The sequence below is a fragment of the Elgaria multicarinata genome, chromosome 1, assembly GCF_023053635.1.
Source record: "Elgaria multicarinata webbii isolate HBS135686 ecotype San Diego chromosome 1, rElgMul1.1.pri, whole genome shotgun sequence".
NCBI lineage: Eukaryota > Metazoa > Chordata > Lepidosauria > Squamata > Anguidae > Elgaria > Elgaria multicarinata.
Window position 1 is genome coordinate 19,564,492 of NC_086171.1, and position 412,102 is coordinate 19,976,593.

At 41.9% G+C, this 412,102-nt stretch overlaps 11 protein-coding genes, 1 non-coding gene and 1 pseudogene across 18 annotated transcripts in view; 7 read left to right on the top strand and 6 right to left on the bottom strand.

Annotated features, from left to right (window-relative positions):
* Window positions 1-8,599: 8,599 nt before the first annotated feature.
* On the bottom strand, window positions 8,600-17,410 carry DPPA2 (developmental pluripotency associated 2). The gene is made up of 8 exons (XM_063124255.1): window positions 17,328-17,410; window positions 14,976-15,167; window positions 13,718-13,837; window positions 12,495-12,564; window positions 12,102-12,300; window positions 11,864-12,025; window positions 9,887-9,944; window positions 8,600-8,710 (listed from the first exon to the last, which is right to left on the bottom strand). The coding sequence occupies exons 2-8, from the start codon at window positions 15,150-15,152 to the stop codon at window positions 8,600-8,602; spliced, it is 897 nt and encodes a 298-aa protein (XP_062980325.1). The 5' UTR covers window positions 15,153-15,167; window positions 17,328-17,410.
* Window positions 17,411-17,467: 57 nt separating this feature from the next.
* On the top strand, window positions 17,468-94,070 carry LARS2 (leucyl-tRNA synthetase 2, mitochondrial). The gene is made up of 21 exons (XM_063124152.1): window positions 17,468-17,565; window positions 19,125-19,380; window positions 21,402-21,530; window positions 33,697-33,788; window positions 34,372-34,432; window positions 35,891-35,980; window positions 39,880-40,023; window positions 50,469-50,576; window positions 53,353-53,512; window positions 55,841-55,945; window positions 56,755-56,870; window positions 58,041-58,324; window positions 64,466-64,564; window positions 66,577-66,714; window positions 71,016-71,119; window positions 73,024-73,206; window positions 76,821-76,990; window positions 77,655-77,732; window positions 82,120-82,231; window positions 90,149-90,276; window positions 93,103-94,070. Exons 2-21 carry the CDS (start codon window positions 19,147-19,149, stop codon window positions 93,280-93,282), a joined length of 2,715 nt encoding a protein of 904 aa, XP_062980222.1. The 5' UTR covers window positions 17,468-17,565; window positions 19,125-19,146; the 3' UTR covers window positions 93,283-94,070.
* Window positions 94,071-130,315: 36,245 nt separating this feature from the next.
* On the top strand, window positions 130,316-186,115 carry LIMD1 (LIM domain containing 1). The gene is made up of 9 exons (XM_063124164.1): window positions 130,316-130,488; window positions 131,230-133,084; window positions 161,541-161,642; window positions 175,836-175,903; window positions 176,900-176,962; window positions 179,199-179,329; window positions 181,033-181,084; window positions 182,231-182,299; window positions 184,891-186,115. Exons 2-9 carry the CDS (start codon window positions 131,596-131,598, stop codon window positions 185,026-185,028), a joined length of 2,112 nt encoding a protein of 703 aa, XP_062980234.1. The 5' UTR covers window positions 130,316-130,488; window positions 131,230-131,595; the 3' UTR covers window positions 185,029-186,115.
* A 793-nt stretch (window positions 186,116-186,908) lies between these two features.
* On the bottom strand, window positions 186,909-231,819 carry SACM1L (SAC1 like phosphatidylinositide phosphatase). Its single transcript, XM_063124190.1, has 20 exons — window positions 231,655-231,819; window positions 219,309-219,406; window positions 212,016-212,090; window positions 211,008-211,135; window positions 209,829-209,978; window positions 209,350-209,409; window positions 207,073-207,106; window positions 204,020-204,121; window positions 202,457-202,542; window positions 202,192-202,278; window positions 199,550-199,618; window positions 199,377-199,456; window positions 197,888-197,986; window positions 196,075-196,213; window positions 195,745-195,814; window positions 195,573-195,645; window positions 194,486-194,579; window positions 193,308-193,400; window positions 190,488-190,545; window positions 186,909-188,995 (listed from the first exon to the last, which is right to left on the bottom strand). Exons 1-20 carry the CDS (start codon window positions 231,690-231,692, stop codon window positions 188,859-188,861), a joined length of 1,770 nt encoding a protein of 589 aa, XP_062980260.1. The 5' UTR covers window positions 231,693-231,819; the 3' UTR covers window positions 186,909-188,858.
* A 409-nt stretch (window positions 231,820-232,228) lies between these two features.
* TRNAR-ACG (transfer RNA arginine (anticodon ACG)) lies at window positions 232,229-232,301 on the top strand. The gene has a single exon. It is a non-coding gene; the product is annotated as a tRNA-Arg (tRNA).
* A 3,952-nt stretch (window positions 232,302-236,253) lies between these two features.
* On the top strand, window positions 236,254-242,885 carry SNRPD1 (small nuclear ribonucleoprotein D1 polypeptide). The gene is made up of 4 exons (XM_063124281.1): window positions 236,254-236,416; window positions 239,482-239,558; window positions 240,897-241,088; window positions 242,703-242,885. The coding sequence occupies exons 1-4, from the start codon at window positions 236,403-236,405 to the stop codon at window positions 242,777-242,779; spliced, it is 360 nt and encodes a 119-aa protein (XP_062980351.1). The 5' UTR covers window positions 236,254-236,402; the 3' UTR covers window positions 242,780-242,885.
* Window positions 242,886-244,795: 1,910 nt separating this feature from the next.
* SLC6A20 (solute carrier family 6 member 20) lies at window positions 244,796-275,013 on the bottom strand. Of its 4 annotated transcripts, XM_063124203.1 has the most exons (12): window positions 274,878-274,998; window positions 258,144-258,284; window positions 256,268-256,359; window positions 253,806-254,033; window positions 251,083-251,207; window positions 250,128-250,146; window positions 249,763-250,004; window positions 248,782-248,944; window positions 247,290-247,494; window positions 246,147-246,306; window positions 245,771-245,936; window positions 244,796-244,949 (listed from the first exon to the last, which is right to left on the bottom strand). In XM_063124203.1, the coding sequence occupies exons 1-12, from the start codon at window positions 274,996-274,998 to the stop codon at window positions 244,821-244,823; spliced, it is 1,791 nt and encodes a 596-aa protein (XP_062980273.1). In that variant the 3' UTR covers window positions 244,796-244,820. The 4 variants fall into 4 exon arrangements, with proteins under 4 accessions (XP_062980273.1, XP_062980300.1, XP_062980291.1 ...); XM_063124230.1 differs by lacking the exon at window positions 250,128-250,146 and having other exon boundaries at window positions 251,097-251,207; window positions 274,878-275,013; XM_063124221.1 differs by lacking the exons at window positions 250,128-250,146; window positions 258,144-258,284 and having other exon boundaries at window positions 251,097-251,207.
* Window positions 275,014-280,391: 5,378 nt separating this feature from the next.
* On the bottom strand, window positions 280,392-292,784 carry LZTFL1 (leucine zipper transcription factor like 1). Its single transcript, XM_063119969.1, has 10 exons — window positions 292,775-292,784; window positions 291,204-291,328; window positions 290,359-290,553; window positions 289,572-289,629; window positions 288,809-288,877; window positions 286,247-286,312; window positions 285,944-286,021; window positions 283,791-283,964; window positions 282,388-282,491; window positions 280,392-281,396 (listed from the first exon to the last, which is right to left on the bottom strand). The coding sequence occupies exons 1-10, from the start codon at window positions 292,775-292,777 to the stop codon at window positions 281,378-281,380; spliced, it is 891 nt and encodes a 296-aa protein (XP_062976039.1). The 5' UTR covers window positions 292,778-292,784; the 3' UTR covers window positions 280,392-281,377.
* A 6,251-nt stretch (window positions 292,785-299,035) lies between these two features.
* FYCO1 (FYVE and coiled-coil domain autophagy adaptor 1) lies at window positions 299,036-358,585 on the bottom strand. The gene is made up of 18 exons (XM_063124023.1): window positions 358,546-358,585; window positions 352,208-352,381; window positions 351,136-351,242; window positions 350,085-350,210; window positions 344,741-344,847; window positions 343,874-344,017; window positions 342,730-342,823; window positions 339,665-342,286; window positions 336,836-336,928; window positions 335,559-335,677; window positions 332,765-332,932; window positions 329,088-329,237; window positions 326,875-327,077; window positions 323,681-323,825; window positions 306,220-306,315; window positions 305,043-305,253; window positions 303,257-303,366; window positions 299,036-303,118 (listed from the first exon to the last, which is right to left on the bottom strand). Exons 2-18 carry the CDS (start codon window positions 352,260-352,262, stop codon window positions 303,043-303,045), a joined length of 4,626 nt encoding a protein of 1,541 aa, XP_062980093.1. The 5' UTR covers window positions 352,263-352,381; window positions 358,546-358,585; the 3' UTR covers window positions 299,036-303,042.
* Window positions 358,586-368,350: 9,765 nt separating this feature from the next.
* Window positions 368,351-369,429, bottom strand: XCR1 (X-C motif chemokine receptor 1). The gene has a single exon (XM_063120094.1). The coding sequence runs from the start codon at window positions 369,386-369,388 to the stop codon at window positions 368,351-368,353; it is 1,038 nt and encodes a 345-aa protein (XP_062976164.1). The 5' UTR covers window positions 369,389-369,429.
* A 26,937-nt stretch (window positions 369,430-396,366) lies between these two features.
* Window positions 396,367-398,967, top strand: LOC134397412 (C-C chemokine receptor type 1-like). Its single transcript, XM_063124036.1, has 2 exons — window positions 396,367-396,507; window positions 397,060-398,967. Exon 2 carries the CDS (start codon window positions 397,072-397,074, stop codon window positions 398,146-398,148), a length of 1,077 nt encoding a protein of 358 aa, XP_062980106.1. The 5' UTR covers window positions 396,367-396,507; window positions 397,060-397,071; the 3' UTR covers window positions 398,149-398,967.
* Window positions 398,968-402,108: 3,141 nt separating this feature from the next.
* On the top strand, window positions 402,109-403,378 carry LOC134413419 (chemokine XC receptor 1-like; annotated as a pseudogene).
* Window positions 403,379-405,051: 1,673 nt separating this feature from the next.
* The window catches only part of LOC134397421 (C-C chemokine receptor type 2-like), a 10,334-nt gene continuing 3,283 nt past the window's right edge, over window positions 405,052-412,102 (top strand). The window contains exons 1-4 of one of the 4 annotated variants that reach the window (XM_063124047.1): window positions 405,052-405,149; window positions 405,307-405,363; window positions 409,522-409,648; window positions 411,198-411,328. In XM_063124047.1, the coding sequence (XP_062980117.1) occupies window positions 411,304-411,328 (25 nt within the window). In that variant the 5' untranslated portion in view covers window positions 405,052-405,149; window positions 405,307-405,363; window positions 409,522-409,648; window positions 411,198-411,303. The remainder of the gene's footprint in view (window positions 405,150-405,306; window positions 405,364-409,521; window positions 409,649-411,197; window positions 411,329-412,102) is intronic. The other 3 variants (XM_063124068.1, XM_063124057.1, XM_063124078.1) reach the window with 3 other exon arrangements.

The following is a 412,102-nucleotide window of genomic DNA, read 5'->3' on the forward strand; positions in this document are numbered from 1 at the left end:
CAGTTTGAAGGTGTGTGTGGGGGAAATCTCTCAGCTGTCACATGAAGTGTTCTAATTCTAATGGTGTCCAGCCTTCGGTAGTGTAATCTTCAATCATGCATGCATTCCACTGGGCAGAAGAGCGGCAAGGACAGCTGCATATCGGAGGATATTTTTCTACCTTTCAGAGAAGCCTTCGGTCATTAAACTGACTGGTAGGGCAGAGAGGTTCAAATCCGTCTCACTCAGCAGTCGACACACAGATGCTCATTTAGTAGGCAGAGCCTGGCTTTAAGCCATTGCTCGTTGCCAAGCCATCCTTTCAAAGGTATGAGTAAGTGGTACACAATTGGTCAAGACGAAATTGCTCATAATGGTCACTCCTGAATTGTCTTTCATTATCACTGCCAACAGCAACAACATCCTGACATCTACATATCATCATCATCATCATCATCATCATCATCATCATCATCATCATCATCTTTTCTTGCTTGTGGCGGTTTTTCTAGATGAATATGACAGGCTTTGCCAAGTCATGCTGTCTTTTACTGATTCAGGAATTTCCTGACTATTGAAGAAGTTTTAAGTCTATCTGTTGTTGTTGTTGTTGATTTCTTTACAAAATCGTCATTACATAGTAACAAAATGGGTACAGTGAAGAAACATAGACTCCGGGTGACAGTATAGACACCCTAGCCTACATCAAGATGCTGGTTGTTTTCAACTATCACTGTCATTGTGCTTTGGAGGTGGCAGCATGATGGAGGAAGAACAGAAGAAGAAAACTGTAAATATCTTCTTTTTTTCCCCCCAGTGGGGAGGCACGGCACTGTCCAACCCTGCTCTCTGCCTAGCACCACCTCCGGAGAAGGGTATATGACAGAGAAACCTTTGTGCCAGCTCAATCTCAATTCTTCCAATGCAATACCAAGAGACATGCAGGAAAAAGAGATACAGAGGAATCAGTACAGGTTTACAGCTTGTCACTGTCACATTATCTGGTCCCCTTAAGGTTACTTTCATGCAGGGATGGATTTATCTGTCAGTTTCGGTTTTTTCTCTATTTCTCATTTTTCCAGTCTTAAGATTGGTTCATCCCAAACTTCGAGAAACCTTTTTAAAAAAAATTTGCAGGAACATTTGTGTTCCTTATAGGACTTGGACTACAGGCCCCTCACCGTCTTTGTCACACACACACCCTCTAGATGTTACAGCTTGTCAATAACCTTCTTAAACTGCGGTACCTAGAACTAGATACACAGCCTGTTCAGACAATATTCTAAGCCATAGTTAGGCCACTAACCCTTTTGCAGAAAATGGTTAAACTATGGTTATGTAGCTACCATGATTAGGAATGGTCCACACCACACTAAGTCATGGGTCACATGACATGCTAAGCCATAATGTCGATGTCAAAACGCTTAACCACCATGACTTAGCATGTCGTCTGAACAGGGTCACAATAATCCAGATGAGGTCTGGCCAAAAATTCAATAGAATGGTACCACTATGACTTGCAATCCGGACACATTATTTCTTTTGATGTAGCCTAGAATTGCATTAGCCTCTCTAGCTGTTGCATTACACTACTGACTCATGTTTAACTTGTGATCTCCCTGAATACCTAAGATGTTTTACTAAGATGTACTACTCTGAAGCCAGATATCACCCCTGCTGTATTTTTGCACCTGATTCTTCCTACCCAAATGCAGAACTTTTTTGCTAGTTTTGGCCCAGTTCTCCATCCTGTGCCATCCCATATACCACTTCTCTCCAGGTTAATAAGAAGCCATTGATGAAAACTCTCATCCAGCTACAAATCCACCCAACAGCAGGATTTTATACCAGCTTGCCAACAAGAATAGTATGGGAACCTATTTGATCTTGCTGATCTCAAGATATACTACATCTACAGCATTCTCTATTTATTTATTTATTTATTACATTTCTATACTGCCCAATAGCCGGAGCTCTCTGGGCGGTTCTCTGGATCTACCAAGCAAGCAGATTGCATTGTACAAAGCCCTAAACAACTTGGGACCATGATACCTGAGAGAGCGCCTTCTCCCCTACCAATCTGCCTGGTCACTGAAGTCATCCGAGGGCATGCTCCTGATGGTTCCACATAGACCATCCTCCGATTGGAGTCCACCAGGGGAAGAGCCTTCAGTGTGGTGTCCCCCTTCCTATGGAATTCCCTGCCTCTGGAGCTCAGGCAGGTGCCAACTTTGTATTCCTTTCAACGCCTCCTGAAAATGATATTGTTCCAGGAAGCCTTTCTTTAATGACTAGCCACGGTTCACAATTCACCTTTAATTTTAGTTTTAAAAATCTATTTTAAGGTGTTTTATTCTGTTTTTATTGTATTTCATCTTGTACACCGCTCCGAAATTTTGAATGGGGAATGGTATATAAATATTGTAAATAAATAATAAATAAAAATACATTTTCCTGTTGCATGGTAAGACTAGCTCTGTTACTTGCAGCAAAGTATGCTGTACCAAAGTGAGGTTGAACATAGGGGCTTATTTCATGCATACAGTAAGCATTCACATTAGCATAACATCCAAGGCAGTTAGCTGTAGAACAGCAAAGTGATTGTGCGCATGTATGAGCCAACCCAAGTGTACAGCAATCAAATATAGAGGAAACAATGGCGGCATGTATGAACCAACCCTTGGAAAATTATGAAGTTAGAATCATGTGATAAGGAAAGTTCATCATATCTACAGACATATCTTGCACAGTTGTCTATTAGATGGAATCTCTCTTCCAGATAAAGACAGTTAAAACAGCTGTTCTTGCCCATTGCCCATTCCCTCAAGGAGACAACTTGGTGGAACATGCCAGGAAATTTAGTAGAAGGCTATGGAGCATTGTTGGGAGGCCTTCACTAATAGAAACGGGGAATTTAGGAGTGCTGAAGTTCCACAATTTATAGGGAGATAAAAATTTGGATAGCAGTCAATTCAGGAAAGCATTTAATCAGTCTAGTTTATTTTTATACTGAAGATTCCACTTATATCCAGATTTACATTGCAGCCAGACAGGTGCTTTCAACTCTAAAGTTAGTGCAGTGACCTTTTCCATACAATAAGCTGTTCTCCGCAAGTAGCCTGTTGCAATCAAATACCAGCAATTGTACAGCCTTTTTTTCTTTTTGCATGATACGTGAGCTATATCATTCCTGAAACCCCTTGCTATAAATTTGAATTTTCCATTAACAGTTGGCAGCTTGAAGTCAGTAATAGTCTTCACCTTCAGCTGTTACAAAAGAATAGCTGGGGCTTAAGAGAGAATTTTCTGCTGGGGGTTGGGTGGGAGGTCAGCAAAGCAAGATAATAACATGCATGTTATACAAGTAATTCAGGAAGAATTCACAATTTTATGATTACAATGAACTGAGCTACCCCTTATTTTTTCTGGCAGCTTGTATGGTGAAGGAGGAATATGTTCTGATGTTCCATCCAAGTATAGTAGTAGGCATCTCTTATCTAAACATCTCCATCACGATAACTGATCACCACTGGAAAGCCAATGTGGTGTAGTGGCTAGAGTGTTGAGCTAGGCTTGGGAAGATCTGGCCTTCAGTCCCAATAATGAAAATCACTAGGTGGCTTTGGGCCAGTCACTGATTCACATCCTAACCTACCTCACCAGGTTGCTGTGATGATAAAATGGAGAGGAGGAGGATCATGTATGCTGCCTTGGGCTCCTTGGAGGAAAGGTGGGATGGAAATGTAACAAATACATCAATAAATAAACCCCAAAGATCTACTGTTGCCATGCACAGGACCAGCAGCTGCACAGAAGGTTGAGTTTGTTAACACAACAGACATCTCCATCCCCACAGGACTTATTCCAAGTAACTAGATTTAAATTGGAGCCCAAGAACAGTAGTTACCCAAAAGAGAACTTCAGCACCTTTTCTGCTAGTACAAGACCACAAAATACTCTGAACCTGCTTTAATGGATTTGAGCACTTAGAAGACATTTAAAATATAGGAATCCACCTGTCCACTAAAGAGACGAAAGAATAAATTTTACCTTGTAGGTATTACATATGCCAGGGACCTGTCCTGCACACATTTTTAGACAACACTGTTTTCCGATTCAGCTCTCCTTCCCATAAGTGCAGGATATTCTATGCTTGCTGCCAGGTCTGCAAAAGTCAGTGGTGTAGCTATATAATTCTAGACCTGGTCTTAATGTTCTATGGGCCCCTACTTCAGATAGTCGTGAGCATTGCTTTACCACCATTCCATGTTTTACAACTGTTTCTACATTCCTGATAAGCTAGTAAAACCACAAACTATTTGCCAATCCTGATTAAAAAAAACCCACTACTGAGCATCTGAGGTTATGCTTTCTAAACTCACTTAAATTACAGAACCATCATGACTACAGGTATAAAATGGAGTTTGCTGCTGCTGCCCTGAGATTCTCATCACCTGCCTTTCTCTAGGTGTTCATTTGGTGGGGGAGGGGGCTGGGCTTTGGGGCTTTGTGCTTTGGCCGTAAAGTCCAGGCCTAGCTGCACCACTGCCTGAAATTACATTGAGTACACTGAAATGTCAGATGGGAGAGCAAAGTGTCACTGCAGGGCCATCCCTACCATTAGGCATAGTGAGGCAATCACCTCAGGTGGCAGACACTGGGAGGTGGCAGCAAGATGTTGTGGAAGAGAACTCTGTGCCCTACATTTCCTAAGCCAGCCTGTTGGTGGAGGATGCTGCCCCATTGCCAGTTTTGAAGATTCAACAGTGTGCTGTTATAAATGGAATGGGAGGCTGCCATTTTGTCCTGTAGGCTTTTGTAAACGGAATGGGAAGGGCGCCATTTTGTTCTTTGTCTCAGGCCAGTGCTGTGTCACAGGGCTGTTGCTCTTGATGGCACCCATACACCTGACTTAACATCCAGTTGTAGCCTCTGCCATGTGAGGGCTTTGCCAAAGCATATTCAGTCTAGGCAGGAAACAAAGACGACTCCCCTACCTAATTTGATTTCTCTGCTCTTTACTTTCTCAGGTCTTAAGCACTTCTATATACACTGCTCTACCATCTGTATTTTATCCCAGAGAGGAGGTTGAACTTTATTTAGCATGTCAATTCTGCTCCTGAAAAGGTTACACTATTTTCTTATTTTTACTGTGTGGTATAGTTGAAATCCTCAATCACAGCATAGCCTGTCCTGTTCAGTTTTTACTGAATTACTGAACCAAACACAAATTCAATACCGTTAGTGCACTGATTTTGGTGCTATATATTACTAAGGCAGACAGGAATGGATTTTCCCGGAGCCAGCAATGAAATAAAGAGCTGTAACATCTGCTCAGAGGAAACCATTCTTCCTTTCATTAAAGTACAAAAACAGAAAAATCTGTCATAGTTATTGGCAGCAGTCAATTAACAGAAAATATATTTTTCCCAGGAAGATGGAAGTTGTTGAGTAGACCTCTAGAATAAGGGGATGTTTAAGAATTCTAAGGAAGCAGGGGCTGGAGTTAGGAGCAAGATATGTTGAGAGGAATTTATGTGCTGTAGCTCCTGCCAATTAATCTGAAACTTGGAATTAATGACTAATACAGGTTGTAAGAATTATACAACCAGAAAACATCCACGAAACATTTAAACTTTCTAAAGCATCGCATAAATGCATTGAGCTTATTACCTGTATTAAATTCCATTCGTCATATTGCCATGCAGGCCTTTGAAATTGCACAGCCTGACTTGATCTTTTACTTGGCTCCTCCACTGAGCTTCTGGGGGTTATACACAGAATTTCATGCTTAAGCACCACATCCTTAAGGACTAAGGATGCTTAGAATGCCAAAATTTAGCTCATTACCTAATTCTGTATTTGCAGAGAGTTTTATGAAAAATGTAAATTACACAGTGGGTTATAGCCAATGTTAGTCCTACTTAGAGTAGGCCCATTGAAATGAATGGGACTTAAGTTAGAATTGCATTGGATACAACCTATGATTTTATTGTATTACCAAGACTACTATAAATCATCTCTCTCTGTTAGGATGGTTCAGTCTAGTGAATAGTGGAGTGCGGATATATCCCAGGAAGAGACAGGTACCTTTCCCCTGGAAAATCTCTGCATTCATTTTGAAAGAAAGATAATGTTTAGCATATCTAGCCCTGATTGCATGATCAGCCACATGAGCTGGTAAGGAAGCAGTACATGCAGAATCTTTCCAGATGGACCATTGGGATCAAATCATGCCCTAGCACATCTATACTTCTTAATAAGACTCGTGTGCAAGTATCCTGTGGTTCCAACCAACGTGGGTTAGCATTGGGAGGTTTAAAAAAATATTATGTTCCACAGCAATACAAAGCAGACAGGCCTTTTATTACTGGAAATGGATTTCAACGGTTGCCACAGAGGGAAAACGCTCATTTCCCTAAGCCGACTTTCTTAAACTTGGCACTCAGCAGATGTGTTACATCACAACTCCCACCATCCCAGCTGACTGGGGTTAATGGGATCTCTAGTCAAACACTTTTGGAGGGTGCCAGGCTGGTGAAGCCTGCTCTAGATGATTTGGCCAAAAGCTGTTTTGGCCCTGTTGGAAAACTCATACCCACTGCACTGTATATCTGCAGGCCAGATTGGTCATCTTATACTCCAGTGTAGGGCACATTAATTCTTCCACCCTTCTTTTTGCTTTTTATGGAGCTATAAAATGCCTTGCTAAGTAGAGTTTCCTCTCATGTGTCTTGGAATACAATTAGTGATGAATGAGACAGAAGAGCCCAATATAGCATCAAAACCTGAAGCTACAGAAATGTTGATTTTAATTTTAAATGACATCTGTTGCAGCCAGCACACATGTTCCCTTGTGAAAATCAGCTGAAGCATTACGTATAAGTGGGACCTGCAACAGAATGTTGCTGCTTACTGTTCTTGTTCACTTCCCTCCTCCAGGATACTCCATTCTGTTCCTCCAACAGTCAATGTTCCATGGCCACCAAGCATGCCCTCCAGACTTCAATTCCCATTATCCCAACCAACATGCCCATGCTGGCCAGGGATAATGGGAATTGTAGCCTGGAGTGGGCACTATGTTGAAGAAAACTACCTATAGCAACCCTTATAGGACCTGTTCAGAAGACACCTTAAACCACGGTGGTTTAAGGCGTCTTCTGAACAGGGCTACCATCAGCTTCTAAAAGAGGTTTCAGCAGAGTAAGGGGAGCCTAGACTTCTTACTAACCACCATCACCCCTTTCCACTTTTGCTGCACCATAGATGAGCAGTATGAACACAAGGCACTCCTTAGGAAGAGTATATAGCGATGACCTGCTCAACTCAACCATCTTGTTTACAAAGGGTAAAAGGCTGAGAGATGTAGTTATGCAATTTTGCCAGAATGTTTCAAGAAGAGCAATATGACTCACAACAGGGCAAGGCAAAAGGGCAGCCAAGAGATGAACCCAGACGGCTGGCACTGGAATCAGGACAGAGCAGGCAGATTTAGAAAATCCAACAGGATTCTCCGTGAGCCACCCTCATGCTACATAATCCTGTTCATGAGCACAAACAGTCAAATCCAGATTCCTCAAGGGACCAGCTGGCATTTTGATCAGCACTCTTGTTCCTGCAGATTAGCGAGCCAAAGATCAAAGCTTAAGGGAAGAGCTTATCATGTTTGGGAAGATTTCCCCTCCCGTTTCTCTCCTCCCTGACATGATGCAGCATTTCCCAATGTATGGTTTGCATGATCAGTGTGAAGATTGGCCATGCTTGCTCTCCAGCTTGTCTGCCAAATGGCCAAAGACTAGGCGTAATACCATGGTGGTAATTTAGTGGCACATTTCAGAAATAGAGACTTGCTTGACTCCCCCCCCTCCTTTAGTCAGATTGTGGATGCCACACTCTCTGCCTCTGGCAGCAAGGCACTTCGTAAGAACAATCATTTAAAGGTGCAATCCTATGCATATTCAACCAGAAAAAAGCCCTACAGTTCCCAAGCCTGGCTAGGGCATGCTGGGAGTTGTAGGCTTCTTTGTCTGTCTAAACATGCATAGAATTGTACCCCCAAGAGTCTTAAGGGCAGGAACAGCAGTTTTGTTTACTATATACCCCAACTATGATATAATAGCTATAGGGAGAAAGAAGCATGCATCAAAATGTGAACCAGAGTACTTGGTGATTTGATTCTGACAATATATTTTAACAAGTCTGGGAACATGCAGGCATGCTCTAGTAGAGACTTTAAAATCAAAAGGTCCATCTTCTGCTAGTGCTAAATCATCAGGATCACATGGACCAGAGAACAGAGTAGGTAAAATGAAGCGGCTTGATAGGCAAGCAGCCAATTGTTCTTAGGCTTCAGTAGGGACCTGGAATATTTATATACTTCCTCTGAAAAGGGTGCTAGGTTCTGACCATGAACTGTCTCGCCTGGTAGGTATGGGAACGAACAGGCTACAAAGCTCCCTTCTTTCAGAATGTGATGGCAGGAATGGTCCAAGACTTATTTTGAAATGCTATTGATTACAATATACAAAAAAGCATGCAAAAGTTTATTACAATATACATTTATTTATTACAATATACAATTTATTACAATATACAAAAAAGCATGCAAAAGCACTAGTTTCTACATCTTATCAAAAGGAGCCGGGGAATGGAAAACCAGGGGCTGGAGGGGGCGCAAAGCTTGGTCCATTCCGACCTCTCCACGGGCCATCTGGGAAAGGACCCCATCTACCTGCATAAGAAAGAAAGGGTCCAATACCGCCACATCACTATAATTTTTGGATCAGTGACACAATTAGAATTTCAACAGGGTATCATGGGTGCACTTACAAAATGGCTGCTGTGGGGGTGGGGCTTGCCTATTTATAAAATGGCTGCTATGGTGAGCACGGCTGGTCACAAAATGTTTATTTTCCAGAGGGGGGGGGGAACTCTGCTGAAACTAAAAGAAAAGTAATATGCCCAAGAACATAAGCACAAAAATAATCTGTTGAAATGCCGAAAAGATGGTGCTGGAGGGCAGGACTTCATTTTGCAACATGCCAGGTTCCCAATTAAAAAAAAAAATTAAATGAAAACAAATCTTAATAAAATAAATATCAGAAGAGTCATGGAGTCTGGAGGGCACCAAGAGAGGTATCCATGGGCACCATGTTGGAGATCCCCAGTGTTATATACAATCACCAAACCATCCAAGTAGCTCTTGGGAAATAAGTCATCCTCACCCCTTCAGCGGAATTTTTTTTCCTACCCTACCTCCAAATCAACCAGACTATATTACCACTTAGATGGGGCAGCCACATACCATTTTGAGCAAACTATTTCCCCATTCTGAGGCAGGGCTTCCCCTGGGAAAGGCTCAGGGATGGAAGGAACAGGAGACACCCATAAAAAGAACCCTGCTGGATCGGACCAAAGGCCTCTCTAGTCCAGCACCATTTCCCCCAGCAGCCGACCAGATGCCTCTGGGAAGCCCATAACAGGAGGACACGAGGGCAACAGCGGTTCCCCAGCAACTGGTATTCAGAGGCACATGGCCTCCAATTGTGGAGGCAGCATAAAGCCATCATGACCAGTAGCCACTGAGAGCCTTCTCCTTCATGAATTGTCTCATCCTCTTTTAAAGCCACCCAAGCTGCTGTGGCCATCACCACATCCTATGGCTGCCAAGTCCCCACAAGCAGAATCTCCCAGCCTTCCTCAACCTGGGGCGCTCCAGATGTGTTGGACTACAACTCCCAGAATTCCCCAGCCAGCTCTGGCTGGGGCATTCTGGGAGATGCAGTCCAACACATCTGAAGCGCCCCAGGTTGAGGAAGGCTGCTCTACAGCAATGACTTTTGTCAGGTGAACTTCAGCACCACCTCTCCTGGAGATGAGGCCGTGCCTCTTACTCCTTGACACTCACCCGCTGGGCATAAGCCTGGTCTTCTTGGGGCTGGTACAATTTCCTAATCTCTGTCGTCCTGCAGAACCAGGAGAGTGGAAGACATACGTTAATAGGTGTTAAGAAGAGGTTTTACTCACTCAAAATGCGAAGTAGGGAGATTTTTTTAATGATATCTATAGCTAGAGGTATTGAACCACAGGTCTGCAGGCCAAATCCAGCCAGCTTGGGGTCCTAAACTGGCCCTCCGGGGTCCCCCAAATAGCAACAAAAACATTCCCCTCCCACCGCACCTCCAACTGCTAATTGTTTGGTCACGGCTGCCTTTTGCAGTTCCCCTCAGCTCTGTTCAAGAAAGGCTGAAAATGTCTCTCCTAAAGCTTACTCACTGGCAGGAAGAGCTTTAAACTAAAATAGGGCTGGTTTGACCTGTTGGCCCTGCCCCCTTTGCCTTTTGCCCCGCCCACATTGGACTGTGGGCCTGGGGAGCTTCTTCAAAATGGAACTCAGCCCTTGGGCTGAAAGAGGTTCTGTGTCAGGTATAAGTCTCAGCAAGGCCTGAGGACCTTACATTTATAGAAGGGAGTAATTTCGTCGTCGCCCCCCTCCCTTGGCTTTGGGGATGTAAGACTTCTATAGGAAACTCATAAAGTGCTTAGAAAGGTGGGGGGGCCTTGTTGAAGGAGTCATTCAGCTCATAGCATCATCTTGGTGGGCTGAGCAGTGCTGCCCTGTTTGGACACAGTCATGGCTTATGGACCGGAGCCCTGTCTGTTGGGTTCTCTGAGGCAGGCCTACACCTCCCTTTAAAAGCACCCCTGTTCTATAGCATCAGAGAGTGGTTATTCCTATGTATTCCCTAAACATATACAAGAGGGCACTGCAAGCTTCGGCTTTACTAGGGAGGTACGGACTTATCGCTGCTGGTAAAGGCTAGGGGATCCCAAAAGTGGGCAGCTCTCAGAGGAAGCAGGCGGCTCTCTTATAGGATCTGCTCTTGTTCATTGATTCCCTCCTCCTCCTCCTCATGGCCTCCACTATCTTGTTTTATTCCCCACTGCTTTCATTTTTCTGCTCCAGGTACTATCTTTATTCAAGCTGGTCTGTAAATCTTGAAAAATAATACTTTAAAGTTGTCTAGAAAAAATCTTTAAAACATACTTAGAAAGAGGGGAAGATGTGTTCTGGTATTGCTTTAAAACCAACCAGTATCTTTTCAGTTTCTCATTAATCATAGAATAGCAGAGTTGGAAGGGGCCTATAAGGCCATCGAGTCCAACCCTCCAGCTCAATACAGAAATCCACCTTAAAGCATCCCTGACAGATGGCTTCATCTTGAATGCCTCTAGTGTGGGAGAACCCATGACATCCCAAGGCAATTGGTTCCACTATTGTACTGCTCTAACAGTCAGGAAGTTTTCCCTGATGTCCAGCCGGAATCTGGCTTCCTGTAAGTTGAACCCATTATTCCGTGTCCTGCACTCTGGGAGGATCGAGAAGAGCTCCTGGCCCTCCTCTGTGTGACAACCTTTTAAGTATTTGAAGAGTGCTATCATGTCTCCCCTCAGTCTTCTCTTCTCAAGTCCTTAGAGGCCTCCAGATGTGTTGGACTATAGTTCCTATCGCCTCTAGCCGCCATGGCAGAGGGACGGTTGGGGAAGGCTGGAATAAGGCACTGACACAGAGAGAATATTCAGGATGCAGTGGGTAGCCGTGCACATGCGGATGTATGTAGCAAACTTTGGGATTGTCAGAAATTTAATTTGTTTCTCACACAACACTAAAGTGCCCCATGACGTATAGGAATTACTGCCTCAACCCTTACCCCCACCCTCATATCTCGAGAGACACAAACCAATGGCTGAGAATGATGGGACTTGCAGTCCAACACATCTGAAAGGCACCACCTTGGGGAAGGCTGCTCCGTAATCTTTCTTCTCACAGGCATATATTCTGGGGACTGGGAGCTCTGTGGCTTGTTGCTAAAGCTCTACTCACCGTCTTTTATCTTTAGAGGCATCAGTTGCAAGGAACGACAGCTGAGACACACCGTTCTGAACAGGGCTCAGGCTCCTTGAGGCATTCTGGGACAAGCAGGTCCCATTATCTTTCCCTGGTCCTTGCTGGCACAGGAGACATCGCTTGGGTTTCTCTCGGTTCCTGCAGCAGCGAAACAATAAGACGTTACAAGCTGGCAGGGGATCCCCGAGGAGAGCAGGAAGTGATGTCACGTTACCTGATCACACAGTCTCTGCAGATGTAGTTGTCCGACAGGCCCTCCGGGACAGGGATGTTGAGTGGGCGCAGGTGAAAGGGAACGAGGTCTTTTCCGTCCTGGACCCAAACCAAGCCTCTTTGGAGCAGCAGAGGAACCCAGTTTGATGGGGGGCGGTGCAGCACCATCCCATGAACCACACACCAACCCCGGATCATACCTGAAAAGGAAGAAGGCTGGCTCAGCAGCGCCTTACAGAGACTTGGCCCTGTTGAGGCTCCCACACCCAAGTTGGCAGAGTCTAATCTGTCATCACCTCTTCTAGCCGAGTCCCAGATCCCTTCCCCCAAGGCATGTTGGTTTTCTAGCCTTAATTCCTTCCCTACCTCACTCTACCACAAGAGATCAGGTCACCTGTTTTCTTTTCAGAGGGCTCAGTTTTTACATCTCTGGTCACATCCAAACAGGGGATTTCTGGAAGGGCCTGGATATGAGCAAGAGGGAGAGAGAGAGAGAAGAACTTCACCTAACATTATACTTTCCCTTTTTATTTATTATTCCATTTAGATCCTGCCTTTTTCCCTCTTTGCAAGGAACCCACAGCTGCTTACATGGTCCCTGCCATCTCCATTTTATCCTCACAACAACCCTGTGACGTAGCTTAAGCTGAGAATCAGTGACTGGCCCAAAGCCACCCAATGAGCTTTCTGGCTGGGTGAGGACTAGAACCCAGACCTCCCAAGTCCCACTCCAGCACTCTAACCACTATGCCACACTGGCTTTCCAAAGCTTATCCTTTTTCCCATTCCCCAGAGCTGCAGCAGCCTCTCCCTCTCCACTTTAATATGCCACCCAACTCACACTGGCTTCAAGCCATTTTGGACCCCCATTTACCAATCCCTGCCACCAGCCTCCAGTGCACATGTAAGATGCATGACTTATACTGAGGCAGATGATTGATCCAACCAGGACAGTCCCATCTACTTCGACTGGCAAGGCACCAGGCAGAAGCCTCTTTCTGATAGAGCAGGAGCTTGGCTTCATTTCTATACTGCCCAATAGTCAAAAAACTCTAGGTGGTTTAGAAAAATGAAAAGCCTAAAAATATAACATAACATCATAATATAAACTATTTGCATACAAAACCCCAGCAATTTTTCACAACCAACAATAAAAATCCCCATTAAAAGTCTGTGCTGTCCAACACCTGGGAGCAGAGAAAGGTGTGGCACCATAAAAGTTACAATGTGGGCACCAGGTGGCCTCACTGGATGAGACTATTTCATAATGGGGGGGCACCATCAAGAAGGCCCTCTCCCCTATTGCCATTCTTTGAACCTTCATTGGAAGAGGCACTTGGAAGAAGGCCTCAGATGAAAATTGTAGTGTAAGGGTAGGTTCATATTGGAAGAGGAGCTCCATTAGGTGTTGCAGTCTTGAGCCACAAAATTTGTCCCAACTGGAAATGCAAAAGCAATGCCAGTGATTGTCATCAAGAGTTGCCACTTCTCAGTACTGCCAGCATTCCCACACTCCAACCCAGGCTTGGGATTTTTCCACTCCACCAATGGCTACACAATGCAACACAGTGGGATCTCCTCTCAAGGTCCCACCATCCTAATGCTAGAACCACTAACCTTGGGATTGGGCTGACACTCTTCATTCTCGTTTGCTCCTTTCTTTGCACCACAATCACCTGCTGTTTTCTGTCGAGGCTCTCCATGATAAGCTTTCAGTCTTTCCACAAGTTCAGCATTCTGGGGTGGGGGGCAGAAATAAGCAGAGAAATGGGCAGAGACAAGAATGTAAACAGGCAGAGGCAGCTGCACGCTTGAAGGGAGCAGGGACAAAAGGCCAGGCTTACCTGGCAGCAGCAGCAGCAGCATTCTATGCCATACCCCTGGGGACGATAAGTTCTGCCCCTCTGGATGTTTTGGCCACAACTCTCATCATCCCTCACCATTGGCTAGGGCTGATGGGAATTGTAGGCCAAAACATCCACATGGCCACAAGTTGCTCACTCCTGAACACTAGGTGATTAGGAACTGACATTTTAATTGTTCACAAAGCTCCAAGTGATGCTACGCTGGGGTGGGGGTGGGGGTAGGCACTGTGGGCTAAAAAATATGTAACACCCCCCACAACACACACAAGGCAGGTGTTGTGGGCCCTGCCAGGTTGTGAGGGCTCAGGGCAACTAACCAAGGGTGCCCAGGTATGGGCAGTAATCCTGCTTTGGGTTAAGGGCTAAATCTCTCTATCCTGCTAACTGAGGTATATGTGAGTGCAGTCTCACACAAGCCCTATTCAGGCATTAAAAAAAGGGTTAAAAAAGGGTGAGGCAAAAGAGCACTCCTGCCCCGGAAACAGGAAGCTCTCCTCTTCAGATGGTCACCCGCCCCTAGTTGAGAGTGACAAACACAAGGAGGGAGAGAGGCAGGGCCAGAGCAGTCCTTATCCTGTTAATTTTAACCTTTTTCTAAACACCTGAAGAGGGCTTTAGTCTCTCCTTGAAGTCTCCCAACATTTTGGGAGGGTTTCTCTCATCACTATCAGTGGCTATAAATTATCACATAACAGCTTTCCCTTTACTTGGCACCTTCCAAATGAGATGGGATTTGTAGTCTAAACTACAGGTGGAGGGTGCTCAGTAGAGAAAACCTGCTACATGGAGTATTCTCCACCTTAAGGAGGGAGGGAGAATGATTGCAGTTGCTTCTGAATATGGTGGGCGTCCCGTTTAGCCATCTTAAATGCAGAAGATGAAAAAGTGATGCAAGTGAGAATGGAATTGTGGATTGTGCATGGATGTATTCCTAGCTAATACCCAACAGCGGGGCTGGGGGTGGTGAAGACAAGAGAGAATGTTCAGGCGGAACTGGGGCAATCTCTCACCTTTCCTGTGGCACGGAGACCCAACTTCTTACAAAGCTGTTGGAGCTCAGCCCTTTTTAGGGCAACGTAGTCCACCGAAGAAGTTTCATCAGCTGATTGATCCGACAGGCCTTTGGGTGGAATAAGCGGAGGTTGGGCGGAAACAGATTTAGTTGATTTGCGGCCCCGGCGAGGCATTTCAGGAACTCTAAACTACAAATAGAAGAAAGATGACAGAGGAAATCAGAGTGGGCCAAACCTTCCTCTATTATTCTCTATCCATGTCAAAGATAACTGGTCAAGTGAGGCTATCAATAGTCTTTGCTTATAGGGATGGGGAACATGTGTTGCAGTTCAACGACAGATGTTGTTGGGCTGCAATTCCCACCACACATTCCCCACTAGTCATATCCAGGCTGGACTACTGTAATGTACTGTCCGTGGGGCTGCCTCTGAAGATGGTTCAGAAACTTCAGCTGGTGCAAATGCAGCCACCTGTGTATTGGTGGGGGTGAGGCAATCTGATCACATAATGCTTATACCTGTGTGTTTCCAAGCCCAATTCAAAGTGCTGGGTTTGACCTTTAAAACCCTAAATGGTTTGAGACCAAGCTACTTGAAGGACTGCCTTCACCCATATCAGCCTGCCTGCACTTTAAGATCCAAAAGAGAGGCCCTTCTTGCCTGCCCACCAGTGAGAGAAATTAAGTGGGTCTCCACCCGGGAGAGGCTCTTCTCTGTGGTGGCCCCAAACCTCTGGAACAAACTCCCATCGATGGTCCACCATGCACCATCCTTACAGGCTTTCAAGATGGCCTTAATTTTTTTTATTTTACCATAGTTTTCCCATGATGAGGTTGCTGCTGCTATTGTTGTTGGTTTTATTGTGATCATGTTTCTAATATTTTAATATTATTTTATGTATTTTCTCTGCCCCCTCCCTTGTGAAGGCCCCCCCCCCCATACCCACAGCTGAAGTAAGTCAGCTCCCAATTTGCTCAGCCTTGAGCTAGTCTGATAACTTCCCAGGTGTTGTTGTCAGGGGAAGAGTGTTCAGCTTAATGAGCTGTTTTCTCAGAGATGGACCTTGGGAGCTGTTTTCCTAAACTCCCCCTTCCCTCCTTGTTAAGGGGCCTGAGCACGACTGCAGCCATCTTGGCCGGTCTACACAAAACCGTTAAGTGGCTAAAACAATCACCTAAAAGAACTTAAAAACTATATACTGATGCCTGAATTTGCTTTCCACCCACCCAAACAAAACCCTTTTGCTTTTGTACTGTGTCTTTTAGATTACAAGCCTGACTGTCTCATTATTAACCTTTTTAAAGCCGCTCTGTGTGGGAGTCTTTTTCAGCTGAAGAGCAAGGTAAAAGTGCTATAAGTAAATAAACAAATGAAGGCATAAAGTGTGACAAGCGTGAACCTGTTAAACATATAAGCCAGTCTTTTATAAACAACCAATGCATATGTTGTAAAATGGGCAAGTAGTCGAAGCAAAATAAAGATTTTGTTTAAAAATCTAGAACGTCACCAGTTTATAGGCATAACTTTCCATGAACTAAGATACTTGTTCTGCAATCAATAGTAGTCAAAAGCAACACGCCATGGCAGCAGGAGAGGAAAAGGAAGAAGTCAAGAAGAATTGTAGAGCACTCTATTCTGTGTGTTTAGACTGATTTTGAGGTTTTTTCGTAAGTAGCATTACTTTGTAATAAAAGTAAGAAAATCCAAGTAAACCCCCTCCCTCTGTTCTCTACACACACATTTGAACGTTATAGGATAGCTGACAGGAAGTCCCGGATTCAAAAGGATGAATCCCAGAATGCCACAACTCCATGAGTTGCAAGGAAAAGATAGATCAGGCGTATTCCTAATTTTTTGCATTTTTCCCAGATCACCCTGCAGCCGTGTGAGAAGACACAAAAATCTAAAAGCATAAGCAATGCTAACAACCACGCACCTGAATTCTCGGCAGTACACTTACATACCGTTCCCATATAACCGATTTAGTTAAGGAAGCCAAAAGCAGCCAACTGGACCTATATTGCAGGGTGGCGAACCTCAGAACGAACCACATCTAGATTAGAAAATGGAGCTGCTAGAAAGCCCCGTACACAGGACTAGAAATTTGGAACAAAAAATGTAACTCGGGATCCACAGATACAGAGAAAGAAAAATATAGACTGCTTATGGGCTATTCAAGAGCATTGCATTCCCCCATTGAAACCATATGGACTATCGCGGTTTATAAACCCCAGCTTTTTAGTAGCGGAGAGGATAAGAAAAAAGGCTTTAAGAAAAACGGGGTGGCGTGAGCAAGCCAGACAAGAAGGAAGGGGTGGGGGAGAGAGACAAACACGCATTTCCACTCACCTCTGCTTTTGCTGCTCTGATTTGTTCTCACTGCAGAGCCTCGTTTTTTCAAACTGCGCGGATTTCTTCGCCCGGCTTTCAAGCAATCACGCCCCCTGGCCGTGGTTCTTATGCGCCTGCGCGGGCCGGTCTTTCCTTCTCCATAGGGGGAGTCGAAAAGTAAGATGGCGGCGCCCATTTAGCCAAGAGAGGTGCGTGAGGCGTGAGTGACAGCTCGTCTTCCTTCTTTTGTGTGCAGGTAATACCGTCGTTTCCTAGGAGGCTGCCTCTCCTCATAACTACTGGTCCCGTTGGAGAACTTGCCTCTCCGGCTTCTTTCCTTGAATAGCTGCTCTTTGCGGCAGGCTGCAAAGTCCTCTGCACGTTTGTTGAACTTGGAGGAGCTTTCTCCTGGGGAAAGGTTGCATTGCAGAGCTGAAGGGAAGCATGCGATGGCCTCTGGCCTCTTCCCTCGGCCGGGGGATATAGGGCAGCAGAGAAGGAAGAAATGTCTCGGAGGAAATGTCAAGGGGGAAGCCAACCTGCCCCTTCCGCCTGCTAGAGAAGGAGCTGTTGCTGTACTGCAATCCTTGCCTTCCTCTTCCCTCCCCGCTGCTTTAACCTTTTGTAACGCCGCATTAAATTGTGAACCTGCAGAGTTATCTTTCGGTATTTGTACAACACATAGGGTGTGATCCTATGTATGTTCAGACAGAAAAAAAAGACCTATAACTCTCGGCATACCTCCAACCAGCCAGACTGACTGGTACATGCTTGGAATTATGGGACTTCTTTCTTTCTTTCTAAACATATATAGGATTGCACCCTTAGAAAAAGTTAGGCATTTTTGTTAGTATTGAATTCAGGGCTGGCCCTAGGAAAAAATTGTGTCGTAGACATCACCTTACATCAGGTATTGGGAAGGTGTGGCCCTCCAGATGTTGTTGGCCTGCAACTCTCATCTCTCTCCATTGGCTATGCTGGCTAAGGCTGATGGGACATGCAGTCCAGCAACATCTGGAACGCCAAATGTTCCTACTCCTCTCTTACACTGCCAAAGCACTCTTTATCGTAGAAGGTGTTGCTCAACAGGGGTAAGCAACCTGTTCACTGCTAAATGTTTTTGACCATAACACCAATCATTTCTGACTACAGGGCCATGCTGGCTAGGGTTTATGGGTGTTGTAGTCCAAAACATTTGGAGAGCACCACTCCGCCTATGCCTTTATATAATATTGTAGCTGTTCTAGCGTCTTTCATAGGAACAAATCTTAAGAGAGCCCTAACCCAGTATAGAGGTTTTGTATGGACACACCTGTCATTTTCAAGTTGTTTAACAATATATCAGCCTCCTTGCCAGAATGCTGCACTGGGTGTGATGAATAATAAAGTAACACACCAATAAAAATCACAATTCCCACGAGCCAAACTATATGATCAAAATTCAGTTTATGACCCACATGCAAATTTAGGCAAATTTACACTTGCCTCCAAAAAGCTCAGAAAGGATTGTCACATTTAGGAGAACATTCCAGAAGCTGCTAGCGATAGTTTTTGACCTCATGAACTCAACCGCCTGAATAGATGGGACAAAACCAAACCGTTTAATGAAAATCTCAGCAAATGGGGTGGACATCCTCCTGAAACTATGCTTGGCCCAGACTGTTTGCTCACTTTCTGTCTTTGTCTTTAAATGGGAATATTTCACTACTAGAAACTCCAAAAAGCAAATTATTTTGTTAAACCAAAGAATTGCATATCTGTCAGAGTAGTAATGATCACAATGAAATTGAAATCGCTTTATTGCTTATTTTACAGGGCTGCTGATACATGCTGCAGAATGTGGTTCCTTTACCAAAGGGTCTTCACCTGTCCCTCATGTTCAACAAGACAATTAAATGGATCGCTGGGCTGGATTAAATGGCAGAAGAGGCTAGCTCCAGTATTCATCAGATCTATTTATAGTGAAACAGGAAAGTGGGAAAAAAACTATGAATTGGAGACTAGGAAGAAAATTGAAAGTTGGTGGCATTCAAGAATAAAGGAACAGTTTAACCAAACTGCAGAAATAGATGTAAGGATTATGGCAATATTCAACTTCCTTTTTTTCTATGTTTTAGCTGCTCTTAGAAACCATAATGACTGTGTGTACTATAGCCCAGTGTTTCCTAAACTTTATGAAACTCTGCCTGTCCTTTAGATTTCCTCCATTTGTATTCCCACTTATACCGTTTTGCATAGACCTGTTCAGCGTCTAAATCATCCTTCCCTTGGGATGATTTAGAACAAGGAAGGGCAACTGGTGGGTTTGGGGGCCACTGGAGACTGCCTGCCACTGCTGCCACAATTTGGCAGTGAGATGGTGGTAAAAGAGCTGTTTTTTGGCGGTGGGGCCAGGGAGACACGCACATAAAAGCTCAGGGAGGAGCTTATGAACCCTATGGGCTGTGTGTTGCCTGCCACTGGCTTAGAATGACAGTTGTCCCCCACTGTCTTGGTGTGTTACAAACTTCAGCTCATACTTTATCATCCCTAGTCTGAAATAACTGATTTTCACCACTCAGGATTTCGGAACATCTTCCTCCTTTCCTGCAACTCCACTGGATTGGAATCCACATTTTGAGAAATCCTGACCCTTGATTATTTATAGCCTGTCATCAATTAGATGTGCTAGGTTATTTTGATTCTTTCACTGAGTGCATGTAGCCCATCCTCCTCCCCCCCCATTTCAGAAACATTGCTTGTGCTACTTGTATATAGTTTAGCAAGAATCCCCAGTTCTCAGCCAGCTGTAACACAAATGCAAGAAATATTTTTCAGATTATTATTATTATTATTATTATTATTATTAATATACATTTATATCCTTGCCCTTCTTTCAAGGAGCTCAAAGGTTATGCCATTTTCTCTGGAGGTATGTTGGGCTGAGAAATAGTGGCTAGTCACCTAGTGAGATTTTGCCACAGTAGTGATTTGAACCAGATCTCCTTGTTAAAAGTCTAGCACTATTAACCACTACACCAACTTTCCTCAAGTCAGTGCCTTCCATATCTGTTGGACTGCAACCCCCCAACATCCCTTTCACAGCTAGCTATGTGGCAGGCAGAAATTCAGATGGTGAAGCTTTTCTATTTCCTTGCTGGAAAAGATTTCTTGTTAAAATTTTGCTTTCCATGTTAAAAAGCTGTTAAAGACACAGCAGCCCTGCCAGCAAGGGGGAAAAAATGGCAGTCTTATTTGCAATTGTTGAGATTTCCTCTAGTGCAAAGGGCAGATGGAAAATGTTTTGTGATATTTGAGCTGTGGTCTAAGGTGAATCGTTGCTTGCAGTATGGGAAAATATTTGTTTAGGACAAAATCCTATGCATGTTTAGACTGAAAAAAAATCTTACAGCTAGGAACTGTCCATCTGGTAGCACCCTAGTTGACTAATCGTATGTATTTTAACAGGTTAGCATTTTATAGTAAATGCATATTACCAAAATCTCAATGTAAGTGACTTTTGGGGATATTGAAGAAAGTGAGAGAACTTACAATTAAATAAAAGCTACTATTTGTTATGAGAAAGAAAGGTCATATTTAGCATTTTCTTTCCCCCCCCCCTAATATACTAAGAATTGTGACGTTAAGGCCTTGTTCGCATGTAACAACAACAAGACCATGGGTTGTGTAAGAATTGCATTGGATCATGGGTTGTAGTTACATGCAAACTGCTCTATGGTGCAACTATGGTTTGTTCATCCCTGGCTTGCTGTTGGGTTGTAAACTCTTTGTTGTCATGGTAAACCCATAATTAAACCATAGTGCAGGATTCGTACATAATGACAGCCCATGATTTAACAACAACCCATATTTAACCCATACTCTGGGTTGTCATTATGTGCGAACCAAGTCAAAATTTCTATCCCTGCTGTCAAAATTCACTCTCACCTTTAGTTTCATCCTCAGTCAAATTTGCATTCCCACATTTAACAAAAGCAATGTAAAAAGAAAAGAAAAAACACCTGATGCATTGTTTAATAAAACCTGAAATGTGATAAGTAGGGCTTCCAGGTAATAGCTTACAGACATTTTGTTTGTTTGTTTTTTGTCTAGAAATCAAGACCAAAGTTTTATGTCCTGTCAATGTTTCCATATCCATCTGGAAAGCTGCACATGGGCCATGTACGAGTCTACGCCATAAGTGATACAATAGCACGCTTTCAGAAAATGAGAGGATTACAGGTATCTGTTATTGGATGGCCCTATTCTTATTTGTTTGGATAATGCTTAAATACATGAGTATTTTGGAGAATGGACTAAAATTCAATCAGGAACATATTAAGGCAGAAATCATTAAAGGAGACAACAGTTAACTATAATAAAGCATAAATTGCAAGGACCTAAACCAGATTGTAAAGGAATTAGGTTCAATATTATAATTGGCGATTTGGCATACTCCTCTTTCCAGATTTCTTGTTCTCTTTCTCTCTGCTCTTTACAGTCACCCACCCCTTTTTTGTTGCTAAGAACAGCATATGTAACTTAATATCCATCAGCCTGGAAATATAACAAACTATTTTTCTTCCGAATGCCTACGCTTGATTAAAAAATGGTGTACTTTGCCAGCTTGCAATGATTTTCAGCTAGCTGGCCCACCAAAAGCTATCATTTCATCTATTTCATATGTCTCATTTTGTGGAACAAACACCCCCAGAGGGTGGGGTGGGGGGGAATGGCTATTGAAAGTAATAATTCTATCTAGAATTTCCATTAAGACTATGAACTGACTGGTTTTCTAGGTTTTTGCAGCCTTTCTCACACCAAGTAACCTCTGTGAAGTACAATAATCACGAAAAACTCACATTTCCAAGCATTTCTGGCATTGTTTTTCTTTCTTCCCAATTCTCTTTCCCTATTGTTTGCACAATTTGTGAATATTTATCTAATTTATCTATTTATCTAACAGTCTATCTTGCATTACTTTGGTGGTTGTGCATTTTTCCATTGTACAAAACTATTTCTGGAATGTTTATCCAGTTCTATTTTTTTGGGTAGCACAGAGCAGTGAAGCGACACCTTTTCTTGCCCTGTTACTTTAAAATGTTTGCATTATTTGGAGGCTCTGGAGACTGGAGCCACACATCTAACTTTATGGAAAGGAATGGAGGTGGGAAATGATTTGGCAAGGCTTCCATTTCCATCGTGGGTAACAGGATACAAAACTTCTGCTATTTATCAGGGCTTATAGAAGTATTGCACTAGGTTGTGGTTAGCGCTTTCTTTTCTTTCTTTTTTATCATGCGGAGCATCCTTCGGATTTTATTTATTATTTGATTATTAAAACATCTTTAATAAAAGTTCCATGCTTGCAGATACTAGTGCCATGTATAAATATGATTGAAATAATGCACAATCCGGTAAAATAGAGAAGGTGACAAGTACACCAGAACTGTCAGAACCAACAGATTAAAATGCTTGAGTAAATATAAAGGTTTTGAGCTGTCTCCAAAACAATCGCCCATATTGACACCAGTCACACCTCTGCGGGGATAATATTCCATAGTTGGGGTAGCACAGCTGAGAAGGCGCTCCTTCTTGTTAACACATAATGATGTACCCAAGATACTTGGAGAAGAACCTTCCCTTTAGTCACAGACACGTTGTGTAGGGAGAGGCGCTCCTGCAGATATTTGATTCCAAGCCATTTGGGGCTTTAAAGGTAAGCACTAGTTGGGTTTGGAAGCAAATAAGTAGGCATCTTGTGGCCCTTGGCCTAATTTCAAAAGGCGTCTGCAAGGGATCATTAGATTTCTAGCAAGAGCAATTTCTGCCTCCCCTGGCAGTTTGCTTGGTAGGAAGGGAGGGAGAAAGACAGGATGATCAGGGGTCTGGAAACAAAGCCCTATGAAGAGAGACTGAAAGAACTGGGCATGTTTAGCCTGGAGAAGAGAAGATTGAGGGGAGACATGATAGCACTCTTCAAATACTTAAAAGGTTGTCACACAGAGGAGAGCCAGGATCTCTTCTCGATCCTCCCAGAGTGCAGGACAAGTAATAACGGGCTCAAGTTAAAGGAAGCCAGATTCCGGCTGGACATCAGGGAAAACTTCCTGACTGTTAGAGCAGTGCAATAGTGGAACCAATTGCCTAGGGTTGTCATGGGCTCTCCCACACTAGAGGCATTCAGGATGAAGCCATCTGTCAGGGATGCTTTAGGGTGGATTCCTGCATTGAGCAGGGGGTTGGACTCGATGGCCTTGTAGGCCCCTTCCAACTCTGTTATTCTATGATAAGAAGGGGTGCCACAGAGAGAGAAAAAGTGAAAGGGGAAGAAAGAGAAAGAGTGGTTCTGACCCCTACAGGCATGGGGTCCCCAACAGATTACTCCTGAGGGAACACAGTCCTTGGCAGAAAAACAGTTCCCTGCCCCTACTATAAAGGCAAGAAGGGCCAAGGAAAATGGGGTAGCATGTGAATGCAGAGGAGATGAGGCACTTAATGGCTAAGAGGTGGTGGGAGGATGCTCGGGACGGACACCCCAGAGCCCTAATTGCAATGGGGCACACTTGAGCGGCATGTGTGCAGAGAAAGCTGCAAGTTGGAGAGGCAAGGGAGAGAAGAAAAGAACCAGAGCACAGATATTCCCTCTCCAGGAGAAGGAGATATAACCTCCTCCTGGAGTGAAGAAGACTAGGAGGTGGTTCTCCTCCGGGTGTTGGAAGAGACTTTCCTTGTTGCCAGACCCCCAGCATTACTTGCATTGTCTGCACTGTGCTCCTGGGGGCAAGTGGAGCTCTGCAGGTTCCTGGAGCCTTCTGTGCAACATGTCTCCCTTAAATATAGGATCGGAGAGGGAACATGCTGTGCTCTGTTCTCCGAAGTCCCTAACTATGCCGAAGGCAAAATAATTACAGAGGAAGGACAGCTGAGGAAGAGAGTAAGAAGGGCATGCTAAACTGCCTGTAGGTAGCAGAATGAAAATGGAACACTCTGAAGACCTAGAATTCTAAAACCTTGGTTTGTGAGGAGGTTTTTACTCCCAAAGCATAGATAACAAAGGGGGATCTAGATTATGCTTGTTCTTTACCATGAAGGTGGTGTGCAAAATTGAAAAGAAAATCTAGGTTTCTGATCTTCCCTTGTGCAAATGAAGTTCCACATTCAAACCCTGTGTGGCAATCTCTAACCTTTTCTAATGCTCGTGTTCATTGCTTCAGTTTTTTTGGCATGGTGCTTTTCCCTCACCAGGGGCTATGCTGGGTCAAGTAAAGGGGTGCACCCAGGATGGCTTGCGCATAGAAGGACTAGATATAGAGTAAGGCATTTGCATACATTTTATTTATTTATTTATTTATTTATTTATTGCACTTATATACCGCTCCCATAGCCAGGGCTCTCTGGGCGGTTTACAGAAATTCTAAAATTAAGATTAAAACGATTATACAAAATTTAAAATCCTAAAACACGGAACATACACACATAAAGCATTAAAAAACCGTTAAAAAACTAAACATGTGGGTGATTAAGATGTGCCACCATATCCTTGGGCAAATAGGAAAATCTTAACCTGGCGCCGGAAAGATAGCAGCGTTGACGCCAGGCGAGCCTCGTCAGGGAGATCATTCCATAGTCTGGGGGCCACCACCGAAAAGGCCCTGTCCCTCGTTGCCACACTCCAAACCTCTCTCTGAGTAGGCACCCGAAGTGCCTACTCTCTGAGTAGGCACTATTTAGGTGTTTATTTATTTATTTTATTTTATTACATTTATATACCGCCCCACAGCCGAAGCTCTCTGGGCAGTTTACAACAATTAAAAATAGTAAGCATTAAAAGTATACAAAAATTTAAAAAACATAAAAACAGTATAAAAACAACAGTATCCATTTAAAAACAACAATTCTGGGGTCCATTAAAACCAAACTTAACGTTGTTAAATGCTGTTAAAATGCCTGAGAGAAGAGAAAAGTCTTGACCTGGCGCCGAAAAGATAACAACTTTGGTGCGAGGCGAGCCTCATTGGGAAGATCATTCCACAGTCGGGGGGCAACTACTGAGAAGGCCTTCTCCCTTGTTGCCATCCTCCGAGCTTCCCTCGGAGTAGGCACTCGGAGGAGGACCTTAGATGTTGAGCGCAGTGTACGGGTAGGTTCATGTCGGGAGACGTTCCATCAGGTATTGTGGTCCCAAGCCATGTAGGGCTTTATAGGTTAAGACCAGCACCTTGAATTGGGCTCGGAAACATATAGGCAGCCAATGCAAGCGGGCCAGAATCGGTGTTATATGCTCAAACCTCCCTGTTCCAGCTATCAATCTGGCTGCCGCATTTTGCACAAGCTGCAGCTTCCGGACTGTCTTCAAAGGCTGCCCCATGTAGAGGGCATTGCAGTAATCTAATTTGGAAGTTACCAAAGTATGGACTACTGAAGCTAGGTTATCCCTGTCCAGATAGGGGTGTAGCTGGGCCACCAACCGAAGTTGGTAGAAAGCACTCCGTGCCACCGAGGCCACCTGAGCCTCAAGTGACAAAGATGGTTCTAGGAGAACCTCCAAGCTACGAACCTGCTCCTTCAGGGGCAGTGCAACCCCATCCAGAACAGGTTGAACACCCCCCATCCGATCAGATGTTGAGAGTATTTATTTATTTATTTATTACATTTTTATACCGCCCAATAGCTCAAAGAGGAGTGCTGGTATAGAATCATAGAATAGTAGAGTTGGAAGGGGTCTATAAGGCCATCAAGGCCACCCCCTGCTCAATGCAGGAATCCACCTTAAAGCATACCAGACAGGTGGTTGTCCAGCTGCCTCTTGAATGCCTCTGTTACAGTCAGGAAGTTTTTCCTGATGTCCAGCTGGAATCTGGCTTCCTGTAACTTGAGCCCATTATTCCACAGTCTCACAGACAGAATGAAGCTTCTAGACTCAAGGTGCTAAGGAGTATGTTCGAAATGGCAGTGAGGATGAGTTCCTCGATAACAGGCTCAGTGTAGACAGCAAGGAACTAGAGGAAATGATTGTCTGGCTCTGTGTAAGGCAGCTTCCTATGGACCTAAATAACCTGAAAGTTAAAGCCTTTGAGGGCTAAATTCTCCATAATCTCAGTCAGTTTTATTTGTTTTGGTTGTTTTATTGCTTTTTTTAAAAAAATCCACTGGTTTTAATTTTTTAACAATTTAATACTTTTTTAGCTGTTTATATTTATGCTTACATTTTATCTGTACGCCGCCATGAGATCCGAGTGATATAGGGTGGAATACAAATGTTTTAATAAATATGTAACTGAGGTCTTAGCTAGACTTAAGGTTTATCCCGGGATCGTCCTGGGTTCATCCCTGTTCATGTAAATGACACACAGGGGATCCCGGGAGCAGGCAGGGACAACCCCGGGACGATCCCGGGATAAACCTTAGGTCTAGCTAAGGCCAGAGTAAAAGAAAGCCTGGGTCAGCAAGAGAACCTGAGTTATTTTCTTCTGCCCTGGAGAGCTTCAGCATTGAGTGAACTCAGGTGCCTGGCTTTCAGTCGCCCTGCCTCCTTCATGCAATTTTACAGATGCTGTCGTAAACCAATTGTAGTCCTCCTGTGTTTCCCACTGCTACTTCCATGTTTTTCTTACTGTAGAAAAAAAACCATTAAGGAGGGAAAGAGAAGAACTGCAATGTAATCTGTTTGCAAATTTGGATTGGAAAATATCCGATTGAAACGTAATGGGACAAGTTGTCCCTGGAGGAGGTGGAGGAGGTGTTGAAAATGCCCCTCTTTTCTCTGTTGTTTACTGCACACTTCTGGTTTCAGAGCTATTTCATGTCCTGTACTGAAAGTTCTTTCCCCTGATCTACTGTCTCTTAGCCGTAATTAATTGCTTCCTGGAATGAGATTTCCTCCATCCACACACTTCAATTAGCTATTTAATTAGTAGATTACATTGGAAACAACAGTGCTGACTTCCAAGTACAGATGTGTACTTCCAAGTACAGTTTCTGCCTGTAATCCTATAAGGTTGCAATCCTCTAGTCCTGTGCTGCAGTCATTATTTTTAAAAATTATTATTGCTATAATTTTTGCAATTGTATTGTATTCAAATAGCACAACTAATAAGGAAAATCAACCCCACAAGTTTTCTAGCTTGGCTGTTGAACCTGACTAGGTCAGAATGCCTGACTAGACTCCTTCCTGAAATTGACTAGACTAGAGATTGTGCATTCTCTTGGATGGGACTTGGAAGCTGATCTGTAACCATTTTTATTCAGAAGTAAGCTTAGATGCAATCCTTTTGTCTTGTGCTCTTTAAAAGGATTTATAGTTGTGCAGCTTCAAAAATTGTACAAAGACATGCACACAAAACGAGGTGCTAAAATGATGCTAAGAAGCACCCACTTCAAAATGTCAAGAGAAGGGTGTGTGGCAACTAATTAAGGGTGGGGAAAATACTGCTCACATGGCTATGTCATGCCTAGTGTGAGATGCTCAAACTTGAAAAACCAGACCAAAAACCACCAGACCCCTGAAGTCTTGATAGTCAATTACAATTCCTCTTGTAGCTTACAGCAGAAGAGTGGTGACTGGTAGCATTGGGCTTCCATCTGGAAGCGCCCTTTGTTGGAAAGGGTTCTTGTGGTGATCAGTCAGTCCTGTTCAATTGTTATGATTGTTATGATTCCTCACTGGAAACAGACCATTCTGTGAGCTGCTTAAGGATGCATCGTTGCTTTCATTCTAAAAAAAGTAGACAAGTTCAAGTTAAGAAGAACATATAAGTTATGATTGTCATCTGACTAAAGAAATACTATAGCATAATCTGATGTATGTTTTCTCTTAGGTCAGTCCCATTGTATTAAGCAAGGCTTATTCACACTGTGTGCATAGGATTGCAGCATTAGTCATTTGAGTTTTACTCTTTTATATTAGTTTTGTCGAATGTGCAATAGCTTAGGAAGTGGGGAGAAGCATACTTAGTTTTTAAAAGATGCCTGCATGTGTCACAGCATTCTCTTCCTTTCTCTCACAGAGGAGCATATGCCTTTATTAAGATGGTCCTTGCCATCAGTAGATAAATATTTTTAAAGATTTTATCTGATGATAATCCGCAGTACCCTTTTAGTTAATTGCCGTGTTTTTAATCTATTTAATCTAACTGATCAGCTAAGCCATGTTTTAGTCCTAATACAAATTCAGTAGATTTTCTTACTTGTACGTCTGTATTACTGGTTGCTGATGTGAGTTCCAGTAGAAAAGAACAGTGATTCAGAAAGTGAGGAACTGGTGGGAGAATCCATGTGTTATCTTCTATGTTTATATTCCTCTCCTCCTTTGCATCTTATGAATTAGGAGAACTGTCCTTGCAATTTTGCCAGGTTATATTATTATTTGAAATTGTGGAATCAGCGTTCACTGTTCCAGCACTACTCTTATCTTATTTGCACTTGGTTTCTTTGAATAACGGTATTCTCTTTGAATACTGCCCTGTTAGAAGTTTGGAAAAGTCCAATTTTTTTTATAATAGGTCTAAAATCTATTCACAATGAAGATGGAAACCGTGCTTTTCCTTAATGTGGTTTGAAGACTACATTAGTCTCCATGGCAACAAATAAATACATCTGTTTCTGAGATTAATCTATGGATAAATGACAGTGGATTTGAAACAATTTATTTTACTAATGTATTTTATACAATCCTTTTATCTCTATGGTAATGGCTAAATACATCTGTTCCAGAGGCTAATGAATATTTCTTTTTACACAAATGTTCACAGGATGTACATCTAAATATAATAATTATATACATAAATTTTGGCTTAGTTACTAATCAGCCATTTTTGTGTCACTGTCAAATCCCCCCCTCCCAAATCCAGTTCAGCGCAAGGAAGTGTATTCTCTGTCTTTAAGCTGGGCTTTTGCAGTAGGTAGCAGTAGTGCTTCACTGTAGCGAATGATGATGATATTTCTTAAGATGCCAAGAGAAAACAAAGCATTTTACAGTATAAAAACATTGAACAAGAACAACAAAATCCTGCCCACAAGCATACAATTTAAATAGACACAAATAAAGGAAAACAATGAGCAAAGGGAGACACCAAATTAAAATATCTCAGTTAACTGGAAAGGACATGTGAAAATAATTTTGCCTGGACACACTTCCTAAAGAGTTGGAGGATGGGTTTGTACAGATATGTGAAGGCAATGAGTTCCAAAGATAATGCAATCTCTCCCCCTACCCCACCTGACATGGTTGGAGACATGAGACAACAGAGGTAATCCTAGGTCTAAGAGATTAGTACCAGAGGAATCATAGAATAGTAGAGTTGGAAGGGGCCTACAAGGCCTTCGAGTCCAATCCTCTGCTCATTTGCAGGAATCTACCTCTTCCCGTTTCACCAACCAAGCACGGAGGGTTAGGAAACACTCAGGCCGGGCGCTCAGCTCACTATTATTCTGGCAGGCGTTCCATTTTTAGAATCTTATTGCTGACTATTATATATTGTTTTTATGCTGCATGGTTTTATTTATTGTTTTATCTTTTTAATTTGTTTTTAACATTTTTATGTTACCTATGGTATGTTATTGATAGTTTTTATCTTGTTTAAATTGTTTTAACCTTGTATGCTGCTTAGGGTACTCTGGATGTAGGCAGCATACAATAAATAAATAACTGGGAGAATTCAGTTGAGCAAGTGACATCTTCTCAGAATTTGTTGGGAAAGGAAGTGACAATTCTGAGTGTTCAAAATGTTTCAGTGTATCTCCAGCCCCTAAGAGGAATGGTCCTCCCCAGCCTGTGTAGAACAGGATCATAGCAGTGTTTGGGGCTCACAGAAGATAACTCCCTCAGCTACGCTATATAAAATTGTTGTATTTTATATAACAAGGGGGAATTCTGTATGCGAAGGATAGTTTTTAACTACTTGGCTCGTATCTTCCCTGCCTGAGACTCATGCTTGCTTCCACCCCAAATGGCAGCTCTGTGTAAAGATCTCCCCTTCCACTTCTCAGTATCTTGACTTGATTACAATGTTCATTTCCCTACCCCTGTCAGTGTCAGCCAGTAATTGAAGGTGAGCAGGGAAATACGAATTCTGGTGATATCAGAACATGAGGTGAGGTGAACTGGGTATTGTATAGAGGATTCAGGAAGTTGACACAGAGCTATCATTTTGTAATGTGTCACACGCTTACATTTGGAGCAGGCAGGGTGCTCATATATTGTAGGGCCAAAAGGGATTCTGTTATACTGCCATAATCTCAGAAAAAAGGATTTTTTCATTTAATTGACACCCACTTGACATGCAGGAAAAAAACCCTCCTTGTTTCTTAGCTCTACACTATACTGTGCAGTGTTGGACAATAAAAAATCTTTCCCAGTTTTATGCATTGTTTGAAATGATGAGTGAGATTCTGGTGCATTGGCAAACGAGAAAAGCAGAATGACTTACTGCTGGTGGAAAAGAAGGCGATAATTACTGCATTACTTTATTCTGTAAATATATCAAGATTAGGTCTGTTAAGGCGCAGACCAAATAAAGAAGTCTAAAGCTGAGCTTCTCCTTGATTTCCATATACAGACAAGTCTAACCATTCAGTTAAGATTAATAATTCTTAAGTTTATCAGTGGAGGCTTATGCTTCACAGTGCAGTGAACTTTTCAGAGACCTGGAGATCTGATCACTTATCTTTAATAAAGCAGTGATTAGTTCCTGCTGCTAATCACTCTATAAAAGGTTAAGTCATTCTAATTATTGAAGGTGCTTTATGGTAGCACGTTTATATCTGTGAGACAGGCATTGCTCTAATAAAAGGGGCTGGAACATCTCCCCTATGAGGGAAGATTACAACAGTTGGGATTGTTTAGCTTGGAAAAAAGGAGGCTTAGGGGAGACATGATAGAAGTATACAAAATCATGCATAGTGTGGGGAGTATGGATAGGGAGACATTTTCTCCCTCTCCCATAATGCTAGAACTCAAGGTAATCCCATGAAGCTGATTGATGGAAGGTTCAGGATAGATAAAAGGAAGTACTTTGTCACATAGCACTTATTTAAACTATGGGATTCTATGGGATTCCGCCCAGAGAGCTTCGGCTATTGGGCGGTATTAAATAAATAAATACTTCGCAATGAGGGAAATCTCTCTAAATCCATTTATGGGTTCTTTCATCTATTCTTCATTTGTATATCCAAAGATTAAGAGTTGATTTTGAAATCAGAGCCCTATGTTGAGCTGCCCATGTTACAAATTGAGCCCCAAGGAGCCCTAGTTTCAGTAGGAAATTCAGCTGCTTGAGTCCTTGCGCAACTCTACACCTGCCAGATATCCTGGGGTCTTCTCTAGGTTGTCCCTGTGCATCCATATAATGCACAGGGGATCCCAGGGGCAACCCAGGACGAGCAGGGACTTTCCCCAGGATATCTGGCACCACGGATTTCCCAATATTTCTGGGGTCCTGGGACCATCCCGAGGAGCACAGGCAGTGTGGCCGCCGCTCCTGGGTCATCCCTTCTTCCCCGCAAGTAGTAGGGCCGGGCACGAACTGCACAGGGAGGCTCCGTGCCCAGAGGGAGCAACAATTTCGCCATCCCTGGGATGGCAAGGGGGTTGGGCGCATTTTTTAAAACCTTTTTCACCGCACGACTGGCTCCTCTTAATTTTTTTTTTTAAAAAAAATGGCAGCCACGAAGTCCCTCTTTCCTTCTGGGATGTCGTGCTACACCCTTGTTGTGGCTAGATGGATGGATTGTATGATTGAATTCTCTCTTGAGAGAGATAAGGCTGCCATTTTTAAGAAGACTGAATAACTTGTTTGCTTTGGCTTTTAAATGAAAGGTTTTTATTATTTATTTATTATTTATTTATTTATTACATTTCTATACCGCCCAATAGCCGGAGCTCTCTGGGTGGTTCACAAAATTTAAAAACATTCAAAGTATAAAACAAGAGTATAAAACCATAATATAAAATACAATATAAAAGCTCAACCAGATAAAAACAGCAGCAATGCGAAATTACAAATTTAAAACACCAAGTTAAAATTTATTTATAGACTGTTAAAATGCTGGAAGAATAAAAAGGTCTTCACCTGGCATCTAAAAGCATATAATGTAGGTGCCAAGCGAACCTCCTTAGGGAGCTCATTCCACAGCTGGGGTGCCATTATACATGCTGCTTTTTATTTATATATTATTTATTATTATATTTATATCCCACTTTTCTTCCAAGGAGCTTAAGGTGGCATGCGAGTCTCTTCCCCTCCAATTTATCTTTAGAACAACCCTGTGAGGTAGGTTAGGCTGACAGATAGTGACTGACGCAAATTCAGGCTGTGAGTTTCATGGCCGAGTAGAAACTTTAACTTGGATCTCTCCTACCCTACCCTAACACTCTAACCACTACACCTAGCCCAGCGCTCTAACCAGTACGCCGGATTATAATTTTTAAATTATATATGCTGCCTTTGTTTTAAGTTTTTGGATTTGTCTCATTTTAATTGGTTCACTCTTAAATTTATTTTAAACTGATTTATGATTTAGTAACCTTGTTATATTGATATTGATTTGTATGTTTTGCATTGCAAAATTGCTAGATAGCTTCCCACTCAGTCCATTTAGGAAGAGTTTTGAATTGAGAGACACAGATCTGGTTCACATGTCACAGCATCAACTCTGGGGTTGTTTAATTTGCGAATTGCCTGGGACGAGTGAAGGAACAAGTGCCCTGCCTCCCATGTCATCATTATATCTGTTTTCTATTAACAACCTAGGACTTCTCCTCCCATTCCTGGATTATCTGATGATGTGCAAACCTGGAAAACGGGGTTTATTGGATAAACAACGCAGAGTTAATCCAACTATTGCCCGTGATTTGTTGTGAGTTAACTCTGGGTTGTTTCACCCATAAACAACCCAGAGTTTCCAGGTTGACACACTATGAAACAACCTAGGAACAGGGTATTCCTGGATTGTTAATTAAAAAGGGAAGCAACAAATATGTGGCCCGCACGCTTTGCTTGTCCCCTGCAGTTCCTGCATTAAACAGCCCAACCCTGGGTTAAACAACTCAGGAATTGATGGTATGACATGTAAATCAGGTCAAACTCATGGCAGCATGATTATGCCCCCTGGTTGCTGTGACAATGAAAGCTACTTCCCTGGACAGGATATGTGCTGGTAAAGAGCTTGAGAATTTTAAAAAAGTCAATTTTTCTTGATGCATGTGTGTTTGTGTGTATAGAGAATATGGAGTACTTCCTGTTACCAAGTAGGACAGAAATCATTCATGACAGGCACAGTTTGGCTGATTCAGTAATGAGTGAAAATGCTGAATTTGGAAAGACGCTTCATTATTTTGAGCCCTGAAGGTGTTACTAAATCCACTCTGGGAAGTGACAAAGGGTGACATTTCTCATTTTTGTTACAGGTGATAAATCCAATGGGATGGGATGCGTTTGGATTACCCGCAGAGAATGCAGCAGTCGAACGCGGATTGCATCCGGCAAACTGGACGCAAAGGTGTTTGTTTTTCTAGCTACTGGATAAATGTGATAGCGCCAAAGCAAGAGGTGATCGAACTTGGTTTGTTGCTCTTGCTCTGTCCCAAATTCGTTAAGCCTTTGCTCCACAGAGAAAGTCACAGGTTATAGATATGCATTGAACATCTATAATTGTGTCTGGAGTTAGATTTCTGTGTCTGTGTTAGAGCTGATCGATAACGATGTCTGGCCTCCAAATCCAGGATTGTGCATACTTTCTCTGGCTCAGCATGTACTGCTGTGTGCCTTCTCCTCCTCGGGTGGGGGGATGGGGATACGGTCATGAAATATATGGATTAATGTGAATTATTAACTATTGGACCAGAATTTTTTTTTTAAAAAAAAAAGTGGTATCCCTGATATATTGACAGAAGTTACATGATGTGGGTTAATTAGTAATCCTGGTGGGGTTCAGAAAGTAGCAATCTTGCAAAGCACTGTTGCAAAGGGAATAATGGATGGAGCTATGAAGCAGTCAGGGGAACAGTTCCTTGTTTAATTTCAGGAAATATTCCAGGAAATATTCTCTTTTGTTTAAAGATGGGTTTTATTTTGTCTTGCAGTAATGTTCAACACATGCGAGAACAGCTTGATGCATTAGGCTTGTCTTTTAGCTGGGATCGGGTAAGCTTTTTTAAAAAATATTTTGATATATTTTAAATGTAATTGGCATACTTCTAGAAGCTAAATTATCTATGCAGTACCAAAGAGAGAGCAATTAAAAGTTTTACATTGTTAAAACACATGACATTACCCTTCTAGGTCATTCTTAAAAACATATATTTTGATATGATTATAGATACAGACACACAGGGAGAGATTTTTTTGTGTGTGATATATCAATCAGCATTAGTGTTCCTGATGCAAGAGGTCAGGTCCCTGCCCCAAGGAACCAAGCTTCTGACATTCAGCACAGGGGAAACAATACAGAAAAGGGAGGGAGGTGGAGGCTGGGACAAATAGGAAACAATTTGCAATTATTTCAGTGACATGTGCTTAGGGTGAGTTTATGAATTTATTTATTGGATTTTTATACCACCCAATAGCTGAAGCTCCCTGGGCGGTTCACAAAAATTAAAACCAAAGTATAAAAACATGATATAAAATACAATGTAAAAGCACAACCAGGCTGAGCTCTACTAGGTCATGAGTGATGCTGACGATATTTATTACGTATTAAGCACATAAACACAGAGGTTGGATCTAGCCCTCATGCAAGCAGAAATCTACATGTGCAACAGGACTTGTGCTCATGTTTTGGGACTTCCCTGTCCTCTCCTCCCACCTGTGGATTCCCCAGATCTGTTTCTGAGGGTTCCCCAACAATCTGGAGCAGATTTGGAGGGCATGTGGGAGCCTGCAGGGGGAAATCTGTTGCACCAGTAGTTCCTTCCCACTGGCAGAATGGTACAATTGGATACAACACAGAGCACTTTTATAACATATGATCAACAGTGACAAAACCTGCCCAGAAGCTTATCTAAATAAGCAGGCACACGAGGAAAAGAAAATGACCAGAGAAACCACTTGATAGTTTGTCACCAGCCTTTTTGTGTCACTGGTGAGAGGAGAGGTTTCCCTTATTTTATTTTCCTTGAACTAGAAATTTGTTTGTTAGCTTTTGTTGCCTGGCCAGAGGCATGCTTTGATACTCACAGCTGGTATTAAGATTCTTATAGAGTTGCACAATAGCCAGAGAAGTCAATGAAACCCTTGACTTGAGAGGCTGGGTCTGTGTTGCCTGCCCTATTGAGCCAGAAACATAACTCTGCTACACAGTCTTTGCCAGAGAAGCAAATGCCCCCGAAGGTTGTAAAAAAAATGCTTCCTACCCTCAAATTGTAAGACATATCCCATCTCCTGCAAAATGATTGGGATTAAGCACCACTAACTGTCTGCTGGATCGTCGCAATGGTGTCACCTCCCCATCGAAAAGGGCTTCTTCGTTCATTTGAATAGAAGAAACGCAGGAACCCCATGCATCCGTCAGAGTGCATGTGCAATAGTGGATCTGGTGACAGTCTTTTGGGTGAGCAACTTGTATTACGTGATTCAATATTGGAACTGTTCTTATGTTTACAGGAAATAACTACTTGTTTGCCAGAGTACTATAAGTGGACGCAATATTTGTTTATTAAACTTTATGAAGCTGGATTAGTCTACCAGAAGGAAGTAAGTTGAACTGGGCCTTGTTAAATGATGGATGTGCCTTCAAAAGCCTTGTGCGATTGTTGATTGTGTGACAACTTGAAGGCATTATTGTAGGTAACTGTCAGGAATCATCCCCCTCCCTTATCCGGGTTTGGAACCCATGAATGGATTGACCTTCCCTTGTGTTCAGAACCATGGAGTTGGCAACAGGGAAACCACATCAATGGGGATCTCATCATGGAAATAGTGCTTTAGCTTTTGACTGTTCTGGAATTTCTTGGAGCCTATAGCTACTGACCATCAGCTATATGATTTCTGAAGTATGTAACCATTAAGCTTTGCTGTGGGATGTCTTCCAATGAAGAAGTCTCATTGATTTGGGGGTCCCATGTCAGTTAGCCAGAATGTGTGCTTGCCTAAGGAACTGGGAAACCCAACAGTAACACTGCATGTTGGGTATGTGAGTGTTTGTGGGTATGCTGTGTATCAAAGAAATTGATGAAAGATAATTTCTTTACTTTTAACATTTCTGACCCTCCCCTTCCGTATTACTATTGCTACTGTGGCTAATGGTGCAAATAAATAGGAACAAGAAAATAATAAATAAAAACAACAGCATAGTAAAACCAGTGACTATTAGTTGCAGCATAAAAAACATTGAAAGCAAAATCTTGGGGTCAAAATTGACATTATGTGAACTATCTGAGCTGTCTTCAGGGGTAACTTCATGGATAATGCATTGTAAGCCCTTGAACTCCGAGGTGAATGAGAATCCATCTTCCTTTGCCCAGAAAAAAAATCTCAGAAAAGAAAGAAAAAGGATTTTTTTTCCTCTCTAGAAGACTTTCTGATATGCCAAAAGAATGTCTTGCTCCATAGATGTACAGAGCAATCCTGTGCATGTCTACTCAGAAGTAAGTCCCATTTAGTGGCGCTTACTTCCATGTTGGTAGGTATCGGATTGCAACCTTAACGCCCCAAAGGCAGTGCTGCTTTCTAGATTTACCTTTGAGATTGTCTCTTGCTATAAAAGTGGCATCAATTTTGGCAATCAAGACAGGTGCCAGATGCACGCAGGAAAGAATTGGGCGTCACTTGTGCATGCGTTGCTATTATAGGATCCTGAGGATCCTATAATACAGTTAGCCTAATAAGGCCGTAAGCAGCAGTGGCTGAAGAAGTCAAAATCAGGAATTGCTAAGCGAAGACATTCTTCCAGTATGCCTGAGGACCTAATTTAGTGAGAACCAAAAAGACTGGCTTGTGAATGACAGTTGTTTTCTGTATTCACACTGCAGACTCCTTTCTCTAAAGAGAAGTAGTATGAAGCGATGATGTGGTGAAAGACAAGGGCATTTGTGCAAGGATCAGCATGATGCGACCTGTTCTAAGGCAAAGTTCAGCTCTGCTGCATTTAGAAAAGTAGTGTTGTTGTTTAAAAAAGATAGAGTTCCTGAGAATATGCAGATTGCACTTACCTCATCAAATACTACTTACTCAGAAAGCAAAGTTCTCTACAGATAAAATAAAAACATAGAATACATGGTAACAATGACAATAAAATGGTGCAAGATAAAACCAGGAGTGGGAATAAAATAAGCAATGCGGCACATAGTAAAACCAGCAGCAGGGATACAACAGGGCAAAGATCTAACAGCACTAAGTTCCTAAAATGCCTCCTGGTTCAGAAAATACCATAATATAGGTGCCAGCTGAGCCTGTCTGGGAGAAGACATTCCACAGATGGGGGCCCCGCCACTGAAAAGGCCATCTCTCTTCTTTTGGCCCCCTGCCTCTCCTCACTTAGCATGGGCACCTGGAGAAGCGCCTCAGATGCTGTCCTTAGGGTCAGGGTAGGTAGATTGATTTGATTTGATTTATTACATTTATATACCGCCCCATAGCCAAAGCTCTCTGGCGGTTTATAAAAGTTAAAAACAGTGAACGTTAAAAAGTATACAAAATTTAAAACCATCGAAAACATAAACAGTATAAAAACAACGGTATCCATTTAAAAACAACAGTTCTAGATAAAGGAGTAACCTGGACTCAAGCCATTTAGGCCATTAAAGGTCAAAACCAGCACTTTGAATTGGGCCCAGAAACAGACTGGGAACCAGTAAAGGGGGCTGGCGTAATGTTATCATATAGGCCAGACCCCAGTAACAATCTGGCTGCCCTGTTTTGGACTAGCTGAATCTTCCAGACCATTTACAAAGGCTCTCTCCACATTTAACACATTGCAAGAATCTAAGCAGAAGGTCCTCACAGCATGAGTAACTGTCATAAGGCTATGTACATAAACAGTTTCATCCAAGAGGGCCTGCAACTTTTGACAGATTGTTCTTCAGGGCGTTATATTTAAATAGAGAGCCATTTTTGAGCCTGGCTTTGTTTTGTTAGCAAGTTACTGAGTGCTTCGTGTAGCATATTCCCTCTATATTTAGGAGCAATCTGACCTCTCAATTATAAATTTAACACTGCTTTATTACGTGTCATCTGCCGAAAAAGACTATCATTAATAAAGCTTTGCTATTAAAATATGCCCTGGATCCAAACACCAATATGTGCAAGAAGAAACACTTCTCCTTGCATATGAGGGTGTCTCTGGTTTCTCCCCCTCCTGAAAAAAAAAAACACTACAGAAGGCCAGGGGGACCCTATAGAACAGCATGCAATATGGAACGAGAGACTGCCGGAGGTGTGGGTGTGGGGGGAGAAAGAGCATCAGTGAGCCCCCCTCCTTGGGACTGAGCAAGGCGTTAGCTCACACAAGCAAGGGCTTGGGTCCAAGATTTGCTGTTAATGGGATTTTAATCATACGTATGACTTTTAATTTCCCTTGAATAGTGGCAAATGAAAAAAGCGTGATCTTAGTACAAGAGAGATGAAAGGTGGTTTGGCCCTCCGATGATAAATTCCTATTTTCCTCTATTCATGTGGAGTTGGTTTAATTTATATCATTATATTATCTGTCAGCAATCTGGTAACGCACAAAAGGCCGAGGATTGTAAGAATGGCAGTACATATCCTTCCTCGCAGTGGTACTGTGCTGAGTGACTTGACAAGCGAGCCAATATGGCTCCTATCCCTTACACTGATACAGCTGATAACAGACAGACCACCCAATCACCTTTGTTTTTCTAAGACAGCGCATGGCAAACCGCTTTTGAAACAGAGGAGCATTTCAAGAGTGAGTTGTGATACGGCATGGGGAATCTGTTGTTCTAAAGCAGGGGTGGAGAACCTCTTTCATCCCAGGGGCTGAATCCATTCCGGAGAAGCATTTGAGGGCTGCCCTTTAGAGGAGAGGAGCAAAAATGTCAGCATATTTTAGCTTAAACCTCTTATTGACAGTGGCTAAGCCTTAGGAGAGGGATTTCAACCTTTTAGAAAGGGGAAATAAACCACACCAAAGACAGGAAACCACCCAAAGGGGTGTAGCCCTCTGAAGACCCACAGAGGGCTGGATTGCAACCCTGACAGGGTGGATTTGGCCCTCGGACCCTTGGTTTTACACTCCTGATTTAAAAGGGGAGTCAGAAATTCGACTGGGTGAGTGCAAGGCATTGGACACACCCAAAGAAACTCTTTTGAGATCCTGTCCCAAACTTCTGGGATCTTCTTAAATAGGGTCAGTTAGAACCCAGTTCAACATTTCTCCTGCATTATCACCATTTTCTGTTACCTTGAATAGCTCGAAGGTTTTAATGATCTCCCAAATTATTGAAAAATAAAATTCTGGTTTCAGTACAGCTTTAAAAGGAGATAATTGATTACGTCTCTAATTAGCATTTTGTGCGGGGAGCACACAAAATGTATATTCATACCAAACAGCAAACTGAAAAGCTGGCTCCCATTTTGGTGACATCTTTAACTAATACCTGTGTTCCCTCTCTTTGATTCCTGGCATCATTTAGGCAGTAGTTAACTGGGACCCCGTGGACAAGACAGTTCTCGCTAATGAACAGGTGGATGAAAATGGCTGCTCATGGCGTTCAGGAGCAAAAGTGGAAAAGAAATACCTCAAACAGTGGTTCATTAAAACATCTGCCTATGCAAAGGTGTGAGTATAAATTAGAGTGGGGCCGATCCTCAGAAAATCTTCCCAGATCATTATCAAACTCAAAGGTCTTGGTGTTAGTAGTATCTATGGGAATATTTTCTCTTTTGACACTCTTAACGTAAGAGCAGGACTTTGCTGCCATTATAACTAAGCTGGTACAAAATACTGTCAGAGTTTTGCATCGTTATAAAGTAATGAGACACCTTTTAGGTTTGGTCTGTTTCACCTTTAAAGAGCATCTTAAGAACATAAGAATATAAGGAGTGCCATGCTGGATCAGACCAAAGGTCCATCTAGTCCAGCACTCTGTTCAAACAGTGGCCGACCAGCCGTCAGCCAGGGACCCACAAGCACGACATGGTGCAACAACACCCTCCCACCCATGTTCCCCAGCAACTGGTGCACACAGGCTTATTGCCTCCAATACTGGAGGTAGCACATAACCATCTTCTGGCATAAATACATTAAACAGGCAGGTCATGCTAATATTACCCTTATTTAAAGCTTTATTATATCCACACCCAAAAACATTTTTGTCTGTGAAAAAGACAAACTGAATATGTGTGGTAAGTGAGCGTTTTAAAGACTATTTTTCTTAGGCAGTATTTGCTTTTGTTTATTCATTTTTCTTTATGTGGCAAATTGTGAAGATTAATTGACTTCTACAACTGCAAGCCTTATGTTTTAAAATCTTCATGGAGTAAACATTCCTGTGCAAATGTCATAAGCCCTGTCAATTAATATTTGACAAGTACACTTTTCTTCTACAGCTTTTAAAATACTTTCTATAATGAATTCGACTGCCATGTTCTAGGGCAGATATAGTCAACATGAGAGCCATAGGCTGCATGTGTGTGCTGCCCCTCTAAGAGTTTAACCTCCTTTATCTTTATTTATTCATTACATTTCTATATTGCTCTTTGCAGTTCGCAACAATTAAAACCATAAAATACAACATGAGCTATAATATAAAAGTAGCATGTAACTGCCATATAAAATAGAAGTAAAAACCAAAATAAAACCTAGCAGCAATGCAAAGATTTAGAATACAGTAGCAGATTTAAAACAACAGAAACTAAAAGACTGAAATGCCTGGAATGGTGAGTGTAAATCTCTGGAACAGTGAATGTAATTGCTAAGAGACTGGGCTACAAATCAGGATGTACTATGGTTCGAATCTTACCGCTGACATGAACTCACCAGGTGATCTTAAGCAAACCACTCTGTCTCCCAGCCTCAGTACTCTCCTCCATCTGCAGTATAGGGGATGATAATACTAACTTGCAGGTTTCACCAACCTGGTGGCCTCCAGATGTTTTGGACTTCAGCTCCCAGCATTCCTGAACTTTGGCCATGCTGGCTGGGGCTCATGGGAGTTGGAGACAAAAACATTTGGAAGGCACCTGGTTGGGGAGAGGTTGTGCTATACAAGTGTTAACTATTAGTAGTGGTTGCATGAGGCTTCATGGAGCTGGGTTGAAGCTCTGAGCGAGTTGCTCACACCCTTGGTGCAGGGCATTCAGATCAGTATTTGTGCATATTAATCATCTGTTTATCTAAGTCATCTTTGCTTACTGATATGTTTCTTCTTGGTAGCTTTTCCCAAAACCACCTGAGATAGGTCCAAGTAACCATCTGTAATTTCTGCTGTTTTCTAGACACTGAGTTGGGTCCGGATTTCATCATACTTAGAGAAGACCTGCTGAAGTCCGTGAATCTTATGTTACTCAGAATTAAATTCCCATTTATTTCAATGGGTCTCCTCTAAGTATGACTAACTCTGGATCCAACCCACTGTGTTACTGCTTGTATTTGACACTGCTAGCTTCAACTATTTCCAGGGGTTTTGGTCTTGATTAGCTATTAACTTGTGGATAATGAAATAACACAGAAGGATGTCAGATTTGTATGTGTGGCAAATATTAATATATTTTGGGATTCAAAAGTTGAGTGATTAGTAAGTGCACAACTCTGTAGTCCCTGGGAGAGCATCCCAAGAACATAGGATGTTTTTGATTCCCCTTCTTGAGATTGTACATACTACTTCCACTTCAGAAGGGGACCAAGATCCAATTCCTCCCCCCTCCTCTTGCAGTCACTGTGCCTGCTTTCTGAGGTTGTAAAAGCGACCTCAGATTACCTTGTAGAAGTCAAAAAGGGGGTTGTCCAGTTTGTGGGGAGCAGGGCGGAGTGGAGAGGTTGGGTTATTATTATATTTATATCCTGCCTTTTCCCCAGTACTGGGACTCAAGGTAGTTTACAAGATTAAAACATGTACAATTAAGACATATAAATAGAAATTACAAAAGTTAAAATAGAATTAAACCTATAGTAAAATTAAAAACATGTTAAAATTTTAAAAACTAACGGGTTAAAAAGGGGAGGTCCAATACATTAACGCTGGTCCAGTATAGGTTCTGCAGAATCCTATGGCCTCTCCAGCCCTGCTCCCACACCCAGCAGCATGACTCCTCTAGGTGGGCTCAGAGGCTGTTCTGGAGGAAGAAGCAAAAACAAGGGACAGGCAGGTGAAAATTGCCTCTGTTGTTCCTCCCACTCTGCTAGCAGCAGCCTGACAGGCGTAGGAATCTTGCAGGCCTCCGAGACCCAAGGCTTCCATCTAGCACATGGCAACCCTATACGTTTGTTCCCTAAGTATCAGGAGGAGTGGCAGATTCAATAGGGTTATATCAAACAGCTTCACTGGGCTTGTTTACCCCAGATTAGCAGCTGATGGCGGGAATGTCTGCCGTAGAAAAACAGTGAAGTTTTCTCACATTTTTAGAAGTAAACTCTGGCCTCTACTTTGAATGGAATGACATCACCAACTAGCACGTTGTTCTCATCATGCCACGAGACATCCATCAGTTTTGGGGACCAGCGATAAAGTACCTCAGGCTTCTAAAGTCTTCTTTTGAGTCCTCCCTCCACACATGTCACACTTTGCCCCATCTTAACCAACAATAAACCCTGCCTTTGTTACAACTTTACTACTGCTGCACAACCCTTTATGGATAATTCTTTATTGCTTCTGCTAGATTATGATTTATGAGCAGCAGTGGCCATAGAGGCTGCAAACTGTGAGCCCTGGCACTGCTCACATACAAAATATACCTTTCTAATGTTGCACACATCCCTGTTGTGCTTGGTGCATATCAAACCATACTTGCATTTTTGAAAACTTGTTGTAGCAATGGCTGCTGGAGATTTTTTTTTAAAGAACTAAGCTGCAATCCTATGCACCTTTACCCAGGAGTAAGCTCCATTGAACTCAATAGGACTTACTTCTGAGTAAACATGCATAAGATTGCTCTGTTAGAATATTTTTAGAATATATTTTCTGATTTTTTTATATATTATCATGATTCTATGTGTCATAAAGTTCTTAGTTTCAGACCATGATGACGCCAGGCTTTTGCTATTATATTATTCCCTTTTTCATCTTAATGTTTACAGAAAGGGGATGGTTGATATTTCTACTCTCTGATCAAATGCAGATTTTTGTCCTCCATTGGACTTCCACTATTTCAATTGTTTATGTAGGCTCTGTTGCTGCATAAACCTTCAACAGAATTTGAGATGTTCCCTTCTGGACACTGAGTCTTTTCTCTTTACAACATAGATCTGTTTTCAATTTAGGTCATCACTTTGCTAGGTGTGCCCAACTCTATAATTCCCTCATCTCTCTGTCTCTTAGCAACTGGTGCTGTTGACTGCCATTTCCAAGCCATATCAAAGTGTTCTCTTGTATTGCTAGATTCTGTTCTCCATAATGGATGCTCTTCTTCATAAAGTGTATTGGTTTCTTTTCTCTCTTTTTTTGTCCTTTTGTTCTCCTGCTGCCACTTCTTATATATTTAGAAAGATATTTTAGAATAATGCTCAGTAATAAATGACTTTTACTTTTCCATTGTTCATGTGAATATGCCAGATAGATCTGAAATATTGATCCCAAACTTTAACTGTTTCTGTAGATGAAAATTTATAGATTTGTGCTTTATGCTTCCCTTACAAGTTACTGCTGTTTTCTTTTATGGACTGCTTAAAATCTTTGCACTTGAATATTGAAGGCTTCCACTTTCACTGGCAGCCACATGTCTTCCCAGAAACGGTAGTTCCAGCCTCAGGAATGCTCATTGTGACGGGGTGATCCAGTACACAGAGATTACGTGGACTTCCAAAAGGCTTTTGACAAAGTCCTTCAATGAAGACTCTTGAGCAAACTTAGCAGGGATGGAATAAGAGGAGAGGTCCTCTTATGGATCAGTAACTGGTTAAAGAACAGAAAGTAGAGTAGGAATAAATAGTAAATTCTCCCAATGGAGGGATGTAAACAGTGAGGGTCCCACAGGGATCTATATTGGGACCAATGCTTTTCAGTTTACTCCTAAATGATCTAGAATTAGGAGTGAGCAATGAAGTGGCCAAGTTTTCTAATGGCATCAAATTATTTGGATGTTCAAAATAAAAAGGGACTTGTTCTGCTGATGCCTGAATGTGGCCAGCTGCGGCTAGCTCCTGTGAAGGGCTCCTCCCCAAACTCTCTCAGGCTCAGCTGTTCTCGATCACAAACGGAGCACAGCAGGACTGTGGGGAGCTCCAAAAGGATTTCTCCAAATTAGCAAAACCAGAGTCTGTGGGAGCATGGCTTTGGAAACATTTACAACAATTGTATTGCAACTTCTGTCTACACAGAAATAAGCCCCACCGAATACAGTAGGGCTTACTCCCAGGAATCTGTGAATATGCATCTGTATTTGCTTTTATTGTATTTGATTTTATTCAAGGTTGGGTATCTTGCTGCTTTATTGCTGGGTTGAAGATACTCTGATCATTTTATTTTTCCCCAAGCCCCCCCCTTTTTTTTTTTGCTGGTTGGTGAGAGTTCTAGTCCAGAGCTAGAGATAACCTGCTTGGGTTATCAATGGTGATACTTCTTTTCCTTAGAAAAAATATGCTTGAACAAGGTAATGAGGGCTCAAAGGAATGTTTTCTGGTGTATTTCTATGGGTCAACCCTTTGCCTGTCATGACCCCTTGGTTCTGTTTCTTGTGACCCATCCTCTGCCCTGGGCCTGAGCCCCAGAACTTTTAGGTACCTGTCACTTGCTTCTGTTGGTGGGAGATCCAGGACAGATAAAAGGAAATGCTTCTTTACACAGAGCATAATTAAACTATGGAATTCAATTCCACAAGATGTAGTGATGGCCACCACTTTGGATGGCTTTAAAAGGGGATTGGACAAATTCAGGGAGGATGAGGCTATCAATGGCACTAGTCCTGATAGTTGTATGCTACCTCCAGTATCAGAGGCAATGTATTATGTACACCAGTTGCTGAGAATCATGGGCAGGAGGGTGCTGTTTCACTCATGTCCTGCTTTCTTGTGAAGAGGTGATTGGCCACTATGTGAACAGAATCCTGGACTAGATGCGTCCATGGTCTGATCCAGCATGGCTGCTCTTATGTCATTTCCTGAAAAGAGAGGTCACCTGAGTACTGCCTTGCTAAACTTGCTTTTCTGACTCTGTTGACGATCTAAACGAATTACCTTCCTTTCCAATGCTATAAATTCCTTCCTTCCTTCCTATCCTTCCTTGAGGTTGGAGTTCAGCATGTTTGCTTAATATCTAATTTGAAAGGGCTTTAGGTCTACCAAGGGGGAAAAGTTGCAACTCAGCCTAATTCATGTCTTTCAATTCTGTCTTCCGCCCACCCCCAGTTGTGACTGGGTTCAGATGTAATGATTCTGGTCCTATAAATGAAGTGTGCAGAGCCTCAGAGCTGAGTCCCCAGTCAGACCCTCTGGGGTTTTCTTTCCCCCAACTGCCGAATCATTTGGTGGCTTCCTAGCTTTCTTGCAGAGTTGAAATACCTCTCTTAAGGCTTAGTTCTTCTTCATGGTCTCTGTGCATCACATCTATGGGCTCTGCGCCTGCACGGAGCTCGATTCGAGAACTTTCCAAGCTTATAATGGTTTTAAGCGGACTGGTAGCACATACACACCACCCTGCCTTAAACTATGGTTTATTATTGTCCCAGAAATAAGCCATGTCCCCTCACACTCCATCTTCCTCCCCTTCCCCCTCCCTTTGCGCACCCACATTGGCAAAGCTGTCTGTTTTTTAAAAATCAGATTCCTGTGACACCCAAAGCAGGAAATTGTTGTTTAAGGACTGACTCCAAACTAGCATTGGGGCCTGTCTTCACTGTGCCCCCATCTTGACTTCCGGTGGCCAATCACCAGTTGCCATCCACCCCGGAATGCCCCCTGGATTGACTACAGAGTGAGGTCAAACGCCAAAAGGGCTGTGGTGACCTTGCTTTGAAGACAAAAGTTGGGATAAGTCTTTGTGGAAAAGCCCCATGGTAGCTGCAAATCAGTGGTTGCATTGTATAGCCGACCCATCACTGATTCACAGCCACTGCAGGGCTTTGAAGATGTATAGACATCTGGTTGGTAGGGAGTCCTTAAAAATCACAGTTTCCTGGTTCAGATACCATGGGAAACTGTGGTTTAAGAAACCAAGAAAACTTTGCCAAAGCTGAGGGGAAGAGGCAGTGGGAGGAAGAAGGTATGTGTGGGCACATGGCTCATTTGCAGACCCATAAACTGTGATTTATCAGACTATGAGCATTAAATCTGAACTGACCCTGTGTGGCAAATGCTAAATTTCCCCTTCCAAATTGAGCATTGTTTCTACTTCAGAAAAAGAGCCAGGCAAAATGGGAGGGGAGTTTCTGAGAACAGGGATACATCCCTTTTCTTCCCTACATTTCTTATTCCAGGTCAGCCTACGAAACATGTGCCTGTTAGCTCTTTGGAATTTAGTACAAAAGTTAGCACACCAAGAGACTTGTTTGCAGGGAACTCAGCGGTGTCTGCTATTGATCGTTTCCTCTGTCTCGCCTAGTTAGCTGCTTCTAGTGTGACAGCCAGCTTCACTGAGAAGCCCAGTTTGTCCCAATGCTATCTCTCCTCCTGTCCATCCCCCAGTTTCTAGAGATTTTCATAGTTCCCAACGGTGCACACAGCAGTATGCACTGATACGTCTTGGTTAAAATCACAGCTGAATGTTGTGCATAAATATCCTCCATTCTGCTGTGGCTGACAAGCCTATCAGGTAGTATGTAAATAAATAATAGAAGCATTTGAGGTGATTTATATTTTAAAAAGTCCTTCTTGAGACACCTTATCTGGGTGCACGTGCAGTTGTGTAACAGTTACATCCCAACACACATACATGGTGTTCTCCTTTCTTTTTCCCACCAATATGGTGTCCTAGATAACTGTTTGTAACACTATTATGACTTAGCACTACAGAGTGTGGAGAGAAGGCGGATTATATATTTCGCCTTGGGTTCCTTGGAGGGAAAAAGGTGGGATATAAAGGCAATAAATAAATAAAATATTGGTTTACCTAAACAGGGTAATGAAAAGAGCAATCCTATAGAATTGCTTGGTTTCCTGGCTCCGAGCTTATTTGGTTTCTTGGCTGCTCATAGACACGGCTCCAAGCTTGGAGCCAGGAAACGGTGCTCCCAGCCCCCTTCTTCTCACCCTATTATTAGTACTAGTATTAGTACTTAATAAAATTAATATACCGCCCCATAACCAAAGCTCTCTAGGCAGTTTACAAATATTAAAACACTGAACATTAAAAATCAATTATTTATTTATTTATTTCATTTTTATACCGCCCAATAGCCGAAGCTCTCTGGGCGGTTCACAAAAATTAAAACCATGAAAGGCATAAAAACAACCAACAATTTAAAAACACAAATACAAAATACAATATAAAAAGCGCATCCAGGATTAAAACCACACAGCAGAAATTGATATAGGTTAAAATATGGAATTAAAACAGCAAAGTTTAAATTTAAGTTAAATTAAGTGTTGAAATGCTGAGAAAATAAAAAGGTCTTCAGCTGGCGACGAAAGGAGTACACTGTAGGCGCCAAGCGAACCTCTCTGGGGAGCTCGTTCCACAACTGGGGTGCCACAGCAGAGAAAGCCCTCCTCCTAGTAGCCACCTGCCTCACTTCCTTTGGCAAAATTTTAAACCATAAAAGCACAAAATTTAAAAACCATAAAAGCATTTACACACACATTTAAAACAACTATGAATTCTCAGCAGGTCCTTGTTATTAGCCTGGCTGTCGCATTTTGCACAAGCTGCAGCTTCTGAACCATCTTCAAAGGCAGCCCCACGCAGAGTGCATTGCAGTAATCTAACTCGGAGTTTATTAGAGCGTAGACAAATCAAGCCAGGTTATGCCTGTCCGGATAGGGGCATAGCTGGGCCGCCAACCGAATTTGGTCAAAGGCATTCTGTGCCACTGAGGCCACCTGAGCCTCAAGTGACAGAGGCTCAAGTAGAGAAAACCAGGGTAGAAAGAACCATGCCAGCTACCTCTCTGTGTTCACAAAACAGTGCAGAGTTGGGGAAAGGAGGTGTTCCCACGGTCAGGGAAGGGAGGAGACTGGGGATGTGGGGCTAAAAGGTATCTCCAGCTGTCCCCATCCCCCTTCCTTCCCCCTCCCAGAAGTCTCTGAGTGAAATCACCTGTCTAGTTAAAATGCAAGACAGGAGGCGCCAGGCACCTCCTGTTGTACCCTGGATACACATAAGTCTCTGTGTTCAAAGGCTTACTTGTACTCAGGGCACATCCCATAGGATTGCGCCCTAAGACAGGCATATTTTGAAATAAAATCATATCGATTTCTAAATATATCACACCTGTATGTAATGAATATTAAAGAAATGGATAGTGACCTCATTTCTACATTTTCTGCCTGATTTGGTTTTGGCAACACAGCTACTGGTCATCAGACTGTTACTGAAGCAAAGTTATCTCATCTCTCTCACTCTCTCCCGATTTTAAAAAATGATAAATATATCTGCATGTCACAAAGCAGTTTGTTTGTATCCCATTAATATTCTGAAGTAGCATTTAATAAACTGAGTTGTCTGCTCAGATATTCTTAAAAGTCATGTTTTCCCCCCGTGGTATTTGCCATGGTTCCTTCTGCCTTTAGCACCTGATGATGTAGATTCTTCTGACATTCGTTGTTTCATTTTTGAATACAAATAATAACTTATTATTTCCTTTGCTCTCTCAGTACATTGTGTGAGTGCTGCTTAGTGTTGATTTGATCTTACAGTGTATTAAAATACATTTTAACCTTTAGCCACATCCTTCTTTCCCCTTTGAATTCATTTCGTTACATTAAATCTCTAATTGTTGTTTTACTAAAAAATTATTTTGCTGATTTTTATGGATTTCTTTCACCCCCACAAAATACAATCTCTACGTATTTCCCCCCACAAAACTGGGAAAAGCCAGTGTGGTGTAGTGGCTAAAGCATTGGAGTGGGAGTCGGGAGATCCAGGTTCTAGTCCCCACTCGGCCATGGAAACCCACTGGGTGACTTTGGGCCAGTCACAGACTCTCAGCCCAACCCACCTCACAGGGTTGTTGTTATGAGGATAAAATGGAGAGGAGGAAGAGGACTATGTACGCCACCTTGGGTTCCTTGGAGGCCTCGGGCCTGGCGCGCGGCTCGCCTTGTGCATGGGGCCAGGGCGGACGGGTGGGCGCTGCAGGGCTCGTGGAGGGTTGTGTGAGGCGGGCGGGCGCCGCAGGCTTCTTGTGGCTGCTGGTTCTGTGCAGCAGAGGAGGAGCAGCTGCGCCTCGCGAACGACCCCCTCCTGCTCCCTGCAAGAAGTGGTGGCAGCTGGTAAAGCCTCTGGGCCCTTGCACGTGCTCCCCGGTTGGCTCCCACCCACATCTCTTCCCTTACCTGCCTGCAATCCACTCCCCATGCATGGCAGAATATTTTCCCCCCATATAAACATCTCTAAAATGGGGTGCGCCTTAGAATCGATGGCGTCTTAGAATCAAAGAAATACGGGTAATATAAAAGCACAAAATCAAAAACTCATCATTAAAACACATTAACACGCTGGAAGTAACAACAACTCCCCATTCCTAACTGTCAGTAAATAAAGCGAAGCAACAGCAGAGTCAAATGCTTGTTTAAAAAGAAATGTCTTCATTTGCTAATGGAACACAAATAAAGCAGAAGATGCCCTTAAGCTCTTGGGGCAGGGACTCTTAAAGCAGCTTATCTTTAAGGATGGACAAGTTCTCCTAAGAGGAATCAGTCCTCCAAGTAGCCAGGTCCCAAGCCATTTAGGGCTTTAAAGGGGATGGCTGGCACCTTGAATTGCTCTTGAAAACCAAGCTGGCATCCAGTGCAGCTGATATAATCAAGGGGTCGCACGGTCCCGGCATTCTGCACTAGCTGAAGTTGAATTCTTGCAGCAGCTTTCTGCACTAGGTGAAGTTTGATTTGGAAAAAGAGAAAGCAGGCCCAGATATGGACAAACAGACCCTACTGATCTTTGAATTCATAAAATTTCCTTTACTCTTGTTGCAGGCCATGTTTGATGGTTTGTCAGATCTCCCCAAGTGGTATGGAATAAAGGAGATGCAAGCCAATTGGCTTGGGGAGTGCGTTGGATGCTATTTTGAGTTTATGTTAAAGGTGAGTCCTTAACAATGGCTGAAAATTGCAGTGATATTTCTCATAATGTATTACAGGTGGCTGAAAGCAGTAAGAACATAACTAGAGATGTTAGAAATAACACATGGGGTGTGGGTAAAGCAGAGAGTGCTCTGAATTGGAGCACTTTGGAGTAAAACCATATGAAAAATATACCCTTGTGAGTACTGCTGTATTGGGCTCAGTGCAGATGTAACATGGCCCAATTTCTTAATCATGGTGAAGAGATAGGAGTGCCAGCGAGAATTCCCTCCCCCCTTCATTTTTGGGAATTAACTATGATGCAGTGTTGCATTAGTATTTTCACTAACCTTGTTTAGTTACAAACTACAGCTTGTAATCATAGGGCCTGTTCAGACATCACACAAAGCCATGGTTAGGCTGCTAATCCTTTTGCAGCAAATGATTAGAGTGCCACCATGCTAAGGAATGGTTCATACAACACACTAAATCATGGTTCACACAACACACTGAGCCATAGCATTTAACTCAAAATGCTTAATCACTGTGGCTGAGCGTGTTGTCTGACCAGGGTCATAACTAAAAGTTTATAAACCGTGGTTTGAGCTAACCATGGTTTCTGAGAATACTGTTGGAACTGTAATACCGCATCATGGTTAGTTGAGAAAATGAAAGAGGGGGATTTGTTTATGAGAGGAGAGAGAAAAGGACCTTGTGGGACAAAGCTGCAGTGGCACATGTATACAAGATAATTTGTATTTAATGTCCTTTGTAATACTTTGCTGGTGGACAACTTGCAGCCCTACCAGATATTTTGGCCTACAGCTCCCATCATACATGACCTTTGGTTATGCTGGCAAGGGCTGATGGGAGTTGTAGGCCAAAACATATGGAGGGCCACAAGTTGCCCACCTTGTTATATACAAATGTTCATGCCACAAACAAATAGTTAATCTAAACACACTTTTACGTTGAGCTTGTCCCCATTTTTTCTGATATATTTGTCTATCATGTACTTCTTATGACAATTTAATTGAGTATACATTGGATGGCGCTAGGTACAGCATATTCAGTGAGGTTTTGCAATTCTTGGGTTGGAATCTAAACTTGGTCTCTAACCAAGACTATTCAGAAAATCTTTCTCTCGTTTAGCATTCTGCCTGTGGCTGCAGTCCCAAACATACTATTGAACATAGCCGGACTTAATTCTAAGCATGCTTAGGATTGCGCTAAACTTATTGGCCTGGTTTGTGTATAATGCTAAGCCATAGGGCCTGCTCAGATGACACACTAAGCCATGGTTAGGCCTCTAACCCTTTTGAAGCAAATGGTTAATGAGCGTTTTTAAGACATGGCTATGTAACCAGCATGGTTAGGAATGGTTCATCCAACACACTAAGGCTACACCTAAGGTTTATCCAAGGATCATCCTGGGTTCATCCCTGCCTGAGAACTGGATGCCCTGTGTGGCACTTAGATGAACAGGTTTGACCCCAGGACAATCCTGGAATAAACCTTAGGTCTAGCTACAGCCTAAGTTATAGTTCACACGAGATGCTAAGCCATAATATTTAGCTCAAAATGCTTAACCACCATGGCTTAGCTTGTCTGAATAGGATCACAGAGGGCATTTTTTAACCAAAGTTTCTTGAACAAGGCAGGATTCGACTCATAGACATTCAAATAAACCACAGTTCATTGGTTTGTTGTGGTCCTCCCTGCCCCTTGTGTGAATGCCCAGCTGCTATACCAAAGTATTCTGCATTGCCCAAGGACTGGTAAAGCATCACCACATAACCAGTTCTCTTATGATTGGTTGGCTGCAGAAAAGGAATGGGAAACATAAATGCACTTTTAGGGACACACTTCACACACACACCCTGAGCAAAAACAACAACAGCCCATTCCCAGTCACTTCCCAATGAAGGCTTAACTAGCCCTCTTTCTTTACCCTTTCCTCCTGGGCGAATGTCCTTTCTTCTGTGGCCATTCTTTCCATAGAGACACACAAGGTTTTTTAATCTTTCGTGGTGAGTGACTGGTGTTGGAACAATAGCTAGAGTCCAAGCTTAGAATATAAAAGGAGATAAGTGGATGGTTGCAGAAACAGGGTTTAGCAAGACGTGATGACAGTTGGGGGAGGCTTTTAGGTGAAATTTTGCATTGCTTGCAAGGTGTGCGTTGAACAGATATCCCTCCTTAGATATGAGTGAAAGTGTTCATGGTCCCTTTGAAAGAAAGGCTACTGCAGAACTAGGCTGCTGGAGAAGAAGACCTTGTCAGTGAGGAGGTAGGCAGGGAAAAGATCCTGTTGCTAGGTGGAAGGAGGTAGGTCTGTTAAAATACAAGGGAGTCTCTTCATGCTGCATACGTGGTTTCATTTTCAAGCCATTCTTCCCTCATGCCGTTATAGCCAGATGAGCAGTGGGGGTGGAGCAATGCAACAAACTAGGATTAAACAAGGATACTAAGTTCAAATGTAACAATACACTATTGTTGGCACACTCCCAAGATTCACAAACCGATGTCAAAATGTTTATGATCCTAGTTAGTTGCTCCCAGACTTTGATTAGAGAGCCTGGTGAGGTCTGGACATACAAACAAACCAGAGTTAGCCTAAACAAACCATGGTTTAGCTTTATGTGGCCATTGTGTTCTCAGAATTTGTCACGTCAGGCGGAATCTGTTCTGAATATGGTCTCTGTGTTTGCAGCTTTCATAAGTGGGTGGAATCTTTAAATATGCTTGTAAGCGAAAATGCCCTGGAGAAAATTATTTTTCCCCTGTTCTTTGTCAGATCAATAACAAACCAACGGGAGAGAAGATAGCAGCCTATGCATATGCACCTGAAGCCATTTATGGCGCATCCCACTTATATATCTTATCTGACCATAGACTATTACACGGAAATAGCTGTCTACGGGAAGTCTTCCAGAAGGAGTTCATCCCAGGCAAAGGTGATTTTCTTCTTGTAGCTTTTTGTTCTAATAGTACTTGATTTATTAAGGCACTATCTCAGATTTGAGCAAAATGGGCCGATGCATATGTAATATTTTTCTAACATGGAACATGCCTGCCAAAAGATAGGCACAAATATATAGCCTAAATTATACGAAATATATCAGTGATGGTACTCTGAAGTCTAGACAAAAAGGCTGGATGCCACAGTTTAGATGGGCAGGGGGGCAGGCAGACAGGTGTACACAGTGTAGCGATTTTAAAAAACCTTTTTAATGCCCCAAATACATGAATTTCCAATAGGTCCAAAAATATATATCGTGCATATACTTTTGAAAAGCAGTGCTTTTCACAAGCTTGCACGAACTAAAGAAGTTATTTACGCTTCAGATACAATTTGTGAGTCAAGTTTCTTGGAGACACGAGGGAACGCCAAGTCCCCCATCTTTTCCGGTATATCTTTGAAGATTTATAGGAGCCAATTTTTGGTCCTATTGGAAATTCATGTACTTGGGACAAAAAAAGTTTTTTTTAAAAAAAATCTGTATAAAAATTATTTTCCCAATGATGAAGACCTTGGGGTGGAAACACGTTTGGGATTATTGTTTGTTGTATGTTTATGGACCATTCTGTTTAAATTTTATCTATATGTGTTTTATGAGTAATATATTTTCTATGGATACACGATTTTATTTCTATAGATATAGCTCCACTTGCATTTGGCACATTGTTTCTAATCAGTTTCCTTAAACCTATTTTGTTCTTTGGAATGTTTTTGGTTTAAGATAAAACTTTTTTATCAGTTTGGGGCGGAGTATAGCAGCAGGCTGGACTTCTTCTCTGTAAAGTCAAGATGCTTAGACTGAGAAGTCAAACCAGAACAGGTGAAACACCCACCAGGTGAAAGGACCAGGTGAAAACCCATTTTTTTGTCACCTGAACACCACCGAACGATCTCCTTCCTGCCAAAACAACAAAGAATCTGTGGCATCTTAAAGGTTTATACCATCGAGGCTTCCTTAGTTCACCTACCAAAACATCAGACCCAGAATTAAGTTTTTATTAAGCACTCAAAAGAAGAATTTTATGTGAAAAACAGTCCAGAGTGACATTTGTAATCTAGAACAGTAATGATTTCCCTATCAAGACATTGATTTGATGTGGTGCTTTGTAACCACAAAGTAACAATATGAATCTACTTGTATGGCCTTAGAACTGCAAAACAAGAAAACAGTAATCCTAACCAACAAGAAGAGAAGCAGCAAATAGGGAAAATAGGGAAACATATTCCTCTCTTTGGGACAAAATGCATGCTTTTATTTATTTATTGCATTTTTATACCGCCCAATAACCAAAGTTAAAATAGAGTCCTATGGAAGTCTATTCCTAAACCCAGACAAACAACTACAGACACAAAGACACTTAATAATTATGTAAATTTACCCTCCTCCTAAGTTAAAAGAACTCTAGACTGTTTCAAAAGAAAATTCGCATATGCTATTTTTTTAAAAAAAAATCTATTTATTTATCCTATTTATTTATTTACTTGCTTATTTCTGTATTTTGTTTAAGAAATTTCTTTACCTGCCTTTTATTCTTAAAATAATCCCAAAACAGGTACAAACAATAAAACACAGTAAAAATAATTCAATGACTCCCCCCCACCAACCCCCCAAAACATTTAAACAGATACATAATGGTTTACATGAAGCAGCAAAAGAGAAGAGAGGGAAGTCTAAACAAAAGCTTGGATAAACAAGCAGGTCTTTAGCTGGTGCCAAAAGCTTCTAGGACTTGAAGCTGCCTGTATATAAGCAGGGAAAGGAATTCCTTGGTTGGGATGCTTGTATTAGCTGCTTAGTGCACATGATGCTATTATTTATTTATTTATTTATTTATTTATTTATTTATTACATTTATATCCTGCCTTTTTCCCTCCAAGGAACCCAAGGCGGCATACATAATTCTCCTCCCCTCCATGTTATCCTCACAACAACAACCCTGTGAGGTAGGTTGGGCTGAGAGTCTGTGACTGGCCCAAAGTCACCCAGTGGGTTTCCATGGCCGAGTGGAGACTAGAACCCGGATCTCCTGACTCCCAGTCCAACACCTTAGCCACTACACCACACTGGCTCTCACCTTAGTTCTGCACATTTCATTAGAAACTATTTAAATTCAAAATTATTGATAATTGCTTTAATGAAGGTAACGCCTGATCTTCAAGGGCTGCTTGCTACAAAACCGAGCAACAGTCTTTCTTAGTAATAAGTGACCACTCTTGGTAGTATGTTTCATTCATGATGATCTTTACTCTTCTTTTTTGGTAGATTCTCTTACTTCAGTGACAGCTATGAATTTGCTTACCAATCAGGAGGTTCCTGTTGTCATATCAGCAAAATCTGAGCTTGAAGGCTTCCTCGATACTAAAATAGGTGAGGAAAAAAGGACCAGCATTGTTGTTTTATGTAATGTAGTGAAATAATAGGGCCAAGGGTGCAATCCTATGCAAGTTTAGACAGGAAAAAGTCCTACAATTCCCAGAATATCGCTGGCTGGGAGTTGTGGGCCTTTAGAGCCACTATTCCAGAAAGACACATCAAAGCCCCACCGTTGGGCTCACTGAAGTAGTGTCCCCTTGAGTCTTGAAATCCACCCTCTGCTTTGCAGTGAGAGAAAACCTTGCAGATTAATATGTTCAGATGGATTTCACAACAAGAATTTAAACTGTTCAGGTACAGGTCAGTAAGAAAACCAGGGTGGGAAAATGAGGCATGGTCCACGCCTCTTGCATCTCAGAACAGAAAGATCAAGACAACAAGGATAAATTCATCAAGCAATACATCTTAAATGGAAACGGCAAAGGTGGTGTAGAATGTGGGGAGACTCAGTTTAATGAAGGTGGAGACAATTTTGATGTTGAAGACTGATTTTGTGGGACCTAAAATGAAGAGGCAGGCAACCTATTGCTCTCCAGGTGTTTCAGATACAACCCTCATCAGCCCCAGACAGCATAGAAGTCAGAAATTATGGAAATTGTAGTCCAAAACATATTGAGGGCAAAGTGTCCCGTCCTCCCACCCCCCCGGAAGAGAGAAATAGTGGTTAAAGAAATTGAAAATATGCCCAAGGCATGTATTGTTAGTGCTGCTTGCCCCGAGTGCAATCTCATTTTTAAAACCATAAGGTGAAGTAATCTTCACAATCTGTTTAAGAAATGCTTTTCTTTATTTCCCCACCGTAGGAATCCCTTGCTTGAGACCAGATGATGCTGACGTTGCCAGGAATTTGGGTCTGACTTTTGAAGAAGTAATTGAAACTCTGCCAGACGGCTCAGAGAGACTGATTAATTCTGGAGAGGTTGGTACGCTACTGTGAGTTTTTGTTTTATCATCTCGACTCCTCCATGCTGCCTGGGAACGAGGGACAACTTTAAAATGCACACACAAACACAAATACCAGACAAAATACAAATAAGTATCTGCAGAACATATTATAGTAGGATGAAATTAATTTAGGGTACAATCCTATGCCCGTTTAGACAGGAAAAAGTCTGAAAGCTAGGACTGTTTTCTGTCTAAATGTTCATAGGATTGCACCCTTATACATGAAGTGGTTGAAATGGTTCAATTTAAATGCCAACCTATGTGTCGCGGAAACATGGAGGTTCTGGGACTGCATGGATTCTTCTTTGTGTAGTTGACACCAAGAAGGGACTCTTATCATGGCCTTTGAATAAGGTACGGTAAGTAAGGAGAATTCACAAAAAGTTTAAATATTTTGCCTCCCATTTTGAAAGGATTTAATAGAATTAATTTTAAGACAACAAAGTTTTTAGAAATTCTGGGAGCCAGACTTGGGGGACTGGATCCAGATATACACTCCCAGAAGCATTGCCTTTGTGGCATAGTTCTGCCAACACATTACATGAGAGGCAATGCAAATGCTCCTCTTCTGCTCCTTGCACTATGAAGCTGATTGGTGGGAGATCCAGGACAAATAAAAGGAAGTGCTTCTTCACACAGCGCGTAGTTAAATTATGGAACTCATTGCCATAAGGTGTTGTGATGGCCACCAATTTGGATGGCTTTAAAAGGGGGTTGGATAAGTTCCTGGAGGTAAAGGCTATCAATGGCTAATAGCCCTGATGGCTGTGTGCTGTCTCCAGTGTTCGAGGCAATAAGCCTGTGTGCACCAGTTGCTGGGGAACATGGGCGGGAGGGCGCTGTTGCAACATGTCCTGCTTGTTCATCCCTGGCCAATGGCTGGTTGGCCACTGTGTGAACCGAGTGCTGGACTAGATGGACCCTTGGTCTGATCCAGCATCAGGGCTCTTCTTATGTTCTTAGGGGCACCATGGCAGGTGCTACATCCAGCCCCTCCTCCCGCTGCTTTAAATGCTGCAGGAAGGGTAGTTCACTTTGCTCTGCCTTCTCTCTTGACTATGGCTGGAGGGATATTTGCCGTACACAGAAACGTGAAACATGAAAAGTTCAGTAGATCAGTCGCTGTCTTTCTTGTTTTAATCAGTTCACAGGTATGAGTAGACAACAGGCGCTAAACGCCATCACTCAACAAGCCCAAAATAAAGGAGTAGGAGGACACCTCACAAGCAATAAATTAAAAGATTGGCTAGTCTCACGACAGCGTTACTGGGGGACACCTATTCCAATCGTTCACTGCCAGAACTGTGGTCCTGTTCCTGTACCTTACAAGGACTTACCTGTGCAGTTGCCCAATATAACATCTTTTACAGGAAAGGGCGGCTCGCCTTTAGCTTCTGCGTCACGCTGGGTAAACTGCTCGTGTCCAAGGTGAGAGTGCTGTACTGCACCTTTTCTAATATTAGACAGTTTAACATTTCTATTTTTAGCTAATAGTTCTTCTGCCTTTCAATATTGCTGCATTGATGTGTACGTTTTATGCTGCTTTTATTATATTGAATGAGGCTGCTGCCCTCTTTGACAGTTGGCGTTATTTCAAAAAGCAATAACACCATGTGAGAAAGTAAAATTTAAAGAATGCAAAATACTAATTTACCTACTTCTTTTTCGACAACTACCAACTGTCCAAAATAAAATAATAATAATTATTAATACAGAATTTATTCCTCTGGCAGCCTAATTATGGATGTAATTTGGCTGGGAATTATATATATGCACTTTCATCCAGAAAAAGATTTCAGAGTGGTATAAATCAAATATTTTTTTCCTTCCTACTTGCCATATCTTTTTTATAAATAACAGGAAGAATATTTTAGTTCAAAAAGACTGTGTGTCTGTTTCGTCCGTTTCCCACTGCTGGGCTCAGCAAGTAGAGTGGGGTATCCTGGGGGTTGGGTGGAGGCAGTATTTTTCCCTTCCTAACAAGATTATCTATAGTGCTATCAGAAACAAAGTTAAAGCAAGATCTGTGGACTGCCTTCGCTTATTCAATCATCTCCTGCTGAGAAAATGAGGACCATTTATTTGTACGAGTCCAGAGCAAGGGTTGCTGTACGCATTCCTTTTTTTCTCAGCACATGGGGGAAACATGTCCGCCCCCTCCCCCCTTCCAGGTTTTCTTTTGCTGCAAAAACAGGGATTGGGAAGTGCCTGCTCTGTCTGCCAGAAGATTCTCTCAACGCAGGGAAATTGTAATGGGTGAAGTCACCTTAAGACCAATGCTTTTGGTATAGATCTGAGAGCCACGTCATTTATGGCAGGCAGCTCTTTGAATTAGAAAGGGATTTTATGCAGGCCAGATTTTAAGCCTTTTGTTTGTTTGGTCAACGTAGTCTAATTCCGATTTAGAGAATTACATATTCATTAGGGGCACTAGATCTGTGCTCTTTGAGGCTGTGTGGATGGTGGGCGGAAAGGAGCAGAATGTACCCGTATCCTTGGGAGACTGTTTCCTTCTTATGCTTCTAATGGAACATTGCTCTCAGCAGAGTTGACATGAAGAATTCTGTATTGTTAGGCTTCCTTTTTGGAGGCATAAGTGATCTCAAGCCGTTCACACTTCAGAACGCAGAAGCAGTAAACCTGTCACTTTCTCTGGACATTCAAAGGCGTTGTGAAGAGATGCTTTTCGATAATGAGGTAGCTCAGCGCTGGGACTCAGGACAACACATTTCCTTTTTTGTTGTTGTTGCAAAAGCCATTTGAGAAAAAAAGAGGCTGGTGCGTCGGCAAATTTCAACACAGAGATTACTCTTAGTAGATATCTCTTTCTTTATAATATAGCCAACGCACAGTGGTAAAGCAGCAGTTTCTGCAGCTGAAACTCTCCCCACGGCCTGAGTTCGATCCCAGCGGAAGCTGGTTTCAGGCAGCCGGCTCGAGTCGACTCAGCCTTCCATCCTCCCGAGGTCGGTAAAATGAGTACCCAGTTAGCTGGGGGAAAGGTAATAACGGCTGGGGAAGGCAACGGCAAACCACCCTGCTATAAGGCCTGCCAAGAAAACGTCAGCAAAAGCTGACGTCCCTCCAAGAGTCAGTAATGACTCAGTGCTTGCACGAGAGGTTCCTTCCCTTCCCTAATCACATTAAAAGTGCAACTAGCCCAAAGAAATGTCACAGGGCAATTGCCATGTCAACAACGCCTCTGTGTAAGAAGGTCAGGCCTTGGAAATGGGTTTGAATGTCACGCTTCAACCTGGGTCATTTTGAGGTAATAATCGTTACTTTGAGAATCAGTGAGGAGGACTGACTGCTCATTGGGTGGGATTTGTCACCTGGAGTTCCAGACTGAGCTTACTGTATTTTCCTGTCCTCACTTACTGCTGTTTTCTCATTGCTAAGCACGAATCTATGCATTCAAAAGAATCATCTGGTACAGCTCTCCCAAGACTGTACCAATTCAGAATGGAGGTGGGAAATTGTACAAACTCCACCATGTCCATTCCTCTGACCATAGAAAATTTGCATGTCTGTGGGAGCATTTTGTCTAACATGCTGAAGTTTTTTTTCAGTCTTAATATTTTCACAATCTTTCCATAAAAAATAATGTAAGCATACAGACTTTTGACTTAATTATCATATATCAAAGTGATTATACTAAAACCATTCAGTACGAGGAGCAAAAATATGAATTTTATTTATTTAGTTAAATGTTTTATAAGCTACCTTTTAAGTCTTGTTGGATGCTGCTCCCAAGGAAGCATCCAACAAGACTTAACACTATAAAACAGGTGGGCAACAGATGGTTCGCAGGCCAAAGCCAAGGCTACGAGTTTCCTTGACCGGAGTAAGTGTGACATCGTTGACAGTAAGAGAGAATGAGAGATGAGGAGAAGGTTTAGGAGGAAAAACAAGCAGTTCAGTTTTTGCCATATTGAGTTTCAAACGGCGATGAAGCAGCCAGGCTGAGATATCTGAAAGACATGCTGAGATACGATCGTGGACATCAGGAGAAAGTTCCGGAGATGAGAGGTATAGTTGTGTGTCATCGGCATACAGGTGATATTGGAGGCCATGAGATTGAATAAGTTTACCCAAGGGCAGCATGTATAGAGAAAACAGCAGCGGGCCAAGCACCGAGCCTTGCGGAACCCCTACTGAAAGGGGAAAGGAGGAGGACGAGCTGCCGTTAGCTGACACGCTGAAAGAGCGACCCTCCAGATAGGAGGCGAACCAGTTATAGACAGAGCCACAGAGTCCAAGGTCATGGAGGGAATCTAAGAGAAGATCGTGATCAACCGTGTCAAAGGCTGCAGTTAGATCAAGGAGAATAAGGACGGAATAATGGCCCTTAGACTTGGCAGTGAGAAGATCATTGGTGATCTTGGTAAGGGCTGTTTCAGTGGAATGCAAAGGACGGAATCCAGATTGAAAGGGATCCAGAGCAGAGTTACTAGAGAGAAAGTCAAGACAGCGAGAGTAGACCACACGTTCCAGAATCTTTGAGACAAGGGGCAACAGAGAGACAGGTCGGTAGTTAGACAGAGAAAGTCGATCAAGAGTGGGTTTTTTGAGAATGGGAGAGACAGTAGCATGTTTAAAAGCAGAGGGAAATGAGCCAGAGGACAGAGAAGAATTAATGATGTGAAGCAAGGACGGGAGGATAGCGGGGATAAGATTAATAAAGACGCGAGAGGGAATTGGATCACGGGAACAAGTGGAAGGCTTCGACGAGCGCAGTATTTTAGACAGTTCATCAGCTGAGACTGAGGGGAACGCCGAGAGAGTTGCAGGAGGAACTGACAGGTGAGGCACAGGAGCTGGGAGCGGAGCAGAGCTGGCCAGATCGGAGCGAATAGTTTGGATTTTAGCATTGAAGAAAGAGGCAAAGTCATTGGCAGACAGAGAGGCGGGGAGAGAAGGCTGTTTATGCAGCCTCCATCTGGTCTCCATCTGCCACCCCCCAAATTCCAGCTATTTTGTTGGGAAACAAGCTCACAAGGAGTGTGTGCTTCGTTTCACAGCAGAACAGGACTCCTAACAGCCCGCTGGACAATTCTCCACATTATTTATTTTATTATTTATTACATTTATATCCCGCTTTTTTTCCTCCAAGGCGGCATACATAATCCTCCTCCTCTCCATGTTGTCCTCACAATAACAACCCTGTGAGGTAGGATGGGCTGAGAGTCTGTGACTGGCCCAAAATCACCCAGTGGGTTTCCATGGCCGAGTAGGGATTAGAACCCGGATCTCCTGACTCCCAGTCCAACACCTTAACCACTACACCACATGCCTTGTTTCACAGCAAAATTGCTGGGATTCCGGCAGCACGGCCACTTCCATTGGTAGCAGGAAACGGTGCAGCCCCTACAGGGTTTAAAAATGGCCAATTCTGTAAAGTTTTCCACTCCTACTATGAATCAATAAGAGTAATGATAAAATCAAAATTAATGGTTAAAACCAGAGAGCACCATATGCACAGCTGTCCTAGGAGAGTCCTAACCCAATTATAGGCCAAGGTAAAAAGGTGAGCTTTAGGGCTCACTTGAAGACCTGTAACGATGAATCCAGTTCCATAGGCGGGGGGCTGCTACTGGGAAAGCCCTGTCCCTTATGCCTGTCAGCCTAGTTGCTATTAGGAAAAGGAAAGGAACCTCTCGTGCAAGCACTTGAGTCATTGCTGACTCTTAGAGGGACGCCTGCTTTCGCTGACGTTTTCTTGGCAGACTTTGTAGCGGGGTGGTTTGCCATTGCCTTCCCCAGTCGCAGTTACTATTATAGGCAGTTACTACTATAGACAGGCACAAATGTAGGACCTCCAGTGCTGATCTGTGAATGTGGGCAGTGGTCTCGCCTGGCGCCAACACTGTTATCTTTTAGGCGCCAGGTCAAGACTTTTCTCTTCTCCCAGGCGTTTAACATCATTTAACAACGCTAAGTTTGTTTTTTAACGGACCCCCAGAACTGTTGCTTTTAAATGGATACTGTTGTTTTTATACTGTTGTTTTTATGTTTTTAAATTTTGTATACTTTTAATGTTTACTATTTTTAACTTTTGTAAACCGCCCAGAGAGCTTCGGCTATGGGGCGGTATATAAATGTAACAAATAAATAAATAAATAGTATAGGTGAAGGTGTGCCTTCATATAACTTCGACCCAAGCAATTAGGGGCTTTAAAGGCCAATACCAACACTTTAAATTGAGCCTTAAAATGCACTGCCCCCCGCTGCAATTAGTACAATATAGGTGTCACATGATCCAACCCCTTAGCATCTACTTGTTTTGTACAAGTTGAAGTTTCCAAATCATCTTTAAAGGCAGCCCCACAAAGCATGCATTAGAGTAGTCTGGTGACAGTTGGTGTGCCAGTCTAAGCTGGTAAAAAGCACTACTGGCCATTGCCATCACCTGTGCTTCCCCAGTTAGCACCAAGTATAGGAGAACTCCCAAATGGCGTGCCTGTGGGAGAACAACCCCATCCAGGACCAGTTGCAAGCCTCCATGCAAAGTAGTTTTCTTACCCATATTACTTCCATTTTGTCTGAAAAGTTCCAACTTGTTCATCCTATCCATCTCAAAAACACATCCAGCTACCAGTTCAAGAGTTCCATGGCCTCCTCGGATGAGTAGATGGTAATAAAGGTAGAGCTGAATGTCATCTGCATGTTAATGACACCTCAACCCAAATTTCTAGATGACTCTCACCAGTGCTTTTGTGTATATGTTAAAATGTGGCACCCTATATGCCATGGGATGGAGCAATAGTCTCCCAACACCACCTTTTAAGAACGATCCTCCAGGAAGAACTGAAACCACCATAATGCTTTGCCTTATAAGCTCAATCCAGATGGATGGTCCAGAAGGAGACCTTGGTCAATGGTACTGAAAGCTGCTGAGAGATCCAGGAGAACCAATACATCATGTGATGTCAAACCTGGGCCTAAAAATATATGAGAGAGAGAGAGAGATAAAACTATAGGCTCAATAATGTCATTGGACCGGTTCACACAACACAATGGGTTATTTAACCCTCAATGAGCCAAAGTGCATACAGCCACCATTTTGAATATGCAACCCCTGTGGTTGCAGTGTGTCTTGTGAACCTGGCTATTACTAATTGAAGGTTATGCAAGGTTTTTTTTAACTCCCAAAGAATCCACAATAGCCAGGTTTGCACAGTTTGCAAAAGGACTGGGGTTCCTAGAAAATTCTGCCAGTATCTCAGAAGAACTGGAAATCACTGAATCCATACTGGAGAGGTAGTGGGTTTTTGTTCTTTTTAATAAATATCCTTTCATTTATGACCCACTTACACAGTTTTAAGAAAGAGGATGGCCTAGAACCAATAATTGAGTATTCATCAGAATAGGAATTCCTGAGTTATCTCTGTGAGCTCTCCCTCTATATGCTTGCTTAGATGCGAGGTTTGCACAATAAGTGAAGATCACAGAACTGTAGCACTCATATTGGCCCTAATGTAACTGCTTTGATCTTGAGAGCATCAGCAGACAGTCATGCAATATAATAATAATAATAATAATTTAATAATAAAAATATGTATTCCTCAGATGCAAGGAGCCTGCAAAGCGGGAAACAGACACCATGGATACATTTGTTGATTCAGCGTGGTATTATTTAAGGTACACTGATCCCCACAACTCTGAGAGGTAAGTAATTTAGGCACCTTGCTTTCAGGCAGTGAGCTGTATGTGTAATCCTATAAACTGGCCCTGTTTTTCATAGCCCAGGATGGAAGAAGAGACATGGTTCTTCTGGAGATAATCCTTTTGTCTTCAGCTTAGACTGATCACAATGAAAAGAGGATTTCTGTGGGGGAATCTTTTGTGATTCTGCCACTCTTTCCCAGGATATAATGGAGTTGGCCTGCTGGCTGCATCACTTAGTGCTGCTTCTGAGATGGTGGTACAGTCCTCTCACTGCCTCAGAATGGCACACAGCATGTTTGTTAAAACAAGCCAGGAATTAAGAGCTAATTTAGAATGGAAAGATCATTTATTATGGTATTGAACTCCCATTTACCTCAGGGGTGCAGAACCTCTTTCAACAAACGGGCCAGATTCCATTTTGGGGTACGCTCTCGGGGGCTGCATTCCAGTGATGAGTGGGTCCAAAAGCAAAAGGGGCCGGACCAAAAATAACAGTGTATTTTAGCTTAAAGCTCTTCCTGTCAGCAATTAAGCATTAGGGGAGGCATTTTACCCTTTTAGAACAAGGGGGAAAGGGGTCATGGCTTTCTGGGGGAAGCTGGATTGGGCCCCCAGGCCTGAGGTCCTGCACCCCTGGTCTATATGAACAAATATCATCAATGGTATTAGAATTACGTGTGGGTTTTTTCCCTCAGTTATGAATACACTTCTGAATGAGCTGTAGCTTGTGCTCTTATGTGCAGTAGTAACGTGCCATCAGGACAGTGGGAGGGAACGCTTTAGCAGGAGCTTTAATTCCTAGAGTGGGCAAATTGAAAGAACTTCTTTGCCGTCAAGATTTTCAGAGCTGGGAAAGCTCCTGCTTGGCTCAGTGCCACAGGAAGTGAAGTTTTGAAGGTAATCAAGATTAACAACCAGCAGGAGGAAACATGCTTCCACCAGAAACGTGTAAAGCAAAACCTGGCTGGTGGATCCCAGTTCTAACAAAGCTGTTTATATCTATTAACGAGTCTGGCAATATCCCCAAATGATGGGTCTCTAAGCATCACAGTTTGAATACGTCGTTCTTTAGCATCTACAAAATGAAACATCTACAATATCTGCCTGATTTAATGTTTAATGCTCTAATGAAAGCATTTGCTGCCCTCTGTTTTCAAACGATTCCCTCTGTTTATTTGGACAGAAGGTATGCAAAATATTCTAGTCCTTGACTGTCTGTATTTGTGGCTCAGACTCTGGATGATGTGGTTCACTGTGTGTTGCCTACTGTGTACATCCTCGGAGAAATGTTTCTTGCTGGCATTTTGGCAAGGAACCCAACTAGGAAAGAGTGCAAAGAAAAGAGGGGGGAGAAAGGGGGGAAAAGATGTTATTTAACAATGATGGATTGGTAATGCATAAAGCTACTTTGTAGGGGTCTGCTGCTCAGAAAACCAGAGTAATGTTTGCCACGTTAGAGACCACTTGTTCAAATGAGCTGGAGGTTATTTTGGTCTGTTGTTCCAGGTTCATCTGTTTAGTAGTATTAGCCCACTTCTACTGTTGTTGGATGTATTATTATTTTTAAAAAGATATTACTTGTTTCATTCTGAGTGGAACATTTACCTTGCAATGAGTTTGGGTTTTTTAGAAAATAAATGTGTTCATCTGTGGCTTGGTGGATTACACCCCATGACCCCTATCAAGACTATACTTCTGTGCAGTCCGCCAGCCCAATCCGCAGACCTGAATAAACCCGACGGTGCCGTCTGTGGCTCTTTGGCGTTGCTCAAGCGCACACAATGTGAAGATTTGGTTTTGTAATGAAGCATTGTGCTTCGAAGTTCAGATTATACCGGCCGCTGACTGTTTTGTTGTAATATAATGACATCATGTTGCCCCCTAATGGTAGCATCTGAATGTCGGCCTCTTGTCAGCCCGTCAAATCCTTTTGTATAGATTCTTACTAACGGGAATGATTCTAACCCTTCTTGATCAATTGTACTTCTTATCATAGCCTGTTTTGCTTCTAGGCCTTTCCAAAAAGACTTGGCAGACCACTGGATGCCTGTGGATCTGTACATTGGAGGAAAGGAGCATGCAGTGATGCATCTGTACTATGCCAGGTTCTTCAGCCATTTTTGCCATAATCAAAAGATGACTAAACACAGGTGAGTGGGACAAGAATGGCAATCTCAGTCCTGAAATGCACATTTAGCACTCTAATAAAAGGTTTATAGAGGAAGCATAGTCACAGGTATGCTTTGCATTACACTTGAGCTGTGTACACACAATAGCTTTTCAGAGACTTGGAGGTGGTATTGTAGAGCTGTGAGTATCCATATTTAGACCTGGATGTGTCAGTCTGCTTCTGGCCCAAGTCAGTTTCTCATGTATTCAGTCATGTCCATTCCATCCAGTTTCTGCATTTTCTTTTTTAAACCTCACACACGCAGAGAGAGCGAGAGAAAGCAAAATGCTTTTATTTTTATAGGAAATTTCTTCAGACCTATGCATTTTTCCTACAACTTTCCCCCAGTGTAGACATGTTTGCATGCAATGTCCCCTAACATACATATTTTTGTATGTAGTTCCTGAAATGCAACATTTGGAGAAGTGCAGGATCCAAAGGATAGCTATCTACTTATTACTCTGGGAAGTGCAAATGTCGTCATTTCTCTTAGAAATGCAGAACAAACAAAATTCTCCCCCGGCTCTATCCATACTCCTAACGTACTCCTATTTTCCAATCTCAAGGTAGTCTCTAGTGAAACTGGTCTGTACAGTCTGGCTCATTTTCTCCCCTGCTAGTTCTTCAATCCCTGTTCTACGACAATAATAGGGAAACATGGACTGATTTCCCTCCTCCCCCAATCATTGTTGCAATGAGACTCTTTTAAGTGAGATGGCATTAAGGGGAGACCAAGGGAAGAAGGGAGGTGGGACATCACCAGCCCTTTCACTAGGCCCGTCGCATAAACCCTTCTCAGGCCAAGCACCACCACCTGAAAACCTGAGGGAGGGTTAAATAAAACCTTAAGGCAGGTAAATAATGCCAAGCTGACACGTGGTATTTGGTAGCTAACAAAATAAAAATAAGGTTATTGTTGTTTAAAAGCTTTAAATCAAAATATAATACTTTCAATCCTGCCTGATCTAAACTCTCCACACAGCAGCCACCTCACTCTCTTCACACCAATCCTAAGTCCCTAGAATCCAAACTCTTCTTACGCTACAACTAAACAACTCTCCTCACATGCACTCAAACACCTCACAAACTCCCAACACTCTCCTTATATACTCCTTTCCCCCCACCTATTACATCATAAACCACACCCACTCAGTTCTAACATTCCATACTTACCAGACGTATACAAGATACTCAATTGTGGGGTAACGCCACAGGAGGTCTGGTGGGTGAGGGTGGAATTGGAATATCAGAGCAGTATTGGCTGCGGGTGGGGGGAAGATGGACAGAAATCCAAAATTGTGATACAGTGCAGGAATAGAACTGGAAGCCAGCTCTCCCCAGGATGTGCTCTGCAAAAGCTGTTTTTGTCTCCACATGTGACCATGAGAGGGAGCTATTACTGTAATACTGCAAATAAGTAACTGACAATTAACTGAGCAATAAGGAGAAATGTGGTAGAGAAGGCGCTGAAACTGCTCTTTTTAGGCAGTTTCCCCTCTTGACCCTGTTCCCCAAACCCCCATCTTCCATTCTAACAAAGAAGTATCTCCCCTTTAAAACGACGCACAACTGCCATAGATGGTAGTAAATATGATAAATATTTACCATAGATGGTAAAGTATTTTGTGTTTTTACCAGCATCTGTCTCTGCAAACAAACTCAAACTGAAAACTCAGCTTGTATCAACAAGGCAACATATGTGAATTAATGCAATGTCATCGAAGATAAATGTTCCCTGAAGGATTAGCTCCGACCTGGAGGCTTACCCAATTCGTTTGCTTTTTTCATGTTTTGCTCAAGTTAGTTTTCCCCATGTATGGTTAAAAGTGTTGTGGTTTAAAATAACTCAGCTTATTCTTAGCGGAGAAAGGCCTCTGTGTGGGATGAAACGTTAAAATCCTTTCCTCCTATGCTTTGTCACTTTCACCTATTAATATGTTAAGACTGTGTTATATTATTGCCTTTGTTTTATTTTTGTAATGCTCTGACACAAAGGGCAGCATAACAAATCCTCTGGATTGTGGATTCAGCAAACTATATTTGTTTGCCAGAGAATGAAAGTACAAAGCCCAGTAATGTCAACACTGATTGGCAGCATCTCCCCAGGGATTCAAGCAGGATCCTTCCAGGCCCTAACTGGAGAAGCTGGGGATTGAACCTGGGATCTTCTGCATGCAAAGCAAGTGCTCTACCCACTGAGCTATGGTCTGTCCCCTCTGACCCCTCACCCTATGAAACCTATTCCTCCCTTCTCCCCTTCGGATGGTTGGTGTAGGAGCCGCTGCAGTGTAAGCTCCTCTCTGCACTGGAGGTGCTCATTTTGGGGAGGGGTGATACTAGCATGGCATGGAGTTGTAGCACTGCCTCTGCATGGCAACCTGGGGCTCGCCACATTAACTGAGCAATGCCAGAAGGGGCCATGCTGCAGTGGCTCCCAAATGTGGCATTCAACATTTTATCGCGGTCCTCTCCTGACCATGAGCAGCGGAATGATAAGGCAAATGAGGGTGGCTTAGTCCCTCAGTTGGGTAGCGGATAGGATCAGGATTACAGGACCTTGGATAGCGCCTAGCAGGTGGCCTGTTCTGAAGAGGTCTGGTCCATCTTGCGCCAGCCTACCTCTCCCATGTTCTGATTCTGAAGAGTGAAAAGTTTTACAGGGATGATCCTCTGGCCTGGAGCCAATCACTCAACCTCTGTCTGCCTTGTGTGTCACTTGTGCTAGAGAGTAAGCACTGGAAAGCGTGAGGCCTGGTGTAAAGGGAGCTGGTTGCTGTGGGAGATCTGGCTGAGGGCAGTGTGAGTGTGGGGGTCCCTACTTAGAGGGGCCCTTGGCTAACTTAGTGGGGGCCTGAGTCTTGGTTACTTTCTCAATGAGCTACACCAAAACATGCGTGTTCCATCATACATTTCTGCATTTTCACATAAGTGCATGTTCTGTATGCATTCTCTTACAACACAAAAATAAAGTTGGCCTCCACTCAGACAAACACGAAGAAGCACACGCATAGTATGTTGTCTGTGCAATGGCTACTAGTCCTGATGGCCATATGTTGACCCAATTTGAATGATTGCCATACCTTAAACAAGCCACGGTGGTTTATTTAAGCTGCGGCACATGTTGGGTGCCATTTGCCTAAGTTCCCGCCTGGTTATGTCTTATCTTGTCTAACAAACCCAAATGGCCTGGCTTGATGGAGGGGGAAACAACCCTCAGATAACCCAACAGCAGGCTATGGGGCATTTGAGGGTTGTTTCCCCCTCCAATAAGCCATGCCGCACAGGTTCATGCATCACAACAAGTCACACCAAGGCTGGTAATTAGGCAAATAGCACCATGCATATGCCAACATGTGTTGCGGCTTAAACGAACCATTGTGGCTTATTTAAGCCACGGTGATTCTGTGAACCAAGCCGCTATCTCTCAGCACCAATCATTCAGGAACACAAGTGGGAGGGTACTATTGCCCTCATGTCCTGCTTGTGGGCTTCATACAGGCAGGTAGTTGGCCACTCTGTAAACAAAATACTTGACTAGATAGGCCTAGTCTATCTTGACTAGATCTTGCTGATCTCTTGTTATGTTCTTATGTATGTTCTTATATTCACAACAGTCCTGGTGCCCTTGCAGTCACTCCTGCCTTTCTGTGGCTAGGCTACTAATTCATTGCTTGGTTTTATTTAGAACATTTATAGCTTATTTATTGACATATTAAAATAATAGAGTAGCATAAAATTAAATTTATAACAGAGCAGAGCGAGTTAAAAAATAGTCCTGAAACAGAAAATGTAAAAGACCTGAGCAAATGGAAAAGTTTTCACCTGGCACCAAAAAAAGCATCAGGTTTGGCTCCCAAGGGGAGGGTTTTCCAAAGCTGGGGTGCCATCATGTAGGAGGCCCCATCTTGACTTACCTTCGGAGACAGAGAGCGGAAAGAATATGCCGGGTAGGTTCATGTGGGAGAAAGCTGCTCACCTGCAAACCCCTGTTGAGCTAGGCACTGTTTGTGTCCTTCAGAAATCCTACTTTTAGTTAATACACCCTACAGAGAGAATCCAAAATTAGGGTTGGGGCAATTTTCCCAAGGAGCTGGATTGAAATGTCAGGATGGCCCAAGGGTTCTACACCTGGAGAATTCAACTTGATGTTCCTCCACCAACATTGTGAACAGTACAGTCTGCTCAAAAATACAGTGCAGTATGCTTACAGTGTGCTGTGTACAATATGCTTAAAGTGTGTTTTGACTTACAATTTCAACAGAATTCTTTATCTTTCCTCAGAGAGCCTTTTTATAAGCTCTTGGTTCAAGGCCTTATCAAGAATAGGACGTTCAGGCTAGCAACAACTGGCAAGTATTTGAAGAGAGAAGAAATTGATCTTACTGGTAAGTGAAGTTTCTAGGAGTATTGTATCAGCCTAGATCTGTCTTCCTGAACCTGGTGCCCTCCTGCTGTTTTGGACTACAACAGCTGGAAGGCATTAAGCTGGAGAAGGCTGGCCTAGATATATCCAGAAAATCAAAGAGCCAGTTTTAGAGAAAAGGCCATTATTTGTCAAGAGTACATAAAATTCAGCAACAATAATTAGAAATTGCTACTGGCTAGCTCTGCAGATGGTGAGAAAAAAGCTGCGGTGCTTGTCCCCTTGTTCAAAAGCCTGACCCCCAAGTTGGTCCATGAAACGTCTGAACAAGTTCAAGAACGGTACTGCAGGTAAGTCTTCGTGTTGCATCACAAAGTTTGCTGTAAGGCAGCCTTCTCCAACCTCATGGCCTCCAAATGTGTTGTACCACAACTCCTATCATCCCCTGCAGCTGGGGGTGATAGGAACTGTAGTCCAATGCTGCAGTTGGAGGTCCCCAAGCTGGGGATGGCTGCTATTAGCTTATGAATGGAAGAGGCAGACTGCACGTGTTGTTGCTAGACGCAGTGGTTCTCAACCTGGGGCACTCCAGATGTGTTGGACTGCATCTCCCAGAATGCCCCAGCCAGCAGAGCTGGCTGGGGCATTCTGGGAGTTGTAGTCCAACACATCTGGAGCGCCCCAGGTTGAGAAAGGCTGTGCTAGAGTATATCCCAGGCCGGGTCTCGTTAAACTGAATTGACTATGATAAGAAATGCCGTGTTTGGAAAGTGGGATAAGGAAGGCTGTCACAGATTGTACGTGGCCAGCTATTGAAGGGCTTTGAGCTTGGTGCTTCCCAGGCGATGAGGCTGCATAAGTAAATGGGGACGTGTGCTATCTGGGTAAGAGCACAGCACATTTTGGAGCTGGCATTCAAAGGGGCAGCTGAAAAGTGTCCCTGTCTTTTAAACATGAGCAAAACTGACATATATTGTTAAGAGGGGTCCTGGATAGATCTTACATGGGTTGACAGTGTTACTACTAATGGGGCTCACCCATTACAATGAAGGAGAGGTGCAGTGACGAAGTGCAAGGTAGCTCTTACTGTTTCTGCAATGTCTCATGCAAACAAATTCTGTTTCATATGTTGAATTGGAAGCACGATAAAGGAAATTGAAACTCATTTTATCTCACGCTTGCTTTTTTTTTGTAATATGAGAAGCTGCCTTGATTTTTATACAAAGAGAATCTATTTTTGAAAATGGCTTGAGCCATAAAACCAGGTGGTTTTTTTTTGTCATGGTCAAAGTCATTGCTTTGCAGAGGACAATCACCAGGATGTGTGAAAGAAGTTGATCTTCTTAGTCCCTAGAAGACAGTCGCTTGTAGGTAGTCCCATTTTCCATCCTCTTGAGCGGTCTTTCCAAACATGGTGCCCTCCAAATGTGCTGGACTACAACTTCCATCATCCCCAGTGAAACACATCTGGAGGGGAACAGATCAGGGATGGCCCTCCCATTAGGCAGAGTGAAGCGGTTGCCTCAGGCAGCAGATGGTGGGTGGGGTGGCCGTGTTCCAGGCAGTCTTCCTTGCCCCCTCCAAGCTAGTTGACTGCCCTCAGTTGCAGCGGAGGGTGCTGTCCCTTCACCAGTGCCAAACTGGGATTCAGCTGCCCGTCCAGTCAGCATCTGTAGATGGAATTGGTGGTGAGGGGGCCATAATCTTGTACTTTGCCTCAGGTAACAAAATGTCTGGTTAAGATATGGGCAGAACAAGTAGAGAATGAACAGTTTCATTCCACCTATCCTTTAGATCTCTATTAGCATCTGTTTTGAAATATTTTTTTGCATGAAGGGATTAAAAGCAACCAGCTCTGAACTCAAACCCACATTTAAGGTTTATAGAGCAAATGCAGTCATTCTTCTGTATGTTTTATACACTTAGGTCCTGAACCGGTTCACGTGAAAACCAAAGAGAAGCTGCAAGTGATGTGGGAAAAAATGAGTAAATCCAAGCACAACGGTATAGAACCTGAAGAAATAGTCCAGAAATATGGAATTGATACAACTCGACTCTACATCCTGTTTTCTGCCCCTCCAGAGCAAGACATTTTGTGGGATGCAAAGAGTAAGACTCCCTCCCAATACCCCAAGTCTTCTGTCCTTGATTAGTGTTGCAGGGGGCTTAAAATGGCTGATGTTGCTCCCAGTTTAATCTGCTTTCTAAGCTTTCATTTTGGATAAAACATCTGATCTGGGTTATTTTTATTGTTTTTGCTCTTGGATTTTACTCTTTGATACTTCTGGTATCTAGGAATTGCCGTAAGAACACATTATCCACATCCATTTTTCTCTAGAGCATGGTAACTTAGGGTGTGATGCAGGAGATCTGATAGGATTTTCCCTGCTGTCTTTCCTGATCGAAATGTCCCTTTGAAGCTGCCATTAAAATACCAGTGCAATACAGATATTAATTTATTTATTTCCTCCTGTAGGAGTGGGGGAGGATGATTTAAAGTAGGGAAAAGATACTCATCTAGCCTTTTGCAGCTGTATTGAAAGTGTATTTAAAACACTCACAGAAACCTTTAAAAGTTGGCAATCTAATCACTGGCCCTCGTATTTTGTATCTGTTTTGGCCTTTAGAACATGACATTGTGATTTGCTTTGCTTTATTGTTTGCATTTTGCCTTAGAGAGAGTGCTTGCTTTTTATTTTGAAGGTATTTTGAATGCTATGAGAAAGATAACTATGGGTGCTTTCAGAAAGTGTGTTTCCCCCTGACTCCTCCCTACAAGCTCCAAAGGTATGGAAGACCACTTCTGAACTTTCTTCCCAAACGGCGGTTCAATTCCCCACTGTGCTAAACTGGCTGTTTGGGAGGAAAGTTCAGAAGTGGTCTCCTATACCATTGGAGCTATGGTAAGTGTAACAGCTGTATTTCCTTTTCTCTCTTTTTTTCAGTGGCAGTGCAATGACTTAGCAAGCCTGGTGATCGTTCAAATGATGGGTCAGGGATTGGCAGTATCAGCACAACTAGCAGAGGGGTTGATTTGATTATTGCTATTTTGAAATGCGACAGAATTCAAAACAGCATGTTGTGTAAACACTTGCGCTAGTTGGCATCTGTTCCATCCCCTCCCAGTTTAGCTCTCCAGAACTGCCATTTGGACAACCACAAGCGCTAAGTGTCTGCCTGTTGGGTTTATCCCTTCTGATCTAGTCCACCGGGGTTGTTTCTTTGATTTTTATTTGCCTATTTAATATGTTTACAAGTCTCCTTTTGGCCCAAATAGGGCTCCCAAGGCGACTTACAATTAAAATATAAAACAGTGTAAAAGTTTTTTAAAATTCGCTAGCTTTCCTGTTGCCCCTTGGAATGGTATAACAAACTACCCATGAGGTTTAGGGATAGAAAAATCCTTATGTGTGTAGATTCGTGTAGATTGGGCCTTGGTCTCTCTGCATGCTGGTCTTGCCCTAATGTTATATGGGCATCACATGGGCCCAAAATTGGGACAGGAGCGCCCAGTGGAGTGGGCAGCTGTGTTCCGCTGCTCTTCCACACATAGGCTTTATTCATTGGGAGCCTCGTGTGAACGGTCTCTCATGTATTTAGATACATTAACAGTGTGATCCTATGCATGTCCACTCAGATGTAAGCCCTATGATATTGCCAGGTAAGTGTATATAGGATTGCATCCTTACCTACATGTCCTTTGTTCTATCAACCTTTCCATAAGTCATATTTAGCTGTGTATATTTATGGTTTTATACCGTTTGTTTGGTTTTATCTGTACGCCGCTCTGAGATCCCAGTGATATAAGGCGGGATACAAATGGTTTAATAAATTAATTAATAAGTCAGGGGTATTGAAGCTCTTTCAGCCTGAGGGCCAAATTTAGTATTGGAGGCGCTCTCGGGGCCCTGCATTCTTGTTGTAGGCGGAGCTAAAAGCAAAAGGAGGTGGAGCCAAAAAGACCAGTGCCCAAAACATTTTAGCTCTTGCTTCCAGTAACTAAATATTAGGAGACACATTTCAACCTTTCAAAATCAGAGGAAAATGGATGGGGGCAAATGCCAAGAAGCCTCCAAATAGTTGGGGAAAGGGGGTGGGGCTGTCTTTCAACCCCCAGAGACCTGGATTGGCTCCCCAGTTGGACTGGATTTGGCCCCTGGTCCTGTTGCTCAACACCTAATCCCCAAGTCTTTGAGGTTGGGGGGTATAAAATATTCACCCTTTCGGTGTAAAAATGGCTCGTTGAGGCTACTGGAAAAGGAGTGTGCAAGATCCACAGGGCATGACCCAGAAGCACGGGAAATGCAGAGAATTATCTTTGAGTGCCCCGAACAGTCACTCTTCTCCTCCTTTTCTTTCCTTTATTTCTTTTTCTTTTTTTTTCTTTGGTTGGAGAAAAAGAATTGCAGAAGAAATGTATATGCACCTCTTCAATGGGGAGCTCTGCTATGCATTTGGGGGGGGGGTTGTGGTGGAGGCAAGGGGCATGTGGGTGCTCCACCAGTATTTGACAGTTTCAGGTAACTGGGTAACAGTACCACCCTAAGCATATTGACTCAGAAGTGCCTCTGAGCCCAATAGAACTAAGCCCCTAGTTAAGGTCCGGGAGTACATTCCATTGAACTCAGTGTGGCTTAGTTTATTTATTTATTTATTTAATTATATTTATATACCGCCCCACAGCCAAAGCTCTCTGGGCGGTTTACAACATTAAAAATAGTAAACATTAAAAGTATACAATTTTTTTTTAAAAAAAAACATAAAAACAGTATAAAACCAGTATCCATTTAAAAACAACAATTCTGGGGTCCATTAAAAACAAACTTAACGTTGTTAAATGCTGTTAAAATGCCTGGGAGAAGAGAAAAGTCTTGACCTGGCGCCGAAAAGATAACAACGTTGGCGCCAGGCGAGCCTCATCGGGGAGATCATTCCACAGTCGGGGGGCCACCACTGAGAAGGCCCTCTCCCTTGTTGCCTTCCTCCGAGCTTCCCTCGGAGTAGGCACTCGGAGGAGGACCTTAGATGTTGAGCGCAGTTCTGGTTAGACTTGCATAGGGTTTCAACCTAAGTGTGTTTTGGATTGCTGTCTGAGTGCATCCCCTGGGTTTTAAGTCAAGTTTAAGGGACATCTACCTCAGGCGTCGCAATCTGAAGGGTTGGACTACAATTCCAGTCAACAATGACCATGCTGCCTGGGGAATAGGGGAGTTGTAGTGCAACACATCTAGAGAGCACCAGGTTGGGCAAGGCTTGATCTGTCTGATTGCCCAATCATTAATAATCAAAGCTATTAAAAACTCACATTTGTTAGTCCTCATATTTTATTGACCTTTTCCAAGTTGTACCACTTCAAACTATATCTTTTTTTTAACCTCCTGTGTGAGAGAATTCTTGCTTTTGTCATCACTTTGCATCAAAGTTTAAACATGTCATCTGTGATAAAGAGTTTCTGTCACTCGCCTTTTCAGCCTGAAAAGAAAAAAGATCCTTTCACGAAGGTTTTAAATCCAACGTGTAGCTGCTACAGTATTCAACCAGTGGAAAATTATTTTACTTGGTGTAATGAGCTATATATTTAAATGTTTTTTTCGATTCAAAACTGTTAAATACTGACTTATTACAAGAAGCAGTAGGCTTTGTCAAGTTTTTCTCCCCCTGTGACAATGTTATCTTAACTTGTGCTAATGAAAACCTCTCTCTCCTGCCATTTTTTTGTCCAGCTGATGCACTCCCTGGGGTGCAAAGATGGCAATCTCGCCTCTGGCACTTAGCAACCAGATTTATTGAAGCTAGGAATTCTGGAATTGTGCCCAGTCCTCAGCTACTGAAACAGAATGAGAAAACTGAAGCCAAACGTATCTGGGAGCAAAAGAACTTCACCGTTTCTGAGGTTAGGAAAAATGCTGACTATTCTAAAAACAATGGAGTCGTTTTGGCTTCTAGTGATGTTTTAGTGGCTGTCACACCAAGCCTTAGCTGTGTAATAGTCTCTTTACTTTAACAGAATATTAGCATTCATAATTGCTTTTAAAATTCTCTCCTTTATTAACAGAGGGAGGTGAATGAGATTCCATTATAAGATAGACTGAGGGCCCCAGAGGTGCCAAGTCTAGATATGACGTAAGGCTAAGCAGCCTCCCTGAACCATCCGTATTGTCAGGGGCTGATGGGAATTGTAGTCCAACACATTTAGAGGGAACCAGACTAGAGATGTTGTCTGTATATGTTATGAAGACTTAGTTGTTGCTTTACAGGAAATATAGCATTCTCTGTATTGGGTAGGCGCTCAAGATTTATGGGTCTGCAACTCCCATAGCCAGCATAGCCATTGGTGAGGGATGATAGGAGTCATAGGCCAAAGTGGGTTGCCCACACCTGCTCCTAATTTTAGTAAGGGGAGACTTAGAAAACTTTTGAATAAATAAAAATAGAGATGAGACTCCTTTCACCTTGTTTTTATTTTGTTGTTGTTATTATTTGCAAAGTTGGAGAACTCCTGAGATATAATAATTTAATGAATCAAAGAAAAATATGTTTTTCTTTTGTGTGATAAGGTAACGGAATACTTCCTGAAGGATTATTTGTTTAATGCTGCAATTTCTCGGCTGATGGGCTTCAGTAATACGCTGTCAGTAAGTATGCTGTGTAAATTAGCTTATTTCTAAAAACTCTTCTTTTTATTCTGTGAATCCAAGCTAGCATGAAGTATTAATATATTTTCTGTGTTTAGTTTTTGCATTTCTGTGAGATCGTTTTATTCTATTATTATTATTATTATTATTATTTATTTATATAGCACCATCAATGTACATGGTGCTGTACAGATAACACAGTACATAGCAAGACCCTGCCGCGTAGGCTTACAATCTAATAAGTTGTAGTAAACAATAAAGAGGGAAGGAGAATGCAAACAGGCACAGGGAAGTGTAAACAGGCACAGGGTAGGGGAAAACCAACAGTGTAAAGTCAGAACAAACTCAATATTTGAAGGCTATAGGGAAAAGAAAAGTTTTTAGCTGAGTCTTAAAAGCAGTGATTGAGTTTGTAGTTCTCAAGTGTTCTGGAAGAGCGTTCCAGGCGTAAGGGGCAGCAGAAGAAAAAGGACGAAGCCGAGTAAGGGAAGTGGAGGTCCTTGGGCAGGTGAGAAGCATGGCATCAGAGGAGCGGAGAGCCCGAGCGGGGCGATAGTGTGAGATGAGAGAGGAGAGATAGGCAGGAGCTAGGCAGTGAAGAGCTTTGAAGGTCAGTAGGAGAAGTTTATATTGGATTCTGAAGTGAATTGGAAGCCAATGAAGAGATTTCAGAAGTGGAGTGACATGGTCAGAGCGGCGGGCCAAGAAGATGATCTTAGCGGCAGCGTGGTGGACAGAGACCAGCGGACTGATGTGAGACGAAGGAAGGCCAGAGAGAAGAAGGTTGCAGTAGTTCAGTATTGCACTGAACATTGATTTGAGAAAGTTTGAAATCCTCCATTTTTAGAATTATAAAAATTTGGCACATTAACTATTGCTGAAGGCCAGAAATAGTCAAATATCTCTGTTAATATTGTAAATATGATGATTAGGCAGTAAGTTAGAATATGTTTTCTAATAAGAAAAAAAATCAGATAATAAAAGAATTGTTGGACTTGTAAAATTATGTGGCCTTTTGAATAAAATTAAGCATTAACTTACTGTTGTAAGACAGTTAATTGGATAAACCAGAAGAGCTGGCATGGACTGAACATGTTGAAACAATGTACTGAAACTACAGATGCCTCGAGGCTTGTGTAATGAACGTCTTGTTCTGTAGGCCATCTGTTCACACCCTTAGCAGATTGGTTGGTGTAGTATAAAACCTTAGAGCACCTCGGCAGCGTGGTAGAACAAGTTTTCATCAGCACTTCAAAATATCAATTTTCACTGCTGCCTGAAACCAGGAAGTATGAAAGTTAAAATTAGAACAAGCCCAAGAAGTTTACCTTCATCAGAAAGCAGCAATGTCTGCTCTTACTTTTCCTTAAAACAGTCCTTTCTAGTGACAGTTGCAGCCACAGATACTGTTAGTGGAAGACGTCCAGTGATGAGGAAGGGGTAGTTGGTATGATTCCTAGCAAAGCAGTTAACCATGAAGCTTTTCACGCGATGGGGGTTTGGGTGGGGCCGTTGTATGTGTGCAGTGAATGCTTTTTCATTTCCTATTTGTGGCATACTGCCTTTCCTTAAGCTAACATGTGGGAATATCACATTTTTCAAGCACTCGCACAGCACAGTATTTTGCAGCTGGGGAAAATGTGTTTCATTTACTAGTTAGAACGTTCATGGCTATTGTGCTCGTTGTGCAGATGTATCAAACAGAGCTTGTTTTTCTTAATACTGTCATTGAAGTAACAAAATTCTGCCCATTCCAGTCATTTTGTGAACATTTTCTAGGCCTGGAGAACAGAACAGTGTCCATCTAACCGCACTGACCTGCCCACTGTGGCTTAAATTCCCACAGGGGCTATTGCATCATCCTGGACGCTACAGGTGCCCAGTTTGACATAGCTTGTCATATTATGCAAACCCAGGCAGCAGGGGTTGTTTGAGAACTTGACAACCCTCAAATAGGGCTTTTATATTGTATTTTATATTATGGTTTTATACTGTTGTTTTATACTTTGAATGTTTTTAATTTTTGTGAACCGCCCAGAGAGCTCCGGCTATTGGGCGGTATAGAAATATAATTAATACAAAATAAATAAATAAATAAATAACCCATGGCTTGTTTTAGGGTTGTCTAACCCTCAAACAACCCCTGCTACCTGGATTTGCACAATATGCCAAGCTACAGCAAACCAGGCACCATACGAGACACGACAGCGCCTGCAGGTAAATTAAGCCGTGGGCTGTAATGTAATGCAAACCAGGGGTGTGTGTGGTTTAAGTAGCGAACAAAGCTATTCCCATGCAGCAATGCCCATACCATTTAAAATCCTTTTTCCTGCTCTGAATATTTTAGAAGTTTATTTATTGTATTTTATTATTATCGTTTATGTACTGCCTTATCTGCTAAAAATCCATCAGGGCGATTTGCAAGCTGTATATTCCCCCAACATAAAGCTTCTGAAGAGGCATGTACATCTCCATTAATTTTTTTTAAGTGGTGAACAGCAGTAGGTCTTCACCACAATATATTATTTTTTTATATATGTCTGGCCCCAACATATATTTAAAAAATCATATATTGTGCTCTTACTTAGGAACATAGGAAACTGCCTTATACTGAGTTAAACCATTGGTCCATCTAGCCCAGTATTGTCAACACTAACCGGCAGCTCTTTCCAGGGTTTTAGGCAGGATTCTTTCCCTCACCCTACCTAGAGAAGCCGGGAATCGAACCGGGGACCTTCTGCCTGCAAAGCATGTGCTCTGTCACACTGAACGATGGCCCCTCTCCACTTGTTATGCAACTTGGCCATGCTGGCTGGAAATGAGGGGAATTGCAGTTCAACACGGCTGGAGGGCCCCAGGTTGGCTAACGCTGAGTTAGAAAGTTGGGCTAGGATTGGGGAAATCCAGGTTCAGATCCCCAAAGGATGTTTTCTTCTGTTGCCCCCAGGCTATGGAATGGCCTGCTGGAGGAGATTTGCTTAAACTCTCTCTGAATTTAAGACAGCTTTAAAGACTAGCCTTTTCTGGCAGGCCTACCCAGATGAATGTTAAACCAAGAATTTTTAAGATGTGTTGATTATTATTTTGATTTTGTATTGGTTTTATATGCTCTTTTAATTAATTTTATGTACCTGATTTATACTGTATTGTTGTACTAATGTTGTTCCCCACCTCGATCCAAAGGGAGAGGCGGGTAAGAAATAAATAAATAATAATAATAATAATAATAATAATAATAATAATAATTCTCTCTGGGTGACCTTGGGCTATTCACTGTCTCGTAGGTGCACCTACCTCAACACTGTGAGAATAAAATGTAGTTGTGAGAATAAAATGAAGCAGGGTGGGGAGGACCTTGGACTAGGGCTGTGCGAATTGAGTAAAAGCTGTTCTGCCAAGTGCCCTTTATTCCGTCATCTACCCATTGATGGAATTGGATTTTTTCCCCAGTTTCCAAATTTGCACAAATTCCCCCCAAATGCGCAAATTCCCCTAAAATGTGCATCTTCACACTTTAGCATTTTTGCTAAAGTGCATTTTTCCAAAGGTGTGTTTTTGTCCTTTTTTTTTTCCCAGGGGGGTTTAAGATGAAATTTGTGTAAAATTCCTAAAGCTTTGGAAAACGGCCCGTAAGTCCGCAGATTCTGCCCAACGGGAAAAGTCAGTCCGCTGTGAAATCTGCGGGTTGGATTCATAAAAAAATTGAACTCGTTTGGTTCCATTGTGGATTTCTCCCTTATCCCTACCCCCTGTACACCACCTTGATCTCCTTGAAGGAAAGATGTAATAAATAATGCCCAATGATTAAAATGTGTGTTCTAATATCAAAAACAAATAATGCCACTGTAAGTAAATCCCTCTGTTTTGGGCTTTAGAAAACTCCTGCCCTCTCCCCCCACCCCCTGGTTACCACCCCTTGTAGTTTTGCATCTTTTTCTAACTCCCTAGCTTTATCTAGAGCAGACACTTCTGGAATGCTGAGAAAGTATCCAAGCAAAACACAGGCCTGGCTAGGGTTATCCGTCTTATCTAGCTTATCACTCACATTTACAAAGGGAATTATGAATTTGGTTAGTATTAGAGAGGTGAGTTTGGTTTCCAACATGCTTTTTGAACTTCATGAGCATTCTTTGGGGTCTCTACCCCAATAGCTTGCTAAATGCGAAGTGTTTAGCAATATCCATGAGGTGTTTTCTGTAGGTGCTGGGTGTAGCCCACTCCCTTCAGCTCCTTGTTTCACTGACATCAAAGCTAGAACTTCCCTTTAACAGCTCACTCTAAAAACACTGCTTTTGAAGAACAGTCCTTCATTTTTAAAGAAACTTTTGTTCTGTCCTTTTACTTATTTAAATCCTATTCTTCTTCTTCATTCTGTTTTTTCCTGCAGCAAGCCTCCCAACAGCTCGTCCTCCACAGTGCAGAATTTGAAGATGCTCTGGCAACGCTCTCAGTTCTGCTTGCCCCAATGGCCCCACACCTCAGCTCAGAGATCTGGAAAGGTAACTTGCTCGCTTACATTTTGTTGTTGTTGCCACCATCCAAAAAGGACTCTAAATGATTCGATTGCAACTGGGTGCACTCATTTAATGGTGTAAAAGGTAGACAGTAGAAACAGTACTTTAGTTTCCAGTATCCGTGAATAACTAGTACAGTTTTGTTTTGGAGATTTTAGCGTGATTGACATAAGTTGCTGTTCATAGTACAGCGCTATTATAAACAAAACAGAACAAAAAAGAAACTGCGAAGCAACAAAATCCATATAAGGCCGTGAAAAGGAAGCAGTTCATTTTCAAAACCTTGTTGAAAAAAGCATCAGTCTTTGTTGTCATAGGGAGTCTTCTGGTGCTTTAAAAACTAAGACATTTGTTGTAGCATAAATCGTTGTGGGCCAGAGCTCGCTTTATCAGATGCTCTCTTTGTCTGACGAAGTGAATTCTGTTCCACAAAAGCTTCTGCCACAATAAATGTGCATAGTCTTTAAAGCAGTGGTTCCCAAACTTTTTCAGGTCAACGCCCCCTTGGTTCCACAAACTCATGCCCAGTGCCCCCCTACCCTACTCTATAAAAATCATTATTCAGAATAGCGGTTTTCAATGACCCACTAAGGAAGATAATAACAATAACATTCAAAACAGTAACAATTAATTTAATATTTATTATTCAAAATCCAAAGCACCCGCCGTAGGCTTGCCAAGGGAGGGAGGGAAAAGAGAGCCAACGCCTCTGTTTTGCAGCCAGCATGTCGGGGCACACCAAGCAGGGTATGTCTCTTCATTAGCGTTTTGGTGCTTTTGAAACATTTCAATTCACCGTTAAAAGGACTCTTCTTAAACGGTATTAATACATGTGTGGATTCTTCCCCTATATGGCTTGGGACCAAACTACCTTCTCCCATAAATATGTCCCTGGGTTTTAAGACCTTCTGGAGAGGTGCTTCTCGGAAAAGACCACCTCGAGTGCCCCCCTGCCACCCCTTTGCCTCTTAGCGCCCCCCCTGCCGCCCCCTTGCCTCTTAACGCCCCCCTATGCAATCCCACCACCCCCAAGTACAAAGTGGGCAGTACTGCCCACTTTGGGAACCACTGCTTTAAAGCATGGCAAGACACTTCGTTTTTTGCTGCAACAGACTCACATGGCTACCTCTGGATATTGTAATTCCAAAATGTTCATTTGGACATCTTACGCATCTCCAGTGACTCCTATCACATCAATATTGGTTTGGTTTGGTCATTTCATGTAATGCGAGTTCTCTGTTTTCTTCTCCCATTTTTTTTTTTTTTATATATATAGGGGTTTTGAGGGGTTTGGGGAGTGGATGGAAGGTAGACCAAAAGATTGGAAAAGGTAACTGTGTCACTTTGCAGGGAATCTTTTCTGATAAAGGCCTGGGAATAAAATGCCTGTCTCTTTAGGAAATCAGTGTACCTGGCACAGTGGCCTACCTTCCGGTCATGTCTCAAGCATCCTCTAGATATACAGGCTGGAATTCCCCACCCCACCCCATGAATCCTAGATAGGAGATGTATTGCAATTCATACTTTAATCTTCCCCCTTCTTGGGTTATGAGAAGTGCCAGCGTCCCCCCACCCCACAGGCACTCTTTGCCTATGTGTTGGACATGCCATGTCCCAAGCATCAAGCACTCTGCCCCTAGAGTTGTGCTAAGCTCACATGACCATAGGTTGTCTCGAGATGTAGTCATACTTAGAGTAGACCCATTGAAATCAGTGGGACATAAGTTAGTCATGCCTAACTTAAATCCCATAGATTTCAATGTGTCTACTCATAAGTATGACTAAATGGGGATCTAACCCCATACTTGCTCCCCTCCCCCCCCCCCCCCACACACACACCTGGAGACTTTAAAAGCAAGGCTGGAGCTGAAGGTTGGAAGGTGCTACTTCAGGGGGAGAAATGCTGTTCTAAGCAAGCTTTTTTAAAAATCTTATCTGATTTGTTTTGCTGTACAGTTGTATTTAGTATATTTTTGAATATTATTGTGATATTGTTGATTAGTATATTGTTAAATATTGTTGTGGTTTTAATGTTTGTAAACTGCCCAGAGAGCTTTGGTTATTGGACGGTATAAAAATTATATATATATATATATATATATATATATATATATATATATATATATATATATATCTGATAGAAGGATCCTATCACACACACACCATCAACCCCTTCCCTGATTTTACAGGATTAAAATGGGGATTATTCCCTATGGAAATTTGTCATCTGCCAAACATCATGGGTGATCCATGCTCCTCGCAAGTAAATTTGAGATTTCTTTTTAAGATTGTCTAGTGTAGTCTGTTTAGACAGTAAACTGATGTGTTTCTTTTTATGCTACCTATCTGCTGTCCTCACCTCTAATCTTAATAAAGCTTCTTAATTTAGCTGTATACTTCTGACAACCCGCGGATCTTTCCCCTACATTCCAGACTGCTTTTACATGCACTTTGACCAACGATAGGCAAAGGGAAAGCAGGCTCAACTCGCTCAGCAGTCACTGAGGGCATTGGCTGGTGATTGTCCCCTCCCAACTCGAAAATGTGGCCCATGTCCGCAAAAATCCTGCTGTTCTGTGCTTTTTAAAATTTATGCCATTTGGTGGAGCTCTTTTCACAAGGCTATTTATTTATTTATTTATTTATCAGGCACACACTGTGGTGAAAGCTATTGCATTATAACTTTCATTTCCGAAAGGGTTGGAGAGAGTTGGCCCTTAGCCATCAACAAATCTATCATTCCCTTATTTCCTCACGTTTTGCAATGTAACTGAATTACATTTTATAGCAGAGGTTTTGGTGTACAAATAAGATGCTGTGAAGAGAACATCTTTGTGTGTTTGCGTAGGAGAGAGAGAGAGAGAGAATGAATTTCAGTTCATGTTTTTTCTGCTTAAATAAATATATCTCTTTGTGTGCTTTCTCTGGCCTTGAAGAAGTGAACTAGCAATGTTTCCCCCCCTCCGAGCTACATTTCCCCCATCATGTGCTTCTGGGTGGTTCATGTCTTTGAATGGCACTTGGAAGGCATCTTGCTTACTAAGGAGAAATGATTACAAACCTGTATCTTTCTATGCAAACATTTAGATACTTGTGTCTAACTCGCTGTTCCCTTTCACTTGTAGGAAGTTCTGACTACATTTTTTTAAAAAAAAAAATCTGTTGGCCGGGAGAAATAGCAAACAGGAAAGCATACATTGGCATTTATCCAGTCGCATATTAAGTTCTTTGAACTGCCCTCAAGATGAATGGGGTTTCTGTCTTAATAGAATTTTGTGGCTAGAAAGTGTTTACTGCATAATTACACGAGTCCAACGTTCAGTACATCAGTAGGGCTAGAGCCAGGGAAGCGCATGCTTGAACATTATGTATAGTACTTCTTCAGGCCAGGGGTACATAGAATTCAGACTTGCAAGATCTACCTTTCATGGGTGTTTGTTTGTTTGTTTGCTTATGAAAACTCCTGGATCCACCAGCTGGAGCCTAGCACAAAAGGCACATATGTAGAATTTTTTAAAAATTGAGTATCAGAACTGGACAGAACTCACAATTCTCCCAAGCTGAAATTCACTCCTGGGGTAGTATCCGTAGGAGTCCTTACGCATGCATGGCCAGCTCCATCGGTCCACGTACATGCATGCCCATCTCCACCAACCAAAGAGTACGCATGGCCCCTACCGCTACCAGCTGTGATGTAGCGGTTCCAGGGGCAGGTGTCGAAATGAGTGGGGACACTTGTTCCTTGAAGGCATGACCTGGTTACCCTGTGTTTTCTTCATTTTAGAAGTATAATTTAGGATGTGGGGCGGAGAAAGAGTCATTTTGTTGCTGCTATTATTAAACAATTGTGAGTCAAAATTCTTTGCGCAATCTACTGCTAATCATTCAGCGATCTAGTAGTAAACCATGACTTACCTTCTCCCTACCCCTGATTTAGCTTACATTCCTCTAGATTGAATTATATCTTAAACACTGTTCTTGCCTTGTAGAGTGGGTTTTTGTGTGTGTTACTTTTGTGTTACTTTCTAGGGTGTGAGGAGAAACAGCAAAATAAGTAGTCTGCTTTGAACTAATATTTATTATTGACTTGACATCTCTAGTTGTCCCAAACAGAGCCTGTTCTTCCTATTCTACTGGAGCGTCACACCTTAATTTTTTTTTTTAAAAAAAAAGGCATAGCATCTGTCATAAAACTTTCATTAGTTATCAGTGACCAGAAGGTCTAAAATACAGGCAGGTTCCCTCTTCTATGAAGAAGAAAAATCTTCAAGTTAAAAGTCTTTTAAAAAAATTATTATGCACCAACCAACATCAAATATGTGTTGCATATACAAATATAACGTTAAATCCAGATATTAACAGGAGGACTAAATACCAACCTAATGCATATCTATTACCTTCCTCCTTAGACAGCAACCAAGACATCTGTATGTCCAACATATAACCCCATGAGTTAAGCCTTTTAGATGATTCTCTAGAAGAGCTCATCTGATTGGATTTCTTAATGGCCATGATGAGATAATGTATACATTTCATCTAAAGGAACCCTTCCTTGTTTTTAGCAAGCCTTTTTGGGGAAGTAGGGGAAATTTGCCATTTTGTTCATACCACATATTTAATTGTTGTGCTGATTTTGTTGTTGTAGAAATGTACTTGTGACACCCCCACCCTCAGGACATAGTTGAATTCTGTTTTAAGAATGAAACCTACTTCAGCCAGTGAACACCGATTACTGTTGCAGGAGTAGGCAAGCAATGCCTTCCAGATGTTTTGGACTACAGCTCCCATAATCCCTGACCATTGGCTATGCTGGCTGGAGCTGCTAAGAGTTGTAGTCCATCACATTTGAAGGTCACCAGGTTAGGGATGGCTGATTTTTAGGATGTCTTGTAAATTTCAAATAAAAATTCCACACAACAAACTACATCAGCCAAGTTTTCGTGTATTTTTTTAAATATAGAATGCTCCACCAGTCTGCATGTTACTCCCTCTGCATATGTGCTGCCAGATGTGTGTGTGTGTGTTTTTTAAAAAGCATGTCAGCCCTTTTACGTCTGGCTAGAGTTCATCAGACTGATAACTTGGCAATTTGTAGACACGAACAGGATGAGGAAATCTGTTTCCTTCCTGGAACCTTGTATCTGAGCAACATTCCGACACCACATCTAAGACCTTTTAGTGTTTATAAAATAAAATATTTTCCTATCCAGACAAGGGCATCAGGTCACTTGATCTGGAAGGTTTCATGTTATGCTAGGAGTCCTATGAAGAAAAAGTGAAAACTCTCTTGCATTTGTGAGTGTGGGGGGCCCTTTCCTTTTATTTGAAATGTACCCTTTCGGCCTGTATTGGTTACGTATTCGAAGCCGGTTCACACAGTCCCCCAGTATGAGGGCGCTGCACGTGGAGGGCCTGGATGCAGGGCGCTCGCTTCCCTCCTCCCTGTCGGAAAGAGCCATCAGCTCCTCCAACTACCTGTTGCCCTGGGACTGCAGAACATTCTGTGGCCCCAGCCATCAGCCAAAGGAACAAGAGCCACCAATTGCTGTTCAATACAAGAACACCAGCAAAGGGAGGTCAGCCTGGCTTGAAGTGTGTTTAAATGCCCGCTTAAAGCTCAACATCTTGTTTTGCCCTTGAAGTTCTGATCTTCCCCTCCACTCTGTTTCCCTTGTGTGTCTTCTCATTTTAGTTTGTAAGACTGCCTGTCTCTTTTATTGCTATGGAGCCACTTTGGGAGACAGTAATCGTTTGAAAAGTTGGGATAAACATGCAGTAAATAAATATAGATGCAGTGTGTGAAGAATGCCACATGTGTTCCATATGTATATTCCATAGGAATGATCTGCCTCCTTTAATTTTGTGTTTATGGGGTGGGGCTGGGGCTTCAGCTCTCTTTGCCTAAATAAGTTACAACCTTCAAAGTTCATATACTTCTGTGTGTCCTGTCCAGATGTAACACACCAAGTGTTTCTCTGCTATTTGGTGATAGTCTTTGTTCTCTCTATGTGAAACAAAGGGGCTGCTTCTAGGAAAAATGGCCTTAAATTAAGTTGGTCAGGGAATTGACTTAGTCTGGCCCTTTTAGAAACAAATACTCCACGAAGTTAAGTCATCGGTGCCTTCTGTTGCATTCCAAGTTACTTGTTCACTAAGATATCTAACAGAAGACATTTGAGCTGTGTGTCTTAATATACAATTTCTTTATAAGAACATAAGCATATGGAAGATGTCATTCTATTTTTTTTCAGTATAAATGTTTTGTAGTGTACATAATTGACAAGTAATGGGTTCCTACTTCTATAAATAGCCTCTTTTGATGGGTTAAGTCAGTCTTCACCAATATGGGGGCCTTCAAAGATTTTGGTCTGTAACTCCCAGCATTTCTATTGACCATGCTGACTGAGGCTGATGGAAGTTGAAGTCCAAAACATCTGGAGGGCACAAGTTGGAGATGGGGAAGGTTAGGTTAAACAGATGAAATTGCTCTTGGATCATTAACAGTGCAATCTATACATGTCTTCTCAGGAGTAAGTTCAATGGGACTTACTCCTAGATAAGTGTGCCTAGTATAGCAGCCTAACTTTTTATAACGTTTCTGAATATTGGATGCAACAAAAGCTTTAGCAATGTACTGGAGCTACTGTAGGTAATAATGGCTTCTATTTTGAGCTCCCAAAGTATGAATTGGCACAGGAAAAGCAAACAAGCTAAATAAGCATAATCTTCAATACATTCACTCACACACACACACCCTTACTTTCTTGCCCACTGTAGAGGTGTCTTTTCACAATTTTGCATAGCTGTGTCACTAATTAGGAACTCATCTCTTGAACAGATATCCAGTTTGCTGTATTGGTACTTCTTCACCTAAGCAGCAGTCCTTGTATATTTGTATGTTTTTATATGTCATTTGACCATCTCCAGCATGTCACTGATTTGGCTTTTTCAGAAAGGAGGCTTTTATATTTTTCGTAATGGTGTAAAAAAATCCCAGTTAAACAGGAAAAGAAGGAACAGCCTATAATTGCATGTTTTTGCTCTCCCATCACACATGTGATCATTAGGAAAGAACTGAGCTGATTTAAAAATGGAAAATTCCTAAGGAGAAGGGGCCAGCAAGAAAATGAATCGCCATTCCAGAAGCTTATTCCTTTCCTTAATTATACTTTAAAAGATTTCACACGTTCTCGTGATTCACTGCTTCCACCATGAAAACTCCTTTTTGCTACTACCTGGCCAAGGACATTGTCGCAGGACTGCTGTACATGACAGGGGCATATGTTATAGTCACATGGAGGAAAAGACTGGCTACTATATTAAAAATAATAATCTTAACTTCTCTCAGGCTAATGATGACAAGTATCCAAGTCACAGAAAGGTTGTATTATCTAGCTTTTATCCAATAGACTGTAGCTCAAGCTAGTATGAAGCAGTTAATTTCAGTAGGGCAGATGTTAAGCACATGCTTAACCTTCACCAGATCATACTCTTCGTTTTGAGAGTATTGTCAGTTTACTTTTATTTGTGTGACATTAGTTTTTAATAGTGCAATCCCATGCATTTTTATTCAGAAAGTGAGATTGCAGCCTAAATTAGCCTTTTTGATCAGATGTATTTGTTATATTTTGGAAACTTTCTTACACCCTTTTCTTTTTTTAAAATATCTTAAAATCTCATAGGATTATTTTTCTTTCCTTCGCCTGTAGCTATTATTTTGCTTTCTTTATTCTCACCCGCCTTAGTTGTGATCCAATATCCAGTGCGCATTCATTTTCTAGTATGTTGGCAGCTCTGTACTAAAGCAATCTGCCAGATATTTGCTCTGGGCAATGCGTAAACTGATTAACCACCCCAAAATGTTCCTCTAAGTACAAGCAAACCATCAATGTTGTATTTCAGGCTTGTCTCATGTTCAGAACAAACTTTGTACTCATCACCACTGGGATATGGAAGTACTGCAGCAGCCCTGGCCTACACTGGACCCAGAATATGTTCAGAAGCCAGATATTGTGGAAGTGTCAGTTCTGGTAAGGGCATGTACTGTTACTTCAACTGCTATCAGTAAGATGTATGTAAATATTCTTGAACAACCCCAACCTCATTTGACAATAGAAGATCATGTCTCGGAAAACCTGATGCCACAGAGAAGCTGAAACTTAGCAGGTACAGACTTCATAGGCAATCTGGATGAGAAACCATTGGGAGCCCTAAATAAGAGTAAGGTGTGTGTGTGTGTGTGTGTGTGTGTGTGTGTGTGTGTGTGTGTGTGTGGATAGATAGATAGATAGATAGATAGATAGATAGATAGATAGATAGATAGATAGTCTGCCTTTAAAAAAAGGAATGAAAAGAAAGCTCTTGGCACATACAGCTTCTTGTGTTATTGAAACTCAGTAATACGAGGCATATTTTAAAGTCAAAGGCCTTAAAGAGCTATGTAAATATTAAAATTGTGTTTTTCTGGGCCTAGCAAGGTTTGTTTCTTTGAAAGCTATAGTGTCTCATCGGGTTAGCCTGTTTGAGAGAGTGCCTGAATGCAGGGTAGGCAGATGTACTGTATTGATTTAGTATCCTTCATTTTAAAATCTTTTCTCAGCTAGCCTGAGTAGCTAACGCCAGAGAAAATGGTAGATCCACCCTTTTAGGGGTTGGGCATCCTGAGAAGCATTTTCTACTTGGATTATTTTACAAGCAGCACTAACGAGCAGTTTTGGAATATGAAGTAGAGTGGCAAGCTTAGCAGAATAAGAGCGCAATCCCATGCCTGTTTAGACAGAAAAAAAGCCCCACAACTCCCAGCATTCCCCAGCCAGCCATGGGAGTTGTAGGACTTTTTTCTTTCTAAACCGGCATGGGATTGCGCCTTAAACATCTAAAGCAAAGTTATGGCCCGGGAAAGACATTAGGCAGTGGTTTACTCAAACAAACACAATGCTTCCTTTCTCCCACAATGAGTGAGTGTGTTCCTTCTCTTTTTTAACCCCCAGGACAATGCACACATTAAGATGGCAGGATTTTCTTTTCATGTGTATGCTAGTGTTCCTTCAGAACACATGTAAAATGTGAAGGGGATATGCACATATCCAAACATGTAGTAGACATGTTGCACACAGTTGTGATGCATACTCTCATAGCTTGGAGACCTGTATCTCCCCTTCATTCTTTACGAATTCTCTATAGGGACCACTGATTTAAACATGCCTGTGATGATAATATGGAAATTGGGCCCCATACATATTCTTACAACCGCATATTCGTTTGTGCACACAGACATTTCCACATACTGATGAAATGGGGTAGTGGAAAAGCTGAGAATATACTCAGTTATAGTATGCACTTCTTTCTGCAAGTCAAGATAAGCAGGCGAATTATAGCTGTTACAAATGTTGTTTTAACAAAACTCCAAAAGTGAGTTGGTATTCTAAGCCAAAATCTAACATTTGTCTCAGTACTCAGGCTAATGACATGTTGGCTTTCCCAGACAATTGTAGTTCTATCTATGCTGATGTAACATACTCCATTATTTCCATTTGGTACTGGATCTGTATCTGCCCATATTCAGCCCAAAGTACCAAAACAAAGCAACATAAAACAGATCGCTGCACATTTGGCTTCCGTGCTGTAGACATAATGAAAGATCTGATTGTCTGCTGCTCTAGGCTTTATTGCAGGGTTGTGTCAGCTGCAGTACATCATAGCATCTGGGACTGTGTTTTTAAGAAGGAGACTGGTGTTACCTGGTAGCAGCTTGACAGACTAGAATTGAAAAACAGAATGTTGAAAAAATTTAGGGCCTATCAACTCTGGAATTAAATGTACACATTGATTTCAGGATTTACTCTTTGTTTATTTATTTAGGAAATGTATCCCCCATATTTTGATTAGGAATTGTTTGTCAAGGCCAGGCCCTCCAACCATACCTGAATCCAGGCCCAGAGAGTGGGTTATCCAACCCAGGGTCCCTGCATGCCTCTGCTCCCCATTCTGTGCTTGAAGAGGACTCTTGAGGCCTCACCAGCAGGGCCAGGTTTGAGAGAACCCTCTGGTTGTCCCCATCCTCTATTGGTGAACCCTAATGGCTTTACTTGAATGAGAGTAGCAGAAATAGTACTCTGAGCAAGCACCATTGTACCCTTCATTTTAATTCTTCACAATGCCTCCAATTTAGTGTTGCTTTTGAGCGTTGTGGGAAATCAACATGGCAGCTACACCCAGCACTACTTGGGTTCTGCTCCCGGTACTATCTTTACTCAAGTTGGTCTGTAAATCTTGAAAATTAATACTTTCAAGTTGTCTAGAAAATCTCTTTAAAAACAACCAGTATCTACTCAGCTTCTCATTAATCATAGAATAGTAGAGTTGGATCCAGCTTGAATCCACTGCCTCTAGTGTGGGAGAGCCCATGATCTCCCTAAGGAATTGGTTCCATTGTCATACTGCTTTAACAGTCAGGAATTTTTTCCTGATGTCCAGCTGGAATCTGGCTTCCTGTAACTTAAGCCCATTCTTCCATGTCCTGTACTCTGGGATGAATCAGTCTATCTCTGACTTTTTAGAAATAACTTCTCTTTAAAACAAAATTCAATTGGATTAGGTTAGTGTAGGGCTGTACATACAATGCATAAGTATGCATATGCTAGTATAAAATGACAATAAAAAGGTCAAGGCAAAGTGACATAAACTTAACAGAGGCTGAATTAATGGATTGAAAGTTTTAAATAATATCTGAATGTACGTCATCATGAATTCTGTTCAATACTAGTAAATAGAGGCAAATGCACTGGTAAGTAAGATGTGAGGGGGCCTATTTTTAGATGTCTCCTTTGGTTCTCATCTGTGCTTTGTGTTTTCAGATTAACAACAAACCCTGTGGTAAAGTTGGTGTACCTCAGGAAGTAGCCCGAGATGCCGAAGCGGTTCGTGAACTGGTTGTTCAAAGTAAGCTGGGAACGGAATATCTTCAAGGACGTACAGTTACAAAGTTCTTCTTGTCTCCTCGAACTGCCCTCATTAACTTCCTCGTCCAGGAATAATGGGAAGAGCTGTTTAACTGGTTGAGCAAATTCATCAAGAGAAGAAGTCTTTATTTCAGAGCAAACAAGTAAAACAAAAATACTACCTGGGAGCAGAAAATTGAAAGGGCTGGAAGAAGAAAGATCTAAAGGGGAGGGGTGAATCAGTGAACAGTAAATTGTATAAAATCAGTGACTATGTGCAGTTCTACAGATATTTCTCTGGAAATCATGTAGAAAAACTAACTTTTATTGACGTTGCAAGATGTGAGCAAAGTGTTGCAATATTTGGTGCAGGATTTATCAGGATATTCTTATTTCTCTAATTGAAATTGCTGTTGTTGCAACACTGCAATGCTGTTCTTAAAATATGTATAAAGAAGCAAGACCTTTTTAGTAGTTCGTTCCTGAAAATAATGTGTGCTAGTAAATCCAGCATTCCTTTTCCTAGTTTTACTGATGGCATTCAGATTTGTTCAGCAGAGTAAAGTCATAACAATTTTTTCCCCAAAAAAAACTTTTGTTGCATTTTTCACCAATTCCCACCGAGCTCACCAACATAGCACAAGGAAATGAAAATGACTTCTAAGTAGGGGAAAAAATCTTAAATTATCACTTCCTTGTTTCAAAGGAACAAACTGGTAATAGATCAAGTCCAGGCACTGCAGCGTTGCCAAGGGACAGCCATACATGCCAGTCCTAGTCTTTTGTTTAACTCTGATTCTCACACAGCTTTAGACATTGGACAAGAATGGAAGTTGTTATCTTGTCAGTGCAATTTATAATCTGGAAATAAAAAATGAGGTGCCTTTCAAGTGTGGAGAGTCAATGATGTGCTTCCACAGCATACATAGCAATTCACTTGGACCAATGCTGCCACTTGGCTAGTACAATACATCAACTGTTCTAGGCACAGGAAATGTGTAACGCTGTATAACGAGAGGGAACAAGCTTCAGTTTTCCTGGCTTGGGTCCTTCGCTGCCGCATCTTTATTCCACAGAACTAAATGTGGGACTGTTGGTCTTTAGAGTTCACAAGCCATGAGTCATAAATCAGCTGCCCATCTTGATAGTTTGGAAACCAACCCCCAAATGCATGGCTGCTATCTCTTAGCCCTTAATCTGTCCTGTTAGCTTGGGTTGGCAAATACTACAATTAAATAATATTATTTAGGAAACGCCTGAATAATACTATTATTATTCTATTATTCAGTATAATAATAGTATAATAGTATAATAATACTATTATTATTCTATTATTCTAATACTATTATTCAGGCGAACAAGACTGGAACAGCAAGGGTTTGCTCTTCTCCACCTGAACGGTGTTTCAGAAGCTAATGTCAGATTCTAGGAAAAGGATTTTATAGATATAATAGATTTACTAGGTCGTTAAAAGCCGGTTGTGGAGAACATCTCTGAGTGTGCAGTGGGGGAGACCCCATCCATAATCACCATCATGTTGATTTCCAAATATGCTCAAAGTAGCTCACAAGAACAATAAAATCAGTATATAGGTACATCAAGCACATTTCATAAATATAATATTGTATCCACATTAGCAAGCTACCAAGATTACTGTTAAATATGTCCTGCTGAACTGTCCACAATTCTCAAGTGCATGACAAGCCTTTTCATGTACTCAGTTCTCTGCTCTATATGTAGCTTTAATTCCGGGTGATGAAGTTGAACTGCAGGCTTTATTCAAGTTACTGAGCTCTTTTTGCTGACCGTCCTCTTCTTGGGACTCTTTGAGTTATTGAAATCACGACACTCATGAAAGAATTTTCCTGTATTTGCAATAAGATTTCTGTGCAGTGCAGTAGGGCGTCATAGTGTGTGTCTGGCTGTTAGTGTGCTCTAAATTTCACTATACCTACCGATCTTTCTTTATTATTATTATTATTATTATTATTATTATTATTATTATTATTATTTATTTATTTATTTATATAGCACCATCGATGTACATGGTGCTGTACAGATAACACAGTAAATAGCAAGACCCTGCCGCATAGGCTAGTTAGTAGACCTTCTAGACAGGATTAAACCACTCTTTTATTCAAAACCTAAAACTGATCCCATTTCATAGCCTCAAGAGTTTTCATTCGAAGAGCTCTGGTCTGATTCCAAACAGAACTTGCCTCAGTATTGGGTGTTTAGTCTCTTTCATTTTAATTAAAGCATAGCTTTATCCTGTCTGTGTCAGGCGTTCGAAAGTCTGATTCAAAGTCTCTGATGCAAATATTTAATCAGTGTTGCAAAGATAGCTTTAAGTACAAGTTGCACCTATTAATGAATGGTATGTGCCTAGTCTTGGCTTAGTTTTAAACATGCATTCATCTTGATATGCATGTGTGTGTATATATTTTCAAATAGCTGTCGAACAAAATGTCAAAAAGCTATAAATCAATTTATAAACTAGTGGGTTTCTGGACCTACTTGGGTTGTTTTTTTCTAGGATCTCAAGGACTGTCAACTCAAGTCCAGGGCGAACTAGTGGCCTGGAGGGTTAACTTAAATGTACACCTAGCAGAATTAAGGAAAAGCACATGGTTCAGAACAAGTTTCAGTATCAAAACTGAGCTTGCAGTCACAAAAATATTCCTGATTTTACACTGTGCAGCCTAATTTTGAGTGGGGAGTTGCTGCTGCTGCTGCTATTGATAAAGAGTCAGAAGTCAGAAATACTTGCATATTTATTTATTACACATTTATACTGCCCAACAGCCAAGGCTCTCTGGGCAGTTTACAATTAAAACCATTGTATACAAAAAACAAGATTAAAACTTTTAAAAAGTCATATAAAAATAGAATAAGTTGCAGTCAAAGAAAAGCTTGTCCAAAAAGGATATTACATTTTCCGCCTCCCAAACCGCACAAGGGAGGGTTTTTCAGAGGGTGAGTGCCGCTACAGAGAAGGCCCTTCTTCATGACGATATTCTGTTTGTCTTGGAATGACGAGTAGGGCCTCCTCTGGTTATCGTAATTGTTATATATAGGTGTCTATCTACTGCAAATCAGCCAGAGAAAAACCAGTAGATCCTGATACCTCCTCCCACTCCTGTTCTAGAGTCCCCTTGGGCCTGATCATTCTAAACCATTTCATCAATATATTGTCTCATCCAGTGGAGGCTGGTGCCTCCAATGCTAGTGGGGTGTTGAATGTGCTCCAGGTTTCAGTCAGAACTCTAAAGGAGCTATCCCAGGCACTTGCAATAGCAGATGAGGCCAGTGGAGGCTGGTGGCTCTGATGTCAGTGCACCTGCCTCCATTGGCCTCACCTGCTATTTCAGAGCAAGGAGGAAAATGTTAGGCAGGGTTTTCTGCTTTCTCAGTCTCCACTTGGAGTTAAAGTAAAAATAAATAAATCTAAAATGCACTGTTTGAGATGCTAGAGAACATTTCTGTTTAATAATAGTAGCAAATAACCTTTAAAAGAAGTATTCCCTTAGGAATCTTGCTCCTCCCAGTATTCCATAAATGAGAAATGCTGGCAATGGTCTTTCAGGCTGTGAGAGGTTGTTGTAAGGAGTTTCCCTAAACCCCAGTCCTTCAGGAAAAAGAAAAGAAAAAACCTTTGGTCAAAAATCAAAATGAACTGGAAAAGAATGTTAATTAGCACTTTGCCGATTGTTCTCTACCCTAAGCGATTGGCCGTGCTTTGCTGAAAGTGCTGGGATTTCTCACATATGCGATGCTGGGGCTTGGTTTTGCCTGGTAAGCAACATGCTCGATTAGAGAAGGCTGAGGGATCACAAAACAGCCTTTATGTGTTCCTGTAGTTTTCAGCGCAAACAAGGAAGGAGAGGGCGGGTAGAGAGGGAGGGTGAGCATCCTCGACTTAATGCTCCAAATGTCTGAAAGATCAAACCAGGCCTTTAGGAAAGAGGAGTTCTCTTTGGCGAGTGACTAGGTGCTGAGGTTTATCATGATCAAAGGAATGGGTTTGCAGCTTTGAGGACAGGTTTCTTCCTCTAATGCCTGTTTGCATTGCAAAGTATTGGACAAAGCAGGCTTCTCTAACCTGCTTTTCAGACTACAACTCCAGGATTCATGACCATTGGCCATGCTGGCTGGGGCTGATGGGACCCAACCAGGACACCAGGTTTAGGAAGGCTGCGACAAAGCCATTGATGCTAGCTGGACCTTATCCCAACTATGCTAGACTGACTTAGTTCACACGTTGTCTTTGCCCCGGGGCTGCTCTGAATCTGCACCTCATCGACTGTATGATGCAGCCACCAATTCAGAGCCACCACTGGGCAAAGAGCTGAAGATGCAGAGCTGAAAAGTCAGGGACGTACACTGACTTCCTGACTGAGTGAGGTCAGTGCACCTCTTCCCTGTCTGTTCTCGCTTGAGTGTTGCTTGGGCGGGGGGGGCATTCCCAGGCGGAAAGCGACCTGCCATTGGTTGGTGGGCCTGAGGCCGCTGAGCCTAGTGGCCGCCAGAAAGCATGTGCTGCCCCCCTCTGTCTGTATAACTTGCCGCCACCCCACACCAGTGAAACCGCGGAGTTTGGCAGTTAGGATATAGATAGGCAGAATCTCCTCTATGGCTGGCTGGTCATTACAGCCTGCAGCCAAAAGCATGGGATGCTGAGATATGAACACAAGCTGGGTTGGAAAATAATGTGGATGTACCTCTTTCTCAAACAGCAGCCTCCAGGTTCTTAAAGAGAGGGAGGGCTACACATCAAAAGAAGGAGAAAATGCATAGGGTTGGCTATCTATCATAACGCTGGCCATCTGCCAGTAAAACAAATCATTGGTGGAATGAATCTGTCCTCCTCCTTGAGCCCCCCCCCCAACTCTTTTCAGTGGTGAAGGAGAGCATAGAGAAGTAACGTTGGGTGAGCAGAAATTTGTACACATAATGTTGGACTTAACCCATAGCTCATCATCTGGGTTCTCATGCCTTGGATTCTCAGACCCGTTAAACGTGCAGTTTCAAGCTGATGAGGTGTATTGGGGGCTGTCTTCACGGCACCCGGGTGGTGCAACTCCACCGCCAAACCCCACGCTATCTCTGGTGTGCACTGGCGGCAAGTTGTTCTAACAAGGGGAGGCAGCAAGGGCTTTCCAGCGCCCCATAGGTTTGCTGAGCCCACCTCCCCCTCCCGTGGCTTCTGGCGACCAATAGGAGATTGCCTTTCACCCAGGAACACCCCTGGAGTGGCTCTGAGTGAGGACAGACCAGCGGAAGAGCTGGGCTAACCTTGATCTGGCTGGAAAAGTAGGGTTAAGTCCCCGACTTTTCAGCTGCGCATCTTCGCCTCTTTGCCCTGGGGTGGCTTCGAATGTGCGGCTGTGTCATCTAACCAACACAGTGTGGACTCAGAGCCACCCTGGGGCAAAGACAACATCAAGACAGCCCTCTAGTTAAGAGAATGAGCCATGAGCCAGGAAATGCTCCGTTCAAAATCTGATTTGCCCATTTGTTCACCATTCCATAACATCTGTGTGCAGGGGGGTTAGTGTGGGATTGGTCAAATGGCAAAATATTGTCTAACTAAAACCTTACAAAACAGATCAAGAAAGTTTCATAGTATGTCAATTCGAATGTGGTCTATATTGAATATTCCTACTTTTGCACTGCTTCATACAGTATTGCACTGTTTCATACCGGGCAGGATCTACACCAGTGGTTCCCAAAGTGGGCGGTATTGCCCCCTTGGGGGGGGTGGGATTGCATAGGGGGGCGTTAAGAGGCAAAGGGACGGCAGGGGGGCGCTGGCGGGGGGCGCTAACAGGTAAAGGAGTGGCAGGGGGTGCTCGAGGTGGTCTCTCCAGAAGGGCCTAAAACCCAGGGACCGAGCAGGAAAGAGCGGCAAATTCAGCTGCTCTCCCCACACCGCTCCTGCTCAGGAAAGACTTTCTCACTCACGCAGCCGCTCTCTCCTCCCACCAGAAGTAGGGGGTGGGGGAAGCGCCCACAGGAGGCAGCGGAGCAGGAAACGGGTGAATTCAGCTGCTCTGCCCACTCTTCTAATGCCTAGGAGGGCCCAGGGCTTCTTTCCTGCTGGAGCCACCGCCGCCTGCTCGCTCGCTCGCTCCCTCGGCCAGAGCTGCTCCCTCCCACAAGCTGCCCCGGCAGACCTCTCGCGATAGTTGCTGCACAAGGCGGGAGCAGCAGCCCTGCGGCGGAGAGGAAGGAGCATGTGGAGGACGGCGGGCGGCAGAGCAGCTGCCATGAACAGCAGTCAGCCGGCAGGCTGAGTGGGGAGCAGGACTGCTTGTGCTGCTGCTGCAAGGTATCACCAGGCTCCTTTCCCCCATCAGGAGTTGCAGATTGGGGCCATCTCCCCTCTGAGCTGCTGCCCTCCTGTCGTAATCAGCCCGGCAGCTTTTGTGAGGCTTGGGGGGAGGGGGGTTGGAGAGAGAGAGAGATGCTGTGTGTCTGTGTGTGTGCTCCCCCCCCCAAAAAAAATCTGGACTACAACAGGATTGGGAGAGAAAAGAAAAGGGGGAGGGAGAGAGAATTGCAATTCCCCAGGTCTTTCCTGGCTAAAGAAGATTCAGCAGCACCTTTTCCCAGAATGCTTGCTGAAACAATTCCTATTTGCCCTTGCTTATTTCAGGGTGTCCAACCCCCTTTTTTCAAGAGTTCTTTTGGTAAACATGGTATGTGTGTATCTTGTGTCACCATAAAAACAGAGCTGCAGCACAATCCTAAGTATGTCTACTCAGAAGTAAGCCCCACTGAGATCAATAGAACTTACCCTGAGGTAAATGTGCATAGGATTCAGCCTGAAAACGAAGAGAGGGTGAAAAAAGGACAGGAGAAAATGAATTGTAGAAATAGAATAGCAAGGTAACTATGGGATATTTAACCATATTTAAAGACAATAAGTACAGTAAAATTAGTGCCCCTCTACTTCAGTCCCAGCCAGATTTTCCATAGGAAAGCTCTGTACCAGGTGGCAGATAAATATTTTTAAATTTTAATTAAAATACATTATCCTTTCCTATAACAAAATGGTGCTTACTCCTAAGTAAGTGTGTTCCACTGAAGAAGGAAATCCTATTTGATTCCTGTATTCATGCTAGTGTGACATGATAAGTTAAAGGCACAATTTTATGCATGTTTAGACAGAAAAAAGTCCTTCAACTCCTAGAATCCCCTCTAAATGGGAAGCACCTGCCCCAGGCTTGCCGAGCGAATGCCTCTGTTTGCAGCCAGCATGGCAGGGCACACCAATTGGATTTTGAATAAAGTATTCAATTAATTGTTACTGTTTTGAATTTTATTGTTATTATCTTCCTTGGTGGGTCGTTGAAAACCACTATTCTGAATAATGATTTTTATAGGGTAGGGTAGGGTGGCACTGGGCATGAGTTTGTGGAACCAAGGGGGTGGTGACCTGAAAAAGTTTGGGAACCACTAATCTACACTAATGCTTATAATGGTTTATGACGGTTTTGACAACTGTTCAGGCCCAGGACACATTACATATACTGTTTTCAAACCATTTTAAATTGTTGTATCCTGCTTGGTGTAGATCTGGCCCTGGATATATTTTTACCCTTCTGTAGCTGTTTGCTGTGCTGAAGCTCAGCAGCAAAGGGTTGGTGGGGTTTTTGCTACCAAATTCATCAGCAAAGCAGTGTCAGGAGTGCAGCCTCAGGCCAGAGCATCCAAGAGGTCGAAAATGGCTCCCAAACTCCCCTAAAGTTGCCCACCTCTGAACGAAAGCAAACTGTGTAACAGGTTATCATGTGATGAAGGAAGGAGAAATAGTCTTCAGTGAGAAAATATATTTTACGTAACCAAGGAAGTTATAGCAGCCTGAAGTGGTATCATTGGCCATTTAGCAAAAGATTGTTACAACTTCCCTTCTAGAGAAAAAACAACAACATCCCAGTGATGATCAACCGAAATATTATCTCCCCTCCCTGCCCCGCCCCCGCACAAACATTTCTAAAAAATAAGCAGAATCCATCAGGAAGTTTTTCCTGCCCATGATCCATTGAAATGAATGGATCTCTACAAGTGCACAATAGTGTTCTTGCACAGTGACTGTTCATTTCAGTGGGGGGTTTGGGCCAGAAATTTTCCTGTAGATAGTGTTGATTTTAATCCATGTATGGTCTTCTTTGGAGTCCTTTGGGGATTGTACAAATCGAACATGGATACAGTAAAATCTTCACTCTAAAACTTTCCTTTGTGTGGGAGGCACGCGGGATCAACAACTGGTCAGCATGAACCGCCTCAGGCATCCCAGTGGCTAGATGCATTAACAATGTCCCTTGACACCATCCAAGATGAGTTAGGTCGAAGGAAAAACAGGATAACAATCCTTTTAGCCAAAGATCGCAAAGAACAAAACACAAATCATGGCACAGTGCATTATTTGCAAACTGTAGATCATGTGAAATGGGATTGGCACAATTTCCCAAATCAGCATAGCTCTGGGAGCTATTTTTCGTAACTCTCCATTTTCTCAGATCAAGTCTAATCATCAGGATCCCTCTGGTTGCCAGTGGAGGTCAAGTTCAGGAACTACAGAGGTGGAGTGGCTGAGAACAAGGATCTGGCTTAATTAAGTGATGAAGCTGTGAAGTGATAGCACAATTGATCCAGCTGCTGTTGATGGTCAAATGTTGAGCAAGCCCATGAAGAAGCAGAAATATGATATAGAGTGAGTCACAAAAGCAAAAGCAGCCTGTTGCTTGGCTTTCATCACAAGGCCTGGAATGCCACCATCCACAGTTTATACAACTGTGTAAACAGTGTCAACAGTGAAAGACCTCGTGCTCCGTGTATATAAGGTCCCAGTCAAAGAAGACTTCACAGCCTGTGCTTGTCCCTGTTACCCATATGGATCACTGGGAGATCACTTGGGATGGAGCATTCAACACTTCTTCGGTTGGTGGGGGGGAATTAGAAGTGGGGGCACTGAGCGTGCATTCCACAGAATTCTCAAGCCACCAGGATTTGCTCCTTTAGTGACAGTCACACAAATTCAGGGCTGGCCATCCCATTAGGCAGAGTGAGGAAATCGCCTTAGGCAGCAGATGCTGGGAGATAGGGCCGGCCCAAGGTATTTTGCTGCCTGAGGCAAAGAACAAAATGGCACCCTCTCCGACTCCATGTACAAAAGCTGACTGGACTATTTTTTCAACACTGCCAATGGAAAAGCATCCTCCACTGCCCCTAAAGGCAGCAGTTTAGATTAGGGGACACAGAGCAGACTGCTTGACATTCAGTTCTCTCCTTGCTGCTACCTCTCAGCATCTGCTGCCTGAGGCGACCGCTTCACTCTGCTTAATGGTAGGACTACTGGGAGGTGCTGAAGGAATGACCTATGTGACATGTGGCCTACTCTGCACTCTCTAAGATAGCCTTCTGCCTTCCGTTGCACGAAAGGGCCAGGCAGCTCCAAGTACCATTAATTCTGGGAAAGACCAGTCAATTAAATTTATAAAAAAAGTATAATATAACCCCTTTCTTTGAAATAGACCAAAGTTCAAGCCTTAATAAATTGTCAGCCGATTGATTTTTGCGCATCCCTGGGGCATATCATTCTCTGAGAAAATTCTCCAATAAAATGTTCTGCGGCTCACATTTCCAAGAAGCAAAAAAATAATAATTTCCCTCATCTATGATTAAAATTCTGTGTATGAATAACAACAAACCTAGTTCTGTCAACAAATTGGATTAGCTGGTCCAAGCTAGCCTGTATATATGTGGATCATTTGAAGATAACTGTCACTAAGATAATTTCAAATTAAACAGCAGTTGTCTTGACAAGCCCTGAAGAGTTTAATTGTAATGAATTTCCGAAACTTCCACGGTTCTAGCTCATTTCATCTCCAAATTGCTGCTCCTCAGAGAGCCTGTATGTACAGATCGCCAGAGCTACAACTGCAAATTGGTTTACTTAGTGTTCAGAGGACATAATTCTTCTTTTATGTCCAAACAAGCAGATGAAAATTGAATTAGACATTACAAAAAAAAAGCCATCCACACAGTGACTGGAACCACAGAAATATCCAGGGTTGCCTTGCTATTAGGCAGCCACCTCAGGCAATAGTTACTGGGAAGGCAGGATGGTGGCAAGGTATTGAAAGACAGTGCTGTATATGCAATCTGCCTTGCACCCTCTAAACCAGCCTGTTGTCTTCAGGTGCAGTAGAGGACGCGGCCATTTTGCCAAAGTTGAGGTAATTCAACTGCTAATTGGGCTCAATTTTGTACATAAAAGGGAAGGCAGGGTGGGGCATCTTGTCCTTCACTTCAGGCAGTACAATGTCTTGGGTGAGCCCTGGATACATCCCCCTGAAATCGTGGAGGTTTTTTATTATTATTATTATTATTATTATTATTATTATTATTATTATTATTATTATTATTAAGTGAGGGAATCAACACAGTTTCCACAGCAATCTGGCCAATGTCTAATATTGCAATTTGTGCTTGGATTCAAAATGGCTGATATTGGGGGGGGGGCGCTGCAGCCATTTTGAAAATCAACATGGTCTTCTGAGTTGTTTTTGCAAAAGACCGTTCCATGCGCTCAGCATGCGTGTTGCTAGGGTAGTGTCACACAGAGTGGGCTAAACTTGGCTTTGAAAAGCAGGATTGGGAGCCTCTCAAAGGAATGCTGAAGGTCTCTCTGAGGCAAGTTTCTCAGTACATTCCTATAGATTTTAGGGCAGGTCAGATATTTGCCCTCCCAGCCTTGAAGAGAAACACTCAATGGCTAAGAGCCCAGCAGCATTTGCTTTATTTAGATCTCACTTTTCTTTCAGCAGTCAATCCCTTCATTTTCTATTCCGCCCCCCGCCAAAAAAAAAACCAGGAAAAAAAATCTTCTTCCTGCTTCTCCACATTCTTTTCCCACTCTGCTAGAAAGGGGTTGCAGCGTGTTTTTGCAATTCCAAATCTTCTCATAGGACAGACAGAGAGAGATCCATCAGACAAGTGTTTTGTTGCACGGTCATCACTGGGCACTCACAGATTTTCGCAGGTCCCTCTCACAACACGATCTGCCTCCCCTGAGCCTCCCGCCCCTTCTAGCCTTCTTTACGCGACAAAAACACACCCCAGGAAGTCCGACTTATTTTTAAAGATGGAAGTTGCTGCTATCTCCTGCTGTGTGCAGGAGAAGCAGCGGAATCAAAACGGCCCACTGAAAGGGCCACGTGCACATTGTTTACCCCCTCTTTCAAAAGAGGAAGTAATGAGAGACAAAGGAATGGGCGGAGAAGCGATGGCAAGCAAACACAATTTTCCCCTGTGTGATGATGCTCAGAGAGAGGAAACCTGCCATTCTCCCCACTCCCCCGGCTCTTTTGAACATAGAAGGCATGCTTACTTCTTGAGCAAGTTTCTTTTTTCAAAAAAATTTTTAATACATTTTGTAGCCGCCTTTTATGACTATAATCCTCCTAAAGTGGCTTATAATGTAAAATGTACATATATGTAGGCGCCAGGCGGACCTCTCTGGGGAGCTCGTTCCACAACTGGGGTGCCACAGCGGAGAAAGCCCTCCTCCTAGTAGCCACCTGCCTCACTTCCTTTGGCAGGGGCTCACGGAGAAGGGCCCCTGTAGATGATCTTAAGGTCCGGGCAGGTACATATGGGAGGAGGCGTTCCTTCAAATAACCTGGCCCCAAACCATTTAGGGCTTTAAATGTCAATACCAGCACTTTGAATTGGGCCCGGACCTGGACTGGCAGCCAATGAAGCTGGAAAAGGACTGGTGTAATGTGATCTCGGCGGCCAGTCCCTGTTAGTATACGGGCTGCCCTATTTTGTACCAGCTGAAGCTTCCGGACCGTTTTCAAAGGCAGCCCCACGTATAACGCATTGCAGTAATCCAAGCGAGAGGTTATCAGAGCATGGATAACTGTAGCTAGGCTATCTCTGTCCAGATAAGGGCGTAGTTGGTATATCAACCTAAGCTGATAAAAGGTGCTCTTTGCCACTGAGTTCACCTGTGCCTCAAGTGACAGTTCTGGATCCAAGAGCACCCCCAAACTACAGACCCGATCCTTTAGGGAGAGTGCAACCCCGTCCAGGACAGGGCAAACATCACCTCGCCGGACAGATGAACCACCCGCTAACAGTACCTCCGTCTTGTCTGGATTGAGTCTCAGTTTGTGGCAGTTTTATGGCAGTTTTGTCTAGTTCTCTCCTCCTAATCTTTTTTGCTGCCAGAGCAAACAAAGCCACTTTATGTGTCACGTAACTGTTGGCATCACTCAGAAGAAAAAGAACTGTTTCTGCAAGGGCATTCCTATATCCATGGGTTAACAAGGGTTTCAGGAATCTCTCTCTTGGGTCCCTATACAGAGGGCAAATTAACATGTAGTGAACAATGTCTTCCACTTGATGTTGGCCACAGATGCATAGTCTGCATTCAAATGGCACCTTGTGGTAGCATCCATCCAGAACTGCAGTTGGCATAACTTGGAATCTCAGTTCAATAAAAGCATTTCTTATGGAAAGTGGCCTCAGTTTGGACAAATAGATTTGATTTGATTTATTACATTTATATAATGCCCCATAGCCGAAGCCCTTTGGGCAGTTTACAAAAGTTAAAAACAATGTACATTAAAAAGTATATAAAATTTAAAACTATCAAAAACATAAACAGTATAAAAATAATGGTATCCATTTAAAACAACAGTTCTGGGGTCTGTTAAAAACAAAACAAAAACTTAGCATTGTTAAATGCTGTTAAATGTCTGGGAAAATAGCTGGCTCTGAACTGTTCTGTTTTCAAAAGAGGGAACCACCAGGAGAATTTAGAGTTTTTAGAGAAAGATCTTGGATTTAGAGAAGGATCTTGGAATTGTTGTAGATCAAAAGCATTTCTTAGGGAAAGTGGCCTCAGTTTGGACAAATAGCTGGCTCTGAACTGTTTTGTTTTCAAAAGAGGGAACCACCGGGAGAATTTAGAGTTTTTAATTAGTTGCAGATCCCTCCTAGAATCTATCCAAAATAGCCAATCCCTTAGTTGCTTCTTATCCATATCAAGGACAGGCTTCATATTCATAAACCACTCAGCATCCATGGGATCCCAAGGTGATGTACACAATATCTAAAATAGACAACAAATCCAAAAGCATAAGTTTAAAACAAACAAAAACAAGCCCCAGCTGAAGAGCTGGCCAGGTTTTATGGTATTGGGGCTCACTCAGCAAGTGCAAGGGCAACATAGCCACTGCAATCAGAATAGAAAAAGAGGGGAAAGCCATTAAGGCCATAATCCTGCACACACTTCACCTAAGAGTAAACCCCACTGAAGCCAATGGGGCTTCTGAGCAGACATGTATAGGCTTGCACTGTTAGTGCAACCAGACTAGTGCAACAACTGCTCTGTTGGTGTATACTGGGCAGGTGATTCTCTGTAATGGCTTTGCGTGATGGTTCAAGGAGTCCTCGACAGATGGGGTTTGTTCACAGCCTGAACTGTTTGTCCTGATGTGCTAGAATGATGCTCCAGCTCTCCTGATGCTGCTGATGGATTCTTCATAGGTGGCATCAAACCTTGCCCCCTATTCCTGAGCACTTTTTTAAAAAAATAAATAAAAAGTCTTGTAGTAGGAGGTTTTCGTTCTTCTTGTGTCTTCAAAGAACTATCTATGCTTGTCCAAACCATTAGATTAACCCAGTTCTAAACCTTAATCTAGCCTGCCTTTCTGCTACCTGCTCATCCTTTGGATCAGGATTGATCTGTAGATGTTGAATAAATCTGTTGGAAAATTGGCCCCATGTTGACCTGATATGGGGTCAGAGTTGTCTGAAAAGCAGGATAAAAATGCAGTAAAGAATAAATTAATAAAACAATTAAATAAAACATGGGAAGAAACTGGATGAATAATGTTGAGACTCATATAGCCCATGCTTTAGAGGTGTTTACTTTTACAAGTCTAAATGCATTTTAACTGCAAATAACACAGCTCGTCTGAGTGTAGTTTTGAGGATATTTGTGTGGAGTTTGGGCACTGTCTGCTGATCACATGCATTCATGTGGATGAATCTGGTATGCCAAGGTACAATTTCACATTGTCTCAAAGGCAACTGAAGCTCAGTTGCCCTTCAGAGAACAAGCAAAATTCTTCAAATTCCTTTCGAGAAAGGGTCATGTTTGTTCATTTAGGGTTGAAATGGAAATATTACCCCGTCACATTAAATCCTTCTTTGGGCTTTTCTTTTTTCCCCTTTTCTTTTCTTTCTTTCTCTTGCTTTTTTGCTTTTTCTGCCCCATGGAGATTTGTACTCTACATGAGTGGATGTATTTTTTGTACTGATCAGGAGAGGATTTACGTTGCAGCTGATCTCTATGGCAATCGGAGGAGAGGAATGTTTTCTTTCTATTCCAGTGCACCATAATGGCAGTGAGAGACTTGGTGGTGGTAATTCATAGTAGTTCTAATAGTTGCTTATTGAACTTTGAATGGGGATGGATATGCTTTTTCTAAAATCCACATTCTGTATCAAGAAAAGCCAACATTGTACATCATTAATCTATTATGCAAATTAAGTAAAATGTGTATCCATAAGATTCTTTCCCATAACTTTGCTAACTACCACTTAGGATACATTTATTTTTATTTATTTATTTATTTATTACATTTTTATACCGCCCAATAGCCGAAGTTCTCTGGGCGGTTCACAAAAATTAAAACCATCATAAAACAACCAACAAGTTAAAAACACAAATACAAAATACAATATAAAAAGCACAACCAGGATAAAACCACGCAGCAAAATTGATATAAGGTTAAAATACAGAGTTAAAACAGTATAATTTAAATTTAAGTTAAAATTAAGTGTTAAAATACTGAGTGAATAAAAAGGGGATAATACATGGGGATAAGAGGATTTGGTAGAGCGGTGATTCCAGTACCGTACTTTAAATTTTAATTTATTAGTAGTGTTTTGACCTCACTCTTCAGCTGAAAAAGATTCAGCGCAGTGGAGCAGCGAAATGGGAAGCTTCCCCAGGGGAAGATTGATTTGGAATTATAAGCAGGAAATGTATTTCTTGGCCATGTTAGCCAAACCGCTCATTTGCTGAAGAGCAGGAAATAAGTATCCAAATAAACAACATGCAAAAAGCATTTCTATTGTCACATGTGAAAATGTAATTATAATACATCCTGGTTCTAGGAAAATTGAGATTAGAGGTTAATTCACTAGAAGCATCAAGGCAAAACCGAGAAAATAGAATCCTGCATTTCTAGGTTTCATATCCTTTTCTAACCATAACTACTTTGGGTTTTATTATGCGTGCTTACGGACCAGCAAAACTCTAAAACAGAGCTTGAGGTCAAATGTGAAGAAGGCTTTCCGTGTTGTCTGTGCAGATATTGTTATACACATGAGTGATCTAATCCTTGATGAACAGGAAGGAAATGTAGTTTACATTGTTAACTAAGGCCAAGAAGGTCAGGGGAAGACAGAAAATAAGATGGCTGTTTCCTTTATGACCCTTGCTGATTGAGCCCGAATTAGAAACCTCTGCATGACACTGCAGATCAAAAGGAAAAGAAAAGATGTGCAAAGTGGGGAGTGATTTATAATAAAGCAAACAGGAATATAGGAAATGATTCTACTAGCAAAGAGTTTGGGGAGGTATTTTGTTTCTAGGCGGGGCAAATCGCATAATATGACTATTCCAGCGTTTTGAGGTAGTTTGTGATCCAATTAACACTGGGCATCAAGCATTTAACATTAAGCATTTTAGAAGTCCATTAATTCTAAAATTAGTGGGAGAGTTCAGTCTGCTGTCCAGGTGCTAACTGTTGACGGGCACCAGTTCTTTATGGTTCCTTATTTTAAACTGGAATTGGACAACCCTTCCAATAGAGGGCTGTTCTCTGTAAAAGAGAACATATGGCCACCCTAATAAGTCCCATTGAGCTCAGCTCCCAGATAAGTGTGAATAGGATTTCAGCTTTAGAGCTTTATCACACCAGCATTATACTGTGCAATCACTGTGAATTGCGTGCAAAGGACTCCAAAGTTTTCCACCTTATAATCTGCTTTTATTGTGAAATACTCCCATGCATCCTGCTTTAATTGCACTTCTTAACTAAAAGAAGTGCAATATTTTGCTACTAGTTTTCGAGCGTATCGTTTGTTGTTTTCCGAGCGGCCACTGGGGTGCAGAAGCAGGATTTGAAGAAAAATTGAACAAATGCTTACATCTGTGTAAGCTTTAAAGATAAAGACATCAAAATTGGCACAGTAATAGATATTAAGGAGAGCTTTAAGCATACCAAATTTGAATTGGATTGGGTCATCCATTGATTTTTTATGATTTTTTTACATTTCCCCCCTTAAACGCATTTCCTGATATGTAAAGGATCTAGCCATCTGGTAGCAACAACGACGGCGACAGCTTAATGCTGTAGGGGATAATTCGAGGGAAACAAGTACCTGGGATGAAGCTCTTAGAATCAAATGGCTTGCTATGTTAGCCTCCCTTTTTTAAAAAAGAAAAGAAAAAGAAGGGTGCTTAATGCTGCCACTTTGATTTGGAAGGAAAAGTAATTCCTGATCTAGATGAGGTCCTCACACGGGTTCCCCACTGAAAATCTGCTCCCTTTGCTGCTATTTCCCCCGCATTTGCTGTTTGCATTAAACACCACCTTCAGGGCCAAATAGCAACAGGGGAAGGGAACGCAGCACTGGAATCAGGCCCAACAGCTACTTTTCCTTCCACGTCAAAGTGGCAGCATTGAGCATGTGGGCTTCCAGATGAGGCATCTATGGCCCCATTGGCCTGCTTTGTTCATGGAAATTTAGGGATAGTTCAGCTGCCGTCGTCTTCCATTCACAACTCTCCTGTGATGTCCCACTACTAATTCTGTGTTTTTGTTCAAGACACGGAATAACGGGCTCAAGTTAAAGGAAGCCAGATTCCGGCTGGACATCAGGAAAAACTTCCTGACTGTTAGAGCAGTGCGACGGTGGAATCAGTTACCTAGGGAGGTTGTGGGCTCTCCCACACTAGAGGCCTTCAAGAGGCAGCTGGACAACCATCTGTCAGGGATGCTTTAGGGTGGATTCCTGCATTGAGCAGGGGGTTGGACTAGATGGCCTTTTAGGCACCTTCCAACTCTGCTATTCTATGATTCTATGATTCTTTTTTTTTTTTATATAATTTTTATTCATTTTCAACACTATATAAACATAGATAAACATTACCAAATATAACTAAAACAACACAATAAGAAAAAAAAATAACATCAAACATCTGTTACATACATCTTGAATAAATGTTGAGTACAATATCAAAAGCTATTACATATACCTTATCAAACTATAACATCTTCGCTCTTAACATAAAAGTGCACCCCCCCACCTCGGGATCATTCTTGAGTCCAAAATCTAATCGTTTCTTCTGCTGGTGGTTTCCCACTTCCCTTAGTAAACACAAACACTAGGAACTGTTTCCAAATTCCTTCGAACTCATTTATTTTAGTTATGCCTTTTCTCCACTTAATGTTACATGTCAATTTATCATTGATGGCTATATCCCATACTTCTTTATACCATTCTTCAATAGAATATTCCCCTTGGATCTTCCAGTTCCTAGCTACCATCAACCGTGCTGCTACCAACAAACTCGATATCAGCTCTATAGTTCCTTTTCCACACTTTATCTCTTCAAATAGTGACAGCAATGCTATTTTTGGTGTTTGTTCTATTTTCATTCCCACTATTTCTTCAATTTCTGAAAACACCATCTTCCATAATCTTTGTACATATTTGCATTGCCACCACATATGTAAATACGTTCCTTTTTCCCCACAACCTCTCCAACAATTTGCTGAATGTTGATCACTTATCTTATTCAATCTAACCGGGGTTAGGTACCACCTCCATAAAATTTTAAAATAGTTCTCCTTTATTCTTACTGATAAACTTCTCAACACTCTTTGTTTCCATAGTCCCTCCCAGCTCTGTCGCCCTATCTGTATCTTCAAATCTGATTCCCAAACCATTTTCTCTGTATTCTCTCTAAACTCCTTCTCTAACAATATTTTATATATTTCACTCATTAATCCTTTTGAGACTATACTATCTCCTTTTCCTTTCTCCTTACTTACTACTAATTCTTCAAACCTCGTCATCTTTCTACACTTTCTATTGTCCTTAATCCACTTTTTATTCCATTGTTCTAATTGACCATATTCTAACCACGATAGCTTCTTCTCCTTTAACAAATTTTCCATATCCTCTCTTGTTTTAATATCACTTAACCAATCCTTTAATTTTATTTTATTTTTTTCTTTTAATATTTTACACAATCTACCCTTTAGATCCTCTGGGAAATTCTTTAACATTATTATCGGTGCTAAGGGAGAGTTGCTCGGAAGCAGCTTCCTTTTAAATTTACTCCAAATTTCCCATTGAGTCCTCAGGAGTGGATTATCTATACTTCCAACCCACTTTCTTCCTCCATCTTTAAAAAAAACATTCTCCAAATTCATCTCTACCTTACTTATGTTTTTTTCTTCCATCCAATATAAATCTCCTACTCCCATAATTGCTTCTACAACATGTCTTAATCTATTTGCTACGTAATATAATTTTATGTTTGGGAGACCCATTCCGCCCTTTTTTTGGCTTAGGTACCAATTATTTTTATTCACTCTTGCTCTCTTTTCTCCATTACAATATTTATTAATAATATTTTGCCAACTTTTTATCTCGGTTTCTGATATTTTTATAGGTAACATCCTAAATACAAAATTAATTTTAGCTAATATCTTCATTTTTATCAAAGCTATTCTCCCAAACCAAGATAAATTTAATCTTTTATATTTCTCCAATTTCTCTAATACCTCCTTCTTTAACTTCGTTAAATTTTCCCTTTCTAAATTTTCTAAATTTTTGGTAATTTTAATTCCTAAGTATTTAATCTCGTCCTTGACTTTCACTTCCATTCCCTTAAGTGCCAAATCCTTTTCTTCCTTCTTAGTATAGTTAAATAGCATCATCTCTGATTTAGACCAATTTATTTTTAACCCTGTAATTTTCTCAAATTCCCTCAACTGATATTTGACTCTTTCTAATTTTCTTAATGGATTCTTAATGGTCAATAAAGTATCATCCGCGAACATGTTTAACTTTATTTCCCTTACCTCTCCAATTCCTTCTAACTCTTCATCCTCCCTTAGTGCCTTCGCCAAAACTTCCATAACCATTACAAACAGGACCGGCGAGAGCGGACATCCTTGTCTTGTTCCTCTGGCTAGTCGTATCTTTTCAGTAAGTCCGTCATTTACCACCACTACCGCCGTATTTTGGGAATATAACTGTTCTATTACATTTTTAAATTTATTTCCAAATCCCAGTTTATCTATAATACTCTTTAGTGCCTGCCAGCTCACACAATCAAAAGCTTTAAAAATATCCAATGCCATAATACCTGCCTTAATATTTGCTTTTTTTATTACATTTATTACATTTAAAACTCTACCCACTAAATTATGCATATGCCTTCCTACCACAAACCCACATTGATCTGCTCCTATATATTCTGCCAAAAATTTATTTAGCCGTTTAGCCATAATAGATGTAAAAATTTTGGCATCCTGATTTATTAAAGAAATAGGTCTATAAGAATCGGGATTAGTCAAATCTTTGTCTGGTTTTGGGATCAGAATTATCACTGAATGTTCCCATGATTCAGGTATCTTCTCTCCTAATAATATCCTATTATAAAGTTCCATTAATTTTGGAACCAAGTAATCTTTGAAGACCTTATAGTATTCTGGACCCAATCCATCTGCTCCCGGTGATTTACCAACTTTTAACTTAGCAATAACCTCTTCAATTTCTCTTTGAGTTATTACTGACTCCATTAACTCCTTATATTCTAATTTTATTCCCTTCTTTATAAACCTTCCAATATACTCCTCCACCTTTTCTTGTTGAATTTCTTTACCCTTATACAATTCCTGATAAAATTCCTGAAAAATTTTTATTTTGGCTTTCATTGCATGACAATAATTCCCTCGGCTATCTTTCAACATTTCTATCCCATTCCTTCCTTTTTCTTTTTGTGTGAGCTTGGCGAGCAACCTCGAGTTCTTATTGCTATTTTCAAAATATTCCCTCTTCATATACAATAAATTCTTTTGAACCTCCTCTATATTTAAATTTTCTAATTGTTTCTTCTTAGCTTGTATTTCCACTAATTTATATTTGTCTTTAACTCTCCAATATCTTTCCTCCAAATTTTTAATTTCTATCTCTAACTTATCCTGCTCTACCCGTTGTTGTCTTTTTAAAGTACAGGTTTCTCTAATACAGATTCCTCTTACTACGGCCTTCATGGTGTCCCAAATGACTGACCCAGCTGTTCCTCCTTTTTCGTTTATTTCCCATGACTCCGACAGTTCCTTCTGAATTTTCTCTACTACTTTATTATATTTCAATATCTTTGTATTCAACTTCCATCTATATGCCTCTTTATAATCTTTCTTAACTGTAAATTCTAAACTTAACAAGGCATGATCAGTTACTTTTATTACCCCTATTTCCATCTTACAAATCTTCGTTGCAAAATCTTTTGAAACCAATATATAATCTATCCTGGAGTATGTATAATGAACTGGGGAGAAATATGAGAACCCAGGCCTATTCCCATTAAGTAAACGCCACGAATCTAGATAACCATTTTCTTTTACCAATTTATTCAGTATAGTCATATTATTCCTCTTTTCAACCTTAGTGGGATTTGACCTGTCTCGTTTATTATCCATAACCATATTAAAATCCCCAGCTAATATAGCATATCCTTCCTTAAATTCTTCTATTTCTTTAAACAACTTTATAAAAAACTCTCTATGCCTCTCATTTGGGGCATAAACATTAATCAAAGTATAAACCTTTCCCTCAATTTTACCTTTTAACATAAGATATCTGCCTTTATCGTCCTTTTTTACTTCTTCTAATACGAACCCACTTTTTTTTGAAATCAAGGTGGCCACTCCATTTTTTTTAGATGTCCCTAATGACTTTTCATAATAGGCTAGCCACCTTAATTTTATCATATTCGAATTCTCGGAGCCTTGATGTGTTTCTTGGACCATTATAATATCTGATCCCTCTTTATTAAATAATTGTTCTATTCTCTTCCTTTTCACGACTGCCCCCAAACCTTTAACATTGAGTGTTGATACTTTTATCTTTTTATCCATAATCACCCTTTTGAAATCTCTTCCGATCCCTCGTGCTCAGTAATTCAAAATTACTTACATAAAAACACAAATTCCACACATAATACTCCCCCCCTCCTACCTCATAAACAAATACAACAACAAATATAACAATAAACCCTAACCCCCCCATCGTCTCCCTCCCTCCCTCCCTAATAACCCCCCTCCCCCTCTCCCACCCCCTACTTTCCCCCTCCCCATATCCCCGTGAGTCTATTACTCCGGCCACCCAATTAGGGGAGAGGGGGGAGGCGGTGCCCCGCCATGACGACCCGATCTCTGTATTTAATTAATTATCATATCAATTATCTCATAACATTTCTCTTTACCCCATCCCAGATGCTCCTGCCATTGCTCCATTCTCTTCCCCAGCTCCAACACTTCCATTCTTCATTAACCCCAATCTCTTCAGCAGCTCCCTTCCTTGCTCCAGAGAGGTTACTCTATAATCATTCCCAGCATGGGAGAACTTTAAAAAAACCGGGTAACCCCAAGCATATCTCACTACATTTTTTATTAATATTTCAGTTATTGGCTTGATGCTGCGCCTCCATTGGAGTGTTTGCTGACAAAGATCGTTGAAAACTAGCACTGCTTTGCCTTTATATTTAATCATAACCATAGCTCTCAGCTTCTTCATTACTAACTCCTTCTTATAATAACTGCCAAATTTCACAAGCAAATCTCTAGATGATCCCTTGTACTTTACTCCTCCCACTCTGTGGATTCTTTCCAAGTCGCTGTCCTTTATATCCGCATCAGGCATCATGTCGTTGAACCACTTCAATACAACTTTCCTCAAATCTTCTCCTGGTTCTTCAGCAAATTGCTTGATGCGAATGTTACAACGTCGAAGCTCATCCTGAAGCTGAATCAGCTGTGAATCTTGAGCATTTAACTTTGCCTCAGAACATTTTTCAAATACATCCTGTTTTTTTGCAAGAGCTTTAACTTCAACCCTAACCTTCTTTAGCTCTTTCTCATTATCAGCCAGCCTGTTCGCTAGCGCCCCCATCCGTGCCTCTGCATTCTTTTCATTATCAGCGATCTGCTTGCTGAGTGCAGCCTTGGTTTCCAGAATCAGCTTTTTAAGTTCATCCATTGTAACAGAAGAAGCTGGCGCCTTGCCAGAACCTTCCGCCATCTTCACCGACTCGTCTGAGCCTGAAGCTGAATCGCTACCCGAAGATTGTGACTCTTTTCTGGCAGGCACTTTCTCCAGACGGGCCAAATTATGATTAGAAGGGTGTGCTCTTTGCCAAGCAGCCTTTCCCGGGGTTTTTTTCTTTCTAATATACGGCATGGATTATGTTTACGTTTCGTCAAAGTCCCGTTTCACTTCCCCCCTTCTTATCCAAACAAGTCCGTTTCAAATACTTTTTTTTCTTCCTTAAGAAGGGTGAATTTACTACCAGAACATCTCTCTCAGATTAGGGGTATATAAATCAGCTTCTATCAGACTGGAAAACAGGAGAGCTCCAACATTCCAAACATTCCAAGTTGCTTGCTCCCCCCTCCTTCCGTCTGCTTACAGTCAGAAAACAGCCAAGAACAGTCTATTTTCTCCCCTTAATCTGTGATTTCTTTCACAAAAAACAGGATTTCCATCTTCACTCAACACTCATAAGCATCATCCAACACTTTAATTTATAATCCACGCCTCATTAAGTGAGATAATAAGCTTTTCATATCCCCCCTGATGGGAGAATTCACACAGCGATCTTACCCGTCATAACGTCCGGCTCCGCCATGATTCTATGATTCTATGAACTCACTGCACAATGTCTTCTGATTGTTGATGCTAGGACCCCTCCACCCATCTTTATTTAAAAAGTGAGTAGAACAGGATGTGCCATTGAATATGTCGTTTAGCCCTTAATCAAGAGCCTGGCTTTCCCATTGACATCAGTGGAAGAGAGCCAGTGTGGTGTAGTGGCTAAAGAGTTGGACTAGGAGTCGGGAGATCCGGGTTCTAGTCCCCACTCGGCCATGGAAACCCATTGGGTGACTTTGGGCCAGTCACTCTCAGCCCAACCTACCTCACAGGGTTATTGTTGTGAGGATAAAATGGAGAGGAGGAGGATTATGTACGCCACCTTGGGTTCCTTGGAAGAAAAAGGTGGGATATAAATGCAATAAATAATAACAACAACAACTTACAAGGGCTTTCGTGTTCAAAACAAACAAAACAAAAGCTGACTTCTCCTAGGTCAGCCTTCCCCAATGTGGTGCCCTCCAGATGTAATGTACTACACTCACAGCATCCCCTATCTAGCCACATCTGGAGGGGGGCAGTTTAGAGAAGGCGGTTCTAGGAAGAGATGCTTTCGAGGTGAGGAAGTGCAGGCAGCAAAAGTTCATGGACCCTACAGCTTCCTCACTCTACTTCACCCTTTCCTGGAGCTGTTTTCCCTTAGGAAAACCATCCAACTTTTGATATACAGGGAGTCACGCATATAACATGTACTTTCGTCTTTGGCTGGAATGTGCCCAAAGACCGAATTTATACTTTTCTGCTTCTTTAACTTTCCCAGATAAACAACAGCCTTGACATTCAATATTATCCGGCATCTAAAGAACTGTCAGAAGCTTTTAGCATGAGCCCAAGAGGGCTGTAGACTTCTTTGTCCTGATCAGCTGCTTCCCACGCTGCATGGCACACTGCATCTCAACCCCGAGTGGAGTTTCAAAAGCATCTTGTGATGTGACTTGGGTGAGCGTCAACAACTCAAGCATACCCACTAGGCTTGCCCACTCCCTTTGCACGAGGCCCTGCAGCTCTTTGGATCCCAGCTGATGGCCATCATCTTTTGCTTTTGCTTTTGGCTTTCGGCAACTGTACCTGTAGAGAATTGCTAGTACCAGTAGGAACTTGCTGCTGCTATAATCCATAAAAAGAACAGCAAACTAAAAAGGGTCAAAGGAAAAACATAAGGCCTGTTCAGACAACATGCTAAGCCATGGGTAGGTGCTAACCCTTTTACAGCAAATGGTTAGTGATCATGTTTAAACTGCGGTTATGTAGCCACCATGGTTAGGAATGGTTCACATGCTAAGCCATAATGTGTAGCTCAAAATGCGTAACCACTGTGGCTTAGTTAGCCTATCATCTGAACAGGGTCATAGTGATGCAGACTTACCGCACATGACACACTAGGCAACTCAGCACCCTGCAGTTGTAATTTTAAACCACAGAGCCCATTATCGCTGATGGGAGTTGTAGCTGAAACATTTGGAGGGTACCAGGATGCCTACTTCTGTTGTCGTGCAGCCTTCCCTAACCTGGTGCCCTCCAGATGTGTTGAATTGCAACTCCCACCATTCCCAGCCAGCATGGCCATTATCCACATTGGCTGGGGCTGGTGGGAGTTGCAGTTTGGAGAATGCTGTTCTAATGTGTTCTAGTGTATCTAAGGGACAAACTAGACTGGAGATCTATGATCTCTTGAAATGTCATTTAAAAACAACCACTTGGTGGGGGGCACACCATAACATTGAAGGAAAGGGTAGTGGTGAATCCTTTCCCCCTATGCAATTTCCCTGATATAAATGACTTCACTCACAGCTACTGTTTACAGTTATAGATCTCCTGTACCTGATTATTTCCCCTAATTTGGAAAATAGCAGTGTGAGGGTTGGCAACGTACATTAGAAAAATGGCACAGAGATGATGGTTTAACCCCTTTGCCCCCGTGCTATTGTTTCATGTGCAGACTGTTTTAAAAAGGAAGTTCAAGAGTCAGGGATTGCTTCTAGATGAGGCCTCCACATTCATGAAATTTTATTGGGGGTCCAGAGAACAATGTATTCAAGTTGTAATAAACCTCCTGAGTGTCCCCTCCACATCTTGGCTTTGCTCTGAGAAGCATTGTGCTTTAGGGAAATGTAAGGATCCTCTCTTTTGGTTTTGTGACAGGGTAGAAAGAAGACTCTTTCCTGGAAATTCAGGATATTTAGCAGAACCTCAAGAAACTTAGTTTTCCAATTTTGTTAGGCTCCTCATGTTTGCTAAGCTCCTCGTGGTTATAGGGAAGTAAATGTGCTATGAGTAATTCTTTTCAAATACAGCTACCGTATCAGTTAGAATTCCTGTTGGAATACCCAGAATGCACCATGTTCAGCTGCAATGATAATTGGGGGCCCATTTTGACAATCTATAAAAATAACACGGCTCCTGCAGCATGTTAATTAATCTCTGGTTCTTCATATAGCTACAGGAAACTTTGGAGAGTTCCAGGCCAGCCAGAATTTTATCTCAGCTGGGATATTTCAATCAAGAGCGGAACACTGTTTGACCTGAGCTGAGGTGCGTAAGAAAATATCTCATACAAAAAACAAAGGCAGTCATGTTGGTAATAAGAAGAATGATAAAATCCATATTTTAAAAATCAAACATCAACAATTGTCTGCTATCTTTTGTTGTCAGTGGTCCTAGGGACACTGAAATCTGAAACCATCATCAGCTGGCAGAACCCAGTTTGAATGTCTGCAAACCCTCCTCTTCCATATCATCTTAAAACATCAGAAATGGGGGACACCAAGGCCACATGAGTCTGCATATTCCCAGATGTGTTGCTTTTAGCCCAAGTTGTACTATCTATTTTATTAATTTATGTACAAGATGCTCTATAGCTAACAAGATCCCTAAGCAGTTACTGTGGGAAAAGGCTCATTTGGATTCCGTTCAGCATGAGTCCAAAATTACATTTTTGCATGCCGCTACTTAAACATTAGAGAAATATTAACTGGCATACAAAATCTTTGTTTGTGCTCCTCAGTAGAGATGGAGAAATTTGTCCATTTCAGTTTCTCTTGTGCCTCAATTTTTTTAAATCTTACATTTGGTTTGTCTCAAATGTTGAGAATTTCTGCAATTTAAGGTCGGTTCATCTTCAACTTTGAGGATTTTTTTAAAAAAAGTTTGCATGAAAATTCATAAGCATTTCTTTGTGCACATTTCTCCTAACAGATACTTTTCTGTATGCATTTTTACCTAATACATACAATTTTTGCAAGCACTTTGCTGAATCTAATGCATTTTTAAATGTTTCATTTTAAATGTTTCTGGCAGCTGGCTCAGGTCAACTCAGCCTTCCATCCTCCCGAGGTCGGTAAAATGAGTACCCAGTTAGCTGGGGGAAAGGTAATAACGGCCAGGGAAGGCAACGGCAAACCACCCCGCTATAAGGCCTGCCAAGAAAACATCAGCGAAAGCTGGCGTCCCTCCAAGAGTCAGTAATGACTCAGTGCTTGCACGAGAGGTTCCTTTCCTTCCCCCCCCAATACACACATTCCTACATGCATTTTTGACTGAAGATCTCCATTGCAAAATTCAGAGAAGTATGAATTTCAAAGGATAACTGAGTTTCTGTTCTCCCAGTTGTTTGAAATTGTGAAATTAGGAAAAATTGTATTAAAATGGAAACAAAATGCGTTTCTTCCCCACCCAAAATAACTTGTTATCTGCACACAATACAAATGAGCTTCCAAGAAATGTTCCTCCTTTTTACGGTGGTCCTATGAACCATCCATGAAGCTGGATGCTTGAATGATGAAATTGAAAAGAAAATGTGGATGTAATGTATGGTCTTCAGTTGATGGCCCTCAGGCCAATCAGGAACCCTGTATCTCTCTTCCACCCAGCTGCCAACCCTTCTTCTATTCCCCTCCAAGAGAGGGTGAGAGGATCTGGTAGAGGCAGGAAGGGAAGGCAAGTCAGGCTGTTGGAGGAAAATGAATGTTAGCTGTTAAAACTATATTTATTTACAATATTTATATACCATTCCACATCTAAACAGATTCTGGAGTGGTGAACAATGAGAGGTAAAAAGATGAGAACATGATATTATTATTATTCTTTTAAAAAACAGAGTGCCAATTAAACTGTGACTGTTCAGCCAAGGAAGGCTTCCTGGAAAAGAGCTGTTTTTAGGAGGCACCTGCCTGACCTCTAAAAGCACAGAGTTCCATAGGAAGGAGGCCACCACACTGAAGGTTTTGGTCCGGGTAGACTCAGCAGGCCCTTGAATGACCTCAGTGACGGGGCAGATTGGTAAGGGAAAGTAAGGAGGGGCATGTTGGGGGATCCCTGCAGACACTTCTTCCATATTCCAAAATGATGGTACTTGCTGCATTGTGCTAGATTGAAGCTCCAGGCCTTTGAATGTGAAAATCAAAAGAGCTTATGAAAAATGGTCAGTCTTCACAAAATGCTCAATACCTGTACATGCCTTTAATAATTTCAAGTGAAAATTCTAGAAAGCCCTTCACGAAGAATAGATGATGCAATATGGTAACCCAATTCATCATGTCGCAAAATCCAACATCTTTCCGCTTCTCATAGCTGCTCTCATCCATATTCTGTCATTTTTGGCAGGTGTAAGCTGAGAGCTTAATTGTGGCTGGATCATGCATTCCATGTTCAATGAAAAGTGCTCTCCAGAAGCATTCATCAATTATAATCATTCAACTGCATGAAAGAATGCATGATTTAAGAATTATTTAATAATTAAGACTGGCTAATATAAAAGGTCCAATGTCATGCTATTGTACATCAGAAAGGTATACATCCACATATTTGTTGTCTCTGGGCAACACAGCACTATTATGTAAACACATGTTCTAATGTAGCTGGATGTAGTTCTCCATTTTTGGTTTCACACACACACACATGGATACAGGTTTTGCCTTTCTTCTGCTTTTGGCCTGCTGTGATAATTTTGCATAGTAGAAAATCAATTTAAAGTACGTACTTATAGGTAAACTTGGACTAATCTTTTCAGTACCTAAATGTCTGCTCAAACACAGCTGGAATTATGAAAGATGAAGCAGTGGGAGAAATGAGAAAACCCAGACATAGGCAGATTATGATAAAATAAGAAATTTGAGAACCACATGTTAGGAAGCTTACGGCTTCCATAAGAATGTAAGGAGAGCTCTGCTGGATCAGACCAAGAGTCCATCTAGTTCAGCATTTGGTTCACACTGTGGCCAGTCAGCTGCTCATGAGAACCCCACAAGCAGTACATGAGTTCAACAGCATTCTTCTACCCATGTTCCCCAGCAACTGGTGTACATAGTCATACTGCCATCTAGCAGCTATTTTGCAGTTAGATGTTCGTGACACCTATTGCACAATAAAGGCAATGTTCATTGTATGTAATTGTGATCAAAATCAGGCCCTTGCTTACTGGAAGAGGTGTTTTAACAGTGTCTTCAAATAGCTGTGTTTAATAGCTATATCCTGTGTTTTTAACATTTTATCCTCACTGCACAGGAGCTGCTTTTCTGTGAATGGCTACCTAGTGGTTGGGATAACACTTAAATGTCCCAGCCATGTGGGCAACATAAGTCAGTCGCACGGATTGTCAGATCCCAGGCAATTGGCCTTTGTGACACTTGGGCCATAGCTAGACCTAAGGTTTATCCCTGGATCGTCCAGGGGTCAAACCTGTTCATCTAGGTGACACACAGGGGATCCTATGCTCAGGCAGGGGTGAACCCTGGATGATCCCAGGAGAAACCTTAGGTCTAGCTGTGGCCTTGGTCTCACAGAAGTTACTCATTGAAAAGCAGCTCCTGTGTTTAAAGAGCACCGAAACCAGCCTTCCCCAACCTGGTGCGCTCCAAATGTGTTGATGAAAACTCCTATCATCCCTAGCCAGCATTGGTTGTGCTGGTTGTTGATGATGGGAGTTGTAGTCCATCACATCTGGAAGGCACCAATCAGTCTTTCTCAATGTGGTGAGCCCTACAAATGCTTTAGACTACAACCATTGAGCATTTTGCCTCGGAATGATGGGAGTTGAAGTCCACAAAATCTGGGGGGGGGGCACCAGGCTAGGGAAGGCTGCTCTAAATGTTTAACTGAATCGAGCAGTGTTGCTGTCGTCGGTTTTTTTAAAAAAAGCAACAACTAATGGATACCATGATAATCTGGTGGATCCTATTATGCCAGGGACGTATTTAAAACCATTTTCCTTCATGGATTGCCAAAACCCCAAGAATAGATGGAATCACTGCTGAAAATTAATCCACAGATGTTATTGCTAAATGTTGCACCAGCATAATTTATGTATAATGGCTATTGAAAGGTTGGGAAAGCGCCTGATTATTTAAAAATAATCGCATAAAAATTATGGCAACTATAATAATCATATATTCAGACATGTAAAATGGTAACATTGAGGTGCAGTAGTATGCTAATTATAAACATGATTGAAGACAAAGCAGTATACTTTTTACGTTTCTGAGTTTCTGTCGACGCGATAGTTATCGATGGGGAGCAGAAACAACAAACATTTCTTCATGGTGTTTTAATGGAGTTTACTTTATGAATGTTTGTATATTAAGAGCAAGGCTTCCTGCTGTAGCATGTGCCTGGTAAATATGCAGCCTGATCCCCAACAGAATACAGTGCTTCCTTAAGATAGGGCTGGTTATAGGCATTTCCTGTATCAACACTTTCCAAGAATTCAGGGCTCTTCATGATGGTTAAACCAACATCTGCACTGCTTCCCTCTTACACCCTATCAATGTGAGAGAACAGGAGCAGGAAAGCATCTGGTAGTGGGATGCAATACAGTGGTGTGGCATTCTGGTGGAAAGAAAAGGGAAATAACAGCCTAAAAGGCATTTGAAAAAAGGTTCTGCTAGCAGCAAGTTTTAGGAAACCCTTCCAGCGTCAAAGCTGGTGCCAGTGGATCAGTGGTCCAAGCAAGACTATTGCTTCTGCTCAACCTGGGGCCTGGCTGGAAAAAAGAATACTGCCAGTGCCTAGCACTGGAGCTACCATGGTGAGTTAGTCCTGCTGCGCAGTGGTGAATTTTGAAGTGCAGGAAGTCATCGTGACAGTCTCTGTACTCACACATCCAAGGAGAGAAATCTAACCTGGGTACCAAGTAGAGATGTTGGGGGAGTTCTCCCAAGCATGGCTTTGATATGAACTGCGTGAGTTCAGAACAGCCATCTCAAAATGGGAGCCGAGTCTTCCAATCCCGAACTTTCATCCCCTGTTCGGATCAAATTCGGATGATGTCCTTCATCCCAGTGCCTGTCTCTCCACCACTCTCCTGCCTCTTCAAGTTGTTATTTGTTGAGGGACTGGTATCTCACCTTTTCATGAAGGCCACAAGATGGCTTACAAAATCAACAAAAACAATAAAACCGTAACAAAAAATAGCAAAGGTAGTAGATAAAAACAAATATTTATTATTTTATTTGTTTATTACATTTATATCCTGCCTTTTTTCATCCAAGGAACCCAAGGTGTCCTACATGATACTCTTCTTTTCCATTTTATCCTCACAACAACAACCCTGTGAGGTGGGTTGGGCTGAGAGTCTGTGACTGGCCCAAAGTCACCCAGTGGGTTTCCATGGCTGAGTGGGGACTAGAACCCGGATCTCCTGACTCCCAGTCCAACACTTTAGCCACTACACCACATTGGCACACTGAGTTGGTGCATAAAATAGCTTTAACGTGTTATATTCCTAATTTTGTATGATAGAGAATTAAATCAAAAGTACTACGCTTGGATCTTTAAACACTGGTACCTCTCTTGTCCTGTTAGATTGTTTTTTTTTGAAGGGATATGAATTGGGTGATATGGATTTCTAAGGGCTAACTAGTCTCCCCTCCATCTGGTCGTATTCACAAATTACTTTTCCTCACCATGAATTAGTCTGTGGGTGTTATGCTGTTCTTCCTATGTGGATAAAAGTGTTCTATGTATGGTGTGTGGGAGGAAAATTGTGCTGAGTTTTTTTTCCAGAACATTTTGCAATCAGTGTCTTCAACATAATTGTCATCATTATCCTGTTTCTCTTTATTAGCTGAGCAGAAGCTGCAGCCTTGAAGAATAATAAATAATTCGGGAGTGGAGGAGAAAAGAACCTAGCACATATATTTGAACTGGCTTCTTTGTGTAGTGAGGTTTATGCAGACATCAAGTTTATTTTTCACTGAGGCAGATTTTCAGATGGCGCTAAGCATCCTCCTAGGATGCATAATCTTGTAGCCAACAAGACCACATTATGCCAGTCCTTTTTCAGATTCACTGGCTGCCAGTCCAGGTCTGGGCCCAATTCAAAGTGCTGTTTTTAACATTCCAAGCCCTAAACAGCTTAGCGCCAGGTCATCTGAAGGAATGCCTCCTCCCATATGTGCCTGCCCGGACCCTAAGATCATCCTCAGTGGTCCTTCTCTGTGAACCCTTGCCAAAGGAAGTGAGGCAGGTGGCTAACAGGAGGAGGGCTTTTTCTGCTGTGGCACCCCAGCTGTGGAATCAGCTCCCTAGAGAGGTTCGCCAGGCACCTTTGTTATACTCTTTTCAATGGCAGGTGAAGACCTTCTTATTTTCCCAGTGTTTTAACAGTTTATTATCATGGTCTTTTAACCTTGCTGTTTTAAATCTGTATTTTAAATCTGTATAAATCTCTCCATCACTGCTTGGTTTTACCCTGGCTGTGCTTTTATATATTAGTTGTATTGTGTTTTTATACTATTGTTTGTTTTATACTTTGTGTGTTTTGTGTGTTTTGTACTTTGATTTGTGTCTGATGGTTTTAACTTTTGTGAACCACTCAGAGAGCTTCGGCTATTGAGCGGTATAAAAATTAAATAAATAAACAATAATTAATAAATAATAGTCCGCTCTGAAAAAATGTTTTTCTTGACAAGTTGGAGCAGGATGAAAATGGGTGCTGGGTTTCCCCTGCTGCCCCTTTATTAAAACTCAGTCCATGGGAAATTCCCTAGTTCAAAGCCTCAGTATGATTAATCATACACAAATTCCTTAATAAAATCAGTAATGTTTGCCTTAAGGGTAGCAATTATTCTGTGAAAGGAAATATCACTGGGTAGAAAATAACAAATGCAGGGGAAATAATAAACATGCATGTTTGCCTAAAGGATACACTCATAATTTGCTTACATATTGAAGGAGTCTGGTAATTATTTCTCATAAGGCAATTCTATCAACTGGACATCATAAGCTCAGTGCAGACACACATATATATCACCTACAGCACAATTATACACATCTGCTCTGAAATTAGCCCCCATTGACCTTAATGGGGATTACTCCCAGGTTAGTAGGTACCTGATTGCAGCCTAACTTCATTACTCTACATACCCTTGTTTATTTGAAACTGAATGTAGGAACTGACTCAGTTATACCATAATGTATTTCAAGTGATGCTGAACATCAGAGAATTGGACTATGTAGTAAAATAATGGAATCCGCATTCTGTCCTTACTGCCCAATACTAGATTTGTGGAGCATGTATGTGCTGCAATAGGTCCCGATTGGTTTCCAGACCCAGTTCAAAGTGCTCGTTACAGCTTTTAAATTCTTCTATGGATTGGGATCAAGATAGTTGAAGGACTGCTCCAATATGAGACTGCGTATTAACTAGTTAACCTACAGGGACTCTTTCATGTCTTCAAAAACATGTTTGACTGAGACCAGAGAAAGGGCCTTTTCAGTGAGTGCACAGACATTGGAATTCCCTACCCAGAGAGAGCTGCCTCGCCCCTTTCCTGAGGGCTTTTTGCCACAGTGTGGAAAACTTTCTTTTTAGGAAGGTCTGCAGTTGTTAGTGTTTATAGTGAACTTTGGGTGGTAGGTTTTACTCCAATTCTTACAATTTTATCTTTCAGGGTGGAAGGTGGGCGGCGTTGCTCTCTGCTTCTTTTAAGTAATTCTGCTTTAGTATTTTAAAATATATGGATTGTTGTTTTATTGTATTTTTAAAGGCGCAATCCTATGTGTATTTAAACAGAAAAAGTCCTACAGCTCCCAGCATTCCACAGCCAGCCATGCCGGGGAATGCTGGCTGGGGAAAGCCAGGAATTGTAGGACTTTTTTCTGTTCAAACATACTGAGAATTGCATCCTAAAACTCTCTATTTTCTTTTAACCTTTTGGAAAAGTGGAATACAAACCAACAAACAATACATTAGCTAAATAGGCTCAAAGGTCATCTGTTGGACATGGCATCTGGTGAGGATGACAGGATCTTCATGGATCATGGTGACTGCACAGTTCCACCCTTCTGTGTTGATGTTAGACCAAGTCCTCCGTTGGCGAAAGTTGTATTAAGGCAAGAGCCACTGTCTCATTACATTAGATCTCAGTGATACAAGTCAGGTAGGCCTCCATTCTGGAGTACTTCTTTCTTATTTTAAGACTTCTTCTTCTTCTTCTTCTTCTTCTTCTTCTTCTTCTTATTATTATTATTATTATTTATTTATTTATATAGCACCATCAATGTACATGGTGCTGTACAGAGTAAAACAGTAAATAGCAAGACTCTGCCGCATAGGCTTACAATCTAATAAAATCCTAGTAAAACAATAAGGAGGGGAAGAGAATGCAAACAGGCACAGGGTAGGGCAAGCAGGCACAGGGTAGGGTAAAACTAACAGTATAAAGTCTGCACAACATCAAGTTTTAAAAGCTTTAGGAAAAAGAAAAGAAAAGAAAAGTTTTTAGTTGAGCATTTAGTTGACCTGCCATTAATCTGCAATCATTTTCTTTTTTTCTTTTTGATTGTACCTGTGAATGTGGTATTGGTGTTTTGTGTTATAACAAAAACAATTTGAGTTAAATAAACTATTCTAAGCTATTGCATTGGAATTGTTTCCTGGAATAGGGTGGTTGGGTAGAAACAGTTTCAACATGGGGCACATCTACACGAAGGGTTTGCCCTGGGGTTGCTTCGCAGTAGCAGCACGTCATCTACATGATGCAGCTGCCATTGTGAAGCCATCTGGGGGCAAACCCTGGAAACTCCACTCCAAAAAGGTCGGGCACTTACCCAACTTTTTTTGGCAGTGAAGCCTATGGCGTGCCCTGATTGGTCGCTATGGGCAGCCCTATGCCTCTAGAAAAGTAAAATAAATGGGGGGGAGGAGGAGAGGAATAAGGCCGTTCCTCCCCCCTTTTTTTCTTTAATTTTATAATCTCTATCTGCGGAGCTCCTCAGATACATATAATAAAATGAAATGGGGTGGGTGAGGAGGAATGGGCAGCCAGAGGGAGGAGAAGTAGTTCTCTCAGTACCTCTTGCTTCCTCCTCTGCTACCTCGTTCCTCCCCCTCCCCATTTTTGTTTTTATTATATGTATCTGCAGCGCTCCGCAGATAGAGATGATTTTTTTTTAAAAGGGGGAGGAATGGCACAGTTCCTTTCCTCCTCCTCACCCCCTGGAAAAATCGCAATTGCCTTCCTTCCTGTGCAGATGCTGGGAAGGAAGGTAAGTGCGGGAGCAAGGTGCCTCGTAGCGCCAAAGCACCTTCATAAAGACGGGGGCATGGACTCCCAAAGAGAAGTAGGGCTCTCTTTCTATAAATGGAGCTCATCCCTCTGACCATATTGTGTGGTGCTGTATACTTCCCAAAATGTCATGTGTATGACGTGGGAGATCATATAAATAAAATTAGAGAGTAATATGGGAACCAGCCAAAAGAATAATGAGAATGTAGGTGGTCCAGTCATTCAAACTACAGCTCAGCTTTGGGCAACTCAGTCTCACAGCTTCTCAGTATGTAAAATGGGAATATTAATGACCTGCCATACAGATTTAGTTAGAGAAAAGATCTATAAAGTACTATTCTAATTAGTGGGGCTATAGAAATAATAAGTTGCCACAAACTGATTGCATATCCAAGGCTTAGATTGACAAAGATATCACACAGCCTGACCTATACAGAATAGATGAAAAGGTAGCTCTTTCTGATGAACTGGCTAAGCAGGCATTTGAAACCAGAGACTGCTTCTGAGCGCATACAAATGATATTTCCTTCACACTTTAACAACCATAAGCAACCTTTGACAGATGCAGAATTAGTAATAGTGGCTTCCAGATCTGAGAAGCTGACATCCAAGCAGAATTGGGGCCAGGCATCTATTCTTTTAGAAATAAAGCACAGGCTGCTTGATCCTAAGGTCCAGCTAAGATGGCTGCCACTCAAAGCATTGCTTCTGGTGTCTCATACAAGCTGGTATGATTCTGTGCTCCCTCAGCAATCTGCTTTTGTCTACAGCCACTTTCCCCAACCTGGAGCCTTCCAGCTGTTTCAAGACTAGAACTAGCATTCCTGACCATTGGCCATGCTGGCTGGGGCTGATGGGCATTGTAGTCCAAAATACTTGTCACCAGGTTGGAGAAAGCTGGCCCAGAGGAATCGTATAATGCCAGCCAGGCACAGCTTGGTTGAACAAACAGGCACACACAAGTGCTGAACACATGTTAGTTGTCACTGCCACAGAATAACTCACTCCATTCAGCTGACCTGCACCCAGAGGGTACTGTTCTGAATGAAATCCACTCCTACAAGCCCCAATAGCATTGGGAGTTTGGGATATGCTTCTTGGGTAGAAACAGTTTCAACAAGAGCATAGAATCCCAGAGACAAAAATGCCGTCCAGTAGGCTGTACTGAGGGAGATGAGGGGGGGGGGGGAATGAGGTCATTCTACCTGTCCTGCTGAAAGACTTAATTCCCCCCTCTTCCCTCGCTATTCCTTTTCCTTGTGTGTCATGTCTTTTTAGATTGTAAGCTTCAAGGCAGGACTCTCATTTTACTGGTTATATATAAGCCGCTCCAGGAACCCTTTTGGCTGAGGAGTGGGTTAAAATACTTCAAATAAATAAATAAATAAAGTAGGGTCCATTTTGGTCTCACTCCCTCACCCCTCAGACCTGAATGATAAGCTCTCTGAATTTGTAATGCAGGCACCCTTGAGCCCTGTACAATATTGGCATAGCAAGGGACACCTAGGAATATGTTTAATGCAACACACTATCTCTGTTTATACAGAAGCTATTTGTAGCACTTTCTTTCCTCCCTAAAGCCAAACAGAAGCCCAATATAGCCAATATAGACACAAGAAATTCAGTGAGTTATCTTGGTCCAGTGCCAGGCCCCGTCCATCTTTCCATTTAAACCAGGGGTGGGCAGAAGATCTACTGGTAGATTTCTGGTTGACTTACAGTAGGTCAGCAAGTGTTTCTGACTTCCACTTATGAAATCACAGCAACCATGAAAAGTATGTGGGTGTGGGTGCATAAATAAAATCAGGAGTGGAGATTTTTTGTGTGAAAAGGCTTAGAGCTCAGTTCTGGAAATGAAACAAAAGATCCTGGGTTGAGCATATGCTCAGAGGTACACTTTACCTTTCCTTAATTCTAAGGATATGGATCTCAGCAATCTACAGTAATAAACAAGAACACAAAGTAGATCCCACAAGCCTGCCCACCTCTGACCTAAACTACCTCATAGGGTTGTTGCGAGGATAAAATGTGTGTTTCTTACAGACCTCCTGGGTGGGATACCGGTGAACTAAAAGCATTACGTTAGGAATCGGAGAACTTTGTGCCCTGAACCTTGAAAAGGGCGGCGGCTGGTGATGCCGCTAATTCACACGTTCGGGAGGGAGGGAGGAATAGAAGCGGTCTGAGCCCTGGCATCGCTGGCACTAAAAATTGCTTTCAGAGCTAAGGATGGGTTCGAATTAAGCCGGGCTGAACCGGGGCAGAGGCCGCCCTTTGCCGATTCGTTGGTCCAGTAAAGAGCAGAGCGGGCTCGTTTCCGCCCCACTCTTCTCCCCGTCACGAAACTGCCCGGTTGGCTCAGCCGCTGCCAACAGGCGCTGACACATCTCGGTCTCTTTCTGTCTCTGAACCACGTTGCAAACTCAACGGGACCTGTGTGCAACTCCTCCCTGCCTGCCTCAGCTCCTCCTCCTGTAGCCTGGCAAGGGAAGAAGAGGGAGAGTAGAGAAAGGGAAGAGGAGGAGGCGGAGGCGGAGGCGGCTAAAGCGCCTCAACGGCCCAGAGCCTGGGTTAGGACGGGGGTGGCTGGGAAAGAAAAGTGGCAACAGGAGTTGGAAGCCCGAGCGAGGACGAGCAGCGGCGGCGTCATGGCCCTCCAGAGAAGAGCGTGAGTGACTCCCCAGCACCAAGCGCCACGAGAACTTCCCGTCCCGAAGGCAAGCAACTCTGAGGAGCAGCGGGCGGCGCCTGAGTGAGTAAGGCGGCAAGCTCGTGCGCGCTTACCCGAGAGTAAGTCCCAGTGAACTCGGCGGGGCTTACTCTTTCCGAGCAAACGTGCGTAGGGGCGGGCTGCAAAGCGCTTGCGTTGCTGGCGCGTCCTCTTCCGCGGAAAGTCCCGGGCCGCCCGCGCGCGCATACAAACGGGCGCGTTTGTTCCATCCCCCCCCCGGGGGCGAATTGCAAAGGCTGCGTGCGTGTTACTTGGAGTGGCCCCAGCGTCTCCCCTCGACTTTGCCTGGGGGTGTGTGAGAATGGAGGAGGAGGAAGAGGGGGAATTCTTGAGGAAACTGGAAAGGAGGAGGGGGAGGAGATAATCCCCTCCTTTCCAAGTTTAAGGCAGGCGGGGTAGTGGGTAAAAGACAGGACGTGCGGTTTGTAAAGATTTCCCCTAGCTGGAGAAAAGTCTGGAGTTCGCGCGCTTCCTTCCTCCCTCCTCAGTGAGCAACCTGCAGCTTTTTCTGAAGCTCGTCCTTATTTCCTCTGAGTTGGTGGACTTTTCCTGTTTACGCCAGTCACGGTGTAAACGTCCTCTTTGACGTCTCGTGTAAACGCCCGACTACCAGACCCAAACAAGACTCACTGACTGATAGCTATGTCTGGCCTAAAGGTTTAATACTAAACTAGGAACTCGTTTCCTTTGGTTGTGCCACTGTCGTCAGGGGTATGAGTAGTTTTGGTGAAACTAAAACAGCCCTCTTTCTTTTTCTTCTAGTGTTTTGACCGAGGTAACGTCTGGCATATCTGAAGAAATGTTTCTGGTCGCCTTCCATTTCACATATTGAAAGCGCAAAGAACTTGGATCTTAATCGTTTTTGGGAGTACATTCTGCACGTAAAAGCTTTCTGGTATAAAACGAGGTATATGCAAGTGGTTTTAAAAACAACTTCTGGGATATAAAATCCCCCCCCCCGGTTTTTCTCATTTTTTTTTAAAAAAGGTATTTTTGAATAACTGTTGGTGGCAGAGGGAAAATCTTGAGTTTTACAAAGCAGATTGACTTGATTATTTAAAATCCCATTGCCTTCATTTTTCCTTGGATAGTGTGTGTGTGGGCGTGCACAATTTTTTTTTTAAAAAAATGGATAAATATGACAATCTGGGTCTGGAGGCAAGCAAATTCATAGAAGATCTTAATATGTATGAAGCCTCCAAAGATGGGCTTTTCCGAGTAGACAGAGCAGTTGAAAACAACCCAGAATTTGAAGAAACTAGAAGAGTTTTTGCTACAAAAATGGCCAAAATTCATCTTCAGAAACAGCGAGAACAAGAGGAGCTAATGAAAGCATCTCCAGGAGCTCCAAATGGTGGGGTTGGTTTTGGTACTCAGCATCAGCTTCCAAACCATCCTGTAGCCAGAGCCACTACAGGGTCAAATAAACTGCATTCTGGAGAAAATACAGCAAAGCCCCCTTTGGCTACATCACCAACAGCATGTGCAGGCCATCAGCTTGCCTTTCCAAACCAGCCCCAGGGTAATACGGATGGAGAGCGAGCAAAGTTATATGAAGATGGCAAGAGAGCTAGCGGTGACTATGGATACAGTGAGAGTCCAGAAGCTTCTGGAGGACATGGTTATCCCAGAGCAGGTCAGGTGAACCCGTGTAGTTCCAAGTCCTCTTTTTCTTCCCCTTCTCGTGAAGAGCCCAATGATAGTGACAATCGGACAGGTATTCAAGGCTGGGGAAGAGATGCTGGTAAGTTTTCAAGCCTGAAACCCACCATGGGCTCCCATTTATGGTCAAGCGTCAATCACGATGAGTCATTGCAGAGAAGTCCTACAAAACCTCAAGCAGATCTCCATCCATACCAGCAACTGCGAAACTCTTGCAGGTCTTCAGAAAGTGGGTATGGAAGTCAGGAAAGTGGAGGAGAAGGTCCTGGGCTTAGTCAAAGCTATGACCAAAACCCAACTTACCAGAGATCATCCTCTTTCTCTCACGCCTGTGCCCCATTGCCCTCTTCTGTTGGGTTTAATGATGAGTTGCCTGTGGGGTATTTGCAGCAGAGATCTTCATCCTTCTCTGCTCCATCACCACACTCTCCTCAGGCTCTTTTGAATCAGTCTGATAATATTAATCCAAACTGTGGCGTTGAGATGTGGGCTTCTAGTGCTCCAAATAAAAACATCATTGACAAGCAGTCGAGACATAGTGATAGCACTCAGTCTTCAGTTTCTGGTTCACTTCCTACTCCATTACCTCCAAGTGTAGACTACCAGCAAGCTAACACTCATGCAAAACCTACTGGCCATTTTGTAGTTCATGGTCAAAATCACAGGATTAATTGTGCTGGATCTGGCATGAGCCCTGAACAGAATTCCTTAAGTGGGACATCTCATGGACCAATGATTTCCCATGTTCCAAAATCTCCTTTTAAAGATGGCATCACCTCTCTGCAGCATGACTCTGGTCACCAAGAAACCTCCACTTCTGCAAAAATAAAACTACCCTGCCAGACACTCCTTCCACAGCAAGAACAAGGGCCATCCACTGCTGAATTAAAATTAGAAGCTCTTACCCAGCGTCTGGAACAGGAGATGGATGCTTGTCCAAAGGCTGACTATTTTGGTAGGTATATGCGTTATTTACACTTACAGTGATGCATTGCTTTTTAAATAATGTGTTCCATTATAAATACAGTATTTGCACCTGTAGCCATATTTTCTTATTTTCTTTTCTCCAGTGACACTAATCATGGGAACAACTAATACTTTAAAAATTATAGTTTCTGAAAGCTACAATTTTAATATAATAACTTCAGTAGAAAATGATAAGCTGTGGGGGAAAATGAATGAAAGGCATGTTTTTAGACGCAAGTTGATATACCAATTTTAATGTCTCAAAGGCTTCAGTCCAGCACACAGTTTATGCTGTGTGCTGGATTATAACCAATTTATTTTGTTCCTGTGATTTGAAATCATTTTTTCAATTACAAAATATAGTAAAGCTGACTAGTTATGCCCAAATGTAGATGCAGATTTGGTGACAAAATGACACAGGACAGAGCCGCACCAAGTTGCTTTAAGTTCCATACAAGTGAATGGGAGAAGTATAGAAGCGATAATTGGTAATATTTAATAGGACATTGGTATGCTTGTTATGTACATGTGGTCCTAGAATCTTGTAGATTCCCATCTACTTTCTTGCAAAGTGTGGTATTAATAAGAAGAGGTTACTTACTAGTATAAATAGATCTGCTCTTGATTGTAGTGAAGGCAAATATGATTTTGGCAGTTATTATATGTGCGTACCCCCTTTTTATATTTTATATTTTAGGTCTGTAGTAACAGCAATGGGATAAACTAGTTGTTCTTCCTTCCCACTTGATTCTTTAGTATATTTAAAACACTTCTAAGAGTGTCCAAATAAAGGAAGGATGTCTGACTTCCATTTTCATTTGTTTCTGGCCTTACAGGAGCGTTCTAGGCATTATTTACAGGAGCATTCTAGGCATTAATGACTTACAGGCACCAAGATCTAGTTAATACTACTAAGGTATGATTTCATCTTATAAGAAACACAGAAAATGGCAGTCCCATGCAGACTTTCCCCATCCATTCAAAGTGAAATGACATCAGGACACAAGGCATTTGTACTGCACATTATGGTGGGATGATAGAGGATTTAACACAGGACTGCCGTTTCCAGCAGCAGCGCTGTTTTCCTAAAATACACAGTTCTGCATTATAAATGTCAAGAAGCTTAAACAAAATTCTCTTAACGTAAATTGTGTTTCTGGATCAGACCAAGGTTCATTCCCTCCAGTATTCTAAATGGCAAGCTAAATAACACTTGAAGCTAAGAGTGGAGCATGGGGGTAATGCCCACACCCCTGTTGACTCCAGCATTGTATTCTCAGAGGTATCCAACATCTCTGAAAACAATGTTGTTAGCCCCATATTGCAGATGCAGAGAGACTGAGGCTGATATGGAGATGGCTTGTTGAAGGCCAAACTGAGTTTGTGATGGTGCTTGAGATTTAAACTCTGTGTTTTCTCCTGTGTATAGGTCATGTTCATAACCATGTGTTTCACCAGCTCTCATTTTATGATGGACATATTCTTTAGTATAAAATCAACATTCTTATCTCAGCAAGCTGCTAATTTGTGATCAGAAGGTTTGTGGGTGGCAGATATGTAATTGTTGTCTGAGTAAGGTTGGAACTAAAATCTACTGGATTAATGAAGGGGATGTGGCTGGTTTCAATATTTTAAATTCTTCCACAGATTTATTTAGCTTAATCTGCAAATCTAAATTCCTCAGTAATGTTTTTATTTATCTAGGTATTTATATCCCACTTTTCAAGGCCCAGGCCTTCACAAAACAACTCACAATATAACTAGGCTAAATGGAACTTTAAAACAGTAAAATGTACAGTTCCATGTAAGGGATGCTGCCATAGAAAAGACTCAACTACAACTTGGAAGGTAATGGCACATACAACAGGAGGCACCAGCTGACCTTAGAGGGTAGGCTCTTACAGTGTGCTGTCATCCACATGAGTAATGTTCATGTGTATAGGAGGAACATGTTATTCAGGCCTTTAACTAAGAGTCACTGCATGCCATGGGGAAGCTGGCAAACAAGACAACGGGCTAAAGCTTAGAATTGAGAACATACAGTTTTATTGCAAAACAACAAAAGCCAGTCGATATGTAAGGTTATTGCCAAGTTGAAAGGCTGATTACACAAGCAGCATTCAGCTTTGACCAGCAATTCTTTGATTGCCACTCTAAGGAGAGAGAGGGGAAAGGAGGAAGTTGGAATGGGCAGAGGAGAGCAATAGGCACCAGACAGATCTGCAAATCCTACTTGGGTTACAGAGGAAGAGGTCTGAATATAAATGGTGTTATTAACAGCATCACTGTCTTACTGAGAGAGATAGGGTGGGAATGGGGTAAAGCAAAGGAAGAGAAATTCAAATATTGGCCCTATTTACGTGATCACGTGGGTGGGTAGGAGACCTACAGTGCGAGGAGGGTAAGAAAACCATTATGTGCGCAACCCCTTACACAACTGGCAACCACATGGCGTGTCGTAGTTGACTAACCTATCCCCACTCCGTAAATAAATTCCCATCTTCCTGGCGTCGCCACTTATCCCAGTGGCTGCTGTGGTGGCTGCTCCATCTGTCACTATGCGATGGTGACCATAGAGTCTAGTTGCGCTGCCTAGAATGTTGCTGGAAATTCTGGACACTCTGTGGCTGTTTCTATGGTTGCCATGTTTTTTCCATGGTGTGGCCAGATGGCACTGCACCCCACAGACATGGTAAACCACCCCATGGCACATTACCTCTACTGCAAAGGCTGTGTAATGGTAACTAAGTGAACATGGGCGGGGATTTCTCCCCACACATGACACTAATCCACTGCATTGCTCTTAAACATAACCCACTGTGGGTTAGCATTATGTCTGAACGTAGCCATTGCCTTTCTTAGAGTGGAGGAGAAAAGTTCTTATCCAGAAGAGTGTTGTGGATAATGAGATTGTCCTTCTAGGACAGTGGTTCCCAATTGGTGGTCCGCGTACCCCAGGGAGTCTGCGTAATCCACCCAGGGGGTCCGTAGCACCATTCACATATTCATTTCTGGAGTCCACTGATGACAAATTCCTACCAGAAATAAAATATAACATCACTGAGCACCTGTGTGATTTAGCAACTAGCTTCAGAGATTACTTCCCTGCACCTAATCCTGAAAACTCATGTATAAGGAATCCTTTTGAATGTGGTGATGTACAACTAACAACTCTGTCTGCGGAAGAGCAAGATGCACTTGTTGATGTGACTTGTGATGGTTCATTGAAATCATTTTTCAAAGAATATAGACTGGACCAATTCTGGGTGAAGGTTTTTCCTGATTATAAGAAGTTTGGTGAAAAAACTTTGAAACATCTAGTTCCCTTTTTCCCCACATATCTTTGGAACAAACGTTTTTGGCATTTTGTTATATGAAGAACAAGCATAGAAATCAGCTCGATGTTGATCCAGATTTGAGATTAAAAGTAGGAAATATTGAAAGAGATGTGGATTGTTCGGGACAAAAAGAGGCATGATTTCTCCCATCATATTTAGGTTTAGTAGCTGCTAGAAAAGTCATAATTTGTTCAGTTGTAAACTAGACGTTAGTAAAATTAAATTCGTCTTTATATTCCTAACTAAATCATTATCATTTTTGCGTGGTAATATCACAAATATCTCAATTTTTATGGTCTGTTTTTTTAGTATACCTAAAATCCTTTGCTTATTAGGGGCTACCCCTTATTTTCTACAAAAAATTGCTTCACACAGGTAACTACCATAGAGATAACAATTTTTTTCAAAAGTAGGGGGTCCATGGTTTGGCATTTGAAAAACAAGGGGTCCGCAGTACTTCGTTAATTGGGAACCACTGTTCTAGGATACTGGGCTGGCATCTATGGTGAGGGCCTGAAGCAAGCAGAATCCCTCTCAAGACCCTTTACTAGCCTTTTGTCTGGTGAAGGCTTGAAGGTATTGCCAAGCTGTGCATTCCCTGTGGATCTCTAGCCTAAAACAAATGTAAAATGATAAAAATGGAGAAGGGAGGGGAGCCCTTGTTTGAGACAAAAAGGAGAATAGAGCTAACTAGGGAAGGGCTAACGCAACCTTGTTTGAATATATTTTGCTGCCTGAGACAAAGAGTAAGATGGTGGCCCTTACTCCCATTCTGCGTATAGAGGCAAACTTATTGGCAACTGAGGTTTTACTTCAACGCTGGTGGTGGAACAATGTCCTATTCCACACCTGAAGGCAGCAGGCTAGTTTAGGGAGTGCAGGACAGGCTATATGGCACACACAGCTTTGACCCTCAACTGAGGAGAATGGTCAGGGCTCAGGAGAAACGGTCTGAGAGCTGCCACTACTTTGCCCCAGCATCTGCCTCCTGAGGCTGTTGCCTTACTCTGCTGAATAGTGGGGCCGGTCCTGGCCTAGATTATCCTTGAAGTTGGCCTGCACTGATTTCTAGTTGTAGGTTTATCTTACAGGGTCAGTCACCCAAGAGAGAATTTTTTCCAAGATCAAAGAGGAGAAGGGTACCCTTATTGTTGGTGGGACTTTCTTTTCCTATGCTATGGGTGATAAGTATAAGGCATGGGTGGTATGTGAAATGTGAGTTCTGTGTACACGCTTTTGATTGAGGTCTCTAACTTCAATGGGTTCTAATGTGTATCAGTAGTAGTACTGCTTAATTTCCACTTGATTGGCCAATTCACCATACACCCTGGATGGACAGGAGAAGCTGAGACTGAAACTGCACTTGGGATTTTGCTTTTCTGAGGGGCAAGGCTACACACAGTGGGCCTGTTCACACATAATGGCAAATTATGGGTTAATTAAGCCAACATGAGTTAACTGCTGGCCTCTAAACAACCCTGCACTCCAGGTTTGCATGTCATGCTTCCAACCTATGAACAGGCTGATTTTACAGAAAGCAAAAGTGAGAATTACGCAGGAGGCACTTGCTTGCTCTCAGCTAATCCTGAGTTAATTAACCTATGATTTGCTGTTACGTGCAAACTGAGTGACTGTGTAAATCTGTGCAGGGGAAATAAATGTGTATCAGTATAGACAGTGTGTCTAAACTTGCAGAGTGAGTTCTAACTTTTGCCTTTTGCTAAATAGTCAGCATTGCAAGAAGTACACTTTGATCTTCTTGTAAGTGCATAATAAAACACAATAGTAATTTTGGTAACTGAAGGTCTAGACAGTGGGTGTGCAGGATTATTTTAATTAATGTCCCTGTGGGAAAGAAAGCTGAAACTACTTTCGTCTCAGTGGAATCCAGTGACAGACCCCTCCACCTCACTGCCTCAGCAACAAGCCTGGGAAGGTTGTAGGGGCAGTAAAGTCAGTTCAAGAAGCCAAAAAAAGAGTTGGCTGAAATATTAGGGAAAGAATGCAGTTGACTCCAGGCCTCTTTCAACATATATGTTTGCTGTATAGGACTGCTTTCAGTAGGGAAACATCCCTTTTGAATTTAAATCCTATTGGTGGTGGTGTGTATATACACACATAGGTACGTGCGCGCTCACACACACACATCCCCCCAGGAAAGACAATGTTCAGGAGCTCTAAGGAATGCATAGATACTTTCTATAATAAAAAAAATCCACATAGGTTTCAATTCCAATAGAATATTTTCTATGTGTATTCTTCTAGTTCAGTAACTCTGAAAGCAATTATGTAAAGAAAATGGTACACAGAAACCGCTTGGTGTTGAATGGTAATTGCATGAAATGCCTTGGAAAAGTTGATGGTGTTGGAAATAGCTCTCTGCCTAATTTGTTTTTTTAATATCTTGACAATTATGTAAGCATTTATGGTAGAGTTGACTTTGAATAAGATTCAGCACTCTGGCTCATATTGCAAATCTTCAATCATTGTAGCAGTCTTCAAAGCATTTCAGCAACTAGACCTACTCTGGTGGAAACAGCAATTGAGGCTGCAATTGTATACCCACTTACCTGGGAATAAACCCCATTGAAAATGGGACAGTTCTGTGTAGGCAGGTTTAGGATTGTGCTAGTAATCTTGTGGGCTCTGGTATTTAAATTTTTTAAAAGGGGTTAGTAATGGAACTATCACAAAGCAACTTGACTTTAAATGTCCTTTGCTACCACCGTGAATGTATACACAACAGCTGCATTTTGGTCAGTGATCATCAGGAAATGGAAACTTGAGTGGTTTGAGAGACATAGCAAAAATGATTTTAGGTTTTATAGAGTGTTAGTTGCAAAGGCAACACATTTTAAAATAGTAATTTTCTATCTTGCCGTCATATCTTCATTATTTATATACTGTTTGCTTTAGAAATAAAGGTATAAAAGAAAGGGGAGTGAATGCTTTTTTCAAACCAACATTTTGTCCCCACTACCATGTGGAAAAAAAAGAATTTAAAATGAGTCATATGTATTATCTAAAGAATAACTGATATACAAAGAATTTCTTCAGAAGTTTAGCATACTGCTTAAGTTCTCTGCCAACTCAGCCATAACATACACATTTATGACTTCTTAAACCCTATATGGTAGGGCAAAAGGGTGGAAATTCCAAACAAAGTCAAGATTTTTGCCGAAGGGATTAGAAAGCACCACAATGGGATAAGTTATATCCACTTGTGTGTATGTAATGATTTGGTCTCCTTTCTTTTATGTAGGACTTACTTTACTGAAAGTGCTGCAAGAAAGATTATAGGGAGGATTTGTAAGACTGAATTTATACAATTGGCTTAGCCCTTGGACTCTTACTTCAGGAAAGTACACTTGCATTTCTTCTAAACTGATTTTTAAAAATTATCATTTGTCAAAACAGCTATAGTGGCATCTTTTGTAAGCAGGTGGGACTGTTCTATGCATTGTGCTGCATATCAGCTGTTTCTTACAAGAAGATGTTAGATGTGGAGATACATGCCAGTATAAATTATACTTTGCCTTTCGGATGGCAGGTAGGTGAGTTCTCAGTTTCATTGATCCAACCTTTATATATTCTGTGGGTGCCTTTTTCTGTGCTACGCTGGAGCTTAAGGGTGCAATCCTATGGACTTGCGCCCTGGCTGCTTGGAGACCTCTTAACCCAGAAGCTTCTAAGGTTTCTATGCCTGATCAGGCTGAAGCCAGCAGAGCAGGAGGAGCATGGAGGCAACCTTTGCCTTCTCATCCTCCAATCTCCTATATTTTCATCAGACAGACTTTTAGTTTGTCTAGTGAGGTTGCTTTAGAGGGGAGGCTGGAGGAGGCTCTGGATAAATATATGGAATACTTACTCTTTTTAAAGAAATCAAACCTAAACTAATTTTACTGCCTTAAACATAAGATACAACATTTATAACTTAGCATACAATTTATTTGGTATATTTCTGTAACTTACAAAGCAGTTATAAGTCTTAACACTGCTTACATAAAAGAATCCTATGCATATTTACTCTGAAGTAAGTGCCACTCTGTTTAATAAGCATGTACAGGATTGCAGCCTCAAAAGCTGCAATTGTGGGGCAGGGGGAGAAAGATGCAAACTGCTCACTGCCACCTAAGTACATATATCCTAGTAATTGCCACCTGAGAAGTGGGAAAAATAAAAGTTGAATACATAAAGACAAATCTTGTAGAAAACAAAAGAAAGTGTATTATTTTTACAGAAGCAAGCACATGTAGTCACAATATTAATGACTACTGGTATATTTGGATATCAAGTTAAATTTTATAATGACACTGAAATTATTGAACTATAGTATACATATGAATTGTCTTTCTCTAATGCTGTAGATTTGGGGTGGGAAAACGTTTTCAGCCTATGGGTTGGATTCTATTTAAGAAAAGTTCTTGGGCGCCACATTCCTTTTTTAAAAAAACAGAACTTTCCCCCCTCAATGGAAAAAATGGAAGTTTTGGTGAATGATGAAAAAAACACCCTCCTATGAAATATTTCACATAGGAATGAATGAAATGCTTTTAAAGGGAAGGTTTTACTCAAAGGCGTAGTATGAAGATTTCTGTGTAAGAGAATCTACAGCAGAGTTGGGAGCCTCTGGCCTACAGCCTCATAAGGCCTGCAGGGGTTCCCCTACTGGTCTGGCAGCTTCTTCTCCTGGCTCCATCCGCTCTGCTACTAAAGGAAAATTTCCTGTCTCCAATCAGCAGTTTGATTTAAAGTGTATTGCCATTAGCCACCTTGAGTGCCTATTTATGAATCGGAAAGGCTTGAAACCCTGTAGAATTACTTTGTAAAGGGCAGGGAAATTATTTTTTTTCAAGCTGTTCCATAACAGTGGAGATTTTAAGCCTTCCCATTCCGGCTTGGGTGCTGCCCATGTCTCACATGGTGTGCTGTGATGTCATTGTGGTGCATGAGGATGGAACTTTTGAAAAAAAAAGGAGACGAAAGTAGGCAAAGTTGTTTCATAATTTTTTATACTAGCTGTGCCTATTTTTAGGTAAACCCACCCCATTGCACAGTATGTTATTGCATCAATGGGGGAGGCAGAGCATAAGACCGGAAGTGAGTAGAATGTGAATTTTAAGGGGAGGGGAGTGAACTGCTAGTTCAGTGAGTACAGTTGTTTTTATGTGTCATTCAAAAGAACAGAATATTTTATGTTTGTCAAAGCAGTGCATCAATGAAACTTTAAAACTGAGTTGCAGTATGATCCTGATACATATTTACTGAAAAGTAAGTCCCATAGAATTCAGGAGTGCTTAATCCCAAGAAAGTGTGCGTAGGATTGCAGGCTTAGTGTAGCATTGTGGTTATAAACTGTAGGAAGCCCTGAGTTCAAATTTCACAGCCTTTGGTAAACAGAAAATATGTATTAAGTGATTTGCAACTTTAAGAAAACTGCCTTATCAATGCTGAATATTAGTATTAAAATCTACCATGTTGCATTTAGCTCCCCACCTCAGAAGCTTGCATGGTTCTACTGTGATTTATACATGAGCTATACAAATAGAGATTGAGCTTCCTAGCTACTCTAGCTGCCTACCTGTTCCTTGCTTTCACTCTTCTTATGCTGTTTGCCTTGGACTGGAAGGTTTCCACATCTAAAGCAAGAGGCAGCAATTGCTCCTCAGTGCAGTACCCTGCGAGGGAAACCAAGGTTCTGGGTCTGAGCAATATGCCAGTGGTTTTCACTCCATATGTATGCTGTCCTGACCATGACAGAGGAAAAGTGGGGACAGGTATCAACACAGTTAATCTAATACAGACTTCCCCAACCTGGCATTCTCCAGGTATGTTGGACTCCAATTTCCATCACCATTGTGAACTGCCCAGAGAGATTCAGCTATTGAGCAGTATAGAAATGTAATAAATAAATAATAATTCACCCCACTCCAGCCAGCAAGGCCAATGGTCAGGAATTATGGGTGTTGCAGTGAAACACATTTGGAAGGTGCCAGGTTGGAGAAGGCGGGCTTAAAATGCCAGTATAGAGCTATATGGGCTGCATATTGTCCCTCCTCTTTGTCTTAAGTGCAGATTGGTATATGAAGGCAGAGTGAGGCAGCCAAACATACGGTACAGTTTGTGCTCTGATTTTGGGTTATCCAGTCACCAGAAGGCAAATGCTGTTATCAACTAGCAAATTGCAATGTTGCATGTTTTACATTATTTCACTGGGGAACCTGTTTTGTTAGTAAAGTCTTGATAAATAGGTTGTTATGAAGCTAAGACACATCTGAGCAGTTATATTTAAAGCTTCTTATTTACTCAGAATGAGTCATTTTCATTTAATTTATTAAAAAGCTGGTGGTTTGTACTTTTGCAAGTCTGCATACTTGAGAAATCCAGGAAGCTGAAATAAACAGTGGGTTTCTGTGGGTTTTTTCTTGTAGCCTTGTGGGTGGGACTAGCATTTTGAATGATTTCAGAGGATCAGATTTCATTACTGACAGCTCCAAAGGTTCTGACTTGTGGGCTTCACGAAGCAGGGCTTTTCCGGTGGCAATATTTCTTGTGATTTATGGTGAAGAAACCATGTCTGATAACAGCCAAGGCATGACTTACAAGGCGTGTTTTCAGTCCAGCTGTGCTCCAAAGCTTCCCTTGTTTAGAACCAATATGCAAGTAGGGCATTTACTTTTCACATGATGCTGAAGAGAACAGAGGCATCTTTGTGTGGGGACAAGTTGCCTTAGAACTTAGAAACCAAAGTGAACATTTTCACTTGCTTCTCTTTTCCTCTTGAATCATTGTTGCCATTTTACCAGGGCTCTGAAGAGTCTAAATATATTAACTCACCACCTTTCCCCAAGCTCCATACATGTAAATAAGTACTGCTGGTTGCACAGAATGCTACTGCTGATACTTTGAACGTTGGACTTCCAGCTGTAGTTGTTAATGATGCTGCATCAGAAAAGTTGTTAACATTGACAAAGTCAAGAAGTTTGACAAAAGTTCCTCACCAAAGACCCCTGAGAAAACTTAGCAGTCATGGACAGGGCCTGCCTTAGCGATAGGCGGTTGTCTTGAGCACCAAGCTGAATGTGAGGGGTGAAGCTGAGCTGAGTGTGTGTGTGTGCCAAGCTGAGCTAAATGGGGGGGCTGAGCTGGGGGCTATGAGCTAGGGTGGCAAAAAGCAAAGGTCTGTAACCTTCCTTTCCGTTCTACAGGCTCTTTGGATATTAACTATAAAATGATCTTCCTTCAATTAGCTTTAAAGTTTGCTTCTTTTTCAGTGCCCATTTTGATGTCATTTGTGCTTGTAAAACTAGTGGAACACAGCTTTACTTTGAGGCAGTGTTACCAACCCTCTAGCACTTCAATACTGTAAACACCTAAGCACTATATAAATAATAATAATAATAATAATTTATTTATTTATTTATTTATTTATTACATTTTTATACCGCCCAATAGCCGAAGCTCTCTGGGCGGTTCACAAAAATTAAAATCATCATAAAACAAGTTAAAAATACAAATACAAAATACAATATAAAAAGCACAACCAGGATAAAACCATGCAGCAAAATTGATATAAGGTTAAAATACAGAGTTAAAACAGTATAATTTAAATTTAAGTTAAAATTAAGTGTTAAAATACTGAGTGAATAAAAAGGTCTTCAGCTGGCGACGAAAGGAGTACAGTGTAGGCGCCAGGCGGACCTCTCTGGGGAGCTCATTCCACAACCGGGGTGCCACAGCGGAGAAAGCCCTCCTCCTAGTAGCCACCTGCCTCACTTCCTTTGGCAGGGGCTCACGGAGAAGGGCCCCTGTAGATGATCTTAAGGTCCGGGTAGGTACATATGGGAGGAGGCGTTCCTTCAAATAACCTGGCCCCAAACCGTTTAGGGCTTTAAATGTCAATACCAGCACTTTGAATCGGGCCCGGACCTGGACTGGCAGCCAATGAAGTTGTAAAAGGACTGGCGTAATGTGATCTCGCCAGCCAGTCCCTGTTAGTAAACGGGCTGCCCTGTTTTGTACCAGCTGAAGCTTCCGGACCGTTTTCAAAGGCAGCCCCACGTATAACGCATTGCAGTAATCCAAACGAGAGGTTATCAGAGCATGGATAACTGTAGCTAGGCTATCACTGTCCAGATAAGGGCGCAGTTGGTATATCAGCCTAAGCTGATAAAAGGTGCTCTTTGCCACTGAGTTCACCTGTGCCTCAAGTGACAGTTCTGGATCGAAGAGCACCCCCAAACTACGGACCCGATCCTTTAGGGAGAGTGCAACCCCGTCCAGGACAGGGCAAACATCACCTCGCCGGACAAATGAACCACCCGCTAACAGTACCTCCGTCTTGTCTGGATTGAGTCTCAGTTTGTTAGCCCTCATCCAGTCCATTACCGTGCCCAGGCACTGGTTCAGAACAGTCACTGCCTCACCTGGGTTTGATGAAAAGGAAAGGTAGAGCTGGGTGTCATCCGCATATTGATGACACCTCAGTCCACATCTCCGGATAACCTCCCCCAGCGGCTTCATGTATATGTTAAACAGCATAGGGGATAAAATAGAGCCCTGCGGAACCCCATGGCTTAGGAGCCACGGCACAGAGCAATAATCCCCCAGCACCACCTTCTGGAATCGGCCATCCAAGTAGGAGCGGAACCACTGCAACGCAGTACCTCCAACTCCCAGTTCAGACAACCTATCCAGAAGGATACCATGGTCGATGGTATCGAAGGCCGCTGAGAGGTCCAGGAGAACCAACAGGGTCGCACTCCCCCTGTCTCTCTCCCGACAGAGGTCATCCCACAGGGCGACCAAGGCAGTTTCTGTTCCAAAACCAGGCCTGAAACCCGATTGAAATGGATCTAGATAATCCGTTTCATTCAAGAGTGCCTGGAGTTGTCCTGCAACCACCCGCTCAAGCACCTTGCCCAGGAAAGGGATATTAGCCACCGGCCTGTAGTTGTTTACATCTTCCGGGTCCAGATTAGGCTTCTTCAGGAGTGGTCTAATTACCGCCTCTTTTAAAGAGGCCGGCACCACTCCCTCTCTCAAGGAGGCATTTACAACCTCCTGGACCCAGCCGGCGATCCCCTCCTTATTTGATGTAATGAGCCACGAGGGGCAAGGGTCAAGCACACAGGTGGTCGACCGGACTTGGCCAAGCACCTTGTCCACATCCTCGGGCCTCAATAACTGAAACTCATCCAATAAAACTGAGCCGGACGGCGCTCTGAACGCCTCTACTAGTGGTGCTGCATTAAGTGTGGTGTCCAATTCATGACGAATCTGAGCGACTTTATCTTCAAAGTGCCGTGCAAACTCGTCACAGCGTGCTACCGAGGGTTCAACTATCTCACGCCCTGGCCCAGAGTGTAACAGGCCACGAACCACTCGGAAAAGCTCCGCCGGACGACACCGAGAAGACGCAATGCTGGTGGAAAAGAACTGCCTCTTTGCCACCCTCACCGCCACAGAGTAGGCTCGATAGTGAGCTCTAGCCCGTGTTCGATCAGACCCAGCACGAGTTTTCCTCCACCTGCGTTCTAGCCGTCTCCCCTCTTGCTTCATCGCCCTCAGCTCAGATGTATACCAAGGAGCTGACCGGGCTCTGCTCAGAGGGAGAGGACGCTTGGGCGCGATCGTGTCAACCGCCCGAGTCATCTCTGCATTCCACAGAGCGACCTGGGCTTCGACAGGAGCACCGGCCATATCAGCAGGAAAATCCCCCAGAGCCCTCTGGAATCCATCGGAGTCCATTAGCCTCCGGGGGCGGACCATTTTAATAGGCCCCCCACCCTTGCAGAGGGGAAAGGCCGCCGAGAGTCTAAACCTCAGTAGGAAGTGATCCGACCATGACAAGGGGGTAGATGTTAGTTCCCCCACTTCCAGATCACCATCCTCCTGTCCAGTCGAGAAAACCAGATCAAGTGTGTGTCCCTTTGCATGTGTTGGGCCGATGACATGTTGAGACAGCCCCATGGTTGTCATGGCAGCCATGAAGTCCTGAGCCGCTCCGGATACAGCAGCCTCGGCATGGAAGTTGAGATCCCCCAGAACCACCATCCTGGGGGTCCTCAACACCAGGTCCGAGACAACCTCCGTCAGCTCAGGCAGGGAGACTGTTGGGCAGCGGGGTGGACGGTACACCAGCAGAATCCCTAATCTGTCTCGAGTACCCAACACACAGTACAAACACTCCAGACCAGCACTCGACTGAACAGGAAGCCTAGAGAGGGAGATTGTATTCCTATAGACCACGGCAACCCCCCCTCCCCGGCCCTCGAGTCTGTGCTGGTGCTGCACCGAGTACCCAGGAGGGCAGAGCTGGGTGAGAGCAACCCCACCCAGTTCACCCACCCAGGTCTCAGTGATGCATACCAGGTCAGCCCCCTCATCCACAATCAAATCATGGATGAGGGAGATTTTATTCTGGACTGACCTGGCGTTCAGCAGCAGCACCACCAGACCCGAGAGCAAGCTGATATGGCCACCAGGAACTATCCGGTTGGGGTAGGAACCAGAAGAGGGAATAGCTGTAAGGAATCTATCCCCTCTTCTCCTCATCTGGCCTGTTCCTCCCCTAGCACCATACCTCCCCCTACCCGTGACCACAGTTATGTGGGCATCCCCGTATCCCCCAGAGCTCCCCAGGCACATATTAAAAAGTAATTAAAATGTATTTTACAATTTGCTGCTGGTTGGTTGGTTGGAGATCTTGCAGGTACAGTAGTATGGTCTCTCCTATGTGCACCGCAAAGTGCGGCGCCAAGTGCGCACTCGGCGCCGCACTCTGCGCGTCGCCGAGGCGCAGCCTCTGGCAGGCTGCAGATGTACCTGTTAGGGAGAGGTGGAGCACTCAGTCAGCTGACGCCCAGCAGGTGAGGGGAGAGACTGCAGAGGGAAGCCCCAGCAGTCCCTGTTCTTCTTTCCCCCCCACCAGCCAAACACATAATAATAATAATAATAATAATAATATAAAGCTGTTAGCTATAAGAGGTCAGCGGGTTACCTTTTTTATTTGTATTTTGTCTGTATTATTTTTAAATATAAAAATAATGGATATTCTAAAATAATGAATGCTTACCAAAAGATAGAAATTGTTATAAAACAAAAATATATAAATAAAGCCTGTGAGAGTTCTGCCATGTTACATAGTGTACTGCCACTGCTCAGAATGTGACTTTTAAAATGTTGGCTTGTGCAAACTGTAGCAAAGTGGCTGTGCAATGTCATTCTCAATGGACATCACACCTGGCCAGACCTCATAAATCCTCCTGGTAGACATGTAAAACTGACGGGGGGGGGGGGGCACCAAAGATATTCCTTGCCCAGGACACTATTTATCCTAGGGCCAGCCCTGAACATGGAATAAGAGGAGATGTCCTCTTATGGATCAGTAACTGGCTAAAGAACAGAAAACAGAGAATAGGAATAAATGGTCAATTCTCTCAATGGAGGGATATAAACAGTGGGGTCCCACAGGGATCTATATTGGGACCAGTGCTTTTCAACTTGTTTATAAATGATCCGGAATTAGGAGTGAGCAGTGAGGTGACCAAGTTTGCTGATTGATACCAGATTGTTTAGGGTGGTTAAAACAAAAAGAGATTGTGAAGAGCTCCAAAAGAATCTCTCCAAACTGGGAGAATGGACATCCAAATGGCAAATGCAGTTCAATGTAAGCAAGTGTAAAGTGATGCACGTTGGGGCAAAAAATCCCAACTTCACTTGTACACTGAGCTAGTGGTTACTGACCAAGAATGAGATCTTGGAGTTGTGTTGGACAGCTTGATGAAAATGTCAACCCAGTGTGCAGCTGCTGTGAAAAGGGCAAATTCCGCATTAGGCATATTGTGCATAAATGTTCTGCTCACCACACTAAAAAAAGAATATAGTAGAATTTTTAAAAATGCATTTTTTTTTCAATTGGGAAAATGCACATTTTAAAATCCACATTTTTCCCAATCAAAAATACACGTTTTTCCCAAAGGGAGAAAAAAGACAGTCTTGTTCAGGAATGAAAATGAGACAAAACAACCTTAGAGGAAGAATTCAGAGAATCCCAACAAGCTTGAATATTGCATATTCTTTCATTCTTACTCTTCCCTCCTCCCTCCAGTCCTCCATACTAGTCTTCAAGTACTTTGGAAGACTGGAGAATTACACTTGATCATAATATCCTGGTTTGCACATATTACGGACCCTGTTTTGCACATAATGCTAGGTTTGTTGCTTTACCCAGGATTTGTATGGCAGGCGATTGAACAAACTGTGGTTTGTTTTCTCACTCTCTGGGTTATTTGTTTCTTTTTTTCTTTGCATGTCCCTTCCTCTCTGTCTCAGATGCCTTCGCAGCATGATAGTACTGGCATTTAGAGCAGCTGTGATTTCTGACCACTCTCACTTGCGACATTTGTAGCCTGGCAATACAACCCATGAAAACCCACAGTTATGGGTTCTCATGTAATGACAACCCATGGTTTAAACAATTCAGAGTTCACAAGGCAACAACAAACCATGGGTTGGCTTTCTGGGTTGTTCATAATTAACAAATGGCCACATTCATACACCACGACAACCCAGAATTTGACAAGTCATTGTTAGCATTGTGTGTGATCCAGGCCTGTATATAATGTACTTGCAAATATGGACATGCAACATATGGGTGCCCTCTTAAAATAGCAAGGCTCAAAAATTAAGTGTATTTGCACTTTTCAACCTTGTGCTTAAAGATGTTTAAACTGTGGGCGGGTTTTGATTAAAATTACGGTTGCAGTGTCCTGGGGAGGGCAGGGGCAAATCATTGCAGTTTTTTGGCAGTTATGGCGCTCCATAACACTACTTCCAGCCCTACTTCTTCCAGTTGGGGTGTTGCTCTGAGCAAGGCTTATATTTCAAGTCGCCCCACAACAGAATTGTGCTGAACTTTTTAAAAATTAATTCTGCAATTATTAGTTCAGCCGTGGTCAGCACAAATTGAGCATTTGTGTTGCTGAGACCCTCTGTCAGCAGTGGCTAGTTTATTTTTATTGTAGATACATTGGAAAGTGCACTTTCTTAATGAGAACAAGGTTCAATCTGTGAATAATGAGAAGTGCATGCAAGAAGACCATTGTGAGTTCTCTATCAATGACATTAATGGAGAAAAACGTTCACATCAAACATAAAGTCCTTAAAAAGATTAGTATGTTTGATGCCATGTGAAAAAGTTGTACTTGGTGATACTTTAAATTTGCCTTCTGAGGTCACTGGCTAAGCTGTAATTCACTTAAGTTGTTTTTCGAAATGGTTGCCCTTCAAAGACTAATGGATTTAGGTTGTAGTTTTTTAAAACAACAACAACTCTGAATTACAAACAATGATTGTGTTTTCTATATATGGTGCTTGTTTTTTGTTCTGTGCATAGCCTTACATATTGGTAGTTTTTTTAAAAAAAAAATTAAAGAAATTGAGAGCCCATTGTAGAATCATTCAAATTTATTTTGTGAGAGGGCAAAGACACCTGCACAGCTAATCTGTCAAAAATATTTTTGATACAGTAGTTACAATTAAGTCATTGCATTTTGTTAAAGAGGACAGGAATGAAAATAGTGGGGATTGGGGTAGATCAAGGTTAATTGGCAGCTATAGGCTTGGAATAGATTTTGAGCATGAGCAGCACTTGGCTTGATAGATAAAAGACTCAATGCTTCTGAAAGTGGCTTGAATTCACTACGCAGTGCAGCTTTTATGTAGGATACATCAGTGCTTGTCTTGCTGGTGGACATGTTTAAATTGTCTCGCCTAATTTTGGCTCCTGAGATTTTAAGTTATTTTGACATTTGACTGAGGCGCTGTCTTTTGTGCTGTGTGAATGGAAACCGCTTGGTTAAATAAAATAGATCTGTTGCTGAATGAATGCTGCATGCCAACATTCTTTTGGCGCTCCGTCACTTTCACAGAGATGCACTGATTATGTGAGGCAGCAAGAAAGGTATGTTCCATCTCACATGCCTGATGTATGAGGCAGCACTACAACAGTTAAGGCATCATCTATGCTGAAGATGCCTCTGTTAGGATGGGTCACAGCTGGAGAATTGGCCAGATAGACAGGCAGGCAGGCACTAGATTAGAATGGACAGCTTGTCTACCATTGCGGACCATGTTGGAAAAATATATCTTGAGCAGAAGTATAGATTTGTTTCTAGTCATTCCCTATAATTAACATGATTTGTGGTACCACTTGGATAAACAGTGAATTCAAGATGCAGCAGACATGTTCCTTGTTACTTGTGAAGCAGAAGCCACATTTTGGGAGTTGTTTACATCAAATGTGAGGAATCTCACATCAGCCCTTAAAAATCTTTAAATTGCTTTTGGACATGGGGAAGATATAAATTTGACTTCCTTGTTTGTGGATGGTATGGATAATCTTATTTTAAAATGTGTGGAAGATTCTGTTGAGCCCACACACCTTACAAATGTGCTTTGAAAAGCCATAGCTTGTTTGCTCCTGATATATAATATTGTCTTACGTGTGCACATGGAGCCAAGATACCTTGGGCACAAGGATTATTGTGTTTACCTCTAGGTAAAAATGTATAATTTAGCTGTGAAACATAGAGGTAATTTAGTCTACATAATCCAGCATGTACTAGGGGTAACTGTAATGTATCTTATCTCTCTACTGCGCTGGGGAGAATGAATGATTTACACTGTGATTATAAGGACTGTATTCCATCTTAGAAGGAAGTGTTCCCCCTCCTGTTAAAGCCCTGGAGCATACGTTAATCTGGGAAAGACTTTGAGGATAGAAGGAGATGCAGGTGAAATCCTGGAAGGATAGTGCCACTGGTGAATCAAAGGAGTAACTCTTAGTGCCAAGGTTCATCAATACGTAGTCTAGTTCCTGAGTGGGAGGAGCAGCCACCCAAGACATGGCCAAGCCATGAAGGCACGCAAGCAGCTCATCTGAGGGAGCCTGAGCCCTCAAGAGATAGCATAAATTCTTTGCTTGGTACTTTCTGTTGGCTGAAGGGAAATGCACTTGCAACACCTTCTTCTCACTCATCCCTTCTATATGTCCTTCAGCCATGCCTCCTGCAGGACTGCCTTTCCTCCCTTGCCTCTCGGGGCAAGATTTCTTGAAAATAGAAGATCAGATCCTGGACCCAAGGGCAGGGAAAGGGTCCTGGAGAAGTTTGGTTTGTCCTGTTATGGCAGGTAGGAACAGTACTGATCATCTGCTGCAGCCACAGTTGGTCCTTCTGTCTCGTCCTCCCTTTCCTTGATGATTTATTTACTTATTTCATTTCTGTACAACTCAGTAGCCGAAACTCTCTGGGTAGTTCACAATATGGGCAATACAAGGGGCTGTATCCTCACAAGGGCCCAATAAAACAAATGATATGTCTATAGGAAGGGAGACATTCTAGTATACTTAAAAAGAAAAGACCAACGATAAATATAACAGACACATTGTGAAGATTGGACCTTTGCTGCTGTTCATTATCTGTTATACTTTGCTTCTAAAAATCAGGTTTGGTTACAGGTGGCAGATACTTATTTTTGTTCTCTAGGGCTTTAAAAGTATTTCGATGAGGGAGATTGAAAAGCAGAAGCAGATGGCACATTCTGTCTTTTTTCTTTATTTTGTTACTATCTTGGCCAGACTATATATAGTATATTTTATACTGCCCAATAACCAACACTCTTGGCAGTTAAAAAAAATACACACAAGACTTGCTTTATTATCTTTTTGTCTTCAAATTCATTCTTCCATGTGTACTTAAGTGGATCTTGCAAACTCGAGAACAGTTTTCATCTTGATAACCCTTGCTTAGAAGTAAGATCAGGCGAAATTTGCAGGAAAATATCCAATTGTACAGACACTTGGGGTTGGATCCATATTTATGCTGGATCAACTGTGCTTGTAGACATGGACTTCTCTGACCCATTCTTTCCATGGCAGCCCTTCCAGCCCACTGAAAGTGCTACATACAGAGTCCAGAGATCCTGCTGAATAGAGTGAGCTGGTGTGTGTGTGTGTGTGTGTTTTGGAGGATGGGGAAATCTTCAAGAATCAGGCAGAGGGACCTGACATGAGCAGAGCCCTTCCTTTTATGGAAGGCAGATTCTGTATTCAACCCTATGTATTTTTATATTTCAAATGGTCTGTCACCTAGTGTTCTTGTCAAGGACAAGTTGGACCAATAGAATAGCTTTCTAATTTCATCTTCTTTCTTAGGCTGTGGTTTTTAAATTCATTGTGGCTTGGCACTGCTTGCATAACAATTTTCTGACAGATTTTTGGCTCAGATGTCTTGGCAATAAATGTTCTTCAACCATACTCAGGATCTGTGTCATGTTAAGAAAATTGATATCTGTTTTTCAGCTGTACTACAGTACAGGTTGTACCATATATGCTTTCAAATCATGTCTCAAACTGTATAGCCTTTCATTCTGTAGAGTTTAACAGTGCAGTACTATGCATGTTTACTGGGAAGTAAGTAAGTTTAACTCTGTTCAGTGGGACTTACTTCCTAGTCAATGTGATTTAAGATTGCAGCATTACTAATGTAAAAATATTGGACCATGGAAATTTACTTCCACTACTCAAACTGGTCATTTGTTGTTACTTTATTATTACACAAAATACAAAATTCACCAATGACAAATTGTTATCCATTTGTATGTGTATATAAGCATTGTCACAGGGCCAAAATATTGATTTCCCATGTCTTTCAGTCACAGGCATTTTCCCTGGGTTTAGTTCTTTGAAGTTGTCAATACTACCTCAGGACTTCTGTCTGAAACCCCCTTTACTCTAGTTCTGTATAACACCAGTTTTGTGATTTCATAATCATGACAAATAATAGGCATTTCTCCAGCACGGGTAGTTCTAGTCAGATTCTAGCCTGCTGTGTATGGAATATAATTCATTATCAAAGTAACTTTGGTTTTAGAATAAACTGGGGAGGGAGAATATTCATCGTTGGACTCAGCCATATGCAGCCAGTGGAATTGCATCAGATGGTATGTGGATTCATTTTGTAACTGTGGAGCTTGAGATGAAATCAGAAGTTGTTGTTATTGATAAAGCTCCTAAGATACTTGATGTTGTAAACACTACAAAATAAATGAGTCCTGCCTACACTAGGTTCACACAACATGATAACACAGCATTGGCAGCCAGCCATGGTGGGTTGTTGTGTCTGAACCCAGTGTATTCTTTGCAGTGTAACTTAATTTTCATGAACGAGCTACCATAAGAACCCATGGCTGGTTGTAGGGTGCTTCATACCCATCGTTGGTTGTTGTGTTGTTTAAAACAGAGAGTGATTTAATGGTGGGTTGCTGGGATCAGCTACGGAGCCACACAGCAAGAGTGGCAAAAACCTTGTGCCGCTCTTCGTGATGTTATTAGGGCCGCTTCCAGCCTCCTTCACCAGTAACTGCCCCTCCACTGATGCCCAAACAGCATTTGAGAAAGACTGTCACTCGTTCGACATCTTTAAAACAGCAACAACAGTGCCACAAAAAAGCGCAGATGAGATTGTAATTTTTGTTCTTTCGCAAGAGGGTACTTATGGCTGTCCAATATGTGTGGAGTTGCACAGTCAATTTCCTTGTATGTTTCAGCTGTCAAAGGAAGCCTTGAAATGGAGTATGTGACATACAAGGGAACTGACAAGAAAAGGCTGCATATAGGCTAGTTTGCACACAATTGTGAAGGACCAGGGGAGAAATAACAGTCAGAGAAAGGAGGGACCTAATAACGCAATTCAGAATAACTGAAAATAAGGGGGGGGAGGCAGACGGAGTAAGTGCACTGAAAGGAGGGGGTGATATCTCCCCCTTGGCAATCTGATCCTCACGCTTTTAAGTGTTGAACTGACACTTCTCAGTGTCCTCCACCTTTTCAACACTTCCCCGACTCTCCAGCTATTCCAGAAAGGGGAGATATTAACTCCCCCCCCTTTTTCACTGCTCCTTTTTGGAGCAGTTACTGCTACGGTTACTGTGCTTCAGTGGGAGTGCACAAATCTCCCTGACAGGTCCTGAGGAGGAGGCTGAATGAGAAGGAGTGAACAAGGCCTGGGGGGCAGGTGTAAGTACTGCTGGTGCCAGTACCCTGTTTGATCCATCCCATTCAGCTGCCCTCTAAGCTTCTTTTTTTTTTTTAACTGTTGGGAATATTTGCACAAATTTAAAAGCTGAGAAGTAGACAGAGGGAAAAATTGTTCAAACTTAAGGGCTGGGAAGTATATGGGAGGGGGTGGCTTTGCACACCTGCAGTAATTGTGAAAGAACCAGTACAAGAGGCAGGGAGCCAATAATTCCCCTTTCTGGACTTGCTGGATGGGAAATGTTGAATGGGAAGAGGACAACTGGGTCCCTTCTTTCTCTTACTGTTATTTCTCCCGCAGTACTTCACAACTGTGCGCAAATTAGCCTATATGCAGCCTCATCTTGTCAGTGTCCTTCTATGGTAACTACTCCACTTGGGGCCTGATAGCTGCAAAATACAAGGATATTGACCAGGCAAGCCTACACATATTGGACAGGTGAAGGTTTGATATTGTGCACTTACAAAAGAACAAGGATTTAAAAATAAATAAATTAACACATTTGGATACTCCCGAAACACTGAAAAAATATTTTAAAAGAAAAGTGGTGATTGAAAACAGGTAGTGATCCAAGCAGGAAGAGGGCCAGGGAGAGGAGACAAGACAGGTTCTGGCCAAAGATGCCAGGACACGTGCCGGAGCCAGATGGAGGACTGAAGGGGAAGGACAAGCCACGGCAAGCCAATAGTCTATCATGTGTTCTTTGCTTTTTCAGCAAACAGCTAACCCATTGTGGCTTATTCACAGGGTGGCCTAGCGTGATCTGCGAACCCACAGTGTAATCAAAGATGAGACATATTACAGGTAAAAGGGAAGAAGGAGCAATTGGAGGACAGGCCAGAATGAAAACTTCTCCAAGGATACATTTGAATGATAAGTGAATCAGATGTTGGCTGAGAGGGTATACAAGTGGTAGTGATCTGCAATACACAAAGGAATTCCAGGGGAGAGTAGAATGGGTTAGTTTGCTAACCATAGAGTGAATGCTCTGAGAAGAAATATACAGAGCAGGGGTGGGAGCCTCTGGCCTGGAGGTCAAATCTGGCCCTGGTGTCCCAATCTGGCCCTCCAGGATTCCCCAGATGGCCACGCCTCCTCCCTCCAGCCACCAATCATTTGGTGTTTTCTTGGATTTTGTGCAATCCCCCCCCCCCCATTTTGAAAGGTTGAAATGCCTTGCCTCAGGCTTAATTCTTGGCAGTAAGAATTGTGTTACAGTATGTTAGTTTCTTTTGTATTTTGGCCTTGTCCTGTTTGCCTTTGGCCCCGCCCACCACAGGGATCAGTCTCTGAGAGCTTCTCTAAAATTTAATATAGCCCTTGGGCTGAAAGTGATTCCCCGCCTCTAATATAGAGAAAGGAGAAAGATCTACAAGAGTGGAACAAGATTAAAGTGGAGTTAATGAGAGAGAAGAAGCCACTGAAAAGAGCTGAATAATATGATTTGAACCAGGAGTGGGAAATGCCAGAGAGGCAACAGAATGTAAAACAGAGTAGATAGCTTTACAGAAGACTGGGTGGAGAGCCTTAAGCGTGGATGCAAGAAATAGAAAAAAAATCTAAATGTTAGACTCCACAGAAAGAAAATAGCAAGTTCTGGAAACATTGATCATCTGAAAATGGCAGGACTTGGCAAAAAAAGGAAAGAGAAAGGTGCTCCAAGATTCTTGAGGGATTTATTACTTCTGAAAGCCAATTTGAATACATTTCTATTCTGGACCTAATCCCAACATTTAATCTTTTAGTTCTAAGAAAATATCAAAATGATCTTGTCTTCCATTCTTCTCCATGAAGTATTAGACATACTTGTTTTCCCTACCTCTCTTGCACACGTTTATTTTTTATTGCATCCTGTATAAGGGCCAAAACAGACATTACGTTAAGTTGGTATCTTGCAGTTATGCCCTTTAAAAAAAAAAACTAGGTGAATGGGCCTCTTGTACCTACTATAAAGTAAAAAAAATTAAAAGATGTAGCTACTAGATATGGATTTAAAGTAATGTCTGTTTGGACCCTAAGAAAAGAGCTTGATACTATAAGCTGGCATTTGAATAATCCATATCTAGAACATTGGATGGTTTGGATATATAATTGCTCCTAAAAATCAGGACCATCCAAATTCTCTTTGTTGTCATAACCACAGAACATCTGTTCTTTCAGATGGAAACTGTTGCTGAAAAAAAAAAGAATCTAGCGTGGGTTGATGAGTCATATTGAAATTTCATTTTAAGAAATTGGGAAAGGGAAGGACTATGTATTTGGTACTCCTCCCAGTGGCTGATTTATTGAGACATCTCTAATGCTGGAGAGAAATTATGACTTCAATTGATTCTAGAGGAAGCTTATTGCCACTCCCTGGATTATAATTACAAGTTTCGTTCTCACAAGTGACTTGTGAAAAAGAGATGGGTAAGCAGAAGTGTTCCTGGGTTCTCTGCATACCCACATCTCTGACTCTTGCTTATTCACAGGTGTATACTAACCTTTTCCTACATTATGATTTGAGAGAGCTCTTATTTTGCTTTACTTTTTATATTAATTAAAGGGCCCATTGAGAAGACACCTTAAACCATGGCTTTAACCATAGTGGTTAAGCCAGAAACCCAGGCCGTGTTCTGAAGATACCTTAAACCACAGCTTATTATACCTTATTATACCTTAAACCACATGGTGAATAAGCCTTAAACTGTGGTTTAAGGTGTCTTCTGAACATGGCCTGGCTTTCTGGCTTAACCACCATGGTTAAAGCCATGGTTTAAGGTGTCTTCTCAATGGGCCCTTTGATTAATGGAAACAGTAAAACAAAATAAGAGCTCTCTCACGGTTAAAGCCATGGTTTAAGGTGTCTTCGTCATTGTGTACATGATGAAATCTGGATAGGGGATGCCGTTTCTCTTAGCACTGTTTCACACATTACACAGCAACAAATTAACATTTGCCACTGAACGTACACTCAGCAGAAATCCACAAAGAAACCCAGCTAACTGATAGATGTGCCTGTATTATGCATGTATTCATTACATTCACACTTTATAATTTTAGATGTACACTTTATGTGTGTATATATAATATTTTACGATGTGATATGTATAGCAACTCCTGGAAAAGGCAGCTGTTGGTGGTTTTCCCCCTAACAAAATGGTACATTTGAAGGGCTAATTGTGTGGCTTGAATATCTTTTCCATCATAATCATGTGTATATCATATGTGTAAATGAAGACGGATCAGGTTTTCAGTGGCTCCTACTGAGTTCTTTGAAACAAAGTAAACAAGCTCCAGTGGGAGAATAGGACACTGGGTTTGCCAATACTGGGACAGATATTAGCACAGTGTATATGTAAAGGTCACAGTGTGTTTTGCTAGGTGTCTGGATTCATCATTGAGCATGTTTTCTCTCATTACATTTGCCTTTTGGTGCAGTGCATGACAGTATTGAAAGAGGAATGTCACAATAAAGATGCTATAGGGAATAGCCAAAAAATATCAGATGATTATCAACAGCATGCTGGATTTTAACAGATATTGTTCAGAGGAGCAAATTATACACAACAGTGAAATTAGCAAAACAAAAGCAATTGCCCTTCTTGATTTGGTGTGCAGTACAATCCTGTGTATAGCTGCCACTGAATGTCTTACTTTTGAATAATCATGAATAGGATTGTGCTGTCATTGTGTCCATAGATGTGAGTGACTACCAGTGCACTGAGACTGCTCATTTTTCTCTCCCTATTCAAGCAGTCCACACACAATGCCTTTTAGCTGCAGATTATTGAATGTAAACTGGTGGGCTGTGTTAGAAATTGCGTCGGTGTCAAATGCTACAGTTTAAAATCTCACTTCCTGTTTGAGAACATACCAACTGCAGAAGATCTGTGAGGAGGGAAAACCAACAGCAAATTAACACAGAAATTTAGGCACTAATTATATATCCACTTACCTAGAAGTAAGCCCCATTAAATTCATTTGGACTTGTTGTGAGTAGACATGCATAGGCTTTATCTGTTAGTGTTGTTCTTACATTGCACAACACCACAAATTCCCATGGTTGTTGCAAAAGCAGACTTCAAACAGTTCCCAGAAATTTTTCATCTCCCTAAATTGCTGCATAAGCAAAATTCTACAAAGCATTTTAACTGTTTATACGGATTTGCATTTTATTTTGCATGTAGCCACAATCACATCTCTTATTATTATTAGTTGTTACTTAATGTTAAGTAACAACTCAGTACAACAATCTGTGAGTGCCTTTGAACTTCTCTTGAGCTTTTACAATTTCTGTCTTTGAACATTCTGCTTCGCTCTAGATGATTGCTCTGATTTTAGAGTGATCTGCAGTGGTCAGGCACATTGGGCAGCCATGGACTTACTTGCTCTGATGTCAAAGGTTAGCTTTGGCCTGGAACCAGTTTGGCACAGTGGCACATTTAGGAACAAGCCAAGTAAGCCATGGCTTAGGGTCTCACATTATGAGGGGCCTCTAAATATGTTGGCGCTATCTAAAATGTATAAGATGAAATTGCTTTGGCTGAAATACGCTGAAATGTCTGGTGTGACTTAACAGCAGAGTTGCTTTAGGTAGAGAGAAAGTGTGGCAACATAGCATTTAGTATTGGACGCAATAAGCACAAACTAGAGCCAATTTTAAAGATGTCCAAATCAATTTACTTTATTAGTGCTTTTATACACGTCTTCAGAGAAGGCTATCTAACACTGCTTAACTACAAGCACTGGGTGCTACCCTTTCTACTATAATGTAATACACTTTTTTCTCTTTATTTTTATGGCATGGGGTCTCTGAATCTTGATATGGCTTAGGGCCTCAGCATGCCTTAACTCGGCCCTGGTTTGGCAAACCTTTTCAAAGACATTAGAATCTGAATTCTGAGGTTGGTGAAGAACTTACACAAAATTAAGCCCCTCATTGGAGTCCGTATGCTATGGGTTTTCATATTACCCCCTGCTGGTTCAATTTTCTTAGGGCTTTAAAAGTTAAAATAAATAGCACATCACTTATATGTGTTGTAGAGCAAGGGAGTGGGATCGTAAACCTAATAAAACGCTTCCTAATATGGCATTGGAATGATGATGGTTATAGAGTAACCATGAGATTTACTGGAAAGAAAAATATTTTTGACATAGACCAGTGTTGATCTTTTGGCAACTGGCAAAAAATTAGTTCAGCATTCTGCTTGCTCACATCAAGTATTTTACATAAAAGATTCTTTTTATCTGAGCGTTGCTGGTGATGATGGAAATGCACAGAATGGGCTACAAATACGTTTATTTATTTATTTAAAACATTTCTTGGCCGCCTTTCAGGGCAGAAGCCCTCACAATAATAAAATACATAAAAACAGTTAAAATATTAAAAGCAATAAAAACATAAACGCAATTAAAAGCAATAAAATCAACAAAAACAACAATAGCAGCAATAACTACTCATCACGGAGAGGCCACAGTAAAATAAAATGTTTTTAATTCCTTCTTTAAAGCCTGCAAGGATGGTGCATGGTGGACCACTGATTTGAGTTTGTTCCAGAGGTTTGGGGCCATTACAGAGAAGGCCTCTGCTGTATAAACACCCACCTAATTGCTCTCACAAGGCCTCTTTTTCTGATCATAAAGTATGGGCAGGCTGATATGGGTGAAGGCAGTCCTTCAAGTAACTAGGTCCCCAAATCATTTAGAGCTTTAAAGTTCAAAACCAGCATTTTTAATTGGACTTGGAAATATATCAGTAACCAGTACAGCTGGTGCAATGTAGGCATTATATGATCAAATCACCTTGCCCATACCAGTACTTGGGTGGCCACATTCTGTACCAGTTGAAGTTTCCGAATCGTTTTCAAAGGCAGCCCCACATGCAGCATATTACAGTAGTCCAGCCTGGATGTGACTAGTGTGTAGATAACTGAGGCCAGGTCCATCCTCTCCAGATACGACCATAGCTGGCATATCGGCCTAAGCTGGTAGAATGCACTCCTGGACACGGTAGCCACCTGGGCTTCCCCAGTTAGCTCAGAGTCCAGGAAGACTCCCAAACTGTGTGTTTGGTCTTTTAGGGGGAGTGCAACCCCATTTAAGACCAGTTGTACGCCTCCATCTGAAGTAGTTGGTTTCCCAACCGACGGTAGCTCCATCTTGTCTGGATTAAGTTTCAACTTGTTCACCCTTATCTATCTCAAAACAGCCTTCAGCCACTGGTTCAAGAGTTCCACAGCCTCCCTGGGATGTTCAGATAGAAATGAGAGGTAGAGCTGAGTATCATCTGCAAGCTGATGACACTTCAGCCTAAACCTTCTGATCACTTCCCCAGTGGTTTCATGTAGATGTTAAAAAAAACTTGGGGGACAAGATAGAACCTTTTGGCACCCCACAGATTAACGGCCTTGGAGTGGAATAGAAGTCCCCCAGCACGCCCTTCTGAGACCGCTCCTCCAGAAAGGGCCAGAACCACTTTAAAGCCATGCCTTCCAAGCCCAATCCAGAAGGATACCATGGCCGATGAGAGGTCCAGAAGAACTGCTGAGAGGTCCAGAAGAACCAACAGGGTTGCCCTTCCACCCATCCATTCTCCAGCATAAGTCATCAACCAAGGCTGTTTCTGTCCCATAAGCAGGCCTGACACCTGACTGGAATGGATCTAAATAATCAGTTTCTTCTAAAACGGCTTGGAGTTGTGAGGCCACCACACGTTCCAGCACCTTGCCCAAGAACAGCACATTTGATTCAGGGTCGTAGTTATCCCATGGGATCTAAAAATATTTTTCAACAAGGGCCTCACCAAAGCTTCTTGTTCCCAACCGTTTCTGCCTTTTATCTTACTTAATAAGTAACTTCTTATGCTTTATATTGTTGAAGCTATTTTGTAACAAGTTGGTTTATAAACTGAGTTATAATACAGCTTTGTCTCTTGCGCGTACTGTTCCTTTACTGCTTGGAGTAATTGTATTTCTAGAATCTACTTCTGACCTATCATTGATTTATTTATTTCACTTATTTCTAGGAACCTGTGTGAAGTGCAACAAAGGTGTATATGGCGCAAACCAGGCTTGCCAAGCAATGGGGAATCTCTACCATGATGGATGCTTCACCTGTGGAGCATGTAGTAAGTATCACTAAAGAGGCTTTTCCTTTATATAGAGAGGCTAAGCCAAAATTTGCAGGAAATGGGGGGGGGGTCTCTCGTTAAATTCTTGCTCTAGAACAGCCTTCCTCAACCTGGGGCGCTCCAGATGTGTTGGACTGCATCTCCCAGAATGCCCCAGAGCTGGCTGGGGCATTCTGGGAGTTGTAGTCCAACACATCTGGAGCGCCCCAGGTTGAGGAAGGCTGCTCTAGAAGAAATGGTAGCAGGCCTGCTATCAAACGTCAACAAAGTCAGGCATCTGCTGGGGACTGCGAACTGACAAACATCCATCACTAACCAAAGCCACCCAAATGGCTGCCTTAGCTCTTTGTCTCCATCTCTTGCACATGCACTGCTGCTTTCACGTGAAGATAGGATTGGGCGGGGGAGAGGCAGCTGACTGCTATGCAGGTTCTGATCTGCACACTTCAATAGCCAGATCACTTCCTTTCCTGGTTCGGAGGCAGAATACTTTGACTTATGCAGCACCCTTTGGGCAAGTTTATAGAGAAAGGTAGGTATAAAAAGTAGCATGTTGGGGTATCTTTTGCAGGGTCCAACACCAAAGCCTCGAGCGAGCCCAGGAAATTCTGACCCCGTTCAGACAACACGCTAAACCATGCTGCTTAACCACAAAATGGTTAAGGGAATGCTTAACCATGGTTTACGGTGTTGTTTGACACACGTTTTCCCTAACCATTTGCCCCATTAACCAAAATGTGTGTCAGGCGACACTGTAAACCATGGTTAAGCATTCCCTTAACCATTTTGTGGTTAAGCAGCATGGTTTAGCGTGTTGTCTGAACGGGGTCACTGTGGTTAGGCTCACTAAGGAAAACTTAACCACAAAAGTGTTAAAAGTGTTGTCTGCAAGCATTCCGCACGTGGTTAGCGTTAACCACAGCTGAACATGGTTAAGCTAACCACAAAGCCCAGAGTGTCGTTTGAATCAGGCCTATGTGTCATTTTCCAAAGCGGCAATTTGACTTGGGCTCTCTTGGCACAGTCTCCATATTTTTTTAATTGGAAGGGATTTTGAATCACATGATGGACTCCTGGAATATCTATAAATGCCTGCTGAGGCTTTGTCTTTCTATTTTCTTGTTGATTGTGTTTCTAAAGTGACATAACTGTGCCTGGAATTTGATAGCATAGGACTGCAGCTGCCAGATTCTTCCCAGTCAAAAAAAAATTGGGCCAGAGGCCCCTGGCAATACATCATTGCCCAGCTGAGCTGGGAAGAATGTCTGTGGAACCAGTATTTGTGGGATCAGACTGAAGAACCAGGTGGGCTCCTTCTCCCAGTGCTCATAGATGCCACTTCTGTCAGGAATGTGGAAATAGCCCCAGGGGCTTCTGCTTTCTTAGGGGAGAAGTAATTGTATTTTAGGGTGACCATATGAAAAGGAGGACAGGGCTCCTGTATCTTTAACAATTGCATAGAAAAGGGAATTCTAGCAGGTGGCATTTGTATATATGGGGAACCTGGTGAAATTTCCACTTCATCACAACAGTTAAAGCTGCAGGAGCTACACTAGAATGACCAGATTTTAAAGAGGGCAGGGCTCCTGCAGCATTAACTGTTGTGATGAAGAGGAAATTTCACAAGGTTCTCCATATGTACAAATGCCACCTGCTGAAATTCCCTTTTCTATGCAACTGTTAAAGATACAGGAGCCCTGTCCTCCTTTTCATATGGTCACCCTATTGTATTTCCTCTTTCACTTTCCCACCCCCATATCCATTTCCTAGATGGAACAGTAAAGGACTGATGAGGGGTGAGGAAGTGACTTGCTCAGACTTCCATAATAATAGGTCTACGCCAGAGCTGGAAATAGAATCCAAATGTCCCACTCACATAGTCCGTGTTATTTCACTCATACGAGAGTATATTAGAGTGATATGGATTAGTGTATATTCAGAGGCAGTAAGGACCACTCATTAAATATAAATCAGGGTTGCTCTCCACCCTAGCCCCTGCTGCAAATAGGGATTCCATTCTTTCTTGTATGTAGCGTTATTATGCATGGTTTAGTGCTGCAGGGAATGCAATTTACATACATCTCTAAATTTACTCATACTTTACAGACTTACATAAGCATCTGTTCATAAATTAAACAAATCTTGCCACCTTACACCTGTTTTAAAGCCTCAATGCATTTATTTTTAAATTTCAATGTTTCAGAGACCATATAATTTCGCTCATAATCAAGAATCCAGCTTTGCTAATTCTTCAGGTCTGTATCGATTCCAGTTCTGAACAAATGGCATTGGATTTTTCTGAAAAGTCTCTGATTGCCTCCTTCCATCCTGTAGATAATTATAAGTAGTTATTTTGTTCATAAGTATTTTCCAGATTTTCCTCCTCTACAGTAAGGTGACCATATGAAAAGGAGGACAGGGCTCCTGTATCTTTAACAGTTGCATAGAAAAGGGAATTTCAGCAGGTATCATTTGTATGCATGTCGCACCTGGTGAAATTTCCTCTTCATCACTACAGTTAAAGCTGCAGGAGCTATACTGCATGTGACCAGATTTAAAAGAGGGCAGGGCACCTGCAGCTTTAACTGTTGTGATGAAGAGGAAATTTCACCAGGTTCCCCATATATACAAATGACAGCTGCTGAAATTTCCTTTTCAATACAACTGTTAAAGATACAGGAGCCCTGTCCTCCTTTCCATATGGTCACCCTACTCCACAGTCCTAATGGCAAATGAGCTGTTCTCTATGCATTTGCTAACAGTAATCGTGCCATTGTTGATACACTGGCTTTCAGGCTTTCTGGGAACCTTTTCATAGTAGCTTGTCTGGTGAAGAATATCTGGAAATTGCAAAAGATTCTGGTGTGTGCTGTTGCGTGCTGACTAGCCTGCTGGACTGGATCCTGATACCCCATTGCTGGCATTTGAAGGGAACATATTTCTTTGCTTCATTTTTTATCTCAGAAGCATATTTTAAATTGTTTTAATTAATTGTGTACATTGTCCTGTGATTTGATCATGCAAAATTAAATAATAAAAATTAGTACTGGTGAGCAGGCTACCTGTCTGGGGCACTTACCTGCCATTAAATAGTCATTTAATTAGGAAGCTGCTTTATACTAAGTCAGTCTGCTTGTCCAACTAGCCAAGTAATGGCATTGTCTTCAAGGTCTCAGGCAGAGAGTGGCTTTTCCTAGCGCTGCCATCTGAAATCTTTCAATTGGAGAGGCTAGAGATGTAATCTGGGACTTTCTGCCTCTACCACCGACCTATTGTCCTCCCTTAATTGAAGACTGATAAATGTTTCCAGGATCACAGTTTGAAAACTACTGACTTAATGCATTTTGCATTTGTAAGTTCTCAGATGTAAAAGGTTAATTTAGGTGCAAAAAAACTTAGGGACACATCACGTCATGATTTTTTTTTAAGTAGTCCTTTCTTCTCACGCAGAACATGTTTCTGTTTATTCTTAATGGGCTTCTATCAGTTTTGACACATTGACTTAAATAATGCTTCCATATTCCTATCTGAGGTGTCTGTTCAAAAATATTTGAGTAAGTGGGCTTAGCTGTTCAGAGCTACAAATAAGTTCTAAATTTTATACTATAAATAGGTTATAGACTATTGCCATTTAAATCCCATTTATTTCTGTGGTACTTGCTTACAAGAAAGTATGCTTAGATTTGGTATTTATTTGGGGATTTGTATTTTGACATTAAGGATGAATGAGCTGGATACATAATCGGTATTATTTCACAGCGAAAGAGAACTGAGGTTAAGCCTCTGTATGAGAATGGGTCTGTGCTGTATGTTTTTGCTACAAGTTCATTGGTATTACACCAGTGTAAATATACAAGGGTAAACACCCTTAAATGTACTCGCATTGGAGAGACACAGTCAAATCAGGGCTCTCAGGCTCATGTGCGTGGGTTTTCAAAGAAGCACATCTGTCATTCACACTTCATGTGTTTTCTACAGGACACACCTGCAGCAGAAACAATTGCCACATTAACTGTGGCACCCTTTTATGCACATAAAGTTGGTTTGCATTCGCTTTTGGACAGATTTGTGTAACTTAAGGGCTGATTTTGGCTTCAAAGACCGTCTGATATGCCTGAGAGCTCCAGTTTATGTGGACTTGCCTTGGGAATTATTCCTGGGACTAGCGCATGAGTCTTTGTCAATATTCCCCTGACACAAACCTTTTTCACAAGAGAAATTAAGCCGTATTCCATTTTGCATGCAGCTGTGCATGCTGTTTTTGTAATTCAGCAAGTTGGTTTATATAGCTTGTTGAAGGATATGTGTATCCAAATATAATACTGTTCTTTGTTCTTCCGCCTGCAGTCTTCTGGATAGTGGCCATAATTCATAAGACACCCATGTTCTATATATTGTTGTAACGTGTATTCCAAGTACATTTTCCTATGTCACAGAAGTATGTGTTTTTTTAAATTGTATAATGTGCAGTTTCACCTGCCAGAGACCATTTGACCTTCTAACACTTGTAGTCTGGTTTCACACATTTGTTGTAGACTTCTTGGAACATAAACCCTTTTCACTGGTGTTCCCACCCACAAAGCTGCTTAGCTTTGGCATTTTTGCATCATATGGTTCTCATATTTTGTGCTGTGTGAACCATGAGGTCATAAGAGGAAAGATGAGAGCCAAAGAAAAATGTGTAGAGGAAGTATTTGAAACGACTGAAAGACATTAGGAGAGGTTAAAAGCTTAAAAACTAAAAAAAAAAAAAGTAGTAGTTTGGGATGCAGTGGGAAAGGATGTTAGGTAAGTCATACGTTCCAAAATTGGAGCCAAAATTTGTTCTAGTCTTGGAAAAAGATGAGCTATGTCAGCAAATAAAAAATAGTAGAAATTTGTCCTTCGGGAGTTCGTTCTTAATAACAAAGGTTAAAATGATGCTTAAGGAAAGGTTATACTGCTAATTCTGTGGTGTACCTTTGCCAGGTTACAATGATAAACGAAGCTGCATTATGCGTTTTGGAGAGCAGAAGCGTAGCAGAAATGTTCTGAAATAAGGGATTTGTATCATTAGTCCCAAACCCTCTCCCAACTCCTCTTTCAGAGATAGACATTTATTTGCATCAGCCACCAGATATTACAGTTAATATGCAAAATACTAACATACTACAAGTAAACTGATGAAATTACCCCTCTTTTTTTAATGGCCCCTACTATGACACACGTATTCTCCCATTCCCTTTATGAGTACCTGCCCCCATTTTATTATATTATACATGGCTTCTGTTGTAATGCTAACACAAGGGTTCAGATCAGTTTTTAGAGAAATACTGGAGCACATGACGCAAAAGCAAAGGCCTGGTTTGGTGTACTAAATAATCCTTGAATTCTCAAATGGTTTATTTCTCTCCACTGAGTTTTAAGTTACGTTATTTTTCTCAAATGTACTAATTTGAATAGCTCATAGCTGCGTGTTAGTAATTCTTGAGGAAAGAGAGTAACTTGAAATTGCCAGAAATATCTTTATTTCTTTATTATAATTGTTTATATCTTAAGGATAGAAATCCATCTAATGTGGCTTACAAATAAAATCAAAATACATTAAATTACAATGAGACAATACTAAACAGATAATATATGAGGATCCTTCTCAGAAGCCAGTTGGTCCTACGGTGGGTTGTATGAAGGACAGTCCGGCTGATTCAGATATGGTCTTTGCTTGCCTGGTTCCCACACTCGCTTCAAAATAAAACCTTTTGCGATGTAGTTCTTCTACTAGAGATGCTGGGAACTGCATCTGCATCCTCCTGCATGCAATGCATGTGCTCTCCCATCATGCTATATCTTTCCCCACAACTATAGCTTAATCTAGGACAGGTGTGGGTCCCAGTCTTGACTATAGCCTCCCTCACCCTTACTACCACCTGCTGTCACCTTCGCACTGCTGAAATTCAGTGATGTAGCAGCAAAAAATAATTGGCAGTTTACTGCTGAAATTCAGCAGCAAACCTCTACAGGAAGTCAAAAAGGCCAAATTTAACTTGTTTTCAAGCTAATTGTAGCCCTTTTGTATCTCTATAGCAGAATTTGGGCAGCAAACCACTGACATTTTTGCCACTGCTGGCAGTGCAGTGGAAGGAGTGTGGCCCCTGGACCACCTGAAGTGGCCCACCCCTGATCTTGGGGAAGGCAACCTGATGACCTCCAAATGTTTTAGACTTCAATCCTCATAACCCCTTACCGTTGGACATGCCAACGCAGTAATGGGATGATCTTGGAGCTGGGAATCGGAACTCTGACTTCCCTCACCTTTGCCAACAGCGAGGAAAGAACCCTGTGGGCTGCCTCTCTGAGGTCGAGAATGTGACCTTGGAGAGGAGGGAAAGTGGGTGTTTTGGTAGGCAGGGAAGGAAGGAGACTGAAGAGGCCAGGATATGAACTATCCTGAAGTCTCTCCGGCCTTCTTCCCTTCCCCTCCAAGACGCTTTCACTAGATGGGCAAAAGGCCTGTCTAGCAAAAATGCAGAGTGGGAGAATGGGGAGGTAAAGATTGCCTCTGCCACTCTTCCCTCACGGCATAGGATGACCACAAACCTCTGAGTTTGGAGGCGTTCTGTCAATAGGATTGTGCCCTTAAGACAAATACCTTGCCACAGGTAATTTAAATATTATACAATATTCCTTTATACATTCTCCAAATATATTTTCAAAAACTTTATGTAATATTTTGGAAGTTTAAGAGGGGATGTCTCCTTCCCTTTATTCAATGAAGAGAGTGCAATTGTCAATCAAGCAGGGCGGATTTGATTTTCCAGATCTTACTTTATATCATAAGGCTTATTTGTTAACTGATACCAATGATTGGAAAACAACGTTTTCTTTAATATTCCTCCATGAGTTGTTTTGGAATCAACTTATTTAGCACGTCTTTCTGGCTGGATGGCATTAGGATCTAGGTATATTAAAAAGAAAAAATGGGTCCACTAACAGTTTTAGAAGTGAGAGAGCCTTGGCATGCTTAATTAACTTTATGGGAGAATCCAGCATTTGAAATAGGGAGACAGCCTTTTATGTGGAGGAATTGGGCTGATAGTGGAATTTATTCTTTAGATCAGTTAAATAGGATCAGACAATGAGTTTTACCATTTTCAGCGTTGCAGTTTAGATATCGCTTACCATCCAGTGCTAGTTGGCAGTATATTCAGCTACAGCATTTGTTGGAGTCTATATGTGGACCATCAGCAATGAGTGTTTCAGCACCTCCCACATGGAATTAACTGGTTCTTTACAGACAGCTAAACCTACAATAGCTGTTTATAAAAGTCTTTTGGAATGTAATAAATCAGATTTATTTCTTTTCTTTGTGCCCGCCTTTTGTTTTTATTATATATACAAATTTTAAAAGTTAGGCTAATTAGACAACTTCTGTTAGATAAGGAGACTATTCAAAATTTGAAAACTCTTGTCTTGTACTGTCTGCCCTCAATTTTTAACTACTTCAGAAACCTATCGTGTGGATCTCAAATTTTGCAAAACAACTCTTGCATTGTATGAGTCTAGTGCAAAACCTGGATTTGTGAAACTCAGGCTTAAATTTACACTCTGCTACAACGTTCACTTGGTGGCCCTTGGCATGTTGCTATCTCTCATCCTAACCTACCTTATTGCTCTAAGCTTCTTGGAGGAAGGGTCAGATATAAATGCAACACATATTAAAATAATTATATAGGGAGGTAATATTTTGTCCCGGACCAGTACTTGTTTGCAAGATAATTTAAGTATGGGGTCCGTATAATTTCAGAATCCTTTTATATATAGTACAGCTGGCACATTAGCCAGCAGAATTCATATTTAAAGCAATATCTCCTCAGTTACCAGGTGCTTTAAACCTTTCTCTTCCCAAATAACTCTCATATGCAGTGGGATGGCAGGATATGTATTGAGTACCTGGGCTGGTTAATGCTGACATCTTCAGAGATCTAATTCAAATGCTGACAAGAAGCATTTTATATAATCTGCCTTGTTGGCTTGGACTTGTTACGCTGGACTTGTTTTTAAACTAGCATAATAAGTATGGGAAATCCAGTGCAAAAACAGGAACCAGTCAAAAGTGCAAGGGTTTGATGCAGATCACTGGGTAGCTGATGTGGGCACAAAATCATGTTCAGACCAAATTATATACAAATTAAATGTATCCTTCCAAGTAAATAAAAAGGAGTGCTATTGGATTTAGTGGAGTTGGAAGACTACAAGCAGGAGGGCTCAGAATTTGATATTACAGAGGTCAAAAGTCTAAATTCATTTTGATTATATGGGTACTACTATCCACTGGACAAAGTGTGGTTTCTGGGACATAAAATATGCTATTGTAAGCCTTAAGCACCAGGGATGGGAGCAGCATTCTAAAATGTCCCCTGTTGTTTAAACAAGCCATACACAAAGGACAAGCACCAAAGATTTAATTACAAGCTGAAAGGGAAAATATATCCTGTAATTATGGCTGGTAAAAAGGACAGTAGTAATGCCAAAGGACTTCTATTTGCATGAACATTGGCTAGTAATGAAGTAGATGAGTGTATTGCTAGGATCCAAGAGTTCAGAACAGTCCCTCTGTAATAGTAATTAGCTGATTCTTAGGATCCAAGAGTTCAGAACAGTCCCTCTGTAATAGTAATTAGCTGATTCTTGGGCAGCCCATGAATTAAGTTATCTTACATGTATATTTCAAAGAAGTAAATGTGCTTTGATGTAATATGATTAAAGTACAATATCTGCCTCCTAGATTTGCCTGATGTATCTTATGTTAAGAGTGGGCCTCATATTTCACAATATTGAAGCTCCATGTGATTAAAATGCCCCATATTTTAGAATCACGCAGCTTCACAGAATTAAGTGGAACATATTCTACAAGGGTGGATAAAAATGGGTGATTTTTTTTTAAAAAAAATGGATTTTATTGATTTAAAGTTTTTCATTTTTTAAAAATGGTAACTGCTTACATTTCTCTTAAATGACTAGCTAAATATTTAATAATCTGGAAACATCCATGTTAGCTCTACAGTTAATCTTTAAACTGAATCAGTGCCTCTACCAGATACATTGAGTTAAAGGAGACTTTTCTATCTGAATGAAGAACCAATTTGATCATTCCTCTTGTGCAAATATTTACACTCTACCTAGCAAACATAGAGTTGGATCCAGACTTACAGGGATGTTAGGCTGAGGGCAGTGAAGTGGTGGACCATCCACCACTACCAAAGCCCTGCTGGTTCGAGCTAGCTAGTGTTCGTGGTGGGCGAAATCACCCCTTTCTTCCTTACTGGCAGTAGGAAGGAAAATACCTACACCAGGTCCTAGGCCCTTATAGGATGCAGTGGATCCAAGGCCACCTCCACCCTACTCCTGGAATGCCTTCTTTGGAACCTACCACAAGGGATGCTTTCCACAAGTGTACCAACAGATGGGCACTTCTGACTTATCCTAAGTATCCTCAGATGGCTTTAAGAGAGTTGGGGGAATGTTGGATAAATTCCTAGAGGAGAAGGCTATCAATGACTACTAGTCCTAATGGCTTTGTGCTATCTCCAGTATCAGAGGTAGTATGCCTATGAATGCCACTTGATGGGGAACTTGTGCGAGAGGTGCTGTTGCACCTGTGTCCTGCTTGTGGGTTCCTGGTCGATTGCGTGAACAGAGTGCTGGACTAGATGGACCCTTGGCCTGATCCAGCATGACTCTTCTTAAGTTCTTATGACAATCAAAAGGGCTTATAGGAAGTGTCTATGTAGAAAAAGAACATTTGAGATATAGCTGTAAACGAAAAACTCACACAGATGTTAAGAGTACATAAAGGAATAAAGAAAAGAGACTTTTCTGAAGGACTGGCAAAAATACATAGACTATATGAAAAAAGAGTTGAACTTTGGCAGAAGCTTATAGAAATTTGTGGGATGCATAAAAAAGACTAAATATAAATAAATGAAATAGAAAAATAGAAAAATAATAATATACCACCCTGAAATACAAAAAGAAAATGAATGATGGAAGAAGATATTTTTTTTAAAAAAATGACCAAGCTTCAGGAGGGAAGGGGGAGGGATTCTGATGTATTAATATGTTTTGTTTTTGCTTTCAAAGCATTTTTTTAAAAAAAAAATCAATAAAAAGGGGCTTATAGTATTGTTCTCTTACTCATACATAGAGTAAACTTATTGAAATCAGTGAGGCTTAAGTTAGTCATGATTCAATATCACATTGATTTGGCTGGGTATACTCTCCATACAACTGTGTCTGGATCCATCCCATAGGAAGGTTGTGGGCTCTCCCACACTAAAGGCCTTCAAGAGGCAGCTGGACAGCCATCTGTCAGGGATGCTTTAAAGTGGATTCCTGCATTGAGCAGTCGGTTGGACTTGATGGCCTTATAGGCCCCTTCCATTTCTATGATTTCCCCACCCCCACCTCCATGAATATAAACCATGCTAGTCCAACTAGTAGCTATTACAGCTTGCATTTACCTGTCAGTCAGTGGCATGTCATTTTTCTTTGTGTCTTTGTTTTGTGTGAGTGAGGCTGGACCAAGGCAGAATGAAGCAGAAAAGAGCAACATTGGAAAAAGGAAGAGAAGACAAAATTGCACAATGCACAGGTTCCTATGTTCCCATACTTCACCTCACAAACTCTCCTGGGTTGTTAGATGGAAATATGGGAATATTTTAAAGACGTTCCCTGTATAGGTTTAAAAAAAAGGAAATCACAGAGTACATATACAGTATAACAAAAAGATACAAGGCGTATGTGTAAGAATGAATCAAAGATTGTAAGGAATACTCTGTTTGGTTGAAAATTAACTTTGTACCAATATTTAGGAAACAGATGTGGAGGCATTATTGGGAAATTTTGTTAAATTCTGTAATTTAAGTCAGCCTCTTCTTTCTTGCTGATTTAAATAATGATTTTTTTTATCATTGGTTTAAATCAGTCCACTTTGTGTTCCACAGTTAAGTAAGTGTTGTTTTTGGCTGAACTCCTCTACCTGCTTACCTGGGAGTAAGGCTCATTAAACTCAGTGTGACTGCCTTCTGAGTATGTATTTTAAACTGGCAGCTGTGTTGGCCCCAACCATCTCTATTATTATTATTATTATTATTATTATTATTATTATTATTTACATTCAGACATATTTCTGTGGACAGTGTAGTGCAGCACTGCAAAAGTCTCTCGGGATAAACACCTTCAACTGCAGACACTTTCCAGCAAAGACTTTATATTCCATTAAGCATGTTTTTAGAGATAACATAACAAATAGTGCAAATTGTATCATCCTGTCATAACACAGCGCTGCTGCCAATTTTTATAAAAAGATTTAGCACAATGCAGAATTCCTGTTAAATGACCTGTGACTGTCATGTAATGATAGTGGTGGCTACCCAAGTTCTGTCTTTTATGCTAGCTACGGCCTTCAGCTCCCCACCCCAATGTCTGAAGTACAGCACATACTGAGGGGACACTTCAGATGACTTTGTTTTATTGTTGTTCTTCCTCTTTCTGTCTTTGCCCCTATGAAAACAATTTGCGGCATATGGGGAAAAAAACCTTTGGACATCTGCTTGTTTTGATAACCACTTGAACTTTTTAATCATTAAACTAAGACCAACTGCAACCAGCCTGGGTTTCTGAGGCTCATTTTATTTTATGCCTTATAATAGTGTAGAATCATCCTAAAAGGGATTTCTTTTCTTATAAATTCTCACAAAAACAGACACTACTTCTTCCCCAATGTCTGCATTCTTGCTTTTCCTTACTGTCAATAATCGTAGGATTGATTCATCCGTTATCTTTTTCCCTGCATAGAGAAGATCTCTATACAGGGAATCCAGGGCACTTAGATCAGTATTCACTGTCCATTCAGCCAGCATTTATGCAACACTAAAAACATGCCGGCATTCACATGATACATTATGCATACATTTTCATGGATTGATTTGAGCTATAGTTTTATGAGAGGTAACACCAGAATCTATTCTAAATTCTAGGAATGTGTCAAGTAGTAATACAGTGTCTGTGAGCATTTCCAGTGTTCATTTTCTGATCACTCTGTTTATATTTCTGAAATTTATATCTTGCCTTCCAATGGCCAATCAGCGTTCCCAGGAAGGCATACAAAACAATAAAGTATACAAATATTACAAAACAAATATAATAGCACAATTCATGCTAAAAAATTTGAATCCATAAAAGCTCAGGGTAGTATCCAGTGTTCCGCTTTACTTATGCCATTGATGTAGCACTAGCGTAAGTGGTCTCTAGCCTAAGCTCAATAGGATATACTGGTTCAGTGGGTTTCCCTGGAAAACCTGTTGTGCCAGCATACGCTATTACTGTTGCTCTAGAGGTCGCTTATGTTAGCGCTACGTTAATGATGAAAGCGGAATGGCAGCATTGTATACTGCCCTCACATTCGTGAAAAAGTTTTTTGGTTTTTTTAAGAGTAGTATTTAAAAGCCAGGGAACACAAAAAGGGCTTTGCCTGGTGCCAAAACGATAGCAAAGTGGGCACCAGGTGAGCTCCTCTGTGGCGGGCATTGCACAAACTGGATACCACCGTCAAAAAGGCTTTCCCTCTGATTGCCAACCACCTTAATCACAACTACCACTGCATATATTCAGGGGCAGAATGTCTAAGTGTCAATTCTAGGTTGGATTGAGGTATTGGGTCTACCTTTTTAGAAACTTCGGTACTATTGGCGTGTTTGTACATGCAGGTTTTGTGTATGGGGGATTGAAGGGAAATAGTGTATAAAACAAGCTTCAGGTCTGCTTCTAATGACATGACGCCTGACTTAAACAGCAGTGTCTTCTAAGAACGGTGTACATGGATCTTTTCATTTCTGAGATACCTGTGTATCTGACTGGTTTCCCTTTTATCACCAACTATGAAATGGACATAGGTGCACCTCCTTTTATATGACATTTTTATGTATTTAACAAGGATCATGAGATTTGGGCTTTGTACTAGTAATGTCTAGTATTGAAAGCTGCCGAAAATCTTAGACATTTCCATGCTGGAATACCATTCTTCTGTCTTGTCTGCAGGCGCCCTCTGCTGTTAATGCAGTGAGCTTGGAGGAAGGAAATGTAATTGTACAATTTGCTCTGTTCAGTTCTCTATAGAATGTTGTGAGGAGAGAGACTGAAGGAAAAGGAGTAAGAAGGACAGATGTATAGGTTAAAAAATATTAAATATGGGTCCCATGTTACAGGTTTAGGTTAAAGGCCAGTACTAGATCCTTAAAGATTAAAGGCTTCTGTTTTGAAGTATAAAGTATACATTTTATTCATTTATTTAAAGGAATTTTGCCCTATTCTTTATCCAGTCTAGGTCCTGGAGCAGCTTACAAGTATCAGTAGTAAGATTGCTCCTGCCCTCAGCCTTTCAGTGTAAAATACTGTTGTGTGTCTAGAGGTCTCATTATCTGGCGTTGTGTGGTAAACTAAAAAACAACAACACTGAATGATGGCAGATGTTCCTTTATGCTACAGGGAATTGTGCTTACACATACCGCTGTGTGCCTAGGGTAGCTCAGAGTTCCCAGATGGAAATGGAGTTAAACAGCCTTCCCCAACCTGGTGCTTTCCAGAAGTGTTGGACTACAGTCTCCATAATCCTCGGAGAGCATAGCCAGTGGCTGTGTTGACTGAAGATTGTGAGAGTTTGGAGGCCACCAGGTTGGGGTAGACCAGAGTGAAAGCATCCAGGAACAGGGCGAAGCTGCAGCCATTTATGTGCCCACTTATGGGACAATGGAGTGCTTGGTGTCCCATATGCTTCAGATTGCAACTCACAGCCATTCATGTAGCTGCTCTCCACCCCCGAGATAAAGCAGCATAACACGATGGCTGCAAGGTGCACCAGTCATGGCACTCTTAAGGGTTCATGCTTCTCTTTTCGGGTACCTACTTGCATGGTTCATTTGGAGCACAGTGCTATATCATGGTTTCTTTACAGCAACATTCCCCAATCTGGTGTCCTCCAGATGTGTTGGATTGCAAGTCCTATCATTCCCAGCCATCTGGAGGTACCAGGTTGGGGAAGGCTGCTTTACAGCATTTAGTTACATCAAACCTGCACCTTTGTTACTGGCTTCCATAAGTGGCATTCAAAATAATTTACTTATTGAACTTTGATCCTTTTTTCCCCCACTCCAGGTCGAAAGCTGAGAGGGAAAGCTTTTTATTTTGTTAATGGAAAGGTGTTTTGTGAAGAAGACTTCCTGGTGAGTGGGCCATAGCCTCTTCCACCGTATTGCTCATGGAGAAAACTCTTAAGTGGGGTTTGGTTGTGGGTCTGGTTGTGTATTCATTCTTCACTGGTAACTTCACAGATTTCCAGATTGTGTTACATTTGAAAGAGTGTTATATAGGCGCCACTCATGAATGGACATATCTGAATATTTGGTCTGACTTTACTGAAGTTTAGGTGTAATTTACTCCTTTTTACTTTTTTTTAAGAATGTTGTAATATTTGAAACTTAGCCCTTTAAATTATGCAGTTATACTTGTGGGGTTTTTTGATTGATTGATTGATTTGTTGAAACTTATAATTTAAAATGATAAAAAAAAAAAAATGGCTAGATTGGGTTTTTGTTTTGTCTTTTAAAGAGAGTGAAGTAAAGAGTGAATGAACATCTCTTCCCATCTGAGCTGCCTGTCAAGCATTGAGTTGAGAGGATTTTAAATGAGGCAATCCATACTGCTTGTTTTTCATATTTGCAACACTGTGATTGTTATGTATGCCTTGTGTGTACAGGTATATGTTCAAGGACATATACATGTATTAATAACAAGGATAAAGAAATGTGGCATTTATTTACCCAGGTTACTAATAAGGATTGGGATTTGTATACCCTTACACATTATCTCACAGTACCAGCCCTGTAAAGGAGCAGTATTATTATTCCCATTTTGCATATGGAGAGCTCAGGCTGAGAGATAGTGGCTTGCTTAAAGGCATCTAGTGCCTTTGTGCAAGTTTGAACTGGGGGCTTCATTGATTAATCTCAGCCACTCCAGTACAATAGAACTTAGAAAGCTTTTTTTTTAAGAAAAAAAAGTGGGAAGGTTTAAATTTTCTTTGGAGGCCATTTGCCTTGCAGTGTTATCCTGGCCATGCATGGCTGGTCTTACACCAGTTAAGAGTCAAAATATTTATGCTTTATTGAGCCTTGCAAAAGTTTGAAACTATTTTTTTCTTCTCTCCCCCCCAACTACAGTATTCAGGTTTCCAGCAGTCAGCTGATAGGTGTTTCATATGTGGCCATTTGATCATGGACATGGTAAGTGACCTTTGTGTGTGAAAAAGTGCACCACGGAGAAATTCCTAGCAATTTAAAGTAATGCCCAGGTGAAAAATAAACTTACTTAAGAGACTTACTTAATTGGATACCATCATTCAGTTGGTGTAAGACTTGGGTGAAGTGTGTGGGCAGCAAAAAACAAACAACCCTCCAGTTTTTGCATTCATATGTAAGTGACTGTGGGAAAATAAATATATTGAAATGAGTGCTTTTGTAGACTTGCTTCTATTTGTAATACCTTTGTAATACCTTTTGTACTCATGTTTTTTTAAAAATGTATACAGTTGTGCTTATCCAATCATAAAGCAGGAGACTTGAAAGAATGAGGATTTGCTTTCTTGTCATCTCCTGGGGCTCCACAGACTTTGAATAGAGGACAAAGGATGGAGAGCGCTTCTGGAATACAAACTAGGGCTATCATCTGGTTAAAGAAACCTGAGATGATGAATCATATGAGTTCTATGCTATCATTTAATCATGTTCTGCATCACATTGTGAATCCCTTGGATAGAGGAGGTTCCTTTCTTCACACTATCACCCTCCACATGTAGTGATGACGGAAGGGCCAGGGTCAGCACACTCCCCCTCCTCATGTGTTTAATCTACATAGATTGTGAATGACTGGATAGGGCTCATGTGCTCTTTTTTTTTTTTTTCAAACTCCAACAAGCAGCATCCAATGAAGCAAGAAACTCAGAGCACAAAGACATCACAACGTCCATTTCTCATTATGAGACTTTAGAGGGAGAAAAGGGTAAACTCTTTACTGTTGACACTCACTGACAGTTTGATCTATTGGCCAACCAAAATAGCAACCCATACCGATGAATCTTAACAATGGAAATCAGCTACAGCATTACATGTGAAGATCCAATAAGACCAACAATTGAGTAAGACTGGGGGCTGGTCTGCATGTTACAGCTGCCATGTGGAATTTGCTTCAAACAGCATCCTTTTGCTGGCTGTTCTGTGTAGTGGATGTAATGGGCTGAGATGCTTATCAAGGAGTTTGCCACCATTACATGAAGAGTTTTCACACCACCACAGCCATAGGAACATAGGATGCTGCCTTTTACCAAGTCAGACTATTGATCTATCTACCTCAGCATTGTCAACACTGACCCAGTTTGCATGAACCCCGCAACCCACTGTGGCTTATTTAAGCCACCATGGGTTGCTGCATGTGACATTGTGTGCCGGACAACTTTTGAATATTCAAGCCGCGACAGCAGCTTGTCTTGCCATTTGAACTTGGTGAGGGTGAGTTTTTGGCATGGTTAACAAACCCTCCACAACCCTAAAACAGCCCATGTTCTTGTAGTGGTTTGTTAACCATGCCAACAACCCACCCTCACCAGGTTTGGACATCATGACAAGCCATGGTTGTAGCTTGAATATTCAAAATGGCTGCCCGTGCTACAGCCTATTCTGCCTTAAATAAGCCACTGTGGGCTGCTTGATCATGCAAGTTAGCCTATTGACTAGCAGCAGCTCTCCAGGGTTTCAGGCAGGATTCTTTCATAGCCCTATCTGGATATGCCATGGATTGAATGTGGGACCTTCTGTATCAAAAGCAAGTGCTCTGTTACTGAGTCACAGCCTCTCCTCTTCCTTCTCTCCGGTTGAGCCACCCCGAATTAATTAGAATGGTAGTATGAGGACTTTCCTTGTAGTGGTAACCCTCTTTCCTCATTTTAGTTCCTGCATGGACAGCTTTTGCACAGAGAGACGATTTGATGTCGCATTTTCTAACTAGGAGCTGCATAGATCAGCCCTAGAGGCTACAAAATAAAGCCCTGTAAATTCCTAATGCTCAGCTGAGAACAAGCTATTGAGTTACCTTGCAGCTTTCTTATTGCTGCTTGGAACTTTCATCTTCTCTTCTTGTGTCCTGGATCATTCATTTTCACTGCCTATACCTGGCTTTCAAGTTGCATCATGTTCCATCAGAATTATGGTGATCGTAATTTCCTCTTTAACAGTCTTTCCCATCTCATGTTGGTTATTTCCTACCAAAATTGCCCAAGGTGATTACAGGACTCCAGGTAGCAGTGCATGATTGTATGAAGCAGTCTAGCACTAAGAGAACAATTCACAAACTTTCTGCCTTGTTGCATCCTGATATATTCCATGTAGTCTTTTACAATTTGCTTCAGTATTGTATTTTTTAAAAAACCCAAATGATCATCAAGGAATTTCCCATCTCTTACTGCAGATTTTGCAAGCTCTGGGGAAGTCATATCATCCTGGCTGCTTCCGTTGTGTGATCTGTAATGAATGTCTGGATGGAGTGCCATTCACAGTAGACAGCGAGAACAAAATCTACTGTGTCCGGGATTACCACAAGTAAGCAGGAAAATGCATTTGCTGATTTCCAAAGTTGCACTCTAAATAGACTTAGCTGTAGGCAGGACTTGCTTCCACATAAATGTGTAAATGCTCAGGGGGGCAGTAATGCTTACTTTCACAAACTGTGAAAGTTTGTAAAAAATACTAGGAACTTGCATTCTCATCTTGTTCTGCATTTAGGAGAATGTCACTGACTGTGTTCAAATAACACAATAATCAGTGGTGGGATAATAACTTGACAATTGTTTATCTAGGGGGTACTCCCCACACAACATTAGTTGACTTGACTATTAGTCCATGCTGAGTTGACTCACTCATCCCCCTCTCTCCCCACTTCAATCCTCCTGTTGGCTGGACTAGAGTGGCAGTTGCCGCTTTGATCATTCTTGCCTTGTGACTCTGTGGCTGAGGAAATAACCAGCGGTGCCTTCCACACAACATGCTAGCAATACACAAAGTTCAAAACTTAAAATAGTAAAGCAGGCATAATTAAAAAGAGCCAATAAGACGATAAAGCCATAAAATCTTTACACAGGGCAATCAGGGTGCATGACAATTTTCAGAATGCAAAATGATGGGTCTCTGCCCCAAAGTGCTCGTAGTGTAAAATTTGACACAGGGGAGACAACAGAAGAAAGGGAAGAAAATGGAGGCAGGGATAAATAGGGGAAGAATATGCATTTATACTTAAGCTTGGTTACAGTGAGGTATAGGGACTAGGGAGTGGTTGAAACTTGTAAAACAACCACCCAAATACAAACTGCACCTATATGTACTACACATTGGTGAGAGGGGACTGTGGGCTGAAAAATGGGCACAAGATAAAATTTCATTGTAGATGCAACCTCTAAAAATGGCCTTATTTGTTACATTTCTAGCTGGTCCTTCCTTCAATGAGTTTGGTGCAGCATATTTGGTTCTCCCCAAATCCAATTTTAGCATCACAGCAATCCTGTGAGATACATTAGGGTGAGAGAAGGCACCCAAGAATCCACTGAACCTGATGATAGTGGGTTGGATCCACCGGTTCACCTTTACTAGTGGAAGTGGAATTACCCACCCACCCCTTTCCATGTCAGCCTCTCAACCTCTCTGAAAATGCTGCACAAATGTGTGCTTATACTAAAGAGAAAAACTATATTTTATTTATTTATTGCATTTTTATTCCGCTCAATAGCTGAAGCTCCCTGGACGGTTCACAAAACCTTCAGCTGCACATTGAATGATTAGGGTAACACGTAGTTCAGCTTATAGTCTACATATTCAGTAGAATGAGGTGGGAGAATGCTGGGGTGGATCGTACCATTGCAGACTGCAAGTTGGGTTGTGCCATTTTTTCATATTTCCTGAAAATTTCATCATCATCATCATCAGAGTAAAGCAAGGAGAGAGCTTACAGTCTGGCCCACTGCCTACTATGCTAGTATTCCACTGAAGAGATGTCATTTTATTTTATTTTTTATAACATTTTAAAAAATGTGATCCCTCCTTTGCAGTCTGAAATGATACAGTGCACACTCTGCCGCCTCATTCCTGCTTCATTCTGCTAGAGCAGTTATTTACCAGGGAGCCAGAAATATTGCCATTATTTTCACAACTACATTTCTTGGCAAAGTCTTGTCATTAAACCAATGTGAAAACTGCTTTCAATTTGGATTCTTTTGCATATTTATAACATACCTTTTTAATTTTCTATAAAGGGTTTTGGCACCAAAATGTGCAGCTTGTGGTCTTCCCATTCTGCCAAGTGAGGTAAGTGATTGTATTTTTGCTCCTCCCATTTTTCAAGAACACCATTGTTGTATTTTTTACAGCAGATTTGATTTAAGCTCTATTTTATTACATATTGAAGCAGGGCAATCATATGTCTACAAGTCCCCAATCCAACTAAAGGGAGTCATGAAGAACCCTTAATAAAAGCAATGGACTTGAAACAACAAAGAGTCTTGTGGCAATAAAATAAAATAGATTTATTGAAGCATAAAGTTAAGGGTGCATCTGAGGTATATGAATCAACCTGTTAGTTTTTAAGATACCATAAGACTCTTTGCCGTTTTGCTGGAATAGACCAACATGGAAATGGGACTTTTGAGTTAAGTCATGATTAATTTGTTTGGCTTCAGTGCGACATGGTCGCAACTAACTTTAGCTTGTTTGGGATGTAATGCAGCAAAAGTTAATGATATCGAACTACCATTGAAATGAACTAAAGAATAAACATAAAAGGCTTAAGGCTGCCATCCTAAGAATGGTTACAAGGAAGTAAGGTTCACTGAACTCAGTGGGACTTAAATCTGAATAAACTCAGAAACAGGCTCAAAATCACATTGACTTCAGTTGGGCACGAATGTACTTTTGGGATTGCACCCATAATCTCTTTTATCTTCCTTCTGTGACCTTTTTCCTTTGCTAGTCTTTGCAAAGATAATTCTAGCTTTACACCAAAAATAAATTTGGCACAGTAAATGAATAAAATGTACACATGCTTACATATACATTACTACATAATGTGAATTCCTTGGCATAGATCTTGGAATGTGTGGGGATTGCCCAACTTTGTGGCTGTTCCCTGAGTTATGAAACCCTAACTATGCAAGTTGATCCCAACTAGAATTTTTCAAGCAATGACAGTCAAGAATGCTAAAAGGCTTCTCATATTAAATTTTGTCTTAGTTTAAATCAGTGTGATAAGGAATTACCTTTTTTGTTGACAGTGGCTATTTGGTTTATTTCACTTGAGGAGGCTACTGGAGGTTTGCACAAATCTTAGCTGTAGGTTTTTTTAAGAAATGGCATTTGTTTTTTGTAGCTTCATGTGGCCCAAAGCAATTCCATATTAGTCCATTTCAGTCCCTTTCCACTATTAAAAATCTTTTCCTTGGTTTTTTATGTTTACAGGGATCTGATGAGACCATCCGTGTCGTGTCAATGGACAAGGATTACCATGTGGAATGTTACCGCTGTGAGGTAGGCCGATTGCTCTTTACGGACACTACATAAAATATTATTACAAAATAAAGCCAACGGTATCTAGAAAATGTGTATATGTGTGTGTATGTGTGTATACACACACACACACACACATATACACACATTCAGTGGTTGGATTTAGACTTGGAGCTTTTCTATATGAATTAGTCATATATTGGTTTCCAGTTCATCCCTGCCCCCATTTCCGCTATCTACATCATGTCTATTTTTAGATTGTAATGGCCTTGGGAGCAGGGACCTGTCCTCTCATTCTTTGTAAAGCACCATGTACATGGATAGTGCTATATAAATATTGATAATAATAAAATGAATGGGATAATACTGTTCCCAGTTGTAGTCCCCTGGACTATCTTTAAGTCTGCAAAGGCAGCATTTTGTCATTCATTACCAGTATGTTCAGAAGCGACAGAGCTATTAAGAGGCAGTTTTTCTCATGTGAATAGGATGTGTGATGGGCATTTTTTTGCATACTTCCATGATAAAATTTTGGCTTCATATGGGGTTAATATAGGTGTCAGGAGCTTGTATTTCCTGAGAGGCTCTATTGATTGGTTTTAGCTTGACAAGTTCAAACCGTAAATTGAAATTACGTTGGAAGAGTCATGAACAAAGGATTGGCTTCAATAGCCATTTTGGCCAGGCCTTAAAATAGTCCTGGCTTTGAGAACTGTAATGGTGGTATTGCAAACTACAGAAATGCTATTGAAACCAAAACTATACCAATTAGATGAGGGGCTGGATCCAGGATCTGCCTTCTGCTGATGGAAGGGAGAAGCAAAGATATAGAATTTATATAGACCTCACATTTGTAACATATACTTTGGGTTCTATCCAGTTTTAGACACCTGTAACTGGGCTGGGCAGATGCATACTTCCTCATCCCCTGTTCCCCTCCAGCCCCCAGAAAATGCTACACAGGCTCAAGGGGTCCTGCTGAATAGAGTGAACTGTGGTGCAGAAGATGGGGGAATCCCCAAAAATTTGACAGAGGCATGTCATTGGAAGGCAGATCCTGGAGCTAACTCTCTGTAATTTTGTCCATGTTTAAGAACTTGCACTTCTGTAATGTGGTGAAAAAGGATATCAATCTTTAAATTATAGTGCCCGAACTCCAAACAAATAGCCTAGGCTTCCTCAGTAGCTCAGCCCCCGCCCCAGGAGTTGCTTCTGTGCTGGGCCACTATACATCATGTCATTTGCCTTGAACCATTTTAAACCCCCATACTATATTTATATTTATCGCCCTGGACTCATGTGGGGACAGAACAAATTTTCTATGCCTAATAGCAATAGACTAATCTGAAATAATCCTCTGAGCAAATGCTGGTGGTGGTTGTATATAAACCACCAAAGCAAGGTTATGGTCCCTTCATATCTGGAGACATCATGGATATTCACTAAGAGATCACAGAATAGTAGAGTTGGAAGGGGCCTATAAGGGCATCGAGTCCAACCCCCTGCTCAATGCAGGAATCCATCCTAAAACATACCTGACAGATGGTTGTCCAGTGCCGAATAGAGGGGAACCAGTACCTCGCATGATTTGGAAGATTAATGCAGCCCAAAATAGCATTTGCTTTCTGTGATACATCACCAATAGCCAAGAACCTAAGAAGCACCCTGCTGGGTCAGACCAAGGGTCCATCTAGTCCAGCACTCTGTTCACACAGTGGCCAACCAGCCATCCGCCAGGGATGAACAAGCAGAGTTGCTTGTAACACTCATGCAATCCTAGCAAGTTCTGGTTGCATTAGATGAGCTAGATGCAGGGAAGAATTTCATTTTCCCAGCAAAAGCAACTTTTGACTTGAATGAATTCTCTACAGGGGAAGTACTATTAGTGGGAAAGGTTTGGCTGTTCTCCCCCAACACTTGCACACACAATGGGTTAGATCCCGGTTCAGTCATATTTAAATAGACCCATTGACTTCAATGAGTCTACTCCAAGTATGACTAAACTTGAATCCAACACAGCTCAGAGGTAAGGAACCCAGGCCTGGGGGCCAAATTCAGCCTTCCAGGTTTGCCTAGATGGCTAGGCCCTTTCCCTGAACCACCAATCCTTTGGTAGTTCCCTGGCCTTGATGCTGTTTCCCCCCACTCCCATTCTAAAATATTGGAGCACCTCTCCTAAGGCATTGTACTGGCAGAAAGAGGTTTAAGCTAAAATATGCTGGCTTTTTTTGCCTCACCCACCTCCCTTTATCTCACCCACCACTGGAATACAGCCTCAGAGAGCGTCTCTGAAATCAAACTCAGACCTTCAGTTAAAAGCAATTTGCCACCCCTGCAGTTGCTGGATGAAAGCCTGTTTAGGAATAACTGCACCAACTGAATAAGGATTTCATGTTCTCCATCTCTGGAAAGTATCCTGTGAGACGCTTATGGCAAATACATTTATGTCTGCAGGAGATTTTAGTACTAATTTACTTCCTTTTGTGTAGTACTGTAATGATTTGGTTGTCATTTATATATACACAGCTGTGAGACATCTGGGAGTGAATACATACTGTACCTTAAATAGCAGTTCTAATCTCTCTCTACTTCTCTCATATAAATATATCTAGGACTGCAGCATGGAACTCAATGATGAGGATGGACATCGTTGTTACCCACTGGATGAACATTTGCTTTGCCATTCCTGCCACCTTAAACATATAGAGAAAGGCACAAGTCCTGTAGCTGCATATCGGCATCACTACTAGTCAGCGCTGCCAAAGTTCCTAGAAGTCTGCCAAAGGACTACAGTGGTTTCTTTTAGGTGCTCCTGTCTCCCAGCTGGTGATTTGCAGTATGAAGATGAAAGTGGAGGCTTTACCTTGTCCCATGCATTGTGCGCACAGGAATTCTACACAAAGGGTGTTGATGGCAAAACACATGCAGTGTTAGCCAGGTAGCTTATGTGACTTTTTGTTGGACGAAGGGAATGGGATAATAATTTGGGAAGAACTGCAACAAACTATAGTGCCGCATGTATGCAGTGATACACAGCCCTGTGTCTAATCTAGTGGCTTGTTTTTATAGTCCACTTGTGCGAATCGTGAAAACACTTCACCAGCAACTCCATTTAGTGGGTTTCTTGCTCTAGAAATATACTGTGCCTCTTCTGTTGTGGGAATAATGACTGAGAATAGCCACATCCTATTTTTTTACCCTGTGGGGATTTTTTTTCCTTTTGTTTCTTTTCCCCTCCTATTCGACCCTAAGCTCTGAAAAAGGCAGAGACACTGAAAATATTTATGCCTAGGTAAGACTGATCTGGTGTTCTCACTATTCATTTTAGACACCCAGTCATTCTACCTATTTCCAGAGTTTAGGCATCGGCATTGATGTGAAATAACTAGTCAGAATAACTCACGAGCACACATTAGGAGGGTTTATGCAACTTTTATAACTCTACTTATTTTGAGCACTTGAAACAACCTGAGAGTAAAGCACGGACTTTATATGTACAACTTTAGGATGTTCTGTCAGCCACTGACTGTGTGGACTGACAGAAAAACAATTCGTTTTCAAGAATAAGATCTTCTATATTGTGTCTAGGAAAAATAAAAACATCTGTTTTTTTTCTTTGAACACCTGTGCCTTAAATCATAACTTTTACAACTAAATGTGTGTTTAATAAATGTGATAAAGGCTATTGAATATTTGTGTACTTCTAGTTACTAATGGGATAAACTGAAGCAGATACTTTAATGTTAATTTAAAAATGTTTGCCTGAGACGTCAGCCAGTTGATCGTCCCAATGCAACCCAAGCTTATTGAGTGCCAATAAATTAATTCTGCATCAGTTCTGAGGTGTGTGATCAATATTTGAGAGGACCTTGTAAAGCACCTTGAAGTTATTCTATCATGATTGATTTGCCTCTAAACTTGAACTCTTGTATGCAGGTAGTAAAACCTTCAGCTACCTCAAAGATACAACTATTCCATTTACTTGATGTATTGGGGTCAAATTGTAAATGTGCTGGGGCCGCACATGCAATTTATGGAACACAGGACTCCTTAAAGCAACCATTAAAAACAGAAATGCGGAGTCATAGTTACTAAATACAAAAGACATCTGTCTTTAATTTCCCTCCTATTTCATGTTGCATTGACTTGGAAATAATCTGGAACTATTCTTTAACCAAAATGAAATAACCCTCTATTGAGCCTAGGTATAGGATGGGTTAGATCTTATACTCATTCGCCAGAGGTTTTTTTTTTTACCTCAAAATTATAGCACAAAACATTTTCATGTGCTATTTTAAGTAGAGAAGTGATCAACTTTTTAAAAACTTAACACATAAAGGGTAGGAAATTATTTCACTTGTGAAAACTGCTGTTTATAGTAAATATTGCTATAAGGCAAGCAGGAAGTCACATGGGGCATTAAAATAACCATATTAAAACAATTCAAAAAGATTTGCTTTGTGCAGGAAATTCATAATGCCATCCAATTATTTGAAATCAAGTGCCACCTTTAAAATTAACATGGTCTGTTGCTGTTAATTTTAAATTTTGTATTCAGTCGCAATATACATTTGAATATCAGCAGGTCCCAAAGCATACGTCACCTTTATTAAAGATTCAGACACAGAAGTCAGTATGTAGAAAAGATTGAAGTTTTATTATCGTTTGAGTACTTTGTAGGTGGACTTAGAAATGCAACCTCTTTGCAAAGCATTGGAATACAGACATCGTTCTAACCATCAAGCCTCTAGATATGTAGCTCTATTCTAGCAATGCTAGCAGCCCAGTTCTCTTCTTCATTGCAACCAGTTTTTAATGAGAAATACATTATATTGCAACCAGTTTTAAATGGGAAATACATTATAAGGATCAAGTAGGAGTCATTAAAAAAAGACACCATCTGACAATGGAACCATACATTAAATGCATTACCTGCCTATATTGTCCACAAATTTGAGTGGACAACTTGGATTTTAGTTTTTGAACTCCACTAACCATTCTTTCTACTGCATCAGCTAAAAAGCAAACAGGAACTGCATGTATTACAGGTGACTTAGTAGATAATATTTAAACAAAACCAAAGAGGCCCTCAAACCTTCAAAGATTAAGACAAGCAGTTGACATTTGCAAAGATTGTACAGTATGTTCAATTGTCATACAATGAAAACACTGCAGCAGTGAGTCATATTTTAGCTTGGAGTGAAACTGTATTAACCCTGGCTATCTACACGTTCTTCTAATATTTATATTCATAATTGCAAACTTGAATATACAGCTGTAATTACAAGAATATAATAATGCACAGCACCTGAAGCCAATTCAAGTAATTAGAAAACAGATGACAAAAGTATTTTAAAATTGGTCCTTGATTTAGATCTAGTTTTAATATAAAGCCTGGAAGCACTAAAGTTGAGACACACATTTATTGATAACCAGCGCAAGGGTATTCTTATAGCTTAGTCGTTTTCAGAGAAAGTTACAATTTTAGAGAAATATAATGACGGCATGCACAAAAAGCAAGCTAATGCTAATCCCAAGTGCAAACATGGGATTTAGCCCAAGAAAATGCATCAAATGTGTATTCTCTCTTCCACAGGTGATCCCGACTAAAACCAAGGCAGCGTAAGTAGCAGTTGGTTTGCCAAATTAAGAAATACCTTCTACATTTGAGACTCTTCAGAAAGAAACAAACACTTTGGACCTTTAGCATGAGAGGGTTCATATAAGCAGTTTTACATTCTTTGATTCCATTTACATCTTTAAAAAGACAAAACAATTTGAATCACACTGCAATGTTTCATCTAAGTTTAAGGACTGTATTCATTAAAGCAGCACAAGACATGTTCCAAACCAAGTAAATTGTACACCTCATCCTCTGAACAATGATTTAACAGAATATTGCATCACTATTATCTCAAAACTGGCAGGAGAGACTTGCCTTTTGATGGGGGAGGGGGGAAATCACTCTTTCTCTCCATTTAGAAAAATGCAAATGCATTTGCAGGGTATAGGGGGGACAAAAACATACAACTCTGGACTTGCAAACTTTAACTCTTCTCTTGACTACAAGGGCACTCAACTAGAAGTTTAGTTCAGCAGCAATATTTGTTATTGTTAACTATCAAGGCTTTGACTAGTATCAGATAATGTAGCTTAGACCTACCTTAATATAACCCACCAGCGGCTAGATCTCTTGATACATCAGAAGAACAGCGACTTCTTTAAAAAGCTGAGCTATATCAAATTTTTTACATTATTATGCTGCTGAGCTGTAAAGCTTGGCAAACCTGAATCCAGTTAACACTCTATAGAGCCACAGTGTTATTTTGTTTTTGTCTCTTAATCTCCCCAAGACTAGCTGTGCAAGCTCTCCAGCAAATGCAATACTCCTAAGATCATTGTGACTATAGAACCAAAAGAGTCAATTCCCTCCACCAAGTAATAAGCTGGATCCACTTTTTCACCCTGCAAAGATGAAAGCTAAAAAAGACCACAAGCTGGTGTGGAAAGCAGGTCAGTAGAGACTCCAGGTGTGGCTTGAGGAGCCATCCCTACCAAGCCGCTTTCCACACACACAAATTCAGTCCATCTTCTCCTTCTGGACCAGTCTGGGGGCATCTACAAAATCTTTGCCATTGTAAAGGATGATAGCAAGAGTTCCAAAGCTTGCACTTCCCCAGAACACCACGTAGGCCAGGGTCTCTGTCCATGTGTCACCTATGGAACATAATAAAGTGCTTTCAATTACTTAGAGAAAAATAGGAATCGTACAAGCAGCTAAAGAAAGAAGCAGAAGTCTGCTAAAAAGACTAATTCGGAAGTATTATTTCAGATCCATAAAATAGGATGTTTTTCTTTTCCTCTATTGTGTTGACATTACTGGCAGCATTGGAATCATCCTGGCAAGAAGATATTCTCATGTCTGGACCAGTTGTGTGCACTTCATTTTATTCTCCAGTAATGACATGTGTGTTTAATGGTTACCCGCCCTAAACCTTCAGCTAATAAATAAAACACATTTATGTTGTCCTACTGAACACCATAAAGTTAGTGTATACTGATGAGCAGAGAGCATTCCCCAAAGCTAGGTATTATATGTTGCAAGAGGAGCAATTAACGTTAGAAGTGGGTCTTGGCTCTGGATCATGAAGAATCTGTGCTCCTTCCTGAGAAAAGACCAATATAGGAAGAGCAGATTCCTCCAAGTAAGGAAATTATCGGGGAGAAAATTTGTTTATTTCAGGGGGTGGTGTATGGCGCCAGTAAGCCAGATCAAGAAAGTAAATCAAACTGGATATCAAAACATACCTACAGACACTCCTGCACTGGGTTCCTCCTCTACTCCCCCTCCTCTTTTTACCAGTGACATTCTTTAGCAAACAAAAATTAGCAGTACACAATTTCAGTCTGGGACATTGTACTAAGAAGAGATATCGGAAAAGTTATTAGGTGTGACATGCTGGGAGTTGCATGGCATTTTTCTATCTGAATATGCCTGGGATTGTTCCCTTAATATCTTTTACTAAGAAATGCCAGTTAAAACCCAGCTCCTAATTCTTGAACAATCTGGAACGCATGGCTACTGATGTGCATGTAGGAAAGGCATAACTTCTGGTGTGATACGCTTTGTTTGATCCTGTTCTACATTTACAATGTGTGTTCAACTGTGCACAGTTGACATATGGAATATTTTGCACTAGGGGCAGAGGACCAACTTAGTTTACCTTCTAGTGCTGTGGTTCAAGGGAATCTTCCTGGATTCCACAGCCAACCAGTAACAAGCTAATAAGAACATAAGTGCCATGCTGGACCAGACCGAGGATCCATCTAGTCCAGCACTCTGTTCACACAGTGGCCAACAAGATGTTGACCAGGGACCCACAAGCAGGACACAGTGCAACAGCACCCTTCCACCCATGTTCTCCAGCAACTGGTACACACATGCTTACTGCCTCAGATACTGGAGGTAGCACATAACCATCAGGGCTAGTAGCCATTGATAGCCTTCTCCTACAGTGTTAGGCCATCTGTTACATTTCTCCCCTCATTTACTAATGCACTTTGATCTCCCACCCACAAACTAGCATCGACAATATAAAGCTCTAGAAGGAGCAACTATAAAAACCTCTCATTACCTTTCAATAAGCCCCTATAAGTAAATAGGTATAACATGGTGTGAATTTTACACACAGGCTGAGTGATCACTTACCAGCCATAAGCAAACAGATAATGCACATTGAGAAAGCAACCACCATAATAATAGGCAACTAAGAAAAAACAAGGAAAAAACAATTAAAAGGCAATACATAATACTTGTTTCAAAGTTCAGTTAAATGTGACATATAGAGTACAATGTAGTGCAGGCAAGTAGCATGTGCGTAATTTTAATGTCCTAACTTGACCAGTAAAAGGAGAAGGAGCAATTCTCAACACACCAGTTCTTAAAAAATGCTTAACATACAGTCGTGTGAAAAAGGAAGTACACCCTCTTGGAATTGTATGATTTTACATATCAGGACATAATAAGAATCATCTGTTCCTTAGCAGGTCTAAAAATTAGGTAAATACAACCTCAGATGAACAACAACACATGACATATTACACCGTGTCATGATTTATTTAACAGAAATAAAGCCAAAATGGAGAAGCCATGTGTGAAAAAGTAAGTACGCCTTATGATTCAATAGCTTGTAGAACCACCTTTAAAAGCAATTAACTTGAAGGAATTGTTTTCTGTATGACTTTATCAGTCTCTCACAACGTTGAGGAGGAATTTTGGCCCACTCTTCTTTACAATGTTGCTTCAGTTCATTGAGGTTTGAGGGCATTTGTTTATGCACAGCTCTCTTAAGTTCCCGCCACAGCATTTCAATCGGGTTCAGGTCTGGACTTTGACTGGGCCATTGCAACACATTGATTCTTTTCTTTTTCAGCCATTCTGCTGTAAATTTGCTGGTGTGCTTGGGATCATTGTCCTGTTGCATGGCCCAATTTCGGCCAAGCTTTAGCTGTCGGACAGATGGCCTCACATTTGACTCTAGAATACTTTGGTATACAGAGAAGTTCACAGTCGACTCAATGACTGCAAGGTTCCCAGATCCTGTGGCTGCAAAACAAGCCCAAATCATCATCCCTCCACCACCGTGCTTGACAGTTGGTATGAGGTGTTTGTGCTGATATGCTGTGTTTGGTTTTCACCAAACGTGGCGCTGTGCATTATGGCCAAACTTCTCCACTTTGGTCTTGTCTGTCCAAAGGACATCATTCCAGAAGTCTTGTGGTTTGTTCAGATGCAACTTTGCAAACCTAAGCCGTGCTGCCACGTTCTTTTTAGAGAGAAGAGGCTTTCTCCTGGCAACCCTTCCAAACAAACCATACTTGTTCAGTCTTTTTCTAATTGTACTGTCATGAACTTTAACATTTAACATGCTCACTGAGGCCTGTAGAGTCTGAGATGTAACTCTTGGGTATTTTGCAATTTCTCTGAGCAGTGCACGGTCTGATCTTGGGGTGATTTTGCTGGGATGCCCTCTCCTGGGAAGATTGGCAACAGTCTTGAATGTTTTCCACTTTTGAATCATCTTTCTCCCTGTAGAATGATGGATTTTAAATGGTTTGGAAATGGCCTTATAACCCTTCCCAGATTGATGGGTAGCAGCAATTGCTTCTCTAAGATCATTGCTGATGTCTTTCCTCCTTGGCATTGTGTTAACACACACCTGAATGCTCCAGACCAGCAAACTGAAAAAACTTTGGCTTTTATAGAGGTGGCCATACTTGCTGATGATCAATTAATCACGGGCATTTGATTAGCAGCACCTGTCTGCCACTTAGCATCTTAATTCCTATGGAAGCAGTAAGGGTGTACTTACTTTTTCACACATGGCTTCTCCATTTTGGCTTTATTTCTGTTAAATAAATCATGACATGGTGTAATTTGTCATGTGTTGTTGTTCATCTGAGGTTGTATTTACCTAATTTTTAGACCTGCTAAGGAACAGATGATTGTTATTATGTCCTGATATGTAAAATCATACAATTCCAAGAGGGTGTACTTTCTTTTTCACACGACTGTACAAAGAATTCCATGGAATTTTACAGACTAATAAATACATTTATTGTGATACAAACTTCTATTATACCACAATATATTGGTTAGCCTTTAAAACATGACAGGACTCCTAGCTTGCTAAAGCAAAAAGTAGCGAATGCATCTAAATTTCCAAAACGTACATTAATTCTTTAATGATAAAACTCTATTATGCATCATACTGAATAGCATATTTGTACAATGATGCTATTCTGCCTGGGTTTGGACAAGCTGTGCCCAGGCAGGTGATTAGGCAAATGGCACCCAGCATGCATTTGTTTGATCCACGGTAATGTAACTGTCCTGGACGTAGGGCAGGATATAAATGTAATTAATAAATAAAAGCAAACAAACAAGTAACTGGAGTTAAAAACAGTGTCCCTGGTTTGTTTTAAAGTAAGTTTGTTTCTCTTTAAGTAATTCAAGAGCCAAATACAGTCTGATCTGTGAATGCTTTCCTATTAAGATGATAGAGGATAAATATGTAAAGTCAGTGTTTGGTACTTCTGGTTGCCAAGAGAACTATAGTTAACTGCTGCCTCCTGGCTTGTTTACTCAAGCAAAGTGAGTAGCAAAGAGGCTCATGCAAGTAGATATTTGTGCATATCTTGGCTTATTAACCCAAAATTTGATCACCCAAAGGGACGTTGGGTAATGTGAACCAAGTTATGGATCTCCCAGGACTGACTTGAAAGCCAAAACGTACCACTCTGAACTCTTTGTAAGAAGAGTGGGATACAAATCTAACTGATACTAGATAATTATCCCATTCTTAAAACTCAAGATTTAAATCCTAAAAAATGCTCTCCTTTTAAGCAAAAGTTAATCGGGGCTTTGAGTTCTGATAATGTGATCCCAATACTTTATTAATTTCAACATAATTCAATGAAGTTATTTTAAATTCTCAAAAAAGCACAAAAAAGATTTCAAATTCCTTACAGCCAAAAATTTCCAGTCTTTCTGTACATGAAGAGAACTAAGAGAATCTACTTCATCCACTGAATAGTTTCCAAGAAACAGATCTATAGCATCCTGCAAAACAACCCAGAGTTAAATAGTTTAGAATTAAGCTCCATGTTATTCTACAAAGAAAGAATCCTGCAGCACCTCCAAAATCCACCCTCTCTCATTACAATGCTTGTCTGCCCTCTGGACATTTTAATCTAGAAAACTGTGACCGTTCTGGCAGCTTTCCTTTCCATTGCCTGCTGCCTCTGGAAAGAGGACTCCTGGACCGCTGCTATAGTTTATACCACCTCTCTCCTTAAGTGCTGCTCACACTCACTTGAAGCAGGGCTCCCCCAGGGGATGCAGCTAAGCCTCTGAGATTGGAGATCTCAGGGAAGCAAGCAGTGGAGGAACTGGCTGGCAGCTGCTTTTCCAGCCCCAGCTGAGTTGCTCTGGGCAGTGTGCAGGGATGCTGAGCGCCACATGAAGCCAGAGACTCAACCAGCACTGGGAAAATCTCTTCTTAGTGCCAGGCAGGTCCCTTTCTCCGTGCTGACAGGGGTCTTCAATACAGAGAAAAACTAAAATGGGTGAATGGGAGCAATAACATCAGTGGTCATGGCCACACTAACTGACCTTTCACCCATTTCTAACTAACCTTTCACCCATTTCTAATTTTGCACCCCGGTGTAGTGACTAGAGTGCTGGGCTTGGAAGACAAAAAGGCAGGCTCAAATCCCCACTCATTCAATATCACGCAGGCTAACCTACCCCCACACTGAGGCAATATCCACAGCTCCATGGAGAAAAGGCAGGATCAAATGTTGCACCTTTCCCATCTTTCCCTTCTCTGTGTTCTACCACTAGCAGTACAAACCTCTTTATCCTCTGCCTTCTCTAGGCTTCTCCCAATGCCTGCACCAGCTGCTCATCTGCTGGCTTCTCAAGCCACACATGTCCCTCCTTCTCCGAGACCCACTCCTTGGAATCTCTCCTGAGCCTAGGCCTCACTGCACTTCCACTGCCACCCATCTCCCCCTCCCCATCAGCACAGACTGGAAACCTCAGACTTTCCTAATGTGAGCCCTGAGGACAGCAACTATGTCGCTTCCCATTCAGTTCAAAATACTAAAGCTAAATAGAAGCAGCAAACACTTGGAAGTTCTTACCTGTCTGAATCCATCAGAAAAGTTGTTTTTGTAGTAACGAATTAGGGAGTTCCACCCATCCATTAGTAGGCCCCATTGAGTTCTCTTTCCAGTTCTGAATTTTTTAAAACAAGACTTCAGTATTACAAAACACAGGAAATAAGAGATTTAACCCCAATGTCAATTACTTAAGGGCGCCAGCAACTGATCTATAATGGGGGCTCTTTGCATATGTCCTCTATTTCATCATTTTGTAGAATAAGTAGTTGAAGAGTTAATCTAACTTTGTCACTGGGATGTTGGGGGGGGGCAGGGTACAGGGATAGACATTGTTCTTCACCCCCTGGTCACTGAAAAGATAGGCTTTGAGTCTCTTGGTCTGTTACGTTGAAAGCTCCTTTTCTGGCTTAACCCAGAGCAATGCCTCCTGATTTCAAAACAGAAACACTTCAGAGAGTTCCTCCTCTGCATAGATTTACACAAACGGACTAGATTCTGGCACTGGCCTTATAGCAGTGTTTTATCCTTGTTCATTCAGAATTTGGCTTAACAGTTCTTAACAAGTTTGTACAGAAAAAATGCATTGATGCAGGAATTTTAAGCTGTACAGCAATTGCCCAAAGAAGCAGCACCTTCTTGATCTGACAAAGGTAAGATTTTCATTTAAAGTCTGAACAAGAACAGAAATAAGAATCTGGAGAAGAAATGGCAACCATTCATATTTTAAGTCTATAATACTTAACCACTGACTGACTGATAATGTTAAAAAATCATTACACAGCATATTTAGTTTAATTTGCTGGTTTCAGAAACTATTTTCTATATAATTTGATTCTGCTTTTATTAGTGGTGGAAAATTACCTTATACATTTTTAAGGCTGCAATCCCATGCGTACTTACCTGGGAGTTAGTCCCACTCAAGCCAATGGAACTTACGTCTGAGTAGACATGCAAAGGAACAATTACATTCCCACTCCCGTTGTTGGTATATTTAAAGTGTTGAAGTTTTGCATGACCACAGCAAGTATGATCGCAGGATCAGTCTCTAAACAATAGCTAGATGTTACATCAGTACAGGTTATTTCAAGAAAGACTGGCTCAAACTTGCCTTGTGTAGTCTGTCTTTAAGGCACCCGTTCCGGCATACTGTTTGGCACAAGCATTTGCGTTATCGGCCCATGCTATGGACAGAGAAAAATGGTGGCGGTGTTGTTTTAAAAAAAGGCAACAAGTAAGTAGCCACATAGGATAATATCTACTTATTAAAAAAAGAAACCTACCATTTTTATAAAGTTTCTCAAATTCTGCTTGCTCTTCAAGTCTCTGGCCAACATGCAAAACACCTAATCTCTATAACGATGAAAGAAACCACTAGTTACAATTGCATCAGAATTCTGCTAACATTTTAATTGCATGCAGCTTTGAACCTTTTAATGTGTCAGAAAAAGCGTGTTCCCATTATTTCAAATAGATTCCTTTCAAGAATTATACATATATTATATTTTTGTGAACTGCCCAGACAGCTTCAGCTATTGGGTAGTACAGAAATGAAATGAAAATAATAAATCGCATTTTAAAAGGGCACAGCAAGGCTAGGAGGAAATCTCAACCTGCAGCTGTGCTTGGAGAGAGCGGCGTGCTAAAAGGCTCTGAATCACGTTCGTTCGGTCCAGGCAATCCATACAGTTACTACGGAATATTCCTTCTTGCTGCATCACCACCTTTCCATCAGAATCAACGAGGAAATAGCTGAAATACATAACGGGGCTTGTGTAAGAGTTATCAAAATATTTCTTGGATATATTTATGTTGCAACCTAACATAACTATGGCACCAATGTAGGGAAATGTCTATGATAGTTAACATCAATAAAACAATTAATCCAAATAGTCCCCTTAACTTTAAAGTATCCACACAGCCTTCAAAGCATTACTGTCAGTTAAATATGGAAATAACAGGTTTTGGCTACATAACTAAGGCTGCAATCATCTAACCATTTAAGCCCTATTCTTATCTTACCTTTCTTACTTCAAGTGCCTGCCAAGACAAATTTAAATATATTTATTAACAGATGACTGAAACTGTCAAGATAGAAAAGTTAAGGTTCCATGATTCCAAGGAGATTGTTTCTGGAAAGCAGCCTCCATTTCACATAGCAAAAAGAGTCTATAGCTGTTTGTGATAAGACATGAAGGTCTACTGATCAAAGTAAATCTTTCCAAAGGGCACTCACAAGCCCACGGGACCCTGGTTAACTAACATTAGAGATTTTAGAGGCAAGACGCAAATCAGGAGTATGGTAGGGTAGCAAAAGTTGATGCTATACCACCTGCCTGGAATGTATCTGGGTACATCCAGCAGAAAGGAACTTATTCGGGACTCACTTTTGTTCTGTTTTGAGACATTTCAGAACGAAAATTTATTATCGTACTTTGATCCCTCCCTTTGGCAAAAAAAAAAGGTTCTCAAGGCAGCTTACAAAAATATTTCTGAAGATACTTTTATTTCTGAAAAATATTTTGAAAGGAAAAGAGATCAATTTAATAATGCTTCTTTGTATACCACAGTTCCTTTTGGCTCTCCTGCCTTAAAGGTCTCTTACTTTAAGAACCACTTCTTGCAATGGTGTTTTTACATGAAGTGTGTGCAAGTATACACACAATCTATAAACATATTGCTTGGGTTTACGTCGTTCTCATGATAATTATTTTTATGAGAAAACTTCAGTAAATCTTACATCCTTTTGCCTACCAATGAAACTGAAAGAATATCCTACTACTTGTAGCTATGGAGAGGATCACATCTAACTGCTTTTGAAGCTGCAGCCTTAACTCAACTCAAAGAGCAGCATTTTAAGATAAAACGTTCCCTTGAAAACTAGCAGATCCCACAAAACCAAGGTGTTTCCTATTTGTAAGAGATATCTAAATTTATCAAAACAGGATTGTCATTTTATGTTCCCTATTGATTAGCTTTGGGGAATTCAACTGTTCTCAGGAAATTAAAATATGGGTATGAAATTTGCTACATTCATAAGCTGCAGCAACGTCCTTGGCTTCTACTTATATGAGTTTAAATACACACTTCCAGATGCAGTTGACACAACATTTATAAGAACATAGCCAAGTGGCATGATGCCATCATAACCGGATCTTTACGCTGTTGCATAGAAACCAAATGAAAAGCCACACAAGAACTTTGGACTGTAGTCCTAGACAAATTCAAATGGAAGAGAACCAACGCTTTGGATTACATCTTAGACTGATGCCTTTTCAGATCACTGTACTTAAACACTGCTAGAGCAATGCAATGTTATTTTAGCATAAAGCAGCAGTTTTCTTCTGTTAGCTGTACACAATCTAATCATTAGTAACTTCTACTAACCACAACTACATGCCCGCACACTGCAGTTGCATATATTACCCAAATTCATCTTGTTGTTCAGCAAGTTGATCTAGTAAAATCTGGAGCCGATCCCACCTCATATGACTGCATTCTTTATGGAAATCAAAAGCTATATATCTGGGCAGAGAAAGCATATGTGAGTTAAGAGGCTATTCACTAGTACTTGAATCATGGGATAGGAGTACAGGGACAGGTGCTGCTTAGGTGTGCTTCAGCAGACAAAGGAGTCTCTAGGACTTCCTACTAAGCAGCGTGAAAAGGTTTTCCTTGATGAAGCATTTCCTCAAAATGCACTGAGAACTATATCCATCAAGAGAGCTGTCCTTTTTATCTGTGGTGCAGGGAAAAGGACACACTAGCAGGAAAGGAAAGGGGGATAACAGAGGATAGCAAAGACTTAAGGGGAGGAAACATTACTGAGCTTTTAAGAAGCATATAAACTAGTCTATTGCCTACCAAAAAAGGGTAATTTGGGGTTAAACTCTGCCAGCTTCATATGCAATGCACTGCTTCTGCAGAATTGAAGTTTGCATTATGTAACATTCTGTCCGAAATCTTCTCCAAGTCATTAACACTTAGTTTCTCATTTCCCTTTTTGTACTATTAATTTGTTTTATTAATTTTCCAAAAACAAACACAGAATGCATCAAATTTAAGTCCAGTTACTGACAGAAGGCATTACATTTAACATTTCTCCCCTTTAGTTTACAGACAAAAATATTCGGGGACTCCATTGGCTGCACAGAGGTTTTCTTTATGATACTTCATAGTGACCACCTTATATTCAGAGTCTTTTCCATAATCCGAGTACATGCTTTGACAAATACTGTTGCATATGCCCCTGATTTGTATATGTAATAAAATCATGTCATATTTTATAAAAATTAGATATTTGACCTTGTCTTTGTTAATTTCACGTTGGTGTCACTTTTTTTGCGGTGGCTATTTCCTAGAGCTCCACGTACCAAGAAGATCTGCAGTTTTCCGATGTGTAGTTCCCTGTTTCTAAAGATTGCCCAAATCAAAAGCCACATGACAGTAGTCCTGTAACAGTAATCTTGCTCACATCTCCCACAAACCTATGCAATGAAGTAGGACAATAATTCTACTTCATCGCATAGGTTCATTTCAGAAAAGGGACACAAGAATCTGAGCGCTTACTTGCCTACGTGAGAAGTAAGATTTCTGCTTTCTAAGACAAATTTTGTCCCAGCTTCTATTTTTGTGTATCTGCAAGGTAAGCAGACACATTTAACACCCAGATTAACATTTGTGCAACCCTACTTTTATAGCATTATTGTGTCCAGACAGAACCTGACTGTTCAGCCTTTGTATGCAGGTACTCCACATGTTGTAAGAAAAAAGTCTTACAATTCCTAGCAGGCACCAGCCAACCACGCTGGACTTTTTTCTGTCTAAAACTGCACAGGATTGCACCCTAAGTCTTTTAAACAACTAGTTAAAACTAGTTCGAAAGCAATATAAATATTTTTCAGTTGCCATGTACCTGACCATTCCATTTCCCAAGCTGTTTACCATTTTTGAAAATGTTTGCTCAAGAGGCAATTCTGAGCCCTTCTGGTTAACCTGTAAAGGGAAAACAAAAAAGTTCCATACAACAGCAACACCATTTAGTCACATTTCTTTTAACTTGGATGTAGAATTAAATTAGGAACATACCAGATTAACAATCATTTGTTTTCCATAGCTAATAATCTGAGAATCAAAGTGTCTTTGGAAGCCATCCATCTGAAATAGAATATGGTAGATGCACTTATTTGAAGTCTTGGCCAAAGCTGCACGTTATGAAGAATCCTTAATAGGAAGGACACATTAAATATTCATAGAATCATAGAATCATAGAATAGTAGAGTTGGAAGGGGCCTACAAGGCCATCGAGTCCAACCCCCTGCTCAATGCAGGAATCCACCCTAAAGCATCCCTGACAGATAGTTGTCCAGCTGCCTCTTGAAGGCCTCTAGTGTGGGAGAGCCCACAACCTCCCTAGGTAGCTGATTCCACCGTCGCACTGCTCTAACAGTCAGGAAGTTTTTCCTGATGTCCAGCCGGAATCTGGCTTCCTTTAACTTGAGCCCGTTATTCCGTGTCCTGCACTCTGGGAAGATCGAGAAGAGATCCTGGCCCTCCTCTGTGTGACAACCTTTTAAGTATTTGAAGAGTGCTATCATGTCTCCCCTCAATCTTCTCTTCTCCAGGCTAAACATGCCCAGTTCTTTCAACGAACACAGCAGAAAATATAAAAATGCCTTTGTAAAAGACAGTGCCACTTTTTCATGACTATAGCAGATGCCAGGACTATGCAGTGGAGAAAGTGCATTCATTCTACTGATTATCTGAAATTAGCCAAAGGGCTTATCAACCTTATCAGCTTGCCAACATTTGTCCCTCCTCACCCCCAGCTCTGCCTCTCTTGATCCAATGGGTTCATTTGCTCCGATACATCTTGAGCCAGAGAGACTACTTGGGGCCTGAGGCGACTTTTGATTTTGAATTCCTTAGCTCTATGGGCAATTTAAGACACTCCTAGTGTGTACTTTCACTGGAAACAGAGGACGTGCTTATAACAGGTAAGGAGCAAATAAGCAGCATTTGTCTTACAAATGAAAATGTTTAGCAAACCCTCTGTGGTTTGTGCACTAGCTGTGGGGTGTAGGAACATAGGAAACTCCCTTTTACTCAGTCAGGCCATTGGTCTATTTAGCTTAGCATTGTCGACACTGACTGGCAGTGGCTCTCCAGAGTTTCAAGCAGATGATTTTCCAGCCCTATCTGAAGATGCCAGGGATTGAACATGGGGCCTTCTACAGGCAAAGCAGGAGCTCTGCCAGTGAGCAACAGCCCTTCCCTATAGTACTGAAGTTGCTGTACTTTGGGCCATGAAGGCGTCCAAAAATGGTCTGCCCAAATACCGGGCTCACTATCTTGGCACTTCTCCTAAAATGGCATGCACCAAGGCCTCACAAGATCAGGTGTTCCCAGCCAAATGCCTTTCCTCAGTCCAATGTGTCAGGCAATGACAGCTATCTTATCCTTGAACTACGGAGCAGCCCTAATCCTTTAGCTTGTAGTGGTTCAGGGAAGGTGAAGGTTCTTCCTCACAAGTATAGAAAGAATCTAGACTCAGTATTGTCTAAGTATTTAGTGAAAGATGGTTTGTGATGTCAGGGCAAAAGCACTCCCAAGGCAGCTCACAGTAATACAATTCATAAAAAAAACAGTTAAAATATTTAAAAAATGATTTAAAAAACTATAAGCACAATAAGATAGAAGTAAAACCAGTAACAAAAGCCTACAATAAAACAAGCAGCAACAAAAGCAGGCATATCAAGAAAATACCATGCTAAAATATGTTTTCAAGGCCTCCTTAAAAGCCTGCAGTGATGGAGATGGTGGGCCGCTGATGGCAATTTCTTCCAAAGGTGTGGAGCCACTGCAGAGAAGGCCCTCTCACAGGTGGTCACCCACCTAACTGCTCTAACAAGTGGGCACATGAAAAGGGCCTCTCTTTCTGATCTTACAGTGCGAGCAGGCTGATGCAGATGCAGGCAGTGCTACAAGTTACTTGGTCCCAAACTGTTGAAGGCTTTAAAGGTAAAAACCAGCACTTTGAACTGGGCTTGGAATTGGGCAGTTCAGCGGAATTGGGCGATTCAGTGTACTGAATTGGGCAGTGCAGCTAGCACAGCATAGGCGTTAAGTGGTCAAATTGTCTTACCCCCACCGATACATGGGCGGCTGCATTCTGTACCAGCTGAAGTTTCTGAACTGTCTTCAAATGCGGCCCTACGTACAATGCATTACAGTAGTCCAGCCTGGATGTGATTAGTGTGTGGTTAACTGAGGCCAGGTCTGTCCTCTCCAGATAGGGCCGCAGCTGGCATATCAGCTTAAGCTGATAAAATGCACTCCTGGACACTGCAACCACCTTGGCTTCCCCAGCTAGGTCTGAGTCCAGGATGACTACCAGACTGCGCATTTGGCCTTTTAGGGAGAGTGCAACCCCATCTAAGGCCAGTTATAAAACGCCAACTTAAGTAGTTGGCTCCCCAACCCACAGTGCCATCTTGTCTGGATTAAGTTTCAGCTTGTTCACCTTCATTCATATTGTTTTAAAGTACAACTGCACCAACGCTAAACCTTTGCTAGCTTTCAGAACATTGTATGTTTAGTTCAGGAACACCTTAAGGAGAACCACACTCCTCAGAATAGCTGCAACCATTACAAGGCTATCTGCCTATACATATGGACTTTACATTAAACCCCTCCTGCAGAAGGATAGGAAAAAGATATATAGAACATACATGATTTACTGTTTTGCTGATCTGTGGCCGGGGTTTATATTTGAGGTTTGGTCTCTGTGACCAGAAAAAAGGAATTGATCCACGTGTCTGGAAAACAGAGGGAACAGAGAAGTGAAGCATATAATATTATGTTATCAGTTCAACCTCCCAGCTAGCTCCTGCACTTTATCTTAGCATAGAGCAGCATTAAGAGGGAGGAGGCAAAGACTAACTTCTGTGCGAAAGACTAGTCATGCTACCCAATAAAATAGGGGAAAAAATGTACCTGGACAAAAGAAGCTTTGCTCCCATTGTAATGTACAATTTGTTCCGTTTCTACAAAATTAGCTGCGTGCCCTTCGGAATCAATACCTGCGAGTGTGAGAAATTCAAAATTATAGCTAACCACTTACAGCAAAAGCCTTATTTATTACTTCAAATCCTATCCAATATGTCATTTTGGTGAGAGCTTCTGTTAAGTGGATGAAACTAAAAACAACAAAAACAAAAGCAAAGTATATCCTGTAACTGCCTTAAATGCTAATGAGGACACTGTGTTCTGCAGAGACAGGAGATGATTTATATTGCCTTTGACAGTTCTTGGAACAATGTACAACCAGCCTATTTCTGCCATAAGATGCAGCAGTTCTCTTTAAGGCAACAAGGCAGAGGGCCTTCTTAGTTGTGGCGTGCACTACTAATTGCAGTGGGCGCTATAATTATGGAATGATCTCCCCAACAAGGCCTGCCTGGCGCCAACGTTGCTCTCTTTTCAGCACCAGGTTAAAACTTTTCTCTTTTCCCAGGCATTTAGCAATATGTGATGAGCTTCATCGATCCTGGATCTGTTTTTATAATAGTTCAGAGTTGTTTATAGTTCATTTTTAGATGTGATGTTGCAAGTTTTTGTGGTTTAAAATTTTGTATATTTTTTTTAATTGTTTATATAAGAGAGCTTCGGCTATGGTATAGTAATGTAATAAATAATAAATAAATAAATAATAAGACTTACAAGTTAAAACAGTAGAGATGGAAGACCTTCTCCACCAATCCATACACTTCAAGATAATGGCCATAATCCAGAGGACCAGTTCCTTGCTTTCAGAGTTGCTTTGAACATTTTATTCTCATATAACCCTTCCCCCAAATACCAGGCCCTGCTTGCTTGGCACATCACTTATGAGAGTCAGGGGAATTTCAAAACATTTATGAAATAGCAGCGGTGGCACAAGTATGGGTGTTTCCTCAAAGAAAAATAAAAGGACACTGGGTACATTTGGATTGCATCTGGTATTGGGAAGCCGGAGAGGATAAACTACCTCTCTTCTTCCTGAAAGCAGCTAATAAATAAGGATAATCATTTTTAATATATATATTGCCTTCCCTCCTCCAAAAGCACATTTGCGTTTTAGCCTCAAAAGCAGACCGGTAAATTAGGAAAGGTTAAGATATAATGACTTGCACAAGGCCATGTGACTGAGTAGACATTTAACCTTGTGGTTTCCCATATCCAAATTCAAGCCACTATTCTACACAAGATAATAACTACAGGTTTAATCTAGATCTAAACAAAAATATTTTCATAGCAACACACAAAGTTTGCCATTTGGTGAAAAGCAACATGAATCTGAATTGGCAATATTCAGAATCAAGTTGCTTTGGACTAAATGGCAAACTTCACAGTTATTACAAATACCAGGGAAATTTTCTCAAGCAGGATCCGTATCCATATTTTCCTACTGAGTTGGCCTTATAAAGGTATTACCCTAATTTGGAATCAGCTGACAGTCTTGTTATCAAGGTGCAAGCATCTGACCCCTTCCATACAGATGTTAGGCATCTGTCTTACCTCTGACATAGTAGCGCACACCAGCCCTGAAACAGCTTCTTCGGGAAATAAGAATCCAGTCAAAATATTTTCCATTAATGGAACAAGAGTGCATGTTAATAACTGATACAAGGTAATGTGTTAAGGAATACAATACACTTAATACAATAAATTTGAGGGGAAGTGGTATCACCAGTTCTTAAAACAGTATTATAGATATAGACAGCACATCTTCTCTATTCCAAACTTTGAAAGATGCATTTTTCATCAATTTCCAGTTTAACAAGCAACAAAAAAATGCTGAACAAAGTAAATGAATTAATAAATATTTTACCCATAATGTAGGAATGGTCTGTGTTACAACACATAAGTTTTTCTCCATTCTAGATAGTAATTAACAAATACTTAAATAAGGAGGCTATTGAAATAAGAATTTGATTAGGGAAGAGGATTTTATTCATATTTTTAGACTCCTTTTAATCTAGAGTTGTACAAAGCATAAATAAAGCCAATCATGCGAAAAGCCAAAATATATAACAAAACATACAAGCGAAGTTAAAAAGAGCAGAACAGCCTATCTTTAAAGTGCCTGGGCAAAATAAACAACACTAGACCTAGCACCAAGATGCTAGCAAAGTCTGTCCCAGCTAAACTCCTAAGAAAGGAATTCCAAAGCTGAGGTACCACCACAGAGAAGGCTCTTCCCCTTGTCACAGTATAACAAACTTTCCCAAACTAGGGTATATGGACAAGCGCCTACTCTGACAATCTTAAGATCCAGGCAAGTGGATATAGGGAGAGGTGCTCCTTCTAAGTATTTGGATCCTAAACCATTTAGGACTTCAAAAGAAATAGCACCATGAATCAGGCTCATCTACTATTTTTGTATGCTATAAGTGATAGAAAATAATCTTCTAATCATACTCTTTTACTAAGCAAGTTTACTCAGAAGTCACACTGAACTCAATGGGACATACTCCTGGATAAGTACACATAGGATTGCAGCCTTAGATTTGAAACGATAGGCAATTGTCATCTTTGTGTGCCAGAATGCCATTGATTCCCATGGAAACTTGAAGGAACTTTTCCAAAACAAAAACGGGAAAATATGAAAATACGATAATCTGGAGATTGGCAACAAGAACTGCTCTAAACTGGAAACCGCCAGCAAGCCAATAAACCAAAACCACTGTGACACATCCAATCAGGATTTAGATCAGAGACAATGAACCAAAACCACTGTGTCACATCCAATCAGGATTTAGATCCCCGAGAAAAGGCATTAGAACAATAAAACTCAGTATCACTGTGTCGAACCCAACATTTTTACATAAATAAGCAGCAGGCTCTGCTAACATTAAGTAGTTGAGTGGATACACACAAAACTAAGTCCACCACTTTTTGATTCCCATTAATTTCAAGGAGTACAAGGTTAAAGACATGTTTAAACCTCCTATTAAAATAAATGAGACATTAAAGTGCTTGGCTTTGGCAGCTTTATGAACATTTTTGACCACTTCATGAGGACAATGTTCTGCTTGAACTGACAAAACACAAAATAAACCAAGATGGGCAAAAGTTTCTTTCTTTTGAGACTTCGTCTTACTTCCCTTAGTATGTGTTACATTTTCCTAATAAACTTTAGAAGAAAAAGTACCACTGGAAATATTAGAGTGTCTGTTTTACCATTCATAGCTGGTGATTCCACCTATATAAAAGGTCAAGTTTTGTAGCCACTACGGTAGATGTACTAAAGCTTTCAGACAGCATCACCTAGTCTATTTAGTAATGATGCAAAGGGTCACCATAAAATAAGGATCAGCCAGTTAAAGCAGACAGCAACGTTTTTGTTTTTTAAGTTTAGGCAAGCACTAGAAAATCTGTTTGTGTTATGTTAGTAAATAACATTGACAGTCAATAATATTTTATTCATTCAGATAGTTGGAAATACAACACATCTCCTCCCCACTGTTATTTCAATTGGGAAGAAGAGATCTTTGGGTAGAATTCAATTAAAGTCCTACGTAGACCAGACCCAATGAAATGAATGGGATTTAAGTTAGCCATGACTAAGATCCCATACATTTCAATGGGTCTACTCCAAATAGGGCTTTAGTTGGATTCTACCCTATATATGCATCTTTAGTAAGAGATTCTCTAATATATTTAATATGGAGAGTTCAAACAAAAACTACTGCTCTGGATTATGTATGCTGACAGCAAACTCAATTCTCCAAGTATCAGTCCTTATTTAGCCCAAACACCACCATCCATACACAACAGGGATGGATCAGTAGTCTTGGGGGAACCCTCAAGTTTGCAGAAATACAAACAAAACTTTAGGAGAAATCCTCAGGACACTGCCCCCAGGAGCCCTCAGGATGAGGATCGACCATGCTCAGTGGCCATGAAATGCTGACACTCTCTGCCAGTTTGCACATAACCACAGCAGGTGGTTAAATGATCCAAGGGCTATTGGGGACAAGCAAGAGAGAGCAGTTGTGTTGCCTGCAAAGTTCTCACCATATCTGCTTTTACTCAGCAATCCACAATTGGCTCCTTCATAGGTTGTTAATAACTTAGATGCAAACCATGGCTTTTCATTACATTTGTATTGAATCCCAGAAGAAGTTTGAGTCAAGAGATTTGAAATGGTATTAGACATTCACTTCCTCCTCTCCCAGCCCTTGCACAGACTGAGCCTTATTTTTAGGGGGTGTAAAGTCATTTTAAGGGTAATTTGAAAAGGTTAGAGCAGGTATTCAGGGGTGCATGAACACAAGCGCTTAATTTAGGCTTTGGATTTCTACCTACAACAGAGGTGGGAAACTTGTGGCACTCTAGATGTTTTGGCCTACAACTCCCATCATCCCGAGCCAGCATAGTCAAGCACGATGAGAGTTTAAGGTCAAAGTATCCTGAGGGCCACAAATTGCCCATCATTGGCCTACAAGTTGCTCAAGTATTTACCTATTCTGTAAGTCATGTCATGGAATTAGCATGGCAGTAACACTCTCCATAAGCTCTAAATATTAACAAAATTGTATTACTCTGGCAGAATCATGAAAGGATACATCCATGCATAACTGGAGTAGCAAATCTATGGATCTGTAAAAAAAGGAAAGGTAACACTGTTGAAGAACAATATTTAGGTATTTAAAGAACAATACGTAGGTATTTAAAGATATTGTCCAAGCACTGGACAATGAAGGTAAGAATGACAAAGGTTAGTCTAAAACAGACAAGCAGTACAGCATTTGCAAGAAGGGTCATATTTACAGGAAAATGTTTTCTACTCATATTTGCTTATTGATTCCTGCTTGTATCACACAAACTGATCTCAATGTATCAGGCTTTAGCATTCTGAGTCTTTACATGCATTATTTCAGTAATCGTTACAACATCTTGTAAGGTAAATATGACATCCCCATGTTACACATAGGGGGAGAAAAGACAGAGTATACTGTGTCTTTTTTCCCTTTGCTTTTGTACCGCCCTTCTGGATTTTGTGTGTCAAATCTCACCTAATGACTGCTGCTTGCATTCTGCTCTCCTTGAGGTGAAATTTGGACCAGGGGACTTCCCCATTCTCTGCTCAGGCTCTCAACCACTGTGCCATACTAGCTCTGGATTTAGAGAAGGGTCCCATATTACTTACCAAGGGAGACTTGAACTGGGAAAAGCTGCTCTTCTGACAGTGTTAATGCATTATTTTGGTTTCTGAGTGTTAATGCATTGTTTTGGCTATCAGCAGTTGCTGTGAAATCTCAAGACATCACAGGAGCAACTTCCCTAAATGACAAGGTTCTTAGAGCTGTTTCACCCAGGCACATGCACGAAAAAATATATTAATAACTTGTTTGCCCCTTTTCAATAGCAGAAAGCAATTAGGGTGGTTAGCTGACCTGAGACCTATTAATACCATGCCTTGGCCAGGAAAGACTGTATCTTGCATGCATAATTAAAAGACTCTCAATGGGTTGTGCAAGACGCTGAGAGAGTGAATTTGTTCCACACAAATGAAAGGATGACTGACACAAATTTAAATTTTGAACCAGAGGACTTCCAATGACAAATTAGGATTAGAAAAGATGTCTCCACAACTTTATTAGGAAGTTTCTATAGCAACGGAGCTCCTGAATTCTTACCGGCCTTTTTTTTAAAAAAACTCTTAAGGGCTTCTGTTATACACCTTCACCAACTACTATTGTAACATGAAGGGTGGCATTTGATCTCTTGGGCCATGCTGTATCCTATATCTGGATTAGCCTCAAGCACTTGCCTCTTTTAAACCACTCCTGCAGCAGCTCCCTCTGAAGCACCACAGACAATGCTCTCATCTCCTAGCTAGCCTTCTCATACCTCCATACACTAAGCAGAGATTAAGTTGCAGTAACTGTAGTAATACATCAACTGGGAAAAAGGAGGCTGAGGGGAGACATGATAGAGGTGTATAAAATTATGCATGGTATAGAGAATGTGGATAGGGAGACATTTCTCTCCCTCTCAAAAACTAGAACCTGGGGTCATCCTATGAAGCTGATTGGTGGGAGATTCAGGACAAATAAAAGGAAGTACTTCTTCACACAGCGCATAGTTAAATTATGTAACTCACTACCACAGGATGTAGTGATGGCCACCAAGTTGGATGGCTTTAAAAGGGGGTTGGATAAATTCCTGGAGGCAAAGGCTATCAATGGCTACTAGCCCTGATGGTTGTGTTCTGTCTCCAGTATTCAAGGCAGCAAGCCTGTGTGCACCAGTTGCTGGGGAACAAGGGTGGGAGGGTGCTGTTGCACCATGTCCTGCTTGTTCATCCCTGGCCGATGGCTGGTTGGCCACTGTGTGAACAGAGTGCTGGACTAGATGGACCCTTAGTTTGATCCAGCATGGCTCTTATGTTCTTAAGCAGGAAGTGTCAGCACGCCCTGGAAAAGTAGTTTCAGTTGCTATTAAGAGGGGCAAGGCAGAGCAGAGAGAATGCACCATATTAACTGGCACAGTATCAGGGAAGGTAAGATGTACTTCTGTCTGTCCCACCCACTATTTCCCACCAGTTCTCTGTGGCAATCACGTTCAGTGTAACGGAGCATACTGTATTGTTAGAGTCTGTATTTTCTGGCATTTGCAAGAAGCTACATGCTTTCTAGAATTTCGGCTTCTATTTAAATGAAGGCTATTGGGATTTTATAAGCTTTACTAGATAATTTGGCACAACACCAAAGTATCCACATTGATATTGCCAACTGTTCCAGCAGTCTGAACTGGAAGCAGATTAAGATATAGCTACAAAAAAGAGTCATCATCTATGATATTTTGGAGATTATGCCCAAAACATAAATGTATATTACCTCAGGCTGAGCAGCGAATTCTCTAAGAAGATGCCCGTTCCATACAAACCGTGGATCTGCCTGTAATAAATTGAATCACAGGATATATTTTAAACACCAAGAGTCTTGTTTTTAGACAATGGTTTAGATCCAGACTTAGCAATACTCAGAGTAGTATGACTAAGGCTGGATCCAACCCAATATTTTCCTGAAATGTGGCAGTAAGCCAATTCCCTTCCCCTCCCATCTCAGAGTTCTGACACATATAATGGATCTCTCTCCCAGAAAAGAATAAAATAGTCAGTAAGTAGGTCATTAATTCACAAAGCTACATCCTGAATGAACAATTTACAGGTTGAAGGACTTTGTTACAATATCATATCATATAAGGTGCTCTTTAATTTTTACAGTTAAAATATAAAAATCTCATTCATTTACTATAAATATATATTCTTTGTCTTCTATGACGTTGGCAAAAAACTGGACAAAGACATTCTTACCCTCTCTAGCAAGCTCATTTCTTGAAACTCCGGACTGGTATTAGCCAATCGTTGTAAGGTATGCGTTAAATCATACGTTGTAGAAAAATAAAATCCATCCACGCTCAATACATGACTAATCATTGCTAAAAAGACCTTATTGTCCTGTAACTGTTAAGAGGAAAAATATTATTTACCATGCTTTCTGTAGTTTTCCCTACCAGTAGATACAAGTTTTCCATAATATCCAACAAATATCTTTCAAAAAAATTCTTTTCTTAATGGTGACAAAGATAAAGTATTCTAGTGTTGCAACATAGCCCATTTCCATTACAGTCATTAGAGAAACACACTACTCTTTTTGCATTCAGAGAAACGAAAGACAGTTAAATCCACCAGTTAAATCCAGCTTTACATTTTATACTTTTGTCTTAGACACTAGTTATCTGCAGGGCTATTGCCCCGCAAGGACACCAAACTTAAGGTAGATCACTTTGACTCAAATTGACAAGCCTACAGAAAAGCACCAAACATGGAATGGTGCTGAGATTATGCTCAGGTCCAAAGCACCCCATGTGTGACCAAAGGCTCATCTACACCAAGCAGGATATTCCACTATGAAAGCGGTATATGAAATGCAGAAGCCACACTACTGCTTTATAGTGGTACTGAAGCGCACTGACAACTGTTGGGGACCTTGACACATCTACACTAAGCAGGATATAACACTATGAAAGTGGTATATGGCATGTGTCAATGAGGCCCAACAGTTGTCAGTGCATTTCAACACCGCTATAAAGCTGTAGTGTGGCTCTTGCTTTTTGTATACCACTTTCATAGTGGAATATCCTGCTTGGTGTAGATGAGCCCTAAGGGTTTCACTCTGTATGGAAGAGTATGTAGGTATGTGCCAATTCTCTCTTATAGCTGCATCCCCTTAAGCTGCATTGAATTCTGTTCTGAAGAGGCCACTGAACTTTTCAGGGGGTACAGTGAGAAGACATTCCCTCAGAAAATGCCTCTTTGGATCCCAGCTTGTGCGAATTGCTGAATTCATTAAAAAAATGTATTTCAAACATCATGTTCTTAAACTTCAGGGACATGGATAAAGAGATCAACTTTCATTTCATCTCAAACATCTTGCAGAGAGTTCTGAAGCAGTCAAAAGGCATTTTTTTCTAGTACCAAATTTACTCCTACCTGAATATCAGTTAAATGTAGCATTGTCTTTTTGTAAGAGAGGATGTCAAAGTCAGTTGCTTTCCAGACTACATGATTGAAAAATTCGCCTACTTTTCTCTTTTTTGTTATTACAATAAGGTATGTGCCTGTAAAACAGCAAAGATACTAGTCAGCGACAGATTTTTCTTCTACTAAACCTTTTTAAAATGACAGTTACAACACTAACAAAGGAAATTGGGGTGGGAAACTGAGCTTCATGCCTTTTTCCCCATATAATTTACATTTTGGGCACTATCTTCTAAGACAACAGCACCCTCCCCCCTACAATCCTGAGGATTTGGGCATAATTGTCTTCTATCACGAAGTATGGGTATTTCATATCCCACGGACTTATCTGAAAAGCAGGTTTCCTTTATAAAGCTTCATAATCAAGGTGACATATGTTCACTATGGTTTTAAAAAGTATCCCAGCTGCACATTCTAGTCCCAGATCACCATTCCAGAAGACTGCAGGTGGGGAACTGCAAGTCCGAAGGCTCCTCCATGTAAGAAGCTTCCTCTATTTCAAGAACAATCACTTCAGGCAGAAAAATTGCATCCTAGCCCTGACGTGCTGCTTATATGCAAAATGTTTTTTTAAAAAAACCCAACCTTTTTAAAAAGGGGCATTAAAATGTGCAATATGCAATGTGCAACCTGAAATGGCACCATCCCAGTACATTATCATTCTTAATTTATGATCACACTTTTATTATAGGACCTCCAAAGAGCTGTGTTAAAATTACATTCCCATCAAAATATTCAATTTCTTGTGTCTATATAATTGGAATTCAGGCTCTTTCCTCTCTCTCTCTCTTCCATAAATAAACTGGTTTGTATGGTGAAATCAGCGTTTGTCAGTTTAAATATGCCCAAATTGCAGTTTCAAACTGCTCACACATGATTTTATTCTCTACCCCCACCTCTCTTAACAGTTATCAGTGTAGGATTTGCAATTTTCTTTCATTTCTCCAGGAGGTCTCATACCTGCCACTAGACGAATTGTTCCCAAAATACCATATATTTGCCTTGTAACTGCTGAAGGCGGAACATCTTTCTTAACTGCAAAGGAAGAACAGCATGAACTGTCACATTATACCAGTATTATGTGTGTATCACATGCAGCCAAGCAAAATCCAATAATATGGTTTAAACCAAATTGCATGCATAATTAATAGCTTATGGTGAAAATTAAAACTGAAAGCTTGCTAGGGGGCAATTTAACACATGGGAGTATCATTAACATTTTTATTAGATATCATTCACACAGTATATATGATTCTTCTTTGCAATACAGATTTGAGATGTTTAAACATCAAAAGCAACATTGCACTTGGCAGGCCCTGACATAGTAGAGTGGAACAAGACACGGTCATACTTAGAGGAGACCCACTGAAATCATAACTAATTTAAATCCTTTTGTTTTCAATGGAAGTATTTCAGGTATGGCTCAGTCTGGATCCAACCCATTGTCTAGCTGATCTCCAGTCCCTGAAGAACTTGTGTGTGTGTGTGTGTGTGTGTGTGAGTGTGTGAGTGTGTGTGTGCGTGCACTTTAAAAATATGATGATCGGGGGCGGAGCTTGGCAGCCTGAGCGATGGCGGGTTTCTTCTGAGGCTCTGAACGGCGCTTGCCGGAAAAGGCAATTATCTCTCTTTTAATGGGCATAAATCTTTGAGCAACTGACAGAAAATGATTATAAAACCAACAGGAGCCGGGAAAGTGGAGAGATTTGGAGAAGGGAGGTGAGATGAACTGTGATTAATGCAATGTCTGTCTAAACGGCAACTCTATTGAAAGTGAAAGTAAACGCTGACTGACGCAGTTTAAAAAGAAGGAATTTATGTTTGCTGGACATTGATCTGTGATATAACCTCTCATCTTTATCTCACATGGGAACGATTGGAATGCTGGCTTTCTAAGGTTAAAGTGGTTGACTGGATTTATTGGCGTGGCGAGAAGGGGGGTGAAGGGGTGAAAAAAAGCTGCATTTGGCATTCGGTGAGGGAGATGTGGGATGTGAGAGACTTTGAGTGATTAAATCTGATCCCCTCTAGTGAATGCTGTTGTGAACTGGATTTTTCCCCCCTCCTCGTGAAGAAGGAGCTGTGAGTGCTATATAATAGAGAAGCCAGCATAAGTTGTTAAGGAAGAGAGTTGGACTCTAAGATTTATGCCCTACCCAGAAGGGACCCATGCCCAACGTTAAAAAAAAGATCAAAAGTTGGGAAAAGCTTAATAAACAAAAAAAGAAACCTTCAAATCATAATTTGGCTTACCTCTCCTTCCTGGGAAGTACAGCCCCTGGAGTTGAACAGGAAGAGGAAGATATAGACCCAGTCTCTTTGGATACAATACCAAATAAAGAAGGAAACATGGCAGAAGGGGGGAAAGAAAGTGGTAGTAACCCTCCCTCTTTAATGGAAATCAAGGCTATTATAGCAGAAAATAACATGATTATTTTTAAAAAAATGGATCAGCAAATGAGTGAATTCAGAAAACAAATGCGTACTATTATGGATAAAACGATGGAAAATTCGGATAAGATCAAAAAGATAGAGGCTAAAGTGGATCTGGACCAGAAGAAACAAGAGGCTTTCGAAAAATCAACTAATATACAATTTAAAGAATGGGAATTGCGTTTGATCGCCTTGGAAGATCAATCTCGTAGATCTTCGCTTCGAATAAAGCAGCTGAAGGAGACGCAAGGAGAAGATCTTAGAGAAATTATCGTGAACTGGTTCAAGGAGCTGACGCCTGACATTCCAATAGATGGATCGGATCTGGACCGAGTCCACCGTGTGGGGGGGAAAAACTACAAAGGGACTAGAGACATATTGGTGAAATTTGGCAACTATTACAAAAAAGAGCAAATTATGAAAGAATTGAGATCTAAGGTTCAGATACAGTGTAAAGGTAAACCAGTGCAAATTTATAATGATCTTTCTCAACGCACATTAAATTGGAGACGTAGTCTTAAACCAATAACGGAAACATTAATGAAGAATAAAATTCCTTATGCATGGGGTTACCCGGTTTTCTTAAGATTTACATATGGGAGGAGGGAATACAGAGTAACCTCATTGGATCAAGGTAAAGATTTGCTGAAGAGGCTGGGTCTGGATGGGGAAGCAGATGGGGCTGGAGTGGGTGGGGGAGGGAATGAGGCTGGGACATCTGGAGAGTAAGAGAATTGTTAATTATGTTGGAGATAATTGCAAATAAAAATGCTAATATAGAGACCTGCCGGCCAGGCACAGCACTGCCTCCCCCCTCCCCCTTTAAAGTAGATGGCTGGAGTATTAGACTCACGGGGATATGGGGGGGGGATTAGAGTGGGGGGGTGGGGAGGGGGGGAAGGTAGGGGAGGAGGGATCGGGGTAGGAGGGTGTGGGTTTTATGTATGGAGTTTGTGTTTTTATGTAAGCAAGTTTGAATTGCTGAGCACAAGGGATCGGAAGAGATTTCAAAAGGGTGATTATGGATAAAAAGATAAAGGTATCAACACTCAATGTTAAAGGTTTAGGGGCAGTCGTGAAAAGGAAGAGAATAGAACAAATGCTAAATAAAGAGGGATCAGATATTATAATGATCCAAGAGACACACCAAGGCTCCGAGAATTCGAATATGATAAAATTAAAGTGGTTAGCCTATTATGAAAAATCATTAGGGACATCAAAAAAAAATGGAGTGGCCACTTTGATATCAAAAAAAAGTGGGTTTATATTAGAAGAGGTAAAAAAGGATGATAAGGGTAGATATCTTATGTTAAAAGGTAAAATTGAGGGAAAGGTTTATACTCTGATTAATGTTTATGCCCCAAATGAGAGGCATAGAGAGTTTTTTATAAAGCTGTTCAAAGAAATAGAAGAATTTAAGGAGGGGTATGCATTATTAGCTGGGGATTTTAATATGGTTATGGATAATAAAAGGGACAGGTCAAATCCCACTAATGCTGAAAAGAGGAACAATATGACTATATTGAATAAATTAGTAAAAGAAAATGATTATTTAGATTCGTGGCGCTTACTTTACGGGAATAGGCCTGGATTTTCATACTTTTCCCCAGTTCATCATACATACTCCAGGATAGATTATATATTTGTTTCAAAAGATTTTGCAACGAGGATTTGTAAAATGGAAATGGGGGTAATAAAAGTAACCGATCATGCCTTGTTAAGTTTAGAATTTACAGTTAAGAAAGATTATAAAGAGGCATATAGATGGAAGTTGAACACAAAGATATTGAAATACAATAAAATAGTAGATAAAATTCGGAAGGAACTGTCGGAGGCATGGGAAATTAATGAAAAAGGAGGAACAGCTGGGTCAGTCATTTGGGACACCATGAAGGCTGTAGCAAGAGGAATCTGTATTAGAGAAACATGTAGTTTAAAAAGACAACAACGTGCAGAACAGGAAAAGTTAGAGATAGAAATTAAAAACTTGGAGGAAAGATATTGGCGAAGTAAAGATAAATATAAATTAGTGGAAATACAAGCTAAGAAGAAACAATTAGAAAACTTAAATATAGAAGAGATTCAAAAGAATTTAATGTATATGAAAAGGGAATATTTTGAAAACAGTGATAAGAACTCGAGGTTGCTTGCCAAGCTCACACAAAAAGAAAAAGGGAGGAATGGGATAGAAACGTTGAAAGATAGTCGAGGGAATTATTGTCATGCAATGAAAGCTAAAATAAAAATTTTTCAGGAATTTTATCAGGAATTGTACAAGGGTAAAGAAATTCAACAAGAAAAGGTGGAGGAGTATATTGGAAGGTTTATAAAGAAGGAAATAAAATTAGAATATAAGGAGTTAATGGAGTCAGTAATAACTCAAAGAGAAGTTGAAGAAGTTATTGATAAGTTAAAAGTGGGTAAATCACCAGGAGCAGATGGTTTGGGTCCAGAATATTATAAGGTCTTCAAAGATTGCTTAGTTCCAAAATTAATGGAACTTTATAATAGGATATTATCAGGAGAGAAGATACCTGAATCATGGGAACATTCAGTGATAATTCTGATCCCAAAACCAGATAAAGATTTGACTAATCCTGATTCTTATAGACCTATTTCTTTAATAAATCAGGATGCTAAAATTTTTACATCTATTATGGCCAAACGATTAAATAAATTTTTGGCAGAATATATAGGAGCAGATCAATGTGGGTTTGTGGTAGGAAGACATATGCATAATTTAGTGGGTAGAGTTTTAAATGTAATAAATGTAATAAAAAAAGCAAATATTAAGGCAGGTATTATGGCATTAGATATTTTTAAAGCTTTTGATTGTGTGAGCTGGCAGGCACTAAAGAGTATTATAGATAAATTGGGATTTGGAAATAAATTTAAAAATGTAATAGAACAGTTATATTCCCAAAATACGGCGGTAGTGGTGATAAATGACGGACTTACTGAAAAGATACGACTAGCCAGAGGAACAAGACAAGGATGTCCGCTCTCGCCGGTCCTTTTTGTAATGGTTATGGAAGTTTTGGCGAAGGCACTAAGGGAGGATAAAGAATTAGAAGGAATTGGAGAGGTAAGGGAGATAAAGCTAAACATGTTTGCGGATGATACTTTATTGACCATTAAGAATCCATTAAGAAAATTAGAAAGAATTAAATATCAGTTGAGGGAATTTGAGGAAATTACAGGGTTAAAAATAAATTGGTCTAAATCAGAGATGATGTTGTTTAACTATACTAAGAAGGAAGAAAAGGATTGGGAATTTAAGGGGATGGAATTGAAAGTTAAGAATGAGATTAAATACTTGGGAATTAAAATTACAAAAAATCTAGAGAATTTAGAAAGGGAAAATTTAATGAGGTTAAAGAAGGAGGTATTAGAGAAATTGGAGAAATATAAAAGATTAAATTTATCTTGGTTTGGGAGAATAGCTTTGATAAAAATGAAGATATTAGCTAAAATTAATTTCGTATTTAGGATGCTACCTATAAAAATATCAGAAACCGAGATAAAAAGTTGGCAAAATATTATTAATAAATATTGTAATGGAGAAAAGAGAGCAAGAGTGAATAAAAATAATTGGTACCTAAGCCAAAAAAAGGGGGGAATGGGTCTCCCAAACATAAAATTATACTACGTAGCAAATAGATTAAGACATGTTGTAGAAGCAATTATGGGAGTAGGAGATTTATACTGGATGGAAGAAAAAATCATAAGTAAGGTAGAGATGAATTTGGAGAATGTTTTTTTTAAAGATGGAGGAAGAAAATGGGTTGGAAGTATAGATAATCCACTCCTGAGGACTCAATGGGAAATTTGGAGCAAATTTAAAGGGAAGCTGCTTCCGAGCAACTCTCCCTTAGCACCGATAATAATGTTAAAGAATTTCCCAGAGGATCTAAAGGGTAGATTATGTAAAATATTAAAAGAGAAAAATAAAATAAAATTAAAGGATTGGGTAAGAGATATTAAAACAAGAGAAGATATGGAAAATTTGTTAAAGGAGAAGAAGCTATCTTGGCTAGAATATGGTCAATTAGAACAATGGAATAAAAAGTGGATTAAAGATAATAGAATGTGCAGAAAGATGACGAGGTTTGAAGAATTAGTAGTAAGTAAGGAGAAAGGAAAAGGAGGTAGTATAGTTTCAAAAGGATTAATGAGTGAAATATATAAAATATTGTTAGAGAAGGAGTTTAGAGAGAATACAGAGAAAGTGATTTGGGAATCAGATTTGAAGATACAAATAGGGCGACAGAGCTGGGAGGGACTATGGAAACAAAGAGTGTTGAGAAGTTTATCAGTAAGAATAAAGGAGAATTATTTTAAAATTTTATGGAGGTGGTACCTAACCCCGGTTAGATTGAACAAGATAAGTGATCAACATTCAGCAAATTGTTGGAGAGGATGTGGGGAAAAAGGAACGTATTTACATATGTGGTGGCAATGCAAATATGTACAAAGATTATGGAAGATGGTGTTCTCAGAAATTGAAGAAATAGTGGGAATGAAAATAGAACAAACACCAAAAATAGCATTGCTGTCACTATTTGAAGATATAAAGTGTGGAAAAGGAACTATAGAGCTGATATCGAGTTTGTTGGTTGCAGCACGATTGATGATAGCTAGGAACTGGAAGATCCAAGGGGAATATTCTATTGAGGAGTGGTATAAAGTAGTATGGGACATAGCCATTAATGATAAACTGACATGTAATATTAAGTGGAGAAAAGGCGTAACTAAAATAAATGAGTTCGAAGGAATTTGGAAACAGTTCCTAGTGTTCGTGTTTACTAAGGGAGATGGGAAACCACCATCAGAAGAAACGATTAGATTTTGGACTCAAGAATGATCCCGAGGTGGGGGGTGCACTTTTATGTTAAGAATGAAAATGTTGTAGTGTGATAAGGCATATGTAATAGTTTTTGATATTTGTACTCAACAATTATTCAATATGTATGAAGCAGATATTTGATGTATTTCTTTTTCTTATTGTGTTTGTTTCAATTATATTTTGGAAATGTTCATTTATGTTTATATAGTGTTGAAAATGAATAAAAATTATTAAAAAAAAAAAAAAATATGATGATCAGCCCTGGAGGCTATGGATAATAATAATAAAACACAACCAGTAAAGTGATAAGGTGAAAAACCTACTGGTATCCTCTACAAAAGGCCATTAAAATATGCAGCAAAACTATGGATGCTAAAGGATGCAACAATGTCAAAGTTGAAGGTATTACCTATGCAATGTAGCTGAACTGGTTTAACAGGGGAGGGCCTAGGAATCTCAGAGTTGCCTGCTCTTCTAACTGCAACTCCCAAGATTCTTGGGAAACCCAAAGTTTATACAGGCCAAGTGTAATACGGATATGTAATGTGTCATCACTGTTTCTTCCTTCCTGCACCAAAGATGCATTCAATCCTGCATTCTCTTCTTCCGTTGATATAACGCAGCCAAGAAGTGTGATAGCTGTACACCTAAAGTGAGCTGGAACAACTTGCTGCTTTAACAGTTCAAGGTAAACAGAACTTTCGAAAACATTTCAGTGAAAAGCTGATTATGTAAGGTAGAACTTGAGGAGTTTTAAATTCATATTCAAATACAATAGCTTCTGAAATATGGATTACACTGAAATTTTCAGCATGTGAAGGTAAATGAAAAAAATGTAATTGTTTATGAATTACACTAGTGTGAATCAGGGAACATAGTGGATGGAACATAATAAAGATGCTATTAATGAACGAATAAACAACAAAACAACAATGCCATACTAGACAGTTTTGAAAGTGATGTTGAAGAGGTACCTGTAAGAGTGACCTCCGTAGAGACTCTATCAATGGCAAGTACATCATCTGCTCCATCATCGCAAGCTTCCACGTAAAACTTTTCTGGCGTTATGTGCCTAAGACATAAGAAATGTACAGAATCATCACCAGACAAGCAGCAGCACTTTGAAGTATGAGGGTCCATTATATTACTACTAGTAGCTCTTGGAAGCAATACTATGCTCCCATTTTACCAAACTGCGAACAAAAAGGCAACAATTAAAGGATGTCAGTTGCTTATTGCAAAGAAAAAAAGTTACGGTTTGTTTATAATGAAGAGATACAATCTTCAGATCTGATTATTCTGAATTAACTTTGAAAACAGGCTGAAAAATTCCAAAGCTAGAGGCACTCTATTAAAAGTCCAGAATCTCTCACATATGCAACATCCAATTTTTCATTATAGCCCCTCTGTTGGGGTTTACCAGTTCTTTTGCCATGTATCTTTCTACCTTCCAGTCTACATGCCAATGCTTTAGTTTGTCTCTATTTGACTCTGTTCCTCCCCGCTCTTGACTAGACTGTTCTAAGTACAGTACACAAATGACTTGCTGATGTACCTTAATGACTGATAGCTCACAGTTAACAGGTCTTCGGTTTAAATATCGCTTCAGCCATTAAGTCACTTGATGTCCTTGGACAAGCCACCAAGAACTAAAAACGTACTTTAAACACATTTTAAACACCACAAAACTTTTCAATGCTTTTGTTAAAATAAAAAGGCACTCTGCCTAGAATAGGACACACCAAGAGGTAACTGAATTACATTCTTGAGGACAGACAGACATAAGTTGCATATTTTGTAATATCAAATAATGCAATCACATTTCCATATTTATAGCTATCTAAGAACAAAGAAAAAGCAGCTCACTTCCATTTGCAGTAAGGAAAGCATATTGGAACCCTTGTTTTTATTAGTAGCAGGGCAACTGATTTTTTGACAGGTTCAAACGCAGCAATGCAAGATAAGAAGTGGAAATAAGTAGTCTTCGAGGCGTTGAGACACAAAATATCTAAGCTTTGTTAAGGAGTAGGATTGATTAAAAGTCCAGTGAGGTGCATGTGAAGAGAAAAACCTTGAGGAGGAGAACTGCAAGAAAAGCACACAGAGAGCTCTGGACATCTTCATCCATTATGTTGACTGAAGCCCCACTACAAAGCACTCAAAACTAAGGACTGAAAAGAGGGAGGATGACTGACAGGGCGATTAAGTAAGGTTAGCCATGTCCATGCTTATCAGCTGGAAAATAGGGAGGGAGGGAGGGAGGGAGGGCACTTGCTGCTTGGTATTTCAGTCACCTGATTCCATATTCTCTTTTCACAATGGCAAGGTTTGTTTTTTTCAGATAACGTTTTTGAGCTTCCAAACTTTCTAATTTCCCCTCTTATTATCTTTTTCATTCCCTTGAAGCAACGGCTAGAACAAGGAATAGGATATCAAATGGAGATTTAAAGATGTGAATTAGAATTGTAAAACACGTTACACAGAAGTGCGGAAAAAAGACAATTAAAAATGAAATTGGACTGGCAATTCCAGAGACTGTAGCTTCTTCAACTACTTATCAAGATTGCTCTACACGCACACAATTATTTTTTTCTATAAGTGCAGTACAAATTAAGGCGGATTTAAGGCAGTTAAATATGTGAACTGATGCTTCAGGTGGTATCAGCCATATGAACACCCTGCCTGGCATTTTACCACAATGATTGATTCACAAATGCATACTAGGGCTGTGCACAGCATCTCCAACTTGCCTTTGAGGCCATTTTGGAGCCTTCAAAATGGCTCCACTTTGACTCAGGGTGCTTCAGGGCTGGGCCATCTTGCTTCGGAACCAAATCCAAACCCTGAATCCAGAGCTGCCACCTGCGGGACTTACCTCTGACATCTGTCCTCCTCCACTAGTGCCATAATTTAAAAGTAAGATGGGAGCTCTGTAGTTTTCATAGATCTACAATTGCAAGCTACAGAAATGGCCCTTTATGGCCCCAGAGTTTATGACCATAGATCTATGGAAACCTCAGAGCCCCCATTTTACTTTTAGATCTCAGCTATAATGGATGAATGGCAAAGGAAGTCCTGGGGTGGGTGGGGAGCTCCAGGTTCGGGGGGTGAGCAGGGAGGGAGGAGTGAGTGAGGGGAGTGCCCCCTCCCAAATTGCCACAAGGCTCTTTACCTCAGGCTGACCAGGTACTGCCTTGTATTCAGGCCGAATCATCCCACCTTCACTTGGACTCAAGAGTTCAGCCTGAGGCAACACACAGCCCTAATGCATATCAGTTGATATTGCCAGTATTGAATAAATGAACACACATAAGTGAATGCATCCTCCATCTACTGCTGCCTTCCCCAACCTGTTGCTCACCAGTCATTTTGGACTACAACTCCCAGCATTCCAGACCATTGGACAACTGGCTGGGCCTGTTGAGAGTTAGTATTCTGTTAATATTTCTACCTAAATATAGTTTCCATGTTTGCCATCATCACTGAATGTCACAAGTTATTTAAACAAGTTTTAGAACATGATTGTTTAATCTTTTTACTGCTAAACAAGATACTCACAAAACTATTATTTCTTTCTTAAGTAATAATAAAAACCAGCATTTATTCTTGTAAAGGAGATGAACATGTCTTTTGAAATCAAAACCACAACTTGCTTCAAACTTGAGTTTCCTACAGACTTGCTTGAATATAGTAAAGATAAAGATCATTTCTAGATCAAAACGAAATCGATTTTCTTAGCATTATGGTGTATACAACACTCAATATTTCTGGAAACATTTAGCACACAAAGTCTGTGTGCTATTTTCTCACTGGATTTACATATGTCAACCTCACTACCAAAAGCAGCTTGCTATTTTGCCCAAATAGAAAGACATTATAGATTCACTCCTTCATGCTCTAATGGCATCTAAAGATAGCACTGCATTCAGTATCATTTTAAACTCCTTTTAGTGCTTACTGCATCAACTTTGATTTCAGTAGCATACATATTTTCATCACAAATGCTTAATATTATTCTAATATAGGAAACTCATCGATGCCAACTACCATATATTGCCCAGAGAGAATCCAAAACAAGAATATGCTTTGCAGGGCAGTAATAAAGCATTCGTCCATCTGCAAATTATCCTCAAAAATTTGTAAGAGGAGATTATTATAAATTACATTTATTTATTTGTTTACAATATTTATATACCACTCCCTATCCAAAGATTTCAGAGGGATGAACAAATAGAATAAAAATAGAATAAAAACACCATGAAAAGTTACATTTTTTAAAAGAACAAAAGAACATTTCTATACTGCCCCATAGTTGAAGTTCTCTGAGTGGTTTACAAGGATTAAAAACAGTTAAAACAACATGCAACATCTAAAACATAAAAATGCACAACTGGTAGTAAACACAGGGACAACACACATCTAAAAACAGTTTTGAGCAATCAGCCAAAATGTAAAACAAATCCAGGATTAAAACTCATCATATGCTGCCAAATGCCTTGGAAAAGAGAAAAGTCTTGACCCAGCACAGAAAAGATAGTAATGTTGGTGCCAGAGTAGCCTCGTTGGGGAGAACGTACCATAATTGGGGGACTACCACTGAGAAGGTCCTCTCCCTTGTTGCCATCTTCAGAGCCTCCCTCAGACTAGGGAGGGCAGTCAATGTGAGCAGGCCAGAGACAGTCTCATATGTTCGAACCTTCTGTTCCCCATTATCAATCTAGCTGCCAAATTATGCACAAGCTGCAGCTTCTGAACCATCTTCAAAAGCAGCCTCACATAGAGTGCATTACAGTAATCTCACTTGGAGGTTACCAGAGCAGAGAGAGCTGAAACCAGATTATCCCTGGTTATAGGGCCATATCTTGGCCACCAAAGTTGGTAGAAGGCACTCTGTGCCACTGAGGCCGCCTGAGCCTCAAGTGACAGAGATGGTTCTAAGAGAACTCCCAAGCTATGAACCTGCTCCTTCAGCAGGAGTGCAACCCCATCTAGAACAGGTTGAACACCCTCTATCCAGTCAGAAGAAACACCCAGTAATAGTAACTCAGTCTTATCTGGATTCAGTTATAGTTTGTTAGCTCTTATCCAGTCCATTGTTGCAGCCAAGTACTGATCTAGCACATGCACAGCCTCATCTGATGAAGATGAAAAGGAGTTGAGCTGCGTGTCATCAGCATACTTACAGCAACAAACTCTGGATGACCGCACTCAATGGTTTCATGTAGATATTGAACAGAACGGGGGACAAAATTGACCCCTGCGGAACTCCATATTGGGAAATCCACAGGGCCGAGCAATGTTCCCCAAGCACCACCTTCTGGAGCAGACCCTGCAAGTAGGAGTGGAACCACTGCAGTACCTCCCACTCCCAACTCAGACAATCATCCCAAAAGGATACCATGGTTGACAGTATTGAAAACCAAGAGTTCAAGGCGAATCACAACGTCACACTCCCTCTGTCTTTCTTCCGACAGGTCATCATACAGGACAACTGAGACTGTTTCCTTGCTAAAATCTGGCATGAAGCCCGACTGAAATGGATTCATATAATCGGTCTCATCAAAGAGTGTCTGGAGCTGGCTCACAACCCACTCAAGGACTTTGCCCAGGAATGGAACATTTGGTACTAGCCTATAATTAAGATTTTCTGGAGCCAGGGAGGATTTCTTCAGGATTTCTTTCAGGCAGCCAAGGACCACTCCCTCTTGCAAGAAGGCGTTAATCACTTCACTGGCCCAGCCAGATGTTCCCTCCTTGCTGGATTTTATCAGCTATGAAGGGCAAGGATCCAGTAAAGAAGTAGTTGCACAAACCTGTCCAAATACCTTATCAATGTCCTTGAGCTGTACCAACTGAAACTCATCCAAGAAAACTGGACAGGGCTGTACTCTGGATTCAACTCTAAAAAGCTCCACTAGGCAGCAGCTAGATTATTAAATAATGGTAACAAGATATTGTTCTTTTGCTTGATTGCATCCATTAGGACTTCTTCTCCATGTGCCCTCAAGCCATCTCCTATTTTGTTTCATGCTCTCAGCTCTGAGGTATACTACGGAGCAGTATGAACTCAATTCAAGTGAGGGCACTCAGGAGCAATCCTGTCAACTGCCAAAGTAATTTCTGCATTCCACAGATCAATCAGGGTTTAGAAAGGAGAGCCAGCCCTACCAGAGCCCTTTGGAAGCCATCTGGATCCACTAGCCTCCAGGGGGGAGGGTTGGACCATCTTAATAGATCCCCCTTGCAGAGGGGAAAAGCTGCTGTAAGTCTAAACCACAGCAGGCGATGATCTGACCATGATAAAGGCCTGGTGCAAAGTCCTCCAACTTCAGATCACCATCTCCATGTCCAGTTGAGAAAATCAAGTCTAGAGAATGCCCTGCTACATGCTTTGGGCTGGTAGTATGTTGGGACAATCACAAGGTTGTCACAGAGACATAAAATCTTGAGCTGCCCCAGACAAGGTGCCCTCAGCATAAATGACGACATCCCCCAGAACCAACAATCCGGGGGATCTCAGCAGCACACCCGAGTCCACCTCCATCAGCTCACCTAGGGAGTCTGCTAAGCAGTGGGGTGGACAGTACATCAACAGAACCCCTGATCTATCCTACTAAGCCAACACAAGGTACAAACACTCCAGTCCAGTTACATGGACAGGAAGCCTGCAGAGGGAGATGGAATTCCTGTAGATCACACCAACCCCATTCCCCAGCCCTCAGGTCTACCCTGATGCTGAACCAAGTACCCCAATGGGCATAGCTGGGAGCGACTGACCCCTCCCTGCTCACTTAACAAGGTCTCAGACCAGCCAACTCACCCACTATTAAGTTGTGAATGAGGGAGGTCTCATTTTCAACCAATCTGGCATTTAAGAACAGCATCCGGCAGGCTGATAGGGCAATTACCAAACCTGCAAGTATGGGGAGGGCTGGAACATGGCACAGCCACTGACTTTCTGGGCCATGTTCCCATAACGAGGCTAGCCCTTTTCCCAACACCAAATCTCCCTCTACCCTTCACCATACTAATAGGGGGGCCCTCAGCCACCACCCCCAGCCCCATGTCCTCTCTCCCAGGCACATAATCAAATATTTTAAGGAGGAAAAAACCCAAAACCTCCCTAAGACCACACAAATCAATCAACCTGATGTTAAGGGGATGGCCCTTGCCCTTGCATCCTCCTTGGAGCAGCTCCCCCAAAGGTCTAATGACCTTTGGCGTCATCCCCTCCCCTTCAGTGTCGCTGCTGCCCTGTACTGGCTACTGGTTGATAAGAGCCCTCTCAGGAGAGCACGCACAGATGGTTTCAGTTTGGCAATCATCTTGGGAGTCTTTCTGTTGTTCTGTGACTCTGCTGATAATAATGGCCTCCCTCACAGAGAAAGCAGCAAACAGACAGGCCAAGAAGCAGTGAAAGGTGCTTACCACCTGAAAGGTGGTAAGTTCAGTTACACCTGCCTGAATGATATCCCGGCTAGCTTGCTCTGTTGCTCTTGAGCTAAATAGCCCCGTGCTGGTTCCTGTTTGATAAGAGCCCTCCCAGGAGAGCAGACACAGCTGGTTTCAGTTTGGTTTCAGAGAATGAGGCCAGACTACATTAATATTTACACTGCACTCTGAACACAGACAATTCTATGTGTTCTGTAACATGTAACACTTGAATTCTACGTATGCAGCTGCATTTATCTAGTTACTTAATGCATGAATTTAATACTTTTCAATTGCAAATCGCTCGGAGTATCCATAATATATCTAATCTTTTTTTTAAAAAAGCAAAACAGCAAGAGCTTAGTTTTAATGAGAAAAAAATACAATCCAATATATTCTCATGCTCATTTTCTCTGATTTTATTAGGGTTGAGAGATGCCAATCAAATACACCATGGTTGAAAGAATGCCCTTACATCTGATAGCAAAGGCACAAGTGAGAGATCCGTGTTCTCCAGCCCTGCAGGAGTCTTCCCCATTTAAATTTTGCTTCTACCAGACAGGCCAACAGATTGCAGCAGCAGCAGCAGGACACCCTCAAGTTACATGCAGCCTGCAGGTTGCCCATATGTGCTCTAAAGAGCCAACATGCCAAGTATGCATCTCCCTTTCCTCTCTATATCACAAAGGAGGAGGAAGAGGGAGGCAGCAAGGTACATGAGATGAATTGGGGCCAAGTGGGAGTCAAGACTGGCTTGGGAGTCAAGATGAACTGGGGAGTCAAGATGAACTGGGGACCAAGTGGGAGTCAAGACCATTGGCACTGGGGCCAATGGTCTGAGTCATAAATAAATTGGGGCCGTAAGAACCCAGTTATTGTACAGTGGCCAAATAGAGTTACACTGTACTAGAGCCGTGATTGCAATGGCCTCTTATGAGTTTAGGACTTTGAGGGATTAGATTTGCAAACTGGTACACATAATGAGAAGACAGGACACCCTGGAGAAGATGCTGATGCTAGGGAAAGTGGAAGGCAAAAGGAAGAGGGGCTGACCAAGGGCAAGATGGATGGATGATATTCTGGAGGTGACAGACTTGACCTTGGGGGAGCTAGGGGTGGCAACGGCCGACAGAAAGCTCTGGTGTGGGCTGGTCCATGAAGTCATGAAGAGTTGGAAGCGACTGAACAAATAAACAACAAACACAACATTTAAAAGGCAAGAGACTAGCCAAAGACATAAAGGCCCTGTTCAGAAGGCACCTTAAACCATGGTGATTAAGGCTCTTTTTGTTAACAAAAGGTATCTTCTGAACAGGGCCATAGAAGAGGCTTGATATAATAATAATCTTGGATACTTGTGAATCTCACCAGTGAGGAGTAAAGACACAATAAATGACACAACTCCATGTAAAGCATTTCTATGAATTCTTACATCACTTTATTAATAAAGTGGCATGCAAGATTAAGTTCTACTTTTCATTCCAAGTTTCCCTACTCTCTACAACATTACTTTTAGCAACTATTTGTCGCAGCTTCATAAGCTGTGCCTCCCAAAATGGAAAAGGCTAAAAAGAACAGGAGGATTATCTTTGCGCAGGTAAAAGGCAAGAATCTTCCTCATGATCAAAGAAATTAATTTCTACATAAAACTATGTGCTTTCAAGTATGAGGACTTACTAATGGAGACGAAAATAAATTATCACACAATTGAGTCTTTGGACAAAGGATATTGGTAACTATTAACAAGATAAAACTAAAGAGAAGATGTATGTGTTGGATTGACAACCAGAAACTCCGGTATCATTGCAGCAAAGATTAACATTTTTTTAAAAAAATAATCATGATTGTTTCATACTGCTCTTAGTTGAGGGAGGGGAACACAAGGGGAACCATAAAGCAAGGTGCACACATAACACAGTAAGAAAGTGATAAAGTAAATTTCCATCACTGCCTCTTTCCAAGTCCCGTGGGAGCAAAAAATAAATAAATAGCAAGATCTTTAGCAGGAGAGAGGGACAAGGAAAGAGTAATCACTTTAAATGGATTTCTTCCATTTACCTTGCATAGTTGTAGGTTTGCTAGCAGCACAAGTGGCAAAATGCAAGAAGATGCCATGCTAATGTGAATAATTTACTTCACTGTGCCAAGTCTTAAATATGTTCCTAATCTGAGAAAAAATGGATAGGGAATATACGTATACATATATACTAATTTTAAAGAGGTGGTAACATACAATCATGGCATTTCCTTTTTGAAGAAACAAGGAATGCTGTCTATGCCACAAGAGTGGGCTTATAAAGTGTTCATACAAAGCCACTTTATTAGTTCTGCCTACTTGAAATGGAAGATTTATTTATCCAGAGTTTGCTACTTATATCAATATTGAATCTTTTAATGATAAACCAGAAGTTATTCAAATTCCACCTAAAAATACATACAGTGTATTTCACACATGGCTTCTCCATTTTGGCTTTATTTCTGTTAAATAAATCATGACATGGTGTAATATGTCATGTGTTGTTCATCTGAGGTTGTATTTACCTAATTTTTAGACCTGCTAAGGAACAGAAGATTTTTATTATGTCCTGATATGTAAAATCATACAATTCCAAGAAGGTGTACTTTCTTTTTCACACGAAGTATATTTGTATCATCAAACTGATATGTGCTGGTAAGGATTACATTTTTGCTCACAAAGCATAATTTAAGCATTGTCTTCATTCCAAATGCCAACCTAATACTCACATCATACTACTATAAATGCAAGTCATGACAATAGTATAATTCCCTTTCATACACACTGTATTTGTGCAAGCTCTTCATCACAGAGACACCCATCATCAATGAAATCTACTGCCCAAGAATTTGATTCTATAAACTCATAAAAGTGGATTTGTGGGGACCCTAGCATCAATACTGACACCTCAAACACTACACAGCACCACTCGTCAACAATGTTGCATGACAACTGCATATTATTGTGTGGCACACGTGTGTTGTACTACAGCCTACACTGCTCTAATGGCAAGGCAGGCAAGACTAACAACCACCTTCAACATTCAGCAGCAGTTAGTTTATGGTTTCATTGTATAGAAGCAGCAGCCAGCAATTCCAGCAACCTGGAACATGTCTAGATAGTTATGAAGAAAATACTCCACATTGTATTTTTACTTCTAAATGTATGTTAAGAGAATGCTATTGCATTGAGATAGCATTTCTACTGACCAGTCAAGGTCTCATACACACAAAGCTAACTGCTAGTGAATTAACATGATGACAACAGCTATTTGCATATTATTTACCATAGGATAATTAGCATATATTCCTTTATTTACACTGGATTGATTGATCTAAGTACTTATTAACTTGGAAGGCGGAACATTCCATTCCCACTCCATTCCAAGATTTCACTGTGTCACTTGAACACTGGAAACAGAGTTGTAGAACAAGGAGAGAGTACAGCTAATTCTTAAGGAACACACAGCTGATAATCCGTATTGCAACACTAAAACAACCTTCTATACTTTAATGCTGAAACACTAAAGTCAACTTCTCATGGTTTTACCACAGAGGAAAAGCGGAATAAAAAGCTAATGAACAATTGAATTAAGATATAACTGACTATATGTGAAAAGCTGTTTACATACCTCTTCCCATATGATCAGTTGTTAAAACTTAAAATGTATACCAAGTCACACAATAAGGAAACCCCAGTGGAAAAAAGGTGTCATTTTAAGTAATTAAACTAACATCAGTGGAAATTACATTTCTGCTATCATCTACACAACCTAAGTACTGGAAGCCCTGTTTAAAACACAAATATTATCTTGCTACAGTACAAAGGAAGACAGAGAGCCCAGGAACAAAGATAGAGTTTGATTGATCACCAGACTCATTAGCTCATTCATTATTAAATACACTGACAACTATGTAATAAATAAAAATAGCAGCTTCAGTATAACTGAGAACTTAAACACTAACCTTGCACTTCTAAGTGCTTATTTAGAAACTAGTTTTTTTCCCATGTAGATGTGTTTAAGATCAGGATGCTGGCTGTCTTTCTGAACATTGTCTTCAAAAACCTCTTCTTGAGGTGTCCTGAGTCATTCTTCTAAGAACCATATGTTCCCTCCCCTTGGCATTTCTAACACTGTTGGACTAACCTTCACTTTAGACACCAGTTATGTTGATCCTGCAGGTTATAGTGTTGAACAGAATGCAAACTAGCACCTCCCTCCACTTTAATTCCTTTATAAATAATACAGTTATTAGGAAAGAGACTTGCTGCAGGTTGTTCTACTTGTCAAGAGTTACAGTAAAAGGAAAATCTTATTTGTGAAGGATATAGCACAGAGATGGGGAACCTGTGATGCTTCAGATGTTGTGGGACAAAATCACCCATCACCCTGACTATTGACCATGCTGGCTGGGGCTGATTGGAATTAGAGTTCAACAACAGCAGAAGGCCATAGGTTCCCCACTCCTTATATATCAAAAGGAAAGGTCAACTATGGCAGCAGTGATATAAAGAATGGGCACAAAGCATGGAAATAGATAAGATATAGTCAACTGAGAATGTAAAAATTTACATGAAACTCATGCATTGATAATACTCAGTACACATTAAACAAAGCCACTGGATTTAGGATGAACACAAGTTGTTACAAGTTCTTATATGGAGAGCCTCCACCTTTTTAAAAAAAGTAATATGCAAATCCAAAGGTCTGATAATATAAACTCACCACTTACACAAACTTTCCCCAACCTGGTGCCATTCTGATGCGTTGGACTACAACTCCCAACATCTCTCAGCTATGCTGGCTGCTACTGGGAGTTGTAGTCCAACACGTTTGGATGGCACCAGGTTGATGAAGGCAATTCATTCCAGACTACAACTCATTCCAAAATAAAGTTAGAGTTAGCCACTAAGGTGTTGGAGCCCAGGTGTTACCAAAGTACACACTGTTTGGTGGCAAAAGCCACTGAGTGTAGTGGTGGGGGATGGAAAGAGTAAACAGGAGGCAAATGCTCTTTCCTGTGGGGAGATGAATCAACAAAGGAAAGGAAATGTGGTTTTTAACAGTAAGAAGGGGAAACCAGATCAGGAAAGAGACCTTGTTACAGATGGTGTGGATGGGTGGGTCATGTAGAAGATGGACTCCTCCCAGCAAGGCCAATATATTGGAAAAGAAAGCAAGCCAGGAAATGGGGGTAGCTGTGTGAGAGGCATTCAGTTGGGAAGCAGGGAAGATGGAGTAGTTTTGAGCAAACAGCTGGATTTGGTATTTTAAAAAATGGGGGATCTACCATTGTTCGTTTGTTTCTTCTTCCCAGCAACCCTTAGGAGGGTCCCAGGTGTAAAGTTGAAGACATCTCAGTACCCGGTAGAGTCGAAGTTGAATGCCTGCAGCCTCTTCCCACTTTCCAGCTTAAGACTGTAACCAACTGCAGACTCCTTTCTCCCTCCTCACACACACCCTTTATCTTTGTTTGCCATCCCGCCTGAGGACTAGCCCTGAAGAACTCCAAAGCTTGCAAAGCACGTTGCGACCTTTGAGATAGCCATAATATTACACTAATTTGGATTTTAACGTATTTCTCTCTGGGCAAGGCTACGCGAATGAAGCAGTTTGCCCAGGGCGGCTGTATAACGAAGGGTGGCTGGGTGGGTCAGAAACGGGAGAGAGAGAGAGCCAGTGGACGGTTGGAGGCCAAGAGCGACGAAGGAAATGGTCACGGCGGAGACCGCGAGTTCGCTGTGGGGATGCGGGGGGAGAACCTGCGGGCAGCGGAGGCTGCGCTGTGCGAGGACTTTCCTCTCCCCCTTCCTGAGGGGCAGAGGAGTCGAAGAAGGGCGGGGTTTTCTCCTCCCTCTTGCCGGTTACTCACAGCTTCAGGTTCTCGTAGGCTCCTGCTGCTGCCGCCATGGCCTCCTCCGCCGCCGCCTGCTATTGCTGCTGCTAAGTGCCGCCCGGCTCCGGCTTTGCGTCCAGAACTCTTCCGTCACCTCCTCCACCTCACCTGACGGCCGCGCTCGGGCCCTCAAGACGGAACCCCGCTTGGGACAAACCTAGTCAGAAAGCATTTTGGGCACCGCGACGAACTGAGCAGTGACAAGGGGAGCTGGGATTGGTGGAGCCTCACCACGCCAACCCGTACTCGAATCGAAAGAGGGTGGGGGGGAGGGTGTGAGTGGGCGGGAATCAGGATTGTGACGCTAGGCTCGAGCTCCAGGCAACGCCGAAGAGAAGCTAGCCTGGGATTGGCCGGGAGCCTTATTGTCACTCCGCCTCTTAGAAATAGAATGGCTCTGACTAGTGAGCGGAGTGAAAGAGTTCGAAGTCTTAATTGGTTGGTTTTGTCAAGGACTCCCGCCCATCGCTCCGCCCCATTAGGTTCACAGCCTTTAGAAGGGCAGCAGGCGGAATTTAGAATATAGGGGAAGAAACCATTTTAAGAAGCAGGGCCAGTGGCGCAATGGATAACGCGTCTGACTACGGATCAGAAGATTCTAGGTTCGACTCCTGGCTGGCTCGGCTCTCATTTTTATTTTTTTAAATTAAACCTCTCCTTGATTCATTAAGATTGACTTTCAGTAGTTCTTCGAATTGTGTGGTTGCACTATTCCTATTATTATAGGCAAGGACTTATCTTATTCCACTTACAAGTAGATGAACTTGCCAGGTGCTGTTTCTACATCTTGCATTGCTTCACCAAGAATTCCACTGTCATTGTATATTGTTTTATGTCTGGAAAAAAGCTTGTCTTCTCCCTATTTCTGCTTTTGCTGTTTTATCAATGAAACTTCATCACTGGTATTTATTTATTCATGATGTTTCTATACCGCCCAATAGCCGGAGCTCTCTGGGCAGTTCACAAAAATTAAAAACATTCAAAGTATAAAACAATAGTATAAAACCATAATATAAAATGGTGCTAAAAATGGGATACCAAAACTCTAATCCAACATATAGCTTTTGCCCAATGGTGTAGGGTTTGAAATAGGAATCATTTCATACTGCTTACCCATGTGAATTTATGAGCCTGCTGCAATCCATAAATTACTCAAGACAATGTATTTACTATATTTAGACCAGATTAGTCTGTAGATAGGAATAAAGTACTAATTTGCTGGTTTAACTTGCAAACGTGGGTTGTTTTTCAGAAGCTCATTGTGATTAATTGTGGAACTCCTGATGTATATTCTCTCCAAAAAGATCACAATTTATTGTTAATGACTATGGGGGAGGGCAATGCATTTCTGTTTGATGATTGATGGACTGTCCTTAAAGACCCCTATAAAAAGATTTGGGGCATTTTAAAGGCTGGCACTGACATTTATTGCAGCAGAAGCTTTTGCGGACCACAGTTAATCAGTTAGACAGTTAATCTGTGTCATGTTTAGACAGAAAAAGTCCTACAATAGTGTGGCTGGCTGGGGAATGCTGGGAGTTGTAGGACTTTTTTCTGTCTAAACATGCATAGGGTGGCAGCTTTAGGCTTGAATGTGGTCAAGACTCGGTTGTTTTTGCTGCTACAGACCCATCGTGGCTAAAAGTAAAGGTCAGTGTCTCTAAACAACCACTCAGTTGCTGTGGTGGGAATCAGTAGTGTACCATTAAAATGTTCTTACTTAGAAAGCTGTAGTTCCTAAATATCAGTTTATAATCAACAAATCACCTTTAGATTTCAGAATAATTCTATGTTAGACTTGCTTTGGATCTGACACAAAGGGCATCATTTCTCTGCTGGGGTGCTGGACTGCGTAGGCCCAGGCCTTTCTTTGTGTCAGAATGGGGCACTCCGAGTGTTTGTTGAGGGGTTCCACACTTCATGAGTACTGTTGTTGCTTACTGACTTGGATCCATCACATCTGATTGTGTCAGGCCTATAGAGCCAGATCTACACCAGCCTGTACCATTAAAGTGCTTATGAAATGTTGCTGAAAGACAAGAGGGCAGCATTCTGTATGAGATAACAACTTTCCTGGTCAGTGTAATTCTAAAATGAGAGAAATGGGACAATCAATATTCAGGTATGAGCAATGAACAGAAACTCAATTTTTGCTGGTTGTTGCCCATCATTGCTTTCCCAATGTAGAAGTCTTGGCACTGCAGCCATTATGGCCAGCTTTGCAGTGATTTGCACCTATAGTGTGTCAGGGTTTCACAAATACATTGAGATAGTTCTTACATTCCACTCTGTTCACCTGGGACCGTAGCTAGACCTAAGGTTTATCCCAGGATCATCCCAGGTTCATCCCTGCCTGAGTGCTGGATGCCCTGTGATGCAGTTAAATGAACGGGGGTTTCTACACTACTGCTTTAAAGCGCTTTATAACAGTTTTGACAACTGTTGGGGCCCAGGACACACTGCATATACAGGTTTCAAAACGTTTTCAAAGCGCTTCAAAGCACTTTAAAAGCAGTAGTGTAGATCCCCCCAAATTTGACCCCAGAACAATCCTGGAATAAACCTTAGGTCTAGCTACGGCCTTAGTTTTAACTCAACATGAGGCCTGATTTATTGCAAATCTGGTGTCATTGATAAAATATCTATCAGCACTTCTCCATTTACCCCTGTAACATATAACTTTAAACATAGAATTATAGAGTTGGACAGGACCTCAAAATTCATCCAGTCCAACCCCTGCTCAACGTGGGCTCTGCACTGCAAGATGCAGCTATAGCATCCCTGACAATTCCCAAACAGCCTCTGCTTAAATACCTTCAGTGAAGGAGAACCTACCACCTTCCGAGGCAATCTATTCCACTGATGAATAGCCCACGGTTAGGACGTTTCTCCTAATATTTACATGAAATCTGCTTCCCTGCATTTTCCACTCATTGGCTCTAGTCCTGCCTGCTGGAGCCACAGAGAGCAGGTCTTCTCCATCTTCTGTATGATAGCCTTTCAGATATTTGAAGACTACTATCATATCTAAGCCTTACTCTTCTCAAGGTTAAGCATACTCAGCTCTTTCAAGTGTTCCACATAAGATCTGGTTTCCTGCCCTCTCACCATCCTGGTTGCTCCTCTCTGGAAATGCTCTAACTTGTCAGTCTGCTTCTTGAATGGGGTGCCCAGAACTAGACACAGCAATCCAAATGCAACCTGACTAATGCAGAATAGAGCAGAGCGATTAGTTCCATTGATTAGGACACTATGCTTCTGTTAATGCAACCCAAGATTGCATTAGCTTTCTTAGCTGTGGAATTGTATTGCTGGCTCATATTCAGCTTGTGATCCACTGAGATACCCACATCTGTTTTACATGTATTGCTGCCAATTCTGGTCCCCAATATTCTATACTTCTGTCTTTGATTATTTTTAATTTCTGTAGGTAGATGCAAGATATTACCTTTATCTCTGTTGAATCTCCTGTTAGAAAGAAAACAGTCTGATGACAGATGCTGTGACTAGGAAAGGCATGATCATCATTTGGATATCCCCAGAATGGATTGTCCTGTTTTGTGTGTGTGTGTGTGTGTGTGTGTGTGTGTGTGTGTTGGTATATGGTATGGCAGCCATATTCTTTGTTGTTATCAGTTTGTTAGATTTATGTCCATTTTTCGATTCAATACAAACAATAAACACTTCCCCATTTCTGCCTCCTCCTTCTCCATTCCCTTTTCAGGTTTCCTCCTCCCTTCTTCATATTCAGCAGTTTCTGCAGCTGAAACTCTCCCCATGGCCTGAGTTCGATCCCAGCGGAAGCTGGTTTCAGGCAGCTGGCTCCGGTTGACTCAGCCTTCCATCCTCCCGAGGTCAGTAAAATGAGTACCCAGCTAGCTGGGGGAAAGGGAATAACGGCCGGGAAGGCAACAGCAAACCACCCCGCTATAAGGCCTGCCAAGAAAACGTCAGCGAAAGCTGGCGTCCCTCCAAGAGTCAGTAATGACTCAGTGCTTGCACTAGAGGTTCCTTTCCTTTCCTTAAAGCCTAAAGGTTTTTAATAAAATCATTAAACAAAAGATAAATAGTGAGTGACATAGGTGCGCAGCCAAATTCTAGAGCTCTCTTCCCCTGTTCTAGTTATGGGAGACTTTTGAAATGTCTGTCTAGAAATCCTGCCCAAAATGTCCGCAATCTCCCCCAAATCACCCGAGGCAACTGGACTGGAATAGGGACTTCCCAAACGAAGAGCGAGAGAAGAGAAGCTGGTGATGGGTGGCAGATCATCACCTTCTCTTCCCATGAGAGACACCCAGTCTATTTTCCCGTGGGAGTACCTTAGCCCAGCCTTCCCCAACCCGGTGCCCTTCGGATGCCATGCTGGCTGGGGATAATGGGACTTCCACTCCCAACTTAGCTGGAGGGAACCAGGTTGAGGAAGGAGCCGCTTGGCCCCTCTCTCCCTTTCCCATTTGCGCAGAGTCTTCCTCTCCTGCGGGAGGCGCTCACTTTCAATCGCCGTCTCTTTTTACTCTTCACTTCCGGAACGAAAGAGCAAGAGGGGGCGGTGCTTCCGGTCATTCATCGCGCGCACCTTCAGAAGCGCTAGTTGCTTCTCTTAGCGAGTAACGGAAGCGGCCTGGTCTTTGGCTGCTGCACCACGCTCAATTTTTGTTCTCCCTTCTTCGCCGTTGGCGGTCTCAGTTTCAGCCCATTAGAGCCGTGCCTGCCGCTTTGTCGCCATGAAGCTCGTGAGGTAAGCCGTGAGCGTGCCATGGAGGGCGCAAGCGAAAACACGCGGATCCGAAAACACGCGGGCTCGGCCGGGGCTCCTGGCTCGCGGGCTCCTCCCTCGCTCGGCCTTGCGCTCCTCCCATGTCAGCGCGTGCGGCGCTCTTGAAGGCGTTACTTCCACCCCCACCCCGGCCTCTCGGCCGCCCGACCGTTGGCCCGGCCTGGGTCTCGAGGCTGGCAAAGAGCTTCCTTCCGAGCCCGCCGCCCTGGGTCGCCCCTCCTCAAAACGAGCCCATCAGCCCTTTTCCCGCCTCTGGGCCTGTTCGTTAGAGATGAGGAGATTCGAGGAAGTGGGGCCTCGAAGGGGAAAGTTAGCTTGGTGACTTACTTCAGAGCCAGGACCCACGTTTAATCTGAGCTGTAAAGCGGGTGCTAAAAACCCACCTTTCGTTACGTGCATCTGTTCGTTTCTTTAGGGTGAGCATAGGCAAAGGAAGGTTGCAGATGTAAGTGGTCATGCAGAGACAGGAAAGCTTCCCCCCGCGTCCCAAATGCTACCTTCTACGTAAATAATAAGATAAAAGCACCTGGCTTTTTTTTGCATCTGGTCCCTTTCCTTTCCTTTCTTCCACTTAAATTCTTCTTAGAAAGAGCTCACAAATCTACAAAATAATGGTGGTGGCCCACCTTGGGACAGAGCATGACACTCTTCTAGATTCTGACCCCTTTGTTGAAGACAAAGCTCCAGTGTAGGGGTAGGCAATAGGTGTCCCCAGATGTTTTGGACCACAATTCCCATAATCCTTGGCTATTGGCTTTGATGAACTGGAATTTATGGGAAATGTAGTCCAGAATATCTGGAGAACATCAGGGTGCTTGACCCCACTCTAGTGGAAAGTCTGTTTCTATTAATACTAGCATTGCTCATGTTTGCCAGTGCTAATTCATGTACATGTATACACCTCTTAGAGATGTAAAGACCCAGAAAAAAACATTTTTTGTAGGAAATGGGGGTTCTTTCCCCCCTGCAGGTTTAGGGGGTGGGTGGGAGGACTGGGTATGCTTCTGATTTTTTTCTGGGATTTCCCTATTTCTTTCCCCAAGCCTTGTCATCTCTTAAGCTTACTATGAACATGGGTATTAAAGCAGGGCCTCTGAGGACCTGATATATCCCGTTGAGAAGAGGACACTCTCTCTCATGGTTGAGTGATAAACATTGCCTAGTGCCCTGTTTTCCACATCCAAGCTGCTCTAGCCACTGCATTCATTCTAATTCCAGCACTCTCATTTGTTATGAACAACCCATTGGAGAGGACTGGACTAATATGACTATTCAAAGCAAGTGTTTTGTTTTGCTTTTTTCAAATAATACTTTTAACAAATGAGGTTCTGGACAGTGCTGCTCATTCAGTGTTGCTCATTCAAATCATTTGAATTTTGTGTGTAGAAGTTCTGTGAGCAATCGTTCCATGAGGGTTTTCCCAGCCTGAAAACCTTCACATGCTGATTTCCACCTGTTATGAGAAGCAATAACCTTAATTTTGCCAGAAGTGGAAGACGTTTTAAAGAATCCAGTCACTTGCCAAGGAGGTTTTGAGATTAGGCATCCCACTTATTCCAATTTAAATATATGCCTGTGTCTTTTTTCATTTCCCCACAAATTCTTGTTCCAGGAGTCTAGATTTTGCAGCTCTCCTAATAATGAGCACCCAGATAAGTGAACTAACGAGATGTTTCTTCAGGAATAAATATAGGTGCTGTGTCCTCATGGACTTCCACCATCCAGTGTCTTCCTTTTTTCAACACAGGACTCCTTTCTATTTAGAATTCAGTGGATTGGAGAATCATTAATCACCATAGAAAGTTCCTGCTGGTAATAAGAAGAGTTGCTTGCCTACAGTTAAATGGTACATTAGTGTCATGGGTCCCCTTCCCTCCCACATTCACACTTGCTGCCAAACTGACATGGGACACCCAATCAGTGACACTTCTTTTATTCGAGGAAATCCCAAGATAACATGCAGTTAAAATACTACTCACTACAATAACAACATCTCAAAGGTTTCAAAAAGCAGTTCCAAACCCGACCAAGGGAGGGGAGAGATTCCTGATCTGATCCTTCAGGCAATCACAATGGGGAATTCTTGAAAGGCTGAGCCAACCACGCCTATGGAGCTAGTCCAAATGTGGATCATTCGTTAGTAACTCAGGGAACATGGCCACAGCCTAAACAAGATCACAGGGGAGGTAAAAATCTCAGGCACAAGAAATCCCGTGTGTCTGCTTTAGCAGAGGGAACTCCCCACCACCTGAGTCTGCAGAGAAAAAGTCCAACAATAAAGATCAACTCCATTCTGCCCTTACACTGAGTGGTTGATGAACAAACACACATAGTCCACAACAAACAAGAGTTGAAGTCTATGAAAAGCTTCACAGCGCTTTTCATGGCACAGTCCTTAGTAATCCAAAGTCCAAATAGAAGAGAGTCCATGTGCAGAGTGCTTTTAAAGTCAGTGATGGATCCAAACAGGTAGAGATTTCAGGCCATGAGTCGAAAGATTATTCTTGCAAAGGCTCCTTGCCTTTGCTCCAGCTTATAAAGGGAGATGTGGGCCTGTTCAAAAACACTTGACAGACTGAGGCTTTGGCACATAAGACATGCCCCTGTTCAAACAGGGCATCACTGCTCAGCCCACCAAGATGACGCTCCAATCTTAGTGACTCCTTCAATAAGCCCCCTCCCTACCTTTCTAAGCACTCTACCGGTTTCCTACAGAAGTCTTACAGCCCCAAAGCCAAGGGAGGAGGACAACAAAACTACTCCCTTCTCTACTTCCCCTGAGGACCCTGACATAGATAAGCCCACTCAGGTTCTGACATTCCAAACTAGTTCTAATTAAATCTACCTGCAAGTCCTCCTGGCCTTGCAGCACCCCTATACCTGACATCAAGCCAGTAGGATGGTGTAGATATAAACTGTTCTTTACCATTTTGGTTCATGGAGATCTTTGCTTGTTACAATAATCTCAGCCCCTATTAGTACCAGTATGGTGAAATATTGTATTCTGTTTCAATTATAAACTGCAGGTTTCTTATGAAACTTAGTCATGAAACTGTGACCATTGAACTGAAGAATGGGACCCAAGTTCATGGAACCATCACAGGTATGATATTCAAGATATCTAAAATGTTTTTAACTATATTTTAGGCAGCCACTCTGTCTTGATATAAATGTTAGTTTTGTAATTTGTTAAAACTGGACATTTGGTAAAATATTCGTTACATGAAAAGAGAAATTATTATTAGCCTTGTATATTCCCACCTTTCACACAAAAATATCAGGTGCATACATGTGGCTGTTCAGTTTTATTTCCACAGTGAAATAAAACTGTAATAGGTTGCTGTGAGAAAGCTTATCTAAGGCCACCTTACTGAGCTTCATAGCACAGGAGGGATATGAATCTGGGTTTTTCTTAATGTAACCCAGTGCTCTAATCAGTATATCACACTGGTTCTCAGAATATCCACTTTCTCTGCCTTAGCACTTGCTCAGTTAACATTTAATAGAACTAAGTTCTAGATTAATTTTTCACAAAATCTTTCATTGTTGGGGTAAGAAAAAGGCAGTCAGTTGTGGCTTATGTAAACCATCATACATTTAATGCAGCTTATCTATGTTTCTGTCTGGATTTGTGTACTTCTTTATACCTATGCTTCTCCAGCCAGAATAAGGTTGTGGTAGAAATGCTTTGAATTTTGAGAGCATAGGATGTATATCTAGGTGACGGAGGAGGGGAGACTGCTGTACTGTGTGCACAGGACATGTGATTGAGATCATGGGGAGGCTGCATTCTGTCCTCGGACCCAAGGGTCTGAGCTCCCACACCTTCACAGCTGGTGCGGAGAGTACCGTGCTGGCTGCCCCTCTGAACTCACAACAGCAACCTTGGAGAGAGGGAAAGGGGGCATGCTGGTGGGTGGGACAGTGTACAGCATATCACCAGGCCTCCCCAGGCCCCTTCCCAACACCTCAGCTAGATGGGCAAAAATACAGAGCAGGAGGAGTATGGAAGTGAAGATGGCCTCCACCGCACCTCCCTCTGTGCTTTGGATGGCTGTAACACTCCGTTTTTGGAGGCTTGCAGCCCATCCACATAGGACTGCGCCATAAAGGAACTTGGTGGTAGTGGTGCTTAAGCAATTTAAAGAAAAGTCTAAAGAAACTTAACTTGTATGTATTTGTCCTGCTTTTGGGTAGCAGCACTTCTTTGTGGTAGTATATAAACTATGATTGAACATGTATGAATCCCATCTTTTCCTTCTTGCAGTAAGGAGTTTCAGCTCTCCTAGATGGTATAGGAAATGTAGTTATGTAGTATTATGACGCTCAGTTTGGAAGTGATATGTAAATGGTAATTCCAGCCTCAACAGCCCATATGTATAGATCAAAACAGAGAGACAGGTAAGAAATAAATTTATTATTATTCTTCTTTATTTTCCAGGAGTTGATGTCAGTATGAATACACATCTTAAAGCTGTAAAGATGACTCTGAAGAACAGAGAACCTGTCCAGTTGGAGACTTTGAGTATTCGAGGGAATAATATTAGGTATTTCATTCTACCAGACAGCTTGCCCCTGGATACTCTACTGGTGGACGTTGAACCAAAAGTCAAATCCAAGAAAAGGGAGGCAGGTTAGTGTCTTGAATTTGTCCCCTATGATCATGCTTATTAGCAGTATAAATTCTTAGGCTTCTAGCAGCTTATGTTTTTTATTGTTTGTTTGCTGTTAACAAAAGGGTTTCCCCCGCTTTGTTTTCACTTTGAAGAAAGTAATGTTTAGAGTGCTGTCTGTTCACTATTTTTCTCAGTTGGACATTTTATGTGATTTTTCTCAGTTTCTGTATGTGATCCCTTACAAAATCATTTCCCCCTGCTGCTTGTTTCTTTAAAGCTGAAGCCTTTTTTTTTTTTTTTTTTTTTTAGAAAATAACTTTTGTAGTTCTTTTGTTAGCAGATTAGCCATCAGGCCAGCACTGAATATAAGAGCTACAAGTCATTTATCCTTTCATTTCCAAAGCAGGTCTCCATTTCTTGCTGTCTAATGTCATTTTCTTCAATTCTGAAAACAGTGCTATAATACCCGAATAGTTTAGTGTTTCTCACAGCAGATAAGTGACTTTTAATGCTTTTCATTTGTAGAACCACTTAAATTCTCCACTGCTCTTCACATGCCACTGCCTTCTCAAACTTCTTAACACTTAAATTTTTATCATGTTTTCAAAATATCGAACAAGTATTTTGTAGTTAAGATGCCATAAGAACAGTCTTGTTTAGTTAATACCCCAAATGAACAGACTTACAATTTTTGTGGCATACAAAAACTGAATATGTGCAAAGAACTAGTAGTTTTCTTTCATGTCAATTTTTTCTAGTGGCTGTATGGGGAGGGATTGCAAGTAAGGAATGAGAGAATACTCATGTTAAACTGTATGGTTGTCAATATCAATATCTTTCACATTACCTTATGTGAACCGCCCAGAGAGCTTCGGCTATGGAGCAGTATACAAATGCAAATAATAATAATAATAATATGATGATGATGATGATGATGATGATGATGATGATGATACATTTCTGGGAATCTGCTAGCTCTTTTTTTTAATCCATTACTGCCATTTCACAGAATCTGAAATGTCTGTTGTTAGATCAACGGTTGGTTTAATGTGTTTGCAACAGTGCAGCTCTGATTATTATTTTTCTCCTCAGTTAAGCTTTTAGGGAAGGAGTGTAATTTCTCAGTTGTAGACAAGATTCTTAAAAGATCAGTGTGTCCTTGTTTTGCTTTTTAAGGAACTTCTTAATTAAACAATGGGACCTGTTGGAAATTAAGCTGTTGTGGAATCTGTCATTCTACCCAACAGGAGATTTGGAATTTTCAGTCTTTATATCTACTTAGCATTTTTTTTAGCTTTGACATGCACAGCCTCCAGCAGTAATAACTTGTTTACTTGTGTGATGAAGCTCACAGCACTAATATTTCCCCCCAGTTCTTTAATATAGGGTTTTTATCCAAAGCAGGGAATAGAACAGTGGACATAAACCATTTAGCAATCAATTTAATGTAGAAAACTTCCTTTGCTAAAATGTTTTCGTGGTGCTGTCTGTAGTGTAAATGTAGTTTAAAAGTGAAGATAAAACATATAAATGAAGTTTTAGTTTGAAAATACTGGATGTAGAATTTGGTAGAACCCTCACATTTCACTCTCTGTTTTTATGAAAAGGAAGTTTTCTCTTTTTGTGTTCAGTTGCAGGAAGAGGACGCGGCAGAGGACGTGGCAGAGGAAGAGGACGCGGCAGAGGAAGAGGAGGTCCAAGGCGATAATTTCTTTATAGCTGCTAAAAAAATGCAAGGAAATGCGAGCTATTTTTTGTACAGGTTTTCTTTAGTGACAATTTTTAATAAACAAGTACGGAAAATGCCTTGTCAATTAAGTTCAAGTTACGTACTTGCACATGCATCTCATGGAAACTCTTTGATTAAACGTGGGTTTGTTGCCTTTAGTAGTAACCAGCCAAAACTTGGAATTTCTTAAGTCAGAATTCCCCAGTATTGTGGAGTTTGCTTCTTCTTGTGTTGTTTCTCTTCTGTCATATCTTCTATTGTAACTTAAAGGACTTCACATTGCTTCCTTTGTGTGTGTGCATTAATACATATTGGACCAGTTTGGACATCACAGTAAGCTGGAATTTTTACCTAAAGAATTCTGGCTGCTGCACAATTGCTCCCACTCAGCTCCTCCTCTCAGCAGGAGTGGCTAAACATCTAGGGAAACACTGCTAGCGATTTGTCTAGTGTTAGGTCCGAAGTGGGATCTCTGGTTTGTTGCTCTCCCAAAAATGGGCAAGTGTGCTTGTGCATGTTGCTTGATTGCTCTTGCTTGGAGCGACTAAATAGACCAAGGAAACTCCATCCATGATTTGGTTAGCATTATATCGGAGCTGGGCTCTCCAGCGTGTTGCTCTCCTAATAAGCCAGAATCATAAGCCTGGGTTTGTTCTTGACTTATGATTCTAAGTCAAGAACAACCCCTAGCTTATGATTCTGGCTTCTTAGGAGAGCACCAAACTGGAGAGTCCAGCTCAGATATAATGCTAACCGTTCCTTGGTTTGTTTAGGCACTCCAAGCAAGAGCAATCAAGCAACATGCACACAAGCACACTTGCCCATTCACAGTAAGAATTCTGGATTACTGTGATATGTTAACTAGGCCGTTCAGTTTCAGTTAATATCAGAAGTACCTTTCTATGAAGTCTTGCATGGAAAATGAGTGCAGGATATACAGCTGCCTTGAAACATTCTAAAACTAAAACCAGCATTTTCATCCTTTAGTGTGAATTTCATTGGAAAGAGTTTGTTGTGGAAGCCTTATTAAATAGGTGGGATCATTGAAACGTGATACTAGAACCTTCTTGAATTTGAAATATTTTTACAGCTTCACTGATAAGATATGGTTAAGCAGTTGTAGCCCATTGTACTATTGCATCACCTGACAGCATTAGAAATCTAAGAGAATATCTGTTATTTAATTTTTTAAAAAAGCTTTTACTGTTTCAGAGATTAAAAAATTGGCAACACATAAAAAGAAGCCTACAAATGTTAGTATTTCCACATACAGGATTTTATGACTCAGATTTACGCTATTTGGAGGTAATGTTAAGAATATTGTACAGTAAGTCCAACATTTGCTAATGAGAACATTTATATGCATTATCTTGATACAACTAAAATCTTTACCTCCCTGGCTCATGACAGTTCCAGTGCATAACAATTGCCCAGACCCAGTCCCCTTTAAAGTATGTGAAGTACCTATAGAAAAAGGGGGGATATATGGAATCTGCTGTTTACTTCTGTTGGTAACTCAAAAATTGACAATGCTTTACTCAAGTTATCAAGGTTTATATGTAATGAGCTAATAGCTCCTAAAGAATTTCCTGGCATTTTCTAAAAGGTACATTCCATGTTCAGTGAAAATAACTTCCTTAGTCAAACTATGTATTATATATAGAAAAAAATATTTGCACACATTGCAACTTTCCTGAAGTGCAAGGCTTTCTTCCTGTACTTCAGATACAAAAGGAACACACTTCCGCTTAGGTGAAGATGGTTTAAAGCAGGCAGATGGAATTGAGCAATACGTATTTGTGTTTTTGTAAGCTCCCATTCTGTGTTCATATCTCTCAAAAGTGATCACACCATCTGCCACAGAACAGCTTTCTTGACTATGAGAATGGCCAAGAGAATATTTTTGTTTGATGGTAGCGAAGTTCTGCATGTCTTGTTAATTCTTGCAGGTTACTGTTGCTTTAGTCTTCAAAGTAGTATGTGGAAGTTGCAGCTATTGGTGAAGTTCAGAGTCCAGTTACTAATGTTTTGTTTTCTTTATTATAAAAGTTACTAGTGCACCTAGTGGTATACACATAGTGGATGCTGCTACGAGCAGCCCAATAACTGCTAGGGCACCACTAGGATAGTCCTTTGTAACCAGCTGCCCCTGCAAGAGAGAATATGAGAACGTAAAACAGCAAGCCTGTTAATGCAAATGAATCATGTCTTGTTTATTTGAAGGGGGGAGTTGAATGTTAGGCTTTGTGATAAAATACACTTATTGTAAAAGATCGTATTTACCCCCCTCAAAACCCCTTTTGTTTCTTTCATAGTGAGCATATGGAGGTATGAATTTTGAAATCTCTAAACCCAAATAGATAGCGTATGCTAGCCTTCCCCAACTGGGTTCCCTCCAGAGGTTTTGGACTTTATCTACCATCAGCTTCAGCTAGCATTTTGGAGGTCCTTTGTGCCAAACTGCTGTTTTTTTTTTATTTGGCCAGTTCTTTAAAGTGGCAGTGGTGCAAGTTGTTTCACATGCCTGAGCCTGGTTATCTTTCTACGTTGTAATAATAAAAGATGGAAACTGCTACAGTATGTATTTAAGGAGCTGAATAGTGTTGACTCTGGAAGAGTATGCATACACTTGGCTCACCTTCTAGCATCCAGAAACAGCTGTTATATTGTGTGTATAATTTCATACTTAGAGGATCTAATAGTTATTGAAAGTTAACAGGACTAAAACATGTTTCGACCTATTCTATTATAAAGGCTAGTTTTCTAATCTTGTTAATAATATCAAAAAGTATTTGAAAATTCTGAATGTCTAAAGATACACCTGCTGTTACCTGTTCTCCCACTCTTTTAAAATGCATAGTCTCACCTAATAGGACTAAAGGCAGCAATTGGGTTTTGTAATTATTATGAGCTGCAATTACCTACCCAGCTACCAATGGTTAAGTAAGCTATTTGCAATGAGTAAAATACCTCTGTTGCATCCCAGGCTTGGTATTGCAGTGTCCCTGTTCTGATGTAGTCCGTGAGGTAAAATATAAATAGGCTTACAATTAGCACAGGACTAGCGAAAGCCCACATAATTTTCCAATACCAACTTGGCTCATGCCCAATCATCACACCAAGGTCTTTCTGAAATCTGTCAAGGAAAGAAAATTCTTATTTTCTTATAAAGGTACAGATGGTATGGAAAGCAAGATGCTAGAATGTTGTCAAAGAAATGTAGAAATAACACTAAGGATTTCTAAAATCCTGGATTCTGAGATGCAGAAACAAGATACGAGATAGTGGATCAAAATAGTCATTATGACAATGTCATATGATAGAAAGGATGATCTTAAGTTCTTACCTTTTTAGCCCATACACATAACAAACCGCGATTGCTTCCACCAGTACAATAAGCAGCAGAGAGAGGGTAGCTGCATAGTCATTGAAGATATCAAACCAGTAGTTGCCAGCCTCCATGGTAAATACCAGGCCAATGATACAGTTGATAACACATACACCACCTACAAGAATAAAACAAGTTATTTCAGTCTGAGGTGAAAATAAGGCAGGGTTCAAAACATTTTATGTTGGCTTTACTTCAGTAGGATGTACTGCCAAAGTGAATGATCAACAGCCATGCTGACTTGAGGTGAGACTAGTATCTTGCACATACCAAAAAAGAGATCATACTAGCACTGAAACACATGTCAGTGTTAAGGAATGTGGCAATGCCTCATTTGGGACACTACAGATCCAGAGCAGCTGATGGGGGAAGGGCTGCCTGTCATGCAGCTATGTAATTTTAGACCCTGGTATTATGGGGGTCCCTGTGGTGCTGTTGTGAAGCACACATTTCTCTTCACTGCCCACCCCCACAACTGCTTCCCAACTGGAACCTCAAGCCCATGATAATATATTCTCATATACACATTATTTAAGCAAACTAGTTCAGCTAGGTAAATTTTAGACCCTGGACTTCGAGATCTTGGGTGGGTGGGGTTTAGATGGCCATATTGTGAAACACAATGTTTCTCTTACTTTCCATAACTGCCATCCCATGCTCTATAGCTGCTTCCACATTTCTGATATGCAGAGTATTTGTCAATCCTAATTTAAAACAACACACAGTGTACTGTTTTCCATTTTAAGCTCACTTAAATCATAGCGCCGTTGTTTACTTATGCTGCCTTCATAGTCTGCTACTCTGGGTGGTCATTTGGGGCTGAGGTCCCTGGGCTTTGGCCCCAAGGTTTAGCCCGAGTTGTATCACTGAGGACTGCATGTACACCCCCCGCCCCTACATACACACAGAGAGAGAGGAGTTCTGCATACACCACAGTGGGCATGTTGTTTAGTGCTGCGCTTCTGGATTGTGTCCAGAACTGCGTGTAAGTGGAGCAACTATGAATGGGACATTCTTCTCCCCTAGTATTGTCAATCTGCCTGTGGGCACTTCATTGCCCTTGCAGTGCACTGGGTGTATTGAGGAAATAATCAGATTCACCTGAGATAATCTCTCTGGGCACATGGGAGGAAAGGAACTTGCTGTCAGTCAAAGGCGTAAGGATAGCTGCAGTGTTCCCCAGCATGCTGCCTATTCCCAGCATCAGCAGCATAATAAAATACAGCACTGAGTATAGCTGTGAGACCTCCATGTTCTTAATTGCTTCAGAATACACAATGAATGCCAATCCAGTCCCTTGAACAGCCTGTCCACAAGGAAGAAAGGAAATACCAGAATTGTGGATAATTCACATTCTTGCACAAAAGAATAAGGGTTGAGGGGAGGGGGGATTATTTTCACAGACTAGCCAGTGCTTTTATAGTTGCAAACTGTATTTGAAGTAGAAGTATTAAGTAGTAGTTTAGTCTTGTATACTATCAGTATGACCACATCTTAACAAATCTTGATTTAGGCTGCACTTACAGTTCACGAGCCAGTGACAGCCCTATATAGCAGGGAGTTCCAGGCGTAGCTCTCATTGATTTCAAATGAACATCAGCCTGCTCTTATATGTGCCTAAACCTTGGGGTAACAGGACACATGTGGGTGAAAAGTAGTGGCAACTCCAGTCCATGGAATTCAGTTGTAATTAGGTATGTAACTATGCACTTCGTTACCACTGATTTCTATGGAACTCATGTTGCCACTAGTTTTTGCTGGATTATATCCAATATTGTTACAGGTGCCTCCAGATATGGGACTCGCAGGTGTCATGATCCTGTGGACATTGTGACATGTAAATTAACTTGAACTGCACAACCACTGATAAATGGCTGCTACAGCAGCCTATAGTTGTGGTAGCTCTAAGTACTTTCTCAAACTAGCCCCGGGTTGCCCTCAGGGCATAAAGCTTCAGTAAGCACCAACATTGTGAGTGCTAAACAAATTTTCAGAATATGCTTTACCAGAATCTCATTGACGTTCTTGAGAAATACTTAGGTTCTGCCTTTCTTCCACAGAACTCAAGAGAGCACACCTAGGTTCTTAAGAATGTATGGATTCTAATTTTTGCATTTGTACCTCAACTTTTGTCTAAGGAGCTGAAGACAGTATTCAAGGTTCTTTTCTCTGCCCCTTTTATCATCACAACAGTCCAGTTAGATAGGCTAGGCTGAAAGAGAGTGACTGGTCCAAGGTCTGCCAGTCACTGGGGATTTAACTGGGTGACTGGGGTTTAACCTGGGTCCTCCCCCCCCAGTCCAACACTAACAAGCTTCCCCCAACATGGTGCCCACCAGAGGTTTTGGACTACAACTCCCATCAACTTCAAACAACATGTCAAGGATAATGGCATTTCCAATCCAAAACATCTGAAGGGCACCATGCTGGGGAAAGCTGCACTATACTGTCTGGGTACTGAGGAGCCTCAGACGTGTTTAACTTGCTGCTTCATCATGGTTCTGACCATATCCTGGGTTCAAATTAAAAATAATAATCAGCAGACTGACGGGCTTTGTGCTGAGTCCATCTATTTTGAAAAGAAGCAGCTCACCGTATCTAATTCGGCTTCCAAGCTGCAGTTCTTAATCTGTGGCAACAGTTCTGTATATTCGCTGGGGTGAGCAGATGCTAGAAAACCTTTCATATCTTCAAGGTTTTCTATCGTTAATAATCCTTCTTCCAGGTCAAAATAATTGGTCAGCAGCAAGATCACCCTGTACGACAAAGTTAAATAAGATTCTTTCTGACAAGGTGTAATGTTTCCAAAGAGCAATTTCTATTACCAAGGGGGAAATGGATTTTAAAAAAATAAAAAATTAGAGCGCACTTCAAAAGGAAGATAAAACTAATTTGCAGATATTGCAGTGCCAGGGCAGACCAGATATTCCTGAAGTTGATTTTAATTACCAGTTTTAAAAGACAGGTACTGTATATTGTAAAGCAATTAACAGCTGCAGAGTGGATCAATGGCTAAGTAGGTGTCCAAATCATCAAAAGTGAACTTGTGAACGTTATGTTTAGAACATCCTTCCCCGACCTGGTGTCTTCTAGAGGTATTGGACTACAACTCCCAGCATTCCTGATTCTGAGAGTTGAAGTCCAATGCCCCTGGAGGGCAGCATGCTGAGGAAGGCTGGTTTAGAAGGAAGTTTCAAAACCATCCTCATGAGCTCTCAACTTGGGCCACTCACACACATTGCATTTGCAATGTGTGAAAGAAGAGGAAACTTTTGCCAGCCTTTTCTGACAGCACTGTTGTTACAACACTGACTCATCAGTGTAAGTGACAGCTCCTCTTCTGAATGGGATCATTCCACAGGAGCTCTTTCATCCCGTGCCAGAAAAGGCTCAAAAATCCAATGGTGTGAACCCATTTGCAAGAAAAGGTTCCACATGGATGTCCATCAGTGATACTTAAAAAATAAATAAATCTTGTAGTTTAAAAACAACAACAACAATGGGATGGAGTTGACTACAATGCATTTTCAGGTGCACAAGAAAAGACGGCATTTGGCTTGGAAGCCACACTTACTTGTTTATGCAGTTTTCATAATTGAAAGTTGCCTTAAAGCCATAAATGGAGAAAGTCACAATGCTGGCAAAGACCGAGGTGGCGCTGTTTATTAAGGAGACGATGATGGCGTGGCGCTCGCAGTTGTTGTTCGGCTCATTGTAACTGGCAAAAGCTATCAAGCTGCCAAAGCCAAGCCCAAGAGAGAAGAAGATCTGAGTCGCCGCGTTAATCCAAGTCTTGGGGTTTGCTAGTTGCTCTAGCTGCAAAGCAGAAAACCATGAGGCCAGATCGATGGTATAGCATTTAAAGACTTACATTCATCGTCTCAATGTGCCTGTAAGGCGGGTCATCACACATTCCCATTTCATGGATTATAGCCATACTATCACTGAAATTAGGCTGCTCCCAGGTGTCTGACCATGGTGGACACGAATCCTCTGTCCCAACTCCTGCCCTGCATGTATCATGCACATCTGATGTTACTATTCAATAATATTTCATATACACCAGCTCCGTAGAGCTTATTGCAATTAAACAAACACTCAATTTACCACTAATCCAACTGTATTTGCCCCTGGCACCAAGGAGATGTTATGGGTCACGTGATCACCATATAAGACCTTCTGTGTCAGCCTTCCCCAGCCTGGTACCCTCCAGATGTTTTGGAATTTGAAACCCATCATCTCCACTCAGCATGGCCAAAGTTCAGGAATGCTGGGAGGTGTATTCCAAAACATCTGGAAGGCACCAGTTTGGGGAAGACAGTTCTGTGTTCACTTATCTTTCAAGAGGATTATGTTACACAGTGTAACACCGGTATAAAGTGGATCTCATATATTTGAGCCATTTAAAAGGGTGAAAATAATTCTGAGATCCTGAAGAGTTTGTGTCAGAGACCAATAAGTAAAAGTGCTAAAATTCATCCAAAGCCCTACAGGTATTGCACTCATCCTACATGTGGTCTTTCCACAAGCAGCTGGTTTGAACAGAATGTGGATGAGATGGACCCTTGGTCTGATCCAGCACGGCTCTTAGGCATATTTTCTATATACGTATGTAGCTCTGGTGTATTCCTTCTTCCTCATCCATATTTGTAGTTCTGCTTTCACAATGAAGTGAATGGAGCAGTCTTTGTGGATGAGAGATCTCCATGGGTACACCAGAGCATCTGCAACTTCAGCTGCAGATAGCTAGATGGCACTGTTGCAAATTATTTAGTCTATGACTGTCTTTGGGTTCAGCTTAGATGATATTCATATCGTACTCCAACTCGTCACTGTTATGAAATTATTTACAAAGGACATGCTTCCGTTTCAATCAGCATTTGCCTAGCCATACGGCAATGGAGATACCTTTGGTGTAAACATATATGTCAGCCCATTTGCAGCTCCATGAAGTGTTAAGCCTCTGATTAAATATATGAGGAGGACTACATAGGGCAACGTAGCTGTCACATACACAACCTGCAAAAGAAAAACAAAGGACAACATTTATTAGATGTTGGGCAACACACTTAAATTTGAAACAGTATCTGTTTTTTAAAAATTCCAAGGAAATTCTCTGTTTTGAGGGTGGTTTTTAATTTTTGGTGAATCTGTGTGTCTATACTCAAATTTTGGTGACAGCTTTCAGACAATAAAAGAAAAGCCTCAAATTTCTGCTCTTGAACTTTCAGTATTGATTGGAAAGAACAGGTATGCAGTTTGCAGGTGCTTCAGGATTCTTCATTGCCATTAGAAGCCCAAGTGATTTCTGTCACACAGAGCGCCTTTTACCAACTTTGGTTTGTATGTCAACTGTGTCCATTCCTGGGTAGGGATAGCTTAACCACTGTGATCCATCCATTGGTAACCTCAAGTCTGGACTACTGTATTGCTCTCTATGTGGAGCTGCCCTTGGGGCTGGTTTGGAAGAATGCTGCCGGGACGCTGTTGAGTGAATTGCCTTGCTATTAGCACCTCACTCCTGTGCTGAAAGAAATGCACTGGCTACTAGTCTGCTATCGAGGTATTATTAATAATAAATAAAGTCCAAAGCAACTTGGCATCAGGTTACCTGAAATATCATCTCCCCCTATGTAGACCCACGGAGGCCTTGCTGTCTATGCTACATCCCGCTGAGACCCATCTGGCAGTAACATGCCTTCTCTGTGGTGGCACCTTGCCTCTGGAATGACCTCCCCTGTCCAATATGTCCAGGACCAACTATCATGTGCTTTGATAATCATTAAAAATGTATTTGTTTCCCTTGGCTTTTCCCAAACGTCAACTTACCTAAGGGCATAAGCCTCCTTTCAGAGGCTTCCGGGTATTCAGTGCACTGTCAGGCTGCTACCAGCAGGACGGGAGGAGCGAGGGAGGCAATTTTCACTTCAGTCCTCCTTTTACATTTTTCCCACTAGATGGGGCCTCTGAGCCTGCCTAGTGGGGTTGCATTGACGGGGGCAGGCCCAGGGCTGGAGAGGTCACAAGATACAATGTATCCCGGCCTGCCCTCCTTCTCCAGCCCACCCACTGGCATGTCCCCTTTTCCTCATAACACTGACCTTGGAAGAGGAGCTGCCCTGAAGCTTTCTGCAGTGGCTGGGAAGCGAGCAGGGTGGGTGGGTGAAGAGCCAAGTGGGGATTTCCATTTCCGGGAGCAAAGCTCCATTTATGACCTCAAAGGTGAAAATCCCCAGCACCCTTTGGACCCGTAGACGGTGTCAGGTGGTCATACGATTACACCTTAAATGCTAAGGTCCTGCAACTCCCAGCATTCCTCAGCCAGCTATACTGTGTCCTGTTTTGTAATATGCTGTGAACCACTTTGAGCTTTTAAAATGGGGAGCAATAAACACATCAATAAAATATTTTAAGCTCTATCTCTTCATAAGGGAGATGAATGAATGTATTCCTGACACTGATAGAAGGGGTGATTTGTTAGGTGCTCTGATATTCTAGATGTCATTGAAATGAAATTTGGGGGAGAAATTAAAGCACATTTCAAATTTGCACATGGAAACTGCTAATTTCAAAAGTTATATTTTACTTTTGGAAAATGTATCAGATGTTGAATTTATGATCAATTCCATGTCAGCTCTGCTCACCGCAGTCCAGAGATCCGGGTGTCAGACTTCCCTTTTCATTTTAAAGGAGGAAACATGTCAAACACATCCAATCCTTCGCATACATTTAGAAGAATCCTCAGTTAAAATGAAGGAGGGGTTCATTTGAATGGAGAAACTCCATTCACATAGTTCTCTCTCCGATAAACAGTTCCTAGAATAGAGTGTTTGTGTGTTTTTACCTAAACAACAGAACAGTGTTCTTTCTGTTAAGGAGAATTAAACTCAAACCGGTTTTAAAAGCTTTTCAAGTTGTTTCCATTCCTCTCCCCAGCCCTGTGCCTCACTTCATATTTGTTAAAGCTGATTTCCTCAAGCCCTGCACCAGTCAACTTCTTACCACGGCTGGCGTCAAGGGCAGGCCCACCACCCAGCAGGGCGCACAACCCAGCAGAGGCCTACTGACAAGAGCCTTCTGGTGTTGCTCCTCCTTTTCACCATGGCAACCGGTTCACCTCCCTTTCGCTCTGGCTCCAGAAAATGTGGGGGTGAGGAGGAGGAGGAGGAGCAGATGACACCGGCTGCTTGCTCACTGGCTCTCGGTCTGTCTGTCAAGCAAGCAAGCAGTAGCAATGATGAGAAAAGAGGATGAGGAGTGACAGCCGCTGATGACTATGGTTGTGAGATGGTAGAGTCACTGAGGGAGGGGGCCCTTTATTTATTTATTTATTTATTTATTTCCTGCCTTTTTTCTTCCAAGGAACCCAAGGCGGCATACATAATCCTCCTCCTCTCCATGTTATCCTCACAACAACAACCCTGTGAGAGTCTGTGACTGGCCCAAAGTCACCCAATGGGTTTCCATGGCCGAGTGGGGACTAGAACCAGGATCTCCCGACTCCCAGTGCAACACACTAGCCACTACACCATACCGGCTAAGGTGTTGGACTTGCTCCTTAGGCAAGGTATCTTACCTAAGGAGCCTCCGAAACCTGGAGTCAGCGCTGCTTCTTACCTTGCCTGTGTATTCTGTTCCTCTTAGAATACACAGATAGACTACCAGCCAAGCCAAGATGAGACAGGCTGCTTGCTCCCATTGGATGCTCCCACTCTCCTCAATGGACGGAGAAATATTGAGGGTCTTCCTGTACCAAAAGTACTGAGTCGATGTTGCCTTCTCACACTCTTCCACATAGTTGGTGTGGTTAATATTCAGTGGACAGTTTGCCCATGGCAAAGGATCCTTTGGAGGTGAAACAGACAGGAAGTACATTGATTTTCCGAAGTACCGTGACTCACATTCAAAATGGGGGAGACATCACACATTTCTACAGAAGACTTTTATCCCCACGCATTTACTGGGGTTTCTGCTTCCACATTCTTTGCAGGATTAAGATCAGCTCCTTTATATGTGTTTTCCAGGATTTTTCTTTCCACTAGATGTGGTGTAATGGAATTGCACAATCACACACTAAATATAACACCATTCAGAAAGCCATACACTTCCCTCGATCTAAAAACAACAACAACCCATGATAATGGTTGCAAAGCACAGGAGAGGCCCTGGAAGAGGATGACATTACGAAAAGGACCCACAAATACTGTGGGTGTGCACTGTGCAATCATGAGCACACAATAAAAGTCTCAGGTAAAAAGGTTCATTTTTCAGTGGTCCACATCCATATGTGATGACTTGAAGAGGGGTGCGTGTTAAGCCACAAATCCTTCCCTGCTCATTGAGCAATCTTCCTGTAATGCAATATTCCACTCTAAAGGAGCTTTCCAGATGGAGGACCCTAGCATTGGGTGCTTCTAGAGGAGGCTTTTAGCGCACCATCACCTTGCCTCATTCACAAAATTTTACCGGGGCTCCAGACAACATCTTTTACTCATATCCCTCCCATGTTTTCCCACTGCTTCTTCTGTCTTTTTTCTTACTGTAGAGAATCCATTAAGGGAAAGGGGGGGATGAGGATTGGTGCACAACAAGGCCTTCTGATAATTAATGCTAGGACCCCCCATCTCCAAGCACCCTCGGTGTAGCCCTTCTGTCTTTTCCACACTAACAGATTCTTTATGGAAAGAAAAAAAGGATGGAAGAAGCACTGGGGAAATACGGGAAGGTTATGAGCAGAAGGTGATGTCAGCTAGACCAGGGATGGAAAGAAAGTTCAGGTCTTTTGTACTTCAATTCCCAACCAGTGGTGAATTTTGAAGCCTGGGCGCTCATCATGACAGTCCCCAGAACTACACACCCCAAGAGGAGTCCAGAATTTCACACAGCTGTGTTGATCCATATCAACAACCCAGGCCAGGGCTTGTCTATACTCCCTATATACCCTGTCGTGGCTGCGCAGTTGCACCCTGTTGTTTAAATGATGCAGCCGTCAATTTGCAGCCACACTGGGCTTTTTCCTGCAAAACTGTGCTTTTCTTAAATGTTGTTTTACCACAACTTTTTCAATTGCTCCGATGTCACCACATTGTTTCTTTGCCTGTCAGTCGTGGCTTTGGTTCGGATCAAAAAAGTGGGCATTTCTAGGGGCAGGTCCCATTACAGGGTAAATGTAGGAATGCAGGGCGGGAGGAAGGGGGTGGGCTTGACAAGCCTAGGAATGGTCACTGTGGCAATGTTAAACTCCAAGGAATGAAAGTAAGGGCAGTTAAGATACATAATGCAGAAATGAAATGAACTGTATCAGGCTTTCAAACTTGCGCAGAATTGCCAGGGGAAAAGGTGTTTTCTGTGTTTTCTGGTATTTGCCCCCTATTCCCGCTGTCTGACATCAAAGTTGTGTATTTTCCAGCCCGCAAGCCCACGCTCACTCCTGCCATGTAACTTTATTGATTCCACTTTGCAGCAGTGATGCTGCAGGGAGTTGGGAGAATCAGCTAGCAAAGTGGCATTATGGAGATGCCCCCATGGTCCTAACAGTTATCTCCATCCAGAGCAGGTCTTTTGTATAGCTTATAGGTTTCATCATCATCATCATCATCATCATCATCATCATCATCATCATATTTATTACCTGCCTCTCCCTCTGGATCGAGGCGGGGAACAACACAGAATACAAAACACAATACAATTGCCCATTCAAGACCAAGCCAGCACCAAAATACTTTGTTTTAAAGCAGACTACTCCTCTGTCCGGTTGTTGTTTTCCTGTGCAATTTCCAAATGCTGAACCTAGTTCTCTTATGAGTGAAATGATACTAACTCTGGGGTTGTTTTCCTCCTCTCCTTGATTGCTCAACATCTTTTTTCTTCTAAACACAATGGGCATAATCCAAAATTATCGTGCATCTGAGAATTGAGTAGGAAGATATGTCTCCCTCCCCTCGCACCCAGCTTCTCCTGGAATCTGCAGGAGGTCACAGATAGATTTTCTGAAGGTGTTAATCGCAGACTCACTCCTAGAGGGAAGGGAAGGGGATAACTGTGTGCACTGCATCACTTTAAAGCATAATTTGACCTACCTGGAATGAATGGAAGAGGTACCAGAATGCCCAGGCATTGATAACGTTGTAGTACATAGAGAGGAAAAATGAAACGATAACACTGGCAACTCCTGAAAATAAAAACAAGGAGGGTTATGTCAAAGGGCATCAGCTGGTGACTGTATCTCCCTTTGGAATGAGTTGATCAATTAACTTCTGGGGAGCCTCCTCCCACACTGACCTCCCTATCTCCTCAGATGAACAGTTCCACCTAGACTCAAGGTAGAACTTGCAGTGTGTAGAGCAGGGCTTTTTTACAATTGCAGCTCCCTGTCTTCCCTTTATTGACAGTGTTCAAAGTGTGAGTGTCATTGCTTATGTAGCCAAAATGGCACCCACCCATGCACAAAAGAAAGGTATCAGCAGGCTTGGGGAAACGCTAAGGTTTGCAGAAGTTGAAAAAAATATTTAGGAAAAAACCTAAGAGGGCGGGGACCCAAACAACAGCGCAATGAACAGTGTGTGCTTAATGCATATGGAATTTCTGGATGACTGGTGGGGTGGGGGGGACGGAAAACCTGACAGTGAGTGGGACAGATTACATTGGTTGGAATCCTAAACAGGGACCCCATTCTTCACTGCAACATTTTGTTGCATGTCCCACTTGTGAAACGTATTAGACGCTGAAGTACTTCAGGCTCCAGCCCTGTCTACTTTTTGCCAACAAGCCAAATCATTTCTGTGAAATTGTACTGCTACTAGATGGATGACCTGAGATTGATTTTAAAGGCTGGTTTTAAGTGTTGTTTTGTTTAGTTTTCAGCCGTGATGCGACGTTTTCTGTTGCTTCAGGCATTTTATAAAGAGGTGACTCATAAGCTTATAAATAGAAAATAACTCACACCATCATTTCTGAGAAGCCGCTCCATATAACTCAGCAGATAGGCCCAGGGCCAACCAAGTGAGACTTCCACACTGAATAAGTTTTAGGGAATGATAAGGAGTCAAGTCTAGACAGAGAATAGCCATGCTTACTATACAGCAGGCATTTTAAGAGCTGTGTTAGCACAAAGGGCCAGTTTAATGCAGGGAAGAGTGTTAGGTTTGGACCAGGGCAAGGCTCTGAATAAGGAGGCAAATCCTAGTTCAAGCATGATTCCATTCCAGGGTTTCTCTTCTCCTTTTTGAACTGAACTCCTCACTGGTCCCTCGTCATCCATCCCATCTATGGGTTTGAACGGGATCACCTTCATCTCCCCAACCTGTGTCATACTATTGTAGTTTATTCCCACCCCAGCCTAGAACATGAACCTAGGGTGGCCACTTACATATCCTACAAAAAGATTTAGGCAACAGATTTGCATAAAATTCACACATGGTAATTTGTCAAACCAATTACAATAATTTAAATGGAAATACATCTCACCAAAGTGGGGAAGACTGACCAGGTGACCTGTGTACCTGCTCAGCCTGTGGTCCATGCGTTGATTATTGATGAGCAACTTCAAAGCCTCCTGAGCCCTCCCCTTCTCTTTAAACAACCCTTGAGATACAGGACACCTTTGAACAGATGGCTATCCTCTGACAGCCCTTTAAATAGAAGCATGTGCTCTGTAAAGTAGGACACATGGACACCCTAGTGTAATCACGCTGCTTCTCCCACACACAACAGGAGAGAGCAGCAACTGGACCTTTTTTGGGGGGGGGGTTTGTGGCGCACGTAAGGTCAGAAGGCGCGAGAGAGGCAGACAACGTCATGTGAGGGACCTCATAGAAATCCGTGAGTGCCCAGTAACGAGTGTGCAATAAAACGCTCATCGGATGGAGTTCTAAAGGTCTTCCAATAGCTATGTGAAATAAGAATAATTTTACAGGGGGATAGGAAAAATAGGTGCATAGATCAACAAGAACGCACCAACCCCGCAGAGGTAAGGACTTATTGCTCTCCATGCTCCGATGCTGCCTTGACGCATGCGCTGTCCCACTGCCAACTCCAGAAATAATAATGGCATCCCTTCCACAATTAACATGATTAAATATGGGATTAGGAATCCGCCTGCAAGAGAAAGAAAAGCATTTATTTAGCAATATAGTCGGTTTAGAAATTAGTTCACTTTTGATAGTGGATGTAAACTATACGGCAGTCTTAAGCAATCTTAAGTGGGCAGTAGGGAGTGATGAGGTGGATCATCTACTGCTTCCAAAGCCCTGACCAAGATTCATGCTGGCCCAGGCAGGGAGAGCATGCCTTTCCCCCCTGTTGCTGGCATTTAAAATTTTTGGCCCTCCTATTAGAACATAAGAAGACCCCTGCTAGATCAGACCAGAGGTACATCTAGTCCAGAATTCTGTTGACACAGTGGCCAACCAGATGCCTGTGAGAAACCCACAAAAAGAACATTAGTGCAACAGCACATTCGCACCCACACCCACTCATGCTCCCCAGCAACTGGTGTACATAGCCATACCATCAGGACTAGTAGCCATCAGCACTAGTAGCCATTGATAGCCTGGGTTCCCATGGGAGGGGAAATACCTACACCAGTTTGAGGTTGGTATAGCAGGGGGCCTGATGCTGTGTGACTTCACCTCCAGCTCCATTTGCTGATCTCTTTCCCAATTCTACATAGACGCTCACTAGGGATGCTTCCAGATGGGGCTTTTATTGTGCACTCACCCTGCCTTATTCTCAGGATTTTATAGGAGGCCCAGTCATCATTCTCCCCCATTGCAACCTTCCTACATTTTCCTTCCACTTCAGCCTTTTTCCTTAAAGAGAAAATCTGTGAAAGAATGAAAGATAGAATAGCTGTGCAATGCCTTTTTACTGGCAAATCTATGTCTTTTGTCCTCTGTTTCGGTGATACATTTCCTCTTTTTTGATGATGTGCAAGTGACCATCCCTATGCCCAACTGGAAGCATTCATTGCCTTATATTTGTCCTCTATCAAAAGCACACTCCTTCTCCTGGAGTGTGCCAAATTTGGAATGATCCAGACCTCAAATAGTGCTACTGGTCTTTTAATGTGCTGGCCAGTGCTATCAGATATCAGAACTGTCCATAATCGAAAGCACTGAAACCTTTTTGGGAGCTTGTCTCACAAATATTAGAGTGAATGAAAATCCTTCAGGGGAAACATTTCCTGTAGTCAGTGGTGTAGTGGTAAATTCTAAAGTGCAGGCAATCACCATAACTGTCCCCATAGCCACACCCCCAAGAAGAGTCCAAAAATACAGGCAGCTGTATTGATCCATATCAGCAAACCAGTTCTGGAAGTTTTCGAGCTCCATCACACCTGAACTTTTGCCCTTGTATTATCCCCCTCTGTTTACTTAGTGTTTGAAAGCCTTATGTTTCATTCATCTTCACACCTCTCCTCGGAATCGCTGTTTCCCCCCACCCCGCAGATCTCATTTGTACCTCCCCTTACAATCTATTGGTTGTTTGCAGGGACACTTTTCCCTGGCACGCTCCCTCCCTTTCAACAGCAATGCTGCCCACCCTCAGAACATTGGATTGAGTACGATGGGATAAAAATACACGTAGAGGACCGAGCGCATTGCTGGAAAAACTGTTCCTTCCCTGCACTTGGAAACCTCGCAAAGAGGGGGGAGGAAGAGGCGAGATCAGGGCAGATGACATGGACGGCATCATCTGAGTTCTTTGTATGCAACTCACCGTGACAGCGGGCTATAACGCTGGTGTGATGGAGCTCTTCAGCGCCACCAGGAGCAGGTCTTTGCTAATGGATTTTAATGGCCTATTCAGGACCAAGCCATCCTAAAACTTTGCATTACAACTGGGACAAGATACTGTTGCTAGGAAAAATACCTTCCCCACCCCATCCAGTCAGGGCCCAGCTTCAGCATCACAGTGGGCCTTGTAGGTTATAGCCAGGATTTGATTAGGATAGTCTGGAAGGGTTTGGGCCTGTTCAGCCTGTGAAATGTTCAGAATGTGTGTGAACTTCTCTCAGTCTATCAGTGTTCTCAGAGCAAAGCGGGTGGGTGGGTGGGTGAGTCACTCTATTCCCCACGTCCACCTGCTGAGTCTGCCTTGACAAAGAGGGAGGGTGGAAGCTCTCTGCGAGAACCTGACAAAGTGAGGTGGGTTTTGCAGAAGGGTCACGACACAGGCCTCACACACCAGGCCTTGTCACACACAAACCCTCCTCAAGCCAAGCGCCACCACTTGAACAACCTGAGGGTAGGGTAAAACACAATCTTTCCTTCATATGAGAGGGTAAAGGCTAGAATCTGAAAAGGTTTTACTGTGTATGTAATAAGCTGAAGGTTATATATAAGGTGTTTACGATAGTAACTGTAGCGCAGGTGATAAAGCCAAGCAGACACGTGGTTTGAGGTAACAAAACAAAATGTTTATTTTTCTTTAACAGATCTTAGTTACTTCAAATTCAAGTTAACCTGCTTAATCTACTAGTTTTAATAAAATCAGTAATCTTAAGTCTCTTAAAATCTTATCTCCTTTCACTCTCCACACCACTGACAATCCTAACTGACACCCCCACTCCCAACCAACCCCACCCCAAGCTCTAGACTCCCTCATTTATACTCTTCCCCACCTTCACAGCATCATCAGCCACACCCACTCAGTCCAACATTCTGCACTCACTAGATATACAAAGGCAGACACACCTAAGGGCACAGAACTGTGGGGTAATGCCACAGTCACCCAGATTGCATCGCTGGAGGGCTGAGCAGAGATGCCCTGTTTGGACAGGGGCATTGATGAAAGGCCAAAAGCCCTTGGCCCAGAGGAGGTATCTTACACTTTGGATGAAGTCCCTCTGCATGTGGATTTGTTTGGGCCTTTGCTAGAACTCTTGCCTTTGATTGCCTCAAAAGGATGACCTCAAGAATCATTCTAGTTCCTTGTGCTGTTTGTGGAGAATTATGTCTTTGATCGCCTGGGAAGGCTGATCCCAGGAATCATTCAGGTTACTGAGTCTTGTCCTTGATTGCCTGGGAAGGATAACTCTTTCCCCTGTAGTTTGTGCCTCAGAGCTTTCAGTGGGGAAACCTGTTGTGTGGATCTCTTTCAAGGTTGTAATTTTCACTGTCCTGCAATTACATCGGGCCTATAGCTACTGTCCAAACTGCTTCCATCCACACATTCAAAGAAATTGCATTGCTGTTCTGCACTTTCCTTCCTTAATGGAGTTTCCACATTAGGCAAAAAATCAAGAGAATCGCTCGGGAAACATGGGTGATTACAAATAGATGATGACATCATTATTATTATTATTATTATTATTATTATTATTATTAATTTATTTATATAGCACTAACAATGTACTTCTGGTCCCCACATGAAATGTGAGTGAATGAGCCATGCTGATTTCTCAATAAATGTTCATCTGAAAGAACCCAAGATCTATTAAGGAGGGAAAGATGGAATAGCTGCATGATTATGCTCTGATAACCTCTCGTTTGGATTACTGCAATGCGTTATACGTGGGGCTGCCTTTGAAAACGGACAGGAAGCTTCAGCTGGTACAAAACAGGGCAGCCCGTTTACTAACAGGGTCTGGCTGGCGAGATCACATTACGCCAGTCCTTTTACAACTTCATTGGCTGCCAGTCCAGGTCCAGGCCCGATTCAAAGTGCTGGTATTGACATTTAAAGCCCTAAACGGTTTGGGGCCAGGTTATTTGAAGGAATGCCTCCTCCCATATGTACCTGCCCGGACCTTAAGATCATCTACAGGGGCCCTTCTCCGTGAGCTCCTGCCAAAGGAAGTGAGGCAGGTGGCTACTAGGAGGAGGGCTTTCTCCGCTGTGGCACCCCGGTTGTGGAATGAGCTCCCCAGAGAGGTCCGCCTGGCGCCTACACTGTACTCCTTTCATTGCCAGCTGAAGACCTTTTTATTCTCTCAGTATTTTAACACTTAATTTTAACTTAAATTTAAATTTTACTGTTTTAACTCTGTATTTTAATTTTATATCAATTTTGCTGTGTGGTTTTTATCCTGGTTGTGCTTTTTATACTGTATTTTGTATTTGTGCTTTTAACCTGTTGGTTGTTTTATTATGGTTTTAATTTTTGTGAACCGCCCAGAGAGCTTTGGCTATTGGGCGGTATAAAAATGTAATAAATAAATAATAAATAAATAAATATTATTTTTATTGTCCGTGCTTGGAACTGCCAGTCTAGAACCATTCGAAGTGGGAGTTGGGGTATATTTAACATGTAGGATACTATTTAAAAGGAGTCCTTGCACTGAATGTATAATGTTCCCCCAGGTTTTCAGATCCCAAGTGCTTATATAAGTTACAGTGCAGTACATTGTGCCCATCTCATTGAGTTCAATGGAGCTTACTCTCAGGTAAGTGGGTACAGGTTTGCAGCCTAAATTGTGCAAGTTTATCAAAGGATTGTATTCCTCTTCCCTCTCTGTTTTTCCTTTTATACATTGGGTTGGAGCCACAGTCATCCTTAGAGTAGTCTAAAGTAAGTCCCATTGATTTCAATGGATCTACTCTAAGTATGTAAGTCTGGATCCAATCCAATGTCTATTAGAATGTAAGCCTATTGACAAGGACTGTTTGAGTTGGCAATACTAGAATCATTTTCTGTAAATAATTTTGTACTCTAGATGTGATTAAGGAGAGTCTTTCACACAGTTCAGACTCAGTGACTGTTAAAGGATAACTAATTGCTGTAAAAAGCATTAAAATATAACCAAGGGAAGAGAGAGAAGAGCAAGGATGTGTGGCACTTTGAAGTCAATACAGATACTTTGGAAGTTTAGACTTACTGAAATCAGTTGAACTTCCTTGTGAGCAAATATAATTAGGAATGAGCTGCAGGTGATTATTTTGTAGGCAAGAGCTGATTTAAGATGGCAAATTCTACCCTAAACCCCCCAAAAAGGAAATCTCCCCAAAGGATAGGCGAGATCTCCAACTCAGGTTTGTCTCAAGACATTTTGCTGCCTGAGGTGAAGGACAAGATGGAGCCTTCTCCATATTCCTCACATGAAAGCTTACCAGGGACCTGTTTTCATGGTGCCACTTTGCTGCTGCTTCCCCCTCAAATCCCGGGTATCGCTGCTGCAGGGCGAGGGCAGGAAATCCCCATGCCAGGAGGGAATGTGGGGTTTTCTGGCAGTTATCCAAGTACTAGAGCCCATTCCTGCTCTTTTCCCCAGCTTCAAGCAACCAATCACTAGTCGCCATCCACCCAACCATGAAGCTGAATGACCTTGAGTAAGTCGCTCGCTCTCATCCTAGCCTACCTCACAAGGTTACTATGAAGGTAAAATGAAGGAGACTAGAGACCATGTGTACATCCCTGAACTCCTTGGAGGATAAAATGTGGTAATTATTTTTTAAAAATTAAAATGTAATAAATATACTAAACAAATAAATAACTCCCAGGGATGGTGAGAAGAAACCATCTGTTGATTCCTGAACTTATCTCCCTACAAAGCTGTGGAATCAAGCTTTCAAACATTTCTCTTCTTCCTTTGAACCCCCTCCCAAAAACCCCACAGCCCACTCACATCTGAATTCGCTTGCTTTCAATGTGATATAGCAGCAACTTTTTTAAATGGTTTGGTGGTGCTCTCTTTCAGGTACATCTTGTTGTCCAGGAAATCTTTGAGAGGTATTTAGGCACACGTGCAGATTCTTATCTCAGCACCAAGATTTGGAAAACTTCGGCTGTGTGGACTACTGACCCACAAAGGTCCATTGATAAAGTGAAACCTCCCCCATCTGACAAACATCTTACCAAAGGCTGTTTCATCAATGATTGCCTGGTTAGACAAAGAATCTACACAGTCTAATTCTGTTTGGTTGAAATTCCAAAATAGACAGTTTCATTTTCTGAAGACTGGCCTTTTTAGAAGCTGTAAGGGCTGTTTTGCCCAAGGTGAATTTGCTATACTGCTAGCAGTGGTGAGCACAATGTTGCGGTGGGAAAACACACACATATCTATTTTACTGGGGAGGTGTGGTGTCATGAAATCCCAGTAGTTTTAGTGTAGGGTTGCCGGCTTCCATCCTCCCGAGGTCGGTAAAATGAGTACCCAGTTAGCTGGGGGAAAGGTAATAATGCTCTTCATTCTCTTTCTCATCAATGCTACCACTTGCTTGCTTGACAGGCAGAGATCCAGGGAGGAATTAAGCAGCAACATCTGCTCCTTCTTCTGACCACCACCACTGACTCGATCAGAGTGAGAGGCTGGTAAACAAGTAAATTGCAGTGATGAAGAACAGCAACTCCAGGAGTCACTGGTCAGTGGGTCCTGCTGGTACGTGGGCCCTTGGCAGGTGCCCAACCATGCCTGCCTTGACACTGGCCCTGGCTTCCTATGATAATCCGGGGTGCCGTAGGACACTTGACAAGAATAACACTTCAGGAGAACTAGGAGTAGAGTTTCAGCTAACCAAACTAGATTCTTGGAGAAGTCTTCCTTAGACAGGTGGAGTGCCATTGTTTGTGCCCCTTTCTATTTGAATGAATGTATTTGTTTCAGTGTGTGAGACTGTATCACTAGGTAGAACTAAGTGAGACACACAGGAAGTTAGATGGAAGAGGAAGTCAGGGACACAGACTTTGATTGAAGGAATACTCGCCCAATCAGGAGGTGACACAGCAGTCAGTGACTCAGCACTCTCAGGAGTCAGTCAGGGCTGGAGAGAAGTTAGAAGCTATGTTTGTTTGAGGCAATAAAAGTTTTATTTTTATATAATACTGCATTCCTCATTTGCAACAAACCTATCTTTGAAACATGGTGTCAGAAGTCTAACAAGACCCATTTACAACAACAACAAAAAACAGCTTGAGATTTTGGATTATGGAGCGAGGTTTGAAAGCCCCCCCATCACTGGATTTCACTGGGCCTAATCTGGCTCAAGCTTGGCAGAACTGGAAAGAGGAGTTTGAATTGTACCTGGATCTTGCCTTCACAAAAGAGGAAGAAAAGCAAAAGGTAAAGTTATTATATTATCTGATTGGAGAAAAGGGGCGAGAGATATGCAAAACTCTTGGGTTTAGTACAACTTCTACTCTGCAACAGCTAGTAAAAGGGCTGGATGATTACTGCATACCTAAACAAAATGAAACAATGGAACGATATCAATTCTTTATGAGGCAGCAGGGGTCTGAAGAGAGACTGGATGCTTATGTTACTGCACTAAGGACTTTGGCAACAACCTGTAATTTTGGGGCTATCACAGACTCCCTCATCAGAGACAGAATTGTCTGTGGGACCACAGACCAACATCTCCGTGAGAGGCTGTTGCGGGAGCCAGATTTAACACTGACTCATTGTTTGGAGATTGCTAGGGCAGCTGAAGCTACTAAAGAGAGGCTTAGGACATTAGAAGGCACCCATGAGGTGCAGGTGCATGCAGTCCAACACCAGTCAAGTCCGTATAATGAGCAGGGCCGGCAGCCTCAGAGACGACTGCCTAAAATACAGTGTATGTTCTGTGGGAAACAACACGGAAAGAGAAAAGAAAGGTGCCCAGCATATGGACAGAAGTGTAAAGGTTGTGGCAAACCCAACCATTTCCAAAGTCAGTGCAAGAGTGAGAAGAAACCTAATAGGCTGGCTGTGAGAACAATACAGAATGAAAGCGATGAGTCTGAAAACTGTGAGGATGTTTTAAGCCTCACTTTGGGTCCAGTGAATCATGATCTCCACATAGTGGGGAATACAGGGAAGAAGGTAACCTACCACACCACATTGTTTGCCACTATGTTGTTGAACAAACACCCAGTTCATTTCCAACTGGATTGTGGAACCACCTGCAATGTGCTGCCATTAGCTCTAATAGACAAGAAAACAGATCTGGAACCATGTGGCCAATTGCTCATTATGTACAATAGCAGTACCCTGACACCTGTGGGGAAGTGCAGGCTAAAGATTCGCAGTCCAAAGAATAATAGACTCTATCGCTTAGAGTTCATCATCGTGGAAGGGAATGCCCACAGACCACTGCTAGGAAGCAAAGCAGTCCAAGCTATGCAATTGATTCACGTGCAACATAAGAACATCCTGAATGCTGTACAAGCCAGTGAGCAGAACCAGTCCAGGATTTGGACTATGGAGAAAATACTGAAAGATTTTGGGGATGTTTTTGAAGGGGAAGGACATTTGGCAGGGAAATTGAAACTTGAGGTAAATCCTTCAGTAGAACCAGTAAAGATCCCTAAAAGGAGAGTTCCTATGGCACTGGCAGAACCACTGAAGAAGGAACTAGCAAGCCTTCAAAGCAAAGGCATAATTGCTCCAGTAGAGACTAGCACAGAATGGAACAGCAGTTTGGTCATTGTACGGAAACCCTCTGGAAAACTCCGTATTTGTATTGACCCTAAACCTTTAAATAAGGCATTAAAACACAGTCATTATCCCCTGCCAACCATTGATGATGTTCTATGTGACCTATCACGAGCCAAGGTTTTTTCAGTGTTTGATGTGAAAAATGGATTTTGGCACATAGAACTGGATAAGGAATCTAGCTACCTGACCACATTTGCAACCCCTTTTGGCAGATACCGCTGGTTACGAATGCCAATGGGCATCAGCCCTGCCCCAGAAGTGTTTCAACGCAGGTTGAATCAAGAGCTAGAGAACATCCCAGGCCTGAAGATAATTGCAGATGATATCCTAATTGTGGGAGAAGGAGATACGATAATAGAAGCAACAAGAGATCATGGCAAAAAGTTGTGCCATTTTCTGGAGAGGTGCAGAGAGAGGAACATCAAATTGAATCAGGATAAGGCCATATTAAGACTGAAAGAAGTACCTTACATTGGCCACCTGCTGACTGCAGATGGGTTGAAGGTGGACCCTGGAAAAGTTAAGGCAATCCGAGAGATGCCATGACCTGAGGATGTGAAAGGTGTGCAACGATTCTTAGGCATGGTAAACTACCTGGCGAAGTTTTGTAAAGGGTTAACAGCTGACTGTGAGCCACTCAGACAGTTGACACACAAAGAAGTAGAATGGGAATGGTCAGAGAGTCATCAGCAAGCATTTGATAAAATTAAGGATACTATATCCAAGACCCCTGTACTGAAGTACTACAGCCCAGGAGAACAGCTGGTCCTACAATGTGATGCCTCACAAAAGGGGCTTGGAGCGGCCCTTTTACAAAACAACAACCAATTGCTTTTGCCAGTAGAGCACTGTCAGAAACAGAGAGAGGTTATGCACAAATTGAAAAAGAACTGTTAGCTGTCCTTTTTGGGATGGAATGCTTCCACCAGCTCACTTTTGGACAGACAGTACATGTCCAATCGGATCACAAGCCACTGGAAACCATTGTGCGGAAACCATTATTGAGTGCCCCAAAGAGGCTTCAAAGGATGTTGATGAGATTGCAAAAGTATGATGTACAGATCCAATATCATCCAGGCAAGCACCTGGTAATGGCAGACACATTAAGCAGAGCATATCTCTCAGAGCCCAGTGAAGATGGTTCAGTTGAAAAGGACTTAGAGTCAATAAATATGCTGCAATCGACCCATTTCACGGCCACGCCTACAAGCAATACAGGAAGGCACAGAGCAGGATACCAACTTACAGATAGTTAAACGCATTGTCCTGGATGGTTGGCCAGAGACCAAACATCAGCTACCAGTGGAAGCTACACCCTATTTCTCAATGAGAGAGGAGCTCAGTGTGCAAGATGGAATTCTCTTTAGGGCAAACAGAGCTATCATCCCAGAGGCAATGCGCTTGGACATAATGAAAAGGATACACTCCTCACATATGGGAATTGAGAGCTGTCTGAGGAGAGCGAGAGAATGCGTATATTGGCCTGGCATGAATGATCAGCTGAAAACTTACATGGCACAATGTGAGATCTGCAATTCTCTAGGTGACAGACAGCAAAAAGAAACACTCCACCCACATGAGATTCCAAGGAGGCCTTGGGAAAAGGTAGGAGTAGACTTATTCAAGTTGCAAGACAAAGAATACCTCATAACGGTGGACTACTATTCCAATTTCTGGGAGATAGACTCCTTGCTAGATACCCAATCTCGAACAATTATCAGAAAGCTTAAAGGACACTTTGCCCATTATGGAATACCCGATGTTTTATTTTCAGACAATGGCCCTCAGTTTGTGTCTGAAGAATTTAGGGCCTTCAGAGCACAGTGGGAATTTGATCATCAGACATCGTCACCATGCCTGCCTTGACACCGGCCCTGGCTTCCTATGATAATCCGGGGTGCCGTAGGACACTTGACAAGAATAACACTTCAGGAGAACTAGGAGTAGAGTTTCAGCTAACCAAACTAGATTCTTGGAGAAGTCTTCCTTAGACAGGTGGAGTGCCATTGTTTGTGCCCCTTTCTATTTGAATGAATGTATTTGTTTCAGTGTGTGAGACTAAGGCAAGTACCAAGCAAGACATACACATTGGAGCCACAACAGAGTTCCTGGGTAGGAGCCAGTAGGGTTAGCAGAAAGAAGGTAACCCTGTGAACTATGAACCCAATCCTTGCTTACACTGAAATCTTTTCAAAACTCGCTTGCTCCTCCACCACCCCCTTCCCAAGTGAGAATTTTAGTAGTGATACTAGGATAAGAATGAATAGAAACCTGATGAGCAGAAGCCTCCTTCTGGCAGCAAACAGTGTTTACTCCATACAATTGAGGGGCTGCTGGGGTGCACCACTGGATCCGCTCCTGATGTGGCGGCCCTATCTGGCTCCACCTTACTCCAGTTCTGTGTGATGGACTTCTGAAGAGCAGAAGTCTATGTATATAGTGCTACACATGCATAAGTGTCTCCTCTTCAGAGATCCACATTCAATGGCCAGATTTTGTAGGTGGTGCCCTATTTTCCCTTAATCGTGTGGAGCCCTTTTCATATATATAATGCGACTGCAGAAAGAAGTCAACATTTATTACAATTTCTCCTGAAGGATTAGCAGCTGTGTAGCCCTCTCGTAGGATGTATGTCAGGGCTGGGGCCAGGATTATTTATGTCAGGGCGTTAAACCTTTTTCAGCCCGAGGGCCGAATTCCAGTTTGGAGAAGCTCTCAGGGGCCGCATTCATGCTGGGTGGGGCTGAAGGCAAAAAGGGCAGGAGCAAAAATAGCAACGACATCAACATATTTTGGCTTAAAGCTCTTACCACCAGTAACTAAGCCATAGGAGAGGCATGTCAGCCTTTTAGAATGGTGAAAAAATGGCACCTCAAAAGCCTGGAAACCACCCAGCAATAGTTGGTTGGGGGAGAGGGGTGTGGCCAGGGGAAGCGGGTGTGGCCTCCTGGGGAATCCTGGAGGACCGGATTTGATTCCTGGGCGTGAAATTCTGTACTCCTGTATTAAGGAGATGTTGCCAAAAATGACATTTCCATGGCAGCTTCTGTTATTCTCCTTCATAATGTAAAGCAACACAGTTGGATCCAGCTTACACATCCTTGGAGTAGACCCATTGAAATAAAACTCATAAGATGCTGATGTCAGGTATGGGATATGTTTTTCTACATGTCACAGGGGAGGATGCACCCCAAAGCTGCCATTTTCAATGGCATTCCCCTGGCGCATCTAGCTTGTAGACAACCTTCAAGAAAACTTTCCAAGCCCCTGTTTGACTTTGGAATCACCTCTGAGCAACCCACTGACCAAAGCAGATTTTTGTGTGCAGCCTTTTCCAGCTTCCTTTTTAGAGCATGCCAAAATATTTATGTAAATAGCTATTATTTGGCATTTAATCTCCCGCATTAACATTCCTTGATGTGGGGACTGTTCAGCACTGGAAATGAATGCGGTGTGCACAGTAACAGAAGGTGAAGGGAATGCTCAGCCATAATCCGTTTTATTCAGGGAATTATTTTTGCTGCCTCCCGCCTGTGCCTTTATTAACAAGGCCTTTGTTTGGAAGTTAGGTAACTTCCTTGCAAAGGGAGTTCTCGAGAGCCTTAGAGCCTTGATATTGTAGAAATGCCCTTTAATAACAACGCCCCTAACAGTGTGAACAGTTCCCCCTATTTTTGGAGTGTGCCGGGTATGCAAAGGCTTGTAAGTATTTGTGGCAGGCAGCCGCTTGCCATGTGAAATGGGGGCAAAATAGACAAAGCAGCAATCTGATGAAATATACTCTGCCTCTCGGTTTTAGAAGCAGCTGTGAAGCCCACCAACTTAGGTTGGGACTATGGTGCTGGGGGAGAGTTAACCGTCTCCACACTGCAGGGCAAGCATCAGGGACAGGGGGCACCTGCTGAGGCCTACATCCCAGCAGAACTGATGCTGGCTCTGGCTGTTTTTCCTCTTCCTTTTTGTTGTTACTTATTTACCTACCCTCTTAAAGTGCATAAAGAGTGACAAGGGTGAAGAGAAAGAAGAGATGCTGCTCTACCTGCCTCTGGGTGGCTGTGCATATTGGGGCCAGAGGGAGGGGGCAAGCCAATGAGCAGCAGTGGCGAGGGGTCAGGAATTCAGAAAGGGGGTGCCCCATTGAAGGCATCTTGCCCAAGGGCCTGCCAAGCCTTGCCCCGCCCTGTTTTCCAAATACAAATCACCCCCAAAGGTGTTCCTCCACAAGGGAAAGATTATGGGTAGCTTTCCCGAACACGGAAATAATGATGAGAGGAATTTACGTTGGGGAAATAGCACAAGAAGAAATGGTTAACTGCCCCCTCCCCTGGTGCCTTGGTCTCAATCCAATTCCTCCTCTCCCTCCCCTGTGGTTGCCTTCAAAAGAGAAAATAGACATGAGAGATCCAGTCACAAATCTATAACTTCTTGTAAATAGATAAATTTTGTGCCTCTGCCTCCAGACTAGCCAAAAACCACTGGTCACTGACCAAATACAAAAGAGGGCAGGGCTCCTGCAGCTTTAACTTTTGTGATGAAAAGGGAATTTCACCAGATGCTGCATACATACAAATGACACCTGCTGAAATTCCCTTTTCTATACAACTGTTAAAGACACAGGAGCCCTGTCTATCTTTTAATGTGATCACCCTATGCACTCTTCGTTTTGATCAGCTCTGAGCTCCAGCCCCCAATTTAGAGGGATCTGCCCACAGCTTGCCCGGTTACCAGAACTGTTATTTCAAGAACTGGCCACTCTTCACATTCTTCTGAACTTTGAGTATAGCTAGGGTGACCATATGGAAAAGTGGACAGGGCTCCTGTATCTTTAACAGTTATACTGAAAAAGGGAATTTCAGTAGGTGTCATTTGTATATATAGAGAACCAGGTGAAATTTCCTCTTCATCACCACAGTTAAAGCTGCAGGTGCCCTGCCCTCTTTTAAATCTGGTCACTCTAGTATAGCTCCTGCAGCTTTAACTGTTGTGATGAAGAAGGAATTTCACCAGGTTCTCCATATATACAAATGTCACCTGCTTAAATTCCCTTTTCTATGCAACTGTTAAAGATACAGGAACCCTGTCCTCCTTTTCATATGGTCACCCTAGTATAGCTGGAGCTCAGCTCTCCTTGTGAGCTGAGACTTAATAATTTAGAGAAGCAAAAACTCAGCTCCAGAATACACACACACACCACACAAAATTTTGGGATCAGTTTAGTTCATGGTATGACTTAAGGAAATATATGGAGGAAATGGGGATACAATGATTTACATTTTGAAAGTCCGCATCTTTGTATGTCAGTTTCACCGTACTTTGACTTTATAGTAAGGTAACAAACACACTATATGACATTTTCAGGGCTGGCCCTACTTTTAGGCAGAGTGATGTAGTCACCCCAGACAGCTGATTGGGTGTATCATGAAAGAGCCGCAAACTGCTAGCTATTAAATTTATCACTGTCATACTTTTATTGGCTAACAATGGGAGAGGTGCTTGTGGAATTATCTGCCTCTGTTGCCGAACCGACCTGACCAGCCTTGGACACTATGCACTTTGCCTTGGGGTGGGACATCATTTGCTGCCACCATGTCTGGCTCAGGCTACAAACTGCAGTGTATTTGCTCCATCACTCTACTTCTGCCATAATGATAGAATCCACATGGCAATAAACACTTTTATAGAACTGTATTTTTTTTTGTCATATGCCTTTGATGTCAGTGGCAGACTGTTAATTTGCTTGGGAAGATCAGGATTCCTCCTCGTTATCATCGCTAACACGTGCTTGTTTGGCAGAGACCCAGCAAGCAAGAAGACAGTGGCATCTACTGCTTGTCCTTTTTACCTTCTTTTGGGTGTGCTGGAATGAAAGGTATTTATTTATTTATTTATTTATTTATTTATTTATTTATTTATTACATTTCTATACCGCCCAATAGCCGGAGCTCTCTGGTAGATGAACAAGCAGCTTACAAATGATGAAGAAGAACAGCAAGTCTGGAGAGCATTTGTCAATGGGCCTTGACTGGGACATGGGCCCTTGAAGGCAGGAGCCCACCCTTGATGCAAGCCCTGACTGATGGCATTGCATTATTCCCCTTCTTGGCATTTGGATGTTTTCTAAAGGAGCACATTCCCAGCATTCCATCGCCTTCTCTCAAAATTTCCTCAATGAGTTCGACAAAAAACAAAAAACCCAGGGATGCAGATAGCAGCAGTTGATTCTTGGCGTCAAACTTCACACAATGCAAAAGCTCAACAGTCTCATCTCCTGACTTTGAAAGCAACTAAAGCAGCTAAAGAGAAGCTCCAGTTTTGATTGGATCAGTAATAATGGGAGAACAGGTTTCAAAACTGTTTTCCCCATCTGAATCCATCTCCAAACATCTAACAGCCCCACAGAAGAAAATAGTACGGACAAGATACAGGTACTTGTATTCTATTTTATTTTTTCTGTTCTGGGGTTGATATAGATCAGAGTACCAGTGTAGGGTGAAAGATCCCTCCCCTTGTACTATTGTTTTGATCAAAACTGGACCACCCCCACCCCCAGTGGCTATCTTAAAGTTTTAAAAATATGTCTGAAGACCCAATTCATCATGTATTATTTGGCTTTCAATAGCTGGAATTATCAGAGGTAAGGTGCAGCTTTGAGCCACAAGAGGTAAGATGCAACTTTCATTTCTTCCATATAAGTGGCTGTGGCTGCCATTTTGTCCTGAGGTGGGGTGGGGAAGGAGACTGGAACTCAGTGTGCTGTAACTAGGAACAATATTGCAGTGGATATAAAATCTGCCCATAACACCTGACACTATGGTCCAATGATGTCTCTCCTTCTTTCTGATGGCACACTTGCAGGAAGGGGTTAATGTATATTTGAGGCTTCATCTCCCCTTAAAAAACCCACAAGGAGCTGGTTTGGGAGTGGGGAGACAAAAGAGAAGGAAGCAATGCAAAATGGGATGAAGAGAAAGGCCTAGAGTAGTGGAGCCGGGGGCGCTGAGGGCTGAATTCCATTTTAGAAAAGCTCTTGGGAGCCACAAAGGGGTGGGGCTAACATAAAAAATACCAGCCTATTTTAGCTTAAAGCTCTTACTGCCAGTAACTAAGTCCTAGAGAGGCAGTTCAACCTTTTAGAATGGGGAAAATGCACAAAAGCTTGGGAACCACTAAACAGGTGGTGGTTGGAGGAAGGGGGCACAGCCCTCTGGGAGACCCTAGGAGGGCTACATTTGGCCCACAGGCCTGAGTGTTCTGCATCTTGCCTAGAGGAAAGGGACATGGGGACCCTGCTGGTGAAATTTCACAGGCCTTTCACAGTCGCATATAAAAACAAGTTCTTGGCTTCCACAGCTTGGTCATGCAATTTATTTATTTATTTATTTCATTTTTATACCGCCCAATGCAATGTGTCTTGCTGCCCTATGCTTATATAAGAAATTGAACTGGTTTCTCTTGAGTCCTTTCATCTTCACCCACTGTCAGAAATGGTCAGAATACCATTAAATAAAAGTATATTTATATCCTGTCTTTCTGTCAAAAATGGTGCTCAAGGAGGCTAACTCTAATAAAATACACATAAAAAGCTAACTTTGATTAAAACATAAAAATAATGCAATTAAAAGCACAACTGAAAATGCAATAATAGAAATAAACAACATCTAACTAGTTAACGCCCCTCCCCACCCCAACAACTAAGTAGCTTACATGCCAAAGACCTGCCTGAATAAAACTGTCTTTACTTGGTGGAAGGACAGCAAAGAGGGTGTCAGTCTAGCCTCTCTTGGCAGGGTGTTCCAGAGGCTGGGAGCAACCACTGAGAAGGCCTTCTTTTAAGTCCACACCAAATATGCTTTTGATGGTGATGGGAACCAGAGAAGACCTTCACGAAAGATCTTAACATCCAGACAGGTTCACATGGGAGAATGCAGTATTTCTAATAGCCTGGATCTCAAGTTGTATAGGGCTTAAGTGAATTAATAATACTATCTATTAATTAAATATAAAATCACCACCACCCTTTACACTAAGTTAAAGTTAAAAGAACAAATTCTGCCTGCAGACTTACAAACGAAAACCTACACTGGATATCTATTGAGGAAAATAGAAGCATATGGGAAGAAGGGATGACAAACAGCAGAAGGATGCTAGGATCTTCTGCTAATTTTATTTTGTCTATCTAAAATATTACAGCAACTGCTTATTTCTTTTAAAGATAAGTCAACCTATCCAGCATCCAGTGCTATTCTGAAAATACAACTTGGTTTTCAAAATAAAGGTACTTCTTCCTTGATTCCGTGCCTACAGGCAAACCAAGAAATGTCAGTTACACTCACCTCCTCCATGCATCTGACATAAATAGGGAAACCGCCATACATTCCCCAGTCCCACTGCATAAGATATGCAGGCAAATACAAACTGGAAGGGGTTGTCCCACAATGGCCTGGCCGTCTCCATTTCCGCTGTTTTGCACTGGACACACAGTAGAGTGTGCTTTGCCTTCACTCCTTCAGGTGTTCTTCAAGCCCTGCCGGAGATGCACTGCCAACCCAACTTGAAGGGGAACATGCTTGCCAATTGCCATGCAGGCTTTTTAATTGCTAATCTTATTAACAGGCACTTTGCAAAGTGGGAATGCTGGTTAGATAAATAAAGCGGAAAGCAAGCTGTAAAATAGGCATTCCAGACAAATCATTGTTCAGATTTCAACTTGCATTTCTGGGAAAGATCTGAAATTTGATAATTTAGTTTTGCCCCATGCTGGCCTTAACATCAAAAACATTTGGGGCTGCACAAGATTACTCTGTGACAAGCCCATGGGGTTTGGAAACTATTTGCACCTGTCAACATCTTGCACTTCATTAATTGTCGGGGGACAAAACAGTATGGGTTTAACGTACTTGCTACCTTCCAAATGTTTCATTTCATTTCTAAATCACCTTACTGATGACTGAATTCTTTTTTTCTTGACATACCCAAAACATTCCTGCAGGGCTTTTGGTCAGAGAGTGATTATAAAAGAGGAAAAACACAGTAAGCTATTGGGTAAAACACTGTGACTAAAATACGTTTTATTTTTTGAGAAGCACAGCTTTTAGGTTAGGTTGGGTCAGCCTTCTTCAACCTGGCACCCTCACAATGCATTGGGCTACAATTCCCATCACCCCCAGACAGGTCTTGGAAAGAAAAGCTTTTTCCAGTTTAGCTTGGTTCTCAAGGGGTACCTTAGGTAGATGCAGTTTTTTTGCAATTCTTGACTGGTGTGTGGGCTTAATGTTTACAGAAACACTTTAAGAAAGGATATGCATTTATTTATTAATAGAATTTATGATTGTGAAAGGCCTTAAGCAGTTATGAACGTTATGGGATTGACTTGTGGTATATACAGCTGGCTTGATCACTGCTGATTTACATTACATATGTGAACGTTTTATTTATTTTAAAAAATATTCAAAATATTTTTTAAAACGTAGCTGAAAAATATGTGAAGCCTTTAACTGTCGTATGCTCTGCTGCTGCTGCTGCTTTCTTATGTTTTCTCTAAGCTATTCTGTGTGGCGAAGGATGAGGAGCTGCTGGAAGCAGAGCCTGCTAAGGTACTTATCACTGGAGCATGCCATCCCACCATGGCCACAATGATGTTATATCCCTGTCATAAGGTTGGATCCAGACTTAGTCATCCTTACAGCCATTAAAATCAACGACACCTGAAATTAATAATTACTATCAAGGCTGAATAGCAGTTTTATTTTCATAACACCCCATACACATTATTAATCACTTGGAATTTAGCTAACATACACACACACTTGGACATTTCCACACCCCCATAGCTGTTAGGTGGACACGCACACTCTTGCTAGCTCACGTTACAGCACAAATACGGTTTACAGCGCAATCCTATACATGTCTATTCAGAAGTAGGTCCCATTGAATTCAATGGGGCTTACTCTTAGGTAAGTGGATATAGGATTGCAGCCATGTTTATTATTGGGTAGATCCAAAAGTTCACTTCCACATATGGAAGTGATTGGCTTCTCTATTGAAAATATGTAATGGTCTATAAAACATGAGTTTTTAAATAAATGATTAGACAATCTGTAAGATAACGACACTGCTAGCTTGTGTGCTAACAGACAAGCTTCTGCCTGAATGGAACATCAGATAAAGCAATGGAGAACAATTTAAGTTAAACATTTCCTTTCCCTCCATATAATCTAGTCTTAGGCTGCAATCCTATACTCATTTATCTGGGAGTAAGTTCCACAGAACTCAGTGGGATTTACTTCTGAGTATGGGATTGCTCTGCAGGTTAACTGGGTAGCCGATTTGGCCTGAATACCATGGGAAGAATGAGTGAGCCAAACAGATATGGTACAAAACATTTTCTATCCTGCAATTAAGATTAACACTTGTTGTAGGATGTGGGAGGCTCAAAGGTGCTTTTAAACTGCAATCCTATACCCAGTCCTAAGTGGAAGTAAGCCCTATTGAACTCAGTAGGGCTTGCTTCTAAGTAAATTTATATAGGACTGCACTGTTAGCGTCCTGTATGAAAACATCCCTTTCTTAACTTTATTCCACTGGCCCCCAGTATGTTCTACTACTCATGTTGGAGGGCAGAGGTTAAGTGTTGAAGGGCCTTGAAAAAACAGAGAGAAAACAACAGCATATATTGTCATAATTGGAGAAGAGTCCTGGGCTTTAGTTTACAGAGATCATCATCATGTACAGCTAAAGGAGTAGTAGTGATATCAACAAATTATGAAAGGAGTTATAGAACCTAGAAAGCTGCCTTATGTCAGATCAGACCATTGATTCATCTAGTTCTGCAATGTCTCCTTTCAGTGGTAGTAGTTCTTCAAGGTTTCAGCTTTACCTGGAGATACCAAGAATTTAATCTAGGGCCTTTTGCATGTGCTCTACCTAGAGATGAGAAGCCCCAGAAAAAAACAGGATTTTTTTTGGGGGGGGGGAGGGGAACCAGTTTTTCCCCAAGGACTGTTTTTGGGTCCATCCGCCCTCAAAAAAAATTTGGGGGGGAAATTGTAGTTTTGATTTTGAAAAAAAATCTTTAGACTTTAAGGCAAAGTATTTATATCGCCAAAAATGATTTCTAAAAGCTATGTAAGAAGAACACTTTTATAGAAAGACTAGAGATGTAAAATGTCTGGAAATAATGAAGCCGTGAGGGAAATGGTTTTTTAAATCCTCTCTGTAAGATTCCCAGCATAGTTTCATTTCCTATTATAATTATTGACCTAAAGTATATTTTACTGATAGACATTTATGCTCATTAGAGTCACCACAGTGCATTCTTGACAGTATATGTGCATTTTTGACATTTTGGGTTTTGTCCTATAGAGTCTTGTGTTTGGATTTGAGATGCAGTCTTGGGGCCAATTTCCCCATCTAAATTGCATGCCCACACATGCCAAGCTGCAGTTTTCCCTCAAATAGTCTTTACTTATTTGTCTGAATAAAGACTATGGGATTGGATCCAGACTTAGTCATACTTAAGAGTAGATTCATTGAAATCGATGGGACTTACATTAGTCATGACTACACGACCCATTGATTTTAATTGTTCCTCACCAAATATGACTAAGTCTGGATCTAATTCCATATGATCCTTTTTTATGACGATGCACCAAGAAAATGGGTATGTTCTTAAGTATACTGATGTATACACAATTTTAGAAAAATAACTAGTAAAGATAGGGAACATACTGGCTAGTTAAAGTATTACCATTCTGCACTTCTTCCAAGTCAATTAGTGACCAACCTGCCTGGTCACTGAGGTCATCCAAGGGCCTGCTCCTGGTGGTTCCACATCCATCCATCCTCCGATTGGAATCCACCAGGGAAAGAGCCTTCAGCATGGTGGTGCCCCTCCTGTGGAATTCCCTGCCTCTGGAGGTCAGGCAGGAGCCAACCTTGTACTCCTTTCAGCACCTCCTGAAAACATCTTTATTCCAAGAAGCCTTTCTTTAACATGCAGCCTTGGATTTCTGTTTTTGCTTCTTTTAAATTTTGTTTTAACTGTTTTATTCTGTTTTTATTTTCATTTTACCTTGTACACCGCTCTGAAATTTTTCAATGGAGAGCGGTATATAAATATTCTAAATAAATAAATAAATTTTTTAAAAATCAGGTGGTGTCCTGATATGCCAGCTGTTGATTCTATCACAGTTAAGAAAGGCAATGTAAAACATTTAATTTTACTCTGCGAGAAAACGTGCTTCAGTTTATAATCACGAAAGCTCCTTGAAAGAACAAGAAATGTTTTCCCCCTCACAACATCATATTACTATAAATGCATTCTGTTTACATTTTCATTTTACCTGCAGGCAAGGAACTAACACTGCCCTATTTCATAAAACAGCTCAGGGTTAATGCTAATGTGTTCTGGCCAAGAGAAGCAATTGTTCAATGTTATGTTTACCTGGTTTATGTTTACATTTCATAATCACATATGCCTTAATTCTGCACCCAGGAGTACTTTGTCATTAAATCAATGAGTTTGTCTGATTTTTTGAAGCAACAGATATGAAGTAGCACAAATACACACTGCTAAGTATTTCCATACTGTGTGTGCTGCTGTATGTAAGCTGTATTATCTGCCACTGGAAGACACCATTCTTATAAATGGCTATAAGGCAGAATTTTCATGGGATTGGATCCAAAGGTTCCCTTTCTCTGATGGGAGAACTTCCTCCTTGAGAAAGAAGGAACCTTTGGATCCAGCCCATGGAGGATAAGTGAATGAACAACATGGTTGGCCAGTTAGCCATGATAACTAAACAGATCCTCTATTTTCGAAGATAGTTTCTGAATATCAATCATCAGTGTGTGTGTGTTATTATCCCATCTTATCCCCACTCTTGCAAGGAACCCAAGGCAGCTTACACACTCCTCCTCTCCATATTATCCCCACAACAATCCTGTGAGGTAGATTAGGCTGAGTCAATGACAAGTCCAAAGTCACCCAGGGAGCTTTATGGTTGAGTGGGGACTAGAACCTCAATGTCCCAAGTTGCAGCCCAACACTCAAACCACTACACTAACACTGTAGATTTGAACTCTGCTTTAGTAGGCTTATAAAACCCTTGCTGGCCTTCCCTTCCCCAAGGGAAAAAACTTACATCGAGGCCCTGTGAGGGCTTTCCTTAGTGGCAAATGGCATATGAATACATAATTTCCCACTGGATTACTGAGTAGCCCCATGACATGCTCTCTATATAATTTCCTTCCCTGCCCTCAGTCTTGCTCTCTGCACCTGTTCTCTCTTTCCTATGGTATTTTGGGGGTGAAAAATGGTAACTGACAAGGAAGGCAGGGGAACAGAGGAGGTGAGGAAGCTGGAGGGCGAGGGAAGTTGGGCCGCTTGACTGTTCAAAGCAAACAGGTAAAATACCTATCAAATGTTTTACACCTATTTGACTTGAACAGTCAAGTAGCTTGATTGTTGGGCTGAGCAAATGGGTGTTCCCCCACCCCTGCTCATGTCCATACCGCCATCCTGACTCCTGCCCTCCCATTTTGAACTTCTGCCTATACAGCTTTGGCCAAAATATTCTGAATTTTGCAAAAATCAAGATACAGTTGCATAATCTTTCTATTGCAGTATGTCAAGAGTTATGAGAGATCAAAACATGTATATAGAATTAGATCCCACCAGGATATAAACTCTGCCAGGTTTGTAAATATAGTGCAGGTCAAGAGTTCTATTAGTTTAGATACAAATACAGCTCTCTAAGGGAGAAACATCAATGTGTATTTCCTGTAAAGAAACTGCATAGTCAAAGTAGAGTTTTCATTAAATGTCTTAATTAAGAACTTGATACCATGTATCATAAAAACAATTAAAATATATCATTACATAGGCCAGCAAATACACAGAATTTAAGAGGCTGGAATACAGGAATGAAGACTGGTTTTACAACTGGAGTTGCCTAAGAAATGACACAACCTCTCCAGGGTAAAATCTTCTACAAAGTTATTTCATTTGGTTTCATTTAGTCTGATGTCAACTTAGCAGTTTTGGAACAAATTATTTTTCATTCTACTATTCAACACTTACATTTAGAATGTGATATATATTGTTGGGACATATGAGCAAAATCCAGAAAGAATGCCCGCTGTGCATAACCATTCATTTAAGTGTGGTCTGCCAGATGTTTCTGTGCAAATTGGCAGTGAAATGAATAGAAGGTTGTAAAAGCTGCACCTAGTGATTTTTGCCTTACATGTGTAATATAATAAAGTACTTCTACTTAAGTATGAGTAAGTTCAATCGGATGAGTAAGACACAAATCTATTTTACTGGTTAATTCACATATGCCTATCAAATTTTCTTGCTTCTTAAAAATAGCAAACAGATTGGTTCCTTCCTTTGTAGTACAGAAACTATTGAAAATTGCTGAGCTTTTTATATAATAAATATGTGTTAATGAACAAATTACTATAGAACCAACTTGTTTTGATTTATTTTTTGCTGCTAGTACAACTGTAAAAGAAAAGCCATGTTTGGAAAGTATGTAAATTGCAGGGAATAAAATACTAAACCTTTCTACTTCACAAAGAACTGGCTTATCGTTTCCCAGGCAATGCACAAGGTAACTATTCAAAAAAGGCATAACAGAACGTGCCTTTTCTTTTGCTTTCAATTCTCAGTTATGGCTTCCTAATAATAAAACATACTTTAAAAAGAAAACAGGAAACAAACTCCTTGGAAAGTGTAAATTGCAACATACTGAAAAATAGATCCCTTTTTTCAAAACTCTGCATTTTCATATTGTAGCAGGTTCTTGACAAAACAGACGTTCTTCAGAACTTAATCATCTGGTTCATATCTAAAAAGAAATGAGAAAACAGATGTAAATAGAGAAATTATCTATTTCTTGAAATAAACAAGCAAAATGTTAAATTACTGTTATTTTAAAGCAGGACCTCTTTCATCCTGAGAACCAAATGCTATTTTGGAGAAGCTCTCAGAGGCCACAATCCAGTGGTGAGTGGAGCTGAGGGCAAGGCCAGAGGGCATAGCCAGAAACAAAAACTTTACCAGCATATTTTAGCTGAAACTCTTACTGCCAGTAACTAAGCATTAGAGGAAGCATTTCAACCTTTTAGAATAAGGAAAAGACTGCACAAAAGCCAGGAAATCACCAAATGATTGGTGCTTGGGAGAAAAAGGGGTAGAACCAGAGGAAGAGGGAGTGGCCCAGAGGGCCAAACTGGGGCCCTGGAAGGCCTGAAGTTCTGCACCCCTTTTAAAGACATTGTCAGTTATCTATAAATTATGAGGAATTCTGAAATGTTCTGGTAAAGTTTTCCCATTTGGGTACACTTACACAACCCTAGGATTTTTATTAACCCAAGCCAAGGTGTACATCTCAAATACTAATAATCTGAAACTTTTATTTGACCGTTACACTCCCACTTGGCAGTGTGTTTCCAATGAAACTGTACTGGAATAGAAAAGCACACTAGTTGTCCAGAGGATACCTGCTGGAGATACTCAACTTGCTAGCAGCTTGTCCTCTTTTACACAGATTTGAAGGAAGTGGGAAAGGGTACTGTTACTACATCACTTGACATATAGTAAGCTTTGCATGCCAAGGTAACTTAACACTTGGCTTCTGAAACAGCAGCTACCTGAGAGGTTTTTAAAATGTATGTAATATAGCATGAGGATCTGCTTCAGAAAGAAACAAGAATAAAATTTCACTGGGTAACTCATTGGACCTTAGACTCACTTTTCATTTACTAAAAGATTCTAGTGCTTGTGATTTTGCAGAAGCAAAGACATGCTGAGAGGACAAGTAGAAGAGTACCACTTACTTTGAAAGCTTCTTACGTAGTTCCTTTATCTGCTCATTCTTCTTGGACAGAATCTCTTTCATGTTACGGTAGGGAGCTGTTTGTTGGAATTTCTTTTCCAATTCCTGTTCATTTAGAATCACTAATTTATTTACTTGGTTTTTTTTAAAGCTAAACCAGAAACTATATGAACAACTCCCAACTTCAAAACGGATCAAGATACCAGTACCCAATTTCAAATGCTTGGCATTATAGAGTGTGCATAGCAAAACATTTTATGGAGCAATTTGTGTTGGATATTTAATCTTGTGTATATAATTATCTGACATATGCTTTAAGCTATTACTGGATATTTATGCCATGTCTGTTTCAATTTATACCTGTCAGACAATGTATCAGACATAAATGAGATTTACAGCATGATCCTATATATATGTCACTTCTAAGTAGACATGCTTGACTTCTACATCCTATAGAGCTCAACAGGGCTTACTCCAAAATAGTTAGGTGAAGGATTGCAGCCTTAACTCCCTTTTGTACTTTCACTTCAAAATTCCTTTACTTCATTGTGTAAGTCCAGAATCATTAAAAGCCCCTCATACCATATGATAAAAATACTAATTTTAATCAAATCTGTAAATTAAACTTTAAAAAAACCAAACATCCTCTTTCTTTCAAGAGCAGTGCAGCCAACTATTTAATTTTAATTATTTTTAGCTGTAAAATAACAAATAATATGGTATATCAAGTGATGGGTGAACTTACCCCGAGTAAATTCATTGTAACAAATTTGTCTATGTTAGTACAAGCTCTTATTCAGTGTATATGAGTTTTTGCATATGCACAATATTGTTGCATCTGGGGAGCTGTAGTCTGGAATTGCGTAGGATGGCATGACATCACGCATCACTACATTATGTGGCCCCTTTCTGATTGGTTGTTTTCATGTGGCCTGCCTGCATGATGATGTCATGTCTACTTGGTATAAGGATAGACCTGCACAGTCCTCCTCTTTGGAGCCAGAGTTGTGACAACACCTGAAGCTGCTAATGATATTGCTTCAAGTAAGTTTTTGGGGAGGATCTAGGTGGTAGGATGACTGAAATTTATGGGACGGGGAGAAATCAGTTTACTGCTTTACTGTGCATGCTCCAAAGCTCACAATCAATTGCAAACTTAGTAATGGATTGGTAATACATTGATCCAGGCATGCAACAAAAGTGAGAATTATGAATGGCCAAACTTTGACCAAGTTGACTAATTCCAAAGCTCAGCGGTATCTCTAGCTCTAACAATCTTTTATATTCTCCTTCACACAGAGCTCATGTATTTTACCAGTGCTTTTGCTACATGATTTAAAAGAAGGAATTAAAAGGAGATGATGATAGCCATAACTATAGCTATGCAACAGAATGAAAACTAACCTTTTCAGCCACAGCCAACTGGTCCTGAAGCTTAAGAAGGTCATGCTTTGTTGACACCAGATTATCTTCCAAGGATTTTTTGCTTGCAGTACTGTCTTGCAAAGTCTTTTCAAATTGGCACTTCAGATCAGCCATAGTATTTTCTATTTCACTAAGATCCTGAGTAGTGTTCACCTAAAGAAAATAAGAAAAAAAAAGAAAAAGAAAAAAACAAACGTATGTGAACACATTTTTTAAATGATGAAATGAAATAAATATATGGTTGTGGAATATATACTCATTTCTTCTAATTATCTTAAGATTCCAGATGTAAAAATACAATGTTTGTCACTTATACTGGAGATATTGGTTCAGACATATTTTATCTAGAGCAAGAGATGGATAATAAAAACAGTAGCATTATGTCATCATTATCTAAAAATTTAAGAGAAAACTTAGGCCATAGCTAGACCTAAGGTTTATCCCTGGATCGTCCAGGGGTCAAACCTGTTCATCTAGGTGACACACAGGGGATCCAGTGCTCAGGCAGGGGGGAACCCTGGATGATCCCAGGATAAACCTTAGGACTAGCTGTAGCCTAAGAGAGAATTGGTCAAACAACCTACTTAAAGTAATCTTTACTCTGAAAAGCAATGTAGAAACCCTTGGAATCCTTCATTTGTACTGTGTTGCTGTAGAACAGGGTTTCGATTTTCCTCCATGCTTATAAATGTACATTTAAAATATCAAAACAGATAGCTGTGTTAGTCCTTTACAGCAAAACATTTTTTTAAATAATCAAAACAGTTCCAGCAAGCGCTCCTTTGGAATACAGAATTTCTGGGTACTGGAATGATATATATGAAGATCATTGTTTGAGTTAATAAAATAGATTAATGTGTGTGTGCGTTATTGTGTTTCATTTTTTGGTTTTTATTCAATATGTTTGACTGCTCAATGTAACCATAGGCATTATAGGTGGAATGTACAATTAAGAATGAATATCTGTCTTTGATTAGTTTCTGAGTCATGAACTGTTGGCTTGACATTCATAACAGAGATAGAAACCACTTTGAGAAAAAAGATTAACCAGGAATTCAAGAAGGCATTCTGGTTACAGTTCAAAGACTGGATTCAACCACCATTACTCAAAGATCATTAAACAATTATCGCATGTGATATTACATTAGGATTCATTTTATTTAACATAAAAGAGATGGTGCTATAAAAAAACTTAAAAGTATAATCTAATCTAGTATTTTCAGTAGTTTTTAAAAGCATATTTTCTCTCCTGCTTGTTAGCAAAAATTTAAGAATATCCGCTGATAATCAATGTACCTACGAGTAATATATTATCTATGTAAAATTGCCTATGAGTAAGCCCTATTGAAAATACCAAAAGTTATGTCTAAGCATACAAAGGATTGGGCTGTTAAAGTTGCAATCATAAAGCCAGCATGGAATGAAGCATCATTGAAATCAGTAGGATTTACTTTTAAATAAACATGGAAAGAATGCCCTGGACGAGGGACAGTCTTAATTGTTTTTTTTTTTTAATGGACAATTGTAGATTCATCTTATGTAAATAGCTTAAGAAGAAGAGCAAATTAGTGAAATATTTAGAAAGGAACATTTAATTTGATCAGGGATATTGACAGTTTAAGATTATCCATTGCTACTGACTGTGGGGGGTAGAAGCATGGTTCTAGTTTTTTGAGTACGAAAAAACATGTAAAAATATTTTTGAAATTGTTATTGAAACGAAGGATACTTTAACTGAACAATGTATTAAATAATACATACCACAAATCATATTGGAAAGCAAACGAAAAAAAGAAATATAAATTAAAAACAGTAAAAAAAATTGTATAAAATAATATTTAAAACTTCATAAAATCAGGACGCATTATGAATGTTCATTTCCCAATGCTAATGTCATTAAAGCAGACAACTTGTTCTAGCTTGGTACTCCTTATTAATCAAATTTGGCTTTAAAACCACATTACATACTATTACATAGTCTAGAATACACCTGGTAAAATATATCCATCAGAAGGTTTATGAAAAGCTACTAAAATAATCTACATGGAGTTATTCTATCAAAACAGCGATACTTAATTGAAATGGTCTCAAAATATTAGCAGTTTTTTCTCCTAATTAGACAATAATTTTACTTTTTGATCTGCCTGAGCAATCTGTAGATCTTGCAGAGCCTTCTCCAACTTTAACTTCTCATCCAGTGCACTAGTTGCCTGCAACAGATTTGAAAATTAAAATCAGAACATATTTTAGCTAAGTGATTGATTGATTTGACTTGTACCCCACTTTTCTACCAAAAATGACACTCAAGGTGGCTTACAATCACTAATAAAACTTGATAAAAAATACAATAAGCAAATGCATCGAAACAATTAAAAACACAAATAAAAGTATACCAATTCTTCTGATACACATATATCAACATCAAATAAGCTTACCTGCACTTCTATTGTCTTTAATCTAGTTTTCAATTTTTCATTTTCTTCTTGGAGTCTTGCAATTTCCTGTAGGCAAATAAGAAGTTCTCATTACTATACCTCTCTGTACCTAAATAAATCGGCACTTCAGAATTTCTAGCATGTGGATGCATTTTTGAGACTACAAACATCATCACACAGGGGGAAATCACATTTCCTTACCGTCGCTTCTCCACCTGTGCGTTTGTCCCTCATTATTTCCTCTTTCGAAAGAGGAAGTAAACAACGTGCACCTGGCCCATTCAGTGGACCGTTTTGATTGTGCTGCTTCTCCTGCACACAGCAGGGGATAGCAGCAACTTCCGTCTCAAAAATAATTCGGATTTACTGGGGGTCTTCTTTTGTCATGCGAAGAAGGCTAGAAGGGGTGGGAGGCATGCGGGATACAGGCAACTTTGTGAATAGAACCTGCGATAATCTGTGAGTGCCCAGTAGCAAGCATGCAATAAAACGTTTGTTTGATGACGCCCTACAACAAGGGCAATCTTGAAAAAGATAATGGTTATCTACCACAGCAGTAGCAATTATTATCTATCTTAGATAATAGTTATCGAGTCATATGTGGGATTAACACAGTTACTAAGCTCTGATATATTTGATTCCCAGCTTCTTTGAAAGATCAGCATTCACAAATCTGCAGAAAAAAATTACACCAAGCCCAGAATTGGATCTCACGTTTTATCAATACTCCCTGCTTCACCATAACAAGACGTACATCAGAATGAAAAAACAGAAAGGAGCCCCGGCGGAGCCCTCTCTCCTGACAGGAGGTGGGATTGATCCACTGCCACAGCCGTCTCTTGAAAATAAGCACGTCTCCTCTGGTTGCTGCTCACCCAATGCAAAGGGACAGGTTATGGGGGTGTCATTCGGCTCTGATGTGTCCTTCGCCAGAGGCTGGATTGTGCACCCTGACACACGAGAACGTTCCTCCAAAGCCTCTCGCTTCTTAGATGGGGACGGTGCATGTTTCTCCATGCGCTGCCGCCTCAGAGACAAGAGGCTTTGGAATGGTCACCTCATGTGTCAGGGCATGCAATCCAGGCTCCGGTGAAGGACGTGTCAATGCCAAGCAATGTCTTCCCTGACAGGGGATCACATGTCTTGGCACCGATGCATCCTTTCCCGTCAGGGCTATGGCAACAGGGAAGTGGGCAGCTCTAGCAATGCCGCCCCCTTCCCTGTTGCCATGGCCTCAATGGGAAAGGACATGTCGACGTGGAGAGAACTTCTCTGCTGAGAGGGCATCAGTTGTCTCGACGGTCCCTCTTTTGTCTCCATCCAGTTTCAAAGCAGAGAGTGGGGAGAGCTGACGATAATAGATCTCCCCTCTCTCTCTGCCTCGAAACTAGATGGGGACAAAAGAGGTGCTCCTGAGACAAATGATACCCTCTCAGCGTCCACGTGTCTGCCCTCATCACCATAGCAACAGGGAAGGGGGCAGCTACAATGCCCCCCACTGCCCTATTCCAATGGAGGCACATGCAAGGATCTGAGCTGTTGCTGTGATGCGTGGGACGGATTCTTCTGTGTCGCATCCCATCCCCATTCACGAGAACAGAAGGGGAATCCTTTGCTGAGGCAGGTAGATGCTTGCGCGTCCAATTCCCCTGCCTCACCAAAGGATTCGCCTTCTTTTCTCGTGAATGGGGATGCGACGTGGAAGAATCCGTCCTGCCCATCACAGCAGCAGCTTGAATCTTTGCGCGCACACCCCGTGCCCCAATATCGGCAGATGGATTTCTCCTGCAGTTGGACGTTGCATGTTTCTGCCACTCTTGCTTCGCGACTCTGTTGGCAGGGAAAACAATCCACGGAGCCCACCACATGACACGATAACCAACGGTTGTACAGAAAAACAACTCTGCAAACCGTTGGTTATCTCCATAGGCTATTTTTTGGAAATAACCAACCGTGGTGTGGTTTTTGCTTGACAGATGACACGTTAGTCAACAGGGGACTACTTAATCAATGGTTGATTAAATAATCCACCACTGACTAATGTGTTGTCTGAACTGAGCCAATGACTTACTTATAAGTATGTACAACATCTTCCCCAATTGGTGCCCTCCAGATGTGTTGGACTACAACTCCCATCATTCACAGACAGCATGGGGCTTACAACCATCAGATTGCAAAGTAAAGGAAGTTACTAAGATAAAAGGGACATTTGCAAATCTTACGTACAGTTTTTACTCCTAATATTCTATCACATAAAAATATAGTAAAGTTGTTTTTCATCCCCAAAACAACTTAAGTAAGGGATAGGCAACTTCATATCCACAAGATGTTTTGGACTACAATTCCCAAAATTCCTGACCACTAGCCATGTTGCTGGGACTTATAGGAGATGTAGTCCAAAATATGTGGTGCTCACTAGGTTGCCTACCCGATGTAGGTCATTAACCATTTAAAATTACTGTATCGATTTAGGGTAACTTCTAATCAGAGCTCAAAATATTATGCATTGGTTCAGCTGAAACAACAATTAGCCACCATAAATATCAAAGACCCAAGTCTTACTTTGTTTAGCAATTCTGATGCTCCTTCATGCAATGGAGTAAGTTTAGGTTTAACCAGCTCTGGATTAGGCTAAAAATAAAAAAGTTACAAATAGAAAGGTTGCAAATGAATAGTGTATAATCAAACAATTTCTTTCTAACATTTACAGCACAATTTTCAGAAATAAGCCCCACTGAGTTCAATGGACTATAGGATTACATCTTTCCCATAGGAAGACTTGTTCATTTTTAACTAGCATACAAAGCAACAATCCCAAAATATGTAGTTGTTACTGAGCACTTCCCTCTCCATTTAGGCTGCCACTAAGTTCTTGCTAGTTTCCCAGCTCTCTGGAAGACTGAGCTAACATGTCCACTTTCTCCATCCTGCAGAGCAGGCTGCAAGCCACTTCCATAAGCTTTGCAGAAGGCAAAAGCAGCATGAGACTCTCTCATGTCTAGTGTCTACTCCAAGAACAACATAACATGATAAACTCCCCCTTCCCTGACTCTCTTGATGTGCTTAGAAGGAGCCCTCACTAGAGCTATAGGTAAGTAAATTCGTGGACATTTGTTAGTTATATAGGAAGAAATATAAAGACCTTTGGGGAAGAAATGTAATGGAATCTCAGATCTGAGAATCCCTGGCATAAGCGATAACTTACGGTACTACAACTTTTCCAGTTAAATATGGAGCCATAAAAATATCCCATAATTTTATTACACTATAAGGAAATCAAAGTATCACAAGCAAGTTGGCCATTTTTTTAGAAACAGACACATACCTTATTTGAAGATGTAAATTCTGACTTTTCAAACTCTGCAACTTGCTCTAATAAGTCCCTTAAAAAATAGCAAAAAACGTGTTAGTCGATTCATTCTATTGAACACCAAGTCAGATACTTCTGCATTCTACACAGAAATGAAAACAATTAGAAAATGGAAGATCTGGCTCTAGAGTCATATAGGAAAACTGTGCCAAGACAGAATCTTGTATAGTCAAGTCTCCATATGAAGACAAATACAGCCATTTTTTAGAAGAAAAATTACTTTTGAGACTAAGGTTGCAATCCTAAACACACTCAGAAAGTAACTGTCAATGGTTCTGCTTGGAAGTTAACAGTGGTCTTTGGTGGTAATTCATGGGCTAATGTTAATTGCTGGAATACAAGCTGCTTCCTATTTCCAGCAACAACCTATGAATGTGTGACATCTGAGCCTGGTTGTTTGTGGGTTAAATAATCCCAAGTTAACCGAAAACCAAACCATGGGTTTAACCCATAAACAAGCACAAGTGCAAGGGTTTGGATATCTAGTTTAAAAACTTATGAATGTGGGATTCAGGAAGCAGCTCCTGCACATGAATTAACCCACAAATTGCTACTGAACTCCGCCATTACATTTGAACAGATCCATTGAATTCAATGTCTGGGAAAATATGCTTAGGAATGTGCTATAATTCACCACTTACGAAAATACTGTAACGGGGCCAATAACACTTGTTAGAAAGACTATTAGTACGAGTACATTTTAAGTCAATATGACGTTCTCTTTATAATTGAAAATGCTTACCTATTTTCCAGCTCAGAAATGTCAGTTTGCAGTTTAAGATACCATTTCTCTGCTTGGGAAAAAATCTGACGCAGAAGTAATACATTGGTGTATGTTGTGTTAATAAGTTCGGATTCCACCTCGCTGTGTACTACAGTCTGTAAGCCATCCAGTATATCTGTCACTTCATCAATAGTGAATGTATCCTCCACAAGCCTACACAAGAGAGGTCCACAAAACAAGAACCATGTCAGAAATCCAAAATGTCACAAGTAGCAAAAGACCTTAAAGAGAATATGACTACTTTTATGGTGAGATAACTAGCAAACATCATTGTACTAGAACTACTTCTTAAAATCAAGCTTCTTAAACACATGGACCAGTATTCAGAGAAGACCATGCATGGGAGGTAAGTGCTTCTCTGTGAATACAGTGTTGGCAGCTCCCCAATGCCTCATGAGTTGCTGTTCCAGAGGACATCCCACTGACCACCACCACTGTCAGGGTGTAGCATTTCAGGGAGAGATGGGGCAGCTGCTGGGAGGGCAAGTTTAAAAGTACTCATGCATGCACAAGGCATTGTGTATAATACTCTGAATTCCAGTAATGACTAGCAAATCCAAGTTACAATGTTTGTATTTAAAAGTGATAAAATTTCTTATAAATTAAAAAAAACCCAGAACCCCCAACTTCATCCACATTTGCTGGCACATCTCCAGCCTAAGCTAAAATAACTGTTGCTACAGTCTTTGTTGGTACAGCTTCTAATTTTAAGCATTACATGGATGTAGGAAATAATGGCTTGAGGATGATTTCTTCTATTGACCCCATGCAAGTTTCAATTCATTATTTCATTCTCATAGTACCTGCTGTCCTTAAGGTCCTGAAAACAAGAGTCTACTGTTTTGAGGCGCAGGCCACGCTTAGAGCGTGCAAATCGCATGTAGTTGATCACTTCATTCTGGTGGTGGTCATTCAGACCCAGCTCAGCCTGCGGGTGGGTGGGGGAGAAACAAAACAAATTTGGATCTTCTGCTTGTTTATTCAGTGTTATACGTTTATTGGGAAAATACTTGTCTCAGAAAATAGATGTCCCACACAATCATTTTTTAAAAAACAACAACTCCCTATTAAAATTCATTGCTTGTAATTATAAACTACCTTTCTGGACCATGTCCACCAGTTTTAGGACTACTCTGCAAAGATGTACTCATTGAATCTTGCTTTCCATGAGAATGATTCTATTTATAGCAGCAGATGGGTCCATGTGCTTTTGATGGAGGAACAAGAACAGCTTTTTCCTAAAGCTTTTAAAACTTGATTTTGTTCTGACTTTTATACTGTTAGTTTTACTCTACCCTGTGCCTGTTTGGTGCATTCTCTTCCCCTCCTTATTGTTTTGATTAGAATGTACGCCTATGCGGCAAGGTCTTGCTATTTTATTGTTTTACTCTGTACAGCACCATGTACATTGATGGCGCTATATAAATAAATAATAATAATAATAATAATAATAATAAACAAATAAACAAAAAACTCAAGAATAATCAGGGATTCATTTGTGGTCATTTACTCCCAGATTCTCAAACTAGCTTGTTTGACGAATAAGGCATCAATCCTATGTCTACTTACTTAAAATGTTAAGATTTTGTGTATTGTGGATGGACACTTTTTATATTGTATTCTTTTTAAATTATGTTTTCATGGTGTTTATTTATTTGTATTATTGTGCTGGTCATTGTTTATACTGATTTTGTTTATTTGTTATATTTATTATGGATTTCTGTATTTGTGTATGTAAGTCGCCAGAAAACTTTTTTTGGGAGTGGGGGGCGAGGAGATGTAACACATACATTTAATACAGATAGCAATAATTAAAAGTAAGCCCTGTTGAGCTCTGTAGGACTTATTATTCCCAGTTAAATCTGCATAGAATCGAACTGAAGACCGCATCTCTCACCCCGCCCGCTCCATCCGTCGCTAATCTGCATGTTCAGAAATCGATACGTTAACGGCGGTACGAATCTGGCATTGAGCTAGAAGCCAAACTGTACCGCTGAAGGGTGGCGTGTACGACCAAAATGATGTTAAAACCCGGGCACAGCGCTGGGAGGCAAGGGAATGTCTGGGGTAACGTCGTACTACACGAAAGGGGACGGGGCGAGACAGGGAAACGGTTGAAGGGAAAGGTCGACGTGTGACTTTAACCGTCTATCACGAGCCCTCAATCATGAGGGGGTCTTAATTTCTAACCCGCCCCACAAATAAATGCCCAGGTAGGTTAGGCCTCTTTCAGGCGGGGAGGCGTCACTTTTTGGATAGGCAACACCAGACTCCCCCCCATGCTCCTTTCCCCGGGAAACCTGTGGCAATAGTTGCTAAAAGGAAGCGATGGAGGGCTGACAGGGTGAACTGGGGTGGCGCGTCCGTTGCTCACCATGACGAGCTGGCGGTGGTCCTAAGCGAAGAGGGGATGGTTTACAGGGCGACGGTTACCATGGTGACGAAATGAAAGCCTCGCGAGCGCCTTCTTTGAAATATCATTGGCTGAGGGAGAGCGCGCGCGCGCGCGCGCGACCGGAAGTGAAGTACCAGCCGTCGCGCGCGCGCTGGGAAACGGACGTTTGACTTTGAACGTCGCGCGGATGGGTTGTAGACTTTTTAAACGACAAAACGCTGAAAAGTTAGAGTGACCGTTCTGATGTGTGGAGATTGGAATTCCTGGTTACTTTCGACACTATTTCCCCCCCCCTTTCCTGCGGCGCTGCCTATAGGCAAGAATGGAGCAATCCGAGGCTTTAACGTAGTAGCTCTCATTGAGCGGCCCCAGTTCTGCTGAAGAAGTTAGAATATGTTTTAATATGGTTTTGTTGCTTTTGTTTTTATGTCTTACTGGTTTTATTTGAATTGTTGTTCACTGCCTTAACGACATTTTTAGAAAGGCAGTATATGAATATTTTAAATAATTAGAAACGAAGACAGAAGTGTTTGATCTAGTGTATGATCTTTCTAACTCGGGTATTATTTCGGGTTGACAATTGATAGTAAAAAATGGGGAAAAAATTGTGCACGTGCAAATCTATCATTATTCACTGTCCACGTTGTAGGTTTGTACAGTAGCCCTGCAATTACCCCCCATATAGGGCTGTGAAAGTAATAATTTAATTTTTTGGGTCACACAAGGTGGAGCATGGGTTGAATATGTCTTGTTGAAACATGGGTTGTGTTGTGTGAACACAGCTGCACTCACAAACCACAGTTAACCATGAAAAAAACCCACTTCATAAGCCCACAACAAACCGTGGGTTCTCTGTGGGTTGTTTACAGCTGGGTTTACACAACTTAAACCATGACTCAACCCTTACTCAAACTTGAATGTGGGTTCTCCTATGGTGTGAGTCCAGTCACTCTCATTAATAACCCCAGCATTTTTAATCCTAGCAACAATTTAGCACTTTTGTTCTTAATTTTGTGGTGTGTGGTGTTTAAAGTTTTAAAATTGCTTGAGTTCTAAATTGTAAGTTGCCTTGGGGACCCTTTGGGGGCTAAAAGGTGAATCAAATGATTTTATAAATAAATTATAAATAAAAAATTATACTTTCTCATAAATGCCTATCTAACATACTCTAAAGAGAACCAACAGAATCAGAAACTAACAACGGGGGTGGGGGCAGTCCAATCAAAGGTTGGGAAACTGTATGATTGTGAATATGCAGCCCTGAAATGAAAATAATCATACTTAGAATAGGCCCACTAAAATAAATGGAGCTTATGTTAGTCTTGGCCAACTTCAGTCCCACTGTGTTTAGTAGGGCCACAAGAATGAATCGGGTAATGTTTGACTGAGACAAACACAATTGGAAACAAGTGCACTGTACATAAGTGTGTGTGTGAGTGTGTGTGTGTGTGTGTGAGAGAGAGAGAGAGAGAGAGAGAGACACACACAGAGAGAGAAGGTGGGGATATGTTTTAGCACCCTATTATTGTGGCACATTCAGTTCTGTTACCAGGTAATGGGTAGAATGGCTGTAAACAGTGAACCCAAAAAAGAGAGTTACAGGTAAGTGGGTATGGGATTTCTTAATTCCCACTGATTTCTGTGGAGCTGAGATTACACCAGCTGCCTAAATCTTAGGCCTCAAGATAAATAGACCACTGATCCAGTTTCAATAAGCAATGTTTCCAACCCACCTTGCATTTTCTATATACTGTGGTAGTGCATAGCCTCTTTTCAAAGTTCATAAACCAGATGTCTCAAAGATAACCAGAAGTTATGTAGCACTGTTTCTTAGCAGAGATATGGGGCTAGTTTTCTCTATTTAACTCATTGCATTTGCATGTAATTGAAAGGTGCAAATGCCTCGCCTCCCCATGAACGCCTGTTAACCCTTAGGCAAAGTTTTGGTCCTTGTCATTGCCCTTCATGTGGCTATTTGTGTAGTGAAAAAAATGAAACTAACGTCAAAAATACACCCTGACCTCTAGAAACCACTTTCTGAATATCTGGATCTTACCTGAAATTGATAGCTTATACTAGAATATGCATTATTAGCACCACATGTAGCATTTCCTCTGATTTTTACTTAGTATGTATTAAACTATTTCTATACATTTTAACTAGAGCACATTTTCCACAAAATTTATCAGAGAACTTTTAAAAATCTATTATTGCCTTTTTTAAAAAAAAACACACACAACTTTCCTAAATCCTCAGAACAAATTTCATATTTTTGTATGACAATAACAAATACATCATTGCTTTAATTAAGTGTTTCTCAAACTATGGGTAAAGACCTACCAATGGGTCTCAGTGCTGCAGACTGCTCAGTGCCTCTTTGTTTGACCACCCTGTATCATGGCTACACCATGCACACTGCATAGTCAGGTGTCAGTGGGAGTTGGTTAGAGAGCAAAGCTAATATTTTTTTTTAATAATAAGTTCAAAAACTGGGAATAAAGAAGAAGGGAATATGAGGGGTAAGCTGTTATAGGAGGAAGTGGATGTAAAGGCACCAGGAGGGAGGAATGAATGAAACTGGCAGTTGGAGATAGGGTACAATTTGAAAGGAGAAGAAATGAGAGGAGATGGGTAAGAAGACTGTGAGGGAAGAAGAAGAAAAATGAAAGAAACAGTTTTCTCAACTTAGATCAGGGGTCCATAACCTTTTTGGGTAGCTATGTTTTGAGATAGTATCATGGGGCATTCTCACAAAATGGCTGCCATGAGGAGCTTGCTCATTCAAATGGCTGCCATAATAGCATAGCCAGTCACAAAACACTCATTGCTCAGAAGGCAAACTGGTGAGACAAATAGAAAAGTAACTTGCCCAAGAACCTAAGTACAAGACAAAGGTAGGGGTCTGAGCTCCAAAATACAAAACTGCTCTTTTGAACTCAAGTGGAGGTTTTGAACCGAAATAAAGGGCAACAATTTGAGTTGCAGCATGTCAATTTCACAGCTAATTTTTTCCTTTATAATAATCTTAAGAAGTAAAATTAAAATCAGAATCGGCAGGGATCTTGGTGGGCACCAAGAGCGGTGTCCGTGGGCGCACTGGGAGAAGTCAGCTACACTTAAGCAGTGAGAATTTTGGCCTTATTAGATATTCCAACTTGATGGCATTGAAATATTTCGACTTGATAAAACTGCCTTGATTGTTAAGTTTTCATGAAAGAATTAGATTAGCTAGTATCACAAATTCTTAGAGGTTTTTAGCCTATTTCTCAGGGTCTTTCAGAAGAAGCTGTAAAAACTCAGCATTCAGAGCAGAATTAAGAGGGCAGGTTAATTTTGCCTGGCTTGTGAGATTGCTCAAGCACCCACCTTCCCCTGCATCAGCTCTATCATGAGGCATCAGCTCCTATCAGCCCCTTCCCTTGCCCGGCCATACGTTATCCTTTGCCCCACTACCAGGCACCACTAAGCTCTGTCTCATCCCAGCAGGCTCCCTGGCTCTGCCCTCTACAGGTCAGGATCTGAGCCTGAGTAGCCTAGCAACCTTACATATCATCCGCTACTAATAAAAACTGACATTCACTTTAAATGATAGGACCATTTTTATTTAGTTCCTGAGTATAAAAAGCATCAAGAAACAGTCCATTACAAACACCATCTGCATCCTTACAAACATACAGACTTAAAAATACACACAAGTGATTATTTCCCTTGCATTAGATCAATTGAGATTTGGTGTCATTCCACCGTATATTTTGGCAGGTACAAAATCTCCAACTATTTTTTTAATTGAGGATTAATGAAACCACACTGTGATTCCAACCCAAAACAAAAGTTCAAGGCAACATCTTGCTGCTGGTGAATTTTGCTCTTTTACAGAGCCCCTGATTATTATTTTTGCATAATATCCAACTTTGGGTTAATGAACCATTTTTCAGTAATAACTACAAAAGTGTAAGAGGACATTATCACATTTTGGAAACCAAATAAAATTCTTCATGCAGGTAAATTTACCTGTGCAAAGGTGGGCTTACCTATGCCTATGGTAGTCCCCACTAGTAAATAAGTGTGTATCTGATGGTGCAGTGCAATCCTATGTATGTGAATTGTGTTCGTTGGGGCTTACTTCTTGGTAAGTGGTGCAAAGGATTTCAGCCTTATTTTAGTATCATACTTAAGACTGTAGGATGAACATTGTCCCCACTGAAGCATATATGGAGGGTTGAATCTGGGCTTAACCTTCTCTTGGCAGAAGGGCTTCTCTCATAGAAGGTGCCTTCCCTCCTACACCACAGGTCACCCCATTCAGCAGGGCCCTTTGACTCTCTGTAGCATTTTCAGGGGCAGCTGTGGGGAGGAGAGGGTGGGGAAGTCTAATTCTGCCAGCCCTTAACTCTGGATCGGACGCAAATAATGTAAAATGGATTGCTAAGGCTTTACACTGAGTTGAACTTTATGATTAATATCTCTTGCAATGGACCAACCAGCTACTCAAATTGACCAAGTTTGGCCAGGGTGATGGACTGAATTATTGTAGGCTTTCAGGACTACTTCCAGCTTTGATTTCCAGCAACCATAGCTTTATAATCAGCAATCTTCCATCTTGTAAATAAGGAACTTTTTGGGTTACACTTTTTGAGGGACATACTTGTTTCAGACACATCATTTACTTTTTGATCTGTATATATTTTGGGTATGTTCAGGCTAGGAATGAGTGGGACCAGTAGATTCCATTCCAAAATGTTTAGATAGAGTCTTCCAAAATTCTAGAGCAGGTTGTATCATCTGGAATGGGACTCTCTACTCATGATCGAAGGATTGCAATAGTGCTTGTACTCTGCATGCCATAGGGACCATGTTAGGACTCACCTTGTCTGCTATGAGCCCTCTAGTGCACTTGGTTATATTGTTACCCACTCAGAGCACTACAGGGCTCAGGGTTTATGAGGGAAGTTCTAGCATGGTCAAAGGGGTCTTCCCCAAACCACACTAGGTCTTGCCCTTTTGTGCTCCGAGGCCTTAGGAAACTCAGAGCATCTCCACCGCTTTGATGCACTGGAGGCTTCCAGACATGGGAGATGAGCATTGCATAGCTAACAATGTTCTGGACCAGGCTATACTCACCTCCCATGAAAGAACTAAGTCCTACAACCGCCCCAAAAACACATCTGCTCCAACCTGGCCCAGAGTCTAATAGAACTCCCTCTACCCCATTCTTTCCCCCCAAAATTGACAGTCACTATTTAGGCTCCACTTCCTGTTTATTTACATGAAAGTACTCATTTAGTTAATTTAAAAATTATATTGTGTTATCAATATTAAGGCAGCTAATACTGTTATAAAATGTATAAACAAACATTTCAATTAATTTTATAAATTAAAATTTATTACTTCAGGAAGAAAGTACAAACCTTCCTGCAATTGCCCTTTCCCCAGCTACTGTGTTGGTCTCCATTATTTTGATATTTGGCTGAAGCCTATGTTGTGGAAAGAAATCCATTTACCATATCCATATTGCTAATGCCTTCTGCTACATTTCTTTTTTTGGAGTTGGTGGGGGAGAGGTCAATGAGTGTTTCTGGTCTTATGGAATCCTGATCATGATGTCATCTCATATTAGACATAGGACGCTGCATCAAAGCTTTTGAAGAACGTGCAAGCATTAGTGCATGTGTGTAAATTCAGTGTTACTGGGGGTGGGTGGGGTGGCACCATACCTGAGCCTGGAGTTCTGAGATGAGGAACCACACAGGTCTGGGAAACGGGCAAAGGTTAGTACTGATGTTAGGGGCAAAATAAAATGAAATGAAGTAAGGATTGCTGGTGCAGATATATTATGTAATGAAAACACAACGGCATCACTGCAATCCTATATTCACTTACTTGGGAGTAAGCCCAGCTGAACTCAATGGGCCTTATTTCTGAGTAGACATGCATAGGATTGCACTGTATATTTTTGATAATAAGATTTGGTAGTTAAGCATTCCTATTTTATGCTGGTTAGTGCTCAATGAGTACCACAAAGCAAAGATTCTTTCGGTTGGATCTAGAGAAGTGTCCCCTTTGGGAAGAAGTGTGCGCCTCTGATGGAGAAAACTCCTCCATGGGGGAAGCATCTTCAGATCCAGCCCTTTGGGTTTTGAAAAGGTAATAATCTGAAATCAAACCTTTAAAGTAAAATACAAATAGAATATATATATATATATATATATATATATATATATATATATATATATAATTTTAAACCATAAAATGTGATGTTTAACATTTGACAACATCCCTTTCATATTAATTCGAACTGTAAAACAAAAACACATTTGAAAAAATTAGCTAACACCACAGCAAAAATAGATCAGAAAACCACAGCTCAAATATTAAGTGGATTTCAGTGCACAACCCATTTGATATTGCACAGTCCATGGCAAACAGTATTTCAGCTTTTAACATTATATTATTGCTGCTCAATTCAAAAGAAAATATACTCCTAGCACTTAAATAAGAATGCCACTCAGGAATCAAATGGCAAATGCGCAAATTATGTAATATTGCTTCTGTGCTATCTACTTCTTAACTGTGTCACGCAACCCACAGATCTGTTTGGGACTACGCCGGCACTCTATAAGGGGTGGTGATACTGTACCTTGTAGAAGTACCACACTCAAATCCCCACTGTGCTAGCAGAGCCCAAATCTGGTATATACCCAAACCTGCACAGGTATTACATAGCAATACCATGCAACTAATAAGCCCCCAACCTTATGTGATATAGCCTTCACTGATAGAACAAGTACACAGAGGGGATGGGAAGCAAAATGGTAGCTGGCATTGTGCTGGATGCTCCACCTGCTAAAAGGTATTAGGGATGGCAGGAGTTGAGTTACTACAGCTCTGTGCTAGAACAACCTCCCTTCCTGATATCATTTAGCACCTTTTTGCTACGAGGAATTAGAGCATCTTTTTTCTACTTCCAACCATGAATCACTGGTTTTAGGAACTGCCAGAATATTTTCTTTTTTTGGGAAAAAAACTTTTAAAACCTTTTGTTGGTCTTGTAACTCAATGCTTCTACAGCAGCCTTCCCCCAACCTAGTGCCTTCCAGATGTTTTGGACTACACCTCCCAGAATTTTTGACCTTTAGCCACGCTGATGGGAGTTGAAGTCCAAAACCTCTGGAGGGCACCAGGTTGAGGAAGATTGTTCTAGAGAGTAAACCAACTTGAGTCTTTCTCACACTTGGTTAAAGTATGAGTATGGAGGGAAAAGATCAGTCTAGACTTAACAGATATGTCAGGCAATCTCAAGTAGAGCCCAATCTAAAATCTCCTGGCTGTTATGATGCAAAGGGTCTTATCTAGACCATAAAAATGCTTAATTAAGTGCATCCTCTCCTCACTTCTTAAAAAACCCCGATTGCATATCCATAGTTCCCTTATTTTTACAGCAACATTGACCTTGTCACTGAATAGTCTTTGGGAGAAAATGTCCAAAGTTCCTAAAGACAACCATTGAGCAATAACAATTTCATCTATATTGATTATCCTCCATGGGAATGCCTCTATTCCTATGATCATGGACTCGCTGAAATCAGTGGGACTTAAGTTAGTCATCCCCCATTAATTTCAATGGTCTACTGTTAGTATGACTAAATCTGGATCCAACCCACTGTTCCAGTCAGAGAAATTTTAAAAAGTGACACTCTCTCTTGAGAGAGAGAGAGAGAGAGAGAGAGAGAGAGAGAAACACTCATGTGGCAGTGGGTTGGTGGAAGACTTTCTTCATTACCTGTTTAACTGTCCTATTTCCTCTACTGTTCAAATGAAGTTTTTAGAGCCTGTCCTTACAGGGAAAAATGCTTCATTTGATTTGGTGAAAACCATTTTTTTATTTTGTTTATATCACATAATAAGGCAACTTTATTGGCTGTGATGGACTTTGGTCTTATAGCAAGTAACCTTCGACCCAATTTATTACTGTATATGAGGAGTGATAAGTAAGTTTTATTGACTTTGAACTATCAATGATGTGTTTTTATTGCTCTTATTGCAATGTACTTTTATCACATTCTTTGTTAATTTTTGCTATATCTTGCTGTAACCAAAGGTTGTAACAATAAAATTGTATTCATTACTTCATACACACATACTTACAAAAATAGAATGAATGCATTTTGTGTTTCCCTGAAAATACAAATTTTAAAATCGCCTTATTTCAAAAGCGATCAGACATTTTCACTTTATTCATTTTTAGACACGAAATATGTTTAGTTAGGAAAGATCCGGTTCAAAACCCAGGCATTTCAACTATAGTTCCAAGATAGAATGTTGCAACTGCTTTTGAAGCTAGAATTATACCTTGAAATTCCATTGATTGTTATTTCAGTGCTTCTGTGTCTGACCAGCTTTTTATACTCAGATATCTTAGAAAATCCTTCCTCAACCTGGTGCCCTCCAGACTGCAACTCCTATCATGCCCAGGGAAAAGCTGTCTCAGAAATTCACTATAGTCTATTCTTGCTATTAGGCAAAAGTGCTTACATCCATATTATATCACTACAATTTTATATTTTTTATTAATACGGCTGTCAAACACTATAATCTCAAACATTTTTACCACTGGAATTACTAGCAATGCTGGTGCAACTATCAGTTTGTTCATCTGAAGCATTCATAGCCTTAGAATTAGGCTATGACAGACATGTGTGTATAGCACTACACCATGGCTGTGTTTGCATGGCACTTTAAGTCAAGAATTGTGGCTTACACTGCAATGTGAACAAGCAGCATTTGCTCCTGCTTTGTTCCTCACTTCATAGGAATGGGTAAATAAACGAGGAAGGGATAGCTTCATGTTCCTTCGGAACCCAAGATTTACAGTTAAATGTGCCAAAACAAGTCAGGATCTTAAGTCAGCTTTAAACCAGAATTGGCTTACAAATCCTGCCATGCTTGGGCACATTTAATCATAACCTCAGATTCAGATATAACATAAAACTATTCCTTCCTGTTTTGTTTAAGTGCTCTTGTGAAAGGAGGAGCAATTGGGCTGTGTAAAACAGCACACTGCTTGTGCACATTGTGGTTTATTAAGCCAGGATTCCTGGCTTAAAGTGACATGCAAACATGGCCAGTTCTGGAGCTAGTCATGTTTTATTCCTAACAGCATTTAAGAGCAAAAGATTGTGCCAGTGCTAAATTCTAAAAATAAGTGCTTCAAGAATTATTCTGCAAATATGATTATCATGGTCATTTGATAAACTCTCTCTTACTGGATAGGTTTTGCTAAATTATGGAACGATAGAATGAATTTTTGGGGAAAGAAGCCCTTGTGCATACGTTGTCATTTTAAATTAAATGCTTCCATTTACTAATTCCAAACTTGGCTCTGCTATGTGCACATCCCGATTCTAAATGCACTGGGTAGAAATAAAATCTAATAAAATCAATGAAATTTACTTCTGCATGGAGCCTTGAGGCTTCAAGCACCAATCAGGTTCTGAAATATCCTTTACTACAAAGGACCCGGAGATAAGGAGGACAGCTTCCGCATCAAGGCACAAATCAATGTAAGCAGACTTTTATAAACACCCCCAAACTGCTTAAACAGGCAGCTGACATAGCGCGCATTTCATGCCATGTGTATTATGTGATCACACAGCAACACAGTGGTTGAGTAATGCATAGGTGTGAGCAATCGCCTTGCCAAAAATCTAGTGTGACAACCATCCACAAATTGCCTTCTATCTAATTGCTGCTATCCTGCATGTAAAGCAGAAATCCAGAATAAATGCATCCATGTTAAAATACTTTGATTCCACAGAACCAAATGCAAATTCCATCCCCTTTGCAGCACTTTTTTTTTAAAAAAGAAACAAACAGCAGAAGCAACAACCCTTTAAAATAGTTATATACACTTCCAACCTATAAAATCAAAAGCAAATCTCTTGTCTCTTAGCCCTTTGATTGTGAACCATGTTTGTATTGGGTACAGCATTGCATAGTTGTTTTTGTTTATTTGAATAAACAAAATGGCTTGTGGAAAATTGGCACACAGTCCAGAATTGTTAGTGTTCCTATGATAGTTATGTGCCTTTCTGTATAGACCTACATGTTAGCATGGTTTTAGAATTATTGCACAAGAAAGCTTCAAACACATTTGTCAGTGTAGTGCTCACCTGTATATATAAATAATAGTGTCTCTTAAAAATATAATTTGAAAAGATACAGTATATAAATATTACATATATTCAAGGCTATGGGAAATCACTTCCATCGTAGATCACTGGGCGTTGAACAGCTAAGTGGAAAAATACTCTCTTTGAGATAAACCTGTAGGGGCAAAAATAAACATAAGAAATATTTGTTGAGTTGAAACTGAGAAAGGGACTTTCAGCAGGTGTAATCTAACCTCCTTTGCATATGCTCCCCCCACCTGCCCAATTCATACACTCCAGCTGCTGCACCAACCTGGAGAAAGTGTTGTCGAATATAAGAATGTAGATCCCAGCATTTCTGACTTTCACCTTTCCTCGTATGGTTTCCTTATGAGAGTTGCAGCGGGTCATAGGAATAAGAACCTGCATGAGCAAAATGAGAACTAAAGTTCTGCCCAGAGGAACTGTGCCATGATCAAAGGAATCCTTTTTTTAAGGCGTGTTTTCAACCAATTTCATTAAATAATTAACTGATTACATGTACATCTTGCAGAGGCTTAATGAAGTTTTTACAGATTGAAAGGTAGAGAAAAATACAGCGATAAAAGAGGACTAATCAAGGATGGAGGTTTTTGTGCAAAAATCACTCTTTTGGGCTGTGCCATGTGTGCTGAACCTGCTAGCATATTTCCCCCCAAATTGCTGCCCTCCAGATGTCACAGCTCCCAGCATTCCTGTATACTGGCCATGTTGCCTAGGACTGATGGGAGTTGAAGTCCGAAACATCTGGAAGGCCCCAGGCTGGGGAAGCCTGTGCTAGCTTGCACGGAGGCTGCAATCTTATGCACATTTATCATTGAACACAATGAGGCCTTCTTCTGAGTAAACATGCAAGGGATTGTATTGTGAATCAATGACGAATACTCAGAAGGAAACTCCATCTGGGATCTAATGAGCTCTTTCAGGTGTGCCCAAGACTTTGGGCATGCCTCGGCAGATTTTCCCTTTGGAATAGCTGAGCCCCACTTCCCATACATATCACCCCGATTGGGAATTGCTCTCATTTCCAAAGCAGCTTGCCATATAGCACGGGAAAGCTGACATCCAAGATGCCAAGCCCCATTGGGAACATGGAAGAAACTATACGCAAATCTTTGGATCTTGACCTCCACCTGGATCATCCTTAGGTAGGTGAGCTTCAAATTATGTCAAGTTATCTTAATTCATGATGGGGCTAATCCCGCCCTTCCCTTATATGCACAGGAGGGCTGCTAATGGCTGGTGGTGATCAACAGTGGAGTCCTGGACATGGGGTGACACATGTGGGAGGTGAGGCTTCCCTGGAGGCTAGATTGCCTCTCGATGAATTAGGGCAGCTCAAATGCTGCTTTTAAGAAAGGTCAATGAAAAATAAAACACCTGCAAGCTATTTGGACAGCACAACTGCAGCTTATACTAGCCAAAGTGCAGTTGGCAAATTTGTGCACTCATTTTCACAGACAAAGCAGTGTTCCCACCCCAGATGATACTGTCATAATTGTGCACGATGCTTTACAGAATATGATGTGTGACCAGGAGTTCTCTTTCCAGCTGGGAAAACACGTAGGAACATAAGAAGCTGTGTTATACTGAGTCCACTTCCCAATCTTGTCTAGTTTGGCTCTTACTGTTGTGGTTTTCTCCCCAAAGGGTCTTGGGACTAGTAGTTTGAAGAGGACCATAAGAATTCATTGGTCCACCTAGCCCAGTCTTGTCGACACTGACTGGCAGCAGCTCTCCAAGGTTACAGGCAGGATTCCTTTCCTCACCTTTCCTAGAGAAGCCATGGATCGAAACGGGGACCTTCTGCATGCAAAGCAGGTGCTCTGTCACACTGAGCTACGGCCCCTCCCACCTTTGATCCTGTACCAGAAAATGTTGCCTGTCTAATGTTGCAGTGATGTCATTTCCTAGCAAGATTTCTGGGGTCTCTGACAGCTGACGTCTGGGAGCTGGAGGACTTTTTTCTGTCTAAACATGCATAGCATTGCACCCTAAGTGCAAAGCCAAAGGTAGTTCTGGGAAGGAAAATGATTGCTGTCAGGATGCGGTTGCCTTACTTTACACTGATCAAGAGGGGCTTCCTCTGATTCTTGGTACACCACGCTGAACGATATGCTCTTTGGGTCTGATGAAAACACCCAACTTATTGTAAGGCCAGTTTCCTCCGCAGTGATGGGAATAACGCTGTACGTATTGGACTTAATGAACAGTTCTCTGTTAGCTTCTCCAAAATTTAATATCTCCTCCACAGTGAGGGGAAGTTTTTGCCTGAAAAGAAAAGAAGAAGAAAAAAAGGGGGGAAAGACATGTGAGAACACGCTGTTGGACTGATGATGCACATGAACAGGAGATAAGAAATGTGGGGCCTCATTTCTTTCTCACAGCAGCTTTGCCTATTGTAAAAACTCAAACTCAAGGCCAACATCACAAGGTACAAATCAGCGTGAACCCACCGGTGTCTTTCTTTCATGGGTTCACAGTGAGTCCCGCATGTTGTGAAAGGAAAACACAGTGGGATGCACGGATGGTTTGGGTCCAGTGAGATCCAATCCGTGAACGTTACAGAAAGATGTGTAGCAGTACCCTTAATTTCTGATTTGGTCCACTTTGGAGGAGCCTCACTTCAATTTGGACATATCCTGAAACGGTCCAAACCAGCCCAATTCAGTTCGGGATTTGTCCAAATCCAAAGCTCACCCTTATCCACTGGAGTCCTGCCCAAGTATGCAGGGCACAAATGGAGCATTTAGGATGTAATCCTATACACCAGGGGTGTTGAACCTCAGGTCCGGGAGCTAATGTGGCCCTCCCGGGGTCCCAATCTGGCCCTCAAGTGTTCCCCAGATGGCCACACCCCTTTCCTTTGGCCCCACCCTTCTCTTCCCAGACCAGCAATTGCTGGGTTTTTTCCTGGCTTTTCCCCCCATTGTAAAACATGGCCATGCTTCTCCTAAGGCTCAGTTACTGGCAGTAAGAGCTTTAAGTTAAATTGGGTGGCTATTTTGACTCTGTCCCTTTTGTCTTTTAGTCCCACCCGTCATTGGAATGCAGTCCCTGAGAGCTTCTCTGAAATTTAATTCAGCCGTCAGGTTGAAAGAAGATTGACACCCCTGCTATACACACATCCATGCATGTAAGCCCATGGAACGGAATGGGACTTACTTCTGACAGGACCTAATTGGGTTGTGTTATTAGTCTTTAAAAACTAGAGACGAAGTAATGGGGTTTGCTTACATTAGTTCTCCTGACTTCAGCAAACATATCTCTGCATCTTGGGCCATTTGCAAGTCGTCGGACTCTTCAAATGTTGAGGAATTGTGTGTGCTGTTTCTGAGGCAAAGAGAAGAGGAGATTATCATCAAATATTTCCCAAAATAGTATATGGCAAACCCCAATATTTCTGTATTAAAAAAAAAGGTATACCCCATTTCTCATATGCAAAAGAACTTCATGATGGCTTACAATAATTGACAGAAAAACAAATGAGGCAGGGCTTATCATCCACTTATCAATCGAATTGCACACTTAGCAAAGATCCTGTACATGTCCACTGAAATGAAGGGCCAACTGAGTCCAATGCAGATCACTTCCAGAGGGAGAGGCGGGTAACAAATTATTATTATTATTATTATTATTATTATTATTATTATTATTATTATTAGTATAGGTTAAGTGTGCAGCTCACTCCCAGGTTGAGTGTGTAAATATCTGCTTTAGTACTAAGTAAAGTGGTAAGTACTTTATCTGATGAGATCTTATTTTTGTTATTCCACTAGAAAGAAAGAACCACTCGCCCCCAGGGGGAAGGGAAACTGACATCAAGGCAATTTGAGGGGCAAATCAAAGGTTATTCATCACTCATCCTTAAAGACCTGATTAACAGAAAACAACAAAATGGGCTGAAAGAGGGAGTGGTTGATTTAAAGGCACAGGGGGCTTTAAAACACACTTGCAGTTATCATACACATGCAAAATTGTCACAAATCAGATCTAGAAAACATAGTAGGGTTACGCAGAAAAGTCAGGTTGCTTACCTGTAACTGGAGTTCTTCGAGTGGTCACCTGTGCATTCACACATATGGGTTTTGCGCCTGTGGAGCGACCTAAATCGGAAAACTTCCATAGCTGAGGAATTAGGCAGGAACCCTTCCCCCACCGTCCAATTGTGCATGCTCCAATGAGTTCCCACCTAATCCCTCAGTTTGAAGGAGATCAACTATTGTGGCTTGTCTAGGAAATGAGAGACCTTTGGCACCAACATCGATACCATCAGGTTCAGTCAAGGCACTGATATAGGCACCAAAGTGGAGACAGTGGGATGGGCTGTGTGACTGCGCAGATGACCACTCGAAGAACTCCAGTTACAGGTAAGCAACCGGACTTTCTTCTTCGTGGTCTCTGTGTATCATACATATGGGCAAGTACCAGTTACATGGTGGAGGGTCAGTGTCCTAATGCAGAATCTCAGACAGCACTGCACAACCAAATGCACAATCTTGATGTGCCCTTACATTGAGCATGTAATGACTGACAAAAGTTAAAGGTGTAGACCATGTGGCAGCCTTGCATAGATCACGGACAGACACTAGTGCAAATTCACTCCTTAGAAAACACTGCTAAGATGGAGCCAAAATATTGGGAGGGACCATAGCTCAATGGTAGAGCATCTGCTTTGTATGAAGAAGGTCCCAGATTTAATCTCCAGAATCTTCAGGTAGGGCTGGAAAAACTCCTGCCTGAGCTGCTGCCAATCAGTGTCGATAATACTGGGCTAGATGGACCAAGTATAATTCAGCTTCCTATGTTCCTAATATGGAGAAAATCAATCAGCTTCAATAGTTTTTTAAAAAACTAATTTGATATAAAAAGAAAGCACTAGATGGCAGCAGATTGCGAAGTCGTTCCGATCCTCTGTCTTGCAAAAGAACTCACAACGTTTTTTCTCAGATGGCTAGTGCAGCGCTTCGCTGTTTTCCTTGTTTCTTCTGACCCGATGTACACTTTACGTGGCAACTTGGGTATTTGACAAAACGTTTGCTGCAGTGAAGCCACTGAGCTGGATTCAGTCTAAGCCACTTGAGTTTATGTCCCATGAAACTCAATGAGCCTTAAGGTAAGCCAGGCTAATTTTTCACACTGATTTCAATGGGACCTCGAGTGTGACTAATTTAGTCTGGACCAACCCATAATGTGCGAAGTGGGAGAGGTACTTACCTCCAAACACTCAGCACACATCCACAGAGAAACGGCAGGCAACTGTGGCTCTTTGGCAGATCTCCACTGTGTGTCCCTGAGTGTTTGGGGATGTGCACCTTCCATCATTGCATCAATTGGTTTGTTTATCTGTAGCAGCACCCACCCTCTGGAAAACCTTCCCTCGTGCAGTTCAGGAGGCGGAAAATGTAACATCCTTTAAACGCCTCCTGGAAACTTATCTTTTTAGACAGGCTTTCCTTGGACTATAACTTATTCCGGTTTTATATGATATTTTTTAATTTTTAAATCTTGACTAGAGATGTGAAGGCCTGGAAAAAAACCGGAAAAATTCGGGGGGGGGGGGAACTGTTTTTTCCTGAAGCCTTTTTTGGGGTTTTTTTAAAAAAAAATTGAAAAAAAATGAAGAAAAAATGGATTATGGAATGTTTTATTTTAGCATGATGAAGAAAATAAGACAAGGTGTTCAGATATTTACTTAGAATCATAGAATAGCAGAGTTGGAAGGGAGGAATCCACCCTAAAGCATCCCTGAAAGATGGTTGTCCAGCTGCCTCTTGAATTCCTCTAGTGTGGGAGAGCCCACAACCTCCCTAGGTAACTGATTCCATTGTCGTACTGCTCTAACAGTCAGGAAGTTTTTCCTGATGTCCAGCCGGAATCTGGCTTCCTTTAACTTGAGCCCGTTATTCCGTGTCCTGCACTCTGGGAGGATCGAGAAGAGATCCTGGCCCTCCTCTGTGTGACAACCTTTTAAGTATTTGAAGAGTGCTCTCATGTCTCCCCTCAATCTTCTCTTCTCCAGGCCAAACATGCCCAGTTCTTTCAGTCTCTCTTCATAGGGCTTTGTTTCCAGACCCCTGATCATCCTGGTTGCCCTCCTCTGAACACGCTCCAGCTTGTCTGCGTCCTTCTTGAATTGTGGAGCCCAGAACTGGACACAATACTCTAGATGAGGCCTAACCAGGGCCGAATAGAGAGGAACCAGTACCTCACGTGATTTGGAAGCTATACTTCTATTAATGCAGCCCAAAACAGCATTTACCTTTCCAAATGATTTCTAAAAACTATGCACAATATCAGATTCTTATAATTTCTGTGCACCAAGGACAAGCAAGTCCTAGGTTGCAAACTAAAACTTCAACTCTCAAATGCAAGAGCCAGATGAAACTGATATAGCTCAGAAAATGAATCTGATTGACTTGTTATATGTTATGATTTTAACTGCCCCCACCCCATTATTGTGAATTTAACAAAACAGAACGGAAAATAAATTGCGGAAAAGAAAAAAAAGAACAATTACATACATAGGAATGTCTTAATTGTTTCCATCAGATACACCATTCTTAACACACAAAAGGGGGGGGGGGGCAAGAGAGTTATGCATAGGTTTCAAGAAAAGCAGACGAAATATAATGACATATCTTTTTATACAGGCTTTCCCTGGACTATAACTTATTCTGGTTTTATATGATATTTTTAAATTTTTTAAAGTTTTAAATCTTTACTTGTAAATCTTAACTTGTTGTATGTTATGATTTTAATTGTAAACTGCCCAGAGAGCCTTGGCTATTGGGCAGCATAAAAATGCAACACATAAATAAATAAAATAAAAATGTATGAATTTAAGATATTTGTATACTGCCTCTCATAACAAAATCCTCTCAAGGCAGCTTCCAAAGATTCATAGACTACAGCAAATGCCACTGGTGCATCTCATTCTACACTACCACGGAAAGCATCCGCCCAACCGTCGCTGCATAAACCATATATTTTGCCTGTGCACAAAATACACCTGCATCCAAATTACTGATTAGGAAATACTAAAGACCTAAACTTTCTGGTTCTTCCAAGAAATAGAAGTCTCAATGTTCTTCAAGAGAGTCAAGAGCTGGATACGGTTCCAATAACAACAAAAAACATCTGTATGGGAGTTTCAAGAGTTCAAAGTATTTCACTTGTATCATCTTGTTGTAATCCACTTGTATCATCTAGTTGTAATCCCTGTAAAGCAAGTCAATGTCTGGCAGATAGGGGGAGTGAGGCTGAGAAAGGGTGTTTGCCTAAGGCAGGGATGGAGAACAACATGGAGGCAGGGGACACCAGCATGAGGGTGGGTGCTATTGAGACAGAATCCAGGACTAGATAGACCTTTGGACTGATCCAGCACAACTCTTGTTAATTTCTTATTATGCAATCCCCTAGTAGAAAACTAAAGTAATACAGCAGTGATCCAGGTTTACCACTTCAGTGAGAATTACACCACAGTGCTGACCTACTTTTCTTTATTGGCACACTTTTATATATCAAATGCATTTGATCTTTTCCTGTGATAACACACTGAGGTTTAAAAAGAAACACAAGGAAGAAAAACACACACCACACAGACAATGAACATTGTTACTTGCTCTTCTCAATTGGTTAGGCTTGACATTTGAAACTACAGCAAACGTATGCAAAAAAAAAAAAAGCCTTAAAAATGACAGAAAGATGTTCTGATATCTGGAATGACTAGTCACTGCTCATTTCCCAAAAGCTGTGTCAGTATGGATGATATGACTGCTTAATAAATTGTTGTAGATGATCAGATTAATGCAGGCGTGGTTGAAATATTGTCAAATATTGACTGCTGCTGCATATCAGGTGTCAAATGTTATCAGATATGACAGCTACTTGTCAGATGCTCTTTAAAAATGTGACAATGCTGTATACTAGTAGCTATCAGATTGACCGCTATTGCCCAATTGTTAAGACATCAGATGCTGATGCTGAATATCAAATATTTGCTGAATATCAAATATTTGCTGAATTCTTGCACATCTAGAGAATATTTGGACATTCATAGTCAAAATCTTCAGAGATTTGGTGGGCTGGGAATTCATTTTGCCACTGCCCTTAAAATTCTGATATAGTGGCCTTCATTGTGAAGTAGGGGGCATTTTTTTATTCCTTCTCCCCTCCCTCTTATTTTGGATAGGCTGAATCAAAATATTCTGTTTACTAAGCTGAATTCTCACAGGACACCTAGAAAAGTTGAACTCAGTGACCAAGTTCAATTAGGACTCAAACTAGTAATTCCCGATAGGGACTCAAAAGGTTGAAACAACTCAGAGCGTTTTTGAAAAACACTCCCAGTCTACTGCATTCATTTGAGCAAATCAAAATTTTCAGCTGTAACCTATTTCAATTAACATGCTCACAGGCAGGAGATCCATTAACAGATCATACATTTATTATAGATCAAAGCAGATATAGGGAGCACAAATAAAGTTGGGGAACTGGAAGTGTTGTTTATGTTTGTGTGCAGGGTGTGTTTGAGAGAGATGGGATTTCTTTCCCCCAATGACATTTCCACAATCTAAATACTTATCCTTAAAGCTGCTATGTGCCCCACCTAGGGGAAACTTACATGTACCCATATGTCATCTGTATATTTCTTCCTGTGGAGCAAAAAATAACTTTGGGGATGGAGTGGGGATTTAGACAAGGAAAACTGTGTGTATGTGTGCGTGCGTAGGGTTTAAAATCACCTCTTTGAGCAGCGCTTTCCTAAGTCAATTAAGAGCTTTATTTTTTTTTTAAAAAAAAAAAAACATTAACAAACCACAAGCCCACAGGATATCCTGCTCACAAATCATTCCACATCATGTCTAGGTTGGCTTTAAGTTCCACTGAAATGGATGTGACGTAGGCGTTGTCTATACGTCTTCTAAGCTCTGTAGTGGCACTGGGTCAGTTATACAACGCAGCCACCGACTAGCAGCTGTCATGTCTAGCCCTGCTCCCCCTGGGTTGGAAAAAGGTGTTTCAGGTGATCAATCAGAATCAGGGTCTGAAGTAGAGGAGTCGGCGCCAGAAACAGGTCAGCCCGTACCAGTGGGAGAGAAAGCTCTCATGGGCTCTTCACCAGCTGGGAGTGAACCCTCTCCAGAGCTTATCTCCTCAAGAGCAAACAATACACAGTCAGTGGGAAGCCAATATTCTTCCGAGGGGGAGAGCACAGAGAGGTTAGCCAATCCTAGAGCACGCTGCAGACTAAAATGAGCGGAGCTAAAGGAAGGCGAGAGGAAGTCCCGTCAGAAGCTGCATCACAACTAGTCTCTCTGAAGTTAACGTGTCTTGGGAAAGGACTTTCCATTCTTCTTGAAAGGACAATTGTCTTGCTTAGTTTGCATAGTTTTGCCTAGGATAAAGTTCCTAGAGATTAGACTCTCTTCAGGTGGGAAGAGATGTTTATTGCTTGAATAAAGCTTTGTGGATTACTTAGCAGGCCTCATTATTGTCTCCCAAGAAGGTGAGAGGTTTTGAGAAAAACGACAACAGCCACCGCAAGGCTTTTCATCAAAGCTGCGTGGTTAAAAAGTTGGGAACTTACCCCAACTTTTTCCTTTGAAGTGAGATCACCACGGCCCTTCCACCATGTGACCTTGCTCCGGGGTCAAGCCAGGGGTGGATGGCAACCCCTGATTGGTTGCTGGAAGCCAGGCAGAGGGCGGGGTTGTGTTAATTAACTTCTCTGATGCCGCGTTAATTCACCTCAACTTATATCCGAAACTGCACATTTAAGAAAGGAGCTTTCATCCTTTACTTTGTGAAATTGAACCCATTTCACCCCATTAGAGCAAACCGTCTGAGAACACAGCAGATCTCTATTTTTATAAACTGGAGATAACACAGATGTGAATCAGCAAAGTAAAGGATAAAAGCTCCCTCCACAAATGTGCAGATCCTCCCTTCAGATCCTGCCCTGGATAACTTGGGATTTTTGCTTCTTCTCAGAACAGTGGACATAATGGGGGAGGGGGTGGGAGCTATTACTTCTCCCTATCCCCCACCTGTAAATCTATTTGTCCGGGTTTTACGGATAGCTCGCTCTGTCATATAACACTCAAGGAGCAGAGCTGGTTTCATCATACTGCGGAGAATGAGAGCAATGTACTCTCCTCCTGTGCTCGTCAAGACGAAGCCTAAGGGATGAGTGAGTAAACTGGGAAGGTGGGTGAAGGGCTGCCCCACTTCATTACAGGACTTGGGGGGTATACATATGCATATGATTTCTGTATTGTGCCTCTTTCCAACCTCGCATGTGTTGCATGCGCACGCTGCAGGAAGCCAGTGCCTGCTGCAGTTCCCCATGGTAGCTACATACAATGCACATGTCATTACAAGAAGATGACTACCACTGCAACCCTATACATGTCGGCTCTGAAGTCCCATTGAGTTCAATGGGGCTTACTCCCACCTACGTGTGTATAGGATTGGAGTCTGCATCTCTCACGTATTAATGGGGTTACCATGGGGAAATGTCATTTACAGAAGTGTACCTGCTGCTGGTCCCATCACTTGTGAAATAACCCTGATGTGCTTGTACTTGGAGACAAAACGGCAGCCTGACATATCACTTAGAACTTAGGCTGCAATAGGGAGGAAATTCCATTGAATATAGGGAGACAAGTCTGAGTAAACATACATAGAATTGGGCTGCTGGTTCAACTGATTTTAATGTTTTTTTTCCATGGTAGATAATGCATGTCCCTGTGGGGCAGCCCTTCACCCACCTTCCCAGTTTACTCACCCATGAGTTGTTTGGTGGGATGTATGAATGATGTAGCATCAACTGCTGCTGCTAGATTGTAGCAAGGCTACTCCTAGGCACATTTACTCAGATGTAAGCCCCCTGCAATTTACTCACCAGGGAGCGTACATCTGGTGAGAAGTCCAGGCTAGGAACCTCATGCTCAGCTCCTGAAAAGACTACCAATGGACAAAGATAATGCTATTTTATTGCTTTGTCCTCTGCATCTTTGTTTTTTTACATTTTAAATTGTGAACGCCTTAAATGCCTTAGCAGACAGAAAACATATACATGCATTAAATAACAGGGGAGGCCACTGGGCCACCAGTAGCCAGAGCATGGCTATTCCAGACATGTCTGTGTGTATATGAGAGAAGGAGAGAAATACAACTATTGCCAAAATGATTCTGAGGATACATGCCAGGACTGCACTATTTGATGGCTAGCCTTATAGTATAGGCAACCAATGCATACGTGCTGCGTGCCTGCTATATAAAAAAAATCCACTAACAGGAAACCGTCATAAATAGGCATCGCTACTGCCACCGCCACCACCTCAGCCTCCAGTTTGCATCTGAAACTGAGTTGCATCTGCTCTATCCCTGCAAGGTAAGTGGCTCTCTCCTGGCATCAGACTGAGAATCATAATACACGGATGTAAACTAGGATGCAAGTTTAACCATCTTCTAAAGAATGGGCCTTTAAAAGGTTCAGTTGGGGTCTTCCAGTCTGTTGTACTTGAAAATAAGATTTGCTTTTCTTCTTCAGAGGTCCAGCATCCTTATATTTCACCTTTTATGCCTCCCAATTCAGGGTGGCCATTGTTACATTGCCCCCCCCCCCAAAAAAAAAGGATGAAAGAGGGCACCGATTTGCATAGTTTGCATCTGCTAATTCAAATGTATACATTCATATTTAGAAAGAATGACAATAAGAGAAATGCTATGACCAGTTTTGCCTGCCTTGTCTGCTGTCCAGATGGGAAGTGTAGATGGGAAACTTTGCTGCTCTCCCTTCTTAGGGTTCATTATCTTTTCACTGGACTTGGACTGGGCACCTTTTCAGAGAATGCCTTGAAATAGAGCAGTGTCCTCTGTCTGGCAGCCCTCTGTAAAATAAGACACATGGCCATCTACTCCCAAGGAGCTTGGTAAGGAGTTTACCTGGAGTTTTTGCTGTAAAAATGTTTATTTGATAATAGTTGGTTAATTAGAGCCAAGACCTATGCCAACTTGGACTATCTTCTGGGGACATGTTCTACTATAGCAGTTCTTCCATCTGCCAAAGAGGAATACAAACAGATCCAAGCGTTCCTTGCTCTCATATATTCCTGAGTTCTGCAATTCAGAAAACATTTCATCTCTCATGCTGCTAGGATACCATTACTTTCAATTTTTTTCTCAAAGTGGAATCTCAGTTCCTCCTCCCCTGTTTTATATGAGAAGAAAACAGTCACACACTGAGGTAAGACTGATACATTCTCTATGGGAAACTCTAGAGAATGAAACCAGAGAAAGAGTCAAATCTGGCTCTCCTTTGCTCTGTAGATTAGCCAAGTAGATAAGAAAAAGCCTTGGTGATAACTCTTCAGGAACAATATTCCAGCAGTGGCATGCAGAAAGTCAGGATTTAGGACTTTGCTTTGATCTTTCATAGGTTCTTTAGTTTACTCCTCAGGCACTTTCTCAAAACCAGTCACAAAACAAAAACTGACCCCATGTCACTCATCCTATGAGAAAGCATTAGGAGGGAAAACCCTGAGACATCTGTGTTTCTGGATATTCTAGGAAATAAGGTAGCTACCTAAAAACTAACCAGTAGGCTTCTCATTTCTGTGTTGGCCTTTACTTGCGTGCAGAGTTCTGCTCCATCTCTTTATTTTCTCCATCCCTGCCTACCTGTTTGCCTTGCACCCTTGTGCAGAGGTGGGCAGAAAGTACATCTTTAGAAGTTTTGAGTTTCAGCTCCAAGCATTCTTGACCATTGGCCATACTAGCAGGGGCTTCTTGGTGCTGAAATCCCAAACATCTGGAGATCTATCTTCAACCCCCCTCCTGCACTTGTACATCCTTTGTCTGTGCTGAATCAATGGCTCCAGTCCTGTTAGTTAGAGGCTCTTCTTGATCTCAGCCTAGCCCAGCCTCCATGCCTGCTCACATTGCAATATTACTGGTCTCTGAATGATTGCCACCAATTTGGATGGCTTTAAAAGGGGGTTGGATAAATTCCTGGAGGCAAAGGCTATCAATGGCTACTAGCCCTGATGGTTGTGTGCTCTCCAGTATTCGAGGCAGTAAGCCTGTGTGCACCAGTTGCTGGGGAACATGGGTGGGAGGGTGCTGTTGCACCATGTCCTGCTTGTTCATCCCTGGCCGACGGCTGGTTGGCCACCGTGTGAACAGAGTGCTGGACTATATGGACCCTTGGTCTGATCCAGTATGGCAGTTCTTATGTTCTTACCTCTGACCAGAATCCTGCCTGTCTTTCCTGAGGCCTATGGGATTGGGAATTCACTGAAAGTCTCTCTCAGCTTCTCACAGAACAAAATAGTAGGGCTGTCATGTGAATCGATCATTCAACTCAATTAATCCATTAAAATGGCTTGGCTTGATTAAAAGATAGGACCCAGTAGGTCCCCTCCCCACCTCAAGTACGAAATGGGAAAGCACAACAGAGGGAACTGTACTGGACTTTTGCACAGATCCCTTCAAATCCCTCTTTGGACAAGCGCCAACTACCATTTATGAATTAAGTCAACCTTCCCTCCACCCCTGTAACTAGTATAGCTAGCTAGTATATCCGATAGTGAGGGATTATGGGAGCTGTAGTTCAACCAGATCTGGGGGTGCCAGAAATTGCCCACCGCTAATTTAATCACTCAACTGCTTCTGAGATGACTGGCTCAGACATAAACACAAACCAGTTTCTTGTTAATGGCTGTGGTGAGTCTCAAGACTTGCACACTCCCCCTCCCAGGTCTAATCCCTGACATCTTCAGCTAAGAAAATCAGGTAACAGGCAATTGGGAAGACTTTCTTTCTGCCTAAATTCCTGAGGAACTGTTGCCTGTCAGAGTAGGTAATTCTGGGCTAGATGGACAAATGGTTTGACCTAGCATAATAGCGTAAGGCAGCGGAGTCTGAGAGCAGATGAGGCACAACACAATGTGCACATCGCTCTATAATGTTTCACATTATAGCTCCAGTTTGACAAACGTTATTTTCTTTCAGGGTCCAAGAGAAATCACCTTTCTTGAAAACATAGAAAAAAACTCTGCTTCCTGCCTGACTCAGTTTGTGAAGTACGGCTCCTCAGTTTGTTTGAATTATGATCTTCGATGATATCCTTTAGAAACAGAGAGGCCAGGGCTTTTTTAAAAGCTACTTGAAAGGAACCTTGCTATTTAAAAACACACAAACAACCCAAACACAGTGAAGTGTCATTCCTCCAATGAGATCCCCCCTGGTAAATTATTGCTTGGCATCTATCCCATTAATCTCAAGAGGGTGACATCTGTAGGCTTGAAGAGAAGCTGAAGTTAAAATGTGTGAGCTGTACCACTACCTCACCAGCCCCAACAGGCAATAAGTGCCGACTCCTGGATTCTGAGGGCTCTCGGGCAAGACCCCCCCCAATGCCCCCCTCCCTCCCTCAGTGAATCTGCCTTCTCACCGCCTTTGTCACCAGGTGCTTTTGCTCCTCCTCCTCTTTCCTCATCATTGCTGCCACTTGCTTGCTTGTCAGGCAGGGAGCCGGTGAGCATGTAGACAATGGCATCTACTGCTCCTCCATCTTCCCACCACTGTCGTTTGGGCCACAGCAAAAGAGGCAGGTGAGGTGAGGTTGCCATGGTGAAGAGGAGAAGCAACTCCAAGGGGCTCTTGTCAGTGGGCCCCTGTTGGGGTGTAGGACCTCGGTAGGTGCCCGGCCGCGCCTACCTTTGAAGCAAATACAAATTAGGAGAATTCCCTGAGGGTAATGTCAATTAAATGTCAATTACATGACATCACCCTAAGGATAATATCAATAAAATCAAACGAATGTTAGGGATGGCCAGCACATTGCCTGACCTGCTCCCCATGCACCCACAGCCTTGCAGGGGCTAATGGTGGTGGTGTCCACTGGGTTGTGATGCATGGATGAACAAACAAATACCTTCACTTTCTAGAGGTGGAGCTAGAAATTGGAAGCCATAATACTGGCACACAGAATCACACAACAGTTCAAATCTAAGAGTGCCTTATGCTACCTTTGGATAATGGCTACCATTCTCAGGAATATCATCACAGCACAACCCTTCCTGTCTACCCAAACAATGAAACTATGGCATATAGCCACATTTCTTTCCTGACTTGCACAGGGTGTATCCTAGCCTTAACCCACCAAGTGCCCTCCAGATGTATAATATCATTATTATTATTTACATTTAAATACCACCCCATAGCCGAATGTCCCTGGGTGGTTTATAAAGATTAAAACATTGAACATTTAAAAACCAATATACAAAATTTAAAATAATAAAAAGCATGAAAACAGGCTACATACCAACTATCCAGGGGTCAGTTAAAAAACTCAACATATGCTGTTAAATGCCCGGGAGAAAAGTCTTGACCTGGCGCTGAAAATATAATAATGTCGGTGCAAGGCAAACCTCATCGGGAAGATCATTCCATAGTTGGGGAACCACCACTGAAAAGGCCCTCACCCTTTTTGCCATCCTGACCATAATCCCTGACCATTGGCCATACGGGAATTGTAATCCAAAACCCGGTTGCCTACTCCTGTTATTGACCATGCTTGCAAGTGATGAAAGGCACCAGGTTGGAAAAGGCTGATATATGCTATCCATGGAGCTCTGAATAACAGCAATCTCTCCATACCTGAGAAAACCAACGTAACTTTTGTTTACATGGGATCAGCCTCAAAAGTGTGCTGCACTGGGCTTTCTTCCTGTTCAGCAAAAAGCAAACATAATCGTAACCTCTGGACGGGGTAGATGTATTATATAATCAGGCTCAAATCATAGCCTTCTGAGAAACTAGATAAAGTTAAGATCTTAGCAGCAACGTAGAGACATATTACAAGCTATAAATTCACCTACTGAGACCATTTTTCAATGTGATTTACAGGTATTTGAGAAAGGAGGATACACAGGCATGGATGATCTTGATTACCAAGCCTTCATTAATGCCACATCTGATGAAACCAACACGCAAAGAACACATCTAGGGTTCACCAGAATCTTCCTAGCCTGCATGTACTCAGTGGCCTGCATCTTTGGGATACCAGGAAACGCTTTGGTTCTCATCATCCTTATTTTCTGTGAGAAAGTGAAGGTGCTAACTGACATACTTTTAGTGAGCTTGGCCATAGCCGACCTGTTGTTCCTTTCTACCCTGCCCTTTTGGGCCTATTCTGCAGCTGGTGAGTGGATCTTTGGCACTTTTCCATGTCAAATCATCCATGGCCTTTACACGATGAATCTGTATGGTTCCATGTTAACCCTTACTTGTATAACCATTGACAGGTATTTTGCTATTGCCCAAGCCACCAAAGCCCACATCAATCAAGCCAAAAGAAGAGCCTGGGGTACCATCGCCTGTATTTTGGTTTGGGTGATTTCTCTAGCATTTGCTGTGCCGCAATTTCTCTTTAGTACACAGAAAGAGTTTGACAGAAAGGTATGCTACACAGAGTATCCTTCAGACACTGAGGAGCTGGTCATAACAATCATTCAGATGGCTCTTGGATTCTTCTGCCCTATGCTGGTCATGATTATATGCTACTCAATCATTGTGCGGACTTTATTCAGTGCTAAGGGTTTCCGCAAGCACAAATCCTTACACATAATATTTGCGATCGTCGTGACATTCATTTTTACACAGACACCCTACAACCTCATGAAACTCATTCGCACTGCAGACAAGAACGTTCTTCTGAATGATAGTTTTGACTATGCCTTGTTCATAACTGAAGCAATTGCCTACTTCCACAGCTGTCTCAACCCTGTTCTCTATTTCTTTATCGGTGCCAAGTTTAGGAAGAATTTGGCAAAAATTCTTAAAAACATGGGTTGTGCTAAACACCAACAAATCATGAAGCAATGGCAGACAACTGAAGAGGATGGCTCAAAAACTGGTCCTGCCACACATAACGTAGAGGAAACAAGCATGCATTCATTGTAAGAGGACCTTGAAGCGCATTCATGAATGTCTTTTGGTATGGTTTCATTTCTACTCATCCTGAGAACTCATGAACCTCAATGCTATGAGCTGGACATTTTCAATATAGCTATAGTGCTTATGGTGGAAATCTATTTACCAGCAAGGACATCTTACAGAACCTTAATGCAGCTGCCACAAACAGCTTCTGAGAAAAGACTGAATTGTGCAAATTATATAGCATCTGCTTTTATTTGCAATCCATGATCATGGCTGAGACACAGCCAGAGCAAGGATGAGACACCAATTAGCTTTCCAAGAGAATGTTTTGGGCTTTGTATATAAGAAATTGCACATCGCGTTTTAACATGCCCTTGCTTATAATGAGTGTGCATAGTTACATTAAACCTTGCATTTTCTAGAGAGCCAAAAGCATAATGTTCCTGTTATTTGCCTTTTCTTGATTTAGTTCTGTTTTCCACAGTGAACATATGGAGCTGCCTTACACTTGACTGGTTTGCATGATCATGGAAGAGAAATGAGCCTACAACAATCTGGTAGGTTCTGAGTGGCTTGTTGCTCATGGCAACAAGCCATCCTAGCTGAGTTCACATAACACACCAATCCGTGCTTCCAATGGTAATTAGAGAGAGAGAGCGCTCCGGCTATTGGGCGGTATAGAAATGTAATAAATAAATAAATAAATAAATTATGCAAATCTACCCCCGGCATGCAACCAGCACGATGCTGGTAGGGGAAGGGGAAATAAGCCCAGTCACAGACTATAGCCAGACTACTGGCATATCCAAGCTAGCATTGGGGAACTTGATGCCCTCCAGATGCATTGGGACTTCAACTCCCATCAACCTAGTCAGCATGCTGGCTGAGGATGATGGGAGTTGGAGTTTCATTCAACATAAACGTATTCTGGTCTATCAGTTTTAATTGCCTCTTCGTTCAGAAAGAAAACTTATTAGGACATGAGAATAACAGCAGTGAAGCTCTGGACACTTTCTGCGATCACCAAGCGAACAAAGGCTGACTCACACCCAGATGCTACAGTGACAGGGTGAGGAAATCAGTGGTAACATACTTTTTCATGTGGCCGGCTTGAAAAATGCTTCAAAATTTAAACTCTTCTTTTTTAAAGACCAAAATACATCCTGTGACAAATGAAGCAAGTCCATGTGGTTTACACAGAAACTAGTCAGGCAGCAAGGCAGAACAACTTGGCTAGGCTGTCTGCATTTTTTTTAAAAAAAGAGAGAGGTAAACTTTAAATTGGTGCCTGAAGGAGAATTTGGGGTGCAATCCTACGCATGCTTAGACAGAAAGAAAGCCCACAACTCCCAGCATTCCCCAGTCAGCATCCATAGTGGTTCAAATATACTACAGCATGGACCTTAATAGTATAAGATAACTTAAGGAAGTTCCTGGAAAGAAAGCTTCCTACCCTCTCTCTCACCCAAGCAGCCCCCCTGCTCAGCCCAACTCACATTATTCAGGAGCCCCCCCGCCCCCCAAACTCTAAAGAGGCTTCAGGGAGTTGGGAGAGATGGGAAACGTCCCTTCTGCTTGCAAACTTAGCTTGCGATCCAAGCCATAGTGTGTTTGAAATCTCCCCCACAGCCACCAGTTTGAAATTTGCCTCTCTAGTGCTGTCCCTCTGTTCTTTCTGCTTTTGTTTCAACTGAAAACTCTTTAACTCTGCAGTTGTGCTGTTGTCAACAGGACAAAGAAGGGCCCAGAATCCTTGATAGCAAACTCTGACAGGGGAACTGTGCTCCTCTCCCCTGCAACCTCCCCCTCATAGCCAGCCCACAGAGAACTGCGCTGACTACCTCTCCGCACGAGGAAAACGGAGCGTGGAGATGTGGGGGAAAAGGCTGATCCCGGGAATGGGGAAGGGAAGAGACCAGAGCAGCCACCTTCCCTCCTTGTCTGAGGTGCTGCAGAAATGCAAGGTGGCTGGAGTGGGGTGGCGAAGATCACCTCCTTTATCCTTCCGCCATGCATTGGATACTTGGCAGCCTCCGAGTGTGGAAGCTGCTAATAATCCACAGAGGATTGCGCCTTTAATCACTTGTCTAAAGTATAGGGATTTTAATAACCAGACCTCCCAACTCATATTCTAGGTTTTAAAAACGGCTTAAAGTTTGACATGAGGCAAACATCCACAACAAAATGTAATGAAACTCCCCAACAACGTGTTCAACCCTTTTTTAGCGAATGATTAGTGAACGTGTTTAAACCGCGGTTATGTAGCCACCAGGGTTAGGAATGGTTCACATGACACTCTAAGCCATAATGTTTAGCTCAAAATGCTTGACCACTATGGCTTAGCGTGTTGTCTGAATAATACAGGCATTAGTAGCTAAGCTGAATTGTTACCAACGAATCTGTGGGCAAGGAATGCTTTTTTAAAAATCAGTCTCCACACACTGAAAAGTCTTGTCTAGTAGAATCAGAGATTTGCTTTAAATTCAGCTTTTTAAAAAAATGCAAGTATATTTACTTTACATAGGTTTTTTATATATCACACTTTAATCAAATCCTCAGGATGTTTAAAATAAAATTTAGTTTAAAAAATACAATTGAGAAAAAATAACCAATGCAGCAGTAAAACCTGAATAGCAAAAAAGATCCTAGAAAGTTAAAAGGCTGAGGAAAAACAAAAACAAAAGTCTTTGCCTGATGACCAAACGATAAAGTGGGCAGCAGGTGAGCATTCCAAAACTGGGCACCACCACTGAGAAGATCCTTTCTCTGGTAGCTACCTACCTGCCTTGCCTCCAATGGCAGGGCCCTCCACTGAAGCTTTTAAGATAGAGAAAGACACACACACACACACACACACACACACACACAGGTGGTCCTTCAAATATTCTGGTCTGGAACTAGGAAAAGCTTTAAAGAGCAAAACCAGCACTATGAATTGGGCCCAGAAATGGCAGTGCTCCCATCCCCTCGTTTGCAATCCAAACGAAGGGGGACCAGAAGTCGAATAGTACTTTACATAAGTTTTTACATTCTCTCAACAAAGAAAATGGTTGAGTTAACAATTCAGACAGATAAGCAAAGTTCTTTCAAACCCTTCTGGGGGCTATATGCACAGGCAGCCATTTCATTCAAAATGGCAAGAGAAGACCTCGTTTTTCTACTGAAAATCTTACTGTGAAACTAGATGCCACCTTGGCCCATGGCTGCTCCCAACTGATAAGAATGCAGGAGTAGAGAAGCCCCTCACAGTAGCACTGACAGATGGTGCAGAAGCTTATCCATCCTGCACCTGCCATTTCTCTCCTGTAAATGTCTCACATGCCACTCCCCTCCGGCCCCAACTGGGCTCCTGGTTTTGGAGCTTGACTGTGCGAAATGACCAGAGAGAGCAGGATTTACAGGGGACAATCGACATGCAGGGGAAAGGTTTGGGAGCACAGGATTTCTCTCATAATGTCTAGCCATTCTGGTTATCTTTTACACCAGCCTTCTCCAACCTGCCACCTCTCAGGGGTGTTGGACTACAAGTCCCATCATCCCCAGCCAACAGGCGCTCGGCACTGCCAGTTCAGGATGATGGGAGTTGTAGTCCAAAACAGCTGTGGGCAGGGGGCGATCAGGTTGGGTAAGGCTTGCTAAGGCAGAAGAGTCACGTAAAACTATAAATAATTTTGCCCCTAGGGACACTGATGGCTGCATGAAAGAGCGGAGTTCCCAATTCTTCGTTTCAAAAATGTTTACTCACAGATCGCCCATGCTGTGATCCAGAGATTCTTCTTCAGTTTGGCTTTTGTTGTGAATAGGGTCAGTTTCCTGAATTTGGACCACTTCCTCATCTGTGATTATATCAAACACTGCATCGTCTGTTGTTTTAGAGGCCTCGTTTGTAACTACCACAAAAAGGACACAAAATGAGGAGGTGTTATCATACTGTGTAGAAGGCCAAGTAACGTAATTTCCCCCCAGTATTTCAGATTTATAGGGTTATAACGGACACAGAGCACATTGCGCTATTGTCTGCATCTAGGTAGAATCGTTTAATATCAGGGGGCATGTCTACATGAAGGGTTTGCCCCGGGGTGGCTTCGCAGTAGCAGCACGTCATCTATATGATGTAGCCGCCATTGCGAAGCCATCTGGGGGCAAACCCTGGAAACTCCGCTCCAAAAAACTTGGGCACTTACCCCATCATTTTTGGCAGCGGAGGCTTGTCAGCCCATGGCACCCCCTGATTGGATGTCATGGGCTGGACGGGGGCAGCCCCACACCTCTGTAAAAAGAAAAGAAAAAGAAAAAATGGAGTGGGGGAGAGGAATGGTTCTCCGGGCCTCCCCCCCTTTTTTAAAATTATCTGTATCTGTGCAGCTGGGCAGATACAGATAATTTAAAAAATTAAAAAAGGGCGGGGAGGAACAAACAGCCAGAGGGAGGTCAGAGGGAGGAGAGGTGGTTCGCCTGGCATCCCTCTCCTCGCGTCCTCCTCTGGCTGCCTCCTTCCTCCCCCCTTTTTAATTTTTATTATCTGTACCTGCGCAGCTGCACAGATACCGATAATAAAAAGGGGGGAGGAACGGCCTCATTCCTCTCCCCCTCCCAATTTTCTTTTTTTCTTTTTTTTTGTAGAGAGCAGGGAAAGTTTGCAATTGCATTCCTTCCCGTGCAGATGCCAGGAAGGAACGCAAGTGTGCGGGCCAGGCACCTCGCGTTGCCAAAGCCCGTGAAGACGGGCGCAGGGTCTTGTGTATCCCACAAGTTTACTATCCAGTGCAGAGTAGGAACTTCTCAGTTCTTTTTGTAAAAATGGGTGTTTGTAATAGAGTCCATCAGAACTTGACTAAGGTAGAATTTAGGAAACATTGATTCTTGCATCCCATCATGGTGAAATATATTTCCGGAATGGGAGGAGAACCTATTGCTTCACCAGAGTCCAATTTCCCCTTGCTGTTTGCCCTGCCATTTCCTGCTGCACCTAAGATGCAGCATGGTTGTGGATGAAACATACATGGGAAAGAGCATCCAAAGACCGCTCGCAAGCATGTGCACTTCAGCCACAGTCAAACAGCATCACTGCAATCTCACAGGACGAGTTGATAGAGCAAAGGGAAGCAGCCCAGATCCAACAGGCCACATGGATTTTCCATAGATGCCTGACTAGGTAAGTGAATTAATTCAATCTAAGACAAAGAGTCTTGTGGCATGTTAAAGTCCCACGTTTATTTTGGAATAAGCTTCTGTGGGTCAGAGCCCACCCTCTAGAGCCAACAGGAAAAGGTTAAGAATGAGCCAAGAATACATTTTTCCCTACAGTCATGCACCTCACTGAGATTTACCAAAACAAGGCATGTCATCTCCATGCACCTGATGAAGTGGGCTGTGGTTCACAAAAGCTGATGCCATAAGAAATGTGTTAGCCTTTAAGGTTGCACAAGACTCTTTGTTGATTTTGCTGCAACAGACCAGGGCCACCTGCTCTGTAATTTCAACTGCGATAGTGCTGCACATCCCTACTTTCTAGTCTGTGTTATTGTCAGAGAAGGCTTAGAACCCTGTAGAGCATGACAGGTGAAGATTCATAATTAAAGAGAGAGGGCTAGGACAGAGATTTCAGTGGTAAATAGACGAAGCTTTCAGGAACTGGAAAGCTGCCTATCATATGGCTAATATTTTATCATTTCAAGATAGAAAATATAGTTACTATACTGCTACTTGCTACTATGCCTGTCTTTGTCTATGAGAATTAACACATTTATTTTGGGGGATGTAGTATACTCCACCCTTCCACCCAGAATACACGTCAGTGACGTGACTGCAAAAAAAGGCAAATGCAATTTTAAGTTGCATCAGTAGAAGTATCATTCCAAAATCATGGGAAGTGACATTTCTCCTCTACTCTGTACTGGTCAGACTGCACCTAGGATACTGTCCAGTTCTAGATGCTGCACATTAAGAAGGATTCAGATAAACCTTTTGGAGAAGGGCAACAAAGATGATCAGGAAACTAAGTCCTATGAGGAAAAATGGAAGGAACTGGGTATGGTTAGCCTTAGAAGAGAAGACTGAGGGGTGATATGATAGCACTTTTCAAGTACCCAAAGAGTTGTCCCACAGAGGAGGGTCACAACCTGTTCTCTATCACTAGACTGTGGGACATGAAATAACAGGCTTAAATGACAGGAAGGCAAATTTCAAATGAACATCACAAAAGCTTCCTAATGGTAAGAGCAGTCCGACAATGGAGCCAACTGCCCAGGGAGGGCTCTCTGTCACCAGAGGGATTCAAGCAGAGACTTGGCAGCCATCTGTCATGGATGCTTTAAACTGGATTCAAACACTGAGCAGGGGGTTGGGCTCGATGGCCTAAATCGCCCCTTTCCAATTCTGTGATTTTATGATTCGAGCATAGACACAATTGCCAGGGCAGCTTACAAAAGGTTAGAAACAACAACTACAAAACCATTCATACCTTCTAATAAACAACACTCTAAAACAATAAACCCAAAGGCAGGCAGGCAACTCTGATAACGACAGCTCCACAAACAAGGGATGGGTCTCCAAAATTGCCCAACCTGGCAGGTCAAACACCTGCCAGAAAAGATGATGGAAGGCTAAGAGTGGTCCCTTTCGAAAAGAGAATGCGTAGTAAGAGAAGAGAGATCGTATAATCTGACTGGGACCGCATAAAACACCTTTATTAATATGCAGCTGCTTAAAGAAAACCAGCCACTTCAGAATGTCATCTCCACAGTCTTCGTAGCATGTTTCCGATTTCACCAGGCAAGATCATTCCTGATTCCATGCTAGCCCCAGGGCCACCTAACTAGCTCTACAATACCGAGTAGTCGGAGCTTATTCAAGGATGGATTTGGATCTGAAGTTTTCAGATGGCCACTGGACATTCCCGAGAAAATCGACTCCCGTTTACGTGCAGAAAGGACTCACCCATCACTCTTTGGATCAGGGACAACGGTGAGGCGAGCAGACTTGATGACAACTGTTCTTCTGGGTTAGTGTTTGATCCAGAGTCCACTGAATTGACGCTTGCTTTTTTAAAGCAAGCTCGACAACAGCGCTCCTTCTTGCCCGTTTGTTTCGACATGGCGTAGTTGTTGCAGCAGTAGTAGCAGAAAATGCGGCCGCACATTCTAAAGAAAGTGGTATTTGGTAAGAGATGAAAGCGTTCTTCAATGCGACTTAGGAAGGGCCATAGCTCGGTGTGATAGAGCACCTGCTTTGCATGCAGAAGGTCCCAGATTCGATTCCTGGCTTCTCCAGGTAGGGCGAGGAAAGGAATCCTGCCTGAAACCTTGGAGAGCTGTTGCCAGTCAGTGTTGACAATACTGGGCTAGGTCGACCTATGGTCTGCTTCAGCATTAGGCAGCTTCCTCAGTTCCTAACTTCAAAATGAAGGCACTTCAGGGATACAATATTCAACCTGCAGGAAACCTCATGTCTTAGCAATATTGGAGTGGACAAAATTGGCTGTCCTTTGAGGGAAAAGAACAAACATTAAACTGAGTTAAATATATGGATTGGATCTAGATTTACATTGGGTCACCTGTGTTTCCCACGGCAGCCCCACCAGTCCTCTGAAAATGCTACACAGGGGCTCAGTTCAGATGAAACGTTAGTCAACACAGTGTGAAAACTCCACTCAACGGTTGAGTTTTTAGGGGGTACTCCCCACACAACACATTCTAACTCCACCACTGTGTGACTGAGGGTTGCTGCAGAGTTGAGTAAAATCCATCTCCTCTCCCAGTCCTCCCGATGGTATCCCATCAGCCATTGCTGCAAAAAAACAATCCCAGGGGTTCTCCTAGAGCAACACTCCCTCCTTTCTCCACTCTTGCCACGGAACTCTATAGCCAGTGGGAAAAGTCAACACAATGGAAAACTCCACAGAGCCTACCACACAACACAATGGTTGTGCAGGAACTCTCCTATGCACAGCGTGGATATCCTGCATGGAGTGTGTGTTTTAAAAAAACTCCACTGTTGCATGGAGTTTTCTGACCAGACAACACATTCCTCAACAGTGGTGCAAAAACTCCACTATGGGGTTCTAAAACCAATGTTAAGAAATATATTGTCTGAACTGAGCCAGAGAGTCAGGAAATCCTGCTGAATGGGGTGAGCTGTGCTATAGAGTGGAAAGAGGATTCTCCCAAAATTGGGTGGAGGCCACTCATTTCTGGGTTTTTCAAGGACGGCTTGTTCCTGTTGCGCTAGCAGTCCATTCTGCTAGTGCAGGTGTAGTGTCAGATATGGCTCTATTCAGGGTCCTGGCTAGTGCTACAAAGTGTTCTCAGGCGTCGTCTGGTTTAACTAAGGCCGTCAGTCAGTTAAAGCCTTTTTAGTTGATTAGTGACATTGCCTTGAACCTCTTATTCAATTAATTAAACCATTAGAAGATGACAGCATCGCAACCCAAAAGATTTCCTGACCATCATTCATGAATGTTCACTTACTGAAACAGGAAACGAACTATTAGGATTGGGGAAATTAGTTTGAAAGCACCCAGCACGTCCGAAGATATCCAAAAGTGGTTACAACACAGTAATAATGCAGAAAATGTTTGAGCATCAAACACTTCCAATGAAAATCGGAGTCACGCACCTTTCAAGTATGTATGAAATGAAGTGAAATAAGTATCCCTTCCATACATCAATGGACGGATGACCAAACCTCACTTTCCACCTGTGAGCTTCGACATATCACAGGCCAACATTGAAGGAAGTAACTATTTGGCCATTTGGACAACCTCCCCCAACCTGGTGCCCCTCAGATCTGCTGTCTACAACTCCCATATGTTCCCCGTCAAAAGTGCCATTGGCCTTGCTGGCTGTAGATGATGGGAGATGTAGTCCGATGCACCAGATTGGGGGAGGTTGACCTACACAGATTCCTAGGCCTATTATCCAGCAAAACTTGGATTGATCAAATCCATCCCTATATAGCAGGGTAGTACAACCTCCACCCCATGGAGTTGCCCAATGCAGCCTCAGAGGTTTGCACACCCTCCCCAAATCCCACCCCCTGACCCAGGGAGAGGAATCCCCATGTTATCTGATCAACGATAACAAGGGTATTCCCCCGCACATCCTCTGAATGGTTGCTGACAAGCATTTATTAAGTCACTCCTCCACACTGACCTGCAATGGTGTCGGCGATTCATCCAGCCAAATTCTTTTTGGCAGTCGAGGCAACAGGTGACTTCTGCATCGCCAAGCCATCTTTGCTCTGCAGTGAGCTTCTGCTGGAATTCCAGCGCATCCGACTTCTGCCAAAGAGCATCCTTGTCCCTTTCAACAAGGAAAAAAGTGAACATATAGAACAAAGTAACACAGAGACCTGGTTCACATGGCACTAAGGTGTTCAATAAGCCACGATGGCTTGTGAGCCGCCCTGGGCATGCTGATTGTGTGCTGGCCCAATTTACATAATTACCCTTGCCAAGGGGGCAGCTTATCATGATGTCCAAAACCACCCAGAACCCAAGGCCTGTTTTAGGGTTACTGAAAAGGTCGGAAAAAGTTCTGCTAACAAAACATACAATGACTAGCTCTGCACGATCAGCGGGGGAAACCATGCTTTCCATGGTTTCCCCTTCCCCTGCACATGCCTGCCATTTGCTTAATGACCTGTGCAGTGTCATGGGTGGCCATGACGTCTGAACCCAGTGCAGTGGGTGGCTTCTAACTCATCCCACAACCCCTACTACAAGCCATGAGTTGTGGAGTGGGTTAGAAGTCACTCCTGCCACACACCGCACCAGGTTTGGATAACATGGCAACCAGTGACGCTACGCGGGCATGGGAGCAGCACACGCAAGGGTAGAGGAGACAAGCTACAATGCACAGTTTCCCCTACCGATCATGCAAACTCAGCCAGTGAAATTCTCTCTTCATCACAACAGTTAAAGCTGCAGGAGCCCTGCCCTCTTAACTAGATACAAAGGAGGGCAGGGCTCCTGCAGCTTTATCTGTTGTGATGAAGCGGGTACTTCACCAGATGCTGCATGCATACAAATGACACCTGCTGAAATTCCCTTTTCTATGCAACTCTTAAAGATACAGGAGCTCTGTCCTCCTTTCCATAGGATCACCCTAAAGAATGGGATACCAATGTTTTAAAGACATGAATAACATCCATCCATGATGTGTGAAGCAGACCTCCTAGTTCTAATCATGAATGCCGAAAGGTCAAAATCTCCCACCCTCAATATTTCAGACCTTTGTGAAGCAAACCCTTCACTAACTGCACAATCCCAAACAAGTTTACTCAAAGGTAAGTCCCACTGTGTCCAATGGGAACTAATCCGCAGGACAGTGCCCACAGAACTGCATCCCAAGTGAGCATGAGCAAACCTGTAAAGGTGAGCAAAACCCTCACACACACACACACACAGATAAGAGAATCATTATGAACGCATGTGCAAATATCGGCCTTTTGTGCTAGATAAACACGACCAGTGAAGAAAATATTTATTTCTCTGCAGTTTAAAATGTCAAGTGTGACCCAGAAACCACAGAACTTAACAAGTGCAGAAGTGTGGTGAAGGCGTTTAGTTCACAAGTCATGGTGTGATGCCATTGCCAAGAAAGAACCTGCTGCATTTGCATAGGAAATAAAAAACAAGTCTTGAAACTGCAAATAACAATTTCTTACAGCATGTTACAAGTATCAGCAAAACACTTTTTTTTTTTTTTTTTAAAAAGGAAAATATTTAAATATTTACCACTAATAAGGTGCCTATGATACTGTCTGGCACATCACAACTATGATGATATGCTTCTGCTGTGTTAAGGTATTGATGCAATCAGATTGGTCAGTGCAAAGATTTAAGACTGGGCTGCCTTATCTATACTCCACCATTAGAATAGGTACACATCTATGGTGCAACCACACTTAGAATACTGTGTACAGTTCTGGTCACCACACCTAAAAAAGGATATTATAGAGCTGGAAAAAGTGCAGAAAAGGGCAACTGAAATGATTACGGGGCTGGAGCATCTCCCCTATGAGGGAAGGTTACATCAACTGGGATTGTTTAGCTTGGAGAAGAGGAGGCTAAGGGGAGACATGAAAGAGGTGTACAAAATTATGCATGGTGTGGAGGATGTGGATAGGGAGACATTTCTCTCCCTCTCTCAAAATACTAGAAACCCGGGGTCATCTTACGAAGCTGATTGGTGGGAGATTCAGGACAAATCAAAGGAAGTTCTTCTTCACACAGCGCATAGTTAAATTATGGAACTCACTACCACAGGATGTGATGGCCACCGGTCTGGATGGCTTTAAAAGGAGGTTGGATAAGTTCCTGGAGGTGAAGGCTATCAATGGCTACCAGCCCTGATGGTTGTGTGCTGTCTCCAGTATTCGAGGCAGGAAGCCTGTGTGCACCAGTTGCTGGGGAACATGGGCGGGAGGGTGCTGTTGCACCATGTCCTGCTTGTTTATCCCTGGCCGATGGCTGGTCGGCCACTGTGTGAGCAGAGTTCTGGACTAGATGGACCCTCGGTCTGATCCAGCATCAGGGCACTTCTTAGGTTCTTAATTGTTTCACGGCACCTTTTCTCGGGCTGGTGTCTCCAACATGGGGCCTGTGGGCCACCAGTGCTCCCACAGATATCTACCTTGGAACCCACCATGGTCCTCTGCCTCTGCCATTTTATTTTACTTTAAGAGTTGGGTTTTGGTTGTTGTTGTTTTTTACCTTGGGAAGTTGCAAAGACAAACTCCTGTCTTGCAGGAGCCCTCCTGTCTTGAACCCACCCCCCACCTTAATTCCCTTTTTCCAGAGGAAATGAAGGGACCATGGCAAGAAGAGACAGTTCAATGTCCCCGCTCCCAACCTCCCATTGTCCCAGGATTGCTCAGGCGTCCCTGTGGCTGTTACTTACATAAGAAAAAAAATGTGCACTTTAATTGCATCCATGCAATTAATGTCACCCCCAGTTGGGCTTAAAGAATAATACTATCCGGAAGCCAACACTTTTTTGTTAATTCTTGTGTTGAATGTAAGAAATCTCACTGATAACTTGCACAATGGTAGATCACAATAATAGGCTCAAGTACCAAGGCCTAATCCACACCAAGCAGGATATTCCACTATGAAAGTGGCATGAAAGCAGTATATCAGAGGCAGGAGCCACACTACTGCCTTATAGTGGTATTGAAGTGCACTGACAATTGTTGGCCTTCATTGACACATACCAGATACAACTTTCATACCGCTTTCATAGTGCTATATCCTGCTTGGTGTAGTTTAGGCCCCAGTCAGCAGGCATCATCTCTGAAGAGTTTCAGCCTCTGCGTGAAATCTGGCAGTGGTGGCCATGGAAGATGGCTACCATACCATCTGATGTCATGCGGAGAGTGCCTCCAGTTTGGCCTATAAACTCTGGCTCTTCTAAGGTCCTTACCTTATCTGTAGAGCCAACCCTCTCAAAAATCTGCTACTAGTGCAACCCCAGCCGGTGGTATCTGTGCTTCCCTTGCTCATCACTGGAGCAGGAAAACATCTCTCTCTCTCTGGCTCTTTGCAGCACCTACTCCATGTTTTGCTCTGTGGGGTCCTTCCTCAGAGTGATGCATTATGGGCGAGGTGGCCCAGAGACCATCTGCACCACTGTTGCTTTGCCACAATGGCAGCAAATACAATAATCTAACTAAGTGCAACGGGGCTTACCCTGGAGCACGCACCCTTACAACTGCACTGTAAATTTAGCTTTAATTCTGGAAAAGGTGACTCCAGAGATAAAAAAGACAGATTCCACCCTCCCCGCTGCATCAAGTAGTGGAACTATTTAAAAATAAATCCACCTACCTGAGAAGTTCAATTAACCGTTCTTCCAGGAACTGCTTTGTTCTAGTTAAGTCATCTAATTCAGCCAGTAACTTCCGCTCATTGCTGTCTCGATCTGATCTCATTTTGTTGAGTTGATCACCGTAGTCCTGAATTTGCTCATTGGCTTTGTTGACTTCTTTTTGCACCCTGTTTAAACACACATTAAATTCTGCTGAACCTTTTCTGACACCAGACTTATCTCAGTCAGTACTATTACGAACACCTTTTCCACACAGCCCTCCAGCGTACCACTGTTTCTAGTTCCCCTTCATTTTCAAGTGCAGATAAATGGTTAACTTTGGTCAAACAATGGTTTCAAACCATTGCTCCATAGGACTGCCAGCACATTTTTTTTCTTTTTTAGAGCACGTACTTTTAGATTGCAGCTCAACATAAAACAAAGACCTCGTGACGGTTAATATACAGAATGGAAGACGGAAATCTAAAAGCGGTCATAGATTCCAACCCGAATGTCTAGAGGGTGCCTTACCGTAACGTAATGGTTCGCTTAGAGAAAGGGCATGCAGGCTTTTTGGATCCATGGGCACATGTTGAAAAAGTGGCAGAGGGCACCATCACAAACTGCTAGGGGAAGGGGGCACCTTTCCAGGCCCTTGCCTGGGATTTCCCCCCTCCTCATCCTGTCCACCTCGCTTGGGATTTCCTTCCCCTTGATGCCACTGTCATCTCCTCTTCCTCCCTCCACTGAGATTTCATTCCACCCACTGCCACTGTTACGCGAACCTCCTCCTCTTCCCCCAACCCAAGATTTCCTTCTCCTTGCTGTGAACACGTCCCCCACTGAGATTCCCTTCCCTCCTTTGCTGCGCTCACTTCCTCCCCCCTCCTCAAGATTCCCTTCACTCCGCCTTCGCCTCCCTCCACAGTCACCTCAGAAGCCAGGTACCATGAAGTCAGCAGATCAGAAGTTGAAGTTTCCATAATGACTTCCTGCTATGTCACTATGGCCGCTGAGGTGAGTGCAGCAGTAAGTGGAGACAGTGGGGTGAGGAAACCGGCAGCAGTGACGGGGACAGAGGCGGTAGGCAGTGGCAAGGACCTCGGAGGAAGAGGAAACCCCAAGGGTGTCTGGGGGCGCACTCAGGGGTCCTGGCGAGTGTCAATGCACTCACGGGTGCCTCATTGCCGACGCCTGACTTAGAGAATATTCTATCAAAATTGTTTTGCCCCTGAAGAAAACTAAAATTGAGGAAAAAATAATGTTAATTGCCCCCTCCCTCACACCCTGTATTCTACAGCCAATACCCAATTCTGGGCTTGCAAGGCCTAATTGCAGAATATGCTGTGGTACAGTTTGGTAATAACGTAGTCAGGACTTAATGATCTTACATCCCAACTGCTCATTTTAGACGACAATGTGCAATGTTGGCCCCAAGCTTTGTGTGCCTTTAGGCAACAGAGTATCATATGGCACCACCCCTTCCAATTTTTTTGGAAAGCCCAGGTTTGGGGCTCTCCCACTCATTTACTCTGTTGTGTGGGGCCCCAGCCTTTTGCCCCCATGCCTTGCCCTGACAGGTGCCACTGAATATGCACAGCCTTGACAATACCCTATGGGTATGCCACATACTTTGATGCACAGCTTGATACTATAACACAGCGGTTTTCAACCTGTGGGTCGGGACCCCTTTGGGGGTCGAATGACCCTTTCATAGGGGTTGCCTAAGACCATCGGAAAACACATATTTCCGATGGTCTTAGGAAACTGTATTGACTGAACTATGTCATGTATCATCTTTTGTATTATTAAAGCTATTGTTATGTATTATTTTCATTAGCAAACCATCCCATGACAATGGATCGTGTAGAGAAGAACGAAAATAATTTTATGGTTGGGGGTCATCACAACATGAGGAACTGTATTAAAGGGTCGCGGCATTAGGAAGGTTGAGAACCACTGCTATAACATGTTCCGATTCACAGCATGTGCTGATTTAGAGAGAGAGAGAGAGATTTAACTTTTTTATCCTGAGTCTCTTATTTTGTATTACTATGGGACTGTTTCTGTGCTAGTAATAATTATAATCCTAATTACAATAATTTTATAATGTCATACTAATTGTATTGTGTGTGTTAATTGCTGTCAGCTGATCTGGAAGTACTTTTGACTGAAGGATGGAATGGGGTACTAAATTCCAGCAGCAGCAGCAATATTTAAATAAATAAATAAATCTAACACCTTTTTTTGGAACAAACAATCAAGACAGTTTACAAAAAAGGGGGAAAATCACAAACAGACATTGTAAAACCTTAAAACAACCTTAAAAACTATAATATCAACTTAAAAAGCTCAACTAAAATTAAAATAGTCAAGATCTGGATAGCACTTTAAAGTGTTCAAAGAGTTCACATGTATTGTCTAGCTGTAATTCTTAACAATAACTCTTCAAGGGAAGTCAGTTTTACTATCTTCTATGTCGCAGATGAGGGGACTGAGGCTGAGAGAGAGTGGTTTGCCTAAGACCACCTAGTGAGCTCATGGCAGAGGCGAGATTTGAACCAGGGACTTCCTGATTCATAGCTCAGTCTCATAGCATCTCTGCTACAGCAGTTTTTTTAAGGCAGGAATGCGGAATGTGGTTGCTGTTGGACTGCAACTCCCATGATCCCTCACCATTGGCTGTGCTGGCTGAGGCTGATGGGAGTTACAGTCCAGCAACAACTGGATAACCACATGCTTCCCATCTCTGTTGTAATGGATAAAAAGGTGTTACCATAAAAAGAAGCCAAAGAATGTAAACAAAGTTCTAACCTTTTTAGGTCTTCTTTAAGTTGCACCATTTCCTCATCTTTTTTTTGCTGGGCTGCTTTGTACTCAGTCACCTGATCCATGGCAAGGTCCAATTCTGCACATAGGTCTCTTTTCGTTGCCTAGCAAAACGGTAACAAAATTTTATAGCAACAGAGCTTCCACTGTAAAACTAAAACAAATCTGAATACTGGGAGAATTCAGGGTTTCTGTGTGGATCTGGTGCTGGGGAACTTCCAAGGTGTTGCCCTTGTAGATTTACAGATCTACACTGTATCCCCCCCCCCCCAAACAGCTGGCAAAATAGGTATCTCATTTTCCACAACACAGGAAACACCAGCACGGAAGCAGTGATGCTATGGAATCCAAAAGGCACATGCAGAAGGAGAGCTCAAGGTAATGGACAGCCAGTTTCCAGGCAACTTGAGTCTCTGCGTTTGGACAACACGATAATCAACCATGGGGGAAATAAGCAACTCAACAGTTGTTTACCTATGGGGTACCCCTTCACGACATAATAATCAACTGTGGTGTGGATTAGGATCAGTGCTGAGTTGACTATTAGTCCACGGTGAGTTGACTCACTCCTCTCCTGCCTTCTCTTCCCCCCCTTCAGTGCTCTCACTAGTATCCCATCAGCCATTGCTGCTGAAAACCCATCCTGGTGGCTGGACTAGAATGGCAGCTGCCATTTTGACCGCTCTTGTCTCGCGACTCTGCAGCTGATGAAATAACCAATTGTGGCCAAAGGAAATAACCAACGGTGCCCTCCATACAACACGATAATTAACAGTGGTTCAAATAGCCAGCTCTCCACAGCATTGGCTATTTTGGCCAAATAACCAACCACTGGTTAAAAAACTCCATTCACATAATGCGATAAATCACTGTGGGTTAAATAACCAACCACCGACTATTTAAACCACTGTTGGTTGTCGTGTTGTGATATGCCAAGATCGATGCAGGTTACAAATAGGTTTAATTGGCAGATTTAATGGGCCAAAGAACGACTGTAAACATGTGTCGATGCTATCAGTACCCACGCATCTCTGGATCCTGGCTATAGGGTTTTCTTTCCCTGCTGGATTCAGGCTCTGTATTAAGCTTCCCTATCTAACTGCCAGTCTACATTCATTGTTGAAGTATACTGTCAGCTTCATAGACAGATCTGCCCGTCACTCTTGCCTATTTGTGTTAGACGGATTTGAATACAAATAGTTGTTGACTTAAATGCTTAGTGAGTTGGGTTTTTTTTTGTATTAATCAGATCAAGGACCAACCTGCATCTCTTTAAGCGCCTCTTCTGAAGCATGTGCTCGCCGGCTCTGCTCTTCCACTTCCTGCTTTAATTTTTCACATTCTCCACCGATAGCCTGGAAGGATTCATAAAATGTCAATTGATTAAAAGGATACATTCATTATCCATAAACATGGCTTATCTGCTGAAGTTAAGGACAGACCACAAAGTATGTAATTACATTAAGGCAGGCGAGGGGCAGCAAAATTGTGACAAAGAAGGGATTTAGTATTGTTTCAAATGGAGCAAAATGTGACAAATGGTCAACAAGTATCTTTAAAAGGGTGACATATGTTATGGATTAGTCTGTCAGCGAGATTTATGCTATTGTCTTAATTGGTGTCAGGTATGGGTAGCTTTATTAGGAAATGGTTTGACAATGCCAGATGGCTCTGCAGCTTATCTCTGTAAGAAGTTCCCATGGGAGTAGCTTGTTCACTCCCTGACTCGGCCTTGAAGCTGCTGGTTCTCTGGGAACTTCAGAGTGCTTTGGAAAAGGTGGGAGCCTCTCTTTGAAGTGGGTTGTAACATCCTGCCCTCTTGGCACGCGGTCATGGTTTGCAGGTCAGAGGACCTGTCTGTCAAGTGGCGTTGAATAGGCCTTAAAGGATGGCGCAAAGCTGAAAAAGCTTTGCTAGGTTTCATCTCTTGACCTCCCTCCTGCTTTGGATTCCATCTCCGCTTGGGACTTTGAAAGCACTCTGCACGTGGACGCTTTGCTATTTGGACTCTGGATATCTAAGAACTGTGCCATGAAAAGTAGTGAGGCTTTTCATAGACTTGGACTTGCATATGCTGTGGATTCTGTGTTTGTGCCCAGACTCAGGTGGCAGAGAGTTTCCAGTCCTTAGCAGAAGGATGGGACTCCTGCACCTGAGGCTTAACCTTTCCTGAAGTCGTGGTAACAGGGTCAGCTCAGTAGTGGTAGGCTAAGATTGACAAGTGCATGACGGATGTCTCTGCCTGGCTCTGGTGGCTCAGAGGAACCTCTCCTGGGACTTTGTTTTAGGAGATTGGCCATGTTTCCTTTGAGGTGTCAGCATATGCGGCTTCTGGAGAAGCTCAAAGTGGTTACTGGCGTACCCTATTCACACACCCCTCTCCGAGTGTTTGCCTTAAGGACTGTTCAGAAAAAAGAGCCCAAAGCTTTCTAACCATCGTTCAGCTTCAAGTGTGTTTTGGAGACTCTGTAACTATTAAGCTTGTCTACCACGTGATTTCCTCAATAAAAGAAGTCTCACTGATGTGAGTATTTCGTGTTAGCTTGCCAGCACGTGTGAATGCCAGAGGGAACAGGCATGAACACGACAATTGGAGATGGGAGTTCATGATAGCACTAGCAAAAGAAATTAAAATGTCAAATATCAATAGGCTTGTTAGGACAAGCCTATCAGTTACCAGTATGGCGGACGTACAGGATCATGGTTTTCCATTCCATCCACCAAGCAGTGTTTGTTCCATCTCTAGGCTTGCTGGCTATACACATGTGGACATCGAGTTTGAATAATGCTACACACAAAGCTCCAATACACATTGGCCCAAATTGCACGGGCAATTCCCAGATATTATTCAGGATAATATCAACCGTGTCTCTTGGCTGTTGGATGTTTTTCTGTCCATGAGTGCTAATGCATGTACATTCAGCAAGCCTAGAGGCAAGCCGGTGGGGCTGGAGTACTCCCTTCACCATACTCAGCCTGTACGATTATCCAGATCACCCAGTGGCATTATACAGGGAAGAATTTTTAATTCAGTTTACTCTCATGGTAAATCACTTCAACGGGCAACCAAACAAGCTTTGCTCGCGATTCATGAGACTTCCCTCCTGCTTTATTGGTGGCGGATTTTCAGATTAATAACCATCTCTTGCCATTCTAGCTACCATTTAAAAAGTAAATGGTCCATCGCAGTAAAGCATGACAAATTTGTGAGGACAATAGACAAAGTGAGCTCTTTTAAAAAGGGCTGGCATTTTGAATGGCCAGAAAGAGGGGAGTAGGTACAATCTGGAGGACTAGCAATGGCCAGGATCGGATGTAGTGTTTTCATTGTCTTGCTGGTTGTCTAGTATCCTGACTCCAACACTAGCCAACCAGATGCTTCAGTAAAGATAATTAGCAGGACATGGCGGAGGAACATGCCATGTAGTTTGTCTCCAACATCTGTAACCAGAGCCATACCATCTCTGCATATGGAGATTCCATTCACCAGTGGTTAGACCTATCCTCTATGACTGCATCTAATCCCACTTTATTCAAACATTTAGAAGGGGGTAAAAACTAGGCAAAAGCTAGGATACTGCTGAACAATAGGCAGCCAGGGGAAAGGGAAAGTGGGCTTTGGGAATCTTGAAGAACCGGACTGCAACACTACAGGGGCCGGCTTTGGCCCACACACTTGAGAATCACTACCCCTGTGCTGTAGGGTCCAACCAGAAATGATGGGCTTTTACTCGCTTACTCAAAACCCTGTCCTGTCCAAAACTCAAAGTCCTTTCAGTTGCCAGTGTGGCTGTGGGGTAGCTGTGAAAGAAATGAAACTCTGCCTTCCACAAGTAAAATCAATAAATAAAATGCCTTAAAATAAATTATATGTAGGATAATTTCATAATACTTTGTAGGATTATCATAGCCAACCAAAAGTCATAATCATAATGGTCCATAACCATTAGGTTGATCATAACCGACCCTATAGCACAATCCAATACATGTGTCTACTCTGAAGTAAATCCTACTGAGTTCAATGGGACTTACTTCTGTGTATAAAATTGCGGCCTTATTCTATTGAGGAAGGAACAGAGATTTACATTTACCTTAAGCTTTGTTTGATAGTTTATAATTTCTGTGCTCAGTTGAAATTTGACTGCAGACAGCTCCTCTTTGCTGGTCTCTTGGAAGCTCTGGGCCTGTCGCTCGGCCACCACCAGCTGAGTTTGCAGGGCAGGTACAGCCGCGGCGCAAACCTTAGACTCCTCCAGTTTCTCCTGCAGGCCTTGTTTCTCCTGGCTGAGCCTCGAGAGATCATGCTGCAGCTCCTCTTGCTCCTTGGCCACAATTTCTTTGGTAGCTCTGAGCTCCTCCAGGACCTGAGACAGCTTCCCTTCCGCTTCCGCCTTCTCAGAGGTCAGAGCGCAGATCTGAATGCCAAGCTCGGCCGTGTCCGTGTTGGTCCTGTGGAGAAGGTCTTTGATTTCCATGTTTTCCAAGTTAACAGATTCCAAACACTGCTTGGCCTTGGCCAACTCATCCGTGAGGCACAGCAAGCTCTTCTCCAGCTCAGCCTTCTGATGGGCTTCCCGGTCCCGCTCGGTTTTCAGCACTTCCTCCCGCTCTTTGCACTGAAGTAATTCCTGCACGTGGTTTCTGTTGAGCGTTTCACTTTGCTCTTTCAGCTGCTGGGTCAGTGCCTTTTGCTCACTTAGAACAGTCCCTCTGACATCCAGTTTGCCTTGCAGCTTCTGCTTCTCCGCTACCACCTGCTGAAGCTTGGCTTGAAGGTCTATAATCTCCACCTGGAGCCTCGATACCTCGGCCTGGTTGAGATGCAGCTGTTCCTCAGAAAGGGCCAACCTTGACGCCAGCTCTTTTGCGTCTCTCTCCTGGCAGGCTGCCTGTTCCAACTGGACTTTTTCCACAGCAGTCTTCTCAGAAGTAAGGGATTCAATCACTTTCGTTTGATGGAGGCAAGTTTGTTCAGCCTTTGCCTTCTCCGCCTCGAGGGTTTCTGCTTTTTGCCGGTATCTTTCAGCTTGTCCTTGCAGTTGCTTGCATTGGCTCTCCAGGCCTTGTAATGCCTCATCTTTCTCTGTGATCTGTAACTTCAGAGATCCTTCAGCCTGCCTTAAGGAGGACAGGCCCTTTTCCATTTGCAGGCCTTGCTCTTTGGTATTCTGGAGCTCTGCTTGAAGTACACTTAAGGACTGCTGGGTAGCTTCATCACTTTGTTTCAGTTCTTGGCACTCGGCCTGCAATGCATCGAGTTTTCCTTCCAGAGTTTGGTTTCGCCGTGTGGCAATCTGCAGGTTCTCATCCAACAGTTTGTTCTGACCCCGGAGTTTTGTCTCCCTTTCATCCACGGACACCACAGCATCGTCTATCTGACTTTGGAGCTGCTTCTCAGAGGCTCTCAGTCGGGCAACCTCAGCTTCTAAAGTCGATTTAGAGGTATCTAACTCTCTCCACTTTGCTTCTAACTTCTGATTAGTTCGCTGCAGCTTTGCATTCTGGGACTTGAGCTTCTCATTTCCTTCACAGACATTTCTCAAAGAAGAGCCCTGTTGGGTGGCCTCCTGCTCCATTCTTTCTATTGTCTTTCCAAGATGGTTTCTTTCAGAAATAAGTTCTTTCTTTTGCTCTTCCAGGCTTTTCACTGTTTGGCTTAACTTCAACAGCTGAATTTCCAGCAACTCCAGTTGCTCTGTCATATTTTTGACTTCTTGTTCCATTGTTGCTTTTGTACAGCTGAATGACACCTCAAGCGCCGCCTTCTCCTTTTTTTCCTCCTCTAGTTTCCCCCTCAGTGATTTCACACAATCCATCGCGTCTTTCAGCTGGATTTGGAGATCAGCCGCCGTTGCTGTTAGCTCCTTTTGAAGGAGAGACTTTTCAGTCGCCGCTGTTTCCAGTTGGAGGTGCAGTTTTTCAGATTCTTCCTTGGAGCCGGTGGAAAGCCTCTCCAATCTCAACTCAAGCTCTTTCTGCTGCTCCTCTTTCCTATGGAGTTGCTCTTCCACGCTGTGAAGCTGAGAAAGGTGTTCACGATTGAGCTTCTGAGCTTCAGCTCTGTCCTGTTCTGCTTTGTTAAGCTTCTTTAGTAACTCCTCGATCTTCAGTGCAGACTCATACTGACTGGTGGCTTGCTGGCCCTTTTCATTCACCAGAGCATTCGCTTTGGCTGCGAGCTCCTCATTCTTCTGCTCTGCCGACTTCAGCTTGGCTGTCAGCTCACTGATACAGTTGTCCTTCATGGCCGTTGAAGTCCTGGTGGCCTCCAGCTCTTGATTCAAGAGACGGAGCTTCGAGTCGGAGTCTTTTTCCCGGGACTCCAGTTCCTCAAGTTTTGCAGAGTATTCTTTTTGCTTCTCGGCAGCATTCAGTTCTAATGCCTGCAAGCATTTCTGCAGGTCCTGGACAGCGTCCTGAGTGCAGTGGGAGATCTCCCGTTGCTTCTCCAGCCCCCCAAGCATTTTCGTGAGCCTGGCGTTCTCCTGGCCGAAACTACTGCTCTTCTCCCTTTCTGCCTGCGCTTGCTGTTTCTCGAAGCCGACGGCGGCCTGAAGTTCCTGGTTCTCCTTTTCCAGACGCTGGATCTGACCCTCAAGTTCCTTCTGCCGCAGGTCTGCCTGGTCAAGCTCCACGTGCAACTCGTCCAGACCCTCCAGGGGTTCGGCATTTAAGAAGTTATTCCCATTGGGGCTGGAAGGGAGCTCTGGGGTCTAAGAAGAAAAGGAGGGAAAGGAAGGATTTCAGTTCGAAGAAGAGCTGCCCTAGGTTAAAAAGTTAGCGATTCACCACTGTGAAGCCATCCCAGATTAGTACAAAGGAGGCTCTTTTATTTAAGGGGCGGGGAAATCCTTTAAGGGGTGGGGAAATCCTTACAACATTCAGGTCAAGCGGACCAACAGGGTTCTTGTTGACATAAAGCTGCAGTGCTATGGAGCTAAATGGGAAACACACAGTGACTTCAGAGAATCAGGCAGCCAACTAGAATAATGGGATAATGTTGGTTCCACTGAAATTCCCCTCTTTTTATAGCCTCATGGTGAGAGGTCATAACAATGATGCTGTACAGCAGGAAGGCTATCAGTGTAACAACTGCACTGTTGTTTGTATTATAAGGAAGTACGTCTCAATGCATTTCCTTTGCCAATACAATTACCTGCAAATAGCTGCTCACCAAACTGCTCATGCTTGAAGAACGGCTTGGAGGCTTCCACAGGTAAGCTGAGGAGCCAAGCGAAGATAACGTTCTCCTGAAAATGGTTTTAAAAAAGTTAAAAAGAAAGAAATATATAGGGGGGAAAGCACAAGCACATATTTTCAACATGTCTCAACAACTATCCACTTGGCTCTAATTTTGGCATCGAACGTACTCTTTCAGCACATCCAATCCCACAGTAAACAACACACACAAAGCAGAGTTCCTTAAGCCTGCACAGGTCTCCTGCTGGTCCACATAGTTTACTGTGACCACTGCAGGTCCAATCTGTGGTCTGTAGTTACTATAGGATCTGGAAGCAAACACAATTCCTTCTGAAAATCTGATGCAGAGATGCTGTCATGTCTAACCCTACTGCCCCTGTTTTGGGAGAAGATGTTTCAGGTAATCAATTAGAATCAGATTCAAACCTAGAGGAGGCAGCGCCAGACACCAGCTAGTTTGTACCAGTGGGGGAGGAAGCTCTCACGGGTGATTCACCAGCTGGGAGTCAGCCCTCTCCAGAGCTTATCTCCTCAAGGCCAAATCCTACACACTCAGTGGGAAGTGAGCTTTCTTTCGGAGGAGAGCGCCCTGACAAACTAGCTGATGCTAGGGTCCACCGGAAGCTAAAACGCACAGAGCGGAAGGAAGGCGTGAGAAAGTCGGTCTGACTAGGATTGCGCCAGAACCTGCCTCCGCACCAGGCTTTCTGAAGTTATGGGCGTTTGGGAAGGGGCTTCCTGTTCTCCTTGGTTGGACAATTGTCTCACTTAGTTTGCATAGTTTTGCCTAGGGGGAAGTTTCTAAGAGATTAGACTCTCTTCAGGTAGAAGAGATGTTTGCTGCTTAACAAAAGCTTTGTGGATTACCTAGCAGGCCTTGTCATATGTCTCCCATCGAAAGCAGGAGCTTTCTGAGAAACACGACAGATGCATCAGAAGACTTCAATAGGTCTTAGACGTCAAAGTTTAGTACAAGTACTAAATGGAAGTCCCATCTGGCTACTGATTCATACATCAAAACTTTAATGTATGCCCACTGCCAAATCATTTTATTGAAATATACAGGTTATAGAAGCTTGGCAGCAGCTGATTTACGTTACCTGGCAAACGTGGGCCACGCTGAATCTAGGTCGTAGCCTCTAGACGCCAAATCAAACTGAACCTCGGTGAGTTCGTAGAGGTGACCGACAATATCAGAACTCATTTTGGGGTTGAGGAAGGGGCTTCTTGCATAATACCAATCACTAGAGAAACAAGGATTGCAGGGAGTTAAAAAAATTAGCTGCTATCCACTGTTCTCAACAAGACGCACGATAGCCAAAGGACAACTGCATTGTTGGTTATGTAGATTCTGGAAATGCTTATGCAGTTCCGTGGAAGTGGCAGTCTTTCCACCACAATCAGGCACAGGATGCTATGAACAGCCTTATTGGCAGCTCTCTGTGGCGAATGAAAGTCTTACGCCACAGAGAACCCATGCGCAAATACATGGCAAGCAATCCAGCAAACATTAGTTGCAACTAAATCTCAAAATTATATATTTGCAGTCAAGTACTTCCAAGTTCATTATGTTAAACACAGCTAGATTTGCAGTAAAAGCAGCTGAACACAGAATAGCCCTAAAGGACAATTGTTTTGTCTAAAAAATGTGCTCCCTGTAATTATATATTCTGGTAAGGCACTGTATATTCGTATATGAATTTTAACTTTGTGATATAATTTTTTACTGTTAATACTGGATGTTATTTGTTGTTGGTTGATCTGGCTATAACCTGCACTTGGTTGCCTAACAAATATGATGATGATGCAATTAAATCCCACCGCTCTACCCCTTCCCTCTCTTCACTTTTTGCACTTTCCCTAGTAGACAGCTTGTAAACCTACCGATGGAGACATTTGCCCTCCAACCCCCTGGGCCTTTTGGTACCATCACATAAACACTGAACAAAAACAGCCACGACATTTACCTTGTTACTTTGGTATTCATAAAACACTGTTGCAAAGTGTCTGCAAGCCTTTGGTGTACTAAGGAGTAACGGAGAAATGCTCTGCCCTTACCAAGGGAAGTTCTGAGCTGGAAAAAGGAAAAAAGGAAAAACCCATAAACAATGTACTTCTGTGAGCTTTCACATGACTTAACAATCTGCAAAGCATCCTACTCAGCCAGTATTTAATATGAAAAACCAGCAGCCAATGTGATAGACCACGGTGGGCAACAACATGAGGCCTACATGCCGACCTCGTCCTTTTTTGCCACTGCGGCATTGACAAAAGCAGCAATTCCTCTTTAAAACAAGGGGAATGCACACCTTGTTTTAATTAATGAGAAACTGTCATTTTTGCCCTGCCGCCAAGACATCAAATTTTGGCAACAGCCCCTGGTGTTGGTGGTAGGAATTGGTCCCTGGCTCCCAGAAACTGCCTATTCTTGCAGTAGTTTCCTCCAGTTTTATGTAGATCAGACCATCATTATACTATTGATGTACTCATACCAGGCTCTCTTTTTTTAGGGATGGGACAATTGCCTGGGGTCCCACAAACGGAGGAGACCTCATCAATGCTGAGAAACCGGGCATCGAACTCTAAAGAGAAAGCAAGGAGACCTCAAATCAACATTCAAAATGAAGCTTCTCAGAGTCTAATTTTTCTTCTTCTCGCACACATACACAGGTTCCTGGGGAAGATAGGGAAAATGGTCAAGATTCTCTCACCACAATGTCCATGCAGTTCTTCCTTCTGCACTGAAGTGAGAGACTCAAGCAAAGTCAGGGATGGTTCCAAAGAGATATTGGCCAGTTTTGGAATACAGGCTAAATAAACCACAATATAATCAAGCAGTGCATGCATCCTGTTTGCTCCCACTTCATTCTTCCCTTTTTTTGAGTCAGGATTTTAAAAACTGATTTACATATCCTGGCTTGTTTGGGTATACATAATTCCAGGTTCAGATATAATGTGAAGTTATCTCTTCTTGGTTTGTTCACCCACTTGTGTGAAAGGAGGAGTGAACGGGCTCTGTGCACCAGCATACTGCTCATTCACTTTGAGGTTTATTAAGTCAGGCTGTGGGAAGAATGTAGGCTGAGATCTACTGATAGATCTCTGGAATGTTTACATTAAATCTCCAAGGGTTTAAGACAAGAGCAAGGGGATAAAACAAAATCTCTACCCTGGCTGGTCTTGTTCTAATTGCTTCTCTCTCAGCCTCTGTGTTCCTCAGCTGTAAAATAGGAGTACTAAATAGTTACTTTTGACCAAGCTTTTGCTCAGCTCTGCTGGCCAGTTTTATGTGACACATTAGAATCCCTGATCTATGGTAAATCACACGTAGGTTTACATATATCACCATGTACAGTTCATGGGTTGCAGTAAATAATTGACTCTGCTCTCTTAACTGCCATTTTATGTCTGGCTCTGGTTGGTAGACCTCAGCATTCTAATAAAATACAAAATACATGCTGCAAACCTGAAATCTACCCACCCCATATTAAACCAGAATTCCTGGCTTAATGTGACATCCAAAAGTGGCCAGTTATCTCTAATAATACTTCGTATGTACAAAGCATTTTCCTTCAGTGCTCAGAAATCTTCAGATAAGTTACCACAGCACCTTACATTTGGCGGCTGCTGCTGCTGCTGCTGCTGCTGCTATTATTATTATTATTATTATTATTATTATTATTATTATTATTATTATTTCATGACTTTATACAGAATACCCTAGGTGGCCTACAAAGTTAAAACAATTTAAATAAGTTTAAATCAATAAAACATCATAGGTAGCATAAAAATGATAAAAAATAATTTTAAAAGGTAGAACAATCAATAAAACCATACAGCTTAAAAAAACAATATATAAGGGTCAGCAATAAGATTCTAAAAAGGGAAGGCCGGCCGGAATAAGAGGGCCTTTGATGCCTGTGTATAGGCATTCAAAGAAGTCAGCAAGCACATTTCAACCAGCAGATCATTCCACAGCTGAGGGTTAGAAAAAGAACAGGTCCTCTGGTGTGTGACTGGTTTAAAATGTTTGTATTTGTTTTTAATGTTCACTGTTTTTAACAGTGAGCTTCAGCTACAGGGTGGTATATAAATGTAATAAATAATAATAATCTCACATTAGGCAGAGGCAGCAGATGAGCAGGTGTTATATGTTCTCCACAAGATGTCCTGTATGGTATTTCTTTAACAAGTGTACAGTAAATAACAATCTCCTACTCAGGACTGGAATCTTGTTTGTTTGTTTGTTTGATTAAATAAATAAATCTTGTGCTACTCTAGCTCTTTTTGGATTACACCTCCCTCAATAGGTATAACCATGATATTCTGCTGGACAGTGTATCTCCTGTTCACACACACAAGCCCTAATTCTTACTAACAGACTTAGCAAACATCTCTCTTAACCTGTCTAAAGCATCCTCTTAACTAATCTCATCATCAACCAATTAATGTTTTGGCAATGTCAGGGGAGTGGGAGATGCCCGATTGGGCAGGCGCAAAGCCTCAGTTTTATCTTAGATTCCTCTGTCTCTCTCTCTCTCCTTTGCTCCCCATATACAGTCCATATACAGTCCATACAGTCTTCTCCCTCTACAACCGTGCAAAAACATGATCTTTCTTCTTCATTCCCTCAGCAAAAAGTGATTAATAGATAAGCAACTGGATTACTGTATCCAGTTCTGGACACCACACAGAAAATCGTACATTGTCGAACTAGAGCCCATCCATAGGAGGGTGACTACGAGGGTGAAGGGATCTCCACTCTATGAAACCAGGCACTATGGGGAACAATTGAAAGAGCTGGGTATATTTAACCTGGAAAAGAGAAAATCAAGAAAAGCCATGACAGCTATCTTCACATTTCTGAAAGGCTATCATATAGAAAATTGAGAAGACTTGTTTTCTGTTACTCCGGAAGGCAGGAATAGAACTAACGAATAGGAATTACAGGGAAGCAGATTTTCTGTCGGAAGAAGAGGGTTTTATTCTGGCGCTTACTAAATAATAAACCATTATTTTCAGGATGGGAATATTGTGCCACCTACAGGCCCATTGCTGGGTTTACATGCTGGAGAGAACCTCGGCTAAATGAAGCCATTGATAAGGCCGTGAGGGTGAAGAGAAGAGTGGATGGAAAATTCAAGAGAACCAGAAGGGGCAGCAGACCCTTCTCATTCCCTGATAATACTAGAATGTGGAGTCACCCAATGAAATTGACTGGCAGGAGACCCAAGACAGACGAAAGGAAGCAGCCCTTCACACAAGTCGTGGGTAACTGATGGAATTCACTGCCTAAAGATGTGGTTAACAGCGTATAGCTGAAATGGTTTTAAAAGACAAGTTGATGGATGACTGGTTTATCAAAGGCAGTTAGTCATGATGCTGAAATGAAACTATCAGCTTCAGAGGCAATATGCCTCTGAGAACAACGGTTATTGCCTTTAAATCCATTTGCTTGAGTTTCCCAGAGGCAGCTGGTTGGTCACTATGGAAAACAGGGTGGTGGAGTAGATGGAGTTTGGTCAGATCCTGCAGGACTTTTCTCATGTTCTTAAAATTCTTCATTCCAATTGAGGATGCTCTACTGATAACAGATAACCCATCCCTTTTCTTGATCGTCAGTGTGGCCAGTGTCCATTTGAGCAAAGCCTGTGGGTTCCTTCGGATCTGTTCCCTACTGCACCCCTCTCCTTTATTCCTTATAGTTGCTTACTTTCGAGCCAAAGAGACTTTGAGAGGAACTTCCTTTATTTTGTGTTGACTGGGTTTTCAAGGGGGAATACCATTGTTTTTTCATTTAAGGAAGCTCATTATGAGTCAGGTATGAGGAAGAAAATTGCTGGGACAGGGCATTCAGTTCCAGAGGGAGCGCAAGAGCAGTGGTTACTCAGTATAAACAAGATATGAGGAACAAAGAAAGGCAGGCGGCGTGCTGTCTGTTTTTGTAACTTCTAAGAAGCAAGCCAAGGTTGGCTTACAGGTTATTTTTCTGTGCACGCAAACTGCTCCAAGCATCTTTGGCACACACTCACAAGGACAAATAAAAACGTAAGAGCCATGTTGGATCAGACCATCGAACCGAGCATTCTGTTCACACAGAGGCCAACCAGCTGCTCACGGGAAACCCACAAGCAGGACATGAGTGCAACAGCACTGTCCCACCCATGTTCCCCAGCAAATGGTATACAGAGGCATACTGCCTCTCAAACTGGAGGCAGCATGTAATACTATGTGCACTTGCTAAATATGACTATAGCCCATGCATTTGCTGTTATTGGCTGGAAGAAAAGGCCACCAATGTGAACATAGGAATGGCTGATTGTGGATTGAATCTATGCTTTACCATCTAGTTTGCCCACTGGCCCCAACTTGAACATCACCCTGATGTGCGCTGGCCGATTTCTCCATCTTGGCCTTTCCTGCAAATGGGAGCAGCTGGCAAACTATGGATTCTCTCCCTGTGGTTTGTTTATCGTGACATCTCAACTGGGGATTCTGGCTCATCTCTCTCTGACTTATGACTCTGGCTTGTGTGGGGAGAGACAAGTCAGAGCCCATGGTTTGGCCATCCCGATATACAAACCACAGATGGGGCATCCATGGTTTGTTTAGCCACTCCCTCTCACAGGGAGACGTAAGTGGGAGTGACTGAGTGACAAGTACCAGCATTCTCCTTGATCCCAATAAGCCAGGATTCCCCAGAACTGGTTTACTGGGACATGCAAACTAGGCTATTACATTTCTTCAAGTGAGGGCACTGTCTGGGCTGCCCATGTGGAGAAATAAAAATGTGTTGCGTGAACCAGCCCTAGTCTATACATAGTCTGAAAGTAAGTGATCTAAGTGCAGGGGGAGAGGGGTGGGGGATTAAGAACTACATTTATTTCATGATATTTCTGTACCACAATAACAAAGCACTGAGCATATCTATACTTACATATAGATGCCGACATACACACTTGTCTTTTCCCTACCCCAAATTTGTCATCTTATCTGTTTTGATTGCTAGATAGATCAGAGATGGAGTGACCTGGGAGGCCTGTGCTAGAAGTGCTAAAACCTCCTCTGCAAAGGGAGAGATCTTTAGGAACCGGAGGAGGGATTCCTGTAAGGGAGCCTAGTTAACACCATAGGCATGTGGTTGCTGCCTGTGGGAATGAAATGCTGGACTAGATAGGGTTTTGGTCTGATATAGCAGAGCTCTTGAGTTCATACTTGTAATGAGTTCCTATTATCACCCAGGCCATTGGACTGGCCTGTCAGAATGTTGTGCTACAGAGACATAACGGCAAATCAATGTCCTTTACTTACTTCTGAAATAGACTTGACAAAGCGAATTCCATCATTTGCTCCTTTAACCTTAGCCAGACAGTCAGAGAAATAATCCCAATAGTCTTTCCGGTTGCCCAGTAAAGTAGATTTTTCCTTCTGGTCAAACTTTGGAACAGAAAAGGGAAAACCAGTCAAACATCATGAAACATCATTTTCTCTCTCTGTAAATATTAAGAGAAAACAGGGGCATATCCCCCAATTATCACCAGGATTCCTGATAAAACTGGAAATGGAATGTTAAACAAATGAGTAAAGATAGCAGGCCTAACAATGGCTATCCCTGCAAGCCAATTAAGTCAAAGCACTCGGACTGAAGTCAATTTCATTTTGTTGACTTGAACAGTAAGGGCAATGCATCCTACGGATTCATTTTAGTTATACAGGCAGAAGATGTTATGTAGTCCCACAGAACTCAATGAGAGTCACTGAAAATAAGAGTCTGTTTCCACAGCCCCATCTTGGGTTCTATTTCTTAGATACGATACAAGGCAAAATAATTCAGGAAATCATTGTTAAAGATATTTCTTTATTATTCATTTAGTTAATGAAATGTATGTATTACTCACACTGAAAGAAATTTCTAAGCAATGGGCAAAACAATACAGTATAAGATCATGCTAAAAAACTGTGTATTATTAATGTAACCAGAAGACAAGACAGAAGGGTATTTCCTGATGAGCACAGCAACTGAAGAGGCAGGTAGCGGGTGTCCTTCTTATAAAAAGGCACTCATTTCTGTAGGCAATTTTACTTTTATTAATGGATATTTAAAACTCAACAATACATACTATTAGAGTTCTAATGTAAAACAGTGCACTTTCAGCATCAAATTACAAAATGTGCCTATTCTAATAAAATAGTATTTGGCCTCCATGGTTGTTTTTTAAATATGTGGTTTTCCTTGGGACGGTTTTCACTGCAAATCATCTTTTAAAAGTATGTCTTCTGATTATGAACGTCTCTAAGTAAGCTGCAACAGACAACAATGCTCAAGAAATAAAGTCCATTTGAAAATGCTAATGTTGCTTACCTGCAAAAGGTACTCAAGCTTGTAGGAAAATTTGTGCAAACTGATACAGTCATCTGTGATTGGTTCTCCTGCTTCTGTAAATTCTTTGTTCAGCTCAGTCACAGCATCTTTGGGGAAGAAAACAAATTGCCATTTGTGGGGCAAAACAGGAACAATGTGTGAATAATTGAATTGATCACTTCTTTGCTTCTCCATCAGTGTATTTTAGGTCTTATACTAGGATCTTGGTGAGTTCATATGTTAAAATGCCAAATAGGGGAAAGATATTGGTTAAATCATTACAATTTATGTTGGTTTTATTCCTTTGTTTAATACTGCTAGAAATTAATATTATGTCAGGGCTAATTTTACACTACTATGGGCCGTGTGTGTGTGTGTGTGTTTAACCATATGTCTGCAAAGAGGAACCAGACTTTAAAGAATGTTATATAGCACTACCTGCAGATCTTTAAGTCCAGGACTGTTTGTATTAAACAACTCTGCAGGAGCCCAGGAAAGGGGAAAATACGTCTCTGACATAGAATTCAGCTTCCTGAAGTTCTCAGGCCTCATTTGAAAAAGAGCAAGTTTCTAGTCATTATTGCTTCAAAGTGTGTGAACAATGCCTACTGAAATTTCAAAAACCGGAAGGAAGGATGAATAAGATTTCCAGTGGTTGAACGTGTGACATCTGTGTCCTACATAGCACCCGGTCCCTCCCCAGGAGTAGTGAAACAGAATAATTCAATGCCTCAACAAAATCAGTTATAATTTACCCTGCCAAGGCTGCTGAAGACTAGAGGGCCGCAGCTCATTGTGCAAATTTTCTCCACACTTTTTTTTTTTTAAGAAATGAACATTTATGGCAGCCAGGAGAAAAAGGTCAATGTGAATAGTGAGCCACTTCACATGACATGTGTTGAATCTAAAATGGCTTCCACGGGATAGCCGTAATGTGAACTTTCCTTTATGTTACTTGTTCCAGCCTCCGGCATAACACAGCAACAACCCTGTTTCTCCCCTTCCCACGAGAGCAGGAAGAACGCTTGAAAGTACAAAGAATCTATCAACTGACACCCAGGCGGTGGTTTACCCTGCAAATCTCGAATAATCCTCTGCAGCTGATTTTCTCCACTACTGCCTGCCATTGTCAGAAGCAAAGGTGTGTCTTTCAACTTCGCACTCAGCTATGTCAAGTGGGCAGAGATCTTGCTCTTGGCAACCATTTGGCTAGCAGCGATTTGTTGTCTTCGCAGCATCTGCACGCCTACAGGAAGGAAAGAGTTTGCATTTACAAATACTACAGTGCTTTGGATGGTTAAAACCATCCTTTCAACTGGAGATCACAGGAATGGAACCTGTGGCCTTCGGCACACAACAAGTGAGCTCTGCCATGGACCTACGGTCCCTCCCACAAAACACTAAAGCCATAGAATAATGAAGAAGGAATGACAAGATGAATGGTTCAGCTTAAGATATAGGAAGCTGTGTGAAAATGAGTAGTTAGAAGGTAGTCATAAAGTATTTTCTGCACAAAGACACCTGGAATGGGAGTTACGCTCACAGAACAAGGTGCAATCCACGGCAACAGCTATTCACAGCACTGGAAGAGGGCTCCCATAAAAGAAAAAAGGTCCAAAAATGTAAATGGCTGGAAACTTTTATCAGTTTAGCTGTATAGTAACCCATCAATGTGGTGATCACTGACAGTTTACAGTAAAGCAATGCTCTTAAGGGAACTTGGCTCTGGCTTCTCCAACAATTATGTCCCATCATCATCGTTGTTGTTGTTGTTGTTGTTGCTATTGTCTCTTTTCTCGCTTGTGGTGGTTTTTCTAGACACGAATGTGGAGGGAAAGGCACCATTAATTCATGACGAATGAGGAGGCAAACTTCGATGCATCAAAGCGTGGGAGCTCCAATGTTCAAGCACTTTAACCACAAACAACATAAACCCAACAACTTCATTTGGGGTGGGGGATTAAAAAGGTGAATGGGAATGACAAAGTACTGAACAAAAGAGAATTATTTTGGATTATCTCTTTAAAAAGTATGTGGCCAAAGCGGCTTAATGAGGACATAGATTTTTCTGGGCTAATATAGAAAATACAATGTATATTTCACATCAATTAGTAACACATAAATGAAATGCTGATTGAATATAATAGCAGGATCAGTGCCTGATCTTAAATGGGGGTGTAGTCTAGTTAAGAACCACCTGTGATATATAAGACACATCAAAGGTTTCCTTCTGGTATGAGTTATAAATGCTCGAAGAACAGTGTATACAAGCACCTAAAAAAGAAAATATTGCCGTTCTTGTAGTCAAGGAATTTCAAAAGAACTAAATACAGGTTGGCAAACAGAATGGATAGCCTTCTCCTCTAGGACTTTATCTAACCCCTTTTAAAGCCATCTAAATTGGTGGCCATCACCACATCTTGCAAATAAATATAAACATTGTTTATAAATCACAATTGCGTTCCAAGACCACCGATGAGAATGAACCCTTTGTATAACATCCTCCCTAACTTATGAACAAAACAAATCTGTCTCAAAATGAACCTTTATTTTTGACATGTAATTCACAACTGGTTCATAAACAAAGAGGAGGGACACAACCCACAGAGAATTTCACATCATGATATTTCAACCACAGTTAACACACACTTAAAATTAAATTGTAACTTATCAGTGAACATCTGGTACTTTACCCACCCTATCCGGCAAAGGTATGAGAATTTTTAATCATGCTGTGATAATCATCTAAAAATCTAAAGATGTTGTTTATTCGTTCAGTCGTTTCCGACTCTTCGTGACTTCATGGACCAGCCCACGCCAGAGCTTTCTGTCGGCCGTTGCCACCCCTAGCTCCCCCAAGGTCAAGTCTGTCTCCTCCAGAATATCATCCATCCATCTTGCCCTTGGTCGGCCCCTCTTCCTTTTGCCCTCCACTTTCCCTAGCATCAGCCTCTTCTCCAGGGTATCCTGTCTTCTCATTATGTGGCCAAAGTACTTCAGTTTTGCCTTTAATACCATTCCCTCAAGTGAGCAGTCTGGCTTTATTTCCTGGAGTATGGACTGGTTTGATCTTCTTGCAGTCCAAGGCACTCTCAGAATTTTCCTCCAACACCACAGTTCAAATGCATCTATCTTCCTTCGCTCAGCTTTCCTTATGGTCCAGCTCTCGCAGCCATAGGTTACTACGGGGAATACCATTGCTTTAACTATGCGGACCTTTGTTGTCAGTGTGGTGTCTCTGCTCTTAACTATTTTATCAAGATTTGTCATTGCTCTCCTCCCAAGAAGTAAACGTCTTCTGATTTCCTGGCTAGTTTTCTATTTAAGATACATTATAGTCCAAAGGTTATTCATCATGAAATAAGAATTAGTTTTTAATTATGTAGCATGAGACTGTATATTCATGAAATGTTTAATTTTTTTGGTAAATGAATTCCATTCACAATGTCATGCTCTTCCAGAGGTTTCTGTAAGATTATTGGGCAATTTTTCTATCTAGAACAGGGGTTCTTAACCGGTGGGGTACGCCTCCCCAGGGGAGGTTTGGACTGACTCCAGGGGAGGTATGAGTAGCCTCTCAACTATAAATTGTTTATTTTACAAGTACATAGCAGCGCAGCTTGGCCCAACCTTATTTCTTTCTACTAATCTTGGGAGCTACGATGTAGCTCATTTGTACACCACGTGAGTTAGCGTTCATGAAGAACAATCAATCTTTCAAGGTAAGTGACTGCTTTGTTCTAAATCACTTTCCCCCCTGTTTATTGCAAAAAGTAGAGCTGGGCAGAAAGTTTCGATCGTTCCATTTTTTGGCATTTTGTGGGGGGTGGGAGGAACTCTGGAGAAAAAGGCTGGGGAAAGGAGAGGGTTTTTTGGAGAACTTCTCCTTGGGGAAAGGGACAGGGTTTCCACCTTTTGAAGTTTAAGCAGTTGTTCCTTTCTTCTTTTAATTTTTTTATGTTTTTAAAAGCACCCCTTGAAAATGCAGCAGCCCAAGAGTTCTATCCGAATGCTGTTCGGAGATTCGGAGAGGGTGAGGACATGTGGTCTCCAATTGCTGGCCTAGGAGCACAACTCCCAGCATAGGCCTTTTCTCCCTAAACTTGATTTGATTTCTTCAATCAAAATCTTGATGAATTTTGGTGCTCTCAAGTGGCTGCATATCCTGTTCTGGCAAAGAAAGCTATTTCATCATTAATTCCATTTCCAACCACCTATCTGTGTGAATCTGGATTTTTATTTATTTATTTATTACATTTATATACCGCCCCACAGCCAAAGCTCTCTGGGTGGTTCACAAAAGTTAAAACAGTAAACATTAAAAAGTATACAAAATTTAAAAACCATCAGAGACATAAAAAAACAACAGTATAAAAACATCAGTATCCATTTAAAAACAACAGTGGGGTCCTTTAGAAAACAAACTTAGCGTTGTTAAATGCTGTTAACTCTTAAATGCTTTTCAACTCTTGTCAGCATAAAAACCAAAGCTAGAAATCGTTGGATGCCAGAGATGATATGCGCCTAGCATTGTCTAACATTGTCCCTCGAATAACTACTCTTGCTGAGCACAAACCACATTGAAGTTATTTTGAAATTATCCTTCTTTTATGTGTGTAGCTATTAGAAATACTTTCTTTAAATACAGGTTTTATTTCCACAAAACTGTTTATTGCTTGTGTTTGTGTTCATTTCATTGAATATGCATTTTTTTAGTCCAGAGACAGAACTAAAAGATGCAAACTCATCCTGCCTAAGCCTAAATTTTGGGCCGTTAACACATAAGAGGCGTGGGTCATAAGATTTTTCACAAGGGAGGTGTAACACCAAAAAGGTTAAGAACCACTGATCTAGAAGATGTTATCACAGACGCTTGGTTTTACAGTTCTCAAAACTGTGAATTTGAGTCTGCAGAGATCACAATCCCATTGTTCCTTTGCAAATCTATGTACACAGAATCAATCCCTTACCTCTTAAGTGGTAAGGCCCAGCACTGGGCAAAAAGCAGGATAGAAATAAATATAATAATAATAAGTGCTAAGTTTCAAAAAATTCAATGGATAGAGTGCACTTTTTGGGGGGGGAGTCACATGATTAAATCGAGTCTTTCTGAGTAATGATTTAAATAGTGATTTAAATCATGATTTAAATCAAATCCACCCTGTCAGTGAGTCTACCTTCTCAATGCCATTGCCACCAGTTACTATTGCTCCTCCTCCTCCTCTTTTTCATCATTGCTACTGCTTGCTTGCTTGCTTCACCGACAGAGAGCCGCTGAGCAAGTAGGCAAAGGCACCTACTGCGCCTCCTTCACATCACCTCCACTTTCTGGCCCAGAGCAAGAAGCAAGTGAACAAAGAGCTTTCAATAGTGAAGAGAAGGAGGAAGTCCAGGGGGCCCTTGACATCTGTGTCCAACCATGCCTATCCTCAACAATGGCCCTACTTCTTTTTATCTATCAAAGACATTAAAAATACACCCCAATACATATTAGGACATCTCTTCCATACCAACATTAGCCTCACCTCTTTCTGAGCCAAGGGCATTTGACAGTGGGATGCCTGAAACTAAACCAGGGGAAACTAAACCAAGGCCCAACACATTGCTCAAAAAGAAAAGAATTAGCTGACTTTCACAACTTTTTCAATGTGCACCAAAATACAGCTACCTACACAAAGGTGATAGTTGGGGATTTCTGATTTTAAAAACAAACTGCATGCCAAACAGGTGAAACAAGTCCACAGAGATTGTTATTCTTACACCTGTATTTCAGACATGAATCAGACATAGTTCAGAGCAGGAGAGATGCATTCTCTTCCACTAATCTCTCTGTGGCAGAGGCAAACCTCACAGTGTTATCTGCAGGAAACTAGGCCTGAAGGATTAGAAGGCTTATGAATGCTTATATGTCAGCAGTTTAAAAATCTAATGAGGTGGAAGGGCTGAAACACACATTCAGATTCACCAGCGGTTTACACACAAATCTTTTCTGACAAAATGACAGTGAAAGCAATGTTCTTAGAAATGAAGAATGTTAAGGGTACATAACATCTAAAGATGTTGCTACTGTCATGGAATTCTCCAGCACATGTTCCACTTTGAAGAGGAAACAATATGGTAATGAGTAGTTAAGGGTACAATTGCTAGCAAACAGCATGATAGAGACAGTGTGGTGTAGTGGTTAGACTTGTCCAACTAGGACTGGGGAGATCTGGGTTCAAATCTCCACTTAGCTATAAAGCTCACTGGGTAACCTTGGGCCATTATCGCTTAGCTTAGCCTAACCTACTTCACAGGGCAGTTGGGAGGACAAACTTGGGGGAAATGTGTCCACTGCTGTGAACTCCTTGGAGGAAAGGTAGGTTATAAATATAAATGAAATGCAGGATCATAAATATTATAAAGGAAAAATGTTGTGTTCCTTAGTTATATTTAGGCATTCCTAAACAACGCCTTTGTTTATGAACTGGTTGGAGCGATAACACAACAGCTGGGAAGGAGGTTGGATGGGGTGGGCAGATAATGGGCAGTAGGAGGCTTAAGAAGCACAAAATCCTACACGTGTTTACTTGGGAGCGATTCCCACTGATCTCAGTGGGGCTCGGATTGAGTAGTTAGAGCAGAAAGAGTTAACAGCTGAGCTCATCCTGCAAATTTCATGATAGAGCAAATGGACGGCCAGCATAGTCACCACAACTGCATTAGAGCTGTAAAGATCACTGTTTTTGCTTGTTCTCGCCAACAGGCCGTCTGTCCCGCACAAAAAGGATGGTGTTCCCTCCTCCGCGTCTTGTTTACTCGGCTTCCTACAACAGGTTGCACAAGACAGGAAACATCCCACCCCTCTCAGCTGTTCCAGACAGCAGCAGCTGGCTTGGAGGGCGGCTGGCCCTCTTACACAACACTCTGGATACTTTCCCCACAGAAGTTGTTAGCAAATAAATCGCACCTCCAAAGCAATCAAAGAAGTTTAGGAGGAGATCGAAAAGCGAAACTAACTTTCATCGGAACAGTTGGACTTGGGAAGCACTTTTTTGGAAAGGGGGGGGCGAGTGAGGAGGGAGAGCAAGATGAAGGTGGAATAATGGTTATGCTAAAAGATCAAAAGGATCTTCCTAAATGGGATCAGCTAGATCAGCCTGACTGGGGAGGGGCATGCCTTAACAACAACCAGGAGCGAGAACCCGCGTGCTGGAACTAGGGAAGAGCCGCAACGACAGCAGCAACAAGTGAAAATAAAAGAAAGTTTTAAGTTTTCCTCCTCCACAGGAACCTGCTGGATCTGCCCCAGCCAGCCGCTTCCCTGACAAGACGCCACATCGTTTTAGGGAGATCGGAGCCTGCCTCGACAGGGGCGTGTAGCGGTGGTGTCAAACGTAACGATCCCCGCGAAAGAATAAAGTACATTACCTCAAACGGAAGGCAGCCATGACATAGGAATACTCTGCCGATGTTTTTCCTACAACTCCCATGATTCCCGGAGGCTTGCAACTCCCATGATACCTCTGGGCGACATTTTAACCCTTTAACTGCATAGAAAGGCATAATTGCTTCCTCCGCAGGGTTTGTTGGCAGGCCGAATTTTTTTAGTTGGATTTAACTGATTCTATGACATCATTGAATGTTGTTGTTGGCAATTGCCCAGTTTTATGATACATTGGCTCTTTTTTATGAATTGTTTTATGTTCATAAAATTGATTAAATTAGAAAAACTTAATATTTATTGGATTACACTAAATCCCACCCTTCCTTCCTCCAAAAAGTTTACTCCCCGCCACTGCATTATTATCACAGCAATCTAATGAGGTTAGGCTAAGAGGCCCCCGTTCAGAAGACACCTTAAACCATGGCTTTAACAACGGGCCGGGCTGTGGTCAGAAGACACCTTAAACCATGGCTTTAACCTTATTCACTGTGGTTAAAGCCGTGGTTTAAGGTGTTTTCTGAACAGGCCCAACAAGTGACTGGGCGGAGTTGGTATGGTAGGGTGACCATATGGAAAGGAGTTCAGGGCTCCTGTATCTTTAACAGTTGTATTCAATTTCAGCAGGTGTCATTTGTATATATAGAGAACCTGGTGAAATTTCCTCTTCATCACAACAGTATAGCTGCAGTATAGCTCCTGCAACTTTAACTGTTGTGATGAAGAGGGAATTTCACAAGGTTCTCCATATATACAAATGACACCTGCTGAAATTCCCTTTTCTATGCAACTGTTAAAGATACAGGAGCCCTGTCCTCCTTTTCATATGGTCACCCTATACCTGGTATGGGGGGGATGTGGGGGTGTGGGCGTTAAAGCTGTTTAGGTAATCAAAAGAGCCACTCCAAACTTCATATAAACAGTGCACTTTATGAAGATAGTTTCTTATTGGCCTATAAGTCACTACATATTGAAAGTATATTGGGAACTGATTGTGGCTTTAATTTTTTTTAATGAAATATAAATATAAATGTGGATACTTAACACTCTAATTCATAAACATGTTAATTTGCTATATTAGTAGATTGTAATTTAGGCTTTAAAATGTTTTCACAGACTATTCCAGAGTTAATGGCTTGAAAATTTCAGACCAAATTACCAAAATAAATTCCATAAAAGAGTATTTATGAAATGAAAATGAAAATCAACATTAGACATCATCTTTAAGTCATTAAAACACTTTGCTCCATCCCTTATCACATGCTAACTATTCTGCCTTTGTAACCAGTGTGTCTCACATCTGGCTGGCTATTCTTAGGGCTCATCTACACTTGCAGCCCTTTGGGGAGTGGGGAGGGACAATCATGGAGTTTACTACTTCCGGGATTGTTCCTCAGAGACCACATGCCAGCAAGTTGTCTTGGAAATAAAGAGGGACGTTCCGGGGCACCATTATTTTTTAAAAAGAGAGGAGACATTTGCGCAATTTCACAGGTGCGATCCTGCACAAAGGAACGATTGTTTTAAAACACACACACAACATACTTGGCACTGGAAGACGCCGAAACCATCCTACAGAGGGCAAAAATTCTCCCCCCCCCCCAGTTCTGTGGCCATTTCCTGAGACCCGCTACCTGCAGGGAAGAGGGAGGAACCGGGGGGGGAGATCTACACTGCCCACGGAGCTCAGGATGGTCCCAAGTTGGCGGAAAACACAGGAAAAAGCAGTCCCAGCTATCCCAGGAGAACTGAGTGCTTGTCCCTGGTTCACCCCGGGATCAACTGTGCATCATTTGGACACACAGGGATGACCTCATTACCACCCCGGGATAAATAGCAGGCATAGATTAGGCCTTAGTGTGTAATTTGTCAGGCTTTATTACATCATTTTCGATATTGCATTGGTTTGCTTATCCCCCTTTCTGTCATTTATTACAATATTTATATTTCCAAGTTTTGTGCAGTTGTATGCTTTTCAGCACTCATTTTCTTGGTCTGGGTTCAACTGGTGCCCTAGTCTTACAAAACAGTTACAGGGCCTTCTGCTCCCTCCTTGCCTTTCTTTTACTCTGCCTCCCTCTCCTCCTCACTTCCTGTTCCTTTTTCTAACTTCATCTCCCTACTAGCGCTGGTTTTACTTGTAAACACCACACATATTAATACAACACCTTTGCATTTTCCTTTGTTGCTTACAGTCACGTTTCATGTGAGAGAGGCAGAAAATCCTGAGAATTTGACAGTGCGAATGTAGCGGAGTATTCTAACCAGCTTCATTAAAGAGATATGAACTCTGACAAGCCTTTATATGAAGCGATTTTTTTTAAAAAAATCCTAAGAACGGGAGAAAAAAGCAGATGCACAACCACACAACATCAGTCTGAAGAACATAATACTGGAATTTTTTTATGGCATCACTGCCCTTACGACAGTAACTATTTCACATGAGTTGTCCTAGAATTACTTCATCTTGGAAACATTAGTGAACACTCCGTAGGACAGGGACAGATGTTGGAGCAACTCTCATTATTTCTCAACTTTATTTTTTATTTTTTTTAAAAAAATCGTTTTTATAATGAAAAAAAACCCGCTTAAAATGGCTAATTTTAATTTTTGTGAACTGCCCAGAAAGCTTCAGCTACTGAGCACTATAGAAATGTAAGAAATAAATGAATAAATACATGATTTAGCTTGGACATGGTAACTAGTGGTTGGGCCAAAGACTTTATTGGACAGAGAGCTTTGAAGGTCAGTAAGAACATCATCAGGCATGTGTGCTGTGATACCGTCCATAGCACCCTTTAAACACGTATCTCTCTCGCCCAAGTCTGGTGCCTCCCCCCCAACACACACACTCCAGGGCTGGTCCTACCATTAGGAACATGGGAAGCTGCCTTATGCTGACTCAAACCATTGGTCCATCTAGCCCAGTACTGACAATACTGATTGGTAGCAGTGGCTCTCCTGGGTTTCAAGCAGAAGTTTTTGTCTTCAGCCATACCTGAAAGCATTGAGGTTTAAACCTTGGACTTTCTTCATGCAAAGCCTGTGCTCCACCAGCTGTCTCAGGAAGCAGGTTTGCGGTGTCATGAAACAGGCACAATCTTGTGCATCCAAATGTTGGAAGAAAGCTAAGCCAGTTAACAGAAATAATGCTTTTTCTCTTGCACTCTTAGAACTTGCTGCAGTTTTTTTAGTACACACTGTGACTTGGGGGCACTCTTGACGATGGCACATTGGTGCCATGAGCCTCCAAAACTCCAAGCTTGCATTCCTGTGGGTTGTCACCACACAAGGAGTGAGCACGGGGTTTGCAGCTGAAGGAGCTGCCGCCTCAGCGCACATACATCACTGCAGAACTGCTTGTTTACTTTAACTTTCTAAATGAGAGGCAAAACTCTAGTCCACCAGCCCCAAAAGGTCTCCTGTCCACGCCTCACGGATTCCTAGCCTGCCCTTCCCAGAGTAGCGTCTGGTGAAGGCCTGGCTGCAGCTGCCCCAGGTGGTGGGCTGGGCGGGGAGGAGGAATCGCGGCTGAGGAAGCGCTGGGTACCCCAGTCCAGCCACAGTGTGCCTCAGGAGTCCTCAGCTTATCGGCATGGGACTGCCTGGAACAAGTCCCCGTTTGCCATAATTTATTTACTTTTTTTTTTTACCATTATGTGCTTCTCCGGCAGAGGCAGAGGCACGGAGGCGTTCCAGTGGCCATTTGGCTCACTGGTCCACCCCCTCCTCTTTGCCCAGCTGATGGCGACCATTCAGGGGTCGTCATTGGCCAGGACACGTCTCTGCTGCAATTCCGGAGTGAGGCGACAGACGGAGATGCACCGTCGTTGCCTTGCTCCACAGAAAAAAGTTCGGTTAAGTCCCCAACTTTTTAAATTTGGAGCTTCAGGGGAAAGCCCTGGGATGGTTCCGCGGTGGCTGCTGCATCGTATAAATGACCTAGCACCACTGCAGAGCCACCCCGGCTTTCCCCTCGTATAGACAGTCCCTTGGTGAGGGGGCACTATTTGCTGTTCTGCCTCAGGCACGACTGTCGTGGCTGAAATATTCCAAAATCGCCAGGCATGCATTGCCATGTGCTGCAACCCACAGTGGCTTAAATAAGCCATGTTAGGCTGTGGTGATCATACTGACCAGGTCAATGGCAGCATGCCTGCTAATAAAAAAAGTGGTAATGCTGGGTCCCTGTAAGCTTTGGCTCCACTACCCATTGCAGATGAAAGGAATTTGCAAATTAAAAGTGCTATATAGCAAAGACAAAGCAGGAACACTACTAGTAGAGCTCTTCCCACTCTGGTAACAATCAATCATAATGCATATCTGTGTGGTATAGTGCTTAGACTATTGGATGGGGACTCAGGAGATCCAGGTTCTAGTCCCCTCTTAGCCATAAAGCCTATTTTAGACACTTATTTTTCTTACAGCTGATTTCATTTGTTTCTGAGGAAACAAATTTTATTTTCATGTCTTGCTTGTTCTCTTTCCACCATGTATAATCAAAGCAAAAGTGAAATCCTTGCAAGCACTTCCCTTCATTTATTTTCACTTCGTGCTGGCCATTGTCGGTTGAACAAACCTCTTCTTCTTTTTTAAAAATACACTTCTCTTTTTCTTTCCTCTCTTTCCTTTGCTTTGTTATGCTTACATTATTACTGCAGTTTCAAGAATAAACCAGCTTTCAATTATGTATCTTGCACTGTCCAGATATTGTTTTTCAATTTAATGGACAGGCCATTCCTAGGAAGTCAGGAAACCGTTTTGGCTAAAGCTAGTTTTAACATTTTGCCTTGGCTAAGTGACCCTTAATCGCCACCTTAGCTAGTGTGGGCGAGTTGGTGTGCAGTCAGAGAGCATCTCAGGCCTTAGCTAGACCTAAGGTTTATCCCGGGGTTGTCCCGGGGTCGTCCCTGTCTGCTCCCGGGATCCCCTGTGTGTCATTTAGATGCACAGGGATGACCCCGGGATAAACCTTAGGTCTATCTAAGGCCTCAGAATCCCCTGTCCAGATGAGTCTCAGCACAACGCTATATATAACTACTTTATAGTAAGTCCCATTGAGTTCAGTGGGGCTTGCCATAATGTGTACAGGATTGAAAATGTATGCATACATGTCAAGTCCAATTATGTGGGGCAGAAAAGGCAAATATTCTACTGCCATATTTTTTCACTGAAAATTTTCCATTTCCAAATACGCACTTCAAGAAGGATGCAGACAAGCTGGAGGGAGTTCAGAGGAGGGCAACCAGAATGATCAGGGGTCTGGAAACAAAACCCTATGAGGAGTGACTGGAAGAACTGGGCATGTTTAGCCTGGAGAAGAGAAGATTGAGGGGAGACATGATAGCACTCTTCAAATCCTTGAAAGGTTGTCACGCAGAGGAGGGTCAGGATCTCTTGTCAATCATCTCAGAGTGCAGGACATGGAATAATGGGCTCAAGTTACAGGAAGACAGATTCCAGCTGGACATCAGGAAAAACTTCCTGACTGTAAGAACAGTATGACAATGGAACCAATTACCTAGGGAGGTCATGGGCTCTCCCACACTAGAGGCATTCAAGAGGCAGATGGACAACCAACTGTCAGGTGTGCTTTAAGGTGGATTCCTGCATTGAGCCGGGGGTTAGACACAACAGCGTTATAGGCCCCTTCCAACTCTACTATTCTATGATTCTATGACTATACTCAGCTTGTTACAGGGACAAAAAACATGCAGCCATTCTGATGTTTTTGGACAGTAACTGCCATCATCCCACAGCAGCAGTGGAGGCTGGTGGCTTCGCTTTTGATGGGGCCTGTGAATCCATTCTGGGTTTTAGTCAGAAACAGCCAAAAATCTAAAGGAGCTATGCAAAGTGCTGAACTGGATTCAGGTTCATCATCATGGATAGCTCCTGCTAAGGTGACAAGGTGAGGGGCACCAAAGGCACTCCACGTCCAGGGCACTATTTATCCTAAGGTCAGCCATGTCTTTGCGAGGCTGAAAATGTTGCCCACCCCTGCTCTAGCATAAGATGTGATGGTTTCAGATTTCACCTGGAGTTGCCCCTAGGATTTCTGGGATCAGGAAAGGCAGAAATGTTTGGACCCTGTTTTTGAAGATATAAAATCCAGCTGTTACTCAAAACTGCCTCCATCCGGGGTGATGATGATCAGCCGTTAAGATTGTGCCCGATGAAGAGGTCTTGAGATCTAGAAAGCTTGCACTTGTTTGTGTGTGACATTTTAGTTGGCTCAATAAAACTATGAATATGGATATTGTCATTTTTCTTATGGCTAACAAAGCTACTTTTGCTTTTTGTGTGATTTTAAGGTGTCAGTCTGGGAGGGGAAAAAAGAAGAAAATGAATTGGTTCACAAGTAATGGCAAGCTGCAGGGTTTTTCTGTTTTGCCCATGGCCTGTTTTAGGGTTGTGGGTAGTTTATTAACCACCCCAACAATCCATCCTGACTGGGTCCACACGTAATGACAAGCTGCAGGGTACCCTTACCACAGCTTGCATTTTCAAAATGGCATCTGGCAACGGAACAACAAATCTGTGGGGAAATTAACCCACAGTGGTTTGTGGTTATGTGCAAGCAAGCCTAATGACTTCTCTTCTTCTTGGTGTGAGGGGAGGGGGAAGAATGTGGATCCTCAGATTAATATCTCTGACTATACCCTGAGGCAAATGTTCACCCTTTTGCAGGCCCGTGAGAGATAGGAGGATCTCTCAATGTTTGTCTTAAACAAAGGACCTACTGAGGTGACACAGTCATCTAGGCATGTCTCCTTCTGAGGCAAATGTTAAATTTCACCCTTTCAGTTCATTTCTGACACAATAATGTGGTTTGAAAGCTTGAAAAGATGTACAAGTTTGTAAAAGTTTCAACAAAGTAAATCTGGCTTATAATATTTCCTTTCACCTGGCTTAAACAGGATGCTGTTAAGTGAATGAAAATATTATTTGATGGATGTGTCTGTGACTGCTGTCCCAAAACAAGACCTGCAAATTGCAAGGATTAATAGAAGAGGGATAAAGCAGATTAGAAAGCACAAAGTGGCAATGTGACTTCCTTTTCTCGTCTGTTTGAATGTGCCCTCTTTTTGAAGGCCTGTCCTTTCCAACTCTAATTTAAAAATAAAGAACCAGTAAGAACTGTTGATCATCAACAATTAGCAATTGACAGCAGACTGAACAGGTGGGCACACGGGTTACCTGGTTAGATGGTCTATATTTCAGTTTAAAGTATAATAATTGTTTTTAAATTTGCATTTTTTTATGCAAATGTATGTGTCCCTTTGTCCTCTTTTTTGGTAACGCATTTCCTCATTTGGGCTGATTCATCAGTGGCCACCCTGGGCATGTCTACACGAAGAGTTTGCCCCAGGGTGGCTTCACAGTAGCAGCACATCATCTACGCCACCATTGTGAAGCCATCCAGGGGCAAATCCCAGAAACTCCGCTGAAAAAAAGTTGGGCACTTACCCCGACTTTTTTGGCAGTGGAGGCTTGTCACAGCCCATGGTGCCTCCTGATTCATCAACATGGGCTGCACAGTGAAAGGGGTGGACCTCAGGAGAGCCCTGTGCCCCATGGAAAATAATTTTTTAAAAATGGAGGGGGAGGAGAGGAACGAGCCCCATTCCTCCCCCTTTTAATTGTTATTATCTGTAGCTGCGCAGCCGCGCAGCTACAGATAATAAAAATAAAAAGGGGGGAAGGAACAGGCAGTCAGAGGGAGGAGAGGTGGTTCGGGCACCCAGCATCCCTCTCCTTGTCCCCCTGGCTGCCTTATTCCTGCCCCCTCATTCCTTTCCCACTCAGCGCCCTGGGGAAAGTTCACACTTGTGTTCCTTCCTGTGCAGGTGCCAGGAAGGAATGCAAGTATGGGAGCCAGGCACCTTGCAGCGCCAAGTTGGGCCCCCTATTTCACATTGGGGGCTCCTCCTATGCCTTTCCCAAGGCCAGAATAAAGCCTCTCGTCTCCAAACGCAGGTTACCTTTCCCCACAAAATAGCTGAATTTAGTGGTATGATTGTTACAACTGCACCCTTATCTGAACAGAGATAGCCTAGCTACAGTTATCCATGCTCTGATAACCTCTCGTTTGGATTACTGCAATGCGTTATACGTGGGGCTGCCTTTGAAAACGGTCTGGAAACTTCAACTGGTACAAAACAGGGCAGCACGGTTACTAACAGGACTGGCTTACGAGACCACATCACGCCAGTCCTTTTCCAGCTTCATTGGCTGCCAGTCCAGGTCCGGGCCCGATTCAAAGTGCTGGTATTAACATTTAAAGACCTAAATGGCTAGGGGCCAGGCTATCTGAAGGAACGCCTCCTCCCGTATGTACCTGCCCGGACCCTAAGGTCATCTTCAGGGGTCCTTCTCTGCGAGCCCCTGCCAAATGAAGTGAGGCAGGTGGCTACCAGGAGGAGGGCCTTCTCTGCTGTGGCACCCTGGCTGTGGAATGAGTTCCCTAAGGAGGTTTGCTTGGCACCTACATTATATGCTTTTAGACTACCTTTTTATTCTCCCAGCATTTTAATAGTCTATAAATAAATTTTAACTCGGTGTTTTAAATTTGTAATTTTGCATTGCTGCTGTTTTTATCTGGTTGAGCTTTTATACTGTATTTTATATTATGGTTTTATACTGTTGTTTTATACTTTGAATGTTTTTAATTTTTGTGAATCGCCCAGAGAGCTCCAGCTATTGGGCGGTATAGAAATGTAAATAATAATAATAATAATAATAATAATAATAATAATAATAATAATATTACCAGCAGCTGTAGCCAGAGAAAGTGTTCAAGTATAAAAGTATGGGAGTCTATAAAACCACATGAATTAGTTCAATTTTAAAAATAACTTTATTAAGAACATAGAAAAATCAATGAATGCTTTTAATTCATGGCATTTTCAAATACTTGTTAATTCCGGTTATGGAGAATACATTTTTTAAAAACCTTTACATTATGGAAATCACAAAGATTAAGCATGCTTTAAAATCAGAAATTAATATCTGCAGTATGATAGATCTCTTAATTTTCTGCATCAAACAGGGGATTATTATTATTATTACTAATAATAATAATTACATTTGTATGCCACCCCATAGCCAAGGCTCTCTGGGTGGTTTACATAGGATAAAAACACTTTAAAACAATATACAAAAAATTTAAATCACACACACAAAAAAACAATTTTAAACCACAAAAACATACAAAAACAAACCCAGGCTAATTACATATTGCTAAATGCCTGGGAGAAGAGAAAAGTTTTGACCTGGCACTGAAAAGATAACAATGTTGGTGCCAGACAGGTCTCACCAGAGAGATTGGGGGGAGCATCACAGAAATGTCCTCTCTCATTGAACTAGATTCCTCCATCATCCCCCCCTCCAACTCTACATTCACATTATATGTCATTTTCTCCCATCAAGAAAATACTGTAAAATCAATAATTATGTATTAATATTCCATTGTATATTAATATTTACTAATATTCCATTTTATATCCCTACAAATTTCTCAAAGAAGCTTACAAAAGATTCTCAAAATAAAATTACACTCAAATCTTGTACAGAAATTACTGGGTGTCCCTGCACAACCAGGATTGTTCTGGGAAAGCAGCATCCCCCTCCACCTACCCCGGTCATCTTTGTTCTTCTCTCGTATCCTACCAGGCAGCCATTTCCACTCAAATCCCCTGAGGCAATGTGGTGGAAGAATTGTCGTGGGCATTTCTCCCCTTTAGGTTGACTGTTCCTTTTGGGTTCTCACGCTGTCAGGCAGTCTTTGCTTCAGTACATGGATGCATCCTCATACGGGCCGATATGAAAAGAAGGTGTTTTAGGGCTGGAGGGTGGGATCCTGCTGTGGCACAGAGAGTACTGTTTGAAGAGGAGTTTCAGATGTCTTCTGAATTTCACCCCGACAAAGACGTAGAGCACTGGGTTGAGGCAACAGTGGCAATAGGCTACTTTGCGGCTGATGTCGAAAGCGAAGAAAACCTCCTTGCGGAGTTGGCAGTGTAACTTGATGACATGTCTGGAGGACAAATCATATACAAGACCAAGTACGTTGTAAGGTGCCCAGCTCAGGAAAAAGACCACCACAATGGCAAATATGAGTCTTACGGTCCTATGCCTCCTTTGAGATCTTGATCTAAGTAGAATCCTAAGCATCTTGATGTAACAAATTGAAATGATAATGAAGGAACACAGAAAGAAAATCACCTGCTGAGACAACTCCACCAACTTCCATGGGGAAGGCTCTTTGTACTCACAGTTCTGTCTGCCATCCTTGTACGGTTTTACTTGGGTATAAATCATTTCAGGGACCACAACTAAGATGCTGCTGGTCCAAACAGCCATGCTCACTAACATGCCATAATTCTTTGTCTGAGTTCTCAAAGTTGACAAGGGATCTGCCACAGCCAGGTGCCGGAGGATGGTCATGATGGTTAGAAAGATCACACCGCCATAGTAGCTGATAGAGAAGATGGCGCTCACAGCCTTGCAGAGAAACTCGCCAAAAATCCAGCCATAATAATGGTACACAGCCCAGAAAGGCAGCGTGAAAGAGAAGGCCAAATCAGTGATGCAAAGGTTCAAGATGAAGAGGTTCGTTAAGGATGAAAGGTTTTCATATTTGATAATGACCCATAAGACAAGGCTATTTCCAAGCAGACTGAACAAAAAAATCAGCGAGTACAGGACGCTGGTAAACATGGCACTAAATTTGGATATGTCATCCATATTACACCAGTTAGATAAGATTGGGTAATCATCTGTTGAATTTGTGAACATCTCGTACATGTAGTCTGTCGGTTCAGTCATTCCGATTTGTATTAGGTTTGCCTCCTTCAGTGACTATGGGGGGAAATCTCTCAAAGCAAGTGTTAAGCTTACTTTCAGTAAGCACAGATATGCACATGCACGCGCGCACACACACACACACAAAGAGGGAATTGAAATCAAAACTCATTCTGTGCTATAAAGCTATCTTGATGTTATTGGAAAATCTGGTCTGTTATTTCAGCAAATAAAGACTTGATCTATGCCCTGGTTCGCATGATGGCAGCGTATTGGTGAGCCTGGCTATTTCTTAACCATGGGTTATTAAAGAGTGAGCAGGAGCAAATGAGTCTGCTGGCTCCTGGCCACTCAGCCACTTCTGTTGTGCTAAACAAACCAGGGACATCCTGTGTTGTGGGTTGTTCTCCATGTTGTGTGAACGTGGAACTCTAGGTTGTTGGGAGAGAAACAACTCAGAGCTCCATCACACCTACTTTTTTTCCTGGTATGCATCTGCAATTTCCTCCTCTTGTTTCATTAGCGCATCAGGCACTGGTCAATTTCACACGCGTGCATTCTTGCGCTATTTCACTTTGTTTACCTTTTCACCTGTGCCAGCTCACACTTCCTGGTATCGCCACTGAGTTCGCCCCACCCTGACCCTTTTCCTTCCCCTTCCAATTCATTGGTTCTTGTGGCTGATGGACATTGTGATGGACTTGGGCGCCTCCCTCCTTCCCCACTCTAGTTTTGTTGTCTACTGTTTTAACGATTTAGCATTTGATTGATTAGGCACCGTTTCTGCCTTTTGAGGGGGAGAAATAGCAATGAGAGAGCATTGAGAGTGGGATTGGAGCAGTGGAAGTATGTTTGAGCAACTCAGCACAAGCTCGGTCATTTGATCAACTCAGCACGCCCTCTTTTTCCACCAGCAAGTCTGCCCTTCAACACAGATACCCCCAAGAAGGTAGGTTCTGTGACATACTGCGAGGATGGCAATACACCAGGATGGAAGGGCAGTTCTATCCCACGTGGAGAAAAAATGCTGCATTTTCCCCACCCTAGAAAAACAAATAAAAGAAAGTACTTCTTCACACAGTACATAGTTAAGTTATGGAATTCACTACCACAAGATGCAGTGATGGCCACCAATTTCGATGGCTTTAAAAGGGGGTTGGATAAATTCCTGGAACAGAAGGCCATCAATGGCTAAGAGCCCTGATGGTTATGTGCTATTTTTAGTATCCAAGGCAGTAAGCCTGTGTGCACCAGTTGCTGGGGAACTTGGGTGGGAGAGTGCTGTTGCACCATGTCCTGCTTTGTTGGTCCCTGGTCAACAGCTGGTTGGCCACTGTGTGAACAGAGTGCTGGACTAGATGGACCCTTAGTGTGATCCAGCATGGCACTTCTTAATGTTCTTAAATACAATACATCTCACCATAGTGGAGAAGACTGTGAGTAAGGTGAGCTGTCTGCCTGCTGTCCAAGTGCTAATTATTAATGGGCCTCTGCTCTCCTTCTTTAAGGTTCTTCCACTTTAAATAGACCTGGACTGAACAACCCATCAAATAGAGCAGAGGTGGACAGAAAGCAAATCTTAAGATGTTTTGGACTTCAACTTCCGCCATTCCTGACTGTTGGCCATGGTGGTAGGGGCCTCTGGCAGTTGATGTTCCAGACATCTGGAAATTTACCTTCTGTCCACCCCTGAAATAGAGGGCACCTTCAAACAGAGGACTGTCCTCTGTAAAGTAGGAGACCTGGACATCCTAAAACAAGATGGAACCTGAATGGCTCCAGGCTCAACAAGCAACACAGCGTGGGTTTCTGATATGACCTTTACAGCATAGGAAGGAGCTGCACTTTACAAAGGTAAGCAGCCCTATCTTGGAACACATTTCTCTAGCTCTGGAGAAATCATCTGTAATTTCCCATTTAAGCCCTGGCATCTTTGAGGCTTCTGGTGGAAATATAGGCAGCGCATGAAACTCTAGGAAAATTGTCTAGCTCCACTTTCCTCCATATACTTACACTCACCAAAGCTTACTTAGGCCTTAGCTGGACCTAAGGTTTATCCCAGGATCGTTATAGGGTCATCCCTGTTCATGTAAATGACACACAGGCTATCCCGGGAGCAGGCAGGGACGACCCCGGGATGATCCCAGGATAAACCTTAGGTCTAGCTAAGGCCTTGGACTCACAAATCCGTGATGGTTCTTTGCTCATCAAAACCCACCCCAAATTCCAAAATATGTAAATATCTCCTAACATTTTTTTACCATGAGCTCCTTATTGTGAGGGAATCCTACATTTTATCCCAACTTCTGATTTTGGGGTGCTTCCAGTCAGACCAATCAAAAGACATATCAGCCTTGTTCAGAAGTCACCACTGCTTTAACCATGCCCCAAAAGCCTTCAGCACCATGGTTAAAGCCGTGGTTTAAGGTTTCTTCTGAACAGGGCCAACATAAAGTTCCATCCAACGAGCGTACTGCACGCTCATTACTGGGCACTCGTGAATTACTCACATGACGTTGCCTGCCTCTCTAGCGTCTTACACCCCTAATGACCATTATTGCGCTGCAAAAAACCCCTCATTAAGTCCGGTTACTGCTCTCTCCTACTGGACTGAGTGGGGCTAATTACTTCCTGTTTTCAGGAAGCGACGTGGGAGCGGCAACAGAAGAAGCGACGGAAGCCACGCATTTGACTAGATGCGATGGGGCTTAGTAAGAAAGAAGATTGGGAAGGAGGAAGAATAAAGCAAAGCTCAGGCACCAGTTCTTAGTTTCAAAGTTCTTATAGGTGTTCCTCCTGGCAGGGAAGTGCAAAACAAGCTCCCTGTAGCTGTTCCTTCTCTGACCGATGGATGGGGCCAGGCTGGTCTCCCCCTTGCCTAATGCTTATTCTGGGACAGAAGGGATGCAGCCTCCCAGTGGCTCAATGGCCCATGGTTGTCTAGCAATGGATGAGGCAAGAGACTGCAATCAGGCTGCAATCCTGTAACATTTCCCAGGGAGTAAAGCCCATTAAATGCAATGGGGGACTTATTTCTGAATAAAATATCTTAAAGCTTCATCCCATGTACCTGCTTCCCTCGGATTATCCCCGTAGCGCTAAGCTTTTACGGTTGTTGTTTTTGCTACTGGGCGACAGTGATCCTTTGCATACCCGGAAGTGAGTTTAAGGGGGGAGATGTAAAAAATAATAATAAAAATCAACGGATGACCCAATTCAATTCAAATTTGGTATGCTTAAAGCTCTCCCTAATATCTATTACTGTGCCAATTTTGGTGTCTTTATCTTTAAAGCTTACACAGATGTAAGCATTTCTTTGAAATCCTGCTCCTGCACCCCAGCGGCGCTTCGGAAGATACGCTCAAAAAGTAGGGGCTAAATAGGGTGAATCTTTTTGCTTTATTGCACAATTAAGGCAGGATGCATGGGAGTACTTCACAATCAAAGCAAATTATAAGGTGGAAAACTTTGGAGTCCTTTGCATGCAATGTGCAGTGATTGCACAGTATAACGCTGGTGTGATGAAGCTCTTACACTCTACAGCTGCAGTCCTAAACACCCCTTTTAGAGAATTAGCCCCATTGAACACAGTGGGATTTACATCTGAGTAAACATGCATTGAAAGACATTGTTCATCGCCTACAAACCAGCAGGTCAATTATATGGCGATAACCCTACCATTCTTTTCAAATTGGAAAGTAGGAACAAGGTAATCAATTTCAGTATGAGTCAGTTTAAAAGGAATAGAAGAAGTAACAAAAAGTCAACCATGTAACCACAGAAAAAAGAGAGGAACAAGATAGCACAAGAAGTGCACTCACAACATGGCTGCCTCATGCAGCTGATTTTGGATGTTGTGAAAAGGCACCAAATTGTTAGTGATTTAAGGCACAATCCTATGCATGTTTACACAGAGAAAAGGCCTACAACTCTCAGCATGCCCCAGCCATCTATGCATCCTTGGAGTTGTAGGCCTTTTCTCCGTTGAAACATGCATAGGACTTTTACTCCCAGGAAGTGGTGAGAGGCGATTGTGGGATTTTCAGCCTCAGATCACAAAATAACTTGAGCAATATTGAGCAATACGCTTCTTCACTTGAGGGGTGGGGGTGGGGGGTGGGCACTTGCTCCTCTGCTTCAGGCAGCAAAAGGTCTTGGGCCAGTCCTAATTCACAAGATGTGGAAATATTTAGACACAGATGTCAGTTTCATCTTTTTTTCTTTTTAATCCTTCTCCTTGTAATCATGTCACCTAGTTTGTTATCTTTTTCTCTCTCTTCAAATTATAATCACAGTTGTAGGGTGCTTCCATGCCACTGCCCTGCGTTATTCACAGAATTTTACCGGGGAGAGAGATGACAACGTCTCCCACGCATAACTCCCTCATGTTCTCTCACCACCACTTCTGTCCTTTTTCTTACTGTGTAAAATCGTTTAAGGAAGAAATGATGGAATAGCTGCACAGCACTTTCTTTCTGGTAGCACTAGGAGCGTTCTTTCTGCTAGCATTGAAACATATCATTGTCGCACAAACATGGAGGCCTCAAGTAAGTCTCTCAGTACACATTCCCCACCCACCCTTCGCTATAAGTCCATTCAGTTCAGGTTGTAAACCTATCTAGCTATACCACTGTCAGAACTAAAGAACCAACCAGGAGACAGGACTGGTTAAGACCGAAGTTGGGACCAAAGAATAAAGGAACATGCTAGAGCTCAGGAAGACCCTGTTGCTCGAGCAAAGCTTAACAAGGACAGGAAGCTATTTTCCTCCTGTCTAGGAAGAAGACCCAATGACCAGTGTAGGGTCTGAAGATACAAAAGGCAGATGCTACAACTTACAATTCAGTGGCTTACCACATGGGGCAGCACCATACAAAGCCAAAGTCTCACAATTTGAGTCCTGAAAACTCCTAACAATGACAGGAGAAGCAATGGACTGGGGACCTAACAACATTATCAACATTTGAATGGGTGTCATACAGGCACCGCATGTGAATGGATAAATATATGGATATTGGGTCTGCTTTTCTTGATGCTTACACATAATTTTCTGTCTTTATTTTAGAATTTTGTATTTAATGGAATAATTATATTTGGTACTTATGCGATGTTCTGTTTTCTTTTTTCCCTACACAATTTATTTTGTTTTGTTTCATTAAAATCACAATAAAAATATTAATTTAAAAAATGACAGAAGAGATTTATGCACAATTTTACCTCCTGTCCAAGGGTTGTTCAGCCTGATGTTACTCTGAGTCCTGGGGGAGGGTGGGTGTTTATATGGCCTATTTACCCACCATGGCTGCACAGTGGTGCTGCATTGTTTACACAATGCAGCCGCCAACTCACAGCAATATTGGGCTTCTACCCACAAAACTGCGCTTTTTTGCCATGTTCTTTTACCATGATTTTCTTAGTTGCTCCAAGCTTACCATGCTGTTTCCCAGTCTGCCAGCAGTGGCCTCGGTTCCGGTTAAGCCAGTGGACATTGCTGGGGGTGGATGCAAGTCCCAGGTTAAGTCCAGGTAAGTGCGGCAAGGCAGGGCATGGGGTGGGCTTGATGTGCCAAATGGGTACTGGCACTGTGGTTTTTCTGGCTGGATAGCCTGTGCTTCCTCCTGCTATCTGAATTTATTGTTCCTACCTCGCAGCAGTGATGCTGCAGGGTTTTGAGGGAACCCAGTTACAAAGCAGCATCTCTGGTTAAGGCAGATGGGAGTTGTAGACCAAAACATCTTGAGGGCCAGAAGTTGTTCACCCCTGTAGTAGAAGATGATATGTGAAAAAGACAAACTTGACTCGAGTGTTCCAGGTCAAGTGAAAATCAATCATCAAATAATTAGGGCCTCTTCATACATTATGGGTTGGATCCAGATTAGTTAGTCATGCTTTAGTTCTATTGAAAACAATGGAACTAAAACATGACTAACTTAGGCCTTAGCTAGACCTAAGGATTATCCCAAGCAAATGGAGGGGTCGTCCTGCCTGCTTCAGGATCCCCTATGTGTCATTTGGATGCACAGGGATGATCCCGGGACGATCCTGGGATATAGGCCTGGTCTAGCTATGGCCTTAGTCTGGATCCAACCCTATCTTTTAGATAATTCAAGTTTATACTCAAAAATTTAAAGTGTGAATATGGGGTATAGGTTTTTTTAAAAAAACGAACGAGCAAACAAATCATACAGGTGAATTTGTCAGAAAGCCAATGTGTGACTGTATCTCTCTGTTGAGTGTACCTTTGATGGAAAAAAAAACATGCAATGTGTGAAATGGCTGCTGGGCATGTAAATTTCACGTTAAGAAAAGATCCAAAGCAATTGTGATCGATTCTGGAGGGAAAATACATGAAACAGAAGCCATACCGATGTACTATATTGGAACATGTTGCAGAAATGTGAATAGGTTGTGATACTAAGGTGCTGCATGCCCAGAGGTGACATTGCACTGACTGAGGAAGTTCTTGGTGAGAATGCTGTGTGTGTATAGACATTCATGCATGTACAAGGAGCCTTTGGTCAGGTGCGTGTTTTGGGGAGGAGTGAATTTGTACTCCATTAAAATATTCTTTTGACAAGACTTTGAGGATGGATAGAGATGAGCAGCAGAAGTGAAGAATCCACCAAGTGAAGATCACAGTCACATGTGTGACTGCATTGCCCAATCATAGATAAGTGGCAAAATCACAGTTTGCCATCATATTTCACAAGAACGCTAGAAGGTGGTGTGCTGCAATTTTAGTGTTGTGATGCGTTGACATATTCTCACAGTTACCACTGGGTGTCTTTACAACCTTATCTGTTGGTCTGAATCACTTTAGATTGCTGAATTTCAGGTCATGAAGAAAAGTCCTTTGGGTTCGATTTGTTAGTGACTGCTTGCTTAACTGTCTTTTACTTAGTGAGTGGCAATTCTCATTTCTGCTTTCTCTGTGAATTAGCTAAATTCATACGTGGGGAGAACATTAATATAATTCTATGACAATTTTTTTTTTGATATTGTGGTGACTACATTAGTTAAAACAGCTTTCCCCAACCCAATGCCCTCCAGTGGTTTTGGACTTCAACCCCCAGCAGCCACAGCCAGCATGCCCAATATTCAAGAATTCTGAGACATAGGATACCAGATTGAGGAAGGATGGGTTAAAACAATAAAACATAAAATCGTCATTAAAATAGGTTGGGCTCTTTATTCCAAAAGCTTATAATCCCACCTTATATGAAAACCAACCAACCAAGGCATCTTAAAAATTCAAAAATGCATAAAACACATATAGCACTCAACAACACCTAAAACAACAATCATTTAAAAAAGTCTTTGTGCTGTCCAGCCCCAGGCTCCCAGGGGGATGAGCTATAGTTGTGGTACCTTGTAAATGGAAAGCATAGCAGTAGAATTACATTAATTGAGAAGGCAGATTCCAATGACTAAAGAGAAGGGAAGGTGACAGAGTAAAGTTTTGGTCATTAAAGTCTGGTCTCAACTAGAATCAGGCTAGAACTGGCAGACATAATCAGGGCCTTGAGAAAGAGCCTTGCTGAAGGCTGCTCACTTATTGCAAGAGGAGCTGTTGCTTCAGCAGGGTGCAAAAGCCTTCTAAGAGCTCATAAAAGCTGGCTGATCTGGTAGCGCTGTAGGCTCTGCCTCCTGCTGGGAAGCTACTTAAGATCATAAAGGTGCATTGCACTATTCGATAGATGTTGGCGCTTATGATAAGGGTGTAATTGGGGCTGCACTGGGAGTAAGTCCCCTGAATCCAATGAGTCAGGTAAAGCTGTGTTTCCTGAGCTGGAAGAACCTGGTAGGGGAAACAGAAATGCCTCATCCAGGTCATCCTCCATGCTTGAAGAAGGTCAAGGCCATTGAATATGACATTTTTAACATACTGTTAATCTTATTATTAGGATTCAAAGAACTGCACAAGCTAGCGAAGAGTATTTGCTATTCTTGGGTAGCATTCCCCCAACAACGCCACATAGAAAACCATGTTTGATATTCAGTGGATTTTCAAATGGAGCTTGTGATAAGAGATGGATAAATTTGTCAATTTTGGTTTCTTTCAGGGCACAATCTCGTATGTTTAGACAAAAAAAAACATGGCTGGCTGGGGTATGCTGGCAGTTTTTCTATCTACATGCATAGGGTTGTGCCCTCATTTTCTAATTTTTTCAATCTGAAGTTTGGTTCGTCTCAGACTTAGAGAATTTTTTTTCCTATTCTCATGAAAATTCATATGCATTTGAGTGCATTTCTCCTAGTGCATGTATTTTTGTACACAATTTTGCCAAATATACACGTGTTTGTAAACAATGTTTCTAATAAAATGCATTTACCCTCATGAATAGATGCAATTTTATGTGCAGTTTCACCTAATATACACATTTTTGCTTGGAGAACTCCATTGCAAAATTCAGAGGTGCACATTTGAAAGGATAGTTGACTTTCCATTCACAGGCTGGTTTGAAAATGCAAAACTGGGTAAATTTGTGTTCAAATGCAAACTGAATTTCTCCCCCATCCCTACTTGTGATATGACCTGGAGATTTGCAGTTAAAAGAAACATTTTCAACCATTTTACTGGGAATGCCCAAATCCTGGAGTGAGTCAAATGTAGAGCCTTGTCTCCTGGTACTGTATCCCATACCCCATTTTCTTTCTTCTTACACATTAGGTAATGTGGAGGTATCTGTGCTACCTCTTGAGATGCACTAGCTTATCTGTTACTGCCCAAAATGAATTTTCGGTCCCAGACTATAATGAGAATTTTGCAATTGCACACTTAAGCAATGCTAGAAGAATTATTGTGACACTTCTCTTCCCAGATGCTGCCCTTACAACATAGTCCAAGGAAGCTTTTGACGTAGTTAGGAGGACCAGAAGTCTGCAATAGAGTTCGACTGCTGCTAGAAAGCTCCAGGAGACCAAGCCCTCACCCAAATGGAGCGTCTTAGTATGGGAAACCTTTGTGAACTCCAGTGATGCTTCAGCTGCAAGGCATAGAGTGGGGAAGTCCATTTGAGGATAGAACTTCCTTCAAGGAAGCGGGTTTCAGACCAAAACATGCGGAGAGCTCTCTGGGCGGTTCACAAAAATTAAAAATATTCAAAGTATAAAACAACAGTATAAAACCATAATATAAAATACAATTTAAAAGCTCAACCAGATAAAAACAGCAGCAATGCAAAATTACAAATTTAAAACACCAAGTTAAAACTTATTTATAGACTGTTAAAATGCTGGGAGAATAAAAAGGTCTTCACCTGGCGTCTAAAAGCATATAACGTAGGTGCCAAGCGAACTTCCTTAGGGAGCTCATTCCACAGCCGGGGTGCCACAATAGAGAAGGCCCTCCTCCTGGTAGCCACCTGCCTCACGTCCTTTGGCAGGGGCTTGCGGAGAAGGACCTCTGAGGATGACCTTAGGGTCCGGGCAGGTACATACAGGAGGAGGCGTTCCTTCAGATAGCCTGGCCCCAAGCCATTTAGGGCTTTAAATGTTAATACCAGCACTTTGGGTTGTGCCACAAGGGCATACTATGGATGAGACTAACCTGGGTACTACAGGAGGAGACAGAAAATCCAGCTGAGAAGCAGTGTGGATGCAAGGAGCTAAGGATGGGAAGACTCCTTTGCCTTAGAGGTTCCATCAGATCTAATTACTGTTTACATCACAGGGTATTTTGTGGTCATCAGGCCCAAGTTTAAGGTGAAGGGCAGTGAGCAGTAGCAAGTTCAGTCTCTGTGTTTCTCAAACTGAGAAACAGGCCTATCCTGAAAGTCTTTTATGGTTTTTAGACCTTATCACATAACCTCTTGTATCATGGGCTGGAAGTTATAGATCTGCCACACTGATCTCCCTGAAACTCCCTCTCTGGCCAAAGTCACACAGCAGTGCATGAGCTGAGTCTCTGACTGACGTGCCTTAGGTCATGCCAACCTAGGGGCTGCTTTGTCAGCACCGGGTTGTCCCCACTTATAGAAAACAACAACATGCTTTTGCTGCTGTAGGGTGGCATCGGACAATCCCAACGCAGGAGGCAGCATGGGCTTTCTGGCGGCCATTTGGCTTGCTGGGCCCGCCCCTTTCCCCTCGCCTGGCTTCCAGCAACCAATGAGAGGTCTCCTTCCACCTGGGAATGCCACCACATAGCACCAGAGCAAGGACAGATGGCAGAAGAGCCATGTTGACCTTGCTCCGGCAGGAAAAGTCGGGGTCAGTCCCCTCCTTTTCTGCTGCTCATTTTCATCTCCCTGCCCCACAGTGGCAGCGAATCAGCAGCTGTATCACACAACTGATGCAGCGCCAATTTGCAGCCACCATGAGGCAAAGACAACATTTAGACAGCCCCCCTGGTGCCTTCCAGATGTTTTGGGCTGCAGCTCCCAGGATTCCTTGCTATTCACCATGCTGGCTGAGGGCAGCAGCTTCTGGTAGGCGGAGTCCTGACACTCACTGTTTGACAGGAATGGCAGTCTAAGTGGAAGATGGCTTCTATGAAAGGGGAAGATGTTTGGGGAAGGAAGAGGGCAAGTCACACTGAGCACGCACATATGCTGACTTGAAAAATGGAATCCCACACTGCCCCCTTTTTTAAATTAAAAAGACAAGAAAAACAGCTGGCAGGAAATGTTTGAGCACCTTCTACACCACTGCCACCACCAGCTGCTCCTCTGTTCAGAATTGCATCCTCTCAATTTATTTCTTTTTTCCATTTATATCCCCCCTTTTCTCAAAGGAGCCCAAGCTGGCATACGTGATCCTCCTCTTCCTCTCCATGGTGTCCTCACAACAACTCTGCAAGGTAGGTTAGACTGAGAGTCAGTGACTGACGCAAAATCATCAAGTGAGCTTTATGGCTGAGCAGGAACCAGTCCAGCACTCTAACTGCTATACTGCACTGGCTCCAGAGGGTTCTTTTCATTTAAAAAGTGGCTATTGTAGCTTCCTTACACACATTTGTGTAGAATGCATTGTTTGTTTGCCCCTGAGAGAATGCCACAGTAAAACAAGTTAAAAGACAAAATGCTATAAAAATTCCTAACCATATAAACGATCTGTATTTGCTTGAAAAGGCAAATAAGAATGAAGGAATTAAGGAATCTTATTCATTACAATCACAGACCAACAAATCACAATATTTATTTATTTATTATAGAACTTTTATCCCTCCCTTTAGCCAAAAAAAGGTCTCAAGGTGTCTTACAAAAACGTTTCTTAAAACAGTCCCTGCCCACAGGCTTACAATCTAAAAAACATGATGCAAAAGGAAAGGGGATTGGGAGGGAGGAGGAAAAAAAGCAAATTCAGTCACTAGATCCTTAGTTGCAAAGTTCAGCAGCTGCTTCCTTTCCCTCTCCCTCTAATACCCTCATACAGACCCAGGAGGGCCGCCTGGCTGCCACTTCCTTTCCCTCTGATGGTCAGTGTAATACATAATAAATTGGAAATATCTACTTACTTGCATATTTTTACAATGTCATTTATTTATTTATCAAATTTATATATAGCCTAAATTGCAGATGCCTTTGGGGCAGATTAAATCCTTTAAAAACAACAAACTACCCCAGAACAATACAATAACAACAAAAATGATATATGCAACAATTAAAAAATAAAATAAAATAAAAATATGTATCATTTTAAAAGGACATATAAAATGCAAGTGTTGGAAATGAAAGTCATTGCAAAGCACGCAACCCCTCCAGCATACTTTACATTACTCAATTTACAGTGAAAATAACTAAGTTCCTACCCATCCAAGTTCCTCTTAAAAATATGCCTTCCATGGTGAAAGACTCAATTCTGAGTGATGCCCCGGTTGTCCTTTGGTTGTTTGAACTTTCATGGTACCAACCCTTTGGCTTGGCCTCTCTAACTTGTCCACAGGTGAGAATAAAACTTCTGCCTTTGACGTCTCATATCTACAGTCAAAATGTAGAATTGTAAACTCTGTTGGCTAGGCACCTCTATGTATAATATTCACACAATTAACATTTAGGTGCAGGGTCAGCATCAAGAGCAGGCATGATTGGGCACTAGATGAGGGCCCACACCCCAGCAGGGGGCCACTGACAAGAACCGCCTGGAGTTGCTCCTCCTCTTCATCACTGCAACTTGCTTGTTTATCTGCCTCCAGCCCAAACAGCACCTGGCCGTCATCTTCACAATGTCACTAAGGCTGTGCCCGGTGGCATGAGACGGGGTGCAGCTGCAATAAGGCCCCTTCTGACCATCTACATTGGAAGGAGCGCAGTTGTGGGCTTTCCCTCCGCCACTGCCACTGCACCCGCCCATGCGAGCACTAACGCCGCCAGTCCAGGGGTGCTTGGAAGCATCGGCGCCCCCTCTTCGAAGGGTAGATTTGTTTTTCAAAAAGTCGGACTGGGTAGGTCTAAAAAAAAAAAAAGCTGGGTGCTCCCTCCCTACTGGAATTTCTACCCCCCTTTCTTTCTTTTCTTAACAAAGCTCCGCAGAGGCGCGGAGCCTTGCTCCAAGCTGAAAAAGTCGGGTTAAGTCCCAGACTTGTTTAGAACAGAGCTTTGGGGCTTTGCCCCTGGATTGCTTCGGAGCGGCGGCTGCATCATGCAGATCACCTGCTGCCACTCTGAAGCAATCCAGCAGCAAAGCACCCATGTGGACGAGCCCTGGGAGTGAGAAAGGATCAGTAGATACCCCTGCCTATTTGCTCACTGGCTTTCTGCCTGTCAAGTAAGCAAGTGATGGTATTGATAAGAAAAAGGAAGAGGAGCAATAGAAGCTGGCAACAATGGTGGTGGTAAGGTAGACTCACTGAGAGAGGGCCCCCAAGGCCCTCAAAAACCTAGAGCTGGTACCGTATGCAAGAACTGTTTCTTGATGTTGAAAACATTTCATTTGCAATATTGATGAAGATCCATATGGGTTTCAAATGCACAAGAACTGTAAAACCCGTACATAATCTCAATTATGCTGAGATAGGATCTCTGTCACCCCAGCAGTAAATATATGTATTTTTGGGTGCACTACTGTTGCTTACCTTGCATTTTCCTGCTTCTAGATATAAGGAACCTCAACCACTAAGCTTTAAATTGCATAATCTTCCTGTTTGTACCCACGCCACTGATTTTCTCACAGCAAGGCAGATAAAGAATTCTTTGTAAACTGCCATATAGCCTTTACATGAGGGTTAAAGACCAGAAAGTGAGATAAGTGGTTTTCAGTTGATTTCAACTGTATTTTTTTGTTACAGCCCAAATTGTAGAACAACTGCTTGGCCATATTCTGGTTTATTTCAGGGTGAATGGATAGGATGAATAAGATTCAAAGTTTATATATTTAATTATCTAATTTATCTTTTGCCTTTTGCAAGCAGAGCTCAAGGAAGCCAACAATAATTTGTATGCATACAGCACCTGGTGAAATTCTCTCTTCATCACAACAGTTAAAGCTATAGGAGCCCTGCCCTCTTTTGTATCTGGTCCCGCTAGTATAGGTCCTGTGATGAAAAGGGAATTGCACTAGGTCCTGCATGCAGAGAACGACATGAGGGACCCACGAAAATCCATGAGTGCCCAGTAACGAGCGTGCAATAAAATGCTTGTCTGATGGAGCTCATAATAAAGCTATCATATAAAGACAGAGACCAGATAAACACCAAGCAGGATATAACACTTTGAAAATGGTATATTGAATGTGTCCTGGGTCAGAACAGTTGTCAAAACCGTTATAAAATGGTTATAAAGCAGTAGTGTACATCCTGCAGGCACTATAGACCAGGGGTGCTGGGCAATTTGTGGTCCTCACATGATCCTTCACCATTGGCTACACTCCCTAGGGCTGATGGGAGTTGTAGGCCAAAACACCCAGAGGACATGTTGCCCACCTTTGCTACAGCCAATTAAAAGCTGGTCAAAGGGATTGTTAAAACTGTATGACAATTAAACAACGACCAATCAAAACATCATTAAAAACACCCAGTAGAGATAACAAAACAGTAGAGAAGTAAAATAAAATAAAAATCTTTGTCTTGTATTGAATTGGTGTCCTCTGTTGATGGAAGGAAGTTTGATCCAGCAGAGACTTCCATCAGTGGAGCAAGGAGGATGCTGATTTTTGGCAATTCCCCCTCTCCCTAAGAGCTACCTGTACATTCTTCCATGCTGTTCTGAAGGGTCCTCAACTCTCCTGAAATTTTGAGGGGGTGCATACGGAGCTGCAGAGGGGAAGAGGAACTGCCAAACTTCCCATTCCACTGATGGAAGTCTTCACTGGATCAAGGAAACTTCCATCAACAGAGGGACACCAGTTGGATACAACCCGTTATTTGTGGGTGGAAGGACATCCGAGAGAGAGAGAGAGAGAGAGAGAGAGAGAGAGAGAGAGAGAGAGAGAGAGAGAGAGAGAGGCTTCATCACACCACTGTTATGCTCCACAATCCCAGCGAGTTCAATGCAATCGGCTCACATGATGCTTGCCCTAAAATCTGCATTCATGGTGAAGAACTCCGATGTGCCCTGAGAATAGCATGAGGGACAGCACGAGATCAAACTTCCCGCAAGTCTGGCGGGGCAGGCTGGCACCCTGTTGGCATTGAAGGCTCTGAAGAAAGGCCATGTTTCACCCCCCACCCCCAGCCTCGATTGACAGCGAGTGTGTGATGGAGCAGAACCACCACCACCACAGGTTTCTTCCGCTATGGGATAGTTCAATGGAAAATGGGAAGGTGTGATGACCCTAAGAGAGAATGAAGCTCCAGACACTAAGAAGGCCTTCTTCTGAGTCCCTGCCAAATGCATGTCAGATATTGGCAGGACAGAAGAAGGTCCGCTTTGAAAGATTTCAGCATCTGGGCAGGCCCAGATGAGAGAAGGCAGTCTTTCAAATAACCTGATGCCAAGCCATATAGGGCTTTAAAGAGTGAAACCAGCACTTTGAATTGTGTCTGGAAATGAATAATCAGTCAGCGAAGCTGTTGTAATATGGGAGTCACATGCTGTCTATAACTGGCCAGGGTGTGGCTGTGGCTTTCTAAATCCACTGAAGTTTCCCAACACTCTTCAATGCCAGTCTCACATGCACACCTTTGTCAATACTGTGGGATAATTCTCATGAGGGTATAAAGCAATTTAAGTCAATCTCTGCTGGCCATGAATATCAGTCTCCAGGACATGGCACAGCGTAGTGTTGGGAATCCTCTGACCTTCAAGACCTTAGGGTGGACAATCTCACAAACCCCGAATCTGAACCCCGCCTCGGATCCAAACCACGAACCCTTCCTGATCTGGATCTGAACTGTTTCAGGTGAAGTCCGAGGCAGCCTGAAGCCTAAGCCAATTGGCTCCGAAGCTTCGGGCCACCTTGGCCCTTCAGAGGTGCCCCCCCTCAGTCTCCTTACCTGCCTATGCTGTCTGCTGCTGCCGTCTTTGCGTCCGTCTGAGCAGGTAAGTGGGGAAGGGGGGCTTACCTGGTGCCTCTGCCATCCGTGATGGCAGACGGCGGAGGCACCAGGTAAGTGGGGACAGTTTTCTGCAGCCGGCACCCAGAAAACGCCTCGGAGTGGCCAAATTTCACCTCAGCTTTGGCGCCAAGACGGGTCGGGAACTCCCCGAGGCTTATCAGGGGTCTGCACAACCCTAATATACATCTCTCCTCAGAAGGAAATCACATTCTCTTCAAAGAGACTTACTCCTGAGAAAGTCAACATGTTGCTTTTGGGATAACTTTTTTTTTAAAAAAATCCCAAGTGCATCATTGCACCTGCAAATAATGAATGTCAAAAAAGGTGAGTGTGTTTAGGGGGGTGGGGGAGAGCAAACTTGTTGATGTTCCCAGACAGAGAAGTTATAAGTTATTAACCCATTCCTGCAATGCTGCTTCCCCTCCACTTGAAAATTTTGTGAACCGCCCTAGAGAGCTTTGGCTATTGAGTGGTATAGAAATGCAATAAATAAATAAATAAGTTTGGAATGTCATTTCTTTCAAGTCTTCCTGATTCTCTCCATTGTCCTTTTTATTTTTCCTCAAGGAATAACTAGCTGAAAAAATGCCAATAAACATGTCTACTCAGAAGTAAATCACATTCTCATCAGTGAGGCTTACTCCTGAGAAAGTCAGCATGTTGCCTTTGGGAATAAGTTTTTTAAAAACAAACAAAACTCCACTCTTCTGAACAAAAAAGGAGGGGGGAGTAAGGAAACTTGATGTCCTGAAGACTTCATCTACATAGCCAAATTAATGTGGCTTAAGATTACTTTTGTCCCACAAAAGCGTGATTTATATCAAGTAGAGTGACCATATGAAAGGGAGGACAGGGCTCCTGTATCTTTAACAATTGTATTGGAAAGGGAATTTCAGCAGGTGTCATTTGTATGCATGCAGCACCTGGTGAAATTCCCTCTTCATCACAAAAGTTAAAGCTGCAGGAGCCCTGCCATCTTGACCAGATACCAAATAATTAGCATTATTTACAAAGATGGGTGGTGTTAGTGAAGGAACATTTTTTGAAAGGCAGGCATTTTCTTCTACGTCTTGCAAAATAGTGAGTGATGCTAGCAGTCAGTATAATGCAGGAAATGCTAAATTTCCTCAGAAAGTAATCTCCACGTGGAATACATTGTCTTGCTTAGTCACAAAACCAGAGACTTTAGTTTTATCAACGGGAAACTTAGATTGGTGAGTATTCATCTATTTCCCCCTCATTATAACCAATAAATGTAAAAAGGATAATAATGTGTTTTAATCAAGAAGCAGCTCAGAAATAGTAGTCTGCTGCTAGCATATAACGGTTGCAGCTCGTACAAAACTATTTTTTTGAATAGGAACGAGAAATTCATTTGGATTTGTAACCAATAGGGGGAGGCTTTACTGAAAAAGAAAAGCATAATGGAAATGTTTTATATGCCTAGTATGAAAAGAGGTAATTTGAGTGGGGTGGTCCTCTGAGGGGACTATTCTTGTTTTAAAAACCCACTAACTAATCTATAAAATCAGTGATATGCCACACAGTTCAGGGTGTTTGTACTATCATGGTTCTAAGGAAGAAGTTTCCCAAATCAGGTGGTTTGTCTGTCAACACAACGTATAGTTCCTCTAGAATAAGGTGACTCATTTATCATAATTTATAACCATGGGGTGAATTTGAGTTAGTTAAGGATGACAAGACCTGGACCCTGGACCTCTGCTTAGCTATCTTCTACCTGGTTGGGGTGGGGGAACTTATTCTAACTATAAAGGCTGCTGAAGACCTGAAAGACCTGGACTCTGTTCCTCTGCCTGGCTCTCCTTCACCTGGCCTGGAGGGCAGGGCGCCACTAAAGCTAGCTACAAAGACTGCTCCTGATGCTGAAGGTACATCAAGATAGGGTCTTGTTTAGGCTTGGTAGCTGGGGTGACCCTTAGCTTTAGAGGAGATAAATAATTTTTATTCCTATTGCAATTGTTTGTATTTCAGTTTTATTAGTGGATTGTTTAATTTTTGGTGAGATTTTTTAGCCTATTTGTATCCTTATTCAAATTTTGTTATGATTTGCAATTGTTCATTATCTGGAAATGTTGCTGCATTTTTGGCATTTTTCTGGATGTTTCTATAAGCCACTTTGAGCATGGGTTTACCATGGAAAAGCAGCATAGAAATAAAAAGATGATGATGTGACTATACACATTCATAGCCTATTCCTAAACAGTTACTTGGGAGTAAGTTATGTTAATTTCTTATTGCTGGGATCACAGCCTACAAATGCGGTAGGAATACAGATGTTCTCTCCTTCATAGCCAGTCTCCCCATATCCTTTTGTCACTTTCTTAGACTCCGACCATGCCAAGGAGACAAAATTCTACCAATGTTTCAGAGAAGGAACGGACCCTGGTGTTCAAAAAAGAAGGTTGATGAGTTTCTCCATCCCTGGTCTTATGTTTTTCTCACTAGGAGAGGGAGGCTATAGAGATGGGGGCTGTGCGGGAATTGAGGATAGTGAAAAGAGGGAGATGGCATCTGAACTAGGAACAGAAATGGAAAGGACAGGTGAGAAGGACAGGTCAAGGGCAATGGGAGGAAGAAGGGCTGGAGCCCTCCCACTCCCCTCCTCCAAATATTTCATGGCCCTTTAGCTCATTAATAATAAAGAGAAATGAGGGTAACACTTTCTATTCAACCAATGCGTGAGATGCAGAATTTTTGTTGGTGAAACTGCAAGCTCCAACATTGGAAGGTCTTTTTTTTTCAACCACAAACGCAGAAAACAATGTTACAATTGGGTGGTCACGTTAGTACTCCAGATAACTACTACATCGCACACGAAGCTGCGGAAGGAAAGATTCAGTTCAGTTATGATTAAGCTAGGCTTACTGACTCTGCCACTCAAAAGGAATTGTGATTTACAGGGTTACTAATCAAGGCAGTGTTGCTGAATACCTGCGTAACATCAGTTCTCACTGACACTCGGCAGCTTTTCCAACATTATAAAAATGCATCGTGGGAAATCTTTGCCTTGTTTCCTAGCAAGTTTCTGGTTGTTACTCAAGTCCTGAGACCAGGGGCTCGTCGACATGGGCACATTGCCCCAGGGTAGCTTTGGAGTGGCAGCTGGTGATCTACAAGACGCAGCTGCTACTCCAAAGGGATCCAGGGGCAAAGCCCCAAAGCTCCGTGCTTAAAAACCGGGTACTTACGCTGTCTTTTTTTAGCTCGGAGCCTTTTTAAGAAAAAAAAAAAAGAAAGTGGGAAGGGGGACGGTCAGGGAGCTCTGGGCTCCACAGTGATACATTTTAAAGAATGGGGGTGGGGAGGAGAGGAACAGGGCAGCATGGAGTCAGCAGCCACTGCTGGGAGCAGGGAGGAACAGGGAAGCCAGCCCTCTTCCCTCTGAGCTTGCTCTGACTGCCTCATTCCTCCCCACTTGTTTCCCCCCATATGGCAGATTGTTTTGTTTTATTCTATACAGCACCATTAACATTGATGGCGCTTTATAAATAATAATTATTAATACGCATGCTATAATAATAATAATAATAATAATAATAATAATAATAATAATATAATATACACTTTTCCCATTAAACCCCCCCACTTACCAGAGAAGAGGGGGGTGGATGCTCCGAGGCACCTCTAGAAACCCTCAACTGCGCTCCTTCCCATATAGACGCTGGGAAGGAGTGTCAATGTGGCTGTGCCCCGGCTTGCGCTGCTAGGTGCAGCGTTACAGAAGCTGTATAAACGAGGGCCTGAAGGGTTGAACCTCTTGGGAGCTGCATTCCAGGGGTGAATAAGCCTTAAGAGAGCTATTTCAGCCTTTTAGAATGGGAGAAAAACTGCACAAAAGCCAGGAAAACACCACTATCAGTGGTCCTGGCAATGTGGAGGGCCATCTTGACAATCCTGGAGGGTCCGTTTGTCACCCCAGGAATGCTGGATTTGCCACCCGTGCTGAGATTTTGCACCTCTGCCTTTCACTGTACACCTGAGACACAAAGGATGCAAAAGGTGAGTTGGAACAGACCAAACCAGAAACTTACTGACATCATGCAATGAAGTCATAGAGTTATGGATGCCTATTGATATGGCTTGTGTTTCTCTGGCACACGAGTCAGAAAACCCCAGAAAATATGGGTTATTCCAGGCAGAGAGTTCCTAGCACTACCAGTCAAAAGGCATTGTGCAGCCATTCCATCTTTCCCTCCTTAATGGAAAAAAGAAGGAAGTTGTAGTGGGGAAATATGAGGGAGTTACACATTGAAGATGTCCTCTTGTAAAACAGACCTCTTGTAAAATTCCATTAACAAGGCATAGCGAATCCATAAAAAACCTCTCTTCTGAAAGCACCCTTAGCTTAACTGACCTTGGATCTATGAATCCATTCACTGCTTAAAGAGTGTGTGTATTACCAACCCGTCAGTATAGATTTTGAAGATTTTAACACTCTTTTCTTTTAATGGATTATATTTGACTTTAAAAATCAACTCAACATTATTAGAAAACTTATATCTGTTCCCCCCCTCATCAGTTTAGAATATAAAATATTACAGTATGGAATTTAGAATATCAGAGTCAAAGACAAAACACAATGACAAATATCCATTTTACAAAAGATCCAGATTTAAAAAGATCTGTTGATATTAATTTCTGCCAAATAGGGTCAGCTTGAGTTGCTTGCGGTTCTTATTGCTGGAAAGAAAGCCACAGAAGTTTCGTCCTGAAATGCAAATATTGGTTAGCTTAAGAAACAGACAAAAAGGAAATTCTATTTTTAAGTAACTTTTTTCATCAACGTTTGAACAGCGGGGAGGAAGCGGGCACATCTGTTTGTCCTGCATGCCCATTTTTCTCAGGAAGGGGGGAAGTTTTAGTCAAGATTCCAGCTGATTAATCTAGCCACCCAATAGATTTATGTACTAACATTTGTGCCTGTTATTTTTCATAACCTCCCAAGGGTACTGCACTTTGATGTAAGAGATCTGAAATCAAAGCCTTGCTGAATCATGAACCCAGCTTTATAGGCAAATCATGGGTTTTTTAGGCCAGAACTAGATGTTAGGCAATAAACCTGAGATTACCAACTCCATGTTTCCTGCTAACATTCATTTTAGAATGTGAGGCATTTCATAGAATCATAGAATAGCAGAGTTGGAAGGGGCCTACAAGGCCATCGAGTCCAACCCCCTGCTCAGTGCAGGAATCCACCCTAAAGCATCCCCGACAGATGGTTGTCCAGCTGCCTCTTGAAGGCCTCTAGTGTGGGAGAGCCCACAACCTCCCTAGGTAACTGATTCCATTGTCGTACTGCTCTAACAGTCAGGAAGTTTTTCCTGTTGTCCAGCTGGAATCTGGCTTCCTTTAACTTAAGCCCGTTATTCCATGTCCTGCTCTCTGGGAGGATCGAGAAGAGATCCTGGCCCTCCTCTGTGTGACAACCTTTTAAGTATTTGAAGAGTGCTCTCATGTCTCCCCTAAATCTTCTCTTCTCCAGGCTAAACATGCCCAGTTCTTTCAGTCTCTCTTCATAGGGCTTTGTTTCCAGACCCCTGATCATCCTGGTTGCCCTCCTCTGAACACGCTCCAGCTTGTCTGCGTCCTTCTTGAATTGTGGAGCCCAGAACTGGACGCAATACTCTAGATGAGGCCTAACCAGGGCCGAATAGAGAGGAACCAGTACCTCACGTGATTTGGAAGCTATACTTCTATTAATGCAGCCCAAAATAGCATTTGCCTTTCTTGCAGCCATATCGCAGGAGAAAGTCAGAAGATGTTGTTAAGTATATGAAAAGAAATACTTGCTTAGTCATTAAAATTGTGTGTGTATGGCTATCTCAGGGTTAAACAGAGAAAGACTATCTGTGGGTAATTACCTTGAGATAGAGGCTGTTCTGGGAACCTTGCCAAGATTCTAAGTTAGCCTCATCACAGCTGTATGTAATGTAGATAAGAATTGTGTAGATCTGTATATAGTTTCTCACCTGTGTAAAATGGAACTGATCACTGCTTACTGATCACTGCTCTCTGATCACTGCTCTCTGTGTATGCCTCAGTGTGCTGATCTGAACTGATCTGAATTGGACTGCACAGAAGCCTGAAGGAAATAAACCAGCTCTGCTGTGTAAGACCTGCGTGATGTGTGTTTGTTTCTGAGCACAAACAGAGTTCCAGAGAGAGAGAAAAGTTCTGGCACAATAACCCAACAAAGGTTATGGGCCCAGTCAAATCCAGTCTAGCCTAGACCAGCCTACGCCAGGCAGAAGAACCAGAACTTGGTGGGAACGGTGCAGTATCAGAACCAGGAGTCTGCTAAAACAGAAAACTGTTGATGAAGGAAGACATCAAGCTAAAGCCAGTGCTGCAAAGTGAGGAAGAATCTCAGTCGGCTGACTCTGAGGAGGACTCTGAGCAGGAAGACGGTGAGATACAAATTCCTAAAGCAGAGGAAATGGCAGGAGCTAATATGTCTGGTTTGCATCAATTGTTGGAAAAGCTGAATGACTCTAACTATGCATTATGGTCTTACAAAATGCAAATGTATCTGATTCAGGCTGAACTGTGGTATGTAGTCACAGAGGATCCACCAGATAGAGCAGATCCACAGAATGCTAAATGGTTTAAGGACGATGCAAAAGCAATGGCAGTTATTGCATTAGCTGTGGAAGACTCTCAAATTTCCTTCATTCAGTTTTTGAATACATCAAAAGAGTGCTGGAATGCGCTACAAGCTGTATATCAAAGAGAAACAGCGGGCAGTAAAGTAATTCTAACCCGGAAGCTGTATGGAATGAAGCTGAAACTAGGGGAGTCTATGTCAAACCATTTGAAAAGCATGAGAGAAATCTTCAATCAACTCAGGGCACGAGGGATGGAGTTTACAACTATACACCAAGTCTATGTGATTTTGTCAAGTCTTGATTCATCGTACGACGCGGTTGTCACCATGATGGAAAGTCAAGAGGAGAAAAATTTAACCCTCGAGTATGTAGCTGGAAAACTACTGGAAACCTATGAAAGAAGACAAGCTTCAAAACAACAGAGCTTTAAACATCCTGTGGCTGAATTTCAACAAAGCCATAAAACTTCTGATGTGGTGGCTGCATTAAAGGCAAGGAAATGCTTTAACTGTGGTTCCACAGAACACTTAAGGCGGGATTGCAACAACAACAAGAAGAAAAAGCAGTCAACAGCAAAGTGGAGAGAAGAAAACAACATGAATGAAGCTGAATCAACAAAGAAGTGTCTTCTAGCAAGAGTCAAAGAAACAATGAATCCTTGGTTTTTGGACTCTGGGGCTTCAATAAGTATGGCAAAAGACAAACTTTCATTTGTAACCTTGGAAACTTCTACTTCAGAGCAAAAGTGTGTTACCCTTGCAAATGGAACAAAAATCCAGATATGTGGTGTGGGTAATGTATATTTTGATTGTCTGGGAGTTGAACTACAAAGTGTTTTATATGTACCAGAATTAGAAACAAACCTTCTAAGTGTGTTTCAGTTAACAGAAATGGGATATGAGGTTTGTTTTACTGAAGAAAATTGTACTATAAAACAGGGAAACAAGGTGTGTGTGCAGGGAATAATGAAAGATTCTTTGTATGTGATTAATACTTGTACAAAAAATGAAGTTGTAGCCAGCAAAGTCACAACAAAAACAATAGCCAATTGCAAACCACACCAAGAGTGTATCCATTTAACTCATAAAAGGTTTGGTCATGCTAACTATGAAATAATTTCTAAGATTCCAGAATTGTGTGAAGGGGTGAAAATCAAACCATGTTCTAACTATGTAGAATGTAATGTATGCAGTGAAACCAAGTGTCATAAGTCAAACATTCCAAAACATAGTGAGAGAACAACAAAAAGAATTTTTGAATTAATTCATGCAGATCTTGCAGGTCCTTTTGAGACAAGTCAAGGAGGAAACAGATTTTTCTTGTCTATTGTTGATGATTACAGTAGATTTGGATTTGTGTATGTGTTAAAACAGAAGAGTGAAACTTTTGGAAAGTTTAAAGCCTTTGTTAAGTGGAGTAAAAATAGATTTAAAGAACCTATAGCTAATCTAAGAATGGACCGGGGAGGTGAATTTCTTAGCAACCAATTTAAAAAATTCCTCAGTGATGAGGGTATACAACATAACCTTACTGCTCCATATTCACCATTTCAAAATGGAGTTGCAGAAAGGAAAAACAGAACCTTGCAGAACATGTTAAGAGCTCTATTGAAAGAGTCAGGATTGTCTAATCTGTTCTGGGCAGAAGCTTTGTCCACCTCAAATTATTTGTTAAACAGGCTTTACCACTCTGTACATGAAAAAACTCCATATGAAATGTTTTACAAAAGAAAACCTAGAGTGTCACATATAAGGGTTTTTGGAAGTAAATGTTTTGCTCATATTCAGAAAGAAAACAGACCAGGAAAACTAGCTCAGAGAGGTTTGGAATGTAAACTGTTGGGATATGATACACAAACAAAAGGCTATCGTTTGTGGTCTCCATATCACAAAAGTGTAATTGTGAGCAGAGATGTGGTTTTTCATGAACAAATGCAGGAAACAAAACAGTATGTAAGTTTGCCTGTAGAACAGAAAGCTGTAGAAACAGAAGAAATTCCTGAACAATCTCAGCAAGAGAGGGAGGGGGAAGAAACTGTAAAGGAGGAAACTATGCCTGTAACTATGCCAAGACGATCAGAAAGGGAACGCAAAGCTCCAATTCGCTATTCAGATGAATACCAAAGCAAACAGGTTTCTCATAGAGCTTTACTAATAGCCTATGAACCTACTTCATTTGAGGAAATTCAGGAAATGGAACCTACAGAAGCTCAGGGCTGGCATGAAGCAATGTCAGAGGAAATCAGAGCAATGGAAAAAAATGAAACGTGGGAGCTAGTACCTTTACCTGAAGGTCGTAAAGCCATTACCTGTAAATGGGTATTCAAAGTAAAACAAAATGAGAAAGGACAGGTGGAACGTTACAGAGCAAGATTGGTAGCAAGAGGATTTGCTCAAAAATATCTAATAGATTTTGAAGAAGTTTATGCACCTACAACAAAATACTCAAGTGTAAAACTTTTGTTAAAAATTGCAGCAGAAAAACAATTGAATGTATTTCATTTTGACATCAAAACAGCTTTCTTATATGGAGATTTAACTGAGGAAATTTACATGACTCAACCAAAAGGTTTTGTTAAAAATCCAGGGTTAGTTTGTAAATTGAAAAAATCCATATATGGTTTGAGGCAAGCAGCAAGGTGTTGGAATAAGAAACTGGACAATGTATTGATCAAAATGGGTTTTAAACAAAGCAAAGCTGATCATTGTTTGTACACAAAACAGGATGGTTCAAATGTAGTGTATTTGCTGATTTATGTAGATGATTTGTTACTGGTTTTTAATGAAGAAGAACAGAAAAACACATTTGTAAACCAGCTGCAAAGACATTTTGAGTTAAAAGACCTTGGTTCAGTGAAAAGTTATTTGGGAATGCAAATTTCAAAAGATTCTAACACAGGGTCATTTCTGATTGAACAAAGTGGCAAAATTAAAAAATTGCTGGAAGAACACAGCATGGAGAATTGTAAAATTGTTGCCACTCCTATGGTCACTGATTTTCAAAGTCAGACAGACAGTACTGAAATGGAAGACATACAGAAATATCAGAGTGTGATTGGAAGTTTACTTTATCTAGCAAACCTAAGTAGACCAGATATTACATTTGCTGTAAATCTTTTAAGCAGAAAAATGACAAAACCTTCTGTAACTGATTGGACAGCTGTAAAACGTGTATTGAGATATCTAAAAGGTACAATCAATCACAAATTGGAAATATCTACACACAAAGATGGAAATTTCTGTGTTTATGCAGATGCTGACTGGGCTAACGCAATTGACAGAAAGTCTACCAGTGGAGCAGCATTCTTTTACAATCAATCTTTGATTGATTGGTATACAAGAAAACAAAATTGTGTAGCAACCTCTAGTGCAGAAGCAGAATATATCAGTTTATCTCTGGCTTGTAATGAGATTGAGTGGTATAAACAATTATTTGCTGATCTAAGGTTGGAAATTGAGACACCAGTAACCATATTTGAGGATAATCAGGCATGTATTAGTATGGCTACATCTGAAAAGTGTAAACCAAGAACTAAACATGTGGATGTTCGTTATTCTCATGTGAAAGATATAATTCAGAAGGGCTGGATTAAGCTTGAATATTGTCCATCTGAAATGATGTTGGCTGATTTATTCACAAAACCAGTATCAATGGTAAAACACAAAGAGATGCTTTTAAAGCTGGGTCTCAGATTGTAACACAATTTAAACAACATGCGCAAGAGGAGGACTGTTAAGTATATGAAAAGAAATACTTGCTTAGTCATTAAAATTGTGTGTGTATGGCTATCTCAGGGTTAAACAGAGAAAGACTATCTGTGGGTAATTACCTTGAGATAGAGGCTGTTCTGGGAACCTTGCCAAGATTCTAAGTTAGCCTCATCACAGCTGTATGTAATGTAGATAAGAATTGTGTAGATCTGTATATAGTTTCTCACCTGTGTAAAATGGAACTGATCACTGCTTACTGATCACTGCTCTCTGATCACTGCTCTCTGTGTATGCCTCAGTGTGCTGATCTGAACTGATCTGAATTGGACTGCACAGAAGCCTGAAGGAAATAAACCAGCTCTGCTGTGTAAGACCTGCGTGATGTGTGTTTGTTTCTGAGCACAAACAGAGTTCCAGAGAGAGAGAAAAGTTCTGGCACAATAACCCAACAGATGTTCAGTTATATATATTCCTTCCTGCTCATTTTCACCTCACCTCATCACACACATGCACCCCAGTTTCAGAGTTTCACTGGGGGGGGGGTAGTTGGCTGGTGGGGAGGGAGGACATAGTAGGGGAAGAAGTTAAGTCCCCCCCCCGCCGCTTGTTACTTCTTCCTTGCAAACCTACAATAATAGCATGTATGTATGTTGCTATTATTGACTTATTTGAATCATTGCTTTATCATGTGTCTGACTTGTTTCTCAATCCTGTGTGCCAAAGCCTGTTTGGCTAGTGTATAATATATTCATAGCCAAAGCTCTCCGGAAGGTTTACAAAGATTAAAAAGATTAGATTAAAAAGACTGAACATTAAAATTAGTATACAAAATTTAAAAACAAAAACAGCTAACATTTAAAACAATTTTTAAACACTCAGCCAGGCCAAAGCTCGTTTTGGAGTCAGTTAACTCAACATATTCTGTTAAATGCTTGGGAGAAAAGGAAAGTCTTAATCTGGCGCCAAAAAGATAACAATGTTGGCGCCAGGCGGGCCTCATCGGGGAGATCGTTCCATAATTGGGGGCCACCACAGAAAAGGCCTCCCTCCAAGCTTGAGTTGAGTCAAATTCCTCTCTTCTTCTGAAACTGTCGAAAGTATGTTTTTATATCAGTAACTTGTGGCCAGCCTGTTTCCACAACTGCTTATCTTATACACACCCAACTGCTTATTATTTTTTATAGTATGGTTTCTGAGAAAACCGAAAAACAGTTTGGGGTATTTCTTGAACTGCTGCTCCAAGGTCTACACATCTCCGTTCAGTGATTCGATTTATACTTGAATTACCAGACTGTTTCAGGATCCAGGAGAGGTTTTGGTACCAAAGCCCTTGAGTTCTCACTTTCGGTGCCGCAGTTTACCAATTATAAGGTAAGTGGCACTAACATTGAAACTATAAAAAACATGCCTTGACTACCGCAAAAATCTATTTTTCATTTACAAAAATTCCATTTTACAGTATGTTTGGTGTGTAAATGAAATATAGGTTGCAATCTTATGTACCTGTTGAACACAATGGGACTTACTTATGAGTAAATATATGTACGTTTGTGCTGGTAAAGTGCTTAAGCCCCATTGGTTTCAATGGACCTGCTCTAAACTAATACACTGTGTCTCCAAACACAGTGTATTAACTTCCTCACCTTTCCAGTAATATGTGCCCCATCTATACCTGGGAAGGCATTCAGGGGAAGAAGGTGATCAGACCATATATGTTAATATTCATTTGTTTCTCATTTTTGTCAGTGTTTTCATCTTTCTTGGCAGTATTTCTCCTGTTGGGCAATCCCCATGAGCAGACAAAATATTCAGCATTACATTATCACTGATTTTAAAGAATATTTACATGTTCGAATACAGGTTGAGGGTTTTGTTTTGCTGTGATGATATTCTCGATCATGTTCATAAATTATTCTTCCCCAGGGAAAAAGGAAGATGGACACTACTACTTGGATGCCAGATGTTGAGGAAAGCACAAGTTTTGACTACACTGGAATAGTAACACCATTCCAAAACAAACATGTCACAGCATTCATTTCCAAATTTGTGCCACCACTTTACTCTTTGGTGTTCATATTTGGCCTGGTGGGCAATGCTTTGGTTGTGCTGATCCTCATCCGATTCAAGAAACTCAAGAGCATGACCGATATCTACTTGCTCAATTTAGCAATCTCTGACTTGCTTTTCATTTTCTCGCTTCCATTTTGGGCGTATAATGCAACAGTCTCCAGGTGGATGTATGGAGATGCCATGTGCAAAATCCTCTATGGAATCTATCGTGTAGGCTTCTACAGTGGAAGCTTCTTCATCATCCTTTTGACCATCGACCGGTACTTGGCAATTGTTCATGCAGTGTTTGCACTGAGAGCTAGGACAGTCTTCCACGGCGCTTTCTCAAGCATCGTCACGTGGCTTGTGGCGTTTTTAGCCTCTGTACCAGCATTCGTTTTTAAACGTGTTCAAGAGGAATATGAGGGCAACATCAAATGCCGCTCTCTTTATCCCAATGGAAAGGAAAGAGAATGGAAGCAAGTTGTAACTTTAATGATGTTCATTTTGGGCATAGCCATTCCATGGGTCATTATGGTCTTCTGCTATGTTCAGATTATAATGGTTTTGACTAAGAGTAGGAATGTGAGAAAGCAGAAGGCTGTCAGGCTTATTTTTGTAATCATGATTGTGTATTTCATCTTATGGATGCCATACAACATAGTCAATTTGCTGCACACCTATCAAAATTCAATGTTGTCTGGTAGCTTGAACAATGGTAGTTCCTATCTAGATGTAGCTGTCGACGTGACAGAAATCATTTCCATGGTCCACTGCTGTCTCAACCCTGTGATCTATGCCTTTGTGGGGGAAAAATTCAGGAAATATCTCCTAATACTTTTCCAAAAGCATATATCAGTTTACTTGTGTAAGCTCTGTCCAGGTCGGGATCGTCCTTATTTAGAACGGACTACTTCGACCTCTATAAGTACAACAGAGCATGATATTTCTACTGGTTTGTGAAGTGCTTTCCAGCTCTCTGTGTGTTTATGTCTTCTTTTCTTGAACAGTTTTCATTATTAGTGTGACTGAGTTACACCAGATTGCTAAAAGGGAGAGAAAGACAATAAAGTGAATGCATTTGAGGAACCTATGAACTTTGGAGGGAAGCCCCTTCCTCCTAAGAACTGCCAAGAGAAGAGAAAAGGAAGATTACAACAGACACAGGCAGGATCTACACTTTATAACGGTATTGACAACTGTTGGGGCCAATGTTATATCCAGTGTTATATCCTGCTTGAGGGAGATCTGGCCATATTCTGAACAACCCCATTCCCCAATACCTACTCTAATATATGTTGCAAAATCTCTCACACATATCCTGGGGAAACTACTGAGCATGCACACATGTATGTATGTATGTATAAATAAATACCAAACTCTAGCTTTGGAAATTAAATGTGCTTTAGAGTATCTTTCTAAATATAAGATGCAGACATTGAATCGAAGTACTCTGAAACTCAGGAAGCTCACCGCTGACGTGTCTTCTGGATATGTAATCGGTATAGAACATTTGAAGCTGGATCATCAGGAGCATTGATAAGGATGTTAGACTCTGGATTTGGTGAGGACTGGACAGGACTAGATGCTGAGGCCCTAAAGCCATATCAAGATACAGAGGACCTATACCCAAAAAATAAAGAGAAAATGTGAATTATATTGTAATACATGAAAGGGTACTACCCAGCATTAGTGGGTGCTTGGAGTTAAACAGTGTTAGTTAGCCTTCTCTGTGGATGGGTATAAAAGCACTAATAAAGTAAATTGATTTGAACTTCTAAACTGGCTCTAGCTTGCATTTATTGCCTCCAATACTAAATGTTGTGTTGCCATGCTTTCTCTATATAAGTCAATTCTACTGTAAGTCACACCAGACTTGCCAACATATTTAAGGTAAAGTGATTTTGTTTTAGTTACCTTACATCTTAGTTATCACCAACACATTTAGGGCCCCTCTTATTGGCTTACTTGGCCTGTTCCTAAATCTGGCACTGGGACTGGATAATGAATGGCGTTATACACTCAGTCCTTCTTCAAAGGCTGACAAGTTCAAGCGTCAGCATTTACTTAACTTTGTCTTCCTGTGGATGAAGTGATCATTGGAGACATATTATTAAACATTTGTTAGATGCCTTTCTAAAACAAAAAAACAGAACAAGGCGACTTACAAAATGTTTAAACATAGAGAAATTTGAAACAATTCATGAAACTATCTTTTCCAGGAACCTTCACAGTTAGTCTGGTATAAACGCTTTATCATGTTGGAATCCTGGAACGGATCCTGGTTATGTTTCCATTGATTTGCTAATTGCTGAGGAGCTGGAAGAAACAGAAGACTCAGCAGAAAACTTAAAGGTCAACTTTACACCTGGACCTTGATGTCATAATTGAATAATTGGTAAACTGATTGTCTTCAATTAAGGGTTGCAAGAAGTTGCATCATTGTACAGGTAGTCTATAAAAGCAAATGTATTTCCATGTACATGTATCACTCACTCTATCACTCAAAATGAACCACTAAGAGATGTATCAGAGCTGTATTGACTGACCGTATGTAAGTATTTGTATCTGTGATTGCCATAACTAAATTATATTTTTATATGCCAGTAAAGGTTTGTTTAAACCTATTGAAAATCTCAGTCTTAATCTGTGTCTTTGCTGACTCTGCTGGAAACCGCTGTAATACTCTGCTACAAAGTTATTGGCCAGAAGCCTAGTCTGTGCAATAACTAATGAGGTTGGAAAATCTCCCATAAACCTCAATCATATAAAACCTCAACATATCAATGGTTAGTGTCATTATAGGTGAGGATCCTCAGTTTCTCTAATCTATGTTTGAAAACTATTAGTGTTACTGATCTCTGTACTACCTTTCAGAAGGTGGTTTGTTTATTAGTTCCTCAGGGAACACCTATATCCCCCATACATGCAAGCAATGGAGACATTCTGCTTTTTTAATCAACTGATATATTCTTACACTAAGGCTACATATTTAAAAAATCTGAAACTGCAGAATTCTTCACTCAGGGGGGGATCTACACTACTGCTTTAAAGCGCTTTACAACAGTTTTGACAACTGTTCAGGCCCAGGACACACTGCATATACAGGTTTCAAAACGTTTTCAAAGTGCTTTAAAGTGCTTTAAAAGCAGTAGTGTAGATCCCCCCTCAGTTTGTCAGCAATTGTAAAAAAGTTGGGGAAGTAGACTTCTATTTGACTTCCTTTTGTAGCTTTTTCTTACCCCTTATTTTCCTACCCCTTCTTTCATCTTCTTTTCTTACCACAAAAAAATCCATTAAGGAAGGAAAAACAGAATTGTTTTTGATTGGTCTCTCTGAAAGCACCCCAAATCAAATGTTGGATAAAATGTAATATCCCCTCACAATACAGGGCTCATGATAAGAAATGTTAGGAGATCTTTACATATTCTGGAATTTGGGGTGAGTATAAGTAAGCTTCAGTAAGTGTCAGGGTGGATTTGATTTAAATCACTACTCAGAAATACTCGATTTAATCATGTGACTCCCCCCCCCAAAGGGCACTCTATTCATTGAATTTTTTGAAACTTAGCACTTAAGAGGTAAGGGGTTGATTCTGTGTACATAGATTTGCAAAGGAACAATGGGATTGTGATCTCTGCAGACACAAATTCACAGTTTTGTGAACTGCAAAACCAAGCATCTGTGATAATATCTTCTAGATAGAAAAATTGCCCAATAACAGAAACCTCTGGAAGAGCATGACATTGTGAATGGATTAATGGAATTCATTTACCAAAAAATTTAAACATTGCATGAATATACAGCCTCATGCTACATCATTAAAAACTAATTATGTAGCATGAGGCTGTATATCCTTATTTCATGACAAATAACCTTTGGACTATAATGTATCTTAAATAGAAAAATATCTTTAGATAGATTTTTCCTCAAAAAGCATTTTATTAAAAAAAAATCCAATTTAAATAAAAAAAAAACCAGATTTGATTTTTTTTTAAAAAAAAATCATTGATTTTTATCCACCCTGGTAAGTGTAGGTATATGGAGGAAACTGGAGCTGGACAAACTTCCTAGAGTTACAGGCAGTGCCTATAAGCTCCATCACACCTTGGAAGAAACACTGGCTAATGCTGGCTACCCTCACTTCTCTGTGGACACTGAGTTACTTCCTGTTTTCAAACAGGAAGTAAACAAGGTGCACAAGGGCCATTCAGTCCCTCGTTGTGAACACGCTGCTTCTCCCACACACAGCAGGAAAGAGCAGCAACTTCAGTTTGAAAAAAATTCATAGTTTTTCTGGGTTTTCTTGCGGTGCAAGGAAGACCAGAAGGGGCAGAAGGCGTGCGAAAGGCAGACGATGTCATATGAGCTACCTCTAAGGAATCCATGAGTGGGTTGGCTATAGACTATACGCACACTAGCCGCCGTTCTGTAAACAGCAGATTAAACGAATATGCACATATGCGCATCCATATTAACTATTAAAAAAAATTAAAAATGGGAAAGGCAAAAGAGGGAACGACTGAGGAAAATGGAATGCCATTTTCACGTGTGCATCCAATTTAGCTTAGAAGGGGAAAAAATTACCTTTCGATAATCGCCAAGATAGACTGTGCGACAAAGAAGAACTAGCTCCATTGCCAAGCACACTTCAACGAGCACAACAACCCAAACAGGGAATTCTGGGATTTGAGAAAAGTTTTTTAAAAGGGGGGGGAGCAAGGGAGAACGTCACAAGCATCCCCCAAAGCCAGCCTCTAAGAAATGCCCACAAGGGACGGAAGGGACAGAAGTGTGAACCGCTCTGATGAAACGAAACGAAAGAAAAGGCGCATGAGGCAGTAAAGAAAGAGGCACCTCATTTAGGTACGTACTTAAAAAAGGCGCACTGAAGCGCCTTCACAACGATGTGTAGATCTGCTCATGGTCAAAGTAAGAAATTCTTTCTTCTCTCCAAAAGAAAGCAAACATGCAAACTGTGGCCCCAAAACTAGCAAAAAGATGTTATCCAACACTAGAGCTACACAAAACAGAACAGGAAGAACTGAAACCAATTTCAATTTTAGGAGTTGCTCCTTGCTTTAGCCTTCTTTATGAGTTTCCCAGGAAAAGGAATGACCGATAAGCTGCCACTAATCAGGTTGAACTTCTCGATAACCCTAGTCTGTTCACCTGCTTGGGAGTTGTAAGCAGTGCTGTACTGAAACCCTAAATGCCCTCTCACAAACTCTTCATTTCCCTAAGAAAGAGGCAGTTGCTTTTCTGCTGCTTTTGTTGGGATGTTGAGGGTGCAGGCAGGGCTTCAGTGCTTACCTCACTGTAAAGAGGGGGCTGAGGGGGTGTGTGTGTGTGTGTGTGTGTGTGTGTGTGTGTGTGTGTGTGTGTGTGTGTGTGTGTGTGTGCGCGCTCTTCCTCCCCCACCCTGTTCTGTCCTTGCAGCCTCTTGGGCTGCTTGGACCGCCCCCTAGAGGAATTAGTCAGGGCTTTAACAGGCTTGTGCTTACTTATTGAGAAACGCAGGCTTTTATGTATGCAAAGTGGGCTGTTTCTTACCAGACAGCCTTTACCGTAGCAATAGCTACTTACGAAAAGTAACTTAACCACTTCCAATCAGAATGTTCCCCCCCCCCCCCCCAGTCACAGAAGCTATACAAATTGGAACCGACAGGCTGTGTGCTTAAGCAGTTCACAAATACAACATATAACATATAATAGTGACCCAATCTTATCTAGCTGGTGTAATATGAATGACATATCCAGATTTAGTGCCATGTTTACCAGCATTTTGTGCTTGCTGATTCCCCCCCCCCCCCCCCGCCCTCAGTCTGCTAGGAAATAGCCTTGTCTTGTGGCTCATGCTCAAATGCAGTAACTTTTCATCCTTAACAAACTTCATCTTGAACCTTTGCATTACTGATTTGGCCTTTTCTTTCAAGCTGCCTTTCTGGATTGTGTACCATTAGCATGGATGAATTTGGGGGGATTTTCTCTGAGAGGCTGTGAGTGCCATCTTCTGTATCAGCTACTATGGTGGTGTGATCTTTTTAACCATCACGACTATCCTCTGGCACCTGGCTGGCAGATCCCTTGTCAACATTGAGAACTTAGATAAGGAGCATGTAGCATGTTAGTGAGCATGGCGATTTGGACCAGCAGCATCTTAGCTGTGGTCCCTGAAATTATCTATAGTTAGGGATTTTGGAGGAATCCACAATGGAACAAAATGAATTTGGATTTTTATGAATCTGACACATGGATGCTGCTGACTTGTAGAACTTTTTTTTAACCTCCATGAATTGTGCACATTTTTCATTGTAGATAAATATGGCCAAAAAAACCTCTGGCCAAATAAGCACATCTCCCCCACAGGCTAAAGCATTTGTGGGGGGGGGGGGGATTTGCACATTTCCATACTAGTTTGCATTTGTGCTAACACAAATTTGTGCAAATTTGGACACCCCCACCCCCAAATCCAATTCTGTGAATGGGTGGCCTAGAATTTTCTAGCCCTAGAATGCCTTCTTCACATATGGGCCCGTATGAGGATGCTTCCGTGTACTGATGCAAAAGCTCAGAGCAAGAACCTGAATGGCACAGCCAACCTTAAGGGGATGGGATGGGGATAAATACTCATGACAATTTTTCCATTGCTTTGCCAGAGAGGATTTGGGTGGGAGTGGCTGTCTGGTAGGAAAGCACAGAAGGACCAAGAAGAGGACAGAGAATGCCGCCTATCCTGAATAATCTTGGTTGTGTATGGATACATGGTAATTTCTATACTTGATTTGAGTGTCATTTTATTTTGAGAATCTTTTGCAAAAGTTGTAATTACAAGCCCTCCCACTGAGATGTGAGACAATAATGAGCTCTATTGTGCAATTCAGCCAGCTTGAGAATCCATGGTTTGTTGTTGGGTTTTTCAGGGTTAACAAACCACATTGCATGGTTAACAATCCACCCTGCAGAAAATGGTTTCAGACAACATGCTAACCCATGGTTCAATAAACAACCCATACTCAACCACTAAGTATGAGTTAGTATGTTGTGTGTGCACTCCCAATGTGAACACAGAGTTGGATGGGGATCTTGTAGGCATTTAGTCCAACCTCCCTGTTCAATGCAAGAAATTTAAGAGCTGGAACAAACCCAAGAGAAGGCAGTCCAGCCTCCGACTGAATATGTCCAATGAGGAAATAGCCCACCACCCCTCTAGGCAGTGGGTCTATTGTCAAACTGCTCTTACCATCTGAAGGCAAGCAGTTCCCATACTACTAAGTGCATGTGTGAATATGGCCTAAGCTGCCCCACATAAGTGCTATCTGGACTCAAATTCTAAATCCCTTTCCTACAGAACTTCCAAAAAAGAAGTCATACTTTTATATAAGAGGGTCTACTAGGGCAGCTTTCCTCAACCTGGTGCCCTCCAGATGTGTTGGACTGAAAGTCCCATCATTCCCAGCAAGCATAGCCAGTGATGGGAATCGCAGTCAAATACATCTGGAGAGCACCAAATTGGAGAAGGCTGTCTTATTAAAATAATTTGTTGATCTCATCATCCAAAAGCTGTGCCAGCCAGAGGTGCAGTTCCACTGCCAAAGCTCAGTGCATCCTGTCCTCCTGTGCATCACCAGCCCAATCAATTTGGATGACTTCCTGGAATTGGAAACCTATCGAAGCAGCCCTGTGACCTCTTGGGAGCAGAATAAATAAACCACCAGGTGTTAACCCTTTGATATGGTTCTCACTTCTCCACAGATAAGGTGGTAAGGCCTTTAGAAGGACACATTTCCTGTGTGAAAAACACATGGTTTCATAAAGATATTGAGCAGCAAAATATGGAGATGAGAGATAAATCACTAGTTTTGAGGCTGGGTGGGTTTGTTTTGACAGCTTAAACCCAAGATTGGGTAACAAAATCCAGAGAGTAGTAAGATGCTTTCCAGTCTTCAAACTGTTCTGCAGAGGTACGGAAACAGATTTTTTTTGCCTAACAATTATTTTTAGAAGAAGGGAACTCACTCTTTCTCTGTCCACTAGAAATTTGCAGAACTTGAGCAAACTCACAAAACGGTTATATTTCTTTTTTTCTGAATTGCATCTGTTCTTTTCTTTTTTTTTTAGTGTGCCTGTTCCAAAGAATCAAGCTTTCAGCATCATCTCTTAAAAGTTTGTAAACTGGTAAGTCAATTTCAGTTTGGGCGTGCCTGTGTGTTTCTTTATTTCATGTATGTAGGTAAACAACAGAAAAACTATGTACAGATTAGGAATGCTGCATGAATTTCTAAGCCTGAAAATAACTTACCATGCAACCTAGTATGCAAAAGGGGCAAGTATTACATCTCATAAAACTTGAATATCAAAGATTAATGAAGCACTGAACACTTTCCCATTATGAATTCATATTGTTAAATTAAAATGCCTAGGGAAGCAAATTTCAACAATATTCCATCCTCTGATTCTCCCAAAAGGTAAGCCCTTCACCCTATAACACTGGGCAGAAATCCTAAGAAATACCTGGTGTAATCAGTACCAAAATGGAATATGTCCTCCTTTATTTTCTTTTATTATGATTCAGCAAGACAGAGAACAAATAAAATCAACACTTATTCAGCTTTGCATAATAAATACTGCTAATAAAAAGGCTAACATTTGAAAATATGCTAAAAAGGAAATATTGACTTTTACAAATAGTAGTAGTCTATTCTGCAGTGGTTTTTTTTAAATTATCTTTGGCTGGATGCAGCAAATAGTTTTTCAGAGGTTTGAAGGAGGTATGATAGAGCTGTTCTTAAGTTTGTGCACAAACGTTCATTGCTTCTCTACTCTGTGGCCTCCAGTCAAATAGTTACTGCAATTTCTGAGAATAAATCTATTGATCAGAGATCATAACCGTACCAGTTTGTGCTAGTGTGTGCCCAGAGCAAAAACAGCATTATCCTATCTCCTTGAAATCTCTGAAGTACATCAATGTCATTTATTCATGTGCATATGGAGCCTCGAGAGCCATTTCACATGGAAAGCATCTCTGTGTAATATTGTATAACATGTGCATGTACATAATAGTGTGGACTCATGCCGAGATGCCATGACGGACTGCTGCAGGCACGTGCATTGCACATGATGCTCTAAATGTGGATTTTGTGTTATTTTTTGACACATAGTTTCTGCGGAGGAAAAGCTTCAAGTTAGGTGTGTGTGTGTGTGTGTGTGTGTGTGTGTGTGTATTCTTCTTTAGATTTAGTGTGTATATATACAGACTAGTCAAGTCTGTGTTTTTTAATGCATGGTATGAACAAGTTTATGATATTTTCTAAGAAATGGTAATGATGGAAATTATTATTGGACTAGAAAAATGCCCATCATTATGTCAGGTGGGTCTTATTATGGGGATCCCTGTGGGGTTGTAGTGTGTTTCTGTGTGTTGTACAGAGCCTCACTGCATACCTTTCTGTGGGATTCCTGTCAGTGACAACAGGCCATTCAATGTCAGGGGCGGAGGGCAGATTTTGCCCTCACTCCTGCAATATCTCCAAGACCACTGCTTATTTTTTCCCCATAGGAATGAATTGCAACCATGGGCACATCTACACAAAGGGTTTGTCCCGGGGTTGCTTCGCAGTAGCGGCACGTCATCTACATGATGTAGCCGGCATTGCGAAGCCATCCAGGGGCAAACCCTGGAAACTCCACTCCTAAAAAGTCGGGCACTTATCTAGACTTTATTGACTTTATGACAGCAGAGCCCATGGCACCCTGATTGGTCGCCATGGATCCCTTTAAAAGTTTTTTAAAAAATGGAGGGGAGGAGAGGAACAGGGCCGTTCCTCCCCGCTTTTTAAATTTTCTAATCTCTATCTGTGGCGCTCCACACATAAAAATAATAAAAATAAAGACCGGGGGGGGGGGGAGGAACGAGGCCTGTCTCTGGTGATCTCAGCCACTGAGAATTAAACCTTCACTTATCTCTTCTGGGTAACCTTACTCTGGTTTCTCAGTCAAGCTACAGCTGGGGTGCACACCCTTTTTGGCCATGAGGGTGACCTGGGGAGGGGCACTCATGTGCATGTGCACACATACCCCCCCCCCACATCTCAACGCACAGGGATGGGGAGGTTTAAACCTCCTCTCCCTGTCCACTAAGATATAGGGATCTTTTGGGGGTTGGGAGAGGCTTTCGCATTTTCCGCCACTAGCAGTGGTGGAAAAACAGCATTCTCGGAAGCAGATCACTGGGGGTTGGGAGAAAACTTCACCCCTCCCAGCCCCAAGAAAATTGTTGATCAGCTGTGCTGTGGGGGAAAGTGGATATACTTTGCCACTGGTTGTGCACCCCCATGCTGGCGCAATTCCAGGAATGCATCCTCCAGGCCTTTTCCCTGGTAAACTGGGGCCCAGCCCCGGTTGCTCCGGAGATCCCTGTTTTCCTAGAGGTCTCCAGGGTTTTCTTGGTCATCTGGTCACCCTAAGTAATCAGCAATATGGACATCATAATACTGACTTTCCTTACAACACGGGAGCTGAAACTTTTTGCCCCCAGGGCCTATTTGAGAAGTCTGAAAATTACGGAGGCCAAAATGGTGGCATGGCAGTGAATCCAGTCACAAAATTGCAGTGCAGGGTTTTATTAACTCTAGGTTTGTGTGCTTGAGTACCTCTCCCCGCCTCCCACCTGTACCTAGCAGCAAAAGTACAAGAATTTTCTGCCCTTCATTAGCCCCCTAATCAGACACCTAAGCTAGCTGCTTCACACTGCCCATTGGTCACAAAACTGTCCTCCCGCCCCATTTTAAAGTGCTTGTTGTTGTTTTTTAAAAAAATACAAAAGTGGGGGGTCCCCTCACAGGTATTCTTTTTGAGCCTCAATGTTCAGGAGACAGAGCTGCTGACTGTTTCGCATTAAGATTGACATTGCAGCCAGCTGAGAGAGGAAAGGAATAAGATTGCCAAGATGCCTTGGTTTGCAGCAGCTACTGCTGTCATTCAGGCACTTCTTCTTCCCTCTGCTGCACACAAAGAGAGCCAGTGGGGCTTCTGCTGGCACTCAGGTGCAAGATGACTGTGTTGCTTTCCCTGCAGAGCTAAGGCATAAGCAAGCCCAGTTGCCTTTACTTGTGCAATGCCTTGAGCAGAAGGGTGAGGTGTAGTGAAGCCAGGGCTCACAGGGTTGAAGCACCAGGACCTTTTGATTAGCAGGGGTGCTGACATCATCTGCAACACCCCACCTACCCATCAGGCTCCCCTATTCCCTCTGAGCTTAGCTGCTCAGAAGGAATAGTAGCTGGGGCACTGGATAGATTTTCCCCCAACAACACTATATTGATGGAAGCTATCCCTGTTGCAAATGCAAAGTATTTGGGGCTGGCTTGGTCTTGAATGGACAATTAAGACCCAATAGCTTTTCAGATGACCTGGTGGAGATGAACATGGCTAGAATTGGGTTGTTGATATGGGTCAGCCCAGCTGCCTGTGGTTTTGGACTCTCATTGGGGTGTGTGGCTATGAGCACTACCAGGATTAGTTCCACTTCACTATTGAGAAGGACAAGGAGGATCTGACAGCCAGCAGCATAGAATGGGACAGGCTGCGATTTTTGCCATCTCCTCTTCATCTTATTGGCTGTCTCCGTCAGCCACTAGGACACTGTTCTTGCGGGTCTCATCATCAGCATGTTCCCCAGTGCCCATAACCCCCAGCAACTTCTCAAGCTGCAACTATGGGTAACTCGATTCAGCAGACACTACTGTTGACTCCACCAGCCCTGGAGCTGGAGTCGCAGCTGCGAGGCTCGCAGTATTCCAGAAGCTCTGGTGAGGGCGACAGCAACGAGGATAACAAAGAGATGTGAGGGATCGCAGCTTGTCCTGCTCCGTGCCTGCTTCTAGAATGGCGTTATTGCTGCTGCTTGCAATGCTCCTCTTCCATCTGGGCATGCAGGAAGAAGAGGAAGAGGTACTTCCTCCTTCTTCAGCCCTCTTCTTGCATGACTCATTCTGAGTCAGCTCTTGCAGTGCACCTGCTGCCTGCTTGTGGAACATTGTGGTCTGATTGCGCAGATGGGTACTTGGGGACTGAAGGCAGAATGGCCCAGCCTACAGATAGGGATTGGACTAGAATGGACTACACTGCAAACTTAAACTGGTTTAATAGTCATCCCCTCTCCCCAGAGAACTCTGGAACTGCAATTTTAGGTGTGGGACAGGAGTTGGGGATGTCATTTGTCTGGATCCCTGATAAAATTCTATGAATGAGATGGGAGCGATGGCACCATAAAAGCATCGTCTGGAAGCAACTGCAGAATAGCCAAAGATTATAACCTAGATTCTTTGTCACTTTCAGGATTCGTTTAGAAATTAAATACACAAGGTAGTGCCTCTCCATTCCATGTATAGAGGTCAACTGGACCGACATTTTGAATCTTACTTCAGCATGAGTGACAGGAAAAAAAACCTCCACTGCACCTGAGGTAAGCCAGCTAGCTTAGGGGGTGCACTACAAGCCCTGTAACACACTCTTTCCTCCTGTACTTCATGGCCCTTAAGCATCTGCTGTCTGAGGAGGCTTCCTCACTCATTCTAATGGTGCGGCTGGCCTAGCATAAACTAAATTGCAGTCCTGAAGCTATCATGAGCCTTTCATCTCATAATACAGGGATAATAGGACATACAGTTAGCACAGGAAGAACAGGTTAAGCCATCTCCCCCAGGTCTGATGAAACCAGAGGCTCTTGCAGCTGTTTAAGGGGGAAGCATACCCACATTATATTCATTTCAGCACTAAATCAGAACTTAAAGCACTTTTCAGAGTCAAGAATGTAATTGTGGCACCTCCAAGTGGTAGGGAAAGAAAGTTACAACACTGACATCCAAAGCTGAACTTAAAAGAAAAAACTGAGCAACCTTATTCCTGGTAACTACTGAGCAACATCAAACAGCAACATCATACTGCCAATGTCATACTGCCCTTATATTAATCTATGGTGTAACTACTCCTGGAATACTGTGTACAGTTCTGGTCACTGCACCTAAAAAAAGGATATTGTTATTGTAGGGTTGGAAAAACTGCAGAAGAGGGCAATTAAAATGATGGAGTCTGGAGCAACTCCTCTATGAGGGAACGTTACAACAGCTAAGATTGTTTAGTTTAGAAAAAAAGGTGAGACATGATAGAGGTGTACAAATTCATTCATGTTGTGGAGAAAGTGGATAGGGAGACATTTTCCCCTCTCTCGTAATATTAGAACCTGGGGTCATCCCATGAAGCTAAATAGTGTGAGATTCAGGATAGATAAAAAGAGGTACTTCTTTACACAGGGCATAGGTAAACTGTGGAATTCAATTCCACAAAATGTAGGGATGGCCACCAATTTGGATGGCTTTAAAAGGGGGTTAGACAAATTCATGGAGGATAAGGCTATCAATGGTTACTAGTTCGGATACTTTGCGGTATGTCCAGTATCATAAGCAGTATGGCTATGTACACCAGTTGCTGGGGAACATAGGTGGGCAGGCCCTGTTGCCCTTATGCCCTGCTTGTGAGTTTCTAGTCAAGAGCTGGTTGGCCACTGTGTGGACATAATGCTGGACTAAATGGACCCTTGATCTAATCCAGCATGGCTCCTCTTCTTTCGTTATTACTTGAGAAGGACCAGAATCGAAGGGTGACTTCATAACGGCATGTTTGTCACTTGGTGGTTTTCAAAGATAAAAGATCAGACAGAGCTTTTGCTTTCGCCTCATATCACCATGAAGATAGCACATTTCAATTGGTTGATCAGGCAAGATGGCAAACAAAGAGAAAAAGGGGAAGCAGAAGGAAAATGGAGCTGATGTTCAAGCCATGGAGTCTGCATTTGGTTACAGTATTAAGGTGGGAAGTGGCTTGCAAAGTACTAGGATGGTTTCAAGTAGTACCTGGGACCCTCCCAATGATTGCTAGGAAGAAGAAGCAAATGAACAATGATTGAGTCATTATTTTTTAAATGATAACATCCCATTGTTAACTCTCATCCTTAGGCAAAGGTTCTTTGGTAGGTGGAAAACAGTAGAAGAGAGAAACTAAATAGTGGCTAGAGGGTCGGACTGAGGGTCGGGAAATCTGGATTCTAGTCTGTAATTGGCCATGGAAACCCACTGGGTGACTTTGGGTAAGTCACAGACTCTCAGCCCAGCCTACCTCACAGGGTTGTTGTGAGGATAAAATTGAGAAGAGGAGGATTACATACATCATCTTGGAGGAAAAGAAGGCAGGATATAAATGTAATAAATAAATAAGATAATTTCAGACAGTGTAGTGGGTAAAAAAATCAATAGAAGCCAAATGTTAGCTTTACCTGGTAGTTGGAGATGTGCCCTCAAAGAATAAAGCCCGAGCTTCAATGGGATGAGATCATCTTCTTCCAGTGTAGGATCTCACAGCCGAAAGACTAAATTTGGTACTCTCCAGATTACACAAAAAATAAAAGTAGCCATGTTGGTCCAAAGAAAAATGCAGGTGCAAGGTGGGTGAGCATCCAAAATGAATTCAAAGGGATAGAATAATATCAACATACAGAAAACAATTTTATTGATGAAAAAAGCCTGATGCATTTTGGCCTTTTTCTTTATTGTTAGGCTTTTTCGAAGGGTTATAATAACGCCTGCAAAGGTTTTTACAACAGATTGTCTTGCACTATAAACACTGGCAGCCAAATATTGGTCCCAGCTTTTACATAAAAGGTTTACGCTAAAGCATGCTGGTATTTGGACCCGTACCTCTTTTACCTTTGTCTTCGCTCACCGTTGGAATCTGGCCTCCAAAAGCTTCTCCAAAAATTATTTATTTAATTATTACATTTACATACCGCCCCATAGCTGAAGCTCTCTCGATGGTTTGAATTCTTTCCTTTGGTGAAAAGGTTCTCCACCCCTGGTCTAAATGG

Coding starts and splice junctions, on each gene's coding strand:
- DPPA2 (XM_063124255.1), bottom strand. CDS start 15,152: ATGCCTCGCCGGGGCCGCAAATCAACTAAATCTGTTTCCGCCCAACCT. Junction 12,301..12,494: donor GCCCTCTGAAAAGAAAACAG/GTGACCTGATCT, acceptor CTTCCTTTTCAG/GTATGATCCGGGGTTGGTGT. Junction 12,026..12,101: donor TGCAGAGACTGTGTGATCAG/GTAACGTGACAT, acceptor TCGCTGCTGCAG/GAACCGAGAGAAACCCAAGC.
- SACM1L (XM_063124190.1), bottom strand. CDS start 231,692: ATGGCGGCAGCAGCAGGAGCCTACGAGAACCTGAAGCT. Junction 199,619..202,191: donor TCAGCAAAACAGTAAATCAT/GTATGTTCTATA, acceptor ATTCTATTTCAG/ATGGATGGCTTCCAAAGACA. Junction 196,214..197,887: donor GAACAACAAGATGAATTTGG/GTAATATATGCA, acceptor TATGTATTTCAG/CTATTTCCTCGTTGATTCTG.
- XCR1 (XM_063120094.1), bottom strand. CDS start 369,388: ATGACTGAACCGACAGACTACATGTACGAGATGTTCACAAATTCAACA.
- SLC6A20 (XM_063124203.1), bottom strand. CDS start 274,998: ATGGAGACGGCCAGGCCATTGTGGGACAACCCCTTCCAGTTTGTATTT. Junction 258,285..274,877: donor ATGTCAGATGCATGGAGGAG/GTGAGTGTAACT, acceptor TTTCTCTTGCAG/GCGGATTCCTAATCCCATAT. Junction 245,937..246,146: donor TATGTGTATGGGCTAAAAAG/GTAAGAACTTAA, acceptor TTTCCTTGACAG/ATTTCAGAAAGACCTTGGTG.
- LOC134397412 (XM_063124036.1), top strand. CDS start 397,072: ATGGACACTACTACTTGGATGCCAGATGTTGAGGAAAGCACAAGTTTT.
- LZTFL1 (XM_063119969.1), bottom strand. Junction 289,630..290,358: donor ATTTCTGAGCTGGAAAATAG/GTAAGCATTTTC, acceptor CTATTTTTTAAG/GGACTTATTAGAGCAAGTTG. Junction 286,022..286,246: donor TAAAGACAATAGAAGTGCAG/GTAAGCTTATTT, acceptor AATCTGTTGCAG/GCAACTAGTGCACTGGATGA.
- FYCO1 (XM_063124023.1), bottom strand. CDS start 352,262: ATGGCAGGCAGTAGTGGAGAAAATCAGCTGCAGAGGATTATTCGAGAT. Junction 342,824..343,873: donor GCGTGGCCCACGTTTGCCAG/GTAACGTAAATC, acceptor AACCATTTTCAG/GAGAACGTTATCTTCGCTTG. Junction 305,254..306,219: donor CTGAAGTCAGGAGAACTAAT/GTAAGCAAACCC, acceptor TTTTCTTTTCAG/GCAAAAACTTCCCCTCACTG.
- LARS2 (XM_063124152.1), top strand. CDS start 19,147: ATGTGGTTCCTTTACCAAAGGGTCTTCACCTGTCCCTCATGTTCAACA. Junction 34,433..35,890: donor TGTCTTTTAGCTGGGATCGG/GTAAGCTTTTTT, acceptor TTATGTTTACAG/GAAATAACTACTTGTTTGCC. Junction 58,325..64,465: donor GTAAACTGCTCGTGTCCAAG/GTGAGAGTGCTG, acceptor TGTATTCCTCAG/ATGCAAGGAGCCTGCAAAGC.
- LIMD1 (XM_063124164.1), top strand. CDS start 131,596: ATGGATAAATATGACAATCTGGGTCTGGAGGCAAGCAAATTCATAGAA. Junction 161,643..175,835: donor CTTCACCTGTGGAGCATGTA/GTAAGTATCACT, acceptor CCCCCACTCCAG/GTCGAAAGCTGAGAGGGAAA. Junction 175,904..176,899: donor TTTGTGAAGAAGACTTCCTG/GTGAGTGGGCCA, acceptor CCCCAACTACAG/TATTCAGGTTTCCAGCAGTC.
- SNRPD1 (XM_063124281.1), top strand. Junction 239,559..240,896: donor AGTTCATGGAACCATCACAG/GTATGATATTCA, acceptor TTTATTTTCCAG/GAGTTGATGTCAGTATGAAT. Junction 241,089..242,702: donor ATCCAAGAAAAGGGAGGCAG/GTTAGTGTCTTG, acceptor TTTTGTGTTCAG/TTGCAGGAAGAGGACGCGGC.